The 576,716-nt window shown below is 37.4% G+C and overlaps 4 protein-coding genes and 5 long non-coding RNA genes across 29 annotated transcripts; 5 read left to right on the forward strand and 4 right to left on the reverse strand.

Moving 5' to 3' along the window:
* Positions 1-2,670: 2,670 nt before the first annotated feature.
* LOC121076771 lies at positions 2,671-44,429 on the forward strand. Of its 3 annotated transcripts, none has more exons than XR_005823700.1 (7): positions 2,671-3,218; positions 5,335-5,416; positions 7,293-7,399; positions 7,839-7,978; positions 30,338-30,425; positions 40,310-40,537; positions 41,415-44,429. It is a non-coding gene; the product is annotated as an uncharacterized LOC121076771 (long non-coding RNA). The 3 variants fall into 3 exon arrangements; XR_005823701.1 differs by having other exon boundaries at positions 40,310-41,746; positions 43,731-43,856; XR_005823699.1 differs by having other exon boundaries at positions 40,310-44,429.
* A 4,517-nt stretch (positions 44,430-48,946) lies between these two features.
* On the forward strand, positions 48,947-51,954 carry CBLN1 (cerebellin 1 precursor). Its single transcript, XM_040571412.1, has 3 exons — positions 48,947-49,276; positions 49,370-49,489; positions 50,647-51,954. Exons 1-3 carry the CDS (start codon positions 49,004-49,006, stop codon positions 50,842-50,844), a joined length of 591 nt encoding a protein of 196 aa, XP_040427346.1. The 5' UTR covers positions 48,947-49,003; the 3' UTR covers positions 50,845-51,954.
* A 1,087-nt stretch (positions 51,955-53,041) lies between these two features.
* On the forward strand, positions 53,042-84,764 carry LOC121076842. The gene is made up of 5 exons (XR_005823753.1): positions 53,042-53,302; positions 53,730-54,044; positions 72,354-72,447; positions 79,613-81,986; positions 83,262-84,764. It is a non-coding gene; the product is annotated as an uncharacterized LOC121076842 (long non-coding RNA).
* On the reverse strand, positions 80,094-327,497 carry LOC121076840. 8 transcript variants are annotated; one of them, XR_005823748.1, is made up of 12 exons: positions 327,270-327,497; positions 326,672-326,801; positions 301,042-301,198; positions 277,240-277,357; positions 225,913-225,920; positions 221,908-221,992; positions 162,986-163,051; positions 86,368-86,451; positions 85,084-85,314; positions 83,121-83,282; positions 81,557-81,670; positions 80,094-80,235 (listed from the first exon to the last, which is right to left on the reverse strand). It is a non-coding gene; the product is annotated as an uncharacterized LOC121076840 (long non-coding RNA). The 8 variants fall into 8 exon arrangements; XR_005823750.1 differs by having other exon boundaries at positions 86,368-86,447; positions 301,042-301,203; XR_005823745.1 differs by having other exon boundaries at positions 301,042-301,203.
* A 202-nt stretch (positions 327,498-327,699) lies between these two features.
* On the forward strand, positions 327,700-346,248 carry N4BP1 (NEDD4 binding protein 1). 3 transcript variants are annotated; one of them, XM_040571456.1, is made up of 8 exons: positions 327,700-328,085; positions 330,606-332,368; positions 339,397-339,527; positions 339,950-340,046; positions 341,834-341,941; positions 343,462-343,569; positions 343,761-343,817; positions 345,723-345,857. In XM_040571456.1, the coding sequence occupies exons 1-7, from the start codon at positions 327,825-327,827 to the stop codon at positions 343,780-343,782; spliced, it is 2,490 nt and encodes an 829-aa protein (XP_040427390.1). In that variant the 5' UTR covers positions 327,700-327,824; the 3' UTR covers positions 343,783-343,817; positions 345,723-345,857. The 3 variants fall into 3 exon arrangements, with proteins under 3 accessions (XP_040427390.1, XP_040427388.1, XP_040427389.1); XM_040571454.1 differs by lacking the exon at positions 343,761-343,817 and having other exon boundaries at positions 345,723-346,248; XM_040571455.1 differs by lacking the exons at positions 341,834-341,941; positions 343,761-343,817 and having other exon boundaries at positions 345,723-346,248.
* Positions 346,249-347,662: 1,414 nt separating this feature from the next.
* On the reverse strand, positions 347,663-351,505 carry LOC121076843. Its single transcript, XR_005823754.1, has 2 exons — positions 351,421-351,505; positions 347,663-350,110 (listed from the first exon to the last, which is right to left on the reverse strand). It is a non-coding gene; the product is annotated as an uncharacterized LOC121076843 (long non-coding RNA).
* A 226-nt stretch (positions 351,506-351,731) lies between these two features.
* Positions 351,732-424,748, forward strand: SIAH1 (siah E3 ubiquitin protein ligase 1). Of its 9 annotated transcripts, XR_005823744.1 has the most exons (5): positions 405,270-405,519; positions 412,063-412,124; positions 414,865-415,005; positions 417,574-417,630; positions 418,299-419,897. XR_005823744.1 is itself a non-coding variant. In XM_040571464.1 (4 exons), the coding sequence occupies exon 4, from the start codon at positions 422,382-422,384 to the stop codon at positions 423,228-423,230; it is 849 nt and encodes a 282-aa protein (XP_040427398.1). In that variant the 5' UTR covers positions 405,293-405,519; positions 412,063-412,124; positions 414,865-415,005; positions 422,380-422,381; the 3' UTR covers positions 423,231-424,748. The 9 variants fall into 9 exon arrangements, 8 of the variants coding, with proteins under 8 accessions (XP_040427392.1, XP_040427396.1, XP_040427400.1 ...); XM_040571464.1 differs by lacking the exons at positions 417,574-417,630; positions 418,299-419,897 and adding an exon at positions 422,380-424,748 and having other exon boundaries at positions 405,293-405,519; XM_040571461.1 differs by lacking the exons at positions 414,865-415,005; positions 417,574-417,630; positions 418,299-419,897 and adding an exon at positions 422,380-424,748 and having other exon boundaries at positions 405,293-405,519.
* LONP2 (lon peptidase 2, peroxisomal) lies at positions 424,684-468,185 on the reverse strand. The gene is made up of 15 exons (XM_040571457.1): positions 467,804-468,185; positions 466,708-466,942; positions 465,768-465,899; positions 464,338-464,460; positions 463,277-463,440; positions 462,480-462,574; positions 460,409-460,667; positions 452,532-452,673; positions 446,939-447,089; positions 445,489-445,615; positions 444,291-444,424; positions 435,962-436,104; positions 432,226-432,433; positions 430,759-430,949; positions 424,684-428,806 (listed from the first exon to the last, which is right to left on the reverse strand). The coding sequence occupies exons 1-15, from the start codon at positions 468,034-468,036 to the stop codon at positions 428,585-428,587; spliced, it is 2,559 nt and encodes an 852-aa protein (XP_040427391.1). The 5' UTR covers positions 468,037-468,185; the 3' UTR covers positions 424,684-428,584.
* A 28,879-nt stretch (positions 468,186-497,064) lies between these two features.
* LOC121076875 lies at positions 497,065-546,908 on the reverse strand. 2 transcript variants are annotated; one of them, XR_005823776.1, is made up of 6 exons: positions 546,624-546,908; positions 546,333-546,433; positions 517,809-517,871; positions 515,259-515,334; positions 499,594-499,697; positions 497,065-498,491 (listed from the first exon to the last, which is right to left on the reverse strand). It is a non-coding gene; the product is annotated as an uncharacterized LOC121076875 (long non-coding RNA). The 2 variants fall into 2 exon arrangements; XR_005823775.1 differs by having other exon boundaries at positions 515,259-515,344.
* Positions 546,909-576,716: the final 29,808 nt, after the last annotated feature.

Below are 576,716 nucleotides of genomic sequence, written 5' to 3' on the forward strand. Positions count from 1 at the left end.
GCTGGTATTGATTTGTTCTGATATTCACTAAAACTTACAAAAAGCATTAAATACCACACTTCTGTGTTTATCATCTCTATCAGGATAAATACATGAAAATGGCCTTTTTTCTGTTTCTGAATTTTAATTGTGAAAATGATCGTATCGGAGATGATAATTCAGAATTATATTTTCACTTGTCTTGACTGTTATGAGTAGTGACATCTGCCTGCCTTAGAGTTTGAATTAAAAAAGGCATTACTGCCTGGTTTGTTATTATTATTGCTCCTACATTCTCACACAAGGCATAAAACCAGCTTGGCATAAATTCTTTACATAAATGCTATCTTTAAGTGCAACCAGGGATGAACATCATCCATTAAATCCTTCCAAGCAGTAACAACCAGGAGGGTTAAATGGAGCCCCCATCAAACACAAACATGGAGGAAAATGGAAGGAGGCTTCTGTGCACGCTGTCTGCAGCCTGGAGGGGAACAGAGCAAAGAGAACCTCTGTAATTTACTGTGCTTCTCTGCCATAGGGAAAAAAGAATTAAAACACATAACCTAAACCAAAGCCCAGTAAAGCCTGTGGGAGGCTTTCTGTTATCTTCAAGTGTACTAGATCTGGTTGATAGATTTCTAAAATATAAAGCATCTCACACTGTTCAAGAGACTTTCCATGCAATGGACATGTACAATGAAATCTTTTATTCTCTTTTTTCCCCAGATTTGGCCTCGAAAACATCCTGGAGCTGATTGTCACCAAACTTTGGGCAGAGTTAGATTCTCATCTGAACTTTGAGGATACAGTCCTTGTCTCTTCTTGTTTGCTGCAAGACATAATTTCTTTCTCATTTGCTGCTCTGTTCTTGGTTATCTGCAGGACAAAGGATTCTGTACCAGAAATAGAACTGCAGATCTGCAGATGGAAATGGCCTATAAGGGTGATAGCTCTTCTGTCTATCCCATCAGAAGTGCTTGCTGCTTCTCTCCTGTATACTGTAGTCCAAGAAGTGTGCGGAGAGTTACCTCTACACAGAGATGCTGGTAAGTGTGCATTCTTCCTGAGAAAACAATTACAGGGTAGAATAACTTGTAAAAATGTTAAGATCTGCTTTTCAGGTATTTACACAGGAGCACACCAGCACATTGGTGTATGTCCTTACTTTGTTTGGTCATCTGTTATTTAGCTTCTTGAATGCATCTTTGTACCAAGCATCTACATGCAGAATTATGTGAGTCAAGGGCCAGGATGACTGTGCAGATCTGTGTTCAGGGTGGCAGAGTGCCCCAAGGGGACTGTGAGTAGATCGGTGATGTGAATGGTTCAGAAGGGTGGAAGGGATCATTACCAGTTCCACATGCAGAGCCATGCAGAAGCCTGTCCAAGTCATCTCATGTGGGAGACCACTCGCTCCTGTTCACAAAGGAAACACCTTTGCCGGCGAGGAGTCATCCATGCTTCTTTCTCAGCAGTGTTTGGTGGAGGCATTTGTTTTGTCCCCAGGCAAGCTCTCAGTTCAGGCCTTCGGACTCAGACTGCTGCAACCCTCAGGGAGTCCCAGCAGGCGAGCCAGAGCAAACCCCTGTGGCCAGAGGCCCAGGACTGGCAGCAGGCTGCTTTTTCCACCTCTTGAGCTGTCAGTTTTCTGACAGATTTTTTCATTTCCCTAATGTTAGGGCTTCACTACAAATCTCACCTATTATATTGAGTGTTTCTAGGGGAGTGGGTGTGTAAGATATGGGGCAAGCAGGAGAAAGGTGACTTGCTATTAATTTAGGTCAACCTTATTTATTCTAAGTTAGCGTGAGAGGTTCAGGAGCAGAAGAGGGGTGAAGGAAAGAGGTACCTTTGTCATCAGAGTGTGCATTTATGCAAGGTTTGTGTGAAGTTTCTCTTGGCGGTTGGTGTGATGACCGAGCAAAGCTTCTGTTTCCAGCTGCTTGTTGCCTCTAACAACCTCAGGTTGCTGTGTTTTATCCTGAGATCGCATGGACACCTCCTAGTCTGTGTACACCAGCGCACAGGACAGAGGAAGAACACCTGCACAAGCATTGTGCAATTCCATTAAATGCACTTGTAGCTGATGTACTGTGACCGGTACAGTGGAGGCTGTGACCATTTGCATTGCGGAGCTATTTTAATGTTTAATATCCTGAATTGTTTCAGTGAGTAGACAAGGTATGAGATGATACTGTACGTGACAGAAGGGCAGGGCAAGTAACTCACCTTTTCGGCTTTTTCTGTTTGCTGTATTGTCAGTGGTGAGCAGATAGAGCTTTAGAGAACTGCAAATAGTCCGTGAAGCTAATACCCTTGGGCAGCTCATTTGCCTAGCACAGAGCATGTGAAATACTCAACTGGCACAATGCAGTACAAATATTTACTAAAATCAGTTTCTAGTTTTTACCTTGAGTGGGAAAGCACATCTTGAACAATTAATCTCTATTGTGCCCTGGTATGCAATGCCTCTACCAGAATACGTTCAGCACAGTCCTGTCATGAAACCACGGATGCACGTGTAGATGGTTTTAGACAGTAAACCAGTGAAAGCGTATCCTATTTTGTTGTGCTGAGCACAGGAGAAATAAAAGGTGTCACCAGGCCCAGGATCCTGCAACAAAAGTGACCTGTTTAAACACTTTTTTTTTTTTTTTTTAGTGTGTTCAGCCATAATCAGCTCACAAAGGCACTTGAACAGTTTACTATGGCACTTTCAGCATCTTGCCTAAATAGCGAAGCTGACATCTTTGGCAAGTGCCAAAGCAGCAGCTGGTAGCCATGAATGTTTTTGCTGCACAGAAAAGCAGCAAGCTGTTTCTCATGGTACTCAAAGCTGTAGGCTCCTGAGCAGTACTGTCAAGGTCTCTCATAGGAAAAGTATTTGTGCTTTTGTGCCCCACACAAGGCTGTCAGTGCCATCACAGCTTTGGCAATATGCTGCTTCTGTCACCAGCAAATCTGTGTGTTCACAGAAACAAAGAACTGCCTCATGTGATCTCTGTTAGCGTGTTGTGTTGATAAAGTGGTCACATTCTGCTTTTCACCCACTCATTTAAGTAGTTCTTCAGTTTCTTTGTTTCTTTGCAGTTGAGAGCGATGAGTTTAGAAGGATGCAGATGAAAATAGTGCATGGAAAGAAATTTTCAATGAGGTCACTTTGCTTTTCCACCAGATGAGGAAGAGGTTAAGGACAACCATTCAGGCTTGCTGAGAATGCGGATCTCTAGTAAAAGGTAGAGATTCTCAAACATTCATTAGACAGTTTATACCAGGAATGTCATAATGTTTTTCAAATACATTATTTTCCAACTAGTTTGTTTTTCTTTTTTTTTTTTCCCCCACAGTTCACTAGATGGAAAAAAAATAAAAAGTCTGTTTGTGGGGAGGATTTTCTTCTGTTAAAAGTATTTACACTGATATAAAGAGCATAGCAATATTAAAATGTCATTGTTCTCATCCTGATTTCATTTTCTATCTGCTTTGCCCTGATGTGAATGACTGTTCAATGTTTAGGACAATGGAAACTGGCTCTATTTGTGTGTTGTGTGCTTTTAAAAATTTCCTGTATGTGGGCACACCTGCCCATATGGTGTGTTACCAGAACAGTACTTTATGGGTTTGGAAGTTTGTCAAGTGCTCATAGAAAATAGCTAGGTTTGAGCTCCTTTGCTGTCTGAATTCTTACTCTTCTATTTAATAGTTGGTTTATACACCTGAAATACTTAATTTTGCCATGGACACGATTAGTACTTCAGAGGACATGGGAACAATTGATGCTTTCTGTAATTGCACTGTTGAGGTCTGCCTTTCCACCTTAGCACGAAGTCCACTGCAGCGTATCAGCGAGTCAAAGCCTCCAGAGATGTTCGGTCTACTCTGAGTGGCACACTGACTGCCACTTAATATTGTCTCAGGGTACCTGGGGTCTTTTGTCATGGAATTGCCATGCCCAAACTCCAAAGGAGGGTATCCTAAGGGAGGAAAGAGACCCGTGGATTGATGAGGCTCTGCGAATGAAGTAGAGATTAAAGGGGATCAACAGCTTGCCTTACTTCTCTGAATCTCATAGAAAATGTCACCATTCCAACGGCGGTCCTGTGTTGTGGCATATTCTTGAATATATTCTTTTTTTTATATATATATTATTTTCCCAGAAGTATTTGAGTATATTTATAGATAAATTCTATCAAAATAACATGACGATACAGGTATGTTTAATTGTTCCTTCGCATGTGTCTGTTTGTCATTACAAAGCTGAAAAGACAGCTGCAGAATGGAACAAAAAAATTGTAATCTGCTTGAGGTGGATGGGAAGCACCATTCATGAAAACTTTTCTGATTAAATTAGAGCTGGTAACTGTCTTTGTTTTTTAAAAAAAGGTCTTTTAAAAGGTCTTTGTTTAAAAAAAGGAAAAGAAAAAGAAGAGGAGAAAAAAAGAGAGGTAGTTACAAGCCTCCTGCAGAGTGGGCAGAGGGGAGATAACTACAGGATTTCCAAAACTCTTACTAATCAGTGACAGTGAAAGGAGGTAAAAGATGTGGAAATCCTGCTCCCCTGACAGGGTCTGCCATGTCCTGGCAGAAGCCTGCAAGGGACTGGTGGTGCTGCACAAAGGCATTTGCAAACTCCCTGGAATACTTTTTGCTCCTGAAGTATGCAATTTAAAAATGTAACTTTTCTATACCCAACTGCTGCATAACAGCACAGAATTTGTATGCTGTCAGGTGAATCTGAACAGTTAGTGTATGGGCTAATTAGAATGGATCTGTGATATAATGAACTTCTAAGGAGGTCACGGCTGGAAAACTACAAGAAATACAAGTTTTTTCTTCTTTGTCTGGGAGTCATTATCTATTTTAGTTCCTCTTTATTGAAATGTGAATCATGTGAGTCCTACCTTTGATTTATTTTTTTATCCGTGCTTTGACTTCGTAGGTTATACAAAACACAGCAGAGGAGAGCCATGAGACTATATATCAAGTATTATAGTACATTAGAGTAATCACTTTTCCCTCTAACACATTAGATGTTGTCATCAAGTTTTATGAGTAAAGGTGTTATTTTTCTCAGAATCTCCTAAAACTATTCATCTTAATTAGCAGTAATATAAGCTTCTTCATAAAGTTAGAAAACATTTTATTACAAAGAAATTTTGTGGTAAATGTACCCACTTAATATTTCTAAACAAAGTGATATGAAACTTTTTCTTACAGCTCAGAAAGCTTTGTGCATTAAAAAAAAATAATAAAAAAAAACCACAACATTTTGCAACTATTGTAGTAGAGTTAAAAGTCATGGTACTTTCCCCTTAAGGAACAAGGTGGTGAGCTCTGGTTTGTAATTCACAGGATAACTGCTCCCAGCGCTTTTGATGCCCATCCACCTTCTGGGCAGAGCCCCGTAACTGCTGATGCTGTGGCAGCGTCCCGGGTACGTGATTAGTAGTTGTTCTCTTTGTTCTCCTTGCTGTAATGTGACATGTTTTCCTACAGTCCCGTGTGAAACTGTAAGTACTTTTTGTCTTTTGACCCTGATCCAAAAAAGCTTTTTAATTGGGGGTCAGACTCCCACTGACCTCAGCAAATGCAAAATGGATTGTGTTATAGAATGCCACAATTTGAAAAGAAAAACAATACAAAGAGATAATCCAGCTGTCTATGGCCAACCCTCTGAACAGATTTCTTAAAGATGAGCTCAGCTGCCATCCACCAAACTTACAAGGTAAAAGAAAATATGGGCTAAATAGTCCTCGTTCCCTGAGGTACGCATGATGGTAAGCCAGGACACCGATTCACAAGTGGCAGCTCCCCAGCAAGCTGGCGCTGGTGCTGAGAACGTTGTTCCACACAGTGTTATTTCTAGTCCCAGTGTTTTGCTCCCTTTTCTTTTTTTTTAAAGGGGTTGATGAATAGAAGACCCTGAATGAAGTGGTTCAGCATTTGTTTTCTGATGTGGCAAACAACAAACGTTGCACTGTCGTAGCTGTGTTCAAGGCCTCCTTATTCATCAGCAGCCTTAAACTAGCTGTGTCCTGTCATTATGAAACACTATAGATATTTTTTTTCATCAGTCACAAAGTGGAATTTGACAAGAGAAGTGCTTGGAGAACAAGCATTAAGAGACATCTTGTACATTTGAATAGGGCATTTATAGATTATTTTTATCATTGGGCCAAAAAGCTTACCCTTTAAAAATTCTGAGCGCTATTCCCAACAGCAGTGTTACCCTTGCAAGATTTGCCTTCAGCTGAGCTTAACCCCTTCACCCCTAGCTTCTTTCTGGCCCCATGCTGGGTGCTGTGCTTCTTACATTTAAAAAAGTAAAGACATCCTACGGTGCTGATCTTCTGAAGACAAGGAGCCAGTTCAGCACTGTGGGACCCCAGATTGTCCTGCCCTGCCCTGGCTGCTACGAGGCAGGAGTCAGCAGAAGCAGGGCTCTGAGCTAGCTCTCTTTCACCTGTCGTGTCCCATGGGGAGTAGCTCCCATGCAGCATGGCTCTGGCTATGCACAGCTGCTTCACAGTCATCTGAGCACCCTGCACTTCCATGTGCTGTTTAACTGGTGATCCAGTTGAACTAGCATGTTTTTACCTGTGTTTTGCCATCTTATTGTGTGAGAAGATGAATAGTTGAACTCTCAGAGGGTCATGCATATAGAGTTATTTTCCCCCACTAACATATTATTTTCCAGTGTTGGATTAAGTATGTGCATTTGAGTGTCAAAATATGTACCTCAAGTTCTGTTAAAGTGAGAAAATGTGGTGTGTTTATACAGTAAAGCTTCATAGCTTTGTGCAGATGGTGATTACTCTATATGGAGCCTGGGCAAGAGAGGTTACAGTAAATGCTGGCATTTATGGAGAAGCAGTTTGTCCATTATGTCACTCAGTCCAACAGCTTCATCTGAAATTTGTTGCCCTTTACTTATAGACTGATCCTGGTATTTGAAACACGAGTACTATACTGCTCAGGTGTCCAGAATTTGAAACAAAATCCATTATAACTGCTATAGGCAGGGGGTTTTATGGTCATGAGGCACCAATGACAGTGGCAAGGGACAGCATCAGGAACTTTCAGCTAATGTTTGTTCGCAGACATTTCTACACAGTCTTAAAATAACAGTAATTGGTACAGAAAAAGCATGTACAGCATGATCTCTGCCACTACAGGGAAGCAACTATACAGATAGATATGTAATGTCAGGAATAGCGAAAATGAGATGTGATACAAAAATGCAAGTCATACTTTTAGATGGAAGATGGTTGGTTTTGCTGCACTGGCTTCTAATGACAATTTCTTCACAGGATGCTTCGGAAGTGATGGATTGAGGCACACACGTAATGACCTGTTCCAGTCAGAAACTGAGACAGCCTCAAAAGGAGTTGCCGACCAGATCTATAGAGTGAGACATGTGAGTGTATACAAGAGCAGCGCTAGCACATTTTGCATGTCTGTCTTCCTGCCAAAACAAGAACAAAAAGTCAGGACTGCACATTTTGGAGGATTAATCATCTGAGATTTTTCTTTATTACCAACAGAAATAATGTTCACTTTGTTTCTATTTTACAGGGAAACCCACATAACCTTTAAAAGGTATAAATAAAATTAAGTCCACATAGGCTGTGGGTCTGTGCAGCAGCTGTTCACATTACGCTATATTTTATCTGCATATATTTAATCTTTTTTTTTCCTGAGCAACTGTCTCAATCTATCAAAATATTTGTAAATTGATTCAGTTTCTGGTGAAATTTGCTCTCACCAGCACAACAGAGAGACAGGGAAGACTTATGCCCAGTGGGAAGGAAAATAAAATAAAAAACAAAACAAAACAAAATTGTTTTCTATTCCAGGTCAAACAGCTCAGTCCTAAGGCATTTGCCATGAAGACTGTGTGAAGCCAGTACTCTCACTTAGCAGCTACCTCATTTCTGGGAGATGTTTCATTTCATCAGACAGCTTTCTCCACAACTGAACAAGCACAAACAAAATGGTAGGTGATGAAGGACAGTTGTGCATTTCAGTAGAGGAGGAATTCACTTGGAGAGGAGGGATATTCGAGGACTGTTCCTGTTTTAACTCCTAACTTACCATGTCCTTATCTTGTTTTCCTCTTCTGTGTAATGGGTTAATGCTTCATTCCTGTATTTTGGAAACTTTCTGTAGTCAGAGGGTGTCTGGGAGGCAGCTGTGTGACAATTTACTACCATAATGAAACAGGTAGGCAGGTAACCACACCCCATCACTTATCCAGCAAATTGTGTCTGCATTAGTCCAGCCTCCTTGTAATTGACCCTGAGCTGACAGGTATGGGAGGAAGACCATTTAAGCCTTCCAAATCCATCACTGCCTTTCTTGTGAGATAACACAGATCCCTGTGATAGACTCATCACGCAAGGAGGAGTGACGTTAAGTCCTGAGAAAATGGCAGTGAGGGCAGATACCATCATGACACATAACCACTCTTCAGAGCTATCCTGAAGGAAATAAGTTTGTTAAAATCTTGGGATGTGGGATCATTTTCAGGGATGAAGACATGCAGATATGGCAGCATTGCCCACTAATATGCTCACACAGGCTAGTCTATCTTCAGCTTCTGTGCCTGCAGTCATATGAAAGCTGTGCACCTGAAGTTGTAGAAATCCACATGCTTTGATTGCACCCTGAATAAAATAAGCCTTGCAGCTCAGATCAATATATTGAACTTTAACTCTGCCTATAAAACAGAAAATCCAGATGTCAAGTCTATTTTTAAACTGTAGCAACAAAAGTGAGTTTGATGTGTTTGATAAAGCAAGTTTTCTGTGTGTGCCGGACTACCTGAGGCCTCACAGAAGGGTTTGCAGGGTGAAAGAGCTGGCTGGGCTACTTGTGTAACTCGGTGGATGTTTCAGCCCGGGCAGGAGCTGCTGGTAGGGTGACCAGAGCAAAGAATCATTGCTTTATGCACAGGCAGTACCAAGCATTGACTGATCTGTATGTTTGTCATTATTTTGAGCTCATTCTTCATCCTAAATTAGGTTACAGGTAAGCCACAAGCTTGTTACAAAGCAGAACAGTAGGCAACCACCCTGACTCAGCTGAAACTGTTGTGTATGTGTGCCAGCTGGGACCATTGATGCTCCTGTTGTGCCCAACTATAGCTTAAGGAAGGCACTGGGGAGGTGGTGCTGCCCAGCAGGCATTGCTCCCTGCTGGCAGATGGGCAAGGACCTTCCCAGTGCCTTTGCTCTTAGACCAAGGCCTACAGTCACACTAATTTTGCTTTGACTGCTGATGGAAAGGAGAAGTGGGGGAAGCACTCTCAAAGTACTTGTTTCAGCTGCAAGACAAGGCCCTACCACCACCTAGCTGAGATAAATGCACCCCTGCATTTCCCAGACTTTTGTCCTGCCACATATGACCTAGGCTAGAAAATGCACATTTCTTCAGATGTGATTTTTCTTGCCATCAAGATTCCTTGTCATGTTCCTACAGCTCCCAGGAAAGTTAAAATCTCGTGCAATTTATGCCAGAACCATGCAGTCTGTTGATGTCAGAGCTGTGTGCAGGGACTTCAGTATAAGCGAGAATCATACCGCTGATTATTTCAGTAATGGCTCCTTTGACGTTCCGGACTTCATCTATACTGGTTAAGTGGCCAGATGTCCTGAAGTTGTTGCATACAGCTGGACAATAAACTGTCTGCTACAGAGAAATGGCAAAGGCCTCCCTGCTTTATTAGGATAAAACTGGCAGTTTTATTGGCTGGCTTTTTGCCTTGATCATATTTACAGTGTTAGAGTCGACCTATTTAAATCATCTCAGTAGTGAGCTGGATACTCTGTAAAAGCAGTTCTGGTTCCAGCCTGAAGAATAGGTAGCTGTTTAATAGAAACAGAGGAATAATTATTTTTCATATTAAAATGTGGATATATGACAGTTCATCGCAGCAGCTGACAGTTTGTTTTGCTGCAGGCAAAATACATCTTTGATAAAGTACATTGCCAAAATGAACCCAGCTAGTTTGAGAAACACACACTAGCAAATCAGTGTTTTTGCTACCTGTGTATGAGATGTGGTTTTATGTGTTAATACATAAAAGAATCTACTACAGGTGTTGTTATAAACAGAAGTTAAAACAAAATGCAACAAGGCCAAGAGCAAGTATCAGCCTGCATCAAATGAATCAAGTAGCTGATAAATGAAGGATGCCTGTGGCCCTGACTGCAGGGCTGGTTCTCAAGCTGTGGTCTGTGGGACACTGCTGCTCTGTAAGACATCAGAAGGTCTTCTGTCAAACAGCTGTGAAGGGAAGAAAACCCCTTTTTCAAAAAGCCTACACGCATTCCCACAGGTTGCAAGCGAGGTGTGTGCATGTGCGTGCATGGCATCATCGCTGTATGTATTTTAATCGGTCGCAAGCGGGTGTGCTGCTGGGGCGCAGCGTGACAGCCGCCCGCCTCAGTGGTTGCCTTAGCACACACATCACAGGGAGCTTTTGGTGGTGGTTGGGATTGGTTTTTTCCTTTACTGGTTTTATTCTTTCCCACTACTGCAGAGAAAGTCGGGGTTTCAGAAGTGCGGCGCGGGGAAATGTCATGTAAATATTGCTGAGCCGGGAGAGCAGCGGGAGCTCCGCAGGGCAGAGCAGAGCAGAGCAGGCTGCGGGCTGCGCCGGCCTGGGGGAACCCACAGCGACCCCAAAGCGAAGTGGGGCGGGCTCCCCTTGCTGCGGGTACCGGCACGCTGCGGGGACCCGAAGCGAACCCAAGCTGCTGTGCCGCCGAGGGGCAGCAGGTGGCGATGGCGCTGCACCACGGCACGGCTGGGCACGGCTCGGCACGGCTGGGCACGGCTCGGCACGGCTGGGCACGGCTCGGCACGGCCGGGAGCCCCGGCTTCTCCCGCTTTGAAGGCTGCGTGCTGTACTGGAGGAGCAGAGGGGGGCTCCTTCTTTTCCCCGGCTATCGCAGTAAGGGAGAAGAAAATGGTAAATATGGACAAATTCTACTCGTGAAGGCACAAACAACCCGAGCTATAAGTCTTGTGGTCGCAGCAGCATTGTAGGAGCTAAGGAATACCGATTTCACTCGGAGCCAGACAAGGGAGAGGAGCCTGGTTTAAAGTCCAGCCTGAGCCCCTGGCTTAAAGAGATTTTATGAAAGCAGTGCAAACATTTGCTAGCCGAAGTTATGAAAACCTCTTCAAAGCTTTGGAGCAAACGGTGCTGTAACTGCCCTTTACCAGTTTAAAGTTTGATTTAGAAAGTTATTTTCATACAGTTTGTGAGAGAAAGCTCTACATCCATGGAAGCTTGCTGGATGCGTTACCAGGTCTGTGTGAAGGTGAGGGGAGACCCACAAATGTCTCCATCCTCAGCTGCCTGGGAGAGTGCTGGAGATGCACTTAAACATGCATGATGACAGGCAGAGCTACAGCAGAATATAACTCGAATAGTTTCAGAAGAGAACACAAGTTTGTAAAGAAACAGCGTATTGGGACATATCTGGGTACTCAGCAAACTAAAGAAATGTTTAGCAAACATTTTTTTTCTTTTCTTTTTTTTTTTTTTTTAAGTTTAGGAAACTAGAGGAAGTATGCCAGCAAATTAAATGGGCTGATATGGATGGACACAATGCAGCTTATTTCAGATTCTCTCTGCTGCATTGGAAATCCATCCTGATCCAATTGTATCGGTCCATTAGCTCATCCTACTTATTAGGCTTGCACAACCAAACCCTTAACTGATGTCAGTTGTTATACCTCAACTGACTTCAGCAAGCAATGCCAGCATATACAGGCAGTCTTTCCCTATACATCCCCCTCCATCCCTTCCAACTCCTTGACCTTTCCTGGGAAGCCCTCCTTTGTTCAGCCAATTCTTGTCTTATAATGGTTTAACATCCTCTTTGGTCTTATGAAGTGCGCGCTGTTCTTAGCCCTGGAGGTTGCTTTCCAATAGTCAGCCTTCTAGTTATTTCTTTAAGACCTCTTGCCGGTATTTTTTTCTGCTTAGGTACTTAAGCATCTCTCTCTAATTCAGTTTTCTATATTCTAGTAGGTGACCTAAAAGGAATACAACAATTTATAAACAAGCACTATAAGTTATTTCTTTGCTGGCTACAGCATGTTGCTGAAAGGGCTCACATATAAATCAGAGATTCTAATGATCATGTCATTATTTTTCATTCTGGCTTGGATAAATGTTTGTTTAGCAGCCACAAACTTCTTTGAACATATTAGACCTTTCAGTTAGGAGCATGATGTGTGTCTCTACTTGTTTGCATGCCACAGGTGCTATATTTTTGAATGGGAATAAAAGAAGTCTTGTGATTCAGCTACTTAAGTATTGACATTAGCCAGATTTTCAGAAATGCTTTTCTGCTATTTGGATGCCTCAGTGAGAAAACTACCGGTCCCTGAAAATGTGGCTGAAAATACAGGGAACAACTGAGTTGTTCTTTGCTGATTTAGGGATTTCACAATGGTATTTACTCTTTCAGAAATCTGGACCCAAGTGGATTTGTAGTGTTTTCTATGTAAAAGTCAATAGCTGCTGCTAAGTAAAAGAAAACTCTGTAAACCAGTGTCTCTGGGGAACTGCAAAGAATGAATGTGTTAACTGTCTAAGCTGCTATGCATTAGCATGAATCCGAGGGTTAAATCATTATTTGTAATTTGAGGTTTCCTGAAAACCTTCTGAAGAGAGACCAGGAAGAAGCTGCACAATTATTTTTTGTTTTGCCTAATGAGCCTGGCAAAGTAGAAGGTCACCTCAAAGTAGAATTTTTCGAAGATACCAGCGTTTCCTCATCCTATAGTGTGTGTCTGATAAAATGGCTGGAGCTCAAGATGTGTGTACTTCACTAATTGAAGGTCGTATTTGCATGAATGGGTCTAACCTTAGCTGATACCTACCATTTCAATTCAACATCAGTTTTCTTACAAGGCAGAGAGATACATTTCCTACAAGAGATACTTTTCGTAATACAGTCTCATCAAATCTAACATAGAACGGTAGATTCACATCTATGAATAATTCAATCTTCCCCATTTTAAACAAATAGGATGAACAACTAAATAGAAATAAAATCCACATACAGTAGGGAAAATGTAATAAAGTGTGTATGTGTATATGAAATATCACGTAACACTTTGTACAATGAGTTAAGGATTTGTTGATCTTAGGCGATAAAGAATCAATTGGATTATAATGTGTAGCCTCGGTGAGGGTTTCCAGGATCTTAGAAATGAATGCAATGTTCATGAATATGGAAAAGGTTTCCTTGTGGGATTCAGAAATGAGGTGACAGTGCAGCAGCTGGCCAACAGGTCTGTGTGACTTTTGGATCAAGGGTATAAATATCATCCATTGCTGCAAGCACAAGGTAAAGATGAGGCTTATACAATTATTTGTTAAGTTGGTTCTGGTGAGAACAAACAAACAAACAAACAAACAACTGTTGACTCAATCCAGAAACACAATAAGCAAAAACTTTATTCTTTAGGTTATATTGCAGGCAGGGGTATATTCCTTTGAAGCTTCTGTTGCTGGTCAATGTCAGAAGCAGGATACTTGCCTCAATGATCCGTTGCTCCTAATGAGTTTAGTAGTTTCTTATGAACATAAAACTAGCATTTAGAAGGTACATAGGTCTTTCTAAATTTATTGTACTATTGAGAAGTGCTCTGAGAAGGGATGTGACTCAAGTTCACAACAGTTTCAGATTCTATTCAAGCAGTAAGAATTTTTAGTGCATTTTTAGAATATTTGGAGCTAATGGGAAACAAAATATTTTGAAATTAATCTCAGCTGATAAGATAATGATCCTAAATCAAAGTTCTCTGTAAATGTGCAAATGCCTTCCAGAATAATTGCCTAGAGTTGCTCTCTAGAAATTACAGGTAGCTATCACCACAGAGGAGCAGTTACCAGGTGTGAAAATGAATTTGTGTATAAAATAGCTCTGGCAGGCCCCCAAACTAAAACCACCTGATTTCATGGAGCTCTATTTAGTCCTACTCCACCAGAGACCCCCATCTGAAAGTTGTCTCTTTAGTGATCTGGGACGTAATGGAGGGTTAGATTAATGATAGCTGAGGTAGCAGCAAAATACAGGATCTTAGGAAGGGGATAAATTACAGCCTCCTTTGAGCGTCGGTATGTGACACTGGGAGACTTTTATGCCACAAGCTGGGTTTCTTGCAAGGACTGTAAAAATTTGTCAGGGCAATTGGAATTGCTAATTGCAGGTTTATTTCTGTATTGGAAGGAGAAGAAATTATACTAGTAAGTACAATTAAAAATTGTTTAGCAAAAAGAATTTGTGGCCATATTGGAGAATGCTGAGCAAGGAGACAACTGTGAAGAGATGCCTCTGTTTCTGAGTAATTGGGCAGCAGGATCCCAAGGCAATTTGTTTGTTACAGAATCTCCTTCACAAAACTCTTTGCTGAAATATGTGGATTCCTGAAATGTGTCACCCTGAAAAAATCAGCGTAGGGTTTCCTGCAATTTAATTCTGTACACATCAACACATTTCTTGATTACACTTCAAGCTTTCAAAAAAGATGCCAGTGTTTTCCTGCAGTAAAATTAGGACTTAAATCTTCATTCACTTGTTGTTACACATAGCTCTGCTCTCTGTGGACAGAAGCAGACAATCTGCACATGCTTTGCTCTCTACCCACAGCCCTGGCATACACTCAGTGACATTGTACAGACCAAGGCATTAGTTAGTGCAAACACTGGTTTCCCAAATGCTGTCAGATTAGAAAAATGGTTGACCAATCTCGGGTGAGTTATTTTTCATTGTTGGTTTTTGTTTTGTTATTTTAATAATAGGTCAGAGGAAGAAAAGCCTCATTACAATCACAATGTATGCCATGCATAAACCCTAATTTACAACTGCAGGGGAACACTGTATTCTGGATTACCTGTCAGCTGTAGACAGCACCTATCACTCCACAGTTGCAATGAGGGAGAAACAGAAGGCTGCCTCTCTCTGCTCCCAGGTACTCCTCTTCTGCAGTGCCATGGTGAAATATTAATTACATTTATCAGAACAGGATTAAACGTGGAATGAATGATTAATTATTTGGCACTGGGATAGATTAAAGTTCTGTCCAGGGTTTATGTATTCATTAATTACTTGTTAAATCAAAACCACACTACCGTCTTTAGAGGAGCTGTCTTTTCAGCTGTGTTGGTGCAGTGGTTTGTACAATTGATTTGGTTTTCGATGGTGCTTTCTGTAACAAAACAGTTGCCACAGTAATTTTTTCTTCTACCTAAGCATGGTGAAGAAATCTTTACATGTATAGCGCGTGGTTTACTTCCTTACTGATCTTACCTTTTTATTTTCTGACTTGTTTGATGCTTTGAAATGGTCATTGTCTTAGGATTTAACACAGCACATCCTTGCTAAGTTTTCGCTATCACAGCAGGGATTGATTGGAATAGATTTACTTCTGCCCCTTAGCAGCAGGGGAACCTGCTCTTGAGAGAGCAGATAAGCATGAGCCTTCCCTGCTAGATGGTGCCTCCACCAATGTGTTCATATCACACCGAAGTGATATTACATAATAAATCTGTATTCTTTACCCAGATATGACAGTAGGAGGGTCATATTTCTGATTTTCCAAAAATAGTGCATTTCTGAGCTGACAAGATCTTTGAAAAACTTTGTGAAGGCTCCACTTTGTGTTGACAGTATCATATATGTGGAAATTGTGCTTGGTGGTATTTTCACTTAATTTTTACGGGGGAGATGTCAAGAGTGACTGATTAGTGCAGTGATTGTTTGGATCTGATGGCACTTTAAATCTATAGTGTGTCACAGACTGAAGGCTGCCAAGCAGGTTCAGTTTTGCCCTGTACTACCTGCCTTACTGTCTTTTTTTTTTTTTTTTATACAGCTGGCCATGCTATTCTTCATCATTGTTTATCATAGTAAATAACTGCTGTATTGCTCTGAATGGGAGAGCAAAGGTCTTTGTGGTCTTATGTGCCATTTATCTTGGCTGATATTTTGTGAGTGAGGGAAGCCAGCATATACGTGTATTTGTTTTCTTTGTATGACGAATTTCTGTTTCTCCACAAAAGTCCCGTGCTCACGATGTTCAATATTTAACAAAGTGAATCAGGATATCGTTTACAACTACGTGACTGAAGGCTTGCCAACACAGCCCAGTAAATACTGATCCTTCAAGTTTTTGCTTTCTCTGCTCTGACATCAGTATACAGCAACCTCTTGGTGCTTCTATGAACATTATTGATAAGGGAACACTTTAATTCTTTTCAAAAGCATTCTTGAGAGTGCAGAATCAAGAGCTGTAGGTTTTTAGTTTTATAAGAGGTGCAGGGGTTGATTAAAAATAGATTCTGTTCAGGTCTATGTGGATGTTGCAACTCGAAGAGAAAAAGAATCAGTCAAAATCCCAAGTACTTCTAGAAATGAAAAATTGAGAAAAAGGTCAAAATGAATGAACACAATTGAAAAAGATTAACCTCCTCCAAACACACCCACCCACCCACTCTCCCACCAGAGAACTCAGCTGTTTTGGACCATGCACAGCAACTGCAATGAGTCCGTTATCCTTTCAGGCAAGCCCTGAAATTCCAGGGCTTGATGAGCAATATTATGAATGTTGCACTACTGAGGGATACTAAAGAACATGTCACACTGAAGATGTGAAATACCACACTGAATCAATAAACAGACTTCTGACTAACTGAAAGCAATGGGGCAGATTCTCGTTTGTTGCTCATTTAAATAAATCCATGAGTACCAGGAATCAAGCTGTGTGTCCCAGTGGAGCTGTGCCATGGAAGGATATTGTCCAACTTAAATGTAGGGGATGTTGTGGGGAAACACACCTTTTCTGCAAAGCATTTGCCAGGTTTTGGAGGCTCCTGGATTTGTGAAATGTCATATTTATTAGTCAGTTCCCATTGTTCACCATAATAAATTAAAAAAATCAACACCATTTTTTGTTTCCTGGACCAACTGTGTTGTATTGGTCTAAGTAATAACATTCGTTATTTTTAAGCCACGAGCATTTTGTTTATGTATTCTCTCCACATGGGAAAATATACTTCTGCTATCGCTGCAAAGCACAAGGGACAGTTAAATCTAATAAGTTAATCTAGACTTCTAGAAACAAAATTAAATTTTCAAATAAAGGCAAACTGACAGCTAAGGCATAAATCTTTTATTTAAAATAGAAAATAAGCCCATTCAAATGCAATCAGAGAAGACAGATGTAGGTAGAAACAAGTAGAGATAGGATATATGGTGCATAAATTTGCTATGTCTGTATGATAGATCAAGCAGGGTGACCTTAAAAATGTTCCTAAAACATCAGCTAAAATATGAAATTTGCATATATTTAAATACTGCTTATTAATATAAGATGGACTAGAAAGAATGTTAACACTGAAAGTAAAATACAGCACAGGTATAAAGTGTACAACAGAAAGGTCACATTAGCTATCAGAGTGGCTGAAATGTAAATATTTACTAGCTTGGAGCTGGCAGTAAGTTCTATAAATGAGAAATATTACCTTCCACTGTTTAATATATCATTTCAGGTAAAACATTTAACTGAAAAAAGACCTTGATTCAGCAAAATTCATAATTAACTAAATGTTAAACTTCAAACATCATCTTAGATCCAAATTACCTTAATGGACTACTCACAGATGTGATTTTCATTGAAGCAGAGGCAGGTGTCTCTAATGAAGGATGTTATCAAGATCATAGATACGGATGCTGTGAAATTTTGCCGGGTTTTGGAATGGTGAAAGGAGCTGTTTATACTCAGATTTCTCAAGTATTTTTAATTCTCTCTTTCTGGGTGCAAAGCTGTTGTAGATTGTTGGGTTTGCTTTGGCATGGTATCAGATTGCTACTTGGAAGGTGGCATTTATTGCCTGTTCAGGAGAGAGAATACAACTTTTCAAGAGGACCTAATATTAAATTATAAGGAGCTGTTTCCTTGGACAAAAAGTTGCCTGTGGCTTCTTGATTCCTGCTCTTTCACTCATTCCTCCGTCACCCTGTCCTCAGAGCAGTGCCTAAGCCATGCTGCTTCCCAGTATAGGATGTTTAAATCCAGTCCCCCCAGGTGTCTGCTGTAAGTGTCTGTCTTTTTTCATCATAACCCCAGAATGGGAATTTCTTCAACTACGTAGGCAGCAGCATAAGGACCACTCATTCAGCTCTGGTCCCCTCGAAGAGTTTGAGACTGGCTTGTCCATCTGGTCATCCCTAGAAGTACATCATAATTATCTCCTGGTTCTTAATCAATCTGGGTTTTCTAGAGATTTCCACTGTAATTGGATCAGTCATTAATGTAGCCCAGATTTCTCACAGTATTCTGCTGAGATTACATCTGTTCCAATATAGTGACCCAGTTAGAGCTCAAGATATCTGTGACTATGAAAAAGGAAATATGTTTGTAAAATGTTATACGTATTTTGACGTACCAATGCAGTCAAAAAAATGTTAACGTAGTTAATTCTGATGGTATTGTCCAGCCCCTGGGAACAGCAGGTGGATGTGTGGATGACTCCAGACATGGATGTAGGTACCAATAGGCAAAAGGGATTTATCCTTCACTTGTCTGATGTTTTGTTCTGTTGTTTTGTTAGCTCATTAATGTTCTTTTCCATGGGTTTTGTGAACAATTTACTTTTAAAGCGGTATAATTCTGAAAGGTCTTTTCTGTATTAATTTCTAGGAAGAGTGTAAGTTCTTCGAGTCATTGATTAGTGACAAATGCCATCTATTGAGAAGTTCTCTTTATCTTTGGGATGTCTGTTTTGAAGGTCACTTCTATTTATTAAAGGATTGCAACTGTACACTTGAATATTTCATGAATTGTCAGTATTGTTTCTGGCTTTTGCAATACTGCCCCATAGAAAAAAAAAAAAAAAAAGAAAAAAAAAAAAGTCAGATAACAGATTTTTAAAAAGTTACCCAGAAAGCTACATGTTGACCTAATAATATCTTGTCATAGGTCAAATTGGATTGTTTCTGTCTGTCGCATCTGTATTGCATAACACAGGATAAACTGGAGTATGAGGTGATGTATATGGTGCAATATGGGAACACAGTTTTCATACTGACTCTCAGCTACATGTGGTTGGTAGACTTGTATGTATAGACCTCTGATACACAGAATTACTTGCAAACATTCAGGGTGAAAACACAAAAACAAACAATAGAAAATATCCAGAGGGGCTTGCAATGAATTTATCTAGAGAAGATTAAGCACTGGATTCCCTTGAATGTGTGGCATGGTCTGGAGTTGCTTTACTTTGTTCTCAGTTGCTGAGAAGTGTCATTGTCTATGGAAGGTAGGATTTAGTGTGTAATAAAATGCTTAAGTCTCTCACTGTCCCTTGCTGAGAGCTCCTCCTGTACAGGGCAGGGGTCTGTCGCTCAATAGCAAAGGTCCTAGACTCAGCCTTCATTGATGATCTGGGTTTAGGTGTTTGCAGGCTCACCCTGCGGGGAATAGACTGTTGAAGAGAAGGTCCTTCACACTGAGGGATTACTAAATCCAGGTCATTTACAAAAGATTTGGTCTGCGATAGAGACTTTCCTACGTGTTGCTATAATAAAACATGCCTTGGCAGGAGACGTTTTAGAAATGCTGCTTATAAGAACGCAACATTAAAGTAAAATTAAAATTTTGCCCTGTACTCCCAGCACTCTGAAAATTGAACTCTGCTTCCAGGAGTATATAAACTTCATTCACATATTTTTTTTCTTTAAACGCTGACTTGAAACATTTGGCTGCTTTATAGACTGACTGGGGTTATATAATCATTAGAGCTTGCTAATTTAGGGAAACAAGGCTGCTTTGTTTATAAAAGGTCTGTTCGAAAAATGACGTGCTGCTCCAGCATGGTCTTTCCTATAGATTAGCCACAGTACAGTACATGTATTGGGGCAGCCAAAATACATGTAGACAATTAGCTTTTCTACCAGAGACTAGTTTTGTTAACATTCCCTTGATTTGACAGCTGGAATAGATGAATGTCATTCCTGACCTTTTCAATTTTACAGCTTCTTCACTTTCATAATTCCAACTCCTGCAGCTGCAGCATGGAAATGAACTTTAATAATGTCCCCAAACTCTTGAAAATGCATTACTTACAGTTAAATTTTATAATACTCTAAACAATAAGAACCCTTCATATCATTGCTGTTTAAACTATGGAATAGTTGTTAGCAATTAAAAGGGGTGGACTTTTTTTGACTGCTTTCATGGAGCAGATTTGAATAATCAGACATTAGGTATCCACGTTTCATTGTGATTTATGATGATGGAAAAAATTATTCTGCCCCGAGTTTTAATTATGGCTGGAAGATATTCTCTAGGTTCTTCTATTAATGCCTTTCATTTACTATTAGAGGATCAAATACTGTTCATTTTATTGATCTGAATAATTCCACTAAAGCTAATACAAGTAAATAGAGGGCAGAAAGCAGTTATACAATCTGAATTCAAGAGGTACAATTGTGTAAGCTGTGGTATGCCACTAACAATACAGTGATGATGTGATACTGCTCTAGATGACCCTCTGCTTAGTTAATTAGACACAGAGTAACTAGCATAAGCACAGATTGTGACTAAATTCAAGTTAAAGAAAAGGAAAGGTTAGAGGGAATACCGCCCCTATACAGAATGTGAGATTAAATAACTTGAATTTAATACTATTATTAGGGGTCTTTTAGTCATATCTCCAATGTAAGGCTAGTCCAGTTTTAACTGTCCAGATTAGATAAAGGATTTAGAAATTGCGAAGTAAGGTGTAGAATATCAAGGCCCATCTTAGAAACATCAGAAATCCAAGATGTTGGTGCTGTTCCTTGATGGGCTCTAGGGGTGACTTGAGCCTATGAGCGGCTGTGGCTGCAGGACTTGTGGAGAAGCCCGCCAGTAACAACCTCCTGCCAGGCAGCCTGATCTGAGGGGAATCCTGGGAAAGTTCACAGCGCATTAACCACTTTCTAGTATATTCTTATAGTCCTTTTGAAAGGATTATTTCAAAGCTTTCATGTAGCTAATGGCTTGAGCCTCTTTTGAGAGTTCAAATATCCTAATGAGATTAACTCATTAAATATCTGCCCATCACTTAGTTGCTGATACTCTGATTCGTTTGTGGCATTGCAAGACAGTGTGGCCCATGAAAATGGAGACTGTTTCTCTTTGAATGTTTTTAGATTATTACGCTTTCCACCCCAGTCTCCTTTTCTCTGTCATGCAAGTGGATTGGACTGTGCATTAACAGTCTTCTTCTCTTCAGGATGGTCGGGCAAAGGTGACAGGTTTTGCCACCATGACATTGCCTCCTTCCTTAGGAATCCGACTTTAAGCCTCCCCTTGACTAATTGCTTGTCTCTCAGGGATGGATTTCTTAGTGCTCACACAACCAGAATCACACAGATTCCTTCCACAGAACCAGATGAAGTGAAAAATACAATAATGTCACCTTGAATTTTACAAATTAACCAAAAACCACAAGGGGAGACAATACACACGTGAATGTTTCTGAAATAGCAAAAACCATGGCAGCTAACACAGAGTAGTGCCAAATGTGCATACTGGTGGGAGGTGGCAGGAGCTGCTACTTGACTTTAAGAGGGGTGGGCTGAGTCTTGCTTCTGCTGGCTCGTTTGTGTCCCAGTGGTCAGGGAAAGCTCGGGAGTCAGTGTTTCTTTGGAGAAAGGCCAGAAAGGAGCTTGGTTTTGGAAGGGCCTATGTGGGGAGCAGCTGAGGCTTGGCATAGAAGCGGGCGGCAGAGCAGACGGAAAGAAGTCCGGGCAGCACGACCTGGCTTGGCTGCTGCACTACACTGGTGGCCCCAGTTTCGAGAAATAAATGCTCTGTCCCTGGACAATCGACACAAATAATGCCAAGGCCAGGAGATTCCTTTGAAGAACTGGCTGGCTGCTTGGGCTGCTGGCATGTTCTACCTTTAACGGGCCTGGGAGTTTCCAAGCACGCTTGCTTAAGAAAGTGCTGAAATGAAACAAGTGGCTGTTGCAGGGATCTTACACGGACACAGGCAGTGGCTTACTGGAGCAGCCGTTGGGAAAATAATAGCGAGCCCCGTTTGCAAAGCTCTAATTTGAGGAGTCCCTGCATAGCACAACCAGCATATAGGCATGATTTGAATGGTCTGAAGAGGTTTGGACCCAACAGTTAATGAACTCGCATTCGAAAATCAGACATGCGCTATTGGGATGGCTGACTAAGACCCCACTGGTATTGTGATGATGCTAGTGTATAATCAGCAAGTTTATATTTATAGCTCTTAAGATATAAAACAGAATTAGATGCAACACTTAAAAGAAACAAGGTGTTATTTTCCTTATAGTCTGTGCTTCTCAAGTGTTTGTCTACACAAAGTCTTTACTATTGCTTTTTAAAAAGCTCTGGTTTCTGAGAAACTCTTTAACTCTTTTTAGTGGTATGAGCCTGCCTTGCTTTTCAGGTTCTTTTGGTAAGCAAAGCTAGTCAAAATTATGGATTTGAAAATAAAATGTGAAAGTTTTGACTGTTGGTGGAGAGAAAATTTAAACAAAATCTGCATTACGTTTTTTTCATGTTTTTAACCCATTCTAGTATTGGTTGAAATATTTAAAATAACAATATTTTGACTGTTGAATTGGGATAGAAAGTAGGAAAAAGGGAAAGGTTTTTGCCTGGTCTTTTTGCAGGCATGGTCTCTATGTACCAGTCAACCACAGAGGGACACCAAAAGGTTCTTAATTATCTATGCTAGGACTCAGTACATGTTCATCTCTATGGTAAAAAACATCCCAACTATTGAACCTACTAAGGTAGATCCTTCTTAGTTTCAGGGCTTTGGTGTTTTGTTTTGCTTATTTTATTTAATTGAATAAGTCATTTGAAAACAAATAGAGCAATGTATTTTGAACATAGCTTTATGGTTTGCCTAGTCAAACTTTTAGACATACTGTATGGTATTCAATAGATTATTAAAGAGCCTAGGCATTAACCCATCATATCGAATGTGGGAGCCTAAATTAGATGTATTTTTACTATTTTTTGTATTGTAGGCTAATGTGTTGTACTGCAGAATTGTCCTCCACATTCTTGGAAAGCAATAACTGGAATACAAAAGTGGAAATGCCTCAGATTCCTAATGGTGGACCCTGTGTGGGGCCATTCAGACGAAATGGCAGTCAACATCTGATCCATGCAGTACCATTTGTAAATGAAACAAAAGAGCAGCAATACCTCATTGCTAATTTTTTGCTGGCTGTAAACTTCCTTCAAAGACAGCAGAAGGAAATTGGAAAGGGTGGAAACTGCCAAAGTCACATCTGTACCTAACTGTGTCTAACATTACCTTTTATGCCAAATCATTAGCATACCCAGGAAAAAAGCACTGTATTTAGTGCCAGATGTCTGCTTATTACAGCAAGGGAACTGGGAGAAGACACTGGGAACAAGACAGGCACTTAAGGGGTACAGTACCTTTGCATTATTAACACTTGTAGGTATTACCAGCATCACTTCAGGATAGCGGGCAGGAAGCATCATGGTGTGGAGCTAGGAAGCACATGGTAATTAATGACTTGGTCCCACCAAGTCATGACTTGCAGAACCTGCTGCCAGTCTGCTTTCAGGGGCCAGAAGAGCAGCAGCAGCACTTTGGAAGAGCGACCAGCACAGCTGCTCAGCCAGCGGTGGTTATAAAGTGGTACAGGCTAGCAAGCAGTGGAGGGAAACAAGCAGAGGCTCACCTATAGACAGAATAAAGCAGAAGAACCATTTTGTCCAGTCTGGGTTTAGTGGACAGAGTGCCTGGCATTGTGTACAAATATGTTGCTAATCTGAGCAAGGGAACAAAACGGATTTGAATGAGGAAGGTAAAGGTGGCAGTAAGGTTCAGGACTGGCCCTGACAGTGGGCATCCCAGTACTGCCTTTGGTTTTGTTCAGTGATGAAAATTGGTAACTCAGAAGTTTGATCAATATTTAATGCGAGAGACACCATGTGAATGCTGGCTTAAAAGAGAAGTGCATGTACACTGTTATCTCTGTTTTTCTCAGATAGGAATGATGGCAGTTTTCATATTGCATTCAGAGTTACTGTGGGAAAGAGTGTGTTCAGTCCAGGATGCAGCCTATTGAGTGAGGTGAGCTCTAGAAATGCAGAGTAATAAGAGCATATGTTAATAGCCTAAGCCATTGACTACGTCTGCTTTGATAGGAGAACCCCACCACTGACTGAACTTACAATCACATTGTAGCTGAAGTCAGGGACAGATGCACCTCATGAGTGTTTTTAGCCAAACAATTCTGATTCATGTGCCCGTAATTGCTTCAGATTCCTATTATTGATCTCTCATGTCAAAATAATTGAACTTTATGGCTGACTTCTGATGCTTATTGAGAAATCATATAATTACTTCCAACCAGCTGTGAGTCAATAAAAGTTGAGTACATACCACTACTCAGATTGCTTAATGCATAAATTTCTCTCCAAATAAACACAAGATGTACAATATATGAATAAATCTGGTAGTGCATGCTCCTAAGTTACATAATTACATCCTCTAATATTTGAAATAATAGATATATCCGTTACGCATTCGTATATAAAATATACCTACTTCAACCCCAACCATACGGTGTGGGGAGGGTGCTGTGCCTGCAGAAAGCCCTAGCATGTCTGCTGACATGCAGGGCAGGGATCAAGGTCTTGCTGGACACACAAACACTACGAAGCAGTGGGAGCCAGTGTATTTTATCATGCTGGGACTGACTGGGACATGTCCTAGAAGTTCACACCTGTCTAGAAAATCCTATCCTATATATCACTTTTTTAGTTTTGCCTTTACTCTTTTGTTTATACCAACCATCTGGACCCTTACTTACAAAACACTGTAACCAGGACTTCCTGGCCTTAAGAGAGGGTCTTCATAGTAGATGTACACATGCAGTGTCTTCAAAAAGCTCATACTTCTATGATTTCACAAAAGCCTAACATTTTTGCTGACTACAGGATGGTGAGAAGTACAGTTACACTTTTGACAAGCTTTTAAAAAAGCTCCCTGATAACCCAAAATTGTTTTCTAGAGCGGTTTCATGAAGCCAAGAATTTTCACACCCCACTGCTGATGGTGATAGACTATGTAGTGTATACACACACACAGTTGGCAAGGTACTTAAGTGATAAGAAAAATGTTTTATGTGAAGGTAATGAAGACTTCATCTTGCCTAGTTGAATAGCTTTAGCTGCCAATTACTAGATCAAATCCTGTCTGAGAAAGCACATTAGCTTTACTGTGTCTTGTTTTCTGTGTAATCACTGTGCTGCGAGTGCTGGTTTTATTCACTCCTGCATTTCTTTTAATATTGTTGTAGTAATTCTCCTTCCTTCAGGGGAAGGAAGCATTAATCAGCCAGTGCATTTAGCTCCTACTTACATTAATATATAGACAATGCAGTGATTTAGAATTCTTTGCACCTTTTTGCAGGTTTTTCATTATATTTCTTAATGTCTTGAGGATGCCTTTCCTCATGACACTTTACAGCAAACCTTTGCAAAATGAATAGCTTTCATTATGAAATCAATGATATTCCCTCTAAACTTCAGAGGCAATGTCAAAGAAAAGCTACTATAATTGCTAATGCCAAGCAGTTTTTTATGACCAAACTCTACTTTCCAGATGTCACAGCAATGCAGTCATCACCTTCTTCAGCACTCTTGCCCTCTCTTGTCACCGTGGTTCTTTTTCTCAAGAAAGTGATTGTCAGCTATGGCTTTTTCTATTCTCATGTCTTTTCTCTGGTTCTGATTCAACATTAAAGCTACCCTTTCCAGCAGAAACAGTCTGAAGTTTACAGTTGTGACTCTACCTAGCAGGAACCCTTGACGACTGCCTCTCCTTAGGCATGATTATATGAATGAATTTTAATTCTGAAGCACAGTAGTAGTTATTAAGAACTTGCAGCATTTATTTTAACTCCAGATTTTTTATTTTATTTTGTTTTTAGGAAGATCTACTGTGCAGACACAGAACAGTTACTGTGACCAACCCAGTCTTGGCCAATCTGGGATAGTGGACACAGTGCCTGGTGTTGTGTTCTAATATGTTGCTAATCTGGGCAAAGGAACAAAAAATACTTGAGTGAGGAGTGTAAAGAGGGTAGTACTGCCTCTGCCACACATATACTAGACCTTGTTTTTACACAGTCTGAAAAAGCTGAAATACTGTAATACGGAAATTCTGGTTTATGCATCTGAGTATATGCAGTAATGTGGAGTCATCGGTTTGGTGAAAGGCTTATAAACTAACAGGTAGAAGTAATCATCGTCTGTTCATTAAACACAGCGTTGGGTCTAACAATGCAAAAAGGCATCAGCCTGTCTCTCAGAGAGACACAAGTTTCTTCCACTTGCAAAGTTAATACTTATGTTTAGTTCTGGTTGACAAGAAAATGCAACTGAAATCCTAAAAATTTGGCAGCATTTTGATATTCTCTTAATTAAAACAGTTTAACTTACTCTTCCCTTTTTAGTGCAGAAACAGACATCTGAGCCACTAATTTGTTTGCTCTCTTTGAGGTTGTTGAAATGTAAAAGAGATGAGATAGCTGCCCCGGCAGTGGGGGCAATGAGAGAGATGCTGACAGACTTACTTATAGCATGGTCATGCTAGCAGGCATTACAATAATACATTTCAATTGAGGAAGTTAGTTTGACTTCTTTAAGTAATAGCTGTAGTTAAACAGCTTTCTAAAGCTCGCCGTACCACCACATGTGTTTAGACAATTGAATTTTTGTCATAACCTGGGTACCATACTAGTGGTTGTCCTGATGCTCTGTTTTACTTTGAAGGCGCAGAATTGGCTTTTCTCATTCCTTGCCTTAAATACTTTAAATGTACTGACAAGCACAACTGACCAATTAATAGTACTTTTTCTCATCTTACCTCATTTGTTATCCACGGTGCTCTTCAATTTTTCATGACCCAAAATAGTAGATGTACGTAATGAATACAAATAGCAAATTGATTAAATGTAACATGCATTGTAGCACCAGTGAGATTGTCATTTGTTATTAATGAGAGAGATTTGTCAGGTTCCTGTGAAAAGGCTCGTGATGCACAGTGATCCAGACCTAATAGCTGCAAGACTGCAGCCAACCGTCAGCTCTTTCATTGTCATGCAACAAAAATAGGGAGGACACATGATTTTCAAGATAATTTCATATTTTGGTACCATCTCAACATTTTCAGGATTATTTTCAAAACATGCAAGTCAGGTTTACCGAGGATGTTGCAATAAATGGTGTATCATTGTAAGGCACTGAATTTCAAGGCCAAAGCCATTCTGTAGGAGCCAAAACACTGAATTTTAAAAGGATGAAACTGAGTGGGGCCTTTGGCTAAGGCAGTGTGGCCAGCAGCAGTTCAGTAGTCAGGCAGCTCGTGCAAGAAAATAGCGTTCAGATTTCACTGCCTGATTTAACTAGGCACACAAATATGTACCTCTTTTCACATCCTTGCTGAGTCACTGAGCCATGAGGCAATGGACAACTCCAGAGCCTTGTTCAGTTGCTCCTGATCAAGCTGGTTTATTTTACATAAGTTAAGTATCCATTGAAAGTTCCTCTTCTACGTACTGGGGAATATTTGCTATTGTGGCGTAGGCAGGGAGAGTTTGTGGTTTTGCGTGATCTCTTCCATGCCAACATTTTACAAGAAGTTTATCTGAAATCCAAAAGCTTTTTGTGGAATGAGGAAAAATGTCATCATTGTTTTGCACAGAATGTACCACTGAATTTGCTAATGAACAGCAAGGGAGGGCTCAAAAATGAACATGGCAATGCAGGATATTATTTCCCAACCTTGAGCAACGAACCTAAAAATCCAAACAGCTGAATCCTTGTCCCCACATGCAGCTTGCTGTTTCAGTGTGGATCAACAAAGTTTTTGTTTGTTTGTTTGTTTGTTTTCTAGAATCAGAGACTTGACAATAGTTTAGTTCTTTGTTATTGCAAATTGCTTTAGCTACACTGACTTCAAAAATACTTTGCATCTGCTCAGGTCTGCCTGCTGGTCAGTTTGTTCTAGCCACGGACTGTACTCAATTAAAAATTACAAAAAACAGGTTTCCTTTTAAATTACATTATGGTGTGTACGTGTATTATTTACATAAATTTAACAAATTAACTGGAGATCAAACCTTGCTATTCAATTCCTTGGAATTCTGCTTTCATAAGGGAATATAGGAATTTTATGGGCATTATTTAAAACAAAATTTTTGATCGTAATGCCTCTGAAGAACTAAATAAAATGTTATGCAGTTGTTTTACATCTCAAGGTGAGGAGAATCTTTGAAATTTATTTTGCAATTAGAGGCTCTAGTCCGCATAATTTATACACTGAGTATTCATAAAAAGCACTACCATTGAAACTCACCTGTCATCAAAAGGAAAAGCACAGAAACAATGGCTAAGACCAAGGCAGGGAAATGGTGTTATGGATGTTATTTCCTAAACATTTTCTAAGGAACGGTTTCTACCAGTTACTGAGGAAATTAAGGAAAAGTGACAAAGCAACAATCATTTCCAAGTAATGGTTCTTTTTTCTTTTCATTATCTGTGCTGTCTGCCCTCAGATCTCCAGCATTGTTCACATTTCAAAACATTTCCTGTTGTAATAGACAAGCAAGAGCCGTTCTGCAGGGGCAAGGAGGAGAGCTCTGCTCCCGCAGCTCAATCGTGTATGGGGCAGCTCTGGGGTGTGCTGCTAGAAACCTGGACTGAACAGCCAGCTTGGGCATCTTCATAAATTAAGGGATAATTTTTCTAGGCTCGGAACTTGGTTTGGGTAAACCTGTAAAAACTAGGCTATAATTTCATTATAATGAGCTGAAATTCGGCTTATTTTCTTTTTCTGCCTCTTAACTTCCTGGGAAGGACAAGTTTACTACTACTTGTCTTTGGAACCACTTTGGGCTCATCAGGTTTTTCCTCTCTGCTGTGTTACTGGCAAAGGTTGTCTCAAGAGCACCTGTTTCATCTTCAGCAGCAGTGTTATTATTAAACATGGGTCCTGAGCAGGATTTACACCCTTCCTCTGGAAATACAGGAAGCTTGTGTCAATTCCTACTCTTTCACAGACACGCGTCAGCTTGTGAGGGCTTGTGATTTTTTTCATTAAAAATTTAACAGAGCAAACCTGACAGGATTGGTCTTTTGGTGCTACAACAGTATAAATATTTAACAATGACATGATGATACATTTCTATTAACACAGCTGGCATTCTGCACTTAAGCACAACGGGATAATAGTCCTTTTTATGACTACGTAGGCAGTAAAATATTTATGTAATAGGTGGACGGACCAAAGCTACAGTGAACAGTGCAGAACAGGCAATGTCTTATGACCAAAGCGATGGAAATCCCTAGTGATTTTCACATAAAACATTGTTATTTGTGGACTCTGAAAGGTTGGTTTCCTCTGAGGTAGAAGTTCCACTCATGTTTGCCCAAGCCCATTGTGCATGCTCTCTTCTACTGCTCACTCCTACTGTACAAGGCTAAACAGACATTAGATAGAAGCTCTTTCTTTGCTATCAGGTTAATTAGCTGCTCTGCCATTTTGTTTAATAATTCAGCTGCAGTGTCCAGGAGGTCAGTCTGACACTGCTCGTTGCCACAAGTTATCAGTGTTGATTGTTGCTGCTTTTTACCTGTTGAAAAGTTGTCTTCCAGTACCTGGGTGCCACTGTGGACTGGCAAGTCACCACCCAGTACAGGATTTCATTTCTCCAGCGAGCACATCTCTTTTAAATCCAAACAGCAATTCCATTGAGTTTTAAACTGATAATTTATGATAACAAAGAAAGAGCAAAATAGAAGGTCATGCAAGATTTTAAGCTAATGATGGACAGGTAGAATCAGAAAGCATGGGGACTGCCCTCCTCCTCACCATATTCCCTAAAATACTTCTTCTTGTGGAATGCAAACATCTCCCTAGGCTCCAGAGAGAAAGGGATAGAGGTGTCTGAATGGCAGCACTCAGCCTTCCTCCTACTCTTACCTGCTGTGGCAGGTGACAGGAGAAAAGCTCAGCAGCATGGTCCTCTTCTTCAGGGTGTTCAGGCACTGCAGGCAGCCCTTCTCAGACATTCAGTTAGCTCCTGCCCTCATGCATCTCTTCTCAAAGTCCTAATAATATCTTCTGGGGAAAGTCCATCAGCTAGATCCCACATTAGAAAACAGAGGAAGAGCACAGGTCATAGAGGTGTTGTTTTGGAAGCTGTTGCAACTATTCAGCCGTAACAAAGCCTATCTGTATCCAAAGGGTGTACCGCGGATTTGATGGAACCAAGGGAGCAAGAGCTGAAGTTCAGACTATCGTGCCGTGTCCCTGGACCTCGCAGAGATTTCAGGTACTTGATCTAGATGTGCTAGGAGCAGATCATTGTTGTAGCTACACTTTTTTAGTAAATTCTTCTTTCATGATTCTGGCCAAATTTTGAGATTTTATTCTGTTACCACCGAAGTCCATGAGTTGTTCCAGTGACTGCTGTGGAGACTTTGTGGAGCAGGGTATATAGATTGCTAATATCAAGGAATCGTAAACTCCTATAAAAATTAGTGGAGGAAGGGAAATTTCAAACATAATCATCCTCTCTCTTCTTACATTTATTAGCATTTTCTCATGTATAAAGTTGTGTGATTGGAGACCTGGGGAAGGAACAATATATTTTTACCTTAAAAAAATGCACCTATTTGGCTTACCTATGAAATTCAATTTTCTCGTCTAAGTATTCTTGAATATAAATTTTTGAAACTGGACTTAATTCAGATCGTAATTGGAAAATTGTTTAAAGATTTTTTTTTCTCTCAGCTCTGTCTTTGAATTGATGTAAATAACAGAACTAACCTGGCAATTTTTAACAGTATGATCAAAAGTACTGCTTTTTCACTGCTCATATTTTGACTTTTTTACTCAGGTCTTTGCTTTGTTCAGTAACTCATGCCAGTTCAAGGTAGATTGGAGCAGAATTACTTATTTATCCAATTAAATAGGTTATTTTTCTTCAAACATGCCTCAAAAATCTGTGCCACTCGGTCAAGTGTAGGTAAACTGTGCAGTGTACAGCAGGGACAGGCCTGTTCTCAGCTGTGCACAGTGACACTGAACTTGGTCAATGTGAAAAAGCAGATGGTTTAGCATATAGGTAGGTTGATATACCTGATACAAGGCCTACTATATACTACCTCTGAGCTTCTTTCAAATCTAGGGTGCACAGGCTTAAGCTAGCAATGTAACTAATATATGTGCAAACATAAAAGTAGTCTTTCCCTCCCTTTCTTCTCAGCTTAGAGGAATATTCTAATCAGTTATTGCTGGCAGGAGAAGAAGGGGAAGAAATTTGGAGCAAGGGAAATGTGTGACTGTTGACTTTGCAGTAGCCCTGTCAAAAAAAAATGTATTCTACTTTTAATACATACCATTTGGAAAGCAAAGCCCCTTTTAAAATGCTTCAGAACTCATGTCCTTTTTAATTGCCTGGAATTCATGGTGGCTGTGTGAGAAAGCCATAAACATATACAATCATAAAAACACATTTAGACAACCCAAACAGAATCAGTGCCATATTATTTTAGTTTATTATTCCTAGTGGAGTACAGATTGGTCTTCCTACTTTGATATTTATTTATACCAAAGAACTACAAGGACATAAATGCCACTCTTGGGATAATCCTAATGCTGGGGCTGAACAGAATACACATTGCATCTGTCTCATTTGCAGTAAAATGAAGGCGTGTTTAGGTGTAGTCCTGCTAATGAAGGACAAAGTTGAAGGTCAAATGTAGTCTTCAAAATGAATGTGTCACTGTGCAACTGAGAGAACTGTACTTTTTGCATTAAGAAGTTTTCTTACAATATCAAATAATGAAGAAAGGGAAAAGGAAAATGTAGCTCCTTGGCTTTATTATTCCTTTTCCTTTGAAGCCACTTAAGGATTCTGCTCAAGACTTTAGTGCTCATATGAAAAATTAATGATGGGTTTTTGCTAGACAGAAAGCCTTCTTATTTTGCACATGATTAACAAAGAAAACTCAATGCAGAAGCGAGATACGCAGCAGGGGGTGGTTCTCTCTGAGGCCAGCTCACAGCTTCACACCAGAACATTTATTGACATGGGAAAATACCCACTTTTATCCAAAGACAGTTAAACAGATAGGATATGTGCAGGGCTGTACATGCTGAATAACAAGGAACAGATTCTTGACAAAGGAAAATGTCAACCAAAATAAACAAACAGCCTCGCAGCAGTCTGACCCTGCACCGTGCCTGTGGGCTGTTTTGAGTCTACTGCAGAGCCAGGCGCAATGTTAGTCTTTTGCTAGTTATTGTCAGCAAGTAGATTATCAGCTGAAAAGCTGGAGGGTGACTTCAGACAGTCTGCCTGTAGCAGAAGAAAAGCCAAGGCCATGTAGGCAGAATATGTAAGCCAGATCTGCACTCTGCTCACATGCTATTTTGATTTGATGTTCCTTGGCTACAAAGGTCTCATTTTGGGGGGCTGGGGTACTTTTGCCACAGGTCTTTTCCCACAAGTGAGAGCACAGATTAAGGTCACACGAGTTTGTCCAACTGAAAGCAGCCTGGTTTAATTCTGTTAGTCCTGCATATACCAATTAATTTTTAAACCTTCTTATTTTGGTCTGGTCAGCCAACTTGGTGCATCTTCTGGGGATTCAAAATGGCCATCTGCTCCTGGCACCCTAAAGAGGAAAGCCAGCCAAACAAGGTATAATTTTTACAAGTTGTGATTGAAGTGCAATGAGTTTTATTTATTTTAAGCATAAGACAAGACAAACCTCTATTACTGGTGTACATTTATGATTTGCCCCCAAGTACAGGAGGACCTTATAAATCTCTGTTAAATACAACAGTGCGCTACAAAGAGCTGAGTTGGGTTATGAATCTCAGGTCAGATTCAGGGTTTCAGGTGTAAAACGGGAATGAAACAGATCTCCCTGGGCGAACTGAACCAGAAGGCTTTTTTTCCTTTTCTTGTTATGCATGTAAACAGAAAATGATCCCCCAAATACTGCCATTATGAACTAGAAGCTATGTTTATCTGTAGGCTCTAAAAGGAGTTATGTTAGCTTTGAAAGTACTATGCGTAAGTATACATGAAAGGTGCAGAATTAGTGTCAAACAAACAAAAAGCAGTGTTCCATGTAGAAACCTGATTTCCTTAAAGCTTTATTCCACATAGAGAGCAATGCTGAAGTTTTCCCATGCTATCTGGAGTGCCGCTTGCTTTTGAGGAAAGAAATGTGGTGAAAGTTAAAGCTGATAAGAACTGGTCTTTAGCAGAAGGAGGCAACGTATTTTGACTAATAAGTTATTATCTCTAAATGATAGGGAATCAGATATGCTAGATATAAAAAGACATTAAGCTTCAAATAGAGCACCCGATAACAGTACTTATGAGCTTTTCTAAAAGGCTTCATACTTTGTCTGATTTGGTTATAGTTTGTTTGCTTGAGCAATCCTTTTGAAGTTACCTACAGTGGTGGCACTGAAATGCAGTGACTAGTGTACAGTCAGAGACCGAGGTTGGCTGATGACAGAACTGGCTAACAGCCATTTTCACAGCGATTATTTTTTTTCTTGTGGACTTTCAGATCAGATCCCTGCAGGAACAGATTGAGTGGAATTTTTGTTTTGTTATTATGAATGTTTTGATACTGCAGTAATGATTTTTTGATATTTGATAATAAAACCTTGGGATGATAGTAGTGGAAGCCTCAGAGTAGCTTTCATAATCTATTGATTTTGTGTTTTGTAGTGGTGATTTTTTTTTCTTTGTCACCATCAGTCATTCATTTATGTTTTCATATATATAATTTTTGTGTGTATTTCTCTCACTGCTTTTGCCTACCACCAAGTACTGCTACTTACAAAGTATATAGAAATAAATGTGCTTACATTATCCTGTCAAGTGCTACCAAACAAACACAAAGCAGCACAGCCCAAGTTTTGTCCTGCAGGACAATTGAATTTAGTGGGAGTTCTGTTTCAGCTACACACACAAAGAAGATTGGGCCCTGTCTGAGAGCAGCTGGGATGTTTTTGACCAGTGAGGTTATATTCCAGCCTGTAACTCAAGATTCAGACAAAGAGTAGGTTTTAAGAATTAATATAATTTATGTCCCTCAGTTGTAACATCTCTAAAACAGGAATTGCATTGCCATGTGTCATCTGCAAAACATCCAGAATATTTTGGCAGGGGAGACAGAATATGGCGATGCAATTGTAACTACAGCTGTGAAGCGCAGAACTAGAGGCTTGCCTGAGAGAGAGCCATGCCCTGTGCTCCTCGGAGCCGCCTGCAGATGCAAGTTGCCAGGTCTCACTGTTGAACCCTCACCAGCCAAGAAGCAGTTTCTGCTCTGGCTTGTCCAAACTTAGCCTCGTGCTGATGAGCAGCCGGTATTGGCTTGCTCGTCAGCTGCTGCCAAGCAGGTGGCACAGGCTGCATTTTCCTCACCTTTGCTCAGCTACAGTGGAGACCTGTGTTTCCTTCTTCTCTCCAACCAAAAATGTCTGTGAAGTCTTACAGGTATCCACTTATTCTCAAGATCTACATTGCTTTTTTATTTCAGCTGAAATTGTCCGACAGGCTAAAAAGTTTCTGTGAGGCAGTATGAGAGAAAAATCAGGACAGACAGACAGACAGCAATGGCATGACCCTCATTTCCTTAGGAAACCAAGCTAAAAAAGAAAATGTAACCTCAGACCCTTTGCTGAGGGCTTTGAAAGCCACGATAAGAACATATATATCCCAGATCAGAAACGACATCTGTGGAGATTACTCTGTTCTTGTGGCTGTATTAAAGGAGTCAAGAAAAGAAACCAACTGAAAATAGCTCTTAAGTCCTTTTAAATGACCACTATTATTATAATTATTAATAACAATTTTAGTGTGTTCACTTTTCAAATTAAAAAAAGGTGATATGGTACAACTGAAACCAGAGAGGGACACCTGGGGGCCAGAACGCGATGTGCATGCAGAGGTGCCCCCCAGCCCTGCTCCCCGCTCATGGGGCAGACTGAGGAGTGGGCTGCTGTCATGTGCTGTGCCGGTAAAACCAACCAGGAAAGGAGGCTGGCATCAGCATCCCTTCCCTAGGTAAGGTCTACAACAGAGAGAGCAGAGAGGACTTTGCATTTTGCTGTGTAGCAGCAGGGGGGTACATCTGTGGAGCGTGCTCATGAGAGGAAAGCCACGCATCCTCTCTGAGGCCACGCTCACCTAAGCACTGTACTCACAGGCAATTTGTAACCATTTAGGTGGGTGTTTGGCATGATTTGACTTTAAAGCTTTATTAAAGCCCTTCAGTCCATTCACCAGTGACCTTGAGAGGTTCTATCATGTACTGGCAATTGTGTAGATGATGCATTTCCATACGAGGCACTAAACCCTTCTGTATTGGAAAAGTCATTTGGTCTGTTAGATCTTGCATGGAAAAAATACAAATATTTCATAAGGACAAGTGGGCAGATTATTCTCAGGCTATTGATTCCTCATTTTGATCTGCTGAAAACCTGCTGCCGAACAGACCTCCCTACTGGAGAGACTGAGCAAAACAGTCATTACAGGGAGAGGCTCTGGGCATTTATTGATTACACATGAGAACACTAATCATACAATAGCAAAGATTGAGCATGTTGTTGTGATGACTATTTGCATAAAAAGGTATCATTTGACTGTTGGGAAGCTAGATCTTTTCAGAACATTAATGGTAGCTGTCTCTGATCTGGTCACATTCCTTGCCACAGCCAGCTGGGCAGCTAGTTCCTCGGGCTTTTCCTTTTCCAGCATCTAGACAACCAGGACAACACACATTATGTTGTCTGTAACAAGTAAGTTAGCAAATATAGTTGGTGCATTAATTGAAAATGAAACTTCTATCTCCAGCAAACCTACAGGATGTTGTTTCATCTCTCAAGAATACTTGAAAAGAGCATCAATTTTGGATTTTTGAAATGGCTAACGATTTTCTATTTGATTCTTGTAATCCAGATGTCAGTTCATTTCAATCAGTTTTTGTAGTCAAATTCTTGTAAACTTTCCTAACTCCTGACAAAATGCTAATGTTGCCAACTTCAAGTATTCAAAATTCAGAAATGAGGAGGCCCTTACAATTATGAGCAAAACTATTACAGTTTACTCTTTCACAACAGTATTTATTTCGTTCCCGCTTTACCTTTCTGATTTTTTATGCAATTCATCAAAGATACAGACCAAAAATGAGGATAGAAACTTTCTACACTGTTTTTTTAACAAATGACAAATTTTACACACATTTATATAACGCCAAGCTTTATGACTTTAAGAAAACACACGAAATTATAACACTCGTCATCAGGCTAGGTAATGCTTCGTAAGCTGCAAATGATTGCTACAAAACTTACCTGTATGAAATACTTCACAGTCTCTCCACTTTCCTGTCTTTGTTACTGTAAGCTGGTAGAGTTAGTCATTGGAAACATCCACAAGTGCATTCATTGAGCATTTTGCTTGGAGAATAATGTATATAACCAGAAAATAAAGCATGTTACCAGAGAGGGTGTAGACCTTGGTCACAAGCCCTCAAAATCTGGGGACAGCAATCACTGGGCTCTGACCATGCCCTGAACTGGGCTCTGAAGAGCATGTAGGTGTTTGCCAGAGGCAAGGGAAAGTCAGTCAGAGAAAGAAACAAATGGAGGAAGGTTGTTTACTACATATCATGTGTGCTCAGTCTTGGAGAGAGACCCTGGACAAGTGCAACCTTTGTGTGCAGCTTTTTAGGTACCTGCTGGTCCTCTGCTTTGTCAGTGGATGCCCAGGCATCTCCTCTGGCAACGCCACTGGGAGGACTGCAAGATTTCCATAGATGGCAGGTGGTTATATAGCTCTACAGGTGCCTGGACGACTTATGGCCATATACTTAATCTCTGTTGTGACATTTCTCCCTTGTTTTATCACCATATGGCTGGTCATACCAGCTGCCTTGTGAACATCAGAGTCCCACATTTAGAAAATAGATGCCCTCAGCTATCAATCTTGTAGCTTAAACCCCACAGCAAAACATTCACAACCTTTTCTAGAAGCATCTAGAAGTAGAGGCTGAGACAAATAACAATTTAGTATTGTTTGTGCTAGGGGCTGGAGCCAATGAAAGATTTAATCTGTGTTTCCGTACGCATGTGGATGCCAACGGCACTGGTTTGGTGCAGAAGACAAAATTGCTGGAGTTTCTGGTGCTGCTGTGCACTTGGGCATATTGGAAACAACCAGTTCCGAATGAATGTATGAAGACACCACACTGTGCACGCTATGTAGCTCCATAAGTGCAATACGGTTTTGTTTATTAAGTTAGAAATGAGAACGGCCCAGACCGAGCTCTTCTTCCTTAGATTAGACGCCTTCCAACTACAGTACTTTGTGCCTAGTGCCTGCAAGTCTCAATCCCTTGCAGGTGGGATTCAACAAGGTATCTTAAGCACCAGTACCTCCACAAAGTACTTTACCAGATGAGGTCCTGAAAGATATCAGTCCCATAAATGCCTGTTTGGCTTGCTGAGGGACTGGAGGATTTGCTCCACGTCTGAGGAGAGGAATCAAATTGTCTGTTCAGTAGGATAATCTTTCTGTTGTAGGGATGAAAATCTCAGAGGACTTCACTCATGCTCAATGGTCTTGTAATTAAATGTTACACACTTGATGAACATTGCATTGCAAGCCTCAAGGCTAATTTACATGTTACCACCAAAATGTCTTATTTCAGTTTGCTTATAAAAATACTGTGCAGGCATCATTGCATGTCATTGCAAATGGCTTGTTTCAATGATGCTTGGGTGAGTCTTAAAATTACTAAAAGCTGTACATAATTACCATTAAAGAGCCCCGTACAGAACCAATAATACTTCCACTACAATAGCTATTTTATGACTAAGATGGCTTTCCTGATGTGACTGACAATGCTAGGATCACAAACAAGCAGCCTGCCAGCAAATAAAGAATAGCCTTTTCGGGAAACAAAGTAGTTTGATTCAATTATAGTATTACGTGCATAATTAAAGTGTATGTCACTTTTCCAAGAGTTGCCCATAATTCACAACAGTAAGGCAGGGTAGGAGGAAGGAGAGAATAATGAAAGTAGATAGGAGCGCGCTGTATGAATGGTGATAGGTATGATGCCATTATAAGGTATTTACTGGCACATTTAAATGCTTTATGTAGTAGAAGTTGCTTTTAGTGATTTGGGGCCACGACTTATGTCAGTGTTTTCATAATGGATGAGTGATGAGAGAAAAAGCTTTTCTAAACTCCAGGATCCATTTAGCACACACAGCTTTATCAGTTTCTTGTTCTGAGGAGGTCGTCCCGCGAGTAACATTTCAACACAGGCATATCAGATGGACTGAACTGAGGTTTCTAATAACTCATGCTTTCTTTAATACTTATTTGACTGACTTCAAAGCAATGCTAAAGCACTGCAACTGTTTATTGGAATATATTAATAATAATAAATTAGAGTTTCATTCACTGAATTCAAACCCTTAGAAGAAAAAATAACCTTGTGCAGACGCAGAGAAAAGGCAGAGAAATATTAGGTGACTTACCCAGTCTGCAGCACATGAGTGGAAGAATTAGGAACAGAACCTTTGGTCTCTGGCCTTTCTTCCAAATCATCATATTTCCTGTGGTTTTGCCACAGTAAAATGGTTTTGCATATGTCCTGTCTTGGAAATATGAAAAATATATGCAAAATGCAAAGCAGCCAATTGGACTGCCTTTTAGAATATATAATCATTTACGAAAGGTACGTCTTGAAGCCTAAAGAGATCGTGTGCAATTGCACACTGTCAGAGAGACTGCAGCACTTCACTGCCAATTTGTAAATAAAATAGTGGTCATGCAAAAGGGCTTAGGCCAGTGGGGTGAGTTTCCATAGATAAAGGAAAGGCAATGTGCAAAGATAATGCAACCCAATTCGTACACTCTAGCCTTTAAGAGTTGTGCTGACCCTGTAAGAAAATGGAGTAATGCAGAGTCATTGAATGCAGCTAGGCTTCTCCAATGGTAATATTTTGCATAATCCAAACAAAGAAATCCCTGCTTACTTAAAAAGCTAAAAGAATAAAAAAGTCATCAAGCGCAAAAAGTCCTTTTAGATTAAAATCTTGGCAAATACATAAGCACTTTTATACCTTAAAGACGTGCTGAACAATGTTGGTAAAGTGTGGATCACTCCAATACAGGGGACTGCAAACAAAGCAAAATTCCCTTTATTTCCTGATTCTGACCGTCAAACGATCTTTGTTAAAAATATGCTCCTCCTGGTAGCTGGCCAATACCTGACTCAATTCCTTATCCGGTGCTGTCTAGCTCCCTTTGTATCACTGCTGTTTCCATCCTATATCTCACTGTTCCCCTCCATTATGTTCAATAAATACAATATGTTTGGTGCCACTGCTGATCTGCTGAGCCAGTCAGTGGCCAGCCCAGTGACTCAGACTTGGTCTCAGCTTCAAAGGAAAAATGATGATGCCTGTCTTTCTAGGTCTGAACTCCTCCGGTGAGCAGTATCACAGATGTAATATGGATCTTCAGTAATTACTGAAACCGCAGTTTGTCACAAGCTGCTAGGGGCACTGATGGACAATCGGCTTCTGGGTATAGTTAGGGGAAGGAATATGTAAGAAACTGTGATATTTGCGACAGGCTCATCTTGGATTTTTTTTTCCCCCAGGGGATAAAATGTACATGTGGAAGCAGTGCAAATGACAAGCTAGTACCTATATTCATCTATAGTGCTTTCCACCTCTCTGATATTTAATATATATGCAAAAATTACTCCAGTGTAAATGAGAAGCTGGGCTAAGCAGTAGCCACATCTACACTAAGTGCAACTTGTATCTCCTGTGAAGTTCATGCACATCAGCAGTTTACTAAACAAGTATTTTTGGCCCTTAGAAAAGAGCAGAACTGCCTGCATATCCCAGCCACCCTCCACACTGGTGCCACTAGGGGATCCTTATGATGCTCAGCAAATAAAAAATTCCTTCTCCACAGCCCTGAGCCTTGTAGCAGGCCCAGAGCTTACTGCAATGTACAGGCACTTTCCTGTCCTCTGTGAGCCTTAATAAATAAATAAATAAATAAATAAAAATTAAAAAAAATGGAAATCTAAAAGTTTGCTCTTTTTGTGAAGCAGTTCTGCTTTTTATTCTTTTTCTACCCTTACCTTGTAGTGCAAATACAGCTTCAGAAACTACATAAAACATCCAAAGCCACAGATTGTGAAGTAAATTCAAGATTGAGAGAGGATGAAAGATAAAATGGACTCAGAGCCTGACAGGCTTTGGATGAAGCTTTACAGGGAGCCAGAACTGCAAAGGATGCTGTTGCAGTGAGGACCTGTCTGTGCATGTGAACCGCAGGCCTGGCGTGCTGCACAGTTCGAAATCCAAGATTCAGAGGTAGGAACGTACAGTGTGGTCCAAGCCAAATAATTAATGGCATTTTGTTTCATGACTTAATATTTAAAACTATGTTGTTCCAATTACTGAAAACATTTAGTTTTCTATGAGAAATATCCCCCTCCCCCAAAGTAATGTATTTTAACTCCATTCAGGACTTTTTTCTAAGCTGCACTTGACTCTAGAATTAGGCTTCCTTCAAAAATCATCACTGACTTTATGGCACAGACAGCTATGTCTCTCCAGCCTTTATTAACTCAGCTGCACAAAATCTCCATGTCCACAGCTCGCCATTTGTTGTTTTGTTTGTTGCACTGTTGAAGACTACCAGCATTTCACCAGCAAAGACTCTCATGTCTGCAGCTATCCTATTTTCTCTCATGTCACTCAAGCGAACTGCCTTGAAGCTTGCCTGCACTGAGGTCGGAGTGGAGCTGCAGGAGCCCGGGGACCCTGCTGGGGGCTGACGTGCCAGGCACCCGCTCGGCCTGCAGGAGCTGCGGGTGCAGATGCAAGCAGGGCTCCCCGGCACTGCCGGGAGCCAGGCAGACTTTTGCCTGAACGAGTACTGGGGGATGGGGCACTCGTTCAGAGCCACAGACAACTGCTTAAAATACCAGATGTGTGCAGAAGATGGAAATTGGCAATGTTACGAATTCAGAAGGCATGGGATGAACACCTGACATAATGACAATGGCCTCACCCCCCTTACTGACCAGCTACCCCAAACACAGCGAGCCCTCTGAACAGTTTAATTGTAGCCCTTGCCCTTATTCATTAGAGTTATTTTGATGTACTGTGATGAATGGGGGAGATCACTATATATAAAAAGAGTTCAATAAGCAGTATGGAACAGTGCTCATATGTTTGTTTACAGGTTTACTCTTTCCTTACTAGATTGGTAGTTTCCAGCCTGGAGTCATGACAGTTTGGTTGGCACTCAAAGTTTTGCCCTCCTTTCCCCCTCTCTGTCATGGAAGTCATCATTTTCAACCAGGTATTTTTGAGTGTTACCTTTATTTTAGTTGCCAGTGTCTTTAAGAGCTTAACTCTGTTCCTCTTACCACCATCTCTGCAGGTGCTTCTGGAAAGCCAGGAGGAGACTTCTACCTCCTGTGCTTGTTGCCAGCATGATTCTGTGGTTTCCCAGCTGTGGTGAGGAACTGAGGTATGCTGAGCAATACTGATGCTGTCCTGGCATAACAGCAGGTATGTAAATACATGGTACTTCAATGCCACAAATATTTTGGAAGGTAGAACAAGGAATGAGGGAAGAGTCTATTATTTTCTTTAGAAATAGCCTTCATCCTCTGCCTTCCCTTGACACCTGCCTCTCACAACACCCCTGTGTTGCAAAGTGCACTTCTTCCCCTGCGGAGGCTCTGCTTCTTTTGGAAAGGCTTCCAAAAGGATAACAGCAACACTGAAATCCCACTTGGCCTGCTTGTTTTTTTTGCCAACCCTACTCGATTGCCCTGCAAAAACAGAGAGGAATATTTTCCTTGCTTTCAAGAGTAAAGTCCTCAATTATCATGCCACGAAAGGAAACAGGCTGTTTGGTAGCAAAGTAAAAATGCTGACTTTAAACCTGAGATAAGGTTCTATCATTTACACTAATGAGCTCACTGGTGGGGAATTTGTAAAATTTTATGATAAAAAGTAGCTGTAGTCAGTATTTGATGGAATTTATTATTTCAATTTTTTGCTGAAAATACACATAACTACTAATAATTTTCTCATCCAAACCTAGAGAGAAATAAAATACAGTGAGAATTGTCCCAGTAGAAGTTCAAAGAATTTGTAAGTAATCCATTATTTTAGAGTTATTGCTTAACCACAGGTTGTTCTGAATTCTGCTGGGAAGCCTGTAAATACTTTTAACTAGTTGAGTAATGAATTAGTTACTCAGAAGGAGGAGACCTTAATGAAATATTAATATTAGGATTTTAATTGCTGATAACTTGTGGTTAAAAGTTAAGCCTCCAGATCTGATAGTCATCATTGTCATGTCAGATTTTGGTTTCTGGTGGAAAGGCACTCTGGGATTGCCCTGTAATAGTTTCTGTGCCAGACACTGTTTATGTCCAATGAGTGCAGTGAAAAAGGGGAAGTATCTAATAGCCTTTTCTAGCATATACTGTCAGAGCACTGAGAAACATTAAGGAAATCTTCCATTCGCTGTAGGTTACAAAGACCTAGACTGTTCTGTTCAGAACCAGAATAGACGTGTCTGGCTGGAGAGAGCAATAGAGCAGCCCTGCTATGATAGTGGTATAAATGGATGAAAGCAAAGGGATGACAGAAAGCAGAGAGGAATAAAGATGTCTTCAGTTGAAGGACTGGAAAACTCTCAGTTTGACACCCGTGTGAGACAGGAATGAAATTCCAGCAAGTTTTCTCTCCCCCTCTGACATTTTTCCAGATATTTTTCCAGCCTACCCACTGAGCTTGAGGTGTTTAGGCTCCACAGTCTCTCTGGTTCAATGCCTGGAAAAGCTGGCCAGAGCTGCAGTACGGCGCATGGACTTGCTTGCATGACCACTCGCCACTGTCTGCAGGCAAGAAATAGGTCCTTACAAAATATCCCACGTGCTGGTTGTACCTCTGCAGCCTTGTTTTCTACCTATGGGTAGCTGGGCTTCTGCAGTGCTGTCTGAGCTGCCTCATCCTCCTAATGGTCATGGGTTTGCCTCATCACTGTGACAGCAATTTGGGAGGGGGCGCAGGGTTGCATTATAGGCACTAATCCCATAGTAGAAATAGCTGAACAGTAAACGATGAACATGGAGACTTAGATGTTGAGAAAGTGTGTAGTGGATAGGAGAAAAACGTTTGGAAGAGCTAAGTGGGATGGCTGGTTTACGGGCAGTTACTCACGGTTTCTAACTCTGTGAGTCCTGCAAGGTACTGGCAATATGGGATAAACGAGGCAAAACAACAAAAAAGATGGGTGTGAGGGACAGAAATGGCTGAGAAGCTGGTCTTGCATGTAAGTGATCGCAACTATTATCATCTCTCAAGCAACACTTTGCATTTTTCACAAAAATACTGTCAAATCTACAGCTCTTGTTGCGCATCTCTGTCTTGATAAGGCTCATATCACTAAGAGATTTGAATTTTGTAGTACATTAAAAATTGTGTCTACTTGTTGCCTTCCAGTCTAGCATCCCTCCATCCTGTACCCATCACTTAGTGCCTAATACAGATGAAGCGCTGAGGTGTTGCTACTTTTCTGTGAGAAGAGCAGCCACTAGAGGGGAGGATGTACACGGAGAAGTCCCGCTCAGTACCTCTGGTGCAATGAGAGGCTTCCTGGGTAAGTTAAAAAAAAAAACAACTTCAGAATTTTACCCATCATTTGTAGGCTGGTCTGGTTTATCCTTTCAGGTAAAATATATTGAATGAGATTATTTTTAGTAATGCAGTTTCACTGTTCATCTTGAAACACAGCCAAAACTAAGGGCCAGGAAAAAAATCATTGGCTAAATTACACAGAGAAGATTGGATTACCTGTTCAAACACAGCTCTTAATTCTGCATATAAATAGAATCCCCAAATACAAGAGAACTGTAGTAGAAAATAAACCCAACCAACAGTCCCTAATAATCCCTAATTATTAGGAGTTTCAGTTAACATTTGGACAGCATTGGTCTTAATTCTTTTAAGTCTGAAAAGGAAGCATGACCGAGGTAGCCCCGTTTACAATTACAGCAAGCACACATGCTGTTCCAACCCACACTGGCTTTAGCTGAGTGTTCTCTGGCTGCTTGGGTTGGAATTTTGCCCTGTTAAAATACAATTACCTATTTGAATAGCGACTAAGTTTCAATGTGAGTTAGTTATTTGTAACAATGCACATGTTTTGACAGAAGCGTATGACAAGGAAAACGGGTCAAGCTCCTGACTTTGGCGTCATTGCTCACTTTGGAATTTTTTGTTACTGAAAGAAAACCTGCTAATATCCTATCCAAGCATTAGCTTTCATGCTATCAGTAAATACAGTAGAGATCTAGCTGTAAAGCAGACAGTCTCTCAAGGCAAGACTGAAACCCAACATTACTTTAAAATAAAGAAGACAGAAAAGCTTGACAGCACTGTGGACTTATGGACAATTATGGTTGTATAAACCAGAATGTTTAATAATTGTCTCAAGGATGGTGCTTTCAAGTATCTTTGTCATTGAGCTAACATTTTTCCCACTTTTAACATTATCCTATGTAATATATACATGGGAGATTAGATGTCAAAGGCTGCAGGCAGCCAATAAAAAGCAGCAGACAACATTACCCATGTTATGTTAATAAACTGTGTTGTTCTTGGAAAACATACAAAACCCAATATCCATGCAGCCCAGTGATCCTTCAAGGTCGACAGTTTCATATTCATTTACTGCTGCACTCTCCACTTTGGTTAAGATCATCTAACAGTTTCTCTTTTAACCTTCTGTTTGCAGTTACCCGTATCCATCAAAATTTCTCCCTTCTGAGACTGAGATTTGCCATGATGGTAACTGCAAAAGGTGAATTTTTATTTCAACATTTTATCACTGTCTTTGCGAACATTTCAAAACACATTACAATACAGGGAAAACGCTAAGCTTAATTTGTTTGATATTCTTTGGCCAGAAGTGAGATCTGAAAGTAAAAAATCAGAACTATTTCTCTATAGGAAGGAGCGTATGATTAACCTTGGGAAGCAATCTGGTTTAATTTGATCAACTAAAATTAGAGAATGTTTGGATATGAATATTTGCAAATGTCTACCTGGCGGTTGTTCTCAGGTATGTACCCAGCAAGCATATGCACTCTGTAGGAGTCCATGTTACTGGCTGGGTTTTACGCTCAGCGTCCCTTCTTTCTCCTACAACCACAAGTGATCACGAGAGAATTCCTTTGGCCTGGTGCTGCTCTGCATGGCCATCTGAAGCAGACCGTCTGTGCCATTTTCCGTCCTTCCTCTGCTTGTACAACCTGTGCTGGCAGGCACGTGGCCCAGCAAGTCTCTGCGGCCTTTCTTATTCCACGGGGTGTGGAATGACAGATCATTTCTGCTGGGTGGGACCCTAACAGTTCATCTGCTCCTGCTGTGTACTCTTTCACTGAACTCAGTCTGCTCTTTGAGATACCTTAATTGCTTGCTGTGGAAGCTGAAGGTGACACTGTAAGCAAATCTCCATAAACACATGCAAATCTCTCTTACAACAGAAAATGAGATGGTTGTAGATAGCGCGCAGTATGGATCAGCAAGAGCTGTTTTGCTCTAAATCTCATTTTCACACATCTTCAGACTTTGTACAGAATCCCAGTAGATGCTTGGGAAGAGGAGTATCTTAAGTTTATATGGCCATATATGAATCCCTGAATTGCTTTTTGCTGTTTATCCTTCATAAACTAATATAGCAGCGAACAAACTGCATTTCATATAAGTTATCCAGTTACGGGCCAGACTTTGTATTTTGTACTCAAGAAGTATTAAATCAAAAAGCAGTAGTCTGTGAAAGGGTGGTTTTCTACACAGCTAGTTAACTCTTGATAAATTATTCTCTTGAAGGAAAAAAAAGGCTTCTAGTAGATTTTTCTGTACCTGTTTTCAGAAAAGCTTATGCTTGCCCCCCTTAGAAGCTTTTTTTCATAAGTGGAGCTAAAGTTAAATGTCTAGTCAGATTGAGTTTCCAGTGGTGCTTTCCTTTAAACAGGATTAAGGCTCACTGACAAGGTAATGCAGGGTAGGTAATGCTGTTGCTCATGATTTAAACTGCTTTGTGGCTAAATTGTGCTTTAGTTTCTAGAGATCTAGATCTAGTTCAGTACCTCTTAGATTTAAACTTGCTTCTCTAAGGTAAAAACCAGTTTATTTTGGTCTTTCTGTATTTTTTCTGGACTGAGACAAGCAACTCTCTCATTATCTGAGCAGGACAGTAACTGGTTCTAAAGTGATTCTTCAGAGATTCCTGGGTTCTTCAGGATCATTCCACTGTTTTTTTTTTTTTTATTCCTCCAGATTATTTCCAAGTTGGTGCTTTTCTTTAAGCATGGGTGAAACATTCAAGGTGTTCTACAGACTGTGCTCGAACTGTCAACAACTAGGTCATGGCTAGTTACCATGAGATGGACAGTTCACACATTTTCTCCATAGCCACAGAAGTACTTCTGAAAAACAAACCAAAAAGGGTTCTGCTTGAGAAATACCTTAGTTTCTGTCCAATACCTACAGCATCTATTATAGTTTGTTAATACCTTGACCCAGCTGCCATTGTATCTGAACATCAATTGCCCTATTGTATCTCAGTGACATTGATTAACAAGGCAGTTTGTAATTAGATGGAGTAATGTAATTCGTGGCCCTCTGTAAACATCTGGATTTGCAAATCTGCACTCCTAGCTTGGGAGCTCTCTGCCACACATCACTAATTAAGCCATGTTCTTGTATATCAGTACATACATCTTCCTGCTGAGCATCTTTTCTTTGTTCCCAGTACAAGTCAGAGCCTGTTGTCAATACAGAGAAAATCAACATAACTGCCTAGCGCAGCGTGTGACATTTAATGAAAATGAAGTAATGTCTAATTTGCATGGCTGGCGTTACTTTATTAAAGCCAGAACTGCACAAGCTGGGTGCTACAGCGCCAGTCAAGTGTGCAAGACTGATAGTCCATGGGAATGACGGGGTCTCGCTTGGGGAACTCCGCATCCCCTCCTTCCCTGTCTGCCCACCTCCTCTTTGCAGAAGAGGGCTTCTGGTAAAAGTGACAGATTCGCTCATTTTTCCAGGTCCCTGTTCTTGTTCTTTGTGTTATCTCCATCCTTCAGAGCCTGGGGAGCTGGTGGGATGGCTGGAGAACAAGAGCCCACCTTGCCTCCCCCCAGAGGGGTCCCCATGAAAACACCAAGCTGATTTTGATTTGGTTTAGCCTTATTAGTGCCTCTTAGAAACGTTTAGAAATAATAACTTCATTTAAATACACTTGTTGATTCAGACTTTGGCTCTCAGTTAGGCCAGGCAGCGATGGCACATTACGGCTCCCAGCCTGGTACCTTGCAGTGCGACACAGCAGCCTCCTCGCAGGTGTGCGTGGCTCCACCCATCCCCCTCCACTTCATTTGCTGCTTCCCAGGAGAGTTTTTGTCTCTCTTACATTAGCTCCCCAACACCTTTCTGGCCATTTTCCTTGCCCTACATGTCTTTTGCCATGACGTTGTTTTCCAGGCTGTTTGGAGGCCAAACGCCTATAACGGTGTGGGGCACGATGCCACTGGCTATAACTGCGTCCCGTCCCCTCAAAGGCAGTGCCAGCCCACCGGCAAACTGTGGCACTTCCCATCTTGTCTGAGCAACTTTCCTGGTGCACGCTCAACTTAGCGGGGCAAAAACATGGATAAAGTTTTGTTTGCACAAACTAAACTCTCGGGGAGAGATCCATGCGCCGGGTAAAGGCAATCGGAGCAGCCCAGTAAAATAAACTAAAAATCGAATCAAAAATTTTAATCAAAACTTTATCAAAGTTCATACTGATTTGCACTTGGAGCCCAGTTTTGAACTGTATTAAACTTCCCAGAGCGGACGCTGCAAACCCCTCTTCAGGCTTTTATCCCTGACCACGAGTTTAACTTTGCGGACAGCCGCCGGTTAGGAAGGCAGGCAGCTCCAGCGCTGTGCCGCCGGCAGGTCACCGCCACTCTCTTCTCCCGCAGTTCCAGGCAGGGATTTTGCCCCGGCACAGCCAGGGCGAGCCCCGGGGCGGCGTCCACCGCGACCAGGCGACGCTTGCAGCCTGCGGAGAGGCAGAGGCGCTCGGGGGGGTCGGGACGCGGACCCCCGGACCGTGAGCACAGCGGCCAGGTCTTGGCTCAGGGGGCTGCGGGGGTCTCGAGGGTCCCGGGGGGGGGGCTGCGGGCTCCCGTCCCCCCAGCAGCACCGGGGCCACCCCTGCGCCCACCCGGGGGGCCCGTCCGCGACCCTCGCAGCCTACCCCGCCCGCCCGCCCGCCCGTCGCGGGCTCCCCGGCTCCCCTCGCTCCTACCTGCGCGGTGCTGCGGCGCGGCGCGGCGCGGCGCGGGTCGGGCACCTGCTGCCGCTGCCGAGCCGGGCGGCGGGCGGGCCGGGCGGGCCGGGCGGACCGCGCGGCCATTGGCGGCGGCGGCGGGCGGCGGGCGCCGGTTGGGCCCGGGCGCGGCGGGGGCGGGCGCGGGGGCGCTGACGGCAGCGCGGGGCCGGTGTGGAGGCGGGGCCGCGCCCCGCACGGCTTTGTGCTCGCCGCCAGCGCCGCCGCCGCCTCCCCGGGCTCGGCTCGGCGCGGCTCGGCTCGGCTCGGCTCGGCTCGGCGCGGCCCCGCTCCGCTCCGCGCTATGCGCGCCGTGCCTCCCCGCGGCCGCTTCCCCGCCGGCGGGGCGCTGGCGGCCCCGCTGTGAGCGCGGCGGGGCAGGGGGCGAGCGGAGCGGCGCGGAGCGGGGAAGGGAGCGCGGCGCCATGCGGGGCCCGGGGCTGGCGCTGGCGCTGGGGCTGCTGCTGCTGCTGGGCGCGGCGTGGCTGGCGTGCGGGCAGAACGAGACGGAGCCCATCGTGCTGGAGGGGAAGTGCCTCGTGGTGTGCGACTCCAACCCCACGTCCGATCCCACCGGCACGGCGCTCGGCATCTCCGTGCGCTCCGGCAGCGCCAAGGTCGCCTTCTCCGCCATCCGCAGCACCAACCACGAGCCCTCCGAGATGAGCAACCGCACCATGATCATCTACTTCGACCAGGTGGGGCGGCCCGGGGAGGGCGAGGGGCCGGGCGGGCCGTCGGGGGAGGCCGCGGGGCTCGGCGGCGGCGCTGACGGTGCCCTTCCCTCGCAGGTACTAGTGAACATCGGCAGCAACTTCGACTCGGAGAGGAGCACTTTCATAGCGCCCAGGAAAGGGATTTACAGTTTTAATTTTCACGTGGTGAAAGTCTACAACAGGCAAACCATCCAGGTCAGCCCCGCTTCGCTCCGCGGGACCGGCGGGCGCGGGGGGGAGCGGCCCGGGGGGGCGGCGGGAACGGGACCGGCCCCCGGGCATCACAGGGCTCCCCCCGCAACCCCCCTGGCGGCGGCAAGGGGCCGCGGGCACCCCCCGGCCTCTGCGCAGCCCCTGCCAGTGTGAGGTGGCCCGGGCTGGAGGTGGCAGCCCTCCGAGGTGGTGGCAGCCCTCCCGAGGTGGTAGCATCCCACCGTAGCATCACGCCCGAGGTGGTGGCATCCTACTGGCCAGGACGGGCCCCACACTGTCCCCAGCTCCAGGCACATCCCTGGGCAGAGCCCGGGGAAGCGCTGCCCGGCCCCGGCTCCTCACTGCTCCCGGGAGGTCTCACGGGGGCTTGGGGTGCGGGGAGGCGCCTGTGGCACGGATCCCATCGCGAATATAGCTCAGCGTGTGCAGATACCTGTACGCATACGCGCCTTTTGTGTGGGGTTCGATGCATATGCGCCTCTAGGTAGGGATAAGAAACTATCGGCGTGAAGCCAGGTAGCATAACCTAGGCAGAAAATCCGTCTGTGTAGCGATGTACATTGAAAAAGTGAACGCAGAGCTGCAGCACCGTGCTGGTGTAAGCGGCTTCACACATCCAGATCAGGCAGGTAGTGTATTATTAATGTGGGGTACGCGGCCCTGAGATCATTAGAGTGAGCTGAGCAGAGCTTATTGACTGTTGTGGCATATTGTCTTTGCTGCCTAACAAAGGAAAACTACCTCCTGAATACACTTCAAACGCGCTGACTCTGGCGGCTGTGGCTCTGCACCTCATGTCTCTGAGGTTTCGCATAAAGCCATCTTTCAATAAGTATGAGCTCTTTTCATAGCCTGAAAACATACAGGCACCCTATTGAAATCCTTCAAAATAGGATCAATGTCCTGTTTTATATGCACCGGGTGTTTTGATGTGGGTCTGAAACAGCAGTGAAAGCCTTATTCCTTTAGAGTACATACCTTAGCTGGGTTCGGATTGATATTTCATTTTTATGGGGCTGGAGTTTCAGCTGTCAAAAGAGGCCCTTTCCTAACTAAGCATTTTACCTGCTAGGCGAGCCCCGGCGGTGTCATTGTCTGGCTTTAATTGACGGAGGGCTTTGTTTTATCTTGCTCTTTAGGTGAGTTTGATGCTAAATGGGTGGCCAGTGATTTCTGCCTTTGCAGGGGACCAAGATGTGACCCGAGAAGCTGCTAGCAATGGAGTCCTGATTCAGATGGAGAAAGGAGACAGAGCTTATCTAAAACTGGAGAGAGGCAACTTGATGGGAGGCTGGAAGTATTCGACGTTCTCTGGATTTCTAGTGTTCCCACTTTAAAGCACTTCTCAACCGAGCAAAGGGAGAACCGCAAGTCAGAGAATCTCTTACAAATTCCCAAGTCGTAGCTGGGTTTAAAGAGCCGTGGACAGCAGACTTTTTACATTCAAATATTAAAGAAGCTAAATCCTGCTTAGGTTTGTGTACATCCGCTTTGAAGAATTACTACTTATTTTTGTTGTGTTGCAGCCAACAGGCGGGAGACACTATAATTGATCAAACCCCCATTTATATTCCTCTCTCTCCTCCCACAAAATTAGTTCCCATCTCTGTGTCACTGGTGTAATCTGCCATCGTTCCCCCATGGTTTCTGCCTCACACAAGTAGACTTTAGATATTTTCATTGTCCTTTACAGCATATTTTGTAGTTTTGTTTTTAAAACATGTTAATCTTGACTCTTTCTCTGAGTTTAACTTTTAAAAAAGCAAAGTATTTTTGAATACGTGGATGCCATGATGGAAGGAAAAATGCAATTCTTGCTGTGTACTGGCTGGCTAAAGGAAAAATTTATACACGAAGAACTATTCACAGCTAAGGCTGACTAGAGTATTTCAATATTTCTATGTAATTCTGAGTGATTGTGAAATTTAAGGCTGCTAAATGTTTTGATGCTTGTTTTGCTCTTGTAAAATGTGGCCCAACTAAATGCCAGGAAGTATATTGAACTTTTACTATTACTCTGTAATATATGTGTGAATATCGAAAATTACTTTTTGCTTTAATTCAATAAAGTTTCAATGGGACTTTTATTTTTCTTAACCAGAAATAAGGTTCCTCAATGCAGGCAGGCGGGGTCGGCGCAGTGCAGGCAGCGGGGCGGGAGAAGCGTGCAGCCCCCGGGCAGGGCTGGCGGCCCCACCGCTAGGCAGCTTCCCGCGGGCTCTCACATCCGATTATTGATAGCATTTATCTGTATGATATTCTAGAGACCAGATCGCATTTTATACAGCCGTCTAAAACTATCTTACGATGTATACTTCGATGCTCGTATTATTTATTCGCTCGTATTATTTTGTTTACAGCCTTTTCAAGATGTAAATGCTATAATTTTGCAGTACTCAAAGAGATGACTACTTTTATTAAACGGTGCTGACCCGGATTTCGGTTGTATCTAAACTTTGGCGTGAAATGAAGGGGCTCGGCGGGGTTCGGGGGCAGCCCTGCGCCCAGGCTGTGGCACACCTCGAGGGGTTTTTGCGTCCCCGGCTCCCCGCGAGGAGTTTAACGTGCTTCTCGGGGATGGGGATCGAGACGAGAACGATGAGTTTCGTGCTTTATTCCCAGGTTTGGCCCCGGCTGGAGAGCCGCGGGGCGGCCCTGGCCGGGCGGGGAGCGGGGCGGCCGCGGGCTCTGCCGCTTCGCTTCCAGGTGCGACGCCGGAGCCGCTCCGCAGCAGCCGCTGCCCTCTGAAGGGGACTCGGAGGCGCCTTTCCCCCCGCAGCCCGCGGCCTCCCGGCGCTGGGAGCCCCCCGGACACCGGCGGGAGCTGCTCGGGAGCCCCGGCGCCGGCAGCCGCCGGCGAGGAAACGACCGAGCTCTGCGGAGCAGGGTTCGTGACTGGAGGTTGCTGTCGCTTGGAGTTCGGACCCGCGCACCGGAGCCGGCGTGCGGCCGCGGAGCACTCTGTCAGCGCCTTCCCCGCGGACCCGGGCCGCTCCCTGCGGCAGCGCCCGGCTCTGCCCCGCGCCGGGGGCAGCCCGGAGCCGGCCGGGACGGGTGAGGGCGCGGAGCGGAGCTGCCCCGGGACCGCGGCACCGGGAGAGCGGGCGGCAGCGCCCGGGGCCGCGGGGCTGGCGGTGGTGCTGATGCTCCTCTTCTTGTCCTTTTTTTTTTTCCTCCCTCCCTCTCCCTCAACGCGAAGCAAACAAAGCCGCCACCTTCCTTCCACCGCAACTTTCCGCGGTCGTTACAGCCCGGTTAGCGCGCCGCAGCCGGGCGGGGCCGTAAAATCCCCACACCGCCGCCGGGCAGCCCCGCTACCCCGCGCCGCGGCGCTGCCGGCCCCGCCGGGAGCGATCTTGGAGGGGCCGCCTCCCGGCCGCGGGTACCCCGCTGTCCCTCCGACGGGGCTCCCCCGGCCGCCGGCTCCCCGCTGGGCCCGTGGCCGCGGCCCCGCGCGGGGACCTGGGGGCGGCAAGGTCAGGCCACCGCCCTCACAGGCCGCAGCCGCCATTTTAGGCAGCGGCGGCGACCGCAGCCTCACGACGGGGTCGTGGCCAGGCGGGAGCGGGTGAGGGCCGCAGTGGGCGCCCTGCCTCGCTGAGGGGGCCCGGGGGCTCCTCAGGGCTCCCTTGGGTGCCCAGGCCTCGTCCCCATCTCCTCAGGGCTCCAGCCGCCCTTAGCCCTTCCCACACCTGCTGTCCTGCTCGGCCCGCTTCCAGGCATGCGGCCGTGCCTTGGCTTTGAGCCGCGAGCGGCTGTGACTCTTTACAAGGCTTTAATATATCTTCAGCTGATGTAAGTAATGTCTGATTGAATTTATTGCTGATTGGAGTTGAGCATCAGTTTATACAACAAGAAATTATGTTTCATTCAGTTCATTAGCATGACTAGTGTTTGGTTTATGAGCATATCACTAATGGTAATGACCAGAGCTGATTGATTTCTAATGTGAATATAATTACACAGATGTAGGAGAATTAAAGAAAAAAATCTGCATTGTTAATCGTTGGTTTTTTAGGGAGTGCATGTGGGGGTGAGGGGGTGGAAAGGGAGAAACAAACCAACTTGCTTCTGTGTGAAAAATGTGAACATAAAGATTAATAGCTCCAGTAGGAGACAGCGAGTTGGATCCAAAAGAAGAAGTCAAATGCCGTTAACCCTGGGAATAGTTAATGCACATCCCATATTGCAAAACATAATTTTCCCTCTTCTACCCCCCCAGGTACGGCTTGAAGCTCAATAAGTTTGCTGGGAAGAGGTCATTCCCGAGGAGCGGTCAGAGGCTGGGCTTCGCGCATCGCCAGGCAGCCAGCTCCCTCCAGCCTCTCCGGGCTGGTGTGCCGGCAGTGGCATGCTGAGCGGGCTCGGCTCCAAGGCAGAGCTGCTGCCGGGCAGAAGGGAGAGCTGCTTCTTCCTCTGGGGTCAGAGCGAGCAGCAGAGCTGCAAGATCGTGGACGGCAGCGCCTGGCAGGGACTGCCTCGCCTGCCCCGCTGCCCTGATCTTTTCTGGCTGGAGCAGGGTGAAGGTGAGCAAGAGGTAAGAGGAGCGGAGCGGGACGGCGTGGTCCAGTCACCAGGTGGGATTTTGGAGGGGACGGTACTCAAGTACGGGGTTAGAGCTAGTCTGAAGCAGCCTGTGCACTTCAGCTCTGTCTCATCTGTGTGCTGTGTCCCCGAGGGTGACCTCTGGGATCATCTGTTCCGCTGAAGTGGAAAGGTTATCGGGAGCACAGTGATCAGAGAGTTTTGCTGGAGGTGCTTCCAGTGGTATGTGAGGGATGAGGGGTGCAGGCTCATGTTCCACGGGAAGCCCTGTGGTGTAGAAATTGGGGGAGTGGGGGCAAGAAGGAGTGGGAGGGAGGTTACTTGCAGAACTGATTTTCCTGCCTTCCTTCAGGCAGGGTCAGAGGGGGAATTATGGGGTATGTTATGCCAGCTAAGAGTTGCCAAAGGGCCTGTCTGATTGCTTTCCCACAAAGAAAAGAGGCCTTGTGCGTCTGTGGTGAGAAATGGGCCTCACTGTGGGAGAAGAGGGCTCAGGCAAGACTGGCAGTAATCGGTCACACCATCCTTGGGACATTGCTGGCCTCTATGCCCTCAGCACTTCTGCTGGAAACCCAGCATGAACCAGAGGCTGCATTGCCTGCACTGGGGATATCTGAATTAAGCGCATTTCTCCCAACTTCCACGAGCATCTCCAGGCTTCCATGGATGCAGGGCAATGGAGTGCCTCTGCTTCTAGTGGTCCTGCATCTATAGCAGTGTTCACCCCAGTGTTAGCAGCTGTGCACATCTGAGTGCAGAGCTCTCCCTTCCTAACCCCCATTGCGACTGTGAGCCTTCCATTGGACAAGTGAGGATGATGATGCTGTTCATCCTGCAGTTTTAGACCTATGTTGGAGTCACAGTAAAGAGCCATTTTAAGTTTCGCCAGTTGAACTTAGTTTCTTACAGTGTGAGATTTCTAACAAGAAACGGTTGATGTTCTGAACTGCTGAAAAGCCCAGTTTGGGGAATTTTCCTTCAGGAGGGAGTGGTAGTGCTATCAGAGAATGGTTCTAGCATTGCACAGGCATCTGGACTTGCAGAGAAATTCCCAAGAGTCTCCTGCTTCTTGTGCCAAGGTCACTAACAAAAATGAATGGAGTGTCAGGAGTTTTCCCTGAAGACTGCTGCTTCCAGTGCTCTGGTTATCAGCTTATCAGCAGCCTTTTAATTCTCATTCTACCGTAGCGTAGCAGGTCATACACATTTTGATCTTAGCCTCACGCTTTCTCTTGTGTGCACCCCTGCTGCATTTTGGAGAGTAGTTCTATTTGGGGAAGACTGTGAAACTCTGCTAAGCTATCAGAGGAAAGAAGACCTGAGGAAGAGAAGCTGGAAGAATCTGAGCACAAGAAAGACAGATGTGATTACTTCTCATTAGTTAATCTTGTTGTGTACAGTATATTAGAAGACATATCAGTGCATCAACTTCAGTTATATTTCCAGTCTGAAATATTGAAAATTTCTTTGCCAGAGATATCCAGAAATAATCTGCCTTTTTTTTTTTTGTCTATACAACTTTCATTCAGGGGCTAGAGGCTCACAGAAGGACTCCTGCTTTGTTTGCAATTAGTAGTCGGTCAGCTTATAGTGGAAATGGTCATTTCATTCTTGCGCTTCATGGTAATAAATTTTAATGTGCTTTTGATATTTTGGGCTTCAGGGTCATTCAAGTCAGGGCCAGCCTCCTTGAGCTTCTTCTATACTGGCACTGTTTCCTAACTTTGTCAGTAGTAAATAACACTTTTTAAAAGGTAAATACTAGTGAAAATAAACGTAATCCTGAACACTTTCTGTTAATAATGAAAATAACAAGTAACTTCATGACGGTTGTTCTCAGTGCTGCTGTCACCAAAGTAATTCTGTATTTCTCTGTTATCAAATAAAAAGTCTGGATTTAAAAAAAAGTGAGCATGTCATATTGCTCATTCTAACATCTTTCCTTCAAAATCCCTTGTGAAACACTGCAGACTACCTGATCTGCTGACCCGATTAATAACATTTCCATTGAAAGAACAGGGAAGTATTGTCTTTATTCCCACTTATGTGGTACTGTTCTTCGTTTCATAATTGTTAAAATCTGGTCTACAGAACTTGAAATTTCATGGGTCAGTTCTCCTTCATACTTTGATTTTCCCCGTAACTTAAGTAATGTGCTAAAATTATTGACTGGCGTGGATCCATAACTCCCCTCTGAATGTTTGTATCATTTCTTTATCTGGTTTTGTATTTCCCAGCTGTCAACTGAGCTGAATTTCCTTATGATTCTGTCTGTTGAGGTGTAGGGAAAGAGAAACTTCTGATCTCTCTCCTTTTAATCTGATTTTATTGTTCCTTTGCTGTCTCCTTTCTGGGTGATTAATCTCACTATTTTAGTCTTCGAAGAGCCTTTCCAAGGGCTTGATTGTTCTTAGAACCCGGAGGATTGCAGCCCCTAGTTTTAAAACACCTCCTTGGAAATGGCACAACCAGTTCTATCCAGAATATTGAGGTGATGCTCTGCAGTTATTATATACATAATAGAAATAATAATTCAGGTAGCCATGTAGTTTGTCACGTGGCCAACATTTTCCAGTGATGAATTGAGCAGAGATCTTTACTGAATTTCCTGCAATATTCCCAGGTCCCTATCGTGGCTTGATTAAGCTAATTGAGAGCCCAGCAAGTAATTCGACACCATTAATATGCATAAACTTACCAACTTCGCATTTAGCTTATCATGTATGTGAAAAATTGCACAGCTCTGATCAGAATTAAGTTATTTGCCCACACTGGGCTAAGACATAAGTGAGTCTTGAAGTGCTGGTTTAGTGCAGTATTTTTGGTCTGTGAAAGTCGTAGTTATTTTCCTAATGGAGGTAGTGGAAAGACTTTGTTGACTAGAAGGGGCTTTGGAATGGATACGTGGAGAGAAAATCAGCTTCTTTCTCTAAGTGGAGGAGGAGGAGGATCTTTCATTATTAAAGCAGAAGTGCCAGCGCTCAGATTTCAAGGCGTAGTTTTAAATTCCAGTGGGTTGTTAAATGAGATTTTTCTGCTGACAAAAATTTGCATAGCTGTATTGCAGTGCAAATTCTTGCAACTTATTTCACCCGTGGGACATTGTGGCAGAAACCAGGAAATAGTGTTGTTACAGAAATACCTCCCAGTCCTATTACCTCTGCAGTTGCATGCAACTGCTATATCTACGCGAGATGAAGATTATTTGGATAACTAGAACTTTGCAAGAAACATATCCATGTTCCTGTTCTTCTACTTTATTTTCATTTTGGTTGTGTAATACTAACTGAATTCTTTTGGCCTTGTTTTTGAGATCATATAAAACTTTTGGATAACTGGGGGGCATCCCAGTGGCAAAGGCATGGTGTAAGGATGTAGTTGTCCAGAAGTTAAGATGTCTAAGATAGGTTTTTGAAGATAATTGGAGTGTCAGAGGGTCAGGGCTGTCCAGCGTTACCTGGTGATGGTCATGTTAAGTTGCATCAGTATAGAGTTCTGGTGGCCTCACCTGTTCTAGTCCTGTGACAAACTTGCCCTACTTAAAATATTTGTAACCATTTATTAAGGATGTAGAAAAGGAAGAACAGTTAAAAGCATTGAAACGTAAAATGTCAAGTAAAGTATTTGCTTGAATAACATCCCTTATTATTTTTTCTTCAAATGGTAGATGGATTTATAAAAGAAACCGTCTCCTCTCTGTCCACTAGCAGTCTTTTAGATGATACTGAAGGTTGGAATATTTGTCCCATGTGAGAAAAAAGTTGTTGAATTGGTCTGGAGCTGTTTTAAGACAAAACAAGTGAAATGCGTACAAAAACGTGGAGAACACGGTATCAAAGACAGAAACACAAGTTCTGTTTCTTTTCCTTTTTTGTGGATTTTTATGGCTCAGATTGTCATAGCATAAGGCAGTATTGGCTCCTCTGAAACCAGGCAAACTGATGTTCAGGTTCTCTAGGCCAGCTAGTCAATACCCACAGGTTTGATCATGACTGCTTTATGGTAATAACAGTGGTAATGCAGCCAAATCCCTTTGGTTATACTTCAGCAGGGAAGATAAATGAGTCCTATATAACTACGAATCAACTGGAGAATGATAATTTTAGTTTAATGTTTAAGCATGTTTTTAATGTTCCCCTTATTGCAGTGTGTTTTCAGCAAAGCTGGAAGATGTTGCAAATACAACATTGCGGTGTTGTTTCTAAATTGATATCATTAAGAGCTGGTCTGATTAGTGCGATTAATGTCAGCATGCTCCAAAGAAGGGGAGGGTTCTTTTTTTCAGGTTGGCTTCCCATGTATGCTCTTAATTTGAAGTTGTGTGAATACATGTTATATTTTCTGAATAGATCTGTCACATCTTACCGTAATGGTGACAGCATATCATACCACGCTGTGTTTCTGTCTTACCGTAGCTACACTAGTGTCTCATGAATACTTCTGCACAAAGGCTGCTGTAGGTGGTGCAGCTGAGTGAGTTCCTGTCTGACTCAGATGCCTCTAGCTCAGGCTTTTACCTCTGCAATTTATGGAAATTTTCCTCCTGCTATACTGTGGCCAGGTTGCAGCTAACCTCATGTCCATTGTCAGGGTCAGAGGAAGAACGGCAGACAACCCTTACTGCTTCTGTGCAGCAGGAAAGCATTTTTGCAAGCCTGAAGAGCGGGGACTGTTATGTGATGGGAAGCACTAATCGCTTAAGGGAAAGCAAGGTAAGGTCTGGCCACAGTTGACCACTTAGAGCAAAGCTTTAAACCCTTTGCCACAGCACTTCTTTGCCTACAACACTGGCAATGTGCTGTTGAAGGACAGTCCTTTAGATGTTGAAACATTTTCTGTGTATGTCTTCTCAAGCTGTTGCTCATCTTCTGTGATCCCTCTACCACTTGTGCAGCTTCTCATTTTTTTTAACTGGTTTAGTCAGTTTCTTCTGGTAAAGCCCAATACTTTAGCCCTGCCAGTCAAGAGAAGGCCGCCTTTTCTGTGTTAACTCAGTTTGCGTCTGCCTCGTTATATATCTACTTCTGTCATCTCTGAGTTGAACTTCAAACAATTCTTTCCATTAGTACCCCTTTCCAGTTTTCTCCACTACCTTTACGGGTTGTTCATGCTGTGCTTGTGCTTTTTCTTTTCTAACTTAATCTTACTTAGAAAGAAGAATCCAGCTGATATACAGTATCACAATCTGTGCTGGAAACCAGTAATATGTTAATTCTGACTGAAGTACTGGCTACCCACATCTCATTGGTTCTTCAGGAAATGATAGAGATAGATATCAATATATGGAGTTACTTTGTTGAGAGGCCTACAGTTTTGCAAAACACTTAAGAATGTGCTTGATGTGAAAAGTCTGTTTATCCAGTTGAAAGCAACAAGGTGTTTCATGTTATTAAAATTAAAGCACTTAAGCATAAGTTTATCAGCCATGTATACCTTCAGGCTGGATAACAGAAGAGGGTTATTTTATATTTAAACCAGCAAATAAGTGGCCTTTTAAAAATTGGAACATTCTTTCAGAAGGAATTATGGGCACCAGTCAGCCCATTCTAAGGTGGATCTTGTCTGTTTGTTAAAAAAAAAAAAAAAAAAAAAAAAAAACCACAGTTGTGGAGCTTAGTTCTGTATTTGCATTTAAGCCCAAGATAGACAGTGCGTTTCTTTTACTGTTATTTAAAGGTGTATTTTTGTTGATGCTCATTAGCATGCTGCTGTGCTGTTAAACACAGTAACAGAAACTAATAAAAACCATTGCTCTGGGTTGTAAATTTATGCAAGAGCTGAGGTGTGGTTTCAGTGTCTGCTTTGCTGAACCAAGGAGATAAATTGTACATGTGTCTTTGGCTGGCATGCTTTACTTTATTATCTGTACAGGATAGGACAACGACTCTTCCCGTTCCCAGTCATGCATGGCATAAGAGCCCAGAATAATTACCCTAGTGGTAGCTCCTTAAATAAGCATCCATCTAGGTTCATGACTGAGCATGAAGTTTCTCATGGTTCAGAGTTCAGTGTTACAAGGGAATAAAATACTTCTCACTAAATAATAGTGGGAACACAGTAGGAGGCATTTTGTTGAGGGCATACAAGCTATTGTCCTACCCTTGCCCAGAAAGCAACATACGTCAAACAGAAGATGTCTTCCTTACATTCTAGCTAAATCAATGTTATTTCTTCCAGAATACTGCTGCTTCCATTCCTAGAGATAAAAAACCATAGCTCACTGTCAGATAATTCTTCCTCTTGGGCTTTCTGTACTTGACCAGTGGTTTTTAGTTTTGTTAGAAAAGGAAGACTTTTGTTATCCCCGGAAGATTAAATTGCCTTGCTGGCAAATCTGGTTCATTGAAGAAAGAGAGGAGGAAAAGCAGATAGGGAAGAAATAGAAAAGAAAATAATTTCAGGGTATCTTTATAGTCTCCTATTGTTAGGATGTCAATTACTATCATATATCACCTATACCACAAACTTGTCATACCTAATGTTATTTTTTCTTTCTTTTTTTTTCCTCCAACTAGTAGGAAATTTCTCAATTATCCATAGGATTTTTTTTATTATTATTGTTGGTCTCATCTTTAAAATACAGCCGTTATGCTCAGAGATTTAGTTTTTAACATCCAGTTGAGAAGGATGAATATTAAAGGATCATGGTTTTTCTGTCCAGTTCTGCGTTCCATGGGAATGATTGCAGAAAATAGTGCCCTTTCCCACTTTTTTATGTGGTAATGCTCTTCTTCAAATGCTGTTACCTCACACTACAGAACTGCTAAGAATGCTAGATTAAGCAGTGTATTCCATAACTGTGGGCTCTGATTTAACACTGTAACACCCCTTTTGATGAGTGCAGAGTGTGTTCAGTTACTGTAAACATGGGCTTTCCAAAATGGGCTATAGGAGTAGAAAGAAGGTTAATGAACCAGTTACTGAGGAAAAGAAAAAAAGCTTCTCTAATTGACGAAAAGGTCTGCAGGGAGTCAGCTAGATTGCATGCAGTTGAGGCAAGCAGGCTGTGGTCTGTGATCGTGGACAGTGGTTAGTTATTGATGACTGTATTAGGCATTCTGATTTCTGAGAGACAGCTGCAGTGTGCTTAGCTCTTAGCAGTTGTGGGTGTTTTTTTTTTTGCCTCCACGGAAATCAGACTTTCAGGGTACCAAGAATTAAGGGAAGCACATATTCTCAATACATGTCAACTTGCTAACTTTAGGTACAGATCTTCCCTTTTCTCAGCGATGTGAGAACAAGTGACTGATGTCCCTTGGAGAGCAGGTATTCACCCCAGCCCTGGAAGGACAGGACAGATCCATCACTACACCCTGGTAGTGCTTGTTTGACCTTCTTAGAGCAGCTCCTGTCCCAGAAGCTCTGCTTTCAAGCTCCAGGATTGACTGTGGCCAAAGAAAGTTTGTCTGAAGGGCCACTGGCTCTCACTGGGAACAGAAGACAGACGGTAGATAATGAGCAGAGCTAAAAGGTGAGAGGTGTCTTCTAGTTCAGCTCTGTCTTGGTCAAGTTCTTGATCCTCCTTGATCTACCTAGTTCTTAGGTAGAGTCAGTCCTTGTTTTCCTTTCAATTACAGCTCCATCCTACTTTTCTGTCCCTTCCAGTTTGTGGAGTTTAATCCTCTCTCAGTTCTATTTCAGTTGTGTTTTTTTCTTTGCTTTCATGACTCAGGACTTTTTTTCCTCTTTTCCTTCATGCTATGTCATTTCTTCTGGCTGGAGTGGTGTCCTCCTTTTCTGAAAGGAAACATCAGCCCTGCAGGAGGATTAAAGGAGATTTTTAAATAAATTCCCATGGAGCCTCTACCCCTTGCAAAAACTGGAAGAAAATGTCAGTGAGTTTCAATTATAGCGAGCTTTATTTCTGTACAGTATAATTCGTAATATTATCAATATCTATAAAAGCATAAAGAAAAGATGGCAGTAGGAGTTACAAAAAAAAAAAAAACAAACAAAATCAAAAGTCTTATTAAACTTCAGAACACTGTAGAAGAGGAGAAAGTGTCAGGGTCAGAACCACAAATCAGAGGCTATTCTGGAAAAAAAACAACTTCGTAAAGATACAAAAGTGAAGACAGAAGATGGAGGAAGCCCCCCCGAGCCAGCAAAAGAGAAGCTCATCTAAGCCAGTTCTAACTGAATAGTTTAGGAACTGAAGGGGTAGAGAGTGCTTGGCAATTTTGGCTTATATTGTGTGCAGAAAGAAAACATAATCACAAACTTTCCTCTGGGTGAAGGGGATCAGAGACGCACTGTCAATTTGACTATATTATTGAGGCAGTGTTTAAAAAATAAACAAACAACCCTGCAGCTTTCTCTTCAAAATTCCCCTCTGTAACAACAAATAAAAGTAGTCCAAAATTTAAATCTCAAACATCTCAATCAGTCAAAACCTAGACAGAATAAAGCATGATAGATTCTTTAAAGTTAGTAAATGTGTCAGAGGTGAGATTGCAAGGTCTTTTCTCCTTTAATGAACATGATTAAAAACATGGGGCTTCCTTTCCATACCACCTTGAGAAGCAAATAACACAATAGAGAACTCCATCAATAAGGTTACGTGCTCCATTCTTAGTTAACACTGCCTTTCGTACCAACTCCAGCTGCTAGTAGCAGGATACAGGTCTGGGTAACTTCTGTCTGTTTCTCCAGAGTGGAAACGTGTCTGTCACAAGTGGGGAGCTTCAACCTGCGGCATGGGCACAGTGCCTTGAAGGCTTGCAATTGTTTGCTGAAATAAAAGCAGAACTGAATGAGATTTTTATGAGAGAGCATCAATAAGATAATGACAAGTTATAGCAAGAGCTACACCGTGTTTAGTTTCTTTGTCGTAGCAACGGCTACCATTATTTTGCCCTGAAGACTATTTTCAGGTTATTAGAATCTGCATAACTTTGAGTGAGTTGCTTTTCAAGTTTATTTTATTGAGTCAAATGATAATTTGCATCAGTTCTCATGTGTAGGAATCACTGCTTCATTGCATAATAAATCTGTTTCCTTAAACATTCTGCCTCAGGCCTGTGCAGCATTATGGATCGTTACATTTGAAATAAGGAGCGCTTCTTCTAGTTAAAAAGACTAAAGAAGTGATGAAGTGGGTGAATCTTTCCTTGCACCTCGTGAGATAAAGGTTGCTGTTTTCATGTTCCCAGTTAACTGAACTGTTTTGACTCAAAGACAGGCTCAGTTTGGGAAATGACAAAGAAGCCTTGGATAAAACAGCGGATTTTTGATTTGATTAGTATTTCAGGTTGATACTGATTCAGAGTTGTTACTTCTACTTGGACCTGGCAATAACTACTTGTTTTCTTTTGCTAGCAAAATACTGGGCACTTAAGACAAATCCATGTTACTAATATTAGGGTATTCAAGACTTTTTCCTTGTCAAATAAGCAAATTCTTGGTGTGGCTTTTCAAAACTCAGATGTTTAATTTCGCTTTCAAATTTTCACAGTGCTATCTCTGTAAGCTGATCCATTTGTAATTTGGTTAATTCCAAATGTTCTTCTGCAGAAACACGGAAACTGGAGATAAGATACCTGTCCCAGGCTAGAGAATTGAAGAACAAAATCTGTGCACGCTCCCTGGTAGGTCCTGGTGTGTGTCAGGGCTGTGTTGTCAACCCCACAGACCCCAATGTAATTCCCAGCTCGTGTGATACCACCTGCTAATAGGAACTGCTCTTGCAGAATTCTGCTAGCCATAATAAGGTGCACATTGTATACAAATAAAAACAGCTCAGCTTTATTACCTGGCTTGCATGCCTGGTAATGAATAGAAGGAAGGCTCACTCCTTCATGAACAGCAGAATTTAATATAGTCTCTTCCTGGAGTTGCACCAGTGGGACTAAAAGTTTATCTCAGCATTCCAAGGGCAATAAAAATCTAAATTTAAACTCAAAATGTCTTACTGGGGCAAGAGTGCCCAGAGGCTATGTACTCTTCAAACTTTGTTTAGGTCATAGCTGCTTATGTAAAGTTAGTTTATACCAGCTAGTTAGTTTTTATGTTTTTGAGCAGTATCTTCATTACAAAGGAGAGACATATCAAGTGGACGGGTTGCATATGAAAGTTCAGCTCTGCTTTACTACTGCCTTTAATTTAGCTCCTTACTGCTTAGCGCATAGCCATGTGAAGAAATCCCCAGCTCTTAACCTTCATTTTACATATGCCTTTAATTCTCTTCTGATTCATTCCCACAGTTAGACAGCTCAGATATTTGGGGCTTAAGGTTAATATGAAAGGAAGAGGTGGGAAAGATACCAGCTGAAGGCTGGCAGTAGCAGGGAATCTCCTGTTAGCTGGTCACGGATTGGGAAGACTGCGTGTTGAAAGTAACCAGATGCTGGCCAGTGGGTTTTTAGTTTAGAGCTTCGATGGCCCAGAGCTTCGATGGCCCAGTGGTGGCTTGTTGTCTTTACCAGAGTGTCAAAGGAGGGGATGGGAAGCGGAGAAACTCACTGCCATTTCTGCAACATGAATATGAGTCAGACAGGTTGAGGAAACCAACTGGAGGTTTTCCTGAGGTCGTATAAAAGATCTGGTAGCCAGGACATCCGTCAAGCACTGTATGAGATTGTGAGTCGCTGCAGCCCATATCCTAAGATCCTTATGAGCCCTCTTTGTTCTGGAAGGGGTTTGACTGTTCGGTTTAGCCACCAGAAAGGAGAAGTGGACATAAGGAGTGTGGGAGGGTGTCGTTTTGGTGATAAAACTTGAGGGGAAGCAGTATTCTCACCTAGTGCCCCTTTGTAGCCATTTTCCATCTCCGCATGCAGCTCCCCTTTGTAGGAACACAGCCGTGCTGCCACAAAGCAGGCAGGGGGACGTCGCGTGGAGCAGGTTCCAAGAGCAGAGCTGTGTGCCACAAATGCTTCCACAAGTGTGGCTGGCAAAGCCCCTCAGCCTGACTTGGAGAACTGAATGTTTCAAGTTTTGTCAGGACAGATTATCGACGTGGGCAGCCATGGGATGTGAAATGTGCTGGTTGTAGGTATCCCTCCTTTTCCTTCGGCTCAAGGTTATGGGCTTCAGATGTCGTGTGTGGCTCTATTGCTCTCAGGTTGCATATCCTTAGCTTCTTTTGGGTTAGAGAAACAGCTGCTGTTGTGTGTCTGTAGGGAGTGCAGAACAGTGCAGGGGAGATAGAGTGACATTGGGACATCTGGCCAGAAAACTGGCCCTTGTAGCCTTGGAGGGAAGTGTCAGAAAGCCCAGTGGTTGCTTTGGGAACACTTACCTGTGGTATGCCGACCACTGCATTCTTTTCTTGGGTAGGCGTTGAAAATGTCATGCTTCCAGTAACACCATGTGACGATGACTTAGCTCCTTGCTACTGTACAGAAAAGCTGAAATCAAAACTCTGATAACATACTTGAAGGTTTGGCTATGCTTATATGTATGCTAAATAACTTCCTCTGACTTTGGTGAGAGAACCTGCAAATTTACAAGCATTTGAAATTCTCACAGGTTCTGGGTGACTCTGGGTAATCATTAAAGTTGTTTGTGAACAATACCAGCACATCTATTTACTCTGTTTGTTCATTCTTTGAAATAGTTGTGCTATGGGGAGCACGCACAATATCTTTAAGGTATTTGATATGATGGCAAAGATTAGGAATTACAGTGAATCAGACTAAATTACATAAACATACCTCTTGTTATTCAGAAAAGGTCAAAAAATGTATCAGTATATTGGAGGAATAATATGCATATGATATAATCTCCAAAACTGACAGTCTCTGAAACTATGGATGAGTCTCGACACAAAGAAAATAGTTGAAGAGAAATCCTTGCCTTTTATAAATGTCGAGACATATTTACAAATCACCTTATGTAAGTCTCCTGGTAAACGTTCACACTTCTTTTTGAAGCTTCCTCTTTTTCCGTCAGCTACTGCTTTATGTACCATTTGTCAATTTTGTCTGCTTTCCCAACTCTACTTAGATTTCCTTTCATCTTTTGATACCTGCCTCACCATGACTGCTGCATCTTTCTAATTTCCTACACTTCTTGCATTTACTGACATTCAGCCATTTGCATTGCTAATTTTATTTTATTTTTTGCAGACCCACACCAGTGTTTTAAGACAGCTATAGTTGTTTGTTGTTTGGGCAGTGAAATCCCCACCAGTCAGATTTCCTGTGGTAGGCAGATGTGTAGGATTTCCTCTGATGTTTGTTGTTGTCCAGGCTTCCAACCAACAGAGCCACAGCTGACTCAGCATTCCTGAAGACTGAAATTGCTGTGTGCTTTCATCCTTTCCTTGAGTATCCTGCTTCACACGTACTATATTCAGAGGTTTTTGTTAGTTTTAATATAACATTTTTCCAGGATTGTTCGTCTTCAGCATTCTGCCTGTGTAAGACAGCTTTCCAGCAATGGGCAAATGTTGGCTGTTCTCTAGTTCTATTTGTGCATGTGTCAGTAGTAGTTACCACCATGATAGTAAATAAAATAAAATAAAAAATTAATTTATTATTGAGTAGAGCTGTTACTTTTAACTATGGACATGCTAGGGCCTTTTGAACAAAATGTTATTGGTTTGGATTGTGTTAAGATTGGACGAACATCTAGATGTTTCCAATCTTTCTCAAATATATTTAGGTTTCTATGAGAAAAAAGATTTCTGTTTCTCGTTGTTCTCTCTTTTATGTGCATTATTTTTGCTCCAGCCCTAACTGTAGGAGCTGTACAAATTACACATTTTCAAAGCAAATGAAACATCAGTTACAGCCATATAAACTTCTCTGGGACATAGCTCTTTCCTTGAAATTCACTGAAGACATCGCTTCTGGGAGCAAAAAATGTATTTGTTCTGTGGCACTTTGTTGTTTGGCTTCTTTGAAAGAGCTGGTTGGGGAGCTGGTTGTTTCTGATGGCAGTAGCGGTTGCTGCAATCTCAGTGAAGTATCCGACTGTGGCTTTAAGGTGAATATATGGCATAAACTGTAGCATGAGTAACTTTTCTGTAATACATTAAACTTCACCAATTTGTTTCACAAAGGCACGTAATTCTATACTGCTGTTTATAGTTGGTATCATGATCGAGTACTCATCCTTTCTGACTTGCATGACTTGCAATTTCTTCTTAAATATTATGTTATTAATATTATACTGCATATTCTTCTCCATCGTTTCACTGATTTATTTTTACTCACAGGACCAACAGTTGCAGCTTCTTATGTTTTCGGATTTACTTCAAAAGAGCAAACATTTAGAGCTGTGCCAACACGACTGTGTGCATCAGAATGTCTGCATGTGCAGAGGCCTAGTTAAACACCCTACTAGCCACATGCACGTTTTCCAGTACTACGTAGTACCTGTTGATTGTATGCAGATATGGTGCAATGGTTGATGCTACAAACATGGTCCTCAGGAAGTATATAGAGAAGATTAAGTTATTTATTACTTGCCATTAAAAATCACAGAGCTACTAGAAAAGGGAAAATAATCAGCTTTAGTATCTTTCCCCTTTTTTTAAATAATATTATAATAATTAACTTTTAATCTGTAAGTTCTTTATAGGTAATTAGTGGTAAAACTCTGCATATATGTGCCTGTTTCAGAAAACAATTCAGTCCATAATCTCATAATGTTGAATTCTACCTGGCAGGTTTATTTGAACTTAATTTCTTTTTCTTCTAATGCTGTTAGCTTGAGAGTTATGAGACAGGCATCAGCTGACAGCACCAGGGGAAGGATAGGTATTGGCAATGGCATAAAAGCCGAAGAGGAGGAAAAAGAATAGCTATTGTAGCATTTATCAGTATTCTACTAATAGTCTGCTCAGACACAACTCTGGAATAAAATAGACATTCATACTGCAATTTCTTTCAAAGGTTGAAGCTATTCATCTGCAGGGCTACAAGACAAAAGTCTAAACCTTCCAGATATTATAGCTATTTTATTGTATTGTTGTAATAAGAAGAAACACCTTAGAAACCATTTCCTTAAGTGTAAATATTCCACCCCCAAGCCTCTTTGGAGGGAGTGTGGATGCAGGCAGCTGACTTTCCTAGAATGCATTTTAAAGTAGTTGACGACTTTACATGTGAAAAGAAAACCAACTATAGCCAAACATTCCAGACAGGTAATGGAGGCAAGAGGCTTTTCATTTTGGGCTTGATAGACCATCCACTGAAGTATACAGAAAGGCTCCTGTTGGTTTCCATATTTTTGTTGCTGTCATTTCAGTGAAGGAGCATGGTTTAGTGTGGGCAACTAGGTAAAGAGATGCTCCACAAGAACTCATCCTTTTTCACTGTAGAAGAGACATGAGCAACAGGGTGGGAAAGGAGTCTTCAGTCAAGTCTGAGTTTAGAAACTCACTGGACATATTTCTGTGTGAAGGTAATGCAATAACCATCGAGGCTGTTGTAATTCTGATCCTGGGTGGCAGAATTTTGTCCATGGTGTTATTAAAAGAGCTCTCTCCTTTTGTACAAAGTGATTGCTGAGCAGGGAGAAAGAATTTCAGTGGGCAAATAAAATGTCATATTTTACAAACTCTATAATGTCCAAAAATACTCTTCAAAATGGGTTATATTTACCCAACAGTTTCCTCAAGAAAAATGAGGTGCTTTTCATGTACTCAGATATTCAAGTCTTATATTTTATTGAGGTCAATCAGTCTGTTTTGTTTTAAGTTTTAAGATGCGTTGTGAGGATTACAAATGAAGGGTTTCAAAATGAAACAAAATGTTTCAAAATGAAACATTTTGAATTGAGAAATGAGCCAGAATTTCTAATTCTGGTCGAGAAAATGAAGTAAAATATTTACTTATATAGAAAAGCTGTATTTTCTTCCAAATATTTAAACAAATGTGTTTGTTCTTTTGAGAAATCCTGTTTTCTGAAATGAAACGTCACTGAATTTTCAGTTGGAATATTTTATTCTTATAACTGCAGAACAGAGACAGTTAACTGGGATCCTTGATAAAGCCTATTCAGTCAAAATATTAGAACACTGAAGTGGGTTCAGATTACATTAGAAAGTACTTGTCATATTCAATATTACTGCCAGAGAAAAGATGATGAAAAAATAAGGAATACCATATCAGTATTCTCAGTTGTAAGCTCTAGGTATTATTATTTTATGGATTTTACATCATTCATTCTTCTATAGTCACTCATGTATGTTTAGATTTGTGCAAGGTGAATAAGAACATTTAAACATAGTACTATTTTTCCGTGGAGTGGTTTTCCTTGGTTAAAGTTAAAAGTGATAATTGCATTGTATTTTTAAAGGCAAGTAGCATTTGGAAATATACAGGAACTCTGCAATAATTACACTGATGTCTTCTGTGAGTTTCTGCTGTTCTCACTAGCTAGCCCTTGAAGGGAAATATTTTGTGTGCACGTTTCTGTTGTCTGCCTTGTGTCAGAAAATGTATGTAAAATGCTACCAAGTCTGACACCTACTTTGTCTCCAGTGTTTTCCCTGTGTAAATGACTACCCAGCTGCATGGAAATAGGGAAATGTCTCCTGTTTCAAAGAAAAGTTCCAGCTTTCTGCAGGTTATTCTCAGTTGAAGTCAATGAAAAGGAATAACTGGGCATGTTTTATGTCAGGTAAACAGGTATGAAAGTCTGAGAGACAAACTCAGTACTCCTTTTTTTTTGGTGAAAGTTACACTACAAGTAAAACGCATCGATGAAATGGGATTAAATTCTTCCCACCATTTGTGACAGAGATTTTGCCTTTTTCATCCAGTTTTGTGGGCAACATTGAGGTTTCCACTGTCCTGAAGTTTTTCTCTCTTTGATTGCTGCTGTAAAGGAGGGACTGTTCTAATTATGAACGAAGAATTTAACATTTAACATTACAAAGGTAAAATAGAAACTCATTTACAAGAGAGTAAGCTTTGTCAAATGCACTTTTATATTGAAATGTTTTAGAAAAATCTCTCACTAAAGATTTTTTAACACAGAAGTGTAGGAATATGATTTCCTTTTTTGACATGCTTTACCTTTGCAAAGTTACTGGGCTGTTGACAGGTACAACAAGACATATGCTACGCTTACACGCTATTAGTGCAGTTGGCTTTGAAAAATGTCTAATGCATTGGCATATCTGACAATTTAAGGTATTAGTTAACAGTAAGACTCTGTAAATAGAGTGAATTTTAGCTACAACTGCTGACTTGAGCATTCAGTCAACATCTGCAGTACAGGGCTGAACTATACACAACAAATAATGCCATTTTATGCTATGGAGATGGAAGCTGGCATTATACGGTGTGTATGGCTCAGTCTGAAAGCAGTGATAATTGCAATATATTGAAGTTTTGCATTGTAATAAAAATAGAGACCATTAGTGGATACCATTTATGTCATTAGTATTTAGTGGCTGTGTGTTGCAGCTTTTTTAGTGCTCATAAAACTGTCTCTGCTTGCAGATATGTGACAACACTGATATAAATTTAAATGTTTAGAAATCCATAAGACATAAAATATAGATAGTAAATAGGGGCATAACGTTATAGACAAAAACTTAATAATTTGGCACACAAATGTTTATATATTTGCATGTCTAGTGCAGAGATTAGCATTATGGTGATCACATTTATACTACAGAAGACCTTGATTAAACAGACAGTAACAAATAAGATAAAACTGAAGCACAGCAGTGGAGAATTCTTTCAGGTCCCCTAGAAGAGAATTTGTAATGTTGGAAGGTACGTCCTCTACATATGTCTGGTGGGATATTGGGTTTTCTCTTTATAGACTTTGTGCTAGTTATGGCACCTGTTCCACTAATTAGTATTATAGTTGTTCTTTAGAAGCAATTATGTTAATTAACCAATAAAAGTGAGAAGAAGGCTGTTAGGGAACCCTGAGATTGAGATTGGCCGACACTTCTTTAATAGTAATGGAGCCAGCCAGCACGGGGAAGATTGTCTAACATCTAGACCAAAACAGCAACATCTTGCCAGGAATTTGGAGGCTGGCATGAGGACTGAGGAAAGATGTCTTTGGAGAGTGTGGTGGGAGGAGCCCAGGAGCAGAGCACGAGAAGATTTCGCTAAATACCAAATGTTACGTGTTAGCCAAATATGTGATCCACGTTGTTTGGACTTCCCGGTGTAAGATTTTTGTTTAAGAAATTTGGAAGCCTATTTTCACTTCCATGCAGAACATCTCTGGAAAAGCCATCTCCTTTTGATTTCAGGAGTGTCAGTTTTCAGTCCTTCTAGGATCTTTTAGAGGTTCCCACCACAGTTGGTTTTCCTTTAAGAGACTGCCCATTGTGCTTTACTGTCCATTTTTTCTGTCAGTGATGGGTTTAAAATGAGAGATTCTGATACTTGTCTTCGGCATGCTCCGTCCCCATCTTCTTCAGCTCTGACCTTTACATACTGGAAACACCCTGGAGGTTTCTTATGGAGCTCTTGGGGGATTTGGAACTCAAACAGATTACACAGCTCTAAGGGAGAACACAGAAAACTCTAAAAACACTTCAGTCATTAGGAGTGAAGTGACAGGAAGCAGTGTTAGAAAAAGTATCCTTCCAATTAAAGTTCCTTTAAGAGCACTTTTCTCAATGTTTTTAATTCTATGTATGTATGAATGTTTTGGAAACATTAGTTTTGTGTTTCAGAAGAAAAGAAAACCTTTGATAAACCTTCTGAATCTCATCATTAAACAATGGTGGGTGAGCTGGGTGGGAAAAATGATGGTAGAAATGGTGGTGGGCATGAACATTTGCAGAAAGGTTGTGGCTCACCTTAACAGATGCTAAGGTTAGAAAATCAGATGCTCTTCAGAAGCTCAAGTAATAGGCAGAAGTGAAACATAGGCCTTCTGTACAGTGAATGTAAATAATTCTTTCTGTGGTGCCTACTGTTTCTTACAACCTAACTATGGAAAGTGTTACACTGAAAATCTTACTGTTCCTTTACAAAACATATTTTTGTCTGTTTATCTGTTCAAAACAGCCTGAAATGTAAATCGCTAAAATGCTTTCCATCTTCAAAGCATTCAGTGCAGCTATTTATATTCATGTAAATTCTGAAATCTTTTTGAAATTTTTTGTTTTTGATTGCAGGATTCAGTGTCACTTCTTAGTACGTTGAATACCGATGGCTTTGAACATACAGTATGGCGCACAGCGATAACGTCGCTATGAGCGCTACCCTGCTGAGAGACAATTCTAAAGGAAAAGTGATATGTTGAATGATATGTTTTATATTGAGGTTGTTGGTTGATTTTGGAATTATGGGAAATATTAAAAAGGATAAGAATTCTTTTAATTCCTCTGTACACTGCTAAATTGCTTGTTGCTTTATTTATCCAACAGATGTCCAAGAGAAGAAGCCACTTTCTGAAGCCATTCTGTACATAGGTTTGTACTAAAAGCACTAAGGGACTGAAATCATAATACAGCTAAATGGGTGAGTTTTGCAGTAGAGACTGTTACGTTTGACTGGGTCTGTGAACGCTTATTAAAAGCATACGAAAAGGAAGCATATGTATTAGAATGATCTTAGTGGGCTCTCTAAAATCTATTGTGTTGTAAGGCAGAAAACTATTTAGGTTTCTGGCAAAACATGGGTGAATCTGACAAAATGCTTTACTTCAAAGAATTTGCATTGGAATAACTGTAGTTACCATACAGCCCTATAATAAACCTGAGTGTAGCATATTCCATTAAAAAGGACATGCATATGTAATGTTTTGAGTTGGAAGAGAATGTTGAAATGGTGGCACTTTAAAGTATCTGTAAGGCTATATAAGCAGATTTCCTTATTCTTAATAATGTTTTTTTCTCTTGTATTTTCTTATGTATCTATTTTTTTCAGTTCCCTTTTTTTCCTGACTGCTAGGTGATACTTGGTATCAAGTTGCTCTCTTGTACTTTCTCATGTCTTGCAGGTAAACAGTGTATCATCCCAGATTCTTCTGGGACAGTCAGCCTTATTAGGTTACCCAAATTGCTACAGGTCACAGCTGAGATGTATTAGTGGAATTTAATAGGAAAGCTTGCCCAGTATAGGCTCAGCTGTTTGTACTGCTTGTTATTGCTTTCATGAGAAGCACAGGAGATTATTGAAAGATATGTTTATAAAGTGTACAGTGCAGTACAGCTACAAACCGGCTTTATGCCAAATTAGGTCTTGAACCTGAATGGATTCAGGCATCTACTGCAGTGTAGATTACAGTTCTCTGTGTGACCCCACACATACAGGTTGGCCTCCTCCTGGCTTATTTAATCCATCTGCAAAATTGAGAAAAGCAAGTACCTCAATGAAAAAACAGGTACGCATCTGGGCCCAACTGTCCTGGGTAAATAAATTACAGCTAAAGCAGTGGCTCAAATGAAGGGATAATAAAGAGGAAATGCAAGTCTCTTTGTCTCCTACACACATTTATCATTAACCTGGTGCTGTACTGTGTTTACATTTATTGGGTATGTTTAGTCTCACTGGACTTCCAGCAGAACAGATGTGGAGTCGTCACCTTTCCCTGCAATTCAGTACGCTAGAAGCAATGTGTGGTTAGTCTTACTGGAGGGAACCTAGGCAGCAGGCTTTAGTGACTTGTGAATGAATCAATAAAGCATGTTCCTGTAGGTTTCTGAATTGTCTTATTCATTAAGAATGGAATTGGGCAGTGGAAGGTTGATTTTTGCAGCAAATCAGTGGCTTTTTTTTTTTTTTTTTTCAGCAGTCCTTCATTTGGACACTAGATTTATGGAGTCACAAAGCTTCATCAAAATATTATGCAGCATTTAAACTGCAACAAGAATGACAGTAAATAGTTTAAATGTCCCTTTTCAGAACACTTCTGTGAGCTCAGAATGACATAAGAGCTGATCTTTAGCAATCCCCATCAGTTGACTTGCATCACTGGAAAGGTGCTGAGCTCCCACAGCTGATGAATGTGGCTCACAGAGTGTCTGAAGGACGTAGGCAAGAGACACTTGGAAAGAGAAGCGTTCATGAAGAAATGTTACCCGTTGTCTAAGGATGTAACCGAGAGTCATGGCTTTCTATGTCATAGTGGCTTATGCCAGCCCTTGACAATTGAGATGTGTGACATTAAATGCTACTTGAAAAGCAGCCATGCTTTAGAAACATCTAAAGTGATGATGATTGTATAGGCATGGAACCGGTTTAAATTTTGGCAGAGTTATTTTAGTTGTACTTATTTTTGCTCAGTCACCATGTGGTTGTGAAGTTCTGAAAGAACGTACCTTTACAGATGTGTTTCACATGAAAATACTGTTCCTGTATGGTGCACAGAGGCTACCTGGGTTTCAGTTAATTGAGCGTGGCAGTACGCCTTGGCAGTGTGCTTTCAGGCTAGTGTAACTTGCCTGGGGGTAATGCAATGTTTGTCTGGGAACCTGTGTTCTTCATGCACACGTGCATTTCCAGCATTTTGAACCAACGTTAATTTCACACATAGACTGGGGACAGATAAGGGGAGTGCTGCATACGCAGTTCTTAATTTTTTTTTAAAGTCTAATCAAGTAGGAATTTGGAACCCTCACATCCTGAGGGAGCTGGGGAAACACTGATGAGCCACAGTGCTGAGCCCAGACAAAAATCAGCTGAATCAAAATCAAGAGCAACATCAACAGTAATACTTCTAAGCACAGTGCTTTATTAAGAATTGATAAATTGCCAGGCATTAGTTCCTACATAGATACTGTTCTAAGACGTTGGCTAGCAGTAAGTCATTATATATTCTAAAACAAGTCTAAGCCACGTGCGTTATTATAACATATATCATCACCTGTTATGAATACTTACCTATATGTTGCTTTTACATACCCACAGAAGATCATAATATTCTCCAGTAATTCTCATGAGAGGCAGTTACAGTAATTTTCTAGTAATTACTATGTAAGTATTGATTAATGTTACCCACATATAAAACGCTTAGGAATCATTCCTTGCTTGGTGTCAGCCTGAATCTTGATTCTGCCCGGTTGGTCTCTCTGTGGGGCACCTGTATAGCCAGCCTTCCTAGTTGACTGCAGGAGCATGCACAGTTGCATTTATCCCTGAAGGATGCCCATAAATACTGTACATACAAAGTAAACATGTTACAACTCTTGTAGCGTAGTAACAGATGCTGATGGTAGAGTGCCTCAAAGGGTGGGTTCTAGTTCAGTTTTCTCCGTTACGTAGTCATAATTTGTGATACTGCTTTTGCATTGTTGTGTTGCAAGGCTCAGTGGTCAGTAAGTTATTAAGAATGGTGAACTTTGCAGAATACAGAGGTTTGGCTGAGGTAACAAATCGGAATAGTTCTTGAGAGCTTCATGAGAGGTGGGCTTTTCTGGGTTTTCAGGTGGGCATCTTCCCCTTCAAAGTGGATTGTCAGTTTTTGTGGGGTGCCTCCTTGCTCAAGAGCAGGAGGCAGTGAGCTGCAGCTGTGCACTTTCTTTCTTAAACAGAGTGTTCCTTAGTTGGGATGAACATCAGCAGATGTTTCTGAGGAGCTTTCCTAAGCAGGCTTTTAGCATTGTCTTTGATGTCCAGCGAAGAACACTGCTCTAGCCTTGTAGCATTCTCTGGAGCAATTCATAATACAGTAGCCATAATTAAGGGTCATGTAAGAGAGGCATAAGAGACTGGTTGTTATTGTCATGTTTATAGAAGAGCTTTTAGCTTATACAGCTCTCACTGGAGATGAACTGATAGCTGTCACTCTGGGAACTGTTTTTACACTAGCTAAAGGTGAGTTGGTGTACATTATTTATTTAGACTTTTACAGGATCCATTGCAAGGGAGGCCCGGAAACTAAAAGTTGTATTCTTAAGAAATATCCATTTAAATTAGTGAGTATATTGTTTGAATGGGGGCAGGGAAACTAGTCCAGCGTGGCTATTTTTTTAAAAAGAGAGATGAACAGAATTTTTCTTTTAAAACCTGAGTGTGGTTAAACGAGAGGAAATGGAAGAATCTGGTAAGCTGGTTGCCCTAAAATTAGAGCCGTCCCTCAAAGCTGCGGTCACATTCTCTCTGTGTTAAACTTTTCATCGTCTCCCTGTGAGAGTGCCCCAGAAAGGAATGTACTTGGATCTGCTCAGGAGGAAGAGAACAGAAGTTGTACTTGACTCTGGACTTTGGTGAGTCCAGCAAGGTAAAAGACATACTAAAGATGTGAATGTATGCATGCAATTGTTTGCGTGTTTCTGAATGGTAGAAATGCTAATACTGCTGAGTCCACATGGGTTATAGTATATCAGCACCTTCATGGGATCAAAATACAGAATACTGAGTCACTGCGTAGCAGAGAGATGTTAAAATCAGTGCCTGGGGTGGGAGGGACAGGCTGACAAGCTCAATTGAGAAGTGAGATGCACTTTTGAGTGTGGGGTAATAAACACTAGTGTAAATGGGCGAGAGGAAGTGATGGATTTTCCACCTACAGATTAAGACTGGAAGTCTTTCAGGAAGATGTGTTTTAGTCAAGTATGTTGTGAGGCTTGATATAGAAGTAACTGAGTAAAAATCTGATGTGGGAGGTCAGACCAGAATGTCTTATGGCCCCTTCAGCTCTTAAAGTTTTTAAAATGTTAAACGGAAATCTCTCTAAACTAAGGTTTGAATAGCACATCTCTGTGGAGTTGTAAATAGCTCAAAGTCAAGAGCCATTAAAGTTTTAAATGCTTGCATCAACCCATGTTGCATGCTTGAGGACAGAGGCCTTATAATCCTTGATTGTGTAATGGAGATAGCCAAATAATGGACATGAACAGCTAAAAAAGACTAATGTGCCATGGATGAAAAGGAAAAGGCAATTCAATGCATATAAAAAAAATACCAAACTGTCATAAAAGGATAATAGTGTCTTCTGGCTTTGGTTCCACAGCTGGGCATTTAAAGCCCTCAAGTAAATCCTGCTGAAGTGAGGGGCTGAGGGAACAGGGAGTGAGTCCTTCGTAGTGAACTAGGACAAGGATAAGGATGTTACTGACAAATGGTCACCTTTTCCATCTAAGGCTCTTGTTCAAGCCCTGATAAAATTTGAACCATAAAGGAAAGTAAATAATAAGAACTAGAAAGTTAAAAAAGAATACCCAATAAGAGAAATTTTTATTCTTGTTCTTCCTCTTCCTCCATTAATGCTCATGTGGGATTTGTACGAGCCTAGGAAATGTAAATGGAAGTGGTCCCCAGTTAGTGATAAACACTGCTGCAGAGCTATAAGGTGGAATCGGATAAAGGCCTTTACTGAAATTCCCCAGGATGAAATAATGTCACGTCTGTCTGAATAGAAATATTTGTCAAAACTTATCCTTTGGGGTGATAGTTTGTTAAAACAGAACGCCCAAAGAGCAATGCTGAACTACCCTATTTTAATGTTTTCAGGCAGAATGTTCAGTCAGTAAAAAAAAAGTTTATTTTAACTTTCTGGATAGAAAAATAAAGCATTTCAGTTTAAGAGATGATATTAAACTAAAATATACATACTTACCCAAACCAAAAGTCTTTTTACATTTCATTTCATGAAAACTTGAGGTCCCTTAGGCATTTCTAGTGTTTTGAGATCACCTCCTTACCTACATAGAACACTTGGTTGCGTCCCAGCTCTGCCTCACAGGTTCAGAGTTTGGCTTGGTTCACAATTGCCACAAGAATTAGTTTAAGACCAGAGCAATTAAATATCTTTTTATGATTTATTATCAAATTCTAAATACAAAACAATTCTGACAAATGCTCTCAAAGAGATTAGACAGCTGACCTGCAGACTGTGCACTGCATTTGCTTACATATTTAAGCTGTTAGTATTTCTATGAAGATACAGTTTATTAATTCATTGTTATTTTATTGATGTTCAATTGATGTCTTATTAAATGTAAATTAGATATTTGGGAATAATAATGTAATGGGATGAGGCAGGTGAGATTCCCCCAGGATACTTTGTAATGAAGCTTCAAATTATTAATAATTCTAAGCTCATAAATAAATTATTAAGGGTGAAACAAATCCAAAAATTCTAAAATAAGCTATGAAAATATTGAGTGGTGGTAAACAGACACATAATCTGCTGCGACTTCTGTGTGATAATGTATATTTGGCACTAAGTCACATAAGTCAGAATCATTCAATGCTCCCCAGTCTTTCCAAAACATTTACTATTTAGCCAGGTATCTTCCCCTTGTATCCCATTATTATGCGGCACCATTCTGTTTGCAGACTTTTTGCCTTGCCTGGGAACACTGTTAATTTAATATGCTAAGCTGACCTTGGGGGCACTGAGATGACATGGCGGCAGCAGTCGAGTGCTGCAGTATATCCTGCTGTTAACAGCTGGGGAGACCGTGCACTTTTCTGGACAGTCAACTGAGAGCTCTTTGGGGAGAAGCGGGGAAGCTGGCTCTTTGAGCACACTGTACGTGTCAAGAAGGATACGTCCTGTCCCTTAGCTATCTTTCCTCTTTTCCATGGAAGACATTTCCCAGGTACTGCTCTTATTTTCTTTAAAGAGAGCATCAACACCATTAGTGTCCCTCATCTGAGAAAAGAAAGAAAGGAGAAAATACACTTAGGTAAGAGAAGGAGAAGTGCGGAGGAGAACATTCTCTTTAAAGTATTTTCTCATAGGAGAAAAGAGGTGATATGGAAGAAATGGTCAGTTGAACATGCTTTTTCAAAATGGCCTTCACTGTTGTTGCTACCACTGCTCATTCATTGTTACTTAGCATTACAGTTTTTGTTTGGATTTCTTGTTTTTGTTTTTGGATCCTCAGCATCTATCGAAGGTCTTTAGAGAGCCAGTGTTCTTTCAGTAAACCATCAAAGCTATCCCAGCCTGTAAAGACAGACCTAAATCTCAAGGGAGTGTTTAGTATCTGTATTTTCTACTCAGTGGGAATTGCAGAAACTCAGCACTTAAAATACTGCTGGTAGTTATAAGAGTTAAGTCATGTGGCAACTTAATACATATGAAAAATCTTAGTAACTAAAATTAACTTCCCGATATTTCTGTCAGTGAAATAAGGGATAACCGAATTCTGAAAATTTGGCCCCATGGCTGTAGTGTCACACATAAGTAGTGGTGACAGGCATTGAGAAACAGATTTGGATGTACCCAATGGGGAATTTTGTCCCAAGGTAATTCTTCAGAGCTTGTTAGAGGGGTTTCCAGTACGCATGGAGCGGTTTGGGGGAAAAAAAAAGTTTAATTAATATTTTTTTTTTTAGAAATGAACAATGAGGTGGCTTACTCACTGGCTTAGACTTTCATCTAAAATTATATTCCAAGTATTTGATGATTATTGACTAGCCAAAGGGTTACAAACTAGAAAGTTGGCTTAATACAAGGTGCAGGAAAAAAAAAATGCTGCTTTTCTGTTGAAAGACCTTGGTTGCTAGGAAGAGAGTATTCAAGTGTTTGCTTACGTTTCGCTGGGGTTTTTATCAGATAACACTGTGTCTTTTAAATAATGTTTTCTTAAATAGTGAAGCTATAACCTAATGAAGAAATTGCAGTAATCACATTTCCTCAAAAACCGAGAATTATGATCTCTCTGTAATTATAGCATGTATTTTTCAAACATAAATCTGCTGGCTAATATTGTTTTTTTTGTAATTACAGATTTTGAAATCAGCTTCCTGTTGGGGGGGAAAAAAAAAAAAAGGAAAATGCTGGTCCCTCTCTCTAACAGGGTGGTAAGTACAGAGAAGTCACTTGCATGATTGGCAGCAGCCATAGCAAAATGACATTCTGTTTGGTAATTGGGAGTAGTTAGTCATGTGCATCTGCTGTCAGGAAACCCACAAATACAGAAAGCAGATACAGTTTGAATCAGTCTTAATTTTTTTCTGTGATGTGCCAGTCTAGCATAGTTAGGTGAAACTGTTGGCAAGTTCCTGTCCATACACAGATGATGCTTTTCTGGGGGGTGCATCTTAAGCAATTCCTTGGGTCACAAGGTTCCTGTTTCCCCTTCATCTGCTTGCACAGGCTGGGCTTGGAAGAAGGTCCTGCTCTGCCCTTGATGCTGTTTGCACACTCCTCAGATTACTTGTGACTCTTGTCAGCATGGTAAAAAACTGTTTGCATGTTCCTTTTGCTGCCGTGGATGTCAGAGCACTGTGAAAGATGAACAAATGGTTTGTAAGATCTCTGCCACTTTCTAATTTAGGAATAAGAGAAGTCTTGAGGCTGGTTTCACACTTGGGGCTTGTCTTTTTGCTGTCAAATAAATATTTCTTGTCCTGAAAGAAAATAAGATAAAAATAACTTCAAACACAGCTCCTTTTTCTACAGCCTTTTTGCAGACAAAGGTGTTATAATTGAGAGAACATATCTGTCTGTGTAAGAATGGAAAGATTCTAATAGGCATTTAAGCTGTGTGGTGTCCTATGTATTTCTGGTGTGTGTACATAAAACTGGGTACAGGGAATGTAGTACATATCCTGCAGTCTTCAGGGGCACCTAGAAATTTGTGATTCTGCATTGCCTTTGTCTCATTTTCTGTTACTGGTGCTGCATATCATAATTCAAAGTTACAAATGTTGAGGTGAAGTAGAGGATAACATAGTAATTGGTAATCAAAATGAAAGAGGAAACAAAAGAAAAGGCCAATAATGCAAGGCAATCATTAACTGCCAAATATAATTTGTCAAAGGTGTTCCTTCTAAATTAGATGGTGGCAGCATTTTACCAGATCAATATTCCCTTAGTGACTCCAGTGCAGTCTTGGTAGTTTTTGGCTAACAAATACGAAGAATTGTGGTATGTCCTATGTTTAAATTACAAAACCAAAAACTTGGTGAATTAGTAACCCTTAAGTGTGATCAGAAATCCCTGTAAGACTGGGATTGGCAGTGTCCAAGGTTTGGAACCGTTGTGCATCAAAGCTATTGCTTGGTTATGAAGCTAGCCTTGTAGATCAGTCACAACCAGAAGAGCAACGCTCAACAGCAAACTGAGCTCGGTAGTAAATATTACAGCTCAAGGAACACATGCCCCAGTGCTTGGTGATGTTAGTGGGAAAACATCTATTGACTTCATTTGGAGTTTGAGCTGCTTGTGAAAATAAGTACATTAAGTATTTAACCCGGGTGTTCTTGCCCATCTTTTTCTGCACATCTTACCTAGCCTCATTCATTTAATTAACAACATAATGTGTCCTTGCTGCAACTTAACAGTATAATATATTCTAATTCAATTTTATTGTGGTGCAGCTGTATTTCCAATGCTGTGTTTTATTTCAAAATAGAAGGTAGGAATTGAGAAATTCGATGTCGTGCAATAGAGTGGCAACCTTCTAATAGGTAATAGCATTTCAGTTACATTTTCAGAGGAGGAACACTAATCTAGATATTTGCTGTATCATAGTAACCTGTTGACAAAAGCAAGCATCTCTTTGTTTCTTAACTGGCTTTCGTTAGTGCAATAGGAGTCCCAGACTTACTCATCTGTGGAGATGAATAAGCAACCTTTAAAAAATTTGTCCCAGGTCCAAAGAAACCCAGGCCCTGTGTTCTTTGGCCTAGAACCCAGGCATCTGGAGTCATAGCCAGCACAACTTACCTTTGAGACCAGCCTAAGTGTGCCTCTTCAATGTCTCCTTGAAGGAAAGACTCGTATGTATGCACACGCACGCACCTATGCGTCTGGTAACTCCACACCTTGCTGAACGCATGCCTGTGGTAGGAAGGTGCATCACAGCTGCATTCTTCAGACGAATATGCAAATTTTTGCTGCAACAGTTGAATATAACCTGACAATTCTTCTCTTCAGTGTCTTGGGTTAATTCTATCTCTGGTTGAGTTTAGAATCCCCAAATGGTTATGTTATAGGTAAAAGATATCTGATAATTTAATAGGTATTTTATGTTGTTTTTTTTTTCTTTAAAGCTATATTAATGTCATTTCTTAGGTGTCATTGCCACCTCTTCAGTCCATTGTGAATCATGCGCACACAACAGAGAAAGAACAGAACCCACCGCAGCCCATGAACGGTAAGAAATTTCAGCTGGATGACTGCGTAAGGGGTTTGCAAGACTGCCAGTAATTTTTTATATTCAGAGTTAAATAGAGCAATAAGATGGAATTTAAGCTTTAGTGCGATGGATTGAGGCTCTTCAGTCAATCAAATTATAGTTCAATCAGTTCATTTTAATCACTTCTCTGGAGAGAAGTAAACCCCTATGTTGAAGAATATGCAGCAATTTTATTGATGGAAAGTTTAATTGTTTCATTTTTCCTTACCGTCTGTAACACACTAGACTTTTAATCAGTGGGAACTGAAGTTATAATGAAGTAAAGTCCACTTTCCACAGTTCACAACTAGCTGAAAATAATTGGGTTGAGACTCCCATCCAGACAGTGTAATGCCTCTGGCATTTTCCTGAAAACTACACTTAATTGCTTTGCTGATGTTGTTAAGTGGTCCTGAGGGGGATGAAGTAGTAAAGCTGCCCACATATGCAGAGAAACAATACACAAAAAAAATGTCTTACAAGGTCCTTAAAGGAGGACCAACTGGTGACTAAAAGAAAATATATGGCCTTTTTTTTTTTCCTCCCTTCTCTATACCAGAGAGAGCACACAGAGAGGCTGATAAAATAAACCAGGGAAATTCTATAAACACTAACAGTATTTTTATTTAAAGACAGAAAGCTTGCGACTACAAGTACAGAACACGTCAACTCTTGCAATCAAACCTGCAACTCACCTGGCATTTTTACACTGAATGCCAGTTACCGTGCTGCCTATCTTCAGCACCTTGAGTTGAGCAACAGATGTACTTGTGTCCCTACAGAGGGAGGACAGGTTGCTCGCTGTGCTCCAAAGTGGCAGGATGTGAGCCAGCTATGAGCTGAAAGCCTTGTCTGGGCACCAGTGGGACCAGCAAGTGTACTGCATTAGGCTCTAAAAATGGCCAGAGAAGGAATAACACTTCAGAATTGCTCCTTATTTAGTACAGTCACAGGGAAACCCTCCTCAGCTGATTAGTATTTGAGGCCTAAAATGATGGGTGACCTGCTAGACTCAAGCACATTCTGATGGAGAGACATTTAATAGAGAAAAGTACTAATTTAGGTCATATGAATCGGGTAGTGGGAGAAGGGAGGACAATAGGGCGAACTTACCTTCACACAGATTTCTTTTTTTAATTGTTTATTTACATATGTGGGCACAGCAAAATCTCCGGCAACAGCCTGGCCTTCCTCAAGGTGGCATCTGTATAAAGTTCAGTATGGCCTTTGTTTATTGTATTCTTGCTTTCACAGGCTCTGAGCTGAACAACTGCCCTGCAAGAATATAGGAGAAGTTTAGGCACTGAATTCTAAAGCAAAAATCCTAATAACATCCTTTAACGTCACATCTAAGCCATTGGGGGGATCCCACAAGAACCTCCTTGACTCTCAGGTTAGTACCTTAGATTTTGGCCAGCAAAGCTCCCCAGGCACTTGAAGTGATGTTTTTTCCTCCAAAGTATGCTCAAGTCTTTACAGAGCTTGAGTACCTTGGCATCTAACCCTGTACTGGCCTGACCAAGCCCCATAATATGCTTTATTGCCCAGTTCTCCTATAGCAAAGTAGTAACCTCCCATACACTGGAACCACTAGCCATATGTCAAGGAACTTGAGCTGTTGGTTTTGAGACTAGCACTGGGAATAGCCCATTGTGTCTAATTTAGTCTGTTTGCCTGCCTCTGGGAGAACAGCTCAGCAGCAGCAGTGGTTGTGCTCTGTTGTTCTTGGGGGTCCCTTTGTGAGACAAGTAACATGGTATGGAACAGTTACAGCAAATAAGGCCTATGTTTGGAAAAGCTGGGAGAATCTGTTTGGTTTTCGTACTCTGATTCTGAAGGACTGCAGAAACCAAGAAAATCTTCACTGCAGAGGAAAAGAACCTCAAGTGTGGCAGGCTGAAATGTGCCGGGCTGTTTTAGCTACTCTTCCCTGAGCCTTCTTCAGGAGACAGGTTACTGTCCCAGAAGGGGTAATGTGTCCCACAGCTGTAATGTAATACTGTACGGCAGAGGTAGCAAGCTGGCTCTCGCTTGTAAGCAGATGTGCTTAGATTCCTGGCTCTAAATAGAAATAAGAGGGCGTGAATGCTTTGACACACTTTCACCTGATTTGGCATACTGTATGATTACAGCGTGGTACATCCTCCAGAGGAAATCCAAAATACACCTTCCTGTACAGGCACAAATCTGACTGTTTGGGTGATAAACTGTTCACATGGAAAGACACGATTTGCATGGTTGTCATCAAAGCCAGTGTGTGTATTCATTAGTGGAAGCATGTCAGATAGCGTATGTCAGTAAGATGCCTTTGATATGTTGGTGTCTGGATAATCTTTTTGACCAGCTGAATGGCATATGTTTAAATGTAAACATCTGTTCTGTATTTGTACTGTCTGTATTCTTTATATTTTCCCTTGGTTAAGAGTTTGATTAAAACCCAGGAAAAAATTGAGATTCATCCCATTTTTAAAGAAACACAGCTTTTGTATTATTTCAACGTGTAGCCAGTATGTTTGTTTTCCTATATGGGGAAGGCATTTAAAAGAGGATTTTTCTTTTCCATAACCAAAACAAACTCGGTTTCCAGGCAAAATAAAGAAATTGATTTGGCTCTAAGTGTGTTAACTGAAAAGAATGTTGTCCCTGTAAGAGGGGTGAGTTCCGTAGTAATGACAGTATAATGGTTTTATCCAGAAAGTTTTCTGATGCAGTTAAAGAACTTGCAGTGTAATTAATGACTTAATAAAGGAATGAAATAATACATTTGTTAGTCTATTTATTATACATGGGTGTAACTGAAAAGCCAGTGTCACAACAAAGGGATCTGAAAACAGTTATTACAGCTCATCTATCAAATGAGCCACTGGAGCATTGTTCATGATTCTATAACCAGCCTAAAAAGCACAGTTTGGTCCGAAGTAATGAACAATATCTTACTATTACAGCAAAATGACACGAGACATTAGAAACCAACTGGGAATACCTGGAGAGTGCAGAGCTGAGTGTCTAATGCTAAAGTACAGGAGGATCTTCAGAAACATTGCTAAGTGACTGTGTTGACTGACTATGAACTTACCAGCATGATGGCAGGAAGAGGCTCTTGAAGCAACCACAACAGAAAGTTGTGTACTGACAGCATTACAAGCATTTCTTTAGTAAATGTTTTGTTCAAGCATGCGATCACACTCTTGTGAGTGCCCATGAATAGTGGCTTCTACCTTTTGATAGCATTGAATAACAAATGTCAGCTCTTGGTGAACTTCTGCAGTCTGGTCTTTGTATACTTTTTGTATATGTTGGCCAATGCCTAAAATAAAATAAAGTAAAAACAACAAAAAAACACCGTCACATATGATATGAGAAAATTAAATCTATTGTAAAAAAGAACACCCAAAGCTTCATATCATAGTCATTGCAGCAACACAGAATCACAGCATTTCATAGCAATAGCTTAAAAACAAAACAATAAACAAAGCAAACAAACAACAACAAGAAAAAACACACTACCAGCTGAGTAGTATTGGTGCCACTAACTAGTTGTTCAGTTTAAAAAAACTACTTTATAATAAAGCCCAAACTGAGTTGCTGCAATGGCAAAACCTTACAAACCTTATTCCTGGGCACTAGGAGGAGGCCAGCCAGGCTGAGGTGCCTCGGAATCAGTGCCATCTTGTGGCTCTTCATGATATTAAAAAAAAATTTAAAATACCAAAACCCACACCTCTGCTACAATAACTGCAGGTGTTCTTAGGATCAACCAAAGTTAAAAACAAACTGCGTGTGGTAAATGATTTAAAACGTAGTAAGGCTATGTAAATTTGACCATAACTGCTGCAGTTGAGCATGGAGCCGCTCACACCACCTGAATGATTAATGAGGCAAATGCCTACCAATTACAGATTGCTGAAGGTGCACACTGAGCTGCATGTAATTATAAATCCTAACAACAGATGGAAAATTTTGCAGCATCAAAACCCTGCTCCTTATTAGCGATGTCCTGTTCTGTGCAAGGGAAGCAGCCAGAGAGCGCGGCTGCCGTGCTGGGGCATGGCTGAACCACACGTTCAGAGGGCGACTGCTTCAGCCGGGGCCGGGGCGTTACCTCCGCTGTGGGGCTGCCCGGGTGCTGCAGGCAGTGAAAAGCCAGCACCCCCTTCCCTGCACCCCGGGAGCTGCAGAGCAGGTGCTGGCTGCCTTTACTATAGCAGTGTGCTGCTGAGCTACATGAACTTGGGTGTCAAGGTGAGTTGTGCTTTAAATAAACAAACAAAAAACATCCCAAAAGCACCAACCAAAAGAAAAGCTTGTGAGAACAGCATTCACTTGCTTTTTAGAGTTAACTTGCTTCTGCGTTACTTACATAATGTCAAACACTTCACATCTGAGATGCTCATTCCTGGCATCAGCCTTAGCTGGGGCCCAAAGAAGCAGCTGCTACTGCTGACTCAAAAAAAAAAAAAAAAGGCAAGAAACAAAGAAAACTAAACACAGATGAAATTTAACACCCATCCTCCTCTCCCCACAAACCCACCCAAGTAGCTGAAAAGCACCTATAGCCTTTGTGTTGTCATTTTCTCCCCCTCTCTCTCAAGATATTAAAATTTAAGTAAATATGTAATAATATAGTATAATACGATACCTATTTCATGCACAGCATATAATATAAAGTATAAATATAGCATATAAATATAAATTATGGAATATATGTTTTATATATATATAAAAAACTGTATATAAAGTATAAGTAATATGAACACACATTAAAATGTACATACATCAAATATGTATGTATATCATACATAATACAATTACAATAAATATATACCATAAACATAGGTAGTTATAGGTAATATAATTATATCATAATAATATAATGATTGCTATGAAGACTATATAATTTTTATTATATGTTCAATTAATAATTATGAATATTAATAATTATTATAAAAATGTTATATATTATAAAATAATTATATTGTGTCATAATTACCTATATGGAATCAGTGACTCCTGCAGTGTCAGAAGAGGCCACATTTTGTTCCTAGCAGTGTAACATTGATTGCATAAAAAAGGAAGGCAACAGCTACACGGACAAGATTTAAGAGAGATCTTTGAGGCACAGTGTGAGTCGTTTGCCAGGCTAGCTGTTACACAAGGTAGACATTACTTCTTCACTCCCAAAAAATGCTGAAGGAAGGTAGACAGAGCCCTGCATGCTTGCAGGTAACACGACGGCTCACCAATACCTTTAATTCATCCATGTCTCATTATCAACTTCAGGCTGCTCAAGCAAGCCAGACATTTCCTGCAAAGGCTTTTTGGGAGTGTGTATTGTTTAGTGACAAAGTTAGCATCTTATTTCTCCTTTCCCCTGATGCCACTTCTGTCTAGTATTTGGCCTTTTTTTTTTTTTCTTTTCTCTTTCAATGACCCGTAATTCTTGTAGTTTAGGTTTTTGGGATTTAAATCATATGTATTTATATTTATAGATTTATTTTAAGGAATATGCCATACGTTTAGCAACCATTCTGAAAAGGAACTCAGTGTCATGCTACACAGTTTAGTGCATGGCTCAAGCCTTCTGATGACCTTTGACATTCATCTAGTATAATTTTACTATTTACTTAAACTTAGGTACAATTACCAAGCATGGTCGTTTTGAGTTTGTTTTATGCTTATTGCAAGGCACTGAAACGTCACAATCTCTCTATAGATGGTAGAAATGCTGTGATTTCAGACATCAAAAATTTTCCATATGTACAAGGATTAAAACTAAATTAGAAACTGATTTTTCCATGTTGATGTGATTATAATAAAGTAAAAAAAAAAAGTGTATTATATTACATTGTCATTAACTATTTCTGTTTGCTACACAGATGACTGTAAGATTCACTCCAACTTGAATGATGCATTTTTTAAGTTTTGTTGTTGTTGTTCTAAATTAGGCAAAGAGTGCTTTTATCTAATGTTAGGGTAAACTGCATTTTTAATCTCAAAGTGGTCTTATAGTTATAAGCCAATATTAAAATTAAAATATAATTGACTGCAATTGCATTTTTTCTTAAGAAAGATGAAAGCAAATAGTATTTCTTTCAGATGTCTCTAATTTTCAGTACTTCACATAGACTTCTGTACGGTTGCTAAACTTTCACTGTAAATCTCTAACTAAGCTAACTACTGTCATTTTCAAAAAGAAATTTGCTTTTCTTTTGACTAAAAATTAGTCATTCTCACCATAGCCTTTTTCATCATGTAATGTGCACCCTACAACAACCTCTGAAGGAATGGAAGCAGAAAATACTGCATCTGCCATTGAAAGGTAAAATTTGAAACCAGCTCCAGGTTTAAATTTCAGAATACCCAAGCATCAGTGTTCTCAGCACTCCCTTTCAATTTTCAAAAATACAACACAGATAGTAGCTCACATTTCAAAACGTTCAGGGGTCCTCATTTTAGAGTTTGGGCTCCAACTTTTGGAGAGCTCTTGGTTTTGTAACCTCCAAAAACATAAGGCAGCCAAAAATAATACTCTGGCTTGACTCTCCTAATGGAATGTTTTCTCCCATTTCTTCCCTTTATAAAGCTGGTCACAAGTCCTGTTTTGCCTATAGGATTCCTTACTGTGATATAGCTCTTTATATTAGTCTAGGTTTTCAAGTTAGCCCTTGGAGAGATTGTATTTCTACTTTGTAATGATTTTACCATTGGAGAAGTTCATCTAGAAAGATGCCTGGAAAACAATGAAGCCACTAGGGGAATTCTTTTCTTCTTGAAGAATCTATCACTCCACAGTAGAAGAATCGGAGGGATATGTTAAGCTTGCTACATCCTCTATCAATCTTTTGTTTGATTATCACTTTATCAAGTTGCTTGCACTGTGAGAGATTAAAACAGTTAGGTGAGTGCAAAGCACAGAGTTACCGAGCACTCTGAATATAAGTCAGACATCAAACTAGTTTTTGAAGCGCAGAACTACTGAGCTTTCATTTTGTCACACAAGCAGATGTTGCCGAAGGCAAGGAGGAACAGAACGATGCATTTTTTTTTAACTTGGCTGCTGAACTGTACGCTACCTGAAGAACCAGACACTGTGCAGCTACTGGTTAGAAGCCTTTCAAACCTGCTTCTGCCTAAGGGCTATCAGATGTGCAGCTGAGGTGAAGAGAGAGATTTTTCCATTGTCAATCTCCGTAACTTGAGGACATGCTGCTCACTGCAGTAAGTAAATGGTTGGGCTGCTTTAGATCAGGAGAGAGCTTTATTAATTTAGGAGTCTGACAATATTATTCTTTTCTTTTGCTCTACTTTAAGGAGAGTTCTGCCCAGTGTGGGAATGAGCTGCTAATGAGCAGAGATGAAATATCTCATCTAGGGATCCTGGATAGTTATTCAAAATCAGGGTGCAGGTTAATTTAGTCTGAAAGATCCAGCCAAAGTATCTGCCATAGATATTACTTTCTGGTAACTGTGGCCTGCTATACGTTTCAGCTACCTTTTAATATTGATGGGAGTTTGTCCACAAGAGAATCCTGGAGTCTGGTAACTTTCCAATCCCATCACCAGGCTCTCCACCTACTCTCCAGAGTCCAAGATGCATCCAGCAAATAACTTTCTAGGCCCAATGAACTGGACAGGTCTCTAGGTAACCACTCTCATGCCTCCCACCGCTCAAGTAAAAAGTGTTTCATGTTCTTACTTGTACCAATATTTAAGGAAATAGTATACTACTCTTAATAGATAGGAAATTAATTTAGAGACTCATGGTATGTGATGCCAAGGGTTACAAGGAGAGTCAGGAGAACTGCACCCACCTCTCACAAACGTAGTAAGTCATGCACCATTCCCTATAGATACTCTTTGTCCTTTGCATGCATCATATAAACCTCCATTGGCATTATGAGTAACTCTTTATAATAGAGTTTGCCCAAAATATGGTGCTGCAAAATCATTCTTGTGGGCCTCACAGAACGATGGAGGTTTGGAATACTGGGGGCACATTTTCATCCATCTAGCTGCCATTACCCCATAGATCCTGCGTGTAACTGGAGGAGCAGACAACAAGGTTGGCGTGTGTGAAGGAAAGCAGGTTTTGGAGGGCCAACTACTGGCAATGTCACAGTTACAGAAGTGAGAGTTCACTGAGAAAAGTTCATTTGAAAACAGATCCTACATAAGGATCAATAAGGTACCAACATAAAGATATGCACCTCAGAGTAGAAACTCTTCTCTGAAGAAATGTGAACCCTAAAAATATTTTCTAATTAACAACTGTCCACAATGTTTTTAAGCACAGTTGGGTATGCCTACTTCCAAAACAACTGCACTATCTTGTTAAGAGTTTTTAGGTTACAAACAAATAAATAAATATCAGAAATTGGAACTATATATAACAATATCCTCCCCGCGCCCCCCCCCCCCCAGTTTGTTCATAGTCACATAGTCACACATTTTCCTGTAATGTGAACCATTAGTGACCCCATGGTTAATTATTAACAAAATCTCACAGAAAACACTACTAAATAGGGAGAAACATGAAAAATCTCAAGAAACAAAAGTATCTGATTTCCAAACAGAATGCCTGTTTAAGACCAAACCTCATTAGGGAGAAGTCCTCCAGGCAAACATCCTCTCATTATTTATTGTCATGGTTTACTGCAGATTCCTCAGTGTAATTCACAATTGGCTTTTAAATAAATCTCTCTGTATGGTAAATGTGATATTCCTATATCTAAGCAGCAGGGTTAGCTGAAAACTGAACAAGACCAAAATTTCACATTTCAGAGAGTCATAAACAGCTTAGAGCCTGACAATAATGCAGTGACAGGAAGCAAAAATATGACTGACAACATATGGCTGAAAAGTAAGATAGCAGTTGTTGTACAACATGATAATGAAACAGGCAGCAAAGCAAAAGCAATTAGCAAGCAAGTGATGATAATGAAGAGTTATTTATGGTGAGGAACTTCTCTACAGTGGAAGAATGGTTCTGTGTTATGATCAACATTTAAGGCATGAAAGCCCTGCATTTAAGGCTTTCCTTCCCATCCTTGGTCCTGAATTCTAGAAGGTCAGCTGGGCTCAAGGGTCTCAAAAGTTTTGAGGCACTCTGATGTCCTGGTGAATTTGGTCTAAATCTCTTAAAGCTCAGTAGCTCATGTAGAAATCAGGGATACTAATCCTTCTCTTTCTCGTAGGGGGTACTATGAAGGAGAGTGTGGTAGTGACAGGTCATGATGTATTGGATAGCTTTGCCACTGATCTTTTCAAGGGGATGAAAGCCTGGGGGATTTCCCTTACAAATTTTATCACATCAAAGGGTTAACTAACGGTTATGCCTAAGATGAAAAGAGCATGACCGTGATTTCCATTTCTTATTGCAATAAAATGCTGAGAACTGTTAAAGAAGCCCAGAGTACCTCAGAAATTTGCATCTCTGATTAGAACAGGGTGAAGTTCTCTTCAAGGAGAAAGTCCTCTGGTGTGATCCATTTTTCCCCTGCAGCTAAAAATTCTTGGGCTGATTCAGCACCTGGGCTGATGAGCTGGCCCCTGGAAGCACTCACCCTCATTGCTCTTGAGGAAGCTGGAGGGGCAGCGCAGCGGAAAGTTTCTCTCCTCGCCAGAGGACATGCACGCAGACCAAGGCTTGCCAGGGCAACGTCTCCTGAATCCCTCACTTGGCATAGTGCACTGCATCTACCACAACCCCTAAAAGATCTGTTCACTTAAATTTCATATTTATCACTTTGCATAACAAGTTTGTTTTTCTTAATGAATGTAAAGCTGATCGGGATAAATAGTAGAATAAGTGAAAACAGCTTTTTTACTCAGTGTGGTGAATGGTGATATAATATGAACAGATTGCCTTTTTTAGTGTACCTATCTTAGTGTCATACTCGGTCTTTGCTGAATGCATACCTAAGAGACTGTGTGTGTGTGCAATAAAACTCATAGTTTATTAAGCGTTTTTTCTATTCTGCTATGTCAGTCTAAATTCACTTTGAAGGCAGGAATGATGGAATTGTTCAATATATTGTGTGCAGAAGGTTATGACCTCTGCAATCAGCCCCTGAAACACCACTGTCTTTACTTCTGGGGCAGCTGAAATGAATTACAAGATAGAGGCATAAAACCATAACATTTTACTAAAGCTGAGGCGTCTGCATATGCAGTACTTAAACATTTTTGTGTTCTCTCTCATTTCCAATTTACAATCTGTATAAGATTTTGAAAAAGAAAATTGAATATACTATTTTTACTGAATCTCTAGTTTCTAAACAAGGTCTCAACCCTGCAACAGCTCAAATGGTGAATAACCTTATGCATGCAATAAAAGTACCACTGATTTCTGCATCCTTTTGTGTACGTGTGGTAGGAGACATCTTACAGCTGCCATCATACTGGCACAGGTACAATCTGCTGCAGTGCTGGACCATGCTGTGGCAGACATGCCTCTATGCTGAGCCACACTCCTAACCTGGCCCTGGGAAGGGGTGAAATGGTCATGGTTTGCCAGGAGGATAGAAGGAGCATTGTCAGTGAAAATCCAAGACACAAATACCACGCAGAACACCTTCCTCTGCACATGGAGATGGTTCTCCTCTTTGCAGAAACTGACTCAGGCAAGTCAAAACACCTTGTATTAAGTCATCATCATTCCTCTGCATTTCCACATTAATTAAACCTAGGATAGAGCTCCAAGTAACCAATTATTTCCCTTCAACACACAACAAAGGTCTATACAGTCTCAGAAGAGCCCACAGAGTGGTAACCAACAAACAGAACGTCAAGTTGCTGAAATTTATGTTTGCTGGCCCCCATTTGGAAAAGCATTTAAACACAAAAAATTAATAAAGCTGCTGTAAATATTCAGTGTCCATGGATGAACAAGGTTTACCAGATCCCTGTGTTAAAACCACAGGTCTAATTTATAGAACTTGGAAACTTGGAAACTGCTGCTGCAGCAAACAAGACCAGGACCTAACAGACAACTTGGAAAAACCAGGATTCCCTGGCAGAATCCTCTGAACAGATGTAACTTACTTAATCTTTTAAAAATAAAGCCCCATTTATTCATACCTCGATGGTACAGGGCCTTGAGGAAAATGTGTTTACACGGCAAAAGGCCTCAAGGCCCAAACTTAACCTCTCCATGCTCAGGGAAGAGCACGCTGCCACTGAGTTGGGAAAAGTCAGGCTGTCCCGCTCGCAAAATGTTCACTTTGTTCTCTACATGAATCAGCTTGTATCTGCTGATAACCCACTTCTTTCCAAGGGTTTCAGGTTTAGGATTCCCTTTGATGCTAGATTCACTGCTGGGAACAGTAAACCACTCTAACTTTGATGGAGCTGCAATTATTCCCTACAGTCAGCTATTCTGTTGTTTCCTCTAAAACTCTTATTTATGTCACTGTTTCATTTTGGGTAGGTTCCACCCTTAATCCTTTGTGATTTAAATCATGACAGTCAGGCAAGTTACAAATTAGATAGCCTGAGGGGCATGCAATATTTTGATATAAAATGGACATGATTTCCTCCTTCTCTGTAACATACGTGACAGAAATTGCATCAGCCACAATGATCTTTTCCTTTTGTCAGCTCTCTCCGGCAGCAGCTCTGCCTCCGGCCTACGCTGTCGCTAGCAGGGTGGCAGTGGTGGCAGCTGCAGTGAGTCATGAGAGCACAGAAACTGTCTGGCCCAGGGCTGAGGGGTGTCCTGTTCTGAACACGTGTCGGTGCCAGTGCAGCTGAAGAATTCGGCCTGTCTGGAGCATTTGACTGTTACATCGGGCAGCTTAGTCCAGTAATGGTAACCTAAGCTACAAGCAGCAGGGAGGTATTTGTGCTGTGCTTTGCTTAGAGAAGCATTCGGAGCCTGTGACACTGCCTGACACTGACTGATTAAGATACAGGTACTGCGGTGCTGTCAGAAAAGAAGAAAGAGGACTCGCAGTGCTATTGTTGCTCACAGATCTCCAGCAGAGCAGCAGCAAGGCACCAGCGCACAGCAGCATCGTGCTCTACCACCTTTTCTGAGAATTACTGCCTATCCAACCCTGAAGCGATAAGGTACACACCATATTTTCAACACAACCTGCCCCTCCACACAGACTCTAAAGGCTACATACCATAGGTGATCGAATCCTCACGACTAGGGAGGGGATTGTGATAGGAAGAGGTGAGGGAGCTTTGAGAAGGACAAAAACATGAACTCTGTAATGAGTCTTATCTGGAAACCATTAGGAAGACTGCTGCTGCAGCAAACAAGACCAGGACCTAACAGAGAGAAACAGAGCCAACTAGTTAAGCTACAGATAGAGGCTTTGCTGGGCCGTGGCATTTATCATGCATGCTGACTTGAGGATAGACTTTTCAGTTCTATTTAGTTTAATTCTTAGGGGATTTCCTGCTACGAGATGCAGGTTTTTCCTGTGTACTTCTTCATCCCATCTTTGCAAGTGATGAAATAATCATTTCCCTTCTCTTTGAGGGTGATTCTGAAGCCCTCGGAGTCACATAGGTCTATCCAGGGCGTCCCAGCTTAGGGATGCTCTTCAGCTCAGACCTACATTTTTTACCTGTTGGGGTCACCTCTTCTCCTTACAGCCTGTGCAGGCAGGAATATAAGCAACAAAAAGAAGTCTCAGCTGTCTTCAGAAACCTAAGACCTCTACAGACTGTGATTCTCATTGTGGCAAACCAGGTGTGTTTCTGTCTTCTGTGTGGTGCAAGAAATGCCCTTGGCCTCCATGGAGCAGAGACTGGAGGAGACTGGAAGGATTCTGCTCTTCCTTCCACCAGGGAGGAGGCTCTTGGGCTTCCAGGAGCCTCTGTTCTCCATTACTACTGGGCTGTTTTCATCTCGGCTTTCTTAATAAATATTTAGTGGGCAATTCACATTTTCCCTCCTGCTTTATCTAACAGAGCTGATTATTGCTAGGGTCAGGTGGTTACATGAGCTAATTAATATTCTCAGGCAGCAGTAGGAAATAAGTACAAACCCCATCTCCTCAGTTTTAATTACAATATCAGTGCTATCAAATTCCGTGTGGATACACCTCCCACATCAGCTCCAAACAATTTCAGATGTGTATACTAACAGGATCCACAACATCTTTAACTCATGATCTTCTGTCATTACAATATAATTACTCTAATGCATCTTTACTGTGCAATGCCCACCAAAGCTGAGAGCCGTTGAGTATACCATGTAATTATGGAATAGAGATGTTAATGTAAGCTTTCAGCTTAGAGTGACTTACAGCATTTCTTCTAGTCCCATTATTCAACATTTGTGGGCAACCTGACTCCTACTTGTTCCCCTTCCTTCTCTGTATTAACATTATGAAACATTTATGCTATTCTAGCACAGAGAAGTCCCAGGTGTCACTGAAATCCCAATGAAAATACAGCATAAGAGTCAATAAGGTGGAAATAAATTGGCCAACCCCTTTTTAGCTCTGGGGGTATAGGTGAGGAATAGAGGAAAGTGAGTCAGGGAAAAACAACTGTAGTTTGCACCTTGCTGAGCTATGGCTGAACAGCTGGGCCTTGTGTAGACATGCTGGAAGAGGTTAGGAGAGACTTGATGGAGAACATGGGGCTGGCTAATTAAGGTAGTGAATAACCCTTCATTAAGTGCTGATGGAGGTCAGACGCAAAGGTCAGCTAATTAGGGAGAATGGGGTAAGCTTCAAATGGTCTTTGTGGCAAAGAGAGATGTCTGTATTTCACAAGGCAATAGAGAATGAGCCAGTGGAAAAACTTGTCAAGGGCCAAGCCATAAAGATGATTTTAGCCTCTCATTTCTACCAGAAACATGAAAGTGAGGAACAAAGAACACATTTTTAAGAGTCAAAATGGGATGAATTTTCAGAACTAGGCAAGGATTTTCAAATGAGAACTGGGTGTCTGACTCCCTCGCTATCAGGTGCAGACATAACTTGCATTGCCCTATGCAATGTGCTCCTGTATCTTTGCAGAGACTTACAAAACCCTCTCAGTACATCAGTTTCACCACTCCTTTTAGTTTTCTTCAATGGCAATCATTTTTAACTGTGAAATAGCAAATATATTTAATATATTTGGCTTTCCATGTGATAACTTAATAGTCACTGTGATTAAGACGTACATTACCAAGACTTGAAAAATGGGACTGAAGAGGAATGGCATTACATTGTCACCTATCCAAGTTGTAATTGGTGTTTAACTAACTTCAGCTCTGCAAGCAAACATGGAAAAACAAACGAAGAAACCTCTGGTGTGTTTGATTTCCAGGAAGTGACTAAGATAGGAAAAAACAAGTTAGGTAATAAAGTTTTAGGGAAGAAGCATTCCTCCTCTGAAAGGCAAAGGCCTGTGTTCGGTCTGTGAGAGGTAAAGTATAAGAAAAGCGAAGACGTTTCTCAGAGTAGTACTTCATCTCTGGGAAGTTGTCTTTTGAGTGGAAATGGAAATAAAGAACTGCTAGGATGATTTTCATCTCCATGTTTCACCTGTCAAAATTATGTCTTTGCTGATGTTCTGTAATATCCCAGTTAATTCTTTTTGCATATTAACTGTTTGGTGTCCCAGATGCTCACACAAAGATCATAAATATCTGGTGAAAGACATAACCATCATTTTCAACAGTATAAACTACTCTTTTCCCAAACGTCTCCCTCTGTTCTTGGAGAAGACTCAAAAAAACTCCAAACTACTTTAGAATGAGTTTTTTCAGCATTGTCTAACTAGGACATGGAGGAGGCAGTTCCTGATCCAAACTCCATCCTTAAGAGTCACTTTGCATCTAAACCTTAATGAGTTTACCTTTAGGGATAGCTGCCAGTCTGATCCCAGCCAACAAGAGGTGGGGATAATGCAATTTCAAATTAGCTAGAAGTGAGTACATAATTCTGAGTGTTTGAATCCAGGATTTGGCTCACTGCTTGGGGTACGTGTATAAGAATATAGACAATATATATAGTTCATACTGAGAACTAGAAAGAGGATGGGAATGGACAGTGTTTGTGGTTTCACAGTGGCTCATTTCTATTTTTAAGGAGATTTTTCCACTCTGTTTCTAGGGCAGAAGGCAGGAAGTTCCTGAATGGAAGAGGGAAATATTGTTCTACTTTGACATCACACTGGCACTGTCAGATGATTCATAGGCTCTGGAGAACACAGACATTACCAGCTCAGCACATCTATATACCAATCACCATTTGTCATATGTGAGTACTTCCCACAGTCCTAAAAAAAGGGTTTGTTTTGTGTATTATTTGCAGGAAATGTAACAAACTTCATACTGAACAGCAAAATAAAAACAGCACTTGATTGTTTTATTGAATATTTGCCTATTTACTTGGGAAAACTTCACTTCAGGATTCTTTATGCAATCTAATAAAAGGACCCCCACAGCTGTCTTCTTTTTGAAGAAAAGCTGTCAACATCCAGTATCATTTTCTGCATATTGAGTGAAGTACTTGAAAGTGCCAGTTCCATTTTAATGTGCGAGATGCTTTCCCATTTGTATGCAGCTGGAGAGAGTAGTCTTATCCTCATTTAAAAAAGCCACATGATGGATTTCTCGCTTTAAACAAATACCGTCTCAAACTTTTTTTTTTTTTTCCCTCTCTCTTTCCCTCCGCATACACCTTACATCTCTTGTCAGGTACCTGTGTGCTCCAATCAGTGCACAGTGTTGACACCTCACTTGTTATATAAAAAAACAATGCCAGCACCATTTCTTTTTTGATCTCCCCATGCATGATCTGCTGGAATAATTCCAAGATTAACTGTTTATTATAATTTTTGCAAAACAGTTGGTGGGGATATTCCTGATCCTGCAAACAGTTACCACATAGGAGTAGGCCTACCACAGCCAGAAGGTTAATGTTGGGTATTCAATACTCGGTACTCTTTCCTATGCAAGTACTGAATTCATTTGCATTCTTTGATACTGTCAAGCAAGGTGTGCCCTGGTACAAGAATCCCAGGGAAATCTTCCTACAAATGACCTGTAAAAGCAGCTCCTGCATGACAAGCATACAGGCTTGTCATTCCATCTAGTCTACATGGATGGACATTACAAGGTTCAAGACATCAACCTGCAGCCTTGCTCACCCTTGCTCTTAAGTATACACTAACACAGGCACTACATGTTTCTTATTTTTTATAAAATTTTCTCACAACAGATTTCTGGTGAATTATTACTGTTCTTGAATATTTATTAATGGTGTGCTGTACTTGAGAGCTGTAATTATTCTGATTTACCACATGAAGAGCAAATTTCATACTAATTAAATGAATACCAGAGACTGTTAATCATAGAATGACTTGGGTTGGAAGGGACCTTAAAGATCATGTAACTTCAACTCACTGCCATAGGCAGGGATGCCATCCACTAGATCAGGTTGGCCAAGGCCCCATCCAGCCTGGCCTTGAACACCTCCAGGGATGGGGCACTCACAACTATCCGTTAATCTAAATTGCTGTTAGTTCTCTTCCATGTCAGCATAGGGCAGAAAACCATTCAATGTAAATGTAGTGACATTTCATAGCGCCAGTCAGTTGTGCTCAGTCCTTCCACAGCTGTTAATTCTGATGCAATGGGATGTTGGTTTTATGGGTAGCAGGGAGTATCTTAAACATAAACATATACAAAATATTTTCAATGTTTCTGTCATGGGGAAAGATTATAGCTGTGCATGCACAGGAAGAGAGTTTGTGTAACATAGTCATGAAGCTCTGAACTCTGCACACACCATGACTGAGCATGGTGTACAAATGCTTCATCACATCTTCATACTATAAAACAGAGAATGTCACAGTTAAAAAGTGGGATTTCTGAAGGTTATAGAACATTTACTGGCTCCTACTATATACTACGAAGAATTAAGTGCCAGTCATTATCAGCCTCCCATTCTGGATATGCCAAATGTCACAGGATAAGAGAAATTAACTGAAGCCACCTCAGATGGTAAACCACCAATTAAGACAAGTTTGGAATGATGCTATCAATTCATATGAAGCACTTGCTCTGAGGAATGAACACTAATTCCCCAGACAGTGTTTGGAGTTGCTTTCACTCACATTCAAGACCTCTGTTCCACATGTCTGTTTTGAATGAAAATAAACAATACTACAATTCTAAAAAATTTGCATTTGAAAAATTAGGTTGTTTTGATGCTGATTATTTTGTCTGAAAAAATGGAACCAATTGTATAAATACTGGATGAGCCCGGGAAATATCCCATTATGAACACAACAGACTTGAGATCCTCAGGGCTCCTGGGGTTGTTCGTTTATCATCTATTACCTACTAATAGGAAGCTCAAAATAAGGACATTGACACTTTAACCAGCATTCTCAGTATTTACAGTGCACAGTGCTGGGGATACAAAAGAATGAGCTTCTACTGGGCAAGCTTTCCCAGGACTGCCAGGCTTCCACCTCCACAGGGGCAGTAGTTAAGGCATCCAAATTCTTTGTTGTGGAGAGGGGAGTCAAAACTGCATAAGCCCCAACAAGAGTCAGAGACCTCAGAAATTCAGGGTTTCCACCTCAACCAGAGATACCTAGAAGGTATGTGAACATACGTATTCCTGCGCTGCAGAGCAACAAATAATAGAGACCTGCCTGTGTTCATTGGGGCGGGGGGAAAAAAAAAAAGGTTCAGGGAATTTCCTGAGAAATACTTTTTGTTTTCAATAACTCATCATTTTATAATCAAGCATTTCTTACTGGAAAATTTCTGCCCGTTTTCACTGGTAGGACACTATTCAGGTGGATGTGACACATTTTGGATGAAATGGGTTAATGTAAGTTTGATCTTCTTGTCAAATTTCATCCAGGTGGATAATTTCCTACTTGTTTAAATACACTCCGCAGTGTTAACAGTTTTTGTTTGTTTGTTTTTTTCCTTAAGCACACATTCTGCTTTGCAGCTCTTGTGCTGTTAAATATTTTCTGCATTTCCTCTCCTGTGTAGCTGCATTTCCCTGAGTTCAGTGGTGTGTTAGTGACTACGGTATCTTTATATATGTAAGAGAGAGCCTGGGGATCTGTAAAATCATTTGGGTTACTGCAAGATCATCAGTGCTACAAGAAGGATTATTTTTAGTGACTGAGAAGTTTTTGCATAGCAAGGTGTAATTACGTACATAATGTGACTACTCTGTATGTCAAATTATTTTATCCCATTATGGCGCACGAGTGCATTACAGAGTAGCTGTTGTAGTTTTCTGTCTCCTCAGGAACATTTATTACTATGATGAGCATACTGCACTGACTCCAACTAAGACCCAGGCCCCTATTGTGCTAGGCACTATAGCAACAGACAGTAAAAGGCAGTCCTTGTTCCTAAAGACATTTCTGTCTAAATGGACAAGACATGCCAGAGATTTATCTTTTATTCTTCAGCTCATAACAGTTGCAAAACAACTTAGATGGTACAAAGAATTACAATGAAGAGACTGTGATGATGCCAGCTGTGGGATGAACCCCTATGTAGGTGGGAGACCCCAAGTCAATACAAGACCATGGGTGCAATCCTGACCCAACTAACATAAAAAACTCCTACTGACTCTAGTGGGAGCCAGGATTTCCCCTCTCTGGTCCCATTTCACCAGATACGCATCTATACGGCATGACACAGTGTCATATTGTGATAACTCCAAATTAGCTTGATACTGAAAGTAGGAACATTATGTCAATACTGTAATTCTATCAGAGTAATAAACCCAGTTGCAGCTCTGTGCTATGGCTGCCAGATTGCTTCCAGTACTCAGCACTAGCACACTGCTATTTCTGTGTGGCATCGGATGGTGCCATGTAGCAACAGCTCTGTTGTAGATACGTTTTTCTTTCTATAGAAATATCTGGGAACAAGTTATAGGCAGTGGGTTCACAAGGTGCATGGATTCAGCAGTCTGTCACAAAACTACCAAATTACCACTGATGATAAACTGAAGGATTCATTATGGTCTACAATACTTCATGGCCCCTATCTCCATTTGGCAACAGTGCAGGATCTATTTAGACGACAGTGAATTCCGTTAACATACTGTATTTCTTGCCACAAATCCATTCTCTAAGGGATAGAAGCTAAAAATATTACTGAGGTAGAGCTTATAAAGAGAAGTATCCCCTGTTCTGATATTAGGGATCTTGCTACTTTCTACATTACTATTTATTTACATTGCATAGCTCTCCAGCCCTAACGGAAGACTCAAGTAACTTATTTTTTTTATCTTCTGTAACAGATGCAATGGACGTTAAAGCAGAGATGGTCATGACTTCATATATGCAGGTCTGTTTTCTGAACATTCTGACTATGAATGTAAAATAATAGAGGTTTGAGTGATACTCATTTGGCACCTCTGAGTTTATCATAAAATTAACAGTCTTTATTATTTTGCAGAACAAGCAGTAGCACCTCACCAAGGGTATAATCACCTCAGTCAAAAGACAAATAAGCTTTTACTTAATGTGCTAAAAATATAGTTGAGAAACCTTCGATCTCAAGCCGTGTGATAAAATAGACTGTGTTGACTGAGCAGATCAGCAGCTGCTGCTGTTCAGGCTTCTTCACCCTAACAATGCTTGCCTTTCTCTCTCTCCACCAAATTTAGAGATGATGTCAGTATAGCCAACCCCAGGAGTTCAAAAATCAGAAGACAAACCAAAATAGAATCACAGGATTGATATCAAAGCTATGAAAGTTACTGAAACTGAAGCGTATGATTTGGGGGGTCAGACTTTAGATTTTTTAATTCATAGGAGACAGCCTTCTCCCTTCCAGTTGTCTGCTCAGTTCTTCTAGCTGCCTGATATGCCCTGTTTCAAGAGTGAGAGGCAACACAGGATAATGGGAAGCACAAAGGATTGGGAATCTATTTAAAGTTTATTTAAAGTTCAACTCTCCACTGTATGTAAAGCCTTAATCCTGCAAATACCTTATCTGAATGCTCAACTTGATTCATACAAGCAGCCCCATGGAAACCAGTAGGGGTCCTCTTGTAGTTGAAATTTGCCACTTACATAAGTTATTATTATTGCACTTCAGAAATGTTAACCTGTGTCAAAATAATAAGAATCACCCAAGAATGAATTGGGTCTGTCACTCATTTTCTCTGTGATTTTGGGCAAGTCCTGAATCATTTTATATTCTAACTTTCTGCTCTTTATGAAAGGGGGTAAAATTTGTTTCAACAAAGTACTTGAAAGCCTCCAAAAAAACAGATAATAACATTCAGAGAAGTAATAGACTGTCTTATTCCAATGTAAATTGAATCCTAGATAAAGCAGCTGGGAAGAAGGTTTAAAAATCATTTCAAAGTATTTCATAATTACTTTCCTAAGAAAGTCAAACCTATAGAACTGCATTTGATCTGCCATGGATCAAGTTTGGATCAACAGCCAAGAGAAACAGAGGGCTCATCCTCCTCAGTGCTGAGAAGACTGTATTTCTCATTTCACAATTTTTGCACTCCAACAGGAAAAGTAAGATCCTTTTCTGAAAAGAGTTCCTGGGAATTAGAATTCCTCATACAAAAGTTTAGCAAGATCTAAACATTTCTTTATTTTTTTTTCTACACAAAATGGTGAAATTCACCTGAATTTAAATTTAAATTTAATTCATCCCAACTTGAATTTATTCTGAATGTGAAGTCCAATCTTCTGAGTGTTAAGATGAAACAGCGTGTTAGAAAAGTACTCACCGAAAATAATGGAAGGCTTTCATCTTTTATTAAGCATTTGAAATGACTAAAAAATACTACCCTCAGAGTGGCTTATTTTAAAGAGGCAAACTGATATATTTTATTAATTAGACCATTAAAAAACTCATTTAGGTGTAAATAAGTCTAGATCATTAAACTGTAATGTACAGCGTCAAAGTGAAACTTCAGTTTTCACACTTTCTAGTAACGTTAATTCATGACCCTAAAAATTAATTAAAAATAGAATTAACATCAAAGAAGTTACTTCCCCCCCCCATCTTGTTAAAAGAAAAAGATGTATTGATAGTAATAAAAACTGTAAATTTGCCCAGTCCTCCATTTAAACATTATCTCTCTCTACTAGACTTTGTGTAAACTTGGATGTATAACATCTATATTTTGAAATCAGTTTCTTATGCAAATGTTTTAAAGCACAGCGAAAGATCATGAATAGTGATGACCAGTGATGCTCTCAATAATTTTTATGGTAAAAAGAATAGGCTATTTCAGTCAAAATATGATTTGGCACAGATGAAAAGGGAAGGCAAAAAGGTTGTCTCCTGTTAAAGTCCTGTTAAAGTTTAATGATTACCATCATAAAGTTGTGTTTTCAGTTGCTCATAGCTTTACAGAACAGGAACTATTTAGACTGAGAATTTCTAGGAGATTTCCAAGACTCAGGCTGATTTCAGAAAAATTCAGGGAAAAAAAAAAAAAAAGAGAGAGAAAAATTTCAGAGAAGTTCAACCATTTCTATGAACAAGAAACAACTTACCCTATTTGATTAGAGAGGGATAAAAAGTTTTCTAGGGACATAAGCTGTGCAAAGTCCATGCAAAGAGACTGAAGAAGGAATTGAGAGAAACGGGAATTAGGCTGTAGAGTACAGGAGAGACAGGGTCTGAATGGTCAAGAAGAAAGATACTACCAGAGAGTCCTATGGATCCTGGATAACTGAAAAGAATGAGACTGGACTGAGGGCAAAGATGGGCAGAAAAGGTAAAGGTGAGACAGAATCATCACTGAAGAAGACTGTAGGGAATAGGAAGGAAGGTTTCAAATGTAGCACGGTGGGTGAAATGGCCTGTGCCTGTCAGAGCTCACGCTAGTCTTAAGAAAGTCCAAGGACACCAGAATCCCAACACTACTGAAAAGCAAGCAGTAATTATCATATATTTCCATACATATATGTCACAGGCCAAAATTAAAATTTTCCACATTATTATAGTTAGTGGAGATTCTTATCATTTCTTTCAAATATATCCTTTAATAAAAAGTTAAAAGTCCTCTCTTTTCCAGGTGCCTAAAATCAAGAGGATGCAGAAATGTCAGTTCTTTATAGCACTAGCCAGGCTTACAGTGTTGATATTGCACATACAAATAAACAAATAAAATAAATACATAAATAAACAACAGAACAGTGAAAATCATGTGAAGGCTAAGGAAGGAGAGATGATTTAAGGTGACAGCAGTGATACAAAGTGAACTGTAATGAGTAATGCAGTGGCAGAGTAAAGGAAGGATTATACTAACTCTCATCAGCAGGGATGCTGCCCAACATTTGCAGGGACATTCCATGACTCCAACATACGACTACATCTATTTTTTGACTTAGTGACTTGTTGACACCACATGGACACACGAAAATAAGGGTCTTTAAAAAGACTAGAATTGTTTGCAGCCTTCTGCATTCACTTAGACATGCTACTTTGACAAATAAAGGACCCTATCTTTTCCTTACATTCAAAATGAATGCTTGCTTTGTAGATAACAATCTTCCCACAACAAGAAGACTGACAAGAAGCTTTTCACTGAAGGATTGTATTAAATATGGTCGTTGGGCAGATATAATGTATGTAAACTGAACGTAGATTTAGATTAGACACAAGGAAGAGATTCTTTACTATGAGGGCGGTGAGGCACTGGAACAGGTGCCCAGAAAAGCTGTGGATGCCCCATCCCTGGAAGCGCTTAAGGCCAGGCTGGATGGAGCTTCGATCAACCTGGTCTGGTGGGAGATGTCCCTGCCCACAGCAGGCAGGTTGGAATTAGATGATCTTTAAATGTCCCTTCCAACACAACCCATTCCATTACTCTATGATAAACGAAGCAGTATTACAGTTAAATAGGAGGAGTGATTGCTCCCACTGTACATGTTCTTTAGAGGTGTGTGACATACACAATCAAGCATGACACAAGAAAATTCATCAAAGAATATTTAAATATACCTCAGGGAGCCACTGAGCTTTCTGAAGGCTTTACAGAAAGAAGACTAATTGCATCTTGCACGATGCAACTGTTTTATTTCCATCACTGCTTTTATTTTTTTCTTTAGTAAAGATTTAACACAGTCTACTTAAAGGAACTGATAATAAAAAATAGGTAATTAAAGATTAATCAATCAGAAATGATTGAATAGTCTGAATATATTTAAGGTTCTTTCATTTTAGCTATGCTTACTTGTTCCTAATGATTTTCTGCTGCTTCAGCAATGCGGTGGAATTCTTGCCTCATCAGGGTAGCATCAGAGTGGATAATAACAAAAAATTATTGTTGCAAAGAGCTTACACTTTTTTCTAAGATCTGAAATTAAAATCCAACTAATAGTATTAAATAATAGATTGAATTCACTAATAATTCTTGCACTGGTTTAATGCCCAATGGGCAGCTAAGCACCACCAATCCACCCTCTCAAACCCCTCCTCAGAAGGACAGGGGAAGAAAATATGATGAAAAAAAGAAAGCTTGTGGGTTGAATTAAGGAGCAGTTTAATGAAAGACAAAAAAACAAAGGCCAAACAGAAAAAAAAAAAAAGGAGAAATACTGTTCTCTACTTCCCATCAGCAAGTGATGTTCAGCCTCTTCTTGGGAAGCAGAGCCTCAATATACATAGCAGTTGCTTGGGAAGACCAATGCTTTCATGACAGGAGTCCTCCACTTCTCCACTTCTCTCTCCCCCCCCCCCCCCCCCCCCCCTTTTATTGCTGAGCAGGACATCATATGGTATGGTCTTTATTTGTCTTTACTGAGAACATCAAGATGTCAGGTGAAATGGTATGCATACCACCTGAATGTGTCCTCCATCAGATCAGCAAAATCAATGGACTTAACTGAGTGAAAAAGTGCATCAGTTGGTGAGATTGTTGTGAGTTGAACACATCCACAGAGAATTAGGAAGTACAAGCTGCAGCTGAATGACTCATGTCCCCAGCTAATTTAAATGTCTTATATTAACAACGCGATTTATCTGTTTGTAATTATGAAAAAGTGTATTAATGATAATGGAATAAATATGTTATTTTCTATTTAGAGGTTATATACTTTTCTGATTTCCATTTAATTTTAGGAAATTCTGTAAACTTTCTAGAGCTACTGCTGTCTTGGAAATTTTCTTGCTTGGTTTTCAGAATTGTGTAGAAAGAACTAAATAAATATTTATTTCAAAATAAATATTTCTTTATCCAATTATCTGGTGGAGCTATGTGACAGGCTGCAGTCAGTAGTCTGATATGGTCAAATTTGACACTGATTCTTGCTTTCTTTGTTGGCTTTTTGACAAGTTGTACTGAGTGTGCAGAAGCCCATGTGGAGTCTGTGGGATTACATGATCTTGCTTTACAATTTGTCCAAAATAATCTTTACCTAAGGTGATTTACTTCTTTGCTAAACCTGAAACAAGTGATGTTGCTACTGATCTCAGTTTACGCATCAAGTTCTAATTTCTTCTTACTTGAACACGGTGGAATGCTTAAATTAAAATTCTTTGCTCCCCTTGGACAGGTGAAGATTGATTCCAGTGGTCTTCCAATCAGACTGTAAATCAGGAGAGTTGAGATTGACAACATTTTATTGGTATGAGGAAGAAAAGAGCCAGATTATTCTTTGCCAAGTTATATGACTATGGAGTACCATTCTAATATTTCTAACTCTCTTACCACTTCACTACTGATATTGTGACAGGATTTGTAATACCATTAGGCTGTGATGCCAAAAGCAATTCTTTTAAGGAGTGTGACACTGAATATATGCTCTGGCAAATGGTGCCTTCAGTTGGAAAGTATTAATGTGACAGAACTCTTCCAGAATCTTTTACAGAGAATGTCTTGACCAAAAAGTGACAAATGAGAAAATAGTGCTTGAACCTGTGTAACACAGTACTGAGACAGAAAAATCTCAACTGGAAATGCCTTTTTGTGCAATGATTGATCTCTCCTTTATAGTAATGGAAGTCACAAGGAATCATTGAAATCCGTTGGAACTACAGCCCTGTAAGTTAGATGTCATAGAAATAAAAAAAAAAAAAAGTTTAAGATATTTTTATTGGGTCACTTAGCTCTACTCCATAGTTTTATTTTGGTTCTAACATTTTTCAGCTTTGCTTGTCCAAACTAACCCTTAAAATAGAAATATTTTCTGCAGTTTGGCAAAAGTGGGCATTCTGGATTGGATATTCAAAGAGCAAGTAATACAGAATTTGTCACAATGGGTCCATCTACTGTTCTACAGCTCCTCTCATACTTTATGTCTCTACTTTATATACCCATAAAACATCTGACTATGAATTGACAGTAGGAAAAAGAAGGAAGTGTTCTCTCTTCATCATATTTCTCTGACACATGAGATTTGATGATCTGTATCATCACAGCTACAAATAGTACTAGCAAACATAACCCAGCCCCATTACATATGGACACATTATCTGTATACTATTGAAAATTCAATAGGCTATTTTCCACATAAAATATATTTTTTTATTTGTTCTACATTCACTGTCCCTTAATTTCATGAGGTATTTCTTTCCTTGAGATGTGCAATGAAGAAAATACCCATTCTGAACAGTGAACTGTTTCCCCACTGCTTCCTACTCTTCCCAAACAAAACCACCCTAGGATGAGAATCTCAGCAGTGTATTAGTAAATGATCTGAAGGAGATTCAGTTTATACCTTCTGAATCTTTATCCTCTTTGAAGTTCTTTTTACGTAAATCTCACTGTACATCTCACTATCTTTGCTGCCTTCTTATGAGCTTTCATAGATAGCCAGTTCTATATTCCAATTGTCTTGATCAAAATTGGAAACAGCTGTTCTGGAAAAAGGAAATCTCTAGAAAAGGATCACTGTCATATCATCATGATGTCATGAAAGAAGAACTAAAATAAATGAGAACTTCCAGACTTTTGGTTATTATACTGATTCACTAGAAACTCAGCCTTTTCTCTGATTTATTTATTTATTTATTTATCGTTCGTTTGTTTGTTTGTTGTTCTTTTGTTGTTGCTGTTTAAGAATACCCCACAAAGACACAATGTTGTTTTCATGGAGTTTTGTTCCTCTCCAAATAATTTTATCTGGTAATAATTTATTTTCTAAAAATGCATATCCAATTGTGATCCAGTTTTCTATTGAATGCTGCAAATGGATGTAATTAAAAATAATAGTGATGAAATTGATAATGTTTTATGTGATTATTGCTTCACTAATCATTGCATATTCCATTGCTATCTGTATGTGAGATCATTAAAACTGTGTATGTATAACCCTTAAACTTAATGGAGTTAAATGATGATATGAAAAGGTGGGATGGCTAATTCATGATCAAGCAAACAATTACTCTTTCGTCACAAGCTGTTCTATGAGGCACTTCAGCTTTCCAGGGCAAAATTCAGTGCATCTCTACATTCTAAATAAACTAGGGACTTGCAACATCACAGACTGTTTTAACCTCCTACTATAGACTGTTTTTAAGCTTCTCAGAAAGATTTTTCCCAGTCAAAGAAAAGGTAGTTTAAAGAAAAAGCTTTTCCACAGCCTTTATTGGTCACCTTTAAGTGAATATTTGACTGATGGGACCTAGTCAAGTCTTACATTTAAGAGACACTTAATGAAAAAGTACATCACTCTTAAATGGTCCTTAATTGGTTCGTGTGATATGTCTGCGTTGGTACTTAGCAGAGGATTGAATTTCACACTAAAGGCTTATTTCTACTAACCCTTAACTCATGCTGAGTATCCCTTTCTCCCTTGTGCATAGTCTCATTGATTTTGCCCAGAGTAATTTTCTTTCTCAGTTCTACAAGTCTAAATCTTTTTCTCTGTAGTTTTTATAAAAGAACAAAATCATGTTTTCTTGAATCTTGATCTCTTGAATTGAGTAAATTAATTTTAACTTTCTTTGCTTTTGCTTGTGAGCTATATGACAAGCTATAAAAACTGACTTAAAAACATTACATTCACTGTTTCCATTCTGTATATAAACTTTAAAATAATGCACTGTGCCCTTTTATATGCAATTGCCAGTATTTCCCAGATATGTGAAATTGGCACATGATCTCTAATCATAAAAATCTAAAAGTCCTCTAATCTAAAAGTCCTCTAATTAGTGTCACTGTCTAAGGGTCAAATACCATTTTATTTGCACAGCACTTCTCTTATGACACAAAATTAATGTTTCTTGATTTTTCAGCATGGTTCTCTAGATTTTTGCAGTTATTAGCGCTTTCAATCTACTACCTATAACCGTACCATTGGATAAGTAAAATTTCAGTGAAAGTATTCCGCAAAACCTAAAATCAAGGTATGTTTTTCAATGTATTTTAACAATTAGTCACTTGGTGCAAAGCTGAAAAGCTTTTTGGATTGCCTAGTCTAGTCTTTTAGATATCCTTGATTTGTAACATTCCTCTTTTGAATATAACAGCTAGTTTCTGTACAAGTTTTTTTTCTAGTGATAAAGAACAGTATGTCAGTTGATAAATTATAAATTCTAATCCCAAGAGCAAGAACAAAATCTTGTAGAGCATCTGTGCCTTCAAGATATAGACTGGGACTTCGCAGGCAAAGATAAACAAGATGCAGTAGTCAGAAAGTTCAGGTGTAGAGCCATTTTAAAAATGCTTCACTGAAGATCTTATAGACACACACACAATAATGTGTACTTGATATAAAGGAAGATGTTATAATGCTGTGATTGCTATAATCATTCCACAGGACAGGCACTTTCCATGTGTTAGATAGTATCAGAAGAAGCCTACCTCTTATGGCTTGACCTAACATGCCACAGTAGATGTTCGACATTAGTGAACAAATGGCCACATAACAGGCAAGGCAGAATGAAGCAAAGTCACCCCATCCTGACCAGAAGTCAGGGAGGTTACACTGCAGAGACTGTGTCAGTGAAGAACACTTGAAAAGGGAGAAAGAAAACACAATGAAAACAAAGAAAAGAAAGCCCAATATGAGACAAAAATTAGAATCCACTACTGAAACATCAAGGAAGGAGCAATTTACTCTTACAAACATACTTGACGTGTTCTTACTAATTCTAATGGTATAAGGGAGAAATGTGTATTTTAAACCCTGTGTGGTTGTGAAATCAGAATGTTTGAAATAGTTCAGTCCTGTTACAGTGAGGAAGACTAAGCACAGAACTTAAAACAATCACTGTCCCTAAGTAATAAATGGATTTAAAAAAATTCCATGAAAAAAGTTACTTTTCAAGGTGTCATTAACTACCATCTCCCTCATTTTAACACATCCATTATAACCAAAATATTAACTGAATGGTACTTCCACTCAACAGTTGACTTGCAAATTGCATTTGCTTTACCAAGAACCTAGTGAATTAAACATAAAACATTAAGTACCAGTTCTCCAAAGAGTCCAATTCTCTTTGACCAGATTCTTTTAGATATTCCATGCAGAGAGGGTGAAATGTTTAAATTAACTTATTTGAAGATATTTGATGCTACACAAGACTTTTGATTTATCCAAGTGATACAAAATACACTGAAACACAATGCAAATATAAGTTATGTTTAGCAAAATATAGCAATTGCAATACACAGTTCAATCACAACACCGATGTGATTCCCAACACTGGTTGCTTTAATATGCTCGCCATCACAGTGCTGGGTGTCCCCAGTTTCCAAGAAGGAGCATGTGGGTTGAAGCCAGCACAAGTCAGTAGTTCTTTTTGAAACTCATTTGCTAGTTGTTTAGCTTACACTCTTATGTTGGGCTAAGCCATGTATTCACTTCCTCCTATGCTGGTCTGGCTAACTGAGGGAGAAACATTTACACTGCTAACTGATCCACTCAGCTGTGATACATACAGTCAACTGACACAGCTGCTTATCTAAAACAAAGACCACCCTCTTGTCCCCTTTGCAGTGAGATAAAGTCATCCTTCTTTGCAACAGCTGTGGTCAGTCACACTCTGCATTATTCTGTGAACTTCATGCTCTTACCCATGTCCATACCCTTACACATGTCCACTAAGTCTTCTTCCATTGTAAGACTTTACTGGTCAGTAGTATATCTAGAAAATTCAACTGTCATTTTTAGAGCTTTGGAAGACACTGTGCTGACTCTTTAAGAAGACAAAACAAGAGAGACAACACTGAGATGTTTCATGGCATATAATGAGCTTACACACCTTCACCATTTATTGGATTTCATAAATAGAGGTGATACTGAGTAATGCTGGGCAAGTCATCTCTCTCTAACCCTGAAAAGCTTTGGCAGTATTTCTCTGCAGTAGGCAATCCAGTTCTCCAGTCAGGAGTCTCAGCAGATTTAGCCAAACAATGACTTCCATGATTAAAAGGAAAACATTTGGATTTATTTGGATCATGGTATTCAAAACAATTTCATTAAGATATATTAAGCATAATATAGTAGGCATATACTCAAAAAACCTGGAAAGAGCTTGCTTTTCCAATGCCCCTTGGGCATGAATCCACTGGCATCCAAAATACTAGTTATTTTAAAAATCTTTTTCATAATTCTTATCATTTATGGGATATTAAGAGGCACAAAAGTATTCATGTGGTTTTGTTTTGTTTTGTTTGTTTGTTTTTAAATTTCACAGATACATTCCAGGGACTCCTACAGGTGTTTCTGCTGAAAAAAGTTGATCTGATAAACTAAAAAAAGCAGTAAAAAAACTTTGTTCCACCATATGCCACAAAAAGAAAATAATGCAAATGTAATGTAGCAAAACCAAACATGAGAAATAGGATATGGAATACTTATGTTGGAGACTGTTACCTGTAAATATATCAATAAAATATTAAGTGATCAGATTAAAAATAAAAATTATGTTACATGCCATTAGTTTTCAAGTCAATGACGGTAACAGTGATAACAGTGGTTTGAAATGCTTTTCATTATTTCAGTAAAGTTTAAATAACTATTTTATGGTCATTCTACTAATTCACTAACTGATAGGAACAAATTAATTTCAATATGAGCCTTGTCACTTAAAATATGCCATAAGGAGGAAGAAGAGAAAGAGTTGAGGAAATGCAAGTGCATAATTTTGGAGAATTATAACCACCTCCTCCAGCAGAAAGTGTCATGATTAAGTAGTAATGATCACTTTGAACTATTACTATGTGTTCTTATCTGCCAGCAAAGATTTAAGCCACTTTCATGTCATGCAACAGTAAATTATTCTGGCAATTCTATTAGTGCTTTATTTTCTAGGTCTCTCTACTATATTCTAGGAAAAGTAGCTCTTGAATTGTAATCTGAATTACAATTTTAAATAATCTTGTGTGATTTACTTAATAGAATATGATAGTCTATTACATCAAAACCTATTGAGAATTTTTAATCAGTTGATCATTAACCCATCAGACTTTAATGCCTCAGACAGAACTGTTAGTGTCTACTGGGTCAATGGAGATGCGCTATATGTGCTATAAATCCATAAACTAAAAACCTCTTTGAATCTGCTTAATACTTGTTATGAAAGCTGACTGAAAGCTGCCTTTCCTGGGGAATTCCAAGTTGGTATTTTATCTTCAATTCATTCCACTGTGCAAAAAAGAAATCTGAATATTCCCTTAAGAGACTTAAACACAGTGGTATGACAGGAGATTGCTGAGGGAGTGAGCAACTGCCTGTGGAAATTTTCACCTGGTTTAAACTCATTCTCTGTTAAAAACAACTGAAATTAGATGAAGTGTTAAAAATATTAAAATAAATGATTGTGACATGTAGGAGTATGAAAAACACACTCACAACCTGTGTATTCATTGGCAGTCTTGATAGGAAGACTTCATTCAAACCTCCCAAGCCACTATTCATGGTTATCGTCTTTTGTTATGTTATCTGCTGGGAAGAGATTGCCTCTGTCATCTTTGTAATTCCTCTTCAAGTAGCCGTAGGCTGCTATTAGGATCTTTGCCAGACTAAGAAAGTGTATCTCCATCAACCTCTCTACACAGGGCTGATAATCCAGGTCCCTAAAGATCTTAACAACCTTCTGATGGATCCTCTCCAGTTTGTCAAATTCTGTCTTGACCTGGAGGACCTGAAAACAGATCTGGTGTTTGAGGAGCAGCTTCACCAGCAAGGAGCAGACACACATAATGTAGCCCAGTATGTGATTTGCCTTATTCACAGTAAGAGGGCGCTGCTAGCTCACATTCAGTCTTGCATCCCCTGTAACTCCAGCAGGGAGTTACCTCCAAAGTTTCCAGCAGGACTGGCTGTTCCTTAGTGGGTTCCCAGTCTTTACCAAGGCACAGTGTTTTTCCATCCCACTACAAAACTTTGCCCTTCACTTTGTTGACCTTTATGAGGTTTATGTTGGCCAAATTCTCAAGTTTCTGAATCCCTCTGCTCTGAAGTTCTAACTTTTGCCATGACTTGCTTCCAATGTAGCATCCTCTATAATTTGGCCAACTGTATTCACTTGCTTCACAGAATTATAGAATAATTTAGGTTGGAAAAGACCCTTAAGATCATCAAGTCCAACCATCAGCCTAATACTACCAAGTCCGCCACCAAACTCTCTCTCCAAACACCACATCCACGTGTCTCTTAAATACTTCCAGGGATGGCAACTCAACCAATTCCCTATCAGCCAGATGACTGATGAAGATATTTAACATAAACAGCCTTAGTATTTACTCCTTCATACTCTCAAATCATAGCACTGGTTGGCCCTTTTAGCCTGGTGGTCTAGCCAATTTTCAGCCCCTTTAACAGCCCAAACTTCCTTAGTTTCCAAATGTGAATACTGTGGAAGGGAAGACAGTGCAAAAAAAAATTTCTTGAGTCAAGGTTTAGTACATCCACTACTGTTCTCTTCTCTACCATTGCCTTTTTAGATGAGTAGTTTTCAGGCTGGTCCCATATGATTTATCATTGTCAAGCCCATGGTGGCTGTTCCCAATTATCTTCTTGTAATTTATTGCTTATGAGAAAGAAAACCACCTCAAAAAAAACTATTTCCTCTTTGTACAAGCACATTCTTGTGCTCTGCAGGGCCAAATTCCAATCACTGCTTTAAATGCTCTTAGGTGGGGGTTCTAATTATCAGACTACTGACTGTTCTAGTTTCTTCAGTTGACTTGTATCCATTTTGGAAAAGTTCCCTGATGAAATTTTCATGATTTCTTAGACACTTCTATTTGAGCAATCTTTTTTTACCTTTTTTTTTTTTTCCTGATAAAAAATATTTCTGAAAAAAGGATTCTCTTGCTGATTAATGTAGTACTGTTATCATAATAATATTTGTTCAAAACTAATAGCATTTGGAAATGCAGGTCAAAAAAGGTGACAATACAAAGGAGAAATGGCTTTCTAAATCTTCTGAATGAACGGTGTTATCTGTATTCAGTAAAAATCAGTATCAACATCTTCTCTTTTATGCAAATGTATGCCTCCCTATATGCGTATACAAATTCTCCCATTCACAGTACAAGATATTCACATACACACATACAGAATTTCTGGATCTCAAATGTATTCAGAGTTACAGGATACCCTGCCCAACTCCAGACTGGGGCAGTTGTAGATATGTCAAGATGTACAGAAGAGAAGCCTGGGGAATAATAATGTGGGAAAAAAGGGTAGATGTGTCCTTAGTTAGGTAGCAGGCAAGCAGGCATTTGCAGCATTGTAATTTTGGAGGTAGGTATTTCAGATCCACCTGCTTACTGAAGCTTGCCAGACCACTGCAGTTATTTTGCACAATTCTGTCACTTCAGCAAGCCAGCATGCAAATCCTCTCTGTTGCACCTTATGTGGACACACCTGCCCAGTTCAATGTCAAGCACAAAACTGAACAATGAGAGTTTCCCATGGTTAAAAATTAAAAAAGGGGTTAAGCTTAATTTGTCTGCCTTTAGAACATTTTTCAATATCTCTTTTATGGCAATACTCTCTCAAATTCTAGCAAAGTATTGTGTTGTTTTGTTTGTTTGTTTTTTAGGAAAAAAATAAAGCAAACTGCAGGAAAATAGAAAGGGTCTACATTATTTCTTTACTTATTTCTTTTTGGTTACTGGTAAGTATTCATTAACATTAAAATGTTTACTTTGTACTCTTATTCCAGTCTTCCATCTTTAGTAAAAGCTACATGTCATATGCTAAAAAAAAATCAACTTTCCTTGTAATGAAAGTTTTAATAGCCAAGCTATAAGCCTCAGACCTAAGAGTTTATAGAGCAAACAGATCTTTCCTACTGCTACACAAACACAACTGTTAAAATAAAACAAATCTTATTTAATATAAAATAGTATCACAAGCATTAAATACACATTAAAGGAGCATTTTAAGACATTTTTTTTCCTCTAAGTGGCAGATGTTATGAATAACAATCCATAAAATCCTCTGAGTTCTAAAAAAGTGTAATCCATAAAGCTTTCACGTAAATCTTTAGTGGAGCTCAAACACACCGAGTGCTGATAATGGTGAAATACTACAAGAAGCAAACCATTAGAATTAATTGAAATAAGATTTGATATTTTAGGAAGGGTAATACTTCTCCCCTCAGATCTCTTCACAGTAGTTTATATTAGCTAAGCTAAGCAAATGTAGCTACCTAAATTACCTCAATTTCTGTTCCACTAACTGAAGAGTGTGTAAATTCCCCTGGGAAGGAAAAAAAAAAAAACACACCACCACCACATCTGCCATTTAATGGGCAAGAGAATTTAATATGTTCACCTTAAGAAAGAGGGACTCAGAAACAATGACCTTATCCCTTTTATCACTACAGTATCTTGGGGGAAAAAAATGAAACAACAGAAACAAAATGTAGGTTAGTGGAAAACTAAACATCTTTAAAAATATTGTCCCAATAGATCTTAGTTTACAGTGGATCAGTAGTGTTTAAGGATGAAGACAAGAGAAAGCTATAAACTGCTTCAATAAAAGTCAATTAACCCCTCATGTCTGCTGCTGTAGCCTCCTCTGCCCACTGTGCAACATGCACCAGAACAGTATAAGTTCAAGTATTAAGGGGTTAAGTGAATACTGCAAAAATAATTACCCACTGAGACAATAATAATCAGTAATGCATACACAAAAGTAAATCTTGTGCTATTTGTGGCTTTAAAAAACATGCTGCATAATACAATAGAATATGTTCTTCAGTCATCTCCTATTAATATCCCCAAGCTGGAAAACCTTTGGAAATAGATATAAATAAGGTATTTTTTAGCCTAGGATACTGTTTATGAATGATGGCTACTTCTATAAAAGTCAGTGAAAATAAGAAAAAAAAAAACAAAAAAAAAAAAACAAACTTCTAGAGTAAGCGATGTCTAGAAAATATTTCCCTTGTTAGAATTTTAACATGAAGAGATCAGTTCTCTTCATTACAATTATTGGACTGTAATGCACTGCAAGAAACCTAATGGTTTTAGTAAGTGTTTTTGATATGTTAACTTTTTGTTTAAAGATCAGCCAAGCAGTATAAGACCGCTTTACACAGAAAATAATTTTAACTGTATATCACTTCCCACAGTAATTCTACACCTTACATTTGCAAACAGTGTTTTCAGAAAGTTATGGCTCTGCCAAACCTGATTCTGATATAGATTCTATTTCAAGAAATATTTCATAGAAAAATCAGCCATGATGGTACCACATTCTTTCAGTCACAAACAGATTATCTCCTCTTCTAAACAGAATATAGCATTTAATTTTGTACAGCAATACAATATTACAGAAAGTGGAAATAAATCAGTCTACAGGATGAATTAGTTCAAGCAGAATTTCAGTACATAGCCACTGGATTAAGGTTGATGATTTTTGTGATAAGTTGTCCTACACACAACACCTAGTTTGGAATATGCTAAAAATTCAAGGAATTCCCCACCTACTATAGCTTTTGGCATCTTAAATTTGCATTTCATCAAATATTTACCACTTCCAGTCATAAAATACTCTCTAGTTTCATCTGGGTATTGGTAGACTGCCACCTGCCGGGATATGAACTTTCCAATTCATCCCACTCCTAGATTTCCATTTGCATTTTCATCTGTGCCTTCTCCATTGTTTTAGGATTATTTCTGGATTTGGTAATATGCTTAAATAATATTACTATTCTAATATACAATTTTATATATATTACTATACTAATATACTGATAATATACTAATATTATTCTATAATAATAGAATTATCTTCTAAGTTATCTATAGTCTGAATCTAAACTTTTATCAGTGTCTGAAAGAATCTACATGGAAATAGCATATATGAACTGATTCTAGTATTTGCTTTAATGTTTTGAAATAGTTAAATTCTTCAAGAACTACTGAAGGCTTATGAAAATTCATCACTGATGCCTGAAAATGAATTGCACAGTCATCTATTTATGATCATACTGCAAACACTACAGCACCCAGAGACTGTGCAACTAAATATATACAGCAGAGCACACAGACAACAAGGAGACTGCAATTAAAGGAGGTTAATATTACATCGGCTTTTGCTAATTTGTTGCTCACTACAACAACAAATACAAGACTCATGTGCCTATGCTCCCCACTGTTGAAACAGATAAGTCTCGATACATACAAGAAGAGCTTGTGACTCACTAAGAAAAGTGCATGTGAATTAATTACTGTAGAGGGTGTTTTGCTCCTATGCAACTGAAGTATCGTATTCTTCCCTTGGATGTTTCAATCTGATCCCTGCTTAGATCAATGACACTTTATGTGGTTCATACTTAAATCAATGTCACCACATAAACATAACTGAAGGAATTATTTTCTTGACACATATTTCTTCTACACATATTTCACAGTTAATGAAATCTAACATAAAAAAGAAGCTACATTCTGAAACAAAGTGGTAACATTTTGGAGCACTTGTGCTGAAAAGTATAGATTTATCCTTGACTGTAAAACACAAAGCACAGTCTTTTTCCTGATTTGACTCCTGGTCCTCGGGATCGTTTTTTTGTATGCTTGATTTATTCATTAGTCATTGTTAGTGGATAATTATTGTGCTCATCAGTATTTACAACTGCTCCTTTTTTTCTTTTCTTTTGCATTTACATTTCTGCAGTTTAACATTATCACATGGAATTTGTCACTAGTCACAGAATTTAGACAGAATTGAGAATTCATTATGCTTGACTTAGGATGAATTTAACCTGAAGAATTTTAAAGGCCTAGTGAAGATTGTGAAGGTGTTAATAAATCCAGTACAGTAAACCTCTGAAACAGAAGATTAGCTGTCACAGTCCAAATGTAGTAGCTAAATTGTTGTTCTGGGTAAAACTTGTATAGGCCTCAGTAGGGAATAAGGCTGCAATTAAAAGCAGCACATGACCCCTACAAGAAAAAAGAGTGAAAGCAAAAACAACTGCAGTTTTTCTGTGAATAGCAAAATTCTGGTAAGAACACAAAATAAGGGAAAAATGTTTTTAAAAAATCTTAAACATTATTTTTTTTTCTTCTACAAAGTAGAAAGGAGCATTTGATCATCTGATTTTATTTTGAAAAGAAACAAGCCAGAATATGTCTTTGGAGGACTGAGAGTTTTAGCCACACAGTTTCTCCTGGGTAGAGATCTAAAAAAAGTTGCAGATGCTTTTGTACAATTTTTTTGCAGCCTGTCAGACCATTAGGAATATAAGGACTGGTATTTCATCTGTTAAGCCAGTCTCAAATTGCTACACATCTGTTCATTTTTAGGGAGTACTGTCAGGGATTAGGTTAGGAAAGGTATCACTGAAGTGTCTTCTAAGTTCTTACTGAGTGGCACGCACTGTATCTTCATTTTCTGTAGACTTTTCTGGTAAACCTGGCATTCGACACAAACCAGAAAAACTTTGCAATGTCCTACCTCTTACTTGCTACTACCTGGCTTACCACAAGCCATGGCACCCCATATTGCTGCCTATGACTGCCTAAAGTCACAGGCTTTGAGTATTATTCCTCCCCCTGTGGCTGTTCCACAGAGTCAGCAGAGGAACCTTTCTGGAGAAGAGTAAAGCTACAGCCCCACCACACACTTGGCAGAAGCTTGGCTCAAAAAGGCAAGAGCCAAAAGCTAGAGTGAAGATTCTTCTGTACACACCTGAACACAGACAAAATGGTAGGTCAGGCAAAGGAGGCAAGAATGATACTTAATGAAAACACTGTAAAAAATGCAGCACACATTATGGAAATCATAACAACGTTAAATGACATGAGAATGAAAACTAACAATCTGATGAAACATAAGCACTGAAGAAAAGGAATTTGAAGTTTTTGTGCTTTGTTCCTTACTCACTGTATCTAAGCTCTTGCCTTGCAAATTTAGCATTATTGCTGATGCCGACTGTAGAAAGTGCTGCATACTGTCAGCTGGTTTGTTCAGCTTCAATAAGAGGTTAATAAATTAGGAAAGATCAGGGAGCAGAGTAAAGAAACCAAATCTTCTCCTTATTTTTTGTACAAGTCTTTTCCCTTTAGACCAGAAAGTCCTAGCTTTCCGCTGTATTTGAGGACAACAGCCATAACATAAATAACTAACAGGTAAAAAGAGATTTCTGTGAAAGGTAATTTGATAGAGTATCCTGTAATACCATATGATTCTTGAAATACTGAATCATTTTCATAATTTCCAATCTGCTTCAGGACTCAAACTAGACTTCTAGTAGAAAATTTTAATGTACTTTCAAGACAGACGAATGAGGTCTGTGATTGCTGTTCAGGATACCTGAACACAGAGCAGTCAAAAAGTAAGCCAAACAGTACAGCTTTTGGAGTCAGTGCTATCAACCAGCAACATGGCGTATTTATCCCAAAAGGAACATGAGAAGTAAAAATATATTATTCTCCACAGTATAGCAGGATGACCAAGCATAATAACAATGTTCTATATATGCACTTAGCTCTATTTAATGCTTAATAAATTCTATCTGCAAGCATATTCTTCTGGTAGGTGCACTCAAAAGATGCTGCTGGCAAATTAGTGGGCAAAAGTAAAATGAAGACCTTAAAGTTTCCCTGAATCTGTATCAGCCCTACAGTTGTTAAAGTTACAATGTCTGCTTCAACTTTACTGAAAGCTTGTAAATTGTTTAGAACGTGGACACATGTATCTGTGGATATAGTCAGCTGAATTAAAAAATATTTTTGTCTTACCAAAAGCCCAGGCATTTCTTATACAACATATAGACAAAATTGTGTTATCATAATCAAAGAAATCAGACAATAATGGTACATAAGACCATACATACACCAATCTGTAGGTTTCCAAACATAAGGGAAAAAACGGTGGTAGTAGTAAGGAACACACGTTCCAGATATCTGGAATGCAGATTAATTATATTGATTAACTTGCACATATCAATGGCAAATAGAAAACTGTTTTCCAGCTGCTGCCGAAAGTTAAGAAAATTGATGACAAGGTGATGGAGGACAAAGTGAACTTGAATTATACTCATCACTAGACACTGACGTGTTCCATTGAGAGAACCTGGTCTTTTCTGCATCTTTCACCTTGAGATATACTAAAATGCTAATTGTAGAATATGCTACCATTTGTCAAGGAACAGCTACCTTTTTAGAGCATAGGAAAATGATTTTTCTTCCTCTCATCACTTGTTTTCACCTATTGATTTTTTCTTTATTCAAGGAGAATGTATTCACAGGATCAAAGCAAATGATTAGTTTTGTAAAATCTCAGATTGCTGAATTAAAATTCAGTTGGGAGGAAGAGTGAGAACAATTGTGTGTCAGCAAATAATTCAGACTCCAATTCTACAAACATTTTCTCTGAAGAATGTTCTATCTGCCTCATTTGTTTTTTCAAAGAAAAATACACTCTCAAAATTATGAATTAAGGGAATTCATTAAGATGGCCAAGGTTAGTCAAAGCGTACTTACTTGGAATAGGTTAACATGTCTACTTTTTCAACTTCTACATAACTACATTCACATACTGTTTGAGAAAAAAAAAAACACCTTAGTGATATTTCTTATTATTAGTAAGAAACAATAAGGTTATGTCAAGCTTTCTCTGTAGGTTTAACTGTTGCTAGGATTCTGCTACCAGTTTGTACACCTGCCATTTTTAGGTTTTCTCTTCCCAAAGGAGCAAGTTCCATCAACCAATTTTTTTCAGTTGCATGAGTTTTAGAACTACAAAACCAACTGCCCTTGCCTGATTCTTTTCTAGTAGAAACAATTCCAGCATGATGGACAGCTAGTGGCAAAAACAGCCAATCTGTTACTTTTTGATATCTAGTAGAATGAAAACAGCACTTCTGGAACAGAAAAAGATTCGGAAGAGGGATTACTTGGTATCTCCTAATATTAAATCAGATTCAATTAATTCTAATAAAGAAGAGAAAGACATAGGCACAAAACTCTTAATTTTTAGATAAAACAGAACATACCTGAGTGGGAATGCAAGAAAAAGATTTTTTTTTTTTCCTGGTTGATCAGAAAGGAGGAAAGTAATAAATTCATTATTTTTTTTATGGAGCAAGGCTGTTTACTGAAATAACTGGCAAATACTAAATTCAATATTTTGAAGTTATTAAAAATGCCTATAAAACACTACTGGAAATGGTGACTTAAACAATGGCCACCAAAATGCATAGTAACAGTAGAGGGAGCCATCATTCCAAAGAGATTTCGAAGAAGAGTCCAATTACTGCATCAGGAATATACTCTTGTACAAACCTTTGACTGTGCCCCTGAGGACAAACGTCACTTACATATGGACACATACATATGGAATTACATATGAAAAAGAAATATAAATGGCATTTCGTTGAACTCATTTGAGGATAAACTCTGAAAGACCAAAGATGGAGTGATAGGTTTGCAAGACACCTTTTCCCTCCATACATTTTTGTGAACTATGGGACCTATCCATTGTATAAGTGGAAATTAGATTGTGTTCCTCAGTAATGAGAACTCTGTTCAGTGGAAAAACCAATGAATCTTTTTGTGAAGAAGCCCTGTGTCAGCCTGATCCAACATCTCCCAAGTTCAATAAAAGTGATGAAAATACTCTGCCATGCATCTGCCAGGAACATACAGCATTAGAAGCATAATACTGTGGCATGAGGGAAAGGAAAATCTTTTTACTGAATAACAGTTTGGAAGAAAAAATCTGGAAGAATCTATAACCTCACTGAGTTCTATTTCCTGACTGTCTTTTCTCTCTTTTCATCACTTATGTGCCTCTTTAAAGCAAGACTTAGAGGTTCTGTGTGAGCAATGCTTATCATGGCTTGATGAAGTTGCTTTGTAAGGGGAGAAAGAAGGAGAAAATAGCGGAGGTTACTGAAATGGCTAGGTAGGCAATTATTTCTCTTGATATGACTAATCTTGCACTTGAGGTCTTCTTCAAAAAACACCATTTACCTAAATTATCTGAACCAATTAGCAACATTAATATCTATTTAAGCTCATAGAGTAGAAAGCTTGCCCCTTCAAAAAGAAAGATATTGTGTATATATTAGCCTAAGGCATACCTAGTCTTTACACTTTGTAGCCATTCTCAAAGCAAAGTCAAATCTTTAGTTGCCACCTCTCCAAAAGTAAGTTTTTACTGTTAGCCCTCCCTTGGGCCAGTATCTGGATAAGCAATGGATGCTGCGGCTTCAAAGACTAAAGAGCAGACAGAATCATCTTTATCATCCTCTAGGTCTGTGTTTATTAAGAAGTTCTACACTTCGCAAATCTCTCTTGAACCATCTGGGATACTTAAAGGCACAGAAATAATCTGATAAAGTATAATTTCATTTTCTACCAGTACATAAAATTGTATGGGTAGCATATAATAACATGCCTAATAAAATCTGCCATAATAAATGGCAAGATCATTCAACATTGTCACTGACCAAAGGCAAGAACCAATAACTTGCCCTTCAGTTAATGGATAAGTCTATTTATCAGCATGGTCATGTGGAGTACTTCAACAATGCTTTATTCAGACATGCATGAAGAATATTTTTTCTACATTTTTCATAAAATAGAACTTATGACCTATTAATTCCATATAGCTATTTATTTCATTGTCTAGAGCAAGGCATAAGAAAAGTATTTTTATCTGATCCCAAAGAAATTTTGCACCCACCTTTTACCTACTGGTCTATACAACTGTATACAGGAATATAAGGAATGAAAGAGGTAATCCAACACAAAGATATATTTTCATAAATGGACTTAAAAAGGTCTAAGAAAGTTGAACAGACAGAGCAGATGACAGTAGCTTCTTGGGTTCTACCACCTTTCTGGGAACCCTGTTGCCTCTCAGGACACTCTGGGACACCTTTTAACCACCCCGTGGGCTGCTTGTGAGATGTACAAGATGAGAATCCTAACCCTGCCACTCTGGCTTTTTATTTTTCTGAAATATTTTGACTGTGGAAATTTCCCTCCTCAGGCTGATTCTCTGTCAAGTAACCTAGATGTGTTTGTTTGTTTGTTTCCCCAGGAATAAAGCTTATTCAACTCAGCAGTGTAGATTTTATTACTGAAATTAGAAATAAATATATATATATATATATAAAATACTTGAAACACTGAGTTCTATATTGAGAGTAAGATAGTAATGTCATTTCCTGTCTTGGAATTAATTTACTATTTTATTTTCTAGCATTGGTATTTATATTTATACACATTTTCATTTTGCAGACTCATTTTCATTTTTGTAGAGGAAAAGTACAGAACTTCATTTTTGAGCCAAGATCTATATTAAGATCTTTTAATACATCTTTTTAGGTCCTTTCCATATCAAAATATTTAAGATGCTTATTTATGGTCTGATTTCCCATCCCCATATTTTACTGGAAGAATTACAATTGCTACATTAATCCAGAATCATGTGAGTAGGCTCATAAAAATGGATAGCGTGATCATATCTGGAATTTACACAGGACCCTATTCCATAAAGCATATTCTGCCCTTACTGTAATATCATCCTCCAGAGCTTTAAAGTCTTTCAAGTGGAATAAAGATGTTGCTATAATGACAGTGAATGTAATGAGATTAAATGTAGTTGGGAGTCAAGGTAAATGGCCTTACATCAGAAAGAATGTAGGAACACAGATTCTTATAATGAAGACAAAGGATATTACCAGCACATTTTTTGCTACATTTCTTTGGCAAAGTAAGGCCACAGCAGGACATGCCATGCAATATGGATTCTGTGTTCCTTTCAGTATTTTACATTTAATAAAACCTGCATGCTTTCAGACAAAAGAATAAAAAGAAATATCTTCAATAAGCATTGAGATCTGTATTAGCAATATATAACCTCCCTAAAAACTGACAATATGGTGTGTGTTCTTTTTTTTTTTTTTTTTTTCCAGGATAAAAAAGAACTTAATCTAAGGAATTACATCAGAAGGGGACCATATTTTATGTGGAATCTAAATAACCACAGTGGAGGATTCAAGGCCCAACCTGAGGTCTGCCCAACAAAGGATGTGCATACAGATTTTCCCTGAGCTTGTACATTATGATTATGCAGCCCTTTATTCCAATGACAAGACCTAAATTATTCTAAAATGTATTTTGATTCTGTTACCTCTAAAGTTTCTGAATGAATTTACTAAAAATTATGTGCTATTTAATTTGAGATTGTTCCTTTAAACACATGAAATTAAAAGGGATGCTCAAGAGTGTCATTTGTCACAGAGGTCTGCAAGTCCACAGCATGTTATCATATAACCAGGGATCTTTGAAATAATATCACCCCAATCATTATACTAGCTTTAATGTTAGCAATGCCTATCTTAAGATGCTAGTCTACACTGGAAAATTAGCAGTAAAATATCATATTTTGGGTACTACACACTTCTGATGGATAAGGTTATTTCTAGGTATAGCATGTCAAATACCAATAATTTGTCAAAGAAATACTGTTCTATTTCTATTTTAAAAAGTTAGTAGACATAACTTTCTTGAAAATTATTGAGTAGTTGTTTTCTCTGCTTATTTATTTCAGTTATTAAAATCAATAGTTGCTGAAGATAAGCTTTTTCAAAAGAAGCAAATGTATTTCAATGAGAACTGGGCACCAAAATCCCCCAATTAGCTTTTAAAACATAAACCTTAAAAACTGAAATTCTTAAAGCACCACATTTCTCAATGCTTCAGATGTAATACATTCCCTAGAAATGCACCAACGGTTGCATATGGAAAATGGTTTATTTAGTAACTGCTGTTTAAATTAGCAATATGATAATGTTTATGATTTTTGTAGAAGACTTTAATTACTACATAAAATCATTTGATTGTGAAAGGAAAGCAATAAAGCAGAGCTTAGCCTTAACAGATTATAGTCTTATAAAGCTGCTGTAAGTATGGAGGAGCATGAAATTAAAACCTTCCCATTCAGGTAAGGCACAGCATAATATAATCAGAACCAAATAAACACACTATTTTAAAACCATCAGCTTATACTGACAGTTTCTTTTCACTGCTAATCAAAGATAGCAACTCCAAAACCCTTTAAATTTCTTCCTTTTTGATTTCACCTTCTGCTTTTCTTCTCTGGTGACACTATGACAACAATTGCATTGCTCTTTAACAAGACACAGAACCATAGAATGGCTTGGGTTGGAATGGATCTTAAAGATCATCTAGTCCCTGCCCCCTGCCATGGGCAGAGACACCTCCCGCCAGACCAGGTTGCTCAAAGCTCCATCCAGCCTGGCCCTGAATGCCCCCAGGGATGGGGCATCCACAGCTCCTCTGGGCAGCCTGTTCCAGTGCCTCACCACTCTCTAAGAGAAGAGTGTTCCTTCCTTCTATCTCTTCCTTCTATCTAATCTAAATCTCTCCTCCTTTAGCAAAAACAAGTAAGTTCCGCTTGTGTGGCAGTATGGAAGTCCTGAAGTCCCTGTGTCCAAAGCATTTTACATAAAATGAGCTAGTAAAGCCTAAGTTCTATATGCTACACGTCTCTTTATTAAAACTTACCTTGCTCCTACAGAGACCCTCCTCTAGTGAAATTCTGTTGTGATCAAAGGAAATCTGAAGAAATGCAATTATAAAAGCCTGATCTACTTCCAGTCCATGTTCAAGTGATATGTGAAGTACTAGCATGTCATGGAGCCTGAAGAGGATTTTTGCAGCAATGTTTATACATAAGCTTATGTGAAGAACAAAGATTTTATCATCTTCTGTAGAGAGCCCTTACTGTTTGCAGTCTTTCATGATAACTCTTATAGTTTGAAGCTATAAATTAGTGTAGGTAAGTGTTAATAAAGAAGTAACAGCACAATTTAGGAATTCAAAGAAGGAGTCATACAGGAAGCTCTGTATTAGATATTCGGGTAACAGCAAAAGAGGAAAATGCTGCATTTCTTTACACACTCCAGGTAAATAAAACTGAGTACAGCTGTAGCAATAAAATACTGTTTCTTAAGAACTGGAGATCTAGGGGATCTCTAGCAAAAATCAAACTTTGTAGGAGCTCTTTGCAGGTGAGAACAACACTTAAGATCAGAATAATGTTCGAGATTTCCTCTGCAAGTTGTCTTTTTCTCGGTACGGCTCTTGTCACTCCTCCCAGAAAACTCTTCAGAAATTTAATTAAGCAACAAAACCACTGGGAAGGGCAGAAGAGGGGCAGATGCTGGAGTATTTTTATTTTTGATTTTTGGTTGTTTCTCAGATACCATGGCAATAGTGATCAAATAAATGTGAAGATTAGATTAGACAGAATGAGAGGTTGGAAGTGACTTTATTTGTATCACTAGCGTTTGCCTCTGAAAAAAAAATCAGCAAACAGTCTGTTATACTCTGTTCCAACTGATTGAATGCTTTAAAACTCTGGCATGTTGTGTGTTTTTATGAGTAGAAAACAGCAGTGGTATTTTATTCCATAAAAATTAACGTTCTGGGAGCTAAATTTGAGTGTTATTAGGAAACCAGAATGTGGAACAAGAATTACCAGTCATCAGTTGTGTTTTATGATGACTTTTGAAAAAGAAAAAAAGGTAGAAAAAGGAGGGTATTCAGTACCTCCTGTATTGCTTGTTGGGGATTCAGAAAGAATTGACTAATATATTTGCTTTTTGTTGAATCTGGTCAGTATTTGTTCCTTTCTCTGTTCTCATCATCACTACTCTGCTTTATTGGAAGCTGTGCTTTTATAGAAAGCCATAATTAAACTTTTCTTTTTTATTATTATTTATTATTATTTGTTATGGATTTAATTATCAGAAGATAAGTAAGAAAAGTGCTAAGAAGTTCCTCTTCTTTCACTTACGAAAGACAATGATTCCTGCAGGAACATTCTCGATCAACTCTGAAAGGGATATGGCAAGCAAATGTCAAGGAAGAGACAAGCAAGTTTGGAAAAGTCACCTGCAGTAGATTGCTATAATTTTTAAGAATTTAATCATTTTTAGAGATATATGTTCAAGTTTACATAAATAATTTCTCCTTACCTTTACAGAAACCCAAATCATGAACAGATGGGAGAGAAACTGGCAGAATAAACACCTTCAGAAAAGGGCAACTAATAGGGTATGGAGTTCCCTCTGGCAGGAAGGCAAGTGTTCAGTAAGATACAAGGACAAAATGCAAAGACTAGGAAGATGGTTCTATTCAGCATGCTCTGTATGTCAGAGCAGACAAGACCCACAGTTTTCTACAGTGTAAAGTACTCTCAGGAAATACTCCAGTAAGGGTCAAACAACTCTTTATAATACTGATGAAAATGAAAAGGGGATTTGTAGATCTCACTCTGAACATTTCAATTCCTTCAGCTCTGTTGGATTCCATCTTGGGAACAATTTACCTTTGGCTTTCCTATGGGCAAATCAGTCACTGATGTGCTCTTGCAATCATTTGCGAGAATCATTTTAGACTCGCTTATAACTGTATACCTAATGGGAGCATTTGGGTTTATGATCAGAAGTATTCATTCCAAATAAATGGCAAGAACCATACAAGCAAAAATCTCATGTGCTTTGGAGGGCTTGTACTGTAGCTTAAAGTTTGTTGCAGCAATACTACAAAATGAAATGACAAATCCCAATGGAGCCAACATAACCTCTGCGTGCAGATACACCTGACTTAGTCCATTAAAGATGCAAAGACTGAAAGGTCCCAAAACTTTCTGGTAAGATCCTAGGATTTTTATAGTTCCCCTAATGTTGGTGGTATTTTATTCTATGCCCAAATGATTGATTTTTTAGATGATTTTAATTTTAGTTATTTGTATAAAAAATAAGATAAAAATAAGAAGTTGGTATTTTTAAAAAGTGCTGCAGCATATTCCTTAACAATGGTTTACCTGTCTTAAATCAAGAGACAAACTTTTATTTTCAATTTTTTCCTCTAATAGGAAGAGAATGATGATATTCAGCTAACTGTAGCCTTCTAAATAACATCAGGTACATATTACTGAACTCTGTTAAAACAGACATTATCACAGACATTCATTTATGGAAAAATAAATGTTAGATGTAATTTATCCAACAGCAACCTGTTCATTGTGTATTCAGTCTCCTACAGTGTGCTAAAGGAATGACTGGTAAAATGACTTGTAGCAATGCACATTTCAGCTTATTTGTTTGTTGGTACCCTCATTTGATGTCAGAAGATCAGAACTGGTGCTTTTTAAGTAGCAATTCCGCCTCCAATTTCAGGCACTCATTTATAAATATTTCAAAGTTTTCTTACAAAGTTTTCAGCTTAATTTCCCACAGATTCAGTAATTATTTTTGTTTAGCTATAGAAAGGCATCAACACTTTCTAAGTCTTATTTCAAACAAGATTTTCTGAGTACAAGGAAAACAGTTATGTCCATGTTAAAATTTAGGAAACATCAGGTCAATAAAAGTAAGCTTTGATTAAAATATATTATATTCATGATTTATGCAGGTTTGTGTATCTGACCTTTTCTCTCATTCTAGAAACTCCTGTTGAATTAAAATCAAATCCTAGCAGCATGGAAATCACACTGACGTTTGCTATGCATTTTAGTGATACCATATTTCACTCAGCCTTTTTATAGCTGAGCTCTCATAGCTACCATTTATATGCTTTCTACCAGGAGGTATCCTTGTGTGTTGTGGGCTCTGCGTTTGTCCTGCTGCCCAGCAGTGCTCTTTGGATGTGAGGATACAAGTCTGCTGGTCCCTCAAGCCAACCAGATTCTCAAGCCAATCAGATTCTCTCAAGCCAGGTGAAGTTGACAGAACAATATTCAGTCCCACACTTGCTAATCTGTATGTTACTTTGGAACTGCAGAATGAAGCATCGAATATTTTCCAGCCAATCTGAGAAATGTCATATTATTTGACTAAAAAAATGCAAAATCCCCCCACAAAAAACACAAGGAGGTAACGTCCACAAACCAATCCTCATAACCCATTAATGTAGATCAGTACAACATGGCAAATTATTCCATGCTTTGTACAGAAAACATATTATGTTTGAATAATGATTTTTTCCGTAATTGCATTTTGTTGAATTGATTTCCTTAGATACCTCCTTGCCAGTCCCACATTGATTATTCAGGCAGGGTCAAATAAAAAGTGAAAATAGGATACAGGCTGAAGTGCAAGACAGGAATTCTGGTTTTTCATCATCTGTGGTTCTTTAAAGTTCTGCCTCTGCTGCGTGATTTGTAGACATACAGTCATTATTGAACCAGAAGCCATATGATCCAAGGGAAGTGCAGAAAGGAATATTAGATGTATAGATGCGAGATGCTGAGTTACTGTAGTTTGAATTTTGTTTCTTAGAGGATACCCACATACGTACATAGAGCACACAGGAAAAAATATTTTCTGCAGTGAATAAACATCTGCAAGATTGTATAATTCTGCATGAGTTTTGCTACACGAACAAGGAACTAGTGGAAAAATGCTTTGAAATCTATGAAGCATTTAAAAATAGAAAACTTAATTTCTATTTGCATTAAGATTCCTTTCATAAAGCATGACACCAGCAAGTTATTCTACACAACTGACACATCTGTAGTCTTTCAAAAGCACTATCATTTCTCAACTGAATCTTCCCTACAAACTCCCCACATGAGCTAGGATAAAGGTGGAGCTCCTGAACAACCTGAATGGAGAGTCTTGCCTTGAGCAATACACAGGCATTCCCTTGTCTTTGGCATCTGGGGGCCAGAACTTTGGCAAACAGAACCTTCTAACAAGAAAACGGTCACACAAGTTAATGGAAGGAAAGAAAACTGCATGGTACAGCGTCAAGGTCCTGTTCATAAGGAATAAGAACACACTATTGTCCTCAATAATTAAGATGCATATTTAACGTGGAGCAGTGTTAAGATTGAAGTCATGATGAAGTCATGATATTTAGTATGCAAACATGTATGAGTAAATTCATCCTTGGCATGGATGGATTCACCAGCATGGATTCACCGAGGGGAAGTCGTGCTCGACCAACCTTGTTGCCTTCTATGATGGCATCACCAGCTGGGTAGATGGGGGGAGAGCAGTGGATGTCATCTACCTTGACTTTAGCAAGGCTTTTGATACTGTCTCCCATGACATCCTGATAGCAAAACTGAGAAAGTGTGGGAGAGAGGAGTGGACAGTTAGGTGGGTTGAGAACTGGCTGACTGGCCGAGCTCAGAGGGTGGTGATCAGTGGCACAGAGTCCAGCTGGAGACCTGTGACTAGCAGTGTTCCCCAGGGGTCGGTGCTGGGTCCAGTCCTGTTCAACATCTTCATTGACGACCTTGATGAGGGAATAGTGTCTGCCCTCAGCAAGTACGCCGATGACACAAAACTGGGAGGAGTGGCTGACACGCCAGAAGGCTGTGCTGCCATTCGGCGAGACCTGGACTGGCTGGAGAGATGGGCAGGAATAAACCAAATGGAGTTTAGTAAGAGCAAGTGTAGAGTCCTGCACCTGGGAAGGAACAACCGCACGTATCAGTACAGGCTGGGGGATGACCTACTGGAGAGGAGCTCTGATGAGAAGGACCTGGGGGTCCTGGTGGACGACAGGTTGACCATGAGCCAGCAGTGTGCCCTGGTGGCCAAGAGGGTCAATGGGATCCTGGCATGCATTAAAAGGAGAGTGGCCAGCAGGTCAAGGGAGGTGATCCTCCCCCTCTACTCTGCCCTGGTCAGGCCTTACCTGGAGTACTATGTCTAGTTCTGGACTCCCCGGTACAAAAAAGACAGGGATCTCCTGGAAAGAGTCCAGTGGAGGGCCACAGAGATGGTACGGGTCCTGGAGCATCTTCCCTGTGAGGAAAGGCTGAGAGACCTGGGTCTGTTCAGCCTGGAGAAAAGAAGACTGAAAGGGGATCTCATCACTGTGTATAAATACCTGAGGTGTGGGAGACAGAGGGATTTAGCCAACCTCTTTTCAGTGGTTTGTGGGGACAGGACAAGGGGTAATGGCCACAAGATGGAGCACAGGAAGTTCCGCACCAACATGCGAAAGAAATTCTTCACGGTGAGGGTGACGGAGCACTGGAACAGGCTGCTCAGGGAGGTTGTGGAGTCTCCTTATCTGGAGATATTCAAGGCCCATCTGGATGCCTACCTGGGCAGCCTGCTTTAAGGAACCTGCTTTGGCAGGGGGGTTGGACCCAATGATCTCTTGAGGTCCTTTCCAACCCCTACAATTCCGTGATCCTTAGCTATGTGGTGAAGTAATTACATAGTATTATTTATTGATTCGAATGAATACTGGAGCTTAGTCTAATTTTATGCTTGGTGTATATTTAATTCAAACTTATTTAGCACATTATATGATCTTCAAATGGAAGCTGCATAGAGTTTTAAACTCTTTTGTATATTTTGGAATGAAAATGTGATTACAATAAACCAATGTTTATTCCTTTAGGTGACACAGGAAGACAGAACTACGTAAAATACTCCTTTTTTACCATATTTCGAAGCTGATTCCTATGTGCAGTTCACATTAACATTACAATCTTTTGCTTCGATAAGTATGTTTTCCTTTTCAGGGTTTCAAGGCATTGCAAGGCTGTGCGTTCATAATTGCCATGGTTTCATGCATGTGTTTGTATCTTCATGCAGGCACAGCATTTCATACCTCCAGCAGACACTTAGATTAATTTATTTATTTTTTATTACCTGCTCTGGAGCAAAAAGCAAAGAAAACTGCTATTTATTTCACATTCTTTGTGATAGCAAATAAACCAATTCAAAAGACTTTACTCTAAATCTAAAATTGTATAACATCTGTGGCATACAATAATTACACTCTGCATGTCACTAATTTCTTACATGCCATCAAACAAACAACAGGCTATTAGTAACAATGAGAAGAATTGACACATTTTTCTTTCATATCTTGAGTTGTTGAGTAGTCTTAATTACTACTTAGTAAAGTACTTCTGATTTCTTGACCACATATAACTGCAGGGTCAAATTACAGGGAAAAGAGAATTGTATTCCTTGACAGTAAAACCCAGTAAAACTTGCTTTCATATGTTAATACAGACTAACAATTATTCTACCTACTGAATAGGGTTTTATTTTGTTTGTTTTTTACATTGACTCAATAAACAATACTGCAGTACTGTGTACAGCACAGGAATTTTGTTTAAATACATCTGCAAGGAAATGGATAGCCCCCATCTTTCCAGTCCTATACTTTGGTTTGGGAATACGACTAAACTTCAGGCAAAACAAAAAGGCTTTTTGCTCTAAAAGACTGTTTTCCAACAAGCAGAAATCCTGTGCAATGATCCCCCTTTTCTGTAGACCCCATCCTTTTACAGGATGCTTCTGTGAGTCTTGTGCAGCACACACAAGTGATTTGGCAGGGAAGCCTGAGAAGACTCCACCAAACCAGCAGCAGTGCAGTTTTGACAGCACAACCCCTGAAAGGCAGCAGCTGTGCTGCACAGGCTCAGTGCCAGGCTCCCTGGATCCACAGTGAAGTACCGGACTGGTGGGACAACAGCTGCTTGGGTAGAGGGTGAAAGCTGCAAGAGCTGAAGTGCTGTAAGTAGACAACTATTTCAAATTTCTGCCTTCACCCAAATCTTCCATGTTGTCATGGTTTATTCAATTTATTTTATATAAATAGGAATATCCCTTCCAAATTCTATTTGATGTTTTTGTTTTTTTTCTCCCTTCAGCTGAAAGGGAAGGTATCTCCAGTTCATGTTCTCAGGCACTATTGCGACCTTCCAGTGTGGACAAGAGGAGAAGGAAAGCTACCTGTGAAGATGGTCAGGGTAATATGAATGTGGCCATCTGAGAAGGCCATAAACAGGACATGAAATGCTTAATGCTGGTCGAGAAGAGAAATGACTACTATCCTCTGGTATTTTTGATGCTCTTAAACCTCAGTTTTCTGCTAGGGCACCCAGAGTTACAGTGACACTGAATTTGCTTTAAATTAAATAAAGAAACAAACATGTAAATAAGTGAGAAGAAAAGTATGACTCTAATTTCAGCTGGAAAGCGTCAAAATTTCCAGAGTGTGTGAAAGATGTGCATACTTATTTTAGGATCTGTTTTCCTGAAGTTACTACAAAATACAATAACATTCCTTAACTTCAGTATTTCTTTTTTAAGCTAAGCAAAAGAACGAGTCTTCTCCAAGGAATACTTCAATATCCAGTTTCATTACTTTACTATCTTTGCTGCAAATCTTTTTTCTAATTCACCTGAAGTTATAAGAATAACATCACTTCTCTTTTTACTTAATTACAGAAAGTACTGACAGACAAAAGAAAATCCAAAATTGTAAACATTTGGACAGTTATAAATATATTAGGTCACCTTTGTGTAGGTAGTTTACAGCAGGTAACCTAGCTATGACTATGAAGTACTACTATAATACAAAATAGTTCTATAATAAAAGTTGTTTATTGCATACTAAAAATAAAGTGAAGAAAGTTTCAAGTTTGATAGAGAGGAGAACATATTAGTGTTCTAGGCTGGGGAGAGAAAGAAGCTTCACTCATTTTGGTTTGTCACTATTTGCAAAAAGCAGATAAATAGAGAAGTATAGGGAAAAAAGTACATAAAATGTCCCTCACTTTGTTCCTCTCTCTCGTTTCCCAGAGTTTGCCTAGGAATGATAATCATACAACTCATATCCTCAATTGTTTTTCTGCCAGGAAGCAGAAATATACAGCTTTATATAGAAAGATTACAGCATACATACATGCTAGGTAGCTAATCCTCTTTAACACAAAAAAAATGACCACACCATCTATAAAACAATAAGGGCTCAGCTATACTCTGTAACAAAGAGTAACTGCTCCAGATGAACATCTCAGTTGTACACTACTTGAAACTTAAGGTCTAGACAGCTATTTGTTTGCTTAGCAAATATTTCAAAATTTACGGTGATTTACCAAAATATTTACCCCAGCTAACATGTATGCTTGTGTTCCTAAATGCAGATAACACACCCACTCTTCAGCAAGTCTCCTAACTAAACCAGAAATTCCTTGCCTAGGGATACCAGAATCTTTCTCCCCTCTCTTCCCTCTTGTGGCAGGTTTCTGAAAGCTGTAGTCACAGACTTTCAAGAAGTGTAAGAACCAATTACTTCTCATCCACTCTGTGCAAAGCTTATGTATAAAGCGTCAATTTTATAGAGTTGAAATTTTCCCACTGTTATACTGCTCTGCAACCATCAGTTGTCTGCTGGCCCACATGTTGAAGTCAGAGAAACCCTTTCCATTATGCATTTTCCACACAAAGATTTTTAAAACAATTTTTGGTTAATCTGTACTTTCAACAGATTTCAACACTTTCCCCACACACTGATTTCTAACCATTCCCTTCATTATCAACTACTTACATGGACCTGATTATCCCCTGCTGTGCATTTTCCATAGTCAGTCCCCAGCCTCATCAACTGAGAATGCTATGACTTCACTGATGCATTGCCCAACTGATGGAAAAAAACACAAACTGGTTAAAAAGAAAAGAAAATGAAACTCAGTGATATGAAGGAAAGCATTTTTTCCTAGTATATTTTGTGAGCAAACATTAAAAACAAACAAACAAACAAAAAGACAACAAAAAGATTTGATTTTTTTTTCCTCAGAAGAACAGATCTGTTACAAAAACAAAAGCAAATTAGACACTGTAGAGTTCCCACTGCCATAATAGATTTTATCATCAGTAAGTTTGAAGCATCCCATCTTGATTTTTGCTTATAGAAAAAAATCTATTGTTCCACAGCTGGGGAGGTGGAGGACAGGAGTAGCTTGTAGTTACCTGGGTACATACACCTGAAACTGTAATCCTGTAGCTTGTCAAGAAGATCCCTAATGCTTTAGAAAAAGAATGTTTGCAATGGCAGTCATTATTGAGATATCAGAGAGACAAATATGAGGTGCTATCAGGAAGCAGACTTTTTGTTCAACTTGACTCAGTATTAATGTTTCAGGTTGCTGACATTTTAGAAGTTTCTAAATCTCTTTTTCTTGGAGCAACCTAACATCACAAACATTTTAAAATAAGCTATATATTTAAAAGTATTTTCTCCATTGCACTATATTTTCCCCTTAAATATTGCTAACAGAAGGAAAAAAAAGAAACCCATCTTTGGCTTCAACAATGAAGTATCTTAATGCTTTTTCTCCTTGTTATTTTATCACTGATCAATAGATCTAAATGCCATGCATCCATCAAATTACAAGATTTGATTACAAAAGCTGTCTTAGTGTGTGGAGCTTCTCTCATTTCTTACACTGCTAGAAATGTCACAGTGGAGGAATTCCTAACCCTACATAAGTCAACCTTTGTCAGATGAGCAGAGATCCTGAATGAGGGTTGCTTTGGCATTCTTTGTCTAGCATGCATGACTGGAGCAGCTGTTCACTTCAAGGCAAAGAGAAGAAATAAAGACTCCTTGGACCTCTTTTTATGCTAATTATGAAACCAGCTATTGACTTCACTACCCTGACCAGCAGCCTCATCCAACTGCAGTCTCATAATAGGATAAATGAGCATCAAAGAGCATCATATTCTACAAAAAGTTTCCCTGGTTCCAGATCTGATTGTCAGAAAATCAGAGTGGGGTATAAAAAAGGGGTGTGGTGGGGGTTGTCCTCTTGTCCTTCATATTATTGAGTTATCAGTACAGCCCAACTCAAAAAAAGATTTAAATGTTAAGGGCACTGAATATACTTATGCAAATGCCTCATTTTATTATGATAAAATTAATCACATATGTAAGTGTACGCAAAACTGCAGTGTAGTTGATAACACATACTATCTATTCTGATAAAGTTCTCCTAATGAAAGACATTTAACTTGTCTCTGTCCTCACTGGATAAAGTAGCAAAACAACATGTATTCGTGTAATTCTTGGGAGACAAAAAAAAAAAAAAAAGTAATTTTATTTATTAGTCTGCCATTTTGATTCATATTCTTCTCAGTAACATAGCCTATCATAAATAATTTAAAAGCTCATATGTATTCCAGAAAAAGGATATAAATACTAGTAATAAGACAGAAAAGGAACATGGTAGGTCATATTCTATGCTATAGTTAAGGAGCAAGGTGAGATTGTTATCAAAGGTAGAAAATTTCACATGGTTTAGACAGAAGAATTAGGGCACAAAAAATTGAGAGCAGCACATTACAGCTTCCAGATGGCAAGAAAACATTTTGCTACTTTCAGAAAATGCTGAATGTGATGGGAAGCCCTATCAAGTGTCCCAAGGGGGCTTATAGTTTTGCTTCAAACTGTTGCCAATGAACAAACAAGGTCAAATGTCCTTAACCATTTGTACAGCAATGAGCACATAGCCAGGGCTGAACTGGCAGCAAACAGGACATTTCTCCTACTATTCCTTATAGGAAGACACAAGTTCAGTCAAACAATTTACAACGATTTAGAAGAATATTTCCAAATCTAAAAATATCTTTTACACAACCTGAACAATTTGGAAAGATCACGCATCAGGCCATCCATGTCTGCAGTTAAAAGCCTTAATCATATTCAGTAAGAGGTTTTGATTCCTAGACAAAATGAATAGCTTCTCCTCAGACCTACCAGGTGAGCTACAATACATAATAGATTTCCTTTCATACTGTTTTTCTATCTTGATTCTTAAATCTTCTAAACAGCAAAGCTCCTTTTGATATGAATGGTGGATATGTGGACAAAGCTCAGCAGGTTGGCATCCATTAAATTTTGCATTTTGTGTTTTTCTGTGACACAGTGCAGTTATAAGGATAGTATACAAAGCGGACCTGGGGACCAGGCATCATCTTACACTTGTACTGGGCTAGATATCTACTTTGTACAACACTTCCCTCTCTACACCACTCTATAAATGTTTTTGCTCTTCTGCGGCACGTGTATGATATGCATGTGTTTATTCATTACATTTTCATTTAAATTCTTGACTGATAAGAACATTGAATCAGAATTTAAGAGAGATTCTCTCATTAATTTGCTTGAAATTAATGTTTCATGTAAGTGATTCAGAAAAGAGAATATTCTCCAAAATTATATTATACTCTTTGAAAAAGAATTATAATCTATTTTCTTTCAAGAATATTAGTTATTGCAAAGTTGTCTTCTTTGAAGATATAGGAACTATTTATCTCTGTTTTTTCCTTGTAGAGATAAATTAATTCAGTTGTTTAGAAAGAGCTTTTTACATGTGGGGAGGGTACTCAATTCTTTGTTGTTTTTCTATTTTGATGATATAAGATTTTTTTCTCCTGCATCCTGATACCTAATTTTATTTCCAGAACCAATGTATTTGAAAGCAATGAAATCAATAGCACAATTCTTTTCAATGGGACGTATAAAGCCTTTTTCAACATAGTAGATGAATCTTTTTGATAGTTTTGATGTTCTTTAATTCAGTAAGAGATAATAGTAGTTGCATTTTCTTACCAAATTAGTCCTTGAGCTACTACTTTGTCAGTTTTGCATATTTCAAGTGTAAAAAGGGATAGGATTTTTTTCTTTTAATTTATGCAAGAGTAAAATATCCTTATTTTTGTAGAAGAAAATTCTCAATTTAAAATGTAGTTTTCACCAAAGGTTCTCAAATACTCAAAAGCAAGTAAGCATTATCATTTCTTTATACAGATGACAGCAAGCTAGTTGAAAGACCAAAGTCATAAACATCTGTTAAAAGATTAATGTTTACAAAGTGCATAGGATTAATGTTTCTAAAGTGCACTGAGAACTTTGGTTGCTGTTGTTACATAGACATTGTCATTAGTAAGAAAAAAATCTTCATTCAGCCTTCAAAGGGTGAGAGGTGGTAAAGCCAAGAGAAGAGTCAAGCAGTGTAACAGGATATGCAATCTCTGTCTTTGAAGGTTTTGAAGACCCAGATGGGTAATGCCCACCTGTGAAACTGGGTCTGACTTCATCACAGCCAAGCTGCTTTGAGCAGGAGGTTGGACTTAGAGCTCACCTGAGGTCTCTTCTGATCTGAAATGTCTTGCAATTCTATGAAAAGTCTTCATTTTTATTATTTGATTTTATATTTTAACCGTATGTCTCATAAAAGACTTTTTCATCTGTAAAGTAAATAAAAAAGTATCTTTAAATTTGTTTTCGGAAGACCTTGCTCTTCCCTTCACTAGGTGAAGACCCTTCACCTAGTTATAGTCTACTTCACCTCTGTGTACTGCACAGCCCTACAGTAGTTGATTTTGATCTGTGATGCAGACACTTATGAATTCAGACTGCTTTTTTCTGATTACCATTACAGTTCCCTTAATACCAAACTCTCAGTTAATAGACTTATGATCACTATTTTGGAGTCAATATCTTCTGTAGATTTTTTAAAGGGTATTAAAATTGCAAAAGGTTGAAAAACACTGCTCCAGAGAACTCTGGAAATAAATGATTCTTTAGCAATCAGATCCTTACAGGCAAACTCTTTTAAGTCAAATTGCAGCTGTCTTTGGAGCCATGAAATGAGGACACTGATCTCTTCACAAAAAGTCCTTTGGTGCTCTGCAGATACAACAATATCCAGAGTCAAGTTTATCAGTATACTCTCTCTTGATGGGCCTGTCTTGGAGAGAGTAGGAACAATTGTGGCAATGTGGTAATGAAAAATGTGTTGTTTTTTTCTTTTCAAATGAACACCCTCCTTCTGCAATCACAGAATCTTAATTTTACATTCAACAAGAAGCCTTAACTTAAGTCCCAGTGCACAGAGTTAACCTAGAAATGTGTTTTTAAGTTATGATTAAAGAAACTACTGATTAGTATTAGTTTGGAGAATTATCTCATAATTACTAGCTGTACTCTGAGACCACTTCCAAATTTTTGTCAATGAAATTATCAAAGGTCATTTGTAGCAGATTCTCTGTGCTTGGATATTTCTTTTCTCCCCTGGGAGCTTAAAGATGATTTTATGGATTCCTAGCAGGGCTGGAAGGGACCTCAAGAGGTCATTTCATCCATCCTCTGTCCCACGGCAAGATCAAACATATCAGTCTTGACAGAGGTTTGTCTAGACTGTCTTTTAAAAACTTCCAACTACGGGGACTGTAAAACCTCCTCAGGCAATCTATTCCAATAACTCACTATTATTTTCTTTAAAAGGTTTTTCTAGTAACTAATCTGAATTTTCTTGCTGCAATATAAATCCAATACTGCCTGTCCAATTACCATTGATATAGAGAATAGATTGTTTCCTTCCTCTTATAGCATATTTAAACATATTTAAAGACTTATTTCAGAGGAGAAAAACATATCAGAGATCCAGAAAATGCAACAAAGAGCATGTGCTGAAAGAATTGACCCATTCAACCTCAATGAGAGAACACTAAAGAGGTCTGAGAGAAGTCTTTATGTAAAAAATCTTCTAGTGAACCCCACTTTTTTACCTAACACTCAGGAACTAAAACTAGTCATAGTACTGAAGGTAAGCAGCACAACAGAAAAGTTGTTTTCCAAGTCCTGGTTATATATCTATTGATACATTTCATAGGACACCTGCTGTACTCACAACAATACTTTCGATATCTCACACTAAATTTACAGTTCTTGATGCAAACTGCTACCAAGCCATTTGTTCCCATTTTTTAATCCTGCCTAAATATACTACCTTGAATATATACATGTTGGACCAAAATCTATTTTTTTTTCCAGACAGTATTCACCAAGATAGTTTTGAAATCTTTCCTGTGCCTATTGACTACAGACCTCCCGTAGACAGCAGCCATCTACTCACTGGCTTAATCTCTTGCATATATTCAAGAAGGCTGAATAAAGTTATCTTGAAATTGCTCAGAAGGTTCTCCCTAAATTGTCCTAGAAGTATCGTTTCTTGGATCCTCCTTTATTTAACAAATTGGTAATATTTGATGACTACAGTATTATTGTTTTACTTGATAATCTGCCTAGCAGCTACTCAGGCAGTTATTAGCTCCTTGCTGACATTGGCTCACTCCTCTCAGTGTAAATGGCAGTGAAATCAGGATCTTGACTCTTGAATGTCCTAAGTTACATCCTTGAGTAGTGATCTCATACAAAACTCTCTCTCCTGTGCCTTCCATGAATATGCGTAATCCAGGACAGAACAGATACATACTGTAATTGATCATATTTAAAACCTTCACTTTTATCAAATATAGTGGTCCCAGAAAGGCATGACAAGAGTTAAACAGTGAAAGTAAGCTAGAAAGAATTGGTTTGGTTTTGTTCTTTGTTTTTAGAAAGTTTCATAATTAGTGTTGGAGCACACTGGGCGCTGAATTCATTTCACAGTATCACACACAAAAGCAAGCTGAATTCCTCTCTGTACAAAACCAACCTCAAGCTACCTTGACAACAAGATACCAATAACCCTGTAATTTCAATTGTTCACTCTCTCTTTTTTTTTTTTTTATGTGTTCTGTATCTCAGTGAAGTCTCATCTTCCCAGCCCAGTGCCATAGGCTAATAGACTGTAACAAAACTCACCCTCAAAAAATGTCAGATATAATGAAAAAAACAACTCCACAGATGAGAAAGCTGGCCTTAGCTAAATCCTAAGGGCCCTAGCTCTCAGGTTCTGTAGGTTCTTCTCTTTCATCCTCTAACCCTGAATTAAAAAGGCTTGTGAAATTGAACTATTCCTGCTTCCTTCTACTGAATCACTCATTACGCATCAAAGAATAACAGATTCCCAAAGAATGAAAATTAGATTGCTAGTTGAGAAAAAAGTCCCCAACAACTGAACCCAAAAACTGACCACAAACCTTAATGATCTGTTGAGTAATATTATATAGAACTAGTAGCAGTATATGCAAATGAACACATTCCATCTGCTAGCAGTAGATGCAAATGAACATATTCCACCCACCAGCCCAAAAGGTTTGCCTTCTTATATGTCACTTCATCATTCACAACACTGAAGGAGGTATAAAATCCTATTGATCTGATTTTGTAACACTTTGTGCTGATATAAATTAGTTCCAAGGCACAAGTATTTTAATTCAGCAAAGAAAGATCAGATGAGGGATAGGAACCTCACTGACTGAAAAAAAAGAGAAAGAAAGATGGGACAGCTATCAAAAGAAATTCAGACACAAGGCGTGCTTTCATTCTAAGTAAGCGTCTATTGTGTAATTTGGTCAGGTTTTGTGACAAATTAGGAATATTTAAGCAAATCTTGGACAAAATATATATTAACTTAGGAAAAATGGGGCTAACATGACAGTCTTACATCCCTTTATTATCATCAGTAACAATGACAGTACTGCTATTCATTTGACACTCAGTTTCTCTCCTAACATCCAGTGAATAATATGAAGGTCAGAAAAAAATACCCTGGCTGTATTTGAGGTCTGATGGTTTGCCCCAGGAAACACAAACTGAAGTGAACACACAGTCTCCAACTGATTTATAAATGCTATTGACTACACACAACTAACATTGGCCAGATTCAAACAAGTGTCCTGGCAGCACAGGTCAAAATGCTAGTTCTTATTTCAGGACTGCGCTGATCTGAGACGGTGAAGCTCCTGAGAAGAACAAGGGGATTACCAACAGATCTATACTCCAGTATCTTTCTTAACATAATGGAGTTGCCAGTTTTCTTTTAACAAATTGGTATAATTCTTTGAAATTTGATCAAACAATGTCACTGCAAAAATGTATTAGTTTAGAAATAGTTCCATATGAAATGCTAACCAACATCTCATTGATTTATGCCATAGCCTAACACAGTGTACCATCTTTATTGAATAAGTAATATAACACTGCTATGGATGTGATGGTTTTCCATGTTACATTTTCTAATTTGGCAGGTTGTTAAATGTCAGATCAATACTTTATGCTGACTTTAGTCTCCCAAAATATTGCAGAACTAACTCCACTGATGCACACCTGTGGAGCAGTGATTTAATTCTACAAGCCACACAGCACATAGCTGAGATCAGCTTTTGGTACTCTGAAAAATCCACACATGTATATTTAGTGCATTTAAAACTTTCTTAGAACCCAAAAAGAAAAAATATTTTTGTTTATACTTGTTCTGTTAACCCGGATTGGGATTTTTTTTTGATTTACTGCTTTCTTATTTAAAAAAAATAAAATCATAATTCTTAGTCCTTCTATTTACAAGTAAGATGTATGTGAAGCTGGGTGTGAAAGATTCAGAGCTAACTAAAAGGTAGTCCCAATTAACTTAAGTGAAATTAATAAAATTAATTAAATGCCTGAAAACTTCCATTCTCCCCCTCTCTCCCTCACAGCATTCTCATCCACACACACACACAATTACATGAGCTTGACAGAATTAAGAAAAATGTGATTTTGTTTTACAAGTGAGAATTTCTGTGATGGATGATCTTTAATCTGCAGCGTTAAAGTATTTTATTAGTTCCTGGAACAGATTTTCTGGAGGACTGAGGGGCTGCTACCTCCTGTCCCCAATTAGCACTACCCAATGTTTTGTGACCTTAGCAGTTAAACAGCATCAGACCCTCTCCCCTTCTGCCATCAGAGTCCACCAGTGAAACCAGGACTGCATTTGTCATTTAGTTCTACATATCCCTTATTTTGCCCTAGAAAACAGTAAAGGACATTTGTGACTGGTATTTTAAAGTTGAAAAAGAATGAAAGAGGAGCAAAATAATTAACTCTTGGTACATAAAATGTATTAAGGACTCCTCATAATAAAGATGTATGCTTTTAAGTGTTTATAATATGTGTAAAGGTCTCAACTTTGACCTGGAATAAAATGGGTGGTTTGAATCTGCAGAGCTCAACACTTTATATATTTAGTAATTTTGAAATCTGACCATATATGTTATAAGGTGAGCTGGTCATATCTGAATATCTCATTCTTACATTGGTACCTATATAGGAGCAGACCAATTCTGAAAATGAGCTGTAACAACTTCTATTTTTAATAATCTTAAAACTACCTCAAGTGGTATCTCTTTAGGTGTTTATTTGCTATGTAGAACAAAAGAACAGCTTTCCTAAACAACTTGAGTCACCTATACTTAGGTCTCCAACTTATGGAAAGGTAACCATGAAATACATCGTTCCCAAAGGCAGTTCTCCTCAAGACTATACCATCCTGCCTCTCTCTCTTGGGAACAACAGGACAAGAGGCAGATGAACATGATTTAACATTATCAAGAACAATGGTAGTTATGTATGGAAATCCCTATAGTGAGACAGTGTAGTTTTCATCCATTCTCTCACCCCACCAAGCACCAAATATGAGGCTTTTCTTTGAACATCAATCTTATTCCTTGATGCCATTGTTTCTGTGTACTGATAGCACCTGCACATGTGTATGTGCTGGGAGACACATGGGAGTTGCTGAACTCACTGCTCTCACAGGGAGCTAAAAACTGCCAATAAAAGTCGATCCACTTCAGAAAGAGCATCTCCCTCATCTCCCCAAGGAGCTCAGCTGCTCTGTGAACAAGCTTTGCTCTCAACTTCCTTCCACATCTCCTGTGTTTGTGCAGACTCGCTGGCTTGTTCTTAGCTTTGCACCTTTCTCTGTTTACTTACTGATGGTAGTTTATTGATAGAGTTCTCATCATTGCCCGATATAACAATTAAACCAGCTTTTTCTTCACATGAACCAGAGAAGCAGTGTAAAGAGCATAAATAGAAGAATATGAGCAAGCAAAGAAGTATAATAATAATACCAAAGCGTATGGGAGACGCAAGGTTCTCTGTAGTCCCTTTGTGGTAGCAGGTTTTGAGAGAGCCAAATCTGCTTCCTGGTAAACAGCAACTTGGTAGCATCTACTAACTGTGCTATAAAAATGAAAAGAAAATATGTCTCTGCACTGAGGAACTGCAATCTGGGACAGAGTCCTCTAAAGAAAGTATTGGGGAATATAGTGTGTTTTTTTCCAGTCTTTCAAATCCAGATCAGATCTAGAGGGAGAACACATTTCAACCGGTCCCTGTTTCAGTGTGGTAAGGTTCACTGAGTGCTGAAGGAGGATGAGATCTCAGAACTCCCTTTTCTGTGAAGTGGGATGTTCTGCTGGATTGATCGGCACGTGAATGAGGAGAAAATGAGAAATACTTCTAAAGTTTTAACAGCTTTACATAATGATGTAAATTTGTGTTATCACAGTGCAAATAGCAACAATATTTTCAACAAATTCTGACTAAGAGGAAAAAAATAGATTTCAGAAGGTAATTCTGTGTATGTATAGAAGGTGCTACTGAATTAAATATTTTATTAATGAAGACGTGGGTCTGCCATTGCTACCTACAGAATTTGAATGGTTATCACTCAAAAATGATATAATTGCTCCTACTTAGGCATTTGGAATATTTAGACTTGTGATTAAGTACTGAATCCTAACTCTAATGGCCTTTTATCCACTACAAATATAGAGAAGTTTCATTTTCATTTGAGTTCAATAAATTATTTTCTGTCTGCAATCTAAAAAAATTTTAAAAAATAAAAATAAATGCTAGTTTGCTCTTGGCTTTTTCCCTGTCTAGTCTAAACACTGAAAATGTCAAGTTTGCTCACTAATTAAATATGTCTGTCTTAGACTGCACTTGTATCTTTCATCATTATGGTGCAGAGTCCCAGGGAGACATTATACATTCATGTTTTCAAATATAAGATGTAAAAAATACAAATATAATTTTAATAGAGCAATCTCTTAATGAGATAAGCAATTACGGCATGGGAGAAATGAAGGAATTTGCCTCCTAAAAGGTTCTCAGTATTTATGGGCCCAGGGCTTCAGAGTCCAGTTAAGATGCATATTTTTGTGAAGATTCTCTAAGAAATTGAATGAAATGTGAGTTATTAGTGGAAGTCATGGAAAACATGCTTAAAAATAGAGGGCTGAACAGAGGGTTAAAGCATGCATTAAATTTGTAACGTAAATCAACATAATCATAAATCATATGGCATTTTTAAGAGTGAGATTGCAAATGTGAAGGAGATTTCTTTTGGTATTTTGGTACTTCTGCATCTATGTAGAAACCAAATTAAAATAATTATAACAAAAAAACTTTACCAAAAGAGGATTTTTTGAAGTTTATTTCTAAAAAATGCTGAAGCTTCCTGGTGCTCATGCAGTATGATATCTCCTAGTTTAAGGCAGTTGCTATTCATAGCGAGTCCCTTTTTTCTTTTTTTTCCTCCATTTTCTTTGTGAGTTCTTTTGGGCCACTGATTAGTATGATCAGTAAACCACATTTAACAAAAGTTCAAATACAGACAAGAACACAGTGAGAAAGCATAAAAAAACAAGTAAGCATTTTTCATAAAATAATAAGAAAGAGTGTATGGAAGGAATAAAGCATAGTTAAGATGGAAAGGAACTGTAACCACGCAATAAATTCAAAAGGTCGTCAAACGCGCAATATGAACTGAAGAAATGAGACTGAGTAGAGACGAGTAATTTGAAAAAGTCTACCAAGTAAAAACATTCGTACTAAAGTATGCAGACTTGATAAGAGTTCTTCCCTTAACATGAAAACACTCCGATGCCACAGGGATGGCTGGACAGACCTATTAACGCAGTCGCTCTGTTTTGCAGAACTGGACTCTGATTAAATGTGTATCACAGGGATAAGGTCAACTGTATGCCATAACAAAGTAGGTCCTGCTGAGTACACTCAACACAGACATGAACCTACAGAAGAAAGTAAAATTGAGTATAGCTGCACAAAAAGTCATCTACCAGGACATGGTTCATAGACTAGATTCCTGAGATCAGTCAGTAACTTCCCTTCCTTCACCAAATACCAGCTCTGACATGAGCTGTCTGCTTGCTCCCTTGCCCAGTCCCACACAATGCACTGACAGGCAGATTCAGCTGTGGAAAATATGTTCAGCTACATTTCACAGCAAAATTGAAAATATGGGCTTTGGAAGATGCATCTAGAAAAACAAGCACTGCTGGCCAAACATGCCATGCTAAATGTAAACTCAGCATTTTGAGCATAAATATAATTTAACTTAAACATAACTTAAACAAACAAACAAACAAAACAACAACAAACAGATATTGGATTTGGGGAAGGTAACAGAGACACAAATATTGTCATCTGATATAATTGTAGTCTTCTCCATGGCAGCATCCCAGTACTGGAACTGTAATCCAGAATTCCGTATAGCACCGCAGAAATGGCATACAACAAAATATCAGGTATCACTGCCTTTTGATCTTTTATCTATTAGACTTTTCTATAAGGGACCCTTGAAGAGGAATTTCTCCATGTAGGAGCAGAGCTGCACCATTCAAAAGACTGATATTTATTCCTTCCACTCCTGTTATAGGGACTGGGAAGCAAGTCCCAAAGAAGCAAGTAATGGCAGCAGCTTGGGAAGGTTAAGTGCTTGATGAAATAAAATGTTGCTGAATTGGAAGGAAATATGTGGGTAAAGAAGAAAGGATGTAAGATTATGTGGGTGTAGGAAGAAAAGGAGGGAAAAAATGGAGTGAGATTTAGGACAAAAAATTGCAGATTAAGAAAGTGTTGTATGAGTGAGACTAACAAAAAATTTTAAGTAGGAATTATTAAAGCAGCATTGAAAGAGAAGTAACTATAACTAGGCTGGTTTTGCAACTGATGGCTATACTGCCAGAATTTTTTACTGATGAGGCTCTTTCGAGCCTTTTGTGAAAGGAGGGACTCAAAATGACAAATTCAATTTTCAGTTTTAAAATAAGCGTTTCAGTATGATTCTGCTTTAGAGACAAACACCAAAAGTTTGATATTCCAATTAATTTTCAAAACCTTAAAAGCAGAGTTGTGCCTCTCCTGATAGCAAGAGGTGAGGTATAGCCAGGTTATTAATGGTAAGGAAAAATAATTTTGCAAGGAGAGATGAGAGAATGTGGGAGACAATGGCCAGTATTCATACAGACTTCTGGGATTAGGATTAATTCTGATTTTCTTTACACAGTATGTTCTCCCAAATTTTATAGCAATTTTATCAAATTTAAATGGATCTTAGTGGGACTGGAATTAATTGCTTGAGTTTAGAAACACTGTAAACTACCAGAATTGGAGACCTATTTTCATGTGCCTCAGATAACATACAGACCAAGCAGCTGGCATTTTTGCTTTGTTTGCTGTGTTAGAGGTGCAAGGATGGAAACACTCCATGAGAACTGTTTGCGGTAGTAAAGTAATTCTGAATCAGTTAGCAGGATATTTAACTGAACCATATAGACAGAAGAATAAATACCTCTTTTGTTATATACCCTGGGGCTTTTTGCCAATTCATTAATGCAAAAGTGCAATCTTAAGGAGACACGATATGTTCTGTTTCAGTGTCCTGTCATATCTACTGCTTCTCTTTTGGTAAATTGAAAATCAACTGTATTTTTCTGAACAGGTAGCTAAACGTGGAAGTTGCTAAAGTAATATATTCAAATACTACACAAGCTTATCTTGATCAATTCCACTGAAATTGAAAAAAAATCAATATGGAAGCTTTTAAAAATATCACCAAAACACCATTTTCAGAAAGACTATGTGCGCTTAGAGACTTGTGTTTCAATGCAAGTTAATGGAACTACAGCTTCTAAAGCATTTGTGTGCTTTTGAAGAACAAATCTGAGATGTTCAGGTTTCAACCTCCACCCCTAAAAAATATTTATCTACTGGAACAAAATTCAAACTGCATTTTTAGGCTAGGAAAGATTTCTGCAGCCCTGAAATATTTTTTTTCTTTTATGGAACCACTGAATGAAATGAACTTCCAAAGGAAGCAACCAATGCAGCAGCCTCTTGCCCCTGCAACCACCAACAAGAACCGCCTCCGTTATTTTATGCTAAACTAGAATAAATTCCTCATATTCCAGTGGAGATGATTAAAAAAGCAGAAGCTTTGCTTTGCAGAAACACCTGCATAAATCAGAACAGAAACACCTGCACCTTGGTCTACAGGGCCAAGTACTGGTCTGTGTGAAATCAACATAGAGCTTGTCACTGATTTCATGGGGTCAGGATTTCACCTACCAGATTTTGTGTACATTTCCTCTGAACATAAAAGGTGCATTTGTTTTTCGTGAAGTATGCGTGCCTGTAAAGATCCAGGTAGGTAGGGGTTTTAGGTCAAATATATTCTTTAATCTTTCCTACAATCCACTTCCTTGGCAACAGATGCACACCAAACACAAGCACATATACAAAGGCAAGATTTTCTGTGATGAACACACACTTTAAAAGTGAAAAACAAAGCATCATGACAAAGGGTGCAAAACACAAAGTGACCAGGATGAAGAATCACACAGCCCCCAGCCCTCTCTAAGCAGAGATAGCTTATTTATGCAAGTCAAATTGAAATGACAGACAGGTTGGGATTTACCATGAATGCATTTTTAACAGCAAACAAAATGATCATATACTTTTCATTTACATAATTGAGCAGTTTGAATGATCTCTACTTCTTAAAATTTTAGAACATTTTTGATAAAATTGCGTTTGAAACATAACTCTTGAAGCTTCATAATAAAAAAAAAAAATAAAGGAAACATTCATGAGTAGTAGCAGAAATCTTGTGCAAAATTTAATGACTTTGCAGTGGAAGCTGAGTCTACTGTCCATCTCTTATACTCATGAAAATGAGTGTACCACAGTAGTTATTCCAGCAAAGCTCTTCTAAAGTCTCTTCTCAAGTCCTTGACTAGAGAAGTTGGATTGTTGCTAAGAATTTATCTATGAACATCACCATCATTCTCATTAATGACACCACCCTACCCCCAAGATGTTTACAAGACAACCTCAGTATTCATGGTTCTATTTCTACAGAAGACACGTGTATTCTAAATTTGTCTATCCACTGGTAATTTTTTCTGATTCTTGTTTCTCACCACCCATCTCTGCCTTTAGAGACGTTCCTTGTAATTTTCCCCTCTTTCTCTTTCCATGTGTACAAGCCCTCCCTAGACCTCCTTCTCTTGGTCTAGTGAAGAATCATCTTAGCACTGAATTGTAATCTTAAAATATTTTCCAAACCACTGTCAATTTACTCTGTAATTCATTCCAGCATTACTCCTGCAAATTTACTGATGGCTTCTGATTGTGATAATTAAACTACTCTTTAACCTTTGTTTCTGGTAGAGGCCTCATCTTCACCTCCTTCTTCATAAACTCCTACTTATTTTTTCCCTCCAAAATTAAGAAACTCTGAGATCAGCAGGTCTGGTGCCAAATTCTCAGTGTTATTAATCCTGGTCATAAGATTTGCCATCCACTCATTTAAGAACCTTTCAGGCCTTACCCTACCTATTCATTTTGTTTTCTTTTAAATCCTTTTCAGAGTGGCTTACATCATTCTGACATGCAACACTACAGAAATTGTTCTGTAATTTGTACATTTCTTCCAGACACCTTTTCTTTGCTCTTAGTCAATCTCACACAATCGCTAGATCACTGTCCAGTTTCTCACCCTGTATCCTAATCCATTTTAAGTACTGCTAGCATACCATCCATACCAGAAAGGTTTATTTTTGATGCTTTCAGTGGGAGATGCTACTTCAGATTTTCATGGAGATGATTTTCTTTCACCTGCACAATCAATATTATTTAACAATGCTTTATGCTCTTCAAAGTATTTTCTTTTACATCAATCACATGCTCTTCTTCCCTCAGGATTTCTCTAGTTGTTGATTTAATAACCTTAGTTGGCAGCACAAAATCTCCTATCAAATATTCTTTAGACACCTCTCCTGAGCTACTACTCTCCTTGTTGCCATCTTCTAATTTGGCCTGCTCTCTTGATTTCATGTGTTCAATTTCAATTTTTTTTTTTCTTTGGACTTCACTTCTGTCTCTAGTAATCATAACCACTTTGAGAACCATATTCTTTCTTGATCCAACTCCAATTCCTCACTGCTATGTTCTCAGCTATGCCCATGAGGGTTACCTTAGTAACTTCCCACTTAACACTAAGCTCTTGCTCCTCCTTTAGCATCAATTGTGTTCAGAAATGACTACTGACATCAGCTGTATCTGTTCTGATAGTAATTCAGTAAAATTTCAGTGAAGCCAAGACAACTTCATTTTGAATTCAAAATGAAGATATGTACAATCAGCTATCTGAATCACATTTTTTTTTTACAGGACAAATTTTGCAATGGCAGATGAATACTCTCAATCTCTTTGACACCAACACAGGGTCATCCAATTTCATGACCAGTAGTTTGATAATTTCTGGACAGACCCATTATGAAGAAGCAATAGTGTTTTAGGATTGACAAGCTACAGCTATGTCATATTTTATTGCTATAATAAACCTGTAACAATTAAACTAATTAAACTATGACTATGATATGCCTGAGCTTCTGGCAAGCAAATGTATGTTAGCTGTTTTTATGATATCTGACTCAGCTACTTCTGATGAACTGACCAGAGAGAATATCCACATTGCTAGGAGAGCACTTTCAGCAGACCGAGAAGAGAAAGTAGGCACGTACTGACCTTTCCTTCCCCATTCCCAGTGTCACTAACCTAGTCTGAAGTGATGCGACATCACTGGAGAAAAGCCAAATTCTGAACAAGAATTTTCCTTTGTTTCTTGTATCTCACTAAGCCTCATTTCAGCAGACACATATGCCTAAATATATCTGTATGTGTGTGAGGAATATCGAAAGCACTGACAATATGAAAAGCTGTTCCAATGTGTTATTTACAGAACTGTGACTACAACCAGTAAGGTCCTGTGTCCTTTATGAAGAATAAAGAGTAAAGCTGTCCAAAAAACAAAGCGAGAGGAGCTAACTGGTAAAATATCAAAATAATTTAATTAAAAAATAATTTTTAATTATTGACCCTTAATTATATCAATTTGTAGGAAGTCAGGACATTTTCTCTAAGTAAATACAAATTAAAAGACAATTAAAGAAACATTATCAAAGACTAGGGGATAGGAAAGGAATGGGGGGGAGGGACAGGAAAATGCATTACTAGAAATGCAGGAAAATCTACCTTATGAATTTATTTTTAATACAAACCTCAGCAATTATATTTGATTCTAAATGACTGACATAGTGAGGTTTTAGTTAACTTTCTCCATATTTCAATTCCTCCTACTACTTATTTGAGATGACTGGGAACACAGGGACTATAAATGATGAATCAAATTTTCAAGTAATTATTTTTGAATTGTCTACTGTCCACAACCTATAAAGTCAGGATCACAAAAGTTGTGAATTCCTACAGATCATAATAGATCTACCTTTATCACATCCCAAAACCTGAATGGATTAGTAAAAATGGAAAAATGCTGGGTAGAATCAGGAGGTCTTAAACGAACGTGTGAATGCCAGGCATTGAAAAATAAAAAAATAAAAATAAAATCTACATCAAAGGGACCAGGAAAAACTTAGGAAATCTAAATATGGCATATTTAATTTTGCCATATTTATTAGGACATCTGTTAACCTGCTTTGGATTTTAGCGTGATAATGACCATACTTATAGAAGCTGTCTGTAAACTTCTGCTTTATTTCTGCCTAGACTGATAAAGAAACAAGATTCTGCACTCAGGATTATATGCTTTGAAAGCAGTAAGGTAATTCAGATAGAAAGTTAATATTTCAATGATGGACTGAACATGGAAAATAGCACTATGGCAATAAAAGAAAGAAGGGTAAATCAGTTAAAGACATAAGACAACCATTTGGAAGAGGTTACATCTACCAACTAAGTTTCTATAAACTATTGCAATAAAATCAATGAATTTCTATTTACACGGGTTAAAAGGACAAATTTAATGGACTGAATTATGCTCATCAATTTGTTTCATTACTTTCATTTTACAGCTTTGTGAAGGTTTTAACAGAAGATGTAAGATGTAGCATGAGTTTAATATATTTGTTATTTAGCAACTATGCAAAACACTAGCTTCATTTCATAAAGCTTAAAGTGGTAAAAAAACTATAAACGGAACTGGCCTACAGTCCAAGTACATATGTACATTGTGAAATTCTGAGTTTTTAGTGAGCGGAAAAAGAATTCAGAATTTTTATATTTCTCCTCAAGCAAAAAAGATTTTTCCCATGTAATTACAGAAGTCCCCATCGCATTGACAACTAGAAAGCATTTAATATATTAATGAATATTGCTATTAAAAAAAATCCTTTTCATCAGTTAGTGAGGGTCGAAGCAACTTTTAGATGCACCAGCTATTTCATCTTAGAAGTAATGGGAAGTTGCATAAATGTCAGATATAGAAATTTAGGTGCAAGAAAGTTCCACAAACAAGTTGGCAGGATTGACTTATCCTGAAATGATAAATGTATCTTACTTTTAAGTCACATACCCGTTTTGTTGGTTTTGTTGGATTTTTTTTTTGTGAGTTTTCTAATGAGATTGCAAATACAAAGTTTCTTCTAAAAAGACCATCACAGAGTTTGTAATCCTTTTCTAACTTTTCTTGAACGTAAGCACTTTCATCTGATAAGTAGGACTCACCAGTACCAAAAAGTAAACCTCACTGTAATGTAAACCACCAAGAGTTCTCTTTCCTAGCCCACTGACAGGCAAAGAAAGTTCCAATATTTTGTTTCATACACTGAATAACCCATCATGAACAAACTGGACTTTAGGGCAGATTTTCAAATTTTCCTATTCCTTCTGCTCATGTGTGCGTGTGTTTTCATATAGCCATCTAGCAAATAATTTTATTTACCCAACTATTTTCTCTTGAATTTAAAGTATCAGGGATTATATTGTGGAGCTTAGAACACTGAAATTCCTGTAAAGATTTGATTAAGATGAAGTTTTATTTTTTGGAACTAAAACCTTTCTTTACACAGATGCATTAAGATACTGCAAAGTTCTAACTAAAGTGCAAGTATACATGATATATATACCCCATTTACAGTACATACAGACCATTTGTCAGCTACACTAGCAAAATTAATTAAATGTTCTGGTTTGTATTTATGCAAAGAAATGGGTTTTTGTGGTGCTTTCTCTTCCACACCCTCCCCCTTTCCCAAGGAAGAGGAAGAATAATAATGTTTGCATTATTCAGATTATAAAGTTGTAAAATCAGTACCTTGGGTAATTTGAATAAACAGTACCTAAAGATTTACTATTCAGAAGTAAGGGAAAGTAACTGTTGGATTGGATTACCAAGAAGTTACCTTCGAAAAAATTACAAACAATTAAACTACTAAGGGAAAATATACAAATTATTGCATGGGGATTTAGAGACATAACCATGTAATGCACTGTAAATTAAAGTAATTTATAAAGTACAACTGGAAACCATATATAAGAACAACTGCTTAGTCAGCAAAGGTAAGTGAAATTATCACTGCTAGAACAATTCCATAGGATAGCTCACTGCATCCTTATCAAGCGTTTGCTGTTGCCAAAATATCCAAAAATACTAATATGCCCTGAAGTCAGCCACTAAGTTCATTGTCGCTGAATGCTCACAACTGCTTCATCTGCAAGGGTAAGAGAGGGCACAGCCAAGAATCCCACTGTGCATATATACAAAGTTCTCCCCACACTCCCTCTCTGTTCTTTGTTATTAAAAAGGTCAATTACACTTGTTAATGATGAAAGGAAAGTGCTTTAAATAGAGCAACGTTCTGACAGAGATTTGAGGGAGAAAAATAAGAGTTATTCTTCCTTCAGAGGAGGAAGGATATTCTTCCTTCTTATATTTCCTTCTGAGAAGGAAAATGTAACTGACTCTCCTTTCACATGAAGGATATTGCATTAGGAGGTCTGATACATATCTGGAAAATCTCCATACAGTCTGCAGATGCAGAAAAATTAATCTGAAATGAGGTATAGTTAAATTTGTGAGTTTTTCATGTTCAATATGCATGGTTTCTGTTTTTCCTGAGAGCCAAATAAGAATAAGATACTGTTTTCCTTCCTCTGGTATAATTTACATTTAGCTGGTAAGACATCTCTAGGCTGGTCAAAAGAGAGGGCTACAAAGAGCAGGTTCTTCCGAGTCAAAGGGATAATGTACACAGAGGTCAGCAGTCTCCTTCAGGTTTGCTTTGCCCACTTCACTTCCAGCTTGGAGATGATCACTCCCCTTCACTTCCCTAGTGGGGCTGAGCAACTGGGTCAGGCCCTACTTCAAGAGAGTAAGCAGAGCCAGAAGCTCACCATGAAAACCAGGCAGGCAGCAGCAGGGCTATCACAGACAAAAAGACAATCCCACCATACCTGAACAAGGCAAGCAGAGAAGATCTAGTAAAGGAACCTAGGCTTAGCCAAGGATCCAGATCCCCAGAGAGAGAGCAGTTCAAGGCAGAGAAGCAAGTCTCTGAGACAGGGTCAGGATCAAGCCAGGGCACAGCATGGCAACAGCATTGCTCGTGGAGGGGCTAAGACCCAAATCCTCAGATTAAGCACAGCTCCCAGGTGAGGAGGCAGGAGCCCCTAACAAGCACAGCACAGGCAGCTCTCCTTGCAGCCGTGCACCTGAAGCTGTCTCCCAGCCCAGGCAGCTGAGCCCTCAGGTGGAGGGGATGTGCTTCAGGCCATGACACCCAATCTCCACACAGCTGTGCTGAGCAAGGGTTATTATGCAATATCACTACACAAACCTTCTCTGGCTTTTGGGGAGTACCAACAGACCAGTACCTGAACGGTTTAAGAAGTGGAAAGAGAGCCTCAGCCTTGCTATACAAAAGGATAATTTCACAGTAAATCTCCAGAGTAAAATGCCTAGAGCTTCAAAACAATCCAGGCTTTGTCTCAGTTTTGTGGCATAATTGTTAAATGCGTGTATGATACTACATATTTTTGTCATATTGCCCTAAAATGTTATGTATTTATTTTCATTAACAGTCCCACTGCATATTGCTTTATCGCTTAAGTAAACATAGTATACAGCATCACATAAGAGTACTCATAATGGAAAGTATAGCTAAAATCCCCAAATCCCAATATTACAATGGAGAAAAGTTAATAGGAGTCATTCCACATAAGCTCTGGATTTGTCATGCAATGAGACTCGTTCTCAGATTTTCTCTCATCATTTAACTCTCTTCATGTTCTAAGAAGATTCTGAAGAGCTGGATATCTATTGAGAATATAAATAGTAAGATATGGTGGTTGTTTTTCTTTCCTTTTTTTTTTTTTCTGAATACCTTATACAATATAATCAACAAATTTTGAAGCTTTGAATACTTGCTTATCTTTTAATGGCATTTCTCGGCATTGCAAGGGTAACAGAAGTATACTAAATAGTGAGTGACACAGTGGTTACCATGGTTAAGATCTGTCATTTTTTTATATTGAATGGTAAATACTTAAATATTTGTATATAATCCAACAAGTGGACAGAGCAGGAACGAATCAGCCTGTAGGTCCCTTTCTCCTCTGTTTAGTTTGCTCCTGTAACCGATGCTCCCTTTCACAAGTACTGTTATTTCCCTCCCCACTTTTGAAAAGGAGGATTATTCCTCTAAAAGGGAACATGATAAAGTGAAGATTATAGGCTACCTGTAAACCCAGACTTCAGCCAGAGGTGAGAGGTTCTTGGCATTTCTCACATATCTCAGCTCATTACTAGATGAATACTTACTTTATGCCAGACACTCATTACAATTTACAGTTTTTTATTTGACCTCCACAAATAACAGGCCAAAGTAGTAGACAGAAGTCTTTTGAATTAAATCTAACCTGTTCTGCTTATGGGTGCCACTGCATTAAAATACACATCTTCAGAAGAAGATATATGTGAATTTTATGATCAACTAAGATATTTTGTCAAGCAAAGTGAAGTATTTAGTTGTTTGAATATATAACAGATATAAAGCAGAAATTCCTTATTAAATGTAAAATATTATTAGAGCATTTCTTGTATTGCTTTTTAGCTGCTCTGACATACAGATGATAAACTGGAAATAACATTTACCTCCACGCAGGTCATAAATGCTCAGGAACTCAAGCCACTTATTTAGATGCATATATATGAATTTAGCTCCCTAATTTCAGACACATGAAAGTGGCTTAGAGTCACTCAAAGCAGGATATTAAATTTAAATGCTTTAAAATAATTTCATAAGCAAATTAAGTGTAAAAAGCAAGCTTCACATTTTCAGAACAGTTTATCCACAAAACTATTTTTTATTTAAAACATTTATTTAAAACATTTACAATCCTGTAGGATACATGGACTCTAGCATTTGATAAAGTTTTGTGAAGAAGATAAATTAATGATAGGATACATCACTCAGCCTAAGCAGAGGGCCTTCAAATTGCTACGGTTAGGCTTACGCAATCGCCAGGTCAGCGGGTATCTTCATGTTCCTACCATAAAGAACAAATTATTTTTGCTAAATACGACGTTTCTTTTACATTAGGCAAAATTTATGTTCCACATTTTTTATTGAATATCTGCCTTCCCTGTAGATCTGGAAGTTTTTTTGGAATGCCCTGCCTCTGCAGCCTAGATTGATTTGTGGAAAGGGATGGCTTGTCAATAAAAGGAGCGGAAGATACTTTTTAAACCTGTCATTGGGCATTTCTATGTATTCTCTGGTATTTGAATTGTGTGTCCTTTCTGACAAAAAGGCTATTGCCTGCTGTGAAATAGATCAATGGGTGATATTGTGCAGTGATTGCTATTTGTTTAAGAGAAATCTCCCCAACTGACCCACTTCCTGTAATGCATAAAAAATAAATGACAGAAGTAATATTTTTGTTCTTGTTTCACTTTCATTCATCTTATTTGATCAGCACTGAACAAAACTGACATCTCATCAAACCCTAAAGTGTATTTCTGCACTGGGTTCATCAGAGGGTGGCATTTAAAACACAGACATTGCAGGAACAAATGTATTTGCCAGCTCTGTCCATCGATGTAAACCTGACCTTTATCCTGTAGATTTATTGACACTGTGCTGCTTTATATCATATTTCATTACTACGTGGAAAGCCTGGAAAGTCCTTCCTGTAAAACCACTCTTGATTCTCATTTGCAAATTTTTGCATCTACACTACATTCATCTCAGTAACAAGAAAATAATGTGTCTTAATTTTATGTAAAACAAGATGATTTAATTACATGCTTAAAAATAGCCCCACATTTGTCAGTTGTACCAGTCCATAAGGGTATCATGGAAGGAGAACAGCATCACCAAGCAGCATTTTTCTACAGTCTCTTTCACCTCTCTCCAGACGCAATATATTGATAATACTTGTTCTAGGAAAGAAGAATCTAATTCTAAAGGTCTTTTAATTAGGTTTTACATGTTCAAAATACTCAAACTTCATGTACAAAACGTGATCTAGGCTCAAATGCTACATTGCTTAAAGAATAATGGGTTTGCCTTCCTGTTATGCAGTATGCTTCTACTTTATTCCTACAGTCACCTAGGAGATATGTAAGCCTTCTATACACAGGATACTCTAAAACTTCTTCTGATTGATAAATAACCATTTTAACTATAGATAACAGCTCTGTGACTAAATATTTTGTTCTGTGTGGGGAAATTTTCATGAGAACAAATAAAAATTAACAAAGCTAAATCTGATCATGCTGAAACAACACATTTTCCTAACTAATTGGCTAAATAATGGTTTGCATTTCTGCAGTATGTTCTTTTCCTAAATCCCCTGGAAGCTTTCCAATAAGCCAGAACATTGAAGCACCATGCTGGTGAGCCCTATGTGAATCACATCTGTGTCGTTGTTTTCAGCCTTCTAGGCTTGAACATATTGAAACAGTCAATGCTTGGCAGTAAAGCAAATAGGCTATTTTCCTTAAAGAAAGAAAAATCTATTACTCTTGTGCTGGATTCTCAAATCCTAATATTTACCCTTGTCTAAATAATGTGTAATTGAGCACTAACATAAACCATCCCCAGATTTCCCTCAAAACCCTTGTTTCCTTTCTTAAAATAGAAGTGGAAAGCAAATGAAAATCATCCTTTCATTCCTGCATTAATTGAGGATGAAAGATTAGAGCTAAGTCCTTGAAGTCAAGGGAAAGACATAGGGCAGGTGGCAGGAAAGAGGGGGGGATTTTCCACTCGTCTGCTGAGTGTCTGAATCTACACAGGCATCTGTATCCGAGGTACTGCCTGGGATCTCACTACAGTCAATGAATGGCAAGAAACAGACATCTCTAGAGGATAATTTATCTGACATATATTAAACATCTTCCTTTGAGACGTGATAAACCGATGCATCCCAAATGTAAGGATTTCATGAGCTTCAGGCGAAGCCCAAGATCATGTACGCTAATTTTAGCGAAGCTTTGACTTTGCATTCTTTCCTGTTAAATGAATTTTGGAGATTTAAACCAGAGCTTTTCCAAGTGGAAATTGTAAGTAATATCAAAAGCAGGAAGGTGCAGATTTGTGACACATAAAGTAAATTCCCCATTCACTGAGTTCCTCTGAAGACATGGGGATGAATTTCAGCATATATAATTAAGAGGTCCTGATATTATTCCCCTTCATTAACATTGACAGTGCTTTCTAATTTTGCAAGTATTACTGGAAGCAGGAGAAAAGAAGTTACCTTCAGAACTAAGATCAATTAATAACATTTAACTGATTTTATGGAAAGAAAATATAAATGATAGTTCCAGTAGATCATGCAGTGCCCCTTCTAGCTGGAACAAAATAGAAGTGTCCCCAGTTTTATGAAAATGTATTTAATGGTTATAAATGGTTAGCTTTAAACTGCTCTTGGATTTTCTAGTTGTTTTTCTTGAGATTTTTTGTACCCTAAAAAGTGGATTTTATTTTGCTGTAAATACTGCTATGCTGTTTTGGAAATTCAGAATAGTTTTTTTAAAACATTGTAGTAGATATGACAAGTAAAACTCCTTTGGAACATTTTCATTCCTTTCACAACTGCTGTGGGTCTGTCATCTTCAGTATCATTTTGCTCGCTTTCAAGAATGTAAGGATAATAAATACCGCTCATTCCAAAATATTCTAGCTACTCATTGTTTATGCACTGCGCATCAGATATGTTTCTTCCTAAAATGCTGATCCAGATAAATTACTTTTATTATTATTATATTATTATTATCCTAACAGTAATGAATGAAGTTTTTAAAACTAAGACTCCCATAATACTTCATTAAAATTGAAGTATAGTACCTTACAGTAGGCAGTGACTCCTGGATGATGTTCTCTGGACCTAATTAGACTGTCTCATCTATAAAGCAGCAACTCAACTGATGAACAAAAGTCAGCATAGAGGAGATAAATTAGATGACCTGACTACTTATCTTCAGACTTATTTGAATCTTCCTTTTGGCCTTTTATAGACTAGAAAGGAAGTGCTAGAAGTGCAGGCTATAAAACGTGATTACAGCCAAAAAGATACAGAGGAGGAGATGGGAGGAAGGAAGTTGACCTCATTAGCTGATCAGTGAAAGAGGGAAAACAGATACATCATTTCATAGTTCAGATACCCACCCCATCAGAAAACTAACTAAATAGATTGTTATACAGCAGTCATATGCACATAAATGGAATATGATTTGCAAAAATAGTTCTACATCATCTATATTCTCTGTTTACAAAAATAAGTCTTTGAACCCTTCTGTTTAATTTACTGACAATCATTAAAGGTTTACTGATTGTCACACATTTTATGAGTGATTTTGAAACCATTGTTTATGTGAAATTCTTATAGATGCTCTGCCAATCAGACATGTATATGGCCACATTCTATTCACATAGAGTTTATTAAATAGCAACATTAATTCAAATGATAATGAGACCGCCAGTTGGGACTAGCTGGGGTACCCCTGAAATTGATGCTTTCCTTGTGTTATACTGCCCTGAGATTACTATCCTTGTGTCTACTGAAGAAAACCCAGTAAGCCTATAGAAGCGATTCACATTAGTTTGTCTAAGGACGTAGAAAAGTATGAGCTACTTTTAGTGAACATAATGTTCAAATTCTTTGCCTGTACAAATCATTCTTACTTAGTTAAATATGCAGCTTCTTAGAATACGCTTCTGGGTAGAAATGTACAATTGTTTTCTGGTAAATGTTCCATTTTTAGCATTAGAGTACCCAGTATTTCAGGCTGATGTCTAAGACCATTTTTAAAGTGTATCTTAAAGAAAAAGACACTGTAACTCATGTTTAGTCTCCTGTATGGCTTTTTGTACCTACAGGGAGGGTTTTTTTAACTACTTTATTGCACTGTCCAAAAACATACCTGGCAAACAGCAAACAGTGATTGAATCCCCAGCTGCTTTTGAGTAATAAAATAAATAAATAAATAAATAAATAAATGTGGACTGTGGTTAGACTCAGGTGAAGACCAACTGAAATTGTGTTTATTTTTAGAAACTTTGTTGTCTTCATGGTACTTCAATTCGGGTTAGTGGCTGTGAAAATCATTTAAAAATCACCAGTAATTTTGTCAAGACAAAGACCAGTCAGAATTGAAAGGATATGTATTTTGCAGACCACCTTGGACAGAGACTTATTTTTACTGCCAGAATGACAATGTTTTTTTGCATCAGCTACACGTTGATGAAGAGAAAACTGGATTTGACAACGGTAACATTAATATAAACTTTAATCAGTCAGCTCTAATCCCACGTATTTAAGACTGTAGTATCTATTTGTGTGCCATATTGCTTTACTGGACATAACACATTCAAGCTATACTCTGTGAACAGCCTAGCAATGATTCCTTGCTTTGGGATCAAGAGTCAAACATTTGCAGATGCTATTTTATGTCTTGGCTCAGTTAACTGGGAAGGGTTGTGAGAAGCAGTTTTTATGCAGTCCTGATAAATTGTCTGACTAAGTGCACTTTTTGTACTGCCTGCAGATGTTTACCTGACTCATAGATTCATGAAATTTGACAGGGATGACTCTGAGATCCCTGTGTATACACTTGATGTATGCAAATACAATTAATTTATTAAATATAAACCATGCCAGGACAGTAATTACTAGATTGTTTTATGTTTCGAGATATAATTCCAGTAATATCTATGTGACTCCTTCAGATTACATTTTTTTCTAAATATTCTGTGCCATTGTGCTCTTTTCTCTAAAAAGGTAAAGCTTCAGTGGTTTCCTTAACTCTTTCTTGTGATTGCAACAGTTATGATTATATAATCAAAGTAATAATATAGAAGTAACATACAGTAATAAAAAAAAAAAAGATGAAATGGGTCCCACTGAAGTAACGGCAAAGCTTCTGTTTACTGCTATAGGTTAAAATTTTACTATCCGTGATTCATTTCAGGAGTGAAGAACTCACACCAAAACACTGACCAAACAATTATTTTATCTCTGATAGGAACAGAAATCTTCAATGAAACTTGAAACAGAACTAAATAAAAAAACCTAAGCACTACCAGTAGCTAGTTCAGGGTAACAGACATTTACAGGAATATCTTCAAGTTCACTGTTTGCATCTGTTAAAATGTATAGACCTGTTTTATTTTGCATCCTCTTGGTCTTTCATTTCTTCCCTTCTCTCCCTGCTTTATTATTCACCAACATTTCACCATGACCACTTGCTTCTGTCAATACCCTGCCTCTTCCAGGGTCAGCTCTAATTAAAATATCCTCCTGAGAGCAGATTCCTGTTCTTCTCAGGTGCAGAACTCTGATATGCCTACCAGCAGTATTTGGTAACTATCTGATGTGCCTTATTATCTGAACTTCCCCTTTAATAGCCCACTGCAGTATTTTTCTGTATTTTCTTTCTGTACATGTGTATACTTCAGGAGATAACCCTATAAGAATGCTTCAGCCTCTTCTCCTGATTTTTTTGCCATAGTATTGTCATTAGCTGTACTACAGTAACAGCACTGCTACTTTCCTCAGTTTCCTCCAGTCCCCATGTGAGGTTTAGGGAGCTGAAAGGTAGCCATCTGCTAGAAACACAGCTTGTAGGAACTAAGATGTAAGAAAGGGCTTTCTGAGGCGCTGAAACCTTTTGTTACCTGCCATTGGCATAAATCAATTTTAGCTAGTCAGGGCAATGAAGTATGTTTATAAGTCAGTACTGGCCTGAACCAGAGCTGAACTCATGATAGCTAATGAATACAGTTCCAATTTTTAATGGTGGGTATCATGTTCAGTATTAATAACTACATGGATAGAGAACACATACAACAGAAAGTATCACTAATCATGATCAAATACATGTTTAGAAACAAAAACTAATCAGCTGATTGGCAGACAGGGTGTTACTTGTTTAGCTTTATTAAAATAACTTTGATAGTCTTATTTATTACTAGTCTGTACTTTGACAGTACGATGATATTCCGTTTCATAACAAAAAATGCAACAGAACATTTCAGGAGTAAAATAGGAGTATTTAGAATTAGAATTTAAGAAGCTATGGGAAAAAGCAAGATACGTCTTCAGCAGAGCTTATACACGATGATCAGGCTTTTGTGCTAGTTAAAACATTATCTAACAGTGTTTCAGAAAGGTATACAAATTCCATTTATCTGAATGTTTAGTTGTGAGATCTTGGAGAAATATTTGCTGGTAGCTCTGATCCATTTTCTTGGTTCATAGGCAAGCAGCATTTTTTTTGCTGTCTTGTTCACTATCTGAATAATTCCTCAGTTGTAGGTGTTCACCATGGAGCATACATACACATGCAGACAACAGCACCACAAAGCGTCAAAGATAAAAGCAACCTTTTTAACACAAGAATGTTTGCAATCTAATATAGTTTTGTTCACTTACCTTGACACAACCGAATTTTCTTTTGTGGAAAATCTGCAGTTCCAAGACAGACAACAATATTGATAACTAGAAAGGCGAACAAGAAAAAAGAATCAGTGATGGTAGGAAACAATTATACCCTCAACAAAGGGTTGTATATGTGCTGTAAAGAACTGCAGCACGTCTCAGAGAAAACCATCTCAGTATGCTACTAGGAGATGAGGTGGATCTGGTCCCCCAGTTGACAATGGATCAAGCAGAAATAAGTAAGCAGTTAAGAGGGTGTTTAACCTTCAGAGCAGGACAAATTTTACATTTTGGACGATTCAAAGTCCCCGGTCTGATCCAACTGTTGTAACACAGGTCAACTGAAAGGATCAAAGCAATTAAAAAATCCACTTTAGCTCAAGAATTAAAGAAAAAATAATGCATATTTAATTCCTCTTATGTTTTGCAAATACATTATAAAATGGTTTATTAAGATACATTCATCCACTAAAAAAATGCTGTACCCCTGCATCTTGTACTTTAAAATAGGGATTTTTAAGCTTTTTTTTTTTTCTTTCTCTGTGTCTAAGCTAAGGGATCAATGATAAGCATCTTCAAGTGTCTGAAGGACATAAATGCCAAGAATAGGAAAAAATATTTAATGTGGCCCATGGGGTAGGAATAATGGGATGAAACTGAGCAAAGGCTGAACTTGGTAAGGTAATGCTAATAATTTGATGTATCTGCCCATGGAATAATATTCTAAGGGAGTTCCTTGAAACCGTGTCATCTAAGGTACTTTAAAATGGATAAAACACTTGGAAATTTGCTGAAAAAAAACTTTGACGCAGGAACGCACAAGAAAACAATGCCAGCAAATCTTGCTTTTTTATAACTATTTTTTTTCTATGAATTCTACTTCTATTTGCTGGGAAATGATCTTCTTATACCTTGTTTTTGCATTGTTTTCCTACCACTACCATCCTCTCTTCAATTTCGTTTTGACATTTTTCACTGCATTGGAACACACCAGAGTTAGATAGTTTTCGGGAGGAAGAGTTAAAATGTATGTGTATCCAAACTCAAGCTCAGCCTGTTTGTTGATTAATTCAGGACAACTGAGCAGGATGAATAGCTTATGCATAATATTTATTTATTTCGCTAAGTATCCTATTCACCTTACTTCAGCTAATCGGTTTTGTCCTGCTCAACTGCATGGATTTAAACAGAAGGAGGCTGTCACAGGGAAAGGAATCCATGAACATAACTTATGGCAAAAGCAAGATAAGTTTCTAAGAGGAAACAAGAAGAAAGCTCTTGATCTGGAATACTTGCTTTTGCCACCAAAAATCTACTCTTCTCTCTCTGTCTTCCTCCAGATGCTTATACATACCATTACTAATGTTGTATTAAAATGTTCTTAAAAACCTGAAAAACAGCATTACCTCTAAACAGCTAGTAATATCCTAACAAATAAAAAGCCTGGCAATGTTTTGCACCACTGACACTAACACTGTAATCACAAGCAATACTATCAGTAAACTACATCACAGCTAGAGAGAGAGAAAATGAATATCGCTATTACATGTATTGATAGTAATAAAAAAATCAAACATAATTGAAAGAAAAGAGTGAGTTTTTCAGAGGAAAACACAAGGAAGCTTGAAGAACACATTCTCATGGTCCTAACTTTCTTGTATTCCTTAGCCAATGAGAAAAGATTTTTCACATTTTAGCCAGGTCTGAGATCTCCACTTTGGGTTACATATCCTTATTTATATTTACATGAGTGGCATACTTGGGTATACCCAGGCTGTGTTTTACCATTTTAAGTTCAATTTACAATGACCTCTTCTAAAAATACACATAAAGTATGCAAATATATGCAGATTTTTGTAAAAGAAAAAAAACAAAAACCTCATTAAAAAAGAAAGATCTGCATGACCAGATTTTAAAATAGTGTTTTACATGCAGGTGCGTTCATATCATAAACTTAAATTAATGGCATTAAACTGCACAGCCACATGTGCAAAGTGCACATTTCTACATGGAAATGGCTGTGCACAAATTTAGAAGTATTCAGGCACAGTTGTAATAGATCAGTGTCCTTTTTTAATTGTACAATGTGGGACGTGGAACTATGTTATGTTTAATATGTATTTTGAAAGACACAGATGACCATGCTTAGTGACATTAAATGGTAAAATATGGCAAGCCTGAATTATTGTCCCTGTTTTCGTGTCTGAATTGCCTGATTCTTACCTAAGCAAGTGCAAATTATACAGAAGAAAGCACAGGCTAGAACCTTTCTTTGCAATGGTTAATGACAAAAACAGTAAAATATATCAGAAAAGGTTTGTTTTTATTTTTCAGTACAAAAAGCTGAAATATTACGGATTGAATATAAAAGGTAGAAAAAATATGTGTAGGAAGAACAAAAGCATAGAAAGATTCAATGGCTTATTTACTCAAGGGCATATGGTAGGTCAGCATCAAAGAAAACAACATGAAAGTACCATGTGCAAGCAGTTGTATATCTATTTCTCTGCATCCCAAACCAGCTGTATGCATCTAAAAATTCTAATGCAAAGGCTATGAAGCTTAAACAAGATAATATGTCACATCTCTCTGGGATACGTTAGCTTTGGTTCATACCTTTCTGACACTTACTGGTCTGGAAAGGCACTCAACAGAGGCCCACGACTGCTTTGAGATGGCAAACAGCCCTGTATCTAAGCAGACAGATACTCATTAAAGATGGTATCTCAGGGAGGGAGAAGCCTGCTGTAGTTGGAAGAACAAATTAATCTGCTGTTGGGATTAGCTGTGATCACCATAAGAAAGATAAAGCCCACTCAAGTGCCATGAAGAGTCTGGCATTTCCCCTGCAAGAGGCACCTGACTGGTCAGGAGCATACTGTGTCCGGCTTGGAGGGTTACCCACCAAGGGCCACATTCTCACTGCTCAGCTCAGAAGAAAGTTGTGCTGACCCAGGACTCTCTGCTCAGCAAAAATTATTCATGATTGCTGTCCAGCAAAGTGGAATGTCCAGTATACTAGCAAAGATGATGAGAAAGGTAAAGTTTACATTTAAATAAAGAAATCACTAAACAGGGATTTTTAAGCTATTTAACTATTTCAGGGAAAGATGTTGATTTCCCATTAGAAGACTGATTGTAGTCATAATTACAAGGCTACTGAAGGTGCCTCTGACCCCTCAGGAATAAACTAAACTGTATAAGCAACATTTTATCAGTATTTTGGGGGTTGATGTACAGCATGTATTTCTCCTTCTAAAGCACATAGTTTAATAAACTAAAATAATAATAATAATGATAAAATAATAATAATAAACTAAAAGAAAAGCTAATGGAAAAGAACACATGGCATGTTACTAAATCAGAACAGGGGATTGTCTACTGCCATGATCTTTGATTAAGCATCAACAAGGAAAAGCAGCTTTTTAGTGACCAGGGATAAAGATTAAAACACATGTAAGCAAGCAAAAGGAGTCGAAGTCCAACAAAAAAACATATTGACCAATTTCAGTCAAACAGTTAAACACAAATGGTATAGGGAAGCAACAGTATGAAAACCCAAATTTCTAAGAGCTGGATTACTTCATCAGTTTTTAGGCAAGCCAAATTCCTATAGTCTTATGTAAATTTTACTAATACTGTAATAGAAAAAAGTATCCACTGGACTTGAAAGAAGCTAACAAAAATCAAAACTAATGATGTCTAGAAAAGGAGCTCTCTAATGTTAGACTCATTAAAAATAAATAAATAAAGTGAATAAAATGATCACAATCCATTCTTTGAATTCCCTTGACAAACCTACAATTGGGTGAACACAATTCATTAAAACCTAATTACCAAAAAATCAATAGCGCAATTTAGCCCAAACCAAAACTCATTGTAATGCACTGAACATTTGAAAACTCAGGTCTTTATGAACAGGGCTTAAGTGACATTGTATATTATATCGTAGAGTGTCTCTGTACAGCAATTAGCACGGGCTGCCTGACTTAACTCAAAACAGATCTTACTATAAGTAGCTCTAGTAATAGTGCATCTGTAAACACCCACTCTAAAGAATACAACGAAAAAAGAAACAATTCTAGTAAACAATAGTCTATAAATCCAATTTCAAAGAAAAATCAACTATCCATAATCCAAAATACATATGCTTCAGAATTCACTATTGTTATTGCTGTCTGAGGATCTGAACAGCCACATTTTGCTTGTAGTTATATAGCTGTAAATCCACTGATATCTCTGACAATGATTAAAAATAAAATAAATAAAAATAAAAAAGTATATTCTGGCCTATAAACACTATTTTTCAAGAAAATCAGACAATTGACTCAGAGCAATAATAATTAGCTTTTATAGGAATTACTTCAAAATTTAAATGTGGTAGTATTTCAAAAACATTCCAATTGTCCTAAAACTACCACTATAGCAATGTTAACTAAACACAATTGAATAGTACATGAGGATGTTTTTCTATTACAAATGCCTCTAGAGGGCTCTGAAATCATATACTCTTGCCTCTCCATCTACCATAATGTTTGGGTATAATTTTAATCCACACGATCCTCTCTCAGATTAAAAGAATTGATGCATCATTTGAAGCCACATAATTATCTGTATACACTTGCTTACTCATCAATATTTTGCATAGACAGGTATATCCTCTGGTCAGTCAACCTTATTTCAATTAAGCATGACTGCTCCAATTGATGTTTCCTACCTACTGACAACACAGCAACTGAGAACTGCCAGCTAATTTCCCTGTTTTGCTTGTGTCTTTTGTTTGTTTTACTAAAATCTTTTGGAATTGCAATGCCTTAGTCCCCAATTCATTCTGCAGTTTTCCCCTCAGAAAACATATATATTCCAGTCATCAAACAATTCAATTCACTTCTGTAGTTGTGATCTGCTCCTGAATACAGAGAACAACACAGACGTGTGGATCCCCTCAGCTTTTAAAGACTAAAAGGTAATCACTATCTGGGATTATACTCTGGCATCATGTGGGTCTACATACAGCAAATCCACAGTAGACAGCATTGTCTCAGCCACAGCATTCTCCTCCATTCAATAATGCAATGACAATTTTTGTTTTACTAGCAGGAGATACAAACATGAAACAACTAATCAGAGATTGGTCCTTCAAGCAGCAGGTGTCTGTTCTGCCAATGCACTTCAGCAGTGAATTGAAAATGAGAGTTGGTTTAGGAAGCAGCACAGTGTTCACCATCTAATTCTGTAGGGAAAGGGTAAATTCCCAAAATATAAAGGATAAGAAATCTGTGTAATTAGAGAAAGGAAACAGTTCATATAGAGGTGCTTTACAAGTGTATAAAACCCTGAGAAATGAAAACAAAACTGAAATTAGCTTACGTGTAGAGGTGAAAAGAAGAATGGTCTGTGACATTAATGAAGGACTCGGGAGACACGGGTTCAGTTTCAAAATGCAGCCTCATGACTCAGATGCCACAAAACAGAGAAGTTTATGCTAATGATGCTTTAAGGTTGTGCTGCTACTTGGTGCAATATGCAGCACGGACTATGCAGGATACAAGGTCTGCCCCTTAAGCACTCCTCAGGCAATACCAGGCTTGTGTGGTGTTTCATCTGCATGTATGGACACTCTTGAGATACATGGCTTATTAACTCAGGCATAGTACTGTGCCGCTGCAAATGTGCCAATCCCAATTCTCATCTTAGCACAAGCTCTGCTATTTGGAGTATCTCTGTACTCTGCTGGCTGTATGCCTCAAATTTTTACAACTATTGAGGATGACAATGGTAACACTTCTTTACATTGCAAAGATGTTGCAAGAAGTAATAAACACACTACAATATGACACGCCTGAGTAATACACATTGAGACCATGCAACGAGACAAAATGGTAATTGAAATAAAGGAGGTAAATCTTTAGAGTTTTCACAATTTCCTTTAGAGTAACATATCTCAGGGCCACATCAATAACTCTCACCTGCCTCATTCTGACTTGTTGGTTTTTTTAAGGATCCTGAGATTTTCCTGACACAATCAAAGTTATTCAGCTCACACACTGTACCCTATTCTGTTTGATCTATATCAGTGGAAGTAAACAAGAAACAAGAAGGTGGCACCATACTGCGGGGGCTGGGTGGAGCACGCATAGACCTTGCATATTTTGGCCCATGCATGCAGTCATACCTGTAGAGGCTGTACCAGTTGTCTGACATTTATGTACATTTCTATTAAATTTTACTAACCTAAGTGATGACACAAACAAACAACTAAACAAAATCCCAAACAAAGTGCCAGACTGTCACCAATGCAACAAAATCTTTAAAAAAGCTTTTGCTAGTTTGTATCTTCAGTATGCTTCATTATCCAGTTAGAGCGGAGAGCTTAAATAACCTCTAATAAGGAGCAATGAGGATTTAAAAATGATGCATAGTGACAATGTGTTAAAAAGGTAACAAAACATTCCTGCTCTAGCCATAATTGCAATGAAAATAGCATATAAACTAATAAGCTAAAACATTTGGAAGAGAGGACTTACAAGGGCAGGGATAACAAAAACAGTATTAAAGGAGAACTCAGTAATGTCACTTAGACTTCGCAGAAGGTCGAATCCTTCAGTAATGCCGGATAAGTACTTACCGACAGTTTTCATAGCAATATACAGGCTACAACAGTAGAAACACAGCATTATGCTTTGAGTTAGGAGATATATTTCAGTGGGACACCATGACTACTCAAAGAGGTGTTATAATAAGCCAAATCTGAGTTTGGTAGCAAGGTTAGAAATGCTTTGCAAATACCTAGACGAAAGTAAATTGAGAAAAATGTCTCCTCCTCACATAGTTCCATAGGTGATTAATTTTCATAGAATCATAGAATCATTTAGGTTGGAAAAACCTCTAAGATCATCTGGTCCAACCTTAATTTTGATGTATTTTGATTTTTGTCTGAATTACACTAACATTGAGCTGAAGGACTGATGCTGTCCTTGGGTTAACTTTCAAGTTCACATATGCCAGCACAATTTCATTTGAACTACTCTCACAGGATTTTTGGTGTTCTCATCAGCTTTTTGCTACCTTGGGTGCCATCTGACCTGCATACAGAAAACAGGCCTGCATTTATCCTTCCAGTCTGGACCAAAATGTTGCATCTTCTAGATGAAAGCTGAAATTCAAGAGCATTTTAAGGAGTCAGTTTACAGTTTCTCCTTTATTCTTGGAAATCCTTATTCAGTATGTATGAAAACCCTACACATTTTCTCTAATAACACAAAAGAACAAACACATGAGAACACAAGAACATAAGCCATAAATAGGTCTAGAGGCAGCAGAAATACTGATGACAGCATGTATACAGCCTCCCACCCTCACTGTCTCACGCAGACCAAAGGGTGTGCTACACTGGGCAGCGCAATGAGAAAGCCACAGTCTTCTCAGCTATTATTCAGGCACACAAAAATATGGCTTTTCTCTCAGTTATGTTTGTGTAATTCCCACTGAACTGACTTTCAGTCAGGTATGGGAGCAGGACACTGGGGTACAAAGAGTCGCCCAAGAAAACAGATGCATATTAATTTATTTTGGTGGACAATGAACACTGATCTGTCTTTGGAGAAAGTAAGTTGTATGGTTAAGTTGCTAGCTGCAAGGAGACTGGTTCCCTGGCTAAACCTCTCTAAAATCAACACCCAAGGAACAATTTCTGTTTGGGTGTTACAGTTGTTTGGCTGAGACTTTGGAAACAAAATTGTCTCTGTGTTGCCCAACCATTTAAGAACCTCTGAATGTATATTATGTGAAGTATATGAAGCCTATAAATACTACTCAGTTTGCTTCACCAGGTTCTCTTCCTGTCTACAAAATCCCACGTATACTGCAATTTGGCACAAACTGGACTCTAATGAGTAATTAAAAACATAATGTAAAATAATGTAAAGGACATTTTTTGTCTCGATCTATTACTTCAAACATGAAGTAAGCTTTTATATTTATCCATGCCTACCATCTCTCAGCCCACATACAAACCTCATATGACAACTTTAATTTGTAAGTAAAAAAAAAAGTGTTCCTCCTCCACCTTGCCTTTGAAATTCTTGTAGAGAATTAGCAAACGATGTACAATGGAGTAAGCCTAAAACAATTTTTATGATACAAAGTTAGCTGGAAAAGAGAGAAGTAAAGTAAGGTGCAGAAGCCATCCAATTAAGCTTCAAAACATTCCTAGGGAAGAGTGCTCTAATGCTCCAATACAAAGCTTTCCATTATTGTAAATGAAAATGGAAATGGATCTTGGCTCTGTGGCTATTAATTATTCTCATTTCACAAGTGGGAAAGTAGAGAGAGGAACCAAAACCAGACAGCCCATGCACCCACAGACTAAGGGCCTAAGAAGTATCAGCGACCTCCCAAGTCAAAACAAAATTCATACAAACTACATTTTGACTTCAATACTTATACTGCAAAATTAATCAGAGAAAACAATGGAATCAAAATCAAATAACTGAAACTAACCAGGCAGAATTTAATGAAAAAGCTAATTAGGTTTTGTGAGCTATTCATATTCCCAAAATATATAAATATAGCTATAGACACTATATATTTATTATATATTTATATACGACTCGAAGCTGGAGCGTAAGTAGAGTGCTTGAAGAAAAAAAAAATCAGCAGTTCCTTTGAGTTTATTCTTTGATAAAACAATAAACTCCTCAATCTATCAGGAAGGCTTTGCTAGGTCTTTAAAAGAGTTTTGAAATTTCAAGGTTACATTGCAGAGGCTACAAAAGTCTGTTTTAACATGAACATAATTATTTTTGAACAAAACATTAATAAAAAGCCTATTTAGAGACAATCTGATGTTCTTAAATGACTTATTACAGAATAAAAGTTAATAGTGCAAATAGGATTTCAGCCCAGAGCATATCCTTAAAGAATGATTCAAATGATAAGCCACAGAATATAGCAGAAAAAATCACTCATGTTGCCAAAGGGACCTTGGTAAGAATATGCTTCTCCCAAGCAATCTTTTCGAAGATGACACTGGCCACAAGGGACTTCAGCAGAGAACATTTTTGGCTCAGAGAATGTATCCGGCCATGGCTGCACCACTAAAACAGCCAATGCCAGCTCCTCTGCATTGCTTCATTGCACTGATCAAGTTATTCAGAATATCCAGCAGCTGGCTGGATACCCAGAGGCCGTTGGGAGTTTATAAGTACCAGTATATAAGTGCACAACCTTCCATGGCACATAGTAAACACAGACACTGAAAATGAAGAAATGGAAGCTGATAAGTTCAAAGGATGCTACTGGAACCAGGCCTATATTACAACGTTGTATTTTTTTGCCCAAATCTGAGGAATTTACAAGATAAGGACCTATAAGCTTCTTATACTTCCACTCGTCCAGTTTTTCATTCTCCTCCCTACTGCTTTCTTTGTTTCTTCCCCTCCCCCCTCCCCCTTTTTTTTCCCCCCCCCATGGACTTGGGCCATTTACTTCAGACCCAAGAACTCTTAAAAACAGAGAAACTTATACTCCAGAGCATGGTAAAATCACAAAATTGTTCTGAGTTGGACATGCCTCTGCACAACACATGGGATGTTACTGATCCTCAGTCCAGTCACTTACTGTTCATGCACTGTGCTTACATGCACACTGCACAGCTAAAGTGCTTTCTGGATTGTGCTTTTTACACACAGCCAAAGCTGAGTGCAAAATAGGAGGTGCACAATGGTGCAGAGCTCCAAAAAAAATAACACTAAGGTATCCACTCATAGAAGCTCACCAACCCTTCCAGCTACATACAATTCCGGAGACAATGATTCAGAAGGGAAAGAATTAAAGGAGAGACAATCAGGCAATCATAAAATAATGTTTCATGAAATAAAGAAAAAAAAAAGATTCTAAAGGAGGATTTGGAAGCAAACAGAAAAGAACGGTTGGGAAACACAGAAAAGACGGTGGCTGTTTTAAAACTAAATAAGAATAATACACTTTCTAAAAAGACTTAAATTCTTAAATTTAGAGAAAGTTGTTTTTATGTTGGTATTAAGTTTGTGTTAAATCTGTTTAGTATCACACTACAGGGTTACTTGAAAACATTTCCTCCATATTTAAGCAGTGTTTGAAATGTTTTGGCATATAACATAATTAGTTATGGTTATATATATATATATACACACACACACTTTGAAAGGAACAAAAAAGTAGAACAAAATCAGAAGTCAATCATATGACACATAGGGGAACACAAAGATAGAATATAACACAGAGTTAATGCAGTAAGATGTAAACCACAGATATCAAACACTATAAGGTACAGCACAGGGAGTAAAATCTTGAATAGTCTTATTCACAAAATATCTCTGCAGCAGTGGTGCTATATATTTCTATTGTTTAAAGACTCATTTTTTAGTTAAATTGTGAAGATACTTTCCAACTTGAAGTCAATTCAATTGAAACAAAACAAAATTTAATTAAACTTGATGGCTTCTACTTTCCAAGCCAGGTATTGTATGTGTGCAGTGGTAACTATATGATAATCAAACCTCCTTCATCTGAGGGCAAAATGTATTTTCATAAAGGTCAGCTTCTGTCATGAACATATTTTAATTTGTTAGAATTTTGAGGATGACAAACATCTCAACTGAAAAAAAATAAGAACTACTGTTGACTGCATGCGTCTCTCATCAGAATGTATTTCCTATATTTAAGTTATATAGAGATTTGTTTTTTTCACTGACTTTGTGCTTGAAATTTTTCAGCTCAGCTTTAGCTACCTCTGACTGCTGGGGCAATAGTTTCTCCTTAAACTGCCTTCTGAATTGGCCATGCTTTGATAAATTTAAACTATTAAGGTTGAGGTAAGATGGAATATGGGCTAGAGTTCAGCCAAGCACCCACGAAATGGAATGTTTAGTCACCTAGTATAATTTGGACCTCAAATTTTATCACTTTCCAAATCTTCAGTAGATTAAGGGCCATTGTCTTTCTAGTAATCCGGTTACCAATTACTCTTCTGTTGCTCTTGAAATATTTCAGAAACCATTAGTCTTCTATTTTCTGATAGATACTTTAAGAATCTTTTTCATATATCTATTCATTGCAAGAAAAGTCAACATCAAACTGAAGAGCTCATAGACTCCTTAATACATACAATTAGCTGAATTTGTTATTTAAAATGCAATTATTATTTAACAATAATAATGAACGCATTAACTATTCCTCAAAAATTAAAGTATGCAAGGAAAAAATCCTCAGAAAATATGGTAAAGGGAATAGTCTTTAAATCAGCAACCAGCTCTCTATAAGATTATTTTACGACTAATCATTTTGCTGCCAGTAGCAAAATAAAACAGACTCCCCTGAAGTAAGTTTGTCTTGGTAAGGTTTTAAGATAACAGATTGTGACATAAACCTCCTCAGGTTCATACATTTGCACTGTTATGCCTTTTTAAATAAACACTTCTGTTAAAATGTTTATCCACTACACACACAAAGAACAGTTTCATCACAAGCACAAACATTGCTTTTATATAGATGAAGTAGATGGCTATATATAGACTAGAATCCCAGAGCCAACAATTTCTTGATATCACGAGCAAGTCTGCAAAAACTTGCGAATAGCTGAAAAAGACACTGCCCCGTGTTTCCATGAGAAAACATCACTGAATACTAGATAGCTACTAGTGAAGTTTTCACACTTCTGAAAGTAAAACAGTATGTTTATAATAACATAGCTTTAGACTTTACCCATGACTCATTACTTGTAGTTCATCCATTGAAATATTCTCTCCCTGAAATCTAGAAATAATATCATATGCACTTGCAATATTATTTTCACACCTGTGATGACAGAAACTTGTTGTTTTCACACTCTGAAGAAGCCACCAACTGGCAAGACCCTAGAGCCAGCACTTTACTAGTCACAACTGATTCCTACTGGCAACAATCCCTAGGAAAATGAACACTGAAACAGATGTCTCTGAATGAACTGAGACACAGGTTCTGACGTTCAAATTCTTGCAGACGCCTTTAAAAATTGTGACCTCAGCTACAGGCTGTTCAAGAACTATCCAGTTCAGCTATCTTTGTTTTTGCGTGCTGCTGGAACTGAAATGCATGTCCATACAGTTTTTCTTGTACAATTTATCTCTGTTCCTAAGCATTTTGTGTAATCTAAGATAGTAAGTCCATCTATAATATCACATTTACAAGTCTTATTCCAATATTCCTTTTCTGTATCATAGCAAACATTTGGTTCTCCAAGTGTTTAAAGGCAGAGGAGTCAGGAGTACCCTGAAAAAAAGTTTAAGGTGAAAATGTGTTTCTTATCTAAGGAAAAAAAGTTATATCATCGATTTTATGTATGGCTCAGGGCTTGTGAAGTTGAGAGCTTAAATTTACAGCACAGTCAATGAAGATAGAAGGGATTTCAGATAATAATTCAGAGCAGCTAAATTTGATCTCTAAAATTGGATGAATGCTTCTAATCCTATTTCTAGAATCTAGAACTATGACTTAGGTGTTTTGAGTCTCATATAAAGCAGAGATAAAGCTTGACAGTTCAGACTGGGATCCTAGGAAGCATTTTAACAAAATGAGGAGATGCTAAGAGTTAACCAATAGGAAATGTTGAAGAAATGCAAGAAAAATCTGCAATCCCAACTTGCTTTAGCATCTGGCACATCTATCTGTCCAGTACAAATCTGGAGTCCAGAATCTCTGTAATTTTGTGACTGTCATATCTAGAATCACTGCTGAGGTAATTGTTGTAGATGTTCAGTTTGCTGAAGTTCTTAATTACTGGATGACAGAACTGAGAAGGAGGAACCAAACAAACCCAGAAAACAAAAGGGCAAAACAAACCAGAGAAAATAGCCTTACTATACATATTTAATGAATCAGTGAAAATATCCTGCACAAAGGCTTAGAGAGTTAAATTGAAAATGTGTGTATGATAAATGGATATAATACTGTCTATGTAATGGGTTTCCTATTTAAATTTTGTGAGGATTTAATCAGTTGGGCACAGCTGTGCAGGATGCACCATAAACTACATTGAAAAATATGCAGACATGTACATTTATCTGCTACAAATTAAGCTCACTTAGAGGTGGTCTTAATGGACCATGTAGCAATCATTACAAGCATAAATTTTAAACTGTCTGTTTCCAGTGAATTTGCTTTGAAAAAAAAATTAATGCTCATCCTTAGCAGAGCACAGTAATAAATGGAAGTACCCTTAATCTGTTAAGCACTAATAACCTAGCAATTATTCATTATGAACCCCATGCTGTATAATGTATGTCTGTTACAGTTTTATTAGTGATTCTTTACCTAACCTGCAAAGGTATAATTTTTATTCCAACAAACACCTTGTAATTATATGATGTTTTAAGTGATATGCCATTAAATTTACAGAATGTCCTGTCCCCTTGGTTTATTTTGAGACATCTGTACAGTAAATGATTGTTAAGGATAATAATGATTTATGAGTTTCAGATTTTCTGCTTCTACAAAAGGCAGCAACACCCACCTTAGAGATCAAAAAGCTATGACTTTATTACAGTGCAACACATAAATAAGCTATAAATTATTTAAGACAGGAAACAAGTAACACTAAAATCAAAGTGAATCAGTGACCCATTTGGTGCTGACTCGGAGGTTGCAGTGTTGTATGTACTCCTACAGAGACTGTCACTTGAAGTCACTACCATGCTTGCTTTGGTGTAGCTGATCCTGCACACTCATTGTTTTTCCACAGATGAAAAAAACGAGACCGAGGAGACAATATCCATTCACTGAAGGGCCCCTTCTCACCCAGACACTGCAATGTTGCTCAGAGTAAAAAACTTCAAACCACAAAGGACAAAGTCCATGTGTTTGAGTAACTTCTGCCGGCTTGCCTCTTTTCCGCCCTCCACCAGTCAAGAAACAACATTATTTAATCTAGGAGAGCTAATGAGCCCATCCAGCTTTTTCTAGAAACCATGAAGGAACTTGGAAGTTACAAACTGTGTGCTCAAGCCAGCAATAGGGCAAGTTAGTGAGGGTAACTGACCTGTCTCAGCCCCATTCATTGCAACAGAATTTTTGCCATTAAACACCCTCAAAATTCTTCCTTTCAATCTCAGTTTTCAAGAACATTAGATGAAGTTATTTTTATTTTATGTGATGCCAATAAAGCTATATAATTAAGGTTACCTAATCCCTTTATTCATAAAAACTTGTTTGCTAATTCCTTTGCCAATTTGACTGTTCAAACTGCAGCTTTCCAACATGACTCTGCCTTGCCTTTAATGCATTTGCCAAATTCTCCATCCAGGTTTAATCCAAACTGATGAGGACAGACTTTGACATTTCCTGCTATTGCCCTCTCAGAAGCAGGGAGCTGCTAGCTCTTCTGCACTTAAAATATTCCCTCAACTGGCACGAGAAGCACTCTGACCAAAACACAAGAGGTGGGAAACAGAAATGGCAATGCATGAGGCATCGTCCTGCAAAGTGGAAAGGAGGTTGAAGTGTGATCATTTAAGCATGCTTCAGTTAAACTGAAAATGAGAAGCAGAAGAGACAACTACATATGGAAAAAAAAAAGAGAAAACTCTTTGATTACATGAGAGACTATTACGTATGTTGTATATATAATGAATATTTTAAGTTCAGTGGTTGATTCAGAGACACTGTCACATCAAATTCTCTATATTGCACTGAAGGATCCTTGTGCTGAAATGTCAGCTAGTCAAATCACCTAAAGGCAAAAAGAAATTGCCCTAACATTATGCATAGCGATTCTATCGCTCAGTGCTCTATAGCCCTGTTTTCTAAGAATAGCTGTTTCAAAAGGAACCTCTTCTTTAGTGTGAGCCAGAGGCAATTCAATATTACCCTGAAAGTGGCTATAGACTTTGTGGAAACATTTAGGAATATTAAATATTCGTGTTTTTGATTTAGTAAAATTCAGGATGATAAAGGCATCAACTGGAATAGCTTCAGTATAAATATTTTTAATACTTACTACTACAATTTCAATTATAGGTACTCTGACAAAGTAAAAGACCACTAAAGAGAACATGTTTATGGAAAACACCCTTTTTCTTACTGTAGTTAGTAGGTTTTTGTAAGGTCATTATTTTTCTTTCCAAAATGGCAATGGCCATTAAATTAAATTGTCTAGCCGTTTCACTAGAGCATTATGCAGTGCAATGAAATATTCTAGATCCAAAGTTCCCTCAAGTTCAGTTTCCTGTGCTCCATTCCACCTTTCTCTATAATCAATTCCAGAAAAGCAACCTGTCATATTTTCACACCTCAATCTACTTCCTACCTTCTATCACTCATGTAAGCAATAATTAAAAAAATCCAGTGAACAATGTTGCATTACTTTGCACATCACTTAATCACTTGTATGTAAAAGAGAAGCAGGAGAGCGGATGCTGTAGGTGGCACAGAAAAAACCCACACCGGAATCATTGTCCTGGTTTCAGTTAGGACAGAGTTAATTTTCCTCCTAGCAGCTGGTAGGGTGCTATGTTTTGGATTAGGATGAGAAGAGTGCTGATAACATGCTGATGTTTTAATTGTTGTAGAGCAGTGCTTACTCCAAGCCAAGGACTTTTCAGCTTCTCGCTCTGTCCTGCCAGCGAGCAGGCTGGGGGTGCAGCAGGAGCTGGGAGGGGACAGACCCAGGACAGCTGACCCAAACTGGCCACAGGGGTATTCCATACCATCTGACATCATGCTAAACAATATATAGGGGTGGCTAGCCGGGGCGGGGGGCCGGCTGCTCGGGGATAGGCTGGGCATCGGTCAGCAGGTGGTGAGCAATTGCATTGTGCATCACTTGTTTCGTACACATTATTATTAGTAATACTATTATCATTATTATTATTATTTTCCTGTCTTAATAAACTGTCTTTATCTCAGCTCACAGGCTTCACTTTCCCATTTCTCTCCCCCATCCCAGAGAGGGAGGGGGGAGGGTGAGCAAACAGCTGTGTGGTGTTTAGCTGCTGGCCGGGTTAAACCACAACAATCATATATCACATTATAAAACAGAGAACATACAGGTGGTATAAAAAAGCAGCCCAAAATATACCTAAGTATTTTTTATTGATTTCATTTAAATTATTATCAGAAACAGTGAGCTGCTAAAAATACCATGCACTATCTTCTCTGAGCAGCAGAAGCATGTTTTATTAACTGCTTATTTAAAACACTGGATTATACCCCCTATCAAGAGATATATAATCTTTTTCATAGAAATGGACGTCATTCAAATCCATAATCTCACAGTACCACAAAGCTCATCCTGAATCCATAACACACTGTCCCTCACTGACTAAACACCTAAATCTGGAAATCAGATTAGGAACTGTCGATGTGTATTGTCATTTTGCAATGAAACAAAGAGAAATATTGTTCTTATAATACTTTAAAGTATCATTATTTCTACAAATTCCCAATTTGTGGGAATACGTCACTTATAATAAGTGGCTGATAACTATGAATCACATATATAATAATACATTAGTGCATGAACAAAAGGTACAATATATATAGAGATTAAAAATATATTGCCTTTGCTTGGCTAAATTAATGTGCTGTTTACAGTCATAACACTAGAATACTGCATATAAAATTTTGGTAATTAAATATAAGCCAGAAATATAGTTATTTCATTAGGTAGCCTTTCTTCTGAATAGATACTACATATATATGTTTGTATAAGTATGCATATTTTATAGTAAAAGAAAAACTCCTCTGAAAGAAGCAACTTATATTTTTTTAGACTGTGATTCCTTGGTAAAATACTATAACCTATCTATAAAATTAAGGAAATATGGTGGTTTTTATTTGTTACATAACCAATTTAATTATCCAAATTTTTTGTTGTCAGAACACAAACCACCTTAACTTGATGAAAATTATATTTTACTGGATTGAGAGAGCATATGAATTATACAGTCTAATAAGTTACAGAAAAAATGTTATTTTAGTGGTCAGAGCAGCCCACGTCTATTCCATACGTCTTTCTCTCAAGAGGACAGACAACTCCCAAAATGACCAGGTGCATAAGACAGTCCTGCTAGCTTGCTATCTATCCAGCAGGAAGCAATATGCACTTCCTCAAAGCTCATTAGCGATGTGCTAAATATTGTTTAAAATTAATTGTTTTTTTAAGAACCAGGATCAAACTACTGTTTTCACAATATGTAGTCTAAACAATGGCAATTCTACACTTGGAGGATTTACAAAATCAATTTGCATTGTCTCCCTTAATGTCAAGTTCTAGGTTTCAAGTCACTGTCTCTCTGGTATTCATCTTTTGTTCTCCACTTCATCTCCAAAGCTGATACAACCACATTAACACTGTGATGAAACTATGCCACACAACTCTAGATAAGTTTTTATTTTGGATAGGTGGCTATCCTATGTTTCCCCATTGCATCCAGTCAGGTAAGAACCTGGGGAGAAGGATTCTGTATTTGCATGAGAAGGACATGCAGGACTCGCTTGTCTCTGCTCAGACACAGCTACATGCCTACTGCTGAATTTCTATATGGATAGATTTACCATTATGTTTAGCAGAAGAACTATAACAAATACAGATTTATATTATATAGTATAATATTTTCCCAGTAAAATGTAACAGAAACTATCTGTCCCAGAATCAAGACTGACATTAGCCAGTATTTAACATATGATTTGAGTTGTGTTCTAAAGTGTTTTCTTATTACAGACCACCAAGTGAAGAACTGTAGTCCTCTAAAAATAACCCCCCTTTCAGTACGTTCAAAAGTTTCCTGTAGGGTATTGTCTACAGCTTTATTGTGGTAGAGGAATAGAAAGAACAACTACAGTCATATCATACAGTGTTAAATACATAAAATTGAAAAAATTCTGTTTCAGTTTTGTATGGTTTCATTCAAAGGCATCACCTAACTAGGCAAAGGCGTCAGGGCTACATTTTGTGAGCAAATGTATACATTCCTAGGACACCACTGCAGACAAAGAATTTGCTTTGGAATATAAAGAAATAAATTATTATTTTTTCCCCAATGATTTTATTTTAAAAAAATAAACTGTGTCTGAGATAAAGAGCATTCTGCTATAGCTTCCAAACCAAAGTGCGAAAAAGCTTACAGAAGCATACATTCATGGCTGAAAGCACGGCTACTTCCTGACCAGAAGTCTACAGACTGGAAGTTGGCTCTGTGAAAGGAGTTTAGCATCATTCAGAAAGAGATTGGTCTCTTTCTGACTGGTTGCCTATTAAGAGGTCTAGCAGATCCATTTTGAGTTGCACTCAGACAAGGTGATCATTTTGAAATGATAATAATTTAAACAAGGCTAATGATCAGCGCTATTTCATAGCAGAAATTCTAGGCAAAGAAAGAAGTAAGAATAAGGCATTGAAGCCCTACCTCTTCAGAACACCAATCATTTATATATTCTGTGCTTTTACTTTATTGTTATTATTGCAGACATCAGGATTTCAGTTGAATATTCTTTAAGGAAGCTCCTTCATCTGGCCTTCCCGCTATGCACTCCGTTGGTCCTTAGTTAAGACCTGTAACTAGAGTCACACAGAGATAAGACAAACCAGTTGAGGCTTGGCACATTTTGGGGGGACTCAAAACACGTTCTTCACCCTATCTAATGTAATCCCAATGTATCTGTTCAGCGTAGCTCTGCCTAATATACTCTAGATTGTGTACTCCTTGGACGATCTCATACTGTGTGTTTAAACATTCACTGATGCTAGAGAACACAATTCTTTCTTCAGTGAACATAAACATGAATACAATGAGATATAATCATTAATAAATCAAGTCAGTAAAGTTTTATAATAAATAATGTAAGACAACACATAGTTGTATTGGAATTGTTCTCTAAACCACCTCTAGCTGAAGTTCTTTCATCTACTCCTCGGTATACCTAACCGCAACTCAAAATACTTTAAAAACGTCAGAACAAAAGGCATTTTAGTTTTTATGTTCTACAGAAGGCCATTAGGACTACCACATCTGTTCATGTTTCTATAGTAAATCAAAGGAAAACATTTTTCTTCTCTTTCAAGAATTTTAATGTTTTCTAGCTTTGTTTATGTTACCCTATTTCTCATTACTTATTTTTTAACACTTTTTCTTGCTTTACTAATAATTTGAGATGAGTTCTATGAAAAATTTGCCTAAAAATTGGTAAAGGATCATCATCTTCAGCTCTTGGTAAGCTGCTTGTAGCACAAGTCCACGGTTGCATGCCAACAGAGTACTGAACATAACTATTTGAATAGTTCCAGACCTTTTTCCTACTACTTATTTACTAAGTTAAGTCATTTGCAACTTGTCCAGTGCTGTACAAATCTATTAACAGACAGGCATTCTAACTAAATCTGAAGATAACAAAGTTGAAACTATGGAAAAGATGGGATAAGAAAGACCCAACTGACATATACAAAGTAAGCAGGGAGGAAATATAAGAGTAAAAACAATCTCTGATATTTTGTTCCCTTCGGTGATCTTAAATAACAGTTTTTGTCACAGAAAGAATTACTTATGCATTTATATAACAGACTTCCTAGGTTCATTTGTAACACAGCCCATACTCGTCAAGATTATTTGGTCTATTATAGTGTGCAAAGCAATAACACCCTTTAATGTGAATATTCAAACAATTCAAAAAGCACATCAAAAATTTTGCTAGGATTCATCAAAGTTTGACTAATATGAAAGGTTTTTATAGATGCTTTTCACCATAAACAAGTTCACATTGTAGAAGTAATGAATGAGTTTTCACACAGATTGCTGTTCTAAGACCAATGGCAAAACAGACAAGTTAGTAATGATCACATCCGACTGCATTTATTTAAATGTTTCTGCTGTTACTAGCGTCAGTGTATAAAAAAAATAAATCTTTTTTTCCAGCAATATAGCAACCAATACCTCAGATAAACTAAACGTGATCTACAAAACCAAAAAGCTTGTTTATAAAAAGCTCTGAGCATCCTCAGATCTAGTTAGAGTCATGCATAATCAAAGGAAGAAGATATTTCCGACTATTTCTAGACTGGTAAATTTGAAAATATTTGCAGGTTCCCCAAAATACAAAACCCTTTGCAAAGCTGCATCAAAAAATCAGGCATGCGCCAGCTGGGCCACAGGATGGAAGCACACAAGGAAGAAGGAAAGCTGGGGAATTTGTTCCCAGTACAGTCCAGTATGATGCTCATGCATCAAAACAAACAAACCAAAGGTATAGGCTATGAGCAATGAGGCCCCAGGGTTTTAAAAATATTGGTATTTGGGCATTTTTACTACTGTAGATATGAAAAAGATGCATGATATTTATAGTCTGTACATGAATATAGCTTACGGTTAAAAAAAGAAACCTAAAGCCACAGAATATGATAAAGGCAAGTTTAATAGCTCTGTTTGTTGTTGCTGTTGTGTTTTACTTGTATTACGGAATTGGTACTATTGACGTGCCATCAGTAAATTAGAAATCCTGCTCCTGAGCAGCAACGGAATTCAACATGCAGGATTCTGTTGCTTAGGGACAAATTAACTGGAGTGAAAACTTTCTGTACCACAGCTATAAAAATTTTACCCTTCAGGGTAGACAGGGGATATTGTTTGTAATTTAGTTCTCTTTGAACTGAAATAAATGATGAGCTGTGGAAGAAGGTAAATTAGAAGACCATAAGCTCATCACAAAGTGGGTCTGTGTGAATTTTTGTGAATGCTGATTATGATTTTATGATTATAAACCTTCATAAAGCACATTTAGATCAAAGATTGAAAAAATACATCGCAAATTATTTTTCAGTGATATTTTACAAAATTTCTGAAAGTCCATGTTCACTTCACCACTCTGAGGAATTTCAGTTACCTTGAGGAACAGAATGCAACTGGACCTCATGCAAGCTAACATCTTCTGCAGGACAAGGTACCATAGTTGAAAGCCTGTTTTCCAACCCAACTCAGAGGAAAAGCTGATGTTATTTTGACACAATTAATTCCAAGAGAAGAAACAGCTCTTCAGAGATGATGAAAATATATTTTTTTTTTACACAAAACAGGAAGAGGTTTGTTGTTAAGTAGGAATTAGCTTATATTATGAAATGACGACTGAGATTTAGATCCATAATTCAGTAGACAATGACATACTCAGTATGCCTCCTCTTAGCCACTGCACTGAAAATCAAACTGTCATCATAAAACATGATGTTTGGTACTTGTAATTTTTTTTTTTTTTTTTTTTTTTTTTTAGAATCAGGTTTGACTATAGAACTACCAAACTTGCACTCGCTTTGCTTGCACCCCTTTAGAACTGCTGCTACTGGAGAACAGGTCATTGGGATAACAAAGGGGAACCCGAGGGAATCAGAAACAGATGGAAATCAGACAAATAAGTTGTAGGGCAAGCAATTAGGAGGAGATGGATTATGAGCGGGAAAGGAGCTGTCTGCAAGGAATCAGCCACAGGAGCCTATGGATACATATGGATATAACTGACACTACCAGTGAATATGTACTTCCTGTAATTCTAAATTTTAATTCAGATAACTGCCTTCTTATGTGTGTGAAAATATGGCAAAAATGAATATTTTGCATGCTTTTTTTCCTCCTCTTTTTAGCACGAGTATGTTATAAATATTTTTTTCCTTTAACACGTAACTTACTGTATGTTATTAAACGCGTATGTTCTGACGAACGTGCCTGTGCTCTTGAGAGATTTAAGGTTGAGGTTGAAGATTTTGTATGTGAGGTAGTTATTTTGATTTCCAAATCACCTGCCATTAATATGTTTTTATGTTGATTTGGAAATGAACTATTTCCAGTTAATTCACTAGACTCTTAAGGAAGATGATATTTTTACTATTACTATATTACTGTTTACATTTTCATTACTGATTTGTTTCATGTTGTACAATAAAAGCAGTTGTGAAAAAGAGATCCAAAGTGTTTTCTAGCTCATGCATTCATTATCCACAGTATTTGAAAAAAACTTTGAAAACAAGCTTTTGTTACCATAAATTAACTAATTAACTAGTGAAATCAACCTAACTACTGCATAAAGAACTGAAACTTCAAAATGACATACATATGTATTATTTTAACCTGTAATCCGTACAGATGTATGAAAGTAAAGTAGATAGTAAAAACGAAATGGATTTAGTAGTCAGCGAATAATATGCAAGCACTATTTTTTTTTTACTGATAAAGTTTACCTTTAAAAGAAAATCCATTTCTTTACAACTTCATAAACAAAGCAACTCATACTATATAAATCATAAATATGCTTAAAGTATCCTTAACACTAGAAGTGTATGCATTCTGACTTTCCAAAGAAATCTTAAATGTATACATAAACAATGAAGTTGCAGATGAGAACACAATGACTTCATGCATTAACCAATTTACCATATAAAATATTAAATCATTTAGCTAATAGTTTAACAATCTGAAACTCCTCATGAAGATTTTAAACTATTGTTACTTCTAAATTATAATAGCATGTTTCATAAACATTGTTTGAAGGAAACTTCTTATAAAAACTTCTTATATGTATGTGTGTGTGTGTATATATATATATATATATATATATACACACACGTAGTTTATGAGCTCTCAGTCATATTTTCAGTAATTTGATTTCAGCAGGTGGTGTTTGGTAACTTCTCATTTATATTCTTGTTTTCAGAGGGTAGGCCATCTACAAATCTGCTTTAAAATGGCCTATACAATGATCATGCAAGTAGACTATCATGAAACTTTAAAACAAAAATTTTTCTGTGTGCAAAAGACAGGATGTCGAATACTTACCCTCGTACTACTTTCTCTAGGTAAAATCATCCAAACCCTTTACTGTATGTACATCTGAATTTTCAAATTAATGTGCGCTATAAATTATGACATAATAAATTATTGTTAACTAGAAAGGATTTAATATGTCCATTAACATATAACACCATGCTCTTCAAGGTAGGATTCTCACCTCTCAAAATAGATATGAAACAAAGTGATGCCATATTTGATGTTGATTTTTTTCCTCAAGCTTATTAAATGTTTTGATAGAAACAGTCTAAATCTCTCTCACAAATGATAACAAATAAAAGCATATTACAACTAATTCATAAATTAACTAGTGAATTATTACCATTACAGTAGATGCTCATCCAAAGGCTGTGGCCAGCCTCCAAGAGTACACAGATCCCTCAGATACAAAGTTATATAATACCATAAAAGGATTTGGACTAGTAATTCCCAGATACAGTTACTTCAATTATTTTTTTAATTAAATTTAATAGCAGAGGCTGCCAGAGAAGACGATTGTTAGGACACAACTAGTAATGCTACACTGATGGAAGATTTTTGAATTTTGTAAGGAAAAAAATTTGAAGTTCTGTTGCACAATTTATCACGTACTGATAGGTAAACTACAATAGCTAAAATACTTGACTGATCACCTAGACTACTAAAGATTGTGAAGTCATACTGATTTACACTGAGCTGAGAATTTGGCCAGCTATCTGTAACTTAACACGTATTTTACCCCATAAGGTAAATTGCACCTCAATGGTATCACCACATGCACACTTTGGTCAACTCCTCTCATATTAGCTGCAGTAACAAATTACAAGTTGTCCCCAAAATACTCAGCTGAGGATACTAACTCAGCCTGCTTAATTTCTTATTCATATTTTCAGCTGCTGTGTTATCTGCATTCTTGTTCAAGTAGCCTGATATGTTTTATCTGTAAGGAGGTTTTTGTACATATTTGGCAATGGATTAATGTCAAGAGCCATTTGGAGGAAGACAAGGTAATAGCCTACTGCCAATGCCTGAGCTCTGGCAGGACTTCAAATCACAACAGAGAAACATTTTTTTTCAGCATCTTGAGCTTAAAATAAAAAGATAAACACCACATAGTAAGCCTAAGTCATACAAATATTAAAATCCCTCTTGTGTTTGTCACTCTTCTCAAGCACATGGTAATATCACTAAACAAATATCAGGAAGCCAATGGAGAATTGCCTTCAAAACCTAAGGATATACCTTGACATAACTAAGCACTCCAATTTCAATCCACTTGTTAGAACAACACAACCACTCTTACTAGTAATATATTTCCGGTCTTTAATAACTTTTTTGGTATTTTAGAGATTAAAAATAAAAACTATTTCTTTATTTGGTTTAAATTAAATTAATTTCATCATCTGGTTTGCTATTTTGCCTCCTAACAGCAAATTAAAGCAATAACCCAGTCTCGTGCAGAAACGCACAGCTTAGTTATATAATATGGAAGTTAGTTTCATTTTCTCTCAAACATTACGTGTTAATTTATCTGTAATACTTCAGCCACTAATATCAAGACAAGATACTAATTTATTACTAACGACAAACTTCTCTTTCAGTGAATTCCTTTTAATTTTGTTGCAGTCTATCCAGATTAAGAATTTGAGCTGAATTCAGGAAAGTCCACAAAGAGATGCGCTGAGATAAAGACAAAAATGCAGTTCACATTGCATCTATTTTTAAGCTGCACACAAAAATTCTACGAAGGTCAAAAAATGAAGCAACCTTAAAGAGGATTTTTTTTAAATATAGCTAGTAGAAAAATTCTGAAGATTTTACCTTGGCTTTCTTTCAGAAGTGATTTTATTATTATCATTATTAAGCAGAGATGAGGCAAATGAGATCAGATACCTACTGCTCACAGATAGAGGATTTCACGGCCTACTAAATAGGGAAGGATGTAAGTAAATAAAAGTTAAGAATGTGTTTAAGTTGAATTGGAGAAGAATTGGAGAATAAAGAATTGGAGAAACAGTCCTTGAAAATTTAATCTGTTGCATCATAGAAACACCGTGTTGCTTCATTCAGCTCTCTCCATATCTCTATGGTTTGTGTCCATTGCAGATGAATCATATTCCTCACCTGATCTCCAAAAGAGGTAATTAATTAGTTGCCATCAGCATGGTGCACTGCACATATCAAACACTAAAAACATTAGGGCGCCTGCTCTCCCTTTCCCCAAACTGAGCTGAAATCCCACTGGAAAAGCAACAGAAATTCAGAGCCTGATCTTAGGACAAAATGAGGGCAAAACTGCCCTCTCAAAGATGATATCTAGTGTGAAATGGGTGGCAGAAGAGTTTGAATATGATACATACATGGGATTACATGAGAAACCATATATTCCCCAGATAATTAATCTAGGCTATCTACATATCTTACATTTAAACATCTGTGTGGTTTTGTAGTTGTTAACTATTGAGATTTCAACATGAAGAAAAGCCAAAAAAATTTCCAGTAAAACTTCAAACCCTGTCTATTACTCATATATTTGTGGAGAATTTTTATTTTCATAACTGCATGACTTGAGGAGAGATTGAGAGTGGTTGTTAGTTGTCTTTTTTTTTTTTTTTTGTCATTCTGTAGTGTCTTATTTCCATTAGTTTAAAGCAGAAGTCATGTATCTTCCAACTGGCTATTACTACAGAAAAATGAAACCCTGCAAAATAATGGCAAAGTGCAGGCACTAACTAACAATTTAAGAAAATGTTTGGAAAAAGAAACTCTGTAAGAAAAACTGAAACAAACAAGTACACTCCCCCAAATAAATTAAAAGATGACAGAAGGAAAAACAAACAAACAACATTTAGTAGAGAAACTTATATGTTCCCCATTTTGAAGTATGCCACTCCTGATTTCTCTTATCCATCAGTTCTGTCCAGTATGTTCCACATTTCTTCTTCCCACATATTCAAGTCACAGTCTTGAAGTTTTCATTGTTTTTGATGTATGTGGAGTTGGTATTGCAAAAGGAAAACACTTTAGAGCATAAAGTGATCCATCCTTCAACCTCACCATCACCATTTTTCCCCTTCTCTTCACACCTGCACGTTTTGTGTCAGGATTTGAAACACGAATTGAGAACCGCATGGAAGACTGGTGCATTTATACAGTATTTAAAGTATAGTCCATAAGCTAGACCTTCCCCAGAACTGGACTATTATACATTTATATCGACTCCCCCTGATTTTGGGTGCTGAAGCATATATTCTTCTGAATTTATAGTGCTTCTATTCAACACTCAAAGTACAATATGAAAAATTATCATATAATACATAACAACAAAAAAAACATTTTATATAAGCTATTTATAATGGAAATAGACTCTATACACTGCTCTATTTCTAGCATGCCCAGTGATATAGCAGAGAGAGAGAGTGTATGGCAGTATTTCCTCCCTGCTGCACATGTAAAAGGAGAGAACAAGATACAAATCAAGGCTGAAGGCAGGCCAGGATGACCAGCCGTGGTTCATTTCTCCAGCAGGGCTCAGCCAGCTGGCACAGAGACTTTTCAGGCCCAATGGCTCCAGCCATGCACATGACGCCATATGGCTCTGAGGGAGCATTCTCTGCTCTTTTTTGCAACGTAAGTAGGGACACCACTGAGCATGTTGTCCCCAGCAACACTGAACCAGTCTGTCCCATAAGATATTTTTGTAAAGTAGTGTGATGTAATTAGGAACCCCTTAGTATACAGCTAGCAAAGGTATGCAATTATTTTATATGGCTACAGCGTATATTCTGGACTAGATCAGTTCAGTATCAGTACAAAGCAAAATGTAAAAAAGACAAAAGCTAAGGAGATGATATACATTCTGGTGTTGTGGTTGAAAAACAAAATGTAGAGAAAAAAAAAAGAACTTTCTGAAATCTTTTCTTTGCCTTCAAGAGAGATGTCCTTTTTTTTTTTTCCCCTTTTTCTTACTGTAAATTAGATCAACTTGGAATTGAAAAAGTAATTTTGAATTTTAAAATGAAAATCCTGCACAAAAATGCTAGTGTTTCATGGCAGCAGAAATGACTCGTCAATCTCAGCCAGTAGTCACAAGCAGAGCATTTCATCCCACCGAAATAGCATTCTTTGAAAAACTACTGTTGATAAAAACAATTTTGTACACACATACGTGGTATCTCAAAGACAGTATTTTCAGCCTGTCTGAAACAGGGATCACACAGGACTATTGCTATCAGAAACAGGACAGATGTTGGTGTCTCCTGCATAGCCTAAATTTAAAAGAACAATTCAAACTGTAAACTAAGATAATAGGGTATGATTTTGCCCAGCGATGTTGTGGATGCCCCATCCCTGGAGGTGTTTAAGGTCAGGTTAGATGGCTTTTCAGCAACCTGATCTGGTGGGAGGTGTCCCTGACCATGGCAGGGGGGTTGGAACTGGATGGTCTTTAAGGTCCCTTCCAACCCAAACCATTCTATGATTCTATGATTGCATTCCAAAATTATCTGAATAGGGTACCCCCATCTTGATCATCTGCCTAGGCATGCAAGGTCTTCTAAATCTGACAGGAAACAGTCTAAATCAGTATTAATTCTCTTGCACTTCGATGCAAAAATGGTTTATAACCGTTATTCAGATGAGAGATGAATACAGCCCTAAGAACCAAAAGAAAACATCAGTGGAAACTGTGGTATATAAAAATCTCTAAATATGAAGTCGGAAATTAGGAAGAGCAAAGAAAGCAAGCATGGGCAACAAGTGGCACACTGGAAATAAAATTTCCAAAACACACCAGGGAGATGCCTGTTTGCACAGGGACTCAGCCTATTCCAGAGTGCCTCTTAAGTTACACCCATCAAGATGATGCAGATGAGCAGCAAGGCTGCAAAACAATGCTTCTGTGGAAGGGATCTGTAGTGTCGGGAAAACTGAGCAACAAACTCTCACAGATAAAACGAGACCTACCCTGGAACAGACTATCTGAAATGGTTTGGACTATTTCTGAGCATGTTATGATATGAATTAATGAGAGTGTGAATTTTGAGGGGCCTTTAAAACAGTTTGGGAAGGTATGCAACTGTGCAAAGGCTTTATGCTATAATTGTACATCTGGCACCTTCTATGGCATTTAAGGCTCATTAAATTCTGAATCTTGTGTCATCTGCCCTTGGCTTAAAATAGTTTCGTGTGAGCCTTTTGTCTCTAACTTCCTCTTTAACAGAAGTTGTTTCTGTCAATCTCTTAGCTCCGCTTATCCTCTTTATCACATCAGATCCTCAGCAAAAGCATAGACTCAGATTATAGTCCCAGTCCTCCAGGATTTGACTCCCTTCATGTTTATTTATAGAATAGCAAAAAGAACTAAACAGTTTATATAGGACCTGATCTTCTATGAGCAAGCAATAAAATAAAAACATTCCAGAATACCTTTTAAAAAAATCCCAGTTAAATTTAAAGTAAATTTTTCGAACTAAGAGTTTTCTAACATATACAAGACTGACTGTAACAGTAATATTTTCTATACAAATACTCTATGAATTGACCCAACGTTTTGTTTTTCTATAATACTGCTTTTCAAGACCACTAAAGACACTGACATAACACAATCCAGTAAGTCTCAAGTTGCTCTGACATGAAAGGTTTCTTGTCATAAATCAAGAGACTCACAATAGTAGCGTGACATCCCAAAAGAAATTTACATTTAATTTAAAGCAACTGTTTGAAATGAATAAAACATGATCAAAAGTCAGACACTTTTAGTGAAATCAAGAAATATCATACCACTGCTTTCTGGTTTCAATAACTGCTTGAAATTACTGAGGAAAAAAGCAACTGTCTTATTACAGGTTGGCAGTACAGATTTTATGACAAATTTCTTCCCTGCTATAAAGACTTTACAACTGAAAAGGTAGAATGCTTCATAAAATGAAGCATCTTTTTCTATGATAATAACTGTTAAGGTTTTCCTCAATGCTCATATGCCTCTAGCTTATTTTGTAATGATATAACACCTGCAATGGATTAAATCTGTACTGTAACTGTAGCAGATAGTGTAAGGAATGTCAGTTCTCATTAGCTTGCATATAAATCTGCCTGTTTTGGTAAGCAGGATAACGGAAAGACCAGTGAACCACTAGAAACCCAAAGCATATGTTGTTCATGCAAAAAGGACATTCAGCAGCAGGGATCTTTTCCACATCATACTCTTTTAGGTCTGGAAGAATGTTTTTCAGGAAGAAACAGAAATCTACAAAAATGCATTATCATCAAGTTGTAGTAGGGTTTTTTTCATATATATATATATAATGGCTTGCTGACACAGCTGAACAGTCATAAAATATCATAAAGAGTAAATGAGTTGATAATGTAAAGCAGTAATTAGGATTTTGTGCATGTTTATCCTATTTACATATTTTAATGCTTTGATATTAACATGTCGACTTTAATAGTATGTAAATGAATTCTCTTGTGTGAGATTTATCCTCCTCAGCATTAGACATGTATTCATTCCCAACAACTGTAAATTTCATTCCTTACTTGTCTTTTCAGAGAGATTTTTCAGGATCTTACACAAAATGTTTTCCCCACAACCTCCTGTCCAGGTTCATTAAAGAAGTTTATAGCTCTAATGGATAGAACAGCAGTAGCCACTGGCTCCACATATCACCATGCTATAAAAACACATACAGAGAATCTCTTTGTGCCTGGAGGTTTTACAACCATCTAAATAAGAACAGATTAATCAGCCACCTTGCATTCCTGCCTGTTTCTTCATAGTGCTGATGCTTGCTAGAAATCTGATGCAACGTACTTAATCTGAGAAGCATAACAACACATGCCATAAGAATTGATGCCTCAAAAGAGCCATGGCACATCACAAAGGTATTTCAAAAGATTTAAGAATAAAAACTAAGAATGCCTTTAGATTTTTTCCCCACTTCTATGCATTCTTAATGTTTCTGTTGACTATGTATCTGGAAAGTTTGCATCTTTTCAATGAACACCACTTAATTAGAAACAAACAGAAAACAAAGGTATGGTGTAATAAAAAAAAAATAGTACAGCCTAACATCAGCTATTCCTTTACAGTACACTGCAATTTAGTTCTGGGTGTACTGCAGAACACTGCATAATACAGCTAGAGTTGCCTGGCAACAAACAGGAACTATACCAGAAAGCAGCAAAGGTGTGAATGAGTAAACAGAATTGACAGTAACGTGAAAATGCCCTGTAAAACCAAGTTTGGTTCTAGAATGTCTGACTAGGCTTTCACAGCATTTCAAGGGGAATGTTGGACCAAATTCTGCTCAGTGTTCAAGTGTAATTAAGGTATGTACACATCAACTAGATTTGACTAAACAAGCTCAGTATAAAATCTAGAGATAAAACATTAAAAAAATGCATCACCATCAGTTTAGCTACTAAATACAAATACAGATTAAGGGCCCAATACTACCTTAAGTAGATGAAATAGGATTGGCATCAGGCACTCATTTTGGTGCTAAACTCCTGGAAACCAAGTGCACACACACATGCACACCAGTTGTGCACAATTTGAAAGACCAGTGCTCATTTCCCACATTTCTTTCCACTCAGAAACCCCTCCGCTGAGGCACTGAACTGCTTTTCTACTTTGAGCTTTATTTGTGTATTTGCAAGATTCTTTTGTTACAGACAACTGCCACTTTAACATATAAGCTCACCTTTGAAAAGTGTCCTGAAAAGGAACAAATTTCATAGTGAACAGACTGTAAAATATAATTATAGGATTGATACATTAAATATACCCGGGCCAGCCCTTCATCTGGCTTATATCTGAGAAACTCACATGACCCAGCAAAGCTAAGCTACTTTATAATAACTAAGGGTCTTACTTTGTTTCTTAAAATGACGCTGAAATATCATTTCCTTCCTTATCCTTTCCTATAGGTAAGTAAAATTCTAAGAAAATGTGATCAAGCAGAGATTGATTAGTCAGAATTACACTGATGTAATGTTGGGGCAGAAAGTTGCATGAGGTCATCTTCCTGAACAGATGGTCCAGAGATATTGGCTTTAACTAGCACATGGTTGAGTAAATAATGTTTAAGTTTTCTTTGAGAGCCTGGGGAGTGAACCAGATAGAGTTGAGTGAAATACCTGTGCCTCCTGCCCACATCATCTGCTACTCCTAGGGTTTTCATTTCCTGCACTGTTTGTGCTTTATCACACGGCTCACTGGTCAGGCAGTCTGTGCCCTTGGTTCAAAAGCTTTTATTGGAAGATTGAGAGAGATGTGAACTTATTTTCAATCTGTAATTTCTTTATATATGTAGTTTGCTTCTTACATGCAAAATCACAGTTAACAGAGACAGAGGCGTATGGCTGTATTGCTTTTCACTCAGTAAAATAAATTTATATGTAATAAAAAATGACCATATTAGAATAAAAAATCTTCCTTATCAGTTCTATAAATTAGTTGGTTTCTGTTCAGATTAAACACCCACTTGATCACACCCACATTTGTCTCCTAAACAGACAAATTAATTGACTGTACATCATGGACATCGTTAAGCATGTGTTTACAATCTCAAAAGGATTAACCTGGTCCTTGTATTACATCATATTTTATATATATATATATATATATATACACACATTTATTATACCTTTGTTTAGAATAAAAGTAGTTGATGAAAAGTTCAGCAAATTTCATGATGACTTTTTAATGCTTCAAACAGTAATGTCTCCTTTCATAAGCAGCATCAATGACTTTTGGTAATGTCAGCTTAGTATCTGTTCTATCACATTTACTTTTCATAGTAACAATCCTGGGAATGTCATTGTTACAATATTTAAATGATCACTCAGTGATGCAAAATGGCACAGTAAGTATGAAAATAAAGCACAAGATTCAAAACCAGGGTAATTATTTACAGACAAGTAAATGAAGACACAATTAAGATAACTTTGACTATAAATTATTTTCTAGTTAGCTCCATTACATAATAGTTTAAGACCTTAAAATGACCCCAAAATACTATTGATTCATGACTACAAATTATTATTTTGGGGAAACACCAAAATAAAGTACAGAAGCATAATCACAATGTTATATAAAAATGAAAAAAATCATTAAAGATACTCGCACAGACAATGATGTGACACGGTAACAATATTTTAAATAAACTGTCTGCATTACCCACGTGTAAGGTGTAGTCAGATGTGTAGGTCACCTGACTTCATTTATTCTTATTAAACAACTTGTTGCTGTTCCCTTCAGCTTTACTCTATAACAACTGCTGTATGTTGGTAGAGCTTCCACATTTCTATTTTTAAAAAATGTGTACATAATTTTCAGACTTGAATAATCTCTTATTGATGTTTACAACAAAGGTTCAAAGAGAAAACCATAAAGGAAAAAGAGTAAAATTGACATTCTGATTTGTCTCATTAAAGCCCACCTTTGAGTTAAAGTCGTAAAAACAAGAAGAGAGCATCACAGCAATCCAAGAAAAGAAAAATGCATACAACTTGGCTGCAAGGCATGTATAACTTTTTTTTTTTTAAAACCTACAGATGGGTCTGTATCAAAGAATTCAAACTCCATTCTCTTAATGGCTCTCTGTACAGCAGCCAAGGGTGCATAAAGGAACTGGAAGGGATACAGGTGCTCCTTCATGTATCACTTATACAGATAAGAATCAAGTGAAAAATTCACTTTCAGATTAAAATTCCGTCCTGGTTTCAGTTAGGACAGAGTTAATTTTCCTCCTAGTAGCTGGTAGGGTGCTATGTTTTGGATTAGGATGAGAAGAGTGTTGATAACATGCTGATGTTTTAATTGTTGTAGAGCAGTGCTTACACCAAGCCAAGGACTTTTCAGCTTCTCGCTCTGGCCTGCTAGCGAGCAGGCTGGGGGTGCAGCAGGAGCTGGGAGGGGACAGACCCAGGACAGCTGACCCCAACTGGCCAAAGGGGTATTCCATACCATCTGATGTCATGCTGAACAATATACAGGGGTGGCTAGCCGGGGTGGGGTGGGGGGGCCAGCTGCTCGGGGATAGGCTGGGCATCAGTCAACGGGTGGTGAGCAATTGCATTGCGCATCACTTATTTCGTACACATTATTACTATTAATACTATTATTATTCTTATTCTTCTTCTTATTATTATTATTTTCCTGTCTTAACAAACTGTCTTTATCTCAACTCACAGACTTCACTTTCCCGTTTCTCTCCCCCATCCCAGAGAGGGAGGGGGGAGGGTGAGCGAACAGCTGTGTGGTGTTTAGCTGCCAGCCGGGCTAAACCACAACAAATTCTCATCCCATCTTCCTCTTCACAGTTCAGGACATGGTGATCTGTACTGACTGAGATTTGCATCCCCTCTGATTTCAATACGACAAACATCCAGCTTCCTGTGATTGTTTGCAAATGTTTTTATAGTACCCACATAAGAAGGATGAACTCTTGCGGCAACTATTTCTCTGGAAAAGTTGCAATCAATAGCTTCCAACTTACCAAGCTAGATCCCGCTTATAAATATACCCATCCATCAAACTATGTGGTTAGCAATGATCTAGTTTCACTTGAGGCACCACAAGTTGTAAGGTCATTGCTGATATTATTGCAGACAAGTGCTTTTCTCATGTTTTTATGACTGTAATGTCATTCCTGTTTGACTTCACTGACACTACTCATAACAGAATTGCTTATGACATAATTATGGAAATACATAGCTTATTATTGCATAATAGCCTTACAAATCTCATGCATGCATCATTATGCAAATATGAATAATGGAGCAAGCATTGTTGATGTCAATATGTCCATGCCAGAATAAGCTAATCAAATGAAATATAGTCCAATTAGCAGCATGGTGGGCAATCTTAAATAAAAGGAGATGCTCTAGGAGGAAGGAATACTTAAAAATTATGGCAAAAATATGACATAACTTCAGAAAAAAGTAAAGATTTTTATTCAGTTGATCCCAAGACACGATAACTCAAGGAATGATGGATGATATACATATCAAATACTAAGTCCTCTAAAACTACATCACCTAATTTAATCTCCGTAAAAGTCAGAAAACTGATCTAAGCTAGTCTTGCAGTTACCCCTAAAGTTAACAGAGGGGATAGCGAGGGAGAGACCTTCAGATTCCCACATCTAAAATAATTTTATTTTATTTTAAGGCAGTACTTATTACCTTCTGACAGTGCTTATATCCCTTCAAGTATTATAGTGAAAACCTATAGCTTAGATAAATAATTACAGTCTTCTAAAATGTGTTAAGACTTTAGCAATTATTTAAGGCTTTGAACAACCCAGGCTAGCGGTACATGTCACTGCCTATGGCAGGGGGGTGGAATTAAATGATCTTTAAGGTCCCTTCCAACCCAAATCATTCTATGATTCCATGACAAATCCCATCCTAAATGTTACATACATACACAAAATAACCCATATATCCTATTATAAGCCAAATGACCAGGTTATCTCCTTGCTCAGACAGCACAAATCTATTCTCTACATAATAAATAAATAGGGATGATGTGGCAATCTCATGTAGATTCTCATGTACTATATGAACTCAAGGAGCACAGTGGTTTGCTGGCTAAATGAAAATATCTCTGGAAGGAAATTGAATTTTGAAAGCTCAATATTCAAGTTTCAAGGGGGAAAAGATGCTTATGTTAACTCTCAGCTGTAGGGATGCCTAACATTATCAGGCTTGACTCCTTTCTACTTTCAGCCTCTCTGGCTTCGGAATACCCTGGAAAACCTGGAGCACACAAAAACATATTAGCACTGGAAAAATGGGTTTGCTTGGTTTTGTGTTTGCCACATGAATAACAAACACTATATAAAAGCTTGAGGAAAATGACATTACAGAAGAACTATGCACTTTTAATCAACAAGGGAACCAATAAATATGACATAAAACCAGGACTACGTTTTACTTTGGAAAAAATAGAAAAGTGTTCTTTAAAAGCTACTGTGTTTACCTGCCACCAGCCATGTAATCTGCATTCTCATTGAAAAAAACAATTTGCCCCCAGGAGAATAAAAAACGGAGTGAATTTTGATTTGAAGTAAGAAATCATTGAGATTTCTATACTATATTTGCTATATCTCCATATATATTTCCATGAAGTTTTAAACTGTATGGAAAGTTTAGAGACTTTTCCATATGGTTTTAAAAAGATAATTTCCAGACTGAAGAGAAATCGCTTGCTATAACTCTTCGGTACTATACCTCTGAAAATGTATGGTATGAAATACATTAGTCAATATTGTTTCTACTCTATGACTGGCTGACAAGTCAGTTATCTTTTACAAGAAAACAGCAAATATGAGTTTCACTACAAATGTATTCTGTTTAAGAATCTTTTACTATTCAGAAAAAATGTTGTAACAAGCAAACAGCAGTGACATGAATTCAAGTTATCTAACTGGTGAAGAGATCCAGATTAAGTTGCTACCATTTTCTGCAGTATACTCTGCTTTTTCACCTGCAATCAAACAGTAAAGATGCACTGTTTCTAGGATATACAATATCAAGGTCTCAATCTTTCTATTGTCCTAGATGCTGTCACAAAGACGTTGTGCATAGAGACTAGATCTCTGTTTTAGAAGTTAGACTTTCTGAAACTAAGTGCCACTGTACTGGTAACATATAAAAAATAGTACCACCTCATTTAATTTACAACCCTTTTTTGAGTCTTTTTTTCTTCAATCTGCATAGGAAAATAAATTTTATAGTCATCATTGACCAACTACCATCCTCCTGAAGTTCCTGTGAGTCAAGAGAAACCACTAGTATACATTGCCACAGGACTTGTTCTGTTTCTACATATGCCAAGTGAAAAAAGGATAAGGGAGGACAGGAGAAGCAGCAAAAGAAATCAAGGAACATAAAGTTTTGACAGAAAGGTGATTGTTTGGAGACATCAGGCTGTTCTGTTTCCTGCTTGCATCAGTCTTACTGCCTACTAGCTGTGAGCTGAAGCACAGGATGGTTGCAGGAGAGAGTGGGACCAGCAAGAACCCAGAGCAGATGGCTGTGAGCACTACGTTGGATGCAGATGCTGACAGGCACATGCACTTGGCATGTCTTTTGATTCACTGAAAGCATCTAGGAATTGTATACAAACAGTTACTAAGCAATTTGTTTGCACTGGAAACTACTGGCGCTGGACCAACCAAATAGGCATGAGACGGTGGCAAAGCGTGGGTCTGTTTTGTCCTTTCTTTCTGAATTAAGTGCCTCAGTGAAACCATTCTCAAAGGAAAAAAAAAATGAAGATACCCATAGACATGTTCACTGAGGTTCAGTTTCTACTTCATCTGTAATGTTACAGCATATTACTGGGAAATTGCTCTTCTTACACCTGTGACTACATAGACTCAAAGGCCTCAGTACAAGATTTTGACTCAAATCAAAAAGCCAAGCTCCTAGAAAATGTCACTTGTCATTCTTGAACAAAAAACTTGATTACAAAGGTTCAGCTTACAGTTTTGGAGAAATCTCTTTGCTACTCAAGAAAATCCAATTAAGAATTAAAAAATTAAAAAAAAAATTATATCTAGTGCTGGTAAGTATATTTTAAAGGTCTGAAGAAGTCAGTACTTTTTTTCTTCTTTCACTAGAGAAGTACTGTCCGCTACTTTTGGAAAGAAGGTATTGTACTTGTCTTGATGCCATAATAGAAGGTTTACCAGATATGCTAAAAGACTGCTTTGCCTTGTGTCCTTTGAGTAGCAACATGGCACTGGTAACAGCTTTACAGAAGTGAAACAAGGCACCTCTGAAATGGATATAGCCACTGTTACCACTTACACAAAAGCCAGTACATTTCTGGCATCTCAGCAGAAAGCCAACTGCTTTTATTTTGGTTGGATATTTAATTTTTCTCAGTCTGATAAATAATAGAGGATTCTCTGGCGCTCTCTTACATCTCTCTGCACATCACCATGATTAATGTAAAAAAGCCAAGATCTCTATGCAGATAAACAGGATTTTCTAAAGCAATCCAGCCAAAAGTTAGCTAGATTAGCATTTTCACATTCTCATGTCCACTGATGCATAACTGCAATGTGGACAGCTGCTTGGGATGTCAGGCTCTGCATCTAGGATCCAGCAAACACATTTGGTGCTCAGACATTGCTTCTTTGCTACCCAAACTCATGCCCATGTGTTCAGGTGGCACTCTGCCTACTCATCACTTGGTCAGACTCCTCAGACTGTTCATTTGAGGGAGGTGGCAAGTGACTACAGGTTTGGATGGTCAGGCTGACCACTCCTAAAGAACCCCCTGCTGCTGTACTAGGCCCCTCTCTTGTAACGTGCTGTTGTATTCAATGCTTTGTATAACTTCACTCTTAGCTTTGTTCACTGACACCTAATTAAGGATGGGAAAAAAGAAAAAGCAGAGGGAAAGAAAATACAGAACTCCTTCTGTATTCCAGAATGACAGGTTCTAACTCTTCCAGTATTTGGCAAACCACAGACACTAGAGGAAAGATAAAGATGCTTCAAGGATGTACAAACGTCTGAAGACACTTTTCATGTAGAAAAGAGCAGGGCTTGAAATGACCTTCGGGAAAACACCACCATGTAAGATGAAGCAACGAAGAGCACAGCATCTCTACATTATTGTATTTTCATCACAAAGACATCATGTGCATTTTAAAATGCAAAACAATCCTCTATTCTTACTGAGCTTTCCTATAAGGAATAATATAATAGTGTAATCTAATCTATGCAGAATATTGTATCAGAAAAACATATCAGATACTACAATGCTCAGGTGCAAAATGAAAACAGAAAAGATGGATAATCTGAAGTTATGCTGTATTCTCATCACATTTTAAACACCTGCCTGTTCACAAGAATGTTTTGAAGTGTTTCAAATCTGCACCTTTTAAACAATTTTCCTTCCTTTAAACAAATTTCCTTCAAAAAGACCTTGACAGCAAATAAAAAATGTAAAATAACCAAATCATATCTCATAGCAAGACAAGAGATGAAAAAAATGGCAGTAACAATACCAGTTCAAAGTGTAATGAGCTTTCCAAAACAAAATTTGACTTTTGTCAACCTGACTTTGAAATCAAAGGAAGTATATTAAACTGGTGGGTCAGCTCTGGAATCAAACTGGAATTCTGCTACTGGGAATGGATGCCAATCTTGGAACTTGCCAGCACAATGCAAGTTGTCCATATACTACTTCTGTGCTGTTTATCTGAGTACTCCCTGGGTGTTGTAGCTATCACCTTTAGTTTTTCTGTTACCATGTGACTCAAGTGATATCAATTTAAACTAATGACTTAGCTGGGTGTCCTGATATTACCTTATTCACTGAAGAAAAAAAAAAAGTGCCACCCTCTAGTCTGAAGCTGTAATTTGAAAATCAATTGTACTGAGGACTCAGCAATCATTATTTTTTGACTCTTGGCCAGCTGGCATGATCAATGCATTAAAAAACTTCTTACCTGGAAACCATTCTTTCTTGTCACACTGAAGAACTGCACCTGACTATATACATAGTTGATACCAATAATAAGAGCAGTATCAATGCTGAAAGCTAGTAAGGTCTTAAGCAGTGCATTTCCTATCACTCCTGCAAAGCATTTTAGATGACTCAGACAAAACTAGCATTTCACCACTGCTGAAGGTAGCAGTATTGCACTGGCTGTACAAGTTTTGGCAAGAAATTTTGGCAGAGTTTGCTTTAAACATCCTCTAGAAGGTGGCTAGGTTATTGGGAGTTCATATCTTGTTATTCTTTTTCTATTTCTCTCTAGCAATTAGAGATTATAGTACACACCATCACATACCAAGTTCCATTCTTTGAAATTCCTTAGTGGTTGTTTTCATTAGGTAAAAGTACTTTAATATGACTTGTTACCCACATAATTTATTTCTAGGAGAGACGGCTCTCAAATGTGAGGTGAGCTTCTATTTATACAGGATAGCTTCATTTTAAATGAAGTTACATTTTTGAAAACCATTGAGGCCTCCCTCTTTGTCCCTTATCACTTGTTCAAAATATTTATGCACAACCTGGAAGAGATATGATGTTACTGATTTTTGACCTATATTTCTTTCTACTGCTATTTGAAAAAAAAAAAAAAAAAAGGAATCAATGAATACCGTAAAAAAAAAAATAATTAAAGAACAAATAGAAGAAATTGCTACCTGACCTCTCCTTTTTCTTATTGGCTCTATTTTTTTCCTTCAGTCAGTGAACTAAATACTGTGATTTTCAAGCAAACCAATATACACTAGTTTACAGCATAATAGTGTAATATGCACTATCAGCTCTGCAACTTAGGGCTGACCTTTTTCCACTGCAGTCAGAACATGAATGTGAAGAGTATCTTTAACGTTTTTCCTATTAATGAGCATAAAGTTTCCTAGATTCTGGTCTTTTCAGAGAGGGGATAACTTCAGTGTAAAGGAAGAAGAGAAGGGTACCTTCCTTGTATTCTGGGTTTGGGCTTCACTTCAGAGACTAGCTAGACTGGTAATAAGACTGGTTGGCACAAAAGAATGATACTGTTGCAAATGAAAAAGCACCTGAAAGCACTTCAGGCTATCTTTCATGGCAATGGTTGATTTGATGTGAAAATTGTCCTGAAAAAAACACAGTATTAGGGTAAAGCATTAGTAATATTTTACTATTTTTAAACTTTGCTAATTAATTCTGTGGGACCTCATTTTTTTCCCACTAAAATTGTTTATCATCTAGAACCCTCCATCACAAATGGAATGTATAACAAAACGTGATATAATTAAGAGAAAAAAAAAAAGATTTTCTAAAGGCACTATTAGGGAGGCTGGGGGAAAAAAATGAAAAAAATCATTCTTACTCTTCTGATTGTAACAAGACAGAATTAAGAATCACTGCCCCCACAGAAGTACACATGGATGCTATGAATGTCTGAAAGAGGGAAGAAAAACAAACAAACAAAAAACTTCTTGGCCCTATTCTTCTGTATTCCATGAAGATCAACAGAATTTGAAGTGGCAAAGAAGCATCAATCACTGCTGTTGCCCAAAGATTATAAGATAGTGCAGGATGTATCCTACCTAAGATATGGTGAAATTAATATAAAAAAGAGAAAAATTAAAGATATTTGACTGTTTAACATCTCCCCCAAAAGCCTTTTGTACTGGCTATTTTTCATCCACTAAGAAAATAGGAAAATACTGCAACTTCATCTTGGGTAAAATGATATGTTCTTGCATTTTGCTTTTCAATGGAATATGAAAGCTTGTGTGGCCAATACAACTAGCAGATAAACATCAACTCCTTATGGGTTTATGTAACACTGCAAGTATTTCAGACAATTATCTGTTAACACTAGGGTAATTTATATTTGCATTTGAGTAAATACTGGTTTTAGAGCAATTTCTCCAGTAAATGTTAGCATTTCCCTTCCACAACCTAGTAAGTATTTGCAAATTCCTGCTGACAGCACTGTAAAATGACCATGCTTCCTGCTTTATACAAAGATGTCTAATAGCACAGATTGTTAGCAACTCTGGCAAAGAATTCTCCTGGCTTGAAATTCTCTTCTCTGAGGAAGGACAGCATAAGCTTTTGCAACCGACCTTTCTGTAAGGGTGTGAGCGATGCAGAGAAATAGTGCTGGTCTGACCTGGGGCTGACTTCACACAAGCAGACATATTAAAAATATTTCACTGCTGTTGTGAGTAGTTAGTAATTCATTAACAAAACCCTCTGGAGGTTCTTCCAATTATTATTGTTATTGCAGTCTTTCTTACTGGGTAAGTAAAAATTAAATTAGTTATTCAGAGAACTGCAATTTACTTTCCAGTTCAGCATTTTTTATATACATCCTGGTGGAACTGTCCTCCTTACTACAGTGTTCATCTTGTATTTGTCATTCATGTAAATCTTAATTTTTCCTGGTTAGACATTTAAATGATAGGAAGGTATTTGTTTCCAACAAACGGTAAATAAATTAAACATGCTGTGACTTTGTTTTTGACAGAAAGCAACCATAAACTATACTATGATACACTTAGGTCAAAAATCTACCTAATCAAGATAGTCAAAAAATCCCATAGATTCCAACAGAGGTAGGACCTCACTCAGGGAGCTACATTTTTCTACCACAAATGATTCTATGAATATCAGTGAGTTATTTTTGTTGGACTCACTTTCACATAATTAACTGTATCACAATGTGGCATAAAATGAAATGAAGTGGGGAGCTGCATTTCTTAGTCTTTCGCAGTGTAATGTGAAATTTTAGAGCTAATATAGTATGTCCTTAAAAGCTGTGCTCTTCTTAACTCTTGGTATATAAACCTGGTATGTCTTAGAACTTATTTTAATAATATATATATATATATATATTTTTTTTTTTTACCAAAAGTAGGTTATGAAAACTTAAGACATTTCCATGCAGAGAACACTGAACGCTTTTAAAATGTATGCTTAAAATATCTAAATTTAAAAAAACATTTTAAAAATCATTTAAATTCTTCTTAAATATTTCTTTAATAATTGTTTATTTCTGTTAACTTGCTCATTTACTGATCATTGATAGCTATTTAATACACAGTTTTGTTACAAACTGAAGTATTTTTAATCTAGCATAGTGTTTAGGATAAAGGAGGAAAAGATCCTTCACTAAAATTTTATAAATCAGATTTCAATTTTGCTTTTTGTTCCTGTAGATGAAAAAAAAAAATTATTCACACATATTATCAAAAGTAATTGAAATTATGAGACAAAGTGAAAGAGGAAAGACCTACAGCTCTAATAAGGAGGGAGATTTCTCTGACCTGTGCAAAATCTTGACATTCTCAGCAAGTCAACTGTCAGACTGTAACATGAATAATCTTTTTGTGAGAGGAGGGAAAATGAAATCTTATCTGGAGTACTATCTATATATATTTTTAATGCTGATCATGACCTTTGTCTAAAAAGATGAACTCAACCTGGAAAATCATCAGGAAAGATATTAGACTGAAAAGGTGCATGAAGAACTTGAAAGCGGATGGTAAAAGAGCTCATCTCCCTCAGTCTAGCAAAATGAAGGCTGAGGGGAATGCGATGGCTCTCTAAATGCAAGAGGGGAGAGAAGCATCACTGAGGGAAGAGCATTTCTTAAGCTAATGAACAATAAGACCAAACAGAAGCAAACAGGACATGAATTAATAGAGGCCAAAAATAAGAAATGGGCTTTTCAATAACCTAAGCAGTGAGGAAACCCCTTCCAGTCATATTCTAGTTCCTTATTCATCTTTTCTATTCTATTCGTCACATGTAACCAGGAATTAGCCTGTTAACTTAGGTGAGGCCTTGCACAAATGATAACAGCTAAATATTACCTAGGAGAACGGATCACCTCCAAGACATCCTGCTCCCAAACTTTTGACAATACTAGTGTGTCAGTAGATCTGACCATTCCGGAGCTTCTATTCCTTCTTATCTTCTTTTCTGAGTAGCAGATATTTCTATCCCACTAACAGCAGCTCTACTGTCAGTTGCCATGTGCGATGGGTGTAATAATCTCACCTGACTCCATCTGCAAGCATTCAAATGTCTTCACAACATGTATCCTAGCCCTCTCCATTCAACAACACTACAGAGACATCAAACCTGCCTCTTTATAAAATCAAATTAAACAAGCAGAGCTCATTCACACAGGCTCCCCAGTATAACAGTGCAACTTGACAGCTGAGAACCATGGCTTGACAGCCTGGTCTTCACTCAAGAACATTTATTATTGTAGTTCAACCAAGGGAATGTTCCTGTTTAATTACAAATTTGATCTGAAAAATCCTGTTTGGAAGAGAGAAGCTGATAAAGGGGGAAGTTGTTTCTTTGTGTATTTGGGAGGTTTGGGAAAATGGAAGTCTTTCACATAAAAAGAAAGCATGCCAAGAAACCTGCATCTCATTTATGTTTCTATAAGTTTTTTTCTGTGTAAAACAGAGCTTATAACTACCTTCCATCTGTCTCTGTTGATGGTCATAACAGTCGCTCATCTATGATGAAAATTTGCAGATATAAAAGTCTGTAAGCACATCAAAGGAGAACAGGGCAAAGGTTGAATGTGCATAATTTGGAGTCATCAGACAATATTAAGAGAAGATACAGTTACTGTGTCTATCAACAAAGAGTCAATGACACATCTGTTAGTTCACCAGAAAGTCTTCAAAGAGATGCCATGGAAAAATTCTATCACTGGCAAATTTTAAATTAAACTTAGCTTAACACAGAAAACATCGCTGTTTTAGAAGGAAATCAGCAAACTCACTCCCCTAAACAGACTAAGGATAGTTCTCTTGAAGAAAAAACAAAAAAAAGAAAAAAAAAGGATTATAACCAAAAGGGCGTTCTGTACCAAGATGAAATCAAAATCTTTTGAAAAGAGACTTCTGTGTAGTAGAATGGGAAGAAGACACCATTCTCCTAAACAGAATGCCTGTATTTACAAGGCCTTTCCTAAGATATGGTTCTTCTTTACAGAAAGGACTTAAGACACACACCTGAATTATAGGAAACATGTCTAATTACCACTCTGCTCCCTCCCTCCCAATCCTCGAACTGGCAAGAAAAAGGAAGTGTTGCTGTTTATTTCATTTAAATGCTGCCTGCCTGACTTGTGATTCAACGTATTTCCTTTGTAACACCAAATTTTGCACTTTACAGCTGCATAGACATTTTCTTCAAAGTGTTTTATCAGGGCGTTTCAGATTATTAAACACTAACTACCTTCTTCCCTCATCTGCTACTAAAAAAAGACTTGCATCTTAAATGTTAATTATGCATTTGCAGGCAGTCTAAATGACTCAGGGGACTGAAATCTGACTAAAGCTTTTTGTCGGCAAGTCATCAGTTCAAAACCTGACTCAGATCAACAGTGACTGGAAGCTTCCACATTTCAACAGCTGTTTAGATGACCTATATGAAAAAAATATAACAGTATATTCAACACAGTTTTGGGCAGAAAAACACCCAGGTCTTAAAACTCATGCACAGAACTGGCATTAATTGAGATCTCTGCTACAAGACCCCAAGGGGACGGCAGGTCTGGAAACTGAACTGTCTTATTCTGCAGTCTCCTCTGGAATAGGAGTGAAAAAAACTCAAGATGGAACAGAAGAGGAAAGTTTGTACTTTCGGGGCTTCACCTGTTCCTGTGTTTCAACAGAGCGAAAGGTGGCCTGTAGTGCCACTAACCAATTGTATAGGAATATGTTCAGTTTAAAAATTGAAGGTCAATATATTAACAGGACACAGATTATTATTCTATGCTTGGTAACTGCCTTTTTTATACACAGACTGTAGGAACTAAGAGATCACCCTTATGAGCCTTCTTCAGAAAAAAAAAAGCACAGATTTATTAATTTTACTTGATATGGAATTTCAATGCATTAATATAAACACTTCAATTTTCCCTATTTCTTTTCAAAAAATGATATTTTTCTGTACATTCATACTAACTTTCCCTGTTATAAAGAAGTATCAAAATGCAAAAGTGCTAGAAACCTTTTTTTTGGTTTTATGCCAAAATTTCATCAGTTCTGTGGATAAAAAATGACAATCCAGACATTTTTGACTGGTCTTAATAAAGGCAAGCCACATTCTCTTGTATTTGAAATTGTGCCCTTGAGCAGTGCGAAGAGCCAAAATATAGTCATATGGATTTCCTCTGCTCCCTGGGGGAAGGGAAGCTTTCAATTCTTCTACAAATGGAAGAGCTCACACCCCCACGAACTGCAGAGGCAGCCAAGGAGAGGAGATAGCTGGTGAAGCAGAAAAGTGTTTCACTTTCCCTTATCAATTCTCAGCTCAACTGGGACTTCTCTAACTTGTGCTGAAACTGGACCAACCACAGCTTCAGAATAAAGTCAATAATTTCTCTAACAGAAGTTCCCACCCCTGTTTTGTGTAGGTCTTTTTAAAAGAACTTAATTAAGAAACTGCAAGGATCTGCATTTATGAGTCCAGTCTGTAAGTTACTGCTCGGTATAGCCTAATGTACAATTCTCAGTCCTTGTTTATGAGACAAATTATAAATCTATGTACAGTTTGTGGGGAAATGGCAGATCTGATGTGCATATGCATTCTTGGGATGAATAAAAACAAAAAACAACAAGATTTCTATGTATAATCCCACACTCAGAAAAATAGCCCCAGCGCGCATACAAGATATGCATTACTTGTAGCCTCACCTTCTCTTGGTTGGTAAATCAGACTGTGTGCATAGTACTCAAACAGAGACAGTCCAAACTAAAATATCTTTGTTGCTTTAAAGCTGTTGGATGTTTTCAAAATACCAATGGCCTGCTATAAGAATTCACTGCCTAGAAAATGTTACTTTTAATTCTAAGTAATCAATTGACATATGTACTTAATACTTTCGCAAATCATTAATAATATTGAAACAACCACTAATATAATCGGTTTTGTTAAAGGCATACTGAAGTTAGTACTGTATGCACCCATCCTTCAAAAAAATCTAAAACAGGTAAGATGTTAAATGACCTACAAAATTCAGTTTTGTAATGAAAAAGAAATCTCATTGTAATTATTGAATAGATACAATTCACCAAGTTTTCACGCTTTGCTGCCTTGCGCATACACAGGCCAAATGCCAGGAGGCATCCCTAATAAGCCCCTGACACTGCATCTTCATATAAATATCTTTGTACAGTCACCAAGTCTTCAGGCACAAGAACTACCTTTGTTGCTATAAATAAAAAGATATATCTGCAATTACTAGAACCTAGTGGCCAAGTATGATTTTAACATACCAGGTTTTTCAGACACCTGTAGGAAACCAAAGGTCTCGGACCTCAGTTACCTTCTTTGGGGATGTAATTATTTCACAGAAAGGGGGTGCAAAAACCAGTAAACCAGAGGCCTGTACCCTCTGCCATCAGCCCTAAATGAATACAGACAGGGTCAGTTAATCATCGGAACTTTTCTGTTAGACTACGTACATTTAAATACACACAGATCTTATTTACCTACACTTTTAAGTTGGAAAGACAGCTGGCAAAAAGTGACTGATAAACGTCCTTAACCTTCAGAAAATAATAGAAAATGAATGAATCAATACTAAAGAAAAATCTCATTTTCTAGATATCTGGGCAAGAGCTACTTGGGCAGCTTATTTCTTTGACTTGTCTCTGATTACAAAACTGTGAGTGAGAAAAATTAGAACATTGTGTAGCTGTAGGAGACATAGCCAACTGGAATTGGCAGAATGGGCAGCAAAACCAGTTTGCTAAATCTGGATGATCCTTTTACAGTAGGTTAACAAATAACTGAGGAAAGGATGCCAAAGCAGTGCCACCCTCCCCTGAACCCTGAAAAACAGGAAAATCCTATCCAAGAAAACTATTCAGTCACACACACTTCACAGAAGACAGATTTTGTAGCCAGGTACAGCCAAACTGTCTTCAACGCAGGTCCAGTCAGACTCTGCCTGCCTACAACATTAAGGTCCTAATCCTTTGTATGCTGCAAGTGCATTCAGATTCAGAAAAGGGGGGTTTTGCCTTCTGTGATAGAAGCTGAAAAGATTTTCTCTAGTTAAATTCACAGTTCTAGCGTAGACATTCAGACATCACAAAATCATGGTAACATCAGAATTCTAATTAACTTCAAGGTTGGGAGTTTCTGACTCTGTTCTTGTTTTGAAATCTAACAAATATCACCTGGCAAAGGAATTTCATGCATTAGAGCCCCCTCAACAGAACAAAGCTGTTTAAGGTTTGATAATTTTAAATTCTGCAAGGCTCTAAGCTATTAGGTACGAAAATAGCAGGAGTAAAAAAGTGGTTTCTTGTGACTGCCACCAGTTAAAAAGGAAAATACTTAGGTTGGTTGGTCAGGGGATTTATAACCTAGCAATTAACAAAACTTCTCAATATTCTGAAATGTGGAGTTTAAACAGAACCCAGATGCTTCATGAAAACATTTAATATAGAAACACTGCCCTTATAGTCCCTTCTATGAGTATGGCATAGAGACATGGAAACGATGCTATAGAGGAAAATAGTTTCACGCACTGTTTTAAACAGAATAGGGCCTGATTCCTCAATATACTTTCAAAGTCAGTACTGTCACTATTAGGAGCATGAGACAGAATTGGGCCCAGATCCTCTTTCTGAACTCCTATATCGTTTGGATTAATATGCTATTCAGTTTTATTAATGTTCCTACATCCTTTGCAACCCCTGCGTCTAAGCAATCTCAGACTCAACACACATGCTTCTAACTTAAATCTCTTTTGATGATGCAATCTTCAAAACTGTTCGTTCCTTCTCAATTTGTAACACTTTTAAATGAAACAGGCCCCTAGTAATTTTGACAAATTGTAAGAAGTAAAGTATGCTCCCAATGTTTGATCTTTCACAGTTTTGATCTCCCTGGTAGCTGCTTCTATGCTGACATTGTACCTACGCAAACAAACTAACAAAAATATTTTCTCCTTGTCAGCATTTTTTATTAAAATATATATATATAAACAAGTAGTGAAAAACAGAATAGACAGTCATGCTGTAGTGATAACTTCATGATTGCTATTTCCCCAGAAAATTCAGCTAAGCAATGAAGAAAAAGATAATCTGGCTCAGCCACAGCTGAATCAGGTGCCCCACAATTGATCAAAGTATTGATCCTGACTTTTTTTTTTTAAAATCTTTTACCTGCTTTCATTTCCCATGCTGCAAGATGATTCATGTAGAAATTAGATATTGCTGTATCTACATCACATTTTGCTGTTCCTCAGAATCATCATCTTCATTTGCATATTGTTTAATTTATTTCTATTTTTTAAGCATGTGTAAATAACTGATGGTAGAAAGAAAAGGAATTGTAGCTAGTGCTCAGTGACAGGGTCAGAGGCAATGGATACACACTGAAATACAGGAAATTCCACTTAAAAAAAAAAAGCTGTGAGGATTGTCACAAACTGGTACAAGTTGTCCAGACATTGATTGTAGAGACCTCATTTTTGGACATATCCAAAACTCCACTAGACACAGCCCTGAGCATACTCCTCTAAGCAGACCCTGCTTTGAACAGGAAGGTGGTGGACTAGGCTCTTCAGAGGCCCCCTCAAACCTCAAATACTCTGATTCTATGGTTCTCTAATTCTATAATTCTAGGAATAAGTTAATAATTACAGCCAATACTGTATAATGAGAACTTGAAAGAGATTTAATATAAAAACAGCCTCAGAGAATACAAAAAGAGTACTAGGAGAACTCACTTGGCATTAGGTTGTGTATTAGCCAAAACTAACGTTAAGCGTCACTTTGGTGAATTGCCTTTCCACAAAAAATATAGTTCCATTCTAAAAAAGTGTAAAAGCAGCATACATTCCATACTTAGATATCAGATTATTTTATAAATAGTGATTTTTGTGACTGATATTTTCATATTGTGAAAATATAGCACAGCACATGATCAATAGTACAGTAAGAATTTGTTGCTTGCTGGTTGAATAAGCAAAACTGTTTCCAATACCACTGTTATTACTTATAATTTTATTTTTTGAATTTGAAAAAAAGAAGGAGGTGGAGAGGTGCAGAAACACTAAAACAAGAGTTCAACCTGTTTTCATCTCTAAAGAAAAGCAATCTCATAGCTGCTTTTGGAAAAAAAAAATGGACTTAGCAGAGAACTTTCTTATAACTGTAGACCACATCTGGCATGTCACAGTACACCTAAACTATAGACCTGGCACCTTGGAAATATAGCACTTGCCAGAAGCCTGCTCCGGGCCTGTCTCATTCACTTCCCTTGAGCCCCTGCACTTCCCAGAAGAAATCCCCATACTGCAATAGAGTCACTGCTCTCCACTGACATAGCAGGTCCGCAGCCCTCTCTACTATCTGCCATCCAATGAATCATCAGGAAGTTTCCACTCAAGTCCACTGAAGATCACAGAAATTTCAGTAATGCAGTACACATTCACTGGCAACCATGGGATAAGTTCCTGGCTGAGAACAAAGCTAGCAGATGTTTCTACCAACTTTGATATAGTTTTAGTCTGGAGTTCATACACTGTTTGCAGTCTTCTACCTGCATATAGCATAGAGGACATACACATCAATAATGGACTGGGTAAAACATGTGATCCTTGTGTTGTTCGGTCTTGCATTTCTGCTGGTGCTGATAGATGCAGTTTTGCATACAGATTTATAACCACTTTTCTCACCTCAAGTCTACCTTTTCTTTTGATCCTGCTATTGCAGGTGTTTGCTGCTAACAGCTCCTGATCTCATGTCTGGTGTGAACACTGCTCTACACATCAATGGGCCTCTTGCTTAATGCATGGCTGATGAATTGTGACAGTCAATTTGCTCTGTTCTCATTCATACGCTTGAAAAGGAAGCATGAAGTTAAGGCAGTACGCTAGCATGCACATGGCAAGTGCATATGCTACTTTTGTTCTGCCACTAGGACCATCTGGAAAAGAGTAACAGGAAGGGCAACAGCATTATCAGTAGTACAGGTATTTCTCTCTAGGCAAGACTGCCTACGTAGGACAAATATTTACATCACAGATTGTTGGATGTTTTCTTTTATATGTTATCATTGGGAGGTACTTTTGTATACATAGATGGAATTAGCCTTCTGTCCAAAGTCTACAAGAAAAACAAAACCCTAGAAGCAATAGTCTAGAAAATTTTCCAACACTAAAATACCTTTCTTTGTACTTGAAACTGTGATGTCTACCTATGCACAGCCTGGTTGGTGTTGGAGACTGCATTTTGTTTTGTTGTCAGACTCCTGTCTGGAAAACTTTTTTCTAAACTGCAGAACATTCTTGCCTCTTCTCCAGATTAATCTAAAATCCAGAGAAGGTGACAAGAAAAATTGTTGTACCTAACATGGTACAATTAGAACAGGCCAATAAACTTTGATCATACATTTAAATGGAGCACCCAGGGGAAAAAAATTAAAAAAATAATTAAAAAAAAAGGCTACTTCTCAAGACAAAGCAATTTCTTAAGAGTGAATTCCAAGCAGGTGGCAACTAAGCAACAGACCACCTGAGAAGGGTCTTTGATCACTTGACAAAGCAGATCAGAGCAACACAAGGGAAAGAGAACTAGAGATTACCTGGGGGGGGGGGGGGGGGGGGGAGGGGGCCAGTCTTTTCTTGGTTTATTAGAGAGAAAGATGGAAAATATACCAAGAGACGCTACAAAAAGCAACTTCACGATTTGGAGAAGACAGCAGCTGTAGGAAGCATCTCATGGACATTTTAGTAATTACAATTTATACTTTTAGCAGCTTCTTCTACCTCTCTTGCTTCACGCAGTGTTGACAGGAGTACTTGGGGAACTGGAGAAGAATACCACCTCTTCCTAACTCCAGGCTTGACAGAAGACAATTCTCTGCCCTTAGCCCACCCAGTACCCTTGTGGAAAGAAACGCTGGCCAGCAAAGAAGAAAAAGAGATAGATGTACAGAATACCAGAGGAGCTGCAGCAATGAACAGCAGCAAAGCTGCTGAAGCCTTGGATGTAGACCATTTCATGATGTAGGGACTAGGGGCATATAAAGAGTTTACAGGTTTTTGGTAACAGCCAAAAAAAAAAAAGAAAAGAAAGAAACCAATGCAATGCCATATAACTGCACTGATTATAACACTTGATTTTGCCTGTTGAGGCTGGCAATACTACGAGGTATGTCTCCTCTCATCATTACTCACCTCCTGTACCAGGATTGAACAAAACTGTTTTTATGCTGCTTGCCATATGAATTAAAATTGCATTTGAAGTTGAAAATTGGGCAAGAGGACAAGATTATGCCCTGGATTTGTAAGTATTTATATTGGGGAAATAACCTGTACTGGCCTCACAGACAGGAAATGAAAGAGTAATAGAATCGTGAGGTCAGTAGTCAAGTTGTGCTTCTTTTTGTGAGGAACCTTGCTATCTTTTCTAGTGCTTAACAAAGTAGCTACACTCCTGAGGGAAAACAGAGGAGAACATTTTAATTAAAAATGAACATCCACAAAACTTTATAAGCCATTTTTGCAATTTCATTATTCCAGCTAAAGAAGAAAGATACTAAAATATTATTAACATCCCTTAAAATACTTATTAAGGGAGATTTAAATTAGCTCAGTCCAGCACTACTGGAATGATTCCATTTCTTTGTTATATCCAAGGTAAGGACTAAAACAATATTAGACTAACAGCAAAAGCATTGATGATAAAACCTAGTTTCAGAGGTTCTGAAGAGTTTATTTTCCTCAATAATTGATAATTATTAAACTAAAGAGTTTCTCTTTATTAACTGCAGAGTCCACTCAAGATCCTGGGGATCTGAACCACTGCTTTTTCTCTGCAATTTAAGAACTGCTGCAAATGACAATGACACAGCATAAAATGTCATATGTGTGGTGAGTACAATTAAAGATTTTCTCTCTGCATTTGTTTGAAGACTGACAGTTCAGCCAACAGGGCAGCCAGGTTTATGCAGCTTTCTGTAAGCTCACTGACAGTTTTCCCTGTGAAACTTTCTTCATAGTTCTCTTCATCAGGTAAAATCCTTCTGAACCTTTGTCAGATGGCTCTTTCAAGAGCAAACAGGATGGGGAGTCCGACCATGAGCAGCTATGAAGTCTCATTAAAAAAAGTCTTTCACACTGTTGTCCTTGTTCTGTATTATAATGATGGTGTGCCATAAAGTGCAAAGAAATGTTATTCTAATGAACAGAGGAGAGCCACCACTACACTGAGGCATGATTAATGAGCTGAAGCCGTTCATGAAGTCATTTTACATGTCTGGCTGGTGACCTTTGAATTTGAAGAATTTTATTGCATGTAAAGTATAATAGGAGAAATTATTTGGTTAGCATACAATGTATTCATGGTTTAACAAAGGGATGTGGAATGGGTTATGGTCCAGGAGAAAAGGCAACAATGACATTAAAAACAAACGATTACTTCTTTCCCATCCTCTTTTTAATCTTCCTTCAATTCAAATGAAACTGAGAACACAATTCTCTGACATGAGCTTACCCATGGCTACGAGCACTTGCTCGTAAGCAAACAAGACTGTAGCTGACAAACTTCTCTTCCCTTGGCAAGACCAGAGAACTATGGACTTCACAGCAACTGAGGGAAGATGCAACTTTCTGGGTTGCCAGATGACACAGAAAATAATTAAGAAAATTAAGTTTTTCCCTCCAAAGGTCTAAACACAGTGCATTAGATCATTTCAGAGGTCCCACGGCTTTGAGAACCCCAGCCTGTGTCTCAGTGACCCACACTGTCAGAAGCCACCAGCAACCCCTTTCGCTCATGCAGGGCTGGGGTCAGTGAAGGCTGAGGCTGGGACTGCTGGATGACTCATACAGAAAGAAGTGGAATTGCTTACACAGTTAGGACTGTCCCAGTTTCTCCAGGATATCTGGGAACTGTAACACCCACAAGTCTATACAAAACCAATAAAAACACAAATCACTAACTTTCTACTTGGCTACTTTCATATATGCCAAGTTGGGTCTGCTTTTGTGCAACTGAACAGAAGAGGAAATAGGGTTCAGGAGACTTTGCTAGTGCTCCAGAAATTTTTCTACCTGCCAATTTCTTCTTATGGCCCTGCTTCTCAGCATGTGGGGTGCACTTCACTGACTAAAAAAAAGCATAATGAGGTACAAAATATTTTCCACAAGGAGTCACGTACCCTGGTGAGGCTCGAAAGCATTCCTGATTGACCGAGTGGGGTGCCAGCTGGTGGCAGGAACACCTCTCCTCTCTCAGCAGAAGTGGCAGGCCCACCCACTGGTGCTGAGCAGACCTACAGTACTATTTACTGTACAGTTTTGAATATAAAGGAAATGAACAAAGCTGGTAGCAGGCAGTATGTGAAGGACACAATGAGAAGGGATTGATTAGCTACTTTGTTCAAACTGTGTAATGATCAAAATGACGAATGATCAAAGGCAGCAAAGGACACTACATGTGGCACTGCAAGAATTCATCTACTCTTTTATATACTACTGCTTCCAGGGTGAGGTAAAAACAGAAATTCTACCTGTTCTGACACCTGCAAGAGGGAAGGAGAGGACAGAAGCTAAAAATACTATTAGCCTAGTTTAAAAACAAAATACTGACATATCCTATGCAGAAAGGAACTAAGCGTCTGTTAGTGTTCTCTGGCTCTATTGTGTTTTCATTAGTAAATAAGTAATTAAAAGAGAAAAAGTAAATGGACCTCAACCCTGAGTATTCAGCTGAGAATCCTTCCTATCAACCTGCCATCCCCTGGCTCAGAGATCTGTTTGTTTCTGGACTATGAGAACTTGCATTGGACAAAAGAGTTTGGGCATGGAAATAAAAACTGGTTGGTGCTTTTCAGTCTCAAAAACAGGGAAAGCAGTCAAACAGTAGGTAGAGAAAGGAATAGAAGTTTTTCCATTCTCTCTGGATCTTCACTCAGTATAGACTAAATCACAATAATAGCTTGTATTTTCTTTTGCATCTTTTCTTGTCCTGCGTGAATGGACAGACAAGGGGAATCACGTTTCTTCCCTTTTTCCTTCAAAAATAGTGACAAATTCTTGCAAACCAATCCCCTTTATGGTTTTCCACCTACTCTCATTTGACTTTAGTTTCTAGAGCTTCCTTTCAGTTACTGATCACAATACTGCCACAGTATCATGAAGCCTTTAAACAGCCATAAGGCAATATTACCTCTAAAAGAAGCAATTTCTGTTCTCCCTCTCTCTAGCCTCAACCTGTAATTTCTTTCCTTCTTTTGTGTCAGAGTATTTTCAAGGCCAGGTGGTGAACCAGATCAGCAAACCTAACCATAGCAAAACTAATCCAGTCTTATTTTGCCAGGTTAATTTAAAGCCAACTTGTCCCCTTTTGTTGCCAATTAAGGGGAATACATAAGATCTCATAAAGGAGGACTGGAACAAACTGCTGGAGGTAGGGCAAGATGAGAAGTCCTGTTTTAAAAGTGAAGTCACCTTACGTTGGCTTGAAATAACTACTAAACTATGGCCCCTGACATAGATGTAGCCACAACAGATAACGCTAACATGGACCCAAGAAATGACTCCATTATCAAATTCTAGCAAGGGTAATATCTTCCCACAGAAAACAATTTTCTGATGAATCTGTATTTTTCTGACAAAAGCAGTGAAAGGGCAACTTTTTCAACGCTCTTCACTGTTAAGTATTTTCAACACCCGATACACAGCTGCGCACACGCTTTAGGCAAGGTTAGGTGCTTGGGAACACGCACTACTCTGCGACAAGAAGTACTTATTTTCCAGAGAACCCCTCTATAGGAGCCAGGCAGCCTGTCTCTTGGCAGACTTAACAATGATACAGTACAGTGAGAAAATGTGATTAGTCCAAGGTGTTAGTATGACATCTGTAGATTTTGAGAATTCACTAGTAGGGTATTACACTAGGGACTTTTTTTTTTCCATGATATGGAATAGTACAGTTTAAATTGTCTAATGAGAGCAGAAGAGCTAAGTGGGATTTGATATTTTGCTTAATGAGGTGTGCAGAAAATTGCTAATGGATTTAATCTGCATAAATTTCTTCAAGCATACATATTCTCATGCACCCACACACATTCACCCTAAAACTCAGTCGTTAATGATGAATTTCATTTGTTCCCACATCAGAATTAAGAATATTTAATGAATTGTAATGTATAGTTAATTATCATATTCATCACTTAGACCCTATATTGAGGCTGGGCAGGGGAGGTAACTCTTGTTACAGCTATAGCAAATGTGGTAGTGTGACAGACACCCAGTGTAAATGCAGGCACTTGAAAATAAGGCTTGCAACAATAATAACATAATAATAATAACAACATACATGCTAAGTAACCAGGGTGCATTTCCAAGGGGAGATTAATTCTTTTTGTTGTAAAGCATCTTTAGTGGATGACACCTTCTCCTCCAGGCATACACAAAAATATAATCAGAGTGGGGCAAAAAGTATCAAACATTGATAAACCCCTAGCAAATCTGGAAAAGAACATGTAAGCAATTCATTGGTTACCAAAAAGGGTTCGTTCTATCACTAATTTCACTTGACATTGCATAGAATGGAAGGCAGGCAAGAAACAGGAAATACTTACGTCAGCAAATGAAATGTATACAATGCATGGAATAGCATTACATGAATTTTCCTTCTCGGGTGAATAAAGGAGAGGGAATGTACCAGCAGGGCACTTTAGCTGTATAAGCACAAACCTAAGGTTGGAATGAAGAGAAAAATGTCTAATTTCACACGAGGCTCCTTAATCTCTTGCTACTAGCAACTAATAACAGATTTGGTTTTGAACCTTAACAAATCCTTTTGCATGGAGCAATTGTCCAATCATGCCAATTACAGGTTTGTGAAACTAACTGTTTCTGTAGGTAAAGGAGTTGTGAAATGACAACTATGACAAGGCATAGGGGATGGAAGTTACTTCAGGGGTGAATCTGACCCACTGTTCATTAGTTAAGCACCAACGTGTCTCTGATTCCTTTTTATCTTTGGTGAAAAACATTTATTGGTTTTTGTTGGTAGTCAGCAAACACATCTGTGATACAATAATTAGCAAGACATCTCTGGATTGCTTGTTGAAGCATATAATCTTAGAAAGGTAGGGGAAGAGGAAATTAAAACAAGAGTGCATCAGTGAGCTGGTAGTAGTTTCAGGAGATTTACATTACTCCTGCCTCTGGATATCCTTGTGGGGCTAGCCATAGAGACACACGTACAAGAGACAGGTAGAAAACGGACAAAACACATGCAGAGACTCTTGTACAGATGAATGCAGTTAAAGATTTCAGAAGAAAATATTTTTGGACTTGCTGAATGCAGCCATTCAATATAACTTACAAAAGATTTGCATCCTTAAGAAAATTATTTCAGATAGGGACTAAGATAATAAGAGCAAATTTAAATGGAAATATTCCATGTCCAGAAATAATTATATCTCAGCTGACAATAAGCACTTCTTTCCTGAGCTACCTATTATCTATTCATGTGAATAAAATAACAAGACCATCTGGCAATTTCCAAAAAAAGTTACAGTCACCACCTCTGTTGCTCCTGGCCTTTGCGGGGAACATCACAGAGGCTTGATACATCAGGCATGAGGAGCTGAACAGTTTCATTCTTTCTATTATACACACACAGTTTATTCCTGTCTTTAACCAGTACATTTCAGGACTCAAGAGTTACTCGAACGCCCTTCATCAATAAAGTTATTCCATAATAAAGCAGTGCATGAATTTCAAGTAAAATATGTATTCAGAGCAACTCTGGGGGCTCTCGGCCTTATTATGAAGGCATAAGGCACCTTCAAAGTGGGAGTCATGCGGAGATAACAGTTTCTTATTTTTAGGGAAACAACTGAGTATATTCATGTTGTACTTTGAATATAGATTGGCAGCTAAATTCCAGCCAAAATTCACCTCCAGGTTTGCACTGGGGCAAGCTTCAGACAACTTGATGGAGATGAGGTAAGAGTATTGTCCCTTCCACACTGTACCACAGTTTGCAACGCAGGTGTGTGAGTATATTATGCCACGTACACTCACCATCACTAATCATATTTGCTATTCTTTCTGCAGTATCACACATTTGACATTGAACAGGCAGCCCTGGACCATTTCTGCAAGGACTTTGCTTTAACATTGCCTGCCATCAGGGCAGATAGATGTGATCTGTGCCAATCAACAGACACCCCACAAGCAGTAGATGGATGAAAGTGGGTCAGGGAGTACAACAAGCTTTAATCCACTCTCACCTCGGCCACAAAGGTGAAGCACTTTGAGTTGAGGCAGTGACTGCATAAAAAACTATCAGACACTTTCCTGTTTGCTTCTAGCAAATGCGCACATTTAGGAAATACTAAGGAATATTGGCTATGCTTCTAAGCTGCCTTGGGAAGGTCTTTCCAGGTTTAAAACTGCAGCAGTAAAATAAACCTACTTTTTCATAGAGGCGTAAATCCCCACCTGCCAATGCCAATTGACTCCAGTCACACAGACAGTAATATTTAGATAGCTTTCCTGGGCTTTCTGCCATTCATTGTGCAATGGTAGCACATGAAGACAAAGTTTATAGTGATCAAGCTTTCAATAAAACAACCATTCATAGGTAGGGAGCGTTCCAAATGTGAACTTGAATGGTCTTCTAATATTCTCAAAACTCTCCCTTTCCACAACCCTTCCCCAGCTCCATGTATTAAGCCACAGAGCAATTCACTCTCCCTTCACTGCCTCCCCTTGCTGCCCCCTACAAAGCTCTGCCATAATTTATTTAATTAAATACATTTTAAAATAAAACACAAAACTTTCAAAAATATGTGAAAAAAGCTCTGGTTTTGTACCACTTAAATGAACTATGGGAAAACTCTTTTGGAAACAATTTCTATTATACTAAATTTCAGCACAAAACAATGTAAAGAATTGAACCTGCAAATGTTTGAACTTTTACCCACGAAAAAAACTGAATTAGATTACACTAGTGACAAATTACTAGTTTGTTTTATATGCATCCATGATTTTATTCCTTAGAGATTTATGAGGAGATTTTTTATTTTTTTTTTAACCCTCAGTAGAGTGTCCATGCACCTCTGCAACTAAATTCTACCGCTGGATCTCAAAGCTCAAAAGATAGATATCCAGTATCAGATATCTAGATATCAGATATCTAGGACCTAGTCCTAGAATTTTAAATCAATATTTTTCACGTTAGTGTTGCAATAAATAAAACAAAGTCTATTCATATAATCCCTAGTCTCCAAATACAGCTGTGACAGTTTTGATAATGATTTGCATGTAGAGGGTTTTTTCTTTCTTTTTGAAAAGGTGATACCTGTACATTAAATTAGTTTACGCTGATTCCTTAGTCCACATTTCAAATGCAGAAGTAATGTACTGCATGACAATTGCCCTCTGGTTTCCATAATGCAGTCCATTTTTAGCAAACACTTACATTGACTAATTTGGAGTAGATCATAGAGCTGTTTTGACTCAGGTAGTGAAAGCAACTGTTCTGTAAGTACTGTTAGTTATATTGGCTGTTGTTTAATAAAGCATAAATTGCTTACAAGGCTTTTAGATAAAGTTCCTAGAACTGACATGTGCAAATACATTCTTTGTGGTGTGTATAATTAATATATTTTCCATATAAAATACCAATAATGCAAATATGAGAATGAATTCTAATTATGAGCTATATTTGTGAGGCTGTCGACTCTCACAGAAGTCATAAGAATTATATGACTACAAAAATTTTAGAGCTTTAGATTCTAATTTATTAACCTCCTATAGACAATAAAACAGGGAAATGCAGAACTGCTATCTGGCTGAGTGTATAGAGTTGTTTTTTCTTTTTTTTTTTTTATAATATTTTATGTTGTGTTAATTTTAGGTATTAAATATCATTTTAGGAGGTTTGGAAGTCTTGCTGCAAAATCTGGTTTTCATCAAATTAGAATAAAAACCTCACAGCAGCAGGAGAGTAAACCAGTAGCAGTACATCAGTAGACACTTCATTTATAATTCTTAGAGTAAACCCCTGTCATGATTAGTTTTAGGAAAAAAACTGGGGCAGTTTTTCAGTAACTTAAGAAAGAAGCAAGTTGGGCTGTAGCTAGTCACATCACCACATGTCTCTATTATGCAAGTTATACATAAGTTGACTAAGTGAGCCCATACATTTTGTAGCTACTCTACTGACCATTTACAACCAAAATGATTTCCACATATGTGAACTAATATTCTTTACAGTTGCAACACTATTCATACCTAAACTATCCAGAAAGGGTACAAGGAAATATCTACTGCTTTTCTTATAAATAAGCAAAATTGTTACATTTCGTAATCTGTTTAAGACCAAGTACCTGACCCAAATGTTGACATAACACAGGGGAATGGTTGGAGACATGACAGGCAGAGTATAGCAAACTTATTGGAAATGTTTATTAAATTTCTATGTTGGCCTATCAGTTATGTCATTCACATTTCATTGCATCACATCATGCCTGTCAAATTATAATGGTGTCTGACTGGCAAAACACAATCTAGATAAAATTTGATTTTATCTTACCTATTTTGGGGTTTTGAAAAGCACAGCAGATTATATGTCCTTTGAAGTATCATAACTTTCAACGTACATTTTTTTTGTCAACTTGCTGAAAAAGAATATAAACTTCAGCTGAAAAAGAATATTCACAAGTGACTGCCACATGTAACATAATTGTGCAATAAATTGAGACAAGTCAAAATTATAGAGTCCAGGTAACAGATGAGCTGGCTAGCTACGTTTGTAAGAGTGACTGAGGTATCAAATGATGATTGAAATAAGATACCAAATGCTGTCAGCTTTACACTTCAAGCATTGGAGCATACGGGATAGACATAACAGGATCCCTAAGACATACCGCATAGTCATTGTGTCACACAGCCACCTCTATGTACTCTTAATGGTACTGTTTCATATAACTTACTAACATAAAGAAATAAAAAATGTCTCCCATCACAATGTCTCATTTGGAAAACAGAAAATAACCAATAGATTTACTTAAAAAAAAAGTTTTTTTTAAAAAAAGAAATGCTTCAGGAAAAAGGTTAAATGGTGAATGCCACTTAATTTGGACACCTAAAATATTTTTCATCCTTTCCAGTAGGCTATCCTTGTCACACCATAACAAAGAAAGTGACAGGTATCCCTTTTGCTGTCTTTAAATACCTTGCTGCAGGGAATGTGCTCCCCACGTTTCCAACACTGAGTAGTATTTTCTGCTGTAGGCAAAGCAAATGAAGAATCCCCCTTTAAGAATGAAATAGTACTCAATAGAAGTAAATGTGACCTATTCTGGGACAGGAAAAAAAAATTAACTCTAAGTAGCCAGAGTGAATTATAGGTAATCTAATTTTTAAGTCTCTTACTACCTACAAATACTTTATTAAACACTGATGCATAGCACATTTTCCTTCCTTCTTAAACTCAGATATCTATTTAATTTACATGCAATACTTTAAATGCATTTATTTAATACAATGCCTACACCTCTGTACCACAAATTGCTTTTATTTGTCATGAATTCTAACATTCATTTTTTATTCTGCTTTGAAATACCCAGCCAATCCTGTGTTTCTGTTCTCTCAGGCTTTGATATATTGGAATCATTTCCCCAGGCAGCAATCAGCATTGATAAAAGAGTTTGGAACGCAATTCACAAATAGATAGCATATTTATGTGTAAGAGAACCAGCAGTTATTTTCACTGTGTATCAAAACAAACACAGGAGCACTTCTGCTAGAACTGAGCTCATGTGGTCAGGAAGATACAGGCCAGATTTCAAAAATGGCTCTGATTTACAGCATTTGTGGGGTTACCTTACTTCTGGAGATAAAGTTCTGTGCTCACACCTAGGAGAGAAACATCACCTCCCAACACACACACTGCCAGCAGCACAACCTCCCACCCTGAGGCAGGTTCCCCTCAGCTCAGGGCCATGCTCCTCCCAGCTGCCCGCCCACACCTCAGCGTGATGGTTCCCTCCTTCCCCTCACAAGTTCCCCTGCTTCAGCATGGGCTGTCCCCCTCAGCACCTCTTCCTGTCAGGAATATTCACCTGCCCTGCTGCGGGGTTGCAGTGGGCATCTGCTCCGCCATGGAGCACCTCCTTCTGTGATCTTGGTGTTCCCTGAGCTGTCTCTCACTTCTTTTCTCTTCCTCTCTTTTTCCAGCATTTTCTGCCCTCTCCGCAACATGTTTCCACAGAAGCACCTGCAGCACTGCTGCCAAGCTCAGCTGCGCCCTGCATTCCAGAACCATCCAGAACCACCCCGAACCAGCTGCAGTGGGCCTGGGGCAACCCTGACCTCTCCTCACGGAAGCCCCGCCGCCAGCCCCCAGGCCCAGACAGCCCATGCATGCTCTTACAGAGCAGCTGCGACTTTCAGCCTTGTTTAGTATTAGCAATCATCTCAATTACAAGTACCAGCACTGTCACAGCATCCGAGATTCACAATACACATCACAAAGTTGTTGCTTCCTTTAAAAAGGAAACAAAGAAACTGAAAAATAAGCCACCAAGTCACTCTAGAAATGCAAATCTATTTAAAAATCAAAATTTATTTATATTTATAAAATACATTTATAAATTTATTTATATTTATAAAATAAATTTATAAATTAAAGTTCAGTACAAAAGATGTGGAAAGATTGGTGCTTCTGTATCCCAGTATGGTTTCATATACATTGTAAACCAGTATGTTTTATCTGCTTCTTTCCAAATTAACAGATGAAAGCAATAATACGTTAACAGAATTTTGCTAGGTTTTCCAATAAACTTATGTGATGCACATGACAGAAAGCAGACAACCGGTCAAATCAAATAGTTGGGTGAAACAAGCAGATTAGGACAAAATTTTCAACAGCAGCAACGTCAGCCTGACCTTCACTGTGGACCCCTGTGCACCTGGGCCAGTCTCAAGAATATATATTGCAAGTGTATCATGGAAAGATTTCTAAAAGGTAAAATAAAAGTCAACAAAAACAAAATCAGACCAGCTGTCTGGATCTGGAACGTACTTTTGCCATTTTCAATGTCCATTTGGTAGGTAACACAGTGCCCTGGCAAGATCAGAGACCTGCTGTGCCAATGGTGGCTGCCTAGGATTCCATAAGATATTCTGAGTGGTAAAAGGATAGATAACACAAGAGAGGGATCATGACTTTTGACTGATACTGAACCTGCCATTCTTTGTTTCCACTGCTTTGTCCCTGCAACTTTCATTTAGGTACATTTCCATTTGAATTAATGACTAGAGAGCTAAATGCTGCTGAAACTGGCAAGTGATAGTAACAGTTCTTCAATTAGACTCATTGTCCCCCCCCGGAATAAATATGTTTACGTTGACACATCATTGCAGAGGCATATATTTCTCCTGACTTTTTAGACCTGTGAATAGCAGTAGAAAGTCCTGTCAGATAAGCCATCCAGTTTTCCCATGTTCTTACTGACTGCAAACTTAATAAAGCCTTCCTATTCTCTTCAACAGGAAGACAGAGGTGTTAAGTCGATGATGCAAGGGGCCATCCCCATCTGTTCTTTACTATGCCTTCTATTTATTTATTTATCTTTTAATTAAACACAAAGATAAAGTATGCACAAATTATGTAGAGCCAGCCAACTTCAAGAAAGTTACCAACGCAATCACAAAGTGAACCTTAATGCTTCTCAATATTAGGATTATTCTGTATATGTGCCTCTCAGCAGAGACATTTCACATGCTGGCCAGTTTGGGAGATGAGGTCAACATCCCTAAGAGCCAGGTAAATGCCAGTGGAACCTTTCACAGGCACGTCAAACTGGAACACACACCAATAGCAATCACACTTATAAACCTTACTCAATTACAGGCTTTTCAGCTCAGGATGAAAAACATGCCTGCCCTAAAGAAATGCATTTAGGCTTTCTCATTACTGAGTGGTGAAGGAATGATGTCAGCCATCCATTATTGATCTCCTCAGGAAAGAGAGCATAAAACAAAGCAGCTCTGAAGACACTGATAAAACAACAGAGTTGTGCTGACTTGCTACCTTCATTTAACAATACCTTCACTTTAGAAAAACATTCATCTTTTAGGAATGTGAAAACCTGCATCCAAAAGATGACTTCAATTGAATAGCAATTACTATTATTTTTTAACATAAGTGACATCTTTAGGCCATCAGTCATTAAAAGATAAACGTCTTACATGAAATACTGCACAGTTAATATGAAATCTTTTTCTCCCACAACTGAATGATAATGTATAGCACATCCAGTCTTTTACGTATAGAAAGATAGAACATTTAATACTAACAAGCGATTTGCAGATTTTCATCACTTTTAAAGTGTTGCCTGAATCAGATTTGGGAAACTCAAATTTAAAAAGGGGGGGAAGAAAGAAGAAGAAAAAAAAAAACACTTTTTTCTAACTTTTTATGCTTGCACAGCATTCACTTTCCTCACACTATGAATCCTTCCTATAAGGCACAGTAAGTTTCAAACTACACTATGAAAGCAATCAGTAAAATTCTGAAAACAAATTATAAGACCTCTTCAGCTTCCCATACAGCAGTAGTGATCAGCGTGCGACAGCATAGGCATGCATCCCTTCTACAGTCTCCTGGCACACAAGGAAACTATGTACAACATGAGACATTAAAATATTTCCAGAAGTTCATTAATACACCTTTCTTGCCTACTTACAGAGAAAACTGTGCACATTATGACATCACACTTACCTGGAGTCTTCTCCCTACCCTTCCAGCTTTTAGTGAATTTTCACTCCTGTTCCATAACGGGTATTTCTCACTCCAGAAGGCACTGCATTTCAGAAAACAAATTAATGTCTTTCTACCAATTACTAGCATCTTCTAAGTCTCTGGAGAATTATTGTACAACAACTAAAGATCTTCCGAGTGAAAATGCTATATTAATGGAAGATTACTAGCATGCTTCCTTCAAAACTTCTCACTTTTCAACAGCTGATTCATCATTTTGATTGGCTTCACTTGCAAATTATAAGAACAGAGGCAAAGCACCTGTACCAGCACTGGATTCTCCAGGTGATTTGAGTGTTCTTCAGGCTTTCATCTAACAAGTTGCAGTTATTTATTTATTGCAGGGTTGGTTTTTTTGTTTTGTTTTGTTTTTTTTGTTTGTTTTTTTATTTTTTTATTTTTTTTTATTTTCTCCTCTCTCACTTTTGAAATGAGAAACTTTCTTAACACTTATGGGATATTTTGGGTTACATCTAATGGTAACTACTGGCAACAATACCTTGTTCAAGTGAATTAACTAACACTGCTTGTAAAATTAATAAGTAAAGGAAAGGTCAATTTAGTATACTCTTCCAATAGACATTTTTGGAATATGTCAGCAATACAGAACAGCAAATTAAATTACTATTTATGCACAAGTAGCAAAATATATACACTGGCAACCTTTTGACTGAATTCTAAAAGACTGCCCTTTTTTAAGGCAGCTTTTATACAAAATTTCATACTGTTTGTCTCAGAGTTAGGTAATTATGACTTTTTTTTTTAAACTCATCTGTACACTGAAAAGGAAAATATAATTTTAACTATTAAATATTAGCCACTAAATGAGTCACATTTTGAATTGAATATTTTTCAGCAGTGTGAAAGGAATAATATTTACCAAAAGATTCATATTTGAGAAATATTATGAGAAAACATTGCTATATATTAAAAAAAAAATAGAACATATAGTTGTTATATTAAATAAAAGTTAGCTAATATCAAGCAGCGCTACAGGCTGGGAGATGAGTGGTTGGAAAGCTGCCTGGCAGAGAAGGACCTGGGAGTACTGGTTGATAGGCAGCTGAATATGAGCCAGCAGTGTGCTCAGGTGGCCAAAAAGGCCAACAGCATCCTGGCTTGTATAAGAAGCAGTGTGGCCAGCAGGGCTAGGGAAGTGATTGTCCCCCTGTACTCGGCTCTGGTGAGGCCGCACCTCGAGTACTGTGTTCAGTTTTGGGCCCCTCACTACAAGAAGGACATGGAGGTGCTTGAGAGAGTCCAGAGAAGGGTGATGAGGCTGGTGAGGGGTCTGGAGAACAAGTCTTAGGAGGAGCGGCTGAGGGAGCTGGGGTTGTTCAGCCTGGAGAAGAGGAGGCTCAGGGGCGACCTTATCGCTCTCTACAGGTACCTTAAAGGAGGCTGTAGAGAGGTGGGGGTTGGTCTATTCTCCCACGTGCCTGGTGACAGGATGAGGGGGAATAGGCTAAAGTTGTGCCAGGGGAGGTTTAGGTTGGATATTAGGAAGAACTTCTTTACTGAAAGGGTTGTTAGGCATTGGAATGGGCTGCCCAGGGAAGTGGTTGAGTCGCCATCCCTGGAGGTCTTTAAGAGACGTTTAGATGTTGAGCTTAGTGATATGGTTTAGTGGAGGACTTGTTAGTGTTAGGTCAGAGGTTGGACTGGGTGATCTTGGAGGTCTCTCCCAACCTAGACGATTCTGTGATCTATCAAAAAAATCAGACATGAGTACTTCTGTCTGAGGAAAGGTAAATTTTTACCTTTAAAGCTGGGGAGGGGAAATCTCATTTCTGAAAACCTTCCTATCTCTGATCAGATCAGACTCCATCTAGATATTGAAGATGACAATTCCAGAGAATCAGCATCTGGCACAGGAGGATGACTAAAAGTTCCCACTATTCAGTAACCAAGGACTTGTTGCATGTTCCTATAGGGATGCTGGTGAGCAGAGTGGCTTTCCTCTCTTTCAGAATGGGGAGATCCAGTTTGACCATCAGTGGCCAAGATCACACTTTAATTTCTACAACTGAAAGTAGCTCCCTGGGCTACTTTAGGGAGTGGCCCTAGTAGCTGAAGCAGCTGCCGTGGCTCTCTTTGCCAAAGGCGCTTTAGAGGCTTGCAGATGTCACTTGGTCCCTTAAACCCTGTAAGGTGGGCAACAGTGATTTCAGCTCTGATTACAAGTACCAAAATGTAGAATTTGCAGAGATGCATTGCATAGAAAACCTGACTCATGGCACAAGCACAGCAAACAACTACTACTGAAGGCAGAAGTGTCTGCAAGGAACCAAGTTATTCCTGCACACAAAATGTTGTTGGGGAATAATAAAGCCATGCATGTGATTAAAAGATTTGTTCCTTTGATCAGCTCATAATCTTGGCCCAAACCTCTTATATTTTCAAGAAACCACATTTCCCACGTTGCATTTTCCCACGTTGCCTCTAAGCTGGGAAGGCTCTCCTTAAACATCTTCTTCCAATCCATTTATAAAATTCTCATTTGCTGCCGCATGAATGAGAATCTTGATGATATTGAGACTAGCTTGCAATTATATTTTAACTATTGCATACCTGCAAATGCAAAAAAAAAAAAAAAAGACTGCATAAGACTGCATACATGATAATATGCAGATGCAAACGCATTTCCATACGTACATTTGACATTGTACTCATGCAAATAAGGATAAAAATAGAAATACCCTTTTGGAAGGTTGAGGGTAAAAAAATCCGATAAATAAGAGAAACTGAGAGTTAATTTGGGAACTTGAAAGAAAATTAAAAATATTTTCAGTTATATTGACAAATAAAAGAGAATATGAGCACAATAAAACTGAAGATTCAAAATGCAAGACCACATTCTACCTTCATGTACTTAATATATAGCTATACTAAAGTCACTGTAACTGCTAATCTAAGTTAAGAGTAATTAGTAACATATTAGAAAGCCAAGAGTATTATTACAGTACTACAAAAGCACTTAGATGAATTAAGGTGTTCTTTAGGCTAGTGAAATGCTTTGGATATTAAAATCATCACACCACTGATAGTCTGCAACCTTGAACCAGTGAAGTCTAGAGTCCATTAGACTCAATGAATTTAAGGACCCATACGCTTTTTTGCGTGCGTGTTTTTGTTTTGTTTTGTTTTGTTTTTTATATATAAATTTCTGCCTTAGAAGACAAGAAGTGAAGTGTTTTTGACATTTTAAATAACTGAAAATAGAATTGTGAAATAAACCTTTGGAAAACAAAACTTGTTTACTGAACTTTGATTGAATGGGCCATCAACAAACCCAACAATCAAAAGTAGCAAAATGATGTGTCTACTAATATGTTTACTAATAACATTGCAAGCATGCTTAAAATTCTCTGGCTAGCAAAATCACCTGCTTCCTACCATCTGGCCCACATGAAGAGAAATAAAAGACCATATTAAAGACTGAATTAATTTTCATCCATATACAAGAGTTTACACACAATAAAGTTTATTATTCTTATATTTAAGCCTTTATATAGTCTTGAGCTAGGGTTAGGGAGGAGCAGGGCCAGTCAATTATCTGTAATTTGCCAGAGAAATTAAGGAATCAAACAAATATATGGCTAAAAAAACACTAGCAAGAAACCATGAATATGCTTCCATCTAAGCTGCCTCTGATACTGGAAGTGGGGCAGCAGAATCATTCATATTTGTGGGAGTTCACTGAGTTTCTCTGGCATGAACATGTCTTTGTGGAATAAAAATATTAAAAATGTCAAAAAAAATATTTTACTAATGTAAAGGTGTCAAAAATTCTCCAAGCCTGAATAATTCCTCCTTGGAGATCAGAGCTCTGATTACATGTCAACCAGTCTAAAGGATGAAAGCAATTACTGCTTTCCTTTGCTATCTGCTATCAAACTGGAAGCTGCGTAGGAGTGTTTGTTTTATTTGGTCACTGTTAAAGTGCTGGATAGCTCAGAAAGCTTTCTGGACGTGAAATAGATGATTTGAAAGCAAAAAAGGAAAATCAACAATGTTTTGATTTAAAACAAACAAACCCACCCAAACACTGAGAAGTCTCTTTGTTCTAAGCTGCCATATTTAATTTTCCACTTACAGTTCTGCAGCACACCCTAAGGAAACACTAAAAGGATTTCCATAAATTTACCTTCTGGACACCACTTTGAGGTCCCAGCTTTTGAATTACCAAAGAAATCCTCTGGATTGTGAAGAACCAGGATAACATTCTCTTTACAGAGAACCAAGATAACTCTGTCATAAAGTCTCCAACACAGAAAAGACTGGTTCAGAACCACAGTCCCCAAGTGCTACTGCAGTAATCTGTATTGGCCAACACTGTCCTTTCTGAGTATCAGTTAGTAGATGCACCATCCCTGGCAACTCATGAAGGCAGTATTCTGGAGGATCTGGAATAGAAAGCAAGCCAAAGCTTGTACCCCTGGAAGAGAAAATCTGGTCAAATCCACCTTGTATCACCTGTATTGACACAACTCGTTACTTATTTCCAGACAGCTATACATCTCTTCTTTTCTCTCCTCTTTTTTTTTTTTTTTTAAATCATCACACCACCGATAGTCTGCAACCTTGAACCAGTGAAGTCTAGAGTCCATTAAAAAAACAGGCAGGATTTGTTTCTCACAAGTGATTCTTTTCTTTTAACTACTTCAGCTGTTTCCACTGAAGAGAAATCTATAAATTCCATTTCAGAGAAAATCTCTTCCTGACAGTTATCCTCCAGCACTATTCTCACATTCTGTTCTTCTGTTCTCACACACAAAAAATCTTCTCTGACCTCTCTTTTCCCCCCCTCCATTAAAAAAAAAAATAAAATTCTCCAGCTCCCCTAGCGTCCCTTCCTTGGTCATTGGTAACCAGGGAAACCAGATACTATGGTAACTCAGGGATGAAAAAACACACATTCAGTATTCCTTAAACCCCAAACTATATGGAAGTCCTCAACCCTTTCTTCTTTAGGTGATGAAGCAGCAACAGAAACAGTAGCAAATCCCCATATTTACTCATTCAGTCTTATGAGCTATGTAAACATGTATTTTCTGTATGCTTCCCCTTCAGTTTTCTAAGTGCTTTGCTATTTGTAGAACAATTTCATGTTCAATTCAGGTTGTCACAAGTGACATGTATTCTGACTGCTCTCATCAAAACTCTAATTGCAATTTATTTATTTTCATGTCTGAAATCATTCAGATTCAGAGTATATGGATGCTCTTTTAGATTGGGAAGAAAAAAAAAAAAACACAAACCCTCCCCAGGCCACATCTGAGCCTCAAATTTTCTGAGCCTCAAAACTATCAAAGTCAAATATCTTAGCTGAGATTTATATCTCAAGGGAGATTCCATGCAGAGTCCCTGATGTCTAATAAAAGATTAGTTTTGTTGTTCTCTTCCCTGAGTAAAAATAAAAACATGCTTCTCTCCAATATCTAATGCCAATTTTCATGAAATGCAAAGGTACTTAATATCTGAGACTTCTACCCTCTGCTAAATTTGTTAAAAATTGGTCAGTGTGTTGAGATATTATTAAGAAGGCACATGTTACAGGGTTGCAAAGACACCATTTGTTTTAGGGAACTGGCTTCAAAAAAAAATCAGAGTTAATTTCTGGAGAATCTGTGCTCCAAAAATGTTTACTCTTCTTGTTGAGAAAAAGAGAAAAAAAAAAAAAAAAAAAAAAAAAAGGACATTTTTACCTCAAGAGCCTTCCATAATTTTATAATAAATTTTACAGAACAATTGATCTTGTTCCAAGTCCACTTGCAAAATTTCTGTAAACAGTAGCAAGGAAAATTATGCATCGGCCATGTGTTTTACACCTCATAGAAAGTACACTTCTAAATTCTACTGTCATTGTAATCTGTGGAAACAAAGACAACTGATATCAGTGAGCTCTGTAGAAATGGTGGGTGAATTACTTAGGCATCAGCCAGTAAACACTTAAAAGATTAATTTCAATTGCTGTCACCTCTGTGGGTAGGTTTGTTCCAACTTACAGTCAAGACAAATGATGGAAAGCTCTGTTTTAGACTTTACTACATGGGGTCCTTTTCTTTTTTTTTTTCGGCATATACTTAGAAGTGTCTCTGTCTCCTGACAGAATTCACCTTGGCTGAAGAAAAAAAAAAATCCTCTTTAAAAGACACTAATTTCTATTACTCCTCTCATCACCATGCATGGCCTTCAAAGCTCAAGCTTCAATCTGGAACCAATTTTTAATAGTCATTCGCTTCTGTTGCCCATTGCCTATGCTCCACATGATCTATCCTATAGGCAAAAGACTAGCCTCTGATCTCCATGGTCCAAATTCACTGTTTAACAGAACCCCCTTGCAAGAAAGAAACTGTTCAGGTCCCAGTCTGCCTGCTTCAGGAAATGGAATTCAAGGAGAATTTGTTCCAACAAGTTGAGGAGAGTGACCACACTGCTTTATCTGGCACTTTGCTTCTTATACTTCTGCTTCAGTTTTCTTCTCTGCAAAATAGGACTAAAAATACAGTCCAGGCGAGAACTTTCACTGCTGTTTTATTATTTGATTCTTTGTTCAACATAGCAGATAAAAAAGGAGTTGTAATACTTGACATACAATGAGCAAATAGTAAATAGCACATCAATAGACACCTCTCATCTATGCTTGTTCACTAGGATAGCTCTTGTCTTAAAGGCTAAAAAAATATCCTGATTCCTAAGAAAACAATCAGTTAAGCTAAAAGCATATTCTTGTTGGTACCTTCTGCTCTTCACTGTAATAAGACAGTATCCAAGCATGCCAGAATCAATGTGTGACGTCTCCATTACACCCTTTTCCCAAGCACTACAACATCCACCAAAGATATACAGTTATAGAGCAAGCTGCTGCTCCATTTGAGACACCAAGTGTCTGATTTCAGAAGTTCTGAGTTCTAAAAATATCCACTTGAAGCCACTGGCATCCACAAGTAGATAGAAACTATAATTTTTAATTTCAACAGGTAATTCAGAAATACAGGATATTTTGCTTTTCACAGTTTATAAATTTTAGTAGTTTGCACTGCAAGACTTCATAAAACTATGGGGGGAATGATGATGCCACACTTCCATTTTTATGATCGAGCTTTAGTGCATTGTAAGATACAATACTGAATTCATTTTATAATCAATTTACAGAGGAGGGCATCACTCCGAAGGCAGCAGTCTATCTTAATAATCGTTTAATTCAGTGACTGAAAGATTTAGATCGCTAATGAAAGTATGCATGCATGAGAAGGACTATTCAAAACCACACTTTTTTTAAACTAAGATTCATTGTCAAAACGTGACTTTTTATTTTCAGTTTACATTTACAGTGCTCACATCTTTCAAAAAGCTACATAAGATCAATTAGCCTTGAGTTTATATGGCCCCTTTATATAATATCAAGTTATAAAGGTTTCCTCCTACTGAACTTCTTTGATCATCTTAGAACATTAATGTGCAAGAGGTTAAGATTCAACCCACAGTTAAAATTAAAACACTACTGAAGCCCTAACACACACATTGTGTTCAGTGTGCCAAGAAGGGCACAACATGGTGATCATTATATCTGATCCAAAGAAAGAACTCTGAGCAGGTACAAAGATGCAGGTATTCTGTAGCAAAAGAGTTGTGTGCTAGTTCTATTGTCTGCAGTTTGCAGCAATCAGTAAAACTTGTTATCCTATCCCCTGTTCCCTTCCCCATCCCACCAGAATAACAAAGCAATAAATCTGTTCAAAAGCATTTTATGCAAATGAGATATTTTTTCTTCCTGAAAAATAAAGATCAAACTCTGGTCTTTTAATACTGGAACACAATAAGACAGAAGATCCTAAAGCATATACCATGTGTTATGATGCTAACGCTTTCTGTAGCATATACATCATTTCCGCAAGAAAAGTGAAAGCTTTTATTTCCAATGACTTCATCAAAATATTTAGCTGCCTTAATGGGAATATGGAACCAGGCCTTTGAAATAGCTGCTACCTGTAGTGAATTGGCATAAGATGAATATAGACAGGAAAACTGCATGATCTCATTCAACATCATGCAGACAGTTGAACAACTTCTCCTCCTGCTTAGAACAGTAGCAGAGCACTGATCCACTGCATGTAATTTACCTCCCTACGGAACATCATTTCTTTCCAAGTTCTTCCTGTAAACACTAAAAAAACAACAACAACAAAACATATTCAGTACCTATGCCTGTGCTTTACTTTCCATTTAATATGAATGTACTTTAAAAACTGTGGGAAGAAACCATATGTTGAAATAAATATTAAAATTAAACAGAACACTACCTGTTTCTTATGTCTTTATCTCCAATATGATTCAAGAAATCAATGATATATCTAAAAATAGGCTCTCTATGGAGAACTTAATAACTAGGGAAATATTCAATTTTGTGCTTTTGGCTAAGTGGGAAATACATCAAAGTCTGGTTTTGCACAAATTCACGGGGGACTGAGGAAAACAACTTTTTGGCATCCTTTCTGCCTTTAATGGCATGACTTGTTTGGGGTCCTAGGTTGAAAAATTTCCTACAAATTGAGTGATATTCAGTGCTGTACTCTTGTGCATGTATTTACACTAAGGAGCAACTTTCACAGAGTTTAGAAGAGAATGTTTATGTAAAGTGAAATTTAGGTCAATTAATATTCTGTACTCATTTTGCCATTGTTGCATATATTTGTTTTGAATCAAGGTTCTCTCCTTTGGAACGACTTTCTCCTCCTGCTTGATATTTGGCAAAGTTACAAAGCTGCAAATAGAGAAGGAACATGTTTAAAAAAACATAAGACAAGTGAAATGATCCACAAAGATCCTGGAATCCAACACAAAAGGTGTGTTTCATTTTTATTCTGAGAGAACAACCTTCCTGTGCAATTCTGCATATGTTTCACTGATACTAATTGCAGTGTAAGTGTAAAAAAAAAATAAAAACTGATTTGGCAGGGTGGCATCTAGAGTCAAATGTAATCACAGCCTCAGTAATTTGGATGTCTGACCACGAAAAACTGACCTGAGAACAGAAATAGATTTCATAAGAACGCTGGACTTCTTCGTATAATTCCCTGTAGCAGATGAGATGAACTCAAAGAGGGGGAAAACTGTGATTCATATAGTGCATTGCACAAACACAACCTGCAGTTTATCTTGAGGAAAGTTCAGTTTTTGTGCAGTAACTCATCCAGGTGGTTTTCTAAACCCAACGTTTATTTCAAGTAGTGCATTCAAGTTTTGATTTATTTCTGAATTCCAAGTACTGAGGATAAATTCTAACTTAGTGTCATTTGCTACAAATGTGTCCAAATTTGAAAAGCATTGCAATGGCAAGGTGTTTCTTATCAAGAACACGTATTTTTCCAGCTCCACAGGTAGATTTCTAAGGGTGGTTGAAACATGCAAGACATCAATGTGAAAGATAAACTATGAAATTACTCGTGGAAGATAGCAAAACAGGAAATAACATCCTATATCTCTTCAGTTAAAGGAAAAGCAATAGTTCAAGACCTAGGTGGTCATTTCTTGGGCATATTCTTGGTATTGTGTGACCATCTGAGAATGCAGGAAGATCAGAACACTTATTTATTCACAAATTATTTTCTAATTTCAGGATAAGATTTAACAATATTCTTTTACCAATAAGCAACCTAATGTCTTAGAAACCTCATTGATTAAGAAAAGCAAGACTTGCTAAAGGAGATTTGACCTCCCACTTGTTTATTTGATGGACAGTTTTGTGACAACCAAATAAAAGGCATATTCTTATTTTCTTTAGTTCTAAATGCACATAGAAGGACTCAGCCATAGCCTTTGGCAGTTTAAGTGTATTCTGCCTGTAACCACCATTGGTGAGGTTTAAGACTGATCAAAAGGTAAGATGCCAATGTCAGTACTATCTACTGAGCCTAAAAGAGAGGAATTCAGAAACAGCTGTGCAAAAGAGCATCAGTGGTTTTTGTTTGTTTGTTTTTTAATAAACTATTCAATATAAAACTGAAAGGGACAGCAGAAAGTGAAGATAGGGTAAGAACCTGTTCCTGAGCTGTTACATGCACAGCTTGGGAAATAAAGGGAAAGACCCACGGCCTCTGGGATCACTCCTTGCTCAGCTAGTCAAGATGACTTACTACAACTCCATATAGCAGCGGAGCAAAACAGAAAATAAAATCGCTGCACTGATTTTCTTCTAATATATGCAAATAACCTTATTGTTATATCTCCCAATTCCAAAAGATAAAAAAGTTTATGTTCAGTTTGCCTGATGATTTTTTTTTTGAAATCTGATTTTCATTTTTCACTGCTTCTCCACTCAAGACACAGCACACAGTAGCAAGATTAACACATTTTATTTACGTCGTAATCTATTATATGGATGATTTCAAATAGCTTTTAAACCTTCTTAATAAAATTTTCTTGTTTCACTCCAATATGTTTATTTAAGAAAAGAAATTCTGTTGACAGATTTCAAATCTCTCTCTTCTACACTTCTACTTGTCAGAACTGTAAATATAGACATAGTCTTTCTGAGTATGAGTAAACAAAGCTCTAACCCAACATCCATTATACGTCATTATGAACAAATTATGAAACAAATACTGTTTTACTGGTAAAATCTATACAACACTAATTTGAGGGAAAGAAACAATGTATGAATATATGGAACCTTAAGGAGGTTCATTTTTAAGCCAAAATAACTGTTTGTGAATGGCTAGCAATATACATGTGGACACTTGAGGGCAGAAGCAATAACCAGCCTGTCAGTTATCTTAACAAGCTTAAACTAATATTGATTTTCTGCGTAGATGCATACAGTATAATCAGCACACATTTAGAAGTGTTAATAAAAATGTGATCTATTGCACTCTTCTCGCTAAATCCAAAATGCCAAAAATAATCTAAATAATTCTAAGAAAATTTATTGCTTGACAAAACCATCTGCAAGAGATCTGGAAATAAATCAAGGGTTCCTTGCTGTGACATAGCATCTATGAGCTAACGGATCAAACTGAAACACCAGCTACAATTCAAATAGCTACAACTCAGTCTCATTAGAGACAAGAAAAGCAAATTAGATAAAAATAAAATCCTACTTAGGTCATCTTTCAAAACCAGCTGAGAAGTTAAAAAAGCAGTACATTCTCAGTGCTCATGAGTAACTGATTAACATACTATGAAAAAATTTATTTTGTCACATTCTTCGTATCTCCTGCTAGGCAAAGTTTATTCTTCTCTATGAGATTGAGAGTAAATCTCTCAAAGCATTTCAGGATCACCTAACAGTGAGACTATATATCCTAAATATACACAACTAGAAAAAATTCCAGGCAAAATGCTGGGCTTCTGCATATTATAAATTACCACAAATTTCATGTACCGTGCATCACTAGTTCTGATCTTACAACTTAAGTGTAGTTCAAACACTAGACAAGATTTGTATCTCATACCTTGTCATAATCCCAGCTTAATCAATGTACTAGTGCTGCCTTTGCAAGTTTTGGGGGGTTTACATCCAAGTTAGAGCTTGTAGACATTTATTTCATGAAGTGAAATCAGCTTTCACAAATTCAATCAACTGGTAGTAACACAATTAGGTTTATCATTTGAAGTGGTGTATTCAAGACTGGTCTATAAATACACTGTAAACTTTAGCAAAATTAACAAAGCAATTAACAATTAACCTTAATTACAGAGAAGGAACTAACTCCTGTTCTAAATTGAACCCATACTATTGTACAGGCTTCAGAAAAATTATGTGGGTAAATAGCATAGAAATGGAAATATACTACAAAGCAGACTCATCAAAAATGAACTACCATATACAAGATTATACAGTCATGCTGTTGTAAAATAACCATTAATTTGTTGTGACAGAAAATGATCAAATACCTATTGATACCTCTGATTTTTTCAGACCACCAGCATTTATAAAGGCATTCAGAAATTTTGTATTTTACTTCTTGCATCAGTTTGAGTGCTTCCACAGTGAGAGATCATTTTTTAAAATTCAAGTACAAGAAAAATATACATTAGTTAAAAGACATGATAAAATGTAACATTACATTCTGCAACCCAAAGCAGCAAAACCCTACAAACCCTACAGAAACGCAAAGCCTTTTCCACAGAAAAGCAGAATTCACAAAATTGAATTACAAGTAACAATGAATATTATCTATAAAGTAAAAACCAAATCAGTCATTAAGAAAATTCTGTAGCTCTAGTCCCAGTTGTTACAAAATTGAGGACTTTTTCATGCAGTGCAATGGTTGCACGTTTTCTCCGTAAATAACATTTTCCATATTGCCTCTCTCCAGGTAACAGCATAGCTAATATTGGTGGCTGAACATCCTATTTACAGCAGACAAGAAATGACTGAGTCAGAAGCAGAAGTCTGGCAATGATAGGAATGTATTAAATGGATATATTAAGAAAAAGAAATTTCTTTAATTTACCTAAATGGTATAAGCAAAACAAATACAACTGGCATGAGAATTATATTCTTGAAATGAACCAGTGAAGACAACAACAGTAGAACTATCTAAAGGATGTTCTGAGGTCACTTAATCAAACAAGCTTGTGCTCTTCACACACTTCAGAAGTGTTGTCACTTCTTGGAATGTCTCATACCAGGTGACAATTTCAAGCACAGTATTCCAAGATCTACACCCAGGTCAGAAAATCTGACCAGTTATTAACAACCCAAAAGAACTCTGTTCTTTATTGTGCATTAGTTTCAGATAAATGAGATAAATATTTAATGCCACTTCTTAGTTTTGCATAAATTAATGTACCCAAGTACAGAAACCTGTTCTTCTATTGCTGAAACTTTTCAATTCCAGTGAATTGAAGTAAGAGGAGTAAGAGGATCTGGGGCACGTTCTGCATCTGTGACGGCAAATAACTGGTGTTACTGCAAAGTTTTGTACCACCCCCCAGGTGAACTTTGTACAAACAACTATGCACTTCAATGCTTTATAAAATTAATTTTACACAAGATAACAAAAAGTTTTTTCACTACTGTTATAAAAAGTTAAACAGCAAATGATGCTCAAGAAAGTCATCACACAGAAGTCCAGGTCCTTTTTCTTCCATTGCTCTGGCAAGTACAGTAACAAGATGTGCTATAAGGGACCTCCAATCTCACCTCTCTTTTTCTCCTACACTAAATTTGCCAACTTTTTAGTAGCGTTAGCTCAGAGAACTCTATGTGGAAATCAATTGCTTTTTCCCTTTCTCCTTTCTAATTTTTCTTGTGTTGGGGATGTTCAGTATGAAAAAATAAACCTGGAAATGTATGAGGAACGGCACTCTAAATTCTAAATATCCTTCATATTCTTGTATCCACAGGAAAAAAGAAGAAAAAGGTAAATTAAAAACCAAGTGTTTATAAATATTTTTTCATTGAAATTAGAAATATTTTTAACCATTGAAAATCAAAAAAGTGCCATCGCAAGTTGATTGAAAATTTTCCAATAAACTGAAAAACTTTTTCAGAATTTCCCTTCAGTTTTGATACATTTTGACCTACTCAATAATGTCTAGTCCCTGAAGTCAGAAGCAGCTGTAAGTGTTTATTCTGGCTTAATTATAATACTCTAGATTCCTGAAGTAATTATGTTTCAGCTAACAAACTTGAAGTACAAACCTACCTCTTATACAATAACCCGGTCTGCTTGCTCCTTATGGTGTTAGGGGAAGGAGTTTCAGAGAAGTACAGCCATGGCAAAAAAAACATCCTAATGTGAAATTTTGCAATTTTTACAAGAACTAGAAATATACTTCTATAAGCATGCATTTCAGTATGAAGAATAACAGAACAGTATAGAATAACTTTTTTCCCCCACAGAAAGAACATCCTTAAATAAGTTAAAAGCACTTTTAAACTTGTTCCTTTTTTTAAAATGTATTATCTGTTTAAGCAAAACATTGCTTGCATGTAGAAAAGGAAAATGTTAAAGAACTGTACAATAATGTTATTTTCCATTTTACATGTTGAAAAGCTTAGTAGCAAGGGAGTTGCTATATTACATATCACACACAAAATACATAGGATTATGTTGAAAGTGCATTAGAGTTAGGTCAGCTATACATCCTTCTCACTGAGATGCTATGTTTGACCTGTACAGAGTAGATGCCCAGACTAAAAGTATTTCAACTAAATAAAAAATCAATCAAGAAAACTATTAAAGGGTTTATTATGATAAGCCTCATATCACCAAATTCTGAAAACAGAACTCTCAAAAACTCATGAAAATTCCCTATTGAAAAGCTGAGGGCCAACATGACAAGAGACAGAACAGACATCCACTGGAGAAGGGCCTCTCCCATAAAAGAAGGCCTCAATGACCCTTCTTTTCCTGTGCATTAGGCAATGCAAGCTGTCTGGCCAACACCTCCTGTCTCTGAGAAGCAGATTAAGCAATCTTTATATATAAATATCTGTAACACATATGTAAATATTGCACAAAGATATAAATGCATCTTCAAGGTTAATAACAACTTTATGAATACATTATACATAAAGTAAAGGAGTATGCCTCTCTTGCATCAAATCCAATTGAAAAAAATAAGAAAATTTTATAAACAGTAGATCCTAGTTCAAATATTCAGAAATAAATACAACTTTAAAAAACAAACAAACAAACAAAAAAACCATAATTTTTGTTTCCATGGTTGAATTCTAGCAGAACAGCAGATTTATGCCACACATTATTAAGGTAGTCAAAGTCACTGTTAAATTGTACTGGTAAGGTTATTGCCTAAAACAAAGTATGTTACAGTACCATTGAGAGATTGCTGCTTCTCCTCTAAGATACCTCTTGGAAAAAATAAAAAGCCATACTGAAAGACTGTGCCAACAGCAGACCTTTTTTCCTCATGACAACCCTCAGTTTCTTTGAGTGTTGTTGCTGCTACAGTTTGTAAGAGTCCCTAAATCTCAGTTTAACTGCTGTTATTGATTCTGAAGATCTGAAATACGAGTCTAACAAAGTTTTTGCCAGCTCCTTAAGTGTCTTTTATATAAAACATTTAGGACATTGATATATTTGTTTTCTCTTTTGGAGAAGTACAGATAACTCTATCATCCTATACATCACCTTCATTGATTGGTTTATTTCTAAAGATATGTGACAATTTACCTGCAGGACACTTGTTCCTAACTCATTAAGAGCAATCAGTAAACCCTGTGGTGTTCATTAAAAAGAATCTTCTGTACACAACAGCAAAAAAATATTTCCTTGAACAATGGTTCAGCCACTGTAAGGTGGCTGTAAGGTCAAAGAAATAGATAACAAATACATTGAATGTAATCTCTATTGTATCTTCTTATTCTGAGTGCAACCTGGAGGCATAAGAGTTTGATTCATGCATGTTGTTTGTTTAGATTCACTCTGACCGTCTTGCCTTGTTTTTAATAATATTTATTTTGTGGGAGCTCATAAATTCTGAAATTTAGAAGAGAAGATTTCTGGTGAAGTAATGAGCCAAAATATGACAAAACATCAATCAAAGAAGCTAGTGACTTCTGACCCTTTCCAGGCTTGGTTTTATGACTTTCATATCTTTGAAGTTATGAAAAGGAGACAAGATATGACAGGTGCTGTGCTTGGAGAAACCACTTAGTCAATTTAATTCCAGCCACCTGTGAGTAACACCACAGAACTACTTCAGCAAATTCAGAAGTATTCAGCTTCCTATCTCTTTCTTTCACAGTAGTAATATGTATACAATACAATTGCTTGGGGATTTGTTTGGCTAACTTTCTTTCAGCCCATTAAGTAAAGGATTTAAATAAAAATGCAACATTACATTTCCACAGGGTGACGTATCAAACACAAAACCAGAGTTCAGATCAGGAAATCTTAAAATGCAGTGCCAAATGTGGTTGTATGAACTGTTAAAATAGTACTATATCTTGTCACTTCTGTATGACAGATGAAACCTAATACATGTGGTTAGAGGCTGAGACAGATAAAGAACAAAACCGAAAAAAATGAATCCTCATATAGATCATAAGTCAGATCCTCAAGCAGGGTATTTTGGCAAAATCTGAAATGTTAACACTCTGCTACTTGCTCCAGAAGAAGAATACAGATGGAAAGGGATGTTTATTTTCAGCCTTTGAGCTTCCAAGAGGGCCAAGAAAATACACCTTCTCAGGACTTTTCATGGAAATCTGGATACTTGAGCAGCCTGAAGGAAAGGGCAAATTTATAATCATATAGTTTTAGTTTTTATCAAGTAGGAGTTCTTAGATTTGTCTCTATATAAGCTGTACTGGATCTTTATGAAGTCAGGGAAGATGCTTCAGTTTTCAGCTAGATCAGTGCCTTAGGGGAATAAGATTGTCATACTTGTGGGGGAGGCTGCCATGAGGGTTTAGAGGAGAAGGTTTGGAGAAGAGTTGTTTGTGTGCAGAAAAAGCTATTCAAGCTACAAATAAGTCATTAGGAAAGAGGAAAAGGCAGCTGAGACAGCTTCCTTGAAGGCTGAACTATTGCTATGGGAGTGGCATCCTGCCACAATTTCACGTACACAATTGATAGACTGAGTTACAGAGAAATAAAAATGTAGGCAAAGATGTTTTATCATTTTTTTCTACATTTTAAATGATTATACTTAGCACAGCAAATAGAACAAAAAAATGGTATGTTTCAGAAACCAGAGTTCTGAAATTTTGTGGTACATTGGGTGAGGGTAAAGGCAGAAAGGAGGAAAGGAGGAGGAAAGTAAGCGTATGTCTTTTTGTGTCAATTTTCTCTCCCGCCTGAGGCTGCCACTTCAGTAATAACCCGAGTTTCTAACGCCTTATATTACACAGGAGGCTCAAGACACTGTGGAAAGTTATGTACAATAAAGTCTGAGAAATGTGTGGAGAGTAACAGAGTCTGTTAAATCTTTAGCCAAAGCTCTGTTAAATCCAGGCTTTCAGGTAGGAATAAGTTAGTCAGGATACTATCATTCAGAGGCAGAAAGAAGCAGCCTTCCATTTTTGATTTGATGAGGGAGGGAAGAAGAGCAGTCCTAGCCTTCAAGCAGACCAACGTTTGGAGCATTTACCCAGATTTTAACTTTCTCCACAGATGAGAGTTTTCAACACTTCTTGAAAGATTTGCTCAGCTATGTCACAATCACATGTAATTCTGCATAACAGAGATAAATAATACACAGCACCTTAGGAATTCAGGTATTAAAAGAATAGCATTTGTACTATTTCTTCTTCTAAATAAATATCACAGGGCCAGTTTCCCGTAAAAGTCAGTAAAATATACAACATTCTTGAGAACTTCACTCATGTCAGTACTGATTTTTTTAGGCACTGTGCAAACCAAGAACAAAAGATAGTACCTCTGCACTTAGATTTGCTCAGTGAGCAAATCTATTAACATGGTGGATGCTCTTGCATCAAATATCAGAAATCTTTTACGCTTAATAGGTAGAATCTTTTCCCTTTCTGATACTGAGCTTCCTGGAGGAAGCAGAGAAAAGATCAAAGCACACTGAGAATGAGATAGGGAGCAAGACCCAGGCGTTCTATTCCATTTATATCATCCTGTCTTTCAATATTGTAAATCTCCCCAAAATGAAAGCAGCCCATAGTGGAAGTTAATTCTGAACTGTGAGATTACAAAGTAGGAACTTGGGAGCTTCATACACCAGGTAACAGGAGGATGGGTGTCAAGTTTGGTCCTCACTGAACAACAGGAAAAAAAAAAAAAAAAACACTTGGGACAGGAAACCTTGCTTCTCAGTGCTACTGTAAAGGTATACTCTGGGAAAACACCATTCTCCTGAGAACTTCACAAAACATTTTGAAAGGCATTAATTTGGAGAGTAGACAAAAAAGAACACAAAACACCATTAGTCATGTTCCCAGAAGATAAAATATGTCTATGTCATATGTGATTACTACACCACATTTGGGCTTGTCTCTTTTCCATCTTTAATCCTGACTTTCTATTTAGACATTTTATATGTTTATAGAAACAGACGTAAGTAGATGGAGTAACACACAGGCTGTTTTTTTGTGAGTGATTATGCATGTTCTAACACAGGAAATGGTGGTTAACACAGGAAATAATTATTACATTAGAAAACCCACAGTGCATCTTCATGAAAGTCCACGAAGAATAGAGTAATTGTTCAAATATGGATTCCTTCAGTCATGATCATATAGGGAATAACCTTCTCTTTCACACTGTAAGCACCCTGAAAGGTCAATATGCTTTTCTGCACTGCCTCAGATGTTCACCTCCAATGTTTTGATAGTTTTTCAGTCCACAAACATAAGTCTTCAACAGCTCTCAGTGTACTTAGCTGCAAAAGCTAACAGGGTTTAGAATATACCTATTTTTCACAATCATAATGCTGAACACCACTTAAAAATACCAATCCTCATTGCCTGTAGTCATTTCGTAGTTATGAAATTCTTGTAAACCTTCTAGCCATACAGAGTAGTTTACTTAACCAGAAAATGCAGTCATCTGCCCACCCCTACCCATTTATTTATGAAAAAAATACATGAAAGATACTTTCAACTAAATAAAATTTCCCTCAAATTGATATGAAAATTAAAATGCATTTACTAAATCTGGATAACTCCTTTAGTTCCTAACTCAGGAATAAGCATTTGGTTTATGTCCAATACAGATTCATTAAGGGAGTTAGAAAAAAAATTTTTGACTTCAAAGACACTTGAACCTGGCCATAAGAACCAGATTCCTCTCAGCCTTATTAAAAATATGGAGAGTGAAGATTCACAGGAAGGATTTACCTTTCCTCTGTTGATAATCCTACAAACAGCAATAAAAAGGAATATACATTATGCTACTTTCCTAAATTGTTAGAGCAATCATCTCCCCAAAAGTTTGGAATGCAAGTAATCTAGTCCGAGCAATGCAAAACAATACTGCATTTGAACATCTAATCTCACTAGAAGAACTGCTGTCAATACCCCTTTTCAACCTGTATATTTAATAAACTCTATTTTATTATATGCTACCTGGAGAACAATAACATTCCCAAATTAAGGATGTCACAAATTATACATTTGGAAGGTGCTGGAGCAGTTGAATAAAATCAAGATGTCTCACAAAACCAAGTTAAAAACAAATTGTGTGATCTCAGCAAACTGGAAACTCTGTAGCTGCATATACTGTACATTTACATTTGATTTTGCACCAATTACAAGATGATGTGCATTACAAGACGCAAGGTACAACTTTGCATTACTACTGAGGCATTTTCAGAAATGGGTTCTAAACCTGCACATAGAATACAGCAGGAAAATGCTAGGCTAGAGGCAGTATTATGGATTCTAATAATTCTAGACACAAGCAGAGACTCAGTAAGAGCTCCACAGTGCTTTCACAATACTTGATTGTGTGGAAGATGCAGTTGCAAATAGGCAAAATGTTGGCCCTGCAGAGAGGAGTTCAGTTGGGAGCTTCCTGTTCAGTGATGCTATAAGACTAAAATGGTCTAGCTACATTAAAGATTCTTCACACTGCAGTCGAAAGCATATGAATCAACCAGGAAAAAAAACCCTTACAATTCCTGTTCTCAGCACATAGTCTTAGTTGAGGGCAACTTCCCATACACTATCCACAAAGCAATATGTGCCCGTTTTTCCAAGCTGAAACACAAAAAAAAGGGGGGAGATGAACAGAGGCAACAAGAGAACATGAAAATTCTAGGGGTCAAGTACAAATACAGTAAGGAAGAATTTATAATTAATTTTAAACATTCCAATTCCAAGGTTTTTTTGTTTGTTTGTGGTGTTTGTTTGTTTGTTTTTCCCCTTCTCAGGATATCTGAAGTGAGTACACAGGGATACAGAGTTTGTGCTTAGTTGAGAGATACCTGGAGTCAGGCATCTATATTTGCTTCTAGGTCAAAGTAAGCTAATGTAATAAAGTAATTGAAAACCACTGAAGGATCTTGGCTGAAGACATGTATGTCAAACTTTCTTTAGATAACAGAAACACTGCTTGACAGAGAAAGGTTTTTGTTAGTGACTTTCTGTCTACTACAAAGCACCTTGAGTTGTCTTGGCACAGTGACTTGCCATATGGAGTGATGTGTGACCTGTGTTAATTTTGTTCTTATCAAGACATTTTGTTCAATTTCCACAGAGATGTTGTGATGGAAATTATTGGCTACATATGGCAGTAGGGATACATGAAAATTTGCAGCCTTCTTAGGACATTCAGAGCTGATCATAATTCCACAACAAATTCCCAAGAATACTCTACCACTATTACTTTGATATTAAAAAAAAAAAAAAAAAAAAAAAGTACCCTCATGGTAATAGAAATAATATTGCTTAAATTACTAGTAATGTGACAATTAACTAAGTTGATTTTTTTTCCTCTAATGGCAAATATTTGAATATTCAATGGCAACTATGTTCTAGCTTAGGAGCAGTACATTCCCCTACACTTGAGGCAAGAACTACTCAAAAGGAAAACTTTGATAATCGCTTGGTATTATCTTCACATTGAGCAAAGCTGTTTTGGTCATTGTTTTGAATGCTCTCTCTTTTGTCTTCACCTAGAGCATGACCATCTTGCCTCTGAATACAAATCCGTCTATTTATACTGAACAACATTGACCAATCTTTACAACCCTTTAACTAGTTTGTTTCTGCTTCCTCCATTTTCTTAATATCCCCTTTGTGAAACCATGATCTTCAGTTTATCCCTGTTATTCTTCTAGCCATCTTCTCATTAGATCTAAACGGAACAGCCCACCACTCTAGTTGCAGCAGCCTTCTCATCTGTAGTTTCTAGATGTGATGAGCTTTTTCTAAATCATTCTGTCCAGTTGTCTACTTCTATTGCAGTGATTACCAAAGTGTCAATTGGAATGCTACCAAGGCTGCAAATTTTCACATATCCCTGGTACTAAACTTTATCTTATTTGAACTGTTTACATTTTCCATAAGATAAATCAAATCCATATGATAAATCAAATTTGGTATACTTCTTGCACAAATGACACTAAATATCAAAATTGTACCATCTTCCTTTTCACAGATCAAAAAGTATAGGGAGATATTCTATCAATTTATCAACATACTATTCCCCACCAGCTGACAGCTGTTGAATTTCAGACAATCACCGATCACTTCATATAAACCACTATATCAGTTTCTTGACAGATCAGTGAATTCTAGTGTGATTCAGTAGGTACCAATTTTAGTGATCAATTTTACTCCATAACTACTGTATTTGAAATATATTGGGCACTTTTCCCTAGTCTCTTGAGATTAAATTATATGTTCCAACATAAAGTAAAACTCAGCAAATCAAGAACATGTTGCTAAAAAGTACTCATCAGAAGGCTAGTTATGTATGAACAGAGTAGTAAGGACTAATGTAAAAATCAGAACCTCTCTCAAGTTTTTGACTATTTTCTCCTCCTTTCATAGTGATTTTTTCCCTCAGTTTCACCTAGTTTATCTCTAGCAATGCTCAGCTGAAGGTCTCTGCTTTCCAGCTAGTCCAAAGACCTCTTGTTGTCAAGAAAATAATTATAGAAATATGAAATATTTTTAACAGTACTATTAATATGACCAACAAGTTATTTTTAAAGGCTAATAGACATGTAACTAAACTATAAAAAATGAAAGGATGTTGACAAAGTTTTTTCTCTCATAAATAGTAATAGCAGAGAAGTCAGCAGAACAGGAGGCATCATTTCCAACCATTTTTATTCATTATCTAATTCCATTTGTTCAGAAAGCATGTCCCACCATGACACTGTGTACATGCTTGTATGTGAAACTATACGAGGAATATGCCCAAGTACAGACTAAAGAGGAGGATGGAGAAAATAGGACATAACATGGCTTGAAGCTCTCCACACAAAAAAAATAACCTGCATCTTGCACATGCAAGCATCTAGCAGGAAAATCCAGGTAAATCCAAAATATTAAAAAATATTCTGTTTACTTAGGCAACCTGTGAGAAGCAGTGCCATGCATTCAAACAACTTCAGAATAGTAGATTTGTGTGATAATAGCTCAAATACCCTTCTGTTCCCCTACCCTCTCCCAAGCATTTTCATCTATAAAAATACTCATAAAAACACCACTATTCTTTTTTCCCAGAGCAATGTAACTTTATCCAACACCCTGGGTTGCCATCAGAAGTCTGCTTTCGCAATACTCCTGTGTACAGTGTTTATTACTTTTAAGAAAGAAACAGAACTAAGGCTACAGAAACCGAAACATTTTCAACATTTTGATTATATAAACTAATAAAGATTCTTCTCCCAGACCCAGGATCCTTTAAGTCAATAGTTTCCAAAAATAAATTGTTTCTCACTTTCCACATGAAAAAAATAATAATAATAAATAAAATAATAGCAATCAATAGAGAGGTCAAAAGTTTTTCTTCACTAAATGTTCTTAAAGCACTTTTTCTTGTTTGGAAGGAGACCTAACATTAGAAAGCTGTAATAGTCATAGCTTCATGTATCTTTGCAATTCACTTGAATTTAAACCATGGAGTCATGCTCAGAGGTGACACACGATTACATGTATTTGCTACAGTTAACCTAATTTCCTTTCCCTTGTAAGGTTTATTACTTGCCGCTATGGCACCCCATCCTAAATAAGGCCCTGATTCAGCAAAGCATTCAATCCACTACTGCACTTTAAATCCTGGATCTGGATAAGGACACCTTTAAACTACATTACATTTATGTGATTCGTATTTATGCATGTCACTGAATTAGAAGGGCTGCTAAGTATTCAGGGCAGGAATCATCTCTGAAGATATACCTGGTAAACTTATCACATCTAGTCAGTAGATATACAGTCTTAAATGAGCTTTCAGTTGTACTGAAATAAAATCCAGTATCAATAATCAATAAAAAACATTTTCTAGCTTGATTTTTATGCAACACATTCATCAACTGCTGCAGTTTTTATTATTTTCTGTTTATTATTTTCTATTTTTCTTTCTTTCAGGTGCTTTACTACCATAGTTAAGAAAAGGAAAACCTTTATTTTATTATAGTTTAGGAACTCTACTTAGTTCAATAATTACTATCCTTTAAGGCTTCTTAATTTAAATTCAATCCTGAGGAAAAAGGAATTGGAGACAAGAATACTTTGGCTTTATCTTTTATCTCTTTGCACTTCCATCCAAACTTTAGAAAAAATATCATGCTTTCCTGTAATGAAAATGCAATAAATTTTATTTTATCCTTTCTCATCTTCTCTACAGTTCTGCACAGTTAGATTAACACTGTTATGAACAGAGTAAAACTGTTTTGGATCTCCCTCTGGAATGTAAAAAGGTAAAAGAGATTGCACAGCAAAGCTCATTTGGACTCAGAAGCTTGGCTAAAATCTAGCTCAGGATAAACAAGAACACACCATGAGAAAAGCACAGTGTTGGGAGCACAGACTGTCTCGTATAGCGCACTGGGCTGTCTTCAGCATCCACCGTTTGCTTGAATGTCTTTCAAAAGAAGTCAGTAAAATTATTTGCTTATCTTTCACTAACCAATGCCTTTTATACAATGCAGCAAGAAAACTCATTTGTTTTTTCTTTTCACCTTTATAGTGATGATTTCAAATCCTTAAGGGAAAAAAACAAACACGGGTAAATCTATTAAAATTAGGATTTTTTTTAAATCAAAATTTAACAGACAACTACTAACTGCTTAGTAGCAAAACATGTGGCCAAACTTCATGTGGCAAAACAATGGTTGCCACAGCTCCCACTACACGCTGGCTTCTCATCGGTGGCAACAGTATACCCACTGACTACAGTATGAAGAGCCCATAAATAGTGATTGTTGCCTATAATGGGAAGCCATAGTAATATCTCATGAGACCATATAACTTTATGGTGTAGTTAAGATACCTTTTGGCTACAAAAACAAGATAGAGGCATACAGGGAGAGTAACAGAGTGAGAGCTAAGTGAGATAACCTAAGCTACATTCATACTGTGTACATTTTCAACAGTATTAATGTAGTAAAGGACAGGTTTTGGCTCACTACGTCTGGCTGTTGTGAGTGCTTTAAGCATGTCATTGACTGCAGCAAAATTATTCATAATAAATCATTTGTTGGCATAAATGATTAAATGGCAACTAAATGATCACTGTAATCACTTCCTAGCATAACTGATAAAGTACAATTGTAGATAGAATTTTTGCACGTTTCTGCAATCAATTATTTATTCATGTTAGAAAATTTTTCTTTCTCCAGTATATTGTCATCTATGAGCTTTGGTATGAATCACTGGGAAATATTTAACAGGGAAGCTTCCAATTATCCATTAGCCAAATTAATATTACTTGTTATTCCTCCAAAAGTTCAAATATATTGAAAAATCACCATATGAAACAGTGAGTGATCACTGAATCTGCTAAACATGGATTTCAAGGTATGTTATAAATATCTATATTTCACAGAATATTAACCCTGTTTTATAGATTAACAGAGAAAGTGAGAAATTGTATGTTTCCTAAAGACATGCATGAAGGCCATGGCTGAGCAGAAATTGTATTGACTAATACTCCCCTCTAGGTATAATAAAGCATGCATAGGGTTTTGAAACTTTGGTACTATAGTGTCTAAAAATGAATGATTCTAAAACTGGCCATTGCGTAAAACAAAACGTGGATACTAAAATGTTAGTTTACTAGTGGACCAATCACCATTTTGTCTTCTGCATTTGTATTTGTTAACAAAATTTTTGTTAAAGATGCTGCTAGCATTTGCAGTGTTCCAATAAATAAATAAATCTAATCACAACTATATAACATCATTATTCAGATGGCCTAACATAAAACTGTAATGTTTGGAAAGGCCTTAGAGGGAGAAGAGAGGAAATTAAAACCAGCTGCAATGAGTCTTCCAGTTTTAGGTGATTAATGGCAAGGCAGCTGCCAACTGGCTTTTTAAGCTGAGAGTTAAGAAGTCACCCAATTTGTAGCTTTTATTCTATTTTTAATTCTATTGTCACACAACTGAATTATTACTTAAGGATTCAAATTTTGCTTGAAAAACTGAACATAAGAACTTGAATTGTACTTTGCAGGCATCGAACAAGTTTGCTCGCTCCATTATTCTTTGAAATGCGATCAATAGGTCACCAACTCTCTGACTTCTTGACTTGTTGCATTAACAGGCAACAAATCGGATAAACAAACCATAAAACAGTGTAGGAGCCAAATGGCTTAGGAACATAACATGTTAATTTCTTTCTTCATTTCTTTCTTATATGTTTTCAGTCCATAATGGTGTATATTTATGTAAATAAGAATCCAGAGAGTTTATATTTCAGAACAACAAAGGCAAAATAATATACACGTAAATACAATGAAAGGTAAACATTCAAGAAAAGAAAAAAAATGGCTGAACTGCTTATATTCTGCCAAGAGACGGTGGCTAACAATTGAGTACAGTTTTCTCTAAGTTATAATTATGCCATTTAATTTTTATACCACACACTGAATAACAAAGACAAGTTAATTTATGGCAATGCAATCGGAAGTGAGCAATATCATTGATATATGAAAACTTTGGAGGAAAATAGCATAATATGAAAAATCAAATATTTGCAGAACTACTCAGAAGGTTTAATGATATTCCTTTTTCCATGGACTCCAAAATACCAAATAGAAACACTAAGGCTTTCTTCAATTTTCACCTTACACTTCAGACTTTCTAACAACTGCTTTTGATAATACACGTATAATGCTCTGTTATAAAACAAGATATTTCTAACTGGTTTAAGTTATTACAATACTCCCACTTTCTCAGGTATGGAAAAAAGCTACCAGATAAGAGAACAATGCAGCAAAAGCAGCAAATACTTCTGAAATGGCTGCTTTAAAAATGCAGCTCTTACTCAAACAAAGCTCAATGGCCATTTCCAAAAAGCTGCTTCAGGAGAAAATATCCTTATAAAGGCAAAATCTTCTGTTAGAAGCAACACTAAACCATGATGGACACCACTGGAGAAGCTGCTTATGTTCACAGCATTAAAGGTCAGCCAGCCTTATGAAAACAAAACTCCTGTATTACCTTACAGGATTTTCAGGAAAGAAGAGGGTGCTTTGTCACACATGTACAGCAAATCACAACAGCTCTGGGTATGCAGAATTTACTGGGTATGTAAAGTCCAGTCTGCACAGCTACAGTAGGACTGACACGCATATGTATAGCACAGTTTACTCAGGATTTTGTTTTTAACTAACCTGCCGAAAAAGAACCAGAAGTAGTGAAACTTTTCTAGCAACATTTCTAGGCAGAAAAATAAGAGATCTGAATATAAGAAAGCCTTCTATCATGTGTTAAAAATGGAATGCCATTTATTTAAAAGCTTTTCTGATGTGCCAGATCATCAATGATGTTATCCATATAAAAAATGCATACGAGATGTAAAAAACAAGTTTTAAATAATGTTTATCTTTAATTGCATTTCTATGCAATAAACATGTAATAAATAAAATTATTTCTTTATTTTCCCAACAGGGTTAAAACAAACTGTAAGAACTTCTAACCTTGATACCAGCGTAAAACCTCTTTAATTATTATTTATGTCTAAGTATATTATCATAATCAAAAGACAATTTTAGGACTGGAACAGATCTTCACCACAATACATCCCAGTATACTTATTTATTTTTATATCTATATCTATATATATATATATACACACACCTGTAAATGTATATACAAATGGAAGGACTAATACACCTTTGTCATTTGAATTAGACTATAACTGCTGGAAAGCTCTTAGAGGAAATAAAAAAAATAGCAAATTAGAAAATAAAAAAAAATATTTCAGGCAATAAGATTACTAATTATTCTATCTAAAGGCCAAGTCAAAAGGGCCTGGAATTAATGAATACTTGCTTCTTCTTAATCTGAAGTACATTAGTCACAGCCCTCCCTCTTTCCTCATTTTACTTTTTTTTTTTTTTTAAAAACGTAAATCACTAAGTCAGTCAATAGCAAAGTTGTCAGAGAAATTCTCAGAAACTCAAGAAAGACAAAAAAAAAAGCTTTATTTTATTGTCTAATACTTTGAATATTTAAATGTAGAAGCAAAAATTCATTAAAAAAAAAAAAAAGGAAAGTCTGAAAGTCTGCCCTTAAGGCAAACTAGAATCATCTAGCACTATATTTGTAAATGCTCCCGAACAGTCTGAGCAATCCAGAAACTCTTTCTAATCCTGCAATTTATGGTTCTTCAATGTCATGAAGACCAGCTAGTTTTAGCTGTGTTGGTTTTAGTTCTTTTAATGACTGAAATTCATGGCACTTGAAGCTGCTTTTTATTTTTCTTTATCCTGCCCAGCAACGTAGCTCATCAAATCTTTGGATGAATTTGAAGACAAGGTAGAAAAATCAATTCTAAAATTTCACTGTTAATTTTTACTGTTAATTTTTTTAGATATTATACTCTTGAGTGTAGACAGGATCTCCCAGTAATATTTAACACTGCATGATCTTTGTGAGGTGCTTTATTATTCAAATATAGAAAAAGCCTGGAGACTGATAAACATTGCATTAGTCTAATACATGCATGTGAATTAACTGAACACATGACCAACAAGCGATACACCTTTTTATAAGCCAGCAGATACATGTGGATGTTACAGTCACTTCAATATTCAGGTATATGAGTCCCTAAAATCAAAACATTTTCTTTTGTCAAAAACTAGACCTGTCTTCTCTTGAGCAAAATGGAAGGCCAGGCATAAGCTCTATATCTTGGTCCGATGGTCCTAGGATGTGGATTATAACTACAGGAGGTGTAAAGGCACAGTAAATTACTTGAATAATCTGTATTCTGAATATTTACAGAGTATTCTGTTGTGGCTACAGACATCTAGAACTGTGTAACTTGGAGTAACTAGTCTGGTGAAAGTCATCCAGTTTTTGTTGAAAGTGGAAGAACTAATGAATGCTTATTAAAAGGTATTTTGCCTGAATATATTATGGCTATAAAACTGATTATATTAGAAAGATAGTTTTTAATTATACTAACCATGCCTTAATGTCTTAGCAAAAAAAACAAACAAACATAAAAAAAACAGTTTAGAAAATAAATACATCACAGTAATGTTTTATAAGATTTTCCTTTTTTAAGATCACAGGACAGATTCTACATTACTTTGAATACTGTGATATCACATGCTCCACTGCAAAATGACTGCAATGACTGCTGTTATGATTGACATAAATCCAAGCCCTTTAGGTTCTGGACTAAGTAAATAAACAGAGTAACAGAAAATTCAGCACAGTGTGGGTTACCAACAAGCCACAAATTCCTAGCAAAGCTCAAGCTTCTTAAACAATAGAAAGAATCTGGTATCTCCTGAGGCCAATGCAATCTCTCAATTTAGACTGTTCCAGTATAACACAGTGTAAGCAAGACACAAAGATAAGCGTTAAATCTACTGCTTTAAAACACTGCATTCTCTCATTCAAAGAGGTTCATTAAGTAAATCTGACATGCAGCACTGAAAACCCTCTACATGCTCCAGACATTTCCTTACAAATCAACAATAATAAAGAAACCCTAGCTTGATCTTAAGGCTTTTATTTTGAAACTTCAGTGAGGAATTGAGATTTAATCTGAACCAAATTGAATTAAGCGCCTTAAATTAGTGATACAAATTCAGTATTCCTGAGCTCTCATGAATCTAAGTGACAGGTGAAGAAAGACCTCCAGCTCAGACACAGAGTACTTGATCAAGACAGAAGTGAACACAGCTCACTCATATTTAAAACATTCTTTCATATATTTTTAATAAAACTTTTACAAATTCAAAACCAACTTCATAAATCAAACATTATTCAATGCATGAAGCTTCAAGGTTTCCCCTGTTATGTCTGTGAGCATGCCTGTCTCTGAGACAAGGGTTTTGCACTTGAATGCTTGAGGTTTTATGAAAGCTTTATTGGATTTCGTAGTCCCTTAAGGGGAAACCCTTTAAATGTCTTTGCAATTATAAGTCTAATAACAATTTCAGCTCTTGGACAGAGCCTTGACTTGACAAAGATAAGGAACTGGAAGTTGCTCAGTCAATACAAAGCTATTAATCTCTGTCACCCCGCTGTCATTGTGGCTCAGGGAAACAATGTAGTTTCTTGACCTACGTGAAGTCATGTAGTGATTTTATTCAGGATGTCAGCATTCATCAGTACAGATTTTGTCACACCCCGACTCACTTGAAGAGCTCCCAGTTCTTTATCTTGACTGCGTTGACACCCTTCAGATACCAGTAGTTTGTTTCAGTCTCTGCTTATTATTATTATTTAGCACTTACTCATGTGTAAAAGCCTCTAAGAATAAAGTTTTAAGTTGGTATATAGGCAGTTTCATCACTGCCTCCTGTGTCCTTAGAGAAGGACAGTTTTAAGTTGCCAAATGCTCTATATGCTTTCATATTCAAATGAAGGTTAATTTTGTTCATCTTAGGCAAAATTAGATTATTAATTTTCCTTAGCAGTGTGCTTTTTAATGTCATCCTTCTCTGATCTTGAAACAGTGTACAAAAGTTGATCAAACTCTTAACAGATTAACCAGCCAATGTTACAGTTCATGAGCTAAAAATGTGTAATTAGTATGTGTTTGGCTTAAATGAACCAACTTTAGCTTTATTTGTCAGCCTATCTGTGCTATATAAGAACCTACAAAACAGATTAGTTAGTGGACTTACTTTGAAGTCTTTGTGATTAACAAAAGGACTCCTATTTTCTTCCAGAAAACTTCAGAGCAGGCTACAGTTCCATAGTTTAACAGAGGTATACCAGTAAGTTATGTAAGTGCTTTACATAAATATTAAGATTTCATTAGATACCGCATAAAAAAGCAAACGGATGTAAAACAAGTAATATAATCAGTTCATACAGAATGATAATTACATTCAAATCTTTAATAAATATTTGCTAAAGGACTTACAGAATAATGAAAACATGTAGCACGGCAAAACTAATTAAATTATGAGTAAAATAATATATGAATAATGATTAGATGAGTTGTATCACCTTTCAAACACCAATTTGTAATATTATACTGAACAGTGAATACTAGCAAAACATATCAAAATTAGTAATCACCACAACAAAACACTTAACAGAAAAGTATCTACTATATCTTTGTACAGCAGTAAAGAGCAAGTTCACTGACTTCAGCCAAACTATTCTATAATGCTCTACATGAATAAGCAAAAGATGTTCAAAGTGAAATGACATTCTCCCAAATCTGCAATGTTGATCATTTCATATTGTGTAACGATGATGAATGATACTATTAAATAGTAGGTGGGGGGCTTGGGGAGGGGGTGTCTTCCCCTCTCCCCCCTTTCCCCTCCCTCATTGAACAATTTGTGTGCAAGGACCTACAAGAGAAAACTAACTTGGTCTTGGAATAAGCCACTATGTAAGGTAACACTTAGGTCAGATAAAATGTATCAGCAATAAACCACAGCTATTAAAGGCCTGTTTACGAATTTTAGGAAAATACTTCTACCAAAAAAGTGCATCTGTGCATTCATACAAGAATCATGTTATATGGGTAAATATGAAGTTCCCATTAGAGACCATGAAAAAAATCCCAGCAATTTTATTGCTTTCAGATATTCTAGGGCTGCAGTTTTTGTTTTTAAAGAAATCTCTTCTTCCTCACTCCTCTACTTATCCATTTCTGATGTTCTCCTCTCTGTCCTATTATCCTTGTAGTTTTACTCTTTTTTGTCCTTGCATCTGGCCTCTACTCTCCATCTGTTTTGCTGAACAGGTTGCAGAGCAAGTTATATAATAACTTTCAAATCCTCCTGCTGAAATTAGCTGCCACCAGCTTGCTGGTCTTACACTTGCTGAGTCAACCTGCTCTTCTAGATGTAGTCCTTCCAGCGTACAAGACTGACAGAAGGCAGTGCTGGCTCAGCAAAGTCAACATGAATAAAGGTGAGAGTAGACAGCTGCAGAAATAAGCCAAGAATTAGCTTCAAATGAAGTTTGGGGCTGTTGTGTCTCCTTAGGCTTCAAAGTATGAAGATTTTTAAGCTATTTCATAATGTAGCTGCAACTGGTTGAGGAAAGAAAACTATCATCTCTTTGTCATCTCTTATCATCTTACTTATCATCAGTATTTCTTTTTTTTTTTTTTTTTTTACTGAACAAGTCCGAAGAAAAAAGAACACCAACTTGGAAGACATTCATTGAAGAGTTCTGGTGAATGCAGAAACTGAAGTTAATGAGGAAATTGGATTAATGTATCATTTGTCTTCTTCTAGATTTAATCCCGTCATGGCAGGAATCTATGCTCACTGAAGTCTATAAGCTGTTCCCAATAATGTAGGATTAGAACCCACAGGTATAGCTGAAATTGCTATTTACCTCCTTTCTCCTACATTGATATATTCTGTATCAAATCAATTGCCAGTGTCTTTTAGTTTTACATCCTCTACTAACACACTCTCACTCCTTTCAATCTGTTATTTTTATTTTTTTTCTCTTTGGTTCCATTCATTACTTTTTCTGGCATTACAATGATTACTAAGAAGAAATACCATTCCTTCCCTCATGGCACATCTTACATATTGTGTATCTGCTCCAAATCATAGCTGCTTAAGCCAATCATGTTCTTACTATTGTCTGTGCTTATATATGTGCAAGTAGGCGTATTTATGTATGCACATGTGCAGCATCTGTCATAAGCAGCCCTGAGGTAGTCTGTTAATATACAAAAACAACAAAAGCAACAATAATAACAACAATACAGGAGCTACAATAATAATGATAATACAGGAGCTATTACCAATTATAAAAGCAATGACTGGTTCATTTATTCTGTTACCTTACACAGTTTAGTTATTACTTTCCTTTCAAGTCAAGCCAGGACTTTTCATGCTTCTGGACCAGCGCCAGCACTACATCGCAGTTTGACAAAATGTACTGCAAAGTGTACTCTCTCTCTCATGCACTGATACGCTGTGCACAGCTGTCATCATCTTTTAACCTCTTTCAATGCAAATTGGATGGGATTGGCAGGAGAACACAAAGTGATTTTAGACAGTAGCAGTTTGGTACAATGGGCAATATCCTTATTACAAAGGTGATGTTTTATTTTTTCTTGCTGTCTGCACATTCTTGAGTTCTACGTGGTAGTATACTTCCAATACTTAATGAAATAATATTCATGGATATGCTCAAGACTTATTTCTCTTTCTAACAATGAAACACCTAAGTTATCTTATTCCATCTTTGTTCATTCTGTACATCAGTATTCATCTACCTTCCATTTCACATGGCTAAAGTAGATTTTCCAACAGGCCTCTTGTTTTACTGAGAAAGTCAAGGATATCATATACAATCCATCAGGAAGGAGGTATGCATTTATAGCTACTTACCCCACTAGAAAATACCCAAGTTTCCGGTAAGGACATGACTCAGTGTGTGATCTGGAAGTGCCTGTTACCAAATAAATGGTCCATTTTCTGGGAAGCCAGATATTGCACCAAATATCTCCCTGTAACTTACTCCTCCTCTTTTTCATCACTATTATAACAGTGAAAGAGTTCATCTCATAACATAAATACAAATACTTCTACTTCATTACCAAAGATTCTAAAAGGGTTTATGCTTCCTGTGGTTTCACACCACTTCTCAGTCCCATTAGTTCTTAAAATGTCACTTACAAGCGTTATCTCATTAAACAAGAGGCTTAAATTTGAAATAACAATACCTCAAGATTAATATATGAGAATTCCCAAACACAGATACTCATTCTTTCACTGCCTTTATCTTAACGCCAAAGACTTCATCCCTCTTCTTCAGTTTTATCTTGATAAATCAGTTTTATCTTGATAATGTTTGTAGCAACTCAGTTATTAGTGTTTGAGAAATACTTCTCATGCCTAGAATCAGTGTTGTGAATAAATAAAATACTACATAAAAGCCGTGTTATCAGAACTCCTGTTTAGGTGTAACAGTCTAAAAATCTCAGTAGTAAGAGGAAATTTAAGTAAAAATAGGCCTGTATGAGAGTCTATAAATGACACAGCTCTGAAGCTATTCTGATACTTGTAGGAGTAGAATCATAGAAACATCTAGGTTGGAACAGACCTTCAAGATGATCAAGCCCAACCATCAACCTGACTTACCAAACCCTACCACTAAACCATGCCTCTTACGGCCATGTTTATACATCTTTTAAATACCTCCAGGGATGGGTACCCCATCACTTCCCTGGGCAGCCTGTTCCAATGCTTGACCACCCTCTCTGTGAAGAAATGCTTTCTAATATCCAATCTAAAACTCCCCTGGCACAACGTGAGACTACTTCCTCACATTGATACAGTTTGCTTGTATGGGCACAAGAAAATAGTCTTTGTTTAAATTGGTGTTTAATCTTTCATTCCCTCAGGCTAGATTTATTTTAAAAATAAAATTAGGAAAAAAAAAAAAACACAGCTAAAAGCTTTAAAAACAGTGTTTGTAAAAACACAGTATCTGATGATTTAAATTTGTTTATATGTTAATGACTGGCGGTACAATGTTTCACTGTGTAGTTCTTTCATTTAGAAGTTATGTCATAAAAGAGAGATTGCACTGAAAACCATTTTCCCTTGCATTGAATAGAACTAGAGAAGCACATCTGAAGATGCTTCCCAAGCTGTAGAAGCTATAAATCAGTGGAGTTGCAGTGTGTGGAACAATACATCTCTTTCAAACTGCTTTCAGAAAAAATTGCTCCATCTGTTAGCTACTTGGTAATAAATAATGGGGATCAGAATAAAATGGATTTTTAAAATAACTGAGAACGTATTATACAGAAAGATTTTCTATGTCAAAGTATTTCCATGTTGTTTTGACATGATTGTTACAAATTAGCCTTTCCAGTAGTTTTCTTTTGCACAAGCATTCTGACACAACACTACTTCCTGTTACTTTTTTAATATGCTTTATTAAGAGCTAAATAAGTTATTCCCAATTTACAATGATGCAAAGAATCAAAATGGGTACTTCTCATTAAATCCGCAATTCACCGATTGTGCTTCACCAGCATTTTGAATAAGAATTCTCATGAGAAACCAGTATTTGATTATTCTTTTCAAGAATTTTAGAAAAACTTGCTGTCAGTGCAACTGAGTGATGAGAGAACTTGAAAGATGCAGTATTTTGTCTACAAGATAGCCTACAAGTTGGGTAGCATCACAGAAAAACTTGGCTTTACAAAGAAGGGTTTGAGTTAATTCCAGTGCTTACTGGATGTTAGATGTGTGGAGAGGGTGAAATTCTTGATTCATAAAATCAGAATAGAAAGAGTATTACTGAGTTCCCCACCCCAACAAACAGCCAAAAAAAGTCCTGGCCAAAAACACAAGCTTTTTAATTTCAGTGTAAGGCAAACTAGTATTAGGAAAAAAAAAAAAAAAAGAAGAAAAAAAAGAGAGAGATAAGTAAATTTAAAACAAAATTTGGAAAGTCCCATGTCAACAATTGGAAAACTTTCTTTTTTGCTTTCTTCAAATGAAGTTCTGGAGAAAGACGACTTCAATTTTACGAAACATTTCCATTGTGACAGAACAATGTAGTCTACAATAATAAAGTTTCAATGCTTTCTGGTTTTGATTTTTGTTTTTAACTCATGTAGCAGATACACTAGATACTGCATGTATTTATTTTATTTACTTGTACAATATATGTACAAGTCAACTCAAACAGAAATAATGAAGTGCTTTAAGACTGACTTTTACAGATGAGATATAACTTATCATCATGTGAATAGTTCAGAGCATACCAGAAACTAATCTCAGGTCAGCAGATTACCAGACCAGTGGCTTAAATAACTCTTGTTCTGTAGCTCAATAATGCAAAATGAAATTGTATTTCTTAATATCTGTCAGAATTTTGGGAAATCATTCACCTTGTGAATTCTGAAGAAGACTTCCATCTTACGGAAAGCTAGTGTATGTGAAATTTAAAAACATGTAGATTTGGTAAGATTTTTTTTTTTTTTTGATGTTTAGAGAAAGCTAAACAGAAAAGTCAATGTAGTGATATGTATATATATTTCATTATTTCTAATGGATTAGAATCTAAAACCTTCAGTTTAAAGGTCATGATGACTATTGTGCTAGGCAGTCTACAGAACATACAGGGCACTATCCCTCTCCCCAGTGAGACTGTAATTATTGCTTCATACAAAATGAACTAACTAAAGGGAGAGTAATGAAGTAATGTGTTTTTGCAACTCTTTTTTTTTTTTTTTTTTTTTTAAATGTACAGGATCATTAGGGTCAGAGCTAGAGGTCTATCCCGCCAGAACAGACTGAAGACCAACTTCTTCTTTCCTTCAGATCAATATATGTCTTTACAATAATCTTGTTGCAATAAATCTTGGTGCAATATAAAATTTAACACAAAACCCCACCCCTTTTTTCTAAATACAGCTACTGGTGAGTGCTGTAGAGGAATCTGTCAGCCCTTGTATATGCCCTGAATCTGCAGTGTCAGAATGTTCTTGTTCTTCACAGTAAGTTATTTCTATTTCTTGTAGCTTCCTTCATCCAAGTCCTGTAGCCAACAGAAAATTAATGGGGTTTTGATTAGGCTGATAGTGATTTCCAATCAGTCCTTAATATTTAGTTAATGAAATTGTATTAGATGTTGCTATTACAAAGAGGTTTTTTCATGCTAGAAAAAAGGCCTCAAGGGAAGCTGTAACTGTGCAAGATATGGCAGCAGCACGAGCAAGGAGAATTCTACAGCGTTTAAATTTGATGTTCTAGAATTTCACAGGTCTTATGAAAGTGGAGTGTGTCTGGATTTGGGTTAATTTATTCACAAATTATGCTATGTTATAACATAGGTTTGATCATATTCAGGAATAAACCATTCCAGAGTGAAAAATTATTATGCATTAACCAATCTTAAATATCTGCTGAAAGCTTTTTCTTTTCATCTCATGTTTCATTTTTCACCTTACTGCAGATCTGTGGGTATAATCATAAAATGATCCTAATGTCCTATTGTATATTATTACTGAAATGCAACATTACTGCTTAGATTCAGTTTACTTTTTGACCACTAAGTCTGGAAGTTGTTGCTATGATCATTTTTACGTGAGAAATTTAAACACTCAGGAGTGTTATAACATTGAATTTAAAAGAAAAAAAAAAAGTCTTACAAATTAGTAAGAGTGGCCAGGCATGAAAATAGAGTTCCTTCCTTCAAATAGAAGTTATCTACACAATAGCCCTATATCAGGAACACAAAATGTGTAATTAAAGTTCTGAACAGAAAAATAGCATGCCCTGATTATACACAGTCAGTGAAAAATGAGAAAAGCTTTTGAAATCTTCCAAGCCACAAGGCAGTGATACTCCATAAAAATACAGTGGAGAAGGTTGCATTATATTACCTCATAACACGAGATTAGAGAGTTCAAAAATATCCTAACTTTGGCAGTGGACTATAGAGCTTGGAACTATTTTACCTACTCTGAAGGCAAGTGGATACCTCACATTGTTCTCTGAAAGTCTTTTTTGTTTATTTATTTTTAATCCCTAGAGTTTAAACACTGTATGAAGAACTCTGGTCAGAAAGTATGACAGATTCATCTCTCTTCCCATCTACCTGATCTCTTTACTTTGTCTTTGACCTCTGGATAAACTGGGTTTGATTTCAAGTTGGACATTACATCTTCATATGGTCTCCTACAGTGCACCTATTTTAAATCAGATATTTATATAACAAAGAAATACTACTGCTCAAAAAGGACTGAGAAATTATATCACATTAAATACAAAACCATTATTTCATTCTATAGGGATAATAAATGGGAGAAAAATAAAAAATATTATAAACGCTAAAATTAGCCATAGTTGTCACCCAAAATATCTTTGTCTTTAACTCACAGAATTCAAGAATGAAATTTTGTTTGAACAAAGACTGAAAGCTTCATCAGTAAACCCATCCCCATCTCCAGACACAGAGCCTATCAGAATAATGTTAGTCTGCATACATTTGACTGTTATTCGTAAGTTACAAAGGATATTTGAAATTAGTCTAGAGAAAATTCACTAGAACTATGCAACTATGCTTACAGCAGCTGTACATCTGACTATGTTTTACTATTACAAAAAAGAACAACACAAACATACTGAAGCATTCAGGTTCGCATTACAAACACCACACAAAAAAGCCAGGAAACGATGGCATGAGCCACTGCATTCCAAGACACACACATTTTCAAGTACACATATTACTACAAGTTCTGCCAGAGACTAATCATGACTCTCAACATGATGTGTTCCCCTTAAAGAAATGCATCTGTTCTGCAAGGTAGCTTAAGTCTGCTTCAAGGAGTTTGTAGTGTCACAGTACTCATTGCCTTCTCCAATGCATTTTTTCCTAGGGTTAACTTACAACTATTAACTGAGGTAAAGTAGAGATAGGAGTAGGAGGAGGCAGAAGTTTAACAGAACATCAGAGTAAATGCTGAATGAGAAAAAAGGTATGCTAGCAATTGTAAATAGTCTTCAAGAAAAAAAATCTAATACAGCAAAGAGTTGCTGTTAAAGGAAAAGATTTCAACTGAAAATAAATTCTCCTTGATGAATACAGATGATTATACCTCTGAATTAATCTATTATTTGTAAATTGCTTTCAGACCTGTTTTCAGCTATTAGAGCAATTATAAATTACCCAGCTCTACTTGATTTTTTTCCAAGAACTCTCCCACACGTCGTACCTAATCAACTTAAGATGCTCATATTTGAGAAATCTAGCGTAAACATGCAATGCCTTTCAAAAATATCAGTCAATAATGAAAAGCCAAAGTGCCAATGACAAATTTCAGCCAGAGGCAAACTTAATTTTCCTATAAAAATAAATAAACATGGATAAACAGAAACAAAAACCCCACAACCATACATAGAGAAATCAAAGAACTAACATTGTAAAAATTTCCTGCTGACAGGCTGAATCTGTTTAGAGACAAAACAAGACTTTCCTACATATATTATTGAATCTATTATGAAAGTTCCAATAATTCATCTCTGGAACCATTACAAACATTGAATTATACAGAGGTTCTGCAAGAAAAAAAAAAAAAAACAAGTCCACAAGTCTTTCCTCTACACTTTAAGAGGCTTATTGTAAAAAGCTGAATGCAGCTGATTCACAAAAACATCTTTTGTTATGGAAATTCCCCGGTTTGCTGTTCTGACAACACAGATGAGTCTTTCACTGAAGGTTCAAAGATAGTAATGAGAGTAATAGAAATAACAGGTATGAGAATAAGGAATGGTACAAGCAGTAAAGGGACTGTCAATGAAAGTAAAAACAGGTTCTAAAAGGAGTAATGTTTGGAACATTAGTGAACATCATCTAACTAGCTGTAATTCAGATAGCTCAGCTGGGGCCACAGCTATAAGCGAGGAAGGCAGAGTCATTGAAAGATGGCAACAGCCCAGACTGAGTCTCACATTTGAAAGGTTGACTCATATCACTATCATAATTAGCAAGCTTAAATGTAGCTTGGTTATATTTAGTCACACATTTCAGTTGCCTGAAAGGATGCCAGTAAATTTTAGTGTAGCTATTGCTAATCACAATGTCATAAGTGAACATGGCCAACACAAAGTGGTAATGACCTCAGAGCCCTAAAGCAGGCTAGGATCTAGGAATGGACCAAGCATCAATGCCTGGCTAATTAAAAAAAAAAAAAAAAAAGGAAATTACATCATCTAAGATGTGAGGATTTCGTTCTCTGAAATAGACCCTCCCATCCATTTACAAGTAGCTGTAGTCACATCATGCCCATGTTTGGAGCATGTATTATTTGGCTGTATAGATAGAGGTTTCCTATGTATGTGAAGCTACATATACACAATACATTATGTATAAATGTAAGCAAGGTGCAATGACTTTGCCTGATAAACAATTTTGATCACCTTTCTGCTTTAGAAAAAAAGTGTTGTCCTGAACTGCTGAACTCAGTCTTAGCTCTAACAGAAATTGTCTTCTGACAAGGAGGAAATCATGTTGGTTTTAATGGGCTAAATTCACAATAGACAGGATCAACTTCACTGACTTCAATATGCTGAACACCTTGAATTTGCTCATCTTTTTCTTAATTTCTAAAAGGAGGAAAAACTGTAAGTAGTGCTCAAAGATATATTAAAAGTTTAGTGGGACTATATTTCCCTGTGGAAAAAGTGGTTGATGTCAGACCAGCAGATAACCTGGTTACCCAGCTTACCCCTAACAAAATCAGTGGGGAAAAATTCTAACCCCATGCCTGTGAAATGCTCCCAAGAAAGTGAGTGCTAATTAATAACATGAAGGCACCTCACTGCTTTAATATTTGTGCAAGAGACTGGTTAGAATGAGTGATTTGAACAATCACAAAAATTAAACAGAAAACACTCAGAAGTATTTAAATATATCTTCCTTTTTCTATAATTCACTAAAGATACACTACTCAGAATCTTGCAGAACAGCATAAAAATTTTTCTCTGACCTAGAACCTGGGCTATTCAGATGGTCTATTACCCACTTAATTTTTGGAGCAATTTGACCTTCCATTTGGATTTTGATGTGAATACCACACAACATGATGTCAGGAGCAGTCAAAGCATCATCAGTGCTAAGAAGCTCAGTTGATTGTAGCAGTGAGCTAGTGAGCTATAATTTAAAGGGTCAAAAGCCTTCTGTTATTTTCTTATGGGGCTTTTCTCTTTTGATGACTGCACTAACAGGCCCTGTTCTATTTATTCATTGAAATTTATGTTTATATTCCATGGGAGATGCTCGTCTATCTGCCAGCCTGTGTCAGCAGAATTATAAACCTGTCAGTGACACAGTATTTTAGTAGTGACCTATGTTGGCTGTAAAAACAAATGTAAATGTTCAGACAATTACTTCTACAGAATGAAAATAGTTTCTAACAAATAATGCTGTCAAATAAAGTAGTGACACTAGTCATCCTTAAAATAATGAATTTATATCAGCTGCTTTGAATCATGTAAAGGCTTCTGAAAGGCTTTATTTCATCTAACACCTTAAGAAAACTGCAGGTAATTTCAGATCTGTCTAGAATATGGTTAAACAGACAAGCATGAAACAACTTTTAGAGAAGTTTTACAAAGTCCTGCTGAACTTAAATCATAACAGCAAAGTTCCACTACTCAAAAATTGTCTCTCCTAGCCCACAGATGTTAACAGACTGGAAACTGCCATGTCAACATGTAGGTGGGTATTTGCATATTCATCTATACGTGGTAGAAAAGACATTATATTTAAGCAGTATATTTGCCATATAGCATTAATTTCATTGTGTTTTGTTTTTTTTTTTTTTTCTCCTCATTGGTTTTCATCTTCACAGGTGAGGTAATTTCCTTCACAGGAGGAATTCAACACAGTGTAATACTAGGGGAAAGGGGTTCCATACACAGCAACAGTGAAGATTATCTCAGGAACTATTTACTATTTCTTAAGCCCTTACAATACATGTTGCTTATATTATCATCAAATAAATAGTAGATTTAATTTATCATTAAATAAAAAGTAGAAGAGATTACAAGAGGTTATCTGGTTTATCTTCTTGCCCCAATGTTTTATAGAATTAAGGTATTTTGCTCAGGGAGATAGGAGGAGGGTGAGCATCAACTAGCACCAAAGTCTTTAAATTAACTACAAAATTAATAACAGCATATTAAAACTATAAAACAACACTTGTAATATGTGCTTATTTTGTAGATAAGCTAAATTCATGTAACCATTGAAAATTAGCTCTATTTCAGGAGTTACAGAGACAAACAAATCCAGTCTCCTTTGGTCTCTGTATGCACTAGGATTATGAAGGATTTGGTTCATAATAGCCAGACTAATTATACTTACACGCTTAGGGCATTCTTTCATATGAGTTCTAGTTTACATTAAAGAACAACAACAAAAAACACATGTAAGTATATAAAGTCATACCAATCTAGTCTGATAAATATTAAAAAGGAAAATTGTGAATCATGCTGGTTTTTAAAAATTTAAGATCAATGTTATCCCTGTGTACTTGTTTTTTTTTAATTAGTGACATTGAAAATTAATATTTAACATTGCTTCTTTCATTTAATATACTTCACATTTTCCTAGTTATAAAATATGCTTTATAACTGAAGAAAGTGAGAAAATATCTCCAGTTTAGTTTCCTCATGACTACCTTTCCCTATTTAAAGTAAATACTTTTTGAACCATTTTATTGGATGTTGTTGGATGTTATGCATAATTCAGTTATCTCCTTGAAGTTTTTATTTTAAAATCTTTTTAAAAAGCTATGAGCTGTGACATTTATTTTAGCGAAACTTAAAAAAAAAAAAAAAAAAAAGAACACTTTTCAGTAAGTGTTATTTGTATTATCAACTAGTAGCTTCAGAAATGTTTTTTTTTTCATTTAACAATGAATAAACAAACAAGTTTTTTCTTGTAGAACTTCTACTAAGAGTATCCTGGACTCATTAATTTTGGTTACTCTGACATTAATGAAAGCAACAGAAACACTTGTCTAGAAACTAGAGGTCTCCCATCTCCCTGCTTCACCTAAAATAGATGATACATAACTACTCTTACATTATCTGCTTGAATCCTATTTATCCCAGCGGTCATGGAAGTTTTATTGTAGTTTCAGGCATTTCCATGTGAGGGAGAGAATATCAGAAGAACAGGAGAACTATTTCATTCACACACACACACAAAAAAAGACTGCTGTGTAAGAGTTCCCTTATTCTTAGCTTTAGATATTTATGCTTCAGAGAAGGAATTTATTACACCTACACATTTTTGAAAGTAAGCAAGCTGATGGCTAAAGTGACTATGAATTTTCATCACAGGTGTTACAATAGGAACTCTACTGATAAATGTATTTGAAAATCTGGTCCTGATATATGTGCCCAAATGGAAGTTAATGTCTTTTAAAATGCTTTCTCCTACTACAAATGCTTGAAGATTACTATTTGGGTTCTTCAATTTCTTTATTATTTCTAAATAGATGCTTTCCAGAGGTGCTGAGCACGTGGCTGTTTAAAGTTCACACAATCACTGGATACTCGGCATGTATGAATAACAGGCCTATACTCATTTCTAGAAATTCTGGTTATTCATTGCTGGAAAATGATAGTCTGGTTTTTATATCACTTTCTCAGCCACATTTTTCAACAAAGTAGCTTCAAACTAATTACTGTTCCTTGTGTTCCTTCTAGCAGTTAAATACTTCTGTTTGTTTATTTTAAGTTGCTCACCTTGCAAACTAACCTTTCATACTCATACTCATTAGAAAAGTGTTCTAAATAACATAATATGCTCCACAAAAGCTTTTGGCAGGTCAGACAGACAAGGGACTGAAAGGTGATTGTGGCCATTTCTGAGTGATGTGGCTGCCAAAACTCATGGACTTGAGGAAGTTTGACCTTGCACAGACAGTGATCTGTCTTCATGAAAACTGACTGTCACATGCACATGCCTCAATTTCACAGAGGAGCAACCAGAACTGTATAAAAAAAAAAAGAAAAAAGGAACCTTGGACATCCCTAAAGAGAAAAAATGTGTAGAGCTTTCAGGGCCTCACCTAGAGCTAAAATTAACTGAATCTCCCATGTGGGTGTACTCTGATGAAAACAAATTTTCCACAAGCCATAGTGTTGACTCTCTTTCATGGCCATCACAACCACAAATGAAAATTTCTCTCTCCTACCAGAGCTAAAAAGCTAAGTCTTCATTAGCACAGAAAAGGTGTTGTTTTTTTTTTTGTCTGCAAGGACAAAAAGAAGAAAAAAAAAGTGGCCAAGACCCACGCAGTTTGAAATGATAAGAAAGCATTCAGCATGGCAAAGAAAAAAACACTTTTTTTTTTAAAGAAAGTATCATTTAATACCAACATTCTATGACAAGGAGATCTGTTCATTCTCCCATCACCTACACAGAAAATATAAGTAGCCATCATTAGCCAGGGTGGCTGAGGGAAATGTAACGTTTTAATTGCTTTGCCTTGGGAAGGTAGCAGAAGCTGGTTTAGCGCAATGCATATGCTGAGAGCTCAAACATTCATCCATGGAACTTGAAACTGCTTTAAAGAGAGCACTCGAATCTGACAGTAGTGACGGAAGACCAATATTACCTTATTAAACAAAATAAATGAAGGAAGGATGCATTCATTGCTGATTTGCTATGTCCATCTGGAATCCTTTTAGGATGACAGGAATGCCATATTATCGAGTGACAGAACTCAGGAGGAATTTGAAGGAATGCAAGGAGAATCAATATTGTTCTGTACAGAAAGTAAAGAATGTATTTATTGCCAGACTTTAATTTTCTAATATTTGAAAGCAAACCACAAGCAGCACATTGGAAATTTAGGTATCTTTAATTTGAGGGAAAGCAAGTCAGGTCATTTATCGTCCTGTTTTGAGCAGTAATCTTAATACTAGAGTTGGAGCGAAGATGGTAAAGACTTTCTATACTGTTTATACAATACTCAACACAATATGGGAATGACTGCTTGGACCTGAAGCAATTAATACAAATCAATACTATTTGGCTTCTGTTTTAACTACTTTTGAAATATAGAGATGATTGCTGTCAATATCGCAGTATTTTGCAAACAAAGTTATACACAGCTACATAAAAGTATATATAAGGTGACAGAAAAAGATGGGAGAAATCTTTTCCTACCCTCAAAATATCTTCCATCTCTAGGATGATTACAGACCTAATAGATAAAATTGTTTGTTATATATAATGAAAATGACAGGCTTCGTAGTCCAAGTTAAAACAAGTATTTTAATTACAACTCAGTTTTGCCATACATGAAATATTTTGATTTTATTTTGATTTTAAAGAAAAAAGTGATGTAACCCACAGGATTCTCTGCCAGAAAGCTAGAGGAATATTTTTTTTCCAGTCTCATCATTTCAAACCAAGCTCATGATACTTATGCATCAGGACTCTGCAATACTGCTTCTTAAGGAATTTTTAGATCATAGTAACAGAGGATATGACCAAGCTATCAATAAAATCAAGGAAAATGCTTGCACTGAATTACTTGCATCCTAAATGAAATTTAATATTTATTGACTTGAGAGGTGTGGGAGGGGAATTTTCTATGTCAGACATTTGCAGTTAGCTATCATCCCTTTAGTTTCAGGAAAGTTGTGTCAAGGCTTTAAAGATATAGATTTGTCATATCATCAAAATCAGGCACATCAAAAAAGTTAAACCTTCAAAAATAAGAAATAAGAAAGAATTGTTCCTATTTTGAGAGGAGGAGAATGTATGAAAGAAGCAACCTTATGCCTGGTTCAATGAAATATCTTTCACAGATCATTGGTTTAGTCCTTTGGACTACCTCATTTGCTTTTGTTGATCTCCAATTTTTTAATAATTTCTCAAGGAAACTCAGGATTTATTCTGGCAGCTTTGAATATCATCAATGAAACTGTCACCATCACTATTTCTCTTACACCCACCAAACTAAGTAGAATCACAGAAAAATCACGGTTTCCTAAAAGTACAAAAATCATGGAATTAATTATCTTCAAGATAACCATGATAAAAAAGCAGGGTGTTGGAACTGGGTGAGCTTTAAGGTCTCTTCCAACCCAAGCCATTCTATGATTCCTGATGGTGTCACTCCCTCTTATGCCACTTTCTTGGTTATTGCACAGTGAACCAGATCAGAAAAAGTACCCAAGCTAACTTTTTGGCGTGCTGCTTCTTTGCTGGCTTAGTTATATTCCAGATCAGTTTGCCAGTCCACACAGACTTTTTTTTTTTTTTTTAAGTAACAGTAATGGCTTATGCTGACCTATGTGATTTGTAGAACAACAACATTAGCCATGACATTGCACAGAAAAGTTGAATTCAAAAGAGAGGTCTAGGCATAGCTCAGATGTACAGGAAGACAACCATAAATTTATCTAAATCTAATAATTTCTCATACTGGAATCTTGGCAGAAGGCTTGCCAGGGCTTACATTCTTGCAGGTAATCTCATAGGAACTTTTAATAGATTCAAAATATTAAAAAATCTTATTTCATCTCATCTGGAAAAACAAGATGACTGTCACAGTAGAGAACCATCTTGTAACTGAGTTATTAGCCCAGTGACGCAGGAGGAATAGTGCCATCTACTGAATTAACTGAGCTCTTTAAAACATAACTAAAACACATCTCTCATCAGCTGATCATTGTACAGGGGAAGTTGTCATCCAGTTAATTTAATAGTAAATTGCTGTAAAGATGCTTCAAATCACTCACCAACTGCTGTATTTCCTTTGCCACTATTGAATTTCAAAATCTTATTCGCAGAAGAAAAAGTCATTCTTTTCAAAGATACTATATTATTTGCAAAGATACAGTAAAGAACCTCACATGAGCACAGAATACTTGGAACAGTCCAAGGAGCATGGTCAGCCATTAAATGTTACAAGAAATTATAAGCCTGTAACTTGCAAGCAACTATATAAATCAGAAAAAAAAAATATGTATATATACACAATGTTTTTGCAAATAGCCAATCCAGCATATAACATTAAAAGAAATGTGAAGAAAGAGATTACCAAGGGTTCACACCACCACCTAAGTGTCTTGAGTACAAACGGTAAATATTTGAAATAATTGGGGGGGGGGGGAATGTGAGGGATGGAAAGATGTTTTGGTAATAGCAAAAGAACTGATTGAGGTACATACGGTGAGGTTTAACCACACAAGCCTCATAAGCAAACACTGATAAAGCTAAGTACTTCTAGGCCTTCCACTGAAAATTCATCAAACTGCCTCCAGAGAGAGGAGCAGGGGATAAAGATTCATCACCAAAATAGTTACTGCTTAGTAGCATTAAGATGATGGGTGTATATAGAAGAAGTGTTTATAAGCTACTTTGGAAACTTTGCAAACTGAAAGAGTATTGATAGATCGAGTGATACTTATGCATATAAATGAAGTCTCTATAACTGCTTTATCATCAATTTTTTCAGGAGGGAATTCAAGGCACTGACCGACAAAAATACAGCCAACCTACTAAGAAAACGTACATATTACTAAATCTTTCACTTGGTTAAGCAAATAATATGATTAGAGGCTATTCTATGGTTAGTCACTGTAAATAAAACAATAAAAGAAGTATTTTCTAAATTCCTAAACAACTAAAGAAGGCTAATATTCATAAAATCAGATTCATAAATACCCCCAGGTATATTTTAGATCTGATAGTACAGAATTCTAATAGACACACTCTTCTAAATTATGATCACTGAAACAAGCATCTCAAGAGATTTTACTTCAGACAAAAATTATCTGTTCATTTTTCTCTTCTAACGAAAAATCAGGGATTAAAGAAAATAATTTAGAAATGTATGAATATTTCAGTTCTGTGAATCATATAGTGCAAGGTTGCTATCCTGCAGTTCTCATTCAGATGCATTTCCCAACAGGACTTCTGACTATAAGAAATGAAACCCAAACTTGCTGAACTGCTGGCTAAAAATAAAACAGATACATTCTTAAATATTAAAAGCAATGTTATAAAGTCTTTCAAAAACAGCGATACCATAAGTTAGTAAAAATTCTTTCCAGATTAGATTTTTCCATTTATATATGTAGTATACCTTTCGGAGTTTATGCATTAAGCTGGTTTTAGATTGGTAAATACTAAAAATATATTGGTTATTTAATGAGTTTGCAAATGTACTATACGATTGTTGAATTGCTTTCTGCTGACATTTTGGCAAGTCTATATATGTTTCAATGAATTTTTGCAGAAAGGTAAAATATCACGAAGACATACACATCTGTTGAGAGAACATTCTCATGAAAATCTTTAAAAACTCTGGATTTTCAAGTCATCTTGTCAAGTAGCAGAAACCCTATTATATGAGCTATCAGCCCAGTCACACAGCACGAGTAGCCAGCTGAGAACACAGCTTCATCCCACACTCACTGAAGTCAATGGAAAAATATCTGTAGAATTTTGTAACTGAAGTGTATGGGAGCCTTTCCAATTATTTAAACGGGTATCAAATCAGTCCCATCACCAGCAGCAGAACCTATAGTCTGTGAGTAATATACGAGCTATCCTGAGGCTGCAATGCATTTGCATAAACTTTTTGTTGAATAACTTGAATAAAGAACAAAATAAATCAAAATTGAAATCTATTCACAGTTAAATGGCAAGCTGGAAAAGAGATTTAGCGAGTTAAATTATTCACCAAGCTCCAGTGAGAGCGTATTTCAAAGATTCACATTCCCAAGTGTACTCATGCTCTGCCACAGCCTTGCTAAATTTAGCATGAATAAGCATCTCTGGACAAATAACAGCCAAATAAAACAGGTGCCCTAATACATACATTAAACACCTGTTATTTTGCAGAGGAACACAACCACACATATATGATTTTCATTTGATTTATTAAGATCTTCATGATATACAATGCTTTTTGTACCGTACACCCAAACAGGGCCTTGTGCCAACATGTATTTGTGACAGTACACTAAATAAAACATCCAAAGGGTTTTTACTTTTTTTAACCTGTCTGCCCCACTCTCACCTGATCAATTAATAAGATTTACAGTATCAGTTGGTTATGTCTATTATAATTGCTGTGAACTACTTTTCTTTTGCAATCGTTATGAGATGGGGTGACCATAACTGAAAGAACAAATTCACGTTATGTCATTATGTTATACTTCAGTATTATTGCCTTATGTATCCTGTCCTGTCTTTTCTATACCCATTTGCCATTACTTCCATATTTATATTTTTTTTTAAATCTTTGCAATGTGGTTCTATAAACCTAGAAAGTTTATTTCATTGATTCTATGGGCTCTTCAAGCCTAGTGCTAGATTCTCCACTAAACTGCCCTTCCCATATAATTTACATCTGGATTTTTCTATATGTTATTTTGTCATTCCATTACCTTCCAGTAATGCTTACTCTGTTAGAAGCATTCTACTTCAAAGCAGATGTTACACAACCCTCTCAAAGTTGCTGGATTCTCTGTGCGTACAATGCACAACTCCCCCTTGCATTTCTTAGAAGCCAAAGTGAGTAACCAGTCTCTTGGGAAGGGTTTCTGCACAAACACTCGCACAAGCACACTGAAGTTGCCATACCTGCTCGCACAATCGCTTCACTCCCAGTTCCTGAGAGCACAGTGTAAACACACAAGGAGAAACAATGCCATAGGAAATAAAATGGAGAAGCAGAGTTCAACTATGCACAGCTGTTCAGATACCGCCAGAGACCTCAGGTTTCTGGGGAGCTCTGACGCAGGAATCCAGTCGTGAAAGATTAGGTGAGCCAGAAAAGAGCCCTGTGTATAAGGAGTACTGAAGGGTGCAGAAACCAAGGATACCAGTGAGTGAATTGAAAATAATACTGCTTGAAGAATAAAATCAGTAACATATACTGACACTAATAAGCTGAATGACTGGCAGTTTGATCAAACATTGTTAGAAGAGTGATGAGCAATTCAGTCAAATTTGTTAGGATAAATGTTAATTTTATGTTAAAGAATTTCTTATCTTATTGTAGATGAAGCATAAGGAAAATGACTAAGACATAGGCACGTAAATGTGGATGTAAATGTAGATTCTCAAGAATTAAAGCTGCTAATAAGTCTTAGATTACAATTGGCTGTATTTGCTGAATTCTTGCTTAAGAAAACCTGTAGCTTTCCACAAGAAAAAAAAAAAAAAGAATCTGGAAACATACTCATTCCAAAAATCAATAGAGATTACCTAAGATAAGACACTTCTATCCAATAGAAAGAGTCATAAAAATAATGAAAAGAATTGAAAACCAGTAAGATAGCATGCAGGAGGTAATGACTAAGGAGATGAAGAGGAGAGAGCTCAGAAAAAAATGCAAGTACAGAGAAAGAAAGTGGCAGATAAACCAAGTTGAAAACCCCAAACTTTGTTTATTTAAATTAGCTTGGTAAAAGAGAAATAGAAAACTCATTGAAGTGAAACCAGCAGTGGATAGGGGCCATAAAATGGAGTGTGAGAAGGATCAATCTGCTAATGGTTTTGACCTCCCTGCTCATGCTAACATGGTCAGGGTGAAATAAAACATTTGTACTTTTGCATGGTAAACAGCAAGAGAGAAGATAATTGTATAGGTACGCTTTCTTATATCAGTGATATTTTTTCCTCATAGTTTATCTATGCGGACATAAAAACAGAGGTAATGATCTACTTAGCTTATGCTTAATTTGCATTCAAGGAACTGAACCACAGTAAATAATTGCTGTCTCTTGGTGTTGTTTTAAATCTTGTTGCAAAATTCTCAAGTGCCAATAAGTACTAATTCATTTAGCACATTTTTCTTCCCCCTTTTTAAAAAACATTTCTGCATTTCATCCACTTTGCTTTCAGAAGACAACTGCACCATGGAACAGCTAAACAATAAATAATGTCAAAATCTTCGACTGCATAAAGATATAAGTAGTTTAACTCTCCATGCATAAATTCACTGACTTCAGTGAGACGCATAAAGCCAAACAAGCATCCATGTCTTTGCGAAATACAGAACCTAATTATCAAAATACTTTTTTCAAAACAAGACTTTCAAACTCTACTTAGAGAATTTTAAGTCTTTTCTACAACTGCTGTACTATATCAAACTTGCTTTGATCTTCTTAAAGAAATGCAAGTGCAAATCTGTAAAATAAGCTATTGCTCAAATCTGCTACAGCTGCGATTGAAGCAGGAATCATGCTGACACCTAGTATTTCTTTTTCCTCCAGAAACATACTTCTGAGCATACCTGTTCATAATATAAAATATAATCACCTATTTAGATAGTTTAAGAAGATTCGTATCTTTTGCAAAGGCAACTACTATCTTTTCACATTTGTTCTAAACAAGTTTTTCAGTCTAGCTGACAAGCGTGAATAAAATCATTTACTCTGAGCTTCTCTAAAGTTCTTACTAACTTACCTTTCATTATGAGCTTCTATTAAATCTAAATGTGTTATCTATTGCTACATACTTGATCTTAGAGGAAATCAGAAACTGAGTTTCATTTAGATCCTTTGCTTTCCATTTTTTGTTTCACCTGATATAGTAGAAAAACAAATTTCTTTTCTGATCTTACTTCTGTTTTGCCAGTGTTTCCCCTTTTATACTTTCCTCTGTCATCTGTGTAATCTCCAAAAAAAATAAGTCCTATTTTTTTTTTCTGTTCATTCATAAGTCTGGAAGTAAAAAACATTCAGATTAACGACATACAACCCTATTAAATGTGCTGAACTTCCAAGAATAGAACATAGAAGATTGACATATGGATTTAGTCCACAAAAAACAGTTTATATCCACACTGTGATTAAAGTGTTTAAATGATTCTCTCTGTGATTAAGTAATTCTCCCTACTGAGAGAATAATTTGGATCTAGCTGTATTTTCATCAGGTCTACTGACAGGAAAAAAAAATCGTATACTTCTGTTATCACACAGACATTTTCAGTAATGCTCTAGAGATACATACAAGCAAACCTTGGAGGTATACAGTGTCCATCACTGCAACATGTGACTACTTCCCATGCACAGAATGCCTCTTTATAATACTCAAAGTTAAAAAAAGCTATTTTCCACTTTTACTAACCAATTCACAGAGTGGCTGAAGCCTACCTCTTCATCAGTATTTAGATATTTTATTCCTCTTGAAATTAATTGGAGTTAGGAATTTAAGTGATTTACCCAGTGTTCTGTAGGGCTTCTGTGCCAGGAAGGAGAACCAAGTTCAGCTCTTTAGCATATGAAACTCAGCACACCATTATTCCTTTTCAATAACATATTTCACTTAAATGCTCTCTCCTTACTTTTCATTTCTGTCACAGAGAAAACACTCATAATCAAATTACGCCTCACCTTGGCGTTCTGTTTGAACACAACAGGAATCATTCCATAGAGAAGAACTAGGAGGATCTGACTTGCTTTGACAAAGTGTATCTTGCTGTTTAAGTACAAACTAACAAAGTAAGTTTGGTATTCATAATTTGTGCACTCATATATTCCATTAGACCCTTTAAAACAATCAACTCACCCTCAGAAACTCCGCAGAGCGGAGAGAAGACTGAAGAAACAAGCCCAACACATCCTCTCCACCAGGTCCACTCTGTTAAAGATGAGGCCCATTGTCACAGGCGATTCGTTGATGGCACCTGCAAGAAATGTCACAAATGGTATCAGGTGACGTAGTCCCAAGGCATTTGTGGTTTTACAGGCCAAGATCAGCAACTTGAACTTAGCCTGCAAGTTAATTGGAAACTAGTGGTATCTGCAGAGCCTCAACACACCTCATGAAGACAGATATTGAGGACACATTTCATCACAAATTTAGTTTCTGCTGAAATTGCCAAAGAAAGCCCATATATGTAGCTCTGGAAATCATTCTAGGAGATGGCACAAAACACACATTAAGAAGGTTCCATTCCCTCCTCATTCCAGTAATTACAAAATGTTAAACAAAGTCATAGTATTACCATGAGAGAAAACCAGTTGCTAGATTATGAAAGGATATGTGATGTCAGTATAATTCAAATAATTGTACATATATAAATTAGGTCTACTTCTAAGATTTTTTAACTATTAAAAAGTTTTCACATTGTTCCAGTTAAGAATAATAATAAAAAAAATCCCTATGATCCCTGAGAATAGGAAATGAAGATAAACTAAAATCAGTCATTTAGGAAACTGAAATATTATCCTTTGAAAACCCAAGGTGTTATTATAAGTATTTAATTTAAAATAGCAAAATGCAATTCTCCCATGCAACAAATCAAAAGCTGCCAAGGAATGTCACATTATCTGCATAGGGAGGTTTTGCTGGATATGTTTTAGAAAGGGGACAGTATATGAAGAAAAGAGGTAACTCAAATGGAAAAAAATAAAAACAAGTTCCAGTAAGGGTGTATTTCCTCAAAAAGGTATTGTACAGTAATTAAGGTAATTGCCTCTGTTTCTTTCTAGATTAAGCAAGCGAGACTTCGTACACAGTCTGTCCTGTTTTAGAGAGACTATTTATTAAGATAGATAAACATAGTAACATCAGAGATATATAATATAAAGAAATGTGTACATTTAACTAGAACGTCCTTCAAGACCTAAAGGTTTATGGTTAGCTGCTTGTGACAAATAAGTGTAACAGTATGCCAAATAAGTAATTAGTTTCAGGATCTCTCTATCTTGCAATAGAACACAGTGCAGCAACTTGCCAGCTAGCACCAACCTCAGCTGATATATTTATATAATGCATAGCCACGTGAAGCTACTTAGTCCCACTAGTCATATTGCCAGTTCTCTTTAATTGATAGTCTTTGTCCTCAGCAGGTCCCCCACTTAGCTTTTGCATTACACCACAGTGGCACAGCTGTTTTCTTCTGGTTCTGGAAAGAGGGCAAACCTGTTCTGTGCTGAGAGATACTGCATGGGATCAGCATGCCTTTAAGCACTTACATATGAGAACATGGACCAATATATGGAAGAAATTGTAGTGTTAATATTCATTAAATTATTATCCTTAAAACTTATCATCCAACTCCAGAAACTGTCCTTGACATCAGTACTTTGAATATTTTTCCTAATTAATATGATGAAGAATGCAGAAGAACAAAGGTAAAAGGCCACGACAGGGGAGAGACCCTAAAAAGAATAATTTATTTTCCCCTTTTCCCTGTCATCTCAAGCGGCAGTATCATAAAAGCAGGCTACCTTTTTTATTTTTTTTTTCAATCCTATAAGGGAAAGAAAACACAACAGGTACCGGTGCCAACCTGGCATCCACTGGGTCTTCTGCCTTGCCAAAATCTTTCATTGAGCTGCTAGTTGAAAGCGTGAGGAGCATGCTGATGCTGCAGCTGCTGCTGTGTTTGTTGCGTCCTATACTGGTGGAGCTTCTCCAAGGATCTCCTCCAGAACAGCTCATTTTCAGTTCAAATATAATAAAACTCCACATCAAATAAGTTTCAAAAAATCCTTCTCAGTCAGAGAAATCCTGACAGCACTAAGATGCAAGTCTAAGGCAGCCTTAAGCAGAGCGCTGGCCTATAGACTTGCTTTAAGCAAATGAATAATTTCCCTTGTGTTACTTGGCCACTCCTCACAACCCTAAGTCATTAGCAGTTGGGCCATTACTGAATGCAAGCTGAAAAGCATTTTTATTAAAAATAAATAAATAAAAATCTGTTAACTGCATGCCCTCTCTCATTATCTAATGTGCTACCTGAATGGATGTTACATGATTTCATGCATCTGTCCTGCATCATCATAGGGGTACCCAACAGTTTAGGTTAACAGAAAAGTTCCAAGGCTGCTTTTTACATCATGGGTAAAACAAATACAGCTACAACACAACCTGAGAGAAAGAAGAGCGTTGGAAGAACTGTGTCAGCTGCTAACACAGATCATCCAATTGTGTCATCAATGTCTGAGAACGCTTTGGTAGTCTTTCTAAATCTGGATTAACAAAGGAAAGAGAATTTCTCTAATCATTATACTGTTCAGAATATTATTTCCAGGGAAGCTTTTAAATGGCACGGATGATGACAATGGTGATATCTTAGTAATGATAAGTGTATTGAAAGTCCAATATATACTACGCCCACATAGGTACATAGGCTTTCTTGGCCACCTAAGCTGTAGCCAACTGCTGCAGTCTGCTAACACAATTTTGATACAAGGACCCAATCCAGGGCTACAAACCCATGGGACTGCAAAGGATTCCAAGCTTGTTGGTTGTGAGGTTGAGCTGTGAGTGCACACCTGATCATAATGCATGCTCCATGCTTGGCACTGATCCTACAGCAACCAGGATCAGGGAGCAGCTGGGAGCTAGGAGAGTATATATTTAAATACCACCTAACCAGGTAAAACAGAGGAGAGTAACAGCTTCAACTTGTAGAGGAAGAACAAATGTCTACCAAAAAAAAAAAAAGTAAAAGAAAGAAAGAAAAAGATATGTTAACAATAGGAAACAGCCCTAATACTTATAGAGCTTGCTCTGAAAGTACAACCTTTCATATTGCAGCTCAGATTATGGTGTGAGACCAGTCCCCAGAGGTTCATATTTTAAAGTAGACGTCAGAGAACTCTTACTATACTTGTAACATTTCAATTTACTATTTTAATGTAATAACCCCTACTTTCAGAGAGGTCGAGCACCTTTACCTCCTACTGTCTTCACTTGAAGCTATAAGTGCTCAGCAGCCATGACTAATGGGCCCAATATTTTTTGCCACAACAGGGCATGATGGAGATTTGCATAACTTGAATAATAGTAACTTGCCTAATGATCTGCATTCCCTCTGCAAAGGGTTCCCGTAAGATTTTGACATGACTGAAAAAAAATTTAATATCAGTCAAATTCCAGAAAGATACATTCTAATAGTTTTGTCGTTACAGAAATCATTTTCAGGTTATAAGAGAAAACGAGCTTGTATGAAACAGTAACAATGGAAAATAGGTGCACTTGTCTTCTACACTGACATCTATGGGAAATCAGTATCTTAACAAGTAGACCAAAATTAATGGATTCTTAAATGGCGCATTGGCTTCATAAGTAATGTAAAATAGTTATCTACGTCCTTTTGAACTAAACTTCCTGTCCTGCTTTGTAAAAGAATCACAGAATCGTCTAGGTTGGAAGAGACCTCCAAGATCACTGAGTCCAACCTCTGACCTAACACTAACAAGTCCTCCACTAAACCATATCACTAAGCTCTAAATCTAAATGAATCTAAACTGGAGGAAAAAAAAAACATGCTTAATGGCTCCTATTTGATTGCTTAGCATGCTTCCCTACAAAACTTCATTTTCTCAATAACTATCTCTGTCTGAGAGCTTTCAGTCTCCTGCAGACAACAATGCAGCTTTCTATTTACCTGTAGCAACTGCTTATGAATCAAATGCTGGCTAATGCAGAACCCTAGTTCTCCTGAAAGACAAGGAAACAGACCACTCAGCCTGATTCTGGTGTTTGGAGATACAGTGAAGCTTTGCACTTGTTTGCAGAGTTTAAGACCATATAAGAAAGAGCCATTACAGTAGTTCAAAGCCAACCTCCTGCTTAACAGCTGAAGCATTTCACCAGGGAAGTCCTGCATCATGCGGGTAACCTCAAGTATATCTCTATAGAAATGCATCAAAATGCAAAGTCATTTTTTATTGCTAACGTGCACATATAAAGAATGAAGCTTGCTCTAAAGTCCTAGGCCCATTTGTTCACAGAATCACAGAAACACACTGAAAGATGGTAGTATGGTACTCTCTGATAGTACAATAATTTAGGTAAAACACATCTAATCTAAATTTTAAAGGATACTTGTAAGACTGGAGTTCCATGAAAGGACAGTAAATTTTATTAAACACAGGTAGTTAGCTGGAGGATATTTCTCTGGCTTCTGGCTGTTTTGCACATATTATATATGCATACATTATTCAGTGCAAATGAGTTATACCCCTTTTACCACATGAAACCCCTAGCTACGCTGCAGATCAGCTGCACAAATGGATTCAGAAAGAGATGCCCATTTGGCTGATCTGAATTCAAAAGAAAACACTTTTTGATCTGGGTTTATTGTAGTGAGAAAACTGCTGCTTCCATAAAACTCAAAGCAAGTAAATGCAGATAGGAATCTTTGTTTATTAGGAATAGTTTAAAAAAAAAAAAAAGTCACTTTAGGCCATGGTGAAATCAGCAGTTTCAGATAGCACTACTTATATTTTACAGTAGACATTTTATGAATAATACTCTTCATAGCTTTCTACAAGCATGAAAATAGGTTTCAGTTTGTGAACTACCAGAATATCCTGAACAGTAAGATTCATGTTGTTTCTAGAGTTTTGTGAACAAGACTGGAAGGAAAGAAAGACTATTCCTTTATTCTGGTATGATTCCCTACTGAGTGTCAATATATTGTCCCGATATCTAGGGCTCAAAGTCTGTGAAAGTTGCTAGTGCTAAATTTGCAGTGGTGAGTACAGTGAATAGAGAGCATCTGCTCCAGCCTTTCAACACATACTGCAGCTGCTGGTGCAATGTATCCTGCTGTGCAGCCCTTTAGGGGATACTAGAATTGTTTCATCTGTGCCCTAATGTTAGAGCTGACACAGGCATAGACAGTCGACAGCTTGCCCCCCTTTTGTACCTGCTTTAACAGTAACCCTTTGGGGACCTGCCTGTCCAAGGTGGCAGAAGTGAAGATTGCAGTAATCATCCATACTTGTGATGTTGCACTCCTGCAATTGAGGTATTTCTGTTAAAGATCGCATCAAAGTTTTAAATTATAACATAAGACAGAGGCTGTACAATCCAACTATAAATTTTGTACAAGAATAGAGAGAACAGAGACAAGGGAGTAGCAGCAGCACATTGAGGCAGCTAGGTCAAAGACCATGTCAAGAACCTGAAAAATCACAGAAAGACTCTAAAAAGGCTGTCAGACATATCCTCCAGCAGCAGCAAAAACACAGAGACTGTATGAGCAGAGACGGGTTTGAAGTGTAGCACATTTGAAAGATGTGAGGTGTAGCAAGCAAAATGACTTGGCATTAAAGGCCAAGTCTCTGTGGTAGGCTACATGGTTCTAATGCTACAGAAATAGCCCTATAGATTCTCTATAAGAAAAGCTCAGATGTCCAGGGATGGGTCTCTCTCACTTTCCTGCTCAACTCTATGGATGAAATAAACTTCTCAGCTAATTTTTACTGGTGTTCAAATAGCGCATCTCTTAGATACCAGCTCTGAGATGGATAATGCAAGTTCTTCAGTCTTAGCGATAGCATCAAAAACCTTCCTTCTTCTTAGGCACCTACTACTTTAAAGTCCAACTTTTCATTTTGAAGAATGGGGATTGGAAGGGTTGAGGGCAGACTTCACGAAGTAGAGTAAATTAATTAATAATTACTACCCTACACAGCAGAAGCAGCCTGCAACATCTCTAGAAACAGAAAGACATTGCTAATACGCTGTTGTAATCCTGTCTCAGCAATCCAACCCCTCAACCTGTTTCTTTCAACAGAGAAAAAGATGATGCACCAATGACATTGCAGATTAAAAGACAAAAAAAAAAAAAGAAAAAAAATTATGAGTCCAAAGCAGAAATACACAAGACAAAAAGTCAAATGCAATTAGTCAGTGGAAAAAATATATATATATATCAAAATCCAACATCCAGAGTGAATGATTCTTGATAGCATTGACTATAATAAAGGGGGAAAGTCAGAAGCAAATTAAATAAATTTATTCATCTTTATTCCAAATTGTCTTCATCCAATATTTAATTATTTAGTTATCATAACCAAACATTTTAATTTTCACTAAATGGAAAATTTGTTCTAACTGCTTCATTGTCTGAAATCTGTGGGTTTTCTAACTCTTCTTCATCCATCAATAATTTCTGAAGTTATGAAAGAACTCAGAAATCCTTTCCTCTGTTGTAGATCACAGAGCCCTCACCTGTCTATGAAATACATTTGTTGGCTATACCTTCTCCAGAAAGGTTGTGCAGTTTATGTGAGAAACCTTGACTCCCAGGAGCCAAGTCACTAGTTGCATTCTGTCACTATAACTAAGGTCAAAAAGGTAAGAGAGCCCCATGTTTCTAAGAAAACCGCTCATAGTCTGTGGGCTCTAAAATATTGTCGTCACTCCCAAAAGGAGATTCCATCATAAATAGTCTCTGTTGGCACAGAAGCCAGTGTGACTATATTCTTCAGTTGATGTAAGCCATATGATTTTTACTGCAATGTGTACAGCAGGACAGGTATATTCATAGATATATTAAATTTTACATTATTTTAGAATTTGTGGAGCAAAGTCCTCTCATGTTACAATTACAAATTTCCATGTTTACTTCTAAAGTGAAAGTCACTGAAAGAAAATACATCATCCAGAATTATAAAAAGTATTACAACATTCTGTTATTGACCTGTGAACTCCTGGTTTCTTCTAATCAGAATGTCTGTCTTTGTTACTTCCAAACCATTAGTGTAGTCTAAAAGAAATATGTAAGTACAAGCTTTTTAATTGCTCTGTATTAATTTAGAATTAAAAGTTCACAGGAGATGTTTCAAGCTGATTTGTACCTTGACCATGCTGTTTTTTTCATTATTGTGCAGCTAGCAACCCAGGAAAGCCTAGAACTATTAATAATCATTTGATCCTGTGCATGCACAAAATATTCAGCCCAATAACATTAGCCCAGCTCAGAAAAGAAATGCAATTTACAATGTAGTCCTTTAAAGAACCATGGAGTGTTAAATAATTCTCAATTAATAGAAGTGGAAAACAAGAACTGTTCAAATACAGGTACAAATATATTTTAACAAAGCCATAGCTCCCTATGTGCCTACACCTATGTATAGTAACCAGTCAAGTCTTCACCATCACCACTAACATTTGGTGACATTTCCATTATGCTAAACATCACTTTCTAACATGTTTAGAGTCCTGGATCTCATTCCATTTAAATGGAATCACATAGGCTACAGATACTTTGTGTTCAACGTAACAGATCAAGAGCTCAAAGTGATGATGCTGATAGTCTTACTATTCAATTATGCATTGTTATGCAAACATCACAAAACTCCATTAAAGATGTCTTTTCTAGTTTCCAGAAGTTTAGGTCTAAGATATGAATATTCTAGAATATTCTAATCTTTAAAATATTCAAGTGATTAATCATAAACAGTGAGAAATATTGTTGTTTATACTTTGTGCAAACTAGGCCAATATGTGGATTATCACTAAATAATCTGTGAAAACATATAATGAGTGGAGGAGCTGTGGTATATAAAAAACTAGCATAATGCTACATTACCTTGCTTGTGAAAGGTTGCCTCGGAAAATGGTTACTCTACACAACAGTAATTATATCTTTAGATACGCTTTAGTGGCAGGTATATTACACATTATATACCTTAAATCAAGATTATTTTATAGATGATACATATAGGATTGAGTAATAATGGACCATTATGTAAAATACTGGCCTCTTTAAAAAGCTATCTAAGAATGATGTTAAAATACTTTTATCTGTTTTGTTAGTTACTATTCCATTTTTTATTGCTGTTTATTCTCAGTCTCACCTGCAGAAACTAGAAATTGAAGTCAATTGCATTGAAGCTAAGAGTGAAAACTCAGTGACTTATTAGGTACAAAACTGTGTTCTAAAGCCCAAGGGATGCAAAAATTAGCATGTCAGCTGAATGTAATCTAGAGGACTTCAGATACACCAGAAACTTAACCTAGAATGTTGATAATAGAGTACTCCATTCCTTTCCATCCTTCTAACAACTTTACACCTTTTATGCCTTTTCTCCTTCTCAGCAAAGTCTCCACTATAATTTTTGCTATGCCAAGGGTTTCATTAACAGACAATATAAATTGCTGGTAGTAAAGATCAGTTAAAACAGGAACTTCTAAGCTTTTGCTTTTCTCCTTAGCAAAAACCTCACATCTCACCAAATAGTAACGTGTTTTGTTAAACAAAAATATTGTATTTACAGTAGAAATTCAATATATTTGGATAATAACAACAAATAATTACATTTAAAATTGTAATCTTGAATTAAAACATTTCCTACTAGAGTAACAGACTCTCTAACTGTTGATAGTTTCCTATAGCTTAGAAATAAGTTTAGGAAAAAGGTTTTCTCGATTAAAAACAATCAATGATAATTTGATTAACATGAACAATTTTTGCAGAAATAGTGATACCTCTGAAAATAAAAGCCAAGAAAAAATAAAGTAATATAATTAAAATATCATTTATGAAGCTTGAATCTATACTAATTTATTTACTGGTATTTATAACTCTATTATATTTACTACTATAATAATTCCCCAAGGTGCCATCATTCATTACTAGAACAAGCAAAATCGGAGATGTTTGTCATTGAGATGTTTCCTTTGTTTGGCTCCATTTCCCTGCATTAAACTTTGAATATAACATGACACAGAGGACGTAAGTGAAGCACAACGTCTCCTTGAGACGGAGTGTCAAAGACTAGCAATGGGAAGCTCTCATTTAAGATAAAAGACATATGGAGTAAAAAAGTATAAAAACAAATTTTTTCATGATGACTCCTCCTCCCCCCCCCCCCCCCCCCCACCCTCTTACAGAGTAAAACCTTGACATTTGTTCTGAGAAAGACTAGTTCTAACAAAGCAAAAACAACCAACATGGCTAGCTGATGTTCATGTTTCCCTTTCGCAGATTCTGGCCTGCCCCAGAGAAATTAGTGTGCTTAAGGAAGTATTTCCACAATTTGTCCCAGACATTTAAGCACATTTTTACCAAACAGTATTACAAAAAAAAAAAAAAAAAAAAGAGGGAGAGACTTAAAGTATTTTATGAAAAACAACGTAACCTGATACGGTGCACCACATAATTGGATAAGAAGAAATGTCTATGACATAATGAGATGAGAAGTTAAGGTCACACGTGTCAGATCAATAAGCAATAATGACTGAGACAGAAAGCATCTCCATTGAGATTAATGGCCATGTGGGGGAGTGTTCTAGTACTACATTCAGATCCATTAACTCCACAATGTCATTGGCGATTTAGCAATTGCCCTATGGTTTAATCTCTGTTACAAGTGTATGGTTGTTTTTAAAGAGAATATCATTAGGATATTTTGTTTTTATTTCTATTCTTACTCATGCAAAATGTGGCTTCATGCTACACTAAAACACCACATAATCGTAATTTATATCCAATTATTTTCTTATGCACAATTTCTATTACTGAATTACCTTTTGAAGTAACTCTTTAGAAAGTAATTTTGATATGACTGAGTGCTGAGCAAATCAAATTTTGACGTTTTAAAGTGAATTTAATGCTAAGGGTAAATTTATGGAAATAATTAATCACGTTCTCCATTTATTCTCCAGAGAGATACATCAATGATAAGAGCTTGTAAGCTTTCCATAAGATACCTGTTCTTTGATTTTAAAACAGGACAACCTCCAGACCTTTTATTTCCGAACATGAGTCCTAAGATAGCTTAAAATGGCATCAAATTCCTTCTTCAAATGTACACATAGTCTAAGATAGCAAATTTATCCATTTCTTAATTTGTCCATATTTGAATTAACACAAATTGGGATTAACAGGGAAACATTATTTGAATGAAAATAAACCATATGCCCTTTGTACTTGCAACTTATGTACTTGCCCTTATGTACTATATGTCCTTTGACTCACCTTTGAGAAACTCTGAAAGATCTTTATTTTAGACAGAGAGAACAAATTAAGATCCTATTTAATTTTGGAGACAAAACATCCACTCTTTCCTTGTTGTTTCTTAGAAATTTGGTACTTAGGAACCAGTCCAGGGCTCATGAGAATAATAAAAAGCTTTAGTCAATGCTGGATCAGCCTCTTCATTTACATATTTTGTTAGAGTGGTGCTCTATTCTATATTACAGCCACTGAGTTTTCCTTGTTGACATTTCTTGGTATAATAGTGAAGTAGAAGAGATAAGCACTGGGACAGCTAGGACTGAGCAGAGGAAGAGCAGTAGGAACAGATGTGAAAGAAGTAGGAAGGAGAATAGAGCATTAAGAAAAACTAGGTAAGGTGAGCTTACAAAAAAACAGCTGGACAAGAAGGCTGACAGGGAAAGGATCACAGGTAAAGGTATCAGCTAATATGAAAGATCAACTTGCTCGGCAGCGCTGCAGAAAGAGTGACAAGTGAGCCAGGAACAGATATACACAAAGGTGTTTAAAGGAGCTTCGTTGCTTGTGGGACAGAACTAGTTCTACCACCGAGGCTAGAGAGTTGCTGAATAAGAGTGTTGTATCCTTTCACATTGGTAACGCGGCCCCCACCAGCTCTTAGTTGAGCATATTCAAATGGAAGTGATTATGAATTACTTTTGATTTTTCTCTTGACTGTCCACAAAAAATAAGATATGATACTCATCTCCCCTAAGCATACACAACTCTCCTAGTGATTAGACAAGAAGTTCACATAGGGCAGGACTGGATATAAATGGAAGTTACAGGCAGGTAATTTGAAACTCAGAAGATAATCCTCAAAATTAACTCAAGAGGCAATATTTCACCTAGTTTTGTTACAAGACTGCTAATGGACTTCACCCAGATCATTATCAAATGGAAATAAGTGAACTGACTTAAGCCATATTCAAACCAGAGCACAAGTTCTTAGCACTGCTGCCTTGTTTTTTACTGTACCAGCAGGTCATTGCAACAACTAAAATTTCTTGATAATGATTGGAATTGGCTGTACATTGGCAAGCTGAAAATACCCTCAGGCACGTAACATTTTCTTTAATAAGCTTAAATTAATCAGCAAGTACACTGTGCATATGTAAACAAGTCAGTTAAAGGAAAGTAGTAATGTAACAGTAATATTATCACTAATTTCTACACTAAAAATAACATAGAAGTACTTCATAGTATTTCAAACCCATAGTGGCCTGTGGCAAAATTATTCTGGTTTTTAAAATAAAATGCATTAATATTGATATACTTTCTTGAAACAAATAAACTCAATCTTCTAAAGCAGTAAGGCCTATCGTCATTCAGTTTTTCTCAAACCAGATTAAGGACATCTACCAACACAATTATTGCAGTTATACTGCAAAGTTATCACTCTCTTATCCCATTGGTGTATTCTCTTTTTTTCTGCTAATGTAGAAAGTAATGAAGGACAAAAAGGAAGAAATATGCCATAGCCAAAAAGAGAAAAAGTGCATTTAAATGGCTTTTTTTGATTTTTCAGTATACTCATTAGACTTAGCATGCATGGTCAGAATAGCAATACCAGCAAACCTTTTTTAATTGCACATTCTATTTGCCCCTATTGCATGCATTCAACCTGCAGAGAAGAAAGACATTTAAAGATTACCAAGGCAAGTTTGTAATGAAGCGGATACCTCTTTGTCTGTCCTTGCGCCAACAGCAGCAGAAGGGATACTAATTAGAGGGTGAATTATTAGCTTCCCATGGTGCACTGCAGGGGCATTAAAAATGAGTGTAGTTTGTTGCTTTCCTCTTAGATAGTTAGTTCTGGTTTAATATATTCTTGTTTCTAGGTGAGCAGCAGGGGACAGTTTTTATGATTATAATTGTTGCATAATTACTGGCCTAAGGTTGCCTATTGTTAAATAAAAATGCTGAGATACTAATGTTTTACTGAACAGTACAAGTAGATAAAATTGTAATATATTTTCCTGAACAATATAAGCTTGTTATCTGGCAGTTTGGTGACAACTCTTAAGTTGTCTTGTGGATATAGACTCTGATTTTTTTTGCAAAGGCTAAAAATAAAATGCCTTTTTATTTTTACCTGAAATAAATTCAGTTTTTAAAAAAAGAAGTTATGTTTTAAATTGTTCCAAAGAGAGGGCCAAAGTCTCACCTAACCCCTGTCAGGTCTTACCTGATAAGGAATGAGAAATGACCTCAGAATTAAACCTTGTAGATTTGATTTTTTTCTTCTATTACAAATATACAAACATTCTAATTTTTCTGCACATATTTTACCCTTGCAATAATCCAAAATTACTTAAAAACATAGAAATGAATGACAAAAATAACTAAAGAAAAAATAAAGAAAATTAAGAAAATTTCACTATAAAGCCAAAGCAGAAAATTATATCTTCTTTGGTTCCACCTTAGGTAGCAGAAGAGTTGTCTGAATTTGCAGCAAAAAGGTCAGAACAGACTACTTTGATGTCTCACGATTTACCCAGGTGGAGATTTATCTACCAAGCCACCTGTTCTGCATCAAAACTCCCTTTAGAGAAGCATTCTGAAGGCTAAGGATCAGCTCCTGTCACTTGTGCCTATATCACATTTACACAGACTTCTTTTTGAATTGTGCAAATTCTAAATGTAAGTTGTCAAACAATTATCTTAAATAAACGATGATATTTTAACCTCATCTTGTTCTTTCTACAAAGAAGGAGCAAGACTACATAGGAGAAAGGTAATAATTTGTAAGAAAGAAAAAAAGGAAAAAGAAATTACTTTCATCAAATTTTTCAAAAGGCAGTTAGAAATTTGCTCAGCATTGTACTAAAGCTGATAAATTTCTAATAAAGGTTACTCTTATGAGCTGTTCAATGGCAAAACTTTCGTTTTTTAAACTTAGTTCAGAAGAGTAAAACAATTAAGAAATAGCTACAAATGAAGAATAAATAGAGTCGAGAAACAAATTAGTTTTCTTTAAGAACCTTAAATGGTCTTTCAATGCTCTTTTTCCTGTTGAGCCTGTTCTTCCTAATTACTTTTCCTTCAGACAACATAGGCCTTACTCACACACTTCCAAATTGAAGCATAGGGTCAGACCTTTAAAGGTCTGGAGAAACCATCCTGTTGCCTCAGTCATTCCTCCCCTTGCTGCCTTCAGTCTCTTAAATAGTATCTCAGAAAACCCAGAGTTCCACCAGCTTATCTGAGACTTGCTATGGCTATGAAGAACTTTTTTTTTGGAACAAAGCAAATGATTTAAAGCATTTACTAAACTACTTTCCCCCCACCCCCCCAAACAATTACAGACATTTAAAATTCCTTAAAAGTAAGGCACTTGTAGCTAGACTCCTCTTTCATATCCAAACAAACAATACATTCCAAGGGGAGAAGAGAAATAAAAAACACCTCCAAGTACCACAGCGACTGTCTGGAAGTTTCTCTTCAAAATAATTCCCCTAGAACGGAAAATATGTCAACTGTATCCACACTAATGCCTACTATTTCAGTGCTGTTATATCTAAGAGATACATAAGTGAAGATAAACATGGTATTATTTGCAATTTGTTAAAATCACGGTTAGCATTTTAGTGCTCAGGACTTTATATATTGTTTTAGAGTACAAGAAAAAAAAATTACTATTGTCCATTCACAGTTGGTGCAAAATGTCTAATAACAACCTTCCCCTACTCAAGTCATTAGTATCCTTATTTATTTAACTTCTTCCACCCTGACCTAGAAAATACATCAGTCATTTTCTATATTTGCAATAAAATGCTGATCTACTATGCAAGCCTATACCGCCAGCTTTATACAATACTTGCACTGCAACGTTCTGCTGGTTGCCAATCTCAGAAAACCCCTTGGTGTTGTTGAACAATAGGAGATCACTGACCTTTCCTTCCTCTCCAATGAATGAACTCTTTAAAAGCTAGGGCCACCGTAGAGATAACAGAAACTAAGGAACTGATGGCAGGTGTCATCAGTGGAGTATTATGCTATTGTGATTAGAAGTATACCAGGCTGCTGAATTATATTGTGCAAACATCAAAAAAGCAAAGAAAAAATGGCTGTGCAGATTTGTAAATTTCATTTGAGAAGAAAACTTGGTATTTTTATCTAACTTCACATTTCTACTGTGGAAACTATCAGAAAATCTTATGGTTTCCCACAAAAACCTTGGTGCAACTTACTGCTGCTTACTTGCATATTTAAAAATACTTTTCAGTAACTTTAGGAAGGAAACTATATGGTGTATTCCATTTCAGAAAATTTGAATTATTCAGCATTCATATTCACAAATGATTTTTTTTTTCTTCCTACTTGTAGCAATCTCATTTATCTCTTTTGGCTTCAGATTTCTTTTCTTTTTCATTGTTTGCTTGTTTCTTGGTGCAAATAACCCCATAGCAAAACATTAAATTCTGCAGTGATTATATTTACCTAGCTCTGTGTAACTTTTCCTAAACAAACACAAAAGGGAAAAAAAAAATCCTTTGGCTTCACTCTATAAACTCCAGTATCAAAGCATAAAAACTCACTAACCACTTAAAAGAGTGTGCTAATTTCAGCCTCCTCTTCAGACTCTGTTCCAATAAATTGATTTTAAGTACATGCCTAACTGAGCCAGAAAGAGAAACATTTTTCAGTTGCAATTACTTATTTTAATTTTAAGCTTTCATCTTTTCCTATGATTTTCTGCTAAACAATCTAAGTTAAAGCAGTAAGCTAAACATTTCTATTCATATATTTGAACAATGAAGTTTTATCAAGCCTTTTTCATCCAGGCCGCTTTTCCTGTACACTGACTGGGGCATCAAAAATAATAGCCTATATCAAATAACCCTTCCTAGTTCTCAGTTACATTAATATAGCTATCTATAGCTTTTTCACATGTCAATGTAATTATTGCACAAAAAGTAAACAGATGCTTTTCCAATGTATCTAGGTTTCAAAATTTGAACACAAAATATTGTTGTTTCCATGTTTTTTCCTAATACTTTTTTTTTTTTTTTAAACAGTCCAATTCCATTCAGGTTGATCAGTTAGCTTTGTTTCTGGTTCTCACTTTTAGCTCAGCATTGTTGGCTTTGTAAATAAATAAATAAATAAATGTTGAGTTCAATAATGGGTTGCATTTACCATTAGAAGTCCATAAAATATATATAAGTTCTACAAATATTTTATGTTCAGAAACTGATTACATGAGCTAAATTATGACTTAGATCATATAGCACAGAGACAAAGGAAACAAGAAACCTCTATCAAACACCTCCATAAGGACTTAGCATCTTTGTTTTATTTGCACAAAGTGGCAACATAGCTACTCACTCTCTGCCTGTAACTGAGGTATAAATAGTGATGAGTGTCTCTACTTGCCAGGCAGAAACAACGCAGAAGAAGAGGTTTGATGCAAAGCACTTGAAGATTTTGCAACCTCACCCCCAAAACCAAAGATACTAGAAGAAACTGTTGCTCTTTCTCCTAGGTTGTGATAAAGATCAGGCTGTACTGTTCAGTTACTTGAATTATTCATAAAGCCATCTAGGAGAACAACAATTCACAATCTGTAACACAGGTTTAAGAGGTATTTAGGTTTTTAAATCAATGGCCCCAGAGATGCAAGGAACTCTTATCAGCTTTCATTGTGTCAAGTCTGTGGTTTTGTTTTGTTTTCCCCCTCCTGTTTGCATCACTAGTTATTTATATATCTACCCTGAAGACCCCAGGAAGAACCAACAGGATTCATCCACATAGATTACACTGAGGTACATGAACCAACCTCCTAAACTGGATATTGAATAGATATTCAATCTTGGCTTTTTATCAATTTAAGTAAAACCCAATTAAATTTGTGTGTGTGTCATAATTCCTTTTAAAATGAATCAAAAGAATATTAATATATTAATATTATTAATACTAAAATTATATTAAAATTATATTATAATATTAAGAACCCATGCAGTGTTTTGTCCAGAAAGACTGCAGTGATCTTCCCAAAAGAAATGCTTTTATTCCCTGGTACTGACAAACGTCTCTGTTACGAGTAATTCAACCAGCATCAGAAAGAGCCTTGCATTGATACAGTTAATAACTATTTGCATGCATAAGCTGCTTTTTATAAGTATAATGACAACTGCATTTGTGCTCATGAATTCTATGAAAGGAAAGACCAATCTTTGTCGCAGCAAGACCAAAAAGGATTGGGCGGCACCTTAAAGGTCTCATTGTGCAAGCCTCACTGGATTTGCTTTCATTGTATTATTTAAAAGAGAAGGGATTGCCCAAAGCAAGGGTAATCAAGACCTAAAGAGTGACTGCTTAAGCAAAATGACAGATGAATGTAACCACTGTAAAAATGAGAACGCAGCACTAAGGAAAACTCCATTTCACATAAGAAAGAAGAGAAAATATCTTCAAATGCTTTCTTTTTACAATGCTATGAGACATCTTGGCTGAAATCTGATTGTCCATTAACCTAAAGTTTGGAACACTGAGGAGAAGAATTAAAATTTAGGAATGGGAAAAAAAGATTTCATTTCCTAAGCTGAATTTACCTTGTTATCACCCTCTCTACAAAATAGGGAAAATCAACTCTGTGGTTAGCTGCACAGCATATTAGATAATAGCTTGAACCTCTTCCCCAAACATACATACAGTGGGAATTTTCCTAACAAAAACAGCAAAACCACACAATGCTATATAGTGTTTTAAGTGATAGCAATGATATTAAAAAGAGTTGAATGTAATGTAAGCTGGGACAATTTCCAAGGAGATGAATAGAGATACCATAATGTAAAAGGTGTTTGCTTCACAATGGGGAAGAATCGGCAGGGGCTGGGGAGGAGGCACAGAGGGAAATGCTGCAGGTTTATTTCTGGATCTCAGTAACAAAGGCCTGACAAGAAATGGCTTAATAAATTAGCTGTTCTGATAAGAAAGAATAAAAAGAGGAATATAGGTAGTGAGTAAATCTTACAAGATTCTGGGAACCCTGTATTTGTCTAGCATCTGACAGACCCTGCATGGATTTTTCCATGGCACACTGAACAGCCCCTGTCTGTGGAGAGGAGCTTCTCCTTTTGGGTCAATGCAGCTATTATATGATTTTTCTTACAAGAAAAGAATTCTATTCATTATTTCTACCATCACACAGAAAAGAAGTTTACATGAGACTTCCTGCTGCACTTTCAGACAAAGGCAAGGACACCGAGGTAGTGCAATGGCAGTACCAAGCAGGAGCTGCTGCAGGTTTCTCCATCACACTGAGCTGCCGAGGTTATTCTACAGCCAAGGGATCTGTGCTGGTGGCACAGCACAGCTTTGGGGTTACTAAGAGTAACCGTACTGTGGATCACCAACTCCTCAGTGTCCACAGGGCTCCCAGTCAGGAGCAATACAGTGTTACAGAAAAAAAAAAAAAAAGAACAAGAGCCTTTTTCTACCAAAATTTCTACAAAATAACATGTCACCTCTGTATCCAATTGGAACAACCTAAATTATATATATATATTTATAAATATATTATTATATTTAAATATATGTTATATAGAGAGAGAGGATCAGAGCAAAAATTCTCATATAGCTTTATGCTCAAATTAAAAAAAAAAAATTCAAAAGAACATTTACGTATATTGACTTGATGATGCGCAATACAAAGAGAAAGTGTTGACAACTCATAGCTGACCAAAGAAATAAGTTAATCCAGCTCCACGTGAACCAGTAATTGAAAACAATGACTTGTAAGACCCTGTCTCAAATGTGATTCTGAGAATCCAGCACTATAAAAGGGAAGGAAACAGAAGAAGATAGAAAAAAGATGCTAGAGAAGACAAAAAAAAAAAAAAAAAAGAGAGATTGTCAGCTAGGGGAAGAGAAGGTCGGAGAAAATATTGGACAACATGGAGAAAAAGATGGTCAAAGAAAAGATCAGAAAATAGAAGGATAGAGATGAAAAGAGGACAGAAGAAATCTTTGACCTTATTTGACAGTCTTAAGAGGTCAAAGATATTGAAGAAGGTAAGAGAAGCTTGGAGAACTTCAGAGAAGGTCAAAGAAAGTAGAAGAGTTGGAATAACTTCTGAGAAGGGTCAAAGAGGATCAGAGAAGTTCAGAGAGGGTCAGAGAAATCACAGATTCACAGAATCATCTAGGATAGAAGAGACCTCCAAGATCACCCAGTCCAACCTCTGACCTAACACTAACAAGTCCTCCACTAAACCATATCACTAAGCTCAACATCTAAACGTCTCTTAAAGACCTCCAGGGATGGTGACTCAACCACTTCCCTGGGCAGCCCATTCCAATGCCTAACAACCCTTTCAGTAAAGAAGTTCTTCCTAATATCCAACCTAAACCTCCCCTGGCGCAAATGTTCCCACAGTTTTCCTGTGCTCCAGCATAAGTCCTCCACAGGCTGCAGTCATTTCAGTTATGAACCTGCTCTGGTATGGGCTCATCCACGGGTCAAAGTCCCCTCCAGGCTGTGACTGCTGTACCATGGAACACCTCCTGCACCTCTGATCTTCTTGCTCCCTCTGTTCTCTCCTCCTCCATGCTTTTACACACTTTCCTAAAAACATTTTCATGGAGGCAACACAACCTCCTTCAAATGGCTCTGCTTTGGCAAGTGGCAGGTCCATTGCAAAGCTGGCTGGAACCAGCCGTGTCCTGCACACGGCAGCCCTTGAATTCCTTCCACAGAGGCCACCCCAGCAGCCACATCTGCTTCTAAAACCTTGTCATTTAGATCCAAGAAGTTAAGAATTATTAGCCTACTACTGGTCTGTTAAAAACTAGAGAAAATGAGTTTTTTCTCCTAACAGAGAGGTAGGGAATGTATGTTTGAATAACTGAGGACTTCAGAATCCACTAGTTATGAATAAGAAAAATAAAAGGACAGAATAAGCCTTAGTCTCCAGTCCATGTCACTAGTATCCATGCAGGTGGTTTGTTTTCAGAACTTGGAATAGGTTTGTGATAATTAAAAAAGGGGTAAAAGTTTTTTTGTTTTGTTTTAAAAGAAAGTAGGTAGTCCTGATGTTAATTTCATGGATATAAAAAGACTAACACAATCTCATTCAAGAAATAAAACAAAACAAAAACAAACAAAACAAAAAACACTCCTTGCCTGTTTGTTGAATTTGATGCAGTTGTGACTCCATTTAAATGTAACTCAATTTAAATGTATTTAACTATGTCAAGGAAAGAAAAAAAAAAAAAAGGTTTAGACGGTTCTCTTCACCACCCCTTTAATAAAAATGGACTTAAAATCATTTGGACTGTTTTAAAGATTGGTGGCCTTCCTTCCTTTCTGTGTTTCTGTGAAACTCATGGATCAGTAATGATGGCATTTTCACCAAGTAGCAGTGACATGCTAAATTAGTCTATATCCTTTTGGCAAATTAACAATGAGCATTAACTATGAAACTTTGAAACCAAACAATATCACTGATACAAAGCTAGGAGGGTTTTTTGTGTTTTTTTTTTTGTTTGGTTGGTTTTTTGAAGGAAGATAATTAGAAGAAGAACAAAGAATCTTTAATGCTGAATTTTTTAATAAAATGGATGCAAAATTAAACACGTAAAACACGACAGATGAAGAAGCCAAAAAGACACAATTTAGTAAAGTATAAATGCATACTGTTCATTCCTATTTATCACTACAACAGGGAAATGTCAAGGAGTTTTATTGCTTAATGAGCCCATCAAGCTTAGAATGCACCAATTGTAACATTTTAGCTAATTGGCTACAATATTTTTGTCTTCAAAGTCCATGCTCTGTGTACCCTTTCTCCCCCTCCAAAATATCAATGCAAAAATTGAAAATCTTTCCCCAACTGATATTACACTTTTTTTCTTTCTTTTTTTTCCAAACAAAGCATTGTGTAATTTGTGGGGTATTTTTGAAGGAAACAGATCAGACAAAATTCCAGAAGGGATTTTTTTTTTGCTTTTGTCATGGCTGAATTTTTTTTTTTTTTTTTTTAAAGATAACAACATAGTTAATGTGGTGGAACAATAATCAGTTCAGCTTCTTGAGGACGTTACTTCATCTTTTATTAAAGCTTACATTAAACAAAGAAAACCTTGCTAAGCTATCCATAGCAGATGTATAGCATTGATATCAAGTTTATAGTTCAGAAAAATAAATCACTATCACTATAGTATCCAATATTCTTAGAGATCTTTAATCTCAATATAACCACTCTGGGGTCATGAGAGAGGATGTGTTTATGGCTTTTTTTAGGCCAGAATTTATTTCATTCACGTGTCCGCAGCTTTAGTATGCATACCTCACATGACCTCACATGACCTTGTGCTAGAAATAACATAGGTGTATAAGGAGACAAACCTGTGCTTACTTTGACTGCAGAATGGGTTTGCTATGGAATGTATGCTCTAGAATATACGCTAACTGATGAAAAACATAAATTACCACAATGACTTTCTGCTTTGCTTCATTAAGTAGGTGTGATCTAAGTGCAATGTAAACATACCATCAACTTTCCACGTTTGAAAGTTCCATTGAAACCTACTTTACCTAAGACTTCCAGAACATATCCACAGATGACTGTGATACTTCTTTGGAGGTATCTGAAATTGGTGTGTATCTTTCTATTGGAAGGTATGAAAGTAGCTCATTTAGAAGAGCACCTAGCATAGAAAAAATTTGCCACGCAATAGCTAATATGGGATGATACATTGCGATATCCAGAAAAATCAACTTAGACAGGTAAATTTCAAAGCTATACAGAATGTTTTTGAGGACATTTGATCCATAGGAGGCTTAATACAGAAAAGAAAGGATCTGAGCCCAATTGCTAGTAGAAGAAACCATTGGCATGCTTTTTTAGATTGCTATGTTTTTTAAAATCAAGAAACTGGACAGCAACCTGTGTTCAGATCAGTCTGCAACATTTAGATGAAACCAAAAAAAGCACACGCCTACATACTGTTTTTCTGTTTTGTGTTGTTTTTCTTTTTTCCTCACTGAGATATGGAAAAATAAACAAATAAAAAAGAAGAAATCAAGCAAAAATTAAGAATAACCTGATACTGCATAAATCATGCATTGGATTCTCTACAGAGATAGAGTTCTTTCACCAGACAAGAATCTCTTTTTGTTTTCATCAGTTTTCTTTGAATTAACTTTCTGACAGTAGATGTGTCAGCTGGTAATGCTCGTTTTGACTGAAGATTATCTATTCAGCACAAGCTTAAATTAAGCCAGCAGGGAACATCTCATCTCCTCCCTCCAAATAATACTCCCCTTTAAATCCCAGTAAATAATTTTTATTGGTAAGAGACCTCAAAGGTTAAAAAAATCAAAAAAAAAAAAAAAAAAACATGCTGAATGATTGATACATATTACCATTGTTAAGAGGCAGCTGACACCAGCTGGCCTCACGCTTCATCCAACTTGTCCATTAAACCTGCCTTACTGCTCTGAATGTGTTCATATAGCAGGATCTCTGGAAAAACCTTGGAATCCTGTCAAGCCACACAATCATAACTATTCAATATAGTGTGCATAATTGTATCAAGCAGGGAAACAAAATATTATTATTATCACTGAACAACTAAAAGGTACAGAGCTTTACTGAGTAGCATTAGCACTTGAACGTTATATAGTAGCAGTGTCTTTCAGGGGCCATCCTGGTTGGGAAGTGTTCCTTTCATCCCCACAGCTGCTAAACCTTACCAGATTGCATAATAACATATTAAAAAATAATAATAAAATAAACAAACAGAAGTTAGAGAAAAAAATGGGGCGGTGGGGCAACAAAACTGTGAAATACATGCACAATTGATTAAGTAGCTGAAGCCACCGCTTTTGTGTTATGTATTGATTCTCGCACTTTTTTTTCATTTGATTGATGACAATTGTGTTTCATGTCAGCTCAAGCCACAATAATATTTTACAACCATGTTTGTGAGAGCTGAACTAAATGAGAACAATTGGATCAGTAGGCCCTCAGTCACATTTCTTTGATTTAGTGAAGCAGGAGCCTATCTTTATTGTGCTGTTGCTAAAACCATCAGTAATTAAAGCTGAGTGCTTAAATCTTTGAAGTTCATCAAATAACATGCCCAACATGCTTGTTTACTGCTAGAGATGTGCTAAACCTTGAATGTAACTAACCCAGTAAACGCAGCCCTCAGAAGATTTAAAGAACCTCAGTAAGTATATGTTAGAATAATTTTAAAGGAAAGGCAAAAGATGCACATTTTCTTTAAACTATCATTCAGCAAATAGCTCCCAAATTGTAAAGAAAATGCAGAAATAATATAGTTTCTGATGATGCTCCTCATGTTAATTTTCTTCCAAATATGGAAAAGGACTACATTTGGGAAGTAACACCAATTAAAAGAACAATAAGATTCTGATTAGAAAAAAAGATATATGAACATGTATATATAGGCCCACTCCCATTCAGCAACACTTCTGACGAATTTAAGTTTGAAAAGGACCTTAAGCATGTTCTTAAAATTAAACACAAGCTCAAAGGTTCTGTTGAACCAGGGTTCAAAATATTGCTTTTAAAAGACAGTTCAAGCTTTCACTTTAATAACTTTGTTAACAAAGTGATGAGCTGTGTTGTTATTCTATTGCTATCTCTAATAACGGTAAGTATTTTTCCTTATAAAGCCATGGCTGCTATTCCTTTCAAATTGTATTTAAACAATAAATAAATAAATAAATAAATAAAACACTAACTTCCTGAGTTCTCTCCTTCTGCTTGAATCAATCTTCCAGACCTAGCTTCTATTAAACAATGTCTTGAATTATAAAATTTTCACCTATGTTTGAAAGTTATGCTACTTTTGAGCGTCTCTAATGTCTCACCAGTACCTGTCACTACAAGGTCATTTAGCATTTGTATATACGTATATTAGGTAATTTATTTAAATAAACTGGGACTCATGTGAAAAAAAAATGTATTTTGTCAGACAAGAAAGTCTGTGTTTGGATGAAGAAAATATACCTGGGAACTTGTCCAGTTTTTACAACAAAAAGTAGCGCAATGAGAATTTTCCAGTCAACATCAGGTATTACAGTAATAGCTAATTTCCGGTAATCCAAATCGGTAGGATCCCTCACTTAAATACGCAGCCAGTATGCCTATACTGACGATTATGATGGCAGCATATCACTGGGATTAACAAATATGTTTCTGTAAGGAGACAATTTTAGCAGGGAAACGGTTAAATGAAGGTTCAAATTCTTCTCAGATGGAAGAACCATTGAAAAACAGGTGCTGAAAGCAATAGATGGGACTCTGGGGTACAAGGATTTGAAGTTTCCTTAGAGCTCATTGAGGGAACCTAATTTTTTTTATTATTATTATTTAAAACACAACATCAGAAAGGTATCTTAACTAATGTTTATGTTAATTAATCATTTAAAGGCAGACTCTGCAAAGCATTAGAAACCACACAGAATGTTGTCATGCTGTCTGTGTGCACACTACAATAGTAACAGGTCTTTTTCCCCCCCCTCTAACTACAATGATTCTTCTTATTGTTTTCTTCCCCTCTTTTTTTTTTTTTTTTTTTTAATTTAACACAATGTAACATCAACTAGAAAGAACAGTCAGCATGGTAGGTTCACCTACAAGCAACGTCTACTTCCAGCTTTCATGACAGGACAACCCCCAGACCAAACCGAAGTCAGAAAGGCAGCCTCAGTGCACTACTGGAGCGATGCAGCTGCTCTCTGTACAAGCAAAGTACTCAGTGCAGCGAAGTTCTTCTTCTCACTCTAAGGGGCAGCTGTGCTAGAAGAAAAATATAATATAGTCACTGCTTAAAATATTTAATTGGGTTAACATGAAGTCAACTCTTCTAAACAGGTGAGATAATTGACTATGTCTCACCTTGAGGAAATAAAAATAAACCTTTAATTGACCACATTTGTTAACCATTGTTTTTTCATAAGGCCCAAGTTAGTAAAAAGGCAATTTAGTACCAGCTGGTATGCTCAAGATTTAGAATGAGGTAGTCAGACAGTGAGAACACTAAGCATTAGTTAACATTTAGTAATTCATAAGAAGAAACAAAAAGGAGGGTTTTTCTTTGCCAGCAGTAGATTCTTTTGATGAGTAACAGAGTGTGGAATTTTAATTTTCAGGGCACTGCACATGTGTCTTTCAGTACAAGGACTCTCCAGCAGAGCATCCTGATCTGTTAGAAGTGCTTTGCTTTTTTTCCTCTCTCCATCCTGATGACCAAAAGCCTTCTCAGTATAAATGAGCCCCAACGTGCTCATTCTGAGATATATCAAGGCCAGTTCTGTAATGTGAAGCATCTTTCATGGTACAAAATGAAAATATTCAAGGTTTCTCTATTACTTTCAGGGTAGTTGCAATGCTAATTCCTATCCCATTCTCTTTACATGATAAATTTAAGAAGTATATATTTCCAGACTTATTTTTGTAAAACAACAAAAGGCAGAATTTAACTACCTCTCAGACAAAATCCCTAAAATTTTCAAACATTTGCTGGGAATGAACATGGAAAATATAAAAGAGAAAGCTGTTTTTCTTCTCATATCAAGCATTTAGTTGTGGATCTGTGGGGCTGACTGTTGGCTACACGCAGCATCTAGACAACGTGGTAAGTGTGCTGTAGATTCTTAGATACTTCTAAAGAGAAATGACCAACCCAGGCACCAAATTAGATGATACAGATCCAAATTTTATGCCTTGATGTGTGTTACAGAGGACCACGTATCTCAAAAGTCACTGTGAACATGTATTAATGAAGTGGGGACCCTGTGCTCTTGCTTCCCTGAACCAGCTTGTAAATACATGAGGAGACTACAGAAGAAAGCACGCCTTAACAGAGCTCAGTTAAAAAGCCAGTAAGCTCTGCCTTTTAGCTGGTGTGTTTGCATTGCCTTGGGTTCTGGCGCAGTTCTCTGCTCTGTAATGTGTTTCTTTGCAGAGAGACGTCCTTACTCTGCTTGCATTTCTCTTCTCTATCTGTAAAATCTGTTCTCATTGTGAGACAGACTCCTTCACATTCCAGGAATGAGTTTTGTCAGCAACAAGAGCAACAATTTTCCTTTCAAACATGGTGAGAATGTCTCATCAGCAAGGAATCTGCACTTCTGCACGGTACAAACATTTCTTGTTCCTGTTCTGCTGTATGAGTGGAATTCTACAGTTAACCTGGTTTTAGATAAAGACCTGTGTACCCTGTGATCAACCTGCTATACCCAGTCCTGATTCAAAACAACTCAAATCCACAGAAGTGTTCTCATTGCCTTTGGTAGACTTTGGCTCAGGCCTTTGCTAAGCACATATAGAAGCTATCCCCTTCGCTCACTTGTTTTACAAAATAGATCAGTTTGTTAAAATGCTATGTAGTACTGTGCAATGCACAAATAACAGAGCTAATACTTAGTATTTTGAGTTAACCACAGGGACAATAATCCTGTTCATTCTTCTCAGGTATTTTACCAGCTATGCTAACACAGCATAATTAAAATTCAGGATCATAAAAATCCTAATGCAACCACTAATATTTCAACATCTTATTACATGTTGGATAGTTGATTTGAATTACAGAAGTATCTAATTTAAATCTAATATGGCAAATAGTAATGTTACAAACCTGAAGCAGACATGATTAACAGAAAAACCACCAGCTGGTGATTTAAGCACCTTTAACTACTTCAGCTGCATACCCGATATGTACTTGCCTACCTTCAATTTTGTTTGTTTCTCTCTTAAAAAGACAGTTCATAATGAAATTGATATCAATATAAGGTTGTGTGACATCTACCTACAGCATGTCATATAGCATACTAAGTAATATGCCATAATGCAGGATGGAAAAAAAAAAAAAAATGCCTGAATGTTGATCTGTTCTTTTCCAGCTTTAGATACAATAAGGGGATATTTTGGCAATGACGATTATTCATTTCAGAAGTAATCACCTGGTGGAACAGTTTTTAAAGTCAAGCCTGAGAGATTGTTGTGCTCTTACTGTGATTTCAGAGCCAAATAAGCGCATGAGTCCCTAAATATGCCACTTAATTTAGCAGTAGGGGCTGATAAGAACAATACAAAAGCCAGCAAAGAACAGTACATGGCAGAATCATTACTTCAGTTTATATCAGGGATGAAATCACGCACCATTTCAAATGAGAAAAAGATTTCCATAAACTTTTGAACAAATGACATAAAGCATACTTTAACAAATCTGTCTGGAAAAATCCATAAGCTTCAGTTGCTAATATGCTGCTAGGAGTGCCAAGAGATAAAATACTGTATGATATGCAATCATAAACAATTATTCTAAATGGAATTTTAACACTGTACTTGATTTTAAAAGAATAGAGGTAAAAAATATTTTATTGGATAATTTGATACTCCATTCTTTCTTTTATTCAATAGGCGCAATTTAAAAATAGTGGCAACTTAAATATTCTATAGGTCAGATTTATCTAATCATATATTGAATTTAGATACATCCAAAGCCACTCTCTTGAAAAGACAAATCATAGTAAATATCTTCATATTTTAGCTACATTCTGAGAATTTAAAAGCTTTTCAAATATTTAAGTCTCCTTAATTTAATTACATTTAAATTCATCAGTGTAATCCAAGCTATTAAGAAACCAAATGGACTTAGAATTAAACAGATGAAAGTAGGAGAGCTTGTTAAGTCCTATTGAGGGAGAAAGAGAGGGTACTGTAACATTTTTAAACAAGTGTAAATTTCTGTCCACCAAGATTTTTTTCTTGAAATTACACAAAGTTTATTTCCATATGCTGTGTATTCCATACTCATTTGTTTATTCTGTGGTATGAGTGAGACTAATTATTTTTTTCAAAATTGTCTACAAGAACTCTAATGGAATAAATGTAAAATGAAAACTTAAACATATTTTTGTTGTTGTTTTGAAAATGTTAATAAAATTAAGCTAGTCCACCAGAGCTTTCCTATTAACATTTTCAAATAAACATTGTATTATGGAAGAGAAAATAGATTACATGTTGATATCAAAACAAACAGATATATCTTTTTTTTTTTAACCAGAAATAAGCATATAGTATATATGGAGGTTATTATTCTTGCCATTGCGTTCCAAAACAGATAAAGAATGGCAGAAAAAATGTAACCTCTTTCTTAATAATGTGAATAACACTGTTACCATCCAGCAAGATTTTCTATCCTGATTTAGACTAGAGTTCTCAATATGAATATAGGCAAGAGAAACAATCACAATGACATCGTAACCTGAGTGCATATACCCCTCAAACAATAGGCCAAGGATTTAGTACATAACAGACAGTGAGTCTCAACCACCACATATAATTTTACTGACAACAGACGAATCATTCATGTCTTTTGTACAAGTCAGAAGTGGGCATACACCATCTTTTCCTCAAAAGAAATACAAATTTAAGTTCAGGGTTTAACATGATAAGTAAGGCCAAGTTCATCTTCTGTGCAGTTCTACCAAAGTTGTAAAATTTAAACATACACACAAATAACATAGCTTTGAATTTCTCTTATGAAGGTGAAGAAAGGTCTGGTTATCTAAGTTTAAAAGTAAGCCCATTCTGCTATTGTTTAACTTAAAAAATAGGATTTTAATATTAACAAATAGTTCACATGCAGTCAACATAAAACTGAAAATATCTTGAATAAATTACAGAAAAGGATGATCAAATTATAATCTCAAAACAACTGAAAACACAGTAAAGGACTATATATCCTGTTCTCAAAGTCTATTTAGATAGCACGAGGTTGAGAGCATGCAAAAATCAAGCTCTAGTCTCTCTGTACTGTAAAGGGAAGCCTCCTACCATTTCAGGTCACTTGAGGACACTTTTGCAAATATTGTTCTTTGCACAGGTCAGATTCTCAGGACCTTCACATTACTGAAAAATGCAGCTATCATTTATGTTTGATATTCATTTTTCCATGCAAATTTAATGATCTTCATCTCCAGGCCTCTCATTTTAAAGGTTTTTAAAACATCAAGTTGCAAAGCTATGAAGAAAAGAAGCCTAAATTTAATGGGGAAAATAAGTGTATGCTTATATTAAACACGTTGACATATTTGAGAAAATAAAGTGGACATGCTTATTCACATTGCTATCTTCTTTTCCACACCTAGTGATAACTCCATTTTTAAAAGACTAGCTGCACTAAAGGCAGCTTTCTAAAGTCCAAATAAATATTTAAAATTCAGCACATGAAAAGCAGAACAGAAAGGGAAGAAGATGGATGGTCATCAGAATAAGGAGGGCATTTTTCAAGAGATCGCAAGATCAGCAGAACTAAATTTTCCACGGAGATTTTTTTTTTCTTGCTGAAAAGAAATTTCAGCTTGCAAGACCAGAGGCAAAATAAATTGTTTCATGTTAGCTTGAACTGAAATGTACTCATTTATTGAAAAGATTTTTTTTTTAGCCAAATCAACATGAAAACGTGTCAGTATGTCATGGGCGTGGCCTGGCTGGAAGTGGATAACAAGAAATTTAGTCTGTGCAGAGAATGCTTCAGGTGAGAAGTTGGGGGCACTGAGAAAATTTCTTTTAACGGCTTACCATTTGGATTAAGAGCAAGGTCTGTTTCATCCTATTAAAATACAATTTCCTGAGCACTTTGTTCATCATTTGGCAATGTTTTAAGCACATAAATGACCCTGCTGACTTCTATGGAGTTATGACTTTAGACTACAAAAGTACACTCAATAAAATTAGACCACTGAGACAGTAAAAATGAAGCATTTGCTCATGTGCTATCTGAAATAAAGGCAAAGATACTTAGCATTATGAAGGACCAAGTCCTGACAGATGGACATGGAGAATTAACATGAAAACGATAGATAGCCGAGTCCAATTGCTTAAAGCGTAAGATTTTAGTTTTTGAAATGATATAAAGAAGATCAGAAACAAGCAGTACATGCATTATTAAATTCTGCTTACCAACTCATTTGTGTCATATTTTTGATAGAAAAGTTACTTCAGATCTCTATGCACCCATGTTGTCTTTTGCAACCCCTGTCCACTTTGCATGCACACACAAAACTAATTTGGCTGAAAGCTAAAGTTTTGGCAGGAGAAAGTTGAAACCCGTGAATTTGCAAAGCTGCATTTACAACTGCAGTTCAGCAAGTAAAACATCAGAGCAGCTCACTGCCCATGTTTCAACAAAAACATCTTTTATTCCTGTAACCAACAGGAAGATGCATGGCCAAAGCCAAGAGCAACCTATTGCCAATCCATTCCGATTAAATTTTTTTAGTAGAGATGTGCTGCTCAAACATCCTGACGTTCAGTCTTTTCCAGATATCCTGTCTCTTCCCTAATAGGCCATGATTAACAACTTTTGTAGCTGAAGATACGAGCCTCACAGTAAATGTTTAAAAGCAAATCATTTGCTACAATTCATTTTTATGTCATACCACTTACAGCCTGCAATGGAAGGTTGCTACCAAATCTTCTATATGACGCATGTGTCAAGTGTTTAAGCGAATATTTCCTACTATACCATCATAAGAGAACATTCCAGCTATATTTTAAGGCTTTCACATCAGGTAAGGAATAAGACAAAAAAAAAAAAAAAAAATTGTGCCTTCCTGTCAACGTACCCACATAAGTATGCTGGCTATATGTTCTTAGAAGCTTCAGTTCCACTCCTCTCCCCACACTCTGCTTTTACCCTAACCTTATTTTGCTGTATGTATGCCAAAAATACAATTCTTACTGTCAAAGCTCAATATTATTACACGTTCCTATTTTACATTCTATTCTTTTCACAGCTGGAAATCTCCCTTTCTGCTAGAGGTCTTGAGCTCCCTTTCTTTCTATAGCAATTCCAGAGAATCCCAAGAGCCAGTATCATCTCCCACTGCTGCTGCAGGGCCATACCCTGTGCACTTAGTCCCCAGGGCCCACAATATTCCTCAAACACTTCAGCTTTTAGATTACCAGCAATCACTTCTAATCTCCTTAGTCCAGGATTCTGGTTTCCCAAAACCAAGAACAACTATACTGGGTCAAACCAGTGAAACCAAAGTTTTCTGTAATGTATTCAGTATTACCAAATGATATCGTCAAGCTCTAATCTTTACTTTACTAGGTACAATAAAAAATACACAATAAAAGATGTCCTTACTCCTCATCTGTTATTTTATCTTAGGAACAGATGATAAAACTATGGGATTGATTTACTGAAAAGCACAGGAAACCTTTTCAATGAAACAGTCTTTTTTAGAGATACTCATCTGTATCTTAATCCCATATAGCTGGTAGAAGCTGCTGAGTAAAAAGTTAGTGATTTTGGAAGGTGTGTAAATGAAGGGTTGTGAATGCCATGTGAAAGTAAGCAACCCTGGAGTTGATCGATATGAGTCTGACCATTAGAAAGCTCTACCAATCGAGCAGCAGCAGTGCATGTCTGCAACACTCCTGCTGAGTCTCTTGACTAACTGAAGCAACTTTTTTTTTTTTGCCCAACTGTATATAAGCAAAATTACATTCAAGGGAGAAAGGACACAGAGCCAAATACCAGCCCTTTGAGGAACTTCAATGCACTTTATTTTATTGTTCCAAATAAAATGAAAAACTAAATAGGAGAGGGACTTAATATAGCATGCAGACTGGATTGGTGGAGCAGGTTGGGAAATGTTCCCGCTTATCATATCTCAATATAATGCAGTGGGAGAAGGAAACTTTACCTATTTGATTCTTTAAATGCAAATTAATTCTTTTACTTGTCAAAATGTTATCAACACCCCGGTAGAAAGAACAGACTACGCTTTAAAAAAGCAAGCAAACTAACAAGACAGCTTTGATTTGAAATAAAAACAAACAACTACAAAAGGATAGGCTTTCATTATGCTGGGGACCTTGGCAGTCTTGCAGATATATTCATGAATTAATCACTGAAAATCTTAACACAAATAAAACATGCATTTTTCAATGCCAATATTCTCTAAAGAGTACAGCAATCAGTTATTAAAACATAGTTCTTTAAACTGCTTGCATCAGGAATCCCTTTCATGCACAACTATCTGAATGAAATGTGTGACAGTCCCTGTAATTTGGCAAAACCAAAGAAAATTGTGAGTAGATACTAGCAGTATGTCACCAAGTGTTAACAGTACTAAAATCTGTTAATGAAACTACTATACATATCATAAACAGCAGTAGTTCTGGAACGCCATGCAGCTTTTAAATTATTAGCACTAATTAGCCAAATAATAATAAAAAAAGACTGGGAAACACATTAGAAGGGAAGACAAGTCTACCTGTACTGCTGTGTCAAAATTACATTTCCAAACAAGCAATTAGTGAAGACTACCTTTCAGCCCAATAAGCCACATGTAAAACGGGACGGCTTCATTACAGTGGCTTCCTAATTAAAATGTAAAGGCTGCTGATCATTGCATAATTAAACAACATGTCATGTGGTTTCATCTGGCAATCGCAAGCAGCTAGGCCTAAAATCATTAATGACTAAGACATCATCTAAATGAGCCCAGAGATTGCAGAACTACATTCTGTCAGAACAGAGAGTATCCTATGGTCATTATGGAGATAATATCCTCCAAAGGGACTGTTATGTACAAAATGTTGAGGTTCTTTCTCTCAAAATGACTGACTTTTTTTAAATCCAGTTTTCTTACTAATTAGCCTAAAAGAAAAAGGCTAGCAGGCCTAATTAACTTCCAACTACTATAATCTAAATATGAAGCTAAAGAACCAAAGATTTTCCCTGTGGATTTTCTTAAAGTTTTTCATAAGTAAAAGCTCTGGTATTGAGAAATCATTTGTTAGGTAACCTTATGCCTTGATTGAGAATCCCTTATGTGGCCTCTCACTTTACAGAAAATCTGAGGAGCAAAACCATTTGCAGCACTAGTTCTGTGTTCCCTATACCACAAGCGGTCCATACAGCATTCACTGATGATGCACAAGAATACTAAGAACCAAACGTGCATTTGTAATACTGGGAAATTACTGGAGAATCAGCAGCAAGGGGAGGTGAAGGGAATTGTTTTGAAAAATAATAATGCCAGTCACAAGACGAGCAATATTATTGTGAAAACATACACGACCCTCCTTCAATACTTTGGAGTATAAATATATAATGGACAAAAGTAACATTATCACAAGTTCCTTTGAAAAACAGAGTAGATGGGACCTTTTATAAGCAGCCAGAAACAGTATCTGTTCCACAGCCCAGTCACTACTTTACAGTGCATCTTCTGCTCTTCTCACGTCTCCTATGTGTATCATTCACACACACCTTTACTGCAATTGGGAATTCAGGTGACTTCTTTTGATCACTTTGATGCTAACGTCATTCAAGGACTTTGCCATTTGAAAGTAAAAAATGCTGAATCTAATTGAAATTAAAAGAAAACAACTTGACAGGAAAATTAAGAAATACTTAAATGAATTTAGGGGAGAAATAACAAAAAATATAGTAACAACAAATATCTGAAAATAGCAGATGGATAATAATCTGAAAAAAAGGGTGAACATTTGGTGAATGCAGTGCACATTTTTTCTCACCTCAGAATACCTATTTCAAGTTGTCAGCTTCTCACCAAGGCTTGGTGAACACAAAATGAATCAGTCCAAGATCCTGGGTTGAATTTCACTTTTGTTTTTCTTTCATATGTACAATATGTACATTTTCTTGTTCTAAAGCATCAGAGAAATTCATCAGAAACATAAACTGCCATGATGAACACTAAAAGAGAAAGAGAACTCTAAGAAAAAGATTATCCCTTCACAAAGTGGTTTTCCACTACAAAGTTTAAGTGTTATTTCCAGCATTTTACTGCTTGTTCTCTCCCCCTCTAGCAATACTATACCCTTACAAAGATATAAAACTGATCCAGGTAAAATAACTTCAACCAATGTAAAGTATGTGACAAAGACAAGAAGTTAGCCACCAATGCTTCTGACTACTCATGAATCATTGCTACAAAAGCTATTTGACTCAAAACCACAAACAAACAAACAAAAAAAAATATTCTAATTGAACTATGCATTTCCTCTCTGAGGTTTCTGTGTTTCTCGCAGTTTAAATTTTGTATTGATCCTATGGCACACATTAACATTTTGATCCTTCCTCTTCATTTCTGATCTAATTGAAATCACCTTGATGCCAAGAAATCACCCTGAATCGCCCTGGAAATCTCTGTATTTCTTCTCTTGTCTCTAACCTAAACTAAGTTATGCTGTAGAGAGTTAAAGAATTAATCCACTTTGAGCTTGCTGCAGAACAGTTATCAACTATGTGTGGTTACTCTGGAGATCCTCTCTGGTAGAATTACAACTCAGAAAAGTATTATAGTAGGAAATCCTACTGTTTCCTTATTTATTCCCTTGTGAATGTTAACTTTTGGCCTTGTATCTAATGGTTTTACTCCTTACAAAGACCAGACAGCAACTGAGTTAAACAACGCTGCCAGAAAGAAGTGATGAAAGAAGTGAACCATAACACTAACAGGGTTGTGAGACTTCATCTGACATGTGAAATCACTAAGCTGACTGAGAACAGATCATTTCAGATGCATTTCACCCAAAACAGTATCCAACTACTTTGCATTCCAAAAAAAAACCATTCAGAATGGCAGACATGTTTCCATATTTTTTATTTCTCAAAAATTTGCCTTCTTTTTCCTATGGGACACTAGAAAATTGGAATTCTGGTATCCAAATAAGAATACAGTCTTTGGCTATAATACATAGCATCTACAGAGCCAAAGAAGGTAGTGGTAGAAGCTATAGTCTATTATGAGCTCTTCTTCCCCACTGTCATTCTTGTATAAGCTAACTCTACAAAACTGCTAAAACCCGAGGATGGGAAAGAACTGATACATACATCATTAAAAAGCAAACGCAATAGAATTTCAGCTACCCCTCAGCAGTGGGGCAACAGCAAAGGTTCTGCGTGCATATCACTCCTATTTATATCTTTTCAATCAGATTCCCAATTTGCATTTGTTGGTTTTTCAGAAGAATTAGTAAACAAGGTGTATGTAGGAACATGACAGCTCCAGGCAGTATTACTTTATGGGACATTTTATTAGCAGAAAAGAGTCATGAGGGATCAGAAAAAAACTTTACATTTTTCAAGTAGGACCAAATCATTATCCTTGCAGTGAAGGTCCAGACTCCTGCAAGAAACTGCCCCATCCAGAACACAAACCTTCACAAAGGCTGAGAAATCTGAATGCAGTCACACTATTACTGGGAAACTGTTAGCACTGGCAGCTGTAGAACTGCAAAATGTAAACAGCAAAATACAGCCTATTATTTTTCTATAAAACTAAAAATTCTTAGAGAATATTGAACATAAAATAAGAGGCAGAAGGTAAACTTTCAAGAAATTTAGCAATAGCAATTCAAGTTTGTTTAGAGAATGCTATATATACTGTAGGGCCAACAGCACTTCTTTCTGTCTGCAGTCATCCTTTCAAAAACTCCTCAGTCATGGATCCAAAACCCGTTCTCAGTTAAACCTTGACAGTCTCTCACTGCTGTCCAAGTACAAGACAGAGTAACCACTGAAGATTCCCTTTACAGCTGGTTTCCAGACAATACATTTAGGGCAAACAGTCCAACTACTTCTCTGCACCTTTCCTTCACCCTTTCTAAAATATTTATCACAGCAGACTGATCTTATTGTATGCAGTACATACAACAATAATGGACTGTTAGACAGTTAAGTAGATATACACTTCACAAAACTGCAATATATTCTTAACAATTACTTCTCTGAAATCAAAATGCATAGTTACCAACTCTTCTGAGATCATAGTTGATGCAGTGTTGCTGATTCTGTGGATTCTAGTTAAGGAATAACAAAGATGAAAAATGAGGATCCTTTCTGGAGCATGCCTAACAGGCAATCTCATAAAGATAGAAATGTGTAAATAGATAGCAGAAAAAGAAAAAAAGAAAAGAAAAGAGAAGAAAAAAAGACACAAAAGGAATGTGAATGGGGTTACTTCCTCATTCTTACATGCAATTCTTTGCCACCTCACTTATATTTCCAGCTAGCATTCAAGATACAACAGATATGCATTTAATTGTGACCTACTAAAATACAAAATATTAGACACAAATGTTCACACAAAACTTCCAGCACTTCAACACATTAAAATACCAGAATAATTCTAATGTACATGCAGATTTTATGCTACTGTAATGCCACTGGCTTTATGGCTTTATCATTTTTTGTGTAGCAAAACTTGTTGAAAAAATTTAACTGACAACACTAGGGAGAGAGGATACAACATTCTGAAATTTACTAGGTACAATGAACATCCTTTACCCCTGAAACACATTATCCATCATAGTATTTCCTGACTATTCCTACCAATGTAATCTCCTATTATTTCCTTTTGGTATTCAGATTAGCTATTCAGAAGAGTGTTGTATTGACATTGTCAGATGCCTAAATAGAATGATTTCAGATCACTTTGACAACAGTATTTACTTAAAATGAATTGCACCATTTCAGGGAATCAAATAAAACAGAATTTGGTTCTGTATTGTACCTCTTTATGGACAGAGTGTCCCAAAGCACTTTATAACACAGCAGCTTACCGACAGCGCAGTGAGTACAGGAAAATGTGGCAGCCAGTACGTTCTCAGCAAAAGCTCACATATATTCATAGCCAATAGAAATTCTTTTATTGAGAAGACTTGTTGCCCAGGAACTCAGGGTTTATTTCTGTTCTTTTTCATAAGAAAGACCTGAGACAAGTTTTTCCTCAACAAGATAAGGATCCTCTTAGGCTCTTCACATCAGATGTGTTAACTGATTTCAGTTAGAAGATGCATTCTTTCACACCACCTATCAGAATATTGCGAGTGGAAGCCTGAACAAAACTGTGCTGAAAATACTTCCATGGTACAGGCATTCTGAAGTTTAGTGTAACTTACACTGTCTTGATGAAACCGTTATGTGTTCTGAAATCTGCAAAAAAAAAGAACCATATACTCCTGCTGATACTATTACAGACAATAAAATTCCTAGTGCCGTCAATTTAATTTACTTCAGTCAGTGAAATAGGAAACGTATCCCTACCAATTCACACACACACACAGACTGTTAGCGTATGTTACATCACAGCTAACATATAGGAAACATCAGAATCTAAGTTGCAGAACTGAAATAACAGAAATGAAACTGACAGTCATTCTGGAATTATTCATTCAAACTCTCACAGAGCTTGTGAAGAGACAAATATAGCTGCAGATTCTCAGAAGATGGAATGTTTCAGACAGTGATGTATTTATCTTCCCTGCAAATATCAAGATCCCCAAGTTTTAGCTTCTAAGATGGGTACTTAACTCCCACTTCCCATGGAATTAGGATCATATAATTGCTTGTTTTACCCAGCCCACAGAAATGATTATTTCCAAGGCCAGCATCACCACTCCTGCTCACATCCCCTCTTATCTACCACTCCCACTCCATCCACAGACAGCTCCAATTGCTGCTTTTAATTCCATCTGAAATGACTCCTCTTTATTTTCTGATCTTGCAACAGTTTTCAGATTGTATGTGGGGTTTGTTTGTTTGATTGTTTGGGGGGTTGCTTTTTTGTTGTTGTTTGTTTTCACTGTTGGAGAGATTTTGATTGCCAACTCCAACCAGGCTCTTGAGTGGTACAGCATCACTTTTGTAGCACGGAATGGACATTGTGGAGAATAACCACATATAATAATGGCTTAACATTGTTGTCTCTATGTAAAATATCCAACATTAACATTTAATGAAATTAACATCACTTAGTGCAGTGCATCCACTAAGGGTCACAAACAGTGTTCTAGAATCTAATGGAAGCCTTCTATTATGCTAGTGCTGTCCAAATCGTTATTTATCTTTTTGCTAGTACCATGTATCTTCACTTCAATGCTGCCTCCAAACTTAATTACTTCGCTTCCCTCAGGGCTGCAAACTGAGGCAGCTTCAAAATGAGGGTGGCTTATATTAAATATATTTTAATTACTGTCTTCTACATCCATAACAGTAAAGGTGCTTCTGTTAATCAAAGGGAATGAATTTTCTGTCACTCAGATCATTAGTAAGTTGCTTTATGAACACCAGGTATTTCTATGTACGTCCAATTTCAAATAAATTATACAACTGCTTTCTTAAAAATCACAAACATCCATGGAAACTGGGAATCATAGGTCTGTAAAGATAGTTGAAAACCAGGGTGCAACTTATCTCCTGGCTGGCTGCATTGTTATTACAGAATAAGAGCTATTAATTCCTTCTGATCTGTAGAAATTCAAGCATCCGTGCAGAAGACCAGAACTCAATGCTGAAAAAGGGCACTGTTCTTATTCTTTCAGGTTTTATTTTCAAAGACATTTTCACATTTATTTAAATTCTTCAATGTACCTAGAGACATATTTATAACTTATTTGATTCCACCTGAAAAAGAACCAGAAAAACGTCCCACATACTAGAGTTGAATGAAACTTGTCAAGCTTGAGTTCAAATTCATCCCTGTTATCTTCAACGGGTAAAATAATCCCTAAATACCAACTTCAACTTTGCAGCTAAAAAATAAATCAAGCAGACCTTCACACAGTCATGAACTTTCCAAAGAATGCATATAAGAATCTGTCAAGTCCAGATCCCTTTAAACAATGCTGTTTGCTATAAAGCATGACAATAGCAAAGAGCATTGAGACAGCAGTTCTGCAGTTCATACTTCAAATATGGTGGACTAGAATGTTTGAAATAACCTAATTTTTTAATTGTTTTTATTTTGTTTGTTTTCCCTACCCCTAACAAATACTTGCATTCATTCCACCTCTAGATGCTGATATACTGTTAAAAAAATAAAAATAATAAAAAAATCAAGGTTTTAAACTTGAAAGAAGGTGATAGAAGAAACAGTGGAGATGACTATCTAAACATTAAAAGTAGAGTAACCTGGGAGATAGTAAAAGTGGGAAGAACAGCATCATTTCACCTCCTCTGTACGTTTTAAAACAATCACACAGGCTGACTTTGAGCATACTCTAACACTCCATTGGATACTAAAGTTACTGGGCAGCTAATGGGCAGAGCTGAAGTCACCTGGAAAAAAACTGTATATAGTTTAGCCAACTTTAAACTTCATTTTCTCCAACCCTGCATGACAACTAACTGAGGGTTTTGAGGATGGCATATTAACTATCTGAACTATTTTGGGATCAACACTTTTTTCCATAGTGACAGGTGATTTTGAATTTTCCTTTTACAAAAAAAAAAAAAAAAGGTCTTGGCATTAAATTTTACATTAAAGCAACAGGAAACCTTCTCAAATTGTTCAGGTCATAGTCATTTTCTTTATATGGAGCATTCTGACAATACCTCTCCATATCTTTAGGCATTCTAGATCTACAGTGGAAAAAAAGAATCAGGCCCAAACTATACTATTCCTTCTGACAATCAGTAATAAGTCACTAAGAATATGATTCAAAATCCACCAAAATCAAAGGTAGTCTTCCTAAAGCTGTAAACATGTACCCTGATGCTCTTCAGTTACTCATCCAATATAAACAAACCAAAGAACAAAAGACAAACTTTGCAATCTTGATTTTGGCAGATGTTGCCTATACATTTATGCTATTTCCAAGTCACCACCAAAGTTCACCAAACATTTAATTTAATAGACCATATTTACAGCTCATTCTTTCAGTTTCCAGCAAGCTGACTGTTCTAAAGAGTCTTGCAGAAGTGTATGGAGACTGGCAGCTCCTCAGACAGCACTGAGACGAGATTAAACTTTGATATTTCAAATATCACTGTTAAAAAACATGTACCAAATACAATGGCTGATTGGATTATGGGTTTACCAGCTACATTTAAACCACAGTCCTAGCAATGCAGTTACCTTAGATATCAAAACATTACCTAAAGTAAATATACAAACTACAGTGCTCCTGTTCTCCTAACATGCTTAGGCATCTCTGCACACCACTTTGCAATAAATAACTCTCTCTTACAGAAAATAGTTGCTGAACAATGACATCTGCTGATACTGCAGCCTGTTATACATTTTATTAGAAGGCCTCCTCTTCTCTCTCACATACATATGCCCCTAGTAGCCTGCAGAGTAACTCCAATGCATCTGACAGAGCAAAAGCTTTGGGTTAATAATTCATTCTTAATAGTCTATATTTTCATGCAGTATGTATCCAGGTGATGCTATGCTTAATATAAGTTTAAACTGTCAGACAGAAAAAATAAATAAAAAGGAAGCACTTGTGCCTTTATGTGTGAACCCCAGAATAATTTATTCATAATACTACAATGAACTGTCAGCTATCTTGACAACTGAAAATGAAGTGTACTGCAATCCTTGAAAATTCCCCAGAATTTTTTTGTATTACAAGAAGAACAGAGAGAAAATGCAACACATTGAAACCCACAGCCAGACTCCACCTGCACAGAAACTTCTTTCAGATGCCACTGCATTAGGATCTGTAGAACCCTTAAGTCATAACAGCCCATCAGAAAAAAATCACCTGAAGCGATCTCAGCATATCTAAAAATGTTCAACTGTCCTTTTGAAGCAGTAATTCAACCATTTAAACCCAGAAAAAAAAAATCTTGACAGAAAACACAAGGAAAAAAGCATGTTAGTGGAAGAAAAACTGCCTTAATTGGGTAGTTAAGAGCATTTGATAGGATTATAGAAAGGCAAAACTGTCAGAATGCAATTCTTCTCCTGGCCACTGGCCAAAGCAGTGCAGATTTTAGAGGAGAGAATAAATAATCACAATTAGTACAGCCTCTCCCACACAAGAAAATTTCAAAACAATTTTTAGCATTTCATTTTATTTGTATGAGGGGGAATTTTCACTCACTTTATAGTTTCCCACTTAATTTCCTCAGTATTTAAGTCCCTGCCTATAAAAGGGAACATGCCCCAGTGAAAAGCCACTGATAGCCAGCAGCACCAGCATACATTTGTAATGCGTATAAGCAAATAATTGCACCAGGAGAATTTATCCTTATTTGAAACATTCTGCTCCTGCAAAAAGAAACTTTCCCAGAAGCTGCACCAGTTTAGGTACACCAATGATTCAGCTGCAGCTGGAGCTAGCATCCACCAAAGAAAAGCTTTGGAAGGATTAAAAGTAATGGGTCAGCAGAAGCCCCCTACTGCAAGACTTTTATTCATCTTCATCTACCATCCTTATCTCCTCTTCTCCACATGAGCCACAACTTTCTTTTTCTCCAAATCTTAAACTGCAATTTCTAAAGTCTAACCATTCTTCTGACCTAAAAAAGCCTGCTGTAAGGAAGGAGAAACTCACCAGGAAGGGAAGGTAGAATGAAGATCCCAATCCATGTTCAATGCCACTGAGATGTGGCTTAAAAAACATCAGGAACAAACAACATTATATCGTGCACACAACCTCACATTGCTTGATATAAAGCCTGCAAAGCTGCCACAATTACTATCTACCCAGTGGAAAAAGGACATTTCCACTTAGTTACAATGAAGAGTCATGCAAGACCTTCATGTCTGCTGCCTCTGACAAGCAAGAAATGTTCCTTCCCTCCCCATAGGTGACATACTTATTTTCAGTATTTGGTGATTACACCTTCTATATCAAATGCACAAAGAAATACAAAAGGAAAATGAGGTTGTATATTCACCCATCAGGGCTCAGAGCCATATTTCACCTGAGCTTAGCCTTTCAATGGCTACCATTAGTTTAGTAATTTGTTTATACATATTTATATTTTAGGCATACCACATGTGGATATCAGACATATGTTTTATCCTCAGCATACATCATCAGTCATACAGACAGTTTGCCCATTGCTCTCTCAACTTTTTTCCATCTTGGAGAAGAAATATTTGAATTAAGAAAGACTTCAGAGCTATATTTTTGATAGCATCTTCTATTTGTTACCATTCAACACATTGGAGGACATGAAGGATGAAAGTGCAGGAAGCCAGCTATGTACATGTAGGACTAACATCTTCAGGTGAGGACTCCCCTTTCCATTCCCCTCCCTCCTCCTATGAGTATGACTTCCTCAGTCAACTTGGGAATGACACAGTGACAGCAAAAGAAGTAGCAACTGTGTTAGCTGCGTTTCTGGTGGGTCCACAGGGACAACTCCTTTCAAGCAGATAAGATACATGGCATTCCCGTATTTCTCTTGGTCCTCGTAGTCAAGGCAGCACTTTAGTAGTAGGAGCTATCCAATACAGACATTTCAGAAGAAACATCATCTGTCTTGTCCCAGTATTTTGTCTTTTATCATAACTGTGCATTAAATATTAACAGCTGCTAGTATGCCAGACAAAAGAGCCTCTTGACTTATCCTGAGAATGGTTGCAAAGTAGAAACCATAACATTTTGCAGTATAAACCTCATCTTCACCACTTTCAATGGCAGACTAATGTGTTTAAGTGATATGTAGTATCCTTTCATTTTATTTCCTTTATCTGGGATTTTCAACTTCCAGACTGGGATTTCCAGTCATAACAGTTCTGATAACCTTACCAGGTATCCCGAATTGTGGAGAAAATAGCAGCTGCACAAAATTGGATCATCTTTTTATTGTGAGTTCATGAGTCAAACGCACAGACTCGGCATGTAGACATGTTTCTATCTAGAAAATCTTAGAGTACAAGAGAATTTGCTTTCCAAGCTTCAAAACTTTATAGGTATTCTAACAACGGATCAATATGCAAAGTATCGGTTTAATATCATTAGCTGAAGAATACTCCTTTGTTTTTTTGTGGAAGTTACCAGAAGTTACCAAGTTACTTGATGCTCCAACACTGTAAGAAGGATTGCCACTCCTAAGATTCAGTATCTATTAAAAACATACTTAATTTCATATGGCATATTACAGTGTGTATAATAGCTTAGTAGAATACATGTTCTTGGTTCACCAACAGCCAATACACCCTTCATTCTTCACGTAGCTCTTCTGTTCTCAAATACAGCATTCTGGTCTAGTAAAAAAACCAATCTTTTTGAACGTGTATGACATTTCAAAAAAAAAAAAATTCCTTCTCTCCCCTCTTCCTTCCCCCCTCATCACTAGAGTAACTTCTCCTTCCTTAATTCACATTATGCACATTCGACTCAGTATAGCTGTAGTGTATAAAGGTAGTGTAACCGATGGTATCTTCCATTCTTACTATTACATCTTCATTATCTAAAATAAATCAAACTTAATGGAAATTACAAAGAATATCTCTGCCATACAGGCTGAAGGAAGATTTTCAAAATTATCCTTCTATGATTTTGAGGAATCTAATTACCATCACAATCCACCACTGTCTGTGGTGTATTATAAGAGGCAGCTGGTACTGTTGGATTCATAATATTATATTCATCTCTTACCTATAACTATCCAGCAAGGGCTACACTAATCAACTAATTGCCTTTTTTTTTTGTGAGAAAGTTCAGCCAAAAGACAGCTTCTCTTAAATGAACTAGTGAAGATTCAAATATCAGCACATATTACAAATACTGTCAGCCAGTATAATTGCTAAATATTATACAGAATAATTGCTAAACAATTATTCTAAAATTAGGAGCTGGACTGAAACTACCATCAAGTAGCCCTTAGTGATACAAAGACCAAATGTACTGATCATGGTTGTACTACCATGCAAATTACATAATTACAAACATTTTCTATATAAGCTTTCATGTGAAGGGCCCATAAATAGGCTGAGTTCCTACAGTTGTTTTTCTCTGCCAAAAGATTAAATCAAGGCTGAAAAATACATTTTGAACTTTACCAAACATTAGTACTCTTCCAAAATAGCACTACAGAACCTTTATTTCTATTCAGTTTTTTTCTGCCGTTTAAATTCTACTTAAATTTCATGAAAATAGCAAAATTTTGGGTGATGGTTGCTATGATAAAAACAGGTCCCATTATCAAAATATAATAGGTCTGATACAGTAGAAAGAGAGATTCAAAATTCTGGTCTTACTGAGGGACACAAGCCTGAATGATTGTATCTGAATAGTTCTTTCCTGAAACCAAAACACGCTGTATGAAGTCAGCATATGCTTCATGCCTCCCACCCTGCCCAAATACTTATGACGAATCAGCACTTTCTCATCATAGAAAAAAAGAGATCAAGTATACTCACTACACTCACAGTATGTGCAATTTAAAAGTATGTATTTTTCTTCCTTGAAAAGTATCAAGTAATAAACCTGCTATTTGTTCTTCAACTACAAGACAAAAAGCAATGTAAATATACAATGCAAATTAAAAAACAGTGCTTTAAAATAAAATTAAACTTTCACTAACAATTCAAATATAGTGAGTTTTTATAAACAGCAGATACTCATACCTTGTAAGTGAAAATAATGGCCACAAAAAACAGTCTATTTACCTGCTGCTACTTGTTAAATTGCCTTCAGGTTGTCTTTAAATGAGCACTGTCATAATTTTAAAATGCTTTCCTGAGTACAGTCATATAGCAATTAAATATATGAGTGTAAATATCTTGTTTGGTTTGTTTCCACATTTCTTACAGTTTCTGTATTTAGGCATTCCATGATTTATACTTACTGGTTTGAAATCTATGTAAAGGATATATTCTATGAATTACAAAAAACGACTAATACAAACTTTAAAAAAAAGTCTGTACTGTTTAAAAGACTTAATTATAGGATAAAGAACTAAGCTCATACAATAAGTAAATTTGATTTATGTTATGCATCTAAAGATCACTGATATTAAGTGATACCAAGTACTCGCTTGTCTCAATTTATCTTAAACAGAAATGAGGGTAATGGCACTTACAAAAGAGTCTAGAAATGATAAATTACATCTTATTGTGTGAAGTCAAAGGTTAAACTTATTATTGCTCACCACAGGCCAACCTTAACCCCAGGATTAATGCCATAAACAAAAAAGAAAATTCAGTTTGCACACATAATGCACTGAGATAACGTCTCTGAAGAATTAAAAAAGTGAAATGATGCCCCCTACTGCTACCAGAAAATGTTTCTGTATAAGCTGGGTCTTTTGGTTCAAAGGGAAATTATCATGTAAAACCAATGAACATGTATTTTCAAACTAACCAGTGCTCATTAGCACAACATATGCCAAGGACAATTTATTTCTTCTCTGGCTTTTAATTAAAATATATGAAGAGTTTTGCCTTGTAGAGGAAACTCTCAGAAACAAACAGCTAGAGTGAACATAAAACCTACAGTTCATATAAGTCATATTTTTTGGTAAAGAAACCATATAAACTTGATTTTTCTTAACGTATTTCTGAATAAATCAAATTTCAAGTAGTAACCTCTATACAGCAATGATGTTTCTCAAATAGTGAAGCTGATAGAATCGATCTGTCAGCTACAAGGTGACACAATTCATTAACAACTAAGGTAGGTCACACAGTGCCTCTGAAGTGTGGCAGACCGCAGGTTGGTTCCCAACTCAGTGGGTAGTTCTGGTACTACAGCTACGATGGTAAAGAGTTTCTTGATGGGCAAGTAAGGCACCAGGGTTACAGTTTGAAATGCTTTTCAGGGAAAGAGATCAAACACCGAAGAACTATTAACCAAGTCTTTTTTATTCATTCTGCATTCAAGCGACAAAAGACCCAATGATACCAACACAGTTAACTCCCAAATTACGTTGGTGTAAGCAAAAAATAATCTGGAGCTTCTTAAAGGTATTTGGACAGAACTGCTCTATTCCAAAGTAACTTAGTCATATAAATAGACATTGGGTACATTATTGCCTTCAATAATCTCATCTTTGGCATGACTGAGAATCTTTAAAAAGATAAAATCTTAAAATTTCTATCACCTTTACTTGTTCAAGGACTGCAGAGTGAAAAGGCTACAGTTCAAAATTGTTTACAGTACAAAAATAACCAAAATTAAATCAGTCAGCATTTAAATCAGTAAGCATTAATCCCTTTCCAATCCTCACCTAATATAAATCACTATCAGTTAACTGGACTCAGAAGCAATACACAGGTTTAAATAAATATAAAGTGTTTTAAGTCATAGGGGATGGTTTTAAACCACTGAACAGTAGACATTGACCAGGCAGGGAATTCTAATAATAATATTTTATCTCCACGGCAAAACTGTATTTAGCAGTGCTCAAATGCAGTCAAAGATAGTCCTGACTTCTTGTACTTCTACATCTATGAAAAAGTTTGTTGTTTTAGGACTTAATAGACTACAGATAACTGGAGACTGACAGGATACCAACATGAAGAAGTTCATGATATAACTGACAGAAATTTCAAAAATTTCATCTATCATATAAAGTAACTTCCAAGTTTCTCCAAGAGTTTGATCTAGGAGTCTTCATTAGAATACAAAATGTAGAGCTAACTTCTATGACATCTGGTGGAGCAGGATGAAATGGGATCATACCTTCCTGAAAACACCTTCTTTTTTTCCACCACTGCTAATACAAGCGCATAAAAAGAGGCATCCCATTTCTCTAAATATGCTTTCTAAATGTTAGAGGGTTAAAGCAATTCCCAGAGGTCTCTGTCTAGAAAAAGCCCTTCACTGATATTTAATTGAACTATCTTTGCTCTGAGACATGCAGTAAAATACACTGGAATCAAATGTTAATGCATCACTGTTTTTATGTAAAGAAGGACAGCTCAGTTTGCAGTATTATGCAAGCCTAGCATGTCCAGTTGACTCACGTCAAATTTAACTGAAATTGGTGAAAATACTCTATTTTACAACAGCTGACAATTAATCCCACTTACTTTAGTATGATTACATTAGACAGTATTCTCACAGAAAGTCTGTAAGCCTTGGAGCTTATTATACACATTACACCTTTCAACTGTTGGTGCTGCTTTCCACCAACTCCTTTACACTGGAGTAAACTTCCCAGAACAGCAGAAACCCCCTGGAAGGCCCCAGCCTAAAAGCAGTCAGCTACCAAACAGGCACAGCACATACAAGAACACTGCTCAGTCACCACAGTCAGTGCTTTACAGAAAGGGTTTAAATTCCTGTAGTGAGAATAGGAGCAAGATGTTCATTTATGAAAATAATAATAATTTTAAAAAAAATCAGGCTGCAGAAATAAACCATAATGGATTCTAAGTCTAGCTTTTGATGAACTAAAAAAATTATTTGACAGAGCTTTAGCAAGACTACCACTTTCCTTTTTGCAGTTGCAGAAACTTTGCTAAAGTTAACCACTTCTTAATTCACAGAGTGGCAATTGAGCAATGCACACTTTCTTTGCAGCTGAAGCTGGGCTATGTATTCCTCAGACAGCTGCATGAGGGTGACTTCCCTTCAAATACCACCTGTCATCTCTGTAAGTCATTCAATAGTGTTCAGTGCCCTCTCACAACAATTATATCTTAACATGATCAGGTGTTTTGGCAGTTATTCCACTGAAGCCATAGCATTTAAATACACAGCAAACATATAGTATGGCACCTTTAAAGTGACTCATAATAATAGAGTTAAATATTTACATTTAATAAAAAAAAAAAAAATTGTCTTCTGGAACATTTCCCAGACTAAATACCAGTCTTTGCCAATACACCTGCAGCTTTTTGTAACTAATTAAGAAACTCCAGCAAACACACTCAAAAAGCCTCAAAAAACAAATACAGACTCCATTACGCAGAGAAAAATATTACCAACTTTCAGCGACTGATGCATATATAATTGCAATACATTTGTCTTTTCTTTTATAAAGATTCAAATGTTCACAACAGATTCTTTTTAAAATAGTTTGGAACAAAAAAAAAGTAATCGATTAAAATTAAGGGACAGAAAAAGATCAATAATAGAAACTGCTAGTTACAGAACCTACGTCTTGGATTATTTTCAAAAAGTTTGCCTCTTGATACTGAAGGAATAAGTGAAAAAAGCTTTGATCTATGAGTTCATTAAGGCCTCTGCATTGCAATAAGCTCCACAAAAAGGAAACCACCTTAATCACAAGTGTCACCAGGGCTTCAAGCAAATATAAAGTCTGCCACTGCATAACTGGAGACTTGAAAAAAGTCTAGAAGTTCATCCTTATAAAGCATTGTAAAGTTATTTTATATCAAACTATTTTTAGTTGTTTTGTACTTCTGTAAACAAACAAAAAATAATTCAAGCATATAGCAAAATCGCCTAATGAGAGCTCGATATAATCAGAAACTTTCTAAAGTTTTAGGATTATATTACACAAAGATTTGAGAGCCCTAGTATGGTTGTTTTTCTGGTCGGAGATATATGGAATTTAAGGTATTGCTTTTAGAAATATTATGCTACTACATTATTTATGTTATGACTACCAATTAAAGTTTCTGCTACTCAAATTAATGCAGGATATTTTCTATAAACCAGTATTGTAGGTCTCCACCCTGCAAATAGTAGAACATATATTCAAATTTATGCATAAGAATAACCCCTGTGAAGACCATATGACTAATGATGAGGATCATAGCAGAATCTGTAAAGTGCATCATCATAGACTGCATAGCTATCTATGATAAGAAATAACTTAAAGATTCTATTTCCACATTGTTTGAACTAGCACAGGTCCTATTTCAAGTATACAACTCAAGCCCAAACACTTCAGGAAGACAGTTTCACAAAACCATTTATACAACTATTTTTCAATTGCAGGCATTTTAATGAAAAGCAAGAAGTTGTAGGTGGCAGCTGAAGCAAGCTATTTTAAAAGATGAAATTAAAAAAATACTTATGGATTACAGTATTTTTCTAACACTAATACAAATAATGAACAACTTGCCAACAACTTGCTTACTGTACAGTCAGAACCATTTGTGAGATGTCCCACTGGTGTTCCAGCTGGAAATGCAAGAGCAGGCACTGTGTGTCACCAATTGCCTCGACTGCTACCAGTTACACGCTGCATTTTGCCTTCTCTAAAGTCAGCTTAGAAGATGTGCCCAAAAGGTCAGGAAACTGAAATCTCCCCTCCAACTGAACAGGGCCTATCATTCTGGATATTCTACTGTGAACAGCTTGTAGGTTGGAACAGTCTTTCTTCCTTGACGAATCCTCTTTGTAAGCAGACTATTAAAAAAATTAACAGAATTTCTGGTGTTCTCAACCTAGCGCATGTCTGGTTTTAGTACACCTGTATATAAGCTTGGGACAAGAGGCTTCCAACTCCTCCGGAGTATGAGGAAGCTTAAGTCTGCAGTTTCAAAATGGGAAAAAAAAAAAGTAACTGATATAATCAAAATATTCTTTCTAGTTCTCAGTCAAAACAATGCAGGGAGAAAAATCCAACTTGTTTTACAAACATTCAAAGCCCCAAAAAATCCAACTGTTTACAAACTTTCATCTGTGTTTGTAAACAGAAGTAAGCCTTTTCTATAGCATTGGTCTTTTCCACTTACAAAGGGCTTTAGTTTGTCTTGTATGTTAAAATGTCACATGCTACTTAGTCTTATCATATCTTACAGAACCATAGTCACTCAGAATGACTTCCCTGGAAGCAGTTTCAGTCCATTGCAATGATGTAAACCACCTCTGAACACAGACTATAAGGAATTCTTTCAGAATTATACAGATTACAGTAAATTCAGCTCTGAGAACAAGTTTTATAACAACAAGTGTGGCAAAACACCAAAAGAAAGTATAAAGAGCACTAAACATCCACTTTATTTTGAAACCAGTAAGCTTTCAGTTATCCTGGGACATTCCAAAAGGCAGTGTTGACATAGTAGAAAGAAATAAAAGCATTAAAAGCATTTTCTTTCAGATTGTTAATTATATTTTGTATCTCAAAATACTGTGTTTTGTGTGGTTTTTTTTGTTTGTTTAATATAAAGCTTCTTACTTGTAATTTCATGTGTGGTTAATGGTCTATAATGCAACAACGGCTGCAGTGACCACAATTTAACAGTTGATGGCACCAATCACCTCAAGAAATTGCCCAGCTGAGCATTACATAATGTGAATGTTGGAGAAAGGGAGTGTTATGGAATAATTTAACTGACAGAAGAGCAAAACCTAAGTGTTTAAACTAAGCGTAAGGGTATTCTTTAAGAACATATATATATATCTTCTGGAAAATAGAGCGTCTTTTTTCAAGTATGGCACCCAACATCAGAACCATATCCTGTTTAGAATGCATAGATGTGTGTAAATGCAGTATGCACAGATGTAACTTCACTCATTTAACCATGCCACAGACAAAAATTACATTGCACTGAGAGAAATAAAAATTTAAATGCAGGTAGCAAGAAGTATATAGCCATACCTGGAGATTTTCAGATGTGCTGCCTAACTGCAAACTCTCATTTGGTTAAGAAGTTTCTAAATAGGGATACAAATATCTTTGGAGAAACGGTATTATATATTTATTCTTTTCCAGTGTAGCATGAAGGGTACTAAAAGAAAAAAAAAACAAGTAGATTTAGATACAAAACCATAAAACATTCATCCTCCCTTTGGAGGCCACATTTAATGAACAGCTGCCAAAAACTAATTTCACAGTAATGACAAGGAGATAGATGATATAAATGGGAATCAAATAATCAGGGAGAACACAAGATACTTGTCAATGGTGAGAAAAGAAAAAAAAAAATGTTTACTCCTTTCTACAACGGTTATTCAGTCTTATCAACTCCAGGCATTGAAGACTCTAGTAAAGCCACAGAGCTACTTTATATGAACTAATTTTATCCTTTACATTTCATTTTAAGATCTTTTGTTTGCTTGCTTGTTTTGGGTGTTTTATTTGTTGGTTTGTTTTTAAGTAAATACCTGTCTTTTTTTTTTGTGAACGATCACAAGTTAACAATGTGGGGCCGGGTAGAACCGTACTTCTCCCCTTACGATCACAGGGGATGACTTACTTTTTCCGCATGTGGTTGTTTGTTTTTTGTTTTTTCCAAATGAAATCCATCACGACGACAGCAGAGCACAACCGTGACTTAATACAGAGCCTCTGGGCTATACAAGCGTACGAAGGGAAGGTTTGTCCCCGGCAGGGGGGCCGAAAGAGCGCCTCCCAGTCTACCTTCCTCAGGACCGTCTGTAAGGGGGCTGAGGAGGGCACCCGAGACTGAGCGCGCGGAAGGGCACGTTCGGGGCGCTTTGAGGAGGCGAGAAGCGCGGGGCGGAGCTCAGCGGGAGGTGCCGTACCCTGCGCCCTGCACTGCTCCGGGCTGAGCAGCCCCAGCGAGCAGCGAGAGGCGGAGCGAGCCCTAGCCGACCGACGGGTGCGGTGGCCGCCGCCCTCCACGAGATGGCGGCGCGGCCGCGGACGGGGCGGTGCCGCCGCTGTTGCTGCTGCCGTCGCGGGATGATGACGCGCGGCCGCGGTGCGCCCGCCCGGGGATTCCCCGTGTTGTTGTCCCGCGGCCCGGCGGGATGCGAGGCCGGAGCGCGGCGCGGCGCGGCTGGCGCTGATGGCGACTCGCTGCGGGGCGGGCCGCGGCTCCCGGCCAGGGCTGGGGCCGGGGCCGGACGAGTTCACCGTCCCGGCGGAGAAAAGCCGCTTGCTGGAGGGGAGCCGGGGCCGAATCGAGGGCTTGTTCGAGGTGCGGCTGGCCGTGCTGGGGGCGCAGGAGGACTGGCGGGCCTCCCTCCCTCCGCCGGGCCGGCCGCCGGCCGCTGCCAGGATCTGGGTGCAGCTGGCGGGCGGCGGCAAGGCGGTGCGCTGCGCCAAGGTACGCGGATGCGGGTGGGCCGGGGACGCTGCCTGCAGGACCAGGAGAACGGGGCCTTCCGGGCGCGCAGGGCTGCCCCGCGCCGCTGACGCGGGCGGAGGAAGGGGAAGAGAAACGCCCGGGGACGAGTTCGCGGCCGCCGCCCCAGGAGCGGTTGCGCTGGGAGATGACGGCGGAGCTGCGAGGGGCCTCGGCGCCTGGCAGGGGGCCCGCGGCCGTGCCGAGAGGCGGCCAAGGCGCTTCCCCCGGGCGTTTCCTCCTGCCCTGCTCGGAGAGTTGCTGGGGACCGGCTGGGTGTTGCCAAGTGTCACGGTGCCTTGCACACGTAGCCCGTTCCGTGGCATTCAGGCAGCTGTTGGCAGGGCTCCAGCTTCGTGGAGCTGGCGCGTCCTCGGTGTGCGAGCCGGCAGGGCCAGCCCTCCGCGCCATAGCTCTCTTCCTAAGCGGGCGCTAAACTAACTAAAAAAGACTCGGCTAGGCCGTTCCTGTCTTTGCTTGTAACACTACTTGCTGTGAAGCCATAAATTGGTGGGGATCCTTAGCTTGTATTTTATGACTTAATTCACTCTGAGGACTACATTCCACTTTTAAATACTTGCTTCCTTACCTGTATAATGCAAAAAACGTCTAGGGAAAATATTATGAATGTTAAGGTTGTTGAATTAATTGACTCTGGCTCTAAGCCAATTTGCTTGTACAGTTGGGCTCAGAGACTTTAGAAACCGCTACAGGTAGCGTAAAGGATATTCCTCCTGAAAAACAGCAGATTATTTTAATCTTCTAATTATTTCTTTTCTTGGTCACATGGAAAATGCTTCTTACTCTACATACTTGAAAGGGTATGGGAGACTTTTCACTTCCGTGCAGAGCAGTCTTCAGACCCTATCTTGAGTTTCTTTTTTTAATCTCAGCAAAAGCAGTCATGTGACGGCTAAGGGACAAAACATGATTCTGTGGATTTGTTGCAGAAGCAGTTTGTGCTAGTACAGTCTTGAAGCATCCCGCCTCGATGTTTACTCTGATGTGACTCAGAGATGATAGAAAGTGGCCTTGCATTGTTGGTTACCTTGTAATGAACAGTTTCATTTAAAAGAGAAGTCGGTTTCGTTTAAAAGAGAATTTCAAATTCCCAGAGTAAGGAAAGACAATAAAAATTGGCCTGCTTGGGAATCTGCACATGCAATGACCGCAGCTTAGAAATTGGTTTCACTGTATTATACAATTTTAAGTGCAGAAAGGGACAACTTGGTGAAAAATGATGCTACCTGACTGAAAAAATAGTATAGTGTTTTGACAAAATTTCTGAACTATGATAGAATGAGGCAGTATAGTGAATTTACTTTAACTGTAGTAACTTCTGAGTGGCAAAAATCATAATGTGATATCTTTAACCTATTTAAATAAATAAAAAAATAACTTCTAGTCATGATTTCCATGTTTAACTCAGAACTAGCTTCTCAATCATTTGTCAGTATCATCTGCTTTTTCAAGACGCTGTGTTCCAAAGCTTTGTGAAAAGCTGCCTTGCTGCTAAGCTTTTAGTGTGATTTTTTTTTTGGTAGTAGGTGTTTTTGTCACTTGTAGCTTTAAAATTTAAATGTATTTTATTAATGTAATCTCTCAGAGTCCAGATAGTGTTTTTGTCTTATTTTAGCATAATTTTTTGATAGGACATATTTTAATGCATACTACTGGGGCTACTAGTTATGTCGTTGCCATACCACAGTGAGAAGTACAAAACAAAGAACACACATAACTACTTACAAGTATAGAATACCATTTCAATAAGCCTTTGGAAATTCTTCAGAAACTGTCTTTACAACCTCACACTTCATGCAGTGTGTATTGTCTGACCGAAGAATGGGGATGACAAATACATTCTGGCTTGCCTTTTTAAATAATAAATGCTTGCACTCTTTGCGCTAAAGACTGTGTGGAAAAATCAAGATTTGTTTCAAATGAGTTGACCTAGTAAATAAAAAAGAGGTGGCACAATTGAAAGCTAGCTAATCAATTTTTATTCAGTTCTGTATATAGCATAGATACTGTTCTGGAGCCCAATGGAATAAGTTACTCTGTAAATTAGCAGTAATATTAGCAGTAAAGTTGAATTTGGTGCAAATACCAAAATTTTAACCATTCTTAAATTTGAGATACAAATGGCAATGCCTGTACTTGTGTGATCGTGAGGGCTTCCAGATAGTAAGAGCTCTCAGAATCAAGAATGGTAAAGATTTTTTGCGTTAATAAAGTACATAATACAGTGTGTATAACTAATATACTCAGTTACTGTCCATCTCAAGTTAACTTATTTATAAAGAATGGGATGACAAAGGAAGTTATGTTCCATGAAATCTGTTTTAACACCTGTCTTCTCTTTGTTACCTGGTTTACTGGCAGTATTTACTTCGTCACATTTGCTGTGCTGGCTTTATTTTCTAATGTATTTCTCTGTTACTGAATAATTTTGTGTGTCAGTTTTTCATAAGTACTCATTCTGCTGTCTTTTTCTCCTCCTAGGAGTATATTAAGGGACTGTGTGAACCTGAACTCGAAGAAAAGCAGTACTACCCAAAGGACATGCACTGCATTTTTGTTGGCGCACAGAGTGTGTTTCTCAACAGTCTTATTCAGGATACCTGTGCTGATATAACAGTGATGGAAATAGGACTGCTTATTATTAAAGGGGGTGCAGAGGCTGTTGTTATGGCTCAAAGTCATGTTCAGCAGTTTGTGAACCTTTTCGAGAATAATGAAAGCTTACCAAGTGACAATGAATCAGAGATTAAAAAGCAATTTAGACAATTTGTGGAAGCACATGCAGATAAATATACAATGGATTTGCTAATTTTGCCTAGCTCACTAAAAAGAGAACTCCTAAGTCTCACGCAAACTGAATGTTGTGAGGCAGAGAGCAGTATCATAGATCTTACAGGTTCTGAGAGTCCAACAGAGTTTTTACAGGACAAAGCTTCCAAAGTAATTGTTACAAACAGAGATGGAAGAACAGGTGGTGAGGAAGCAAGAAACAATGCTGGGACACCTGTAACTGAACTTACAAAACAAATGGACACGGTGTTTTCTGATGCTCCTGAGACAAGTTTTGTTCCCATAAATGTTGTGCCTTCGTTAGAGGCAGTGGTGCCTAAAGAAAGGCAGTCATGTAAAAGAAGATCCTCTGATGCTGAGGAAAGGCTCCCTAAAAAGCAATTCTCTTTGGAAAATGACCAGGAAATGAAATCCACTTCCCACAGTGATCCTTCTGAGAAGGATGCAGTTATTGATTTGCTTTCAGGTAGCTGTGGTGAATTAGATGATCCCAATTACTTTATTAAAGAAGATGATGATATCAGTGAGGAAATGGAATATAAGATTCTTGTGAACTTTTTCAGAACAATGGGCTATTCCCAGAGTATTGTAGAAAAGGTTATTGGCATTCTAGGACAATCTGTGGAACCATTAACGTTGCTAGAAGAAATTGAAAAGGAAAACTTAAAATTTCAAAAAGAACATGAACTATCATCTCAAAAACCCAGAACTATAAATCCTCCTTTAGGAAGTAATGCAAATAATTCACAAAAACTAGAAGACAAAGGCATTTCTAGCAGTAAAAATCTACTTAAATCTGGTCATGCTTCAAAGGAGACAAAAAATGAACATCATAATATAAGAGATGTGCCAAGCACACAAGCTGATGGAGAAGATAAAATGCATACAGTGATATGCAAACCTGTTTCTCCTTCTGGTAAGAGTTCAACTCTATGCTGTAAGCAAAGAGATACTTACTGCTCTGGTAAGAATCACAGTTCAACATCAAGTGATACAGAAACTGATGGTGTTATAACTTTCAGCCCTATACAGTCAGGAGTTCCAAAAGATGTTGATTTTGTAGCCAGAGGGAGCTCAGATATGCAACGTATCTCAGCTAAGACTAAAACTGCAGCTCAGCAAAAATCTGCAGGGCTCTCAGCTGTACAGAATCTTCATCCTGTTGCTGAGGACCAGTTAGGACACAGCAGCTCTTCTCAAGTGAGATCGCGCAACCAACACCCTTTCCAAACATCAGATTTTGAAAAATTTACTACAGCCCATGTAAAAATACATCCTTCAAGTCCTGATAGAGAGACAGTGGGACCATACAGACGTCATATTGATCCTTCAGTTACCGGGGTTCAAAGATTCCTGGAATCTCTCAAAAAGCCATACAGGCTGGAGTTGAAAAACGAACCTGGGAATCCGTATTTAAAACATATCATTATTGATGGGAGCAACGTTGCAATGTCGTAAGTATTGTTCTTATCAGCTATCTCTTAAAGTTTAATAAACTTTCAAATGAAGTTGGAATAAAGAGGCTGCTGTGGCATAGGTAAAGTTTTTGCTAACTAGTTTCTTGGTGATCAGCAGTCCGTGTATTGTGTGGGGTCCTTCAGATACTGGTAATGGCTGCATAGATTAGTTATGGGAGAGTTTAATAATGAAAAGTTATGTGAGATAAACAGCCATTTTAATTTCTAACACGTTGCAATTTTTATAGTTTTTATTTCCCGTTTAATAAGTCATGTTTATGACTGACTTGTTGAAAATTAGTCACTGTTGAGATACAGTGCGTAGAAGGAAATTCAGAAGTTTTTAGCTGATTCGTTGTGTGACAATTAGAGCAATACACAAATTCAACTAATAATAGCGTGGTTGAGACGTATCATGAAACAATTCTTGTAGGATTAACTTTTGATTTAAAAAACATCCATGCTTTGAAGTTGATTAATTAGAATATGGAAAGGTTTGATTTAAAATGATTGGTGATTGCAATATTCTTGGAAAGATTTACCCTGTAGCCTTTTAAGTCCAAACTATTCTTCTTTGGTAGAATGTTGGTAATTTGTAAAACAGCTCAGATACATGAAACCCAAATATTAAAATCTGAAAAAAAAAAATAAATAACAGGGTGGTGGAATCTAAAACCAGCTATAGAGGTAAATGGGATCCTTTTTGATAACAAGACTTCTGAAAATGAAAGATCAGTTAACTCTACAGTATTTCTTACTATGCAACTGTTAAACTTGAAGGCTGATGTGTGCTCTTTTAAAGCTACCTACTTGGAATAATCAGTGTTCCATCTCGATACGTAATGCGTCAGTCCGAAGTAATTTCAGTGAGCTCTGTTGCAAGCAATTTTATGCATGAAACTTAACTTGCTCTCCTGGCACCTAAGAGAAAAATTGAGTTACCATCAATTTAAGAGTAAAGTGTGTTTTTTTTCCCACTTCTGCTTATAGAGTCTTGCAATTTTAAAGTGGCAGTTCTTGTATAATAGTAACATGCTTGTCCTTTGACAACATTGCATATTAGTGCTTGAATCTGCTTTTTTTTTTTGCAAATGTAGGTATCCATCCAAAAAACTCTCAGAATAAGGAACTGTGTGAGCACGCACGTACCTCATCTCCTATTACTCCTGTTATCTGAAAGAACATATGCAAACAGCAATACACAATTACAGGGTTGTTTGCTAATTTTAATAGATGCTGACAAGGCAGCATGCAGACAAACAAACCCTATGAAATGGGCACAGTTAAAAGATCAAGAAATCCCTTTCACTGACAGTGATGCAGGGATTTTCTGTTAGTATAGATATCTTCTAATTCCCTTTCCTGTTTTTCCCATTGTTTTCATTGTAGGCAACTTTGGAGAGTGCTGCCAATTACATTTTCTTTTCCTTTTTTTCTTTTAAGTTTACTATCATAACCAATTGGAATAGCAAAAATCAATTAGAACCTATATCTCTAAAAATTTAGTGGTTTGCGTGGTTGATTTTAACTTTTGTCTCATCAAAACTACCCTTGAATTGATTGCTGTTCTCTAGTCAGGAAGAAAATTGTTTTTTTTTTTCTCTTTATACTAAGTAGTTTTGACAGGCATGTCAAACTGTTTGTCAGTGCTTGCTTTGAGACTGTTTTCATAGTTTTAGAACATGAAAGTGTGAGCAATAATAAGTTTTACGCAGGATTTCTTCTTAATGAGGAAGTGGTAATTTTTAAGACCAAACTTTTTTTCCTCTGACAGTCTTTGTGCTCCACTGGTAAATGTAACAATAGGTAAGAGTAAACTTACTCTGAGAACTTATTATTTAAGTGTGTGTGTGTTTTCAAAGTTTCTCTGCTAAACATGCATAATCCTTCAGAGTACAAACATTAGTTTTCAAATGGAAACCTTGCTGCCAGAACCAAAAAAGAGCTTACTTTGAAAGGTCAGAAATCCTGAAGAGCCTTTTATCAGTCTTAGAGCTAGATCTAGGATACTAATTCTTGAATGGGGTGTTTTCTAATAGTAGGCTAGAATACTACCAGAGATTCCAGGAATTCTGTACAATGCCCATTTATGCTGAGAAAAACGTGTCTGGCTGATTAAGATGTCATCTATTTCTAGCTATTAGATAAAAGAAGTTTCCTTAAAGAATGGGTTTATATGCTGTTTAGGGGAAGAAAATATTTGGGGGGGGGGGATTATAATGTTATGTCCTGTAAGAAAATAATGTCAAAGTTTTGTCCTAAAATGAATTTGCTATTTTTGACAGCTTGTATAGTTGCATGGATGCATCTATATAAACACAGATCTGCATTTGCATGCACACAATTTTCTTGGGGGCGAAGATGCATCTAGTTTCAAAGAGATGGACAAAGATGCCCTTGGTTATTGTTCTTTCATGGTTATGAAGAGTCTACTGGAAATCCTAAATGCTTTACCAGAATTTATGGAATACCCAGACTTCCTCAATTGTTAGTGCTAATAAATGCTTCTAACTTCTTTTCTTTGCACAACATCTGTCTAATAATATGTGCGAATTTTGCTTAAGAACTGAAATTTTGAGACATTTTTGTGAAGTGCTGTTAGAACTGTTAATGCTCTTCAGCAAGTTTGGGAATCAATCTCAACTTCTAATATGTAACATACGATAACCTTGAAATTCCTGGACAAATATTCAGGAATATTGCTGCTGGTACTTTAAACTTATTTCATTTAACAGTACCTTATTACCTGTTTTTTAACAGGCTTTGTAAGTATTTGCACATGTTCCTGCTAGGTCACCATTTGTCCCCCATTCAGAACGAAGCATACTTTTTAAATGACTTAGCTTCAAATGCAAGTTAAGGAACAAGGATATAGTAATGTAGTCATAAAAAAATTTGTAGTTAGTCCAGAAATCTCTGCCATAGACTAATTGTCAAAAGTAAATCTAAGTAACTTTATGAGGAGGGGTGCAGGAAGGTTTCAAATATGTAACCTTTCCTACCAAGTGACAACTAATTGAAGGTGGTGATCATCCTTATAATAGATTTGCACACATTAAAGAGCATAGAGCTTGTTTGAGAGGGACAACAGTAAAACTTTTAAAGTCAATCACTGAAGGATTAATCAAATTAGGTGAGTAAGGTCTTCTGACATTTGACTTGCAGTCTTGCTAGCTTTGAAGGGGAAGCCCTACATGATCCATTACTCTTGTCGCTGCTTTAATTCAAGTACAGCATCTTGTTACAGTAAACAGTTCATAAAGCAAGCGTACTTCCTCATTGTTCAGACTCTGTTATTTAGGAAATAGTGATGTAGAAGTGCAAGTCACAACTGAGTCATAAGCTACCTTGAATTTTTTAGAAACATTTCCCAAACGTGTATTAGTGGAAGAGAAATGTAAATTTTTGGGGTCATGTAGAAATTAACAAATATACCACATCCTCTTTGTCTGTTTTTTTCTAAGTGCAGGGAGATTTTTTTATCTACATATTTAATCTGAAACTGTTAAACTCAGCATTCTGTTGTAAGAGAATGTATAGTTCTTCCCACAGAGAAGAACATTTATGACATGTCAGAAGATAAAGCCTAGTATGAAACATGGTGTTTTGACAAGATGTGTTTGCTTTAAGAACAACCAAATGCATCTAAAACCAATGAATTAACAAGGCAGTGAATAAGCACCCACTTAGTGCTCTGAAGGCTGAGACCAGAGTCTCCAGACTATCTTGTTTGTATATCCTTGTCAGTAAAAATAAATAAATAAATAAAATTGAGCATACACCCCCCAATACATGTATATAATTGACAAATGAATAAGTATATGTGCATTACTGAAGTTCTAATGTTTTCTTCGCTTGCCCCAATGGATTGTCTTGTGTACTCACTGGGGTGCATACTTAGGAGACCACTGCTGAAGGGCAGAGCAGCTGGGTCCCACTGATGTACAGACAGTCCCCAAATACAGTTCTGTAACATCTGCCTCCTGTTGCTCAACTAAATGAAAACTCTCCTTATGAAAAAAAAAAAGGTGGGTGGGGAAAGCAGTGGGCGGAGGAACCAACCAAAAGTAGCAGAATGATAGATGTTTAAACATCCTACTGAATCAATGCAGGGGAGCTTGTGTGTTGGCTTGTTTTTTTTGTGTGTGTTTTGTTGTTGTTTTAATGTAGTTATTCTGCAGCTTCCTTCTGGCTAAATCAAGCCTCGTTATTTTCTTACATCTTAGAAGGTGAAAAATTGTTTTCAATTTTGCTTTGAATTGTTTTCAGTTTTGCTTCTCAGTACCTTGAGGTTATGGACATCCCTTTCCATTCATATGTATTTTTGCACCCTAAGTGTCATGACTGTTTTTTTTAAGGCAGATACAAATGCTTTGCTCACAAGCTTGGACTAGGGCTGAATGGGCTTGAATCTCCACTTGCATTGGGTCTTAACTCTGGAAAACTGCAAGAAGCTGAAGAATTTTTCTCTTGTCACATGCAGCCCAGTAAAAACTGCATATTAATATATTAATGCTAACTGTAGTTTCAGTATTTATTGAATGAGAAGGAGCCCAGTTTACTCCAACTGCTAAGAAGTATTTTTTTAAAACTGCCTCTTTTTCTGTGCTAAAAACAGACCTTTCAGGGTAGACTGAAGTGTCCAGATAGTTAGCAGGTCATTTTAAAGTAAATGTTACTAAATTGCTGAAGAAACTCAGAACAGAATAAAAGTAATTTGATGGAATTAGAATTTTTGCTAGAATGGCTTGTGAATTGTGATACATGCTTTCCTTAATGTCATTACAGAACCAAAGGGAAGACTTTACGTGTCCTGGAAAGCAATCTGCTGTTTGCTGCTTTAAGTTCTCCATGATCATCTCTTCTTTATCTTTAGAAATACCTATTTAGGGTCATCCTAGGTGTTTAAAGAACTCGGATAGCTGATAGTATTTACAGTGGCAGTTAGGGAACGGGTGCAGTCTTTGAGATGGATGTCTTGAAAAGACCACCTTGCTGTGATGACCTGCTGTCCTTCAAACACCTACCTAGTTCAAATAAAGTATCAGATTTCTGCTTATCTAGCACTAATGTATTTATTCATGTTACAGCCTAGCTTAATTCTACATGGTATTTGAGAAAGTGTATTGTTTCTAATAGCATATTTGCTTTTTATTTTTAATCGCTTCAGAGCGGGAGTTGGTGATCATGGGGTAAAAATCAGGAGCTGCTGCTGTGGGTTTCTTTCTGGCTGCCTTGCGTGAAAACATTTAAAAATTTAGAATACAGTCATGTAGTAGTTAGCAGATGTTAAGGTTAAAAATGGGAGAATGCAGAATTAGAGAAAGCATGTTCAACATGAACACTGAGACCTTTGCATCTCTTGAAGTCCAGCCGAGAACCATTTAAATAGTAAAAGTATTTAACAAAGCTTTTCGGGTTACTGAGTGGGATATCCAACACTAAACTAGAGGGACAATGACTGCCCTTAGGTTTGATCTAGAAGGCTTACGAGGAATCTCTCTCCTGTGACAACGAGATTTTTCTCTGCTGTTAATTTTAGTAGGACAAGTGTAGCATATCTGTTCTCCCCCCCAAACTGTTAGTAAGTCAGATGTTCTGCCTTTTATAGTTCAGATGTAGCTTACTAATTTTTCTGCCCTTCTGCATAAAATGGTTCTCTCTGAACTTAGTCAGAATCTTAATAGATTCACATTTTGATACATTTATTGTAAAGGGCATACAGAAATTTGAAAGGGGTTTCTTGAATCCTACTAAAGGCTGAATTTCACTGTAAAATAGTTGAATGGAGATCTTGTAGAGAACTTAGTGTTTAGAAGACTTCCTGGTTGGTTAAACTAGGGGTTTAAAGATAAGATTTCATTCAAAACTAATAAGGCTTATGATTAGGTTTATATTAAGCCTAATATTATACATTAGTTGAAGAACAGTTTAAAATATGAATACCACTTACTACAAAGTGATTGTTGGAACAGTGATTGAACATCTAACTCAAAATATAGAATATGAACTACTTTGTAAGAGATGCTTTGTATGTTTATGCCATCAGTTCTCAATTATAGTGTGTTTTAATCAGCCTAAATGTCTTTTCTATGTATGTCTTTGTTTTGTCGAAGTCTAGCCTCCAATATATTTAGCCTTATGTAAGCTCCTAATAGGTGTTTTGTAGGAGTTTATTCTAGAGGTAGCTTTTGTTCCATCTTCTGTGCTTTATTTTATGGTGTTTCTTTATTCTCTTGAAGCTCAATTCCTGGAGTCTAGTCACACAAAGGAGGACTTCCTGCCATTTATTAAATAGATAATTGGATAGATCATTGGATAATTCATATTGGGAAGGACCTTACAGGGTTATCAACTCTATCCTCTGCATCATTCATAGTAGGAAATTGTTGATTTTCATGGAAGTCACTTAATTGAGTTGCAAAAAACAAGTAGAGCATCTTACTTTCTAAAGGAGAAAGGATTGCCACATACAGTGTTTTGAAACTTTCTCCAGAGAAGTTTTGTTATTTTGTTTGAAAATAGTAGCTGAGTTGGTTGAAATGAAGGGAAAGGAGGCCCTAACATCTTAGATTATCATAGAATTTCTCAGAGTTAATCCTGGGATACCACTTAAAGGTTTTGTTTCATTTTGTATTAGGACTGTATTTGGAACTATCATATATATACATGCTGATTGTTTTAATGTATAACCAATAGGTTTTTTGAAACCATTGCTATTAGCCTCTTTTTAAAGGTAAATCCACTTCTAATTACTTAGGTATTGCTGTGCTAAGAAAACTTAAAGGGGACTGAGCTATGTTAAGTTGCAGGTGACATTTCTATTCTCTTCTTGTTCAAAAGACATTTTTCAATTTATAAGATTCCTCATCTGTAACGTTAATCAACCTTTATTTTGCTGAGGCTGTAGGTATAATTTTCAACTTCACATTGCGATGTTCTGTTCTGTTTTCTTTGTATTCATAGACTCTATTGAACTTAATCTCATCACTTTTTTCTTCCCATTCCTTCCGTTCCTCCCCAAGTCATGGTTTAAAGAAATTCTTCTCCTGTCGAGGAATTGCAATAGCTGTTGACTACTTCTGGAAACGTGGCCACAGAAATATTACTGTATTTGTTCCACAGTGGAGAACAAGACGCGATCCTTCCATTACAGGTAAGGCAAATAGTTTCCTGATGTTTTCTTTATTTAAAGTAAATTGTAACTAATTATTGGGGTATTTCTTTGAAAATAAATGAAAAAGAAAGCATGAGCAGTGTTTGGCTGTTCAGCATGAGTAATCTGATTTCAACGTACAGTGTGAGGCACTCTGAAATGCTGTTTAACTGCTAGGCCATACCATAAGTGGAAGCCCTCTTTTAATTATTTTTGTTTGCCCTTTAATTTCTTGTTCAACATCTTCCTCTTCTGTTTCTATATTAGTAATTCTCCAACTATCAATGTCATTTCTGTAAATTAATAGGTACAAAAATAACCCATCTTCTCTGATAATTATATCAGACTAATTGTCATCTATAAATAGCTTAAGAGGAAAGCTTTTGTTTTTAAAACTGAACAGTTGTTTCATGTTTTAACAGAACAGGATTTCTTAACGCAGCTCCAGGATGTTGGAATATTGTCTTTAACCCCTGCAAGGATGGTTTTGGGAGCAAGGATTGCTGCTCATGATGACAGGTGCGGAATATGCATAGTTATAAAATCTTTAAACCCAACTAATGGTTGTAAAAGCTTAGTACTTCATGATCGGTAGTACTGGCCAGCTGTTCAGTCTGTCTAAACAGAGCTCTGTGCATTCAACACAAGACTGAGCTTTATTTATAAAATTGTTTCTTATAACAGTGCAAGAAAGTAAATCTCTTAATATTTTTGTACATACTGTTTGCTACTTTCTGTGAATTTCTGAAAATTCTCATGGCAATTGTAAGAAAAAAAGTGAATCCATTTCAAATGTCATGACTTACGTTGAGGAAGAAATGAATCTTCCAGTAAGGTTTTTATGCTTTACTGATAATTGATTTATCCCTGAATCACCTCTTAAGTTTGGGGAGCGCTAACATAAATTAGCTGCTGTTCAGGTAATATATATTTTTTTCTCTTAAGTCATTATTGCATATAAATACAGGTGTATACTTGTTCCAGTGTATTTGTAACAATGTGTGGGCTATTCAATTTCCAAGTTAATTTCAGCACCCAAGTTTAGCTTCAGACTGTGGGAATCATTTTTCAATGAACAATGCACTACTAAGCTTTAGGTCTTATTGTGGGTGTAGCAGGGTGTGCTAGTGATTTCATTGGTATTGCCAAATTTTGCCAGTCTTGATACACAGTTAGAAGAACGAAATAGTTAAGGGGGTTTTGTGCTGATTTTTTCCCCTCAACAACCATCTTTCCTAATTGTGCTTGGATGAGCAGTTTGTAGCTTTGAAACTGTTGCTGACAGCAAATGCAGTGTTCTAACTAATAATCAGTCATACTTTTCTCTGACTGCAGAATTGTCAAGTTCTTTACACCATGGGCAATGCTTATTTTGTTAATTGTACAGTCATGTACCTGAGTGCAAAATTTGATATGCAATAGCTAAATTAAGTGCTCTATACTTTAAAACAGAGGAACTCCAATCTCTTAATGATGTAGCAAAAACAATCCCAGTAGGTTGTAGAAGACAGCCAAGTTGGATTTGGTTACACACTAATATTTTTATATACACCTGGCTTTCATATATAATGCTGTGCAGGTGCAGTAATTTTATTTGAGATTACTGTGGAAATGAATGTTATGATAACATACTTGCATTTTGTTCAGAAGTGTAATCATCTGTCTTCAAAAAAAAAAAAAAGAGTAACATCTATTATCTTGTTAATAAAGTCTCCACACAGTGTTTCAGCTAGCAAAAAGCTTATTTTCAGACAGGTAAAAATCATGGGTTTTTCTAAATAAATTAATAGTTAGTTTGTCATTATTTAACAACAAAATGGTAGCAGCACTCTGTTAGCAAATGTTGACAAAGCAAATAATTAAGTAACATGCATAATACTATCTTGGAGGACACAGTCATTAAAGTTAAAACAAGAAGGTATGTCAAAAATAAGTTTGGGTTAGAATGTTTAGTGAATATTGTACTCTTTTGTAAAGCAAGCAATGTACGTCTACAAATATCTCAGAATCAGATGAATCTGTGGGTTTGGGGGGGGGGTTGTGGTTTTGTGGTGTTTGTCATCCCCCCCACAAATGAAAAAAGCCTCCATAAAGATTCTACTGCACTAAATAAATAAATGCTACCTAAAACTTTGTTGTTTAAAGCTATATAATGGGTCAAAATGAAGTAATTTTCTGGTAATTCAAATGTTTGTTTTCATGTAAATAAGTTACTTTTGGATGGTGAAAATATGTAGTTTTCTAGATCTTTGAATAATTTTCAGCACAGCAGACTACCTTAACTGTCTTGGAAATGAATGTTACAGATTTTTATTACATCTTGCTGATAAAACTGGAGGTGTCATTGTGACTAATGATAACTTCAGAGAATTTGTGACAGAATCATTTGCCTGGAGAGAAATTATTCAGAAAAGGTAATTACTTAGATTTCTATGAAAGTTTAAAGAATGTCTGTCCTTACAGTTGTAGGCACTATAATTAAAAAATAAAAAAAAAAATAAAAATCCCACAGGAAGGTAATCTGTGATGCAATTCTGGTAGAAATGAAGAAATTACTGTTTGTTTCACTACTTTGATTAATGGCCTTATAATTGTGTGTTGAGTAGCCTAATGTTCCTATTATTCATGTATCCTCTAATACATGTCTGTTAATTGCTCATGTAAGTATCTCTTAATTGCTCATGTAAGTAGAAACTCTGTATGGCAGCCAAGTTATGTCTCTTCTGAAATTCAGTGTCACGTCCTGTTAGAGTAGTATCCTGTTAGGTCCGTTCTCACAGTCTTTCTTGTTACGCATTTCATTTCTTCAAGGAGATATAATGGCTGATGCAGACGCACAGTGTCACTGTTAAGGTTTCAGAATCACTCACACTTAACTGTAGTACAACAAATAGGCATGGCAAAAACAACGTAATGAACACTTGCAACATATCCCTGCAGCTGTCTCTCTGCAATTGTTGTGTCCTGTGGGTTTAGATAAGTTTGCTTAGCTGTCAAGTATTCCTGTTTCAATTTGTAGATTCTCTGGGGATTATAGTTTCTCCTGTGAACTTCTTTTGTTGTTGCTTTTTTTCCTCCAGTTAGATCAGGCCCCCTTACTATTAAAGGATGGTCTTCTGTTAATCTGCCTAAATTTCCTATTAGTCTCTCAATTTTCCTGATAACCTTCTGAGCATACATCTACAGCAGTGACTGGGTTCTGCATAGGCATACTGAAATACATAATTGAAAACTAGATAAGAACTCAAGCAAGTCACATAGATATTTTTGCTATTTCTTTAGCAAGTTTTACCCAAGTCAGGTTCTGTTCTCATATGCTACTTTAGCAAGAATACTTAGCACGTCATTCTTAGGCTGTGGGTTTTTTTTTTTTCAAGATCTTGTGTTAACATCTGCTATTAGTTTTACTTCTGGGGAAATTCCACTATACCAAATCCTCTTCTCACAGACAAATTTTAGTTGAACTGGTTTCTTTGAATGCAGATTTCTCACTGTCCCAAAATGATTCCAGAAAAAAGGCTTCTTTGTCTCTTAACTGTAAGCATCTATACAATGTTTGTTGGTTGTCCGGCTTTCTGATAACACGAGCATTTTTTGCTACATGTTTGAGGATCCTTACAAGTTTGAAAAAAAAACAATCCTTTCTAATCAACTAGAAAATTCCATCCTGTTCCCTGCAGTCACCCAACAGGTGTTGTCAAAAAAAAAAAAACCCTCAGTACTTTGCAGTGCAGTGGGAATAAGCGTCCATAAAATTTTGTTGACAGTGAATGCTGGTTGTAATTAAAGTGGGTATTCACTAGTTAAGCTTCAGTAGCTCCTGATATGGTAGGAAGTGTTTGCTCTAAGAGAGGTTGTCTTGTGCTTTGGAGGTGAAGGGTGGGGAGTGGTGAATTCGTTGTTAGTGAAGATTGTTGAAAGAACTCTCTTGCAGGTTGCTCCAGTACACTTTTGCGGGGGACATATTTATGGTTCCTGATGATCCTTTGGGAAGAAACGGACCTAGATTAGATGACTTCCTTCAAAGTGAAGGCTGTTCCAGGTATAAGCACCATTTTCTCTTTTTTTTTTTTTTTTGGGACAGTTATGATTTCAAATGGGAACTGACCTGTTTTTGTGGCTCACTTGAAGACTTCTTTAGACCTATATAGTAACGGTACAGTGAAGTCAGACCAAAACACTGTAGCATGTAGTTGCTTAACAAAAACATGTTTTTTTTCCCTGTTACTTCAGTCAGTTCAGAAAGTGCTGGTGACATTTGCATCAACATCTCTCTCAGAACTAAGATAAGTAAGACAAATGCCTTAACTTCCTCTGAGGTTTTGACTGTGGTGGCTTTCATGTAAAGGTGGTCCAAGCAGCGTGTTAGTAATTGCCTAAACCTACTGGTAGTTTGGGTATGTGGTGGTCTGCCTGCTAATTACAGTGTGGTGGTATTTAAAATATTTTGGTTGATCACTTACTCGTTATTCATAGTGGGACAAGGGGTATTACAAAAGAAACACTCTGAATTCATATTCTTTGTCACAGGAGAGGCATTTCACTTCGCACTTGAGGGTATGGTACCGATAAATCCGTTTTGGAGAGCTGTTGCTATTAAGTGCATTCATATTTGATTCATAATTTTTAATATTAATAAACATATTGTTACTTAAGATTATTTTACTCTGTGCATGGATTCATAACTATGAATTTGCTCTCCATTATGTGCCAAGATTTGAGAATGGTTTTACTGTTTTTGCACAAGAAATTAAGGTGATCTTTGCTCTTCTTTCACCAGCTCAGAAATTATAAATACTAATGGCAGTGAAGAATAATGAGAGAGGTTTTCAGAAACAAGTGAAGGAATTAAAAATCAGTGATACAAAATGCAAACACGTGCACTTCGGGATTAATGAAAAGTATAAGCAGGAATATTGGCTACTGAAAACCTTTGAGGAAGAGGAGATGTCTATATCAATAGGTTGTAGGTTGACTTGAAGATAACCGTGTAATGTTGACATTAAAAAAAGGAAGTGTGGTACTGGAATTGCAAAAGGAAAAGCTGGGCAAGTACTGAAGCTCTAATATAAAGCCCTTATGAGATGTTATTTGGAACATTGTTTTAGCTGCCTGTGTCCAAGGAAAATCAAGTGATAACAGTGTGTCCTGAGGTGGCTGTGATTGTGGAAGTAGGGAAGGGGAGTGTTGGGGGAAACAACCTCTTTTGAAAGGAGTCTAGAAGAGCTTGGTTTCCTACCTGGAAATTTGGAACCGGAAATTGATTTTGGTTTGTGGGTTTGTGGTGGTCTGTATTAAACAAACAAAACCCAAGACAGAGAAAAGGTGCCAGTGTAAAAAGTTTATTTTGTTCCTTCCCTGTGACTTTTCTGAGTTAAATGGCACCATTGGTTGCTGGGCCTAAGATCAGAAACTGGAAGGATCTTAAGCAATCAGAGAACTGTTCCATGCTGAGTAGTGGGAGGTGGTACCCTAAATGCTTTTAAAATAGAGCCCTGTAATTTTTATAGTTTCCCCCTGGTCATAGGAAAATGGACTGTAATGTGATTTCCAGTTCATGCTTCTGTGTTATTTTGGTGATGTCTGAAGTAGAATTGGCCCTAAATTTAGCAGTTTTGAGTAGCTACAACTTTTTAAATAGTCTGAAATGAAATCTCAATAATTAAGATATTCAGATCCTGAAAAACTTTATTGCCCCACTAAGGATATTAAATGAGAAATACCTGGCTTTGACCTAAAAATGGGCACAGCTGACAGCTCTCAGTCATGAACAAAAGTAGATGAGGAATGATCTTGTGGAGCAGCTGAAGCCCTCCGGTCTGTCCACGTTTTCACGTGTTCTGAGTCAGAGTATATGCGTTCAGTACATCCATTTAGCTCTATGATACTGGTGTTGATACTTCCATAAAATGAGCTTTGACTATTGCTGTATTCTGCCAAGTAAATGTCCTATTATTCACACCATATTGGAAATAGTCCTAGATAATGTTGTTAAGCATGCCAGACTCAAGCTGAAAAATGTTTTAGCTACAGTTTTGCTTCACTTTTGGAATCAAGGGATACGCATTTTTCAGTCAGTAGCTAGCTGAGCAGCAGTGAAGTATAAGAGCTGCAGGCTTTTTTTCTTTCTGTGGTTGTACAGACACAGCATTCCCTCTACCTTAATTTAACCTAAACTTTAATTTTGTTCCGCAGAGATTTTCTGTCAGGACAAAAAGCTTTACAGAACAGTGGACAATATTCTTCTGAGACACCTGTCTTCATGCAAGTCCCCAAACCAACCAGTAGCAGTCGACAGCCTAAAAACCGAGTACACGGTGATTGTTCAGCAACGTGGCTTCCGCTGGAAACAAACATGAAGGCTTGTCTAGCAATTCCACCCCAGAGATCTGCCTCAGAAACAGTACAGCTAAGAGAAGCCCTGAGAAAAATATTTCCTGATTATGAGCAGAGACAAAAGATTGATCAAATACTAGCTGATCACCCATTCATGAGAGATCTTAATGCACTGTCTGCCATGGTGCTTGACTGAATACCATGCAGGGTTTTTATATCACAACTGATCTGATTAACAATGAATGTCAATGTGAAGAAAAATGTTGCTCTATTACTTTGTGAATATTCAGAACCTAATTTTATTTGTATAAACAAAGGTATTTTGTGTATGTTCTGTTGCTAATAGATGCCAGTTTTTGGTAAATTAAAAACTGCTGCTACTACAGATTTGTATTAATATTTTCTATGAAAAATTCTTCTGCTTCCCTTTAATTGCTTGTTAAAGCAGTAGCAGATCTAAAGAACTGCTGTCACTTTAAATAGTGTGTTAGCACACAAACTCTAAGGGGATAAGTCATATCATAGGTCTAAAAATGACTCATTTTCAGATATGTTTTCCAGATGCATGGACAAGATCCTATAAGATAAGCCATGCACCTGTCAGATATTGTTGTTTTGTATCTAGGGTATAGATATTTTTAGAAAACCTATGCTCTTATAGTAGTACCTCCTTCGCTTACAAACCTTCACATATTTCTCCATAAAAATACAAGCAGACCCTTCTAACATTTCCAGATGCAAGGGCTGCTGTATAATGTATATGTGTACCTGCTTTCCTTAGGCCTGCATCATTTATTTTGGAAATAGTCTATACTCCTAAGGTATGTGGACAACCATTTGAAGATCTGCTGTGTGGGAGTCTGGTGTACTGTTGCAGTACTGTCACAAGATGGCATTATTCATCTGTTGGTTTGTAGTGTTCTAAAGCAAGGTTACTGACCTGTACTCAAAAGTGCTAGTTTTTCTATAAAGAAAGATTAAAATGCAAGACAGATAACAGTACGTGTTGCTGTGGATAAAACCGAACATTATATGAAGAACTTAAGGATGCTAAGCAGTCTTCTGATATCACAGCTGACTAGTAAGCTTTTTATACGTGGCTAAAATGTCTCTTCAGTCTATGGACACTGACCAAAAAAAATGCACTTGTTCATCCAGATTGTGGGATACTACGTTAGAGTAGTTAGAAGGAAGGCTTCAGCAGGAAAATTTAAAACCACAACTCCCATCATTTGAAGTTACTTGTAAAAGATCTTAAAAGATCTGTGATATTAACATTGCTTTCAAATTAGAAATTCTTCTGACCATCAATACACTTTCAGAATAACTTAACTATCTTTAACAATCTGTGCTGTTTCTGTTTGTCTTTGCCCTGCCTATTTGAACTAAGAATGCTATGATCGGCTATTAACAGAATGTGATGCTGTTTGTTTATATAGAAATGACATGCCATCTTGAGCAGAACTAATAGGATGCAGTTAACAGTCAGCTTCACTCCCTCAAATATGTTTTGGGATCTAGCCCAAAAATGGGGGGAGGAAAGAGGACATAATTTTCAAGAACTGACCAGTGAGACTTTTGAGAGTAGGAGCAAAGTGAAGATTACTGTGCCTATGAACACACTTAAGTCATGTTGCCCTTTTAACAGGTTTCTTGTGATAGGTGATCAAATTAGACTGAAAAGAAAACATGGAGTTCAGAGCCTGTGTTAAACTTCTGGCATGCTTAGCCTTACCCTAAAGCATATGAATAGTGATTTGTTCTCCAGTAGTGTGCTAGGTTCTGAAATCACTGTTTGCTTGGCTGCAAAAGAGTTGGGATATACTGAGGAAAATCAGGTGTTGAAAGTCTCTCTGTCTGGGATGGCCTTTTCATATGCATTATGAGGTCAGAAATAGAAGGCAGTCCTGTTGTTCCCTCAACAGGAGTTGCAGCAAGAGCAAACTAAAAATATTAGGAACAATTTTTGTAGCATCTCAAAAAAATAGCGAGGATGAATAAATTATTTGAATATGGTTGTACATCCAAATGGACAGAGCTTCATTTTTTTTCCTGAATGCTTGAGGGGATGATTCATGGGTCAGGTGGGCAAAATTATTCTGACCAGCACATCTTTGCAAAGAAGCAATGCTCACCTACTAAGTCCTATGTGTTCAGCAAGGTCTGTCCCCACAAAACCTTAGGCAGGTCCCTAAAGCCTGCTGTCACTGTTTTGGGATGGTGTTCTAGTAAGCAGTAAGGGAGTAAATTGCAATCAGATAAGGGTTTCTCTTCTGGAGGGATAGGATCCTGAGGAGGACAGTGATAGCGAGTTTGATAATTCTGCTTAGTTCTACATTGGCGTGAGACACAGAGACATGGGGTTGTCATCTTAATACCTAAGTGGCTTTTCTAGAAGTTATCAGGAGAATCAAGAAAATGGGCCCAAACCTATACAAACTATCCCCTATCTCCTTTGTGTATCAGTATACTCACAACTGAAAAACTGAAACTGTATAGTACAGAGATGCAAATAAAGAAGTATGGTTTTGTTTTCAATTTTTATCACAAGGAAGGAAGAAGAAAATTGAAGTCTGACCCTGCAGAGACAGCAAAAGATAAGTACCATCTTGACTGCTATCCAGTATGGGAGACTTGATGGAATACGTAGAATCTTCACTAAATGGCAACAAATTCAAGGGCTACATCAATGCCAGTAAATGCAAACGTGCCGTTCATTTCTGTTCTAAACATCCAATTTGAAAGGAATTAAAGAGGGATGTAGTGTCAAGTGCTCAGTGGAGTAGTAGCTGATTACTTTTGTATGACACAAGAAGCCTAGCTGGGAATAGTAGCTATCTAAAACCTGTGATCTTACCATTTTTTCCCAGATGGAGTACAGACTGATTAATGAAAAAAATGACTGAATTTGATGGCAGAAGCCTACTGATGGCCAAAGGTTCTTTGCCACCCTCCTCCCCTCCTTGTTTTAAGGTTCTGTTGTGCCTTCAGGTTTGAGTTTTATGCATTGCATCTCTGCTAATGGGGAAAGTGACAACCATGGTCAGTATGGTTTGATTTTCCTAGAACAAAATGGATGGAACTTTTGTAATGCTGTGCTGTATGACAGAGCAACACCCAGGGTTCCATCTCACTTACACTTAGAACAAAACCATCAGTGTCTTTCAGTTTTATTTTCACTTAGGTTTCGCTTACTTGCTGGAAATATAAACAGCCATAAAATCCTCTATTTCAGTGCATAACAGAACTAGCCCTGTATGAAGAAGAGCAGCCTAGAAAGCCTCCTTCAGTCTAACATAAGTAAAAACGCACCAGAACAAGTTTTCTTTTTTTTTCTTAGAATTTTTTATGGCAAAGAAAATATGCTTTTCTTACACATGGAAGTTGGCCTGTGACATTCCTTTATCAACTGTACAAAGTATTCAGAGTGGAATGATCAAAGGAGAAGGTAAAGTCCAAGTGTGACATCCATAAGTCTGAATGTAACCAGAATGTTCCTGATGCCTAGAATAAACTAATTTTCTGAGGTGGTACATATTGCTAATACAGCTTTCAATTTACTGATATTTCCACTGAAAGGAATATTTTTTTGATCCTGCTCAGAACTTCCTTGTTGTCCAGGCTAAGACACTTATAATTCCAGGTAGGTATAATTTTTACCTGGCAGAATAGCCCTGAGTTTACTAGCAAAAGATTAAAAAAAAAAAGGGCAATAAAAAACACACTACATACACGTGTGGTTGCCCAGCTCGATACTAAAATAATAAAATATCGCAATCACTTGAGTACATTCAAGTAGTTGTCTGTGTGATAACTAACATGTAACTGTGGTTTAGCTGTGTTGTGATCCTTGTGTAGAGAGAGAACTGCAATTCAGATATCCATTGTGCTCTGGATGTGTCAGTCTGGGACCAACATAATCCAGCTCTAAGTAATGATCTTGGAGCTCTCTGCTTCCTGCAGTGTTCCAGATCCTAGATAGCTCACACTGCAGATATATTGCTGGGTTCTCTGCTGGCAAAAGAAGTGTACATTAGGTGATGTGGTTTTGCAAGCAAGTAATACACTGATGGTGAGCCTGAACTTGTCATTCCGGCTGAACCTGAGCTAATTCCATCAAGTGTCCTTGTACAGCGCTTCCCAGTGTCCCCTATAATTTGGTATCTGGGCTTTTTTCTCCTACCAGCATTAATGTCATGTGTTCCAGGCATCTTTCCCATCATCTTGGAAAACAGAGTTGACTGTACCTAACAGGAAAAAGTAAATCAGTTTGAAAATATGAAGTAGACAGTTGTATTTAATGCAAAATACTAGTGTATCTCCTAATGTTAACTTGTATGAAAAAAAAAAAAAAGAAACATGAAAAGTTGTCAAAATATTGTGATATCTGGGAAAGCTGTTCTTTGATGAAAAAAAGTTAAGATGAAAACCGAAATATGAGTAGGTAAAATCTCTAGGAAGAGACTGTTACAGAAATGAATGGAGCAAAATCAAGGTTCTTTTTCTACACATTAACATGGAAGCATCATATAGGTCCACTCACAAGTTTGCTGTTTGAGTACCTGCTGGCAGCAGGTAACTCACTGGCTATATAGCAAATGCCCATGTGTTCTTTTTGCCTATGAAAAAAAATTATTGATTAATGATAAGTTAACAAAGTAATTGTAAATGACCTTTTGTTTAACACAGAGAATGAGCACACTGTGACCCTCACGCAATGACTGTGAGAGTCATTGTGTAGAGTAAATATTACTGTGTAAGTCCCATTATTTTTATAGACAGATCTGAGAGAATGCTTAGATTTTAATGGGTGGAAAACAAGGAAAAAAATGGGCTAGGATGTGAGGAATTACAGAATTGCAAAGAAGAATTTTTTTTTTTTTTTTGCTTATGTTGTGGTTTAGCCCGGCTGGCAGTCAAACACCACACAGCCGTTCGCTCACCCTCCCCCCTCCCTCTCCGGGATGGGGGAGAGAAACGGGAAAGTGAAGTCTGTGAGTTGAGATAAAGACAGTTTATTAAGACAGGGAAAAGAATAACAACAACAATAATGATAATAATAGTATTAATAGTAATAATGTGTACGAAATAAGTGATGCACAATGCAAGTGCTCACCACCCGTTGACCGATGCCCAGCCTATCCCCGAGCAGCCGGCCCCCCCTCCACCCCGGCTAGCCACCCCTATATATTGTTCAGCATGACGTCAGATGGTATGGAATACCCCTTTGGCCAGTTTGGGTCAGCTGTCCTGGGTCTGTCCCCTCCCAGCTCCTGCTGCATCCCTAGCCTGCTCGCTAGCAGGACAGAGAGAGGCTGAAAAGTCCTTGGCTTGGTGTAAGCACTGCTCTACAACAATTAAAACATCAGCATGTTATCAGCGCTCTTCTCATTCTAATCCAAAACATAGCACCCTGCCAGCTACTAGGAGGAAAATTAACTCTGTCCTAACTGAAACCAGGACAGCTTATTACCCAAAATGTTCCACACAGATGGTTAGCATAATAATTCCCATTTTTCAAACAGAGACAATGGGGCACAAATAAGAGCCAACTTACCTAAAACCATGTAGTATGGTGGGTGGAAGTGGTGACTGAGGGCCAAGCTTTACCACAGCAGTGGCCTCCTCTGTAAATTCTCCTCATCCCACTACATCCCAGTATCTGTTCTGTCTAGGCAGACGTCCAATACTGACATGAAAGTTTTCCCCAGCTGGCTCTGGCATCATTCACTCCACAAACAGCACCAAGGCAGCCCTGCTCCTGTTAGAGGCCTCTGAGGGCGTCCATCTTGTTTCACCTCAGCTGAGCTGTTATGGAGAGGGAGGGAAAAGGAGCGTGAGGAATCAGGAAGGCTGGGAAATGGCCGATGGCCAAAATGTCTCAGCAGAAGGCTTCGCAACCTCATATGGCAGCCTAGGCAGCAGCTGAGCTGGGTTTTTGTGTGTTGGTCCAGTTTTGCAGCCAAAGCAGGCAGGTCGAGGTCGAGGGCGAATGCAAGACCCTGAGGGGAGAGAGGCTGCTGGGAAACTGGTAGGGGACGGCAGAGCACAAGCCAAACCCCTGCCTGGTGGTGGTGGACCAGGCAGCAACTGCAAATCCCTCAGCCATGCACAGAGCAGCTCTAAAGTAGGTATGTGTTTTAGGTAAGCTTAAATGTCAACTCTGTATCTGCACTGGTAGCCCTGACAGAATATAGTAATGTCAATACTAAACTGAGGTGGCAAACTGTAGGTAGACTACCCTGCTGAGCACCTCCACACAGAGCAAGAGGTGTCAGAGGTCAAAATTGTACTTCTGTTTTTACTTAATTGATAAAAGAGATAATCAGATGTGTTTTCTGTTATGTCTATGATTTAATGCTGTGAATGCTGTGTAAACAACATAGCTATCTGTATTAAAGGTGATAGGTTTCAGTCTTAATACCTCTATTGGTAAAAATTGGTTTGCCACAACTGAAGGCAGAGATCTGGGGAGTTGTTTTTCTTGTCCTGAGTGATTGAGCTATGCCTAAAAAATGTTAAGTATTATGTTCTTATTCCAAAATAGATATGCATACTTGGACTTAATCAAGAATAGATTAATCACTTCAAAGTTGCACAATTACTTGGTCAAGTGTAGACAGAATGCCAGCAGGATTTTGGGGCTTTGTTTGTTTGTTCTTGGTTTAAAGGGAAATGGCTTCTCTTTTTGTTACGTTTGGTCTGGTGGTAGCTATTGGCTCCTTTAAACTGTCTGGAGCCTGTGTACATGTCTGAACACACTTCTTGAAGAACATATCTTCTTTCACATATGTGGATTCTGACCTCACACATTTTCATTCTTAGGAGCTGCTGTGAGAATATATGTATGTGGCAATCTTTCTTTCTCTAAGGTCTGCTCTTAAAGTATACATTGTGCTACTCAGCCTTTCTTCGCTGAAAAAATCACAGCTCAACCTAATCAAATTATGTTGGCTTGGGGAATAGGTTTTGGGGACACAGGATTCTCTTCTGTGTTTTCCAGAGAGAAGTTAAGGATTTAAGTGTTGTACTAACCCCCCGTGACTGCTCCTCGTTTACAGGCTCTGTAAGACAAATGCAACTTCCCAGCACTTCCCTATGACAGAATCAAGAGGGGAATACTTTGATAATAGATACATTTTTCTCCTTTTATGTGCTAATAAACTAAATAAAAATATTTTGATTAAAAGCAGTGTTTTGAGTGAAAGATAACAGGAACCATCTCCTATCAATGAGTGGTACAGAGTTATCCTCTTCCGTCCATTAATATTTTATAGAATCTCCATTTCCGGGATAAAGTCTTCAGACTCTGATTCCTGGTATGAGGACAAGTACAAGATTTTTTGGTAAATTGAAGAGTTCACTGTTGAAAGAAGTTTGTCCTTTACATTTTAAGATATGCATTATGTAATACAACTAATTTTATCAGGTTTTAAGTAAACAAAGCTACAAATAAGTCCTAGAATTCCATGCTGGTGCTGCTGTTTTTCCTTTCTCTGTCAGTGCCATATTAGGATAGTCTGTTTTTTTGGAAGAGCATTTCTGAACTGCCTTTTGCAACAGCAGAGGAAGTGCCTGAGAAAGTTCCATGAAAAACAGTGAATCACACAGTGTCTTTCTAATTCTGACAGTGTTTCCTTCTGTTTTGCAAGCTCTCAGGCTGTGTTTGCTATGAATGCCTTACTTGCTGGAATTTTTTGTAGTTGCATCCAATGCTATTTTTAGATCTGGGTCTGATTTATGTTCTGAATGCTTCTGTTTTATTGGGAAGTTTGCAGCTCTGCTACAATTCATGCATATGACCTGTTATTTTAATAAAAGCTATTTAAAATAATAACTACCTTGCAGATTCAAAGACTACATACTCTGCTGTGAGAAGCTGTATAAACTCTGGTAGGGGATCCTGGTATTTGGAGGAGTCTGGTTACAAAACTGGGTGTGTCTCCGATATGTGCAGATTCTCCCTTTTATCACAGAACATAAACCCAAGGGTCTTGCAGCAGTGCAACTAATCATGTTCTATGTATTTTAGTGCTCCTGACGGCTACAGTGTGTACTCAATTTTGCACAAATATGTTGGTATGTGAATCTATGGACACAGTAGAAATACCACAATGTTCAATCGAAATTAATAGATGATGAATTTTAAAAAATAGATGGATTTTAGATATGTATGTTTTTCACCTTTGTTTGTATGCACTTATGCTTAGAATGGATCTCCATTGTACTGCTGAAGTTTCACAGCTGTGTATGATAAAAACCAAGTTTTGCTGCCTGCATTTACATCTAAACTCTGCAAGGTTCTCCTATATAATTTTTAATGGATAATTCAAAGGAAGCATTTTTGAAAAGAAAGCTGTTTTTGAATATATTGGTTCCTCTTTTCCAGTCTCCACTTGAGTACATCTTTTAATAGTTTAAGGACTGGTACTTTTGATGTACATAAGAGTACTAAAATGGTATCTATTTTTAATAAAGAAATGAAAACTAAGCTCCAAAAACAGAGTTCTTCTGGAATATACTGATTAATTTTACATTTTCATTTGTCACTAAGTATAGGAATCACTGTTGTTTAAACCCAAAGTAACCTATAATTTTCCAACCTAGCTGTTGAATAAGCATACACTATTTGGATTAGAGTCTTCATATTATTAACAGAAAGGTTTGCTGAGCAAAATTTTATTCAGTTTGTTATTAAAAAAAAAAAAAAAAAAGCCAGCTCACAAATGTATAGGCACATTACCCCTCTCTTGCTTTTTAAAACAAATGTTGAAGGTAAGCGCAAACCATGAGTGTTTCAGTTCTCTGATTTTATACAGTGTTTTTGGCCACAAAACCATTTCAAAGTTTCTGGAAATATTAATAGTGATAACAGTCTTGTAACTGTAGAGGGAGCCACTTGTTAATTCTTTAGTTTAAAGGTAAACAGTTGCATTTTTGGTCTCCAAAGAAAATGTAGAATGTTATGGGATGATATATGAACTTAATAAATATTTGTACAGTTACTCAGTCTTAATGCACAAGTTCAATTGTATGTCTTACTGTATCATTTTACCCCTTTATTGGTATTCTTACTGCCATATGTTAGCTTTAACTTTTGCTTCTTGGCTCAGGGATGTTACTTTTTCTTTGCTAATATCTCAGGTTTGAGATGAGACTGAAATTGGTAGTAAGTTGATATAAGTTCTTTGAATTCAAATTTGCAGCCAGAAATCTTCTGTTTGGACAATTCTGCTTGCCAAAAATTAAGATATCAGTGCATAAGAAATCAAAAAAAAATAAATCAGAGGGATTATGTTAAAAAACAGAGAAGATACCCCAGAGACTCACATAACAGGACAAGGGCAGAGCTGCCTGTCTAGTTTTGCCAGACCCCAGGTAAGCAGCAAAGCAGAATCCAAAAGCAAAGGCAGGAAGGGGCCAGCCCTTTCACTGGGACAGTGACTTAAGAGCATGCAGGACTAAATGACACTGAAGCCACTCTGACTCTGTGTGAGGTGCATTGCTGCACCTTGAATCCAAATGAGCCCCAGTCAGTTGTGTGTCTTGCAAAGACAGAAGGAAATTGGGAATATCTAAAAGGCAGAGCATGAAGATCTGGCAATATTTTCTGAGAGGAGGAGATACATTGTGGTTTATAAATACTTCTCTGTGGGAGATCTTTGCAGCAGAGGCCTTGAATTAAAAAGAGCACATCAGAGTCCTTTGCCAGATCTCCTACTGGCAGAACACCAAGAATATGGATAATGACATTCTTGACATTCTGAAGTGAAGGGGCTTTAAAATAGTAATATTTGACATTTGTTGGAAACAAATTAATGTTTTCTGTTGCATATGTGGCTACCCAAATACTCTTTACATTACAGAAATAGAATTTTCTGTATTTTAACTTCTTAGCCATTTTTTTTTTTTTTTTTTGTTCTCTTGGCACGCACATATGAAGGTCTAGCAGCTGCTAGCACCTAACCTAAGGAGAAATTTCCAGAGCTTAGTAACATAGTCTGAAACACATAACATCAATACTCAGTTTCACAATGTTTAAACTTGTTTCCCTTACAGAGTTGAGCCAGAAACTGTTTTTTGAGTACACGAGTAAGGAGATAGAACTGCAAATTAAATGGTTTAAAATAATACTAGCATGGAAATTAAATAAACTTGTAGAGTTTATACTGATTCAGTATGCACACAAATGTTTTATATGAAAACTTGCAATATATTAGTTTTGACTAGAAATTATTTAGGGCTCTGATTCATAACTGGTAGTATTGTAGTAGCTTAAAATGTTACTGGTGTTATTTGCAGGAGATTCGCTTTAGCTACCCTTGCTACTGCAAGAGTGCTGTGTGCTGGTTTCTCAGTTGTCACAGCTGGCATATTGGTTTAAACTGCTCTAGGTCATGAGTCAGAGCCCTCAGATCTCTGCTGTCAACAAAAATGCGGAGAAGATATAGAAGCTGGCTGCCTATCCTTTGTTTTATAACATCCATCAAAGCTCAACTTTATAAACAGAAATCAAATCAGGCTTTCCAGTATTACAGCAGCTATGAGTCTTCCAAATTATGATGGAGTGAAATAATTCATGCAGAAGTCCAGAATATCTCATCTAGCCCATCTGGTGGGTTTAGTCTCAGGGCCTTCCATGGACATTATTCAGATGTTTCTGGTAGGAGGTGAAAGTAATTGCTACTTGAGGAGCTATTTGACAGGGGAGGTTAGGATTTCTTTTAATGTAATATTTAATTATATACAAATAGTAAAGCAGCTTAAATGAGATTATAATGTTCCTGTAAAAATATTATAGCCCTTTATTTCTCTCATCACTGATGAGCTCTTGCTTGCCTTGTTTGTATCATAGTGCATTAATAGTGAGTGACACATAGTAAGAAGGACATAATAGGAGTCAGCCCTAAATTGTGTGTATATGTTCATAAACCGTTAGGTGAGAGGGGAAGAAGCAGCAGAGCATTAGTGGAGTGACTTACCAGCAGTTAGTCAGTGCTGTAGTTGCTGAAACAGAAATAGATTATAGGTCTTTCTTCCCCATCTAAGGTATATGTGGTACCATCTCATTGCTAGAACTGCTATTTAGTTGTAGTGGTAATGGATTAAATACTGGTGCTGCTTGCATGTATTCTCTCCTCCTACAAAATGGAGAGTAGGTATACTTTGAAAGTTTTAAGATAGGATTTTCTAATGCTGTAAACATACAGAAACATTCATTCACAAGATGATTTCCACTAAATTAAAGAAGACAAGCTGTTGGTCAAGGAAGATACCTTTTTGGTATTAAAACAAACAGTAGAGATTGTGTGCTGTTCTGACTGGAAAGGTCTTTCCAGTCCAATGGATGATACGATAAAGTGATTAGCCTTACTATGCTCTGCTCTAAAACTGTTTAAAAAAATTAAAAATGAAGATTTGAAGTTATGAAGATTTCTTTCCACTTTCTTCCTGAGTGAAACAAACACAAAGTCTGTTTGTCAGAACTTTGTTTAAGGCTATCTTGTGGTTAGAGAATGCAGACATGGGGCAGAAGGCCTGATCAGGTATCAGTGTGCAAAGGGTGAGAAATTTGATAAGCAGTATTTAGCAGAAGTCTCTGAAACACATTGAGTGTGTATATGGAATGAGTTCTAGTCCACAAGTAAAAATTTGACAATATATTTGAAAATTCAGTGGTTATGTTTCTGAATAAATTGTGCTCATGAGTTATGACAACTTACCAAACTACCATAGATGGTCCTGTTGCCTCACTGTGTCTCTGCACAGACTGTCATTATGGAAGGAGCTGGGTGTTAAACTGTATCCTGTTGTTGAATACAAGCTGGCTTGTATAATACACAGGCTTAACATTTTATTCTTCCTGACATTTGAGCTGAGTTAACCACCTTTCTGCCAGCTGTCAATTCTACTAATTGTTTTGACACTATATTGCTGAGCAACATTCTGAATAGATCCATATTTTCTGTTGTGCACATTTCAGAAGAAAAAAAGTGATATATAAAAATCAATATAGAATTGAAATGGAAGCTATCATATTCTAGGGCAGAGGTGGAAGATAGAACAAAACAATGTTCTCTGCACACATCTGTGTGCGGACTTGTCGGAAGTAGTCTTTTACTTCTGCTGAGATGATGAGCTTCTGATAAGACACACAGTATAGCAGTTGCTTATAACAACCAGGAAATCCATGTTAATTTTATGGAGATTGTATTCCCACACTTTGCACTTACAGGACATGAAATCACATAGTTGAAGAAGTTGTCATGGTGAACAACTTTTATATCAAATGATAAAGTTCTGTCCCAAAATGCTGTCTGCTAACAGAAAGCAGTAACTCATAACATACACCAAACATTAAAAACAGTATTCATCAAGTTTTTCAGTAGAAAAATATATATTTGTGTCAAAATATGAATGTCATATACCTGTCATGCCTCGTGAATATTGGTAGAAAGTCAAGATGAGGCATAGTTGTCTAAAAACCAAACCAAAGAAATTTAAACCAGAGCTTATATACGTGGCTTAGGTGCTAGAATATCTTTTGGCCCTGCAGAACAGAACAGAAAAACAAAACAGGAGGACACCTTTAAACTGAAAATATGTTGATTAAACTTAAGCTTCATAACATACTGTATTTTTTTCTAAATGGCCCACTGAAGCATACTCTATTGTTCTTAGTTTACGCAGCTCTTGGCTTTTGAGTGTCTGAACATCAGTATCAGGACTTATCATTATGCAGCTCATCAGGGGAAGATTTGCAGTCCCTGCACTTGCAAAAGGACAAAGCTGCTTTGATGACATTCCTGCTGTGACAGAAAAAGAGCAGAAAGGATTTCACCGTCTCTTAACAGACTTGTGGGGAAGAAAATACAACCTGTACTATGGTGGGCTGCAATCTTACCTGTGTTCGCTCTTCAACCAGGTTTTTCTCTGAAGCTTTCTGCCACGATTATATTGAAAATACCAGTGATAGCCCACACCCCCATGACTCCTAAGGCTATGTACTGGCAATGTAAGTTAGCTCACAGGTGAACAGAATATATACTGAAATGGTTGGTAATTGATATTATGAAAAACCCAACAGATCCACCCGAATTAAGGTTCTGCTATGCTAAGTGGCCTGCAAGTTCAGAGCAAGAGGCCCTCTCAGGGAGACTTTCCGTTCTGAAATGAAAACAAAAAAAATTGAGTGTGATTACAGTCATGTGAAGGGTTTGATGGATGTTATACAGGTAAGGTTTGTTTTTTTTCCACTCATTTTCTACTAGTAGTTTTGCAGTTTTTTTTTTTTTGTCAGTTTCTTGTTGTTTTATCTATGTACGTGTTTACTTGTTTTGTTGAAAGCCTATGATGTGTTTTATTATGTTTTGATGTATTGATGAGTTGGAGGAACAAACCAGTAATGAAAACATAGAATTTTGAGATGGAAAAACATATGAACAACTCATAATTCACAATGTCAGTTTTTTAATGTGATATTTTGTTATGTCTACACAAGTCCATTTTCATGTTGGATTTAGTCATCTTTTTGTGTCTTAAATAGGAAGGTATATCATAATATTGTAGTGAAAAAAAGTAGGTATTTATGAGCTATTTATAAATAAGCTAGCAGGTAGTTGGATAAACCAGCTATTCCGTTATGTTGGTTTAAGTCTACATGAAAACTCTAATACATAGTAGAATGAATTTAAAAGCAAAAGTAACTGTTGAAAATCTTACTATAGTTCTCACTGGTATATTCAAGTGCCTAAATACCCTTTGAGGTAGCTAGATATAATATTTCTCTCCAAGTTAGACATGTGCATATCAGTCCTGATATAAATTAGCACCTTGAATGAACTTTTGCCTGTGTATATTTGTTCCAATGTTATATTATTATTGACTTATAGAAACAAATATTTTAGAGAGAATAAAGTTTGCAAAGATGAGGCCATTACCTTTGCAATATTTCCAAAATTTTGCAGAAAAAAACATATAATCTGCATCATCTTATAAAATATATATCTGTTATCTGTTGATTTATAAATGCTTTCCAAGTACACTGCATTTTCTTTCCTTGTTGTGACTAGGTAGTTAATATAATAAACCTTTTCAATAATTTTAAGAAGGAATATTATGTGTGTTTGAAGAAATGAAACCAGTGGAGATCTAATTTCTTATCCTTTTGTTTTCTGCTCTTCAGTAGGTAGCTAGCTATCGCTCGGCTCTTCTGTTATTGGCTTTCTTTTTCTGATTCTTTTTTACATTAGAATTATTTTGTGGACATGAAGATATGAACAAATTTCTTACTGTCAACTCATCCATTTGTAATGGATAGTGCTTCAGGACTTTCAGGTTTTTTTTCTTCTTTTTTTTTTTTTTAACGGATCAACTTTTTTCCAAAAAGCACTCAGGAGCTTTACAGGGCAATAAAGGGTCTAGATGAGCTGGAGCTGTACAGAATTTTTGGAAGAGTATAGGTACATAAGCTTTGTGTGTTTTCAGTTATATTTAAGGATCTTTGGATGGTGTGCCTGTAGAACCTCAGCACTTATATTTTTGAAAAGCACATCTTTTGAATTTGTATAGCATCACCAAAATATGGCTGCTTCCATAAAGGAAGGTCAGATGTGGATTTACAGTGGGAGGTAAATATACTTCAGGTTGCCTGCCATTCGCACTGTCTGGAGCGATATGTCATATGCCGCAGGAATGCACAACTGCAGCTACGTGGCTGTGCAGCACTTCCATGTAAACTGCAGCAGTGCCTGCCCCAAATGTGGCTACGGGTCATTGCAGGATCTACCGTACTCAGAGATGAATAAAGTAGGACTAATTTCACAGTAATGAAACAGGGACTTGGTAAACTTGCGAGATGCAGGTTCCAGTACAACCTGCAAGCTACGTAGGAACAAGCAGCCTGAACTTTCAAGTGTGTGGGGAATGTTACAGTGCACAGTGTTCATTGCAATTGTTAGTGCAGGCCAAGATACTGTTTTAAGGGGCCATCATGTGTTTGGTGCTAAACTTTCTTATGTGCTCACTTCTTTAGGAGTCCTAAGATACTCAGCGTCAGAGCTAATAGTCGTCACTTGCAGGCATTAAAGGTTCAGGATCTCATTGCAGAGGCTGACTTAGGTGCTTCAGCTTACTTCAAAGTATCTGTTTTTGTCTAAATCTGGTACAGGATGGTGCTTCTCCAAAGGAGAAAGAGCATTTCTAGTATAAAGTATGCCACACAGACTTTCTGAATGACTTTGGCCCATTAAATTGTGCTGATGCTTTGGTCTTAGGTTAATATGAAATCAGAGCTCTCTTGGCCTGAAAGATCCTTGTCACAAACTCCCAGTCTCTCTCATGAGCTTTTGTTTTGCTCACATCAGTTTTCATGCCTTTAGTTCCCCCTCTACCATTCCTTTGTGACTGCTGTTCAGTACAGTAGTAAGTGTAAACGTTTCTTTGAAATTTTTGTATGCTTTTTATTGTTACGCTTAGAAAAATAAGCCTTGGTGGTTTTAAAATAACTAGCAAGCAACAGAAGGCTTGCATAAAAGTGAAGCAACAATCACGGTGATTTGGTGTGACTGAGGTGCCATTAATCTCCCTATCCTGGCAGTTGGGAGGTAAGCTTCTTACAAGGGTTTGTCTCCTGAGGAATTTCCCTGTGCTTAACCAGTGATAAAGAGATGATGATCTGTTTAACCATAAGGGCTCCTCTAACAGCTGCCTCAGTATTTATTAGTATAGGTTTTTATTGCACAAAAATAATTTATAGTGTAGTGGCATATCTGATTACAGAAGCGTTCTGTGATATCTTCCGTTTCTTGTGAATTGCTTAATATGAAGTTACCATGTAGAAATTCTTGGATATGTGAGGTTAGCAAGCCAGGTAATTACGTTGCAAGAGCCAATGCACTTGCGAATGGGATATTGAGTGTACCACTACCTTCCTTCATGAAACAAAATTGGTTTTGGATTTAAAGAAGATAAGACTTGCAGACACATCCTTCTAAATTCTGGAAGTGTCATAACTGGTGTACAGTTGGAGTTTAATTTGGAAGTGACCTTATTTGTTTTTTTTTTGGTTTAACTAGTTTAATAGAGGAAATCTTTTTAGTATTTCTACCCTTGATTCTACTGCACCTGCCAAAAAAAAATTTAAAACTTCTCTTCCCTTCTCTGCATGATAAAATTCTGTAATAGTTCTCTAAATAAATTGTGTGTTTTGGGTTTTGTTTAGGGGGTGTCGTTGTTTGTTTGTTTTCTTTGGTTCATTGTTTTTTTTGTTTGTTTGTTTGGTGGGAGCTGCATTTGGGGGAAGAGGACAGTTTTGTTGTTTTTGTTTTGTTTTTTGTGGTTTTTTTTTTTTTTTGTTTAGAGAGAGAGAGGCTCTTCGAGGTGTTCCCAGAGCCTGCAAAGGTGCAACGTGTGGGTTCTGAGTTCACACAAACTGGGTTAATCTGGGACTGTAACGAAGGGCATATGCTCTTGGGGGGGGCATGTGTTCTAGGAAAGGGTGTTCATCATAAACCAGCTGGAAAGGTTCTGCAGCACTAGCTATAGGATAAATTTAGGAGTTCACTGGGAAAGCCTACATGTCTACCTAGGAATCATTAGAAGGTTTCATTATTTGAGCCAGGATGCTCATCTGCCATTGTAACCTATTCACTGGAGCTGTTTTCTTTCTCTCAAAAAGAAGGAAAAAAAAAAAAAAGGCTCAAAAGCTAAGGAAAAGCCTTGGCCACAAAGGCAGTCTGGAAATAATCCACGTGACAGTGAAATTGCTGTTTATTGCTGTTTGGGAAGCTTATGGCCTTCTCAGTTTCACTAACAAAGTCTAATAAATACTTTAAAATTTGTCTTTGATATCACAGATCAGCAGCCTAGCCCTGCAGCTCTCATTCAGCTGATCTTAATGGGTCTACGTTTGTGGTTGTTAGTTTGTTTGTTTTTAGTTAAGAAAAAACAGTCTCAATGACTGAACTTTTTGTCAGTAATTGTGTTATTCAAGTGGCTGATGTTTTTGGTATTACCGTATGTTAGTTCTATTTGGCCTGAATTTTATTAAGCATTAAGACATAGCTTAATTTCTTAAGTTAGAGCCAGAATTATGAAAATGTATTCAATACTTTAAAAAAAAAAATAAATAAGTGAGAGGGAAGGAAAATCTTGAAAAAGCTTTTTAATCGGATAGTGGAAGTGAAAAAAATTTTCTATGTCCAATCTGGCCATGTTTTTTATAATCATATAGTTGTATGTTCATATCACTGAAAATTCAGCTTGGAAAACATTGCAAAGTTACTTTATTCCTTTTATTTATTCGTTTTGAGGAGTAATGTATGCAAGCTCCTAACATTTTGCTCACCAGCCTTAGTGAGCTAAGGAGAATAAATGGCAGGTCATAGAGGGTACTTGGGAAGTCATGACTCTAAAATGATAAAATCTTATTAATGAAGAAGTGAGGAATAGGAAGGGGAGGAGAAAAGTAATGGTATTTTTTGGCTAAGGAGCAAGACTGATATTTGAAATCGATGGTTCTATCACTTGATATTGAACAAAGACATGATCTTGCTTTGCACTTTGATGAGCCGTGACCACAAGACAGGTCTGTAGCTTCCACTTCAATGACTTGGTTTAATTGTAATATGCTATAGAACTGTAAGGGGATTTCTGAAGTTAAGCAATCAGGATTGGGCCTAAACATACACGTGCTGCCTACAGCATAATGAAGTTATTTGATTGTGAAGTATCCCCCAAAAATGGAGATAGCAAAAATATGTCACAATATCAATTAGCCATTATTGAGGGAAAGCTCTCAGGAATGCTTGTTTGGAAGCAACAGCTTTGGTGTGGTTAATAGACTTTTGTATCAAGTACAGTTGTTCTGCTCTTTCCGTGGAAATTCACTGCATTTCGGCCAAGTCCCAAGCCTCTGAGAAGTAGCAGCTTGCAGTCCTGGCTTCTGAGCAGTGGGATGGAACCCAGCCCCAAATCCTGTGCAGATCCAATGCTAAGAAATTCTGCTAAGCTCAGGTAGAGAGCATCAGGCTTTAAAGTTATCTGAAGAATATCTTGCTCTGTATCTTATCACACTCACTCTTCAATCTTGCTTATAGGGAAAAAAAAAAAAACAACCTCCCATCAAAATATTATTTCCTTAGAGACTTTTTCAAATATGCCATTACATTCACAAGTTATGCTGTTTCTTATTGAGCTAAACTAAACCCAGTGCAACAAGTTGAAGAATCATTAATTTATTAGTACTATTATATGTACATTTTACAGTTTTTAGAAGATTCATAGTACACAACATTTTTTTTTTTTGGTCAAGTGTTACCAGAGTTCCCCCAGTTTATCACAGCTTGACTGAGTCTGTCATTATTGGAACTGTGTGTGGGGGCTGTTGAAAACAAACCATCTACATTTTTTAACTTCATTTGTTTTCCTTCTAGTAGTAAAAATCCCAGACTCTAATTACAGATTTTGTTTCTGCGGTTCTCTTCACTCACTAAACAAAATGAATGCTGCTGATTTAATATACCACTATTAAATATTTTCCTTTTCTTATAACTGTACTGTACAGTCTTATCTTTTTTTAAACTAAACATTGTTTAAACTCTACTTTGAAGATAAAACAAATAATTTTTCTGCAATTTCATATTTTTCTCATTATTAGAGTCCACTGCTCTACAAACTTAATTTATTTTTGCTATGAACTGATGAGATAAGAGGCTATTATTGCCATTTTATGGTAATGACGTGAACACAGGGAGATTACAAAATCCCTTAATTTTGGGTATGCAGTTCTCAGGGTATTATAGTAATTCTGTTTCAAGCAGTATGAGTTGCATTTGTAAATAGTTTAATGTTCTAGAAATAGATTAATCTGGCCATTTCTCACAAGCTTGATCTTCTGTTCCTACTCCCCCTAACTTTCTAATTCTTTCTGTCCTGCCTTTGACTCTTTGTGACCATGTTTTGTTATAATCTCAGTTCATTAGGTTTCTGATTTCAGTCCCAGCCCTCTTGCCTGACCCTTACATAAAGTACTTGCATTGCGTATTTGAAATAAGATTCTATTCTGAAATAATTAAAAAATAAAAATAAAAAACAAATAAACAAACAAAGCCAAACAAAACTTAATTGGGACTGTTTGTATACTCAAGGGCAAACAAATAGTCTTGAATTAAAAAAAAAAAAAATAGCATAGAATTTCATTTATAGATTCAAGGTATCCCTCTAAAGATCTATGGTTGTTCACTGCTTATGAAGTTATAAGCATAAAACAATTCTTGGATAAAAATATTTTTGGAGGTAAATGTAAGTAATTTACTATATGCTGAAAAAACTTACGTGGAGTCTATGAATATTCTTGTATCTGCGTAAATATAACAGTGTAGCTTTAGGGATCCTTCTGTATTGGTAGACTTTACAGCTGTATGTATGCAAGTTAGGATTTGAGACTATCCATAAACACAGTAACTGTGAGTTATACTGTAGTTGAAGCAAAAACAAAGCACCAAGCTTGTGTCTCAGACCCCAAGATGACTTTACAGAACCTCCCTTTGGGGAGGATGGGAGAAAGGAAATTGCTTGTGTACAAATACAAGAATTTTGTTATGTAAACCCTTGTTTCCATGAATATTGCAATGTCATGTCTATGCAGTTCCTCTTTTCAGAGTAGCAAAGTTGGCATCTAGTTAATTATTTCTCCTTTTTTAAAATGAAATGCTTCTTTCATTATTTTGCCATTATTGGTACCAAAGTTCTTTATGTTCTTTGTGAAGCCTAAGTGTGTCTGGTAAAAGGTCATAACTATTTTATTCTCCCTGCTTTTGAATTTGGTCAACAATTAGTACAAAGTAGGGTTCAATGCTGCTTTCAAAATTAGTATCATCATAGGTTAATTCAGGTTGGAAGGGATCTCAGAAGTCATCTAGTCCAACCTCTTATTGAAAGCAGGATCAGCTACACGATCGGGCTGCTCAGGGCCTTATCCTGCTGGGTCTTAAAAACCTCCAAGAACTGAGACAAGCTGTTCCACTGTTCAGCTGGCCTCATGCTTGAAAGACTTTTTCCTTGTATCCAGTCTGAACTTCTCTTGAGTGTTTTTTGTCTCTTCTCTCTCACCCTCGCACCATATATTGCTGTGAGGAGCCTATCTGTGGCTCCTCAATAACCTCCTTGCAGGTACTGGGGGACTGCTGCTAGGCGTCCCCAAAGCCCTGCACTTTTCTCCAGGCTGCACCTGCCTTCTTTCAGCTGCCTCTCCTCACAGGGCAAGTGCTCCAGGCCTCAGCCATCCTGGCAGTCCTCTGCTGGGCAGTCTCTTGCCAGTTTGTCGATGTCTTGCTTGTACTGGGGAACCCAAAGGGGGTCACAGTTGTAATTGTTGAAGCTAAAATTTTGATAAAGTTGAAAATACTTAAGAGTTTTCTCATTAAAATTTTAGTCTATAGAACTGCATGCTTGGAGGTGATTGAGAAGGTGACTGTCGAAACTGTTTCTGAATCTCTTCAAGTTTGTTGTGGAACAAACCTTAGGTTGAGAAGCATGGCATGTTTTTGTTCAGAAACAAAACAGAGTGCTGTATGTGTTGGTTTCTATGTACATATGTTGGTGCACAGTTGCAGACACAACAATTCCAGCATATACTTTATGGAAGGGAAATAATCGTCTGCAGCCTTTCAACCTGATTTGTCATTTTCAGAACAGCCAGGACATGTAAAATAGGGAGATCACACACACATACAAAAAACCTGCCTGTCAATGTAAAAGTTGAAGCATTCCAGTTGTTCAGCAACAGCAAATTCTGCCAACAAAAACTAGCTAGATACCTAAGTAGAACAAATCAACAGGAAATAGCCTATGAAAGTTTCCAACGGACAGCTTTTTTTTTTTTTTTTTAATCACAGTAGGTATAAATTTCAGAGATCATATGCTTGTTTAGTCACCAAGGTAAATCTGTGGAAGACAGGATCTGCTTAATGGTAACACAATTACCAAATGGTATGGAATTGATCAATGTTCCATGTATTACCATTTTGCTTTTAACTCTTTTTGAGACATTCTTTGCCGGCCTGGTATGCTACATTTGTTAATTAACTCCATCTGCTGAAAGTCTGGTCTGGCAGTTTAATAATGAGTTGCTTTATTAAAAAGAGTGCCTGCAAGTGCTACTGTTGGTGGTAACATAGGGGATTTAAAGAAAATATATGTTAGAAGTATCCATACTTCGCTCGTAGTGCCATTAAATCTTAAACCGCTATAGTTCTCTACATTTGAGTTTTATAGGAAAAGGTATACTATGCGTTTTGCTATGCACATTATTAGTCTTAATCACACCAGCCTTGTTCTGTAGGTTATGTTACAAAGTGTAAAGAGGTCCACTGAAAGCATGAAATGACTTGAATTTTGCAGCTTTGGAACTACAGAGTTGTTTGTTAGTAGTTTCCTCTTGCAACTTGGTGAATTCTGTTTGAACATGGTAATAGAGAATTGGTGCTCAATTTATGAGGCTTTATTCAATATGTATATTCTTTACCAATGAGTTCAGAAGACTTGCTTGGCAGGCATACTGTTGCATTCTTAAAGCATATAGGGAAGAAAGGAATGCAATATTCATGTATTTGTTGGATCCATATGTTTCAGGATATTTATTGTAATTGTATATATAAATACGTCATACCAAAAAAACCTTGATGTTCATCCAGAGGCAAGATGCTTCCTTGATATAACAACTTCAATTCTTATTCAAAGTCAAGCATGGCAGATTTCTGACTTGCTTTTTAACTTGGGCTTCTTCATTATTTGCAGTCCATTATAATTAAGTTATGTCTTTTTAAATAGTTTGCTATGCAAGGAATTATTGTTCTGCTTCTCCAGAAGCTACTATCATTCTTCTGTGTTCATACTTAGCCTACATGTTGTATGTAGTTAATGATATATTGTGCTTTCATAGAGTCTAAAGCCAAAAATGACCAGAAAATCACATAGCCTGACATGTAGATGATAAGTAATTGTCGTTCACATAATAATTTGGATGGTAGTCCTAGGGTCTGGATTTTGCATTCTGGGAGATAAAATGCTGCAGGCAGAGAATTAAGAGAGATCATGCCATTAAGACCCATCTGTGTATAAGTAAATGACTAGGTGAGAGATTCTTTTGTCACCTACACCAATAAAGATATTTTTCAAAAAATAATGGAACCTCACTGGTAGGAAATGTCAAAATTGACTTTGTCTCACTTGCATTTCTGTTTCTTTATCAGCAAAACTGATTATTAAATATCTTTAATAAAAGTACTAAATCTTGGGAAATTGACTGAGATTATAACTGTTAAGCAAATCTATCTGTAAGTAGATACAGCTGTAAATTTTTTTTGTTTTAATGAGAGTTCCTAGATGGAAACTGAATTTGGTGTAATTGAGTTTGTGGAGGCAATTAGTAGGGTGAGACTAATATTGTAGATTAAGAGTAATGGTCACAGGTTGCTTATTTATGAAGCAGACTAATTGTGTTGTATCTACAGATATCTGCCCTAATGTCTTTTTTGTTTTATGGGAATTTTATACTTTGGATCAAAAACATGAGTAGTTCGTGTCATGGGATGATATAATCTCTATTACCTTCTTTAAAATCATACAAGGAATACGTTTGGATATGTTTTGCCTCAGAAGATGTGCCTCTATTTAGAGTGTTACATGACATTGGCTACTACAGTGAATCATAAATATGCAATTTATCCAGGCCACTCTAGTTCACTGAAAGTTTTGGCTACAATTGTATTTGGTAACTGAATATTCAGCTGTACACCTAAGGGAATTTTCAAAACTGCATTAATTGACTCCTTCCCATTGATTTCGAGGCAAAGTAAGTGTTCTTTCTGCCAAAACTTTTCCATTAATTGAAAACATTTCAAGAGTTATATATAATGGACATATTTCACTTTGGTTACTTGAAGCGTTTCCATAATGCCAAGGCAATATATATTTGGCTTAACAGAATGAAAAAGGATTGCTCAACTTGATTAATTTACTGCCTGAAGTTTTAATGGATGCTTAGCTAACTCTGTGTGTGTTTTGGCATAGATTCAAACACAGTAACTAATTAGAAAACAATGTGAGGGCAAAGGTGATGGCTGAAAAGGCCTTCACTTGCTAAGCTCTGGTCAATCAGTCATGTGTTACTTAATTTCATTAGTGTTTAAAGTAACTTTTAGGATGCTACAGAAATAGGTATGGCCAAAACATCCTTCTAGGGGAAGTTTAATATCTCAAAACAAAGATGCTGGATTTCTAAGCAATCGGGAAGAAAGGGGAGTAAAGCAGTCATTTTAATAAAGCAACAGAACAAAGGGAATCGCCTGTATGCATGCTGTAACATCACTCAGAGGAAAATTGATAGTGAAGGGGAAAATATGTGCTCAGAGCTGGTTTGGTTGTAGATGCTCACTAATGGCACTTGATAGTTCTTGACAGTTCTATCTCACTTCTTGTGTATCATGTGCAATAATGCTCCTGTTAATGTATCTCTTATAATTTCTATCTTTGTGTTTGGTTATCTAGTTGTTTATAATCAAGGCTATCCTGAGTCATGGCCAGGGTAATTGAGTCTATCTTAAAGGCAGCTAGGATATGTTGCTCAATCCTTTGAGTTGTGCAGGCCAATCCAAGAAAGAGATGAGGGTTTGTGCTGACTCTGAATTTCATCAGTTTTAATCTTATGAATCATACCTAAGGAATCTTAATAATTGGAAAATCAAAAGGCCTTTCTTTGAGTGTTTCCTGTTAGTGCACAGATCTTTAATTGCTGGGCTCTATGTTATGAACAGAAACATTTTTTGGTTTTTGCAGTCGATTGCTTATATGGACTTAGAAATATTGAACTAGATATTTAGTTGGTGGCACTTTTTTTCAAGTAAAATGTGGCACAATATAAAAAATGGTGTGTGTTTTCCTGTTGGGTGACTGTGCAGCTGCTTTCTTCAGTTGTGGGTACTTTTGTCATACTTAAGTCTCTCTGTAAATCTGTGAAGGAAATGTAACTCGGATACTAGTGGTTTTCAAGAAAAACATTTGAGGTTTTTACAGATCTTTCAGTTCTGCTGAATGCTTTGCAGGAAAAAAAAAGATTGACAAAGCAATGTATTATATGAATAACACAAGACTTTTCCAGGAGATAGTGCTTGTAAACTGCTGCTATAAAAAAAAACTATGCAAATTTGAATGTTGTTATATATATGTAAATAAATAAATAAATAAATAAAATCTTTACCCTAACCAGTAATCAACAAGTGTGATATTTAGAAAACTAAAATACTAGCCATAAAAATTCTGCCATTAAATCAAGGGTAAAGCCATGTTGCATGAAAAACTACATTTAAACAACATTTACCAGTCTATCTCAACATTTGCCATTCTTAATTTCAGCACGGCATCTCAGTGAAATCTCTAGTCAGCCTTTCCAAGCTGGATGTGATTGGAAGGCTAAGGGAAGAAATTTAAAGGAAAAAAAAACGGCGGGGGGGCAGGGGGGTGGTCAGGGAGGGATGCACATAAATTCCAATATTCTTAGTAGTTCTTCATGTGCTTTTGGCTGTGGAAAGTGAAGTGTCGTCCCTTCACCAGACTTGTCCAACAGACTGTCAAGATTCCATTGGATTTTGTATCCTCCTTTTCTCCTTTTTACTGTAATGGAAAAGCAACAGTGCAGCATCCTGTATGCTAAATCAGTTCACAGAGAACAGTAAAAGCAAGAGCAGTATACACACAAAGCTTTAGTGGTGCAGTGCTAATATCAGAGGGAGAATAATATCAATACTGATTGAGACTCAGTGCAGGTGTATGTGGAAAATGCAAGTTATCCCATTATTTTTAGTTACACTTTGCTATGTAAACTTTTTACGTGTACAAACCTAACAAAACAGTTTGGCATTGCCTGTAACAGGACTGAGAGCTACAATCTAGAATGTACAATACAGTAAAAACACAGTTACCGAATGGTTATCTTGATCTGTAGTGAAGCATGATTTTTACTGTCTATATATAGATATTATGTCTATATATGTGGGGTTTATGTATTGGTTTCAGCTGTTAGGATGAGATCAGTAGGTCTTGTTCCACACTTGAGGAATTTAAATCTTGGTTGAAATGTTCGTTTTTCTTTACTGCATTCCATTGCAGAGCATCTTGTTTTTGCTTTTGCCTCTCCCACTTCCTTTCAGAATTGTACCCACAGCCTACAGGCTTTTTCAGGATTTCAAAGGGGCAATATGATTCCCAGATCAGGATGGTGTCAACAGGAGACAGTCTGCCTAGTGTCATTTTTTTTGTAAGTTGTTTCTTTGTTTACACTGTGAAATGAGAAGGGGGGGGAATCAAACTGCACACAATTGGCTCCAGTAAATACCAAGTGACAGTAAATGCCTTGTTTATTGCCTGGGGAAGGCTGGTAACTTGTTGAATTTCCATCGGGGCTCCTTCATTAAGGAACAGGGCTCAGCTCTCCCTTGGAGCTGGTTATGCAATTGATGGGGCAGGGTTTTTGGCTTCTAGAGCAGCAAGCTTGCATAACATGGTTTGCAATCCAGCACTCCCTTCCCAGCCTGAAAGGAGCTTTTTCATAATACATTTTCTATAACAAAAAATGCTTCCAGATTTCTACACAATTGTTTACTGAAGTGACGGTACCCTAACTTTTAAAATAATTTTGTATGAGAGTTATTCTGGTTTCTTGCTTGATCTTTCTGCATACGGGGCACCTTTTTTCTTTCAAATAATGAATCATTTATAAGCTGAAATAAGGTTATTTTTTTTCATGCCATGAAGGCAACTTTGTCTTTTATTAGCAGAATTCTCTCAGTACAACACAGAATAAACTGAATGATGCCAACTAAACATTTCTTGGAGGCCTTACACAATTAAGCTGGTTTTAGGGAATTTCATTTTCCTTATGTGACCTACACATGAAAGTGCAGGTGACCAAACCTACAACTAGAAGTTTTAGACTAAGTACTCGGAAGAGGAAATACCTGAATAATAGCATGATATTAATGCATGAAGATGTCTGCAGAGATGGCTGCAGTGGTTACTTAAGGACAATAGGAATTAAGATGTCTTGTTCTTTACTGAAGCCTGGGGGCATGCATTCTTTTTGTTTTAACAAGAAACTTCCATCTATTATTCTTCAACTCCCTTCCTAACATACACTACACATCTCCAGATGCTTGATTACCCTCTGCTTGTTTCCATCCTACCAGAAATATACATGTCTCCCTCTAGCTTGAGAAAATTCTGGAGCAGCCAGTATGTGGAACTGACATGCTGCAGTCCGGGTTATGTATTGCCTGTGGCTGTGAAAAAAATATTTATGGTTCTTATGTCAATATGAGCAGCATAATGTGGCATCAATGTTCATGCTACTGTTTTATCTTCCAGTTGAAAGAACAAAAAGAGCTACAGGAAAAAAATGTGTAGTTGAAGTCTCCTTGGGAGTTAGAAGTAGATGGTTTAGTACTTTTTTCCCTCCTGCCCCTGAACTGGCGCACTGGATCCTCGTGACCAACAAGAAAAATGTTCCCAGCGTGTTATAAGTGTGGAATTTCTCTGGGTACTCATCACTTGGAAAGAGATGATGTTGCTTATGCACGTCCTGTTATTGTCAGCTTGTACTGCAGTTGTTTGGCCCTTCTAGAAATGACTTTGGTGAGGAGGTGATGCTCTTTTTTCAGAAGGCAGTGATGAGAATGACTTTTGTATGAGATCACAAGAAATAAACTATTATGAATGATGTCTGTAGCAGTCATTACTTGCTTTCTTTTCATGAAAGCAGATATGAAAGGTGGAATAAAGAATGTATTTATTTAAATATTACTACTTTAAGTTGATGGATAAAATGACTAAGAAATCTAAATGTGGTTGCTGAAGACCTCATTTACAAAAGGAGCGGCTTGGACAGCAGTACTAACAGCTTCAAAATTGTTGCATGAGTGAGCTATCATATTTATGCACTGCTAACCCGTTGTCTTCAAGGATTGGACTGTGTACCAGCAATGTTAATAAGAAAAGGGTCGTGTAGGAAACTGTTCACTAGGAAAATTCTCTCTCAATTCTTTCCACTGTTACTCTCCCACTAGTGGCATCATCACTGTTATCTCTGCTGTCCAAGCTATGGATCTTTTCCTCACTTTGAATCCTTTTCTCTCAACATGTGGAACATTTGTGACTAAATCCTAAGGTAGTAATCAGATGGACTCCTGTTTTTTTTATTTACTCTGTTCTTTAACACTCAAGGAGATGATTATCATTTTAAACAGAGTATTGTAATCATTTAATTTGTTTCTCAAATTGTCCATTTTTGTTTTCCAAGGTTTTATTGAGTGTTTCATGTTTTGGATTTGAATGACCAGAAAATGACTATTTCTGATTTTTTTTTTTTTTCAACTCTCTAACAAATTGTCAAAATAACATTAAACCTATCAATCTTCAGATTGATATTTTGAAAAGTAAATGGTTTGACTATACCAAATAAAATCTGAAATGTGGAATCAGCAAGTCCGAGTAAATTCTCAGGTTATTTTGGGTTTTATCATTGAAATGCAAATACATTCTTAGTATCAGCTGCATATCAATCAAAGATACATTTAGAGATTATTAACAACAATTATATCTCTCTTTTTTTGGGGGGAAACTGTACATCTTTGATTTATGGCTACCTACAAGGCAAAATATGTATGCTTGCATATCCTTAGCAGTCTGGCTAATCTCGGCTAAACAGCAGCATGTCATCTAGGATAAACTGGCACCCGTACCAAAAACCTGCTTACACGATCTGTGTGATTTAATAAACTACTAAATTAATGTTAGTTCTTCTTTGATGGTCTGGGAGCAGGGGTAGTTGCATCATCACTGGAAAAGTTCACATCATTTTCAGAGTATTTAACTGAACGAAGTGTAGGATCAAGTCTGTCATACAGCAATGCATTCTTTAAGTTGTGATTGATTGCTAGTCTTATTCTTACAGTAAAAGGAGTTAAGAACAAAGTTATGTGAATTCAATTTTAAATTCAGTCTTCTGTGTTTCGAAAGAGTCTGCAATGACCAATAATGAAACCAAAACCTAAATCTGAAATGTTTAAGTACCAAATAAGTTTTTCCATGTACACACTGGGCAAGAGAATTCTCCTTTCACTTTTTCTCTTTTAAAAGCCCCTCAGCTCTGTTTTACTGGCTCTTTAGACAAAATTTTAAAAAATTCCCCTCATTTCTCCTTGAAACTGCTCCATTGAGCTCAAGAGCAAGTCTGAGATGGGACAGAACGTGTATGTACAGTACTGGAGTTATCCTGAAGTTGTGACTTAAACTAGAAGCTCATTATTGACATAAAAACACTTGCATGCTGTACTGGTGTACATTTTTTTTTAAATGGACATGGTTATATTGATGGTTCCAAAGGTTTTTGGCTTTTTTTCTCCTTAGATATGGGAATGTCCTCCTATATGCCAAGTAAATTTATCTATAAAAAGTGTTAATCTAGAACAACCTCATCTGCACATGCAACTTGCATGACTTTCAGCTGTCCAGCCACCCCGTGCCATGCATGTGCTACAGCTTTGTGCTAGTGTGGCCCTCTGAGCATACACACTTCCTCGTTTGATACATAAGATACATTACTGTCACATAAATCAGTCAAAAGTATGTTTATTAAAAAATCATTATACTGTTACTTTACATGCAACATTGTGCGTAGTGGATGCTACCAATGAAGGTTATTTGACACAAACAACATTTGTCTTTTCAGTTTATCTAGTTATGTGAAAACCTGGGATAATTCATTGCAAGCAAAAAAGCTACATAATACTATGTATAATGGGGAAACTCTTCTGTTTATTGGAAAAAAATCAAATTAGCAGCTTCAGAAATAGCCTGGAGTCAGACAGCTAGCTCTGTTATTATGTTACTTAGAAGCTAATGTATTATGAACAAGTGCCAAATATTTCCCTGTAATGCAGAGGAGATTAAATGGAAGCTTCTATTTTTGAGATGTGCTTTGTAGTGTACGTGTATTCAACAGAAAGTCCTAGATAACTAGTACACAGATAGCCCTGCTAATTGTCAATAATTATGTAGAAGGTTATAATCTGAGCATGGTACTTTTCTGAGGGATTAAGCATACAAATAAACAGAAAAGTTTTGAAAATGAATTCACAAAAAAAATCAATTTAGTTTATTTTTAAATGATTATGTGGGAGCATAATTCAGCTATGTAGTTTTGTTTAAAGTCACATTCCTAGCGTGAGAAAGGGGAAAACTCCCTGCCAGGGCTAGACTGCATAAGTATATCAGATTTCAGATCTGGTCAAGTAACTTGCACAGTGTTTGGTTGTCAGAGATGACAGAAACTGTGAGTTTCTGAACATGTTTATGTGCAATTCTTGGCTGGTGCAGTATGGTTTTGTGCTTTCTGTATTATTTCTTCACTGGAAAAGTCGGTGTGTAGGGCTGCAGAGCTGGGTATGGTAACAGTAATTCTTCCATTCCAGAGGCAGATACAAAACCCTTGTTAATAAAGAGGTTCTCCTTTCGAAGACAAAAGGCAGAAGTGATTTCAAAGACCTTTGCATTCTAGGAAAGTTCGGATCTAGTTAACACCATCCATGGCATTGTCAATGTAGCTATTTAAGGTAATTTGTGTTGTTTTGAAATAGGATTTGGTATGTGCTTCATACTGTTCATAAATGTTTAGGACTTGCAGAAGAGTCTAGGATAAATCCCGTATGAATGGGTTTATTTAAAATATTCTCATCCAAGGCAAGTGGATGGCCTCATCTTAAGTAAGAGAAAGCTGCAGTAAGGAAGAGTTGATTCACCCAAAATTAACCTACTGTTTTGCGAATTCTGTGCTTGGGGAGCTGGGGCATAGAAGACAACATTGTGGGATTTGATTTTTGGCATGGACTTAAAGGCTCTGAATATACCTGTGTTTTCTTAATAGCATTTCTTCTTTTAGTTTTGGCTAAGTGGAAATATTGCTGAAATTACAGGTGATTGATTGTTTAAGTTGTCTTGCATATTTTAAAGTGCCCATTGAATGCTCTGAAGAATTCACTTAACGTTAGCACTTTAGTTTCATATGGCTCTGTCTGTAGAAGAGGATTCCACTCCACAGCCATCCCTAATGAAAATCAGAATGGATTGTTGTGGTCACTGAAGGAAGCAATAATTAAGGCCCTGGGAAAAGGAAGAGTACACTTCACAGCTGCCTGGCAGAGCAGCAAGTGTGTTAGCACATCGCTGATTTGAAGAGAACAGTAAAGGCAATTACTGCTACCTCATTAAAGGGATTAAAATCACCTCTAATGCTTCGAACCTTTTCTATGTTGGCTCTGCAGACTTTCAGAAAGTGGTTGAACAAGAAATCAGGTGTTGGTTTGGTTTTACAAGAGCACAGTTTTTTTAAAAAATGGCATATTTCTATGCTAGTAGCAAACTGTCTTTTCAATAGGTATTTGTTGCTAATTCTTATGAAATAAAACTTAAAGATGCTTTGTTCCCATTGACTTTCAAATGTCTATGTGCTATTTAAAATATTCTTGTAAGCCTAAGCAACTTCAGTTAAGAAGCCTTTGAAAGATTTTTTTCCAAGATGTATTTAATTTACCAAGAATATTTTTCCCTTGTACTTCCAAAGAAACTGTTTGTCACAAAAGAAAAAAATTTCATCCATAAACACAGTTCTTTGTGGCTAAATTCTGAAACTTTCAATTGGGCAAATTCAGTTCTCTTTTTGATGGTGAAATAGCTTCAGTGTAGCTTTTCAAGTTTTGAAATTAAAAGTACAGCATGGTAAATGATGTGATGATGGTGAATACAAGATGATAGATCTGCCATGTCTAAACACTTTGATTTTGAAAAAATGAAAGTTCTGAAATTTTTCTTTCTCCTACCACATAATCTCAAGATTAGGTATTATTTCTCACTCAGTGTGCACTTACACAGTTTTCTTTAAGCAGTACTTGTTTGAGTAATTACCAGCTCCTTTAAATGATACACAAGAATTGCATACCTTGGTCCCCATGAAATTTGTAAAGGCCAGTAGCCAATTGAATTTGGCTCTAAAATTCTTACCAAGCCATTGGATAAAGTTAATATTTATTACCAGTCTGTTCTTGGCTAGGGAATGTTCATGTGATTGCCAGGTGAAGAGATTCTGTTGTGTTTCTGGAGTACATGAGTATTTACCCATAGCATCCTACTGGGAGCTGAAGAGTGTATGGTATGAACAGAACTAGCATTAGAGGATCTTATGAGCAAACTCTTAAATTAATGCAATGAGAGATGGTAATGAGCAGAAGAGGAGGATTTGAGGGAGAGTCAGAGGTCACAAATTAAGAATGAAGGCTAAAGGACTTAATATCCATTTCAAGTGCTTTGCTTAGCCAAGTGGTGCTACTCATCGGTCAAAGTTTAGGAGGATTTTTGTTTCCTCTCTGAATGTATTAGTTTCAGAGTTCATTTCTTGGGCAATTTTCAGAGTGAATGAGTCTTTGTTTCTTGTATGAGGCTTTATTTGTGAAGGACCATTAACAAAGATGCATATTCTGAAATTAAGGCTTTTTCTGTAACCACTTCTTAGTCATTTGGGCTTCTGGGAGGAGTTCCATTTCTTGTGTCTCCCAGGAAGCCCCTACACTCATCCCAGCACATCTGTAAGAGGGCATGCTGGTCTCTTTTAGACACTGATAATATCTGACATTTAACTGGCTCATGGGAATCCTCCAGGGAATTTCCAAATGGTAATATATTCCCTTAGCTGCTTTGTTATCTTAATACGATGACTGAGTTTTATCATGCCTGTTATTGAAGCAGCTACTGTGGTGTCAAGCCAAGAAGGACCATCTGGGATAACTTTGCAGATAAATTCCAGTTATTTGCTTAGAAACTTGTATTGACTTTAAAGCAACATTCTTTAGGCTGTGAAACACTGTGTGGAGGTATTTGAACCTGTTGTTTTCTGTTTAACATACTTCATTATTTTAAGTTCAAACTGTTTGTGCCCGTGATTCTTCCCTTGTGACAGCTCTACCATTACAAACAGGAAGTTTGCCTATTTTGTGGTTCCTGTTTACCAGCATCAGTTCTTTCTCAGGAGGACTGTACACACAAAACATTTTCTCTGGATGTCTCCTGTCATCAGTCTTGTGCTTGAATTGTTCATTATCAGTTATAAGACAAGAGTTAGAGACATGATGTGGCTGTTTAGATTGTTTCTAAACAAAGTTCAGAACATCTTCTATTGTGGCAGTCACACTTAGTGAAATATGCATTTCTCCAGGGGTAATGTTTGGCTAGATAATGCTGCAGCTACATGGATTAAATTTACATAACATATTGTCTTCCAAGTTTTTTTCATTAAGTTGGTGACAGGACACAGTAGTTAATAGATCAAACCACAGCTACACTGAAGATAGAATTTCAGTCTCTGAAATGTTAAGACACCAGCTGCAGTCCCCTGGGATGATGGAGATCAGAAAGCCCTGAATAAAGTTTTTTTTTCATTTAAGTTGTTCTGGCTTTGAAGTATGCTTGCAGGGCAGATTAAACCCAGGCACTGAACATCTTTGGGAACTTCTTCAAAATTTTCATTGGAAAGGTCTTCTTACTATTAGAATTACATATATAATCTAGAGAACCACTTCAGTCCAAGAAAACCCAGGCAGCGTCAAATAATTATGATGATAAAGAACATTTATATTCCTTAAGTAAACCTTTCTCAAGCATTTGATTTTACAAGAAAGAAGAATGACAAAGACTTTGTGAAATACACCTTTGATTTTACTGATTTTTAAATAGAAAGTATGGAGATACTGTAGTGGTAGGTGAAAGCATAATCAGATATACTGATGGGTCCTAGGCAAATCAGAGTAGTTTGGTTATTGCTTCAGGATCTGGTTCAGCAGAGGTTGCAAACAATTGTGGAAATTGGAACTTTGAGTTTTACAGCTGAATTAATCTTATATTCTTAATTTCCATCTAAGCTTAAGTGTTCTTCTGAGCAGTAGTGTTGGTTTTATGGTTGTATTGACATTTTGTATGTAGTTTGTGTACAAACACCTAGAAGTTAGAAACTCCCCTGGAAAAACATTGGGAACCTGAAGTATATAACTCCCTTAGACTAATATGCCAGGATTCTCAAGGGAGGAGAAGGGCCTGGAAGGAGTGAGCTGTAATCCAGTTGTTACAGATCTGTGTACTACAGTTATTTTTGTAGTGTCTGAGTACATTCTCAGGACCTACTGCTTTTCCATCAGCTAAGTATCAAGAATCTCCAAAATATAAAATATATATAAACGGAATATTTTCAGTGATACTATCCAGTCCATGTAGAAGAAAGAAGAATCTACTCTGTGACATCTTTTCCACAATTAAGTATAACACTGGACTTCTTGTCGTTGACATACTTGGTCTATCATTACAGTAACTGATAGGAAATTCAAGTAAAGCAGCAGAGAAGGTAGTAGCCATGTATATGTCAATGGCCAAGGAGGCTTGTCAGCCTGCTACCCTGATACAGTTCTGAAAAAAACTCCTTGGTAGTAAACCAGAAGGCAAGACCAGAAAGTCTACTTCTTACACCATTGACAGTTTTAGGATGCATATCTGTTGTTGCAAAGCAGATCAAGGCATTCAGACTCCTTGCCTAATTTCAGGTTGCAAATTAATGTGATATCTTCTCCTGCCTTTGACACTGAATAGGGCCTCACCAAGCACGTTTGTTGGCTTGGCCTTTGGGTCCCTAGTGTGGAAGTCCTGCAAGTATTTCTGTCTGAATAGTAGCTGACAGATGTAGCTGATGCACTTTTGTCCATTCCATTGTATCTTTGTGACAAATGCACTGAAAGCTTTTAACATGTCCCAGATATTTCCATCTCTTATTTTAGAGAAGTATAAAATGGGATTGTTAAATTCTCCGGTGTATCTGACATTGATCATTCTTTGAACTTAGTAGTAATTCCTCACAGCATTTGTATTTAAAGGTGCTCTAGAAATGTCTGTACCTTGCAGGGATTTCCAGCTTTTGGAAAATCTACATTTAACACACACAATGTAAACAGTTCTCCTAGATGCAAAACTAATTTCTTTTGAAGTCTCTGGGTCAGATTTCTCCTTGTGATACAGCCATGTTTCACCACTCTGATGTGGTAAATATGCCTGGTAAAACGGGAGGCCAGAGATTCCTTGCATGAAAAATGGTTGCAACAGCTGGGATGGGGAAGGGGAAGAGCTTTGTCAGAGTCATTTTGAGGAGGAAGAAAAAAGAATGCCTGGAGAGTCTTAGTAATGAAGGAGTTTTCTTGACTAAAACTTAGTGGCATTTCAGGGTGATACTTCTGCATATGAGAAAAATGGGCATCTTTTGTCTTCAGAGAAAGGAAAATGGCTTATATTTGGACTGGGGGTGGTGCTGGTGGTGTCAGGTTGGTAAGTGCACTTAAGAAAGTGAGTGGAAAAATACATTTAAAGAACAGAAAATTTAGTATGCGTTTTTAATTTTCAAAATACTTCATGGAAGTAAAATGAACCATGTTTCCTGCATGTTGTAAGTTCCTGATGAAGCAAATTAGGACAAACTACTCAAGATGGAAGTAGAAAAGTAAATAAGAATCTCATTCTACCTTGCTGCATGAACAAACATACTGAAAATTAATATTCATTTCTTTACATGCTATTGAGTCCTCACAGGTCAACATTGCACTGGCATGTGTGAAACGTAGAATTGAGATTTGTGTGCATACAAGCGGCAGTACTTGTTTGTGTAGAGAGAGTCAAGTAATCTTCCCAAGAAATGTATAGATGAAATATCTTCCCAGGAAGTTCCTATTAAATAATAGCCTTCTTCTGAATTTAATCCCCAAGAATGGGGAGACTGTTAAATAGGACTATATTGTTACAGGGATGAAATGGTGGGCTATTGGAGCCAAGTCTTGAAATATAAATACAGTGTTTCTTTTATCTTTGAGAGAGAGATCTAGACATATCTGATTTGTGTTATGAAAATAAAACTGCAACAAGTAACTTATGTTTATGGGGGAAAAAAGAAAAACAAAATTGGAACCATATGCTCAGAACTAAGTTATTACTGCTTTCATAAATGGTTTGTTGTACAGCTTTTCATAATTATCCCGGATAAGTATTTTGTTGATGACAAGCTGGAATTAAATTAGAATAATATACCCTACATTATTAAAAATATAAACAAAAGTATCTTTCTGGCTAAAAGCTAGTTGTCACCTTAAAGAATTTTTGGTTTAGGTTATTAAAGCACTCAATAATGATTGGCTGCCCTTGGGAGACATTTGTTAATATTTTATTCAATGTAAACATCTGGATTCAATTTAGTGCAAGAACATTGTGAGTGAGAACTGGCCTCTCTCCAATGCACTGCAATAGGTGTCTGGAGGATTGAATACTTTGTTTGCATTACTCTTCTGAGATAAAATTTACTGTCAATCCAGCTAACTGAGATCCAGTAAGTGCCCTTTAATACTAAGTATCTTAAGACAAAATAGAAGTGTTCAAGTGCAGAATACGCTACACTACAGTGTAAAAATAGTAGAATATGTAATAGAGGTGTACGAAAATATTTCAGAATTGCTTGGCAAAGATATAACAGCAAAATAACTTCTAATCCTAGCCAGTGGAAGCTGTCACTCTGAATTGCTTTGGGCAGCCTGATCTAGCAGGAGGTGGCCATGCCTATGGCAGGTTGGGGTGGAATTAGATGATCTTTAAGGTCTCTTCCAACCCAAACCATTCTGTGATTCTATGAAATGATTTTTGTTCTTCGCCATTTGATGTCATAACATAAGTATGATAGGCTGCTTTGTTAGTCTTTGGCACATTTCCAGTTTATTTCCTGCAAGAGTAAATTAATTTAGACCATTATGACCAAATCTGAGCAACTCTGCTGACGTACTAAATAATAAATGAAAAGGCAACACTGTCATGAATTCATGAAAGAAATATCCCTTGGTGATAATATTTATTATTGTCTATGAGCATTATTATCCATGAAGCGCATTGATACTGTTGACTAATTAGTGAACAAATGTAACTCCTTATTACTATAAAGTAGCTGTAACTTCAAAGTGATGAGCATTTTTGATTGAATTTAAGTTGCATGGTCAAGTCTTGTTCATTTTGAAGTTTATAAACATCATTGGAAGCTCTTTTCATATGTAATAAAAGCATTTTGGGTAGTAAGGAGGTGGTGAGAGGTCTAGTTGAACATAAGCACTCCAGCCTGTATTAAGCTTCTCTGGTTTTGAGCATACACCATGCAGTGCTATAGGTTTGGGGAAGAGTGGCTGGAAAGCTGCCCAGCAGAAAAGGACCTGAGGACACTGGTTGACAGCTGGCTGAACACGAGCCAGCAGTGTGCCCAGGTGGCCAAGAAGGCCAATGGCATCCTGACCCATCGGAAATCATGTGGCCAGCAGGACTAGGGAAGTGGTTGTCCACTTGTACTTGGCCCTGATGAGACTGCACCTCAAATGTTGTGTTCACTTTTGGGCCCTGCACTGCAAGGAGGATATTGAGTTGCTGGAGTGTGTGCAGAAAAGAGTAGTGAAGCTGGTGAAGGGACTAGAAAACAAGACTTACGAGGAGCAGCTGAGTGAACTGGGGTGGTTTAGCTTGGAGAAGAGGAGGCTGACAGCAGACCTCATTGCCATCAACAACTACCTGAAAGGAGGTGGCAGCTTTTTCTCATGTGATAAGTGATAGGACATGGAGAAGTGGTCTTAAGTTACAGAGGTTGATTGAATATCACGAAGAATTTCTTCACTGAGAGGGTGGTTGAGCAGTGGACTGGGCTGCCCAGGGAAGTGTTGGAGTTCTTGTCCCTGGAGGTATTTAAGAGACATGTGGAATTGGCACTGAGAGATGCCATTTAGTGATGGGACTTGGTGGGTTTGTTGATGGTCGGGCTTGATCATCTTGAAGATCTTTCCCAGCCTAGCTGATTCTGTGATAAACTACTGTACTCAGTTCTCTATCCTGATCCCTTGCACTTTTTTAGTCCTTTGTGTTGAGCTAATACAAATATTTGTTTTTATCAATTTGTAAAATTATGATATGCCAATATGTTACAGGCTATAAAGATCAATTTTGTATCATCTTCTGACTGTGGGAAATCTTACCTAAGGTTTAATTAACTCTTGCATCCTCATAAGGGATACAATTAGTGTTATGCAGCTACTTTGACTTAGACACAGCAGACCGGGCACAAATCCTGCATGCTGTCCTACTTCCTGTAGGTTTTGGGACTTCGTTACTGGGGCATGAATCAGTTACTTAAACATAAATGCCCAATGCTATTGCAGTGATCTAGAATATTTAAGTTCTATCCTGGCTGCCTCTTCATAGGGGAACAGATCTCCTTTATGTTCTCTCCATTATGTAATGTCTTAATAAATTTTCTAAATAATTTGAAACTGGAGTAGCGTATGTTTTACAACCATTCTAAATATTAAAAGCTATAGGTATGATCCTAAAAGACTAAACCCTAACTATGCCAGAAAGCCAGAGGGATTCTTGAGAGCCAGCTGGTCAGTCAGGCCAGCTATTGATATATTTGTTCAGATGCAGTGTTTCACTTCAACTTAAAGTTCCAGTGTTGGTGGAAACTGTAGAAATATTTACTATTGGCAGGAAAGAGGGGAAAAAAATGCTCAGAAATCAAACAGTAAATATCAGTGCGAAGGCTCTGTGTTAGGTTTGGTTGGTTTTTTTTTTGGTTTTTCTTTTTGCATGGTATAGCAATGTGGATGTGCAGAACATTGATATGGGATCTGTTCCATGCATGTCAACTATGTGAATATCTCTTGTACCTGATATTATGAAGGTTTTCTCTGAGATTTTTTACACAATTTCATTTACAAAATTTTATTTATGAAAATAATCAGTCCAGATTTTTGAAGCGTAAAAATACATTTACTTTTTGAGTATCCCTCTGCAATTTTCCTTGGCTTGATAGAAAACATAGCCATCAAAGGCCAGTGGAAAGGTTGTTCTTGGCCTCCTTCCCAGCTTGTAGTAGGTAAAAGTCCACGTGACATTGGTATCCAAATCCCTGTAGGGGGATGTGGGCGCATACGTGGACTACATAAACCATAATAAATCACTTGTTTCAAACATAGTTGATCCTTTTTCTTGGCGTCTAAATGATTGAGATTGTGCTGTATTTACTTTGTCTCTTCCTAAATGTAGTATTGAAAAGGAACAAATTCTTCCTGGCCCATTTCCTCCAATGACTACTTTGAATTCATTTTAGTATTTTTATTTCTAGGTCTCTTCTAGGTTATTCGGAGGTATAATGGATTAAGTTTCCAATGTGGTGTGGTGAGCTGGGCAAGACCAGAGATCCATTTTAACTATGTTGTGTCAAGAAGCCAGATGCCTGTGCGCCTCTTATATTTAGTTAAAAAAATATAGGAAGACAAGTTAGGTAGGACAGTTCAAAACAGTGCGTTCTTCTATTAGTAGCTCTTTAAAATGTGTGTACATATATCGTTTTCATTTTGGTTGCTTTTACTAGTTAGGTCATTATGGAGTGTCATATTTTACATTGCTCTTCAGAAAAACAGTAATGTTGGCACTCATGGCAATATTTCAAAGAAAAAAAGTTTATTTTGAAGTTTTATGCGTAGATAGTACTTTTTTTTTTCCCCAAGGTATCTTAGTGTTTCAGACAAAAGCCCTTTTTGCCCTATTAATTTTCCTGTAATTATATTAGATGAGTTCCACTAACTGTATTGATTATTATCCATTAGAAAAGTCTAAAATTACTAGATGTGCCACTAACGTCTTATTTGGCAAAAATTAAGGGTAGAAAATGAGACTGCAAACAAAGACCAGATATGAGCTGGAGGAAACACCAACTCCAGCCTGCTACAATGAGTGAGATTTGAATATAAGAGACTAAGACACTCAAAAAAATAAAAATAAATCCTCTTTTGCTAAGAAAGAAAATTAGGAGGGCTGGTTGTTTTTCCTGAACCACTACACGCAAGACTGGAAGTGACAATCTTTCTGAATATTTCCTCAAATGAAAGGAGAATAAATAGATTCTTTTTGAGTTGGGTCATTTCCAGCTACAGTCTTGCTTCCCTGTATTTTGTGAAGGTACATGAATTCATCTGATCAGAGGATTGCCCTGGTTATGCAAGCACTTGTTATGGAAAGACAACACTTGTGTTTACACTGGTATGACTTTCAACAAAGGTCAGATGCTTCCATGCAGGCTGTGTTTTTTTATGCAAGAAGGCTGCAGCAGGTCTGTTTAACTCCTGTCACCATAACCTAGTAGCCTTAGACACCTGCCAGGGACTAAAAATCTTCACCGTTTGGGGTTAGACTCCTTGGAGAATCATACAAAATAAATATAAAGAATTATGTTGCCTACAGGCAGACTGAGGAGCTAGCTAGATTAATTCTCACTTCCTTCTCACTCCTCAAGCCACTGTCATTTTCAGTTTTTGGGGAACTTCCTGATTCCAACACTCCCTCTCTGACAGTGAATAAAACAGCATTTAGCACATGCTGCCTGAATATCTCAGTTTCTAATTTTAGGTATATTTTTCACTGTCATCTTTATGTCTCTGTTTTTGCAGTAGATTAAATGAGGTCAAAGATTTTGTGCCTACAATGTAGGCTAATGTATCTGAAAGGTAAATATCTGAGGAATGTAGTCAGCAATTTAATATGGGCATTAAGGTTGTTGAATCCCTGTTTTGCCTCCAGGTGTCCCTTAGTTTAAAAAAAAAAGTTTGAAAGCTGTATTATTGGCTGAGTGCACATATAAGTGGGCTCCCGATTTATTTATTGGACATGACCTGGCTCCCTGTTGGAACCATGGAGATCCTCTAAGTGCTTCAGAAACCATCCAGAGAAAATGTGAGGCGTTCTGCTACTACCAGACAGATACAGGCGCAGTATTATGCGGGGATCTATGCAGTCTTTTCTTAGAAAGAAAAGTAGTACTTGGTCCAGCACTCCAGCCTGCATGAGGCCATTGCCTTTCCTCTGCCCTGTTTGCACGAGCCCCATTGGAACCAAGCTCTGCGAGGTACAGTGTGAGCAGGAGGCGTTTGGTTTTGTTTAGCTTTTGTCAATACTAACAGAGAGAAGGCGGCTGTTTGCATTCTTTCTTTTTGAAGTGCACAATCATTGACTGTTGTTTTATGTATTCTTGAAGTGACATAATCTCTGTGCTGTTATTTTTCTGTATATGAATAGCACTTTTAGAAACTTTTTTTAAAGTGGAATAAGGTATCATTTAAAAATCTTTTTAAGATGCCTCTATTTGGAGGTTTAAATTTAGTAACCTGTGCTGTCATTAAATAAAAAAAGTTGCTTTTCATCTGGTTTTCCTCTGGCTCCCAGGAGTCAGTCTCAAAGTAGCAGACACTGCATTGCTGTTTCCTTTTTAAAACTAGGACAGCAAAACTTTGACACATTTCAAAGTCCTGATGTCCTTGTTAATATTTCTTTTTATTGTGAGTGAAGGTAAGGCTTACGCAGCAAGTGTCCTAGTTTCTAGCTCCTCATTCCAGCAGAAAAACTTTAGAAAACAGAAGTTTGACAGGTTCTTGTATTGATACATATTAAATCATGTATATTGTAGCATTTAAAATCTTTGTGCAAGATTGAGGACATAAAATGTGAAAGTATGATACATTATGGTCAATTGGTTAAAAAAAAAAAAAAATCTACTGTTGCTTTGGAAAGAATTTGAAACCTTTCAATCACTTAACTGAGATATATCTGTCTGGTACACAAGTGATAGAAACCCTTTAATGGCTCTGAAGCACCAAGGTGGCCCTGCCCATGGCAGTGGAGTTGGACTAAATGATCTTCCCTTCTGACCCAAAGCTTTCTATGATTCTCCTGAAGTTACTTCAGCAAACTGCCACCAAGATAGCCTGGGGGCTGAAGCACATGATACGAGGGGAGAGTCTGAAAACTGAATTTGTTGAACCTGAAGAAGAGAAGGTGAAGCCTTATTGCTTTCTACAGCTGTTTAATGGGAAGGTATAGGAAAGGCAGACAGACTGTTCTCAGGGGTTGCACAGTGATAGGGCAAAAAAAACAATAGATGGAACACAAGAAACTTCAGCTAGATATGAATTAAAAATGATTTAATTGTGAGGGTGGTCAGACACTGGAATGGATGTCCAGAGAAGTCATAGGATCTTTGTTCTTGGTGAACAGGACAGGACAAAAACCCTGTTCCAACTGGTCTTTTTGCACCTGCTTTGAGCAGGGTGTTGGACCTGAATTGTTCTGTTTCTCTGTGACTGAGCAAAACTAATGCATTTGATGCTGCTTTTGACACAAGAATAGGGCAATATTTCTTTCATAATAAAAAGCTCAATGATTTTTATAGTTCCTCTGAAAAAGGGGGACTCCGGATGTGCCAGCTATGGATCACACTTTGTTGTCCTTCTCCCTCCCTCTCCCTCCCTTCTCTCTAAGTTCATGCAGCATTAGTATAAACTGGACAAACAATACAGGAACATCAAATGGTAGGCTAATACCATAAAGCTTTTGCAGATGGTCCAACGTGGCCAGCAAAGCATGTTGAAAGCCTTCTGGAGAATTAGCAAATTGTACAAAAATATTTTTATTGGAAACTGAAAGTATAAAATTTCAATGAACATCTAAGGATCATCCAGAAAAAAAGTACGCACAATTGTCCTGTATTTAAAAATGCTGAGAAAACAAATGAGGTGTTGTATTAAGTATCCATGCTACATTTCAAGAGGGGAATTCTCAACTCAAAAATTCTTTTTATTTATTTATTAGCTTGGGATAATGTTTTCAAAACTGCTTCGCTAGTATTAGGTTTTAAATCTGGAAGTATGAACTAAGTACTTGGGAGATTAAATGTTGCAGTTTTAAATATATATATATAAATATATATTTGGAGAAAAATGGCACTTGGAAGGTTTGGTTTTGCATGGTGGGGTATTTTTATTACGGGACAAATACCGTCTTTTTACGTGTTTACTGGCCTCAGTGGGACAGCAAGGATGTGACTGAGTTCTTCAGGAGAGTATTTTACTGGTATACTGATATTACCTGTGGGTTCATTCTGGAAGTTCTGTATATAGGAATGGTTAGATTCTGGTGTCTGTACTGTGATTATATTCTGTCTTTACCTGTGTAACTTAAGACATTAGTATGGGGGTAGAAACAGAAATGGAAGAAAAATGTAATTATTTCAGAGTGTAGCAGGTATTCAGAAGACCTGCTGATAAAGATACGAACAGTATTGAAAATGAGAATGCAAGAAACAGGGCAGAATGCCGCTTTCCAAAGGAATAGTATTCTGGCGTGCTGCAGTTTTTCCATTTTTTAAAAAAAACTAACATCTGTCAGAGTACTAGCAGTGGAGAAAAATAGAAATGAAGCTAATGGGGGTAGTCTGGGGTTTTTCTTGCCTTTCTCCAGTATGCTTTCGAAATAGAGATGAAAACATTGCCAAGTTGAACAATCCAAATACAACCCTATGCAATCCTACTAAATCAGTAGCATTGCATCTTGATGAATTCATCCCTGCAATTTGGAGTACATAACACTGAGTTCAAGGTGCTCATGTATCAGGGGAATAGATATGTCACCGTTGGAAGATACTGGCATGTCAGCTAGATGCTTCAGGGTCAAAGTTGATATGGAGCACTACTTAGAAGCCCTTCCTTTGGGAAACTCCCTCCTGAGTAGCGGAGTTCAAGAGGAAATATGAACAAATGCATATACCAGGGAAGGCACAATGTATTCTGCTGTTCTCCATATGTGAAATAAAGGCAAATCTATCAAAGTCTAACACAAGCATGTTTTGGGAAACTTGCCTTCTTGCATTTTTATTTTTGCACATACTAGGGTAAAAAAGATTAATTCTACATACCTTGTCAAAAATGCATACGCATGCTTTAGAAAGCATTCTGTCACAGAGCCTAATAACAGTATGTTACTCTGCAGAGTTACAGACTACTTATTAGCATCTTATAAATGACTCTTCTTTTAAACCTGGTATGTATTCCAAGGAATATCAGTAAAGGAGGAAGGTTGTAGCTGAAATAAAAAAAAAAAAAAAAAAAAGGAAAAAAAAAAAGGTTCTGAAAGCAAAATATATACCATGGGATATATTTAGACTAGACGGTAAGTGGGGTAGACAGGGCTTTTGATGTGACTTGAGAAAGAATTTAGCTTAAAGCAGGGAAGCAGGGTGGCTTATGGGCAGGTGGGTTATGGGGCCATGGCCACCTAAGAGTGGTGCCAATGCCCAGAGCATCTCTGTTGCTGCATGATGTTGCTCTTGAAAGCAAAGTGGATGAAAAAAGTAGATACTGTTCCACCATTTTTAACCCTTCTTTCCTTAGGATCAACCAAGCTAATTGCAGGGATTTCTGGCGTGTGATCTGTCTCCAAAAAATAACCTGGAGTTGCAACTTCCTGTGCAAACTTCCACCCCTGTGCGCCTACGTAACATTGCCATCTGTGTCAATGGGCTTTGACACACCCATACTCTGCATACTGACCTTTTTCCACAAGCTGACTGTAAAGAAATTAAAATAGACAGTGTATTCAGTTCTTCTGGCCCCTCACATGGGTCAAGATAAGTTTAATGGCTGCTGCATGCTAAGCTCAGGTTCTGCAAAGGGAGCGTAATGCCAGCAGGGGAAGAATGGTGGAAAACATTTAGCAGCAATTGAAGTGCAGTTGCCTTACGCATTTCAGAATAAATTGAAGGCATTCTGACAGCATCTGGAGGTCCTCTTAGGACTTCCTAGAATCCCTGAAAAATAAATCTAAGTAAATGCTAGGCTTCAAGCTGTGCCCGCAGCAGAGTGTAGAAGCATAGTATGCTAAAGACGGCAGGCATTTCCATAGATCTCTATTATTTTTATCCTGTGTGTATCACGTACAGGTGCCTGCAGTTGGCGATAGGAGCAGAGTGTCTTGAGTATGTTTCCTTAAGAAGCATTTTATGCTAATGTATTCAATTAAGTGGTGTTTATTTTGTTTGTTTTTGTTGTTCTTACTATGTTTGTGATAGTAAGTGGTCAGATGTCCCAAGTGCTCGAATTCCGGACAGGAGACCAGACATTATTGATCTCACTGCTCACAGAGTGAATGTTTGATAATTACGCTTTGTCTTCATACTGACAAAATACCTAATACAAGCACAGTTGTACGAAGTGCAGAAGTACTTTGATTGGTATCACTAATATAATTTATATTACATAGTAATTTCACAAAAGCTCAGCTTTTCTTCGTAATGAGTTGTCTTCACTAATGATGTAACCTTTGCTAATGAGGCTTCAAAATTATCAAGCCAAATAGTGCAAGATGTTACATTAATAATAATCTGAGGTAGCTAACAGTTTACTATAGAGTGGCAGAAGCTTGATGGAGTGCTGACAAATGGGTAGCAAAAAAGACAGACGATGTTTCCAGAAAAAGTGAAGTGGTGACATCGTTTTCTATTGTGGATTTCACTCAGAGGATTGGAACTTGACTTCTAGCCCTTGTATCCAGTGCTTGTTGGCAGCGTATCACCGTGTAAATAAATCTATTTAGTTCTCTTCTTCTGGTTGGTTTCCCAGATCATGTCAAAGCACACAAAATACACATTAAGAGGAAAATGCCATTTATCTTACTAATAATAATTTTTACAATGCTTTAAATATTCTTCAGTTTGACTTATAAAATGAAGAAATATGCATTTGTTATGGTTATATTTAAACAAACACTTTTTACTTTGGAATAATGGAGAAGGTTATCTGTACCGTAACACAACTGAATCTGTCTGCTTTGCATGATGCTGAGAGATTAGGTGTTCTTGCATGGTGTGCTTGAATCCACCCTGGCTTACATTTTTGAACCCTTGATACCCCATCCGCTTTGGGGGGGGAGGGGGAAAAGACTGCTTGAAAAATATTGAAGAAATACAAGTTGTATTTTGGGGGAAAATCAGAATTCTGACATGCGATTCAGAATTTTTGGTGACAGATGAGCAGATAAAGTTCACTTGTGGCCTTTTTCTTGCACTGTGAATCGCAATACAAACATTGGCAATCTAACATGCTTCCACTGTAGAGTGGTACAGTAATTACCGAATGTGAGCAGCATCACAGTCACTGTGGGATTAGAATGGTGACACAGAGCAAGGAGGACAATGGTTATAACGAATCCATATGGGGAGTTAAAATAAGACAATAGCAAGCATTGTAATGTTCAAAGAAAACTGTGTCTTGATAAGTACTGACTCCATGTTTCCTTGAAGACTTGAGAGGGTATGCTTTTTGTTCCTCCGTGCTTGAATGCTGGCTTAGATTTGAAGATTTGCCTTATGGCCCTTCTGTGAGGGAGGAATTTGATAGTCTGACAGCCATGTCCTTTGTAACATCGCTGAGTTGTTACCAAGGAGTAACTCATTTGTATTGCGAGCTGTTGTCATTGTACGAGCTGTAAGTGCTGTGTAGCCAGAAAATTCTGGATATGTTGAACTGGAGAGCACTATTCAATAGTGGGAAGTAATTGTGTCTGTCATAACCCTATCTTCCTTCATGAGCCACATGAAAATATTCCCTCTATCCCTCATGATTAATTTACAGATGTGCAGTATATTTTACCTCTCTAGTAATGAAATTACTTCAAATCTTACTGTGGGTGAAATTAGATTATGGTCACTGGAAAGGAGACCACGTTCAGGATATATAAAGTCCAAAACCTTATTATTTCATCATTTGTAAGTTTTTCAGTTGTGTGTTTAAAAAGAATACTATTTTCCTTTTTGAATTATGCTCTAGGCAAGAGGTGCAGATGCTGCCCCGTTCTTCATTTCTCAAGTAATGCAGACTTGCAAAAACTTCAACAGAGGTCTTGGAATACAGAGGAGCATACGTGGCCCCCTGTACAATGTCTCAGTCTAGCTTGGAAGGTCCCTTCTCACTGTGTAGACTCTTATATTCTATTCTTCTCTAAATAGGAAGTTGCCTGCAAAATTCCCTATAAAGGTTAGTAGGTGAAAACCTGCCTGTGACAATGATTTCAATTTCCTGCTGCACGTATCCAGATATGTGTGTCAGTGGTCCTAACTATTTTTTCACAAGTTCTCTTTGTTTCCTTTTTTTCTAGTCAGGTTTTTCTGTGACGTGAGGATAAGAGAAGCAAAATATGATGGATTATGTGGTAACTGAGGGAGTTAATTCATAGCCACTTAAATTTATGGCTTTGAAAGATTATTCGCCTTCTTATCCTCTACTTAATTTCTACAGAGAATTAAAGGTATGTGCACAGTTAATAAATTAAATTACAGGTAGCAATCTCTTTCCAGCTGAGAGATTCAAAGACTTGAGCAATTAGTCTGTTCATTAGGCTCAAATTGCTAAAGCCATGGAGATTCTAAGATTCTAACACAGGGTTTGTTAGAAATTCCCCTGAAAAGCACAAAAGGTTTAAAGCAGTTCTGTTGCTAATGTTTCAGTAAAGGAATATAATAAAATAGAACTTTTCCTGAGGACTATCAGCAAGTACCTGGAGAGCTTCCTGAAGATCTGATGCCTGACCAATTACATTTGAATTGATGAAGATCAGACAGGATTAATGCCCCAAACTACTGATGAACACTGTTAACGCTTTCAGATCTTCTGTACCAACTATTGAAGTCCACGGGAGAATTTCCATGAATTACAGCTTGGAATGTTGGCATATATTTACAGAAGAATTATGACAGCAGTTTCCATGGAACTGGAAGTAGAATGCAGAGCTTTTTGTTCACCACTGCACCGCCATCAGAGGGACAGAAATACCTGCAGTTCTTGATGCAATGTGTGAGTTAGCCTGGGAGATCTGTTTGGCTATAGCTCATCTGTTCATGCTTGGCCCTCAAATCTTCCTGCATGTCTGCTGCAGAGACAGCAAAGGGCTGTGTTCCTGTAGCACAAATGGGGTACAAATGTTCCTGCTATTCACACAATTCTAATGCTTTGAGAATTCCAAGGCCTTTTATAAGCTGGAAGCGCTCCTGTGTAAGTTCTATGTAACTGTTTATGCAGAAGCATAAACATACAAAGCTCTGCTTCTGCAGAAGATGAAATTCAGCCTAGACCTTCAGCAAGTGGAGAAGGCATAACACAAAGATGTAACCAAAGAAATAACCTTATCTTTTCCCAAATCAGAGAGAGGTTTTATGGCTAAAATGGATCTCTCCTAATGATGGTCTTATACGCATCAAGCATGAAAACTACTCCCCACAGCCAGCAGACGAATACAATGAAAGGCAGCTGCTGCTCTTTTGTGCCTCAGGACATAAAGTAGCAAAAAGGAAATGGTAGGACCCAGAGGAAAGAGAAGCCTTGTCTTACTAAGAAACAGCAGAGAAGTCTTGCTGATTTCTCTCCACTAGGTAATGTTATATGGCTGGTGGGGGCACCTCATGAAGAATGGAGTATGTATAAGTGAAGCTGTGTGTAAGCCAGTGGTGATGCCAGGGGATTCTTCTGTTTAAATGTGTAACTAGTGAATGTGAAATGCCTTCCAAAGCCACACTGGGAGGGTTGACTCTCAGCACTATAATTCACTGCTTCTCAATGGATATGGTATGTCAGCCAGGAAAAAAAAATTATTTTTAAGATCATGCATCTGTGCTTCATAGTAGATGAACATATTCTGGTACTTCTCTCTGCTGTCTGTCTGTCTTGCTAAAATGTGTTTCCCCCCTCTAGACAGTGACTTTGGGAATATGATCTCTTTCTGAGATCATATGGTTCTGTTTTACATATTGCATCAAACAAACAAACTATCCTCCTTCTTAAATCCATTCACAGCATGTCCTTTACTGTTACCTCTGGTACTGAGTGGTTAAATACTTCCTTCAGTAATCTCAACACAGTATGATCTGTGCATTTCTATTTTGATTACTCAGTTAAAATATTCATGTTTTTCTGTTTTGCTTTTTGTGCTTCAAAATAGGTTTTGCACATCTGCAAAACTGTTGTTTTCATTCAAAACCCAGTAAACTTTTTTTGTCACACCTACAAAATAGAGGATAAATATCAGGATGTCAGTATACTGTAACTACTTCCTATATTGCTAGCTCTTATTGTCTTGCCACTTTCTTTTGGCTGAATTTTCCTTTCTCTCTTACATCTTATATAATGAACTCTATGGGGCAGGAACTCTCCTTCCAATTGTATGCTCATTCAAAAACTGGCATACTGCAACCCTGGCATATGATTATGAATTACAAGCATGGGTGCTTTTAATAAAAGAAGAATTAGCTGTGTAACTTAGCCTGGTGTGAAGCTGGTCTTGATATTATTAAGGCTATGCAAGTAAAAGTAGGAAAGCATGATCAAGATATCTGAAAATCCAGTTGATGTGGTTTTGCATAATACAATTTAGCATCCTCTAATTTGAGAGGTGATCAGTTGCCATTTGTAGAGGGGGAAAAAACTGAATTCAGTTTTACATCACAGAAACTGAGCCATCTGCATCTGAGCTATGTATGTACACCTTAGCCATGGTGCTTGCTCATGGGCTACTTGACTGCTTTTCCCTGTGTAGTCTCAGTTGTGACACCAAAAGGATGTTCTAGTTCTAGAACACCAGCGTTCTAGTGTCATGGTTGTTCAGTTGGGCTACTCCATGAATTACAGTCATGAAGAGTAGGATTTTTCCTAGTCCTCTTGTGGGTACTGTCGAGGTAGCAAATCAAACGTGGTGGTGGTGTTTTCCTGCATGCTTTGGAAACAAAGGAAAAATTGCAATTGGGGAAGTGCAGCAACTATTCCATCCTCCCCTGGGACACACAGAATCTGCTCTTAGGAATAGAGACAGTGTTCCAAGTCCTGTTCTGCTTCTGTTGTTAATTGTCTGAATTTGGGGTAGTCTAGAATATGGAAGATTGGTACTGTGTGTATTAAGCATGTACAAAGGGGGCACATTAAAAAGGGTATTCCCAGATAAGGCCTGCCTAAATGAATGTTGTACTAACACAATATGCTGCATACAGAATACATTACTCATAGTTTATGTTGGAATTAATTCTTTTGTAGTAAGAAATAACATCTGTCAGATGATATTTTTGTGTTATCGTTGTAACTTCTCTGTATGGCTAATAGCACAGTTATTGCACTTAGTCTGAGTTAATTTCTTCTGCTACACAAAAATTGCATATGGCAACTGATCTGGAAAACAGAGAAATTAGCCTTTCTTAGGGCTTCTGTCTGAAGTTAGCTAGTTCTGTAGCGTTTTGACACCCTTAGGCCAGATCAAAATGCACTGTCATTGCAACTGCAGTTCAAAACTCAAGGTAAGAAAATGGGAATGGCTAAGGTAATAAACTGGGAATGGTTTAGGAAAGTGCTTCTCTCAGGTGAAGAATTTTAGGAGCTAGAGTCACTTTTTGCTTGCTTTTTCCCCTCCATCAGCATGAAAGGTTGTAATTGATAACCTCCATGCTTAATTTGTATTGATGAACTCAGTAGAAATTTGTTTCCTTTCTTGGGTGTGAGGAAATCTTTTTATCACCCTGTTTAGGGTAAGCAGGTCTTGGGTATAGCATTTTAAATACTGTTACGGGTTTGAGGCATGCAAGCTTAGGCTGCTGAGACAGTGTATTTAGCACTACTGACATAAACAGGTGTCCACCCCGGCCACACAGCTTTCACTGGTGCTGGTAGCCAGGTTGCATTGCATAAAGCCATATTGGAAAAAAAAAATTGCATAGTGAAAGGGTTTTGTTATGGCTTCATTAAGCACCATGTTATATCAAAGCTAGAAAGCTCCAAAGATGAATGAAATTTCAAATAGTTTGTGAGGATTTATTATAAACATGTGCACACTTCAGATGGCCTCTGGCACTAATAAGGCCCAGTGTCTATCCTCTAGATAAATTAAATTCATTTCCATTAGAATCCAGCAGATGCAGCAGCCCGGGGTGGTTTTCATTCCCGGGGGTACTTTCTCCTTGGTAGCAACCCCAGATACCCTTTTGCTTTCTCAATGTCTAATTGTTAGTCAGCAATCGAGAAGGTGATGACAATAGTGGGAGAAAAGGGGGAGCTTATGGCAAACACCATAAAATGAAGTAAAAAAGGAGGAAGAGGGTAAAGTGGCCATAGCTTAATGTAGTTCTTAATGGAATTCCTAGCTAAGGAGAATAAGGGAGATCTGCAACCCTGAAAAACACAATGCGCAATTCTAGCAGTTGAACCTGAACAGTAAATTAAAACCCTGCAAGAGAGCAGTCATTGCAAAAGGGTGCAAAATAGTCAAAATGAAATAGGAAATGAGGAGAGGTGGCAGATTTAGTAGTTGGAATCAAGTTCTTTCCACCATTCAGGAATGCACGGAAATTTCTCTTCTAAATAAATACAAATTACTTTAGATGCAGCACTGTATGAACTTTAGAGTCAATGATGAGGAGAATTTTGATGGGGAAAATTAGTTGGATTTTTCGTATGAACTCCTATTTCCTTGCTAAAAGCAGTTTTACAGCTGCTTTGGTGTGCAGCTGGGGAAGACGCTGTGTTGGTTGGTTACCAGGATAGGTCACATTCCAGGGCTTGTCTTTGTACCACTTACAAGGGTTGTTTATTGGAAGCTCACAGATGAAATTTATTGGTTGTGAAAATTGTCTACAATGTGATGACTAAAGGGACAGACACGTTTGTTGAAACTATTGGAGTTAATTTATTTGAAATTGGTCTCCAAGTAGCGTACTTTAGGATACATACAGAGATGATTGATTTTGTTGCGATGGCAGTAGCTTTCCCTACCACTACTCCAAAATTTCTATGGTCAGCAGCAAGAACAGTTCTGCAGCAAGAAATTCCCATGTTGTAGAGCTTATGTTCTTCTGAACAAATTATTTTTTTCCATTGGTACTCCCTTCATAAATATTTAAGGAAGCATGGGTTACAATAATACATTAAGAAATAGAAAAATTGAGACTGTTGCAGGCTTCTGCTGGATATACCTTCAATTGCAGATTATTTAAAATAGGATGTTGATACTGTAGGTTTTCCTAGCACTGTATGTAAGGCTGTGCAGGCAGGCAAGGTTACGGTATTTTATCATGTCTTGAAGTGCCTCCCTGGGGTGTGCCTGCTGGAATTCAGTCCTGGCTTGTGGGATCCATGTGGCAATGCATGTACTATATAATGCTTCTCCTCATCCCTGCTGGGCTAACAGGGCAGGATTTGCACCATAATTTAAAAAAAAAGTGTATTTCTCTATTTTCAAATGATGTACTTTCTTTCATTTCAATAAAAATAAACTTCTAAACAGTATCACAGTGAACACAGGCAGAGCTAGCAAAGGATTTCTGTTTAACATCTTATTGAATGTTGTTACCGTGTCACCCAAAAATACTTTGGAAGATGATATCTTTATGCAGCTGACAAGCTATAAATTTTCTCTCAGGCAGCTCTGTAAATGTATGATCTTCCCGAGAGCTTTTCATTTTAAGCAAATGCATGAAATAATCAAAACAAGCATAGATTTATTTATAGCTATCTAAGAGTGTACATAATTTTAGGTTTGCTTTTGTGCATATGCTTGATCTTTAATGGATGAAGCCTAATCATTAAAAAAAAAAGTCTTTCACTTTAACCAAAGAGATGTCTTTTCCACACAACTGAGGAAAAAAAGATGAAAAAAAATAAAACACACACAGAACCATAATAATAATAAAAATCCAGTGGAGAACATTTATGTCCAGTGTCACCACACCAAATGGGATGGCTAACCTGTTCGTGTCATATTATATTATTTGAATTATCTTGTTGAAAAGCACGCTTTTTTTTTTTCCAAAAAAAAAAAAAATCACTTGAGGCTAGGGATAACGGTGTTTTAATGAGCTCACTGAGTAAAAGGAAGCCTGTGAGTCAAAAGCTTTCCTGTGCAGTACTGGCAGAAGCGAAGGGCTGGGAACGAGGAGTGCTATGATGGTAAATGGTATCACAGTAGCGTGAAAAACCCCAATTGCAGTATAAAATAGGTACATGTATCAAAGAACTTTATAATGCCTCAAGCTTTATCTGTTCTCAGGTGTGAAAAACAGAATGTCTCTGGTAATTTTTCCTCTTCTCTGGTAAATCAGAAGTGTCAGGGATAAAGCACGTAATCAGATTTGTGTGTGGCCCACAGCTTCTTCAGTGAGGCGTCCCCTCCGATTCTGTAATCCTCATTACGCTCTCTGTGGTGTCTGCTCAGACTAAACCCCCAGCAAAATGAAGAGGAATGTTGCATGACAAAGTAGTAAAGACCCTGACTTTGTACTGTTTCCAGAGCACCTGATGTAAGGTGTTATATTTAGCCAGTGCGTGACTTGCTGATGTATTTCCGGTGACAAGACATTCTTGTGAATGATAATGATTTCTAAACACATTTAAAGCATGGACAGGAATGGGAATCAAGTGACCCTTACTGTAGTGTATGATCTTGCTGCCCACCCCAGGTCTGCTGAAAAACTGTTACTAATGAGGACAAACCAAACCTCCCTAATCTCCCTTCCCTTAAAGCTGAATGCAAACCTCACTGCTTTGTCCAGGCCTCCCCATGCTGGTGCTCTCATTCTTACTGGTTCATGAAGAAAACGAAAAACAGGACACTTTGTCCCTGTTTGTATGGTGAGAGGAAGGTGGGGGGTGGAAGCATGACCATTTTCTTTGGAGGTGTTCTCAAAGTGCTCTTATTCTGGCAAATGTTCGTGACTGTGCTCAGTCATGGGCCTGGACACAGTCAGTAAGTAAGGGCTAAACAGGAACAATGCAACATTCATGTGTGGTGGGAGAGCCGGAACAGTGGGAACTGGTAAATGTGGCAGGGCTGGAGCGAGGTGTTAATCATGTGCCTCAGGAAACTGGTTGCAAGCATAGAAATGGGGATTAATGTGTGTTTCCTTATCAGAAAACTTGAAGAGGAGCCATGAGCCTCTGTCAGAAGTATTTTACAAAAGCACAAAAAGAATTTGTAAGCAAGGAAAGCATTGCCACTCTTCTTTTCCCTTCAGTATGTTCAGAGAAGCAATTTCTTAAATAAATAGGCTTATGCCAAAGACCCACCTAAATCCTATACAGGTCTCCTCCTGATTGAAATGTTTTAGGAAGGCTCTAAATGTTGGCTGTTTGCCTGAACCATGAGTAGCAATATAACATAACAAAATCTGCAAGAATTCAGATAGGAACTGCTTATAATGAAGCTCAGTATGGGACTCAGCACCTCTTGGAAAAATTACATATTTGTGCTAGTAGCTGAAGATGTTTGTGTACACTGCTTGTTGTTTGCTTCTGGGTTAAATTAAAGGTATTTGAGTTTGGTTCAGAACTTTATATATAACATTTAGGCTTTAGCTAGCACTTGATTATCTGTGTATACAGTTTGTCTGTCAAAAAAAAAAAAGAATAGATCTGGTAATTGTCTCTGATGTAAACAGATTTATTTATTTGTTTAACAGATGGCTTATTTCTTGGTATTGTTTCTAATTGCCTACCACTGCCCAGTTACGTTGTTCTTAGGTCATGGTGCAAGGCTAATTTGTTCCACCCAGGCATAACCTCCAAAAACCTTGCCAAAGAAAACCCTCAAAAACACCTTATCTTGTTCAACCTTACTAAAGACATTTAAATCTCAAAATGAGAGAAAGTTATTATGCAAGTTTCATGTTATTTTAAAATCAGTTTTTCATCTTGTAATTGACTTATTGAATTGTTATGCAGTTATGAATTTATATATAGTTCTGTGTGCTACATGTCCGCAGAAATTTTCCAATGTTAAACAATTTTAAATGCTATATAATTACACATTTCTTTCTTTACTCAGGAGTCAAATGAAGACTGCATATTTACATATATAAGAACTGGGTGATTCGGGAGATTTTAATTGGTTTTAAAGACTTTTAAATTTAGTTAGGCAGTTGTAATCTAAAACAGGTCAGTGCTGACTGGAATTGTATTTTGTCTAATGACTAGTTATGGACTCTTGCAAAAGAATTTGATGGTCTTAAGTCTCTCTCTGGATTCATACTGATTCTCAGGAGGACAGTGCTTGTGTTGGCTCTTGTGTCGCTAATAGCATACTACTACTGTCTTGAAAAATCAGAGCTTGTTGTTCTAAAGCAGAATTTAGATGAATTACTTCACCCATATGGGCAGACAGCCACTTGTTTCCCACTTAAAATAGCAAGATAACAATTGTCTAGAGATATGATGATCACAAATATTTCTGTGAAGCTCCATAACATATCAGAGTTGCTAGAGTTACCATTAGTTGATAGGTTTTTAAGATTTATTTTTAAATAAATATTACATAAAGGGAAGAAAAAACACATGTGCAAGCTAATTCTATGTTTTCTGTATGCTAGGATATCTACAAAATGTCAAGCTTCTGGCTGTTACCAGAAAGGATGAGGCTGGGGTAAAAGGGCAAGTCTTACATTAACTATACAGTGCTTCTGAAGAGTTAGTAGATCTGGTATTGTATGAAAACTACAGTTCTGAAAATGCTTCTGTAATATGTATATCTGATTTTAAAGAGTGTAAAGGCACCTTTTCTTTCCCAGAATAACTTTTTAAAAGCATTCAGCATTTTTTTTTTCCAATTTAATAAGATTGTTTTTATGTATCCCTAACTCTGTGTCTATGGCTAACCTAAAAATTATTCTATCTTCCCTTTTATTTTTCTGTAAAAACTGCCTTCTTCCTCTTCTTTTAATTTCAGGTTTTTATAAATTCTGAAAAAGACATAAATGGTAAATAAATTTATGAAGTTCAAATAAAATGCAGAAAATGTTTCTCTACAAAATAACTGAGATCAGTTAAATTAGTCAATTATAACTATTAAGTACAGTCTGGTATTTTTTCAGGCTGTGTTTTAAATGTTTGAAGACTTAGTACATAGCTGCTCAGTAATTAACAATAGACTATACTATAACATGTTTTCTATGAATATATCCAATGGAGTCAACTGGTACATCAAGACTGTCAAATCCAACCAGTCTAACATAACATTAGATTCAAAATGAAATATTATTTAAAATATCAAGTTTGGGATTTTTTAAAAAACTTTTTGAAACTTCGGCTTGTGCTTTTTGAAGGCTTTGTTCCCTTTTTCTAGTAGAAACCAAATTTGAGGGAGCAACTTCAAAAATGTTAAAGAAAGCCTTGCAGGAAGAAAAACGGGCCTTTTGTCATATTAAGTATTTATCAGTACAATTATAGGAGTCGACAATACTATACATGTATGACGCTTTGCAGTTAAGAGTAGGATATCATACATGTTTCAGAGAATCTGTACTTCCTTACAAATGATGTTTAGTTCAACATTCTATATATGAAGGTCTTCAGCATATCCCCAGACTGCTTTTTGTGAAGTTCTTGTCAGTTCAGAATTTTATTTCTGTGGAAAAAGTGTGATCGGATGAAAACAGATATCAGTGTTTACCTGAAAAAGTAAGATTTTTATTTATTTTTTAATGAACTGCTCTAAGTAGTCGTGCTATTCTTCCACTCATTTGCGAGTTTGTTTGCCATCAGAAAGTTCCTAAACAAACTGGTTGGGAGCTGTAGGTGTTTTGCAGCCTGTGAAATGAAAAATATAAATGGGGAAAAAAAAGAAGATAGCAGAGATCAATAACTGGTCTTCCATCTTAATCAGTATTATTGTCTTTTAAGAGCCCTACTGAATGTTTGAGACAAACTTTGAAAGTTTGTCATTTTTGTTTCTGTGATACTGGGAAATTATGGACTGCAGAAATCCTAATTAATGCATCCAATGCACTAATACGTATGAGGAAGATATTAGTTGTTTAGACAAAAAGGATAAAAATATTTTTATATTTGTAAATAGCATGTATCATTTTCCATATGAAGGATAGTATTTTTCTTGTAAAATCATACTATATTTAGTACTTTTATGAATGATTATCTTAGATCTTCTTTTGTAATTTGTGTAGTCACAAATTTGTAAGAAGTGTACAATGTTACTTCCAGGTACTCCTCTTACTCAAGTCTCAAAATGATTGTGTTTTCTTGGACCTATGTACTCATTTTTCTTAATGGCTGAATGTTCTAATATCAATACAAAAAAAAAAAGTACTAAAAATGGAATATTCAAAACTGGGTGAAAATCAATTCTTCATTCCTTCTAGAGACTCTAAAATGCTGTAAGGAGAAAGTTCACTTGAGCATGTGTATTTTTGCTGGCTTCAGTGATATTACATGCAAGCTTACAAAATAGTTTATTTTTGGCTGCTTTGCTTAGGACTTAGGCACTTAGCTACCAGGATCAAGTGTTACTACGAATGCTCAGAAGCAGTGCTTCTGCCCAAGAAACCAGATACAGCCACAAAATCTGAGTATCCAGTTTAGCAACCATTAGCAATCGTATTTCTAAAGCTCAAGAGAATGCTACCATGTGTTGCTAATACACTGTTATCTAGAGAATAGAGTTGGTAATATCATCTTCAATCTTGGAATAAAGGAGTTTTACATAAACACAAAACTAATAACTTATATGCCACTTAAAGTCTCATGTGTATTAAATAATATACGTGAATTGCAAAAATATTAAAGCAACAAAGTGTGAATCAGTTTATCCATTTTAATTAATAAATACAAAATAATAGTACTTTTAAGAAAGAATATTTTCTAAATTTTAGGGAAAAAAACAGTTTATTACATCTTAGTATGAAACTTAAGACTTATGGATGCTTTTGTCTAGTAAGGAAACATGGTAATCCCGTGAGACTACAGGTCTACATGTGTATAACTTTATCAACCACAGTGGTGTTGTACACTTCCATAGTGACAATAAATTCTTTTCTTACTAAACAATGCATACAAAAATTCTCATTAAATTAATAATTATTAAAACTTGATGTTAAAAATAACCTCAATTTGCAATTATAACATTGACTGATACCGCTGATTTAGCAGCGTCTCCATAGAGTCAGCCTTTATTACTCAGCATTTAAAAGGGCCTCAGTGGGAGTGCTGTGTCCAGTTCCCAGAACGATAGTCAAAAAAAGAATAAAAGGAACCATTGCAGGGAAAAAAAGACAAGAATAATCAGAGGCCTTGCAGTGGTGACCTATGGATGGAAGGGAACTGATGTAATTTACTGAAGATTAGAGTCTTCAAAAATAGAGAAGAGGAAAAACTGTGTTCACTGAAGCATTCTATGAATGGGCTGAAGTTAAAATGGGAGACTCAGGTTATATGTGGGGAGAAGCAATGTAATGGTAAGGAAGATAAACACTACAGAACAGGCATTAGAAGGCACATTTTGAAATTTCTACTACAGGAGGTTTTTTTTTTTTTTTTATGAGCTGCTGAGACAAACATTTGTCAGGAATAAAGAAGGCACAGTTGATTCTACCTTGGAGCAGGAAGATGGATTATATGACCTTTTAACATGCCTTTCGGACACTTTTTAACCCTGATTTCCTACTGTAATGGGGCCCATGCAATCTTGCTACGGGGTCCGTTCCATTAAGCCCTCACTACTAACTTTTGAACCTGTGGGCTAATTTCACCCCAGTTTGAGAGGAATAAGCCTCAACTTTTGCCTTTCTTGAGAAGTGTTATAATATAGTGGATCTAGGCTGAAATACGGGGTCCTCTTGAAAGGAGGGGAACGTGAACTCCTTGGTCTGCCTGCTGTAGAGCATCAAGATGCGAAGAGGTGAGCTGGGTGATGGACCAGTGGGTGTATGCACACAGCTGCGTTGGGTGGCTCCCTCTTGGGCAGCTGTTAGTTACAGGCATGAGCGAGCCGGACACTGAGAAGGGTTCAGACATGGGGAAGCTGGAGGCATTTCAGCAGCAAGAACACAGGAGCAAAGTGGGAGGATATTGTGGTGAGGAGAGAGGTAGGATAAAAGTCCCATAGAAACTGGGCTTAATTAGTTTCACTGCTCAAGGAAGTAATTTCTATTCAGTGAAAGGCAAATGTTTAATAATACTTATAAAACAGCAAGGCATCGATCTGATACAGGACTGTGAGACTAACTTTTTTTTTTTTAAGCAAAATGTTAGTGCATGTTTGCAGGATTAAAGCCTCAACCACAGATATACTTTGTAATAAACCACACAGACTGCTGGCAATGATAAGCATTCTGGTTCTCCTATCTAAAAATACTAATTGCCACTGCTAGGGATGCTTTTTTTTCCTCCTCTTTGTCTATGAAGGACTACCTTTGAAGTTTCCAGTACTGAATAGACTTCTGTATGTTTAAAAATACGTCAAATGATTGGCCTTACTCTGAACTGAAATCGAAGTTGGAAAAAAAGCCTCTAATATTGATAATATGTTCCTTTGGGAATGTGTGCTTATTCAGAACAAAAATAATACATCATGATGAACTATTTCCTTAAGTATTCAATAAGTCAACCCCATGGTGGGTTAGCAGTCATTGCCATGTGTATGGCTCCTTGTGAATGCTTAAGGAAAAGGCTCAGCCACCACACTGCAAAGCTTCAAGATGTGCAGGAAAAAAGTATGTGCAAATAACTTTTACCTCTGTAGTTGTCGTTCTTTGGCAATAAATAGCTAGTACTACGCTTGGGAAGGTTCTCAAATGGGGGATGGATACATATTGTGCCGCATCACTACAGTGATGTACTTCTACGAAGCTGCTTTAAAGCTAGTCCTAAAAACCTCTGAATAAGAGCAGAATCGGCAGAGCTGACGTAGGAACGTTATACAAAAAGCTGTGCTGTCTGGTCACTGAAAGGTGGGTGTAGGGTATGGAGAATCATCTGGATAACCAATTAAACCAACCAAGAAAGTGTTTGGTCAGTCAAAAAAAAAAACCAACACTTATTTTTAAATATTTTGCTGAAAATAAAATAAACAGTAGCTCTCCTCTGGCAAACCTCTGAATAGCTGCAGTAGCCGAACCAAGGGCCTGGTGCAGCACCGGCCCTGTGCCCAGCACGCCAGGAATTCCCCTGAATTTAGTTCCACCGCAGCGCTGAAAGTTCCGCGCGCCCTGGGAGCGCCGCCGGAGCGGGGCCCAGCGTGCCGCTAAGGCCCGGGGAGGGGGCGCCGGGCGCAGCCCCTCACCCCCGTGCTGCTGGGCCGCACGGAGCCGGGGGGTGGAAGCGACCGCCCCGCGGCGCCCCCGTCACTTCGGCCGGGGCCCGGCCGCTCGGGCCCGGCCGCGGGGGCCGCTGAAGGCCGCGGGCAGAGGCGGGTGAGGGCCGGGCCCGGGCCGGGGGCAGCACAGGGGGGCCGCGGCCTTTGTTTCGCCGGCGCCGCCAGCCCTGTGCCGGCAGCGGGGCGAGCCCGGGCCGCGCGGCGCCGCCGGGTGCGCGTGCGCGGGGCGGCGAGGGCGGGGGTGGGGAGGAAGAACGGGGACGCTGCCGGGTGCGCGCGTCCGCCCGCCCGCCTCGGGAGCGCGCCTGGCAGGCAGGCAGGGAGGCAGCAGAGCTCCGCCGCAGCTGGCGCGCCCCCGTGGCGGTGTCTCGTCGGGCGGCAGGGAGCGCGCCGCGGGCTCGGGCCGGGCACCAGCGTCTGGGCGAGAGCCGCGCAGCCCCGTCGCCATCCGCGGAGCCAGGCCGCCGCAGCGGGGTCCCGCCCAGCCCGGCGCCCGCAGGTGAGCGGCCCGGGGTGGGGAGGTGGCGGTGGCGGCGCGGAGGGGAGGGGAGGCCCCGCAGGCCGCTGCCCGCGCGAGGCCCCGGCGCGGGGGAGCCTCAGGGCCGAGGCCCCGGCGCGGCCTAAGCGCAGCCCGGGCGGGCGGCGGGGCCCTGCTGCTGCTGCTGCCGCTGCCCGGCCGGGCCTGTGGAGACGGGGAGGGAGGGAGCGAGGGAGGGAGGCCATTGTGCGGCGGGCGGAGGCCGGGCCCGGCTCCTGCCGAGGCTCCGCCGCGCCCGGGCCTGCGCGCCTGGGGCTGCCCCTTTGTGGGCCCGGCCTGGCCCGTCCCGGGCGCGCTTTGTGCGAGCGGAGCGGCGCGGCCAAGGTCAGCGGGGCCCGGCGGGGCCGGGGGCGGCCCGGGGCCTGCGCGCCCGGCCCAGGCGCTGCGGGAAGCGGTCGCGGGAGGCACCGGGCCCGGCTGCCCCGCCGCGCAGCCTCGGCTCCAGCCCGGCGGGGGCCGCGCCGCCTGCCCCGCTGCGTGCCGGGCGAGTTTAAAGGCGGGGGGCCCGCGGCTCCTGCCCCTGCGCCCCTCTGGGTTAACCCCGGCTCGGAAACAATAGCGTTTGTTGGGAAACGCAACGCAGCTGGGAGGAGAGCTAAGTGACTTTTCCAGTGGTGAGCTCGTGGCCCTTTTACGTATTACCAACTCACGTTTTGCTTGTAAAACGTACCGTATTTCTTCGGTGTTCTCAGTCTCTATTTCAAGCAGTCTTGGTGAACGCTGCCGTCCCTCTGTAACGAGCCGTTTACTTATGCACTAAATAAATAGATAAAGTGAGTTAATTTGTTTAAGGTGGCAGATGAGTGGATATTAGGAGGCTCGTAGCTAATTGGACTAGGTCATGAAGGACACGGGACGTTCCACATGCAGGAACATAGTTTCAGTTGTCTCTTTATCTCCCTCCTAAGCTCTGAGGCGAGCACGATGCATTCCAGAGGGGGAGGAAAAAGGGAAGGGGCTCTTCTCAGCCCTGAGATCTTCAAGCTGGTCTTCAAGATTTGGGGTATTGGAGTACAGGTGATCTTTGGGCTAGGTATCTGCTGCAGAAAATAACTTCGGGGAGCGTACCTAAAGAAAAAATTGGATCGGATCAGGTTTTATCACTTGTTCTATGCTGTAACACTGATGTTGAAACTGAGTGCTAGAAACGATAATTACACAAACTTCAGTGGAAACTCACGTTTGTAATTACCTTCAGCACTTTTCACAGTAGTGAGAAGTGCAGGAAAGCACAAGGGTAAGAGCTTTCGCTTGTATACTTCTAGGTGCCTGTTGTGACCTAAGAATGCTAATACTGATGAGATGATGAGTATTTTCATCCTGAAAGCATGCACAGAGTACGGTGTCCATTAATCTATCGGTTGTGTTGGTAGGGTTCTCATACTGTAGGTCTTATTAGACTGTACTAGAGGAGTTCGCTCAGAAATCCAGTGGCTCCAGCTAAGTAGGTGTGAACTAAGGAAAGCAAATATTTTAAATAGCAGAAGTGCTTTCTGTACTGAAGCATGAGTATTGTTGCTGTTGTCTGCTTAGTGCGAATTGAGAAAGTAGTACTAGTCGGATATCAAAGACACCTGCTTGTAATGCACAAGAGGGGGGAGCATGGGTGAGTTTGTATCAGAAGCAACTCGTACGGGTCTGAACACTCAAAGAAATCAAGCGGGACAGTTTAATGAGCTCTGGTCTTCACATGAAACGTCTTGGAAGACTATACATACAACTCTTATGAGAAACGTGGCGTTTTTAATTGTAAATTAAAAGAGCTTTGTTTTATTTTTCTGCTTGTAACATTGTTTTTGCTCTTCTAACTGTTAGCTTTAAAAGTTGGACTAAGTTGTGCCAAATATGTTATCATTGGGTATTTTGCTTTAGTGGTTGTCTCATTTTTGGGAGCTAAGCTGAACGAGAATAATCAAGGTAAATCAACAGTATCTGAAATTCTGGACACACGTAAAGAACTCGGTTATGCAGTTGTGGTGCACCTTCCCAGCCTGTGGACAGCTGAGGTAAAAATGGTGTTTCCAGCTGTTGACTGTAGAGTTCCCTGAATCCCTGGTTAAGTGCTCCAGTGGCAGTGAAGTATCCTGTGAGGGCACCAGCAAGCTCTAGTTATCTCAGCCATCAGTTAAGGCCCCCAGTTCAGGATTTCTTCTCTGAAATTTACTCTATTAAGCATGAACATTGTATCTGCAGGACATAACGTTACTGGCTATTTTTTGTTTTAAGGAAAAATGGCATTAAGAAAAGTGAAAAATAGTTGTGGGAATAAAGAAATAGTAGGAGATATCCCTTTTAGCACTAGCAGAAATACACTAAGTAAATACATTTTTACGCTTAATAAAATGTTTTGCTTCATTAATAAGAAAACTTGTAGGCAATTTACACTGTTTCAAAGTGCATGTACTGTTAACATCTTAAATAGTGTCAGGACAGAAATGCAATTTGGGTCTGTGTTCTCTGTGTATGATATCACATGGTGGACTAGAAATGGAGAGAGAGAGAGAGAGAGAGAGAGAGAGAGAGACAAATACTGGTCACTGTGACTTGGTATTGCAGATTTACCCGAGTTTTTTCTCTTAGTACCCAACTGTTTGTAACAGATCTTTCCAAGTCATTGACTTGGGGTTGTTTGCTACCATGCTACACAGTGTTCAGATGTGAACTATGCTAGGCAAAGAAGACAAAACCTGCCATTAATGCTACCATTAATACTCTCTAGTTTTATGCCACACTTCATAAAATATAGATACACACACACACATGTAACACACATGTTCTAGTCCAGAGAGCCTGCTGTGTTTCTGTAAAGCCCTGGACAACTATTTTAAGTATATTCCTGTTTGAGTTAATCTATAAAATGGTGATTCTTTATGCTATTACAGGAGTAATGAGAGATTTGGTTACTAATACCACAGTACTTTAATCTGATAAAGTGCTAGATAATTACAGTTAACCAAATGGTGCATTTCTGATTTTGACTCGTTTCTCTTTGTAGAGGCATAGGGCTGAGAGCTGAGCATGGAAGCTGAGATGGGCTGTGCTTTCAGTAGGGAAGTAAAATATTATTTGAATGGTGACAATTGTATTTGTCTTTTTGCATCCGGAAATGCATTAAAAAAAAAAAACCTGCAGATATATTTCTGCAGGGAAATTGATTTAGAGCAGCAAATTCACCTACTGACAGTTGTTGTCAACCATTTCCTTTTTTGTTTGCTTCATCTAGAAACAGTTGTTTGTATCTTTTCTTATAACAATTGGTGACCTTCCTGAGACATGAAAAGCAGTGTGTTACAGTAGCTTCTGTTGCTTAGAGAAGTAGTTATCAGCTCCTTTAACATGAAACAGTAATTCTTTGAACTTTGGTGTGTGTGGTATAAAAATCTATAAATTCATATTTTGACGTTCTTTCCTACATTTCTCACGCACAGAGCTAAGCAGAGCAAAAATTCATTTAGTCTTTGATGAAAGACTGAAGTGGCTTTTCAGTGTTTGTATTTTGAGTGCTGTCAAGGAGGAGCATTTACAATGTCACACTTCTTAAGAGTTATTCTCAAACACATGTTCAGATGAAATATGTCAAAGGAAAAATATATATGAAGGAAAATTGTATGTTAAATTTTTCTAATGTGCAGATTGTCAAAAGATTGAAAAGGTTTTGACTAGAGGAGGAGTATTTTAAAGCAACTTGATGTTAAATTAGAGGAGGGAAAGCCTGAAAATAAATTCATTTATGTAAAAATCGCTGGATGTTTAGCCTAGAATTGTAGGTGTATTTAAAGGCTTATCTTGTTCTTTGACTCTGTATCACAGATCTGTTGTGAGAGGAGGTTCTGTGTTTTCTACGTTTTGTAAGGAGTTGATAATTGAAATAATTCGGTTTAAAAGTTGGTTTGTAAATTTCAGTACATGTTGCTTTATGCCACGATGTGATGTTGGTAGTGATTTGAAGTCAGATAGCTTTATTTCTAAACGACATGATAAGTTGCTGTTGACACATCAGTGCTAGACAAGAAGTAGCAGAAGATGTAGTGCTGAGCTAGTTGGAGTGCACTGAGGGTACGGTTCTGCAGCACCTGAAGGCAGTCTCTGTGCAGGATGCCAGCGATAACAGTAGTGTTATCACTGGCAGTGAAGCTGGCACCAACGTGAATGTGAAACAGGCCTGTTTCAGTTCCAGGTTTAGTTGAAAACTAATCAATCGCCTGTGAGAAATGGGTAACTATTATCTGGTTCACTTCCCAGAACAGCTTGCAGCATGGTAACATAAGAGCCAGTGCTGCTGCAAGAGAAGTCATTCTCTCTCCTAGGAGCATGTGGGGTCGGTCTAAGTGCAGGCTTACAGCCCAGAGTCTTGCCCTCTATTGCCAGCTTGTTTTTGGTGTCTTCCTTGTGCCAGTGTAAGCACTCACGTAGTTGTGCAAGACTGATCTTACTGAATGTGTTACCTTAAAGAGAGAGGAGACCAGTGCGTGAAAGACAGGCAGCACAGCCGTCCCTTTCGGTGGCAGCTTGCTTTTGTTTCTGGCCGAAATGGTGGAATTGCACTCTGACACACTGTGTGCACGTGTCTGGAGCCATGGAGCCTGTATCTGGTGGATTGTTCTTTGTACTGTAGATAAACCATTTTCTTTAATTGTTTGTAATGGCATCTGAAGGCTCTTAACAAATATGTAACTGAGCAGTTCTAAAAAGTGCTATTAAGATATTTAATAGCCTTTAAAGTGTGTAATACTGCTACTTTCTCTTTAAAAAAGTAGTGCCTGTAACTCATTGTATCAGCTTAGCACCTGGACCTTACTCCAGGGCTCCAGTTTATGAAAATGGACCTTTTTGGTGGTGGTGGTAGGTTTTTTTTGACCAGACATGGGCCTCAGAATTTGCTAGTCTTAGGATCAGGTATCTTCTTAATTTATCTAGTGTTGTTTTGGAGATCATATTTGCAGCATACTTTTATATAGATTTGGGTGTTGACACATATATTATCTCATTTTAAGGTACACGTGGTAAACTTCTCGTTTAATTAAAGCTATTTTTTTAATTGATGTGAGTTTTTACAGTTAAAAGCAGTGAAAATGCTCTTCTTAGCTAATCCTTTGATTACTGAATTATATATAACTATGATCTCTATGTATATATTGATTTTGAAAAATATTCACACATATATGTGTATATATAGAGTTATGAAGTTAGAGTTATGAAATGAGTTCAATTCACAGGAATTTTCCTCCCATTCTGGAGTGTGGAAGTGTCAATGCAGTTGAGAGTTAGATTTGTGTATGGCTCAGCTCTCCGTGGCTGATATCTGTGTGATTATGCAAGTATGCCAAGGGTGTAATTTGAAGACTGGTTGCACAGGTGTGACTAGGGGATAATTTGGCTGGCAGATGTTGATGGTGTACTGTAAAATTTTAGTTTGGCTTTGTGCTAGGTCAAGTATGTCATTAATACCATTAAAAATGATGTTTTACAAATAAAAGTATGCATTTCATAACAGAACTTTAGATGGACATTCTTCTAAAACAGCACCTGTGAAGCAGTAATTTTAAGAGCATTTCTATGTATGTCAAAAACAACTGCTGCCCAGGTTTTATTTTAAATCAGGTGTTCAATTTAAAGAAAAACTGCTGTTCCTTGTGCAATTATAGTTCTTCCATGTGTATACACATGATCTTCTGCCAAAAGAGTTGAGTGGGGTGAAAAGATTGTTTCATGCAGGTTGTTCCTTCATATGCAGAGGAGAGTCGCCTATGTAACTTTGTTCTTAACTAATTCTTGAATGCTTGATCTTCTGACCTAACACGTTTTTTATAACACTCTTGTAAAAGAAGAACTTTAAAAAAATACTAAAGGTTACAGTTAAGCTTTAATGAGTCGTTGTTAGGATTCGGTGTTCCAGATCAAGCACTGCAGCATAGACTTAAGTTTTGCTTTAACTGCGTAACAGAAGAGGGGATGGTATTTTGCAGAGAAGGATGTAGTAATGTTTGCATCTAGAAAGTGCTGAGAAAGGGAGCATGAAGTGGCAGAAAGATGTATTTGTGCCTGTCATTTCCAAAGCATTTGTAATATCTTGTGTTTCATTTTCTGATACAGACTCAAGCCTGACTTCAGAGTGATTATGGCTGGATTTTAATTTTGTACACCATGAAGCATTTCCCAGGCAGTAAGAACACATGAAATAGCCCGTTTTGTTTTGTGATTTAGATAAACCTGAAGCAAATTTAATGGGAATATAAAAAAATAAATGTAATTCTCTCGCCTGAGAGCTCTTTTTCTGCTGAATATGAATCATTTGCTTCAAAAGCTGCGTTGTTGGGTCTTCACAGGGAAAGCTGAGAGAATTTTTTGGTAATACAAGGATTCCTCTAAAGAGAGGTTTCTATTACCAGTTCTTCATAAAATGTCAATGTGGAGTTGATGGAAGAAGGTCTTCAGGTTAGGTAAAATAAAATTAATGAGAAGGGTGTTGCAAATGTCTCATCTCTAATTTGTCTCTTGATGTAGAAAATACTGGAAGGAATAGAAGCCTCCATATGTGAACAGGACTTGGACCATTTCTCTGGAAAGTAAGCAGTGATTGCAGTTTGGCTATTGTTGACTTTAAAGTTTGAGATGTTAAAATAATTTAACATAGTGTCACTTAGCACGTAATAACGTTTAGTTACTACTAACCTGAAGTAAATTTGAAAAGGTTCTACAGAGTAAATTTAGTATCCTTACCGTGTTAATTCATTCCTTTTTGCATTGGTGTCTGAGACTTGCAGCTACTTACAGTGTTTTAAAACCTTGAACAGGCAGGGAAGTGCTTGCCTGCAGTGACTCAGAAACTTGTGACAGAGCAGGAACTAAATGCAGGTTTCCCATGCCGCAGACTGCTCTAGTACCACTAATTCTGCTTGTCAGGTTTCAAGGAATGCTGAATCTTCTTGTGTAACGTGGTGGTCTGTGAAGTCAGCAGTTCACAGCATATGGTTGCTGTGCCTCAGGTTGATAATGCTGGCTGAAGAGCGCTCATATTTGTGAGATAAAGCCACTTCTAACTCGTGTTTTCATGGGAAGCATGTTCTGCAGGGCTACGGACAGCCAGCGCTGGTGCTCTGGACGCAAATACGACCGTGGTAACTTACCAGTAGTCAAGTTTGAGAATGCAAATAACATTGCTATAATTAATTAAAAAATAAACAAAAGACTGTTAATGGTGACAGTCGAATCCCTGTGCTACAGTACCACAGAAACAGTTGATTTAAAACTAATGAGCAGGGAAAAAACAAGTCACTTAAGTAAACTGTGTTGGTTTTAGTGGAGGCACATGTACTAAAGAGAATTGACACTAGAAACACAAGGCATGTAGATAATGGAAGTTTAAAGAAAGGAAATACTGAAAGGTTTAAAGCTATCAAGAATGTGAAAATGCAACCGTATTTATGCAATTCTTTTACTAAGGTGATATATTTGTTATAAAGTAGACAATTTCACTGCTTTTTATTTTCTGCCTGTACTATATAATCAAAATACAAAAGCCAGTATCCCGTCCTAGATTTTTAGAGTTTTCCTTTTGAGTTACTTGTCCCTAGTATTACATTTTATTTTAAAAATGTAGAAATGCCCATTTTAAAAGTATGGACTCGTTGCTTTACATCTGAAATGTTAAACACTTTATCCATTTGGTGTGTGTATGTGAAAGTAAGGATGTTGTCTTTATCTGTCATTGTTCTAAATGTTCTCACTTCAGAAGATTAAATAGTTGGGTTTAAAATATAGACATTGTACAAATTCTCCCTCAAAATGACTGAGGTAGTTAGAGATTCTGGGTAGGTTGGTTGCAGAAGTTCTGATAAATTAGTAATTTCAGATCATTTAAAAGTTCCAGTTGTTGGTAAGAGGGACTGAAAAAGGGAAAACTGAAAACACTGGAGTTTGATTCAGTCCTCCTGTACAGATGGACATCTGTTTTTATGGGAAAGAATCAAATCTGTGAATCGGCCCCCAGTGCCACTGCTGTGGGATCTGCGGTACTTGGATGTTCATGTTTGATGTACCTTGTGGCACAAAGATCTCTGCTCTCAGTTCCCGAAGCCCTCCCATGCACCCTCCACAGGCCATGTTCCCATTCTTCAGCGGGCTCCACTGTGTTCCAGGGTGCAGCCCTGCATACAGCAATTCAGAACAGATTAAAGATCACAGGAATAGATTATTATCTAAGATGGAAATATGTATGAACCTATGCAATGCACAAAATAGAGAGATCTTTACAAAAAATAGTCTATATACATAATTGTGTTCTGACTCCTCCTCCTGCAAAGCAGCTGTCTGCATTGGGATCAGTCTCTTGTGGGCCACGACTTTTTCTTTCATCAGGTCTGGTTATTTTGATGGTCTGCTCCCTATTTAGTTATGCAGGAAAGTAACTGAGCATAAAACAGATCTGGAATCTGAACTGGAATAGTTATCTCTGGAAGACTTTGCATGTGAAAGCACTTCAGAGTACAGGTATTTCTTTTCGTTGCGCTTTATTGAATTAAGGTAGGCACTTCCATACCACACCCTCTTCCCTGTGTCTGCCACAGACACAGGAATGGTGATGCAATATTGCATGGCAATTACAGTATACAGCGAAGAATATAGTTTTTGCAAAGTCAGACCGAGGACAGAAACACAGCACCCAAATTGCCACACTTGGTAGGATTTGTTGTTAATGCTTACAGAGTTGTTGTTTCGCGTGTTGTTGTTTTTTTTCTTAACTTGTATACAGAGTCCAGCTATGATATCTCAAAAAGCAGAATTAAATGCTTCCTGCTTTAGATGCTTCTGGGTGGTGGCATATGTTACAGCATGAAAAATAACTTGCTTTTTTTTTCTGGTGCTGTTAATAACTTTCTTTGTAGCTGGCCACTCTGTATGCCTGCCTGCCTTTTTATTGCAACATGCTGAGCCTGGAACTTTTAAAAAGGTAACAGTTTACCTGCGTTTATAGAAATGAGTGTTCAGAGTTACTGCTGGAAGAGGATCCTGATGTAGTGCTGTGTGCACAGTAAAAGGAAACAAAATGTTACTAAAAAAATAAAACTGTTTTCCCTGATATTTGTTGTTTCTGTAGAGTTGTTTGTATTTTCATATGAAGTTTGTCTTTATTTTGTTAGGTTCTGTGGTTTCTGCCATGATCTTTATTTTGAAATCAGTACTTCTGCTTTATCTCAGCAGTACTGTGCTCAAGCTCTGGCAGACTGCAGAAGAACACTTCCAGTGTGGTGTCTAGCATGGGACAGGCGGTGTTTTGAATTCAAACCGTAGTTTGTGATGCTGTAGGTTCCAGGTGCAGGCATGCTGGAGGTTCAGGTGTCCTCTGTCAAGGAATGCTCTGGCTGCTGCCTGCTGGTATTGATGTGGAGGACACAGAGCTGGTGAGCTGAGAAAAGAGGAGGGTTTGGTCCCAGAGCCCCACTTAAGGTACAGCGCAAGAATGTGCATCTTTGAACAGCGTTTCTGTATCACCATCCTGACGCCTCTGTAGTAGGTGGGGATGTTCTGCAGTATCAGCAAGCTAAGTTATTTGCTCCTTTTGAAAAAGGAAAACTATGGTAAACTCCAATGTGGAAATGGTCCACAGCCTTTTAATGCAAGCATTTGCTTTTGATTTGTATTTAAAGAATGGTTCTTTTTCTTCCGTATTTGTAGCTATATGTAATGGAAAAAGTTGTTTCACTTGTCTAACTTTATTTTATTCCAATAGACTGCCAAATATCAATAATTTTTGCTATTGTTGCTTATACTAGTTTGTTTAATGTATCACTGTTTTCTTTTTCTAGTGGCAGCATTTGATAAGTTGCTTTTGGTCTAGCTTGAATTTTCAGAAACGTCCTTTATAGTTCCCTTAGCTTTCTCCTTCCAAGCTCAAAAGGAGGGGGAGATAAATGTAATATATTGCTTTATAATAATTTGTTGATGGTCTGAATTTACAACGAAACATGTTTTCTTATTTAGTTCTAAGCATTACTATAAGACCTGTGAGAGCTGGGATGTTCTCTGATTGTGTAGTACAGTGAGTGGGCAAAACTTAGTTTTTTGCTATTGATCAGACATTTCTAGTTTTCATTCTAGAATGAAATTTGGGCATTTATCAGTTAGTTATTTATTGTCTGTGTACTTTGTTTCTGAGCTCATCTTTCATTGCAAGACTGGAATTATCCCAACAGTTTAGTCTGATATCCCAGGCTAGCAGAGTATGGGTTATTTGCTTCTTGAAATTGATAAAGTTCTTTGCATTTAAAAATGAATGCCACGTTTTGTGTGGTTGTTGTACATCTTCTATAGGATGTTCTTCCTTCCTAATTGTACATTATAAGGTTGGTGGGAAGAAAATCTTTGGCAGCTAGAAATAGGCCACCTTCTGGCTGGATGTTCAACTATTCTCCTATCTATGCCAGAATATTAGTGATTAATATTAACAACACTGGCCAAGGCTCAAGTTTTTGTATTGGATTAGAAACAGGTCAGTATAATTTAATGGGCATAATAATATACTGATTTTGTTTACATAGTGCTGTTTGCATTTGCTACGTAACGTGTGCTGAATTTGGAGACGATCTGGATTGCCCACTAGCAGTGACTCACTGGTGATAGCATTCTGTGCAAGAGGACAGACTCGATAGCATCAGACACATGTTGAGGGTTAGGGTCTGGTGGTTCGCTGCAGATGTAGCCACAAAGAGCGTGACCGGTCCCATGATTGTAAACCCATGGGGGTTTCCTTTCCTGATTATTAGAAGGAGGTGTTCGTAGAGAGCTGCTTTCTGGAGGCAAGAAATAAGTACCTGCAATTTCAGGCAGATGGGGTCACTACAAGGTAGTGGAAATTACAGTAACCTTGTATGACAAGGAGGTGAGCTGGAGAGGTGATACTTTCCAAAATTCATTTGGAAATGAATTTGGAATATTAATTCTCATTTCCAAAATGAAATAATCATGAGATCTGCCTATTTTTTTATTTTTTAAAATTTTTGTATTGGCTTAAAATACACTGTTAGATTGGGTTGTTCTGGCTTTTGGTTGTTATGGAGAGCAGCCCTGAGGTGTCTGAAATAACAAACAGAGTATCGTTAAGGGCACCAAAGCAAACGGTGTCTGGAAGGGTTGGAAAAATTCTTAATTCATAAATTAAGAACAATAGATGGAGACTAAATTGGGTTATGTAGTTGATTAATAATTTATGTCATGAACTGTAAATGCTTCTAAAATTTTGAAGCAGGTCAGTACGTACAGAGGCTGTGTGAGCAGCAATGTACTTTTGTGTCTAACGGCGTCAGGTTTCCATAGGGAGCCATACATTTGACGTTAACCATGCCAGGCTTTTTGTGATCTAAAGTTTTCCAGAATTCAAAATGGAAAAAAATAGGGCCCCCGAATGAGTTTAAAAATAACAGAAATAATAAAAAAAAAAATACTTTGAAGTTGCTCTCTGAGATGCTTGTGCATAATACACTTAGTGCCGTATGTATCTGCTGAGGTGTGGTGGTGGTGAGGGCAATATATGGTATTTTCAGTAGAGCCTGCCGAAACCCCTTCACTTCTGTTTTGCTGTACATTGGGCGAATATGAGTGCAAGAGAGGGGACAGAGGAAAGATAAATTGCTTGGAAAATTATTTTCAGAAATATTAAGCACATGCAGTTGGGCAACTGGCTTGTGCATAGTGCTGTAGTCCTAGAGTCTCTATCCCCAGCAGATTAAGACTTTTTCATAATTGAGCAGCCATGGAACAAAAATACGGTGTCCTAAGGACTTTTAATATGAAATTAACCTAGTGCCACTTTAAAAATGGCAAGGAAGTTCCCTACTTAAAATACACTGGTGCCCCTTTTTAATAGGAACAAAGTGTGCTTTTTAATTACCTTCATTCTTAAGATAATATTCACTTGGGTTTTCTTTATCAGTAACACTTGGAGTTACTTGAGCATGAGATTATGTACTTTGTATGTATGTGTATACATACACACTCACCATCCTTTTTTCTAAATAGGCACACATGCTTCTGTTGCATTCAGTAAACCTTCCTTCTGCCACCAGGGCAATAGCAGTGAGTTTTGGATCTTTTTAATTTGTTGCTTGTAATATTTACAGATGTTACAGATATTACATTGTACAAATTTCTGATGATGTTCTCTAACTTTTCTGTATCTACTTTCGTGTTATTATTTAGACTAGTCTAATCATTATGTTCAACAGTTCATTTAGCCTTTGGGTTTTGACATTCTTTGGCTGATGTAGCATCTCAGAGAGTAAACTGTCAGTGTTTGCCACAAGTTTGAACATTGTTATGAAGTGATCTAATTTCCAGTGCCCTGTAGTGGCTATTTAAAAAAAAAAAAAGTCTGATTTTCAAATATGATTGTACAGTTGAAAAAGTTAAAAGATTTTGTATTATCTTGTTGATGGCTGTAAGACATTAAGAGTTTATAAATTTTGAATGTGAGTCTCTGGATTCAATTAGTTCCAAAATGTGATTGAAGATTTTATTGCATCACATCTAGAAACTTGTGATAAGGCATTTTTTTCTGTCCTTGAACCATTTTTTCAGCATTATATAATTAGATTTTTTTTTCTGTCCCAGCCATTAAGATGACTGTGTGAAGTTTTGTGGGTTTTGTGGTGTTTTCTTTTTTTCCCAAAACTCATATTCAGTTACCCTCTCGAAAGGAATTTAAAACACTAACCCCAAGTCTAATCTATTCAAAATGAGTGAAGATATTTCAGAAGTGGCTGGTGTTAACCTGAAGCTGTCGAAGGTGCCCTCTATTTTGGTGAGATGGGAGAGATTTAGTTTCAAGGATGGGTCTGGAGCTAATGCCTTTGAAAGGTGAGAAGCTGAGCTGGTGTCAATCTATTCACGTACGCTGCCGTTACTGCCATGGCATGTGAGATCTTCTCTCTTTATGAACTTTTCTTGAAACTGCTTTCCTCTTGTCTGCACCTCAGCCCAGCTTTTTCCCCAGTCAGATTCCCACCTCTTCCCATTCGCACCGCGGTTCTTCTCACCCTGCTGGGGCTGCGCAAACTCTCTCTGCAGGCCCCGTGCCCCAGGTCACAGTGCATTGAGGGGTGCGTGCTGGTGGCTTTGCTCAGGGGACAGCCGCGGGAGGGAGAGCCCAGGGCCTGTGTCCAGCACTCCAGGGCGCGATCCTGGTGAATTTCTCAAAGGCCATTTCTGTGGCTTTTCTCAACCATGCCTGCTTTGGCTGGAAACTTTCTTGACTCGTAACAGGTGGGGATGTCGCATGTTGCACATATGGCGGTGAATGTTAAACATTGCTTGTATTTCGTTAGTTACTGACCTTTCTGGTAGGTGGCCTCTATTTGCATGTTACAGGGTTGATACAAGGTTCCACAGCCTTTCTTCAGCAGGATGTGAATTTTGAGCAGGAGGAAAGCATTATTAAGATGACTTTCTTGACCCAGACGCTGTCACCTTAGTTTGTGTGCTGCCAGAACCACTGATCGCAACACGCCTCGGCTGAAGCTGGTACCCCCACGGTGCTGCCTCAGCCCGGAGTCCTGTGCAGCCATGCTCTGGTGCTGTCCCATTGCTCTGCCCTGGGGTTGCCCCGGTGGTGGTTTGGGCACCTGGTGCTGCAGCCATGGGGCTGTGCCTTGCTGGGCTCCATGGGAACCACTGGCTGGCCCCAATGGGAACTGGGGCTTGGGGCGGGGCTTTGGCCCATGGCGCAGCGGGGGCGTGCATTTTGGGGTGCAGGGGGCTTTCCACGAGAGGTTGGTGCCTGCTGCTTCTGCCAAGGGCATTGCTCTTCCTTGATCTAGAACAAGGAATTCTTAAAATACCATTTTTCCCTTTTCACTCTTCCCATTGGCTGAACTTTTATAAATTTGTACTGTATTTGAATAATTTGTGTTGTGGGAACTAGTTTTTTTGCAGATGCGCACCCGGCACTCCGTAGGTTGTCAGTGCTGCCTAGAGACTTATCTCCACTGTGGGGGAACAGAGTAATAGTGCATGTAGTTTGGTTTGTTTTGGTTTTACCTATAGCAAGGCTTTTATAACTAAAAATACCTTTAAACTTTATTTCCAGTTTTACTTGGTTTGTAATTATATTTTTTGGGGAATTCAGCAGGGGTGAATAGAGGTTAACTGTGTTACACTATTAGCACTTCTACTTGTGATAAACTTGTATCTTTTAAGACAGCTATAAACAATCAACTTCTTTGCCATCATGATGCATTATTCATCTTTTATGTTAACAGGGGAGATGAAAATGTAGGCTCTGGGCAGGTTTAGGCTTGGTAAATTACAGTTTATAGATTTATTCAGTTTCTTCAATGCTTGTTAATCTCAATGGTCTGGTTCACAGATTTCCTGCTCATTTCCATTCCCCGCTCATTTGGATGGCCCTTGGTTGTGGAATTTGTACGTGAAGGCTGGTCCCATACAGAAGTGGTAAAGCACAGCTGTACAATTCTTGTCTTCCTCACTGCTTTTGGAGCTTAGAAAGCTGAAGTGGGAAGTGCCTCTGTGCATAATGTCTTTTGCAAAGCTTGTAGGTTGCTTAATTTAACTGTTGTATGGGCTCTGGGAGGTGTAATTAGGCAAACCAAAGCTCACCAAGCTAGTCTGACTGCCTAGGAAACTGGTCTGACACCCTGGTTTTCACCAGTGTTATCTGCGGGTTATTGGGGATCCCTGGATCAGGATGTATGGGTTCAGGTAAGATGAAGTGTGCACAAGCTTTTCTGAAATGTGTTTGCAATTTCTGAAAGGAAATGTTTTTAGAATCTTATGTATGAATATGCATGCAATTTCTAAGCTCTTCCCAAGCAAATGGCATGGTAAGAGTTTGTTCTGCTGTGTACAATCATTCTCTGTGTATAATTTGTTCTCCTAGACCACAGAACTGCGGTGTGCCATCATGAGTCTCCCACCTACGGGTGTTGGGGAAAAATAGCAGCAGTGATCAGTTGTCATAGGGGCTTATCATTTGAATCCCTCTGCTGCAGCAAGCTGGTGCAGTATCGGTTCCCCAGAATGTAGATTTGATTTGTCACAGATAACCTGAACTTTCCATCTCGGTAGAATGCCTTACAGTAGGAAAATATGGCTAAAGAAACAAGCGTTCCTTTCCTATCTCAACAATATCAGTTAAGGTCCAGCAACGCAAACCATTGTATGGCTTTATTTCCAAAGATGAGAACTGGGTATTGTGTGTCCAACAAGTTGGAGTTGAAAGAGACTTGGGAGGGGTGAGATGCTGCTGCTAGTGGGTGTGTGAGACACAGTCAGCAACTGAACACCGAATCTTAGCCACCCATGTTTTACTAGCCTCTGGATTAGAGAGCTGGTTTTGTAGAAGGGTAAAATTGCCTGCCTATGGTTGGTTACTTTGTGAACGTCAAGGGATAAGTTATTTTGTCTGTTGGGATCTCTTTGGTTGTTCACTTGATGCCCTGAATAACGTGTGTCTTGCAAAAGCATGCACAGTATGCTGCGTTGAGGTATCTGGTCCAAGTATGAGTAAGTTTGTTTGTGGTTGAAATGATTCTAAATATGGGAAGCTTGCCTATTGCCTAATATTCCCATGTCAAATACAAAGGAGATTAAAGATGAGGTTTATTTTGAGAGCTTTATACATACATGACGGGTACAGAGCTGGTATACTTGCAGAGAAACACTTAAGGTGGTTGAGAATGTCACTGTGTAATGAAATCCAATTTTGGATAGCATTTTACTTAACCTAAAGTTCATTTTTTCAAAATTGAGGGATTATTTTTCCTGGTACTACTAGTGATTCCTTTTGCACAAGTAGGAGGAGAGTTGAGGGGGTGCAGTACAAAGTGTAGCATCCATATGTGGTAAGAAATATAGGACTTTTACCACTGTTGAACCCTTGAGAGAACTGTTTGGTCAGACAGCTGTTAACTGCGGTTTGGGGACATTTGAAAAAATTGAACTTTAGTTCTGTTCCACTGAATGTAAAACTTTGTAAACAGTGCCTTTTCAAGGTACTGGGCATACTTGAGTGCTTAAATGTTAAAACTAATTCTCAAATTTCATCTTGTGAATTTCTTTGTTTGGGATATTCAATTAAATGTTTTGTGTTTCTTTTCTGGTATTTTCACAAATGGTTTAGTCCAGCAAGTGGAAGCAATAGCTGTGCTTAAGCTGTAGGACTTAAAAATAAGAAAATGAGTCAATATTCTATCCTGGGAAAAAGCAGTGCAGTGATCTTATTTGTGTTTTTCCTTGTTACTTTTTTTTAATGCTTATACAGTAAACATGATTACTGAGGTCCTATCCTGAAGTTTGTGTGTTCATTAAAAATGGCTAGTTTCTTATCTCACTAAATACACAGCAACTTAAAATTCAGCTTGGGAATTGTTGTGTAGTGTACCCGTTTGTTACACTCAAGTGATCTGGATGGAATGTTTTGAAAGTGCAATAGTAAAAAAACAAAACTCTCCCACCCCCCAAACAAAAAAACAACACAAACCTTTAAGGATTTCAGGTACATTAAGCATATCTTTACTCATTTACCCTGCAGCTTCCAATAGGTAAATTCCACTTCAGAGTAATTAGCAGAAATTCATCCCTTGTTAAGTTTTCATGGCATAGATCTCTGTTCTGTGGAGCACTGCTGATAATCTACATGTAAAGTACCCACAGTTGGCATTACATATTTAGGGTTTGCTTCCATTTCTATCTAGTTTCTTTTGAAACTTCTTTGTAAATCAAGAAATAGTGTATGCAGAAGAAAACAAAATGCATTTAGATGTAATCTCTACTCTATCCTCATTCTTTTTTTTCTCTCTTCTCTTACAGAAATGAGCCGTCAGACTGCTACAGCACTACCTACAGGTACTTCAAAGTGTACGCCATCACAGAGGGTGCCTGCACTGACTGGCACTACAGCTTCCAATAATGACTTGGCTAGTCTCTTTGAGTGTCCTGTTTGTTTTGACTATGTGCTGCCACCAATTCTTCAGTGTCAGAGTGGCCATCTTGTTTGTAGCAACTGTCGCCCCAAACTTACGTGCTGTCCAACTTGCCGAGGCCCGCTGGGCTCCATTCGTAACCTGGCTATGGAGAAAGTTGCCAATTCTGTACTATTCCCATGTAAATATGCCTCTTCCGGATGTGAGATAACTTTGCCACACACAGAAAAAGCAGACCATGAGGAGCTGTGTGAGTTTAGGCCTTATTCCTGTCCATGTCCTGGTGCTTCATGTAAATGGCAAGGTTCTCTGGATGCTGTAATGCCACATCTGATGCATCAACATAAGTCAATTACTACACTTCAGGGAGAAGATATAGTGTTCCTTGCTACAGACATTAATCTTCCTGGTGCTGTTGACTGGGTTATGATGCAGTCTTGTTTTGGCTTTCATTTCATGTTAGTATTGGAGAAACAGGAAAAATATGATGGTCACCAGCAGTTCTTTGCGATTGTACAGCTGATAGGAACACGCAAGCAAGCAGAAAACTTTGCTTATCGACTTGAGTTAAACGGTCATAGGCGGCGATTGACTTGGGAAGCAACTCCTCGATCTATCCATGAGGGAATTGCAACAGCCATTATGAATAGTGACTGTCTAGTCTTTGACACCAGCATTGCACAGCTCTTTGCAGAAAATGGCAATTTAGGCATCAATGTAACTATATCAATGTGTTGAAATGGCAATCAAACCTTTTCAGGCCAGTGTTGAAAACAGTCGCATTTAACTTAGCAGAAACTAGGGTAACCATCGTTGACTGTCAGACAAATTATTTGGTAGATGGAGGATAGACGTATATGAAGGTAAATAAAAGGAAAGGCTGTTAAATTACAGGAAGCAGTTGCATGTAGTAACACTAATATATTTAAAATAAGTCAACAGTAAACCACTGAAAATATATATACACCCAAAATGGGCATCTTTTGTATTAAGAATTGATTCTACAGGAAATGTTGTAAAATAATTCTAAAAACTTGTTTGTAGATTGATTGTACTGTTGAAAAGGATACTGTTTCGTGTTTTTGTTTGTGTTCTTTTCCTCCCCCTTTGACTGACAAGCCATGTTGAGCGGTTTGGTCTTTGGCCGCTGCGTCCCACTCCCCTCCTCCCCCCCTCCTTTGTAAGTCACTACATAGTATTGCTGCTGTTTGTGTATATTTTTTGTGTATTTGCTAATTTTTATTAACTTCTAGTTTTTCATTAAATAAATATGACTTTCTTTTCTGTAATTCAGGTTTTTCTCTTTTTTTTGTATCTTTTTAAAATTAACTACAGGTGTCATCTTTTGATATGCATAATTGCTATGGTAAAATTAATATTTCTGTGTTTGGTAAATTTTGTCTCTTTCCAGTAGTCAATTCATTGGTGATACTGTTCTTAACTGAGCTATTTTGTGAATGTATTGAACTTGAAAGGAGTAATTATGTTCAAAGATGTATCAGGAAAGAAAGCTCCTTTAAAAACAGGTCTAGATGTTGTTGTACTTTGAGTTATGATCTAACATAAATGAATTACCAAGATTTTTCCAAATTAAAAAAAAAAAAAATCACGTTTCAAATTTAGAGATGCTTAGAAACTCAATTGCATCCTTGTATTTGTTGGTTTTCCAGTACAAAGAAGGTATTGTCTTGCACAGTATTTGTAACCATAAAACAGACCATTTGTTTAAAAAAAGCAAAAAAAAAAAAAAAAAAAAGCAGTCAGAATGAGATGTTTGCAGTCTTTTTATATTTCTCATTAAAAGAATACCTGGCAAATTAAAATACAATTTTTTGCTTTTTGCTTTAGCTCAAAGTTTGACACATTACTACTACACTTGCTCAATTTCTTGTCCTCATGTCTCTTGGTTGTTACTAAAGTAATTTCTTGAACTGATTTTTGTATATCGTTTTAGTGACACAGTCAGATGCAAGTAATCTCTTACAGGTATGATTCACCAGCCATAAAAGCTTTTGTAGGATACTGGGCTTTATGCAGACTGCCTATATGTGAAAAAATAACCATGAATGTATAATGGTATTTGTGTTACAAAACATAGATGCAGAGACAAAAAAAGAATAAGGTGAAAAGCTGTTTCATCTTAAGCTATTTAAAGGAAATCTTTGTCAAACCTAGTATTAATGGGCATCTGTTCAGAGAGGTAGTCTGGCTATGAATTACTTTTGTAACACATTAAAATACAGTTTATTTACTGTGCACTGTCTTTAACTTTCTTATCAGAAATTGCTTAGCTAAGTCAAGTGTTGTTCATATTATTTTGGTGCATAAGGTAAGTAGTTGTACAGGTAAGGAGCATAAAACTCATCAGGTTGGATACATACACTACTACAGAAACAACTGATTTCGTGTAATGAAAGAAAAAAATACTTATAATTTGTTTCTTAGGCTGTTGAAATTTTGCACAGATTTCAGTTAAAAGATGTACTGTAACAGTAGATAGATGTTTCAAAACAAATCCTCCAATCTAGCATTTTTTTTTCTTTACCAAATAGACAACTAATTGTTTGCAGTCTTCTGAACTCAGTAATTACTCTCACCTAATTAAGCTTGTCTATATTTACCCAAGTTTTGTCTTCTGGTCTACTGACAGAAACTCAGCTAAATACGCAAATAGATTTTATAGGCATACATTTACTCACCAGCTCACCCATTCACTCCTCATTGGCTGGCTTGGACTGAAGTTTACCTGCCAAGGTTATCTGCTTTTCGGCTCAAGTTCTGTAAGGAAATCTAGCTAAGAACCTGTAAGGGTTGCCCTAAGCAGCCTGATAGTTGCAACTGGAGTGTCACAGGGCTGTGTAAGCATGCAAGTTACTTGAGATTGCTGCTGCTTGTACTCATGTTGTGTCCCCAGAAGAACTGTGAATCTTGAAACCTTTCTGCACTGATATACAGTGATTTTTATTTAGGCTGGAACTTGAGAGTATGATTCTGAAGGGGACTAAAAAGGGCATTTATAATGAGCTTTAGAAGCTAACTGATATGGTCAGACTGTTTTTTCATTGTGTTTTACAGATGACATGCTATAGCACAACTAACATATGCTGAACTTACTACTATGATGTAAATTGGTACTCTATTTGGTGTAACAGACAAAACAACAAAAACCTATATGAAACATTTGATGCCCATCATCAGATGGAATGACTAAACAAATTATACTTAGGCCCAGATCCTCAAAAGTATTGGAAGCATAATTCAGTGGATCTCCGCTAAGTAGTTTGAGGATCTGGTAAGTAAACCTTGCTCTGTTATATATGAAAAAAGAAAACGTATTAAAAATCTGTACAGCTTACTACCTTATCTAAAATAAATGGTGTATTAAAGCCTGCCAATGTCTTAGCATTAGCTATTTATTTTAGAAAGTACTATTTTTCTTTGCTGTATTGGGAGAGTATTCAAATTTGTCTTTAATAGATAAAATGCAGTAGATCTTATATTTATCCCCTATTACTACCTCCATTGTTTTTCATTGCCTTGAAAAAAAAAGCCTTAAAAGGAAAATGTTTGACAAATATGGCTTCTTAGTTATGTTATACTTAGGTTAGTATATGGCTTCTGTTTTGACATGTCTGATCAGTTTTTGTTTGCAGTATTGCTTTAAATTGAAGCAGATGAACTGTTTTGTATTGCTATCTATACCATTGCATTATTCAGTATTGTTTCAAAGCTACTATGATTAAAAGCATGAATTGCACTAGTGGGGTAGTTTTATCTGTAGCAACTTAAGAGTGTGGACTGTGCATAGAGGAAAGGAACTACTACTGCTGCCTTTTACCTTTGATAAGCTTAGTTACCTTATAGTATATTCTAAGGGACATGCTCATGTTTATTATCAGGTCTGTTTAAATGTCAGTGCAAAGCAGAATAATCCCTAGTGTATCAAAAGATCATTATTATTATGGTTTGCTGCTGCACAGATTGTTATTCTTTAGAGTGTTTCATGAAAACAAAAGAAAATACACTTAAATATAACTATCTGCTGTTATAATGGATAATGCTTAGGTTATATTAAAAAATATATATATATCCCAACAAAGTAACATAACCAAGTCACCTTTTGTGGTGACAAGTGGGAACATGAAAATCTGTATGTAAATCCAGATAAAGATCTTTAGAGTTCCATTAAATTCCTCACCTTTTAGATAAAGTCCATGTACACAAGACATTGGAGTGGTGTGGCAGAAAGTCATTGCTCAACTTTTTTTGGGAGCAACTCCCTGTTCTTCTGAAGTGAAATTGCTGTAGAAGCCTTTTGTTTTTTTCTTTTTTTCAAACAAACAAACAAAACCCTATATTTATTGTCTTTCAAAAAATGCATTTTTTCTATATGTATAAACAGACTGCACTGGAATTCCATGCACGTCTGTTTTCTTACTAGCATAAAGTAGTGCAGGATTGTTATTTGATATTAATTAAGTTTGGTAAAGAGAAGATTTTCTTCTCCCCTACTGGTGTTGAGTGAAGGCCAAGCAGGATATTAGTTACCATTCCTTTCTGCTATTTTACTGATTGTCATTTTTTTTGCACTTTTTGTGTTCAAGTATTCTGTAAGGCAGAGAACATAAAGACTCTTTTGTTGCCTCTTACCCTTGGAACTTAAATAGTGAATGACTTTAGAGTGTAATTAATTCTTAAAAGACAAAGTTTTTTTTAAAAACATTTTATTAGATGAAGTCTTCTGTGAAAGTTTTGAGATCTTATAAGTCAGGTGCAGAAATACCCACTGAATTTATTAATACAATTACTGTTACGTTCCAGGTGAATAGGTAAATCAGCTTTGTTTGTATCTATGGAAATTAAAGCAAAACAAGCTACTAATTTTGATTTATTGGTTGCTTTTTAAGAGGCTTTTGTAACTGATACAATTTGCATTTCATAAGCACACTTGAGTTTGTTTCAGGATTAATGAGCAAGAACAGACTATGATACTGGGTTTTCTCTTGTGCTTGACCCTAGTGTAAAACAGTGAAAAACTCAAGAATTGTAGCTTACATAAGGTTAAATTTCTATATTCTCTAGCATTCAAGGGAAAATAAGACACAAAGCTATCAGCTCAGATAGGATACTGACACACTTTCTGAAACCTTACATTATTCACAGTGTGCAGTACCTAATGCAATTTAACTATCCAGTAGTCTTCTTGACATTGCTTAAATTAATTTAATTTTAGAGTCTAAACAAGCATCCCAGAATCAATATTCCTAGTTCTGTATTGGGTAAGAATTAAGGATATGTACTTTGTCCCTCCAAAATGTTACCATGCTCAGTCTTTCTCATGAAGTTTTCAGGTACACTCCACCTACTTCCAGTGCTGTAAGTACAACTTTGCATATGTGAACCTTAGTGCATTATCTCCCTTCCTAGACAAAAGTTAATGCATTCCTGTATTTAGGTTTGAAAAATGATATCTACATTGATATTGCTACAGACTACAACTCTTGTGAGTGCTGAAAGGATTTACTAACTTAATTTAGACTATATTGTATCTGGTTAAATCCTTTAAGTATTTTTTTAAATTTCAAAAAATGTTTTTCCTGTGATGCCACTGCTCCTTAGTATATTGCTTCAATGCTATTTCCTAAGTAAGAAAACTGCATCAAATCAGCGTGACATCCCATCTCTATTAGCTCCTCTTGCTAGGCAGCATTTGCTGCAGTTTGTGGCCTCTGAATACACAAATTGCATACTATTCCCTGTCTAGGGGTTTTTCCCCCTTTACGGATATAATCAGCTGTTGACGTTTCTATAAATACATACCAGATAAAGTAAGCAAATATTTCTCAAGAACTTCAGCTTTCTTATACTTGAAACCCACTATGAAGAAATAAGTTTTTTTTTTCCCCTAAGATTCTTTGTAGTAGCACATGCCCATAAAATGCAGTTCTGGGTTGTTAACTGCTAAAGTAATTTTTTTTATTTTGATTGCACTTACACCCACATTTAAACAATCAAGTGTACCTCGTATTTATACTTGATAGTTACTGATCTCTATTAAAACTTGATATAGAAGTTAATCTCAGCCTGTCTACTTAAAGTTTACTATTCAAACGCTCAACTCTGGGCTTAACTGAAAATCCTCCATCAAAAGCTGCATTAAGAACTTCATCCAGACAGCTTGCCATAATAAAAGTCAAATCTTGCCGTACGTTCACTGCAATTTCCTCAAGATCTTTTTCATTTCTTTGAGGAATGATAATTCTCTTCAGTCCAGCTCGGTGTGCTGCCAGGACTTTGTCTTTAATTCCCCCAACCTAATGAGGAAAAGATAGATATATATATATATATATAAAAAAAAAACAACCTATGATGCTACTCTCATAAAGTAATTATTGTAACAAATTCAGAAGTCACAGCAGGAGTTACATTTTAATGAGGTTCTCCTTCCCCCAATCATTTAGTGAAGTAATTAAAAATTTAGCAGTAGTTTTACCTCATTATGTGCTTAACAAGGGAAATATATTAATGGTTTGGATTGCAAGGAACTTTAAAGATCATCTAGTTCCAAATACGTTATGCTACAGCACTCTTTTTCCATAACAGTTAATAACAGAAGGAAAAAAATCTCTCTGGATTAAAAATTCATCTAGGAATGCAGGTACAAGTATCAAAAGTTGAAAAGTCATCCATTTTCAGAAATTTTCTAAATAAAGGTGGCTTTAATGCATTTTTTTTCTCTTAACGGCATGCTGAAATCCTATGCCTACCTAAGAACAAAAGTTTTTCAAAATAAAGGCAGCATTAGAAGGGGAGAGGGGGAAAAAATCTTACAGATGCAATGCTACACAACAAATAACTTGAGTTAAACAAAAGAAAATGCAAACCTGTACCCCAAACGTGCAAAGATGGCTTTGCTCTAGGAAAGTAAGCATCACTTGAATAAGCTACCTGTTTTGAGTTTTTAAAACCATCTTTACATGTGATTACAATTAGTTTTTCTTTTAGTCACAGCTGTAGTTTCTTCCCCATAAACTTTTTTCAAATCCTATTTTAAGACCATCTTACAGAAGAAACCTGTACTTTTATGATGCTTTAGAGGAAAGGAAAGCCTCGTGTTATAGCAAAAAGTACTATTTGGGCTTCTGCAAATCAAAGTAACAGAGAGCCATAAATCCTCAGGGTGATCACAGGCTACTCTGGACACTGCTACTGCATACTCACCACATTGCTTTCTTTCAGGCAGCAGATACAGTTACTGGCATGCTCGCATGAATTAAAATTACTAATAATAGATCCTAGCCAACATTCAGAAAGAAGGTAAGAGTCATTTATAAAAAATGATTTAGTACAGACAAGTACTTTCTGCACCTACCTTAAACAATAGGCAATATTTGGTCACTGGTGCAATAAAAGCAATTTATTCGGAAAGCTCAGCAAACTTAAACCAAATCAGAGTTAAGGCAGTTGTTTATTTTTCACCAGAGCCTTGAACAACAGGCAATCTTGTCAGTCTAACTGCCACCAGAACACTACTTCTGAGAGCCTTCCAGTCTGTTACTTTAAATTATGTTAGCTCTGGTTTACTCTACTGCATGAAACAGAATACTGTTTTCCAACCTCATCCTTCCTTTGTCCATTATTTGGTATGAGATGATGATAAATCATCTATATCTGTTCTAATCAATTATGCCGGTCTTCATTTGATACTTAAAACTAAAATTGTATTTGCTGAAAGTTCCCTTAGCCCTCATATGCTTTCAACGAGCTTTATGGGAACATCATTCAGCTAAACTACATATAAGTAACAACATATAAGAGTCTAAAAATAGAGAATTTTGAGAGTAACCTATATGAAGTTACCGTGAGAGCTCAAAACAAAAAACTCACCTTTTCAGTCAAACCAGAGATACTTTTGTACTAATAGTTTTAGGTAACATGTTCTGAAATTGCAATATATTTATCTTGGAACTATCTTGAATTTTAGGATTTCTAGGTTTCCCTTCTAACTAGACATGCTAACAATGTGCACTTCCTGAAAACAGCATCAAGGCCGTTTTTAACATTAAATGCAAAGCAGACACATGAGTATACAGCACTAGCCTAGGCTGGCTTCCATCAGCCTCTTACAATTACACCAAAAGAGCCTGGATTGCTGCTAAGGGAATGATCCAGCAAGACTGTGCTTTTGTAAATGGCTAGAAACAGACTTTACACCTACAATATGGAGAATTAATACAACTTAGCTCTTTTCTCAAGCGATACATACTGGAAGAACAAGGCCTCTTAGTGTGATTTCTCCTGTCATGGCTACATCTGAACACACCAGCCGCCCACTGAAGAGAGAAGCAAGGCAGGTTACTATGGTAACGCCAGCAGATGGTCCATCTTTTGTGACAGCTCCAGCTGGGAAGTGCAGATGGATGTCAGTGTTGTCAAGGAGATCAAAACTTCCAGAAGCTGAAAGAAAAAAAGAATGGTTTGAATGTGAAAAATCTAAACCCATTTTGTTCCTGGTCTTTATTCTGAAAGGCCACCGGAGAACTAAAAGTCTTACCACTATTTTTTTAAACTGTGCTGAAAAAAACAACACTATATTGCATAGGTACTGGAGGGGGGGGCGAGGGGACATAACTCATTTGCATGTCTTGGGAAATTCAGAGTAGGGATTAATGTAGAGACTAAGGAATTCCTACACACAGTTTTTTAGTTTTATGTCCCAAACCATAAATATAAATTTTCAGAGAACATACCACACAAAAGCAGCTCTCTTAAAAAAAAAAAAAAGCAGTATTAATATAATAAAGTAGATCTCTCATTTACATCTTTTCACATTACTTCACCTATAGGACATAACTGTGTATATGTTTACCTCTCTAGTTTACACTGTTAACGCTAGCAGCATTTTCTATGTTCAAGATATTTTTTTTTAAATCTATTTAAACTTCTATAAATAATGATAGATGGCAGACAATTATTTAGCTATTATTTGACTATTCAGACAATGATCAAACTACAAAGCATGTTTCCAGAAATCTTGGGAGGTTCAAAGAAGATAAAAAGAGCTAAAACTAATATGGATGAAATTCCTATTTCACTGCACTTCAGCAGTTACCATATAAGCCTAAATAATTCTCAAAATATTAAAGCAAACTATAAAAACCTACTTTTACCAGAAGCTTTACCTTAATTTTAGAGGAAAACTACAGCCTTGAGTATCTATCACGCGTCACAAAACTGCTGCTGGAAAGGCTGTAGAAAAATGCATAAGGATATCTGCCACGACTGCCAGAAGCATCTGGACACAGAGGCTAATCCCAGGCTGTTGCAGGCAGGGACTGACCAGAGTGGGAGACTGCAGTGACAACTCGTGTTCTGCCTACACCAAACCTGCTCACGAGGCCACTAAAACCTCAGCTGGGCAGAAATCAGCAGAAGAAACAACAAGGAACGCTAGAGCTGATTTCAACTTCCATGCAGCACTGATTGCTGGAAAAACCTTTCCTTTGTTAACACTTGCTACATTTCCACAAGTACGAGTAACTTCTACTGTTATTTAGCAATGCTGCAATCTATTGAATTACTGAAAAAATACCACGTTTTAGGACATTTAATTTTCATGTGATATTAATATTGCCTAAATGTGCACACCTCCTGCAATAAGAGGTCAATAGATGCACACAACGTCTGTAAGGCAATACGACTGTGGAACATCTGTCATTTTTTCCCTACCTACCATTAGTCAGCTGGTATCTCTTTGCATTGCTGCGCAGCCAGCTAATTGCAAGATGTGCCGACTCCTTCATGACATCTCCGAGTTGACCAGTCAAAGTCAGCTGACCTTCTCCGTCCATGCGGCTGGCTTCTACGAACATGATCTCTCCCCCTAGTGGAGTCCAAGCCAAGCCTATGGCCACTCCTGGCTGGCTTAAGCGTTCAGATACCTGAAGGGAACACAGGAAACAATTTCAGAAACAGTCCTAACAAAGCTGTTGTAAAAACAATTTGATAGTTGCCTTCAAAACAGCTGTACTGATTAAAACACAAGGGTTAAGCCCAAGTGTCTGATCTCATTTACTTTTTTTTATGCAGCAGTAATTCTGCCTACATGTAAACATTAATTACAGCATTAGGACCTGTATGTGGCTGCTTAGCTTGAGGCAATGGCAAACATCTGGATATATCGCTCTTGCAACCTTCCCCACCCCCAACCGTTCAATGAGAATCTTTCTTTTCACTTCAAAGGACTTCAAGTATTTAGTCAATCCTGACTGAATGCTTATATACCTCCAGCAGATGGATTAAGTCATATTTGTCCTGATTCTTGTTACTTACATGAAAAATCTATTCTAAGCCTAAATGTTCCCTAACATTTGGGCTTTTTAAAAAGTGGTTTCATCGCCCGAACTCCTGTCTCACAACACAATGATTCACGCGCTCATTTCAAATGTTCATAGCAAACATTTATAAATAATTTTGAATAATTAAAGTACTTGAGTGTGCTAGCAGGCTAGATGTGAAAGGATGGAGAATCTGACTGCCTTCGTTAGTAATTAAAAGTAATTAAGCAAGCTCTCTGCTCCATACAAGACTATGATCTACTTATCTAAGCTCTGTGTCCAGTCACTGATGTGAGCAATGCAAGTGTCTGAATGCCAGTCTCCTGCGTTAAGAGAAGAAAAGAGAGGCAGGATATTTTCCATGAAGGTTCCAGTTTTTAATTTTTTTTCTTTTATGTGAAAGACAGTTTTAGAATCTATAGAAAGTCCTTTTGTTTTCCTGAGCTACAAGGAGTGGAAGAAACCCCGATGATGGATCATACAGTTATTCAGCATGTTCTGAACTACCAAGTTAGGTATTACAAGTTATTACAAGGTTAGTTATTACAAGGCAGAACAGAAAGTGGAAGAGTTTTTACTGCGTCAGGCAGTGCATAGAGCAAAGACAAATATGCCTTTGTAAAGTAAAGCAATAGGCCATTAAAAAATATTTTGTCTACTACTGAAATACAGAATTGAAATTAATTTGATTCATTTCTGAAATGGATGAATTCTCCATGCAAAGCCAGTAGTGCTTTGCTACCTGAGCAGAATTAGTGGCTGAAGGAAGACAAAATAAATAAATAAATAAATAAATAAATATGCTAAATTCCAAGTCAAAAGAGAAATACTGTACTGCAAACACGCTGGACATGTCATAAAGCTCTTCCCCCCAAAGCATGCTGTGCTGAAATGTTTCGTCAAGTCTTTTACACTTTCAACTGTTGTCAAGATTATTCTTCCAAAGCCATAACATGTGATTTATTCCAACATTTGTTCTGGAGAGTGGCATGTAAAATTATTTATTTGTGATAAATGAATTAATTCTACAAGTATGAGCTGAGTAATCTGTCATGCCTTTCTGCTGGGAGACCTTTGCAGAAAACATACAAGCAATGCACTGAAAAGGTAGAAGATGAATCACTCATTTTAAGGTATTCCCTGGAGGACAACAAATCAATTAAGTCACATCATGTTTTCCGTTCTATTTGCTTAGTCTCATCCAAGTACTGACACGGGTTGCCTCCACTGTATCTTCATTTCAACTAATTATAAATGGCAAAATGCAGGTCAAAGGCAAAGCTTTAAAGGCTAGGTATAGAAAGAAAAGAGGTGTGCTGCAGACTACAAAACCAGAAAAAAACAACACTAGCCAATCTGAAATTCTTGTCATTGAGATGGGAGTTATACTCTTCATTTGGAAGAATCTTGGGGACACTTGAAAAAAAAAATAATCAAAGGAATTATAGGTTAGTGGGGAAAATTCACTAAAACAGGACTTACGTGGCTACCTGAGCAACTTGCACTGAGAAAAATTATAGAGGAATTATAGAGGAATATATATTGAAAAATATTTCCTCATTATTACATGCAGCAAATAGCACATGAAAATTAATCTTAAACTGCTCAGGGAATTGATGCTGTGTGGATTCATCTCTGCTTCTACTTATCCACTCCTTAATTTGCCTACTAAATATAGAAACATTTTAAAAGCCTTCGATATAAAAGTCAAAAGCTTCAGTCAGTCTTATTTCAGGTTATATAGGCTAGCATCAAATGCTTATATGCATGTTCATGGTAACTGTTCATGTAAGAAAAACCAAACCAACCCAGCACTCCTGCATTTATATATTTGGAGTTAAGAAGCACACTTTAAAAGTTTTACTTGCACTACTTTCCTGTAGAAAGAGAACAAAATAGCACAAATTATTTGTCAACACAGCTGCACTACCAAATTTAAAAGAATCATCAACTCCAGAGCAAGTTCAAAACTAGTCAGAACATCTAAGGAAAGTCACATACACTTCTTGGCCTACAATCTTTCATACTTATTTGAATTAATTCTACTCTTATGGGGAGTACAGTTGGAAGTGACCAGAACTTTTGCACAGATTTACACAATTTAATTTAGTTTTTAGCACCTTTACAAAACTAATAAACACCGTTTGTAGAAATCAGAATACTGGCTTGATTATTATGTTCAATTCACTATAACAGCTTTATATGCATCTGCATTTCAAGCTTAAAAGAGACAAGTAATCCTGCAGTATTTTAGCCCTAAAGGCCAGATGAACTGTCATTGGAAGTATATTAGATACAAAGTTATTTCCCTGGAAAACAACAACAAAAAAAAATAACAAAAGGGTTTAGGGTTCCATCAGCAACTGGATTCCTGTCAGAGTTTTATATATCCTACTTACACCTGGCCAGTTTCCTTGGATCTAAAGTAAAGCAGAGAATAATTGCAACATAAAGGATGAAAAAAGAACCCCAAAGTAACTACTTGAATTGACAGCATTTTCATAAAATGTAGGAACATACAGATGGAAGAAATATTCTGGAATATGCCTACTGAGGAGCAAAGCAGACACTAGGAGGCTGGAGGTGACTGACGATAACATTTATTTTTACTGGCTAAGTGTTGCATTAATTTGAAGAATGTTTGAGAACTGTGGTGTAAAGTGACGTGGTTTTAATACCCAAGAATGCTGACTGGCTTTAAGGAGGTATGTGGGACAGTCCTTAAGAAAGCTGCCTCAGAGACAGGATTCCTGGGTTCTATTTTGGCTTCCTTCCCAAGACCGCAAAAACATCCCCCAAACAAAAGCAAAGATGTTATGAACTGAAAAAAAAACACTACCACATTCTTAAGCACTGCTGCAGGCATCTTTACCAACAGAAAGTCATGCCATTACATTATTTATGTGCTCTCAATTAAAAAAAAAAAGTATACATATATATATATACACACACACAAACACATATATATATTCTTTAGGTGAAAAAATGCTCGGTGGAACACAAACACAGTCCTGTTTCTAATACGTATTTTTTAAAGTTAACATTGTATAAACTCAGCCAATAGCAATAAAATAGTCAACTAGTCGAAATAGACAGAAACAACAGTGAAGCAGAAAAAAATGAGGATGTTACCTCCATTTCATACATGGGTGGCCCCAGGATATCTTTTAAGGCATGGAAATCAATTAAAATTGGCATTTCAGGTGGCAGAGCCAGGTCAGCCGTGTCACTGATGGATTCTGCTTTTGTGTCTTCAGCGACGTGTTCTTTGCAATCTAAGAGAAGAAGATCTATTTTAGGATTTCTGGCAGCCTTTCTTGACACAGGAATTAGAAAAATCATAACAAGAAAACAACACTCAAAGAAATATTTAGAAAAGTTCATGAAAACGAGTTTAAAGCATCTTTCACAAAAATCTTGTCAAATTCAAGGTAATATGGCATCAAATTTAATTATTAAGACTAAACTTGTTCTAAGAGTTCAGCAATGATACTATTAAGTCTAGACCACAGACAGACATACAACTCACCTGCTCAAATGCATTTTAAGCCAGGCCAAATAGCAAAAATACATTAAGTTCATTTAGGACTTTGCACTTTTTGTCAGATTTGTGCATAAAAACAGTGTAAGGAGTAAACAGTGCAGGAGTGATCGTGTTTAATGTAGTGTAATATAGAAAATGGAGCTGAATGTGGAAATCTTACTGGAAGTTCTATAATTACTGTTCTCTTTTATGATGGGAGGGGTTTGCTACTGTGCTCTCTGTGGTCTCCTTATAAAAGGATTTTAAATGCTTAGCCTCTGACGAATAATTAAGCCCTGTCAAATAAAGTAGGCGCATCTTGGCCAGACTTCCACACATTGCTTTGCCATGCAGCTGCATCCATTACTTAGAGCTAGTCCACATTCTGTTCCTTAACATCTCATTCAGTAGTATCCAACAAGGACATCACACCTCGTGGCTCTGCCCTCCTGGCTCCATACCCCAACCTCGCACACCCCCTACACCAAACAGACCAGCTGCAGAAACCAGTGCTTGCGGGTCATGCTGAAGACAGCTCCCATGGAAGGAAGCCTAGCTCATCCCACCCCGGTGGGAACCACAGCCCCAGTATAACACAGCCCACCTTTAGGGCTACCTACACAGCAGATATTTTCACACTACACTTTTTACTTTAATGCTTGTCTCTAAGGACTATAACGGCTTTACTCAATGTAAATCTTAATTCACAAAATCAACGTCCCTCATTTTTCCAACACCCAGTTGGCTCACAGCATATACAGTCCTTGCTCAGTGGAAAAGCTCCAAACAATTTCTGCACAATTAACTTCATCTACTGCAAGATTTTATCTTGCAATATTAACCTTTAACAGGGCTCTGCTCCTCTCTTTTGTTGGATATTTCAACGTGTCTTGAACAATAAACAGTAGCAGCAAAACATTCCTCAAAGATCAAATTATTTGTCTTCGGAAATATGTATAGGTGTGATGCACTCTCCAGGACGGGCTATAAAACCCAATTAGCCTGACACTTTTGAATACAATACACTCAAGTGTCATTAAGAAGAGACCAAGCAATTAGAGCAGTATTTGTGCATTCAAAAGCATGCTCTTTCCTTCCTCCATTTAAAGTATGATTGTATTGCTTATCCATACGATTGTTTCTTTAGTGGTAAAATTTTTGTTTTTCTATACAAATGTGTTTTCTGTACAAAAGTGAACTGTAATGCAGACCATACAAATATCAAAGCCTCAGAATTGTTTCAAATCAGACTGTGCAGCTGTTTATTTGCATGAATAAGCTGAAGAACTTAAACATCATTTGTAGTAGGCCTACACTGTACATATACTTCAGTGACTGTATACAGAAGGAGAAGGCAAGCAGGGAGTCATTTCCCCACAGAATTTGATCCAGATGCAAAGGACTCATTACCATTTTCTTGAGAGCCCAAAGCAATATTTTAGTGAAACATTTATCAGAGAAATGAAAAATACTTGAACAATCCAGATGTTTCTAAGGTTCTGTGGCAGAGCTTTACAGCGGTGCCTCACTGCCCTGAGGCTGCCATTAAGAAAAGCATTGTACACATCCATACAGCAGAGATATTTCTTCCCACCCTAAATATACAAACCTAAGATAAATTTTAAGCAAGTCTTTATTATGCAGGAACGTATACTGAGCTCCAAGCCTTCTTTAGTGTATTTTGGAAAATTATTTACAGTCGCTTCCTTTCTTTGATTTTTTCCCATTCAATGAAGAAACTGTCTTTCTTTGCATATTAATTCATGCACATTAACTGAAGATCCAGGACTTTAAACAATTATGGGAAAATACAGATCAATGATCTGATCTATTTAATGTAACATCAAGAGGTGTTCTGTGCTACAGAAGTAATTCTCAGAATGGATGAAAAGCGGATGTCTCATTTCATGAGATATAAACTACCCTTTTATTAATCCTGGCATATAAAGAAAACCTTTTTACAGTTAATTTATTTACAGTGCAATTCTCACTAATGCGTCCATGCAGTTTCAGGGAAAATATTCTACATCGCTATTACTATAACAGTACCAACTCAGCTTTCATTCAGCACTCAAATCTAATATTTATTATCCAACAGCCATTAATCTTTCCATTGTACATCTCATTGCTCAATGCATAAATTCTATTTCTTTATTGTAAACACTGCCTTAGTCAGATGGTCCCCCTGTTGTTCCAGCACGTCTCTATATTTTTGTTGAACTACTATTTCTGTACATAATAAATTTAAATACACAAATACTAACAAGTCTAGGAAACATAACCCTGCATGCTATTTCTGCAACTCAGATTGCAATTCCAGTACTACAGATCTTTAAAACCCACGTAATTTGATATTGCAATTCATATTTTAAAAACAAAACTGACCTTAAAAGAAACTACTTTTGTTCTATAGCAGGATTTTACTACCTAACAAACACAATTTCCCATTTCTGCTTGCTCTTATATTTCACCTGGTTCTATGTATGCAGCTGAAGCAGACAGACTTCTCGTAAACAAATCAGTAAGTTAATTTTTGAGGCCACCTGCCCTATTAAAAGAATCAAAACCTCTTTCTTTGAGCTTATATAATCTAATTGGGAGACCCCACTTTATAATTTGTAAGAATAACAAATTCCAGACAACCTTTTTTTATCCTTTTTTTAAAAAATATTAACCTAAATTCTGACATAAACTGATTTGCTATAAAAGCATAAAGTCACGTTTCAAATATATTACAAACACTAACTTTTTCTTTGATGAAAGAAAATGTATTATTTCATCACCTTTACATTACTGCTGACTGTGAAGAATCTATAAAGACACAAGTAATCAAGATTCCATTAATGATGGCATATACATGTTTCCCTACCTATAGCAGAAGGATGACCATAAATTATATTAAAAGTTAAACGACACATTTATCTAAAACGAATCAGTAAAATTTCAGTTTCCAGGAAAAGGACATTTTTGGTTAGGTCAAAGAAGGGGAAAAAAAAAAACAAAGCAACAGATAATGCTTGAAAGTAAAATTCACAGCTACTCAGTACAGCTATTCAGCAAAGACTGAGACAATGTTCCTCAGACATCTGCAGTTCCCAAAATGAAACAAAACCTTGCATTTAAATACTGGATTTGTAAGAAAATGGATTCCTGCAAGAACACACAGACAATGAACTACTTACTATATATGTCAGGATTTCATCTAAAAAGGAATTCCATGGCACAAAAACAAAGGTTTAGGAATTTAAGACTGCTGCTTTCTTCTAGAGATATAATGGAAGCAAGTAACTGGAAGAGATGAAGAAAACTTCAACATGTAAAATTTCTCAGCTCCTCATACGATTTATTTAGTTAAGCACTAGTAATGCTTGCATATAAACTCACAAACAAGTGTAGTTTCATCCCCAGGTAGTAGAACAAGCTGTGTTTCATTACTGGGTTATAGAAATACTTAAGCATTTTCAAAACCTTGGTTTCAATGTAGATAGGATCCTCAATTAATCACTTTTAGTTACTAAACATAAACTTTCCTAAACCTCCTTTTCAAGTCTGAATTAGATACATCATTTTTCACTCTGGGTTTCAACTGCTGTATCATGATCTGATCCCAGCTACTGCATTGTAGTCTTGAGGCAGTTGCTCCAAAATAGGAAGGTCTCACCTATTTTTGTGACTCCTGGAATTTTCTTTAGTGTCAAACACTAGATGAGTGTCTCATAAACCTCAGATAGTGTTTCAGTAAAATAGCAGGTAGTGTTACTGTACACAAGGATGCCTCCCTGGAGAGGTCTGAAAAATGACTCCATTTGCTTTTCCTGAAGTTCACTGTACAAATTCAATGACTGATGCAAACTAACACTCCTCCACTTGCCAACTTTGTCATAAAGCTCAGGAATCAAAGGAGCAAGGAAGGCAATACAAAGCTGCCAGTGTATTTCAGGCACAGATTTTTGGAAAGCGCTAAACATCTCTTGACAGCTTATCTCCCTGCATCAGTTCTGCTACTGCAGATATTCTGCATTTCGAGACCCCACTACTGAAGAGTGTCAAAAGCCACATGTTTACAAAGACTTGGAAACAGTTGCTCCACTTTAATTTAATCATCTGATTTAATCAATATAATGATGGAAAATTTGTGGTTCTAGTACCTCATTTGTTTCACCTTTTATTATAAAGCCACAAGCCAGAAGGCACTCAGGTGAATAAACAGCACAGGCACAATATTACTAGTCTGATGTGCTACAAAACAGATTCAAAAAATAGTTTAGCATGTTAGAATCCACAAGGTGAGCTTGTAGCTTGCTTACTCTCTCATATTCAAATCTTGTGATGTACAAATGCATTAACTGCAGAGTCTTAATCCCACATTAGTCACTGACAGATGTTTAAAGCAAAACTGAATTGTCTTTTTATACAGATACATAAAAAAAATTAGAAAATTTAAAATTAAACTATTAAGATACAACAACTTGACTAAGTATTCCTCCAGAGTCGTTAACTATGTGAAATAAAAATTCATCATCTCTATGCACAACTGCACACGTCCACTCAGGAAAAAAACATGCAATACAACCAAAGAAAGAAATTTAGGCTACATTATTTGTGTCAACTTGCAAGTATTTGAGTTTGGGGATTATTTCCAGGTTTTGTTTTAAATACTTGGTTGCTTCCAACAGATTGAATAAAATCTAAACAATATTTTTAAAACATGTCTCACTCTCATACATTCCCAGCAAGTGACACACTCTGCTAAAAATACAGCTAGGTATGAGCACGTCATTAGTACAAAATAAGCCACATTTTGTTGACTACATCATTCTACACACATCTCTGTAACACCAAAGTTTAACTATAGATCCACTTTTCCCTTGAACTCCCTTTTATTAATACAGCTTCTTATTATGAATAATTTCAAGTCCAGAGGCACAAAGGCAACTGTTCACAGACCATTTCTTTTGGGCCTACTCCAAATCACGTGTCAACCAAAAATCCTAGCATTTCGTCCTCTTTTGGATCACTTAACTTGCTGTTTTCTCTTAGCTTTGGTAAGTTGCAAATCCAGTACTAATTTTAACAGTGTAAATACCTCTCCTAAGTTGCAAGTACAGTGCTAATTTTCACATTGCAAATACCTCTCTCACTGGATTGAGATGTCTAATATAGTTCCTTTTTGTGCTGTGCTTTAATAGTAAAATGATCCTTCTGACAGTATCAGGAGTTGTGCTCTGAAGCTACTTTTCTTCTATTTAATCAGAAGGCTTGAGGAGCAGAATGATACTAGGTTTCTTATTCAGCAATCATATTAGGCCTTTTAAACACATTTTAGATACAACTATATTTCAGTGCAAAGAAATACTTCAAAAACACGACTCCCAGTAGCCAAGACAACCTGATTTTCTTGCTGCCAGTAAGCACAGCCACCACAGCCTAAAGGCTCAGCATTCTGGTTCAAGAGCTAAGTCAGGTATCATGAAGTATTGACAAACTCAGTATCTGACTTCAGAAACATCCAACACAAAGAAGAGAGACAAGATACATACAATCTAAATGGAAAACAATAACAAGTATGCACGTAGATGGGAAAATTTAAACCACAGTCATTCACGCATGCACAACCATTGCTACTGTGAGAGTCTACCTTCCTTAAGCCTTCAGACAAAACTGAGCTGAATCCAGTTAAGCAACCACTGATTAAACTGACCCAAGTTCAAACTTCTGATATTACAGCCAGTTTCCACAGACATTATGATGATCTTAGAAAACTCAACAATGTAAAGAAGATTTAATTTTCAGAAATGAATACCAACTTAGGGGAAAAAAGCAAGGAAAAGCTAAAAGACCATCAAAAAACAGATTTCTAGAGAAAAATTACGGAGTTTTTACTATGAGTAAGACTCTTTTTCATATGCTCTTCTAATTAATAACACTGTATTCGTACAAATATCAGTTATATTTCCTCCTCCAGGTTTTACTCTCTGAAGTCAGGGGTCACCATTCAGACCTGAAAGCTGCCTTATTTTAACGGAAAAGATAATGAGTCTCTCTATTTGTCCTCTAATACCAATCGGAACTTATTCTAGCTGTGGGAAAAAAGCTAGTATTTTTTTCCCCCACATTGGCTTGGTTGTGGAATCTTTCACAACAATGGCTCTGGTGAGGCCGCACCTCGAGTACTGTGTTCAGTTTTGGGCCCCTTGCCCTTGTCCAAGAAGGACATCGAGGTGTTCGAGCGAGTCCAGAGAAGGGCAACGAAGCTGGTGAGGGGTCTGGAGAACAAGTCTTACGAGGAGCGGCTGAGGGAGCTGGGGTTGTTCAGCCTGGAGAAGAGGAGGCTCAGGGGAGACCTTATCGCTCTCTACAGGTACCTTAAAGGAGGCTGTAGCGAGGTGGGGGTTGGTCTATTCTCCCACGTGCCTGGTGGCAGGACGAGGGGGAATGGGCTAAAGTTGTGCCAGGGGAGGTTTATGTTGGATATTAGGAAGAACTTCTTTACTGAAAGGGTTGTTAGGCATTGGAATGGGCTGCCCAGGGAAGTGGTTGAGTCACCACCTCCGGAGGCCTTTAAAAGACATTTAGATGTAGAGCTTAGTGATATGCTTTAGTGGAGGACTTGTTAGTGTTAGGTCAGAGGTTGGACTGGATGATCTTGGAGGTCTCTTCCAACCTAGATGATTCTGTGATTCTGTTATCAAACCAATAGATATCTATTTAGTATTTTATGTTTGTGAATATTCTGGAGCAAAAGTAAGCAGCCTTTCTGCAGTTTTTGCTTTCTGGTGTCCTTTGGCACACAGTTGTTCTTCAAAAGACTGGCAGTACTTCTTGTCATAAAGTGTCAGTCACTCACTGCAGTCTTTAAGAAACAAACAAAACATCCAACATCCCATTTGCTAGGTTTTATTAAGACTAAAGCAGCACTAAGGGGCATGGTTTACTGATGGGACTCAGTAGGTCAGGTTGATGGTTGGACTTGATGATCGTAAAGATCTTTTCCAACCTAGATGATTTTAGAGACTATCCATCCATATTCTAGAAGTTCATCTTTGGATTGAGATTCTGTCCTTTCACACTTCTCATCTACCTTCAACTGATGCAATTGCCAACAAAGCTTACAGATCACTGGGAATATGAAGTCACTATCTTCTGTATACATGGGAAAGAACAAACTTAATAAAGATGACAAGCGTCAAGTGCTACTACATGTTTGGATCAAATACAAATTCTACTATTTGTCAAGAGTAAAATAATCAAATTCTACTGTGCAGAGCTAAAGGAAAAATCTAAGCTTCCCATTCTTCAAGACAGTGAATAACAACAAACAAACAAATAATTGAAAGTACTAAATCTTCATCACTAAAGATCACTGAAGCACCATTTCTTAGGATACTATTCTAACCAATGAGTTTTACAAATGGCCCTAACCCTTCAAGTGATGGATATGTTGCAGTCAAAGGTGCATAAAAAGAACCTTCCTAATTTCAGAGGTCTTCAAGCAGACATTTATTTCAGAATACAGCAAAACAATGTGATTGAGTTCTGAGCTGGTAGAGCATGCAGAACCCAGTTTCTTTAACTCTTCAACTACAGTAACTAAAGCTACTGCTTAGCCTTTTATTAAAGAAAGAGAAAAGTGAAAGATTTGCATAAAAAAGCCCAACAAGATATGAAAATATACACAAATCAGAACTGCATACTTAAGATATGGAACAGATCCATTGTACTTCTCAGTTACCACTCTGGTAGGCTGAAATCACTCTATTTGCATCCCAAGCTGTAATTCAGCACTACTTGAACATACATAACAATGTTACTCTATTCACAAAACTTTAAAAACCCTTCAAGAAGCACAAAAAAAGAAGAAAATGTTGATAAATCAGCTAACTAGTGACTACAGTGTTAGAAGATTCCTTTTTAGTAAAGCATGCAAAAGATACACACCTTCTCCTTCACCCACTTCAGCACGATCTGGCTTTGTTTCTTTGTGTTGTCCTTCTGCCACTTTCACTGCCACTGCTCTGCAAATAGCTCCCAGCTTTCGATCCAGAGAGCGTACTCCTGCCTCTCTAGTGTATCTAGCATAGAGACAATTGTAAGAGAGATTTCTTTTGAATGTAAACACATTTTATTTTTAAAAAATACATCCTAATAAAATGAAATGTAGAAAGCAGTGAGACCTTGGGCTGCTGTAATAAACATAAAAAATGTCATGTGCTAGTATCAAAGTAACTGTTGTTTGCTGATAGAAGTTAGGAAAGAAAACTACTGAGTGGGAAGAAGACATGAGTAATGCTTGGAGTTGAACCTCAGTGAAATGCTAAACAATACTCCAATAACACTGAACTCTTCTCAAGTGCACAAAAAAATCAAAAGGGAGTACTATTTTTAAGTTAAAAATAAAATTCACTGAAATTAGATGAGCCGACTAGAAAAGAATATTTTCTTTTAATCTATGAATTAAGAAGAAATGTCAGGCAAAAACATTTACTAAATGCCAAAATGCTGTTCCTGGTCATAAAACATATCAATTCACTAATACACTTCTTCCATTGTAAACAAGTCACTTTCAAGTTCAAAAGATGTTCTGATTAGTATCTTTGCTCTCCTGTCCAATTAAAACAGTAGTTCTAATTAGTACAAGCTGTTTAAAAATGCATTTTAATTTTTAAAATGAATTCCAATTTTTAGACAAATGTGGCCCATCAAATCACAAGAAACAAAATGATAATTACTTTTTTTTTTCTATGAAGACGACAGAAATAAAATTTCATTCTTTAAAATAAAGCTTGTCTGCTGCCAAGACCATGGATTCACACTGAACACTGCAGCAATACTAGCATCAAGTGCTTCTATTTATTCATGCTGCCTTATCAATTGTGCCAACACAACTGATCCAGAGCTACACTCTCAGAGCCAAAGGCAAGGAATTCTCTAGGGAAGGAAGAATGATTTGATTTAGAGAGCAGAACCTGACAGAGCTCAGAAAGAGCAATTCCTCAAGTTACCAACTGTTGAACTTCTAAAGGTATTAAGGACAACAGATCTTAAGAAATGCTTTCTATTATCGCTTTAAAATTAATTCACTAGTTACAAGAAAAAGGAGTTATTGAAAACTTAAAGCAATGAACAACGGATTTACCTAGTAATGATGTCTGAAGTGGTTACTTGTGGAATCTGTATCTGCTGCGGAGTAAGGCCATGTTGTTCAAGCTGTTTAGGAATCAAGTGTCTATGAGCAATTTCAATTTTTTCTTCTTGTGTGTATCCTTCAGAAGAAAAAGTACATGTTTACTGATCTTTTTGCTTTTATACTATAATATCATCAAATTTCATACCAGTTATAATTTTACCTGATTGAATTTAATAATAATAATAAACAATAAACAAACAATATACTTACCACCAGATCACAAAAAATTACTCAGGCCCCTAAAGTAAGACTTCAGAAGAATCAGAAAAACATTCTCATTTACATTTATAGTAGTTAAATTCTAGGTACCTAAACTGCTCGTCACTCATGTCTAGAAATAATTCCCCTATTTAAGAAACACTCTGCTCAGGTACATGCCATCTAGATGCACAAGTTCCTATCTAAAGGGTTCTAAAGAGACCTTAATGTGACAGAATAAAACATTAAGTATATTCTGTATATGTCTAGAAAACTGGATTTCATATGCACATATGCATGCACACACACAACGACAGCATCAGTCACTGTTTCAGCAATCCTGAAAGACATTTTGATGCCTTGCAAGGTGGTAGCCACACTGGAGAGTTATCTTAATTGTTAGGGCAGTCATTAGGAAAGCAAAGGGATAGGTGCAGTGTATTATCGAATTGTGACACAAATAATCTTCAGAGCAAAAAGTAGGACCGAGATTTCCCCCAGTCTAGCCCCTGCTCAGACAAAAGACTGGCTACTGTGTATCAGATGCAGGCTTCCCACTTCAGGTTGCTTATGCAAGGCCTAAAATTTACACTTCCTGTATTTCTCTGAAGATCTAGTCCTTAGTTTACTGAATTACTTCACACAGATTAGAAAACATATTTTCAGAAAATAGTTCAATGCAGTAAGTTTTCTTCTCACGCTATTAGTTCATAAACAGTATTTCTAAAAATTGAAAAATTTTGTACTAGTAGGCTTTGGACACCCTAAAGAACTTACTTTGCTGTAGCAAATACACAATGAGAAAGAGAAATAAGCATATCCTAAGTATGATAACTTTGTGGTTATTCGTAACTTCACGTGAAGAATAATACAATTTTAGTCTTTCAAAGATCTCTTTCTTCATTGGAATCTTAAAAAGATGCACCCACCAACAGAGAAACACATCAATTAGTGAAAATATTGTTCGAGAATGTAATGTATCTCCATATAATTGAAACTGAACTTTAGTAAGTACTATACTAAAACCTTCCAATCTCATGACAGAGTCTGTAATGGAGGCATTGTGAACAGTCTCTTTTGATGATTCTGGCTGTAAAGTCTAGTTTCCTAGGAGGCTTAAAGAACTGCTTTTTATTTCAGGAAAAACACCCAACCTTAAGGACTTGCACTAGTCATTTTAATAAAAACACTTTAGTGTTACCTGGAACTTGAATGACTTCCATCCTGTCCAGCAGCGCAGGTGGGATAGTAGCTGTAGTATTGGCTGTAGCTATGAAAAGGACTTGGGACAGATCGAAGGCTACATTTAAGTAGTGATCGGTGAAACTGTGATTTTGTTCTGGATCCAAGACCTTAACAAGAGTGAAAATAAAATTGATGCATTTGCTCCGCTAGACATAAATAAACTATACGCATTTTGTTAATTGGATCTGTCAATCTGACTTTACATTCATAAAATATAATACAAATATTATTAAAGCCTCAATACTCTGCCTAGCTCTGACTACTTTAAACTGGATTCCATACCACATACCAAAAAAGAAAAAAGTTGGTAAAAGAACCTTTAATCCTGTCCTATTGACAGCAGTACTGAAATAGATCCTACCTGTCCATCGCCTTGCATTCAACATGAACAATTCAAACAACACAATTATTTTTAACATAAAATGTGCATAATGAGGTTAAATTATAAAGTTGCATATCAGAAACTGCTGGAAGGTAATTAACTCAGCACAAGGGATATATCGCATATTGCTACCAAACGTTTCTGTGACCACTAATGTACCTCCGCTACAGAACACTGCTGATTTTAAGAATTTACTTGCTTAAAATGTTTTCTGAATCTTCTCTTTCAGCTTCTCCTTTTTTTTTTTTTTTTTTTTTAAGACTTCCTGATGATTGCTCTTCAAGTTTTCTAATATGCAATACCAGCAACAGCTCCAACCACTGTAGCCAGCATAACTCTTTAGACCGGCAGTTGATGCCAAAGGCTGAAGAGGTCCTGTGTAGGCCACTTCTCACAGGACTGAGGTCACTGCGAGCAATTTAACTCTGCATCCAAGATTCTATCCTTCCTTCTGATTTATACTGTTGGAAGGTAACAGTTCCTTTCATTGTTAGTATACTTACAATTATTTTTAAAATAGTAGTTTTTCTTCAGTGAATGAACAAAATAAAACTCTCTCCACCATTTTCCTCCATAAATGAAACTATTAACTTCTCTTTTGGCTGGGTCACACATAAAAATAATCGGTGAACAAAGTTCTTCCTCACCTTAAAATTCACTATCACATTCAGTTCATAGTATCAGAAACTGACATTTCTAACCAATTTATGCAGAGGTAAAGACAAAGGTGATGGCAAATATATCTGAATAAGTATTTTCAGCTCGCAGTGGTTTTCTTCCTGTTTATTTTTCAAATGATCATTTTACACTAAAAAAGTTCAAGACTGCTGGAATTTTCACTTAGCATATTAGTAACAGGCTTTCAAATTAATTTTCCACATACTCTCTTGATATCTTATTTGTTTTGGGGAACCCAAAGTGGGGTGCAATATTCTAGATGCAGCCTAACAAGTGCCAAGTAAGGGGACAATCACATCCCTTTATTTATGGGCTATGTCCAGTTAACATAACCCAGGATGCTGTTGGCCTTCTTGGCTGATATGAACGCGCTGCTGGACCACATTCACCTTGGTATTAACAAAGATTCCCAGCTCCTTTTCAACTGATCTGCTCAGACAGCCTTTCCTCAGCTTGTATTCTGGCATAACACTGTTCTTTTCCAAGTTCGTGACTCTGCACTTATCCTTGCTGAATTTGTCAGGTTCCTGCTGGCCCATGCTTCCAGCCTGTCTAGGTTTCCTTGGATAGCAGCCCTGCCCTCAAGGCTGTGACCGGTCTCCCTTAATTTGGTGACACCTGCTGATGTGATGCAAGTGCATGCCATCACCTCCTCGAGGTTCCTGATAATAGCAATAAAGAAGACAGGTCCCTGTACAGCCTGTGGTACTCAGAATATTACAGGCCTGCAGACAGAGACAGACCCACTAATCACTGTGGTCTGAGCCTGATCATCCGACCAGTTTTATACCTGTCTAGGTGTCCACCCAGCCAGGCTGCAATTCGGAAAGAATAATGTTGTGGGTGCAACTGGCCAAAGTCTTGCTAAAGTCAAGGTCAGCTACACTCACCATTCTTCCTTTATGCATAAATTCAGTCATTGGTCCATCACAAATAGTAACCTGGTCAGTCGGGACTGATTTACCTGGGTAAATGCGGTGACTGCTCCAATTCACTGTGCTCCTGCTCAGGCACTCAGGAATGTGTTGTTTACCACCACCTATGTACCGCCCTCACTCCATCCCCCCTTAAAGTATTGCCACATTTTTTCTTCCCACATGATGAATTATCAATGCTATGCTCACATGAATTCTCGTGTTACAAATAATGGGACCTATGCATCTCCTGAAAAATGGCACACTACTGTCAAAATAATTTATCTGCCCATACCCAAATGAATGCGTGCCTTGTCTTAGCAACTTGAATTATAGCCAAGAACAGTGTTTATAATTCTAAAAAAAAAAAAAAAAAAAAAAAAAAATTTGAACACTTCTTAGCTAGTTAGGAAAGAAACAATTCTTAATTTTCATTACTCTTAAATTCTGTTAAATCTTTGAAAAGTTAAAAATCTTCAGAATAGAAATGTTTTATGGTCAGAACAAACTATCACTTTTTATAGCAGGTGTCTGCATGCATGTTTATCTCTTTCTCCTTCTAGTCTCTAACTAGAAATTCTTACGATTTGTACTAAGTGCTAGGCTGCTCATTATAACATCGTATTATTATAAAATAGTTGTACTTGTGTGCAAAATGCTATCTGATAAAGGTAAAGCAAGCTGTAATAAAAAACAGCTTATCTAAGGAATACCTAAAAATATGAATTATCTGACATTTTCTACAAGGGTTAGAGTTTCTCTGGACTAATAATTCTTTGCTATGGTACCGATTTCTTAAGACATAAAACAGGACCATGCCTACACAATCAAAACATATTTTCCAAAGCAAATAGAACTGTTCTTTAGCTAGTTATCTGTACTAAAGTTCAAGTTCAAAAGTTTTCAGATACACAACTAATAGAAAAATATTAAGTACAAAAAGAACATTTAATGAACAAAACATCTTGATTAATTTATGGCTGATAGCTCACATGTCTACAAAGGCTTCTCTGTACCAGCATTTTATTACCACAAAATCCAGAATAAGTTCCATGAACATTTAATTGCCTGGCTATGCTCCTGGTCTAATTTCCTGCATACAAATACTCGCTATCAAGCACTTGGATCCATTTCTATTTTCTTCTGTTTTAAAGTGAGGTCATCTAAATTTAGACTAAAGCATTCCCTTGTTGATGAACAGTAACTGGAAATAAGAAGACATTCTGCTTTGCCTAAGCAACAACTCTCCAGCAGCACTAGACCTAAACACATATCCGGCAATTATAAAACATCAAGCTTTGCTTCCAAGCTTATAGGGTATGGCAATTTCCCACATTGTGAACAGTGAGTGAGTGTTTAACACACCTACACAGTAAGGAAAAAAAGAACACGCAATTTATACTTAATGATGGCACTTACCAAACAAGAATCAGCAGTCTGAAAAACAAATGTGCTATCTAGGTGACCAGTTGCTATTGTTCTTTTACATAATAGCCCCCTTTGCTCATTCCAGATGGACTTTCCAATAGTGTACACCACAAAAAGCTGTCACGTTCAGGCATGAGTTCTCCTTTACAAGAGGTAAAGCACCTGCTGCAGGATGTTTAGACAGCAGCAGAGATATACACATCTCATGTGAGAGCAGCCCAGACATGGTTAGCAGAGCAATTACTTCTCCAGATGCAACTTCTGGTCAATTAGCAATAACTTACATAAAGACCGTAGCCCAAGCAGACAGTTGGAAGCTAACCTAACAAGCCTCTACTGGAATAATCCATAGTAGAAGCTGAGCTGAGTACCACTGAGAATAAGGCTTTAAAATATGGAAAGCAGAAGCATCCCAAAGCAACAAAAAAATACCAAAAATTCAAACACAAATAATTAAAAATAATAATAATTTAATTTGCTCTAACGTAGCATTTTTCATATTCTAAACACTATATTAAACACTATCATTAAAAAGAGTCAATAAAATGACTCTGTAGGCAAATACTACTAGAATCATTTACTTTTATCCCCAGCCACAACCTCCCAGCTACAGAAGTTAACCATACTTCAGTCTGACAACTGAGGAGCTTATAGGATTACTTGCTAAATCATTTCAGTGAAAATGTGCCAGGCTAGCTCAAAAAATTTAGATAAATATTTTACTAATCCACCTCATTTTGATTGAAACAGGTAAAGAACAATCACAGAAGCAGTTCAAGCTTTTCAGTGATGGCATGGTAGCCTCTATAGTCAGAGAGAACATACAAAGGATAACGGTAACAGATAACTTATAGGATAACAGTACAGCAGTTTAACGAAATACTAAATATACACAATACCAAAATCATTAAGTACACTAACACTGAACAGTCTGAAGTGTTTCAGTTTAGCGAACCCTTGCTGTGCCGTTACCTTCCTCATCCCCTCCTTTCCTCTTCAGCAGTGCTAGGACAGCACTGAAGATTGTGCACATCTTTCTAAGATGATAAGGAAGGGCAAGGCTCCTCATCTCTTCCCCATACCCTTGAAGATACTTCTTCCTCTCTATAGCACACTACTAGAACAAAACTGCTAAATATGCAAGTCAGTGGGAGAAGGAATTACATTGGAATATCATTGTATTTCATACGCCAGGGAAAGAGAAGGGACGAGCAAGGTTCTGGCAACTCATTACTGCTCTGTACTGCAGACTCCTTTGATACATGAAACCTGCAAAGCCCAGGCCTCAATTCATCTTCATCATAATAGCCTCCTGTAATCCCAACAACTAACCTAATTAATAATATCTCAACAGTTGATAGATATTACAACAGTTATCTTCTTCACCAAAGTCCCGGATTTACCTGTATCTTTACGGAAGTCTCAACTCTTTGTGGTAAAACTATACCACATACTTCAAAATTAGATTCATTTGTATCTTGATCTGAGTCCCAAAGTTAAAGAAAAAGCACACTCTCAGGCAAACATAATAGCTGACTTATGGAAAGCAAAGCCATGTGCCACATCATAATCAGTCAAGGAGTTGGAAACTGCGACTTACATGAAAAATTTTGCTTCAGCAAGTTAATTATAACATTAATTAAAGAAATGCTGCTAAAAGAACATGCAACTAATTCATATTCCATGCTAGGAACAGTGCTTAGCTCCAAAATAAGCTTGTATTAAAATTGTTCCTAGAAATAAAGGGAAAACTTGAAAAAAATTTGGCTACCTTCTGGCTGGTCAACAGTTCTTTCAGATAGCTAGCAGCATTTGGTCATTAAAAACCAGTGCCTTAAAAATACTCCAAATATATTTAAGGCCTGAAGAGTCTTTAAATATACAGAACACATAGTACAACATACATCTTCACGCTTAAGTACAGATCACTGACATTAAAAACATCTTTCTTAGTATACTGTATGACAGCATTTGCTTCGTGCACAATTGAGAGAAATTCATGAACTTCAAACATAGTATCTGGTATTTGAGTAAAAAAGCTAACACTTCATGCTATTTTTCCTCCAGTAATTCCTATTTTCCAAGTCCAATATTTTAATTCTTTTTAGTTACAAATGAAAAAATACTTGTAATTTGATATCTCTTACCTCTAGTAAGGCTGCTGCAGGATCTCCCTGCAAGCTCTTGCCCAGTTTATCAACCTCATCTAAAAGGAATACTGGATTGTTAACTCCAACTGTCTTCAGTCCATTGATTATTCTGCCAGGCATACTGCCAACGTAGGTGCGTCTGTGAGAAATAAATGCATGTGGGGAAAGAGGAGTCAGACGCACGAAACAGGAGTAGAAACATTGAAAACAAAACTCAAAAATGCAATAATAAGCGCCTTATAACAATTATTCCTTTCTTGCACAACTTTTCGGAACTAGTAGATAGAAATATGGAATATGCATCTAAACTAATATAACCAATTATATTAGAAGATGGAAATTCCAGTTCCATGTTGCACTAGTTGGTCTAGAAAGATAAACTACATATCCACTAAAGAATATGGAAACTTTATGGCTTACAGGCATTCTGCATGATTGTACAAGCATCCTTCTACTGTACGAGCAAGCAGAAACAGATTTGGGAACGTTAATACTACAATTTTAACAAGATGATACTGGGTTTTTGTCATCACAATAGAGTTTACACAGCACGTTACAAATTAGGTCCAAATTCCAAATATGCTGAAATGTTGATATGTACTGCTTTAACTGATACTCATAAAAAGAATCCTATCAACATGAAACGGGATCTGGAACAGCGCAGTGGAACAAAAAGGCATCTGAATTTATTCTGCAAAGCTAGTAAAACTTTTTTCACAATAAATACAGATATTTTACATCCATACATATCAATTGTTTGCTGTATTTATCATAGCTTTTTCTGCTTGTGTGTAACTAATCAAAATACAATAATTAACAGTACAAAATACCGACCACTCAGAAGAAAGAGATACATGAAGTGCTGAATTAGAGTACCTATCTCATGACACTCAGAGAGCAGATATGCAGAACAGGCCTGCTTTGCCGCATGATCTGTTTTAACACAGTCCAAAATAAACAGGATGACATTTAGAATGATGAAACCAAAAGTACCATGGGAGTAATTTCAAAACATACTAGAGAAGACCTTAAATATACTAGATAAAAAACACGAACAAACCACTCTCAAAACACAGAGCAGTTATGTTAGTTCCATATAATATTTGACAACTGAGGGCACAAACTGCAGTTACTGTATTTAATTCTGGATCTGAGCAAAAATAAAAGTTGATAAGATCTTTTAAATAGGCAGAAGTACAATAGAATTTTAGTTTGCCTATTACCACCTCCATGAGACAGCTGTTACAGACTGGAGCAGACCAATGCAGTATGCACTAGTTTGTCGTCACCTCACTGCTTTTTTTGTAGAGCTTTACTCCGCAGTGAACAAGTGCACTCCTCTCCACTGAGAAGTACACTATATAACATTTATTACTGATCCAGAATCTGCACGGGGGAGCTATTATACTAGCATGTCACTTCATTCTCCATCTGCACACACCAACCTTGCCAAAAGCATGAAAGAATCCCATAAAATGCTATCAAAAAATTATGAGACAGAAGCAGAACTGAAGTTCACAGAAGTGAATCACGTAGCAGTGCAACCAAACTAATCATTGTACCAATTTTCGTTTTTTTTCACAGGGTGCTTACTGCACCAGCAAATAATTTTATATGCTTCACAGACAATGCAGCCTGAATATTTTTAATATTCTATCTATACCAGTAATAAGATAACGTATTTAAGTAAACATTAAACCTTCTTACTTGCTTGATACACTATTCTCAAGTACATGCTTGAAGACAATACACTGAGCACACGTGTGTATTTACACACACTAAGTTTTAGCTGATCCTTTTAAATTCTATACATTTTTGAGATACCTGTGTTCCGACTGGTTATAAAAAAAACAGCTTTGGCTTATAAACTGCTTGGAGGTATACTGGGTTTCTCTAGTCCAGGGAAAGTACTGAGAACAACCAGCTCTTTCTCTGCCTTTACCATCTGACTGCAGCAAAACAGTTCAAAAATAAAAGTACTAGGTACCAAAAGATTTTCTGAATAGCACATGTGTTCATTTACACCCTTGTACCCCTCACCCCTTTAAAAAAACCTTTTTTTTTTTTTCCAAAAAGAAACACTTAAAAAAATCAGGGTTTTTCTTCCCCAATAAACAGCAAAAATTGTTATTCACAGATTGAAATGCACTTTTCCCCCTCAACCCTGAAGCCAGACTTCAATTCACAGTCATTTTAGTTTAAAGTAGATTTGGGTATTTAATAACACATGAACACTTGCAGAAGATTCTCATATATACAAAATATTTCAGTAAAATTGTTGTACACATTCAAGTTCCTTAATATTGCACAAAAACCAAGCACTAGGAAGGATGAAACAATGCATCAAGATGCAGTGATGGAAAAACAGAAAAACAGACAGGTACTCAAGCCAATTTGTAACAAGTCACATGAAATTAACAGATCAGAGAATATCAAGAGTATCAAAATCAAAGGGCTTTTAAAGCAAGAGATAAGAAAAAGATTCCAACAGTTACAGCAAATTATTAAAAGATTCTTTGTTTAAATGCATTCTGTCCAAAATAAGCCCTGGGTCATGAGCTACCACATAAAAAATAGGAACGACAGTCCAACTGAAATGGATCTACTGTTACTAAAAGGATGAAATGGTTACCTATACAACCCAAAAGATCTTCAAGAAATCAAAGGCCAAAATCAAAGGAACTTTTTGCAGGAAATATGGAGGAGTTCTGCAAAATACCATCGTCTCCACAGGATTAGGGATAATAGATGATAAACGTACATGGTGGCTAAAGTATTCTGCTCTTCCTTTCACTACTTAACAATTGACTAGTCTTTCTCTTCCTCCCTCTTGTACATTCTTCTTCTCATTTGCAATTTAAATTGTCTCTAGATTTGGTAAATCAAACAATTAACTTCAATGTAAATGTTTAATCAACACATTACATTTCAAATAAAAGCATGTTCAAGTTTATTTACACAATAGAAACTTGGGTCTATAAATTTTAGGATAACAAATACCTAGGTATCAATTTACTCTTCTCATGTGTAACAGTCTAAATCTGTGATACACCTTCATTTATCAGAGATGGACAAATGCCTATTTCATTATGCTACTTATCAAAGACTCACGATCCTCAAGGTGAGTAACGAATGCTAATGCCATACATTTAATGACAAATAACAATAACCTAGTATTTTACCTTAAAAATACAAACATAGATAGCCTGTTTTATTTCTAAACAGTTACTATGGAACACAACTCAATGAAAGAGTCCTCTGAGAGAGAGACTCGGCAGATATTTACATATAAAAACACTACAATATTGTAACATTAAAATTACAAGCAGATATGGCCTTTTATCTGTCTGGACATCAACCTTTGCCTTGTAACTTGTGAAAATGAACATTGCTGTTTGTGAGCAGCAGCCACCGATTGTAAGGATGTTATTCTCTATTTTCATTATTTTAGCAAGGGTTAAAAGAAAGAAAAATGATATTCTAACATTAGCATTTTGATATAATGTGGCTTTGCTCATTTTTTGACACACTGTTTCTCTCCATGCTGTCAATCTAGAAACAGAATCAGCTCCTTTCCATTTAAAACAGGAAGTTCAGATCAAGTTTCCTGGCTGGCTCTCCTCTGTAGTAACAGCTGAAAAACACCTTAAGAGTTCATGCCACAGAAGGTCTATAATTTAGTAATCTTTTTATTTTTAAATCAGTGAAAAGTTACCCTTAAGAAACACTAGAGATGCGCAGCCTGGCATCAGGAGCTACCTATCACAGAAAAGACAGGTGGAAAATCTAACTTGATCAGCTCTCCCGAGGTACACTAGGAATGTTAATGAATCAGAACACTTAAAGCAGTCTTAGTATTATGGACAAAAACATGACCCAATTTCTTCATGTTGTTCTATGACAAAAAGTTTTAAATTGTTTTTAACTACAGTGGTTTTCAAACCGCAGAATTAGGAAAAGATAACAACGTTAATGCCTCTGGAGATATTATTTATGAACTTACTTGCAAAACATCACAGCTTTTTTTTTTTTTTTTCAAGGTCAAAGGTTGCATCTACGCAAGTGCTTTACAAATGTATCTACACTTCGTAGTTGTGTAACAAAGCTATTCTGCAGGGGTCAAACTGTTTGTTTTTTCCTAGTACAACAAGGCCTGTACTATGACTGGTCAGGAACTGCACCTTTTCACACACAGATGCACCTGAACAAATCTTCAGCATATAGCTAAGCCAGAATTAAACTATCCAAGCTTCTGGAAAGCAAAAAGCGCTGATAATAAACGAAAGAGTGCTTCATGCAGGGGAAAGAAAGAGATACACAGTGATCTCACTAGCACCTCTATAAATGAACGGTGCAATTACATCTTTCCTTTTTAAAAATAGAAAATTACACACATGCAAGAGAGAAGATCATACAGTTCATGCACGGAACAAAGTATCAGTACTGAGGAGATCTTACACTCAGTGAACTTCTTGAGTAACAGATTTTTTTATTTTTTTTAAATACAAGTTACCAACAAGAATAAAAGAGCAAACTTTTACATATGGTGTAGTTGAGTTGTACATGTAACAACAGCTGGAGGATGTCTGATAAAGCAGTTCTGTTTTTGTACCAAGATGATGACTTCATTTGGGGCATGCAGAACAGTAGTAGCTGCTCCGCACCCAATCAAAAAAGACTCACAGAAACCCCAGCTGCAGGCACATGATCCAAGCTTCGATGGTAGAAACTGGGCACTTGCAGATTGCCCTAGTTACACCTCACACAGAACAGCACACTGACTGAGACACCACCGCCCTCCGTGCTGCAATCCAATACATTTTGCTTTGCTTGCTGAATCTAGCAGTACACCCTTTTCACCTGCGACAGTAACATGCTGCCAAAGCGAATGCCATTTCAGGCAAATGAAATGGATCCACAGTTTCTTTCTTAATGTTTTAATACACTCGGTACATTCTGTAAATGTTTAGTACATATACTATTGTTTTTCTGCAGTGTTAATGGAAACTTTTAACTTACGCCTTAAAGCCTAAATGGGAGCTTTGAGGAGAAAAAGAGGGGCTCCCAACATGAAGTACTGGACAATCAACCTACTTAACAGTAAAACTCAGGAAACAGGAGCCTACGTCTCCTCCACGTTCAGATGGCTTCTGTAATTCCTTTCTATGACTGCTGCTGGAAGCACGATATGGATTCACTTGACTGGGATTAACTTGGAGGATCTATTCATGCAAAAGGACATTACAGAGAACAGTTTACAGAAAGGCTGTAGTTTTAACTTGATTAAATCTGAGAAGCAGAAATGCAGAACAAAAACTGAAGTAGAATTAAAAAAAATGTATTCAACTTGGTTTTTACTTACATAAACCTTGCAAAAGCAGTCGGTTACAAGGGACTCCTACTAGCTGCCATGAAATTCTAGTATTCAACCATACACTCATTTGTTGAAGAGTAACCACATAAAACTCTTGTCAGTTCTGAATAGCGTTTTTCCTTTCGTCTTATCAAATACTTCCCATCAGCTAATTTTTTGCATTTTTTTTTTATAATGAAGATTAGCTTCTCACATGCATTAACAATATAATAATGCCTTCAAAAATACTATAATGACAGCCACAAGCACCTGAATTTGACAGTTTTTAAAGTCATTACATAACTGTAGCCTTCTGTATTAGGTGTAAGTGCAAGACAGAAAGCCAAAAATAAAATAAAGAAAACAGTAAGGAATTACCAGCAATTGAGTAAGAGTTGATGACAGTTTTACTTTTGTTCATAATGTCTGCTTCACAGACACGGTCTCCCTTTCAGAAATGCTTGATTTGTACTGAGCTCTGGAAAAAGTTACTTAATGTCTGTAAATGCTTAGTATTCAACAGCCTCTAGTGGTTCCAGTTCAAACAGCAACTGGTAGTTGAATTATGTTTAAATTGCTTTTAGGATCCATACCATAAGTAATTTGAAACATGAGAATCCTTACTTACTAAAACAATGACACTTTGTGAATTACGGGAATAACATCCAGTGAAGAAGGAGGGCAGTCTTGCTGCTTTTTCCATTAGTATCCAAGTAAACTGGCAAGAAGGCCAGATATTGCAAAGGTTTACAAAACAATCACAGACACAGTGTTGCTAGACACTGAAAAGTGATATATTAAAACAAATGTATCTACAACCTTCTACTATGCAATATTTAGCCCTCCAGTGGCTGCTGGGTATGTTGATTAAACCTACCCTAAGAAAAAACTTACAGATGATCATTCAAGCTACATGCTCTAGGCCAAGCTAGGTGTGTCCAACAGTGGAAAACAAAACCCTGCAGATTTGCAACAGAAGAATGTGTATAGGAATAAACACGTATTACTCATTTTCCCAAGGGAGCTCAACTAAAGGTTTACAAAACAACTCTGAATTTTCAAGTTGTCATCAAGTACAAAACCACTGTTTCAATACTTTTTCTCTCATGTTCTGGGTGAAGAAGTGACTGATCAATAATATATTAAACTCTAGATTCCTAGTAATACATTACATTCCGGATTCCTAGAAGTTTATGCACAGGAGTTTCATCACAAGATTCCCCAGTAAGTCTTCCACATTCCTCCCAGCTGGGACTCTGAACTTCCACCACTCCAATGTGCTCACCCATACAATGAGCTTACACACTGACAAGTTTGATACCACAAAATAAACTTTTGTTAGGCATTTAAGTTTTCATTAAAATCAGAAGTGAAGTGATAAGAATACCAAAGTCTTTTTTACGCCTTTAAAACAAAAAGAAATCACAGGATAATCTGGAACTGAAGCAACACTGACGGTGTATTCTGAGAGCTGAAAACAGCAGCACAGCCATGGGGCAAAATTATCTGCTACACGGCATCAACAAAGAAGTGATAGTTTTAATTTGCAATAATTTGCCAACTGCTGTAAGGAGAAATCACATAGTTTTACAGATCTCTAGAGCCGTAACAAATTCATTATTCCAAACTTCTTACACTGCATGCAGTAAGCATAGAAGATGGTTAACGGAACCAAAAATGCTGCACTGATGTTTAGCAGTTACTTATCTACATTACCCATTTGTTATGCTTCCAATTGTGAGGTATGGGAAACAGACTAATATAAACAAATGGTTTAGAAGACTAAGGAATAGATGTGTAAAGAGATGTAAGACGAAAACAAAAGTCCTAACCAAAAAATCTCCTTCGAAGTCTTTCAGCTTAAGTTCCTTGAAAAAATGGAAAAGTAGTATACCAACAAGTGTGAAATACTATTAATAACTCAGTTGCTATTCTCTAGCAACTTTTAAGCATCACTCTTACAGTTTTTACTCTGGCTTTAGTATCAAACATTGTTATAACGTACTGAATTGTTGATAAAACACTATTTCTTGTAACTACATTTTTGCATTCCCCTTCAAAGTAGAAAAATCAGACCCAACATTAAGAAAGTTGTTTGCATTAGACTTTCTACTGAATTTTAGTACACAGGGCCAAAATAACGGAAGATTAAATGGCTTAGAAAAATAAATGCATTTTTAATTATCCCAAGCATATGTCAATTCTTAAGTCACAAATTTGTGAACTTCGCAGTTCATGATTTTTGTGTTGCATTTCTAGATCCATTTGTGATTATTCTGTTCTCCATTGTTACGATAAAGGGCAATAGCAGAAGGATAAATACCTATCTCAACACTGAATGTACTCTCCCATTATTAAAATTATCTCCTGAATTATATTATTGAATACCAATGAAAATCAATTAATAACTACCAGTGTTTGAAATGAGTAAAATCTCTCTACATCAGCTGAACAATTAAAATAATCGATATGTTTTGTAATAAAAGAAAAAAATACATGTAGGAAAGGAGTAAATTGTTACCTGTGGCCTCGAATATCAGACTGATCACAGACTCCTCCTAAGGCGATTCTGTGGAATTCTCGACCCAAAGTCTTTGCAATTGATCTTCCAACACTAGTTTTACCAACTCCTGGGGGCCCCACAAAACAAAGAATGGGTCCCTTGAGGTTGTTTTTAAGCTGTCTGACAGCTAAGTACTCCAAAACTCTCTTCTTCAACTTCTCCATAGCATAGTGATCATTATCCAAAAGAATTCGAGCTGCACGAATTTCAAGGCGATCTATCGATCATTGACAACAGAAAAGATATCAGCACATTTCCCTTTTGAAATGGAAACAATTCATTCTACAGTACAACAGAAACAAATACATTCTCAAACACATTCATTAACAGAATCCTCCCAACACACACAATTGTACACAATGTTTCACTGAAACAAAGTTGTTATAATCCTCTTTTCCTTAATAAGGAAAGTAAACTTAAGCTAGAGAGATACTATTGATAATGGAATTTAAAAACAAACACAAACAAAACACCCTTCCACTGTGTCGGAGATTTGAAATCTGGTTCAAATTAACTTTATACCTGTCCTGAAACAGCAATTCAGTGACGTATAAATTTTTCAGCATTTGCTTTCTTACAGAAACAAGTCTGATCCTGTCAGGTCTTACCAAATGACAAATTCATCCTTATCTCCTCTTCATCATCTACTTATGCTACCATCTGAGTAACAAAGCAAGATCCTATTGGCTTGAATGGCAGGCTTTACCTGGTATACAACATTTTAAGCGATTTTGCACTATATAAAATACCCCTGTGATACTAGGACTGGGACAGTTAAGCTTTTGCAATTGCCATAATTTGAGATAAATTGTCAGGCCTCACCAAACATTAACTAATGCTTAGCACAAATTTCTGGCACTAAACTCTGTCCTTTCCTCTATAACATAAAGAGAGAAGGCAGGAAGCAATGAAGTCTATCAACTCTGCACACACCTACCTTTCAACTTCTACACGCTGCACATGCAAACCTCCTCATACCAATAATTGTGCATGTTTCACATATAGACAGCAGTTATTAGTCCCATCAGCCATGTGATTTTTTTTTGGTAATGAAACACTGAACAAAAAATTAATGACCATAATTTTCTGGATTTTTTAATTGGATTTTCCATTTTTCTATTCATGTATATTTTTATTCACTGTACCTATGAAGTCCAAAGTATCACTCACATGAACACGAACACAAACTTTGCAACTTTGCTTCAAGGAAAAACTTCGAACCATGTGACATGGCATAACTCTGCAAGATTAAAGAGCACCTTTCTCCAATAGGACATGAGAGTCAACAAACACTTTACCCACTTTGGAATTCTTTGAGTAATACTGCATTTGTATGCAGACCTTTTTACAATTTAGTGATTAAAGAAAATATTTACAAGAAAATTTGTGAACATACAAGGCTCTAGTTCAAAAAGGCCAAGATTTGTCACCATGTGTGCGAAGAAGGCAAAAGACATGTTTCTGATGGTGTGGTATATTAAATTTCTGTTTAAGATCAGATTATTTTAAAAGTAATTTAAAAGCTTCATTCTTCAAAAGCTAGAAGGAACTAAAACCCTTTACCCCAGCAGAACACCTCCTGAAAAGTCATGTTGCCCAATTAATCTACTCACGTTGGTCAGAAAGAAAAGTCAGGCTTGATTTTCTACCTTTTTCTTGCTTTCCATTTTTGCATCCTGTTCTTATATGAATAATATCAATCTCTGCTCAAAGCTTTTGAAAACTGTGGTAAAAAGCTGAGAGGATACTTGTTTTTTTCTATTGTACTCAAAAATTTTACTACAAAAAAAAAACCTACAACTTTTCTTTTTCACCCTCTTGTTCTTAACCAAACTTGGCTAAAATATTCAGCATACAGATCTTACCTTAAACAAGGTAAGCTGAAAGGCTTTAGTACCATTAATAACATTTTTACTATGAAGCAATGAAAACAATTTTTGCAAGAGAGAACTAAGTATGCAGTCTTTGCATTGTAGCTACTTGTCCTAAAATGTCCGTGCAAAAGACAAACAATAAAAGAAGCATTTACCTTTCGTACTCTTGTTCCATGGCAATTCTACCATAAGTTCCAAGTAATTTCTTGTCAAAGCATATTCTGGCATTGACTGCGGCATCTTCTTTAATCTGGAAGTACATGCACAGACTTCATAAGGCTAATGAAGAACTAACTGCAAAGTAGGACACTCTCCTGTACTACAAGAAAGATATTTAGCAAACCCTCTTAACTTTCCAACATCTCCAATACTAAAAAAAGTAAGTAACTATTATATCAATTAGGAGATTGTCTTTGCAGAATGTAAAACAAGTTTACTTGCATTATGTAACCAGAAAAGGAAAAAAAAAAAAAGTATCATATACTTATGCATACATTGCATACACAATGCATGCAACACAATACATATACATTATCACTGAGGAGGTTGTTAACCATCACCTCTACCACCGATACCAGTTATCTCCTCACCAAAGAGGGAAGAAGAAAGACTAGTATCTGGATCTTTTGAACCATTGATTATTAACAGTAGTGGTATTATTTGTCTCCCCCTTTTCTTTTACGTTTTCACTTCATAACATAGAGGTTTAGAGCTTACAATTTAATGCTTTATTAATATATAATCCACATGTAGAAGACCTTGTATTTGGAAAATCTGAGAGGATGACAAAAAGACAAAATGATCAAATTTATAAGCAAAAAGTAGCACTTTACCAAAATTCTAAAAATTGTTTCTAAAACACAACCAACACAAATACATAATCACGTAAAAGGCTAATGCAATATTTCTTTCTAAAAGAAAGAAATGAAACCCTCATTTGAAAGTCTCCTACCTCTTTATTTCCTTAAGACAAACTTTAAGAGCTTGTTCTGACATACTGGATGTTCTTATCTTTTTTTCCAGCATGACAACATCATCATGATCTTCCTCCTCCTCCTCATCTTCTGTAGTGCTTGGAATGTGATTGATTCGTCTATTAGGACGAATAGCTACAACCTATGAAATAGATAACAGAAAGCCAGATAATAGCACCATTTTTTTAAAGAAGGTGGGTACTTTGACATTGAATAGAAACTATGAGAAAAACATGCAAGATTTTGGGAAAGCCCACTTAATAGAAAAAGTCAGATTTTAATCTACTAAATTACTTGAAAAGGTGTTGCTGGTATAACTTTTAAAAAGTTATTTTTTATTTTACTGTACATTACTCGCTAAGTGTATTTGTCGTCTTATGTAGTAGGTAACAGAAGACCAGGACAAAATTGAAAAGAGTTACTGTGATATTTTGAATGGCTTAGCATTGCAGCCCATCATATTGGGCAGAATAAGGATAATCCATACAAAACAGGTAAGTCATCTCTCTTACTCTTTTTCATTTCTCAATTACTTCCTGATTTCTAAATTGCATATATATATAATTAGATGCAGCAAAAGTCTAGGTTGCCCCAGTTTAGCCAACTACATTTCACAACACACATTTGCATTTCAAACACGTATCTGCATTTCAAAAGCTGTCATTCACCTTCAATGCTATTAATAAAATGTACATCTTTCACTGCACAGTATGCACATACCATGTGTGTATACTGGTCATCAGACGATTCTTTAAAGAAAAAAAAAAAAAAAGAAGAGCATTTATTCAAAATCAGAAAATGCCCAGATTAAAAGAAATGATGCCTGGGTAACTTTAAAAGAATGTTTTCTTTGTTAGGTACCTGAACAACCGAAGTTGCCAGCTGGGTGTTCTCTGCTGATACAGAATGACCATGAGACACATGGCCACAGATCAACACTTTGCACAGATTATAATCATGTATGTTCATTAGCCTGTTTAAAAGTGCAACCTTATACTTATTTACGATATTTAAGTATCCCAGATATAAAGGTCCATACCCTTTTATCATCATCCTGTTTGGGTTTTCTTGTTTTTTGAAGCAGCTTCAGTCCTTCAATTTGTCTAACAAGCAATGGTATAGTCATCTTGAACCGCTCCTCCAGCCTAACAGCATCTAAAATCTAAGAGCATGGAGTTATAAGAAAACAACAAGTTCACGCTAATGGATTATCAATGTGGATTTTATGGAAGGAAAACCCTGTTGATGCTGTTACTGTTTTTTGATCACTTTTATGAAATAGATGGTTTGGGAAAAAAGGAAGTAGCAAGAAAATGAAAGAGATTACAGCATACAAAATCTAGCCTTAAGGTCTGTACGCCAAAACTACAAAGTACCTCAGAGAACAAAAGTTTGTCCCATTTTTAAAGTGCCTTGTTAGTTCAGTTACATTTTCTGTGTCAAACATCTACCAGCATTCTATTTCTCAGTTACAGAGCCTCAGAAAAGAGCTCTCTCTTGAACAAACTACAGCACGATCTCCTCAGCTAACCCAGAAAAAATCACCTTGTGCATTAAGTTGTTGGTTTTTTTTTGTTTGTTGTTGTTGTTGGTTTTTTTTGACTTTATACATTATTTCATTTTCATGTTTAATTATGTTGATGTGCGGAAATGGGTAGAATCTGGCTCTATTTCCACAGTTTCCACTACTTGCTCTCTTCTTTATCACTTCAGACAAAAACTGGACATGGTATATTTGTTGTTTGATATACCTTCCTCTAGCAGGAGGTTGTGCTACAGTGCACAACTTCTCTTCAAAGCACTGCATTTATTTTTATCTGTTGTACTCTGAAACAATTTATGTTACGTTTTCAATTCAAGGTTGAGTTCATAGCACTGGCAGCGACAAAAGAAAAGGAACAACACAACTTACAAAAACAGCAATTAACTATAGGTAGACTAGTAAGTATCCTAACATATGCATTATTTTTATATAACGTTATTGTGACATAAGATGCAAATTTCACTAGTGTCTCAGTATTTAAAAAGCCACACGTTTAAATGTTTTTTAAAATGATTAAAAGGAACCTGATTCTGAAATTGTTAGCATTAAATACATAGTGATCTGTCAACTCTGATAAGCAAGCAAGATTTCAACACAATTTGAAGATAGATTTATAATCTTTACCACGGGATTGGGAAATCCATGTTCTATTTCTGGTTGTTGTATAAAATGATCCGTTTCCAGCACTAACTAATATTTAACTTTTAGGTGAATTCTGACATGAAGACATAAGGAAAAATATTTTAAACAACAGCACGAAATTTGTTAAATATATTCACTATCGGTTGTAACACAAATACTTTCTAGCATGACATTATTGCTGTTCAATATCATGTGTAAGCAACTTCAAAATTATCTAAAAAGTGATTAACTATAAGAAAATAGCCAACGCCTAATTCTCCTTAAATAGTTTAAAAACACAATACCTGAAGCTTCTCTTGGTTGGATGTACGGATGATAGAAGTAAGTATATCTGGCAAAGCTTCTCTAGGCAGGTTGTCCAGAAGACGTCTCAGCTTTGCAACTGCAGGAACAGACATATCCAGCATCTCAACCAACTGTAATGAACACACAATGAACAATATTTGTAGTTGTTGATGTTTCTTTTTAAATTATGTAAGCAACTATCTGACCTAAAAAGCAGTGCATCTTTAAGTATTAGTACGGAATATGTCTAGATGCTTTACCAAAAACATAGAAAAAAATTGCACGCAGAAGAGGCACTAACTCAGCATAGGACAACTGAGACTTTGGGCTTTCTACTGGTTCAAGAAGTTCAAAAGTATCATCATAGTTTCCAGTGCTTTTTTCAATGCCTACATCTCTTAGTAGCCCCCAAACATCCTGATTACAAATATTTGCAGTTACCTTAAGGCTATTATAATTTTTCTTCTCCGCTTCCTTTAAACACAAATTCAATGTACCCTGGGGACGACTGTTTAGAATCAAGATTCTATATGTTTTTTCCCGTTTAATAACATACTTAAAATTAATAAATACTATAACGTATACTTATAAGTAAATAAATCAGTTATGTGTATCATGAATCCTGGAAATAACACTTATTCAAGTGTTCCTTTTACTAGAGTATACTTATAGCATTACTATATATGAAACACTATCAAGCTATTGTAATACTAATATATACATCTTAGACCCATCCTGCAATGAACTGTACCGAGACCCTGGAACCCAACACAGAAACCGTAAGCTATGCCAAAAATTTATTTTCTAGCAGAATTGAAACTCTACCCGTCACTGAAAAACATGATAGAGGGGGAGAGAAAGGCAAAAAGAAGAAACAAAGAAAAGTCTAAGTACAAGCAGAAATAAACTGATACACTAAATAGGATTAGAATAATTTACCTGTACTGCATACTTATAGAATTGCTCTGACAACTCTCCAAGCTCCTCCTCAGATTTATGCTGGTTAGTAAACTGCTCAAGTCGATCCAACTGTTCAACTTCAGCAACTGGATACGGCTTCTCTTTCAGCAACTGCAGTATCTGGAATCGGCAGAGGCCCGTAACCAGCAATGTATAATGCGGCTTGGGCCAGTTGCTACCAACCACCTGAACTGCCAGAGCAGCAGTGCCAATCCTAAAAACAGATCAAATCTTTGTATTACTCGGCACCTTCCACAGAACATTTCACGTGTCCCTTACCAACAAGAAACTGAACTGTAGGACCTCTGAGGTCATAGTTCATTATCAACAAAGGTAACAGAATTACATGACCTCTTTCGCACGCATATTAACAAAACCAAACCTTAAACCTTGAAAAGGAATGAGGTAACTGACAAACTAACAATAGCAATATAATACACACATCCTTTTGGGAACAAGTAACTTTTTCATAAATAATTTAAAGGATCTTGGAACAGGACAGGAATGCTTACATTTCTGCTTAAACTATTTGCACTAGAAAACGGAGTGTTTGTAAGCTACTGTTCTTCAGTGAAATTGTCTGTCTCATCCAGAATTAACGTTTTAGTTCACATTTACCTGATTAAACTATGATTAAACTACCTGCTTAAGCAGAATTTAAATACGTTCTTGCAAAACATTACTGAATCCACTAATGCAACAAAGTTTTGTAAGGAATAAAGTATATTAGTTCTATTTGTACTTTATCCCACAGAAATATAATTAGCTTTTAGGAACCTAGGTCTCTACCTGTGTTGCTTTTATTAAACCACAACAAAAACCAATATGGGTAGAGCCTTAATGACCCTAAGCTTTATCGAATCGCGTTATTCTCTTGCACCCCGGTCTTGCTTTCCCAACCTTCTGGCATGCGCCAGCCCCCCAGTCCCTGCCACCGCGTCCCCTCCGGAGAAGCTCCGGGTAGGGGAGAGGCAGCCCCAGGGCGGCCGAGCAGCAAAGCCCCGTCCCCAAGGCCCGGCTCCCTGGAGGTGCCAGCCGGGGCGAGGCGACAGCCGGGACGAGCTGGCGGTGGCACCTGTGCAGGGAGGGCAGGTCGTCGCAGTCGGACGTGGGGTCGCTGGTGTTGGGGATGACGCCGATGATGGTGCTGCGCAGCGACGTGCCCTTCAGGAGCCGGCTGCGCACCAGCTGCATGTTACGCGGCGAGTCCACGCTGGTCCGCATGGTGGAGCCGGGCAGCAGGACGCCCTCGTGGGTGAGCAGCAGCGGCAGGCGGCTAGGGATCTGGATGGCGCTGCCCGCCGCCATGGCCGCCCGCTGCGCTGCGCTGCGCCCCGCCGCCCGCCCACGGCCCGGCCCGGCCCCGCCCGCTACGGGCACCCGAGAGGGACCGGCCGGGCCCGCAGGCACGGGCCTGGAGGGGAGGCCCCGCGGCACCTGCCGCCAAGCGGCCCGGTCCTCTCAGGGGCCCCGCCTGCCGCCGCGCCAGGCGCCGGGCCCCGGCCCAGCCTCGGGTTGTTTTGTTTTGTTTTGTTTTGTTTTCTCCCTTTTCTGGGGGTGGTGGCACGGGGACAGCGCTGTGCCATGGCAGCCTCGGCCACCAGATGGCAGGCTAGCTCTTTCAATAGGCTCAGGATTTCCTTTTGTGTGCCTGTTAAATAAATAAATAATACCAAAAAGTGCTATAGAGGAGTTTGTAATAACATTAGGCTCCATTAATAGAAAGATAAATAGTGAAAGGCAAGACTTGGGGATTCCATTTACTGGTTGCAAGTGCTTAGTTCCTTGAGTAAAAGGCACGCTCCCACACGTTTGGCCCAGGCCCTGTTTCTTTAGGCTGTTGTTAGGGCAGGGGCTCCCCAGTGCTCTAGGCAGCCCTGACCCCAACGGAAAACATGCAGAAACACCTCTCTGCAGCAGTGTAGGGACCAAGGCCCAGAACTTCACCTCAAGCTTTTGCCACACGAGGATTCAAGCACCAAGTGGTGGTGCCCAGGACGCAGCCAAATCCACTCCCCGCCTTTTCACAGGGCCACCTGTGGGCTGAGGCTGATCCCAGGACACCACAAATGCAGGGCAACGTTTAGTGCGGTGTAATGGGGTTCAGCAGAGCTGAAGGCAACATCATTTGTTACAGCTGTGCTGTGTCTAGCTCCTTTTGCTCTAGTAATAATGCTTTGCTCATTCATGCAAAAGCCTGCTCGAGGGAAGGACTGTGAGCAGTCAGGCCTCTGGAGAGTTCAGATGAACAAGCTGATTGCAGAAACTTGCCCTTTTTTTTTCCCCCCCTACCCTCCACTGGTGAAAAGAGGTGCAATATTAAAATTGCATAATGCAATGAGCTATGTTAGCCAATCCCTTGTTAATCACTGACTGACTCGGTATGCTTTGAACAAAGGTAATCCCATACAAAGGTGAAATTGTAGTAGCAAGGACTGTTTATACAAGCTGGCACTTTGAAACGCGCAAGTATAGCTACAGTAAGAAACTTGCTTAGTCATGCAGTTTATTAATATCTTAATCTGTTGGCCTACTAGAAGAAAATGTCACAGTAAAAAGACATACGGAAATAATAACAATGGTTAAATGCAAGAAATTACTACGGCTGAGAAAAAATTCTTCTCTGGAAAACAGCCACCTCAGACAACTTAGAAAGAACCTAGAATTTAATGTACTATTCAACATGACATTTAGAAAATACTAATGCAAAAGAGTACTTAACACAGGAATATGGAAAATGTTTTGTGAACTTCCTGATGTTAAACATAATTACTCTGTAAACATATGTTCAACACTCACATATGTTTAAGCTTCTCTAATTATATTAGTTTGGAATGCGAACACAAACCAAACCTAAAGGTTAAACATTTGCTCATCGTATTTATTGATGAATTTGCTCAATCTGAATCATTTCATTTAAAAAAAAAAAAATTACCAATTTCATCATGTTTATTCTCCAGGCCGTAATTTTCTTCCCTTCTTCAGAAATGACTAGTCCCTCTGGTCATTAAAAATAGTTTAACTCATTCTGGAACCGTATCAGAAAATTTCAATGAGTGATTTAAAATCCCTTTCAATTTCCACAAGCAATTCCCAATAGCCAGGACTGTATTTTACTGCACAAACTAAGTGTCCAGTACAATAGGGACACATCTTGATTAAGATGTCTGGATAGTACTTTATTCCTCTTAATTGTTTTCTGCTTAAATACAATCAGATGACATTTAAGCAACAGCTGTTTGGAACTTTTTTCTGACTAGCTGAATCTCTCGGCACATTGAGAAACAGGCTAGCATTAAGATATTAAGAGAATTCTGTGCCTCCAACTCGGAAGCTTTTAGATGGGAAGGGACAACGGCCACATGATCTGACCTCCTTTGCATCTCACCAGCAACTTCTGCATCAAGTCCACAATATCTGAGATGCACTGTATTGCCTGGAGAGGAATTCAGCCGTGATTTAAAGACTTGCTATAAAAGAGAACCAACCACCTCCACAGTTAAGTGTTTCAATAGTTGATTATGTTGTTAGAATTTGCATCCTGCTTGTAATACCAGTTAAAACCAGCTGCTGCTGTATCTTTACCTATTAGATTGAAGTTGCCTACTATGAGAAAAATCCTTCCCCTGTCATCACTACCAATACTCCAAGATCAAGCCACCACTTAACTTATTAAGCTTATCTGTTAAAGTATATTTCTGATTTATTTATTTATTTTTAAGATTTCATCCTCATTAAATGGTAGATGGCCTAAAAGTAGTATTCCAGTAGTGGCCTTGCAACTGTATATAAAAGGGATAATACCTTCTTAGTGTTCACATTTGATATTCCCTTCTTATAAAATCAAACCTGAAGTTTGTAGCTGCTTCACACAGCTTATGCACTAACACATTGTGGTGGATGCTGTACAAATCTGACTGACAGAGATCTGCATCAATATGATATCTGGCACAAGATAGTGCATACTATCTCAGATGGCATGGTACAACTGTGATTCCCACCTCATAAATCTGTGTCTATTACCTGAGCTCCACAGAGTCTGCTGCTTCCACTCTCTGAAGCTAGACTGACACAACAGTTAGACCTCACGGAATTTTCAGTGACTAAAACAGATGGGCTTTAGATCTCAGTTCAGTAAGGTACAAAACCACCTCTTCCACATTAAGCACGTAAAGAGTCCCATTAATTCCATATCTTTCAAAGACTGAAAGGATAGCTAGCAATGATCTCCCTGAGCTTGTTGACAAGAATATATTAATCATTTTTCAATATGGGTCTTCTGCAAGACATATTTCTTCAAAAAAATCAAGCAATTCAGAGATGTGTTTATTTCATACCTATAAAACTCACTTAAGTTGTTCCACTCTCCCCCAGCTCTGCTCTTTCTTTCGCTTGTATGAACGTGAAAGAATTCAGTATCTCCATAAAATAAGATCAAGGTACTCCACAATGAAGGCTTGAAATTAGTAATGTTGCTGTCCCCAGGCTTACAGTATATCAGCAGAACAATCATGAAAACAACTCAGGATTCCTAATCCAGAATTCTCTACTTTGAATATATCTAATCATTTCCCTTGCACCACATATATACCTCATTCCATATACATTGCTCTCAGTTGAAGGACTTAGGAATTGATTGCTGTACTGAAGGACAAGACAATATAAACAAATTTTAACCTCAGTTCTTCTTCCTCTTCACTTTTGTAAGCACTAGACTGACTTTCACATCAAGACATTTTTGTTCATATTAATGCTGCAGCTAGAACTGCATACAATGATTGTCTAAATTAACATAACATGACCTAACCTTTATATTAGTTAGGCACAGAAATTGCTACAGTACAACTGTATATAAAAACACTTGCCTCAAGATTTATGGCCAATGGAAAAAAATATTTTAATAGAGTAGGTGGAGTAACTCAGAGATAATCTAAGTTTTATACCATATAGTGATGATTTGTATTATGAAAGTGTTTTTTTTATTTGATATTTTGAAATAAATATACTTTACAAAAATTCTGAAATGAAAATTCAGAATTGAAACAGTGTTACTCATCTTTTTTCTCCAGAATCATCATTCTTTGAGGTTTAATAGGCATGAGTACATGTCGATGCACCCTACCAAATACTTCTGGATTCCTCACACAGTCCTTATATAGGTTGTTTCACACCAGACAGCCAAGCAATAAACAGTACAAAAGAAAGCAGCTCAGCTGGAACACTGAGCATACTAATTCACCTACTGGTAGATCACAAATGCAACTGAAAATGGCAGAGTTCTCCCTAATTTGTCCTGATAGGAGTGTTGATAGAATCTCCCTGCTGTCTGGCCACTGCTTCTGCCTATATTCATATCCGCGTAGTTAGTACCTTTAAATGCTTCAACACTTAAATGTTTTAGAAGAGCTTTAGAATTTATTAGGACATGAGGGCTGGGAAGATTTCTTAGATAATGTAGCATATCCTAGGTAGTTTTCCTTTAAAAACTGGTAGTTTCTTTGTCCTTCTTGATCTACTTTATATTTTTGAAAATTTGCATTTGTCAAGTAATAAAAACTTCCAATTGAAACGTATCATATACTTGCTGTACATCTATTTTCATTTCAAGTATGTTTCTAGTATTTTGCACTCACTATTATTGGTTTGAAATAGTATTTAGCATTACTTTAAAGTGGAAGTAATTTAATACAAAGATACAAAATACAATTATAACAAATATTACTTTTATCAATGCATAGGAATTAAGCCATTTTGCATTTTGATTGGCTTAACTAAGGTTGTGCATATTTGATGTTACATGTTTTAGAGCTGCTATATCCTTAACTTGCTTATTAATCCCAATGATATTTATTTTTGCCCACTAATTACCAATTATAAATAATAAAAAAGTAGTGAAGGCTTTCTACTCCATATCCTAGTTTTAGGACTTTAAAGTTCCCATATTATAATTGCTTTGACTACATAAAAACTTCCTGTATATGAAATTAGCCTTTTCCAGAGGCTCATGATCTGAGGGCAAATGAAAGTGATTCTGTCTTTTTAAAAGTTAGGAAAGAGGTACAAGCTGTTTTTGCAGCTGCCATTCTGCATAAACTGAGGACGTTTTTTCTTGTGGGTTGTGGTAGAAATCTAAAACCTGTAGTAAATTCTGTAGAGGTTAATCTCAGCAACTATTTGAATTTGTTTGCAAAACTGAATTGTAAAATGATACATCTTCATAGTGCCTACAGAGTAGTACATGTTGAATATTAAAAACACTGTTCTAACTAACGACATCTACTGCTAAGTTTCCATGCAATATAAACTCCTAGCCTATTAACGTTTCATCACCTCTCTGAACTTAATTCTCTTCTTCTGCATAAGATGCACATACTTTCTTCTCTTCTGCCCCCTCACTGGCACTTTCATAGGGTTCTCAAGCCCTCGGCTCAACCTCCTGCAGCTATGTTATAAGATGACACAATCTCCCATCAGACTTTCCCTTTCTCATGCTGTTTTTAGTTTAAACTTACAGATTGTTTGATGCAGTGGTGTTCTTTCAAAACTATTTCTTGTCAGCCTCAACTGCTGTGCCTGTGAATGAAAGAGAAAAACAAAGTTTGCCAATTTTCTTTTCAAATTTTCTCTCTACAGTATAAAAATTTAAGAGCTTCTCTTCACAAACATATCATCTGGCTCACAATGCAACAAAGTATTTAAGCACACTGCTTAAAGATGCAAATTGATGCTTTGAATTGATTCCAAGCTGTATTTTTATACATCGGTTAATATGAAGAAAAAAATTTGTAAGACTGATGTGGTATAAAGAAGTTACTGCAAGGATTTTGCAATACATCTGATGAAACAATGTACATTTTGCAGCCTTACCAGGTGAGAGACTATATAGAGGCACTGTCCATCCCCATGCACAAGATTAACTTACAAAATCAATTGTTCATTAGATTATTTCCCTCAAGAGTATTTCATTTTCCCCTAGTGCTGCATGAATTCTGTTTCCTACCATCTTGGCACGAATCATAAACTCCTCAAAAACCTTTAAAAGACTGTATCTAGGAAGTAAGCTTATGTAAGCTATTCAAAGGATGCCATAATGTAACCCAACTGCATTTTAAAGTTCATTTGTTTCTAATGTCTAATTTTTCTACTCACTATAAGGTTGAAGTGGAAATTCTAAAATCTGTTTTTTAATGTAGGCTCTTTAGAATCATAGAATCATAGAATATCCCGAGTTGGAAGGGACCCATAAGGATCATTAAGTCCAACTCCCGGCACTGCACAGGTCCACCCAAAAGTTTAGACCATGTGACTAAGTGAACAGTCCAATCTCTTCTTAAATTCAGACAGGCTTGGTGCAGTGACTACTTCACTGGGGAGCCTGTTCCAGTGTGCAACCACCCTCTCAGTGAAGAACCTCTTCCTGATGTCCAGCATAAACTTCCCCTGCCTCAGCTTCACACCATTCCCACGGGTCCTGTCACTGGTGATAATGGAGAATAGGTCACCTGCCTCTCCACTCCCTCTCGCGAGGAAGTTGTAGACTGCGATGAGGTCCCCCCTCAGCCTCCTCTTCTCCAGGCTGAACAGGCCCAGTGACCTCAGCCGCTCCTCATACATCTTACCCTCTAGGCCCTTCACAATCTTCGTCGCCCTCCTCTGGACACTCTCCAGTTTCATGTCCTTTTTGTACTGTGGTGCCCAGAACTGCACACAGTACTCGAGGTGAGGCTGCACCAGCGTAGAGTAGAGTGGGACAATCACTTCCCTCGACCGACTAGCAATGCCGTGCTTGATGCACCCCAGGATACGGTTGGCCCTCCTGGCTGCCAGGGCACACTGCTGGCTCATATTCAACTTGCTGTCAACCACAACCCCCAGATCCCTCTCTGCGGGGCTGCTCTCCAGCGTCTCATCGCCCAGTCTGTACGTATAGCCAGGGTTGCCCCATCCCAGCTGCAGGACCCGGCACTTGCTTTTGTTAAACTTCATGTGGTTGGTGATCGCCCAGCTCTCCAATCTGTCCAGATCTCTCTGCAAGGCCTTTCCACCCTCATCCGAGTCCACAACTCCTCCAAGTTTAGTGTCGTCGGCAAATTTGCTCAGAACACCTTCTAGTCCTACATCCAAATCATTTATAAAAACATTGAAGAGGACTGGCCCTAAAATGAAGCCTTGAAGGACCCCACTAGTGACCATCCGCCAGCCAGATGTGGCCCCATTAGCCACAACTGTTTGAGCCCTGCCTGTCAGCCAATTGCTCACCCATCATACGATGTTTTTGTTTAGCTGTATGCTGGACATTTTGTCCAGTAGGATCCTATGGGAAACCGTGTCAAAAGCTTTGCTGAAGTCCAAAAAGATTTATTACATATCCTCAATCGTTCTTTCTTCACACAAAGGAATATCTGATTTTTCACATCTAGCTTGATTAAAAAGCTACCAGTTGGTTATGAAAGCTCAGCATGTTGAACACATGCCAAGAGTTGCTGGCTGGCAGCACATTACTGACTATGGCAGTGTGAGATCTTTTGGAAATTTCTGAAGCTGCGTATAGGATTCTTTCATGGCAATTGCAAAATGCATTTTGCAAGTGATAACAGACCTCACAAGAATAACTGAGCTTAAAAACTTCATTTTCTATTCAAAAATCAGAGAGAGCTTCAAAAAAAGGGGGAAAACAGGTACACTGAAAAGGAGATTCAAACTTATTGTTCAGATTTGAAACTTAAGCTAGAATAACTTGGGGCAGAGTTTTTGCCTGTCTTGCTTTGCCAAACAGGATTTTCACAACAGACACATTTCACAAAAATAATAAAGATGCAGAGGAAATTCTGAAGGACAGGAAATATCCATGGTAAATTAAAGAAATGGAATCAGTAAAGCTGTGCTGATTAACTCTCAGATGAGTACAAAGCTATAAGGAATTGAAAGAGAATCTCTAACTCAGACTTAGTTTTGCAGCACACGGTGTCATACTACCTGGATTATTTTTTTCTGGATTTTTATTTTTTACCCTTTAATCTGCATAATATCAAATCAACCTTTTTATGACAACTGCTACTGAGAGATAAAAATGTTTCCTCAGTGTAATTTAACTGAATGGAAGAGCAGAATGGGCCTGGTTTGATGTTCATATTTCTTTGGTATATTTTTGTAAGCTTTGCCCCTTAGAGCAAAAATTAGATTATAGCTCTCCTAATCGTAACATTATTATCTAATAGGTACTGCTCTACCAAGCTAGGATTATTTATGTGCATGGGGACATTTTATTTTCTTTGATAGGAAGTGGGGAAGTAATATACAATCTCTATACTATTGATGGACAACTTGGTTAGAGATCTTCACAGTAGCAATACAGAGTAATCCAGCCTCAAATTCACATTTTCTGTTAGCCTATCCTTATTTTTTTAATAATGTTTCCTAGTTCATGGCCTAACCACACTGTAAAATTCAAGTCACACATTAAACACTTATTTAGCAACAAAATCTTTGCATATATCCCATTCTATTCATCAATTCATTACAGTATCACAGGGGTTACATCAATATTAAAGCAATGTTAGTCTGACATCTACGTCAAATTCATTCTGATGGACTACTAGTATAGTATTTTCTTGATTTTCAATCTTATTTGAGTATAAAATCTTCTGCTTTTGTTATCATTGCTTCTTTAACCTCACTTGCAGTATATTTTTGTCCAAGTCACATTACTCCACTCCACATTTATTGCCCAGATTTCTTTTCTCTTGATTCATTTGCTTGCATAGGTAGGTCATTTGCTTGCGCTCTGTAGGTCAATTAACTCAAGAATGTTTCACTAGCTGATACTGGGTAGGATGCCCTACACAAAGCATGACCTACTTTGCTTTTAGTTGTTCAACCGAGTTTCATCTAAATTATTCAATTTTCCAAAAGAAAAAAATCTTCAAAAATAAAGTTGAATAGAAGCTGTTATCCTATCTATGAATTAGCCAAATAATCCTTTCAACAGCAGTCATTCTTTGTAATTGTATCTTCACACAGCCATTTGGTAGAATCTGTGCTACATAAACATGCAGTTCTTCGTTCCTGACTTCAATCACGATACTAACGAGTCATTAGCCAAAATGTTATCCATAATTTTATGTTTAAGAAAATATTTTTAAGCTGCCAAATATTACAAGTATTGTTCCAGCTGCCTTGATTTAAAGCCACTAAGTAATCATAACTGTGTACTCCCTGAGGATGTTTCAGGAAATTATATACTAGAACCAATTTCCTCTCTAATACAGTTGTCTAAATTCAGGTCAGGTAGCCACTGACCTCATTTGTTGGAAATTCTGAAATCTTGGTAGATGAAACATCACATATACACGGCAACCATTCTGCTATTTCATTCTGATTGAACATACATAAATAAAGTTTTTTAAAAAAACTTGTTTTTCTTAGAAATGATTGTATGCACGGCAGAATCTACATTTGTAGATTTTAATATAGTTTGTCTTCCAGTAGGATATTATGATACCAAATATACAAAACCTGGTAGCTACAGCTACCTTTATTTTTACCTACTGCCACTTCGTAAAACTTTTGTGAACACACTTCTCTTCAGTATCTATTAAAAAATTTAAAAGGCTAATCAGTGTTGAAAAGTTCCTGGGAGTCTTGCAAAAAAAACTGCTGTAAATAAGGTTGTAGAAGAGAAAACAGACATTATAATGTATACATGGAACCATCTCTACACTTTCTGTTATTTACAGCGATGAGATTAACTAAGTCATTGTGATATGCATGAATTTCTTAAGTTGGACATACTATACACTATTTAGTTTCACGATGAAATGTGAAAGTTACAGTATGCTCATCAGAACTGTGCTGAGTAAAGGGTCTTCCATTCAGTTAGCCTTCCCTCTGCTAACGGCTGAGACTGCAAGTCATGTCACTAGAATTACAACTGTCTATAATTCAATCACCCATTTTGGGATTCACTCTTCAATATAACAAGGAAAACACAATGATGGAACAGTACCAACATGAACTACAAATTAACAGAAGGAAAAGCAAGCTTAATTTCTACACATACGATCAGAATTTCCTGAGTTGGAAGGGACTCACAAGGATCATCGAGTCCAGCTCCTGGCTCCACACAGGAGCGCCATCTTTGCATAAATATTGATATTTTAGTCTGCTTCATTCTCCTCACATTTCTTTATTTTTATACCCTCATTTACGTGATAGAAACAATCTTCTCTATTCATGTCATCTCTGGAAAACATTGTATGTTTTTTACCATATCAACATTAATATATATTTCCTTTGATGTAAGCTATTTCCTCCTACATTATGAAAATTGGGAACAGGAGAAGTTGGTTCTTTCATTATTTATATGGTATTTAGGAAGGGAGGACCATATCTTCCTGTCAATTGCACATTAGGTTGGATTCTCGCATACACGTATTAATGACAGCAACATCTTTGTCCTTATCCTTTAATTAAATCTAGGGAATATTAAATTGCTACACATTTGCACCTTCTGGAGTAATCTGTGAGCACAGCTGAGAGAGGAGCACTTTACTTGGTCTGTAGGTGTAAGAAGACTAATTGGCCACAGATGGCTAAGAGATGGTTGCTAAACAGGATGTAGAATAAAGCAAAATACTCTTCTGCTTACCTTTCTTTTAATGCAGAAAGTAATTAAGATCTCTTTTATCCTTAATATCTGTTGCTTTTTCACATGTGTACAAAAGTTACCCGATTTTTTATTTTTTTAAGTCAGTAACAGGTTTGAAAAGAGTTTTCACACAAACAGTTTCTCACTGCTTTACTCCAAGTGCAGGGGATATTATCCTTTAGTCTCACCTGTTTCAACAGTAATATTTATCAAGTACTTACCAGTGATTTGTCACTATACAGTGAACACTGGAATGAGACAGTATGAAAAAACTCTTATAGAAACAGCTTTAGGTTAGTGTTCAAAAAGCTTACAAGCATTAAATAACACCTTTCCAGATGTTAGATGCTCTAAATGCCTAAGAACTTTTGCATCCATTTACTAGACTCAACCCAGTATGTCCACATCTGTCTTCTACTGGACACAGCACTTCTCGTTGTGTAGCCCAGTCTTCCTAATACAACCTTGCTACAGTAGGAAACCAAGGTGAGAAATATTAAAATCTTTGGAGTATTGAATGCTCGCCCTTTTCCCAATTAGCAGCTGTTTTTCTTTACTGAAATGATGAACAAGAGATCCCCACAGAAAAGAAAAAAAATGGATTGAGAGTTACTACAGGGTAGGAGGCTGGAACCTGGAAACGATTAAAAAAAAAAAAAAAAAAGTATTTGCTTTACCCCAAATGGTTTACAGCTCACACTCCCCAAGAATCAACCTTTCACAGAAAAAAAAAAATACAGAAAATATTGTTAGAGAAAACATGCTGCAAAGACAAGGAACCTAGTTTTCACCCATCATTTTTTTTTTTTTTTAACACGAAATTAAAATGCAACTCCGCATGGTTAAGACATGCTACAAGTTTAGCTTTAAATAAGATTTAGTAAGACAACAGAACTGTCAAGACACTTGCAATTTACCTGAACATATGAGACCATGTGATACAATTGCAGGAATGTTTCAGCAGCAAACACAAAGAATGTGTAGTTCCTTTCCACAACACTGAATACAGGTTTGAATAAGAGTTGTAAGCTCAGCTTTTCAAAAAAATACATAATATCTTCTGGTTACATAAAATGCCAAATGTCAAGCACAAACTAGCTTTTCCATTGTGAAAACTCCGAGATTAGAAACCATAATAAGGAAAAAAGTGTAGAAATATAATACTTCTTTTTCCCCCTCAGTGATGATTAGTCATAAAAATATAGCCAAGACCAAGCTACAAAGACAGCAGCCTTAGAACTGGGGAACAAGCATCAGCTTTAATCAGTATACTTCTCTGGTCATGTACTACAATCACTAGAAATCTATACTAATTTTTATCAATTGTTTCAGTATAGTTCAACAATCTATTTTAGGGAGTAAATATAATGTGACATGAACATGAGTACAGTGGTCTGAAATGCATAATTGGCTGCTGGGCCATTAACATAACAGTTACAAATGGTATGACATTAACTAGGAGAGAATTTCTGGGTATCTGGTCTCCTAGCCACCAACACCAGATCTCTTAATATTTAATCTTTTAATTTTATGTATATTTAATTTAACATTCAATTAACATAATTAATATTTATGAAGACTGGAAAGAGATATATTGTGCTTTGATCAAATATGCAGGTGATATAAAACTGAGGAGGAAAAAGATATATAACTTGATGCAAGTGAATTAGAGTGCCAGAGAAACACTAGAAAAGAAGTAGGAAACAGTAGGATTCCTGGAGCATTTGTAAATATATGTATATACATGTAGGTATGTATTTTAAAATATGAATTATCTGCATGGATGCACACATGCACACACACTTCAGCTGTTAAAAATACAGCTTCGGGGCAAGCTGACTCTAGTTACAGTTTGAAGACTCTTGAGCAGAAAATATCACAAAGAAATCAGGATAAATAAATGAGATATTAACTCAAATAAAAGAGACTGGGGGTTAATTCTGAAACCCACTGGGAAAAAAAATCCCACTAATTTCAGTAAAAGGAATACAACCCAGACTCTCAGGTGATGTTTTTGGGCATGATGGGGGTGTAGCAACAGAAAGACAAAAGAGAGAGGAAATGAGAACATTCTGAGTGGTAAAACCAAAAAAGGGAGTAACTTGCCTTTTCTCTCTTTTTTTTTTTTCTTTCTTTTCATGTCTGGTAAATGATGAATACCAAAGCATAAAGATTAACAAAATATAGAATAAACAAAATGCAGACTTTTCAGTTGTTTGTTTGTTTAAATCAGACCATTGAGACATTGGAATAAGGTCAGCAATATCACTGGAAAAGTTAATGACAATTAGACTAAATTCTCTCAAATTAAGATTTCCTAAGTTTAAGCACCTCTGTCCTCAGTTGGATACCATAAATGGCAAGATTTCAAGAAGAAATGGCGATAGTAATATGCAATATACTACAGCTCCATAAAGAAACATGGTATTGAAAATCAAAATGCAAAAGGGAAAACATACCCTTTGTACTCCTTTACATAATTTATACTTAATTTTATACATAATTTATACACCCATCTATAAGAAGGGCCGGAGGGCAGACCCGGGGAACTATAGGCCTGTCAGTTTGACCTCAGTGCCAGGGAAGCTCATGGAGTAGATTATCTTGAGGGTCATCACGCGGCACTTGCAGGGCAAGCAGGCGATCAGGCCCAGTCAGCATGGGTTTATGAAAGGCAGGTCCTGCTTGACGAACCTGATCTCCTTCTATGACAAAGTGACGCGCTTGGTGGATGAGGGAAGGGCTGTGGATGTGGTTTACCTTGACCTCAGTAAGGCTTTTGACACCGTTCCCCACAACATTCTCCTCAAGAAACTGGCTGCGCGGGGCTTGGACTGGCGTACGCTTCGCTGGGTTAGAAACTGGCTGGATAGCCGGGCCCAGAGAGTTGTGGTGAATGGAGTCAAATCTGGTTGGAGGCTGGTCACAAGTGGTGTCCCCCAGGGCTCGGTACTGGGGCCGGTCCTCTTTAATATCTTTATCGATGATCTGGATGAGGGCATCCAGTGCACCCTCAGTAAGTTTGCAGATGACACCAAGCTAAGTGCGTGTGTCGATCTGCTCGAGGGCAGGAAGGCTCTGCAGGAGGATCTGGATAGGCTGGAGCGATGGGCTGAGGTCAACTGTATGAAGTTCAACAAGGCCAAGTGCCGGGTCCTGCACCTGGGGCGCAACAACCCCAAGCAGAGTTACAGGCTGGGAGATGAGTGGTTGGAAAGCTGCCCGGCCGAGAAGGACCTGGGAGTATTGGTTGATAGTCGGCTGAATATGAGCCAGCAGTGTGCTCAGGTGGCCAAGAAGGCCAACAGCATCCTGGCCTGTATAAGAAGCAGTGTGGCCAGCAGGTCTAGGGAAGTGATTGTCCCCCTGTACTCGGCTCTGGTGAGGCCGCACCTCGAGTACTGTGTTCAGTTTTGGGCCCCTCGCTGCAGGAAGGACATGGACGTGCTCGAGCGAGTCCAGAGAAGGGCAACGAGGCTGGTGTGGGGTCTGGAGAACAAGTCTTACGAGGAGCGGCTGAGGGAGCTGGGCTTGTTCAGCCTGGAGAAGAGGAGGCTCAGGGGCGACCTTATCGCTCTCTACAGTTACCTTAAAGGAGGCTGTAGTGAGGTGGGGATTGGTCTGTTCTCCCACGTGCCTGGTGACAGGACGAGGGGGAATGGGCGAAAGTTGCGACAGGGGAGTTTTAGGTTGGATGTTAGGAAGTACTTCTTTACCGAAAGGTTTATTAAGCATTGGAACGGGCTGCCCAGGGAGGTGGTGGAGTCACCATCCCTGGAGGTCTTTAAAAGACGTTTAGATGTAGAGCTTAGCGATATGGTTTAGTGGAGTGCTTAGTGTTAGGTCGGAGGTTGGACTCGATGATCTTGAGGTCTCTTCCAACCTAGAAATCTGTGTCTGTGTCTGTGTCTACTTATGATCACTATGGCACAGTTACAATGGCACATTCTAAGGAGGGAGAAAAAAAGATGGAGAGCCTTTTGTAAACAAGGCAGACGCTACAAATGCACTCCCCTAAAGCGGTAGACAAAGCAAGATTAAAATTAACATTATTTTTTAAACCTAGACACAGAACATTAAAACAGTTATTTATATTTACGTATATACATATCACAAACAGGCAAACAGATTTGTGGTACAGCTGCACAAATGGGGTAGAGAAAAACATCCACAAGCAGTAAAATTTGCATAAAGGACAAAGCAAATAGCGTGGGCAGGAAAGGTGGCCTATGAAACTATCCTGCAATCCTTTCCTATCATGAAATTATCCTGCAGAAAAAGCAGTATCTGATAAAATCAGAGAAATCCTGCAAAATAAGCAAGAAAGATGCCTGGCAGAAAGAAAAAAGAAAAAAAAAAAACACAACAAAAACAGGAGTCCTCATCCCCAGCACTCTCTCCCCCACCATGAGATCACCCCCTTTTCTTTTGAGGATGGGGTGAGAAGCACTAAGGTCAGAGAAAAGAGAGGGAAAAGACTGTCCCCTTCATTTCCAGCTCTCCTTGTTGAAGAGCTCTTAAGTCTGATCACCTTGAACTCTGCAACTAAGACAGTCAAGGACCAGAGCCCACGGTTGCCTTTTTCTTCCCCTCTTTTTTCTTTTTTTTTTTTTTTTTTTGTTCTTCTTTTTACATTCAGCTAGTTTACAAGATTGTTAAGAAATAACAAGAGAAATATCCTAAATGTGTGCTGACCATGACTAAGAACCATTGGCAATATGCATTGTTAATGAATATCAGGTCAATAAAGTATTGTTTTTAAACTTGAAACTAGCCTGATAGCTCTGTACATGTTCCCATCAGATTTCCAATTCATCAATACATAAGGTACACAGGTGTATATATATATACACACACAAATACATTGAGTTGGAACACTTTCCATGTTCATCTCTGTTAATAACATTTTGTCATGACTGGAAAACTCTCAGGAAATTTGCCACCAGGCTTAAACGATTCCTTAAGAATTGTTAAAATTAATGATGTGCTTTTTAATTTTTTTGCTCCAAGGAAAATCTGAAGAAGGATAAGAAACTCTGGAAATGGAATGTTGGCAATAATGACTAACACAGCACCACATGAGGCAGATGGACAAGTAAATGCAAGAAATTCTTCAGAAATATGAACCAAGTTTAAAAAAAATTATTCCTATCCATAACACATAACAAAGCAAAAGTAAGTCACATCTGTTTATAACTGAAAAATAAAATGCAGAAACAAACAGAACAATTGAAATTTCGTTAGCTATCTCATTATAAAATAGTCTTACTGTTTCTTTTTTTAACTGGGTCAATACATTGTCAAGATAATTTTTAGCCACAACCTGAGCTGAGTTAAACTTTCATAATATGACATTTCAGCACTGTTGAACGGTAACACAAACTGTTGTGTTATCTGATGCTCTGTGCATCCCCCATAGCAGTATGAGGAGGATACTGGTTATGTGTAGCAAATAACAGTTGACTTCAAGAAGCAGAGCAGACAGCATGCATTCAATGCAAAGGATGTCTTGGTTCTTAGCCCTCACCATATAATTAATCAGTAAGTGGTGTATTCAGGTTGTCTATCACACTCCTAAAAACGCATGATAGGCTCTGTCTGTAAGCGTCAAAAGATCTTTACACATTTCAGCACACAGTTTTCCTATAATTAACATTTGTAAGGTCAGTTTGACAACCATAAAACAAACATACTGAATATATAATATCATCATCTGTTTTCCCTTGAGTTGGCTGTTAATCCAATGGATGTTGTGGGAGCATTCTCATCTGTTACACACTCTTAGCTTTCACCCTTAATAGGATTTATCATGTAACATCATTGTGGATAGCTTACCACCACTGTCATATTACAACAGTGCAAACTCAAAGGCAAAAAGGTATCACGACTTCAGTTGTAGCCAATCAACAATCTTGCAATACTGCAAGATTCTTATTTGTGTGACCTTCTAGAATTAGTCATGACTGGAGATACGTGCAAACTGGAAGAACTAATACACATCAGATCCAAAAATTTTGTGCTGGTCCCATCATTTTACTTCACACATGATTCTCAAAATGATAAAATAAAAATGATGTGAGGAGCAGAACATGATAGAAAATGACAAGTAGGAGCTGGGCATACACACAAAAACAGAGAAATAAATATAAAAGCAAAATTAAAAAAAAGTTTGCTGCATCTTTCTTTCAATGTTATGGAACAATCTCTAGTCTCTACGCATAAAATGAAAAAGGCTGTGAAGAATTATTCTCAAAATTCAGCAATCTGCATGTGCCTTCAGCCAAATTAGCATGTGGTCCTAAGCAAAAACGAGCAGAAACTGTAAATTGCTTTTGTGTACATTGAAACCAATCCAAATGTCCTGTTCCCAATTGGCACGAACAGTGAAGAACACCGTAAAATATATTTATAACATGAAATTCATGTTTATGGCATAATGGGGTGGGGTCAGATTGCTCAAAACTTTATAGCACCAGGTCCAAAATACTGCAAAGTTTTGTGAACGGAAATGAGCTTTATATTTGGCATTAATAACCCCATGAAACTGTTTTCTAGCACTGGAAACTGATACTCATTTCAACTTCATATTAGCACTCTGTGACTTCACTCCAGGGGTTGAAAAAAACATCGATTTCATCCTATTCCACTGTGGTCTCCATTTAGCTCAAAAATTAAGACTGTCTGTCCTCATGAAACAAATTCTCAATTAATGTTTCATTTTAATAATTTCCTAGAGGAGTCATTTTGCATAATGAATTCTTTTCATGAGATGTTGCTCTGTGAAAATGTGCTCTGTGTATTACTTCTAAAGATGTCTTCACATGAACTGACAGAGTAAGACGATGAATTTTATTAGTTAAGCAGTTTCCTATACAATTGCCCTGCAAATTTTTGTGACTTTGGTTTTTTGTTGTTTTTTTTTTTTTTTTAGTACTACATTCACATCTTAACTTTATGAAGTTCAACAAGGCCAAGTGCCAGGTCCTGCACCTGGGGCGCAACAACCCCAAGCACCGCTACAGGCTGGGAGATGAGTGGTTGGAAAGCTGCCTGGCAGAGAAGGACCTGGGAGTACTGGTTGATAGGCAGCTGAATATGAGCCAGCAGTGTGCTCAGGTGGCCAAGAAGGCCAACAGCATCCTGGCTTGTATAAGAAGCAGCGTGGCCAGCAGGGCTAGGGAGGTGATTGTCCCCCTGTACTCGGCTCTGGTGAGGCCGCACCTTGAGTACTGTGTTCAGTTTTGGGCCCCTCGCTACAAGAAGGACATGGAGGTGCTCGAGCGAGTCCAGAGAAGGGCAACGAGGCTGGTGTGGGGTCTGGAGAACAAGTCTTAGGAGGAGCGGCTGAGGGAGCTGGGATTGTTTAGCCTGGAGAAGAGGAGGCTCAGGGGAGACCTCATCGCTCTCTATAGGTACCTTAAAGGAGGCTGTAGAGAGGTGGGGGATGGTCTATTCTCCCACGTGCCTGGTGGCAGGACGAGGGGGAATGGGCTAAAGTTGCGCCGGGGAGGTTTAGGCTGGATATTAGGAAGAACTTCTTTACTGAAAGGGTTGTTAGGCATTGGAATAGGCTGCCCAGGGAAGTGGTTGAGTCGCCATCCCTGGAGGTCTTTAAAAGATGTTTAGATGTAGAGCTTAGTGATATGGTTTAGTGGAGGTCTTGTTAGTGTTAGGACAGAGGTTGGACTAGATGATCTTGGAGGTCTCTTCCAACCTAGATGATTCTGTGATTCTGTGATCTAATTCATATTTTCCAAGCACCTTAGTTAATTATGCTAATTCCAGCCATTTAAAAAAACAAAAACATCTTTGAAATTATGATAAATAATGAAACACGATCTGTTTCAAACTGCTGTGATTCTTTCATGATTTTCAGTTCCTGATCCTTATCCTAACTGAACATGTTAAAGATTACCCAAAGCATGCTATGCTGACCCAAAGATTAAAATTTTTAAATCAATAGTCTCTCTGATTTTCAGACAAAAAAAAAAACACTTCACTCCCCTATTCTAGTCAGATGATTAGCAGACCTTTAATAATTCCACTCACACTGTGCTGTTTGTATCTGTTAAATATCTGCACAACTTCACGAACCACAGAGTTGTTCTTTAACTAAGCCATGCATATTTAACTTACTTAATCTTTTCTCATAAATTATTCCCCTACTTTTCAAAGAACTTTTGATTCAGTTTGCTAAACTTTGATTTCCCTAATTGAAAGTCTATAAAATTGATAGGTAAGGAGCAACTTGGTCTTTTTGGAATTAACTTTTCACAAATTTTATGAACATAACAAGTTTTGAATGTATGAATCTTAAGGAGTAAATATGGTCACAAGTTAAGTCTGTATTAATTTATATTCACTTGTGAATATGAACACTTGCCTTCAAATGGTATACAGTATCAAATTCACTACGGTATGATAAATAATGGGATTTACTGCATATTCCCCATAGCATAACAAGATGGTATTAACAGCTTTCTCATTTTTAAGTTTGATTTGCAAAGCAGAATTAGTATATTGATTGATTTGCAGAATACTGGCTTTTTCAACTTTTCTGACCTTGTATTCACAAACATTACATATCACTATTTTATTCTTCTTGCTGTGCAGCAGTGTTCAAACTAACTGCAGCAGCGTACAAGTCTTAGAGAAGACAATCGTTAGATTTACTGCCAGATATAATAGGAACATGCTCAAAAACTCAAAATGAGTTCTTGCATTGCTATCTAACAGTACAATCCAGGTATTGTACTTCCAGGACGCTCCTGTAAATGTAACAAAAATCTACTCTTCATTGTTAATAACTCTACGTTTTTCTAAGACCAAGCTGTGTCACAACTAGACTCTACCACACTAGATTTAAAGACTGTGCATTTTGCATTTGACTGTGCACTTACACAGCCGTATTTCTTTAAATCTTATCTCCTTCAACTCAGATTTTAGGGCTTGTTACACTGCCTTAAAAGAGCACAGTTAAAACTTATTGGTAATTAGAAACAGGCTTAGCTCAACAAAGTGATAGGCACACTGATAACACATTACCAGTCATATCTGAGAAATCCTGAGTAAAATCTTAGGTCAACCTAACTTGTTGGTTTGCAAGAGAGCTCAAAAGTTTAGATCCAGTGCTTCTCATCTAAAATGTATGCTAGAAAGTGCAACGATATTTATCTTCGCACACACACACAGACACACAAAAAAACACCTATGCAAGAGCTAAAGAGAATACCACAGATTTGACAGCATGGAAAAGCTGCAATTTTACAGACAGAAAACATTAGAGCTAAATGAAGAACAATGTTGGCAATGTATCTGTACAGATCAATGTACTATGTCAGAGCACAGATGCAATAAATAATAGAAATGTATGAGGTTTTACTCAAATGCCAAGAAATAATGTTGAACTCATATTTCAGATGCAATTATGCAATCCATGTATGCAGCCTGGAGTCAGACATGGAAATTCTTCCTCAAGGAGACATGACTGAAGTATTACCATTCATATTATAATACAAGACATTACAGTACCATTTAAGAAAAAGCCAAAAAGAATAAAGGAGTTACTGCTTAAGCCAGTATTTTCCAAAAGGTGAATTTAACTACTGAGTTTTTTAGTGTCTCCCCACCCTCCCACCCCCCCAATCATATAAGATCCTGATTATGCATAGGAACAAACATTCTGAAGTGTTTTGAAGTTAGTCATATATTTTCTTTAAGTGACAATTCCTTGATCTGCGTTTAGGGATTGAAAATGCAGATGAAAAAAATTACAGTTGAAAAATTATACTACAACTGATTAAGCTAATTCAACTACTTGACAGGTATGCATTTCAAATGATGTAGTAGTTCTAATAATCAGAACAAATGCTAATGTGATCAGTCACAGAAGTGATGCAATCAGGTAACGAGACAGCACCTTGTTACACAGTCATTTTGTCCCCCTTCAGATTTTATCCTTCTCTTTCAAAAATCTTGGTGGAATGAAAATGACCCACTTTCAAACTTGAGAACTGAAACCATCTGTGCATCAGCTTATAATAGATCAGTTATCCACTGACCTGAGCTGTTCTCTGTAAGGTCTTTTTCTCTGCGTTGGCTAGAGAAGCAGCTGTCATCAGGACATAACTAAACAGAAGTTTTATAATTTCTCACCCCTTCCAACTTCCATTTGAAGCTTGTATATTAATTTCTTCACAAGTACATAGCAGTTAAACAGTTGATAGCTACAATTCTTCCTTTAGATATGGGAAAGACAGGTTTAAATTCTTCAGAAAGGTTTGAGATCAAATACTGTGATGTAGCCAAAAAAAGTTAAATTCAGTGGCAGCCGAAGTCATGAAGAGCCTTCCTATCCAATTTCTATCTGCCCTTTCTATATTTAGCACTTGCTAAGGATCTCTGAAAAGTACTGGTTGACTAAAACTTTTTGAAAACTGAAAGAAAACTCATGCTTCAGCTGAAACAGATCAAAAATACTAAGAACAAAGTACAGAGTAATAGTAAATATGTAAGTTTTCTTGAGAAATGTCCATTTTATAGAATGCTTTGAAATAGTTTTAAATGCAAGTTACTACTACACACTGAGGATTTCACACTACTCTTTTTTCCCAAGTTAAGGTAGTCCTTTTGTAGCTTTAGACAGCCACACTCCCTTTTCCACAATTCACTGTGCTGAAGAGACATGTCCCATTACAATTTTTATTTCACTGACTCTTGGATTTAAAAGATGTGATACCTGACTGAAATAACTAGAAAGACATGAAATTGAGGTTTAAACTTGCCACAAGTTTCCTTAAGGTTCAGTACACATCAGTCAAGTTATGGCTAGCTCTATGAGGGAATACTTTCTCATTACCATTATCATCAAACATCAGTAGGCAGCTCAGTGTTTTTATGAATGTGTGAAAGCCAACAAAAGCAACACCAAAATAAAGATGATCAAGTCACAGAATCAAGCCTCATAAGATTTGTGTGTGATTTGATATATTTGTTCCATGGAAACCCGGAACTATTTTAGTTAAGTAAATCCTCATCTGATTAAGACCACAAAATGTAAGTTATGGAACAATAGTAATTATAAATACAGGACCATCTCCCTTAATACTGTGTTTTGTATAGTTGTCTATCCTCTAACTTACAGTTACCTCTTCCTGTTAGATAGATGAAAGAGGTCTCTGCCTTTCTGGCTATCAGAACCAACGGATCAGCTTTGCACATGCTGTTTATGCCAACAGAGATATTTGTTGGATGATTCCCTATTAGCAGTTGATGCACATGTTGAAAACCTTATTTCCGAACAATGCAGAAAAGAGGCCCTTGAAGGAAAAAAAATGCAAAAGGCTTAAACTAGTTGTCTTCACTGATAGCTGTTTTATTTTTAATTTGCACATTAGCTCAACATGATTTTCCCTTTGCCCCCAACTAAGTCTTGGACTCTGAAATTTTTACAGCCTCAACGGACAGGCAGAACCAGATTTATGCTCAAATAGACAGATTCATAATGCTGAGCTACTTACAGTGCTTTAAAAGTCCCTCATTCAATTAAATCACAATCCTATTTTTCTGAGTATGTAGTTGAAGCATAGATGTTTAAATTCAGAATTATACAATGAATTTATCATATCTACCTACTTATGGCCCTGGAAGAAAAATATTCCTCTGTGCTTCTCCCTAATTATTCTCCTTCTGTATTTACATAGCAAATGCCATTCAATTTTATTTTTCTGATCTTTTCCTTTTTAGCCTTATAAAAGCAAATTGCCAGCAGGTGGTATAAAAAAAAAATCAACATATGCTGACTGAAAAGATAAGCTAGAAAACAATGTTCTGTATGAATCAAATACATGACTATATCCTAGAGTAAATGCTAGCATAACAAACACTCAACTAATTCAACATTAAGGTTAGAGAGATAAAAAGAAGTCAGCATAGAAGGATCCTGAAAGAATATTCCCCTAGATGCTCTATTCACCTTGCATGTTTTTGAATTAATATTTGAAAACATGAAGAACACAGAAAAATAAGGAAAAAAAAAAACATACATAAACTTGGCTGATTTAACACTGATGGAAATACTTTGACTTAACTGATCTTTTCCTTTCTATTTCAGATGGACAGTTTAATGTATTTGGTTGCACTTAACCACCAGTGCATATTTCCAATGCACAACTGCAAAGAACAGTACACTTCATGGAGGTACAGTCATTAAAGGCAAACGCAGTCACTTGAGAACATACTGTTGTCTACTGCTGTTCCCTTGGAATAAAACTGGGCATTAGCTAAGAATACTGAAAAAGAGCACAAGGGAACAAATAGCAAATTCTGACCTCAAATGAGGCCAAAAAAATAAAAAAGAGTTAAATACTTCTGTGTTCATCTACTTTGTAGGTGCTTCTCGAGTAGCAAAAATCCTATGAGTCTTTATCTGCATGGAGCCATGAAAGCACTGAATTTGTATTTCTGAGATGACAGTAAGAGGTCTGCCAAAGCAGAATTTTAAGGTTAAACATAATTCAAATGGTACTAGTTTGTCTCAACAGATCTTCCTTGCCAGATTTTTCTTAAAGAAAAAATAGAAACAGTATTACCATAGAAAGGCTGTAGTTTGGGTTAAGTGTAGTCTACAACAGAATTATGGAAATGAATTAATTCAAGTGAGACAGTTTATAATTCCATAAGAAAAGTAGAATCCATCACACTACGAAAAATTCTGCCCTCCTAGTTCAATTCAGAAACACAGAGGGGAAAACTGAGTTTATAACTACTTTGACATAGAAAAAAATTTGGGGTTGTGCCTTTCTTTGTATTGATACTATGTTTTGTCAAGTATGAAGAGGGAAAAATGGAATATCAATAGAGTCTGGTATGCAGACCTAAATCTATTCATCATTCTCAGTAAGTACATGCAATTTACCACCATTTTTTAGTCATTCAATAACTCTTACAAAACTGGAAGGAGTACTTGCTATATAGCAACATTTAGCAATAGCAAGGATTCTACAAATGAGCAAGTACATTTGAAAAACATTCCTATGAAATAACACAAAGGTTCTTTTGTCTGGCTTTTGTGCTAAATTATGCTTAGTATTGGCTGACACTGGCACAAAAATCACCACATCTAGTCCCACAAAAAAAAAAAAAGCAACACTTCGTATTGCAGCTCCTATAAACCAACCTGTTCAAGAAGACAAGAATCGGTAGTTCTTTTTTCAAAACTGAACTATACAGTATCAAAACAGAGTTATTGTTTCAATAACCCTGCTTTAACTTTTTTAAACGACAAAAACACAATATTAAGTAATGTATTTACAAAAACATTAACTTTATAAATATTGATAAACTCTAAATGCATATTGTTCTTTTCTTTTTTTCCCCTCAATGATTTTCTCTACCGAAATATTTCTCTTTGCAAAGGAAAAGAAACACCATATAGCCAGAGTGAAGAGAAAGCAACTATATTTGGGTCTCACTAGGATATTAGACTTATCACAGTCTGCAACATCTTGGACTTTTAAGCGCATTATCATAAAATCAGCAGCAGAACTTAAATATGGTGGGTATATTTCTAGGTTAATTTAATAAGAGATTAAGTGTATTGGAAATTGCAGTGTATTGATTTTAATGGAACAAAATCAAACTTTGATTTCAGATGGTTATCATAAATTAAAAGCCATTTATGTTAAACTATACCACTTACATACAAAAGGATTAAAAGAAACTCTTGTGCAAATCAATTGACAGTATTTCGGAGAGTACATAGTACGAGGGGTGCAAAGATATTCAAATTTATTATTCCTGAAGGAAGAGATACAGCACCAGTATATCATAGCCATCTGAAACTTGTTACAACAACATGGAGTTCAGACCTGTCTTTAAAAACTTAAAAGAATTATTCTCTGCAACTCTGATTTGTGTATTGCCTATGAAAAAATAAATTATTCTGTTTAGTGGAGGAAAGGAATCCAGAAGAAATCCTTTTTATCCAGAAAAACAAGTCTTTAAGCACTTAATATGGGTGAAAGTGGACACGTAGCACTTTTATCAAATGGAAAGTGAGGTATTAAAATGAGAGCGCACAATTTGGGTCAAAATACATTTTTTAGATGGCAAAATTTGATATAGTACTTACCTCACACATCAGAATTATTACAGAAGTTTTATAACTCAATACAGTAACAAAAAAATGTGGCATCTGTGTAATACAAGAGCGCTGTATAAAGCCTATAGATCCAGCCTTCCATGCCTTTTCTACCTGAAGCAGAAGAAGGATTTACTATGCATGAGACTTCCTAAAGCTGCTTTATACACCTTTTTTCCTCAGACCTCAATTTTTATTCTTTTTTATTTTTAAGAGAAAGCAGTATAGATGAGTTCCCTTCTATTCCAGCTGCCATCTTTCTCCACTCCTATCGTGAAGAGCTAAAGTTTAGATCGTGGCTTTTTAAAAATTATTTTTAAAAAGAAAACAACCACACTGGGTAATTAAACAAAACCTTATGTGCTGAAAGGATCTCAAATAGCCCTAGAACATACTTTTATTGATTAGTCCACAGAATCTGCATGGCAACCATTATCATACTAAGCATCAATAAAGGCTTTATTTTAACAAAGACAACATTAAAGGGTCCTTCTACAATACCTAACAACTTATTTTAAAAAGTAAAAGTAACTACTTTGTTCTTTATGGTTAGTAGAGAATACTTATTGAATACTTATCTGGAGAGACTTCCTTAACAGCTGCTGGAAAAAAAACAAGCTTCCTAAGCAAGATTCATCCTGTCCTGGGACAAAATGCTTGAAAAATGTCAGATGAACAGTCTTATAGAAGTGTATACTTCATTGATAGTAAAGAGAGCTTAGATAACAGGCTTAGGTGCAGACATCTACATTTTAGATACCTGAAACAGATTATATGAATCCAGGCCTTTTTATGAAATAAAGAACCTGATGGAAAGTACTACCTTGGGGCGGGGGGGGGGGGGGGGGAGTAATCAGTTTTCTAAATCTGTAATAGCACCTATAATCTGCAACTTAAGTTGCTATTGTTAGTGCACAAGTCACAGCTAATTGGAGGTAGTACAATTTTGCTACAAAATACTCCAATTCTTGATATCCTGACTCATGCATTTATTTTGTTTTACTTATAAGATCAACACAAAAAGACTTGACATTTATTTTACTCTCAAATGCATTACTTTACTTTCAAAAGTTGCTTTTACAAACGCTGATGTTGTAAAAGCTGTAATAAAATCGTTTGCTTGTCCTATAATTTTAATCTTGGCCAAGACCAAAGCTATTGCCTGCATTACTACATAAATCCTAACTACAATAAAAGACAAAAGACTTCCATCTGATTCTGCTCTTTCCCTTTATCCACAGATCTTACAGAGTCCAATGAGTTTCTTTGATACAACTCCCACTGGCAGGCTAATGAACCATTTTTCTAATAATATGGATGAATTGGATGTGAGCCTTCCGCTTCACGCTGAGTATTTTTTGCGGCAGTTTAAGGTGGTCTTTTTTCTAGTTATAACAGCTCTTGTTTTGCCTTTTCTGCTAATTGCAGTTGCTATCATAGCTATTATTTTCGTTTTGAGGTTGATATACTATTCTTTCAAGATATTAAGTGATTTGAATTATCTTTTGTTTGACCAGTAGAAATTTACAGAGTATGCTTTTGTATTTTATTCTTAAACTCCAGTTCTCCAGATCTATTTGTAAAGGTGAATCAGAAGCTGAGAACTGTAGAACCAAGTATCTTAAATAGCAAGCACATCCAGCACAGCAAGTTGTCAATTATTCTCTGCTTTTTATATAAAGGGCTATATTCAGTCTTTGGTTAAACCATTTTTTCCTGATGTAGAAAAGTCTCTTCATCTGTGCAGGATGAGATTACAGACATACAAGTTAGCTGCTAGCCTGTTCACCCAGAGCCCTACAGCTAGCAACAAAGACCCAGAAAATAGGCCAGGTTAACATGACTAGCCAAGTGAAGTAGCTGGAAACTCCCTGCTGGAGCACATGAAAGAGCATTCAGCAATGCAAGAATTAAGGACATTCAAAGATACCCCCTTCTTATATTCAGCAACCATATAAAGGAATCCAGTAGGTTTTTTGTTTGTTTGAAGGACAGATGCTTGTTTAGATGTGCTGCTATTCCTCAGATTTCTCTCCCCTTGCGACAACACCAGTTACCGGGGTGGGGGCAATTAAAATGCTGTATGTATTGTCATATTTCAATATTCATAATCCACCAGTAATAAAAGGACAAAATAATGGAGGAGATTTCACTTTATGCATACTGAAACATGACGGGAAATTGTGAATATTGTAAGTGTATTAGTAGCATTTTTCTATACTAATCTTCAGAGAAGACCTGAGGAAGACCAAAGGCAGGTGTAGAAGTAGGTACAGAAGTGGCTGGAGTGTAACTGACTAGTGCCTGTGCTAACCTGAAGGGAACCAACTCAAACAGTGCTAGCTACCCTGCTAAACAAGAGGTGGTGTTTTCAAGAGGCAGTGTTTTAAGATTCCTAAAATGGGTATTTGTTGAAACTGCAAGCAAAAAGGCTGTCTTAACTTTCTACTGCTCCACCTAACCCAGATAAAATTGCTGTCACTCTGCTCAGGAAATATAGGGACTGTTTTCTTGGAGCCTTCTGGAGGTGCAAAATATTTTACAAGTTAATAGCAAGAGAAAAAGGCCATAGTCTCAATTTGCTCTAAATTGAAAGCAGAACTTAAATCCTAGGAAAAAGAAAAGCAGATATTGGAAGAAAATACAGAATTCTGCATTCATGGAGATTCAGGCAAAATTATACAGCACAAACCTTCTGAGAGCTGACCATTTACACATATTGAGAAGTTTCAGTTCAAATCACTTGCATGAGTCAGTATATTTACCAAATTATCAGCTATGATGTGCACCCACGGGTTTTACTTGCATGTAAGACTTGTATATTGTGTTTCTATTGTATTGCAGAATTTTTCTGAGAGCTATTCAAGAACTAAAAAGAATGAAAACCAGCAAATCACCACCATGGCCTTGTATCTTCTTGTGTGCAAAGTCTCAAGGTAATTCACACTTATGATGGAAAAGATGACTAACTACAGCAACCAGTAAGACAAATGCAATTGAACATTCTTTGTTTCATTTTTGCTCTAATTTAGATAGGCAGCACTGCCTTCAGATCCAGCTGATTGTGGGTACTACAGGCTGGTATCCCAAGCATCTTTGATGAAACCTCAGCTGGGTGACAAAAGAATGTTTGATCAAAGTTACCATGCTATACAGGCAGCAAAGATCCTGTAGCTTTTTATATGTAGAGAATGAACAGCCCACAGGAATGCTACTGGTTTCTGCTACAGTCCTTCAAAGAATTTCACTAACACCATTAAATCCATCTTACTATGCCAAATTTTAAACATAGCAGATGCTTTTTAAAAGGTTCTAGAAGAGCTCAAAGGTAAAAGAGATAAGGTTCAATGACTCATTAGAGGGTTCTTAACACAGTTGATACTGCTATATGTAACCTCTGGGGAAGCTATCTGTCTCAGAAAGTAAGAAAATAGGTCTCAGCATACAAAGGAGAAAAGAACGCATCGCATGGCATTTGTTTAAACTGGTAACCCAGTGATTCATTAGGTTAACTAATAACACTTTAATCGAACAGGATTCTGAACAGTGAGATAACTAGAGTCAAGGTATGCTATGCAGACCAGAGGCAATCTTGTTGCCCAACAGAAACACTCAATAGTGTAGTTCACATCCATGCAGAGGTTTGATGCTCAGACACAAGGAAAGGACCCTTCAACTGCATGATTACATTAGCTGTAACCCCTTTACAGTTGTAAAGCCCCAAATTTATACACACTTTGCACCTCTGAGTACTGTGGGTCCTATCCAAATACGGTGATGATATGACCGTGCACTTCTCTCCATATAAGAGAAATATTTAGATATCATAATTTCAGCAAGACAGGATTAGGGATCTCCTTAGTTCTCCTCACACTTTTATCATGTCCAGAGTTCCTTGGCTAATCCTTTGCCCAACCTGTATACACACAGATAAGTAAGTTACATACATAATTCTTTTCTACATTCGCATGGAGTTTAGCTTCAATATTCATGCTTGTATAGAATTTATCTTTCCATGTCTGTACTGAAGGAAAGTTTACCCACCAGTCCGCCAGAGCTGGTAAACAATGGGTTTATTACCATATTAAATATTAGTCCTTTAATATGTGCATTTATATTAGCAAAGAGAAAAGAACCAGTATGCTCCAGAAGACTGCTTCTCAAACTAAGGGGGGGGGTAGCATCTTTTAAGAAATACTTTCCGCAAGCGGCAAACACTGGTACAAGTACCTTCACCATATAGGTGTTCTTATTGCTGTGTTCCCAACCTGCAAGATTCTCTTCGGAACTTAGTACTTCCCTTAAAAAATGTGGCAAAATAAACTGGTTCTCCATAAATTCATAACTGGGCATGCCTGCTTCAGTCAACTGCCCTTGCACAGTATTTTGAGTGAAAACATTCATGAAGCTTGTGTTAAAAAATCAGCACTTCAACTTTTGATATGAAACTTCCATTTATATTAAAACCACTTTTATATAAAACTGAATAGTAACTTCTGTTTTCATGTCAGGTTTCAAATGTTAACTAAAGAAAACACCAAACATTTTCTCTTATTCAACTGTGCATCACACTGGTTTGCAGCTAGAACAGAGATTTTTCATTAACTTTGTGACTTTGAATGGCATTACTTGTTTTGAGCCTTCCTTCTCTAAGTGCTGCATCAAAAGGTTTGATGTTATCCTACATCACCCAGGTAAAATGAATTATTTACAGGTTAAACTTGTTGTTAAATTATACTGTTAAATGTAACTTTCTTATTCTAGCCACTGTTTGTACCAAACGGTTCAAGAATTAAAATTGCTTGGGCCACATTCCATCACACTTACAAGCAGACAGCATATTGCCAGCATACCAAGGTACAACAATGAAAAGGGAGGAGAAAGGGGAAAGGCCATACTTTGGAAAGAGCTCCTGTATGACACAAAGTTGTACATGTATCTGCCACTGTTACTGTACGTGTATTTCATTCCACATTAGCTACCTATTATAGCTTGTTAAACTTACTTGCAATACCTTTCTTAAATGAGATTTGAAGTCTTTCATCACGGGCAAAGCCAAGACTATAGTTTCTTTTTGTATGAGTATCATATTCTGATTACTGTCTTTATATGCTATTAAATAAAAAACAAGCAATTGTTCTATGTATGGGCTTTGAGGATCTGTAAACATCACTTAGCTTTGTTTAAAACACATAAGAGAAAATGAATCAGTTTGCTTCATGGCATAACAGGAATTAGAATTGCTCCTTCACAATAAATGTTATTTTTGACATCCTCATTTTACAGTCTCAGGGTAGTACTTCAGGTGTTTAATTTTTTTTAATTTTTGTAATATTTACAAATATTTCCAATCATAATAAAATGCTGATATGCAATAAGCTTTTTTTATACTAGCCTTTTTTTCCTCTATGTCAGCCCATTACTTCTATTTATATTTAAAATTCAAACATCTATTAAAAATTAGCATAGGGAAATAAACACACTATAGTAACATTACTACTGGATTGTTAGAATACATATATTTAGTTAAAATTTCACAGTAAATATACTACTTACTGCATTTCATTAACTACACAATATCTCCTAAAAGTAAGAAGAGATGACAGAGAAACAGAGGACTTCAAATCAAACTGTGAAAGATATTTTTCTAGCTACTGCAGCTTGGCAGTCTCCACAGGCAGTTGTAATAGCTTGGAAATTGCCTCAGGGTCTATCACTGAATTCTGTTGTTGATGAGCTTTATATTGCTTCATTCCTAAGCAGCCTTTTACTTTGATTAGTCACTTATCTTTTTCCAACAGAGCTATTATAGACAAAAATGAACAAAAGGTGATTTTCCAATAATTATATTTGATTTTTTTTCCTGGTTAAATTATAGCTGAGTGGACTTCTTCAGGTGCGTGTAAGAACAGCAACTCAATCAGATGCAAAAGATACTTCAGAACAGATAATGGAGTAGGCCTTGGTAAGAGCTACCTGTAAATGTGACAGACAGACTACAGCTTACGCAAATATAACAGTATTATTTAAGACTTGGTGCGTGCATTAAATAGTTTTTTCCCCCCATTTTTGAAACATATTCCAGAGGCTCCATAGCATTCAGAGAAATTATATTTAAAGAAGAAATTATATTTAAAGATTATCAAATGTAATACAGGGAAAACAGTTTATTTTTTTTGTCCTTTTTTTTTTTCATCCTCGTTCCACCCTACCAATGTATTTCTCAAAGACCTACAGTTCTAAATACATTTATCTGTAAATTATAGCCTTTTAGTATTAGGAGACACACTACCTATTGCAGGGCAGTAAAATCACATACTAAGACAATTCTTAAAAAGACAGCTTAAGAAAAGAAACAGCAATGCATTAAGAGTATTATACTCCATACACATTAATAAATGATGCTGAGAAACAGGGATTACTAATGTATGTCAAACAGTATGTAAACACGGCAGCATTAATGTAGTATTTCAGCGCACACAATCAGATCTGGTATCGGTATGCAACATTTTATTATGCTATATAAACAATCCATAGGGAGGGTGATCAAGATTAATCTTTAATTATGCACAAACCATAAAGAATATTGCCTATTCAGCAATTAGTAAAAATATCCTAGCACATTGATATCTGCACATTTACAGTTGAACAAATATCACTGGTCAAATCAGATTTAATTATCTTTAATTAAAGATAATAATTAATTGTAAGTGCATTTTTAAATTTTAATTTAGTTAATTAAAAAGTTTAAGAACTTGTGAATTTTCATGGACATTTCTAAACTTTACCAGTTCCGAAACTGTCTGCTATAACAAATTGATCACACAATCTGGTATACATTAATTTTATCTCGTAATTTGTCCTATACCAGAAAAACTAACTGTGTAGGTTCAGTTTTTATATTAATGCTCCTTTCTTAAAATCAGAAATCTTTTGGGTAGTTTTCAAGAATATTTCCAAGAATGCCCTTGTTATAAAGCCATTTTAATGTTACTGGTGCACTTGTTAATATTTTCAGACCACTTAAAAACAACAACTAAGTTGCATAAGCAAACATCATAGACCTTTAAAATCGTACCTTCGTCTCTTGCATGCTCCAAATGATGGATGTAAAATAATGACGTGATGACAAAAAGACTACTTTTAGCATCTTGCAGTCATCCCAATTACACTGTATTTTAACTGTTGGGGAAAAAAGTACAGATGTTCAGTTGTAGGTTTGCCAGTGTAAACTCCTGCATCTATCTACGGGCAGTACCCACTATAGATAGCTACTTCATTCCATGTTTTAGTTTCTGCAGGCAAGTCTTCATTATGAGTAGCACTGTTTCAACTATTAGAACCAACTGCTGGCACTATCCTAATAGGCAGTGTGAAATGTCTGTACAATTAGTTTTCAAGATCTAAGAACAAAACTTGGTTATTCCTCTTGACCACATTCAGTTCATAGGTACGATAAGGTAGTTGATTTTGTGACTGTAAACTCACACTTGTTGTGAAGGAACAAAAAAAAAAAAAAATCATATTTTTACCTGATTGTAGAACTTCCACTGCCATTATAGAAGCTTGCAATCTGAGACTGGGTTTGTTTCTAGTACTCATTGAGCTAACACTAAGATCCAAACTCCATTACACAATTTTAAGGTGAAGACTGTACACTGCAAACAGTCTAAGCAAATAGAAGTTTGGAGAATGGAAGTACTAACACTCATTACAGATGGGATACAGACAGATCAAGTGACTTGGTCAAGACCATACCTCAAGTTTACACAGTCTGAAGAAAAACTGGAAGCTAAACCTAGATCTCATTACCATTTGCCTAGAAATCCACAAGGAACAAGATTGAGAACTATATAAAATACAAACTATTTAAAAATATTTGAAATTACACTTTTTAAAAAACTATGGATGGGTGAGCCATTTTCAAAAAAAACTCCCTCTCTTAGGAAGTATTTCACCACGTACTACAACATACTGGGCTAAATAGCTGTTACTTTAAGCTGAGTTAAGCCTTCTCCAACATCCTTTCTTCCCTCATTACAATGGATAATCACTCTTCAACCATGCTCGACTATTCAAAATGTTCATGGCGCACAATCGCTGGCCCTCCATTCCCATGACTTCAGGCTGTACACGACTGTTCCTGAACTTACCTTCAGAACACAGAGTAATGGCATCTACACACATACAGAATTAATGAACGTCTGGTGTCCATTCACTCCTCCCCTTTCCCCTTAAGTTCTTCTCTACCAACTCTTAGTAGCTACTTCATTTTCACAAGACCATCAGTGTCATCTTTCATGCTGCTATGTATACTTGGAATACCTTGCTCAATTTGTTGACAAAGTTACCGTTAGGTCCTTTGTAAATCTAGCTTTGTAACATACTATCCTTTTAGCAAAAATTAATTAGAAAGGCAAAAGCAACCATTCTCAGAAGTGAGGCAAGGATTAATTAGGTAAAATAGTTTGCAGGAAGCTAGTATGCTTTACAAAAATATTGCTATTTCTTCAGAATGGTAATAATTACTAAAATCATAAGAAAACACATTCTTTTTCCCGTCAGACTCCATGAACATCTGAGTACAGAAAAATCTGAAGAAAATTAGGTCTAGGCTATTATAAAAGTTATATTGAAATGCATGGAGTGGATTTGATCACTCCCACAAATATTTCAAGATAACAGAAATTTGGCTCTACTATCCTGCACTTTTGCCTTTTTAAAGGCTGTTTCTTCCTCTTTCAGATAAAATTTAGATCCTTTCAGTAATTGCACAGATGATCAGATATGGCAAGCACTTGAAAGAACATTTATGAAAGATACTGTATATATTTGAGGTTTTCAGTCAGTTTCTTTTCTGATAGAAGTACTAAAATGAATTGAAATGGATTATTTATTACAGCACATAATTATTCATGAAAGCTACTGCAACAATACTGAGTGTATACTCTCACTAATGCAAATGTACTATAACTACAATGTGCTTTCATCCTTTCATTTGTGGTACAGTATTGCCAGAAATACATGTCATACAACTAATTATGAAATCAGACAAATGTGCGGTAGAGCACAACCAGTATAAAGAATGTAAGAAAAGCCTTGTCATTTCAAAACACAACCAACCCCCCACAACACATACTCTAGGTGGTGAACTGCCAGGAAACCTACAAGCAGCTGTTGAAAATTATGGAAGTTTATTTGCATGGCTAGACCACCTCTTCAAAATTCAGAAGTATTACTTTGTATTCCAAGCATGGGTCTGAATACTCATATAAAGCAGTAAACTGCTAAAAACTTTTATCTTTCTAAACAAAAAAGGGGAAAGAGGAACCTGAAAATAAATAATATTTTGTCTGTTATTTAGGTGATCAGTTAACGTACAAAATAAACATGATTGAAACATACTTTTTGCCCCCCCTTTTTTTTCCTCTCAATCCTTTTCACCTTTTAGGTTCCATTGAAGCTTTCTCAATACTTACACTTCACTAGCCATCCTACATAGTAAATATGGTTCTTCACATTCAGACACCATCTACATTCTCCCACAGACCATTTCTGCTGTTTGTTCTAATGTGGTTTTTTTTCCCCACTGTTTTTCTCAGTAGATTCCAGCTGTCACTTAAAGGTCTCATACTAAGAGGCACTTTGCCTATATTTAAAGAAAGTAGCTCAGGTGTCTGAAGCTGTTTAATCAAAGCAGCATGCAGCTCAATAGGAACCCATTTTACTCTCCTTAGAAAACTAGCCTTACTATGGTGGCTAGACAGCTTCTCTGCAGGGGAAAGCGGCCTTTAATGAGATTCATGCTGCAGAGTACTGTAGATTTCCCTATGAAGGTTAGAAAATACTTGGTAAATTTTAGACTCATAAGCACACAGTAAAAGAAACAGGATATCTACACTGAAGGTCGTGGTTCATACTGACTCCAGGATGAATATCCAGTGCTTTGTCTTTTCTTGTAAACTTACCCATAGGCATGGATAATATAAGAATATACCTCAATCATTAGCCACTCCCCAGTAAAGGTGAGTGTAAATGCAAGAGACTTGTTGCATACATACTGACTGATGCAACCAGACTGCACACCCCCTACACAGGAAATATTACTGACATGATTTGCCACTTATAGATTTGTGCCCCACTTACATAACAGATGGATTTCTCTACCAATTTATGTAACAACGATCAGACCAGTTCTCTGCCTTAGTTCATGTCTAGAATTTGACAAATAGCACGCACCTCAACCCCAAATATCCATTGTACGAGTCCCCTGCTTTCCCATGGATGATCATTCTCCATCCTTCAGCCTCTCTACAGAATTCCTGCAGGCAGAGATTCTCAAAAACTAAATTTGAGGCATTCTCTCTGGACAAAAAACTAAAACAGCCACTGTGAACTTCGCAGCCTCTCCCAATGTTCTAGCAAGCAGATACTACGCCTGTTTCTCCCTGTTTATGATTAAAATTGACAGCTACACCTACTCTGCATTCTCAGGTTTTTGCAGAGCTTACCAGACTTCTCCTGAAGTAGCACCAACAGTAAACAGAGCTGGCTAGCCACCAACCATTACTGAGACCTACTGCCATCCATTTACATTGCAGGCTTGTTGTCTTATTCCTGTTTCACCCAAGTTTCCAGATATCTAAAACTTTACCACTGTTTAGCACCTTCCCAGGTGTGTGATCTGTACTGCATGTTCTACAACAGTGGAGGACTACTTTTTTTTTTTTTTTTTTTTTTTAAACAAATACTGAATTCCTTCTTGAGTTAAATACACTCTTTCATTAGCTAACCTCACTTGACCGGTATAATTGGCATGAAAATTATGCATTTCTGTGTTTGATCTATTTGAATGAATGCAACGTTGTCAGTATTAATTAAGTGAAGATCAAGAGCTACAGTTCCACTACTCCAAATGTAAAATTTCCCTCAAAGAGGATTCTAAATAAGAGGTTCCGGCTTGTGGTGCACAGAACTGTAATTGGGCAAACCTTCAGAATCAGAGCCAATTTCACAGAGCCTTTAAAAACTCACAGCCAGGATGAAGTAGGAAATGTGTATATTGCTACCCTCATTTATTCCTTATTAATAGTTGACATGGTAGACTACACTTCACTAGCAAATTAATTTCCAAAAGGAATCTAACGCAGCTCCAAAAGCCTGTCATGATTCTAGTTTTTTTGCATGTGACTAGATTTTCAAAAATCACCAAACACCTACATTTGTGTAAACACGACTGGAATCAAGAATAAAAAAAACTTAGTTCCAACCTCAACATTGAGATGAGGTTAAACTTGCAGAACTCAGCAGTTCCCACTGTGACAGTTAGTGCCAGGTTTTTAATATGATTTCTCTGAGTTCTTTTGGAAAATCTATTCTCAGTCCTTTATCTTGCTAAAATGCTAGAAGCTTCCAAGATAAAAACAGAGTGGTTCTGCAGGCACTTTACTCTTGTGAGTTGTTTCACTACAATCTGCAGGACTATCTACAACCTCAAGCAGATAAGGCTGTCATATCAAATAAAAGAAACAAATAAAGGAACAGGGTATAAGTGACATTTTCTAACTCTTTCCCCAGCGTAATGGCCTGTATCATCCTGAGCTGGTGGGAGATGCATAGCGACTACATCCCAGCACAGAACTGACGTGTAAGAACTTGTGAGATGCTTCCCTTTAATGTAAGCAAACATACTACCTAGATAAACAGTTAAGCAACTGAATTTTTGTGTCATCTTAACTGACTGAGAAAAGGAAGGTATTCAGGGGTCAAATGGAAAATCAGTTTTAAACTATCAATGTAGCTGATGTATATATTTCACAAAGGTCAAAGGCAGCATACAAGCATGAAATAACATGTAACATCTGAACAACACTTCAAACCTAGTCTCTTTACTCAGACTAGACATAACCCATAGAATTATTTAGGTTGGAAAAGACCCATAAGATCATCAAGTCCATCACCTAACGCTTCCAAGTTCACCACTAGACCAGGTACTGGGTCCTGGGGACCACCACTTGTGACCAGCTGCCAACTGCCTTTACCTCCATTCACAGTGACCCTTTGGGCCCAGCCCTCCAGCTTTTTACCAGGCAAACACCACATCAGCCAAAGCCACGAGCAACCGGTTTCTCCAGAAGGTTGTGGAAAAAAGCACCGAATGCCTTGCTTAAGTCCAAGTAAACAAATTCCCCAACCTTTCCCCTGTCCACTAAGCAGGTCACATTGTCACAGCAGGAGATCAGGTTAGCAAGGCAGGGCCCACCCTCCATAAACCCATGCTGGCTGCATCCCATCACCTGTTTATCCTATACGTGCTGTGTGATCTGCTCCATGACCTTCCCTGGAACCAAGGACAGACTGCCAGGCCTGTAATTCCCCAGATCCTCCTTCCTGCCCTTCTTGTAGAACACGAACATCACATTTGCCAACCTCCAGTCTTCTGGGACCTCCCTGGTTAGCCAGGACTACTGACAAATTATTGAAAGTGACTTGGTGATCACTTTTGCAAGCTCCTTCAGCACCTTTGGGGGGATTCTGCCTGGCCCTGTAGTTTTGTGGGTGTCCAAGTGGTGTAGCAGGTGACTAACCATTTCCCTCAGATTATAAGGGCTGCGTTCTGCTCCCTACTTGCCTTTCAGCTCAGGGGGCTGGGTACCCCAAGAACAACTAGTCTTACAGAGACTGAGGCAAAGAAGGCATTAAGTACCTCAGCCTTTTCCTCATCTCTCATCACAATGTTTCCTTCTGCATCCAGTAAAGAATAGATATTCTTCTTAGTCCTCCTTTTGTTATGTTTTTATAAAACAGTTTTAATTGTCTTATGCTGCAGTAGCCATTTTAAATTCTAGCTGGGCTTTTGCCCTTCTCATTTCCTCCCTACTTTACCTCACAAAATCTTTTTAGTCCTCCTGAGTCGCCTGCCCCTTCTTCAAAAGATCATAAACTCTTTTTCTTCTGGAGAAGCTCTCTGTTCAGCCAGGACAGTCTTCCCCCCAGCAGCTCACCTTTCAGCACACAGGGACTGCCTGCTCCTGTGCCTTCGGTATTTCCTTCCTGAAGAATGTTCAGCCTTCCTGGACTCCTTTGGCCTTGAGAATTGCCCCCCAAGTGACTCTGTCAACCAGGTCCCTAAGTAGAGCAAAACCTGTCCTGTCAAAAACCAAAGCATCAGACCATCTGCAACATTATTTTATGACTTTAAACTCCATATGAGCTGCACTGTGTTTCTCCCAAAAAGCTTTGGTATCTGGAGCTACAAATTCTATGCATTTTATTTTGGTGTTTGCAATCGAAAGCACTTGAGATACTTCAGCAGAAAATGCTATGTAAGTTACTGTAGCATGTAACTGACAGATAGCAATCCTACAGTCTTTACTACGGAATGATTCCGTGCATGATGGGGAAGTCTGTCCTCCCTGCCTGCCAAATACCAGGACCCTGCTCCATTTCCAGAGCTGTGCATTCCCCAGCCACTAGGTGCTGCTCTGGTTAGAGGAAATGCAACATTCAGAACCACAAAAAAAGAAAACTCAGTGGCCATTTCATGACATAAATGTGTAGTTCCAGTTTTTATTTTCTATTCGGCTATTTCTTTTGCAAAACAGCTTGTTTTTACAGCTTACCCCAAGTTTTAGCAAGAAGATATGAAGGTTGTTTCCACTTTCTTTAAAAATAGTCTGGGATGTCACAAATCTTTCATGAAATGCTAAGAATGATGGCATGAAACCTGACTCTGCTCCAACTGTTTTCCTGCTTACTTATATTACACCAGGTAAAAATCCACTAATGATCTTTATCTTTATATTGAATTCCCATATTTTAAAGGGCTTAAATTTGTAAGCACTGAGAATATTTACTGCAAAAAAAAAAATTTACTTTATCAAGTTTCAGAGATTATATAGCTATTATAGTAAGTAGTCTAAAGTAGGTTCTTATCTCTTGCCAATTTCAATTTTTATGTAAATTCGGTGCAGTCCTATAATGTGATTCCAGCTCTTCCATCTTTTTCATCACACAATCTTCCCTGTTAGAATTCAGTGTATTAAAATAATCATTTCATTGCTTAATGAGAAGGTCTAAAAAGTCTACAGAAAAATAAAAAGATTTATTGCCAAAGAGTAGGTAATGTAACAATTCGTTCTGGGGTAAATAAAACAACCTCCAAATTCAAACTGAAACAGACAAATCTCTCATTGACTTCCTAATACAGACAAGTAAGAATGAATGCTCTCTTTTGACTAAGACTCTTCACGTACATGTCCCATTTAAACTGCACAGTAAAAAGCTAGCCAATAGGTTTTTTCCACCACATGCAATTATCACATCCATATCTCAGAACCTAGCCGTACATTTGCATACTATTACTATACCATTACTGTTTTGTTAACAAATGCCTGCCTCTCTGTTTTCCTGGATTTGGGAGACCTCTGTTTGTACAGAAAAATCAGTTCCACCACCCCAGTTTTAAATTACTGGCCATAATCTAAATCTGAAACCCAAATGGGGATGCATCAGTATAAACATAGACTTAGCCATATATATGCATATCACATGCACCAGTATAGCCATATCATGTATATGAACTAAGATGTCAATTAGAATCTCACAGTCTCCCTGCATTCAAAATACTCCTTGGGGTTCAGATTATATATTAATAAATATATATTTACAGTGTGGAAAAAAAACAACAAAATACAACACGTGAAAATTGCTGTTAGTACCTGGTTAATAGTGCTCTGAATCCAGATCAGAACTCAGCGTTACTTCTAGAAGCTGAGAGAACTGGGCCTGCTTCGCTTGGAGAAGAGAAAACTGAGATGGGATCTCATCAATGTGTATAAATATCTGAAGGGAGGGCATTAAGGGGAGGATACCAGGCTCTTTTCAGTGGTGCCCAGAGACGGGACAAGAGGCAATGAGCAGAAACTGAAGCACAGGAAGTTCTGGCTGAATATGGGAAAACACTTCCTTACTGTGAGGGTGACGGAGCACTGGGACAGGCTGCCCAGGGAGGCTGTGGAGTCTCCTTTGGAGACATTCAAAACCTGCCTGGATGTGAGCCTGTGCAACATGCTCTGGGTGACCCTGCTGGGCAGGAGGGTTGGACCTGATGATCTCCAGAGGTCCTTCCAACCCTAACCATTCTGTGATCTGTCCAAAATCTACTGTAATTTGTACAAAATGGAATAATGCAGACCTTGACTGAAATGGCACAGTATGATGCAGCTGTGCATTAAAAAAAAAAAAAAAAGGACTATACTTCCAAAAAAAATTACACTCTAAACCAAGTAAAGCATAAGGGATGGAACAAACCACTCAGAAGTAAAAGTAACTAGCCAAAAATCCTCAAATTAAAAATTACCTAGCAGATCAGCAGCCAAACTATTTACCCATGTATTTTTCCAGTATTTTCTCATTGGCTATTGCCTCTACTTGCGTTTTCATGGGAGCTGAAATTCACATATTCTGTACATTAAATATATCTACATATACAATCCCACTATTTTCCATTCCAGCACAAAAATCATAAATACAGCAGCTTTGTCTGCTGTTTGTCTGCTCCATCTAAAACTATATTACGCTTTCCTGGCTCCAGAAGAACTTCTGCATGTCACCAGTTTATTTTAAAACTGCATTTTAGGACCAGGAGAAGAAAGTGTCAGATTGTAACGAGCCAAGTATCAATAGAAAGCAGAAGTAACAGCAATAAGAGAAGTATTAAATGAGGATACGGTAACTCTTTTTGTATGGAAACTGCATTCAGTACCAGCCTTATTGCTTCAGAGAAATGAGTAGTGCACAGCACAGAAAACAAAGGTTATTTCATTTAATCACTTGAAATGCATGATATCTTCCAAAATGGAGTCTAACATTTCCTTTTTATAAACGTGGGCAAAAAAAATAGTAATGCTATGGGAGCTAAATTCTACCAAAGTTATATAGGTGTAGTAGTTGGATAACTGTATAGTAAACTGTAAGGTATCAGCTGGGTGCTTTGGGGATAGCATGCATGACACCTGGCTGCAGCCTCTAAGCAACAGCAAAACAAGCAACCTGTGCCCCAAATCTTAACTAAGCCATCACAAATGTGTATTTTGCCAAGTAGATGCCTCCCACAATGAGCAGCTGTGCTAGCACAAGCCCCTAATGCTCATACATTTATGTATTAGCACAGGTGAGCTTTCGCTGATGTGTTTCACTTGTATCAGTATAATTTGCAGCTTTGATGGTAAGCTGAGTCCCCATTACGGGTTCTATGCAATCCAATACAGCAGTAACCCAGCAGTACAGACAGTTTTAGATTTTAAAGTCATAATTAAATAATGGAAAGCCCTCTAAGTTTTTCAGGGAACGAACTTCCAGTTTTTCTCTCTCAAGAAAAACGGTCCTCACCAGACAAGAAGAATTTGGAGAATTTCAGGATAATCACAGCATCTGCTTCAAGCCCTTACCTAAAGAAGGACTATCATTCTTGAGTAAACTAGGAGCAGCAGCATATGTACTTACATCCTGCACAACTCTCCAGAAGGAAAATGATTCAATGGTCAGCTAAATCACTAAGATAGCTTTGTCCACCAGATGTGCATGAGGATCTCATACTGATGGCAGAAGCCAGAAGAATGTGAATCACTTCTCAACTAATTTGACTGTTGATATTTGTCTTCTGATCACCCCAAAAGAACCCCCTCATCTGCGTGGGCACATACTGCAAGTGGAGCTGAGGCACATTATGCTGCACAGACTTAACCAAGGACACAGCAAATAGTTTACAGATACATTTTTACCTTGCTTTTTCCTTATTTCAAGCTTGGAAATAAATTTACATCTGGTAATGCCTGAATAGCTACCTGATATGTAACAGAGGTACAACGTGTCTGTAACTCACATTTGACTGATGGTGTTGAGCCTGTGGGAATAGGAAGCATATGGCTGTGGATGCAAACAGCTCCATTACTTTATTTACCCCTATTTCTTATGTTGAAGTGGCAGCTCCACCCCACTTGGAAAAGGAAACTGGCAAGAGCTGCTTGGGACTCCTTGAAGGGCTTGCCTTTGCTAGCCTCCGCATTCTACTCTGCAAAGGAGTCCTCAGAGGGATCTGTCATGTTCTTGAGCCCATGAAGTTTTAAATGTGTTTGAGAGTATGTGAATTAAAAAAAAATAAAATGAGAATGTCAAAGCCCTGTTGGGAAAAAGACTCATTCTTCTCCTGGCTGCTTCACCAAAATACAAAACAGTGTGGGTTTTGACATTTAATCTTACCACATTTTTCCGCCTTTTTTTTAAATTATTTTTTTATTTTTTTAATACCAGAACTCAAGAAGGATGGCCTCCTTACCTATTTCTCATACGCTATTCCCAAGCCTTCATACCCACCTTATTTGAATCTGTTCATTCTACTCTGAACCTTTGAAAGAACCATTTACCTGCTTCCAGGAACCCACATACAAAACACTGAAAAAAAATCACATCAACAAAACAGAGCTTTTGTCATGACAAACTTCACCCATTTTAAGACTTTACTTGTGCCCAAAATCTAAATGGTTTGTATTCCCCTTTTGCCACCTACTGTCACATAAGGTTTGAGTTTTTTTTTTTTTTATATATAAGTTTAAGGGTTTTATTGTGCTGTTTTTGTGTGAAAAATCATGATGAAGAAATTGGAGTACCAACCACCCTACTAGGTAGAGACCTTTCAAAGGCTTATGCAACAAATAAGGACAACAGTCAGAATCATCACTGAAAGTCATCTGCTACCACTGACTAACTCAGTTTTCACCCTATCTAAACATATTTTCCAACATTTGCCTTCAAAAAGTATGAGTACACAAAAAAAAAAAAAAAAAAAAAAGCAGAGAAGAGAGCATGTACCAGAAACATAGGAAAAAGTCTTTTTATTTCGGGTTGGTTTTTATTTTAAACAGGGGCACAACTGACAGCCATTAAACAAGTAATTTCATCCCACTCTCTATGGCTCAAATTAAAAATTGCATACTATGTAAAGCTTTCCTATTTAATAACCTAACAAATCAGGTATTTCTATAGCTAAGATTCATAAATCCTACTATTTCAGAAATCTTTTACTCTCATCTCTTTTGACCAGATAATCAAAATGGTGCAAACAGTAAGAAAGAAAAAATTTAGGACTGCAGACATTCATTCTATAGCCATTAAATTCAGTATCAGTTCTTCAGTCACACTGCATCTGTAACATTCCACGAAACAAACAAACAGTGCTTTTTGTTGTTTGTTTGTTTTGCATTCCACTGGCAAAAGAAAAGGTCAGGCAAAGAGGGAGAAAGGTGTTTTAAACTTCTTTCTTGCAAAGAATACAAGCACACAAACCAAACTGAACTCATGTTTACTACCCTTAGGTAAAAGAATATATATAAAATGCAGATTGTTCGGAGTTGAACTTTGTTTAAGGAGCTACTGCCTATATGAATACTTCACCCATGTTCAGAGGGTAGGATCAGAGAATTTATATGCCTTGCACATAATTACTAGATGAATTTCTTATGATCAACGTTATCTCAGTGAAGCACAGTGTATTTCAGACAAATTAATGATGCGATGGGATAACTCAAAATGTTCCTGCCAACCCCGATGCTATTCATTTCTGATAGAAAAGGGCAATACTTCTGCACCCAGGAATATTGACTTCAGTTCAAGTTAAATTACATACTATTAGCCAACTCTCTTGTTAAAATTATATCTTCCTTTTAAAATTACTTTTACCTCTGTAAAGTTAGTGCACATCTCAGGAAGCTGCCTAGCTTGAGGCAGCAGCAAGAGGATCATCTGGAAAAGGTAGAAAACATAAAAAGGCAAACAATTTACAGGAGCTGATTCCCTGATCTCCCTTTTTTCTCTTGAAAAGATACAATAAGCAACAGCCTGAGGTTAGTTTCAAACCATGTGTCCCACGTCACTGTTGCCAACGGAACTGCTTGGTTAATGTTTTTAATCATACCAAGAAAATTCAGGTCTGCCCAGACTTGCCTCACCAGTTATACGTTTTTCTGTCATTAGGGCTTTGTCTAATACATAGCTCATGATGGTTTTGCATGTAATCTAACAATCCATTTTTGAAATTCTACAGAACGTTGAAAATAGAATATTAAAATACTACTGACAGCTATATTTAAAAATCAGATGATCTGATATTAGGAATAGTCAAGTCAGATCTCCTGAGCTTTACAATTTGTTCCTGAATCTTTTGCTCTTATTCTATATGGCAAGCCGTATTATATTACAACTCTGCTGTGATTATTTGGAAGGGGAAGCTCTGCTTAATGCTAGGATCTATGGTACAATCCAGTTTGTGGTAACTCAAACTACACAGTACTTCATTTTCAAAGGAGCCATTACAAAATAGCGAGACATCACAATCCATACTTTATGCTTCTGAGCTAGGTAAATACTAAATGTTTTACAAACTAGAACAGAGCTGCTACGTGGTATGTCCAAAGAATCAGACAAAAGCATGACCCAAAATTCTAAGGTCTTTCTTGCATCAAGCTCCTATAGCAATAAATTTTTCAGGCTAGACATTCATGAATGGAAAGATATTATGATACAGAGGTTTATAAAGACTCGTCTTCCATTCCCTTTCAAAATACATTTGGGAAATGACAGGCACAGAAAAAGGATGTAGTGACAGACTAGCAGAGAAAACTCAGAATTGCAGAAAAATTGAAGGAATCTGTAAATTAGACTGGAATATAACAAGAGTTCCAGTCACAAGGAGTATGTTTCTGAGGTGTATCACAGAACAAATCGTGTGAATCAGCAGCAGTAGGAGATACTCTATGGTATAGCTGTTGAGTTGGAAGAAGCCAAATTATTTCTAGTAAATTTCAAAAACAGGGGTGTAAGAATCATTCTCTTAACAAATTCAGCCCCACAACATAAAAACAACAACAAAAATAAAGAGACCTAGGCTTCTGGAACATTTCCCAAATTTCCCAAAGCAACTTTTTAATTGCATTTCTGCTAAAAATAATTGCAAAGTTCTGGTAAAAGTTGTTGTATTTCTTAAAAAAAAAAAAAAAAAGGGGGGGGGGGGGGTGTGGGGAGAGGAGGGAAGAATATCTGAAATATTTCTACCTACCACTGCAGTGCAAAACCAAAACAGTTTTATGCCAGAAACCCTAATGACATGGAATTAGCTATGCAAAACAGTTATCAGTTTCAACTCTAGAATTAAAAGACAGCTTATATACATCTTGTAGAGATGGACCACATGAACCAACAACTTAACCCAATACTAGTTATAATACGTGTAAATGTACTTTTGACCCCTGTGCACCTATGAAGTGCTTTGCTTACTGAGGACTGTTTTGAAACCTTTCTAAATACTCTGAATCATTATGGTTATAAATTATTAGTTTACTTCTTGGAATACTGCAATATTATTTTTTTTTTCTGTGAAGATGCATTATTATTTTCACCTTATCAAATGGCATGTGAAAAACAGCAGTGGAAGTTTACAGAATATTACTAGATCAAATTCATATTCATTTATTCTTACAACAATAAATCAAGTCTCTCCAAGGTTGCACATTATAACATTACTGTCAAATTTGTAGCTAAATTATTTTCTTGACTGATGTGCTAACTCAATAAAAAATTTTACTAGAACAGTAGCATCAGTTCAGATTTCAGCTACTACATATTAGCTGAAAGTACAAAATAAGGCTTTCTTTTCAAGGGAAGTCTGAAACACTTAACACAGCTATTCTTCTGCTAAAAGAAACCAGTTGCCTTTCTTAAATTAAGAAAAATATCTTCACTCAATTGAAATAGTCACTGAAGCAAATACTTCTGGAAAACACATGACAAGCATTATTGATTCTATCAATAAAAACAGTCATTCCCAACTTCCAATCATGCAAAACCGACGTTTCTAAGTTTCTTGTAGGAATTAAGGTAGCAAGGTCAGAATTAGAAAACACTTTTATTATCTTACTGAAATAATGGTCTTCTTTAAAGAACAACCATGATTTAAAATTTACAACTACCATTACAGAGCTCTTTTTCCTAAAGTGTTCAATTTAACAGTAGCAAAGAAAATGTATAAGGTTTCTTATCCTTTTAATGAAATGTTTGACATCACACATCAACTCAATGATTATATAAAGATCTCAACTCAAAATTTGTTTCATTACTTGTATTTTTGTCTATACTGCTCTTTTTCTTTTCCATCTTTGGATTTCCTGGAATTTTTCAGCATCATTTGTTCTCTCTCTCTCACCTCCACCCATTCTTATTTTTTATTATTTTTATTTTTTAAAGTCATCTTATTTCCTTCATCTTGTTTCAGTTTATCTACTCTTCCTTACAATATCCTCAACTCCTAAGTGCTAGCCCAATGTGCTAGCACTACTGGCACACACAATATTAATGATATTGAAGCCCAAACATATAATGTACACATCTCTGCAGCAGATAAAAAATGCTGTGCATATGTCTTTATATAGGCAGTCAAAATATATAAATAAATGTATACGATTCTTTTATAGTTGAAAGGATAACATCTTATATGTTATAAGCAATCTTGTAAATTAAGGATAATTTCATCCCTTTTAGACCTCAACAGTTCCAGTTTTTAGAAGTGCAAAATGTATTCATGAATCTTTTGTAAAGGGTGATTTTGCTGTAAAACTTTTGTGTTTGACTATTAGAAGTGCTGGGAACAGGAATTCTGTGAATTAAGCTTTATCTTCCAAAGATCTTTTCTACCTCTTGAGATTCTCCCTCTAAATGCTACACTCCTATTAACATTTATAAAAGCCATGGAGGATGCATCAAAGAACTGCAAATTCAAAAGCTCTTAAATGCTGTACTTTACATGTGCGTTTCTTTTGTTTTTATATCTTCTTAACAATTGCTTTGATTAGAAGCTTTCGTGTTTTTCTTTCCTTCATAATTCCACTGAAGGTGATGTTAAGTGAACTAAACAGGAAGACTTGATTTATTACGAATTTGTGTGGCAGGATATACCTAATATTCTTTTTAGGGCAATACTAGACAAAAGATACTATGTGGGATATGCAAGACAGGATTTTACTTTGTATCTTACTAATACATAGTGAAATCCTTTTGCAGCTGTTGAAGCTGTTCAAGTTGGACAGAGCGCTACTGAGTAACCAATGAACACACAAAATGCTGACATCTCAGAAGCTGTGATTTTCCCATGAGAGTAGCTGAGGTCTAGTAAAAACTCTAAGGTGTGCATAAATTATTTTGCAGTAAAAAACATCTTAATCAGAGGAAGCCATACATTTCACAAGCCACAAGAAGATGGAAAACCAGCAAATGCTTTATCAGCTACCTGCAGTACTCTGAACATCACCAATATTGGAAATTTATGCAAAACCAACTACACTTGATTTTACTTTATAGATTGTACAATAACATCCCTCGAATTAAATTACACTTAAATTTGGGTCTAAGATTTTTGACAATAAATTGTGCCATGTTAAAAACAGACAAGAAATAGTACCTATTTTAATAAAACACATATGGGACAGATCTCAGTCAAATTTTCCATGACTATCACTTTAAATGCATCGAACAAGTTACTATTAAAACAACTGTGCAATGCATATGCTTCTGGTTCATGCTCAGAGAACAAGAGCTCTGTGAAAGTCAATTCAATCATATATGGATCAAAACAAAAGTGAAAGCAAATAAGAGAGTTTTATATAGCACTTAAAAATATGTTTGGACATTTCTGACTTTGTAATAGTGTTTCTGATGAACCCCAAATGACTGTCAAGAGGTCCAACACATCTGCTGAGAACAAAACTGGTACCTGTTTAGAACTCACAAGAAATTAGCTAATTAGAGTTGGAGAACATTAGCAGGCCCTATTCTTTTGATCTTCAAGCCTACAAACCACTGAGAGTAGAATAGAGTAAGAAGAAAATGCAGAATTTCCAGCCAGATGCTGTGTCAGCTGGAGATAGCGTTTCCATTTAGCAAAAGTCCTCAACCCCCGTCAGCAAAGCTTCATACAAAACTCAGGATCAGCATTATTATAAAATCCTGGAATGGCTTGGGTTGGAAGGGACCTTAAAGATCATCTAGTTCCAACTCCCCTGCTATGGGCAGGGATGCCACCCACTAGATCAGGTTGCCCAGGTCATCATCTAACCTGTTCTTGAACACCTCCAGGGACAGGGCATCCAGAACCTTTCTGGACAGCCTGTGCCAGTGCCTCAACACCCTCTGAGTGAAGAATTTCCTCCTAATCTCAATCTCCCCTCTTTTAGTTTAAAACCATTCTCCCTTGTCCTGTCACTATCTGATTGAGATAATTATTATCTGATTACTAACCCCATCTGTTTTCATAATCCTGGTAGACTTCTATTTCCAATCCAGCTACAGAATATCTTGCAAAGTACATCAAAAAGGATTGTTTCTACTTCAGAGAAATGGCTTAGTAAGGCAGTACAGATCAGATCAGCCAAGGTGCAGAAGTTCTCATACTGTTTCTTTAACAGTAAAGAATAGCATGTAAGAGATTTCCTCCAACACTCAGTTTCACCTCCCTCAACAATCAACTCTCAATTAAAAAAAATTAGCTCAACGGCCTACTGATATTCTGCCCAGCCATCTCAAACTCTCCTCTGTCATAGTACCAACCTACTTGATCCATTTGTATGTTACACTTCCACCTCAAAACACTGAGAACACTTTATATTACATCTTTAAGCCAAGGTACCAAAGTGTCTGTACTTGCTTCTTCTTGTCTTTCCTTCCTATAATGAAAAGAGTTGTTTTATTTCCAACGCTGGAGGGAAAAAAAGGAAAAAGAAAATGTCTGAGCCAAAGCAGCTTTTTTTTTTTTTTTTTTTTTTTCCAAGTTGACTTCACTTCTCACTACTGTGAAGTCTGAGTTATCTCCAATCCAAAAATAACCAATGGCTGGAGTTTTGGCCTGGAGGACTTAAAAGAAAAGCATTTCCAGGTATTAATAAAGGTTACAGCTGGGGATTAGAGTCACCACACGTTCAATTGTAAATTCAGACCTGTTGCTGTAAAGAGAAAACAGCTCTTCCAGTGCTCCCCTGCTCTCCTTACAGCAGGTGTCATTACCCAAACCCCCTCTCAGCTTTGCTGTGTGCCTCATCTCCTGCTAGCCAGCTGCACCCTTGGTCTTTAGAGTTCCCTACCTTCTTCCTGCAAGGCTAGCTTTGCCAGAATATCTTTGCTGACAGCTTCAGTACTCTTCAACATTTCTCAATCTGCAGACCTCTAAGCATTTCCTGACAGAAAATGGGGTCCTATCAAGTGAACTGAAGCCTAATAGGAATAGGTTCAGTTTTCTCGTTCACCAGTCATGGCATTTTGAAGCAGAGCACTAATATCTCTCTTCTGCACTCTCCAGACATATGCTAAATGCTACCGGACAAGTTCTAAAAGAACAGTAGGAGTAAGAAACACCTGAGTTATTTCTGGCTTGGTCAGCAGCTCACTGGATTACTTTAACCTTTTATTTCTTTCAGCTTACTCCCTATAAGATGCAGAAATAATACTGCACTCTCACATAGGTATTATAAAACTCAACATTCAAAATGCTCTGATCGTCTTAGCGGAAAGATGCTAATGAGCTGAGAAGCATGATTATCATCTCAGGCATGACCTGTTGCATTTTTGCTGCTCATACTAGCATCTGCTTCACACCCCATTACAGGAAGCTTTATCAGTGAAGCTTCCTACCCAGCTGTAGCACCAGTAAGGGAGCAGTGGCGTATTTCGAAAAGCACACTGCACATCAGGTCTGCTATTTTAAAACGCAAGTTTAATTTTCACAGGCCAAAGACTTTCAATGCGCTATTTCATACAGATGCCTAAACAGCGTATACAATTGTGGCAAAGAATGCACATCAGGTGAGAGCCACTTCCAATTCTTTTCCAGTATTTGTGCAAGTCACAATTTGGTACAGCTCTTTCAATTTTTACCTGCGAAGCTCTAAATAGAGTACCTATTGGATCGAAATTGCTTTTTAAAAAATGAACTTTTTTACTGCAACATACTTTTTTTTTGGTTTAATATAACAGAATTAAAAGGAAGTTACTGATTCAACATCTATTTTGCATTTTTTTTCTCTACAGATGCAAATTACCTCCAACTGAGGCAGCACCACTCACAACAAAAGAATCATAAAACATGATACATATCCAGTACAAATACAACTGGCATATAACTATGATGACTGCATCACCTTCTTTACAATCCATTACATACCAATCACATGCATATCAAACAGCCACATCACTTACAGAAAAAGATTAGTCCTCCAAAGCCAGTTTCTGCAATTCCAGACCTACATTGCATTCTGTATTCTGGGAGAAAAAAAAAAAAAAAAAAAAAAAAAAAAAAAAGCACATATTCTTTAACAGATTATCAGCACACTTACAAATAAACAATAAAAAAGTGAAAACAGAACAAGCAGTTGCTAAACATGCAGAGGAATGAGGAGATAACCTCAAGCCGCCAAAATCCAAAGGCTTCAATACAAAAGTCAAAATGTCAAAGATCTTGGGGCCAATATTAGAGTCATAGAATCATAGAATATCCCGAGTTGGAAGGGACCCATAAGGATCATCAAGTCCAACTCCTGGCACTGCACTGGTATACCCAAAATTTTAGGCCATGTGACTACGTGCACAGTCCAATTGCGTCTTAAATTCAGACAGGCTTGGTGCAGATTAAATGAAATAGAAACTAGAACTTCTCTCACTTACTCTTTAATTATTCACTTAAACAGAATGTAATGTAAATCAAGCAAGATAGATTCAGTTTAAATTGTGATGATCTTCAAATCTTTGTATACTCATTACTGTACTGTCTATACACAGCCATACATTCCCATTGCAAAGGTAAGGAATGTTACCACCACGTACAAGAAGTTCCAAGCTTGCACTTCAAGAAGTGCTCCCTAAATGCAGCTAACACGTTTAGCACAGTCAGTGCAGCATTCTCCAAGATTATCAATGCTACCTGTTCTGACTAAAGATCAGCAACTCAGGATTGGCTCAAGTTAAACGGTAGCTGCTTATTACAACATTGAGAAATCATACTTCTGTTTTGTTTGTGTTTTTAAAACAAGAACTTCTTCCTAACTACTCCTCATGCAAAGCCTGCATTTCCCCCAGGCACAGTATGCTTTAGCACTTCATTAGATGGACAACATTGAGCTTATTTAAAAATAGGCAAGCAGTGTCACAGCTCATTTGCTCTGATGCAATTGTCAGAAGGTAGTTACAGCCCGCATGCCCAACCACAGGGAACATTTGGCATAAAACGACACAGCAGGAGCAGTGTTTTTTAATATAACAAAACACATTGGTTTGGCAGAAGGAGGCTTTCATGCTGCAGGCAAATGGGAACCTATGCCTCTCTCATTTCTTGCAATGAATTTCTGCTGAAGTTCAGGAGATGTGGCATTCAGCCAGTTTTAGGAGTTTTAATGAAGTCACAGTCACCCAAGTTCAGTTTCTTTTTGAGTAGTAGAAACATCCTGCATGAAGTGGTACTAATGTAAATGAACCCAAGCAGTGTTAAGAATTATCCTCAGTTACTTCAAGAGCCTCAACAAATCCCTAAGGGAGCAGTACCCACAGAGACCCACAAAACAGCAGCTCAGTGGCATGGCAAACGTTTAAATTTGAAGCGTCATTATTTGGAATCACATCTGTAACAGCATATATACCAATTTCCTACCTGTGTTTCATGCCATTCTTCCTTGCTTTCATTATACTACTAATGCAGAACTGACACCATCACATAACGGTACCATGTATCTGAAGGGTCTATGAACTGTTTAGCCATCTCCGGAGACATCTGGCTAAGTGGATAAGAATGAATGACAGGAGAGGAAAGAAGAAAAAAACAACAAAATACTGGGGGAAGTTGCAAGGATTTTGAAGACATTTAGCAAGTCCCCAGGGAGTAAGAAGATACAGATCCAAGGATACACAATGCATAAATAAATATCCACACCATGGTCGACTTCACTTCAGTGCTCTAATATAGAAGGGCAACACTACAATAGCTTAATAAATATTCCCTTTACACAGCAGCTTTTCAGATTATTAAAAAATCACCCTTTCAATTCAATGAACCTTCCATAATTTCATTGGGTTTTCCCACATAGCAGTACTAGGAGACTACTCAGCAGTTATGCATCCGACAAGATCAATGTAAAACTTGAAGCATTTAATTGAAAAAAGCAGTGTGAATGTTTCTCTGCCCTACTATACATACATACAACGGGTGAATTTCCTCCATTTCCTAATATGATTTAAAATCTATTGCAGATTCACTTTAAAATATGTATCTTACATCCTTAATGCCTTCTGCACTATGTCATGGTACAGAAACATTGCACGGTAAACTGTAACATCAAATTCCTTAGTAAAGTTGGCTTTCAATCTCAAAACATTTTTTTTTGTACTGCCTCAGGCATTTTTTCCCCAAATTGACCAATTGTAGGTTAGCTCCTTCATTCTGCAATGAGCATGAAACATTTGCCTAGATGAGAAAAACACAAAGAATTACAAGAGCTTAGTAAACAGTATGAATATACAGCTGCAGGTAAGATTTTAGACAGCAACACCAATGATAATCCTCTAAAAGTAAAAAAAAAAAAAAAAAAAAAAAAAATATTTAAAGATATTGTGAATATAGTTTCAGAGCAGAGAAAATACAAAGAAAAAGGAAGGAAACCTTACAAAATACAAAAAGATAGGGAATCCCTGAGGTCATGCATTGTAACAGAGCCCCAGGAACTCTTGGCATCATAGGAGGAAATGAGAGTGAACAGTGATGACAGCCGTCAATCTGTAACACATTCAGTTGCCACGTTCATCCAGGCGTATGACCTGTAGTCATTTTTAAATCAATAGTTTGAAGATCTGAGAAATAGTGAGAAATAGCTATCTGATCCAAAGCCAGAGAAGGAGAAACATTAGCAAGGTTCTCAAAATTAGAGGAAAGCATGTTAGTCAAGATCCTAAAATTCTGAAACACGAGTTCTCCTTAATGCTGTGTTTTTACGACTTCAAGGCACAGATTCAAAAACCTCTCTGGGAAACACGATCCAGACTCTCCCACTCTCCAACCTCCCCCAAAACCTGCAACTCAGCAACTGTAACAGTGAACAGCCTCACAAGAACATCAGACACTTCTCTCAGCACTCTGATGCACCCCATTTGGACCTATAGGTCAAGATTTCTCAAGAATTCCTCAAATATATGCTTTTCATTTGTCTGAAAAAAGTAGCCCTGGGTGATACAGTGACCTTACAGAGCAAAGAATTAGATCAAAAGTTATCTTATCTTGCTAAAATATAAAACCCTATTTGGCAGAGGGAAACAGTGTTCTTTCCTCTTCAATGCTAATGTTAAGGGAATCAAGATGATTTCTCTTATGAGATAGCACCTCATCAACAAGCTGTCTAAACACAGGAAACACTATTTCAGCATGGTAAGATTAAGACTAAATACAGAAAGCATCTGTAAAGTGTTTTTAAGTTCATATTTCTAACAAAGTATTGATTTTTAAGACCAAGTTTGTTGTAATACTTCTACAAGTTACCACACAGTGAAAGCTCTAACAAAAGCCAGGCTAAATGTACAGCTATTAACAGTCTCCGATACAGTACAGTCTCCAATAAGGTGGGATAAAACTCTATCAATTAGAGTACAAATAGCTTGCTAAGTTGAATAACCTGACTTTACATATGTAAGAAGAAAAGCTCTCTGCGCACAGAAGAGGAGGCTGAGGAGGGACCTCATTGCAGCCTGCAGCTTCCTCAGGAGGGGAGCAAAGGGGCAGGTGCTGAGCTCTGCTCTCTGGGGACAATGACAGGACCCAAGGGAACAGCATGGAGCTGGGACAGGGGAGGGTCAGGGTGGGTGTTAGGAAAAGGTTCTGCACTGAAAGGGTGGTCAGGCACTGGGACAGGCTGCCCAGGGCAGTGGTCAGAGCCTGCTGGAATTCAAGAAGCATTTGGACAGTGCTGTCAGAAGGTTTGATTTTTAGACCATTCTCTGTAGAGCCAGGAGTTGGAGTCAATGCTCCTGTGGGTCCCTTCCAACTCGGGATATTCTATGATTCTGTAAAGATTACCCAGAAATCAAATTTGTAAAGCAGTAGGACATGTAGTGCATAGGCTTGAATTTTAATTAGAAAATAGCCTTCATCTTCTTCCAGAACAAAGTTTAAGTTCAGGAAGAAACCAAGACAGAGGCTACTGATCTTAGAATTAGCATGTAACCAGTAAGACTACTAGACAGGCTTCGGTGCCTCCAGGTGTCAAATCTTCAATGGATGTAATTTTATTACCTATAAACTACGTTGGTATTCTTCAGTAATTCTGGCAGTAGGCAAGTAGCTTCTCCTCGCAACCATGGACTTTTGTTTTGCTGATTTACATGCCATCGAAACTACTATTAGTATATCTAGTAATATCTATATCAGAACCTAAAATTGCATCCACATATTACCTCTGTAAATATACTTTTCTAAATGTAATTTGAAGTATACAAACAACAAGTCTGAATCCCTACAGAACAGCCAACACTTTGTATATGCTGCAATAGAAAAATAAGTCATCCAAACATGGTTTGTCTTACAGCTATAGCTTGAAGTAGTACCTTTAAATTACAGCTGACAAGCAAGGAAAAGACCTACAAATTTAAACATACAAACTACCCCCAGCTCTCCCAAGTCCCAAAACATCAGCACTAACAGTGATGCTATCAACAGTACTATCAAGGCTCAACAGATCAACAGTGAATGGCAGATCTACCAGCAAAAGTGGAAAGAGTTATTAAAACCTAACTGAGCAAGATGTCCCAGTGAGGTAAATTGTATGCAGAGATTAGTTTTAAAATTCTATTTTATTTTCAATCTTTTCACACATATTTGACCCATGCTTTTAGTTGCTTCCTTGAAAAAAAATTAATCAGAAAAATAAAGGATAAGAATAACATACAGTCCAGAATATGGATTTTATTTTTTGTGTTAAGAACTGCATCTCACAGCAGTCACTGACATGAGACACCCCCCACCCACAGTATCAAATACTGTAAAACCATGAAGAAGTAGCCCCTTTAAGAATGTGGTTAATACTCTGAATAGAAAAAAATAAAAAACACAGGGATATGGAAGAGAAAAAGAATATAATACAAGCTAAAGGACTATGAAAGTCTTTAATTAGTTCTGCAATTTACTGCTTACTTCATATGCTGATGTGCTTTTTTCTTTTTTTTTCTTTTTTTTTTTTTTCAATGGAGCTTTTATGAGAGAAGGATAGTGAAATGGAAAGAAAACAGAAGAAAAATACATACCATTTGAAGGAAGGGCAAACAAAAAAAAAGGACAAAAGAGTTTTGACCATGAATCAAGAATTATCTTGCTAAACAACCACTTGAGATTTTGTTTTGATTTTTCCCACTTTTCCCCTTCAAAAAGTATTCTGAAATAACTGCATAACCTGCAGCAGTTCCACGGAGAAGACTTAGTCTGAAAAATGGCAACCGAGCTCAAACCACTGTAACAGGTTTGTGCATACAGGAAGCAGTGGGACAGGCTGCGAAGGCAGTGAGGCACTCCAGTGGGTGACTACAGACATTCATGTACAAGGAGGGCAAAAAAAGATTGTACTAATAAAACAAAAGTGGGGGCTACAAAAGTAACAGTGCCACCTGTTTGGCTCTGCAAAGTGCTCTATTTTTGTGCCCACCCCAAAAGTGTTTAAGACAGTTAACTTCTATTCGTTTTAAGGATTCTTCTCTTCCTTTTCTCCTTGCATTTCTCGTCTTCAGCATGGTCATTGTGACAGTATATAAAATGTCCTCAGGAGACTTTTGCAGTGGGAAAGGCCAAGCAATTACACCTGAAATGGAAGGGATCTTGCTGTATCACAGCAAGGCAAAGCAAAACCACACTCAAGTGCTGAAGCTAAACTGAATAAATTGCTGGTTTTTACCACATTAACATGCATGTTACTACATCTTTAGAGTTACTATAATTTCTCAAGAATTTCCTAGGTCCTGACCTATAAGAAAAGAAATGCGCGAAAAAAAATTAAGCTGTATAGGACATTCAAGAAATCAAGTGCTGGTAACTAATGAGAAAAAAGAATCTCTCGACACTGAAAACTACAGTAAAATGACAATAAAATAATTCAAAAAGTAATAACTCTTACAGATGGCATGAAAACAATTTTGACATATAATCCAACATAGCATAAACTGAACAAGATCTGTGGGATTTGGAAATTATAGTTCCATACGGCTGCTGTTACATTGAACCACCAGAGATTATTACCAAGTTTGTCAAACTACTTGTAAAAATTATCTAAACAAGTAGGTTAAAATAATTTTTCAGAAAGGTGAAGAACCTATCAAAAAAGTCAAAATTGAATGAGTTTAACATTTGCTAAGCTACAAAAAATACTTCATTGACATTTTTATAAATCAATGCTGTTCAAAGATCATACTAAAGCTGATAAGAGAAGCAGTAACATAGAACAGGTGTTGTAGGTCACCATTACATAAATAACCTCAGAGGAGCAAACCATGCTCAGATTAGCACAATAAAGCATTCATGTCTCATATGCTGACAACCTGTGGTCCCCTGCTTCTATATAAGAGCATTTTGTATATGAACACATTACTTTTCCTCAACAGGGATTCCTATCAGGATCTATTTGGTAACAAGAAGCATTCAACATTACATTTCCTTGACTAGTACATAGATTTGAAAATGGCAATGACCACAAAATTGGAGATAATTTCCCATTTCTTATAAATCCTAATAGAAGAAGAAACCCAAGCAGATTCTTTGGAAAACATTGGCAACAGAAAAGATTGCAGGCAACTACTTTTCTCTAGAAGATATTAAGTAGGTGATGGAACTATAAAGTCTGTTATGAGAGCAGCAGATGGAAAACTGCTGTATTTTCTAAGCAACATTTTAGATTATGTGCTAAATTGAAACAGCAGGTCAGCAACAAGATTTGAAACAAAACCCATTCAAGTGATCAAACTTGAATCTAAGTTAAAATACTTCAATAGTTTTAAAAGCAAGTTCCTGCTACATGGGAGGTTCAGCACAAAAACAGAAGTGTTTTTTTTTTTTTTTTTTAATTTTTAATTTTTAATCCTCCTTTGAGTTATTCTCTGAATTCTCCACTGCACCATGGAGCACACATGCATATAGACAACCACCAAAGAACACACAGAGCATATGCATATAGATGAAAGGTATTCTTTTTCAATTTAGACCTTTACCATAAAAAAGACTGAATACAAAGTTTTAGAAGTGATACAAATAGAACTGAAACTAGTTTAGAAAGTCCTGTAAGATTTCAAACCAAATACACTATCAAACTTAAGATCTGCCACAGGATGAGGCCAACGAAAAACTTTTTGTTGTTGGATTGGTCTTTTTTTGTTTGTTTGTTTTTAAAAGATTTAAGATATTACAGAAATGTCGTTACATCAATAGCAGAGAGAGATAATCAGTGACAGTAATGATCAGTAATTGGTAGACATGCCACTGTACGTAGGTGAATACTCAGATGGAAGACAAATTCCTGAATTGGCTAACACAGCCTTTCTTATGTTGTGCAATTCTGGCACTGCACCATTGTACGGAGATTTGAGTGGTCATAGATTGGGACTACTTGTACAGCAAGACTGATTTGGAAGAAAGTAGTATGCTCTTGATTAATGCCCTTATTGATCTCCCAAATTAACCCAATCAATGAAGAGCTGACCACAAGCATAATATACAAAGTTTTTAGTGATGATTTTGAATTCTATCTCTAAATAGATCACTCCATAGTACTTGCATTCACACTAACTGAACAGCTTAATGTAAACAAGAACCAAGACTACATAATTTTAAGGTCTTATTTTGATCGGAAATATTCTTTTAGAATTAGCACACTGACAAAAATACATGCTTAAGTTTACAGACAAATTTTGAACACTATCTTTGTCCCACAAACTTCAAAGTGTTCAATGATTATTCCTATGACTTTTGAAAATATTTGATTTACTTTACATTCTAGCTATTCTTATTGTCTGAAGACACCCATATTTCCATCAGCAAATCTAGCATTTTTAATATATTTCTTGGTTACTTAGTGGAAAGACTTGACAATTTATCTACGGTAACTTTCCTTTTTCTGCTTTTTAATTTCCCCCCTTTTTTTTTTAAAACCAGATTTGATGCATGTATTAAAAAGCAACACTACTAAACTTTCTATATGCAGTCTCATCCAAACATTTTAAATAGCAGATGCACAAACTCTGTATGGGATGTGCCAGAAATTAGTTGTCTTGACTTCAGGTGTCACAGAATTAAAGTGGAATCACACAACTCATTTATTTCAACAGGTATGTTGTGATTTTGTTTCTTTAACTACAGATTTAAAGTAACAGGAATAGCATGATATGGTCTAAAATACACAGTGACTGTCATGTTGGTGTCTCACTACAGCATTCTCAGACATTGTAATTTGGCTGTATTTATACAGAGCAACTAAAAATTCATCTGTCTCAACCTAACAGCTGGAAAATACATGGAAGGCATGAGTAACTAATTGTGGAATGCAATTCTTCTGCCTTGAGGAACACAGTCGTTAATTCAGATAACCAGAATATGCATTCTGGACAACAGTCCAATTACTTTGGGAAAAAAGGTATGAGTTGCATACATCATTCACCACTGGCTATATCCCCAGACAGCAAGCATATTTCACACCTCCATTTCCTTTCACCAGAGAGATCTCATCCACATTTCAGAGGCTGTTCCCACAGCCAAGTGAGGTTTTAAGATGCTTTCAGGCCTTACATGCAATATAAAAGAAAATACTCCCATTACACTATTTAGGCACTTTATTTGGCTAGCCAGTCTCCCTAGAATCCTGCAGTATTCATGGGATCAGAGGATCCTCCAGAGAGGAAGCCTGAACCAAGTTCTTAGTCACCATTCGAAAGATCTTCTCCATCTTCTACGCTGGTTATAAAGCAAGCCTATGAAAACCACTTGGCTAACTTAACAGCAAGGAGCTACCTGGCAGAAGTGTTTTCCAAAACATCAACCCAAGATTTTCTACACAAAGACCAACTACCAACTGATGGGGCAGGAATATAGACAAGGGTGGTATATGAAGATATGCTCAGACAACGTGCAAAACACGGCAGGAATACTGAACAACAGAAGAACTTGTATATTTATATGATAATAAATTTGCTTAACTATTACCAATATTACCACTGCTCAAATAAGTAAACCAGACATTTCTGATAACATGTAATTAATTAAAATACAGTTATAAATTATGTTTTTACCTATAACTTAAATTCTCTACTACAACTTTTAATCCCACATGGTAAGAATGGAGGTAGTAGAGCAGTGATTGGTTCATTTAGTTCTCCTGTAAGATGTTGTTTACATTCAGAAGTCTTGCCACAGGACAAGGAACTGAACAGACATGGGATAACTTGTGATTAGCAATGTAACAGAGCAGATGTATACCAAATTACAAAGACCATTATGCACTGGAAGCTGATCACTAGCCTGCAAGCCTGAAGTCGCTCATCTGTTGCATTATGAACAGTGCTCTGATCAGGAAGCGTTGGTAATTTGTTGAATTACCTTTTATTGAGAAACTGTCAAGATTGCTATTTAGAACTGTAACTTCTGATTGCTTCTCAGCTATTATTTCCTTTCCCATCTCATCTCCTCTCAAGAGCAATGACTAATACACAAGGGTCACAAAATGTAACAAGCAACAGTTAGATGATGGGAGGGAAAAAAAAAAAAAAAAAAAGACAAACCCTGGAAACCAGAGATCATTCTCCTTGGCCTAATCTTACATTTCCTTTGACATCAAGCCTCCAATTAATGTTTCCGACTCACATATCTCCTCTGTTTCTCTCTGGGCTCCTCGTGACATGGGTGACAGCTTATTTCATTTGGTAAGCCATCAACTTTAAGTGTTTTACTTGACAGGATTGAGCTGCCCTGTCTCCTCTGGTAAATCGCCTGGGGCCAATAAATAAGTGATCGTTGCTGGTGAAAATGGGTATATGAAAATACTAGGACCACAGTTGTAGTCTTTTCTCACTAACAGCCCTTCAGCACAGTGCCAAGCACCCTTCCTGAACAGAACACCATCTAGCATGCAATACAAGAAATTGTCTCCAGACAGGCTTAGACTACTAGTTGAAACATAACACAAAATAGCTCTTGCAAGTGGATGCAAACATATCCTAAACATCTCATCCAACATTAGTGATGAAAAACCAGTAACAGAAAAGGAGACAAGAATGCAGGAATATCTAAGAAGTTAAAACAATAAATTAGATTGTCACCAGGAATTACCCCACCTGCATTTAACTAGTTTCTTGGAAATTTCTAATTCTGTAATGAAATGTGAAAAAATCCAGTCCACTTCTTCTCATGACATACTGAAGCAGATAAAAATGATATAGATCTCTCCAGTAAGTAGCTGAATGAGCTCAGATGCTCATTATGGCCTTAAAAACCAAAAGCATCAAAAACATTATGTGAAGATGCGGTTTGTTACCTTTATTTTTGTAGAACCTGAGCTGCTACTTACCTATTTGAACAAGAATTCTAATGCAGTTAAATTCCATGAAATCTAAAATTCAGCTCAAAAACAAAATATACCAATATCAGGAAATACACTGATAGCAAATATATATTCCATTAAAAAAACCAAACACACTATAATCAACCTTGTTGATTCCTCCCATATCACTTTCTTTATACAGGGCCTTTATTCAGGCCCTAAGGATTATACAGACAATGACAGAATACCCAAGCATCACAGACAGCAATAATAATAAAAAAGATAGAGAAGTTACTTTGTCTAAAGGGAGTAATCAATTTTGAAGCTCATTCAAATTTGTCTTTATAAATTCAGTGTACTTTTTTTTATTTGCAAGGGTTTCAAAAATGACCTAATGTAAAGAGAGCATATTCCTCTTCAGTGAGATAAGTGTTACATGATAAACTGCTCCAGTGCTGACACAAGACATAAACATGCAGCATCCATCAATCCATAAATCTGAAAAGAGCTAATGTAAGAGTTGTAACTAAGAGCTTCAGAAAGTCCTTTCTTCTTCAACAGTTAATATTGCACTACATTATTTGAACATAAAAATGCCTGTCTCTGCAAATACATAACACATTGTATAACCTAATTCTACCTGTAGGACACTGAATGACAATTTTCATTGAAATGAACAGGAATGCTAACAAAGGTCAGTCATCCATAACTGTGTGATAAAAAAATAGAGGGTATTTGTGAAGAGACAATCAAAATAGCCAATATAAAAAATAACAAAAAATCTTTACCTTTTCTTGAATTACCAAATCTGTTAAATATTAAGAATAAATATAATTTCATATTAATATTCAGTTATGGAATACTGTTATCAAATTAATACCTATGGAAAAAACATCTTTAACTTGTTCTGAAAATTCTAGGTTGGTATTAACTCTATTTACACTCAAAAGAATAACTTATTTTCCTTCCTCACCCCCAACTCCTTCTATGAGTACTTGAACAAGGTCCTCCACTGTAACCAAAAAGTAAGTAGAGACTGGAGGAGAAACAAACTGATCCTACCTTCTCTTTGTTCTAGTTCTGTTACATTGTTTGTCCCTAAAAGGTAAGGCCTTTAGGGTATAAATATTATTATACATCTTAAAGCAGTCCTAAAAAGCCTCACAATCCCATGCCCTGGTACTAACAGACAATTTTACCTACCTTGGTATCTGCTGGGCGTAAGCTATTTGGAATGTACTACAAAATTTGTCAATGCAAATGATCGATGTAACAACTAGGGTAGAAGCTCTACATGTAGAAGGACCTGTTACCCATCTCTAAGGGTAGAAGACGAGCTAACTGCAGACTAATCAGCCTAACCTCAGTCCCTGGAAGGGGTACAGAGCAAATCCTCTTAGAAGTAATTTCTAAATACATGAAAATGAACATAACTGGGGCAGTTAACCTGGATTTACCAAGGGTCTGATCAAATTCATTGCTTAGCACAGTGAGGTGACAGGTGCTATGAACAAGGAAGGCAAGGGCAGTGAAAGTCATTTATCTTAACTTCAGATACTCCTTCTACACAGTTCCTTATCGCCAAATTGGTGACATAACAGTTGGGTATATTGACAATAAGATATGGGGAAAACTGGCTAGACTGCCAGGCTCAATGTGCCAGGCATAAAGTCCAGCTGGCAGCCAGTAGCCAGTAGCAAATGGCTTCTCTCAGGGATCTATTAATGCCTTCATTAACAACCTGGATGACTGTACAAAGGGCAGTCTCTGCACATGTTCATGACCACCAGGTAGGGGGAGCAGTCAATATACCAGAGGGCAGGGCTGCTACTGAGAAGAACCTGGGCAGGCTGGAGAAACGATGACAAGAACCTCATGAAGTACAACAAAACCAAATACAATCTTTTACACAGAATGGAATAACTCTGTGCAATAACATAGCTGGAGACTGACTGGGAAGCAGCTCTGAAGAAAGAAAAGAAGGTGGGGGTCCTGTTGGACACCGAGTTGAACATCAGCAAGCAACACACCCCTGCAGCAAAGAAATCCAATTTCATCCTGGACTGTATTAGTGAGAGTGTAGCCAGCGAGTCCAAGGAAGGTTTTTCTTCTTGAGGGAGAGCAGCCAATGGGAACCCAGGCATTAAACTCTAACAAGGACTCCTAGATCTCTAACTTCAAACTGGGGTAATTCTCAAACAAATCCTAGGCCTTATAGAATGGAATTTCATTTCTACAACTCTTCTACCCCATGTCTCTATAGCCACCTAAATTGTTTTTCTCCCCAGTTTCAAAGCCTACCAAAATTAGTGTGAAATGACAAAGTCCAATAATCCTCAGCATTAGGAAGACACCAAGTCTGCATCTAATGTCTGACCCGATATGAGCTGCAAATATCTAAAACACAATGAAGGAATTTTATAGCAACAAAGAGTGTTAATACAGCAGAAAGTAAGGGATTGTTGCCAGAGAAACAGTGATAAGCAAGGACGGCATCGCTATAGCAACCGGGTGACATCAACAGATTTTTCCTATTCAGTGCACTGGGTGATAATGAACTGACAAAACAGCAGCTTCTCTATCTGTCTGCTCCCTGGAGGTGGACAGAACCCCAAATTTCATCGTTTCACACTTAGGGCATGCCTAATTAGGAGGTTTACAGGTTTCTTGACATCACTATGTTAGATCCCCTAATGTCCATTTCCTGTGTGGAAGTCCAAAGAGAGGCACATTCACTCCAAAATAAAAGAACAGCTCTCGCTGTCCCTTCGGAACAAAGCATTCTAAAGAGAATGAGAAGAGTCAAGGAAAAGATGGAAATATGGTCCATCACACAGCAGTGTGCCTCTCAGGGATCATCAGGCCACAGCTGATCAGGCAGCTGCACAGCGAAGTTTAAAACAGGATAAAATAGATTAGGTTTCAACTCCTGCCAAATTAATGCTTACTTTTAAACTTCTAAATTTTCCAAGAGTAATGGTATCTTTCTAGACCACATTATCACATTGTGCAGAATGCTTTAGAAACAGTTAAACTTTTTGGTGGTGTTGGTAGTTTTGTTTTTGTTTTCTAAGACCTTGAATAGTACTATGTGCTCAATGAACTCAATAGAAATGAGGAAGTACATGGAAAACAACAGGTGATAATATAAATAGAAAATAAAAACTAACTAAGGCTTGGAGGAATAAGAAAAATATTTCAGCATTTATAAAAATCTATAATATTTGCATCTCAAATAATACATATGACCCCAACTAGGGAGATTACACTAGTCTTGTCTGTATCAAAGGAATGAAGAAATTGCCCCTTGAAATTTGTTGCAAACAAACCCACAATGTAACCTGACATTTGTCCTACAAGAAGAAATGCTGAATCTTTATTTAAAAGCCCAAACCTTCCATCTACTTAAGCCTAGAATATCCCTGCTATTTAAGAACACAACAATAAGAAACACATTGATAAGTTGAAAGATTTGTTAAACGGAATGTTTAATTGAGTGGTTACAAGGCTGTCTTCTGTGACTATGCCACAGTAGAATGTCCACCCAAGCTACTTTTAAACTGGGTTGCTTAGACACCAGTAGCAAAGCAGCTGCAGGACCAGTGCAATCTACGAATTGTTTCAAGATGCTGAACAAATATTCAAATAGCTCACAGTGAGTTTCTGGCTGCAATAATTAAGATGAGAAAGACAAGTAAAATATACACACTCCAAAGCAGGCTAACCTGGGAAGAACTACATTACATCATGGTCACAGTGATGTATCCACCATAGCTACACCTAAGACAGTCAAAGCTTACAGAATTTATATTTTAACAGGATAACCAAAAGATAAAGTCCCATACGAGCCCAGCAATGTTCTTGGTAAGCGAGGAACAAGATTAAGGCTTCCCTATTATTTAGATTGTAATAATACCTGGCATTATTTAAGCTTTTGAAATTTTTAATATGTTTGATTTATATGAGATTGTGTAAATGCAACTGAATTTACATAATTTCATGGTATTTGTGACAGCCAAGAGGGCAGAAGGAAAGATACAGGGAGGAAAAGTATCTGACAAGTTTTGATTTCCGATATTTGATCTCACAGTTCTGCCTTGTGAGGAAGAAATTATCTGCAGCTAGAATTGAATTTCATTCTCAACTCAAAGGTTACAGTCCTGGTGGACATGATATGAATACCTAATGATAAGTCCATCTGTTGGGATTTTGCCTTTTGGAAGAAACACTACTTTGGGGCAAGACTCTCCTTGGATCCAACTACCCTGTGACAATAGTACGTTAGCATTTCAAGCTTGTAACAAGGGTGGAATTATCTCCCATATAAAACCACAAACAAGGACAAAAGTGCTTTGCAATATTAAAAATATGAACCATCAGAAGTAAGATAGTTTCAGTTCACATATTAAGTCTGAAAGGACTCAACACTCTTGCACATTTAAGATCAGAAAGTAACAAGTGGCTCTCACAAAACATGAAAAGTAGCAGTATCCCTATTTGTGTAGTTTCATTGTTTCAGATAAAATTCGGGAAGACAAAGAAATAACTTAGCACAGAAACTCAACACTAGGATTGTACATAAACCAATTATAACTACAAATTGTTTATCAAATGCTCATGTGTAAGCATCAACAAATTATTGTATGCTCATGTATCTCTGTATAAACCCAACAGATGTACTGAGATGCATTTCTTGAGCTGCACTCTCTTTTAAGTTCTGGTAAGAATGGTTTGTATTGTTCTATACTGCAGTTCCTAAGGGTACAAGCAAGAAGACAGGTCTTCCACATTCTACGTCTTCACAGGGTACTGGAATTACTTAATCATAAAGGCTTAGTAATCCAAGTAAGAACCTTGGTTTTATATTTGTTCCTGGTACCATGGAGTCATTTCACTGCCAAAGACCTAGGTCCTGCCAGCACACACTAGCAAGAAACAACGTAACCACTGAATTTTAAAGGCCACACTGAAACAGCCACTAGACTAATGAATTGCTTCATCTGCTTGAGGAAAGCAAGGCTTTGCAGAGGGATTTGGATAGGCTAGATCGATGGGCCAAGTCCACTCAGGGGGTACAATTCGAGCAAGATCTGATAAACACAGATCACATTGAATACCATTTGTCCTCAAGACAATGCTTGCATACATAACATTTGCACCATTATGCCAGTTGCTCAGAATAGATAGTAATCTCAAGAAGCACAGTGGAATTTATGGTTTTCTCTAAATGCCCATGAAATCATGTAGAGCCTTTCAGTTACATCAACAGGCTTTTGGTCAGGGCCCTACAGAGTTTCTTCATTTGTGAAGCAGGTGACACGTTGAGCAATTTAGAAAAGATGAAGCCTAGCATTCCCCACCTGCAAACCATCTGTATCTAATTATCGCAACACTAATTAGAATCATTATCAAGAGAGATTAAAGCAACAAACCCCTGACTCTTACAGTACACTTCACTCTTTTGGAAATTAAAAGACAGGCCACTTACAATGCAGTTTAAATTAATTTGTTTCAGTTACCTCTCTAACACCAGACATTTACTGAATGAGTTATGTTTGTCTCTGTGCCACAGCCTCTTGAATTTTTCATTGAAATAATAACCTATACAGGCCATCTAAAAACAAAAGTGACAAAAAAAACCAAGTACCCAGTGAATGATACCATAATTTTAGATACTAATGTGCACCAAAATGAAAATGCTCATTTTCTACAAGGAAAAATATCTTTGTAAGTTGCTAAATGAGATCCATTTCATGCATGATAAAATTCATTCTGTGTACATTTCATTAAAACATTCCCCTTTTTGACAGTTAAAAAGGAGTACAATCAAAAAAGTCATTTAATTTACAGAATAAGTACAGATGTAGCATTGATTTTATAATTTCTTCAAGAAGTTCAGATCCATACAAACATGTCCAAACACAACCTATAAAAGCACACATACATTGTGAACAGACTTGCACCTAAAACCTTGTCATTGTTCTGGGATATTTTATCTGCATAGGTGTCGAGTAAACACTCCACTGCTTATATCCCCCAGAATCACAGAATTTAGGTTGGGGAAGACCCTTAGGATCATCAAGTCCAACCATCAACCTAACACTACCAAGTCTACCACTAAACCACGTCCCTAAGTGCCACATCCACACTTCAAACATCTACAGTTATTATTCAGAACATTGTACACTATTTTTCTTGCACTTACCACACACATATTGCAATATAGTTCTAATAAAAGGCAATTTTATTTTCTGATAGGAAGCTTATTTCATTTTTATTAGCTTCTCTAGAAGTGGCTGTTCAGTTAATTCTTATTCACATTTTCTAATAAGAAAGTGTCCAGAACTTTTAAGAATAAGAAAGTTTACCCAGCTGGAATGAATCAACAGTTCTAATAACCTGATCCATGTTGAAATATACAAATATCTCACTTAAAAGACAAAAAAAACCACCAACAACTACAAAAAAACCCACAGAACTGCCAACATTATTTTTTTTTCTTGCACCAGAAGTAAGGTGCACTTACTGAAAAGGTGAAACAAATTAAAAGGCATAAGAGAAAATATCCTTTAATGATGCACATATTTACTACTGCCCTACAGCCCACATTTCTCACCTTGCACTTTCACCATGAGGAATCCCTCTAGAACACCCTACCCAGTTCTGGAAAAATACTTGGCCAAGAGAATGCAATATAGACAATACAGAGAAATGTGTGACTTGGTGAGAAAAGTCTTAAAATTCAGTTACAAGTAAAATTTTAAGGTGTATAAAAGTGAAAATATTCAAATTGTAACTCCTGATGGCATTTCCTGATGGTGAACTGCAGGAAAAAAAAAAAAAGGTGTACTTTGGTGAAATGGGATAAATCACAAAAAACAAACAAACAAAAAAAATTAGCCTCGCAAGTCATCCCAGCCTTGAAATCTGCAAAGTTAGACAATTTTTGAAGATAAAAGCTAAAAGAGATTCCTTAAGAAACCTCAGAACAATAGACAATACATAGTATTCAGCAGTTGAACAGATGAGAAGAATTCATTTGGGCCTTTCAAATTTCTATTGGCTTTTTTTTTTTACCTCTCGTTTTTCAAAAAATTACAAAATATATACTTAAATTGGACTCTTGCTAAAGTAATTAGTATCTTGAGGATACTTGATTGCTTTTCTGTAAACTTCACCATATGTCAAGCATTTGTAGTAATAAAGATGAAATAAGAGAAAGATTTGTCTTGTGGCTACAGCAGCGGACAGAGACATGTTAAGATCCCGATTACCTTTTCCAAGCTTTAACAGTGCTTTATCTGTTTATGCCAAGCCAGCAATGCCCGCACTTCCCAATCATTTACCCATGAGAGTTGAAACATGACTGTTTGAGAGGACGTGCTCCCTTTCTAAACATGATTCCCAGAAGATGATCCTTAACAGACAAACTGGCTCATGGCTTCTCTCTTTAGGACCACTAAAAATCCTGCAATAAGGCTCCTTAAGTTTGGGCAGATGCTGTACTGAAATGGTGAGAAGGCTCTTATGTAGCCTAGCTGGTCCTGCTCTATATAGAATACATTTCTGTCATGGGATCTTTTCTGACTTGGACAGACCACCTGCTTGTGTAACCACAACAGTCACTACAATCACTACTAATCCATTTGACAGTATTGGACTTGGTTTGTAGTAAGTGATACTGAACTGTTTTATAAGCATCATTTCCACCATTTGACTGCTACTGATACGATACTACTGAAGTATAATAAAATGCGGCATACAGATGGAGCTGTCATGCACCAAAACCCCGAAGAATAGAATTATGATATTGCTTATACATATAGTTCCCATAAACACATTAGTACTGGACATACACTCTGCATTTTAATGTTTACAAGTCAGAGTTGAGCAAACTTACCTCATTAACTTTTCAGGTTACTGTTGTAGTTTAACCCTGGCAGGCAACTAGGTACCACAGAGCTACTTACTCTCCCCAGGTGGGAAGGGGAAAGAGAATTGGAAAGGTCAAAGCACAAGAACTCACGGGTTGAAATAAAGACAGTTTACTATATGAATCAAAAGCCACACACACAAGCACAGCCAAACAAGGAATTCCCATTCACAGGTAGGTCTTCAGCCATTTCCAGGCAAGCAGGGCTCATCATGTCTTCTCTCAGCATTAGTGTTCTTCCACTAATGGGACAATAAGGGGATGAAAATACCATTTGATTCTTCTCTTTCCCTCAGGGGAAGAGAAGCACACCCTGTGAAGATCATTTTTCACCTCCTTTCATTTACCACACAATCAAAATGTGAGGCCTGACTTTACTTCTAGGTTTCTATGACCATATTCATAAAATAGAACTAAAATATTTCATAGACTATCATATGAAGTTTTTACAATTTTTGAATTCCATGCATCAGGGCCATGTACTGTGCTCAGCAGAGCACCAGCCAAAGCTCTGGCCTCATTGTAGTACAACTGAATTGAATTTGATGGAAGAAAGTTTGCCTGATGTCTTTGTCCTGTTCATTTAACTCTGGAAAAATATACAAGCTTCTGTTACAAAACTTGTTCTTAATATAGCTCCATTTCTTTCTAAGTTTACATACTTGTTAATCTATGATGCATTGAAAAGGAAGTTTTTGTCTAGTGACCTTTTCAGTCTTCTTTCTTTCTAAAAATGCATTTTTTAGACTAGATTCCTATAAATTAAATCCGTATAAATTAAACTTGCAGTAACAGGAGGCCTGAAACTGTCACTGAAGTGACAAGTTATATATGTTGTGGTATGATTCTGGCAGTTTAATCTTCCCTCTGCAATCAGCAGCACTCACAGCAGTAGACAGCAAAAGGAATCTGAAGAGGGAGGGAAGCAGCTGTATATCCTTGCAGCAGACAGGTAAGGAATGTGTCAATATGGACATCAGATCTGCGCGCTTTACACTGCTTTAGGCAGCACAACAAAGCAACGACAATCTTTTAGAAGAGATGACAGGCACTAGGTAATTCTTACTCATTTGGGGTCACTGCACTTAAAACTTTTTAATAGCTCTTCCTTCCAGTTTTGGTATGAAATCTACATCTACAGACCATATTTTTTCCCCTGTGTTTTTAACTTACAAGCACAAAATCTGTTACTACTTCACTTCCTACAATTCTCATTATCTTCCTCAGACAGTTTTGATTTATACCTAATAAATCACTGTGTTACACATCTAAAAACTCTATTAAATGGCAGATGTCAGTGAAACCATTCGAGCAACTCATTCATTCATACACAAAACCCCCTGAGTGTCTGCAAGAGTCCTGGTACATAACCTATGCCAAGCATGGAGATCCTAGCTTTCCCAGGTGCTGTTAGCAGAGCACAGTTCATAATAGATGTTCTGCATAGGATGTTATTGTGGATTACTGGGTTGCATTGTTCTTGTTCAGAATGAGAAAAAAAAAAAAAAAAAAAGAAAGAAAAACCCACTGGTGCCAGATTTATGAACCACAGCAAGAAACTAAGACCAATATCTAGACAACCTACCTGTGAAAAGCAGCATGTTTTAATTGACTAAACTTATTTTTTAAACACCAGAGCTGTTTATATTGTCATAAAACTTGTCCTTATCCAATATAACTTCACTTGGATACAAAAGAAGTCATTTTAAACCTGTCTCTCATGCTCATTTTCTCCAGAAAACAGTATTGTTCAAAGAACTTTCCTAATACTTGCAGCCTAACAGTCCCCAGTAGATGCTTCATAGAGCCATGTGTAATTTCTCACAAATATGATCCAACTTGAATACAATCATTTTAAGAGATAGGTACTTTCTTCTCTGTCATCTTTTCTGTAATTGCATTATTATTAATATTATTGTTATTTTTGGACTGGAAAAACATAAGAAAAGCAGACTTACCTATTTAAAAAATATATGAACTAAGGATGTTAGTTGTAGAGTGTTGCAAGGACTTTTTACCATGACTTGAAGGAATATCCTTTAATAATTATATTATGTCCATGTGCTTTCTGTATTAATGACATTGCTATGGCTTCCATCATTGTCCTCCCTCAGAAGGATCTAACTCGTGTATGAAATCATCTGAAAAATGATTAGTACATCAGGATTGCATGATGAACACATGTGCAAAACACAACATGCTCACTTTGGTGAAATCTCATTAGACATAGCTTTTACTGCAAAGCCTTAGTAAGTGTCTTTGTCCCATCTTCAGTGAAAGGCCTCTGTTGCTCCCAGGTCCTGCACATCAGACTGATACTGTTTCAGCTGCTACTACTACTGTGCTCCTTCTCCACCTCCTACCTGGCAGGCTGACCGTAGCCACAAATTTCTTCTACCCTTTTTTCTTTAACTGGTACCAACACTGACAACAGCTGCCTCCTCCCCTGCACTCCTATCTAGGCTAATGGTGAGGTTTGCTACCTTTGCAATGGACAGGCAAGTTATTATGTAACCCAGTCAGCTACCAAAAACCCAGGTTCTGAGCTCTACTGAGCTCAAACATCTTCCTCTGAGGATGCTTCCTGAGCTGAATGACAAAGTATCAGCAAGCCTCTGTGGCTGGATGGATATGATGCAGAACCAGCTGTACATGTTTTAGAGATTTCCCTGGGGTAAGGTAACTTAAATGGTGGGTGGAAGAAGAGGAGAAGAAAACAAAAGGCTGCCACACTATAAGTTTGTTTCCTTCACAATATGTTACAGTGCAGCTGCTTTAAAGTGTGATTAAAGAAAAGCAATGAGACTTTGAAAGACAACTCAAATGAGTGAAAAACTGATAACACATGAAATACTGTTTAACTTGGGCTAAAACTCAAAATGAATCACCAGTGACATACCAACTTAAAAGCAGTTAATCTCCAGGCTTATTGAACTTCAACAAAGCAGTTTCAGAAGTACAGAGTGCTGTGCACTGAGGGTGGTCTGCCACTCAGAGTTCATACATTAGTGTCTAACAAGTGTACTTTTCTCAATTGTTCTGACAAATTTATTTTACTCTGGAAAACTGCTTTCCAGTAATTCTTCAATTTTATGTTCAATTTTGTGTTGTGTCAAAATATAGTCTAGTTGCCCTATACAAAACTTATCAATTCACTGGTGCCAGTCTTTCATATCCTCGAGATCAAGACCTTTTCCTTAAGATTTTTGATGTAGCACGTAGTATCAATTGGAAACATCAATCCAGATTGCATCAGCAACCTGGAAACTTGAAGAATAATCTGTGACTTGATTCCACTCTAACTCAGATTAAATGTATGTTGACACAGCCTGGAATGGCTTGCATCTTACTCTATGTTATTTTCTTAAAAACTTGAGTATTGTTTCTAAAGATATGATTAGTCTACTGCTAGTTTTCACTAGAATTTCAGAATGCTCATCAGGTTCTCATACGCTCACTATTTCAATCTACTTGTAAACTGGAATTTAAAAAAAAAATTAAAAAAAATTTGTCACATAAGGTCAGTGGCAGATTCACCTGCCAATATCAAAAGAAACGAGATCTGGCTCTTCACATACAGGAGTTAGTCTTGGTAGCATACTGTAAACAGACATTGCAGTGAAATAGTTAATACAGAAGACAGCAAGGCACAGTCTGGTAGTTCAGTTTGTAACACTTCAATATTTCAGAAGAAAATTTTATTTTTGTTAATTCTCTAGTCCTCTGCTATATCTGGACACGCAAAAGCAGTGCCATCATATTAGAGACACATCATTTCAGAGAAGTATTTTAATGAGTGAATTAAAGTAAATTAATAGAAAATGAACTCAAGACTATGGAAAAAAATCTTTCAAAAGGTGTAAGCGTGAATTCTAGGTGTCCAGCTCCTCTTAGAAGAGTATTAACTGCTATTTTCATCTCTGAACCTTTTCCTTTGGCTTCAGTTAAAGAAAGACATAATTTTGCAAAACAGAATTGATAAAATTTAAATACAGTTTTCCTTGTTCAGATGTTGAGATTAAATTTCAAATTTTAGTTCATCCTCCAATTCTATTTTTCAAGCATTAGCATGATAGATGTCAACTTACTGAGGCTGTCATTGAGGAACTGGGTAAAATGGGAAGTTCTGGATTGCTCAGTACTTAGAATTCTTCCCCTACCCATGTAAGCTTTCATGCCCATGTTAATAGGACTTATACATGCATTCTGCCTTGAGCACAAGGGAGTTTTGCTCACATGATTATGTGAAGGAATAATTTCAACACTGGAGTTCCTTATATTGTAAACTTGTAAAACTGAGAGCAACTGGCAGACATGCATTAATACAATTGTGTTCAAGATTTTTTGCTAAACAAAACAAACACACGCCCATTCTCCCTCCTCAATTTTGTTTTTCTTCAAATGAATTCCATTTTATAGGGAGTGGGAGGGGAGACAAACAAAGAAGTGAATGTATGCAATCCTCTCTCTTTGGAAGCACATTGAAATTATCTTGCAACTGTAGAGTTTGAATTTCTAAAATACTTTCACGTTATGACTGAGGGAGGTAAGGAAGAAAGAAATTAAAATCATAATTTACATTCCTGTGAAGGAAATTCCTCTTTCATGTTACATATGAATAAGATAAAATGATTAGCTAAAAATCAGTAATTTATAGCAGTCCCTGGAGGCATCAGCTTAATGGACCAGAGGTGCCTCTGAACATATGCAGTCTTTCATATCCAATGTATTTTATCCCTGTCTCTCAGAATCTTTATAGCATTTGACTTGTGCTTCTGTGCACATATGTTTTTAAATTAAGAATCAGATAGTAATATCTATGGCTAGAAAGATTGTAAATAATTCATTTGTCCCATTTACATGCACCAAAGAAAGCTGAGGCAGACCATGGACAGAGGTCCATTTTGATAAAACACTGTGCACTGCGTGAGAGTTATGTACAGAATGGTAATATCTGGAGTAATACCATTCATCCTTAAAAAATATGGGTTACCTTAGGTTTCTAACATAACCTGAACAGTCAGCCAGCATAGTCTGGAAAGGAATAATGTTTTCTGGTGTATTGTTTAAGTTTGAGATGCAGCTTTCAAGCAAGTTCTCATGTTTATGAGTCTATTGACACTTTAACCTTCTTTATACGGCTACCAAGGTTGCAATTCTGAGAAGCTGTAGATTAAAGGTATACATTATGCAAGAAAATACAATTGGAATATCCAACAGGCCATAAATCACACCTGGCATAAGACAAATTAAGAGAGGTATGACAAGACAACTTAGAAATTGACTCAAACCCCTACATCATGTGCAACCACTGGATTGACCTTTATTGGCTTTACACTGTAACGATGATAAAATAAATAAATTCCTTAATGCAATGCAACCCACAATCATAGTCAAGCTTAATTTAACCTTGTTGAAAGAGCAACTTTCAAAATCAAAACAGTTTTTCCCCTGAAAAAGACTTATCTGCAATACAGCTCTACACAAGTTCTGGAGAATGTAGATGTATATAGAAGTTTCCTTAAAGGAAATTAGTAACTACATTAGAAAATGCTTTTTTACATGCTGGTCTTTTAATTAAGAATTATAATTGTTTTTCTGTGTATTAAATGCACAAGAATTGTGTGTTAAATGATCATTTATCATTGGAATTGACAGTTCTGTTAAGTACCATCTTCATATTAAGAATTTTCCTGTAATCATGCTTGGAAAAATATTTCTTAAAGACTTAAGGCTTATGTACTGCTTGTTAGTAACTATACATATTAGAAGATAATTATTTTATAAAAACTCATAAAAGACTGGGTATGTTTTGACGTTTTTAATTGAGCATGCATTATAAGTAGGGCTCACTTCTTCTATTACCCTGTTTGTATGCAGTCTGTGTTGGAAAATAGAGACTCCAATGTGATTCAGCAGCACTTTTTTTTCAACTGCTTCTCTAGCCATGTTAGAATATCTAATGGGATAGAAAACAAAAACAAGAAAAGGCCTATTTTTTAAGGAAACTGCATTCTTCTGTAAGATATATTTTAGTGAAGTTAATGCCAATCATAAAATATAATGATGCTAACTCAGCATGTCAAGACATTTTATTACTCATGTTCTTGTTATTTACTAAGGATTTACCTAACATGGGACCAGTTAGGGCTGTGAACTAGTGCATGACGCACACAAGCACTTTGCACCATCCTAGTGTTCTAGTGCACTCAAGAACAACCTAGCTTGCAAGATTCCAGACTGAATGTATGCAGTAAATACCTAGCAAAGTAAGAAAGTGTTGCATAAATTTAATCACCATTATCTGTGCTGACAAGGTCTCAGTTCTCAATATTTTCATGACCACAGATTACCTCAACAGAGTTTAAGAGAGATACTATGGGACAAATCAATATGCCCCAAGATCAGCAGTGAAAATATAATCTGAGGCAGCTGCCTCTTATACAATCACGTATAAGAAGCTAAAGTACTTGAATAAAGTATCGGTAATTTACATAGCCAAGATTTAACTTAACTGTGGGTTAGAAAGGTAGCATTTCTAGGATTCGTAAGTTCCCTTTAATAAGGTGTTCAAACTTCTTTAAAAAAAAACACTATTTCAAAACTCTTCTAATGAAAGCAGAAGGCAGGATAGCAACCACAGTGGCACTTAATCTGGCATCAGAGCATCGCAAAGAGTTACACAAAAGTTGCATCACTACCACACCAAATTAAAATAAAGGCAATCTAGTTCCATCTACAATTTTTCTCCCCTTTTTTAGAATTACAGTAGTATTACTGCAAATAGAATTGGCAGTATTACCTAAAGCACAATGGCATGTCAGCATATATAAAAAAAGAACATCTCAAAGCTATTAACATTAGATAGTTAATAATATAGTTTCTGGTATTCAAATTATTGGGCTTTGTCTCATGTCATATCACCTCATCTTGATCTGTCTGACAATCATTCATTTAACACAGATTAAAGACTATGATTAGCCACATCATCACAACCCTATTTTGGGTGTACAAGTGTATAGACAGGCAGTTTTTGTCAGCACAGCTACAGTAGGCACAAATTATACTACAGATTGCCATCACTGTGTTTGTAGAGACTTGTAATGGACACATAGACCATCCAGCTTCTCAATAATCCTTTTTGGCAGTCACATCTGACAGTAAAAGCTTCATCTTTGACAATTCAGATTTCAGCTTTACAGCCAGGCATTAAATATGTTTATTTCTTTTGCTCCCTGTGCAAATTCTCCAACAATAAAAGCTGTAAGTGAAAAAGTAATTGCAACAAAATGATTTTAAAAAGTCTACCTCCACAAAACAAACAAACAAACACACTACATACTAAAAGCAATTTTATCCTTTCAGGATAATGTGCTCCAAACAGTAAAAGCAATAAGAATGCCAGTCTTTGCACATCAAATAAGCAGCTCAACGGAATTCAAGTCTACTGTTACTGACAAAAACAATTTACATTAAATCATTTTCCATTTAATATATGCAAGCCACAAACTTTTTTTGATTGCAATCAACATACATGCTACATCAATTCAACTCAGATGCATTCTTTGTTTTTTGTTCAGCTTTCTAGCTGTTCTGACAGAATGCCTTCAAAGAACTTGAATAAGACAATTATAAATTGTGCTAAATGTCCTTTTCCTCAGTACTTACATCTCTGTCTAATCTATACAGCTATCGTTACAGATAGAAGAGGCAGTGATCACGTTAAAGTACAAAAGTTGTATTCACAAAGGCAAGAAAATTTATAATTAAGGTTGAAGCTTTCTATTCATTCCGTTCTCCCTAGATACTAGTTTCAGAGCCTAAAAAATTACCCACCTTCTGAAGACTTAATTGCATCACAAGACTCAGAGACTGAGAACAATCTCAGTCTAGATTCCTTATTCTCAGAACTGTACTTGAAATGCTATCATCTTAGTTGCTCATGTGACACTAAGATTTGCTTTACAGTGACCATTTTCCCATTCACAGCATCCAAAATAGCCTTCTGCACAAATAACAGCTTTAATTCTCACTTCTAAGACAAGTTTCTAGATGCTACCTAGCACCTTTACCTCAAAAAACAATCCAAGAAACTTGAACATACACTATCTGCAAGTGCAAGTTCTGATTAACGTGCAGTTTAACTGCAGTATTATTATAAAGATGTTTCATATTAACAATAATTCAGTAATCTGCAGGTGAATGGTTATATCTTTAATATGCATCACAGAACATATGAAGAAATTGATTTTAAAGCATATTTTTCATATTTTTATCAGTGAGACAGCCAAAAAAAATTCATTTGAACTATTGATGTTAAGGGGATTTATCCATAACAACTGTCAAGGAGAAAGTTATCAATATCCACAAGTGAAATAATCAATTTCAGCGCTTGATTTATTCTAAATGATGGATAACAGGTGGAACCTGTTTAAAAGAACTACCCTTAAGTTTTATTCAAGGGTTAAGTGTACTACTCACATAGTTTGGAGAAAAAGTCAAGTTCAAGACATCCAAAAAATAAATATGAAGAACTGAATTAAATGATAAAATAACCTTCCTAAAATATCCTGAACAAAGATATTCCATTCCTTACAAGACTGTCCAGAAATAGAAACTAGCTTGCTAAAATACATGAAAGCTGAGATTATTCTGATGATGTGATTTAGGTCTGTTTAACAACTGCTAGATAATTAATCCAAAGTGGCAGCCAAAGGAAGACAACAGTCATGAAATACCAATTTCAAGAGAGAGCTGATATGAAAATAAAGGGGGGAAATGTTTCATCTGTTAATCTATCTGGATCTATTTATCTTAATATATATTTTTTTTTATTTAAACACAACATCTCATGGGTAACAGAGATCCAGGTTTTATTCTTACAATCAAGAGTAACAAGGTAAACAGTAGTGCAGTTCCGTAAGCACAAGCTTCCTGATCAAAACTACTTTCCATCCAGGGAAACTGACAGCTAGTGGAGGTCTTTGGAAGATGATGCAGTTCACAACAATTTTACCTATCTATTATTAAGCCCAGCAGATGCATCAAATGTTTTCAAAAAGTACTCTATCAGACATTTGCTTTCAAAAAAAAACCAAAAGTTACATTTATCCACACTTAAACAATGTCTATATAGGAAATCAGTCTTAAATACAAAGTAAAAGCACACTTCCACTCTTTTTCTGAAGTTCAAAAAGCATTTTACGTTTTAATTATATGTTTTCCTCAAGGTGCCATTATAGAACCATTAAAACCTCTCCATGGCTAAATTAGAAGGAAGATTAATTATAGTATTGCTTTTCCAATTATTAAGTATAAATATTCCAAACTGCATTTGTACATATGACATTTTATCATGAGGAAGAAAAGTTTTATTGAGGAAAGCGTACCAAGATATTAATGAAATAATCCATGAATAAAGGACACCTACTTTCTCTTCCGTCGTATATTTCCCCAAAGAAAACCCAGTCTAAGAACAGAAACTCTTTGCTAAAAGTAACACTTCAAAATAGTTTCGAAGTGTATCCAGCAAATAACAATACAGCTGTGTCACATTTTTTCCCCCTTCTACTTCTAGGGGCAACAACTTTCCATTCTTATTTTTAGTCACTAATGTTTTCTTATGAGCCACTTTGTTTTGCTGACAAGTGCGTCCCCTCCCCTAATGGAAAAATGTGTAATCTGTTGTTCATTCAAGCCATTTTGTTTCTAACAATGACGAAGTACCTACTTTATGTCATGCTCTACTGTGTGACTAATGAGAACATAAAGTTTGAGCTGTACATTTGTATTCTTAGAAACCTCAAATTAGCACCATTTTTAATATAACAATAATCTTATTAGCATAACTTTTCTGCTTTTGAATAACATGCTCAAATAAATTTAAATGGTTTAAGTTATAGACTTCATAGACCGTAAAAACTATTAAAGAGATCAACCTAGTCCATTCTTGATCCAAAATTACAGCACACTAGAGTCACCCTTACTATGGTTTGAATACAGTCCTTAATAAGCTAACTTAATGGTTTCCAATTTGCTCTTTTCCATTATTTTACAGTTTTGTGACCTCCATATTATTGTCACAATAATTAATTTTATATACATGGCAGCTGACGGTAAAGAACTGCATAGATATTTTTGATTTAGGGAAGTTTGTTGTAGGCACTCATAAATGGGCCATGACTACAGGCAGCCCCCCAGCCTGTGAAACACCCTGTCTCTAACTGTCCGTCTTCTTCACCTAGCACCCACCTTCTTTCTCCACAGGGACCTTCTTCCTCATCTGAGTGGTGGGCAGCATCCTCCTCAGAAGACTTCCAGCAACTCCTCATTCTCTTCTAAACCAAGAGCTCCTAAAGAAGGAGACTGAAATAAGGCCACCCTAAACTGCTGTGTTGTTCCTATACCTGGTTACTGAGGAAAAGCATGTTCCTCTCCCAAACTTTTCCTGAAGCAGCCCCTAAAAAGTCACCACAGCCCCGAAAAGGGGGAAACAGTAAGCAGCTGACACAAGGGGGTAAGGAAAATGGGAGCTTTTCGTACCGCTTCTTCAGGACAGTGACAGCACTACGATGCATCGCCTCCCCCAGGGACGCAGATGGAGGAGGCACGAGGGCAGCCTCCCTCCCCGCCCCACCCTTTCTCCTCAGCCGACAGCAGTCATAAGGGCGGCTCTTCACCTAAGGCAGGCATTGTACGGGCGGTGGCTTTTTCCCCTCGCTGTGACCGCTCAGGTGCTATCCCAAAGAGGAGGGCTGCTAGAAGCGTCAGCGCAGCTCAGCACTGGCTACAGGTACCGAGCCCTTCCAGGTAGATTCCTTCGGCTTTGCTGAAGCCACGTTTCTCAAAATGGAGGGCGGCCTGCGCGAGCCCCTGCTGCGACTCACTTTCCCACCCATATCAGGCCCCATGAGAGCCACGCCAATTCCCTTTAGTCTGCCCGTTCTTGTAAGAATGTCTTGCCACTATATTTCTTTTAAAATAAGCACAGTAGTAGATCTGGTGGTTTTTTTATTCTTTTTATTCTCCCTGGGTTGTGGTTTGGTCTTATGTTGCTCGACAAAGCAAGCAAGAGGTCTGGAGCTTGCTTCGTCCACAGCAGCTGTTTCTGCTTGCCCAACTGAAACAGTTGAAATGACTTGGAAAGAGTAGCCTTAAAGAAATACATTAGAGGATCTGTATATATAAAAGTGCTGATCTTTTGTTTGTCTGATGTCAGCCAGGTAGATTGTGAGAAACACTCCGTAGCCAATAACTTAGGCTCAGGCGAGGATCTCAGTGAAGTAGTATTTATTCGCGATTGCAATGGCAGGCGCCCCACAAGCAGGAGAGCGCACCCTACTAGTTCCAAAAACACAGTTTATATACTTTTTGATGACAGGACCCTCCCCTGTTTCCCCACTGGAGTGGGTAATCCAGGTTCACAATCTATCTGATGCTTCACAGACAATGCCTGGCCTTCAGTTGCCGGCCTGTTTTGAGGTGGTAATGTTTTCTCCCCTTATCTGGCTTGACTTAACATAGTGATTTTCATCTGACTGCTCTAAGGAGTCTGGTTGTCTGCATTTACGAGGTCACCTGCTGAGCTTTCTACCACTGTAAGCATATCTCAATACCACATTCCTTCCTTTTAAACAATGTAACACTGCAAAAACAACTTTTCTATTCCCACAAGATGATCACAGAAGTAACCATTATCTATGTAAGGGGCTGTTTGCATTTTGATTGAATAGATATATGTGCAAATGAAGTTTTGAACTTTGGGGACAGCTAGTGATGGAAAAGTCTAAAACTGAAAACTGATGTAGCAGAAAAAATGGATTTGAGCTTCCTGAATAAATCTGAACAAGTTTAGCAGGGCTGCCAAAGGCTGCTTCCCTGCAGGCTGCTGTGGTCCCCATCTGGGCATAGGACAACTGCACCAGCTGGGCTTTTCACCCACCTGAGGCCCTGCCTTGCCTCTGCTGAAACGCAGGTGTAAGGAGGACATAGCTTTGTGACTAGTCTCCTTCCTATTCTCCTGCAGTTTGCAGCACTAAGCCCATCTGCAAAAAGTTATTTTCCAGTTTCTCAGGCATTCAGACCCTACCAATCTCCTGCTACCCACCCACATGGGCAGCCCCTCATGCAGTCTGTCTCATCAGTTTGCCTGAGCCAGTATCCTGCACCTCCAAGCACATTTGGTTTCCCTAAGCCCAGCTTCTGCCTGAGTTGTGGAGATTCCCTAGGTACAGTTCTTGTATTCTCATTACTATGTACATACATGGTATTTTACTTGTCCTGATGATAAGCTGATTTTTTTTAGATGTATACATATGTAAATCTCACTAGATGGTTGCATAAGGTGTTCTACAGAAAACTGTAGAAATTGAGAGCAATATTCTAGCTGCAATAAAATGAAAGTTATTTCTGCTAGTAATAGGAAAGAGAGGCTTGTTTGTTTAGGCATTGCAACAACTACTGCTTCATTTAGCTTGAATAATTCATAGCAACAACATAACCTCATGAGTAGTTAAAAAGCTTGACTTTTCCCCCTTCTTATAAGTTAAGCAAAAGTTTTGTGCTGACAAAATCATAATGTTAGCAAAATGCAACATTTTATAAAATGTAAAATTATTTAAATAGGCTGTTTATTTGTATATTGCTTCTGATCAAGACTTGGTGAATGTACTTCAATCAGAAAAAGGACAGCACATTTGCATGCACTTCATTGTTTATAAAATCACTGAAGAAGAAAAACAACCTATGTCTCCTGGATGCTACAGCAAAGTGACTTTATTTTTAATATACTTTCACTTCTCAAATTATTCCTTCTAAGAGACTGGTTGGAAAAAATCACTATGGGAGACCAGTGCTGTTCATGAGCAACCATTAAATAGTGTACACTTATCTCATAGTGGTATAATAGTCTGCAGTTATGCAAAAACAAATGTATTGACTACATGAGCAGTACTGGCAAGTCTAGGAGACACCTGCTCAGCTTGATGGCTTCTGAAAAGGTGGTTTCTACACACTGGATTCTTCCTGCTATAGATGGGGAATGTGGCCCTTTTATTCTGAGCTGAATTCTCATCAGTTATTGTCCGTAATAATCTGAAAAGCTTTATACAGTAACTGCTTGTGGTCAATGTGTGCACATACGGCCCACAAAAAGGGAAGGGTGACAAGTATGACTGTCTTGGGAGAGCAGAAGGAAAAAAGTCACAGAGACTGCAACCCCCAACAGGTTTTGCAAGACAGATGACACTTAACTGAAAAATACAATGACTAGTAGTCGAGATGGAAAGGAGTGAAAGTCATGGAAAGGTCAATGGTAGTTGCTTTTAAGTGGGTAGGTAAGGTAGGTAGTACAATTACTACATTCTTTTAAGTGAGTTTGTGTGGGAGAGCACTTCATGTTAAAAAATAATTGCTTTTTAAAGTAAGTGAAATCTTTTGGATGTTGGTTGGTTGGTAGTTTTGGTGGTTTTTTTTTTTCGTGTGTGTTTGTGTTTTGCTTGTTTTGTTTCTTTCCCATTACAAGAAGTAAGCTTTAGCAGATCAAGTGTACAACTATTGTAGAAAATTATGCTTTCCTCCAATTGTACTTTATGTAATTTTTATTCATAGAGCAAGGAAAAATACAAAGAATATTCTAGCTTTTATTCTTAAGTCCTTGTAATAGTAGTATTTGGAGATTCCAATTACTACTAAGAACATAAGATAAACTGCAAGTGAAGATCAAGAACTTAGAACTATTGATTCTTCAATAGATACAGGGAAAAGCCTAATTTCCTCACATATAAGTACTACTTTGCTTCAGCTAGTATCTTCAACTTAGTAGAAATAAATGTGGTCTGTGGCAATGTTTGAAGCAAACATACATTTTGATTCATTTATGGTAAGGTGCAAACCTTGAAGAAGAGCATCCTTCAAAGTAAATAGCTTTTCCTTCCACAGTATTAGTAAGTTATTTCTTTGTCCAGAATAATTTCACTGGGAAAACAAACAAACAAACAAAAAAAATAGTATCTTTTCCATATGCAGGTCCTTAACTTTTACTTCCAATTTCATTTATTCTTATCTAGTTGCTATTCTAGACTCCTTATACTCTGACCTGTCTTCTGACTTCTTTTTTTTTTTTTTTTTTCAAAATCATGTATTTTAAAAAGGCATAAAGCTTTTTTCTGACAATTCTTGGATGAATGCTTTTTCACAGAAGGGAATTGAATGAGTTCCAAAGTGTGGGTTGTGAATTTGGTTTTTGCTTAGGTGAGCAGTTGTAGTAGTGGAAAGTGCTATTGGCTCTCTAGGCTAGAAAATTGAAGAGCGCTTGTTCTGAATTTGCTGAACTTCAAATCTCTAATTCATGTGAGGAAGCCTCATTAGGTTTTCCAGGGTGATTCAAGTCATTTGGATAAAAGTATGCCTGCTGTGGCCTTAGATTACGTTGGAGGAACTCTTCAATTGAGAAAGATGTTTTAAATTCAAGACCTATCACTCGCAGCCTGTGATGCATGTCTCACTTAAGATAATGAAACCAACCTGTGCTAGACAAATTCCATTTAAATAATTAGCAATTCAAGTTGAGAAAGTTTTTCAGGCTATAAAGTCCATACAGGTCTTACATCAACTATTTGTGAATATTTACAGCAAAAATATATTATTTTGATGGTGCTAACCAGATAGCCTAGGAAGAATTCATCTGTATATGGTTCTGCAATGGTATTTTGAAGAGTCTGACTGAAATCTTTAGGCCTAAAGAAAGATTTTGTATTGGTAGTCAGATTATATATAAATGGCAATACAACAGTTGTAACTGAAATCTTAAAGAAAAATATACGCATCCTCTAGAACAGCAAGGAATGAGATAAGTATTCTAATGTACTTGTGCATGCTGATACTATGAAAACCCATCTGTGAGGTAACTGAAGTGTGAGTTTTGTTTGCTTACCTGTAAACTGTCTAGTTTTCCACTTGGCAATCTCAATAGAGTAACTGCCTTTAGGAATTAGACATGGAATTCAGTATGACCTGGAAGGAAGGTAGTAATATTTTGTCTCCAGAATGTGGACTTTATTCCTAAACAAGCTTGAGTGACAGCATATGCTAACACCCTAAAGAACTTGATTTGATATGGTATTTCCCTACCCTCCTTTGCCTTCTTGATAGCCAAGATTTTTATATATATTAAATAGAGCTGTTGACAATACAGGTTGTATAAATAGCTCAGATAATGAATAACAGATTTAAAAAGAAAATAAGAAAACACAGTTCTAAAAAGAGCTGTAGTGGCTGTAGAATTATTATGTAGAACATAAGCTCGTAAAATTTTTTAAAATTACAGTAATTTTCTTTCAAGTCTAGTCACAGCACTTGTTCTATTTTGTGGGAATATTTTGTTCTTTCTCCAAGACAGAATGCTTATTCCATTCCTCTTATTTCCATTGTTGCTCTTAGTCGTATTTCTATGATGAATGCTAGTTTTTATAACCATACCTGTAAGTGCTTGACTTAAAGGCACAAAGAAGTTGCAGGTGGAAAATGAGCTTAGACAGAACGAAACACTGAAGTTAAAGATTAGATCTGACAAGGTTTGATGTGCAGCTCAAATTGGTGGTGGATGGGAAATGGAGAAGGTGTTTCTAGTTTGCTTTTAGTTCTCACTGCTCTGACCTATTATTAGTAAACAACAGATTACATTAATCTTCTTTATGTTATGCCTGCTATGGTAATTAGTGAGTGATCTCCCTGACCTAAGTTCTGTGTAGTTCAAAAGGATCATATTTTTCGGTGACTTGAAGTTGTGATTCATGAATCCCAAAAGAACTTACTAAAGCACCCCTAGTTTGCGGAAGTTATACCTGAATATCTTGTGGAGATAGTCAAGCAAAAGACAAGGCCATGTAAGAATATTCTGATCTTTCCAGGAGGGCTGGGAAGGCCTGCCATGATATCCTAATCAATGGGAATTCTCATTTTGGAGACTGAATGTTCCGAATTGTTGTCTTATTTCCTTCATGTCAACTTTCCATTGCCAGATTGACTAGTTATTGACTAGCAATTAAACCACTTGAGGCAATTGCATCCATATGGCAATATTTACCTGGATTATTAATTGCCTGTTCCTGATACAATTTAGTGTTTCTGAGTGTGCAAACTTGTCATATGTGCCATATGTATATAAAGCTATGTCTTTTGCTATGTCAGCCCTCCATCTAGCTTGTGACCCTGTTAAAAATAAATAAAAATTCTAAATAATAAGAAATGTTGGGCTTATATAAGATTGTGTCAAAGTAATTATGGCAATTACTTGGCAATTATGCATAGAAGACTTAGTATAATCTGATTAAATCAAATTATGTTCTTATATTGAAAATATGCTGTTAAGAGACTGTCCTCTGTATTTCCTACAATGTCCATTGTTGTCACTTCCTAAAGAGTAGCTGCAGAAGAGTAAACTCTTCTTGGAGGTCTCTTCTAACCTAGGTGATTCTGTTCTTTACTGAAAGGATTGTTAGGCATTGGAATGGGCTGCCCAGGGAAGTGGTTGAGTTTTAAAGACCTCCCTGGAGGTCTTTAAAAGACATTTAGATGTAGAGCTTAGTGATATGGTTTAGTGGAGGGCTTGTTAGTGTTAGGTCAGAGGCTGGACTAGATGATCTTGGAGGTCTCTTCCAACCTAGATGATTCTGTGAAGTTTCATGAATGCTACGGATTTGAGTGCAAGCCACAGCTTTCCAAATGAGTGCAGGTACAGAAAAAAAAAAAAACAAGCCTACTGCAGGTATTTATTTGGCTGACGTTTCTTTTGTCTCTTTGACCAGGAGAGGTAGAGATGTTTTTCTAAAATCCTTCACAAATTTTTAAGAAACAGGTAGAATTAGTGTTGTAGAGAAAATTAAGTAGTAAAAACGAGAGAGAATGCAGTAACTTCGGGAAGGCTGTTAGCTCCATAGGTTTGGTGGCTTCTGCTAGCGGTATGTTATTGCTATTGGAGTGCCACGGGAAGGTTGACAAAGCTATCATCAACTGTGTTGTAGTTATCTTTTTGCTGATGTTTGAGGCGTTTTTTTTGCTGCTGTTGTGGGGGGGACACATTGAGGGAGTTTACTGTATATTTTTCCTCTTATCTTCTCATAGATGACCCATGATGATATTTAATTTTAAAGTATTCCATCCCCTCAGTATGCAAATTGCATTTTGGCACCTGCAGCTTTTCCAGGACTAATTTTGGAGTTTTATTTCCTGATGCTTTAATTAATCTTGGGTGAGCTATAAATGTCACTACATATTTTAACAGCATCTCTGCTGTTGGGGAGTGAAAGAGTTGAAGGAATTTCTTCAACTAAGGAATAATTTCCTTTTCCATTTCAGTTTACCAGGTCTAATATATATCATATATATAAATGCAATAGTCTGAAACTACTTCAGTGATTTTAGTTGGGTTCCATATGCATAAACCCTGTTTCTCTTGCATACTATCACTCACTGTTTTGTTTGTTCTACAAATTGAGATACAGGGCACTCAAATGATACAATTTTGTTCAAACTCTATATCCTCTCACTGATAGTTATAATATCTTCAGGCTGGAATTCGCTTTCTGGAATTGATGTAACTTCTATTTTGTCCTGTCACATTCCGAACAATTCCTGGCCTGAGTACTGCATATCAAATGATTTCTAAACTTGTTTCCCCTCTGGCTATGTAATACCAGAGTTATGATAACTAAAGGAACAATGCCTAATAATGAGCTGCTCTTTTATTTATTTATTTATAATGAAAACTAAGTACAAGTCTCAGTGATAATGCTTCCCAGTCATTTTGTTAAAGGCGTTTGATCCCTTTCTATTGTAACTTAAGCTTTCAAATTCTATCTATTATGCTTTTAAACTTTTCACGTGCAGAATCCATGAAATATTTTTACCTCTGGATTGGTATAGTAAAGATGTTAATATGTGATCTACTGATGATCAATAAGCTTTAAGCAGTTGGAGGTATGCATTGTCCTTCTAAGAAAAGAAAAAGAAAAATAGAAACACAAACAAATTTACTTTTTCATGTTTTATTTGAATAAAAGCTTTTTACAAGAGAGCAAACCTATATTAAACAAAAATCTTTGGCTGTCTGGAAGCATATTAATATTAATGGTGCCTTTCCCTTCAGATACTTTTGAGATTTGTATGCTAGCTCTAGGGGCCTCTCTGCAATGAGTTCTCTCAATCTATAGCGTCTGTATTGTGGGCAGAAAATGTCAATTTTCCTTTGTGAACATATATGCACAGGGTTTTGCTTTAGACTCAGAGGAAGAAAAGTTGCCTTAACTGTAGGATATTACTTGGTAATAAATGTCCCAATTCAAGAATTTTTTTATAGTGAGGGGTAGGTGTGGTACAGTAAAAAGAAGATCGAATTAATCTTTTAAAAATTATTCTTTCAACTTAAAGGGTTGTTTTGGATTTCAGCTGGGTTATTTCCATTCATCTAGTATGTTTCTTGACTGCTCATTTTACCTTTCAAAGCTGAAAAAATAAGGGAGAAAATAAAGCAGTGGCTTTTAAAAGAAGGTCTGTAAGAATTTCTCACTGTGACTGATTTAAAAGAGAATCACATGATTTTTAGCACCCCCTTCAAGTTCTCTACATTCAGATGTGACAGGTATGCAACATCTCCAAGGAAAAAGTACTTGAAGCTCATTTTGGTCATAAAAAAAACCTCCCTCATTAACTCTAAAGTTTACTGACAGCCCCATTATGTATATAAAGTAAGTCAGACATCATGCTAATGCTAGTAGAGTAGTTGAATTGCTATAGCAAGATATCATTAAGCTATGCTTATGTGTATAGTATAATTTTTAGCTGTATCATGAAGTCCAATAATGTAATTTGCTTATTTGCCACACAGTCTAAATATTTGATTTCTTTACTTTGAAGTAATAGTATTTGGAGCACAAAAGTAAAATTGTGAAACAAACGTTTGAGGAAATGTTCCTTTTCTAGGACATAACCTTTTAATATTTAAACATTCCTGCACTATAATCTGAATTGGTTTTGCGACCTTTAGTTTTAGCTTTTCTGATCTATCATGCACCTAAATTTTATCCATAGTAGTATCATGATGTGTACTGTCCCTTATCACCTCTATGAGTTTTGTCAAGTGAGGATTGTGTGTAAAGGTGAGACAGCAGTATGAAGGCAGAGTGTAAGCGCTACGTTGGAGAGTGGTAATTAGTTTGAATGTTCTTCTGAAAAACTCAACAGTCAGTGGTTTTGTTGTGCTGTTTCTCAAAGTGACACCAAAGTAATAATCTGCAGACTTTAAAACTACTCTTTTTTTTGGGGAAAAAAATATCTTCCCAATGCCCTAGAGAAATGGTGAAATTACTTGATACGAAAACGCATGCATCATATGAAATTGCTGCAATGAGAACAGTTTAAGAAGTAACCTAAAAATTCTACTCAATGGTTGGTGCCAAATTGGGTGGCTTTAAAGGGAAAATATCTATCTTTTCAGGTTGTTCAATGTCTCCACTTTGATTTTTGGACTGGAAGTAAGATAACTTGATAAATGCCAGAACGCAGAGATGTATGAAAAGGAATAGTAATCTGAAATCTATCTTATGATTGAAGATGTAACTTGTGGTTCTAGAAAAGTATCACAGATCATTTCTTTCACACCTGAAGAGAACCACAGAGACATAATTTATATGCAGTATCGTCTAGCATAATGTGTAGTACAGTAGGACTTAAAAAAAAAAAAAATCAAATCCTAACAAGAGGTGGGATGAGCACAATGGACAGCTCAATGTACTAAGAATCAGTGCACTGGTGACAGGGAAGGAGTCTGAATGTGAGTGTTTTTAGTATGTTACTGTGTACTAAGCTTGTATTTTCCCAGCTGATACTAAAATCCTGTGTTGACATAGTGGAGTACGATACCTATTGGGATTGATAAAATTTGAAAAAATTACCATAGATTAGTGTTTTACCAGCTAAATATATTGCTGTCAGTTCCGTTCATGTTGTATGTCTTAGATCAGGGGCCATTTATGAGATTCTAATGGGATTATAAAATTTGCCATTCTTATGAACCACGACTGCCATATAATATGGCATTGCAGTTACTGCTAGGGAGAAAAATAACATTAGGAAAAGGTCTTATTGCATATGTTAGAGGCAAATGCTTGCCTTTGCTAAATAGTCCTTTCTTCCAGCTCTTCTTTCCTGGTTTTAAACTGAAGGCCAAGTTCAACTGGGGAATTGAGACTTTGGCTTGAGGTTTTTCTCCTTTCAATTGTTATTGTCACCTAAATAGTTTTCTGTTTGGTTGCTTTATTCTACTCTATCTTTATTCTGTTCTGTATCAGCCATTTACCGATACTCTGTCATGAAAACAAATATTAGTTTAAGGTAAAATTAAGAAAGGTTTGTGCTTTCAGGTCATAGATAGCAAACGGGTTCTGACCATATGTGTAAGCAGCATGCCAAGACCAGCTCAACCACTAGCCAAAGATGCCAGAAGTAGTTTCCTGTTTTACGTAAGCAGTGATTTGTCAATAGGTTCCCAGATTGTTGCATATTATGGGTTGATATCAAAACTTATTTTAGAACTGAATATTTTAACGTCCATGTTCAGCAGATCTGAGTGCTTAAACAGTTTATTGAAGTCTTCCAATATATTCTACCAAAACAATCAGTTGGTTTGAGCCTTTTTAGGTATAACAAAGGAGTTCTGGAGGACATTGCCATGCAAAAACTATTTTAGCATCACATATTTCAATAGCAAGAGGAGCCCAAAGGAATGAGATCAAAGATTTCTTTTGATGCAATGAGGCTAGAAGTCAGACAAGGTTTTATGGTTCACGTCAAGAATGAGGAAAACATGACAGCAACTAAACGTGAAAAGCTGATCTCTGACTTCAATTTTACATGAAGCATACTGAGATATGTCATTGAGCCATATTGCAAAAGAATAAATGGATGGCCAGGCCATTAAAATTTTATCACATACATGAAGTCAAAAGTAGTATTGTTTCTCACTTTGTTTCTCACTCTGAGTCCCACAAAATTAGTTACATTGACACAATCAGAATGTCAAACATATTTTTAATGTGTCTGATGAATTGTCTGATGAATGGCCAATGTGTCTGAGAATTACCAAAAAAGATGATCACTTGCAGTTCTTTTAAAAATAGTATGCCTGCAAATTACTCAAATTACTTCATTTTTTAAATGTTACTCCAGTTCCCCCCATTCTGGTTGTCATTACTATGTTTCTTTTCTAATACTTATTTCCTATTAAAGCCTGTTTTCCTTTCTTTGATGCTTTTCTCTTAATTTTTATTATACTTTATGAAGGTTACCCTGAGCAATTGAATTTCTCACTTGTCTACTTTCCAGGTAGTGCTTTAGAGCACAGTGTTGTCATCCAGAAACGTCTTTCTCTTCCTTTCCCTTGGCTGCTACATTTCATCAGTTGTTCTGGCATAAATACCTGTATAGTAAGGCAGTGACTAAATTGGGCAACAGGTCAAGGTTGAAGCTAAGGTGGTGGTTTCTCAGATGGCTGATCCAACCCAATTGGGTTAAGGCGGTGCTACAAGAAGGGTGTATGGAGTTGTGAGCATGCTTGTATGCACCCACGTGCTTCTCTTCATTGTGACTATTCAGCTGTATGCTGCACGCTCAGCCTTATGTTAGACCTAGTGGAGAATGTTGGACTCTTCCCTGAATCAGTAGTTATGGATTTTTTTTGCTGGACTAAATTGATGTGTGGAGAGTTGAAAATGCTGTGACCTAACACAAGATAAAAATGGGGTACTGCACAGTAGAGTGGGGTGAGATTTTCCTGTTTCACAGGGCATGCGCTGCTATGCTGCTTGCTGAGTTTTCTGGAACCTCACACTTTTGATGAGGTGTCAAAAATCGTCTAAACTGAAATGGCTGTTTGCTACCAGGAAGAATAGTACTGCCTCCTATTTGGATTGGTTTTAGCATTCATCTTCATGAGCTAATTTATACAAATAAATCAGCTGAAATTTGCCCACCAGAATCTTAAAGAAATGTAATGAATCTATGAAGAAATATCTTGTTGAAGTGTTTTGTGTCACTGCAGTGTAAGAAAAGTACTTTTACCGAGTTCACAGATGACAACTCAGGTTCTGTAAAGGCAGGTTGGATTGTGTCAGTCCCACTCTGTTTCATAACAGGACATGAGCAATGAAAGCTGACATTATGCTGCGGTTTGAAGATTTCTTCTTCAAACTCTTCAAACTCTCTTGGAACAGAATGAATGCAAATTCTCACAAAGCAATTTGATACTCTCCTCAATGCAGAGAAGACTCTTAAACAGAAGTAGCTCTGCTGATATACTTAGAACTGGTTTTCTGCTCCTCATATCAGGTACTATTCAATGAAAATGATTCTGCGCCAGTAGTGCTAGAGAGTTTCTATTCGCCTCCTCTTTATGTCTTTACGGTAGTCTTTCCGATACACACATTTTTGTTAGGAATAGATTTTAAAACAATGATCTGCAAGGAGGATTGTATGAGTTTCTTGTACTTCTGGATGGCATTTTCAGGAGTTTGCTTCAGGAGGAGAGGCTATGAGCCTATAATTCCAAGGCACCTTCTTTTTTTTGTCCTAGTACTTGAAAGGCTTTGTGTACGAACAGATCTCTGTTGAGAGAGGAGTGTCCAGAAGGCACACTTGCCTAAGAACAGGTGAGAAAGGAAAACAAAAGTGAATGTACTAAATGAATCCAGTGAAGTCCCAATCGAATGAGATGGCATAAGCTTTTTCTCACTCTTTCTTCTTTGAACACTTAATTGATCCCTCTGATTCACCTTTATGTGGAATTCTTTCCTGGAGGTACAAGGACTGTCTCCTTTCAAGGTTAATTCTGGACTTAGTGAGAAAGAGACAGGCCAGCTTGAGGCAGGAGTTGTAATTAGTCTCAGGAGGAAGGCAGAAGTGCAACTGCAAGGAAAAGTGTTCCCAAGTCTACAATGTACTTAAAGCTCTGCGTTACATGGAAGACTTTGGCCATATTGCAAATGTGGCACTTGTCTTCATTTTCAGAGTAAGCAGGAATGTATGTATGTGCTTATGTGGGGCAGTCATGGCAGCCCCCTTTTTCCTACCCTTTCACCTCTCCTCTTTGGCAGCCTGGGGCTTTGTTGTACATTGCATCAAAATAATAGAAGGCATTTTTTTGGTAAATAAATTATCTTAGTGTAAGCCCATTTACAATGTGTAACAAATTGAGTCAGCAGTAATGGGTGCTGTAAATTACAGATCACAAAGACGGGTTGCTTCTGAAAATGTGCTCTTTCTATGTTTAAAACTGTAATTTGACAGTTGCGGTTTAATACGCAACATAACAGGTGCTACAGTTTGGGTCATTTTCAATCTCTGCCATCACACGTAGGCAGTGATGGAGGTTGAGACATGGTTCAGTGCTGCAGTGTGCTAATTGTTTTGTCTTTTGCTTTAATCTATTCCATGTTGCTATTCTTAAGCTGTACATTCCAGCTGTTCTTCCGTTATATTCTTAAGAAGCTTTTTAAATTAAATTTTAGGTCCATGAGAGTTCAAACCCACATGTTTATAGATTTGAATTATTACTGTCTTTTACAGTGGTTGTTTCGAACATTGATACTACCTCTGTCAGTCTTCAGGAATTTTCTCTCACCATACCAAGCTATTAAAAGTGTCTGATTAAACGAGAATAGAGAATTGACTATGTAACAAAGATGTAGCGTGCTTTCTGCATGCAATGCATTGTTTAATTCGTGCCATTTTTCCCCAGTTATGTCTTCCCCTGTACCCAACTTTTTGTCCCCCACTTTTGAGAACTAGCCCATTCCTCTGGTATCCGGTCTTCACTTGATTTTAGCAACTATACATAACAAATAGCATGGAGAGAATGAAAGTTTAATAATGGAAGGAGGTTCTGAAGCTTTTCTTCTGAAAGCTAAGAATAACTTCACTGAATGTATGGTAGTCTTCATTTATAGGGGTTGGTCTCTTTAGATTCATTTGGTTCAGTGTGGCATGTTTTTTTCTCATTCACATATTTGCTCACAATATGTATACTTTCACTCATTTATTGTTATGCCCAATGACTGATAAAAAATACTCCTACTCTTATATTTTGTGCTAATACGTATTTCAATCTCCATTATTACTTCCCCTGTAATGATGCAAAACCTGATGTGTTTCCTACCTCTGTTTCAGGTACCTTAATTTTCACAAACTTATTTGCCCACACAGAAGAATGGATAAATCAATGTGTAACCAAACAGTTAATGCAGGCTACTTAAATATTTGGATTGTTAACTGGTGTTGGTAAAACAGGTAGCCACTTTTGGCTCTGTGCTATGTCCTTGTCAGTGCCGAAAATAAAAAAAGTTCATTTATACCCTTCATCTGCTTGGCACTGTGTATCTTCCATGCACCAAAACTTTTAAGTGCTCTTTTTTTTTTAAAGCAAAAAATGCTTTTCAATTTATGTATGAAATATACTAGCATACATGTTCCCCATAGATTTTTCTGAAGACTTCTATTGGATACTCAGTTGCACTTCCAGTGGAGATAACAAGCTTAACTAATGATATTTTCATAGTAAAACCAAAACATCAATTCTCAGTGGAATTCACTGAGAATATGCATAAAAATAACTTTCTATTTTTGTGCAGTAAAGTAACTGTTGTAGAAATGTCACAGAGCAAATTGGAGAAGAAGAAATAGGATATTAAAATAAAACTATAAAGGTAAATGTTATCTCACTTAACTCCATAGAACAAGGATGTTTAAATACACGTGTTACTTGCTTAAAGTACCTGTGTTAATGCACTAATGGCCTTAGCAACCCAAATCAAGGAAAAATATTATAAGATAAGGGAAAAAAATAAAAATAGGATTGAGATAACCTCAGATTTGAGTACTTTCATGGAGAGTTGGGTTCAATTGTGTTGGCTTGGAAAATGAATTTACTAGCTTCAAAGAGTTTTGTGTTCGAGGGCAAAGTAGGTTTGGAGTTTTGCTCTCGTGTTTGAAAGGCATAAAATCATTAAGCTCATCATATGGTTTTACCATCAATGTCATATTTTCTGTTTTGAAGTCTTAACAGTTTGCCATCAAGTTCGCAAAGTTTGGGAACAGACTAAGATATAGCTTTCAGAAGTGGTGTGTGTCTTTGAAAATGATTCTGTTGTAACAGATATCCAAGAGCAACATTTAAACATGAGATGGAAGAGGAAGAGCTTACTGAGGGCAGACTTCAGTACTAAATGGAATCAAATTCCTTAAGTATCACGGATGAGGAAAATCTTTTCAGGATGATTGCACCTCATCTGCTATAGTGCGTATGAGTACTTAATGGAATCTTCATAATACACTAGTCACCAAAATCACAGTGCAGCACTAGTGTAAGGGTTTGCCTCACATACTGGAAAGAAAGCAATGAAATAAATAAACGTGTGTATATGTATGTGTGTGTATGTGTGTGTATATATATAAAAAAAAAAAAATCAGAATCCCTTTTAAATCCACCCTCTTCCCCCCCACACACACCTCTTTTTCCCATTATCAGAGAATGACAAAACCCATGAATGAATAAATCTGTATAGGAGAAAATTGAAAACTTCAAGGATAACTAGAGTATTTTTGGATATAATATGTCAAATGCGACGTTGAGGATAGATTTGTTGTTCTGCAGAGTATACTTTACTAAAACAGGAAGTGCTGCTATTGCCTCAGTTTAAAGGGTAAATACTTCCAGCAGAGGCCAGTTGATTTGGGAAGGGGGTCTGACTTTGCTGACTATTAGCTACTCACTATGTGAGCAAAGACTGACTTTCTGTTTTGTTTTGACAGAGTCATTCTTTCTTATCTTGGAGCACAGTCTGAGCATTCCACCTTCTAATATACTAGGGAAGCGTATGCTGTTTTCTAAATTTTCTAGATGCCTAAACAGAGGCACAGAGAAGGCAAGTGGATAGAGCAAAGCTTTACAGAATTACCTGGAACGGTGGTATAGTAAACATCCTAACTTCATGTGCTGTTTGCCTGAAAACTAGCTTTGCAGACCAAAAACCACTCACAAATCCATCAGTCAAGCCTGTTTTGTGTAAATGGTAGAGGCCACTCAACTGCACACACAGATATGTACAGTTATATAGACAGATAAATAGATAGACACCAGTAAATATCCATATGTATGGATCTTCACACAGAATGATTAACTGCAGCCTGGGGTGGAGGATGTCTATGATGTGGTTTTGCAATTTATGTGTTAGAATACTAACCTCTTCAGCTGCTGGCATTTTCCTGTTTCTGCGGCGTGGTTTCTAGAAATGATACACTGACTCAGCTCTCGTGGTTTTGATCAGAATTGGAATAAGAAAATGTTCAGGTCAAGTTATAAATTAATTAAACTTGATTGTTTAATTTGAAAGGCTTTTCTTTTGCTGCATCTTAAAAATTATATGAGAATGGGATGCCATTGATCAACAATGAATCTGAAACATGTTGGCTCTTTTTTAGTGTAATATATAGGATTTCATTACAAAAAGAGGTCAAGTTTAACATCCATTTGTGGAGTATAATTTTTAGGCTAAAAATAGATAGTGCTTTGTGTGGAAACAATAATAAAATAACTAAAATGACTAACATAAAGCATTAAAACAGTTCTTGCCTGCTTAGGTGCTGAAAAAAAGAATGCTTGCTGTCAAGATAATTTTTGGAAGTAGTAGAAACCATTTTCACTGCTGGGTAACATTGCCTTGGAGAAGCACTATCTGGGTCTACATGCAGCATGTTTTGTAAAGAAATTCATTTGCTGACTAGCTTTCCCTCTCCTCCTATAACTTTTTATGTTGTGGAATATGAACAATCCTTTCTGGAAGAAGTAGTAAACAAGCAAATTTTTCAAAGCTTAAGCTTTGAATCCCCACATTTGTCTAACTGATGTAGCCTGGATATTTACTAATACAGCACGCTATAATAGATAAATTATCCTTATGTTCTTCTAGGTATCCCCACCAATCTATAATCATAAACTTTATAGTGACAGCAAGCTAGTAACATAGTGTGTGGCAGGATTATACAGGGAAAGGTATCTGGGTTACAGAAACAAATTCAGCTTTCCCAGCATAGCTTGATTTTGTTTCAGTCTTTGAATCATTTAACTTCAATAGTTCATGTCTTGAGTTGTTGACACTCTCCACATTAATATCTTACTTAGTTTTTAAACTTTGACATGCAAACTTCTAAAGAATATGTATGTACATCCCTTTTCCTCTGGCTATGTGGTATAGACACTAGAAAACTAGCAGTAAACTGTAAGGAAAGCCTTGAAAATTTAGTAATTATTGTTGGAATAATTTTTGCAGCATATTATATAGATTCATCCTCTTTCTATGGCCTTTAAAAAAGAAATGGAGAGATGTATATTCTTCTGGTTAAACTGCATGGACAGGAAAAGAGAATACAGTTGTGCTAGTGAAGCTGTGTCATTTTCCCTTGGGAAATAGTCCTTTCCCTTTCCTGTAGCACTCCTGCCTTTTCTCTTCTTGCTGATACTTGTTGACTCTTATTAACCATGAATATAGTGAAAGTCATTTAGAGGAGAACCTCAACTTTTCTTGTTCTCTAAAAACAAATTATGTTTGAACCTTTTTGGCATTACAGAATTAATATTTCACATTTCCCTATTTCTCTCCCAATTATTATATTGAACGTGTCAGCTCTTCTAACTCCATTTTTGTGGTTTCCTTTGAAGTGTGTGTTAGGGGGCTTGGTTTTGTTCATTTCTTGAAAGTTGTTCTGATTTCAGGTAGATTGATTGTCATTCTTAGTAGGAATGTTTGGTGCTGTTGGATTTTGGGGAGGAGCTTTTATGGAACAGGCTACTGTGCCCTGTAGTATGTCCAAAGATCAGCTTTGTAAGTACCAAGAGAAAGTAATTGCACCTGGAGTTTTGAGAAAAAGAGACAAAAGTCTTTAGAACTGTAGCTGGTATGTTTAGCTACCCTCCTTGGCTAAGACCCCAGAGGAGAAGTAAACTAGAAGCAGGACCTATTTGTGCTTCTCAGCTGCTCTCTCTTACTATGCTTTCCAGCGTGGGTTGCATGCTCTGGAGATCTGTATGTGCAAAGAGATGGAGGTTGGGGTGGGCAGCAGGTGAACTGTACCACCTGTAGTTAGTCCACTTGCTGGCTTAGTCCAACAATTAAAAAAGCTTGTTTTGCATCAATATGTAGTTACTTTTCTGTGATACATGAACCTAACATATCTTGTCAATCTAATTTGTCTCTTAATTTAGTATGAGGTAGTCAGTTTATACCTATGCATGCTGTGCTAATCACTTAAAACTTGGTTCTACCAGTCAGTATACCATGTGCTCTCTAGGGTAGTGTATGTTGCCCACCAAAGCACCAAGAACTTTGATTTCTACTATTTCCAAACTAGAAAAATATGTCATGTTTTATTTGTGTAGAGTTCAGGGCCCTAGTTATGGATTAGTATGCCCTGAAAAATGTAAACATAATTCTTATCCCTAAAAGCTTGGAATTTGAGTTATAAGACAAGCAAGCAAAAACAAAACAGACCGACCAGACATTGTTAAAGAAGCAACGGGATTATATTCATTAACTTGCTACCAGCCTAACTGTTGTCAGCCTGTGAAAGAGTGATAATAGAAGCTAAGGGGCAGATTAACAGACTGATCTCTGCAGAAACATTCTGAATGTGCAGCCTTATGATGTGACGCTCACAGTAAATGCCTGAGAGCTAAGAGAGTGTTTAATGGAATTCTCACGAAGTGTCTCAGGGTAGGACATGAAGGATTAATGATTAGTGATTAATTTGGGTCCCTATCCAGTAGCTGAGAAAAGTCAGAAAAATCTGAATCCACTAGTAAAAGTATTCATTTCACGTAGTATGAAGGAAATTTATTTTTTAAGATTCACATTATATTATATCTTTTACTTGAAGAGTTTATTAACATCTTGGGTCTGGCTGGTTACTGAATATAGGCTTGGAATTTCTGAATTACAAACTTTGTCATGAAAGAATTATTAACACCCCTGTCACGAAGCATCTTAGGAGCTCAACAGCTCTTCTCAGAGCAATTAATAAATAATATTGAATCCATAAGATAAAATTGTTTGCGTTTTGAAACAAAATTTAGAATACATTAGTACAGAAATCTCTCCTGGCAAACCTTGCAGCATTTATTAATCTCTGTGAAAATAGTCTGTGTTAGAAGGAAAATCCAAACCTTCCTTCCTTACATTTAGTCATGTTTCCCCACATCTTTAAGACGAAGGTTGAATTATATAGCTTGTTTCCTTATCAGAAAAAGAAGGCATTAGGTTTGCTTATGCAATGATACAGAAAGCATAATGAGATGTTAAAAATGAGATTTCCTACTACACATCAAAGCAAATAAAAGCTAACAAAGCTTGTAATAAAGTTTATCTCTGTTACCCGAGAGTGTACCTCCTCTATCACATTTTCATTCTGCCTTCTGTCTTTAAGTTACCTGCTTGCGGCCATTCTTGTGTTTTCCGATAATTTGACTCACTGCATTAAGGATTTCCAATGAGTCATGTAGGCAGATGAATTAGGAAGTTTTCTTCCTTATTCTAGAGGCAGCACGTAAGGTCTTCCTTTTTTGTGTGTTTTGGTTGGTTAGTTTGTTAGTTTGGTTTGCTTTTCCCAGCCATTATTTTCTGTTTAATAAAATATTCTAGCTTTATTCAGAATTTGCCTTGGAGTATCGTGTTTTGGGATCATCAGAAGCAAGCAAAGATGCAACTTTTATAGCTGTCCTAAAAGCAAACTTACATGTTCTGTTTGTTTGTTTTCCCCAGAAAAATGGCTAGTTTCATCATAAATTTATTTTGTGGTTGCAAAATAATTAGGCACTTGGAAGACATTTTTCCTGTGGATATTACCAATCTTTTCTCCTTGTAGATTTTCTTACCTGAAACAGAAAGGGAAAACCAGATTTTTTTCTTCTTTTACATAAGCTTCGCTTTAGCAATGTGGCAACTGTAGGTGGGCTTTCAACCCAAGAATTTCAAGATTTCTAACACATCTTTTGTCATCAGGATTTTTGTGAGAGAAGGGGATTTAAAATAATACTTATTTCAAAATTTCAGTTGCTTTGTGCTGACCTAGGTTGCATCCATGGAAACTGTGGGGGTAATGCCAGGCAGTTGCAGAGTTGTTTGTTTTTTCTCTTCTAAATCTTAGGTCTGTCAGTACAGAACTTCCCAGGCCATTTCCCAACCTGGAGGCATGGGTATTTGAGATTTTCTGTAAAAGATACAGTAAATCTTCTAAAGTAATTTTGTGTTTCTTAACTCCTGTAGAATGTCCTTTAACAAACTCCACAGTTAAGCCAACAGCCTCAAACAGATAATTTTATAACCCTTTTAACAGCTGGATGGCACAAGGTACAGAGGGTACTGGCTTGTGTATGGTCACAAAATTCAGTAGCAACCCCAAGAAAGGAATTTGAGTAACGCTTGGGGAATTGTTCCCCTTTATTCACACAGAAGCTGATGGAAATTGGTATAACATAGAACAGCATCAAGCAGTTCAACTGAGTGTATTTGAAAATCCTGTACAGAGTATTCTCACTTGCTGACATTGTGGCAGTGCACGTTTTTAATAAAACTAGTTTAGTAATGTAGTAAAGCTCACATATTGATCATAACTTCATGCCAGTTTTTTGGTTTTTAGTGTGGTTTTTTTTTTTTTTAATGGCAATATGTAAGACGTTGTTAGCAGTCAGGAGTGGCCTTCTACATTAAAGGGCTGTTCTTTCAGCAAAACTTTTAGGAAGGCCTCAGTCCCACTAATACAGGCATGGTTTTATTCATGAGTGGTCTTAATTAAATCTAGCTTCGTCTCTTGCATCCGTCAGCCTATCCCAAGATACTCTTTGCAATGCAAATGCACAAAATGAAGGTGTAGTAGTTAGTGTGAAAACGGTATCAGTGAGGAAGTGGAGTCCATGACTGTATGGGATTTTTTGTCTGTAATGTCATGTTGTAAACATTTGGTGGGGAAAAAATGCATTTGAATATAGATACAGTATTTAGAGTGGACTAGACAAAGGCTTGTGCCAACCCAGGTGAGAATTAGTTGGGCCATCTAACAGGGTTGCCACTAATCTGAGAGTGAGACATTTAGATTTTGTCTATGCCTGTCCCTGTAAGAAGCCAAATGTTTTGATGTTTGACCTAAGTATTTGCATGAAAAAATGATACATTTGAAATTTGAAAGCTGGTGTTTGAAAATATCTAAAAATCAGATAAAGTGCACGCAGGATTGCAGATCAGGTGACTGGTCTCTTTTTGAGTGAATTCAATCTAAATGGTTCGAGGCTTCCTTTCAGTCTCTTGACATTGCCACCAACTACGCAGTGGTTGTATAGCTGTCAGTTCAGGCGTAGCTGATTTTATTTCAAAGCAAGGAGAACAATAAAAAACTTAAAATAATTTGAAAGGAAGAACTACCGCTATCTGTAGAATAGTGGAGTTAGATAACTAATTCTTTAATTGCCCTTGTCTTCCATCTCATCTCTCACGTGCCATACTAACGTGTCGCATCCTTGCGCAAATGGAACTGTAAAATATTTTTGAAGACATAATTTCTATTATTGAGGCTTGGTACAGAACTGGATTCCAGTGTAGCAGGTCATTTAGAAACAAACTAAACAGCAGTGTGTAATGATAGAGTAAAAGAGACAACTGACATCCCACATAAAAATATTTACCTATGCTTTCCTCATTTTCAGGCAGATTACATTAAATTTATAAACTGCTGTTGTCTTTTCAGGCTTATTCATTCTATATGCAAATTGCACAGTAGTTAGGGTAGTGATGGTGCACTTTGGATGTGTCAATTTACCACATAGCACTTAATTTCCAGCTGTCTCTTAACCCTTATTATTTATATTCAGTAATGTACAAGGTATTTTTCATGACAAGTAAAGTGTTCTGAAATAAAAGCATTTAAAGCAAATGAGAGGGTCAACTCCAATAAAGGACTTGAAATTGTAATCAGATGTTTTTTTAGCTGCGATGGGATGATTGACAAAAAGGCTTGAAGATACAAAATGAGTTCTTACAAGTATACTTTTAATCTGATTGAAGGTAAGGAATATTCCAGTACTGGGGACCAGATAGTGATAAGAAAAAAAAGTCTCCATAAGCAGTAAATTCATTTTGTCACTTGACGCTTGACCCAAAGCTCATGTGAAGTCACAGAATTGATATAAAGGCTGACAGGACTGGGTCTGAAAACCTGCTCTGTGAAGAAAGCTTAATTTTACAAGAGTTCATGAGCTTTCTCTCTTGGTCTTGCCCAATACCATCAAAAGACAGGAAGGTCAAAATGACAAAGTCTGAATAAGAACAGGGGCTCAGAAACCAGTTTCAAAGACAAATGAAATCCAAATGTGAGAAACACTCCATAGCCAATAACATAGGCTCAGGCAAGGATCTCAGTGAAGTAGCATTTTTATTCGCAATTGCAATGGCGGGCGTCCCACAAGCAGGAGCGTGCCTACCAGTCACACAGTACGGTTTATATACTTTATTTCTCGACGGCTGGGACCCTCCCCTATTTCCCCATTGACTGGGAAATCCAGGTTCACAACCTATCTGATGCTTCACAGACAATACATGGCCTTCAGTTGCCGGCCTGTTATCTTTCAAATTTCTTTTGACTTTTTTACTCTTTGAAGTGGTAATGTTTCTTCACTTATCTGACTTGACACCGTGATTTTTGCCTACTTGCTCTAAGGAGTCTGGTTGTCTGCATTTTACAAGGTCCTCCACTAAGCTTTCTTACCACTACAAGCATATTTCAATACTACATTCCTTCCCTTTAAACAATGTAACTCTATGCAAAAACATTTTTGTTCCCACACAAATACTATTACATGTTTTCATGTTCTGATACCTCTTGTTATCTTTTTTAATATAAGTACAATTTTCTCAAAAAAAAAGTCTTGAGCAGGTCTCACAGTAATGTATTTGAATGTTCAAAAAACTCTGAACAAGCTGTGTCGTTCTATGCTATGTAATATTATAATTATTCCAATAATGTTCGTTTATGTGTGCCATGGAAAATCTAAGTAGAAAATACATTAGGAGGGACTCTTGTCTCCTGAGCTTGCTAGTTAAACAGATGTCTGCCTACTCATTGACGAGTCACAGTAACTTACTGGAGCTGCTTCTGGGGGTTGTGGAGCAGAAGTCTCTTGCATGTTTGATGTAAGACATCCGCACTTTGAAGAGAGAGATTATTTATTTATTACAGCTAGAAATGTGACTTCTTTTTCTAGATGGTAAGGGTGTAGTTGTCAGTTGTTTCTTGTGGGGAGAAGAAAAAGTCCTAGCCATACTTGAGGTTCTTTCCAGCTGAGATCAAAAAATCAGACTGCCAAATCAGACTTGTTTTGCTCTCATGTTGAAGCTTTCTTGTGAATACAGTAACTTATCCTTTCCAGCATCATGTCAGTTGATTTGTGTACATGCTTCTGGGGGGTGGTTTTGGATGTTACTGTCATGGGTGGAGTAAAATCAGACGTGAAAACGCCATTTAATGGTAGCATCTCCACAGACCACATATACAATAAAAGCTTACGAGTATCTTCTGATTCTGTCATAAATCTTTGGGCCTACAACCCAGAGGAGGTGTCAGTGGGACCAATCACTGATGTTAAATTCCTCTGGGGGGGAGGTAAAGCATGGCACAGACCCTAAGTAGATTTGTACAACTGAGCATCTCCACTTTGCAGGTTCTTGTAGTTAGTGCAACCACTGTTTGCAACATGCTGTGGTAGGCCTGGCTGCTGTAGTACACATTACAGCTGAGGGATGGAAGGCTGCATCTAAAAGATTAATTGAAACAAAAGTGCTAACCATATGGAGAGGGAAAAAAACACACGCACACAAATATAACCAAAAAAAAAAAGAAGCTTTTTCAGAAGTGTTTTGTTACACCAAGCTGTGTCAGATTTGGGTTTAAGAGCTGACATAAACTGTATCTTGCACATAAATTGCTTATTATGGAATAGACATGCTATCCTTCAGTACTTCTATCTGATATTATTCTTCTGAACAAATAATTTTGTGAGAATTTGAAGAAATGATCATCTCTTGTCAGATGTTTAGCAGTGGTCATTAGAGGCCAAAGAGCTTGTTGACAAAGCTCTTCAGCTATCTGCTAAGTGTAATCAATTCATGCTTTGTTGATAATAGCTATTATAGCAAGGCATATTATCTTCTGAACTGACACGGACAATTGATAACTTTTGAATAAAATATGCAATAGCTTGAAATTAGGATGGAATATTTACTTGATTACTTTACCAGTCTTCAGGGATTTTTTAGGATTTTTCTGTATCAGCTCTAAATGTTGTTTGTTTTTCTCCTTCAGTCTTTAGGGATGCTCGAAGACAAATCATTCGGAAATATCACCGAGAGTATCCTAGTCTAACGCTTACTAGAAGAGCTGTAAAAGAGTGTTTTGGCTCTGGAAGAATACGTGCAATGGTTGGACTGAAGACTTACATCATGGTAAGTAAAATACCATAAAAGTAGTCCTAAATAATACCCCTGTTTCTCCATTTAATAGCTGTTAATGTTTGTTTTGCATTAGTGTTTGGAGGCCAAACAGCATTATAAATAGCAGTAAAAAATGCTTTTGTAAATGTGTAGAAAATGACTGTAATTATCCACATATCTCACGATCTCCCAAAGAGAATGCCAGGAATAGGGGACTTGTGGAAGGTAGAATGTGAAAATAATGGGTGAGGGATGGAGAATTAATATGAATGTAGTTTTTAAATACCAAATGCAATTTGTTGCAAGACTTGCTGTATTTGTTAAAGAGGATGTCACTTTTTCCAGGTGGCTTTCTGCTTTCAGTAAAAGCATTCACACTTTTAAATGCAGTATGATAGGAAATGTGAAAGCACTTGACATAGGAGAGAAGAATCTGGTGACACAGGCAAAGCAAAGTAGCTACGAGGTTTAAAACATAACACATGCACCCACAAATCTATTTAATTCTGTAAACTATACTGTTTTCATTTGATGTGATGGAAATGATTTCATGTTTAGTGATCTGCGAGCTTCTTATGTGTGGTCAGAAGATTCGTATGAATAACACAAAGTTATTCTGTAAGTGTTGCCCTATTTGCTTAAATTTTGTGTGGTTTGTACGTGTATTTTTTGTGTGCTCACTCTGTGCTTGCTGCCTTGATATATATGGACTACTATCTATGCCACTTTATGGCAGATTACATGGTAACTCCGTAGTGTGTATTCTGGTCCATAAAATAGAATTATAGTTATATACTTACACTTGATCCTAATTAAACTTAATGGTGGTAACTGTGGTGGGTATTGAACTTCTTGGTGATTAATCCAAAGTTTTACAGACCTGGTATCCTGAATTGTGGAACCACAGGAAGAAAGCAACAAAAAACAAGGAACAGTAAAAAATTCTTCTTTCATGCCTGAAACAGGTAAAATTAGAAATTTTGAAAAGTGCTTTTGTGTATTGTATACTAGATGTGATCAAACAGTTTGAGCATTCTAAAAATTCAGTATAGACACCTGAGAAGCAAGGGAGATTACAGCCCTCTAAATAAATGATTTTTTTCTAACTTGTAATGCAATGACACCACTTAATTTAAACATCTGAGTATTTGAAGTGGGAATTCTGTGTGTTGTGTTGAGCTGATTTGTTTGTGAGTAAACATTTACATGTGAAACGTTTTTTAATACATCTGCGCTTCTGTATGATATCAAAAAAATTCTTCAGCTAACAGCATTAGTAGTCATTGATTATTGTACATGCTATAGATGTTTGAGTTTATAGTTATTTATTTGTACCAAGAGCCTTATGCTCTCTCTTTGTGTTTACTCATTCCTCACTTAATGAGAAACAAAGAAAACTTAAGCAAAAATGTAAAAATGTTCTCATCTAGGAATGACTGTGTTAAATCTAGGTAAAGATAGATTTTGCATTCCCATGTTAACCATTTTACAGAGCCAAACTTCTACTTGAGTATAGTTTTAAAATATTTTGAATGGTTCTAGGTATTAGCATTTGCTTTGTGAGATAAAGAGGCTGTTGCTTAGATCTTGTTCTCCTCTAAACTTATTTTCTCCCCTCTACACTGTAAAAAAAAAAAAAGTTTCATCTTTTAAGAATATCTGACTATTTAAAATCCGTTAATAAGGTAAGTTTGAAATTCTTATCCAAATCCTAGGGAATTTGGCTAAGCAGCAGTAACACCACATTGTAAATTGTATACAACTTATGTTAATAGATACTCGTTTGATTTAAATAGTGTGCTATTCAATTGCTCTACAACACTTCCTTCTAGTAGTCAGTCTTGACTATCATTATGGTAGCTGCTTCTGTTTTCCTGTATCATAAAAAAATAAATTCATTGATGTAAAATACCTGTAAACTCTGAAAATACTCAACTGAAATTTTGCTGCAAAGCAAACTTGCTTACAGGAGAACATGGAAAAATACCAAAGTCGGTTCCTTGAAAATACTGTCTGTTCCTCTGTCACTTGAGTTGACTCCTATACAAGTCATAAAAGTTGAATGATTCAAATGAATGGCATTGGGCTCATGTGACACGTGAAACTCCTGGAAAGTGACATTGGAAGTATTCCTAGAAATATTCTGATTGTTCACGTGCAGGAGGCACATGGAATTCAAAATGGATTTCAATACTAGTTAAGTAGAAGATGCTTTGGATCATTTAGTACTTCCCTTCCCTTCCAAGAAAGTCATCAAAAATGCAAAAATAACATATTTACTACTAATTTTGATTTCTGTTAGCCCTGTTTCTGATCATTTGTTTCATTTATTACTGATAAAGAAATGTCTAGTGCATGTATTCTAAAGTAACTGTGGAGTGCAGGGACAAGCAAAAATATCAGTCGTATTGTAAGTGCTGGGGGAATGAGTACTGTCAGCCAAAGCAGATCTGGAGTAGAACAACAGGCAAACAAATGAACATCATAAAATTAAAAATAAATAAATATGAAATTACACAGTTTAGGCTACTTGGAGACATGTATCTCTAATTGCATATCAATACTGTGATCTACTGATTTTTATTTTTTTTAAAAAAAGGCACTATAGAAGCAATTAAGATGGGTACTTGTCTTGGGAATAGTCTTAGGTACTTCAGTACTTTCACATGTCAACTATATCTGTGCCAACTATATCTCTAATTTAAACTTTCTGCTGAGTATTTGACATTTTACAAGGAGAGTTGAGCTAAGATACAAGCTTCAACAGCTATTTGTTTTGTGTTTTTAACACTTCATAAACAAACAATGTGTAATTCATCTTCTTGAATGACCATGTGATGCTGAGATCAAGAATTTATGGACCTAGACTCAAACGTTTATTGCAAAGCATTCACAGGTAGAACTGTAGACTCTCTTGAAACCTGTTGATTTTTTAGAAGAGTTTTATAGCAGCTCTAGTTTCATTGGTTTTGTGATAAGACAGTTGAAATGAAAATCACTAGTATTAGTAAATCCCCTATTTTGTCTGTCTCTGGAACACACAGAGACAGTTGTTCTGTGATTCACTCTTTGCCAGGAAACCTTCTTTCTGTCTGCCCAGTGTGCATCTTCATTACTGATATTTAGTATAGCTCTCATTAGATTGGTTAAGTTTAATGTTATTCTTGGATATAGCTCTGGGAATCTGAATAAATCTCACAGAACTTGTACCCTGCTGTAATTAATTTCAGCAGGAATTATAGTACTAATAGCGAAAGGAACAGGAATAAGCCTGATTTTTTTATTTTTTATATATATAAAAAATTAGTAAGCTTAAAAAAACAAACAAAGGACTCTGTAGATAAAAGGCCATTTGGTCTCAGAAGCACACTGGTCATTTGTCATAGTAATATTATGATAAGACAGATCTGTGTTATCTTCTAGGCCCTAACATTAGGAGACTTTTATGTTATGTTTGAGATACTGCTACCAATTTAGGACTTTGTTGGCCAAAGACCTCCTGTGTAGTTATGCTGTTGCTCCCCTAATCGGTGGTGGGAGCACAAATGATCACGAGGTGAAGCTGCTTATTGATATTTTTACCATCATATCTTCTAGGTGTGCTCTGAAATAGTACGGAGGCCAGGAAGCAATTTTTAAAGTAGATTTTCCTTTGCCTGCTGCTTGCAGGGATTACAGCAGTCACACTCACTGACACCACAACATGCCTTTCTTGTGTTCCTTTCCCTGGTTCACTCTGTCTGTCTGTTTTCTCCTGTGTTACACTCAGATAAATCCTTTGAGAAAGAGGATGGCATTTTGTATAGTGCAAACACAAGGAGAATGAGTGCTATTTTAAGCCCTCTAAAGATACATGATAACCATAATAAAGAGTGAGTAGCAGTGTGATAATTATACTTTTTCATGAAAATTCCCAGGTGAAAAGAATAAAATAAATACTCTTGAAGAACACAGGCAGGTGGAATTACAGAACTAAGAGCTTGTTGAATTTTCCAATGTTGATGTTTCGACATTCAGGCAATAAAACTAAAATACAGAGTAAAAATCACCGAAAGCAAGACTAAAGTGCATCAATTATTAATCAATCATTTCACTTATTTTTAAACCCTTGAAGTTCCTAGCACTTGAGAATAAAACAACTTAATAGTGAACGACATTTGTTCACAAAGAAAATAATTTTGGATTTCGTTAGCTAGGTGCCAGCAATCTGGAGGCATTACTTGAAGACCTTATGAACCCTAATACTATTCCTTTTTTTGTGTGTCATTTAAAGACAGTTTTGTTTCTTCTTACATGCATATTATTAAGTCCTAGCCAGCAACATTAGATACCTTCCAAGTATACGTGAATCTGCTAATATTTTTTCTATTTTCTTACCATAGGTTATAGAGTAGAAGCACGTAAACACTGTAAGTAAAGCGAATGTTCTAAAATTTTCTCTAAGCATGTTGCTTACGTTTCCTTTATAAACTTTGCAGCACGATTTATCTTCAGGAAATAGAAGCTCAGCTGTGTAACATACCTTACTAAATACATACTGTCTACCACTGGATCAGAGAAAATTGTTGGGTTTGTTTGCCTGTGAGTTAGATTAGTCATCTCCTATGAGAGTCTGAAGTGCAGCCTAATGACTCATACACAAGCAAAATTGGTAATTTCAGATTCTACAGGCATGGCTAACTGACAACCCTGTTGCAGATATCACTTTGTAATATAGTAGCCTTCCATAAGCAAAGCAGGAACTTCAGCTTCTTGCATTGAGCTTAGGCAATGAAGTCAAAAGACAATTCTGTATTTCTCCTATTCCTGTTCAAATTGGAATTAGAGTGGGCGTTTTAGTTTCTGGAACATAAGCCATGGGGGGACACACATGCGTTTTCTGAGTTTAATCACTCTTCTGTGATATAGAAAGAGAGGTTTGGTGTGTTGTGTGTGTTTTTGTTGTTGTTGTTTTTCTTTTAACCAACAATTGTTTTCTGTAAGTTATATATTTACTACCTCGATGGAGTGATATACAAGTGGATATCTTCCTATATCCACTTGCACCTGAGTGATTTCTTGCAATCTGAGCAGATTTTCTGGTGTTATGCATAGAGTCTCCAAGCCTCTTTTCATTTGAATGCTCAACTAATGCGAAAGTTGAGTAAGAAATGATTGCAACATATTTTATTCATTTTTCATGTATGTCATGTCACGTTTTTCCCCCTGTGCTGGGCCTCAACTTCTGTGCTAAAAATTTTAGCTAGTGGCACTATGAAAGGACTGTTTAAGGTTCATGCCACTTATACAGATCAGGTTCAGGTTAGCTCAGACTTTGCTGTTTGGTACTATCAGGAAACATTTATTCTACACAACACCTCTTTCACCTTCAAGTTTTGTTGTGTTATGAATAAGAGACTTAAGTGCAACTTATTTTCAGATCAGGTCAAAAATTATCCCATGTGCATTTGTGTTTTTTTTCCCTTTCCCCCTTCCCTTGTGTGAAATGCGCACTTTTACAAAATGTTTTTGTAAGGAACTCTTGCAAACCTTTCAGGAGAATGTTTCAGATTCAGGTAAGACTCACCACAAGTAGATTTTTTATCTTCATTATACCTGCTGTTTCTACACTTGTTTTTCTTCCAAGTGTTGCTAATACCCAAAATGAAAAACTTGCCCAGGTGGAAAAATACCTGTCTGACACTTTTAGTTCCTAATATTACAGTGCTACATAATGGAATACAACTTCCTTATTCTAGTCCCACAAAATCAACCAAACAAAAAAGCCCACTAAGCCAAGAGAAAATACCTTTTCTCTCTAATTCAGACCCCAGCTATGCTTCACTCCTGCCTTCTCCCCATATTCAAGCACACAGCCCATGACTTCTCCCACATTTCAATAAGAAAGGAGTAGAAGTAGGAAAGAATGGTGTATGTAATCCAGCACGTTTCCTTTGAACTCTCAGCAGTGTTTCACAATATTTATTTTCTGTGTTTATGGCACAGCATAGACTGTCTTTTTTTGTTTGGCTTATAATTTTCTTTTCTCATGCTTCAAGACTTAATTTGTTAGGGTGTAGTT

Source organism: Cygnus olor, chromosome 12 (assembly GCF_009769625.2).
Source record: "Cygnus olor isolate bCygOlo1 chromosome 12, bCygOlo1.pri.v2, whole genome shotgun sequence".
Classification (NCBI taxonomy): domain Eukaryota; kingdom Metazoa; phylum Chordata; class Aves; order Anseriformes; family Anatidae; genus Cygnus; species Cygnus olor.

Coding starts and splice junctions, on each gene's coding strand:
- CBLN1 (XM_040571412.1), top strand. CDS start 49,004: ATGCGGGGCCCGGGGCTGGCGCTGGCGCTGGGGCTGCTGCTGCTGCTG. Junction 49,277..49,369: donor TGATCATCTACTTCGACCAG/GTGGGGCGGCCC, acceptor CTTCCCTCGCAG/GTACTAGTGAACATCGGCAG. Junction 49,490..50,646: donor ACAACAGGCAAACCATCCAG/GTCAGCCCCGCT, acceptor CTTGCTCTTTAG/GTGAGTTTGATGCTAAATGG.
- SIAH1 (XM_040571458.1), top strand. CDS start 351,856: ATGCAAGACCCTGAGGGGAGAGAGGCTGCTGGGAAACTGGTAGGGGAC. Junction 351,995..422,379: donor ACAGAGCAGCTCTAAAGTAG/GTATGTGTTTTA, acceptor CTTCTCTTACAG/AAATGAGCCGTCAGACTGCT.
- LONP2 (XM_040571457.1), bottom strand. CDS start 468,036: ATGGCGGCGGGCAGCGCCATCCAGATCCCTAGCCGCCTGCCGCTGCTG. Junction 462,575..463,276: donor TGTCTTAAGGAAATAAAGAG/GTAGGAGACTTT, acceptor ATGTACTTCCAG/ATTAAAGAAGATGCCGCAGT. Junction 436,105..444,290: donor TGAAGTGGGTGAAGGAGAAG/GTGTGTATCTTT, acceptor TTCTTCTCTTAG/ATTGCAAAGAACACGTCGCT.
- N4BP1 (XM_040571454.1), top strand. CDS start 327,825: ATGGCGACTCGCTGCGGGGCGGGCCGCGGCTCCCGGCCAGGGCTGGGG. Junction 328,086..330,605: donor AGGCGGTGCGCTGCGCCAAG/GTACGCGGATGC, acceptor TTCTCCTCCTAG/GAGTATATTAAGGGACTGTG. Junction 332,369..339,396: donor GGGAGCAACGTTGCAATGTC/GTAAGTATTGTT, acceptor TTCCTCCCCAAG/TCATGGTTTAAAGAAATTCT.